General features: G+C 41.4%; 55 protein-coding genes, 5 long non-coding RNA genes and 2 pseudogenes across 112 annotated transcripts; 41 read left to right on the top strand and 21 right to left on the bottom strand.

Annotated features, from left to right (window-relative positions):
- The first annotated feature begins 10,945 nt into the window (after positions 1-10,945).
- Positions 10,946-18,070, top strand: LOC108009477 (putative sodium-coupled neutral amino acid transporter 11). Its single transcript, XM_070994771.1, has 9 exons — positions 10,946-10,957; positions 11,090-11,389; positions 11,589-11,703; positions 12,521-12,773; positions 14,297-14,367; positions 14,460-14,621; positions 14,758-14,870; positions 14,955-15,146; positions 16,372-18,070. The coding sequence occupies exons 1-9, from the start codon at positions 10,946-10,948 to the stop codon at positions 16,612-16,614; spliced, it is 1,461 nt and encodes a 486-aa protein (XP_070850872.1). The 3' UTR covers positions 16,615-18,070.
- A 289-nt stretch (positions 18,071-18,359) lies between these two features.
- On the top strand, positions 18,360-21,112 carry PPO2 (Prophenoloxidase 2). Its single transcript, XM_017073856.4, has 4 exons — positions 18,360-19,441; positions 19,500-19,595; positions 19,938-20,699; positions 20,763-21,112. Exons 1-4 carry the CDS (start codon positions 18,458-18,460, stop codon positions 20,973-20,975), a joined length of 2,055 nt encoding a protein of 684 aa, XP_016929345.1. The 5' UTR covers positions 18,360-18,457; the 3' UTR covers positions 20,976-21,112.
- A 53-nt stretch (positions 21,113-21,165) lies between these two features.
- Positions 21,166-24,211, top strand: Ance-4. The gene is made up of 6 exons (XM_017072259.4): positions 21,166-21,322; positions 22,111-23,367; positions 23,483-23,700; positions 23,758-23,880; positions 23,938-24,116; positions 24,174-24,211. The coding sequence occupies exons 1-6, from the start codon at positions 21,203-21,205 to the stop codon at positions 24,182-24,184; spliced, it is 1,908 nt and encodes a 635-aa protein (XP_016927748.2). The 5' UTR covers positions 21,166-21,202; the 3' UTR covers positions 24,185-24,211.
- An 11,464-nt stretch (positions 24,212-35,675) lies between these two features.
- On the top strand, positions 35,676-48,760 carry LOC108010318 (uncharacterized). 4 transcript variants are annotated; one of them, XM_017075218.4, is made up of 9 exons: positions 35,676-35,810; positions 36,324-36,394; positions 43,076-45,159; positions 45,560-45,690; positions 45,924-46,154; positions 46,923-47,034; positions 47,093-47,346; positions 47,883-48,176; positions 48,240-48,760. In XM_017075218.4, the coding sequence occupies exons 3-9, from the start codon at positions 43,724-43,726 to the stop codon at positions 48,353-48,355; spliced, it is 2,574 nt and encodes an 857-aa protein (XP_016930707.2). In that variant the 5' UTR covers positions 35,676-35,810; positions 36,324-36,394; positions 43,076-43,723; the 3' UTR covers positions 48,356-48,760. The 4 variants fall into 4 exon arrangements, with proteins under 4 accessions (XP_016930707.2, XP_036669398.2, XP_016930703.2 ...); XM_065863423.2 differs by having other exon boundaries at positions 35,683-35,824; XM_036813503.3 differs by lacking the exon at positions 36,324-36,394.
- Positions 48,751-50,354, bottom strand: LOC108008816 (uncharacterized). The gene is made up of 4 exons (XM_017072722.4): positions 49,960-50,354; positions 49,810-49,895; positions 49,104-49,254; positions 48,751-49,049 (listed from the first exon to the last, which is right to left on the bottom strand). Exons 1-4 carry the CDS (start codon positions 50,216-50,218, stop codon positions 48,877-48,879), a joined length of 669 nt encoding a protein of 222 aa, XP_016928211.1. The 5' UTR covers positions 50,219-50,354; the 3' UTR covers positions 48,751-48,876.
- Positions 50,355-51,269: 915 nt separating this feature from the next.
- Positions 51,270-54,598, top strand: LOC136116581 (serine protease 33). Of its 2 annotated transcripts, XM_065863418.2 has the most exons (7): positions 51,270-51,619; positions 51,692-51,824; positions 51,885-52,180; positions 52,937-53,456; positions 53,511-53,618; positions 54,239-54,337; positions 54,392-54,597. In XM_065863418.2, the coding sequence occupies exons 2-7, from the start codon at positions 51,758-51,760 to the stop codon at positions 54,457-54,459; spliced, it is 1,158 nt and encodes a 385-aa protein (XP_065719490.1). In that variant the 5' UTR covers positions 51,270-51,619; positions 51,692-51,757; the 3' UTR covers positions 54,460-54,597. The 2 variants fall into 2 exon arrangements, with proteins under 2 accessions (XP_065719490.1, XP_070850747.1); XM_070994646.1 differs by having other exon boundaries at positions 51,270-51,824; positions 54,392-54,598.
- An 850-nt stretch (positions 54,599-55,448) lies between these two features.
- On the top strand, positions 55,449-61,972 carry LOC108008248 (serine proteinase stubble). Of its 4 annotated transcripts, none has more exons than XM_036813025.3 (6): positions 55,449-55,928; positions 57,512-57,691; positions 59,884-60,402; positions 60,609-60,786; positions 60,976-61,354; positions 61,415-61,972. In XM_036813025.3, the coding sequence occupies exons 1-6, from the start codon at positions 55,745-55,747 to the stop codon at positions 61,628-61,630; spliced, it is 1,656 nt and encodes a 551-aa protein (XP_036668920.2). In that variant the 5' UTR covers positions 55,449-55,744; the 3' UTR covers positions 61,631-61,972. The 4 variants fall into 4 exon arrangements, with proteins under 4 accessions (XP_036668920.2, XP_065719489.1, XP_065719487.2 ...); XM_065863415.2 differs by lacking the exon at positions 55,449-55,928 and adding an exon at positions 56,868-57,412; XM_065863417.2 differs by lacking the exon at positions 59,884-60,402.
- Positions 61,973-62,856: 884 nt separating this feature from the next.
- Positions 62,857-77,133, top strand: Np (serine protease notopleural). Of its 5 annotated transcripts, none has more exons than XM_017075151.4 (9): positions 62,857-63,006; positions 68,009-68,231; positions 71,562-71,719; positions 71,782-73,402; positions 73,581-74,024; positions 75,205-75,382; positions 75,436-75,588; positions 76,025-76,296; positions 76,358-77,133. In XM_017075151.4, the coding sequence occupies exons 1-9, from the start codon at positions 62,983-62,985 to the stop codon at positions 76,519-76,521; spliced, it is 3,237 nt and encodes a 1,078-aa protein (XP_016930640.2). In that variant the 5' UTR covers positions 62,857-62,982; the 3' UTR covers positions 76,522-77,133. The 5 variants fall into 5 exon arrangements, with proteins under 5 accessions (XP_016930640.2, XP_065719486.2, XP_036669473.2 ...); XM_065863414.2 differs by lacking the exon at positions 62,857-63,006 and adding an exon at positions 63,043-63,063; XM_036813578.3 differs by lacking the exon at positions 62,857-63,006 and adding an exon at positions 63,989-64,149.
- A 920-nt stretch (positions 77,134-78,053) lies between these two features.
- Positions 78,054-87,768, bottom strand: LOC108010155 (putative fatty acyl-CoA reductase CG8303). Of its 2 annotated transcripts, none has more exons than XM_017074988.4 (6): positions 87,514-87,768; positions 81,189-81,545; positions 79,632-80,136; positions 79,129-79,570; positions 78,650-78,907; positions 78,054-78,591 (listed from the first exon to the last, which is right to left on the bottom strand). In XM_017074988.4, exons 2-6 carry the CDS (start codon positions 81,477-81,479, stop codon positions 78,459-78,461), a joined length of 1,629 nt encoding a protein of 542 aa, XP_016930477.2. In that variant the 5' UTR covers positions 81,480-81,545; positions 87,514-87,768; the 3' UTR covers positions 78,054-78,458. The 2 variants fall into 2 exon arrangements, with proteins under 2 accessions (XP_016930477.2, XP_016930478.2); XM_017074989.4 differs by having other exon boundaries at positions 87,674-87,692.
- Positions 82,193-83,879, top strand: LOC108010156 (uncharacterized). Of its 2 annotated transcripts, XM_070994644.1 has the most exons (2): positions 82,193-82,659; positions 82,738-83,879. In XM_070994644.1, exons 1-2 carry the CDS (start codon positions 82,428-82,430, stop codon positions 83,733-83,735), a joined length of 1,230 nt encoding a protein of 409 aa, XP_070850745.1. In that variant the 5' UTR covers positions 82,193-82,427; the 3' UTR covers positions 83,736-83,879. The 2 variants fall into 2 exon arrangements, with proteins under 2 accessions (XP_070850745.1, XP_016930479.2); XM_017074990.4 differs by having other exon boundaries at positions 82,195-83,879.
- Positions 87,519-103,997, top strand: LOC139352499 (uncharacterized; annotated as a pseudogene).
- Positions 103,998-104,351: 354 nt separating this feature from the next.
- LOC108008247 (putative fatty acyl-CoA reductase CG5065) lies at positions 104,352-110,973 on the top strand. The gene is made up of 10 exons (XM_036813710.3): positions 104,352-104,771; positions 106,991-107,107; positions 107,173-107,277; positions 107,340-107,483; positions 107,546-107,680; positions 107,743-107,863; positions 108,017-108,316; positions 108,423-108,555; positions 108,623-108,880; positions 109,290-110,973. Exons 1-10 carry the CDS (start codon positions 104,352-104,354, stop codon positions 109,435-109,437), a joined length of 1,881 nt encoding a protein of 626 aa, XP_036669605.2. The 3' UTR covers positions 109,438-110,973.
- A 1,651-nt stretch (positions 110,974-112,624) lies between these two features.
- Positions 112,625-127,814, bottom strand: Alk (Anaplastic lymphoma kinase). 3 transcript variants are annotated; one of them, XM_017074124.4, is made up of 9 exons: positions 127,557-127,814; positions 120,211-121,267; positions 119,314-120,007; positions 118,756-119,248; positions 118,496-118,683; positions 118,257-118,434; positions 117,166-118,196; positions 116,624-116,831; positions 112,625-116,556 (listed from the first exon to the last, which is right to left on the bottom strand). In XM_017074124.4, the coding sequence occupies exons 2-9, from the start codon at positions 121,015-121,017 to the stop codon at positions 115,038-115,040; spliced, it is 5,118 nt and encodes a 1,705-aa protein (XP_016929613.2). In that variant the 5' UTR covers positions 121,018-121,267; positions 127,557-127,814; the 3' UTR covers positions 112,625-115,037. The 3 variants fall into 3 exon arrangements, with proteins under 3 accessions (XP_016929613.2, XP_016929615.2, XP_016929612.2); XM_017074126.4 differs by lacking the exon at positions 127,557-127,814 and adding an exon at positions 125,155-126,145; XM_017074123.4 differs by lacking the exon at positions 127,557-127,814 and adding an exon at positions 125,165-126,145.
- A 1,910-nt stretch (positions 127,815-129,724) lies between these two features.
- Positions 129,725-140,499, top strand: gprs (speckle type BTB/POZ protein). 6 transcript variants are annotated; one of them, XM_036813244.3, is made up of 10 exons: positions 129,725-130,160; positions 130,557-130,699; positions 131,955-132,134; positions 132,711-132,869; positions 133,224-133,262; positions 134,016-134,133; positions 134,201-134,532; positions 134,591-134,731; positions 134,939-134,989; positions 135,167-140,499. In XM_036813244.3, the coding sequence occupies exons 3-10, from the start codon at positions 131,964-131,966 to the stop codon at positions 138,107-138,109; spliced, it is 3,954 nt and encodes a 1,317-aa protein (XP_036669139.2). In that variant the 5' UTR covers positions 129,725-130,160; positions 130,557-130,699; positions 131,955-131,963; the 3' UTR covers positions 138,110-140,499. The 6 variants fall into 6 exon arrangements, with proteins under 6 accessions (XP_036669139.2, XP_036669136.1, XP_036669138.1 ...); XM_036813242.3 differs by having other exon boundaries at positions 129,755-129,798; positions 134,939-135,314; XM_017073795.4 differs by having other exon boundaries at positions 129,775-129,792; positions 134,939-135,314.
- Positions 140,433-142,061, bottom strand: Amyrel (Amylase related). The gene is made up of 2 exons (XM_017073793.4): positions 141,385-142,061; positions 140,433-141,327 (listed from the first exon to the last, which is right to left on the bottom strand). Exons 1-2 carry the CDS (start codon positions 142,036-142,038, stop codon positions 140,500-140,502), a joined length of 1,482 nt encoding a protein of 493 aa, XP_016929282.2. The 5' UTR covers positions 142,039-142,061; the 3' UTR covers positions 140,433-140,499.
- Positions 142,062-142,438: 377 nt separating this feature from the next.
- On the bottom strand, positions 142,439-144,617 carry Nach (nach). The gene is made up of 6 exons (XM_017072801.4): positions 144,087-144,617; positions 143,732-144,022; positions 143,225-143,673; positions 143,046-143,172; positions 142,886-142,989; positions 142,439-142,830 (listed from the first exon to the last, which is right to left on the bottom strand). Exons 1-6 carry the CDS (start codon positions 144,446-144,448, stop codon positions 142,613-142,615), a joined length of 1,551 nt encoding a protein of 516 aa, XP_016928290.2. The 5' UTR covers positions 144,449-144,617; the 3' UTR covers positions 142,439-142,612.
- A 112-nt stretch (positions 144,618-144,729) lies between these two features.
- Positions 144,730-157,429, bottom strand: Picot (putative inorganic phosphate cotransporter protein picot). 2 transcript variants are annotated; one of them, XM_017074620.4, is made up of 6 exons: positions 157,275-157,429; positions 153,208-153,808; positions 146,682-146,854; positions 146,054-146,617; positions 145,456-145,986; positions 144,730-145,396 (listed from the first exon to the last, which is right to left on the bottom strand). In XM_017074620.4, exons 2-6 carry the CDS (start codon positions 153,269-153,271, stop codon positions 145,181-145,183), a joined length of 1,548 nt encoding a protein of 515 aa, XP_016930109.2. In that variant the 5' UTR covers positions 153,272-153,808; positions 157,275-157,429; the 3' UTR covers positions 144,730-145,180. The 2 variants fall into 2 exon arrangements, with proteins under 2 accessions (XP_016930109.2, XP_016930108.2); XM_017074619.4 differs by lacking the exons at positions 153,208-153,808; positions 157,275-157,429 and adding an exon at positions 148,316-148,676.
- Positions 157,430-160,568: 3,139 nt separating this feature from the next.
- Positions 160,569-161,909, top strand: LOC108008767 (cilia- and flagella-associated protein 161). The gene is made up of 4 exons (XM_017072664.4): positions 160,569-160,784; positions 160,840-161,355; positions 161,413-161,517; positions 161,575-161,909. The coding sequence occupies exons 1-4, from the start codon at positions 160,689-160,691 to the stop codon at positions 161,782-161,784; spliced, it is 927 nt and encodes a 308-aa protein (XP_016928153.1). The 5' UTR covers positions 160,569-160,688; the 3' UTR covers positions 161,785-161,909.
- Positions 161,910-162,270: 361 nt separating this feature from the next.
- On the top strand, positions 162,271-163,138 carry LOC108008758 (trypsin-1). Its single transcript, XM_017072656.3, has one exon. The coding sequence runs from the start codon at positions 162,307-162,309 to the stop codon at positions 163,078-163,080; it is 774 nt and encodes a 257-aa protein (XP_016928145.2). The 5' UTR covers positions 162,271-162,306; the 3' UTR covers positions 163,081-163,138.
- Positions 163,139-163,985: 847 nt separating this feature from the next.
- LOC108008246 (uncharacterized) lies at positions 163,986-164,792 on the top strand. Its single transcript, XM_017072037.2, has one exon. It carries the CDS (start codon positions 163,986-163,988, stop codon positions 164,790-164,792), a length of 807 nt encoding a protein of 268 aa, XP_016927526.2.
- Positions 164,793-165,394: 602 nt separating this feature from the next.
- Pgant9 (polypeptide N-acetylgalactosaminyltransferase 9) lies at positions 165,395-229,473 on the bottom strand. 3 transcript variants are annotated; one of them, XM_036813021.3, is made up of 12 exons: positions 228,983-229,473; positions 213,066-213,124; positions 201,386-202,186; positions 194,521-194,889; positions 194,293-194,457; positions 193,326-193,519; positions 174,457-174,675; positions 172,570-172,712; positions 171,908-171,998; positions 171,303-171,404; positions 167,857-167,964; positions 165,395-167,034 (listed from the first exon to the last, which is right to left on the bottom strand). In XM_036813021.3, exons 3-12 carry the CDS (start codon positions 201,777-201,779, stop codon positions 166,873-166,875), a joined length of 1,947 nt encoding a protein of 648 aa, XP_036668916.2. In that variant the 5' UTR covers positions 201,780-202,186; positions 213,066-213,124; positions 228,983-229,473; the 3' UTR covers positions 165,395-166,872. The 3 variants fall into 3 exon arrangements, with proteins under 3 accessions (XP_036668916.2, XP_036668914.2, XP_036668915.2); XM_036813019.3 differs by lacking the exon at positions 171,303-171,404 and adding an exon at positions 171,649-171,759 and having other exon boundaries at positions 228,983-229,472; XM_036813020.3 differs by lacking the exons at positions 171,303-171,404; positions 213,066-213,124 and adding an exon at positions 171,649-171,759 and having other exon boundaries at positions 228,983-229,472.
- Idgf6 (Imaginal disc growth factor 6) lies at positions 185,947-188,134 on the top strand. Its single transcript, XM_017073697.4, has 3 exons — positions 185,947-186,183; positions 186,739-187,314; positions 187,366-188,134. The coding sequence occupies exons 1-3, from the start codon at positions 186,048-186,050 to the stop codon at positions 188,016-188,018; spliced, it is 1,365 nt and encodes a 454-aa protein (XP_016929186.2). The 5' UTR covers positions 185,947-186,047; the 3' UTR covers positions 188,019-188,134.
- An 8,454-nt stretch (positions 229,474-237,927) lies between the features above and the next one.
- On the bottom strand, positions 237,928-239,173 carry LOC108008245 (heparin cofactor 2-like). Its single transcript, XM_017072036.2, has one exon. It carries the CDS (start codon positions 239,147-239,149, stop codon positions 237,974-237,976), a length of 1,176 nt encoding a protein of 391 aa, XP_016927525.2. The 5' UTR covers positions 239,150-239,173; the 3' UTR covers positions 237,928-237,973.
- Positions 239,174-241,160: 1,987 nt separating this feature from the next.
- On the top strand, positions 241,161-242,465 carry LOC108008810 (antitrypsin-like). Its single transcript, XM_017072715.4, has 2 exons — positions 241,161-242,169; positions 242,235-242,465. Exons 1-2 carry the CDS (start codon positions 241,200-241,202, stop codon positions 242,348-242,350), a joined length of 1,086 nt encoding a protein of 361 aa, XP_016928204.2. The 5' UTR covers positions 241,161-241,199; the 3' UTR covers positions 242,351-242,465.
- Positions 242,466-242,537: 72 nt separating this feature from the next.
- On the top strand, positions 242,538-243,863 carry LOC108008842 (neuroserpin-like). The gene is made up of 3 exons (XM_070994982.1): positions 242,538-242,583; positions 242,637-243,650; positions 243,717-243,863. The coding sequence occupies exons 1-3, from the start codon at positions 242,577-242,579 to the stop codon at positions 243,827-243,829; spliced, it is 1,134 nt and encodes a 377-aa protein (XP_070851083.1). The 5' UTR covers positions 242,538-242,576; the 3' UTR covers positions 243,830-243,863.
- Positions 243,864-248,620: 4,757 nt separating this feature from the next.
- On the bottom strand, positions 248,621-249,061 carry Sfp53D (Seminal fluid protein 53D). The gene has a single exon (XM_070994770.1). The coding sequence runs from the start codon at positions 249,059-249,061 to the stop codon at positions 248,621-248,623; it is 441 nt and encodes a 146-aa protein (XP_070850871.1).
- Positions 249,062-249,632: 571 nt separating this feature from the next.
- Positions 249,633-250,850, bottom strand: LOC108008487 (uncharacterized). Its single transcript, XM_017072347.4, has 2 exons — positions 250,421-250,850; positions 249,633-250,365 (listed from the first exon to the last, which is right to left on the bottom strand). The coding sequence occupies exons 1-2, from the start codon at positions 250,753-250,755 to the stop codon at positions 250,032-250,034; spliced, it is 669 nt and encodes a 222-aa protein (XP_016927836.1). The 5' UTR covers positions 250,756-250,850; the 3' UTR covers positions 249,633-250,031.
- A 736-nt stretch (positions 250,851-251,586) lies between these two features.
- On the top strand, positions 251,587-252,600 carry LOC139352470 (uncharacterized). The gene is made up of 2 exons (XR_011603678.1): positions 251,587-252,425; positions 252,481-252,600. It is a non-coding gene; the product is annotated as an uncharacterized lncRNA (long non-coding RNA).
- A 301-nt stretch (positions 252,601-252,901) lies between these two features.
- Positions 252,902-253,459, bottom strand: LOC108008808 (Accessory gland protein 53C14b). The gene is made up of 2 exons (XM_017072713.4): positions 253,418-253,459; positions 252,902-253,358 (listed from the first exon to the last, which is right to left on the bottom strand). Exons 1-2 carry the CDS (start codon positions 253,457-253,459, stop codon positions 253,002-253,004), a joined length of 399 nt encoding a protein of 132 aa, XP_016928202.2. The 3' UTR covers positions 252,902-253,001.
- Positions 253,460-254,118: 659 nt separating this feature from the next.
- On the bottom strand, positions 254,119-277,423 carry unc-104 (kinesin family member unc-104). 14 transcript variants are annotated; one of them, XM_065864013.2, is made up of 27 exons: positions 277,072-277,423; positions 266,255-266,394; positions 266,105-266,187; positions 265,805-266,044; positions 265,564-265,748; positions 265,240-265,495; positions 264,922-265,085; positions 264,728-264,867; positions 264,477-264,518; positions 263,561-263,680; positions 262,710-263,492; positions 262,481-262,647; positions 262,094-262,284; positions 261,458-261,670; positions 260,826-261,235; positions 260,587-260,767; positions 260,438-260,528; positions 260,087-260,383; positions 259,660-260,022; positions 259,413-259,593; positions 258,906-259,298; positions 258,735-258,846; positions 257,088-257,114; positions 256,809-256,998; positions 256,607-256,743; positions 256,249-256,350; positions 254,119-256,180 (listed from the first exon to the last, which is right to left on the bottom strand). In XM_065864013.2, exons 2-27 carry the CDS (start codon positions 266,352-266,354, stop codon positions 256,084-256,086), a joined length of 5,265 nt encoding a protein of 1,754 aa, XP_065720085.2. In that variant the 5' UTR covers positions 266,355-266,394; positions 277,072-277,423; the 3' UTR covers positions 254,119-256,083. The 14 variants fall into 14 exon arrangements, with proteins under 14 accessions (XP_065720085.2, XP_036669696.2, XP_065720084.2 ...); XM_036813801.3 differs by having other exon boundaries at positions 259,404-259,593; positions 277,072-277,422; XM_065864012.2 differs by having other exon boundaries at positions 259,404-259,593; positions 260,587-260,764; positions 277,072-277,422.
- Positions 257,348-257,758, top strand: LOC108009298 (uncharacterized). Its single transcript, XM_017073538.3, has one exon. It carries the CDS (start codon positions 257,352-257,354, stop codon positions 257,718-257,720), a length of 369 nt encoding a protein of 122 aa, XP_016929027.2. The 5' UTR covers positions 257,348-257,351; the 3' UTR covers positions 257,721-257,758.
- Positions 257,968-258,687, top strand: LOC108009297 (uncharacterized). Its single transcript, XM_017073537.3, has one exon. It carries the CDS (start codon positions 257,968-257,970, stop codon positions 258,556-258,558), a length of 591 nt encoding a protein of 196 aa, XP_016929026.2. The 3' UTR covers positions 258,559-258,687.
- LOC108009299 (uncharacterized) lies at positions 267,281-268,991 on the bottom strand. The gene is made up of 2 exons (XM_017073539.4): positions 268,319-268,991; positions 267,281-267,357 (listed from the first exon to the last, which is right to left on the bottom strand). Exon 1 carries the CDS (start codon positions 268,605-268,607, stop codon positions 268,383-268,385), a length of 225 nt encoding a protein of 74 aa, XP_016929028.1. The 5' UTR covers positions 268,608-268,991; the 3' UTR covers positions 267,281-267,357; positions 268,319-268,382.
- LOC108009296 (mitochondrial sodium/calcium exchanger protein) lies at positions 270,159-273,335 on the top strand. Of its 2 annotated transcripts, none has more exons than XM_017073536.4 (7): positions 270,159-270,509; positions 271,089-271,417; positions 271,601-271,675; positions 271,728-272,213; positions 272,541-272,689; positions 272,747-272,981; positions 273,033-273,335. In XM_017073536.4, exons 1-7 carry the CDS (start codon positions 270,223-270,225, stop codon positions 273,326-273,328), a joined length of 1,857 nt encoding a protein of 618 aa, XP_016929025.2. In that variant the 5' UTR covers positions 270,159-270,222; the 3' UTR covers positions 273,329-273,335. The 2 variants fall into 2 exon arrangements, with proteins under 2 accessions (XP_016929025.2, XP_065719791.2); XM_065863719.2 differs by having other exon boundaries at positions 270,166-270,288.
- A 464-nt stretch (positions 277,424-277,887) lies between the features above and the next one.
- Positions 277,888-278,947, bottom strand: Sod2 (superoxide dismutase 2). 2 transcript variants are annotated; one of them, XM_017072360.4, is made up of 3 exons: positions 278,851-278,947; positions 278,742-278,793; positions 277,888-278,608 (listed from the first exon to the last, which is right to left on the bottom strand). In XM_017072360.4, exons 2-3 carry the CDS (start codon positions 278,774-278,776, stop codon positions 277,990-277,992), a joined length of 654 nt encoding a protein of 217 aa, XP_016927849.1. In that variant the 5' UTR covers positions 278,777-278,793; positions 278,851-278,947; the 3' UTR covers positions 277,888-277,989. The 2 variants fall into 2 exon arrangements, with proteins under 2 accessions (XP_016927849.1, XP_036669458.1); XM_036813563.3 differs by having other exon boundaries at positions 278,742-278,896.
- A 260-nt stretch (positions 278,948-279,207) lies between these two features.
- Arp53D (Actin-related protein 53D) lies at positions 279,208-280,607 on the top strand. The gene is made up of 2 exons (XM_017074757.3): positions 279,208-279,334; positions 279,391-280,607. The coding sequence occupies exons 1-2, from the start codon at positions 279,247-279,249 to the stop codon at positions 280,554-280,556; spliced, it is 1,254 nt and encodes a 417-aa protein (XP_016930246.2). The 5' UTR covers positions 279,208-279,246; the 3' UTR covers positions 280,557-280,607.
- A 1,658-nt stretch (positions 280,608-282,265) lies between these two features.
- On the top strand, positions 282,266-283,898 carry LOC108008698 (phospholipid-transporting ATPase ABCA3-like; annotated as a pseudogene).
- A 2,298-nt stretch (positions 283,899-286,196) lies between these two features.
- Vkor (Vitamin-K epoxide reductase) lies at positions 286,197-287,055 on the top strand. Of its 3 annotated transcripts, none has more exons than XM_065863561.2 (4): positions 286,197-286,381; positions 286,440-286,600; positions 286,662-286,756; positions 286,807-287,055. In XM_065863561.2, exons 1-4 carry the CDS (start codon positions 286,352-286,354, stop codon positions 286,998-287,000), a joined length of 480 nt encoding a protein of 159 aa, XP_065719633.2. In that variant the 5' UTR covers positions 286,197-286,351; the 3' UTR covers positions 287,001-287,055. The 3 variants fall into 3 exon arrangements, with proteins under 3 accessions (XP_065719633.2, XP_065719634.2, XP_016928307.2); XM_065863562.2 differs by having other exon boundaries at positions 286,198-286,385; positions 286,807-287,054; XM_017072818.4 differs by having other exon boundaries at positions 286,198-286,600; positions 286,807-287,053.
- A 1,472-nt stretch (positions 287,056-288,527) lies between these two features.
- Positions 288,528-291,156, top strand: resilin. Of its 2 annotated transcripts, XM_017072636.4 has the most exons (3): positions 288,528-289,571; positions 289,863-289,997; positions 290,109-291,156. In XM_017072636.4, the coding sequence occupies exons 1-3, from the start codon at positions 288,600-288,602 to the stop codon at positions 290,871-290,873; spliced, it is 1,872 nt and encodes a 623-aa protein (XP_016928125.2). In that variant the 5' UTR covers positions 288,528-288,599; the 3' UTR covers positions 290,874-291,156. The 2 variants fall into 2 exon arrangements, with proteins under 2 accessions (XP_016928125.2, XP_016928126.2); XM_017072637.4 differs by lacking the exon at positions 289,863-289,997 and having other exon boundaries at positions 290,109-291,155.
- A 1,636-nt stretch (positions 291,157-292,792) lies between these two features.
- On the top strand, positions 292,793-302,522 carry RalGPS (Ral GEF with PH domain and SH3 binding motif). Of its 2 annotated transcripts, XM_017074560.4 has the most exons (8): positions 292,793-293,001; positions 297,695-297,800; positions 297,870-298,204; positions 298,387-298,714; positions 298,782-299,233; positions 299,609-299,812; positions 300,052-300,162; positions 300,799-302,522. In XM_017074560.4, exons 2-8 carry the CDS (start codon positions 297,741-297,743, stop codon positions 301,409-301,411), a joined length of 2,103 nt encoding a protein of 700 aa, XP_016930049.2. In that variant the 5' UTR covers positions 292,793-293,001; positions 297,695-297,740; the 3' UTR covers positions 301,412-302,522. The 2 variants fall into 2 exon arrangements, with proteins under 2 accessions (XP_016930049.2, XP_070850740.1); XM_070994639.1 differs by lacking the exon at positions 300,052-300,162 and having other exon boundaries at positions 292,796-293,001.
- A 118-nt stretch (positions 302,523-302,640) lies between these two features.
- Positions 302,641-303,221, top strand: LOC108008243 (uncharacterized). Its single transcript, XM_017072034.4, has 2 exons — positions 302,641-302,831; positions 302,913-303,221. Exons 1-2 carry the CDS (start codon positions 302,641-302,643, stop codon positions 303,124-303,126), a joined length of 405 nt encoding a protein of 134 aa, XP_016927523.3. The 3' UTR covers positions 303,127-303,221.
- LOC108009862 (uncharacterized) lies at positions 303,159-306,578 on the bottom strand. 2 transcript variants are annotated; one of them, XM_017074562.4, is made up of 7 exons: positions 306,396-306,577; positions 304,528-304,845; positions 304,280-304,351; positions 304,131-304,220; positions 303,997-304,074; positions 303,787-303,930; positions 303,159-303,731 (listed from the first exon to the last, which is right to left on the bottom strand). In XM_017074562.4, the coding sequence occupies exons 1-7, from the start codon at positions 306,417-306,419 to the stop codon at positions 303,348-303,350; spliced, it is 1,110 nt and encodes a 369-aa protein (XP_016930051.1). In that variant the 5' UTR covers positions 306,420-306,577; the 3' UTR covers positions 303,159-303,347. The 2 variants fall into 2 exon arrangements, with proteins under 2 accessions (XP_016930051.1, XP_070850741.1); XM_070994640.1 differs by lacking the exons at positions 303,997-304,074; positions 304,131-304,220; positions 304,280-304,351 and having other exon boundaries at positions 303,787-303,900; positions 306,396-306,578.
- A 14,722-nt stretch (positions 306,579-321,300) lies between these two features.
- On the top strand, positions 321,301-324,023 carry LOC136116633 (uncharacterized). Its single transcript, XR_010653646.2, has 4 exons — positions 321,301-321,587; positions 321,656-323,137; positions 323,425-323,507; positions 323,564-324,023. It is a non-coding gene; the product is annotated as an uncharacterized lncRNA (long non-coding RNA).
- Positions 324,024-329,703: 5,680 nt separating this feature from the next.
- On the top strand, positions 329,704-330,552 carry LOC108008721 (ficolin-1). The gene is made up of 2 exons (XM_017072621.4): positions 329,704-330,338; positions 330,400-330,552. Exons 1-2 carry the CDS (start codon positions 329,731-329,733, stop codon positions 330,530-330,532), a joined length of 741 nt encoding a protein of 246 aa, XP_016928110.2. The 5' UTR covers positions 329,704-329,730; the 3' UTR covers positions 330,533-330,552.
- Positions 329,947-333,181, bottom strand: LOC136116605 (uncharacterized). 2 transcript variants are annotated; one of them, XR_010653589.2, is made up of 2 exons: positions 331,711-333,181; positions 329,947-331,652 (listed from the first exon to the last, which is right to left on the bottom strand). It is a non-coding gene; the product is annotated as an uncharacterized lncRNA (long non-coding RNA). The 2 variants fall into 2 exon arrangements; XR_010653588.2 differs by having other exon boundaries at positions 329,947-331,620.
- Positions 333,182-336,152: 2,971 nt separating this feature from the next.
- On the bottom strand, positions 336,153-337,212 carry LOC139352469 (uncharacterized). Of its 2 annotated transcripts, none has more exons than XR_011603677.1 (2): positions 336,660-337,212; positions 336,153-336,457 (listed from the first exon to the last, which is right to left on the bottom strand). It is a non-coding gene; the product is annotated as an uncharacterized lncRNA (long non-coding RNA). The 2 variants fall into 2 exon arrangements; XR_011603676.1 differs by having other exon boundaries at positions 336,696-337,212.
- A 1,980-nt stretch (positions 337,213-339,192) lies between these two features.
- On the bottom strand, positions 339,193-340,033 carry LOC108008544 (uncharacterized). Its single transcript, XM_017072415.4, has 3 exons — positions 339,877-340,033; positions 339,699-339,819; positions 339,193-339,630 (listed from the first exon to the last, which is right to left on the bottom strand). Exons 1-3 carry the CDS (start codon positions 339,965-339,967, stop codon positions 339,297-339,299), a joined length of 546 nt encoding a protein of 181 aa, XP_016927904.2. The 5' UTR covers positions 339,968-340,033; the 3' UTR covers positions 339,193-339,296.
- Positions 340,034-340,257: 224 nt separating this feature from the next.
- LOC108008543 (tol-Pal system protein TolA) lies at positions 340,258-341,402 on the top strand. Its single transcript, XM_017072414.4, has 2 exons — positions 340,258-340,387; positions 340,447-341,402. Exons 1-2 carry the CDS (start codon positions 340,319-340,321, stop codon positions 341,275-341,277), a joined length of 900 nt encoding a protein of 299 aa, XP_016927903.2. The 5' UTR covers positions 340,258-340,318; the 3' UTR covers positions 341,278-341,402.
- A 116-nt stretch (positions 341,403-341,518) lies between these two features.
- On the top strand, positions 341,519-342,907 carry LOC108008545 (uncharacterized). The gene is made up of 3 exons (XM_017072416.4): positions 341,519-341,759; positions 341,824-341,941; positions 342,389-342,907. The coding sequence occupies exons 1-3, from the start codon at positions 341,606-341,608 to the stop codon at positions 342,822-342,824; spliced, it is 708 nt and encodes a 235-aa protein (XP_016927905.3). The 5' UTR covers positions 341,519-341,605; the 3' UTR covers positions 342,825-342,907.
- A 970-nt stretch (positions 342,908-343,877) lies between these two features.
- LOC136116563 (uncharacterized) lies at positions 343,878-350,597 on the top strand. The gene is made up of 2 exons (XR_011603675.1): positions 343,878-345,254; positions 347,388-350,597. It is a non-coding gene; the product is annotated as an uncharacterized lncRNA (long non-coding RNA).
- Positions 350,598-366,403: 15,806 nt separating this feature from the next.
- Positions 366,404-370,062, top strand: IntS8 (integrator complex subunit 8). The gene is made up of 7 exons (XM_017074847.4): positions 366,404-366,603; positions 366,672-367,091; positions 367,150-367,267; positions 367,323-368,245; positions 368,306-369,170; positions 369,235-369,697; positions 369,761-370,062. The coding sequence occupies exons 1-7, from the start codon at positions 366,489-366,491 to the stop codon at positions 369,878-369,880; spliced, it is 3,024 nt and encodes a 1,007-aa protein (XP_016930336.2). The 5' UTR covers positions 366,404-366,488; the 3' UTR covers positions 369,881-370,062.
- Positions 369,976-371,413, bottom strand: Fen1 (flap endonuclease 1). Its single transcript, XM_017074849.4, has 2 exons — positions 371,220-371,413; positions 369,976-371,157 (listed from the first exon to the last, which is right to left on the bottom strand). The coding sequence occupies exons 1-2, from the start codon at positions 371,299-371,301 to the stop codon at positions 370,076-370,078; spliced, it is 1,164 nt and encodes a 387-aa protein (XP_016930338.1). The 5' UTR covers positions 371,302-371,413; the 3' UTR covers positions 369,976-370,075.
- A 588-nt stretch (positions 371,414-372,001) lies between these two features.
- Dek (protein) lies at positions 372,002-376,480 on the top strand. 3 transcript variants are annotated; one of them, XM_017074782.4, is made up of 11 exons: positions 372,002-372,111; positions 372,603-372,858; positions 373,740-374,224; positions 374,289-374,706; positions 374,762-374,862; positions 374,922-375,101; positions 375,171-375,359; positions 375,421-375,505; positions 375,565-375,686; positions 375,746-375,898; positions 375,963-376,480. In XM_017074782.4, exons 1-11 carry the CDS (start codon positions 372,109-372,111, stop codon positions 375,975-375,977), a joined length of 2,007 nt encoding a protein of 668 aa, XP_016930271.2. In that variant the 5' UTR covers positions 372,002-372,108; the 3' UTR covers positions 375,978-376,480. The 3 variants fall into 3 exon arrangements, with proteins under 3 accessions (XP_016930271.2, XP_016930272.2, XP_016930270.2); XM_017074783.4 differs by lacking the exon at positions 372,002-372,111 and adding an exon at positions 372,508-372,525; XM_017074781.4 differs by lacking the exon at positions 372,002-372,111 and having other exon boundaries at positions 372,567-372,858.
- A 1,792-nt stretch (positions 376,481-378,272) lies between these two features.
- Psi (P-element somatic inhibitor) lies at positions 378,273-385,304 on the bottom strand. 3 transcript variants are annotated; one of them, XM_070994638.1, is made up of 8 exons: positions 385,147-385,304; positions 384,866-384,951; positions 383,643-384,776; positions 383,227-383,388; positions 382,641-383,164; positions 382,312-382,573; positions 381,781-382,254; positions 378,273-378,406 (listed from the first exon to the last, which is right to left on the bottom strand). In XM_070994638.1, the coding sequence occupies exons 2-7, from the start codon at positions 384,938-384,940 to the stop codon at positions 381,895-381,897; spliced, it is 2,517 nt and encodes an 838-aa protein (XP_070850739.1). In that variant the 5' UTR covers positions 384,941-384,951; positions 385,147-385,304; the 3' UTR covers positions 378,273-378,406; positions 381,781-381,894. The 3 variants fall into 3 exon arrangements, with proteins under 3 accessions (XP_070850739.1, XP_036669717.2, XP_036669719.2); XM_036813822.3 differs by lacking the exon at positions 378,273-378,406 and adding an exon at positions 379,831-381,278; XM_036813824.3 differs by lacking the exon at positions 378,273-378,406 and adding an exon at positions 379,831-381,228.
- Positions 385,305-389,096: 3,792 nt separating this feature from the next.
- eEF1beta (elongation factor 1-beta) lies at positions 389,097-390,027 on the top strand. The gene is made up of 2 exons (XM_017072306.4): positions 389,097-389,275; positions 389,384-390,027. Exons 1-2 carry the CDS (start codon positions 389,196-389,198, stop codon positions 389,973-389,975), a joined length of 672 nt encoding a protein of 223 aa, XP_016927795.1. The 5' UTR covers positions 389,097-389,195; the 3' UTR covers positions 389,976-390,027.
- A 343-nt stretch (positions 390,028-390,370) lies between these two features.
- LOC108008519 (lysozyme) lies at positions 390,371-393,088 on the top strand. The gene is made up of 3 exons (XM_017072389.4): positions 390,371-390,578; positions 392,481-392,651; positions 392,718-393,088. Exons 1-3 carry the CDS (start codon positions 390,497-390,499, stop codon positions 392,948-392,950), a joined length of 486 nt encoding a protein of 161 aa, XP_016927878.1. The 5' UTR covers positions 390,371-390,496; the 3' UTR covers positions 392,951-393,088.
- A 541-nt stretch (positions 393,089-393,629) lies between these two features.
- LOC108009566 (lysozyme) lies at positions 393,630-394,366 on the top strand. The gene is made up of 2 exons (XM_017074029.4): positions 393,630-393,786; positions 393,848-394,366. The coding sequence occupies exons 1-2, from the start codon at positions 393,717-393,719 to the stop codon at positions 394,261-394,263; spliced, it is 486 nt and encodes a 161-aa protein (XP_016929518.2). The 5' UTR covers positions 393,630-393,716; the 3' UTR covers positions 394,264-394,366.
- A 67-nt stretch (positions 394,367-394,433) lies between these two features.
- Positions 394,434-395,191, top strand: LOC108009567 (lysozyme 2). The gene is made up of 2 exons (XM_017074030.4): positions 394,434-394,751; positions 394,815-395,191. Exons 1-2 carry the CDS (start codon positions 394,508-394,510, stop codon positions 395,048-395,050), a joined length of 480 nt encoding a protein of 159 aa, XP_016929519.2. The 5' UTR covers positions 394,434-394,507; the 3' UTR covers positions 395,051-395,191.
- Positions 395,192-396,801, top strand: LOC108009565 (lysozyme 2). Its single transcript, XM_017074028.4, has 3 exons — positions 395,192-395,324; positions 396,093-396,269; positions 396,329-396,801. The coding sequence occupies exons 1-3, from the start codon at positions 395,258-395,260 to the stop codon at positions 396,583-396,585; spliced, it is 501 nt and encodes a 166-aa protein (XP_016929517.1). The 5' UTR covers positions 395,192-395,257; the 3' UTR covers positions 396,586-396,801.
- LOC108008241 (uncharacterized) lies at positions 396,576-424,075 on the bottom strand. 4 transcript variants are annotated; one of them, XM_036813160.3, is made up of 6 exons: positions 423,972-424,075; positions 422,578-423,070; positions 400,217-401,256; positions 398,855-399,276; positions 398,272-398,363; positions 396,576-397,908 (listed from the first exon to the last, which is right to left on the bottom strand). In XM_036813160.3, exons 2-6 carry the CDS (start codon positions 422,725-422,727, stop codon positions 397,783-397,785), a joined length of 1,830 nt encoding a protein of 609 aa, XP_036669055.2. In that variant the 5' UTR covers positions 422,728-423,070; positions 423,972-424,075; the 3' UTR covers positions 396,576-397,782. The 4 variants fall into 4 exon arrangements, with proteins under 4 accessions (XP_036669055.2, XP_065719804.2, XP_036669056.2 ...); XM_065863732.2 differs by having other exon boundaries at positions 423,982-424,068; XM_036813161.3 differs by lacking the exon at positions 423,972-424,075 and adding an exon at positions 423,368-423,869.
- Positions 404,336-409,521, top strand: LOC108009564 (pancreatic lipase-related protein 2). Its single transcript, XM_017074027.4, has 6 exons — positions 404,336-404,619; positions 407,356-407,455; positions 407,544-407,698; positions 407,758-408,228; positions 408,884-409,040; positions 409,096-409,521. The coding sequence occupies exons 1-6, from the start codon at positions 404,568-404,570 to the stop codon at positions 409,310-409,312; spliced, it is 1,152 nt and encodes a 383-aa protein (XP_016929516.2). The 5' UTR covers positions 404,336-404,567; the 3' UTR covers positions 409,313-409,521.
- A 3,214-nt stretch (positions 424,076-427,289) lies between the features above and the next one.
- On the top strand, positions 427,290-430,631 carry inaC (inactivation no afterpotential C). Its single transcript, XM_017072197.4, has 11 exons — positions 427,290-427,659; positions 427,823-427,854; positions 428,232-428,426; positions 428,487-428,615; positions 428,673-428,829; positions 428,899-429,127; positions 429,184-429,581; positions 429,641-429,842; positions 429,904-430,092; positions 430,151-430,291; positions 430,354-430,631. Exons 1-11 carry the CDS (start codon positions 427,388-427,390, stop codon positions 430,504-430,506), a joined length of 2,097 nt encoding a protein of 698 aa, XP_016927686.2. The 5' UTR covers positions 427,290-427,387; the 3' UTR covers positions 430,507-430,631.
- Positions 430,632-443,821: the final 13,190 nt, after the last annotated feature.

Here is a 443,821-nt window from a genome sequence, read left to right as displayed (position 1 = left end):
CCAAAAGTCGGTACTCCCAGCACAGTTGCTTTACAGCTTTGTATTTCCCTTTCCAACATCTACATTTTATGTACCGATAAGATCCCATACAATCCCTTAAAATCCAAAGATCTTAGGACCTTTCTTATTTGAAAATCATTTGTTAAACTTAGAAGAAGTTATGATTGATATTTATACCCGTTACTCGTAGAGTAAAAGGGTATACTAGATTCGTCGGAAAGTATGTAACAGGCAGAAGGAAGCGTTTCCGACCCCACAAAGTATATATATTCTTGATCAGGATCACTAGCCGAGTCGATCTAGCCATGTCCGTCTGTCCGTCTGTCCGTCTGTCCGTCTGTCCGTCTGTCCGTCTGTCTGTCCGGATGAACGCTGAGATCTCGGAAACTATGGGAGCTAGGCTATTGAGATTTGGCGTGCAGATTCCTGAGCTTCTTACGCAGCGCAAGTTTGTTTCGGCACAGTGCCACGCCCACTCTAACGCCCACAAACCGCCCAAAACTGTGGCTCCTACAGTTTTGATGCTAGAATAAAAAAAAAAACTGAAATGTATTGTTCTCATCAATACCTATCGATTGACCCAAAAAAAAGTTTGCCACGCCCACTTTAACGCCCACAAACCGCGAAAACCTGTGACGCCCACAATTTTCATGCTAGATAAAAAATTTTAACTGAAATGTATTGGTCTCGTCGATACCTATCGATTGATCCAAAAAAAAATTTGCCACGCCCACTCTAACGCCCATAACGCTTAAATCTGTATACCGCCGGTAGGTGGCGCATTTTAATCTCGCTTTGCTGCTTGCATATCTCCATATAGCTGAGTAACGGGTATCTGATAGTCGAGGTACTCGACTATAGCGTTCTTCCTTGTTTTATAGTATGCCAATAGTCGGGCTTCCCAGCACAGCTTTGTATTTCCCTTTCTAAAGTGTCCCATTTTCCACCACGCTACATTTTATGTACCAGCAAAGAACCCATACCATCCATTTAAATCCAAAGATCTTAATTAGTTGGAACCCTTCTTAGTTTAAAATCATTTGTTAAACTTAAAAGAAATTAAGTTTGATCTCATCACAGCTGCTTTAGAGCTTTGTATATTTCCAACCTATACCATCCATTAAAATCCTAAGATTTTGATCAGTGGGACCTAATTTTTACTTAAAAGTCCTTTGTTAAACTAAAGAGAAATAATGTATGATAATTTTTTATTTGCGTATTGCCTATTAATTAGAAAAGTGATATTAAATCACTGATATATCTTAAACAACATCATTTTAAGTTTCAAGTGTCGTATGACTTTCAGCTAAGAGCTGCACCATTCATTCACTAATTAATTGTGTTTTTCGACTTATGGCAAACTTTTAGTAAATGACCATTGTGTATATAAGAAATAATATTCATTTCAACACTAAAACGACCTCTGTACAAATAATATTTTATTTAAAATAATCTATAGAACTTCCTAAAGTTAGTTTATAAAACACCAACTTTTTCTTTGTCTTATAAAATTAGTAAAAATATATTGATTTGCATACAGTTCTTTTAATAAAAAAGAATTTGTTAAGCCCTTGTAAAAACATACATTTTGTATATACTAATTTTCTAATTTACTCCCTTTGGACTTGAATTTGTAGAACATTTCTGTATTTTGCTGTTACTTTTTTGCCATTTCGAAGTTTCAATTTTTTATAAAACCCCCAAAGGTCATTAATATCGCGCTTTGTTAACTTTTCGGACATCAAAATGTCTTATTTTTGACTTTATAAAAATATTAACTTTTCGGACATGAAAATGTCTTCTCTTTTGACTTTATAAAAATATAACCACAATCATGCTGGCATTCTAAAATTATCCTGCAAAGAGGGAAATGTGCCTGTCATATTTCCTGCAGAACGCAATCACCTTCGGGTTTTTACCAGCTTTTCGGGCAAAGCAAATTAAATTTTCCCAGCCGAAAGCCACAATAGACTTGACGACACATTTTCAAAGGCGCACTTCTTGCCTGCCCAATGAATTGTTAATAAACAAAATGCCCCGTCGATCAATCATGGCTTAATAAATGCCCACGCCAGCATTTGCATATGAATCTGGCCGAGGGGATTTGGCTGGGGATTTTGGGAGCTGGCGACGGGTTATGCCCGATAATCCCTTAAGCTCGTTATGAATTCCATTTCGCTCGACTGCTGGAATTGGCTTGCGTGTCTGTCTGTCTTTCAGTCCGTCGGTACATACGCATACACACTGTGGAAATCGTGGCTAGCAACTCGTAGCTCGCAGTTCGCAATTCGCAACTCGCAGCTGTGAAAAAGACTGTTAAATCAATTTGTTTTCAGCACCCCTTGAGCGCAAAAACCCCCGGAGACCGAGAGACAATGGCACATTAGAAGCACCGAATCGTGTCCTGATTGAGTGATTATCCCAAACACAATTCACGGCATGCTATGATTGATGACAATCAATTGAATCACTTTGGGGGTGCCCCCAGGGATGCTCCTTCTGCTTCTGCCCCTGCTATTTATTGTCTCACCGCTGACCTTTGACGGGCGTGAAAATTCAACCCAGATCCTTCAAGATTTAATTAAGCGTTCTCGAGGGGAGATAGGAAAATCAATAAGCTGGGCGAGCACGACCTTTAATTACACAATATCCCGACCATAAGGATGGGGCGGAGGATTTATGAGACCCGGTTCAGAGTTCTACATCCGCATCCGCATCCACTTAATCGTCGCTTAGTATGCAAGGCATGTGGTGGCATCGCCGAGCATCTGCTGTCTGGCCTTGGAACTGCTGCTCCTCCTGCTTGCCTCCTCCTGTCCCATCCTCCGGATCCCTGGGCTCCTTTCGAGCTGTGCCAGCTGAGGCATCAAATAAGAATGTCGGCAGCAGCAGCAGCCCCCTTGTGAGATAACAGAAATCAATGTCAGCTGCAGTGGCAGTGCAAATGGCCCTGGGGTTCCCAGTTTTCCGACACTCCGTGCCGACAATTAAGTTCACATTGGAATTTCAAATTGGCCCGCAAGCCTCGCTCAAACGCTTAACTCAATCCCACTTTCAATTGACCCAATTAAATCAAACATTGTTCGGCGAGTTCAGTGGGTTCGGGGGGAAATCGTTGTCCGGAAAGTGCAATTTAAATAAATTTCAAAGGCCATTGATGGTCCTGCCAGTGATAGTGGCCTAAGTGTTTGAGCAAACGCAAGTTCAACATGGCGTATGCGTAATGCAGACGGACATCACGCATACGCCACCGCTCGACTTATGCAATAACTGTTGCACACCCCAGTGCTGCTCAGCCATTCTGGCCCGCAGGCAATCCAGGTGAATCGCCAAATCCCTCTCGAGAACCGACTAAGTCCATCGCCTGGGCCTCAAGTGGATGCACTTATAGAAAATGAATTAGTTAAAATAAATATCTTCATATTGATTAAACATTTTTGTATTAAATATTTGAAATAAATACAAAAACATATTTTATAATGAAAAGTATAATAAATTGGACATTTTAATTTGAAAATATTTAAGTCAGAGTTGCAAAAGTGAGGTACGATGTAGGTCAAATCTCCAGGTCCTCAAGTAGGTGCACTGATAAAAATGAAAATTAAAAATAAATTACATCATATTGAATACAAACTATTTATTAAGTATTTGAATTAAATACAAAAACATATTATTTAAAGCAAAATATAATTAATTGGATATTTTAATTTGGAAATGTTTCAATCAGGGTTCAAATCTTCTGGGTGCACTGATAAAAAATGAAATAGTCAAATCAAATATCTTCTTATTGAATTAAAAATGTTTTATTAAAAACAAAAACATAAAATAAATAATTTTAAAACATTTAGATTAAGCAAAAAAATATAAGATGCGATATAAATCAAACTTACGTCATACAACTGTCATAAATCAATCAGATTTGAGCTACAAATGTTAAATTTAATATTCCCACATTTAAAAAATTATCAAAATCGTAATGAATGGAAAAACAAGTTTGTTTTTTTATTAGTGTAGTGTGCGGCGGGTGTCTTAAATGCTTTAGTTTTTGGCGCCTTATGGACACCCATCACCCCCACCTCCCGTATTTTTTACCCCCCTCTGTTTCAGTAAAACAATAAAACCCACCTCCGTATCTCGGAAATTGACGGCCAAAACGATAAAAAAAAGAGGAAAACTCAGTCAACCACTGAATTTCGCGTTCGCTTTTCCCTCGCCAATATATATAAAAACACGTGTTCCATAAAGATATGTGCGCACTCCCTATATACATACACTTATTCCATATACAGATAGAATACGTTCTCATATTCGGCATGCGAATAAATTGGAATTTTTTGCGGTTGATTCGCATATATGCATGTGTGTTTGATTTGATATGTATTTTACGTTTATGTTTTAAGCGAATCATTCAGCGCGCCCTCGATTGTTTCTGAAGTGAACTCGATTTAATGGCTAACAATTTGATTTTCATGCGCTTCATCAGGGCAGCGATGTGTCGGTTGCCGAGGCTTATGCATTCGATGACTTCAATAATATAATGAAGGTAAACTCTGACCCACATTCCCACATTTCCGCCACTGCACTTGCATAGCGAATCGTATTCGTATTCGTAGTCGTATTCACATTCAAGTCCCCTCCACATTCATTCAAATTCCGAGTAACGCCTACACTTGGGTTGGTAAAAAAGGGGAGGATAGCGATAGGAACGGGGCGAATGGGACCTACATATCTGGCATTCTGGCAGCGCGACCTTCTCCGGGGTCTTTCGGGCGGTACAAATTGCTTTTGGTCTCTGGACATCAAAGGAATTTCCTTATTAGGAAATACTTGCTTGCCTACTTCGCGAGCGCCTTATTAAATATTGCATTGGGCAAAGTCATGTGCGAGTTGATAATGAAGACAAATCACAATTGAAAATGTGTTCTTTTATTGCATACTTTTACTCAGACTGGGTGGGAAAGTAAAAAATTAATGAGAATTTACTGTGTGGTGGCGCTTGGGATGGAAAAAAGAGTTGGTTAGTAGTAAAGAACAGCGAAAAAGTGGGATAAACAGAACATTTTTATTTTAAAATTTTATTTAAGAGGTAGTTTTGGCTCAACAAAATTCAACAAATGCTAATTTGGTAAAAACATAAATTTTTAAGAACTGTTCAAATGGTTTCTTCCGAAAAACGGTTTATATAATAAGAGAGAATAGCTTATCTAAAAGGTATTTTATTAATGTTTTATGTTATAAAATTGAAATTTTTTAGTAATAAATCCTTAAACCGACTACCATTTCTAACAAAACTTTACTGTTGGGCGCTTGGGTTAAAATAATATTTTGTTGATATTAAAGTGAAGCAAAAAGTGGAGAAAGTAAATATAATATTATTACGAACCTATTTAAATAGCATTTTACTAATATTTTTATCTCAAAACCGGAAACGTATTATATTCCTAACGCTAAGGTGATAACTTTAAGCTTGAAACCCTGTTCGAGATGAGGAACGGACTCATCCATCTAGCTCAGCCGTTATTAAATGCCAACAAAAAGTGTGGCAAGAACGCTGCAGGGTAACTTCCCTTTAAGCCGAATCTAATCCCGGCAACTAATACCAGAGAATTTCTGTCGTAGAGAGCAGGAAAGGATTTCCCATACATAGTTGGCTTCCTTCCAAGGGAGAAAGGAGGGGGGGGTGATGGCCCAGAACTTGAAGGGAACATTGTGTAATATTTGATGCATTACCATGCATAAGTAAGGAATGCCAGTGAGTGAGTGTGTTCGGCCTTTGTTGTTTTCTTAGGCCTCGCACCGAGAACTTTGGCTGTTTTTGTTGGCAAAGCCATTAGGCAGCCAAGGCTGGCCAAAAAATTCCAGCATTAACGAGTGGGAGAGGGTGCGAATGAGGGAAAGAAGCCAAAAAGCCCTGATTGTTTGCACAACTAATGGTCGCGTCGGCTCAAAGGCAAATTGCCAATAGTTGGGACACCCGACCGGCTGTTTCTCAATTAGGTTAGTTCCAGCGGAAAGTGGAACCACTCTTGGCCAGCGCCGAAGACCACTCATTAATTGCAGCGAAAGGGAAATGCAGAAATTAAATTAAACACAAAATTACAGAGCACAATGGGAGCTCTTAAGTACATTTCTAAAACTTTGAATATATTTTTTTTGACAAATAAAAATAATATAATATATTTTATGATGATTTCATTAAGATTCAAGCACCTGAGTTTACTTTGTTATACTAAGAGGTGGTTATGCTATATTTCAAAGCTTTTTGTTGTTAGATGAAAGAAAAGTTTTATTTTAAATCCTAAATTAAAGATGTTAAAAAAATATATATAATGTTAAAAAATTTAGTTTTTTAAGGATAGCTTAACAGAACAATTTTTTTAAGGGAAAACAACAAGTTAATAATCTTTAAAATATGCAAATATTATTACTGCATTTTCGAAGATACCATAATAAAACGTATCGTAAACATTCTGTATTTTTTGAAGATAAATTAAAAAACAGTTTTTAAGAAAAATAATATTATATATATCTTATGTGTTATATCTTATATCTTTAAATATTGAAGTGTTTATTGAGTATAAATATTCCGGATAAGTATAAAAAACAACCGAAAATTACAAAGTTGTTGGTTTTCTTTAAGTTTTTGTCATCATTCTTATATTAAGGAAGACTTTATATTAAATATGCAGAGAAAGTTTCGCTATAGTTATATTTTATTAAATATAAACGGTTGACGAAATAAAACTTTCTTTCATGTTAAATTGAGCTGGAGTTGATCAAATTAATGCGAAACTTTCCGGTTCATTGAAATTCGAACAAGACCTGACCATGTCACCATTTTCGTATTATTCTTGCTGTGCGGTCGGCAAAAGGTCAGATTCAAACCCTTTTTACATTTCCCCAGAAAAACATTCCCCATTCGGAACCCATCCCCACCGCGGCATAAACCTGACCCGAGGACCATTTGGCTGCCTTGCATGTTTGTGTTTACTTTTTCACTATATATACGGTGATCGGGGTTCCGAGGGTTGGGGATCTAGGGGTTGTAGGCCCCTGTTTGTCTATCGGCAGGGGTGCAAAACCCAGGCAACCCGGCTGAAACTGAAATGACAACAATGCCGACACGGCTGTGTCAATAGTTCAGCGGGACACGAATTACAATGCAAAAAGGCTGCAATTTCTGCGGCTTTCACTAGCATTGTGCCATTTTGCCATTTTGCATGGCGCATAATTTCAGCTCCCCTGTTAATTGTTTGGCCTGCCCCAGAGGACCACCGAAATATTCCTTTCATAGGTCCTCTCCATATGGGATGTGCCTGTGGATGTGGGTTTGGTGTTGACCAAAACGCTTTCATTAAAGTGCAAATGGTTGCCAGTTGCCCCATTGTCCTGTCGTCGCTCTCTAATTTCATTAGGCCAGCCAAATATGTGTCCAGAGTTTGGGCCAAACAACTTGTTTAGTTACTTTGTTATAATCAGTTTGGGGTATGTGTGATAGTTGGAAATATGTTTTGTTTGTTGGAGAGGTATTAAAATACTTATAAGGTCTGCACGTTCTTATATCAGTTTCCAACATAAAAATAAATTCCGAGAAATACAATGTACAGAAAAGGTCCGAAGTACCGTATTTATTGTTTTTGGGTTTATTAAAATAGGTTTATCGTCGGTAATATAACCTTTTGTTAGCCAAATACTTAATAATAATATTTGATTAATTTTTGTTTGGGTATATACTAAAAACCTCTTGTAAGAAGATACACTATATCATACAATGTATAAAGGACTTACATACATTTTAATATTTTTTGACTTGTAAAAATTCTACATCCATTGGTTTACCTGAAAAAAAGAACCATTGGACCATTGGTAAGAGATTTCTTTTAAAATGTAATGGATTTTTATGACACCTTGATTTAAGTTTTGGTTTAAAGTGATTTCTATGACCTAATGAAACGTAATATTTAAAGTAGCTTAATAAAATGTTTTAATCTGGTCTTAATAAAAACTTAACTGATATAAAATATATTTTTGTACTCCCAGTTTTTGTGTATTTTATGTATTCATGGTTTTAACTCACAATTAATTAAAATTTCCATTACCTTCCTGGCTTTTTTCCTTACCGAAACCCCTATAAGCCCTTTTTTTTTTCTATAAGGAAAGGGTATTTTTAATTCCATTATTCGGGGCCAAGAGTTCAACTTCACTTGGTAGCTGAACAGGAAATAGAAGTTGGAAATGCGGGTATGGGACGCGGTCCACAGACATGAGTGTTATTAATTAAAATCGTGCAGTGCATAAAAAGGTTTGTTTGCCATTACAACCGGATGCAAGAATATTTCCAGGATTGGCTTTCGTGTGCGGCGTTGCTATTTGTGTTTGAGTTTGTATTTGCCTCCGACAATGTTTGTCTTTTATTAGAAGCGTTCTGTTAGACAGGTAATCCTGCCAGGTGGGTAACAGCATATGTGCACGTGCTGGGCATTTGCACCTGAGCAGCCACCGAGCAATTTCCATCTCTGTTTTTCCTTTTTTCTCCGCTTTTCCCCGTTTCACACGCTTTTGAGTCAATTGAGTTTCGACTGGGAATTTTGCTGGTGCCTTGTTTTCCCTCCTTTTTTACCCTGTTAAATTAATTGGATTTGTGAGGTTTAATTGCTGACAGGGGAATGCTGGCAAATTATTTATGAGAATTGGAGCGAACTTTAATGTTTGCCGTTTGACCATCCGATATGTGCGAAGCCCAAAATTCGTATTTGACCCCAGAAATACGCTCGATTGAACAGCGGAAACAGATTTATTCATTCATCGATATCATTTATTCAAGCAATTATTTATGATTCCTCATGCGCTTCTTTGGGCTCGGTGATGAAACTTTAACCCTTCCAAGGACAGGAGGCCATAACAATTTAATGGGCGGGTAATGTACTATATGATAAACTAATCAAGGCGGCTGGCTATAAATTATCCTGTTGAGAGTGCGGAACTTTCCCGGCCTTTGAGGGTTTTCCGCCCCGGCTGGAGATTAACATTGGCCCTGTTTTCCTCCGACGGCGCAATTTGTTTTTCCATGTTTTCCGTTTTTCTTCCTTTTTATACCTGTTACTTGTAGAGCAGAAGGGCATATTAGATTCGTCGGAAAATGGAATAAAGCGTTTTCGACCCTATAAAGTTGATATATTTTGATCAGGATCACAAGCCCTCTTTCTGTCTGTCCGTTTGAACACTGAGATTAGGCATGCAGATTCTAGAGATTCTTGCGCAGCGCAAGTCTAAACTCCTATTACGCTAGAATTTGGAGATTTTGTAAAAATATAATTGGGATTTTGTTCTGATTATCAATACCCATCTACATGCCAAAAATGGTTCAAATCGGACCATTCATTAACAAGTTATAAGCAAATGAAGTGTGAAATCTTGGAAACAGCCAATTTGCTCCATGCATATCTCCATCTCCCTCGCTCTCCCTATCTGGGTAACGGGCATCTGATAGTCGAGGCCATCGTCTATAGCAAACTCTCTGTTTTTTTTTTTTTTTTAAAGGACGAAGGACTGTGAGTCACTGACAACGGACACTCTGTAATTTCATTCGGTCGCAGCTGCTGTAACCTTGGCACTGAGACTGTTCGTTTGACTTTGGCCGGGTTTCCCGTGCCCGTGCCTCATAATTAGCCATTTTCTTTGATACTTGACGGCGCTTTTGAGGGGGGCCCTTCCCCGAACCTCTCTGCGACCTTTGACGTCACTTAATTGAATTGAAAAGTCAGAACTCATCTGAACTCAACTCGCGCGTAATTTGCCTTTGGAAATGTTCATTAACCAAAAACACCTCCAGAAACCCAGAAACCATTTTAAAGTAGTTCTGGCAAATGTTTACTTTACACTCGCTCCCTTCATAAAAAGGGCGTTGGGGGCAAAGCTGCAGAAGTGTAAACTTTTTCGTTGTTTGTTTGCCGTTTCCCAGAAGTTCACTTGGGAGAACTTCTTTAATTGCCAGCTGGCTAAAGTTTTTCTCCAATTTGGCCTTATCCCGTCGGTTTTTATTATTTCTACTGGTTTATTTTTTAGTTGCCATGCTGTAAATGTGGGCCACAGCATTGGCCCGCTTTTCGTGACTTTATGACGTGGCTGAGGAATTTTATTTATGTTTATACGAGAGCTCTTGATATAAAATTGTCTTTTATGGCAGGCGGCTGGTGCTGGGGATCTGGGAAACTCGTAATACCAGCACACGTACATTAACACGTAGGAAAATGGAAAAAGAAAATTCAGATTTTGGAAAATGGTCAAAACATACACAATTTGGTCACATACAAGTGTTCTAGGTATAGTAGTCCCTGAAATAACTTGCTTTCAGGCACATAAATTCACTTAGTAAGGAGAATTTTTATCTTAAAATTCATTTTTTTAAGGATATGCTTAGATTGGGTTAAAGTTGGAAAAGGATACACAGCAGTTTTTGAAATTGCTGTCTCGAAAGATCAGAAAGTGTGACAAGAGCTGAGTATTGCCGACAAGCCTGTTAAAATAATCTTGTATAATAATACATTCTACAAATTTTTATTTTTATTTTATTAAAAGGATTTAAAATTTCTGTGTTGTTGAGTCTAAACTAAGTAAGGATTTGGGAATAAGATACTACAGAATATTTGAAATTGAGATTTGTATGGCTTAGATTTTTTGAATAATATCAATGGTTATACCTTATATGGGACTTTACATATTAATATAACTACAACCTACATGGTACTTAAAAAGCAAAATAGTCTCCTCTTTCGAACTACTTGTTTTCTCACAGTGCACACACAATGTGGAGAAAGAGAAGGGTTTTGGCTCAACCGCAATTTACGATACGGATACGAGCTGCCTTTGTCTTTACCTCCACCTGAATATTGCGTATACGCAACATTGGCCAGCGGGAGATGGGTAGATGGGTAGTGTGTTGTAGATGGTGGGTCCTGTTGGTTTTGCTTTTGATGTAAAGAGGCACTCGAGGCAATTTTGCGCTCTTATCCCAATCAACGTGCTGTAATGGAGAGTAACAGGGGGAAACCGATAGCTAACCTTTGTTGTACGTTACACCGCTCTCTAGAACCATCAGACACATCAGCAACAGGGCCAGCCGCAGCAGCAACATCAGGGGCAGCAGCAACATCAGGGGCAGCAGCAGCAACATCGGCAGCCCTCGCAGCAGCAGCAACAACCACAGCAGGATGCCGGACTGGGGGACACGTTGTCCTCGCTGCCACAGGCCTCGTTCAACTACATCAACTCCATCGTGGGCAGCGGCGTCATTGGCATACCCTACGCCCTCCACCGCGCCGGATTCGGCCTCGGCCTGGCCCTCCTCATCCTGGTGGCCTACATCACCGACTACTCCCTCATCCTGATGGTGAGTGGCGGTCCCTAACCCGATCGGTCCCTTCCCCAAATCGGTTTTAAGTGGCAATCAGGTCGGGCCGGGCTGGCGACCAAAGTCACATGCAAAACGCATTTCCCTTCGATTCCGGGAATAGCATTTTTCGCATAATTAACGAGCGCACTCATTTGCGAGGGCGTGTGCAGCCGTTAAAGCCTCATTTCACTTGCAGGTCAGATGCGGCCACATCTGCGGTCGGTTCAGCTATCCGGGCATCATGGAGGCGGCCTACGGCAAGTACGGCTACTACCTGCTCTCCCTCCTGCAGTTCATGTACCCCTTCCTGGGTGAGTGGGTCAACTCCTGCTTTTGGAGAGTATAAACATAACATTGCACAGGGAAATGCGTTCTATGGGACATTTCTTGTGTTACAAATCTATTGGAAGTACATTTTATTTAATTTATGCCTTTGTTTTGCTTAAGTGTTTTTTGATTAATAATTTATTTTAAATCTAATTGATTATTGTATAAACTTTCATTAAGGTATCTTTTAAAGTAAAGGACTAAAACATTTATAAGTGGGAAAATAATTCTTTTATTATAATAGGAAAGTTTACACAAATGTTACCTTCAAAAAAGTGGGTTCATATGTTTATGGCTTTTAGTAAAATTAAATATCGAGTCAATTCCAAATTATTTAAACTATTAAAAAAGGGATCAGGTCAATAATAATAATAATTAATAATTTTTGTCTTATTTTTTCGTGCATTTTTTATTTTTATCAATTTATATGCACTAAATTTATCCATTTAAGGGGTAACTTATTTATACCTAAAATAACCTGTAGCATTTTTTCGATTTGTTTTTCGAAATAATTAAAATGTGCTGGTTAATAGAGTTTTTCCTTATTAGTTTTAAAGGTATGCTTTTATAATTTGATTCAATTTTTTGCATATTCTTAAGCCTAAACATGTTTACCCTCATATATTTTCTGAAATCTGAGTTTCGTTGCCTATAACTTTTGTCTATGATTGGATTTGGAAATTTGTTAATAAAAATACCCTCAGATATTCTTTAATCAACATTTTTTACGAAGTAATATAAATTTGATGACCAGTTTCTGTGATGGCAATTCTCTGATATATTTTCCGAACCCCCCTGCAGCCATGATATCCTACAACGTGGTGGTGGGCGATACGCTGTCGAAGGTGCTGGTCCGCTTCTTTCCCTCCTGGGGCGGTTCCATGGGCGCCGTGCGGCTGGGCGTGGTCTTCTTCGTCAACGTGGGCGTGGTAATGCCCCTCTGTCTCTATAAGAACGTCTCCCGACTGGCCCGCGCCAGCTTCATCAGCCTGGCCTGCGTGGTGTTCATCCTGTTTGCGGTCATCATCAAGCTCATGTCAGGCGATTATAAAGTGTAAGTATGTCAGCTGTGTTCTTTAAGAATTTTCCACTAGGGATTTCCAAATACAATGTTTGATATTATCATTCCTTCAGTTCGTTTTTGTTCTATTTGGTTCGTCCTTTAAAGCATTTTTCTATTCTCCCTCAAAACCTAACAAATTATCTTTAAATGCAATCGACCCTCAATCGTATCTATGGCAAAATCATGGCGTGTGAAATTAATTGAATAATGTTTCACTGAAATGCCAACGCCTATCGATTGCGCCAATTAACGCCTAATTTCAGCTAATAAATTACAGTTGCGACTACCTGATGGCTGACCTACATAGATAATTCATTTGCAGAATTTAGAAGGCGCGGAAATTCGATTCTGAAAATTAGTCAATTAAAATTATATTGTCATATCAATTGAGAGGAGTCGAAGTGTTATTCAATTAGTTTCACTTTTCAAAAGTTTTCAATTTTAAATTTGCTTATAAAGAAGGGGAAAAGCATATTCTGCATATATACTTACTAATATCAAAAGTCAGCTTGTCTTAATTGACATATTAATTTACAAAAGTGACCCAATAACACAGATTTATTTGAGCCACATTTATTTTAATCAATTTGATTATGAAAAAAAATAGATGGAAAAAAGCAATCTGCTTTCAAAGGTAATTTGGTAATTTTTATAAATTGCTTTTCCGGCTGAAAACTTTGCCAGCAACTCGGCGCTAAATGGTTTTCCCATTTTAATATTCCAGACAGTCAAAATATTCAAAATATTAAAATTTGACAAAACCATTTAAGGAAAAACTTTGCAGTCGGCCAGGCAATTTATACAAATTACCAAAGAAACCGCGTGAAGATTTATTTGCGTTTTAATTACAAATTGTGCACTTGGCTCGATTTTCCCTAACCGTTAACAAAGTTGCAACCAGTTGGACCTGAGCTGGGAAATAGGGCTGTGGGGGGTTGGGTTTTGTGGGTTTGTGGGTGGTTGTGGGTGTTAGTGCTAAGTGGCGCTTTAGTGCTTTCAAATCTGTGGCAACTGCCCAGGGCGGTGGTGCCCCAGTCCCACTTTCTACCATCCCCAATCCCAATCCCGAACCCAAACCCGAACCCTCAGAAGCACTGAGCTCATAAAATTTAGTGTGCCACTTGTTTGCCTTTTATGGCTTTTCATTAGGCGAGTCGAGTTGAGTCTGTTGCAGTGGCAACTAAGTTGTATGCATATTGCTACATACATATGCGCAGCCAACACTTTCCCCCAGCAGTTTCAAGGTCAGAAGCTCCCCCTTTTTCCAGCTGGGGGTGGCAAACCTTGAATGCTGCGTCTGCGGCTTGGTATAAAATTTAAATAAATTTCCAATTTGCGGCTGCCTGGCTTCCACTCGTCTTATCTCACGGTCCGCACCTTTTGTTTTTACTCATTTTTTATGCGAATAATTCACATTTCCGGAAGGGCAGCCAACGAAATGTTAATTTGGTGTTAACTTTTGTGTAATGTTCGCCGGTGAAAAACCTTTTTCTTCACCCAACTTTTATTCTCAGGACGGACACGGCGGAATCCTGGCGGTTTGCCAACTCGGATCTTATCCCGGCCACAGGAATTATGGTCTTTGGTAGGTCTGTGGGGGATTTAACACCCCCTGTCCTTCTATATATGTATCTATACCAATCTATCTATCCATCTATTGGACATCTGTCTGTGCAGCTTTCATGTGCCATCACAACACCTTCCTCGTTTATCAATCGATGCGCGACGCGACCATGGAGCGCTGGGAGAAGGTCACCCACATTTCGATTGGATTCGCCTGGACGGTGGCGGCCCTGTTCGGAATCGCCGGCTACTCCACCTTCCGCGCCCTGTCCCAAGGTGAGGGATTGACACAAATTGCATTTAATTGCCTTGACAGGCAATTTGCGGATGTTCCCTGTCTGCTGTTTTCGGGCATTTACTACCTATTTTCCACTGGGGATTTGCTTTGTTTTATTCTGTATTATTTTCCCAGGTGATCTGCTGGAGAACTATTGCTGGGATGACGACCTGATGAACTTCTCGCGTGTGCTCTTCTCCATATCGATACTGCTGACCTTCCCCATCGAGTGCTTCGTTTCCCGCGAGGTTGGCTTGGGATACCCTGATACTTGAGAAAGTTCCGCATGTAATGTGCTGATGTTTTTTTTTTTGGGGCCATTTTCCCCACAGATTGTGCGCGCCCTCGTCCATCGGTTCGTGCTGAAGGAGCCCATCAGCGAGTTCACCCAGGACAAGGACCCCAGCCTGGAGAAGGGGGCCATCATCGATGAGTACTCGAAAGCCATTACCATGGCCATCGTGTTCAGCGCCTTCGTCATCTCGCCCATGACCGACTGCCTCGGTTCTGTGCTGGAGCTGAATGTGAGTGGAGTTCGCATATCCTTAGTCCATGATTTCTATCCACGTCCGGTGTGAAAAACGGGCGCGATACCCTTGACCAGAATAATCCTATTCCAAAATATACTAGCAAACTTAAAGGTTTATAAAATATGTCCTCTCTTCCGGTTTATACGATAACCTTTAATATTTTAATTGATTAATTATAATCCTATCAATTTTAAGAAGTTATTAGTACATACCCGAAGTTTTTAACAATTTTGTTTTAATATTTATTAGTATTTTTATGTGGTTTTCCTTGCCGTACTGTTTATGATTATTTAAGTACCAACATCCGTTAATCAAGTGCATTGGTTACTTAAACCGCAAAAATTTAAAGTTGGCCGAGGGAACTCAGATTAAACTTGTCCAAAATGATACAAATATATATATACTATGTACATCCAATAGGTTAAAGAATATGACCACTAACAGTTATTTAGATTATGATCTATAATATTATTGTTATTTGCTTTTGAGATATATATCAAATGACATATTGTCCATATCATTTATATTTATGTTGCTATGTAGGTTAAAAAGTTTGACGCTAAATAGAAATTTATGATATTATTTATAAATGTAAGCCAATTTAATCCTCTATCTTGCTTTTATTTTTAAACAGATACTTATGCATATGCCCATACATTTTTTTTAATCTATTGTTTTTAGCAAAGTCCAATTTATTTATATTCACGTTGCTATGTAGTTTAATTAAGCTCAACGACAGAGAGTAAAGTTTTGCGGAAACACTGAGAGTATAGAACTAATCTACTACGGTTTTAATTGTTTATATTTATGTTTTGGTAACTAGTTATATTTAAGCTTAGAGCATTTATCATTTAGATATTGGCCACATAGCTTCGGAATTGGCAAATTTAAAGGATATTTATGACCATTTTAGCTTGTATTAATATTATAGCTCAGCTCGTTTAATATTCTGTTTTGTGATGTTATCTTTTAAATGGGAAATGGAAAGCCAGAAGTCGAGAATAAAATCGGTATATTTGAAAGGCTTCATTAAATACATCTGAGACTAATTCAAACTGGGGAAACCTTATGGCCAAGTTTATTATCATCAGCAAGTCGTTTGCCTTAGATATTCTGGTCACGGGTATTGGCCACATGGCCGATCCCAAAAGGCATTCCGAACCCATCTTTGTGTTTGCCATGCAAATTTATGAACCCCCCATTTACCCATCCGTTTCAGGGTCTCCTGGCGGCCATACCCTTGGCCTACATCCTGCCCGGCCTGGCCTACATCCAGATGGAGCCGCACGCCCTGCTCAGCCGCGAGAAGCTGCCCGCCCTGGGCCTGGTGGTCTTCGGGGCCGTGGTAACCATCCTGGGGGCGGCGGTCCTGCTGCCAGGACTCATGGGCGGGGACTGCCGGTCGGACATTGTGATGGGCTACTGCCGGCAGGAGTTCCAGAACTCCACCGCCGAGAACTAAGTGGGATAAGCAGGGGATACTGGTTGGGATCGTATTTTGTTTTTCATTTTCTCACCTTGGTTCGAGACTCTTGAGTTGACCCTCAGTTAACACAGCTGCACCTTGTCGCATCGAAAGAAAAAACGTGTACCTGAGTCCCAGACGTTCAAAGTATCTGCGTAAGTAAGTTGTAGGCACAGTGTTGTATTGGCTAGTGGAAGGAAGTGTGATACGGGCGAACCTCAGTACAAAGGCCAGGCATATTCTCTGCGATCGAACAGACCCTTGCATATTTGCACCGGATAGTTATTTATTGTATACATTTCGTTGGATCCCCGTTGTTGATGTCGATATTGTTGAAAGTAGTGAAAGTTCCTCGATATATGTCTGTATTGTATGTACTCTAAAGCCATTAAATTGAAAGCGAAAAACAAGGAAGTGAAATAATATGAAGTGAAACAAGTGCGAGAGCAAACTAAACCAAACTAGAACTAGATGTTATCCGTAGCTTTAGCGTAGTCTGAAACTATTTGGGCACCAATATACACATGCAATCCTTAACGACAACCGACTAATTCCCAAGTTGAGAAGCAAATCAAAATCGAACAAGTATTATATTGTATGTACCGAGAACTATTTGTAACTATGTATGTATATGTATATCTATGCCCCGACGTTACCGAATCATATTCCAACGTTTTATATGTATGTATATGTATACAAGGAGTAGTTAATCGCGCTTCGAACCGAACTAAAATCAAATTCTAACCATCAACACATCGATTTGAACAACAGTTTTGAGTTGTTAACAGCACTGAACTCTATTTTGAATTGCGTATATTGTACACCACACACACGATCGAATATTTATATATACTACCTACACACGAAGATATATTTTTGTACAACTCTTGATTTATACTGCACGATATTATGTAAATACATGTGTATGCATTTTTGGATGTGATTAAAGTCTTTACACTCTATACACACAAGCTATCACTTCTTACTTTCTCTTTTTGGGCTGAGAGATCGGAACCAAGCTGAAGACCCCCTTAACTCTATATTCTAAGAGCTTAAACACTACATATCATGGCCAAGAAACACGGGACATGCCCAGGGCTTTTCTAAGATACTTTTTACAAGATCTAACCTATACACAACGAAACCGGAAGGGGAAACAGAACAGAAACAGCATACTATTTCTACAGACTTCTTGTATATACACGCTCTATAGATCCGCTTGTCGTACGATATTCCTCATGTTCTCATTCGCCAAATATCTTGATGTCTCTCCCTCTCTCTCTCTATCTCTTTAGCGCTATACTGTATTACAAGATGTATAACATTGAAGTAGTGGGGAATTAGGGAAGTGTTGATCGATTATAGCCGATTTGTAATTATTATTATTGCCGTATTATGCATGTAGCGACATATATATACATATAATAAATTGTTTAGATGGGATATAAGCGGAGGAGTAGAGAAGTTTTAATTTACAACGCAGGCATAACCCAGAGATAACCAAATCCGATTTCATTCCAATAGTACATATGTATAGATAAGCTAAACCAAAACATAAAAACAAAAGTATTCTTGAAATAATAAAAGAGGCATTTTAGAAATATGCTAAAACAAATATTGCGGTTTTCCTAACCTTATCACCGCATTCCGGGTAGTATTCCCAGGCGCTTTCTGCGGTTTTTAGAAGTGATATGGGGTGTTTGTTACCTCCCGAATTCGGTATAAAAAGCGTAGTTCTTTGGTGGATAGTCACAGTTGTGGAGTTTCAACGCTTCCAGTGACATATCCTCTTATAGTTTTCTTTGAGATCCTGCAGTAGAACTCTACAAATCACCTTAAGATGGCCGACAAGAAGAACCTCCTCCTGCTGTTCGATCATCCTACCGAACCCGTCTTCATGGACAAGGGCAAGAGGGTGACCGTGTTCGATGTGCCCGACTCCTTCCTGACCGATCGCTATCGTCCGATTAGCAATGAGGTCCAGAGCCGCGTTGGAGATAAGGTGGAGCAGCGGGTTCCGGTCCGAGAGATCTCCATTCCCGACTTGAGGATCCCCATGTCCCTGGGCCGCGACGAGCAGTTCTCGCTGTTCCTGCCCAAGCACCGCAGGATCGCCGGCCGTCTCATCGACATCTTCATGAACATGCGCTCCGTGGACGACCTGCAGAGTGTGGCGGTCTATGCCAGGGATCGTGTGAACCCGGTACTCTTCAACTATGCCCTATCGGTGGCCCTGCTCCATCGTCCCGATACCCAGGGTCTGGACTTGCCCTCCTTCTCGCAGACCTTCCCCGATCGCTTCATCGACTCGCAGGTGATCCGCCAGATGCGTGAGGAGTCCTTTGTGGTGCAGCCGGGCTCACGGATCCCCATCACCATTCCAAGGGACTACACCGCCTCCGATCTGGACCCCGAGCACCGGCTGTGGTACTTCCGCGAGGATCTGGGCATCAACCTGCACCACTGGCACTGGCATCTCGTCTATCCCTTCGAGGCCTCCGACCGCAGCATCGTGAACAAGGATCGTCGTGGCGAGCTGTTCTACTACATGCACCAGCAGGTGATCGCCCGCTACAATGCGGAGCGGTTCAGCAACAACCTTTCCAGGGTGCTGCCCTTCAACAACCTGCGGGAGCCCATTGCCGAGGGCTACTTCCCCAAGATGGACTCCCTGGTGGCCAGTCGTGCCTGGCCGCCGCGCTTCGAGAACACCAAGCTGAGCGATCTCAACCGGGAGGCTGATCAGCTGAATGTGGAGATTGGCGATCTGGAGCGTTGGCGCGACCGCATCTACGAGGCCATCCATCAGGGCTTCGTTATGGATGTGGGTTAATGGTTTCCCCTTCCTAATATATCTTATTTAACTTTATTTCTATTTCCAGGAACGTGGCAACCGGGTGCCCTTGGATGAAGCCACGGGTATCGACACTCTGGGCAACATGATTGAGTCCTCCATTCTTTCGCCCAACCGAGTGCTGGTAAGAGATATAGACTTCTAAGGGCCGATTTCTCAATGTCATGTTATCTTTTGACCTTTGGTTGAAGTCATTTTTGGTAAAATGTTGTCTATTGAGTAACATGATTTGTTCTATCCAAATGGAAACTCCTACCTGGAGTTCAGCTTGACGGTACCTGATAGATAACTTTAACCCGACATAGAGAAATCGGCTATAATTATACTTCATAAATATATTCCTAATATCATGTTAGGTCTCATTTGCCTGAAACTCTTTATTAGAGTTCATGTTACCTTTTTTTGTCAGTTAACAAACTAGGACCTATATATATCTGAGAAACTAATCCTTTCTCTTCTCCCCCAGTATGGTGATCTGCACAACAACGGCCACACCTTCATCTCGTACGCCCACGATCCCACCAGCAAGCACTTGGAGTCCTTCGGCGTGATGGGCGATGTGTCCACCGCCATGAGGGATCCGGTATTCTACAAGTGGCACTCGTACATCGACCGCATCTTCCAGGAGCACAAGTCCCGTCTGCCCGCCTACACGGACACCCAGCTGAACTACTCTGGCGTATCGATCACGGGCATCCAGGTGGACACCAATGGAGGTCGGCCCAACAACTTGACCACCTTCTGGCAGCAGTCGGATGTGGACATGTCCCGTGGCTTTGACTTCCTGCCCCGTGGCAATGTCTTTGCCCGATTCACCCACCTGCAGCATCTGCCCTTCACCTACACCATCAGTGTGAACAATGATGGAGGCTCCCAGAGATTCGGCTATGTGCGCATCTTCATTGCTCCCAAGAACGATGAGCGTGGCCAGCCCATGTTGATGCGGGATCAGCGCTCCATGATGATCGAGCTGGATAAGTTCGTGGCTTCGCTGAACCCAGGACCCAACACCATTCGCCGCCGCTCCACGGAGTCGAGTGTGACCATTCCTTTCGAGCGCACCTTCCGCAATCTGGATGCCAATCGCCCAAGTGCTGGAACTCCGGAGGAGCTGGAGTTCAACTTCTGCGGCTGCGGCTGGCCCAACCACATGTTGGTGCCCAAGGGTCTGCCCGAGGGGCTGCCCTGTGTTCTGTTCATCATGGTGTCCAACTATGAGAACGATAGGGTAGGTTCTTATAGGATTCCCCAATGAGACTACCTTCTAACTGCCACTCTTTTTAACCCCCAGATTGACCAGCAACTGGTGGGTCGCTGCAGCGATGCCGCCTCCTACTGTGGAGTCCGGGATCGCCTCTATCCCGATCGCCAGTCCATGGGCTATCCCTTCGACAGGCTGCCCCGCACTGGAGTGGACCGCCTGGTGAACTTCCTCACGCCCAACATGAGCATCGTGGACGTGACCATTCGCCACGAGAACCGCACTGTCCAGCGCCAAAACTAGATGAAACCGCTCCTGATCACCACCCACCCTGACCCGATTCGCTGGCCCTGGCCACCTCTAGATATATTAACTCTTAGCAATCTATTGCATCTTTATTGAGCCGCCTAATAAACAAGACATCATAGCATTCCACAAAAGCCACTTTTGTGCTCAATTATTGGGGGTCGGCCGTCGGAATCGAGAATCTCTCGCTGATTGCGCTTATCAGCCGCCGGGGGAAGCTTTAAATGGCAGTTCCTCGGCTGGAGCAGCTCAGTCCAGTCCAAGCAGATCCGGTGTTGAGTGCGAAAGTGAATCCGATTCCAGAGGAGATGGGCCTGCTGCTGCTGCTGATAGCGGGCATTGCCGTAAGCTCTGTAGCGATTAAGTAATCTCTGATGGGATCCCACCAAAAATGTAGTTTAAGACCAAGTTTAACTCATCAAATTGCGTTGCAAAGATTAATAAGTGTTTTATTAAAAGTGAATCTTTTGCGCTTTTTAACAAAAAATTCTTTAATGAGATCCCACAAGATATTTTGATTAAAACCTACATTCATTCATCGAATTGCGCATCAAAAATTGTTTAATGTTCTTCTCATGAGAGCCCTCAAAATATTTTGATAATGTGTGAAAAAAAGTGAACCCTTATGTTTCATTCGCAATTTTCGCTTTCACAATTTTTTTTACTTCACAATCATAAAAATCTTTGAACCAACGATAATAGATTTATACTTAAATTTGTGAAAAAAATGCAAATTTAATAGTATTTTTCTTATTTTTTCATGAATAAATTGTGATTTAAGTCTCTTAATTCTTCAAAAAAAATTACAATACCTATTTGTATCGTGTAAAAACATAAATGTCCAGATGGCAAAGATATATGTACCCATGCTTATTAAAGCCATATGAAATTGGATTAAATTTCGACTAATTGACTGAATTTATATGTTCATAAATTCAACGTGTCCTTTACTTTTTTTTTTAATGAATTTAGTAGATAGTTCAAAATCAAGTTCAAATGACTTACAGTAAGTGATTAAGTTTGATAATTATTTTTTCTGGCATATGGATATGCTTCTTCAATTTAGAAAAATTCAAATTTTGTTAATTATAATTTTCACAGGATCTATTAAAATTACCTTTTTCAATTTTAGTGCGCAAGTGGGGCTGCCAACGTTGACCTGGAGGCCAAGACGTTTGTGAATCAATCTAGTGATCGCTACTACAGGTTCTACAATGAGATTGCTGCCGAAACGTATTCGGCCAACAATGAGGAGGATTTCGATGCCCTGTTCTCCAAGCTGAACAATGTGAAACGTATTGCCGAAGAGCTGGTGAGCATCTCCCGCCAAGCAGCGGGATTTGATCTGGACAGGATACGCAATCCGGAGACGAAGCTGGCCCTCCAGGAGCTGCGCACTGCGGGCGATTTGTTCGTCTTGGGCGATGACTACTTCTCCTCGGTGCAGATGAACCTGGCTGCCCTGCAAACCCTCTCCACGGACAAGGACATCGAGCCCTATTTGGGTGGGGCCAATATGCCCAATGAGGACGATAGTCCACTGGCCTACTTTCCGGACATCCAGAAGATTGTGCAGAGCAGCCGGGATGCCGATGAGCTGAAGTACTACTGGGAGGCGTGGCGCGATAAGAACCAACTGTGGGCCTCCCTCAATTTCTACACCATTGTGCAATCCTATCAGAGGGCCGCCAAGATTCTGGAGGTGCCGGTGCACAAGTTGTGGTACCGCTACGACAGCCAGGAGATGCTGCAGCAGATGGAGCAGGCGATGGAGGAACTGCGTCCTGCCTATCAACAATTGCACTCCTTCGTCCGCCAGGAGCTGAACAAGAAGTACGGCGGGGAGTTGGTCAATCTCAATGGACCCATTCCGGATCACCTGTTCCAGCAGGTTCTGGAGCAAGCCTGGGCCAGTGGCAGCATCCTGGAGGAGTACTTCCCTCGAGTCCAGTTGCCAGAGTTCGATGAGTTCGTCAATCATCTGTCTGCCAAGGCAATGGTCAATGAATCCGAGAGCTTCTACACCTCGCTGGGCTTCGAACCGCTGTCCGCCGAGTTCCACAAGAATCAGCTGAAGGAACCCAACCAGGACAGCCCCAATGACGACTGCCGACCCTCCATCTTCGACCTTACACCACATGTCTACCTCATGTACTGCGAGAAGGTCAGTTTCCGGAAGCTGATGCAGTACCACAGCCACATGGCCAGGGTCTACTACGCACAGCAGAAGAGCCACCTGCCCTCGTACTACTTCAAGGCCTACAACCTGGAGTTCGCCGTGGGCGAGGCTGTGGTCCTGTCCGCATCCTCACCAGCACATCTCACTGGAAGACGTTTCTCGAAAGCAGAGCTCAGCCAAACCGCCCTTATGAGCCGCCTTTTCCGCATGGTGAGTAAGCAATTGGTTCTCGAAAGGGGGGATAAATAAACTATTAAACTTAATAAAAAGGTACAATAACTAATACTATTAACGATATATAATATGTTCCTTTTTAATTTTCCAGGCGATTCACACCATCCTTAGCATTCCCTTGTACTATGTGCACACCAAGGTGATGCATGACCTGCTCAACGATACCGTGGACATGGACACCGTGAACAAGCACTACTGGCGTCTGATGGAGCAGCATGCGGGAATCGAACCACCTACGGATCGGTCAGAAGGTGCTATTGACTTTCCCTACAAATTCTACGTGAACATCGACCAGAGCTTCCAAACTCAGTAAGTTAAAATAAGTTAATCTACTTAAAAAGTCTTTAATCTAAAATTTATTATTAGAAAATTCATTTCTGAGGTCTTGGGCTATCAGTTCTATCGTGAGTTCTGCAAGAAGAGTTTCAGCAGGGGGCCACTTCACAATTGCGATTTCTATGGAAGCTTAGCAGTTGGTAATGATTTAAAGTGAGTTGGTGTAGTTACCTTTATACATAAGTAATTAATATTTATTATTTGTGCCAGATCCATGATGTCTTTGGGTTCAACGAAGCCCTGGAAAGAGGTGGTTGGCAAAATACTGCCCAATAACACTGGACTCAGTAGTTTGGCCCTGCTGGAGTACTATCAACCGGTCTTGGATTTGCTTAACAAATATAATAAGGATGCCAATTCTAAAATTGGATGGACTGCAACCAAGAAAAGTAAGCTTAAATTTATTGGAAACTATATTTATTACAATAATTTTTGGTTCATTACAGAAATTGTTTGAGGACTTTAAGTAAATTCAATTTTTCACAAATGTTAATAAAATACTTTTTCCGTAGTTGGAAGATCTTTATTATGTTAAAATGTATTTTCAAATTTGAATTTGAATTTGTAACCGCCTAAATAAAAACATTTTGCAGCACTGCCGCGAATCGGTTTTATAAATAAACCGATTCACTTTAACCAATTGTCCCACTCGCACTTTCTTTATTACGTATACTGGTGGTTCGGCTACAGAGAGCGTGTGTTAGAGGGAGATGAACGTAGCTGTGACTAGGGCGCGAAAGCAATTCAAATTTGAAATATTAAACTTTACTGGATTTTATAAGTTGGTGTTAATAGGTGTACATTTTTTGCAAAGGAAAATGAAAATTAAATTACTAACGGCAAGTAAAAACAGCATAATCGTTTTTAACTTTGTATTCTCGTTAGAAATAAACAGCCTCGTTTACAATCTATTCTTAAAATAAGAAGAATTTCCCAACTTCCCACCAGTCAGCCGGAAAATCGGTTCCGGCTGTGGGCAGCTGTGACTTTTTCTTTTGGTTGCCATCGCGTTTGACCACAAATAGTCGTTTGTTGGTTGCAACCTCCAAGAGTCCAAGCCCTCGAAATGTTGCCTTTGCGTTAAAGTGTCGCAATATGAAGCCGAGAGCCTGTCCTCCGGTTTGAAGCCATCCAAGCGCACCGCTGCTCGCTGTGCGTTGGTCGCTTGATTGCATCCACTGACCACTGGCCACATCCATATCCACATCCACATCCATATCCACATCCGACCGAGTCACTTTTGCAGCGGCTGTCGCCAGACAAGACGACGATCTATTTATATTTTGCCCACGTCACAGATACTCTTCTTTCCTGGTTTGCTGGGCGATTCAACACAATTCGCCATCAATTTATAATTTGCTAATTTAAAATTGGTTTCGAAATTGATTTTCTTATTTTGATGTTTCCTTAAAAAATAATAATATTTAATAACCCAAATAAAAATCGTTAAAAATATTATGCAACAATAAGATACTCAATTTTATGATTGGCTTAGCAAATAAATTGTTTTTCCAACAAAGCGAAAATTAATCAAAACGTGCTTGATGGTTTATTTTGTTTTGGTGAGGTAACACACATTTAAGTATTCTTATTTAATTTTTGGAAATTTGCCATTGATAAATCGGAATCGAAGTCGAAGATCTTTTATACATTTTATTAACAGTTTCTACTAAAACAAAGGTTTTTAGGAGTGAATCAATTTATCCAATCTATAATCTAAATTTAGAAAAATCGACATTACCGCCAAATCAATGGTTATTTTCCCAAAGTCAGGGCGAATATTTGTTTGCCTGAAGAGAAAAGTACATTCGGTCTTGGGCTGACATGCCGGATTTGGCGACTTGCAGCTGGCACGCTTCACTTGCTCTGCGACTGGCGAAAGGTCAGCGGTTCTGCCCGCGTTCGCCACATGGTCATTAGCCAAGAGGCAAGCCAGAGTCCAAGACAGAGCCGAGGAAATTGTGGAGCAATTGCGGGCGGCAAGGTCGGTGGATCCCAGACAGCCCTCCTCATCCTCCATCACCCTTTGACCATCCCACCGGCGGGCGTTTCTCATTTAGCTGGACGAGTGCATTTCCCCCGACTGGATTTCCTTTTCGCTTTTCAGCGGGGGCGTCTGCGGCAAATGGGCAAAGGCATTGCGTGTTGCCAGTGGCCAGTTGGCAAGGCGAGGCAAAGTCAGTCGATCTGCAAGTCTGCCTGCTGCTAATTGCGCCAAATTGCGGTGGCCGCGCACTCGACGCGGAATGAATGGCCGTGAAATTGAATCATTTCCAGCTGCAGCAGAAGCGGACTCGGCCCACTCGACTCGAAGCCAACTTTGACATGGCACGCCGCCCAGTCGACCCCAAGCGGAGTTGAGTGAAAGGCACCCACGCCGTCTTCCAGGTATTTCCCTGGCTTTTATGCAAGCAGCAACAGAAATGTTAAAAGAACAAAATGACGAAACCTTAAATGCTCTTTTAGAAATTATTTTTTTGAGAGCTAGCTTCATTAATAAAATATTGTGTATAGAGCAGCCCTCTATAGTTCAATACCTCATAAGATGTATAGTAAATTAATAAATTTATTTTAGAAATATCTCTAAAATGCCTTTGTACTAAATGTGTTTAATTTTTCAATTTAATTTATTAGCATATGCTGTCTTTTGTTATATTAATGATTGAAATTCAATCGTAAATATATCTATTTATAATGTTTAGGATTTTTTGATTTCCATATTAAACATTTTTTTAAGTATCATGCAACTCCTTCTTTTACAAACCAAGCCCTTATTGGCAAAGAAAAATGAATTCGTTCAAAGGGAACCAAAAATTAATTTTATTTATTTGTTTTATTTTAACAAATTAAAGCTAGTACATAATACTAAAATTATTATTTGAAAAAGAAGGGGCGCTGGAAGCTAAAGTCCTTCATCCCGAAAACTTAATTTTAAGATACTTGTTAAGTAAAAACCAAATATTTCCACAACACTATGATTAATTTATGTTATTTTTTATTCATTTAAAAATTTTACTAAAATATTTTTAAAGTAAAAAACAAATATTTTCATGTTTTAAGTAATAATTGTTCCATTTAACTAACTCAAACTTCTTTTGAAATAGTTGTTAAGCAAAAATCAAACATTTAGAAATATTTGCACAACATTTTTTTTTCATATTTTTGCTTACTTTAAAATACAAGCTTATTTAATTACAGCGTCTCTCCATTTTGAGTTGCAAATTTAGTGCCAAAATTGGCACAGCCCCCTTGGGAGAGTATAAACACTTAAGTGTCCAAATTATGCATAGATATACGGGCATGGGAATGCTGTGTGGATGGAGAAAAGAGCCGAAACGAAACGGAAACCGCAAAGGGAAAACAAGTTAAATGAAATTTGCATGTCGATGTCAGACAATTTGGTGAACTTTTTTAAATTGCCCATCAGCAGATGCATTCGCATTAACATTAACCCAAAAAGTAAATCCCCCTATATGAGCACTCGTTAACAAGTTCGGAACATGTGTAGGGGTATGTGAGTGTTATATGCGAACCGTGTTTACATATTCATCGGGCACGTTGGAGGCAAATATTTTAGCAAAGACGAACGAGTGAGCAAATATAAACGAAATTCGGCTTGGGTTCAGCACAATAGGGCGGAATCAGAGGTGAATAGTTTTAGCATATTGTGTGTGCGGGAATTGGGAATACGAGAGCTGGGAATTAGAGCCCCAAATGGCTTTGTTACGTGAGGCCATTGTCAAGTTCAGATCTGCAAATGACAAAACAATGGAGAGCTTATAGCCAGCTTACGAGGAGAATCTGTTAAGAAAGACGTGGAGAAATCGCTGAGGTCAAGGAAGTGTGAGGTATGTGTTTAAAATACCAAAAAAGCAGGTCGCCTTTATACTACATTTAATTATTTATAAATTTAAAATTTTATAGTATAGTATTTTGAATTTATTTTGCGACTTTAGTTTGAAAGGTATAGAAATGCTAGGTCTCGTGGTGAAAATCTGTGTTTAAAATTGACTTGCTTAAATCAGTAAACTTAATATCCAAAAAATATGCCTAAAAACATTTCTGTATTTCCAAGTTTAAAAGGTATTGAAATGGTAGGTGTTTCAATGAAGACCATGAATTATAAAGCGTTCCTGTTTTTATCAGTATTTTAAAAAAATATAGTAAGTCTTTCGGTTTAAATCTATAATTTATTAAAATTTATTTTATTATCATATGATTTCAATGTAATTTTAAATGTACCTTGTAGGTCTTTCAGTTCAAATATGTGATTAAAATTTCCCTGCTTAAATCAGTAAGTTGGAAGCCCTTAAATAATTCTACAAAATATTTCGGAGTTTCCTAAGATCATTTAAATTTAAAAACAAATTAATGGGTAATGGTACAAACGTTTTTCTTTTTTTTTTGTACACATATTACCTATCACCCCGAATATTGAGCTGGAGAAAAAACATTTATTTAAAAACCCCATAAATATAGTATTTTACCAGGTTAAATTCCTCTTATTCGGCTTTGCTCATCGATTGCTTGTGTCCTGCTGTATGGTAATTATATTTCGGCTCCAACTTTCATAACGATTGCGGACGATGAGTTGAAATATCGGGCGGTTGCAGAAAGATCAGCTCGAGTCTCGCCGAGGAAGAAACTGCAGATCACCATCGGCGTCACGCGCTCGCGCAAAAATTATGATTATTTGACGAAATCCCCAGCTGAGTCTTATCCAGTTGCCGCAGCGTGGCGCCCCAAAAAGGTGGAAATAACAAAAATAGGAGGGAAAAACAGAAGAAGCAATCAGCCATAGCAAACCAGGCAAGCAGCCATCCATCTACCCATCCATCCATCCAGCCATCCAGAGAGCTGACCCCAAGCAATTAAGAAATTATGTATATTATGACGCGCGCTGTGATGAAGGCAGCGCAGTCGAGTAAAAAGCAATAAAATGTTACAGCAACAAATGCGAGTGTCGGCCGGGCATTATGTATACGCACCGCTGGACGGCGGCCCTGCAGGCGGTACGCTTTGCTCTTTTCACTGCCTTAACCTTTCTTCGGTGCGACCACAATAACACAATGATATGTCTGGGCCATAATTATCATTTGTTGCATCTCTTTTTTGGGGCCGGGGGATGGGGCATCATTATCCGCACCGCATGCCGAATATTGTTCAGAATGTACGAGTATTTATCATGGAAATGAGGGAGCTTGCGAGCTTACGGACTTACGCTTCCTGCAAAAACAAAAGACTTAAGACACGAACTCGGCTTCGGGGTCGCCTCGCTTTTTGGCTTACGTAAGCGCGTGCTCGCCTTAAATTAAAGCCAACAATCACGCGGCGGCGACGACAGGGGTCAACAAAAAATATCAAAAAAAAAAGAAGTCAAGACTGAGAGTAAAAGTGGATGGATGGCCTGCTGTGTAGGTGGAGAAATTATGTTGACATCATCGCCAAAAAATGGCCAAGAAGCGAGCGGCGATCAGGCAGCGGGCGCCTCTTGAAAAGCCGAAAATAAAAATTAATTTTACTTTCATTTTCGCTGGCTGGCTGGCCTCTTTTACTTTTTAATGTAATATTGTTTCTTCTTTTTTTCGGACAACATCTATTTTGGTACTTTGGCTTGTGCCACTTAGATGGCATGGAGACAGATGGGTTCCGTTTCGGATTAATTTTCCAACTGGAGTTGGCCATTAAGTGGAGGCATTAGCAGGCTAACTGATCGATCGATCGATCGATTGAAAGACCCATAAAGTGAGCGGCTGCCGCAATAAGGAAACGTCTATTTATGAAAAACTCTTCGAATGAAAGTCACCGGCGCTTGCCGTTTTCAATTGTGTTTTAATAGGCCAAAAGTCAATTTCCTGGCCCGCTGCCAAAAACGGTTGTTTGCTCAACGATTGCCGTAAACGGTCCAATTTTATTGCCAATTTCGGCTGCGCCTTACGACAATGTCTTGCACTGTCAGCCCGTGGGGCAATTTTCTAGGTCGCTCATTGGGACACATGGGATTGTACATAAATGGGGGGCTTACGAAACCCCAAATCTCTCCCACGCACTAATGTGCAAATTAAACGCATTTCCAAATGGCTTTGCATACTGGTACATATATCGTCTGCCGGGCAATTGCATTTACCCAACATAATTTCTTGCACTTAACTTTTATGGGCCTCTTAGGCTGCTCAGCGATGGATGGTCTTGCCATCGCGCATTCGTCATGTGGTATTTCTTGTCATATTTCAAAAGGAAAATACAGCGAAACACCCTCGGTTACGCATGCTCCCCATCGAAGTCGTTGGGTTGTATAAGTCTCGCTCTTCCCGCATATGACACAAAAATGTGAAAAAGCTCTGCCGCCGAGACAATTGTGTAATTAGCGAAAAGAAAAAGAAACCAGAAACAAATATAGAGTGGGGATGGGGAGAGCCGCCGGTGGCCAGACAAAAAGATCTAAACGCCTATTCATAACCTCAGACATCTCCAGCTCTACGATTCCGTTCAATTGTCTGCAGATGCCCCATTGGTAATCCCAATCGAGGAAAGCAGTTGGCCACCTCTCTTCATCTCGAGCTTCTTCTGCTTCCTCTTCATTTTCTCAACTGCCGCATCTAAAATTGATTTATGGTGTCGCTGGTGTTTAATATCTGAATGCTCTTTAAAAAAAGGGGGGTTATACAAGAGAGGGGGCTTATACTGCCTTCGATATTAGTTTTTGTTTAAAGATTAAGGCAAAGATTTGTATTATTTTTGTTTACCGAGTTGTGTATATATAATGGTTTAAATGTGCTTTGTTATTGCATTTTTTTTAAGAGATTAAACCATCAACAGGGGCTAATTTGTATCATTGTTTACTTTGTGAATTGAAAAACTAAATTGTGATTGGATTTATTAGTCATTCATCTGGTACTTAAGACAGTAACTTTATGCCTAATGATATATGTTTATTATTTGTGATGAATAAAATACTTAAAAAACGAAATGGTTTTTGATAAACCCTTGTATTATTTGCTAAATAAAATACTTAAAGAAACAATGTAAAGGATTTTGTTTCTAAAAACTCAATGGATTTTTACTATAACTTCGTATTTGTTTAAATATGTGCTTGTAATATTTGTTAAAATTAATAAAGAGTATTTCAGATTCGTTTATTTTTGAAAGAAATCATTTTTCTTTTGCCTCTTTACACCGCAGCTCACTAATTGAAGCGAGTTTCACGATCAAGTTTGGCTCGTGGCACAGACCCTACAACCATTGACTGTATGTCTGTCTGGAACTCGGGTGCATATACACATACACATGATATATGATTGACGGATCAGATCTGTTTTCGACATATCGAGAGTGGAGTGGAAAGTTTTCAATATCCTAGCCACGCGTCTCTTCGCCTCAGATACTCGGCTGTTCTGGCATTTAATATTCGTCTCAAGTGAACCGACATCTGCTAATTGGCTAACTAAATATTGGCAATTTGTCAAGCTTTGCTAATGGAATTAGAAGGTGTTATGGATAATCGTTAGCAACGATCCAGAGCTGGTGCTAAATTCGCATAAACAAAAAGCAGATTAGATCCGTCAGGGCTCAATTGTTCTTGGAGGTGCAAAGGGAATTGGGGCTGCTAAATGTGATCACGGGTTAGGAAAAACCAGATTAAACCAATCGTGAGGGATTTATAATGGCAGATGCTATAGGTTCTGGGTCTTTAAAAAATGTAAACGTAACGTAAAACGTATACCTTTTTAAGGAGAAATATTAGGTTAGGTGTATTTAAATTTTATGAATGATTTGCAGTTTATAGAGTTTGATGCGGAACGAACTGTAGGCTATAAAATAGACTTATTTTCCGCTCTTCAGCTTGATTAGACATTAACGATCATTGGCATTTAATGGAAGATTCGCAGATTAGTACCCCCATACCTCGGTTTATGTCCCAGGAAGAGGCAGCTGGGGCCGCTGGTGACGTAGTCAGGGGATCGCTGGGCTGCCTCCATTATATCACCTCTGGGTGAAAGTGATGATGGCATACGATGGCGAGGCCTGCGCGCCAATACTCGTTTGCGAATATTTTCCTGTATGTGGCACACAGGGTGTGTGCTCGCACAGCCGCGGATACGCCCCGCAACACCCTGTTTTGGGGCAAATATATGCTAATGCCGTAGTTTTGCATTTTTGCCTGTAAATATTTTTTTTCAATTATCGATTTTCGTTTGCCAGTTTTCTTCTGCTTGGGAGGTGTGTATGTGGAAAAGCGCTGCGACTTCCTTGTTGCAGTTGCTCGATGTTTTTTTTTGCGTTGCTTCAATTGCCGCTGATGCTGATTTTTAGCAGGCACTGTGGGCAGAGAAATCGCGCAGGCGAATTCCAAACGCCAAACCAAATGCCTGTCATCGATTAATGAATATTCATAATTGCGGACAGGCCAAAAAGCCCAGAGCAGCAGCTGCCTGCCCCTTGGAAATTGTGCCACACGAAATTAAGAGCAATTGCTACTCGAATTTGCGGTTGCTGCCTGGCTTTCTGGCTTTCTGGCTGGCGGAGTGTATGCAAATATTTGCCCTGGCCGCAAAAAATTAAAACACGAAATGGCAAAAGCAAAGCGGCAAACACTTTCCAACTGTCGCAGGCATCCGCCAGCAGCTGGCGGTGGACCTGAAGTTGAAGTTGAAGTTGAAGCTGAGGCTGAAGCGTTCACGCGGCAGCAGCACCCGCACCAATCCCAATCACAATCCCAATCCGAAGCCCCAACTTCAACCCAATACCAAATCAACACTGAAAACTAATTTTAGATTTTATTTTATTACCTAAATAAGTACTTATTTGGAAAAATATTTTTAAAATTTTATATAGTTTTATGTTTAAATTTTAAATTAATCTACTAATATTAAAGAACTTAAAATTATATTTAAAAAAATAAATCAAAAAATTATGCAAGCGTAGTCCTTGATTTATTTCCAAAGCAATTTCATAAAGGTTTTTTATTGCACAAAAAATGCATTCATTCTATTCTTTTAATTCTAAGAATATTGGACTAAGCTGCATACCTTCCATAATATTTTTGAAAAAAATTAAACAAAAGTCAGATACATACATATATTGATATAAAGCCATTTTTAAGTCAAGCAATATTTTCCGAAGTGCAACTGCTATTAAATTTCTGAATATGTTATCAAAAATATAAGTAGTTACTTTATTCAATTTATAATTAATACCATCTCCTCAAATTTATGAAAACGTTATCAAAAATATATGTAGTTACGTTATTCAATATATAATTAATACCATCTCCTTAAGTTATTCAATTTATAATTTAATACCATCTCCTAACAAAGAAAATTTTATTATGCATTTTAAACACACTTTTCGTATTTCTCTCTGCCCAATCTTATTTTTTCCTGTGCATCAGCCTCTTGACAGCCACTGCAGATACAGATGAAGAAATGCTGCCGCTGCTCCTTTCACTTTCAATTCGTGTGCGAATCGAGAGCAAAACGGACTTTTAGCTTTGCTAAATAGCAAGGGGCAGCAATCAAAAGTAAATAGAAGAAATCCGTAAAAAACAAACAGACAAAAAAAACTAATGCCGGATGAATCATCTGAAAGCGGCAGCGGATGTTGTGTTGACCGCCACGCGGTTTCCCAAAGGCCATTCCGCTGGCATGGGCGACACAAAAATCATCACATGCCATCCGACGATGCCGCGGTATCGGGTAAAACCCGTACCACCCCGTTTTAAGATCAAGGCTTTCCCGTCCAGCCTTGACGTTGAATTGTTAAGTATTCACTGTACGGGCTTGAACGCTCGAGTGGCTAAAACAGATAACAGATGAACCATTGTGGGGAGCGATTTCTTTGGGCCCGTAAGTAAGTTGTCAGACCTCAGCGGTTGAACTCAGGCCAGGTAATTGTGGGCAGCTGCAGAAGGTCTGGCAACTGAAAGTAGATTATCTGCAAGACTCAATTATTGTTGACGTTAAGCTAGGTACATTTTTTGTTGATTTATTTTCTGGATTGATTTCATAGATACTTTAAAAACGTAATTCGTTGGTTATTGATGCATTTAAGAAATAATCAAGATGATATTGTTCTTGAATAAAATTCTTAAAGAACAGGGACTCGTTTTACCTATTTATATTCTCCACTAAATATTTTTGTATTCCTGTTCTGATTACCTATATCTCAAACATGTTCACGGTTGTCAATAATCTTGTGACTGCACACAATACCCTTTTAAGAAGATTTTGTTCTTGAACGAAATTCCTCAAAGAAAAGGGACTTGCTTTCCCCATATAATTTTTCTATCTATTATATTTTTTATTCCTTTTGATTAACTTATATCCCTAATGTTTTCACGTTTATCTATGATCTTGTGAATGTAATTCAATTTAAAGAAGAAATTGTTCTTGAAGGAAATTCCTCAAAGACTTGGGAATCTTTCAACCATTTAATTTCTCTACTACATTTTTTTTTTATTTCTGTTTTTTCACCTATGTCTATAATATTTTCACGGTTCTCTATAATCTTGTGTCTGCACAATGGACCTCTGCTGCACCCTTGTGATACGGCTTGCAGTTAATCTTGTTTGCTCTCCATTGGCTAAAAGTCGGTGTCAGTTGGACAAGGCGCACACGCTGCTTTATGTACATTTCAATCAAATCAACTGCAATTAGCTGTCACAGCCGAGTCACAGCCTGTCACAGTCTGTCAAAAGGCATTAAATGTTGCGACGCTTTCGTGAGTTGCGGGTTCTGTTTTTCTGGTTATCGTTTCTTCGGAGCCAAAAGCATTGGGAAAATATGAACTGAAAATGTTTAATTGGCGGCTGTCATGTTTGGCCGGCAACAAAAACTGAAATAAAACGATGGTGCTTACTATTGGCCATGGCGGCCAATGATGCTTTACGACTTCATATCATAATTGCAGCTTACGAAAGGGTGACTAGGGGGAGTTATGCGAGAGGTATGCTTACACAGAAAGAAACACATAAAATGGAGGTCGATTGGATTGTAGGTATTGATTGATTGAACCCTATTCAATCAACTTGCCCAATTCGATATCGAATAAAATTATTTGAATTCTAAAAAATGTATGGTATAACATTAATATAGATTCCCAAAACTCTGAGACATGAATTTATTTTCTAGGTTATAAGATGCTTTATAAAAGATACACAAACATATTTTACTTCCTTAATTGTTCTTATGTTCTTGATCGGAGCGTATACCGTTCGAAAAGATTTTAGGCATGCACCATAAATATCTCAAACTTCATATTCAGAAAAGTGTTCTTATATTTTAAATTTGAAAGTATTTGTGTGTTTAGATTTATACAGATTACCCAATTTTCGGAAATGTTTCTATCTGGTATAAAAACAAAACAATTTCTCAGAAAAGTTACAAATAATTTTTTAATAGTTATTTTCTGTTTCTGTTTGGGCGCCATGTCTACGATTAGATCTTAAATCTTTGTGTGTATAAAATGCATCATAATCATCTCAAATTTCATTCCCAGAGAGCTACAAGACTAACAACACTACCTGAAATGGCCAAGAGATAAGATCTGAGATAGCCATTTGCTTTGGACGAAACACATTGATTTGGGCAGACCTGGTATTTATTATTTTCGGTGTACGTTCGTCTGCCGGCATTAAGCAATAATTTGTATTATTTGTACAATGCGGTGGCTGTTACAGTACTCCATCTCCCCGCTCGATCGGCCCCGGTCCCCAACCCCTTTTTATATCTTTTACGCTTGTCTGTGCATTTATTGTTGCCTAATCGACGCACGGCCAGGGGCGTAGAGGGGGGATTGGACAGCTGATTTTCCGAAAACCCCTTTTGGGGGCTGCTTCGTAGGAAGAGCAGCGCGGCGACTGCAACTGCGACTGCGGCTGCGCAGCGGTCGAAAAGCTCGCGCTCGGCTTCGCTCAGCTTTTGCGCCTGCGCAGACCGTTCAGACTTCTTTGAGACTCCGCTCAAGAAGGTCGTGTTCGCGCTTCGCCTTGCTCAACTTCGGCTCAAGTTCGGTTCGTTCGCGTTCGTATCTGCAAGATAGTATACTGTATATATAGATACATATACCCCGTGATCGCGATCGCTGTAAGTGCCACTGTGTGAGTGCAGGATTAAGATAAGGCCCAGGACCCCAGGCGAAATATGGCCAAAAACAGCAATTAAAGTGGCACCCATTGGAGAGATAGAAAGAGAGAGAGGGAGTGCTACGGATTGGATTTGGCTTGCAGTTGCCTGCAATTTCAAGACCCCCCCCTGCGAGTCGCCTCCCCTCTCGCCCACAGATCTAAGCCTGGCCTGACAGTGAAAGTGATTTGATTTTGCAATTGGAGTCGCAATCGCCTCGGCTGCTGTTGTTGTTGTTGCGAGCGACTTTGAACAATATTTCTGCTTGTTTGCTGATCCGATCAGCCAACAGCAAAAGGCAAAAAATAAAGCATTTTGTTTTTATTTTTATTATTACTCTCGCTTCAAACCAAACCAAACGAAAATAAATAAACGGCAAAACAATAAAGAAAAGTGCAAAGAAAACAGCCACATAAATTGCGAGCAATTTGTAATCGGATTCCTAATACAATTTCTTTCTCTCATTTCGCCTAGTGTGTTCCCCCCGCCAAAAAAAAAATCAAATTGGATTAATTCTCAGCAGATTTCACACTGCTCCCCAAAAGGTGAGCTAACCAAATTTGCAAATTACTTTCGTTTAAAAAGGCTCCCGAATCGATTTTTGCCGCTTCCCAGCGATTAAATCATTTGGACGTTGCAACATTCGCACAGCTCACGAACCGCAAAAAAAGAAACTACTCAGTTATGGTGCAAAAGTAAAGCGTCATTATCTAATAAATCTTACCATATACCACTCGGCAAAATGCATAAAACGCAAACCTCATGGCGTGGTCGTGGTCTCTTGCAAAATGTGGAAAGTATTTGCGCTTAAATGCTTGCAAAATGCCTGGACACATAATCCGCAGCAGTCGAACCATCAGGGTGTCCCGTTAGGGGAGTGGTTGTGGTTTGGGTATAACACCTGCGAGTGATATATATTTCGACTTTTGGAGTCCGCTAGAATAAGCTGGACCAGTGTAATAATTGCAGGTTGTCATGCATTTCTCAGTGGGATACTGCTGACTAGTAAAACAGGAAAATTTTGGCAAATAGAGCTTAAACTAGCTATTTGAAGTGTTTGGATTTGATTACTTTTTAATTACTTTTCTGTATCAAAAGCATTTCAAAAATCTGTTAATCTAGTTAATTTCCATTGAGTAATCTATGCAAAACATTGCAAATATTTAAGATAGCTAAAAATTCAGAAATAAAATATTTTTTGGTATGGTATCATATTTATAACATTATATTCAGTTCATTAATCTTTAAACAATTCATTAATATTTATTAAAAAAAATTTCAGGACTAAGATACTTTTCAAATCTTTAAAATAAGACAAAATCTTTCAGTATTCTAAATGCTTAAGAAGATTTTAATTTGTTTATGAACTATTCAAAAAGTCTTAGTAACACTTACATGCTTACAAATATTTGATTTTTATTATCAAATATTCAGTTTGTCCTACAAAACTTTTCAACATTACTCAACCCCAATCATAAGTGCCTCAAAAACTTAACTACATTCATTATTTTGTGTCTCATACATTATAACATCAAAGCTGAACTTCAAAAATCATACTTGATGACCCAATAAAACGTCATATCAACAAAACAATGCCAAAATTCGGTCGATTATTCAATGTGTTTCCACACAAAGAGCTCGATAATTATTATATAACCGACACAGACTTGGAATAATAAATAGGTTGGCCCGAAAGGGCTGAAACAAAAAAACCATGTCAAGTCGCCAATAAAACAAATAAGAGCCAACGAAATGCAAAAAGGAAAGAAACAAAAAACCGGAAAACATAAATACTGAGCCACATACAAAAGTGCGTAAAAGAAGGGCAAACGAAATGTGAAATGAGTCAAGAGGAAAAAGGGGCGAAAAGGGGAAAAGAGAGGCGCATCTTAGCCTCAATTTGGTTAACTGCAGCTTGAGCCACAAATTATTTGGCAACGTTTTTATGGCCCCGTCGATGTCTTGTGTTGACTACACAATACACCTTCGTGCGAGTATCTGTGTGTATGACATGAACTTCATTATCAGCAACGCCGACGCCGTCTCTTTATTTTTTGTATTTTTTGGTAACATCTCTTTACTTTTTTTTCATTTTCCTGAAGTGGTTTTATTTTATTTTGCTTTTTCAATTTAGGGCTGGCTTATTGCATAAGCGGAGAAACTCGTCTGGGCCTGCTCTCTGGAGCATGGTACTACTTTAATGTATATACAAAGGTGCCAAATTAATGTATATAAGTATATCCAAACTTGGTTGTTGTGGCCGAGAACTTTCTTTCCAGCAGCCCGACACAAATTACTTAATTTGTAGGAGCTGCCGTTGCGGCCTTAAATCCGGTTCGGGTTTGGGACCCTTTTTCATCATGTAATAAAATCCGAAATATACGACCCGAGCGTTGGAAAACAAGTTCCGCCAAATTGTGACCATGGCCATGGATTTCTTGGCTCCATTTGGCTTGCTTTTATTTTCTTTTTCGATGCTTTATGTAAATATTTTTCACTCTCTTACCTTCTTTTGTGCATTTGCTGTGCTGGCTTATGTAAGCCAATCGAAATGCCCGAACTCGAACATTGTTGCTGGCTTTATGCAAATGATTTCTCAATTTTTTGTTTTCATCATTTTTCTTTCCTCGCTTTTGAGTCCAATTGATTATGCATTCGGGTTGTTTGTTTATCAGCTTGTTGTTGTTAATTGGGAGCTCTTTTTTTTGAGGGGGAGTTCACCGCAGTAGCTACTGGCTGTGGGTCAGCTAATTATTTGAATTTGACTGAGATTCACCCCGGGCGAAGTTTGTGCCCTAAGTCTTTTGTTTTTTTTGGATGGTGGAGGAGGGAATTTCCCTGCATATCCGGAAGCCAAAAACTCTGGCAGCATCTTTGATTTTTAAGGCTGGTAGCAATTTTCAAGTTTGTTGCTTAAGTCTTTTGTTGTTTGTGTTCAAAATAGGGTGTTTCCACCAACATATATACCTTAGCTTCCCTACATTTCATTTTTGAAGTTGGGGTGAATTTTCAAGTTTGTTGCCTAAGTCTTTTGTTTTTTGTGGTTAAAAAATGTTATTTCCCAAAATATAAACCTTTATTTCCTTACATTTCCTGAAAAATCTTTGACTTTTGCATGTTTTGAGTATAAACCTTTTACTTTCTGAAACTGATAAAAATTTTCAAGTTTGTTGCCTAAGTCTTTTGTTTTTTTTGTGGTCAAAAGAGGGTATTTCCCCCAATACATACAGTCTATAGTCTTATAGCACGCCACGAGTCATTAGCACGAAATTCTCCGCAAGTTTATTGCGCTTATCTAATCGACCGGCTCCAAGCTCACACAATCTTTTGATTAATATTGCTCATACGCCGTGTGTTCCTTTCGCAGTATGAGTGGCGCTAATTGCATAATCATCAGCACTGGTACAACGTGTGCGATTTGCATGCGATGCTATATATGATATATATATATATGTTTTTATAAAAGTATGGCTTTTTGTTATTGCTGTTGCCATGGTCTACACACTACTTCTTAACACCCGACTGCCGCTGGTGTTGACTTAACACATTCGTAACAATTGCGCAGCAGCCTTGCGTATTGAATGCTAATTAACACCTTGTGTGTGTGTGGAGCAGACGTCACAGGTGCCATCTTTCGGCCATCGATTGATTTTGAAATCCTCTTGGCTGCGGTTTACAACGGCACTTACCTTACCCAACTCTCGCGGCTCTAATATGTATATGTCGTCTGCTTTAGGCCAGGCTAAATGTGCCAATGGCATGACACCGATTTCCAACTTAATTCAGCTCAGCTTTGGCCAAGACGAGCCCAGCTGTTTGACCCACTTGGGCGATGGGTGGTGGGAAAGTCAAATGGGCCTAACCTTTCGTCGTCTTGTGCAAACAATTCGTAATTGCAGATGGTAGCAATTGTAAATAATTGAGCAAATCTATTTTAATTCCACTTTTGGCCAAGAGGATAACCACCGAAAATGGGTGTGGGAGTGGATCGGTAGGGGGAGGAGCTATCAAATTGGTGGTCGCTGTGATTGTCTTTTGATTGCTTAAACAAATGTAAACGTTTAATCAAAGAAAAGTGGGGAAAACACGACAAATATGTTTGGGCTTGTCTTTTGGTAGATACAGTGATTGTTGGCTATAGAAAAAAATAATAGTCTGGGATGTTTACTTTATAAAATACCTACCCATAACTGTTTTATGCTTTCGGAAAGTAGTATATAACAGCTTGAATATTTATTTATGTATTACTTTTTTCCATGTTTGGAAGAAAGATACATATTACCTGCAACGGAATGTTTTATGAAGTTCTTTTGATCTTTACAATAAAATCTTTAATAATATGAAAGCCCGTTTTCTAAAGAATTTAATATTTAAATTTAAAACCATATATATACATATCTTAATTTATTAAAAAATTTCTTTCTTGACTCAGATTTATCTCTTATCTTAATAGTCTCTTGTTATGCATATTAATTTGGTTGAGGAAAATAAATATAGCTTTGTTTACAATTAGTTCAGAGGCATTGTTAGCAGCTGGCAGTTTTCACAGATTTTCTTTTAAGGAGCCGCTAACTCGGATCTGGCATGAAAGCGATTTCGGCCTCTTCTTTCGGCTTTTTGCTAATTTATTAGGCAAGCGTTGGGGTCCCTCCTCCATAATTTAAGCATTTTCCCTCAATTCAACAAAATGCATAAAAATTTCCTTGAGTCGGCGGCTCAGCTTGTCTGGCATTTACTTTATGCGCAACTCATCAGCCGGCGACAAACGGGAGACAACGAAAATGACAACTTTTGGCTGAGCTTTTGTGTTGCCATTGTTGCTGCAGTCGCTGATGTTGCAGATGTTGCTGCTGCAGCATTTGCCGCATTAGCCATTGTCTTCGGTCTTTTGCGGGGAGAATTCATTTGTCGTGAATTATGCGTGGCCAGATAAAAGAAAAGTCTTTCGGATTTGAGACGCATAATCGAGTGCCCGAAATGCATCGCATCTGCATACGCAACATCAGCTGCAACTGCAATTGCAACTGCAACCAGTTGCTGCAGCTGCGGTGGCGCATTTAAAATGCATTTATCTCAATTACGAGCAGAAAAGCAACAAAATCGCTTGTTTACAACGAAATGGAAACGAAACGAAATGAACGACGCATTGTTTGCGGCAGAAAAAAACTTTCACTGCCGGCGCAAAACTAAAACAAAAGTAATCAAGTTGCGGGCGCGAGGGTTGCCGGGGAGGTATCTCTATATATATATAGCTCCAGAGACCCTTACAGAAAATCCCAGCTAAGTACGAGTATTGTTAATTAAAACAAATAAACCGAAAGCGATTGTAAGATATGCGTAAGAGCTGGCGAAAGAGAAAGAGCCGCAGAAAGCCAGTTTCCGGCGTCCTTCACTCAAGGCCGTTTCCATATGGCAACATCACGCATACGCATTGTTGCCGTCCATGATGATGATGATAATGATGATGATGATGATGGAGCAGCTGCCAGTTAAGTGCAGACTTACGTAACCCGATCCAGGAGTCGGAGGCGGGATGGATTAGCCCGGACTTAGCATGCACTGCCCAAAATGTAAATTGAGTTTTGCAACGGTTGCATCACGATGCGTTAAGCAAAAAAAGCCAAACAAAAACAGCAGCTGGCAAAACCAGTCGGGTAGCCAAAAAATATTTCATAACCAACATCCATACATTAAGTGTCCGCAAAATGTGTTAACTATTATGCAAAGCTGTCGATGAGCCGAGTCACGTTTTGGCAGCCAGCTTCCTGGTGCATTGGAAAATCGCTAGCCGGCACACCGCAAATCAAGTTCAAAATGTCAAGTTTGCACAAGAGTTAAAGGAAGCGTTCGGCAGAGCGGCAAGTAAGCAAAAAAAGGCAAAAGCAGCTGCTCTCGTGGTGCTTGAACTCGAAATGAAAGTGAAAATACGCCGACTTTGGCTGCAACGCCGAGCACAGAGCGAAAAAGCTGGCAGTCTCTTACTTTCAAGGCAGCTTGCTGAAGTTCGGCTTACCAGGCCTTGCAGTTCATACTTACTGGGAATTCTGATCTTGGTCGACTCAAAAATGCACTTACTATAAGGGGGAGAAAAATATATATTTGTAAAACCCTACAAAAAAAATCTTCTTACCAAAAAAAAACAATTTTAACTAGGAGTTCTGTTCTTAGCCGACTTTAAAATAACCCTATTTTGAGTGGGAGCAAACATTTTTTTAAAAATCTCTAACAAAATATAGACGAAATCACACACTAACAAAAAAATTGTAAATTACAAATAATAACTAATCATATTCTATTTATTGATTTAAATTGAATGCATTTAGAATTGATGTTCAAATTTTAGATTCAATTCATCCACTATGACAAAAAACTTTATATATATAATATCAAATGGTTAGGAAATTAAAAGGTTTAAAACCTTTTTTAAAACAAATAATTTGATTAATGAAAATAATTCAAGGATTCTCTACGGAATATTTATTTGTTGTCCATTATATTGTACATTATATTATCAAAGAAAAACTTCCCATTACCTTTAAGAATATTCTGAATACATTTAAAATCTCAATCCCTTATTCAAATTCGATATATTAACAAATAATAATAATAATCAACCAGACTTTCCTAATTAATTTGAATTGTTATAATACAAACAATCTTAAAGTCTAAACCATTATACCTTTTGGGCCCCCATAGGGTACTGAAATACACCTTGTGTGTGCCTTTTTCGCGCTTTTCGCTACATTCATTCATTTCCTTCTGTCGTTAAACGTAAAAAATTAGACAGAAAATGCGCAAAAAGTAAAAAAGGGAAATTAAATAAAAACACTGCGCACTGGCAGCTGCTGATGATGGTTTTTCCAGTTTTCCCAGATGCTTTTATCGCGGCGACAGGTTTCCAAAAACTCAGCTGTGTGTGGATTGTGTGACCGAGGAAACGCAAACGCGTGTTGTGTTGTCGTGTGTAGTGTTGCAGTGGCAAGTGCACCTTTGGCAACAACCAGTTTTATGTTTTTTACCTCAAATTGATGATTTAAAATTAATTTGCAAGGCGATTAATGGGAATTTAATGCGCAAAGCGGAGATTATGCCAGGCAAACGAAAGCGCATTTGAGCATTTTAGCATTTACAACCCACACGGGGCACCCACTCTTAATTGCCGAAATAAAACCGGTCTTTCGCCTATCGTCATTCGGTAAATAATAATTTCTGTTTACCCGTTGCAGGCAATTAAGGAAGTGATTCGTGGACGTTGTCGCGATGCGGTGCAGCATGCAACCACTGAAACTCCGCTGTTAAAGCGTCAACAGCAATTGCCATAATTGCCATTGGAGCACAGCACAGACCAATAACCGCTGGACCCACCAAAAAATCCAAAAAAAAAACCAAAACAACCCACCAACTCGATCACCATCTCGATCCCATCCCGGCACCCAAACGAAACTCGCCACACGAGCTGAGCGATCGGCGGCAGGCACACAGATTGTGCCGCAAATCCAGCTGAATTGTAACAGAGCCACGGAGCCGCGCCGGAACATTGCAAAAATCGCAGAAATCGGAAAAATCAGAAAAATCGGAAAATCCCAGAGAGCAGGCCGAAAAACCAGTGTGGTGTGGAGATCAATGAACGCGGCACGCAGCTGACAGCATTCGGTATCCACTTTTCCAGCAGCCAGCGGAGCGTAAGAAAAGCGAAACGGACCAGCTTTTCTTGGGCCGGCATTCGTTCAAGTTCAGGCGGTGCCAAGCAGGAAGTGCCAGGCGGCTGCACCTTAATTGGAGCCAGTGTCATTACCACCACCATCACCGGGTAGCCAGGTAGCCAGGCAGCCAGACAACCACCATTCACCGCCGCTCATCCTGCTCGATGTAAGATGTTAGTGGCCAATACGAAGAGCAATCGCAGTAGCCTCAGCACACGCAACAACTGGAGATGGAGCCAGCTGGTGTTGGCCGTTAATCTGTTTGCCTACTGCTGCTGTGTCAAGCCCTCGAATGCCACACCCACCACGGCGGTGACCACGGCCGCCCTTTTGACCGGTCACCAATTGCTGCCCTGGCAAACTGCGGGGGCGTCGGCGGCCACCACGCCCTCCACTGCCCGCAATCTGTATGCTCCCTACCAGAGCTTCAGCCAGCAGGATGACATAAGCTTCAAGGATCTCCGCCAGCGCAGCGATGGCACAGTGGTACAGTCCTTCGGTTCCTATCGCACTGCCCGGCAGATGGGCGGCTCCACCGCCCAGAGGAGATCTGATTCCTCCGCCAACTCCCAGGTGGAGATCATACCTGCTCCCTCTGTGGAACTCCCCCAGAGCGAGCTGATCACAGTGCCCAAGCAGCTGGTGCCCACCATGCCGGAGAATGTGACGCGTCAGGGGAGGAGGAGGAACTACATGTATATCCCCCTGCAAACGGAGGGTGAGAATGGATCCGGAGGATCCTCGGCAGCCTTCCTCCAGCTGCGTCCCAGTCGGAATGCCACGCTCTCCTCCCTGGGACCCCCAGCAGAGGGAATAGCCGCTGTGGCCCATGAATTTGCAGCCGAACTGGCCACCCAGGGCAGTCCGGAACAGCAGCCTCTGGAGCTGGAACTCAATCCAGAGCGCACGGAGCGCAGTGATCTCCTAGCCGCCGCCAGTTCCACGGATAAGCTGGAATACGCCGAGCCGGAGAACACCAGCCGGCGGGTGGGCTTCCAGTTTCCCAGCTACAGCCTGAAGCCAGCCAGTCCCTTCCACCCGCAGGCCTATCGCGAGGATAATCCCATCTTCGGGGAGACCAGTGCCGGGGGCTATGAACCGCAGCCTTATAGCGAGGATGCGGCTCCTGCTCCGCCACCCACTCAGTATGAGCAACATGAGACCAGGCACACCAGACAGCTCTACTTCGATTCGGATTCGGCCTCCTCCAGCTTCGAGTTTCCCGGCCTGGTGAGCAACTCCAAGCCACATGGATTGAAGCTTTATCGAGATGATGTGACCAAGTTTGGGGACATCAATGGACCAATTACCGCCTTGCCGCAGCAGAGACCACAGCGTGGCTTTTACTTTGGCGACACCGAGTTCCGGACTGGTCCTCCAGCTCCGGTTAGACAGTTTGGACCGCAGAAGAACTTCCAGGAGTACGTGGGACCCAGCGAGTACCAGGGATCGCGCAAGAGTCGCTACTATCCCTACAAGTCATCGCGCAGCCCGAGGGTCGTCTTCCCCACCAGCGACAATGTGGGCACCACCGGACCCAGTGGTCCCGCCGGCAGCAGTGGACCCTCCGGAAATGGAGTCTACTTCAGCGATAACATTGCTTTTAGGTAAGTATTTTAAACATGGTTGAGAATAGGTATCTATAGGACCAGAGAGATTTATTTTGGCAATTTTTAGCCACTTTATTTTAAGTCCCAGAATATAGGCATCAAAGTACACCCACAAAATCCCATACTAAGAAATCTAAGAAAGCTTGCTCCTGGAGAACAAAATAAAGACTCTATATCAAAGTCTTGAAAAACGAACTGAAGATCACTTTAGTCTTGATTTCAAAAAACGTTTCTTCTTAAATAAGTGAAAAGTCGAGTTTTCAAATATAGATCTATTGAACATGGCTTCATTCCGCTTGTAATATTACTGGCTGTTGAATTTTTATTGGCGATTAGATTATCGACCTCATTCTTGAAGCCCATAGACTAACGTTACCATCTTCTCCATCCCAAATAGGGACCAGAACTTTGGCATCAACGAGCTGGCCGCCGTGCAGGATGTGCGCAACGACTACAGTCTGCAGGAGCTGGACAGCGCCTCGGAGGCCACGAGTAGTCCCCAGTCGGCGAGCACGTTCAAGGAGAAAGGTAAGTGCCCGCGCACCCGGCTCGTCCCAGAGACCTCCTCCTCCCCCGCATTTCGGTAGGGCTTAGGAAGGGGCTTCAGTCAGCTGCTGGGAAACTGCTTGCACTAGGCCACGTAACCCCACACCACAGAAACACCTCCTTAAGATCGAGAACCCCATGAACACCCATCCAAACACCAGAACATACCGATTGCAACTCCGATTTCGATTTCGATTCCGATTCCCATCCGACAGTCGACATCACAACGGATACGGAGTGCCAGCACCGGGGCGGCACGTGCGAGTTCTTCCTGGGCTGCTGGCTCTCCGGCGGCCTCATTCAGGGGACCTGCGACGGACTGCTGCGCGGCTGTTGCCACCGCACGGCCAAGTCGGCCAATCTGGGCAGCTCGGACTTCGTCGGCAATGCCGTAGATCTCACCGATCTGCCGCAAAAGAACTATGGACCGGTCAACAACGAACCCAGTGAGTGTGGCAGGTGGCAGCCTCAGCTCGAAAGCAAGCCTCCAAACCAAAACAAATCCAATCCAATCCAATTCAATCCAATCAATTGAAACCAAATTCCAAGCACGTGCACACTAAACCCAAATACCAAATACCGAATATAAAGAAAAAATAGTTGGGAAATAATTTGCATGCCACCTCTAACAATTTACGTATATTTTGTAGTTCGTTTTGTTATGTAGTTATGCACTCGTAATTCGCATTTGTTATTGTTACACTCTTGGTTAGTTTTCAGTGCCTAATTAAGTTGCAATCTTATATTATATTGGATGTATGGAGAGAGATATGAAGGCCTATAACAACGCACGCCACTAAAAATAAAAAAAAAACCAAAGCCACCCGCCAAGGAGGCGAAAGAAAGGCTGAGCTGGAACCAAAAAAATATATGTTTAATTGCCCGGCATGAGCATGTTAATTACCACAGCACGCTAATGATAATTAAGCCATATATTACACATAGCTTAACGGCATTACGCTCCAAGCCCAGAGACCAAAACCCCAAATCCCATCAAGACGCGCAGACGCGACGACTCAACCCGACTTAACTCGACTCTAGAAAGCTGATTTGAACCCGGCAGCTGCTTGTTTTTGGCTAACTGCTTGCTTGGTGGTCACCTCAACCCGTTGTTAATGCTTCACTAATCCCATCATCCCAGAAAGCCCCGTCAAGAGGTCCTGGTGCCTGGTTCCATCTGATCTGACTACCCTTCTCCTTTTCACATTTTTCAGGCTGCGGCATTTCGCTGGCCAAGCAGACCGCCCAGCGGCGGATCGTGGGCGGCGATGATGCGGGCTTCGGTTCCTTTCCCTGGCAGGCCTACATCCGCATCGGTTCCTCCAGGTAAGCATATATACTCCTCCTTGGGGATCGTGTTTTATATTTAATATTTTCCCTTTAGATGTGGAGGTTCGTTGATCTCGCGGCGCCACGTGGTCACCGCCGGTCATTGTGTGGCCCGGGCCACTCCGCGCCAGGTGCACGTCACGCTGGGCGACTACGTGATCAACTCGGCCGTGGAGCCCCTGCCTGCCTACACCTTCGGAGTCCGGCGGATCGACGTCCATCCCTACTTCAAGTTCACGCCGCAGGCGGACCGCTTCGACATATCCGTTCTCACGCTGGAACGCACCGTGCACTTTATGCCACACATAGGTGAGTTTGTCGGGTATATTTAAATATATAATCAATAATTCGAATATTCATAATTATTAATAAACAAATTAAATGAGCCAGACAGACCTTTTAAAAAGTTATACTTTTAAAACCGAGTTATAGGTGAAGAAACAGTAGAACTTCCAGAACCCGATCTGCATTAACTCGTGGTGGGAGCGTTTGAGCGATCCTATTTGAAATAAGTTATTTTATACAGTCCTTTCTCCTTTAGTCAGAAGTCCAATAGAGCTCGAGCTTCATCTAGAGTTTAAACCAAATGTTTGTCTTATATGCTCACTAAATGTGTAGGCCTGTTTGCTTTCCTGAATGACAAAAATCTTATTGGTTCGATGCCATTTTCAAACTTCGCCCCAAATATGCAAAGGCCGTGACTTCATAAATATACCAAACCCTATAAAAATATATAACAAATTATTTTCTCTCACTCTTTTTAACTCGAAGTTTTTACCTGACTGAGGTTCAAGGTATGGAAGTTCGAATGTTTTTATTAACCGCAAATTATTAACTTTTTTCAGCTCCCATTTGTCTGCCGGAGAAGAACGAGGACTTCCTGGGCAAGTTCGGCTGGGCCGCCGGCTGGGGAGCCCTCAATCCGGGCTCTCGGCTGCGTCCCAAGACGCTTCAGGCGGTGGATGTGCCCGTGATCGAGAACCGGATCTGCGAGCGCTGGCATCGGCAGAACGGGATCAACGTGGTCATCTACCAGGAGATGCTCTGTGCGGGATACCGCAACGGGGGCAAGGACTCCTGCCAGGGCGACTCCGGAGGACCCCTGATGCACGACAAGAATGGGCGATGGTATCTGATTGGTGGGTGTTGTTTGACAGAGAGATAACCATATCCTATAACCCATCCTTCTTGATCTCCTCCAGGTGTGGTCTCCGCCGGCTACTCCTGTGCGTCCCGGGGACAGCCGGGAATCTATCACAGCGTCAGCAAGACGGTGGACTGGGTATCCTATGTCGTCGGACTCACGATGAACATCTAGAGGGGCGACACTAATTTATTCTCATCGCATTCGCATTCGCACCTGCCTGCTAAGTGGGCCCCAGATTGTTTTGTACATAACTCACTTCATTCTGCTCCCGACTCCGCTTCCGATCCACGCCGACTTAATTTATGGTTACACAATATAATCTATATATATATATAATTATAAATAATAATTTAACAAATTAGCGCAGTACAATTTAGCAGTTAGGACTGATTGGCTGTGTGTGTCTGCAAGATACACACGTGTGCGATTTATTTGCAAACACCCTAAAACCTTTAAATTAATTATATCTGATAATTACGGCCTATTTTACTTAGTCATATGCGCTGTTATGTAATTTTAAAACTATTTATGAACTACATTCCGTGTGTAAATAAATTATACAAAAGTTGAAATGAATTCGAACCCGTTTCAAACGTTTATTAATCGTACAAACGAAGTCCAAATGTCACTTTTTTTGTTTTTTGATATTCGTTGCTGTTGTAGTTGCTGTCTGGGTGTGGGTATTCTGGAGATTACTTTTGGATTGGCAGACGCGGCAGATAGACCTGCTGATAGGGAAGCCCAGCCGCGGTCCATGCGTGCTCGGCATCCTGGTAGTAAAGCCCGCCCAAGGCCCCCTCCTTCGACTGCTGCTCCATCACGCGGAATAGGGTGAAGACCTCGTGGTAGATCTTGTAAAAAATAACTGGGGGAGTGGGTTTTTAGATGATAGGTATATTTAGACACACAAGATACCTACCCAGCACAAGGGTGAACACCAGAAGACACATTAGAAAGCTCGACAGGTCAATAAACAAACCTGCGGTCGCATAGAAAACCCCCAAATAAAGACCAAAGCCAAAAATAACGCCATGATAGATTAACCAGGGGTACATCAAGCAACTTGAGTCCTGTAAAAGAGGGGTTACTTATCGGGCTTGTTATGATTTTTAGTTTCGAGAAATATTGTTGAATTCAATTTAACTTGTACTTAAAGAAAGAAGATACTTTTCTCTATCAAAAATATTAAATACTTAAATTTTTTTTAAATAAAAGGCGGAATAGACTTGTATGTGAATTTGGGTGCCATGTTTAGTTCATTTTGTAATCCCATTGGCGTTATTTCACTGGGCGTTATTGCATGCACTCTGTGAATTTATGTTAATGTTGTATAACTGAATGCCTTTTTATTATTATAATACATAATATTCAAACGTTTAAAAATATTCCAAGACTTGAAACGTTGATATATGAAGATAAGGAATAATTAATGACAGTATTGTTATGATTTTGTTTTTAGAGGTCTAGTTCTTCCTATACATCTGTCTCTAATAAAATCCCTATACACAATATCCGTCATAAGATTTTCATCTTGACATTGTTTTAAAGACATTTAAACTGGAAATTGGCATGGATCGCACACTTTTTTTTAGATGAACATGATACCATCTCTCCATTTCACTTACCCGGGCGATACCTATTAGCAGCAGCAGACTGACTCCCATGTTGATCAACGACATTCCGTAGGCAATGGAGCTAAAGATGGTCAACACTGTGGCCAAGTGATCAAAATTAGCTAGTCCCAAGGCTGATTCCCAAGATCTAGGAGTACTCACAATTGATCAGTAGCTGCTGATCTGTAACCGGGATCAAGTTCAAGGGCCACTGGTTGAGCAGCAGCTCGATGTCCGCCCGCAAGTGGATGGTCAGGACGGAGCTGCCTAGGATCACGCTGGAGATGATCACGCCCAGCCAGCCGAGGATGATGACATTGTACTTGAGGTTCTGGCACTGCACATACGAGATGGTGTGGCTGGCGGCCAGGGCCACGGCGGAGGCCTTGCCACCAGGATGCGATGGATCGTTGGGGGCCATTGTTACCGTTCGTTGGAAGCCAACCTAACGTGCTTTTTGCCGGAATCTGTTTCGGAAGTCCGTTTTGGGGATTTGCCTGTGTTGCTGTTGATGTGTTTGCAACAGAACAAACAACGATGTACTGAAAGTCAGGGTACCAACTGTCAGGGGACAGCAAAACTTAGGATCGGGGCCTGCTGGATGTTTTGTTGAATAAAAAAATTTTAAAACAGAAAATTTGAAAATGAAAACTTATAATAATACTGAAAGCTAGAAAAAATAAATTTGAACTAGAAGAACCTGAAATGGAGCATAGCTCGTTGCTATCAGTACTTTCAGATTTCATAACCAGTCTGTAGGCAACTCCCGGGAACTCCAATCATGTATCACAGTATTATTTAAGGGGTTCGTATAATGCAATGTTCTTATCTTACCCAGATATGTCTTACTATGCTTAGAAACAAATCGAAAGTTAAATCAACAGGTAATAAATTACAGTCATATGTATATATTATGATATGATATATCATTAAATCTGCCTGAAAACAGAATGGGATGACAAAGTGGCTGCTTGTTTCTTAGGTCTTAAAAATGAGTTTTCACTTTCCTAACCTGAGATACTTGGGAGTGTGCCACTTAAGAACCCTATTTAATATGCTAATCCCCCCGCAACCTCGCCCAGCTGGCGACAAATTAGAAAGTTACATAAATGAGTGTGTGGTCCCCATTTCGGCTAGTGGTTCTCCTTTGTCTAGATGGCCTAACCCAAAAACACTACGGATTGTTCCCATTCCATGGAAAGATGGCAGCGGTTGTTGCAATTATGTCGCATAAAATAATTATAACAGACTGGGAGAACATTTCCTGCGCCGCTGGCGGCGTCATCAGCATTTCGTAATAATTAGTAGAGATGAAGAAGATCAGAAGCAGCAACTGTAGCAGCAACAGCAACAGCAACATCCACTCAACCCAGCAGCAACACCAACTGGCGACAGCAGCAACACAAACAAGAACCAAGATCAACCTGTTGCTGCGTCTTTTCTAATGGCGTGAAGTTAGTTTGCGTTTGGCCAGCGGCGCGTGCGGTTGTGGCATATAACACCATCTCTCACTTCGCAGAACAGTTCTCGGTATCATCGCGGAAAATGTGTGAAACTCGGGTGCGTGGCTGCTGGGAAAAGGAAAACTAATGGAAATCTGTGCCATCCAGCGAATTGGCACAGTTCCCATTATGATGGTTATATAAAAATCCATTAGCCAGCCCGACTACACACCATTTGCAAGCGACCCGAAACTTGTTCGCCTATCAAGGACACAGATCTCGTGGAGCTCCGGAGCTCCGTGAGTCACCCAGACAGGCCAGGCCCATAAAGAGCAGCATCTTCTGGTGGCAGTAAAAGTGGAGCAGCAATAATAGGAAATGTAAGAAGAAAACGTCAGAAGCCAGCTCGAAAAGTGAATAAGAAATTGTCATGCTTTCATTGGCAACAAAAGCGTTATAGCCCATTCCGATGGAGTGAAGTGAAGTGCGAATTGTGACCCCGAATTCAGAACTTCAAGATGCAGCTGCTGCTGTGGCTGTGCGTGATCCTCCTGCTCCTCTGTCACTTTGTTCCCAGCCAAGCTAGTGAGTATAGGGTATTGATTGGATATATCCCAACCATATGTAATCCCGAATCCCCGCCAGATATTCTGAACACCCTGCTGGGCGTGCCCGCGGAATGCGTCCACCAGAGCGGCGTTTGGCCCTGCAAGCTGAGCTTCTCCTGCTGGCTGCAAGGCGGCAAGCACGCCAAGGGATGTGGCAGCAACAAGTGGCTCTTCAGCTGCTGCGTCTCCGATCCGCAGAGCCAGCACCTGCACCACTCCCCCTCCCCGCTGGCCAACCTGGTGGACTACGGCCAGCTGAAGCTCAATCTCAACAGCCTGCCCAAGCGGATCATGCTGCGCCGACGTGACGACAACGAGCTCCTCAATCTCAAGGTGGGTTCGGGAGCCGTAATTGAGCCGTTGCAACCGCAGAGCGGGATAATTGAGCAATTTCACTTGACAGACGGGCAGGATTTTGCCAATTAGAGCTAGAATAGGGACAGCTACACAGTTTCCAGGGGTATTGCATTTCAGATTCCGACTTTATTAGATAAAGCTGTGTGCTTAAAAGTGTTGATATCATGGAAAAAGCCTACAAGTCAACGGGCCCAGCCGTTGTAGAGAACAAACCAGGGTTTGTTAATTTCTTGAATTAAATTATTTCATACTTTGAATTTTAAGTATATAAAGAAACCCAATTCCCAGTGATGTTTTTGAGCCTAGAGGTACAGGTTCGACGAAGAAGCATAAACAGTAATAAAAAACCACGTGCTAATTTTGAATGTCAAACTAAAATTTTTTAGCATTCAAATTATATGATTAAATAATAATATTGAATTGATATTGACCTAAATTTTGTTGTGCGTCAGAAAGACAAAATCTATTGCAATGTATAATAATGTAGACAAACTGAAAATTGAATGTATAAAATTTGGTTTTATAGGTAAACTAATTTTGATGTTATAAACCGTAAAGTGTGGGTCTTGCTAAACTATTTAATAGTCAAATAAGGCAATATAGGTCTGCAAAGCTTGGGATCTTAAGAATACCGATCAAGTTATATCACAGATCCTATCTTAAATAGTTCAATAATATCAACTTGGAGGCTAATTAAAAATATTTATATTTATTTTACTAAATGGTTTTCAGCCCGAATGTGGACTGCCCCGAACGGCGCAGAACACTTTGCAGAAGCGCATCATTGGCGGTAGACCTGCCCAGTTCGCCGAGTATCCGTGGCAGGCGCACATCCGCATCGCGGAGTACCAGTGCGGCGGGGTGCTCATCTCGGCCAACATGGTGGCCACCGCCGCCCACTGCATCCAGCAGGCCCAGCTGGCGGACATCACCGTCTACCTTGGGGAGCTGGACACCCAGGATCTGGGCCACATCCACGAGCCGCTGCCCGTGGAGAAGCACAGCGTGCTGCAGAAGATCATCCACCCCCGCTTCAACTTCCGCATGACCCAGCCGGACCGCTATGACCTGGCTCTGCTCAAGCTGGCCCAGCCGACGGCCTTCACGGAGCACATCCTGCCCATCTGCCTGCCTTCATATCCCATCCGGCTGATCGGACGGAAGGGACTGATCGCCGGGTGGGGCAAGACGGAGGCGCACATGGGCCACGCCGGCACCAACATGCTGCAGGTGGCCAGTGTTCCCATCATCAGTGAGTGGAGATGGTTGGTCTGCTCTATCCCGATCTTAATAATATCAATTTTAGCCACCTTGGACTGCGTCCGCTGGCACGAGAGCAAGCAGATCAATGTGGAGATCAAGGCGGAGATGTTCTGTGCCGGCCATTCCGATGGTCATATGGATGCGTGTCTGGGTGAGCTTTATACTAGATTCTATTCAGTTTCTATAAGGGGGATGTTAGAACAATAGTACTGTCACTGCAACTCAACAAAATGTATACGAGTCTGTTTATTTAATTATTTTGTATTTATTATTTCCAAATTAGTATTTTGTACAAAACTTAGACTTTTAGAAACAAGTTACTAGGACCTTTCTTTATTACTAATAAGGGGTTTTAACGAGTTTTAATTTATGGGAAATATCAATGCATACTTTTGGGCTTCACGTTAATAGTTCGTTGCTTAATTCAAACTTCTTTAACTAACTTAGTGTTCGGATGATTTTTTAAATTTTGATTGTGTGCAATGGAAAGTATTATGCTATTTTCGATACTAAATATTTATACTAATTCCTACTTATTGTGAGTAAGTAAAATTGCACAGAAATTACTTAAGTAAAGTATAAACAATTGTAAAATAGTCTATGAAAATTATTCAACAGAAATATTATCTTAAACAGTGTGTTTCAAAAATTGAAAAGTCAAAACTATTAATAAAAGTCAACCTAAATGATTAATCAAGGTCAGTTCTAATGTGTATAGTAAAGATTTTATTATTACATTATTTATTAACACATATTTCTTAAATTTCCTAGGAGACTCTGGAGGTCCTTTGGTGATCAAGGAGCGCGGTCGCTTTGTGCTCGTGGGCATAACCAGTGCGGGCTTTGGCTGCGGCGTAGATCATCAGCCAGGTGGGACTCGGAACTTATCCAAAATCTATTACTAATTTATCCTACTTTATACAGGCATCTATCACAACGTCCAGAAGACTGTGCGGTGGATCCAGGAAGTGGTGACCCGCAACGAGTTATAGCCGCTGACGACCCTGGGCATCCCCTCCGAACCTTTGGCAATGCAACCCATCTCATTAGTTTACGGCTCGTAGCATTAGGCAATGGAAGTGTGCAATCCTCCGCCGGAGACGCAATATTTATTAGATTTAATAAACAATACAATTAGCTGAGTGTAATTGCGTTTGCCATTTGGGGAAGTGGGCTGAAGACCGCACGACCTTGAACGCCACCCGCCGCCAAGAAAGAGAAAACAAACGAGCCTCTTGTTGGGTTATGTCACTGGTTTTGGCCTATTTGGTGTGGTGCCACAAATGGCACAATCCAATCCCTAACTGCCAGGCGGTAATTTGTACATTAGGCACATTAAGCCCAGGCAGCCTGCTTTTTGGTTGCCCAATGCTGTTGGTTGCGCAGTGCAATTGCGGCTGCTGCAACGTGTAGGAAAATAAATATAGGTACATACCCCCGTGGGCGGTGGCAATGAAATCGAAAATGTGTGTCATCGAATGGCTAATAACCATTGGTCGGTAATCATGGGCTCGAAAGCTTCTTTGGGCCGAAAGTAAATGTCACGCTTGAGACGCAGCTCGATGCCGCTGAATGGGGATTTTCCGGCTGCAATTTGTGCGGCAATTGTTGGTTTTGCTAAAACACCAATTTGTGTGTTGTGTTGGGGGAAAACGCGACTTCCTCTTGGAAGTTGGAGCCGAAGTTGGAGAGGAGCGAGTGGGCAAAGAAATTGGATATTAGTCATGGCGACAATAGCAACATGCAATTGCCAGTTGCCAGTTGCCAGTTGAGCGACAAAACTCGTTGTCTTGGCCACTTTCGTTTTCAATGCGGGTCTCTCGCCGTCTTGGCCAGGCTTTTCTCTTGGTTTTGGCCCTCTCTTTGGTGACTATTACTCAATAGTCGGTGCTCGGCTCGCTGCGTACCGCTCACCAGCCAGTCAGTCGGCGGTGTTGATGGCATTTTGATTTTGAATTTGTCAGCCAACTGTTTATTAAGTGTTTCGACGCGACGGCACACTGTTCGCGAACTGCGAACTGCGCCGATACGGCAGGAGAAAAAAGCGGAGTGAAAAATACTAAAGATACACTCTGAATTATTGCCAAATCGGCCGAGCGGAAGGTGGAGAAAATTGTGAACTAAATTCCCTTTTGCTGCTGCTATGCAAACGAGGTGCGATTATTCAATCAAAAACTCGCGCCGCTACGTGAATTAAGTGAAACACAATTGCAGAAATCAGTGACAGCAGCGGCAACAACAAGTGTAAAGTGTAAACAGCAACGAAAGTATTGCAAAATGCCGCAGCAACTGCTGATGTTGCTGCTTGCAACTGCCGCCGCAACTGCAATTGCAACTGCTGCTGCTGCCGCTGGCCACAGCAACTACAATTCGGTTTACAACGAGGTGATACCGCCGGAGCTCAAGCAGGCCATTGATAAGGAGCTGCCCAAGGAGGCCAAGTTCTTCGATGAGCTGGACTGTGAGTATTGCAACCGAAGATGCCCCTCCTCCGCAGTCAAGTCAAATTGAGTTCGTTGCCTAAGTCTTTCGTTTCGGCTGGCCCAATTTGCATATTAGTTAACACGCCTTGCTTAACCTTGATCTTCGCTGCTCATTTTCGCAGCCAATTCGAAAATAGGGAGAAAATCGGAGTTGGACCCCAGGGGAAAGTTGAACATTCCGTTCTTGGGCAGCCAATTCATCTTGTTTAATTGGACTTTCCAAAAAGAAAGACACGAAAGCCAATTAAGCTTTAGGTGATTACACATTAACATAAAGGCACAAAACTGCGAGATTCAGATCCCAAAAGAAAGCCCGCGTTTTTCGGCCAACAGTGAATGACTATTAAAACGCTGGCCAGCCGGGCGAAATATGATAAATCAAATACCTGATTGTAGAGTGTGTGTGTGGCGGCTGCACAAGTTCAATGGCAGCTGCTGCCGCCACGGATATATGTAATACGAGTATGGGTATGAGTATGAGCCAAAGCCAAGGCAAAAGCAAAAGTGTTTCCAGACACCGATACACACAGACAGGAAAATCAACTGCAATTAACTTCAATTGCACACTCGCAGCATTCGAAAGTGTTAACAGCAATCGCCGTGATTCGGCCATTTTCCCAAAGATTATAGATTATTTGGCTTTTGGTTTGGCTTGGCCTTTTATGTAAGCAGAAACTTTGCCAAAAAAAAAGACACAACAACAAACAGACCAAAAGAAACAAAAATCCAATTGAAATGGAGCTCGGCTTGGAAACATGTTGCCGGTTGGCTGGCAACATGGCTCAAATAAAGTTGCTCTACAAGTGAAATGCCTGAAATCTCTCTCTCTGGAAATCTCCTCGTGTCTTCGGCTGTCTCTCGGCGATCGCAGCTCGGCTTTTGGCCTGGCCAACACAAAAGCTTGGCTTAGTTCTGAGCCGATTTTCCCGACGCGCGGTCGCCTTTCCGTTTGCTCTCGCTGGCCAAAAGACTGTGTGCGCATGCGTAAAGAAAGATAATTCCAGGGGGCATAAAAGTGAAGCGAAGATTACGATTTTCTTTTTTCGGAGCGGCGAAAGAAACTGCGCATGCGTGAAGCGCCCAATGAAATTGAAAGTGAAATCCTTGGTGAACTAGTGGCAGGACAGCCAGAGCAGCTCCGGCTGAAAATCAATCATAAGCCAAGAAAGCGAAAGTGCAACTACCCCAATCGAAAGTGAAAGTGCGCGTGGAGCAACCCCCCGATTGAATCCAGTCCTTTCACTTGCCATGCTGCCATTGCCCAGGCACTCCAAGGACACCTGGCTAAGGTTGGGGGTCCTCCTGATATCCCTGACCCCCCTGATAGCCGCTAAGGGGGCAGATGCCCTGGGCTATCCCAGTGCCCAGCAGGAACACGACATGCTCATCCTGGACGCCCTGTCGCGCAGAAGTGGCACTGGTTACTATGGCGAGAACAGCGTGATGGAGATGCTTTCCCGAAGTACTTACTGCCGAACAATTTGACTTGACTCAGACCCAAACCCCAGCCCCATCTGACCCCCTCACTAATTCTTTTACCCCACCGCCCCTGTCTTTGCAGTGATACCGCAGTCGTGCCGCTTTCGTGGCCACAAGTTCGAGTGCGGCCTGTCCATCTCATGTGTCTTGGGCGGCGGCAAGCCCCTGGATCTCTGCTCCGGCGGCATGATCTGGTCGTGTTGCGTGGACAAAGACCTCGACGCCGAGGAGAGTCCGCATGCCGCCCCGGTTAACAACACCAGTGAGTATCCCCATTCCCATTCCCATCCCCCAGCCCACCATTCCCATTCCGATTACCAAAAACCCAGACAAACAGTTGATTCTGAAAGACATTTCGCCTGCTGCTTTCCCCGCGCCATTCCCTTGCAATTGCAAATTGCTGCGCTTCGAGTTATGCAACTCGGTTTCGTATAATAGAGCTATAAATTAGCTTGCATTTCGAAAATGACAACAAATTGCCCTGCTCACCAGCACACGAGCAAGAGCCTTTGGGCCTGGTCCGGGGAAATACAACTAAATAGCGCAGAACCAGTTATTCCAAGTGGAAAAGGTACCCTATATATTTAAATATAACACAATACATTTTGGGGATACTTAAGGTCTATCATAGAGTTTATTCTTCAGCTCACATTGGATCTTAATATAGTAATATAATAGCTAAAAATGAATAGTTCCTCATAAGTACATGAAAATATACCTTAAAAGCCAAACCCATTTTAGACATGCAGATGAATTCAAAGATGCAGGCATTTTATAAATCTAGAACATGTGGATAAAGACAGAAAGTAAAATGTTATGTTAAAAAAATTTTTTAGGTGCCTGACACATTTGCATGTTATCCACGACTATACTATTATAATATATGATATAATAATATTCTTAATATGTGCACGAGAAAAAAGTCCCTAATTGTTATATCAATGCATTATAATTTAAAAACTGTTTAGTTTAAAGAACTGTCGAATTCCAATTGTTTTATGGTCAATATTGTTATATAATTTGAACCACTAGGGAAATATTATAATAAATTAATTGTTTTACCAAAGAAAAAAAAGGGAATTCGAGAAAATACTGAAATGCGAACACCGGAACATGTTTAATTTTCGTTTTATCACATGACTATGATCTTTCAGAAATAATTTACGAAGGGTTTTAATTTAATTGTACATTGTTCTTTAGTAAAACTTTGTATTCTTTCATGATGACCCAAAAATCAAGAGAAAATACTTACAAGTAGAAACCAAATGTAGAAGAGTAGCATTCCCCTTTTTAGCGATGTTTAAAATTGGACAATCGTTAGTTGATTCCACTTACCTACTATTTATTCGTTTGTTTTTATATAACTGATGTTCATACGTTCACATTCCAAAAACCAAGCTGATTCGCTGGTTTATGGATCAATTGGTTCGGCATCAAGTGCATTGGTTATATCGTAATCGCATTAACCAATTACCAATTCGGCAATAGCTGCAGCTAGAAGGCCTAGGAGAATCGCAGGCCACTTATATTATGCCACAAAAGCATGCGTTTGGCCCACGATGTTTGGTTTATTCGGCTACTTCGAGTGGCTGTTTTCCCTCTTCAGCTGTTCCGCAGCTATTTTGTTGTGCTCTGTTTAGTTTTCTAGATTTCTGCCTTCACGTTACCAACATAAAAGCAAACCTGAACAATAACCAGGCATTACAACATGTTATGAATAATTCTTGGTGGAAAATTTTATTTTCCACCGCCGCTTTTCGGACGCACATCAATCTTGGGACTGCAACCTTTTCTTTTACCGCAATTTAACTTAATTTTGAGAGTTTTTTCCCCACTTTTCGGTTGAACATTTCCTCGAAGCCCATAAAGAAGTGGGTTCTGCGTGCTTTCTTTGGTAGTTCATGTGTGAAGTTTTCCCAAGCCGTCTGGCGACAATGATAAAGCCAAAAAGCGGAGTCAACCCCGAAATAAGCAAAACTCAAAGAGTCACTTGCGGAAATAAACGAAGGTGAACGTTTTCGCATTTAAAAGTGAAATTTTTGGTTTTCTTTCTTTGTTTTAAATTCGAAGGGGTCCATACCCCTCCGACCCACACAGGGTTTTATTATTTTGTTTGCTTTCAAATGTGGGAAAAATCACAGCGCCAAAGTTACGGCATACTTGAATCGGGCCGAGCTCCTCGAAAGTGTTAATCAAGTCTTGACGATGACGCCGTTCTGTGCGTCCCCCGAAATGTCTTTCGGATTGGTTTGAATTACGTGCGAAACACCCAGTCTTTGTCTTAATGGCCAGACCGACCAGTCTGGGGACAACTGACATAATCGCGGTCGTGTCTGGGGTCTCACTTTTTATTGTGATTGCTGGTCGGTCACTTTTTTGGGGGAAAGTCTGACATCGACCTGCGGAGTCTTTGACCATCAGACCATCATCCTGAATCACGATTCTCACACACAGGCGACATAATACACTTGCATGACATTTATCCCGACCTGGCGACGAATGCCAACAAGCCGCAGCACCACCTGCACCAAAGCCACCACCACAGTGGCAACGGCCTGTCAGCGGCCCCATCCACCTCATCCACGGCTTCCTCCGCCGCACGACCGGCTTACCCCAGCAGCAGCTACTACGGCACCAAGCGACCCACCCTCTACAGCGGTTCCAATCCCTACAAGCCGGGGGGATCCAGTGGAGGGTCCAGTCGCCCATCCTCCTCCTCCAGCCTGAACAGTTGGGAGCACGAGAACGGTGGCCATCTGGGCTCCGTCAATGGGATCACCAACCACCTGGACAGCTTCTTCGATGCCGAATCCCCGCAGCAGTTGGACCCGCCTGGAGCACCACCATCCCATGAGCCACTGCCCAATGCCCAGGCCTTTGCGGTGGGCAATGTCTTGGACTTGAACGCTGGCGAGGCAGCGGAGGAGTACCAGAGCGGTGGCTACCACGATGCCAGCTATCGTCCAGTGCCCGGTACAAAGCAACACTCTACAACACAAATCTCTCTTCTCTGGCACCTCTGCAATGGGTTTTCCTTTAAGCTGCACCACCACTCTCACACTGTCACCTTTCACCTAGATCTCCTAGATTCTTTAGCTCTTTTCTTAACTTACTATGGTGTTTTTAGGGCTATCTATGAGGTTACCTTTATTATAATTGATCCACTTTTTTATCCACAGGCTGCGGCGAGGTCTACACCCGGTCCAATCGCATTGTGGGTGGCCATTCCACGGGCTTTGGCTCCCATCCCTGGCAGGTGGCTCTAATTAAGAGTGGATTCCTTACTAGAAAGCTCAGCTGCGGTGGTGCACTGATCTCCAATCGATGGGTGGTCACGGCAGCCCATTGTGTGGCCACGTAAGTGTAGAAATAAATCCTTGGCTTTGGAAATCACTTTCAAAAGTCATTTAGGTGTCTAAAAGTATGCAGATGGTCATATTTCTTAATGAATTCATTGTATTTCTCAGCTTAAGAAATATTGTTGCATACCTTTAGACACCTAGCATTGTAAGTCCCTAGTATAACTTATACTTATTTCCCTTTCAGCACCACCAACTCCAACATGAAGATTCGCCTGGGCGAATGGGATGTGCGTGGCCAGGAGGAGCGGTTGAATCACGAGGAGTATGGCATTGAGAGGAAGGAGGTGCACCCCCACTATAATCCCGCCGACTTCAAGAACGACGTAGCCCTTATCCGCTTGGATAGAAATGTGGTTTACAAGCAGCACATCATACCCGTCTGCCTGCCGCCCTCGACTACCAAATTGACGGGCAAAATGGCCACAGTGGCTGGGTGGGGGCGAACCCGACATGGCCAGAGCACCGTTCCCTCGGTGCTGCAAGAGGTGGATGTGGAGGTGATCTCCAATGATCGCTGCCAGCGATGGTTCCGCGCAGCAGGAAGACGAGAGGCCATCCATGATGTGAGTTATCAAGGGGTTCGGTCATGAAAATAAAGATACTTATAGTTTCCTATCTTCCAGGTCTTCTTGTGCGCCGGCTACAAGGATGGCGGGCGGGATTCCTGCCAGGGCGACAGCGGCGGGCCGCTAACGCTGACCATGGACGGGCGGAAGACCCTGATTGGGCTCGTGTCCTGGGGCATCGGCTGTGGGCGGGAGCACCTGCCCGGCGTCTACACCAACATCCAGCGCTTTGTGCCCTGGATCAACAAGGTCATGGCCAATGACAACGCGTAGGCGCCACTGCAACAACGCAGCACGGAGATGCATCCCGTTAGCCAGGCCATGTGATTCCTCTACGACTCGGGGTTGCTAGTGTGTAAGACCAAGATCCCTTGTGGACCTTGTATTTATTTCACCCATATTCCACCTCCCAGGGATCCCTGCCCTTAACTCACTTTGATACTATCGCCCCTCATTCGTTTCTCATTGCATTACACGCATTCGATTTAGGCTTTCCATATTTATTATACACTGCTCGACGAAAGATTCCTACATTTGAGATCCACTTTCACGTATGTTTATATTTATAATCTTAATTATGTTTTAAAATACAAATAAAAAGTATTACAATTTTAACGGAGTTTATCTTTTGTTCTTATAAAACCATATATATTAAATGATAACTTATATAGGGATCAATTTATACCTTAACCAATCAAGACTCTCGAAAACACAATATAGGATCCTATAATCCATCGCGTATAGGATCACACTTAGTATAAAATAAGTCCATTAATTTGTTTAACACCAAATACAGATAAAGATCCTTCTTCAATTGATTTTTGGTTAATTAATTCTTCGCAGTCCTGCTCCATTCCTTACTCCAAATGATTATTTTGCTAATTTAGATAATTATAATTAAAGGATTTCTTATAAAGAATTTATATCACTGCCCAAAAGTATGCTCTACAAAATAGATTTTAAAAAACATTTTCTGGGGGCCCCAAGAAGTATGCTTTGAACATATTGAAAATAAAGCGCATACTTTTAGACAGCATCTCAGCCATGTCAAACAAAATATTTCGAAATAGATTGGAATCTGTGTTTATCTTTCCTGGCAAACAAGAAACACAGGCAGCAAACATCAGCCAGCAAGGCACAAAAGACACGAACAACAAACAGAGATATCTTTTTGGGCCGAGATAAGTTGGAAGGTCCAAACTCTTAAGATTAAGTAACTGGGTCCATGCAACAGGTGCCCCGTACAGAGTGCCGATCATGAGCTGAATTCCTAATGAGGCCAACTTCCGCTGGCCACTAACCACTAACCAATATCATACTGGGCATCTTGTGGATTCAATAACATAATCAGGGGGAGAGACCTGGTACCCCGGGAAGGTAGTTAATGAAGGAGCTTATCAGCTGCTCTCTCTGGCCATTTGTATCTCCGTCTCTGCGCTCTTAGCATCCACATTGGCATCCACTTCTTCGGGAAGTTGACCAAAGAACCGGGGATCGCTTGGGTTTCCAGTCCTCAGTCGCTGTGGAGCAGCGCCAGTGTCAAGGTCTCTCGAGTTCAAGGAACGGCCAAAGACACGCGTCATCGCCCAGTCAGTCAGTGGTGGATAGTGGATATTGGATATTGGATGTTGGATATTGGATGGTTAATTGTGCGTTTTGTTTGCCTGCTTCATTAAACAAAGACGCGATTTTTGTGTGATTTATAAGTGGGTTTTCTTTGGCAGTTTCATTAGCCCTAATGATGTGTTTGTGATGGTCTTGGCATAATTTTTATAGCAAATACAATCCCTTGCAAGGAGAACAAATGCCAGAAAGAAAGTGTTTTTAAAGAGGTTTCTTAAAAAGTGTTTAATTTCTCAGAAATACCCAAGATTAAAAGTAGTTTACCTGAAGATTCTGTTACCAATTCTTCAAAATACAAGAGGGAACCATGCAATTCTTATCAGCCAACTGGTTTGTAAACTCCAGCCCAACAAAGATTGACTTTCTTAACCTGACGACGTGCATAAATTAAAACACAAACAAACGGCGGCCCTCACACTCACACAGGTGACAAAGAATGGCAAGTGGGAGCAAAAACAAACTCATTTGCACCACAAAAATATTAAAAGAAAAGGCCAGCTTTGTGTGTGAGTGTGTGTGTTTGTTGGCCGCTCTGTTGTCTTCTGCTTCTTGCTATTTTAATGTGAAAGCGCTGTTAGCCAGAAACCCCCCCTGAAACCCCACACCCCGCCAAACACCTTTTGCCGCCAATCAGCTGTGAGCCGCCTCAAAAAAAAGAGAGAGGTGGCCAAAAGAGAGAGAGGTTCATTTGAATAAGAAACAGAAACAGAAACAGAAAAAGCGCCTAGCTTTTGGCCGTTCTCGGTGTTGGCCTTAATGGAAACCGTTATGCGCGTAGCGCAGTCGACGTCGACTGCACGCATGCGCATGGCTTTGGCTTTGGCTTTGGCTTTGCCTTTGCTTTTGCCTTTAAGCCGGAGCGAGCGAGAGAGTGAGCTTGCCGACTTACCAATTTCGTCTTACCAAGTTCTTCAGCTCTGCCGGCCTGGCCAAATCTCAGTCGCAGCGGGCAGCGGCAGCGACTGCGGCTGCGGCATCGTCTACACCTGGTTTGTGGATCTTTTGTGTGAGCTCCACTCGGCAGACGTGCGCAACTTGTCGCGCTCTTAACTTGGTCTTCTGCTCGTCTTCCGTCTTCCGCGACTGCCTGTGCGTTGTGTGTGTTTGTTAGCGGGGCCCAAAGCATTTACAGTGTGTGTGAAATAATTGGCCTGACCCAAAGTCCCGAGGCAAGTTCAAGTGCAAGAATAAGAAAATACAAATAAAAGCCGAAAGGAGGCAGATTTTCCCAGCCGGCTAACAGTGCTTTGTGTGATTTTTTTGCCATAAAACAAAAGGTAGAATTCCGGAAAAAGGCCAAAAGAGCCAGTGTCGAACCAAGCAGTCAAAAGTGAAGAAACTCATAAAACAGCCACGAAGTTAGGAGTTATAATAACGCTCATATGCTGGCAGCGAATTAAAAGAAATGACCCAAAATAGCTGGCCGCAGTGAACCGCACAACGACGTCAACTGGCAGCCAACGCAAGTAAATGCAAAAGATCCGAGACTAAGATACGCATCCGCCAGATACGCCGGCTCCTCTGTGTGTGCATATGTGTGTGTATGGCCCAAAGTAGCTGTGCACTTTCTACCGCGTACAAGTCAATTAAGCGCCAACTCAGCTACATTTTCAGGCTCGGATTCAGATTGGGACTCCGATGCAGATACAGATACATAAGCCGAGATACAGAGATACGAGATACAGATACAGAGCCGCCGATAGATGCGCATAACTGCAACTAACTGCACCAGCGCAGGCTGCGAAACAAGAGCAACAAGTTCAAGCGCCGCAAACACGGCCAAAGCTCAAAAACGAGTCCAAAGCAAAAGTCGCTCCTTCTGTGTTGAAATTTATTGAAATTCCTGTAAAATGCCTGCCACAAGAGTTGGCAACAGCAGCGGCAGCAGAAGCAGTCGGCAGTCGCAGAGCAATTGAAACACTTGTACTAAGCTGCTGCTGCTGCTTCTGCTGAGAAAAGGCCAGAGCAGAACTTTGCCTTCTGCAGCTTCCTCGGCCCGTGTTTCTGCCCCAGCCTCCCCTGCACCTGGGCAAACGATTTTTGCTTTTCGGTTTAAAGAACTGGTCTGATAGTGGTTATGCCAATGCCCAGGCGAGGGTATCAGGGGTAGGATTGACCACCATGTGATTGGGGATTTTTTTTCAAGGCATAAAGTGTCCTGATAAGCAAAAGACAGCTAAACGATCTCCTTTTCGATAAAGTAGAGGACTTTTTGTCCTGAATTGCTATTTGTATCTTAAGGAGTGTTTCATTAAAGCGAAGAAAGCCTCAGACTTATAAGATACATAGTTCTGTCCTAAGTTCTTTAATAGCTATACGTTATAACATAAATGTTATGACCAGAGCTATCATATCTAGCCTTTTCCAGGACAAATCCTATATTTTTTGGAAGATATAGACAGAAAACATCCTTTGTTCTGATATTATATTATTGATTCTATATCCGCCTTTTTTAAGTGGCCGAACCGCTCCAACCGGTCAAAGATATTATCTTTTTATAACATAATGTTATAACATAATAATCTTGGCTGCGGAAACTAGCTCACTGGCTTTCATATATTAAAATCCTATTTCCTAAAACCGTTTTGGACGATGTCTAACCGGTTGCCATGTGAATTAAGCCACATGGATTTTTGTAAAGCCAGTTCCATGGTCAAATCCTGTTTCCCCTTTGATAATGGCCTTATCCGGTTATCAATTCTCACATATAGGTACCACTAGGTCGACTCTTTCCAAGCCACTCGCGGCTCTTCCTTATTGTTGGAGGCCTGCCAGTCCGCCTGTCTTTGGTCTAAAACGCACTCGACAGAGAAGAAAGAAGGGGGGAGCACGTTTGTCTTGCGGCCACAGATGATCTGGCAGTAGGATGCCTGTTGCGTTATTTGCATTTCACGTTCTGGGGGCCGCTCTGGTTTATACAGGTTTGCCGGGGCACATCTCCTGCCAGGCGGCCAACGACGGAGATGATGATGGGATGATAGGATGTGGGGCTGCGTAGAGTAGCATAAAATGGCTCGGCGTAATTATTGTAATTTGCATTCGGCATTTGCAATTGAGAAATTGCCGTTGATGGTTGCATTGAACCTGCGATTGCAGCTGCCGAAACAATTAGCCGGCCCTTCGGCGACAGGCGATGCGCACGCCTGCCCATCAAGTTTGTGCCTTGAGTCTTTCGTTTTGAGCTAATGAACTGGCCGCAGCGGCCGCCCAGAGTTACCAAAACCTTTGGGCCATGCCTGCCCGCAGCTGAGTGGACACAAAAAAAATGTATATACATATATACAAACAAAATTTCTCCGAGCTCCGTTTTTGGTAAGCAGAAATGAAAGCAGCGCCAAGCGAGACGCACTTCTTATTTGATTACACTAGAAACGTGTGTGGTTTCTTTTGAGGAACTAGTTGTGCCACAGCAAATGGCATAATTCTTTTGTTCGAAATTTTGAAATTACCAGCCCCTGCTGGCATTTCACTTTTCTTTTAGGTAAATACTAAAAAAACGAAGCCACAAAGACATTCGTTGGCTTTCGCTTTTACCCAGTACCCAATGTATTTTTAATAACAAACAAACAAATTGTAATTTCACTTTTAACGAGCAAATGAAATTGTCACTTGTATCGAGTCGCCAGTGGAAATTACTTAATTGTCCATAAAGCGAGGTGGAGGGACAGAACCGGAGATGATGGCGATTCCGAACCCATCGAAATCATGCAAATCATCCGCTGCTTCTGACCCAGATCCCAGATCTACACCTCGCTCTTCCCAGGCATTCTGGTTATCGCTCAGAAATTCATGTTAATTTGCACACACAGCCAACGCCAACACAATTATACAGATACGCATACCGATATGGCCTGAACGTGACCCAAATACACAAATAGCTGGCCAACATTTTTGAGGCTGCGAAAAGCCAAACAATCGTGGAACTGGACTCGAGATCGTCTAGTGTGAATGCTAGTCAATGTTTTTCGGTTCGATTTGAGTACTTAATTGCATAGATGTTTTATGGCTTCCGCTCTTGATTACGGATTTGAGTTTCAGGCTTAATTAAAGCTATTTACTATTTACTGAGCTGCCTTCCCAGTTCCTCTGGGCCAGGTTCAACGACCGTATTACGCAACTCCCAGAAGAGTCGCTAACAATGAGAGTTACTCTCGAACGCAGCTAATTTCTCAACGCTGCAGAATCGTGACTGAAAGAAAGAAAGATCCAACGAAAAGAACAGAACTGAACAGAACCGAACAGAATGGTCGATCAATGAGTGTGTTGTCACCGCAAGATGCCTCCGGGCATGGGCCTAAGTATGCGAGATATAGACGCGCCTTGTCATCGGATCCCGGAGCAGGTCCAGTTAACTCCAGCCAACTCATCATCATCAGTTATTGGTTCGCTTTCTTTGATTGCTCCGGTTTATGTCATCATTTCTGTACATTTCCCAGCGCTGAACTTTCTTTGCCACATCGAACTCCGGCTCAATTAGGCGTGTGTTGAACTTGGGTTGGGGATGAGAACCAGTTGCTAACTGGCCCTGGGAATGGGAAGTGGGAAATGGAAAATGGTAACCCGGGGTTAAATGCATTAACGTACGGTTATATAAACGGTTGACAGATTATACAATCAGTTAAAAGATCGCTTTCTATGCACACACACTTTTGCTTTCCATTTGGAGCATTTTAGGCATGACTAAACCAGCAGTCCGGCATATTACACATACGCCCCGGCTGCCTCAGCAATTTTAGCTCTGTTTCTGTTTCTGGCCATGTGTTTTGTTTCATTTTCCCCCGTTTTTGCATATGCAAGTCACCGGAGACAGACTTTCACCTACTTGAGTCAGCTTCTACGCACTTGTTGTTTCCTCTGCTTCGCCCGCTTCTTTTTCTGTAGTTGTTGGGCCGTGCCCATTGGTTTGGTGTAGAAAAAAAATAAATATGGATTCGTTTGGTGATCAATTTGAATAAGGCCGTAAAAACGTTTCACATTTCACATGACTCACTTGAAAGGGCAGAAGACTTATGCATACTCTTTTTGCAGATGGGTGCACAACACACGGATACAGACACCTATACGTACACAGCAGCCAGGGCGGTAGAAGCCTCAGATCTGAGCCCCCCCAGAAAAAGTAGAGCATCAGCGATAACCCCGGTGAAGATGCCACGCCCCAGCCTCGTCTTCAGCCTCCTCACACTGGGCAGCCTGCTGCTGCTGACGATAGACGCCAGTCCCGTCTTCGTGGATAATCCCAGCTTAGCACAGTGTAAGTACCCCGGATGCCCACTCTCACTGCCCTTATTGAATCATCAATGGGGCAATTCAAGTTTACGGGTGTCAGGCAATTGACGCTCTCACTTAGCTGGAATTACTCAGCTCGAAGATATTCGGCTGGAGATGCAGATACCGATCCCATCAGGCCCGTTCTTCTACACTGTTTCCCAAGAACTCCAGCACTTTCTCTCACGTAGGCAATTATGAGTTTTTTTCGGAAAGGCAGAGCCAGGGGGAGCATCACAGTGATTACAATGGAATTAATTTCAGATCTTAAGAAGCCCCACCTTCAACCAGAAGCTAAAAGAAACTTAAGAAAGTATAATAAGCAGGTTTTAAGTGAAATAATAACTATGGGAATTAAAGTACAAAGAGGTTATTCATCTCTTAAAGGCAAACTAAAGATACAACTTTTAGAATTTTTATTAAAAAGTGCAAATATACAATAACATATTAGGAACCAATGTAGATAGCAGAAAAATGAAATAAACCTAAAAAACATACTTATCCAAACCTCTAGAATCCTATAAATATGTGTAATGTTTTCCGTAATAGTAAATATTTGTAACTGCATTCTTAAATTTAATTTTGATATCAAATTAATAGATTAAAACTGAACCAATTCATTGTTACAGTTATTTTTTTTAGAAACAGTTAAATTAAAAGATAAATTAAATGAGTGTTAACGACCGGAGAAATTGTGTTTATGCTACCCTCATAATTTTTATTTCATGAGTATTTGAAGTAAAAGAAGATGTAATCTAAGAACAATGAAAATATGGCAGATGAATAATTGGAGAAGCCCTGCAGGCATTTTTTAATATTCGGTATAACTTATGGATCTTTAACATAATGCTTAGAAAAATATGTTTAAGCTCTTGTTCAACATCATCAACCATCTTGCCAAAACAGCAGCTGGGAGCAATAAAGTTTATTGCCAAAATGACCAGAACTTGGTAGCAGAAAACAAAAGACTTAAGCGACGAACTTGTTCGCAGTGAGACCAAATTTGAAAACAGAAACAGCGATAGAAACAGCGACAGAGACAGGGCATTTCTAATGAAAGTAATCAAAATTAATGACAATAGAGACAGGCGTTGCCGGGAACCAAGATTAATTGGGTCACAGCCATTAAGAATCAAATTTATACGCTATTAGCACTTCCTCCGCGGCTCCTCACAGCTGCCAATTTGTCTGCCGAAAGACAACAAAGCGCAGCCTTTGAGCGGCCAGCGGAGAGATGGAAATAAAACTAAGAAACTTTCATATAAACCGAAGCTGGCTGGCTGACTGGCTGGCTGGCCAAACTGGCAAACGTCAGCGAGCAAAAGCAATTGAGGTCAGCCATCAAAGAATGTTGCCATAAAATAAGCAACCACCGCCGCCAGTCAGGCCAGTCCGACTTGGACACTTGGACGCGGACCGGGATCGGATTCGGAATCGGAATTGGACTCATACTCTTGGCCAAGAAAGCGTGTGCCGGCGAGCATTTCATGTTTACGACTGGACCGCAGCGGCAACAAAGAAAATATAAATAATATGGCCGAGACGGGAAGAGCGGAAAGTAAATTTGATGGCAAGTGAAAGGGAAATAAGGCAAACACAAGCGCGGAGATCGAACCGAAGCCGAACCCCCGGTTCTTGGCTGAGGCTGACCCACTTACCAGCTGCGCCACTCACCCACAATCGGGCCACGAAAATGTGGTGGTGCCGCCGTCGCATTCGCATGCCAAAAACGAATTTCCTACATTGCAATGCGGGTCTTTCCCCCTCGATCCCCCTCATTTCTTTCGATTCTGGCTGTTTGGTAGGCCAGGCGAATGGCTAGCGAAACATATGCTAAGCTGTTGACCCAAAAAGCCGCAAAACGAAATGCAAACAGAAACAGAACCGCTGCCGGCTCTTTGGCCACGATCTATGGAACGTGACAATGGCTTCTCGGCCGAATCCACTTTTCGATGGATTGATTTTCGGTTTTCGGCTCTGCTGCCCGCAAGTTCGTGCCTTGAGTCATCTGTTTTTGGGCCGCCTTTCGAGGCATGGAGAGCTCAGGCCAGAACATCGTGTTAATTGCATAAGAAATGCACGACACTTTACGGCTAAAGTTCAATAAACGCTAAACACCAACAGGGCAGTTTGCAATACTTATTTAAATACCCTATGGAAAGGTGGCAGTATCTTAATGTTGGGTTGCTTTAGATACCAAGCATTTAAAATGACTTTCTTTATTTTATTTATTGCTGCTTATAATAGGCCTTTTCTAGTCCACGTCAAAAAAAAGTTATCAGAGTGGCGGCGTTCTTATATTTTTAATTACTAATTAATATGGATTTTTGTAGGATATTTGGAATGCTTTCTTTCCGTAAAAATATAATAATTTAATATTTTTTATTTACATTCTTAATTTATTCGCACATAAGCATTATTTTCATCACACTAAAACTGAGTAAATGCAATTAATATCCCAAATTCGCACCTTTCGCAATGCTTTCCAAAAAGGTATTTAAGAAATCGCCTTGCTCAAACGATGTCCGATTTGTTTTCCTTACATTTAGCAGCCAAAATTAAGCAAAGTGGCTTATTTATGTGCGAGTATTTTAAGCGTTAAGCTTGCCAGCTTGTTAAGTAGATTTATGGCCAAGAGGGGGAATCAGGACCGCCGACTGGGCTTTCTTCCGAAACTCTTGCTGTTTTAAGATCTCTCGTCCCTGGCCGCGATTTGTCAGAGCCCCGAAACACAAATAACTCTTTGGCCCCGTGCTGCCGCCTGTAATTATATAATTTCAAAGCTCGAGCTCTCGGATAATTCTCGGCTCGATTACACAATGGCGATGATGACGATGCTGGCGGTTCTTGAAGAAGCCAGAGCCGCAGAAAAGCAGAAATCATAAATAAATAACAATAATGCGGATGGGCTACTGTTGCCTCATCGGGCGGTCTTGTGTGTATGTTTTGGCCGGGTGATGATGACGCCCTTCAGCGATCTGGGGGCTTTTATGGGTTCTCCTCGCGCTGGGCTTTTGGCTCTTACTTTGGCTCTGGGTTCATGTTCGTGTTCGTCTTCGTTTGTTGCCACTTCATTTTCACTTGTGTTAACTGTTTGCCTAACGGTAAAGGCCTGGCTCAAATTGGCGTACAAATTCGAAGGCGTTAATCGCCGCAGCAAACGGAAATGGTGTGGAGCAGTCGATTCGAGTCGGTGGAACGAGAATAGGAATCTTATTTGCTTTGTCCCCCCATCCATCACCATCACCATCATCATTATCGTTTCCCTGTGCTACCATTATACTGATTGTTCTGGTAATTATCTTGCTATTGACAGTCCAATCTGGTCGAAATATCCGTCATCTGCCCTGCATCGTTCGCAAATCGGGACGCTCGGGGGTCTGTATGTTTGCCATCGATTGCATCAAGCAGAATGGCACGCACCTGGGCACCTGCATCGATCGCTTCTACTTTGGCTCGTGCTGTGCAATGAAGGTGAGTAGTCAGTAATCTGCAGAGTTCCCTACAGATCTCACTGATATATTTATGTCCCCCAGGAGGAAGCCTCGCTCTTTGCTCCAGAGATCAACGACAACAGCATCGACCAGAACACCATTTCCCACTTTGCCCACGAGTCCACCACGCTGCCCACCAGCGCCCTCTTTAAGCTAACCACCGAGAGCAGCCTCTCCAGCAGCTCCTCCAGCAGCAGCGGTGGTGCATCCAGCACCACCCACCAGCACACCACCAACGAACTGCTCAAGAACGTCACCCAGTCGTACCTGAGCACCGCCAAGCCAGCACCTGTGCACACCACCAGCAACATCACACTGTCAACCACACGCCGCCCACCGTTGGCTCACACCACCCACAAGAACTCGCACTTCGTGGTGCGCACCACTCTGAAACCCAATGTGGTTCCAACAACGACTTTTGCACCAACCATTAAGCCACCACGCCGCCGCACCACCTCTGCCAAACCGGTGCTAACCACCGCGCCGATTGTGGAGCAGCGCATTGAAACCACCTCGGTGCCCACCAAATTTGTGACTTTCCAAATTGTGGAGACCACGACGCCGCCGGTGACTGAACCCACCCGCCAGCAGGAGACAACAACAACCACCACCAGGAGGCACACAAGGCCAACGGGGAGCAGCTCAGTTGCCAGCAGGACAACCAGCAAAACAACAACCACTAGCACAACCACAACAACTACAGAAGCTCCACCCACAACAACAACCACAAAAGCACCCACAACCACCCAGCGTCCAACACCGCCACTGCGCACCACCACAGTAAAGCCTCATAAAACGCATTCCAGCCGAAGACCAGCGCCTGCGAAAAAGCCAGTTGGTACGACAACAACCACTGTTAATGGAACGCAATCCACACGGAAGCCGGTGGATAGTCTGGCCAGTAGTAGCACCACTTTTAATGCCACCACAGCCACCACTTTGCCAGCCCGCAGACCAGTCATTCATATGAGTAGCAGCAGTAGCACCAGCAGCAGTAGTAGTAGTAGCACCGCTAGCACCACCAGTTCAGCATCAACAACCACCGGGCTTAGAGATGAACTGACCAAGAATCGCACCACAACAAGGCTGCCGGAACGCACCACTCAAGCACCGCGGCCGAAACCAAAACCCACCGGAGAAATTGTCAAGGTTCCGGCTTTGCTGGCTGAGCCAACAACAACCACCGTAACAGCAGATTCATCCAGCAGCAGTAGCAGCAGCCCTTCAAGTAGCACCACTCCGTTGGTGACCAAAAAGAAGCCAACCACCACCACTGCAGCACCAACAACCACATCAACAACAACCACCACAACAACAACCACAACGCCAAAACCCACTCGGAGATCCACAACAACAAAAGCTCCAACAACAACCACTACTAAGGCAACAACAACAACAACAACCACCACCACCAAGGCACCAACAACACCCACCACAACAACAACCACTACGGCGAAACCTCTGCTCACCACCGAGGCACCCACAAGTGCACCCCTAACAACAACCACCAAGAAGACCGGCCTGATTACCTGGACAGATGTGGAGGCTGAGCCACCGACCAATGCCAACATTTCGAACGATTGGCAACCTGCACCACCGCCAAATTGGATGCCACTGGCCACCGAAACACCAGAAGCGGCGAACAAAACATCAGCAACCACAGGTGAGTCTTGTACCACTGAAAGAAAGTTGTAAAGCTTTCAATGTGATCTTACATCAAGAACCTTCTTCTTAAAGAAAATCGGTTTTACCCGATAAATTGAGTGGTGGTCTTTCTGTACAGGTTTTTTTCTCAGTGCACTCAATGGCTTTACTAATGCCTGTTTTACATCCTTTCACAGCACCACCCAGTGCCACCGACAAAGTGGTCATCTCGGTGGCCACCAGCGTCAGTGAGGTGGAGACTCATGGGCCGGGTAAGCCGCAGAGGACCACGAAGCCACCGAAAACCACCAGCACAGCCAGGCCAACAACGACAACAACAACCACAGCAGCAACAACCACTGCGGCAGCAACAACCACAGTGAAAACCACAGAGGCACCAGCGAGCAGCATAGAATTAGCCTCATCTACATCATCTTACACGGATCTCAGCAGTGAGGAGGCTTCCAGCAGCAGCAGCAGCAGCAGCATCAGCACCAGTACTAGCACCACCAGCAGCCCAACAACCACAGCTGAAACCACCGATTATAGCGGCGAAGAACCGAACACAACGACCATCGAGGCTACAGGCAGCACCACCGTGGCACCCGCCAATGCATTGGAGGGCGTCGATTACAAGGAAGGTGAGTGCCGAGAAAACCCGTTTCCTGCGGGGAGAAATCTATTAATACCTCGTGGCTGACTTTGGCCATAAGACAAAGCCAACGTGCGTGGCCATTAAATTCAATTTGAAGGCTAAACGCTGGCCTTGAGCCAGCATCGGGATGAAGACCAAGACCAAGAACCAGAGACATCTTCCGAGATCCTGTCCTCGGCCAGCTCATAAATGATTACACAGGGAGAAAGTACAACTATCTGGAGAATCTGTTTCATTTTAGGGAACAAAACTAGAAAGAGAATGTCTGATATGTTTCTTTGAACAGGATATAATTACATTTCAGGAAAGTCATCTTTCACCAGATATCAGATAATCAAAATCATAGTAAGGGTATTATGACACTATCTTGACTTAGGGATTTGTGACTGAAAAAAAGTAATTTCAATTAATATAATAATATGTTTATATCCTTACAACAAATTTTTAAAATATGACTTTTAAAATAAATACATTAGGTGTCATAATACCATAATCGACCATTATAATACCATAAGCAAACCCTAATGAATTATTTGGTTAATATGTTTCAAAGTCAATGGGAGTTCAAACATCCTCATATTGTAGAGCACAGATTTCTTCTTCCCTCCCCCCACATTTTACAAAACAGATAAGGTAGTACTAATTTCTCTCGGTACAAGAACACTCCTAAGCAGGACTTTTGCTAGACGCAGTCCACAACAATTTTTACAGCAATCATTTACAATAATGACTGCATCGTGTATGGGGTCGGGATCGGGATGGGGATCGCGTCGGTCATTGTGCCGCATGGGTCACGTTGTCGGTCGTCTGCCAAAGTCAACCAAAAATAAAAACGAGCCAATCCGAACCCGAATCCGCACCCCTTTTCCCTGCAGCCCGTTGACCGATTTGCGGTGGCAAAAGCAATCTTGATGCACGAATCGAAACGAGTCTCGGTTCGGTTCGGGCCAAGACAAGTTGCTGGCCATAAAGTAGGCCGTTGACTTGGCCAAAGTCAAGGACTGGGCGGCTGAGCCTCCTTGGCCAAAGCACATTACATTTGGCTTGGCTTGGGCCGAAATGACTGAGTGCCAGGCGGAGTGATTAAAATGTTTAAGGCCCTGGCGGGCCCATTACTTTAATTGTGACCTGGCGCAGGCCTATTAACCAAGATCCCACTCCCTTAGTCTGCGGTCGTCGCATGTTCCCCGAGCCCCGGATCGTTGGAGGAGCTAATGCCGCCTTTGGACGCTGGCCCTGGCAGATCTCCCTGCGCCAGTGGCGCACCTCGACCTACCTGCACAAGTGCGGAGCCGCCCTGCTGAACGAGAACTGGGCGATCACGGCGGCCCATTGCGTGGACAAGTGAGTAACTGATGGTGTTCCTGAATTCCAGTGGTCATGGATCTCACTTTCAGTGTGCCACCCTCTGATCTCCTGCTGCGCCTGGGCGAATACGACCTCGCGGAGGAGGAGGAGCCCTATGGCTACCAGGAGCGACGTGTGCAGATCGTCGCCTCGCATCCGCAGTTCGATCCGCGCACTTTCGAGTACGATCTAGCCCTGCTCAGGTGAGTTATACTATGCACTGAAAAAAATAAAGTAGCAAAACCGAAGATTTTATATTCAATTCATAAATTTTTCGTTGTTAGTAACGTTTCTTGTATAGTAAAGGGTATATTTTATTCGTTTTACATTTTAAGTATGGAATCATAATTTTGGATGATACTTATTTAAAGAATTTAAACATTGATTTTAATACGAAATTTGGTTTTTGATGATGTAAAACGTTTAAAGTACATATGAGTAAGGTACATTTCATTGCTAAGATATGATGATCATTTTTCATCATTTATCTCATTTTTTTTCTCTTTTTCGATTTGAAAAAATTTAAAAAGAGGGAGAAATGATAATTTATTAAGTTTTCCTTATTTTTACTACTAAATATTGTGAACAGTGTAAAAGTACTGAATGGAACTATAAATTACAACTTCCGTTTCCCGGCAGGTTCTACGAGCCCGTCGTCTTCCAGCCCAACATCATTCCCGTCTGCGTGCCCGACAACGATGAGAACTTCATTGGCCAGACCGCCTTCGTCACCGGCTGGGGCCGCCTCTATGAGGATGGACCCCTGCCTAGTGTTCTGCAGGAGGTGGCCGTGCCGGTGATTAACAACACCATATGCGAGTCCATGTACCGCTCCGCGGGCTACATCGAGCACATACCGCACATATTCATCTGTGCCGGCTGGAAGAAGGGCGGCTACGACTCCTGCGAAGGTGAGTAATGGTCGGATATTAAGGGAACTTCTGTAAAGCACTCTTTCATTCCCACACCCAGGTGATTCCGGTGGCCCCATGGTGCTGCAGCGGGAGGCAGACAAGCGATTCCAGCTGGGAGGCGTCATCTCGTGGGGCATCGGGTGTGCGGAGGCCAACCAGCCGGGCGTGTACACCCGCATCTCGGAGTTCCGGGACTGGATCAACCAGATCCTGCAGTTCTAGATCCCGCCCAGGCCCGATCCTTAGAGAATGCCTAGCACGTCTTCCCCACAAACGGCATCGGAACCCAACTCAAACTCGGACTCGTGCTCCGGTTATGGCTATGAGGAGAGATCACCGGATGGGATCGCATCGGCCATAACCCGAGCAACGATTCCAGTTGCCACCATTTACCTCCACCTGCCCGCACAGCAACCACTGAACCAGAAACTGATACTTCCATTGTCATAATCGTAATCTAACACTTAGCGTTGCCTAGCCTAGCCCTAAAACTAGTTAGTGAATGTGATTAACCATACATAGATCACTGTTGCAGTCACGGCTCATGTAACGATCGATTGGACGCCTAATTTATTCCCATTTGCTGTACATAATTTTCTAAATTATTGCATAACATTTACACTTAGCTTTAGTCCTATACAATATTAATTTAGGGGACTCGACGGCGGTTGGGTCCTTCGGTAGGGCATCATTATCACGTAAGTCGCTTCTCCCGGAACCGAACCATGCGGCAGAAGCTATTGTAATTTTATTTTATAACGTACTGTAATTATTTATTTATAGCAGCTTATGCACTACAAAATTAATTCAATTAAAATGTTTAAAACAAACAAATTTCAGTGTGTTTTGGAAAGATAAATGATCATTTACGGGTAGAGTTTAGCACCAGGCCTTTTCAAAGCTTCTTCCGACTGCTTCATTACGGCTGTACAAAAATTGGTGCTTAGCTTCTTCATTTCATTTGTACTTGGCCAACACTTTATCAAGCTCAAAAATGCAATATTTTTGAATCAAGGCGCCATGTGTTGATCCTCTTCATGAAGTTGAGTCATATTTTTCCTAATCTGGTAACAACCTCGTCTTTCTCTTTGACTCCCATGAGACCAACAGATAATTATAAGGTTTTTGTCAAGGCTTAACAAATAAGGTAAAGAGGTTGCGGTCTTGGCTAGCCGTATAATATAAGCTTGCACAGTGGGTGTGCTTCCATAAAATTAAACAACAAAATTGATGTACAAGTGAGGGCCATCATTTTTTTGTATTAATTAAAAAAAACCTAATTCAAAAAACATTACATAATTTAATTTTTTTAAACAGCGCGCATTGGCCTATTTCTCTGGTCGAAATTCCGAATTTCGAAAGAGCGATTTCTGTGACCTCCGATTGTCGCCGCTTACAAAGAAATTCTATAGCAATCACATGAACTTTCCCCAAATAAAATAAAAGTCCAGTTCCTAAAGAATTCTATCATAAGAAACGGATCAACATCGTCGAACTCGTATCTGAATCTAGAGGATGTCTTATAATCTGACGGCAGGGCTTCGATACTTATGCAGCGCTCTCTAGCGGTAATCTCTCAATTAAAGTGACATGGGCAAAGTTAATAAAGGCCGCTAGGAGTCGCCACTGGTAAATGTCAAAAATAATACACAGTAAGGCCTCTTTATATTGAAGTCCCTTGCTCATCGTTTTTTAAATCCCCAAATGATTTATAGTTTGTTTCTACCGATTTTCCACCCAAGAAAACACCTTAATTTTCCTTAACATTAAAATCATATTTATTTGAATAATAGTTACATATTAAATCATTTAACTTTTAGTTCTCGTATTCTTCGACTATTTGACTATAAACCGGTTGATTATTACAACAATCTATAATTTTCATTTGTTTTACATTTAGCGTTTAGTTACAGTGACTAAGTTTTGGGCTACTTTTGCATTGTTGTGTGAATAGATTTGTGTCTAGTGTTGCTTCGATTGTTAATTATAATGATACACTTTTCTGACTTGTACTTGGCTTGTGTGAAAGAGCTTAAAAGTAAAATACATGATACCCTATTAAGAACAAACTACAGATGGAAAGGGATAACCATGTGGAAGAGTTCGGAATTGGAGCGGGGATATTGCACAATCCAACGGTTGACGATCCGGAAAGAAGTCTACAACCAGACGAGGAAACCCCAGATCAGAACGGCCAACGTAAGACCTATCTGCAGACCAAAAGTTAGAGTGAGGGCGAAGTACAAGACGGCAAAGATGACCACATAGCCCGCGTAGTACAGGACATTGAAGCTAAAGAAATTAAAAGGGTTAGGGAGTGGTTTTGAAATAGTAGAATCTGTATACTTACACTTTCCAATAGTTGCGGTGCCATTCTGTGGTCACTGCCGACTCCTTGAAGTAGAAACGCCGGATGCCAATCAGACAGCGATCGATGAACTCCGACCAATCGCACTGGCTGGCATCGAAATTATAGCGTCTCCGATCGCTCTCTGGTATTAAAGCTGATATACGTAGCGCATTCTTCAGGGAGTACCGGAAGTCTTTGTCCAGGAAATAGTCGAATGCCTTGGTTCCCTTTTGGAAAACGCGCATGTACTCGTAGGCTCTGAAATGGGTGAATATTTACATTTACATTTACATTACAGTTATACAACATAGTTCTACATTTTAAATGCCTTTATAATTCCCAAGTAGTTTTTCCGGGAACTTAAATACTCAATTTTTGTATTATCAAAACAAAGTATCCTCCTAAGCCCTACGCTTATCATTTATATGATTAATTGTATTTTACCCTATTTCTATTTAAACATTATTCATAATACTTACGTGTGCTGCGGCATTCCGATTCCGAATAGCTTCTCTGGAATGATGAAGACCATTGCTGGCAGCAGATGGAACAGATAGAAGAACAGATTGTAACGCCAACCGTTGCGCAATTTCGTCGCCGGTTTCCAGACAAAACTATTGGGCGGATGCCGTTCCACGCTGTCGTTGATGATCGTGCAGAACTCGGCGAGGTTCAGGGGATTGACCTCTCCCGAGGTGCAATGGATGATCTCCGGCTGCTCCACCTTCCGGGTGCCCACGTACCAGCCCATGACCAGTGATGAGTTGATCACATAGTCACAGGGTATGATGTCGATCACAGCATTAGCATTACCGCACATTGTGCGGAAAATTCCCTTTACAAAGCCGGCCAAGAAGCCCAAGTGACCAGAGTTTGCATTACCCACCCAGCCCTTCATCGGGTTCTCCAAGGTTCCATATACTGAAAAAAGAATAAGAACGTTAGTACAGAATGTTTATAGATTTTACCAGTCGAGACTTACCAATCGATGGCCTAACTATGGCTGCTGGCAGTCCCGTCATCTCGGCCATCAGCAGATTCTCCGAGAGGTTCTTGGTAAAGGTATACGTGTTGGGATGATCCCGGATATAGCCCTTGCACTTCTGATCGGTGAAATCCTCCCAGGCAGAGTCGTCCTCGGCCATCTTCATCATCTCATACGGATCGAACTGTGACTTGTAGACCTCCTCGACAATCAGACCCCGATTGTTGCTGTTGCAGAAGGCCGTGGAGCAATAGATGTAGGCGGCCAGTTGCTTCAGCTGCTTGGCCAGCTCGATGGTGCGCATCGTTCCCGTGAGATTGGTGCGAATGGCGGTGCGCAGCGGGGAGCTGAACTTTATGGTGGCGGCACTGTGGTAGATCACATTGACCCGGTCGATCAGCTCCTGCAGGAGCTCGGGGCCGAAGCCAAAGTTCGGTTCACTCAGCTCACCCACCACGGGAACCACCTTCGATAGAGTCTTCTCTGAGTACTTTTCGAAAATCTGTAAAGAAAGATTATATTAATGGAATGAAAAAATATAAAAAAAAAACTTATATTAATACTATAAAATGTTTTGATGACCGCATCAAATAAATAATAAAGAACAAAAGATATTAAATGATTTTATGACTGTAAATTGCAGGCAATAAATAGTTTATGGAGATGACTATTTTGTATAAAAATATCTGGACAGGCTATATCCTTGTTCTTTTATGATCGAAAAACTAAATATTGCAACTGGTAATCGATGATTTCAAGAATTTTAATTACAAACAATTACACTTTAGTATGCCTTTTAATTTAGTTAAGACCAGGCTTAAGCAATATATTTTTTCCCCTGTAGACTCGGATGTTGCAAATTAATTTCACTGCTGTCTGGAGGTCGGGTTGGTAACCATCCACGCCCACATTACGCCCAACAAATTATGATTGTTAGCGCTGAGTGTTTTCTACTGTATTTTTACCTTTTTGGGAACACTCGTAAGTAAGCAATTTCTAAAGCAAACAACATTTGCTGTTAGCTGCTTTTTGTTACGCCATTAAAAATGCGTTTAAAAATATAATTAACAATATGTGAAGAGACTCGTAAGAAAACAAAGAGAGAGGCCAAAATAATGGAAAGACTCGCTTTGTTGGGCGAAGATTTAGGTACTGTCTTCTTTGGGTATGCAAAGTGTTTCAAAAGAGTGTACGTGTAATTAAAAAGCTATAGGTTTCCAAGGCACAACAATTTATTTCAAATATTATAAGAATTTCCGAAAGAAAGTTAGTAATCTTATCAAAAGAATTTTCGGAAGACTACCTATTAATTACTTTTAGTATATCAAACAAGAAAACTAGAGAAAACAAAAAACCACCGGCTTGGAGCGGAAGAGGTCGGATAGGTTACGACTTTGACAAATTAGCGCTCCATAAAGAGACTCGTAATTGGCTTTAATAATAGCCCATGTAGACGGCGCGTCGGGGGCAGATTCGTGTCAGGGGGCGTGGCCGGGTGCTGCCCCCTCTTTAGCAGTCAACAAAAAAGGCAAAAAATAACGAGACTAGACTTACCGGCTTCTGGAGCAGTCGACGGATCCGCTCGTTCGGGTCGAACTTGCGCTTGCCGCGGACCAAAACATAGATGGTTCCAATGTCGGGATGTGTGTCCAAAAGAGCCTCTATAAGGACGGTACCCAAGAAACCAGTGCCGCCGGTCACGAAGATGTTCTTGTGGGCGAAGAATTCCGGGATGGTCAGCGAAGTGCTCAACTCATGACCGTTGACCCGGAGTTTTCCGTTCCCGAGGCTATTGTTGTTTTCCGGGGGAGAGGTGGTGCCGCCATGTTCCGTGATGACAGCCATCGTATAGGGCTCGAGATTCGTCGGCGGCGCCAATTTGCAGCTGAGATTTGAAGTCGGTTGGGCAAGCTGGTTAGGGGAAATGAAACAAGGAAACGCGCCGTGTTATTGGTTAGTTCAAGTTCGCTGGTTCAACTGGATCGGTGTGAATATAAAAAATACAAAGCTGAAGCCGGCGATCGAGGGCAGTGCCGAGAAAACCAGATAGTCTCCTCAGTGTGTCAAGTTGAGCTTGCGGCGGAAGTGCATCATAAATCTGTTATCAAAATTAGATGGAAGTGGAGTGCACGATGCGGAAAGCAGACAACCTCAATGGGTTAATGTCCAACGAAATTAAAGGCTGACTATTTGAGCTTTCCACTTTGGGTGTTACTTCAAAGCCTAACCGTTTGCTTAAGATAAATCTTAAATGTTCCACAAAACCCTTAACGAGATTTTCAGAGCTCACAGAAAAATGTAAGATTAGTAGAAAGCAAAATACTCAAAGAAAGTATAGCGATTGTCACTTTAAGTTCTTAGAGCTTATCGTATGATATGTGAATTTGTGATAATACTTACACAAAACTATTTAGTTTTATCTTGTCCAAAAGATAAACAACCCATACTTTTAAAATTTAGTTTTGTACACTTTTGATCTACATAATATGTGCATTCTTTCAGACTTGGATAGTTCCCCAGTAGGTCATGACTACGTCCTCGATTCTTCTGTTCAACTGGGCTAGCATTGCCTTTTACTTCCTGGGAAAAGGTCATCAGTGTACTCATAATATTCCCAGTTTGCGAAGCATTCAGTTCACAAAATTTCGGTCATTCTTTTTGGAGTTGAAAATTTGTAGCTTTCAAAATTGAAAATTTAAAATTATAGTCCGGAATTTTATTTTCAGACACAGACTCACACAAGCACCCGGTGAACGCATCAAAATTTTTCGTTTTTAAAATTATTTTTGCAAGATGAATACCACTTTTAAAGTGGCTCGAATGAGCCTGAATCGCTGTTGGCGCTTTGTTAGCCATAAGGCGAGGAGTGAAGTTCCCAGTTTGCGGCGATTACCCGCGGTTTCCGGCCAAAAGCGTCGCTATGCCGATCGTTATACCTTCGACGACAAGACCCAGGAACAAATTGAGGGCATGAAAAGGAGTGTGGATGAGGTTTCGGTTCCCAAGGAGTCACCCTGGCGCGATGGTGAGTGGACTGCCGATTTTCCCGAGCGTTTGGATGAACTGGGCTACGAATCGCACTGCAACGATCGCCTGTATATAGCCAAGAACAAGTTCCGTCACGACCAGGAAAGATATCAGATGGAACGCGAGGAGCGTCGCGAGGAGGCCCAGAAGAGGTTCCAAAGTCACTTTGCCCACAGTCACCAACCGGAACAGAACACCGTCCACCGGCGCACCATCATGCAGGATCCCGCCGACCATCAGAAGAGACAGGAGGCCATCATCGAGCAGAATCGTCGCAGGTGGCAGAGTCGTCCGGAGTCGAGAAGGGAGACGAATACCTCGGGGATTACCTATCGTCCGGAGGCCCGAAAGCAAAAGTATATGGAGGAGAAATTGCAGAGGGAGTCAGAGGACTTCAAGCGCATGAGACGTAATCCAGAGCAAGCGGAGGAGGAGGCAGACAGTCAAACTTTGGTCTACGATCCCAACCGTCCCACTGCCGAGTGGTCAAGGAAGCAAAAGGACGCAGACGAGGCGGAATATTGGCACTCCTGGAACACCTGTCCAGGTTCCCGGGAGCCGGAGACCACGGAGGAGGTGAAGCCCCATCTCAGGCGAAAGAAGGTGGTGGGCATTCCGCCCTCTTATCCACGGGATTACCAACGACGTGGCTATCATCAGATAGTGCCGCCTGTTCTTAAGGCCAAGACCATAGTACTACTCCCCAAAAGACGACCCTCTGGCATCGATAAGCAGTTCCACAAGTTTGCCCGAAAACAGGCCACACTTTGGCATCAGGATTTTCAGGAGCCCAAGGACAATGTACAACCCATGACGAGTCCCCAGGTTGTGCCGGAAAAGCAGGGCAAAAAGAAGCCCAAAAGGAAGGAGGACCGTCGATCTGTGGAACCTCCACGATTCCGGATGGTCGTCAAAACCCGTACCCCTGTTCCTCGTCCCTCAACCCCTGTTTGTAGCTATTCCGGACAGCTGGACATGCCGCCGGTAATCGCCGGACCCAGTGTCTACATGGGGTCCCTTCGTAAATCCGCCTCGGAGTCTTGGCGGACCTTCTCCAGTGGCAGCACCCAATAAACGGGAGCTTATTTCAGGTGGCAGGACACCAAGACAGCGTTGTGAATTGCCCTTTTATCCAAGTTAATTTTTGCATACATTTATGAATACATTTGGCTGAGCTCCTAGCGGAGCTCTGGGATATTATAGTATACTTTAAAATTATTGACGTTGAATGAATGCTATAAATTATTGGGGGTTTAACCTAATGGAAAAGGGGAAATTTACCAATCAAATTCCTTCGCGAAAAGTACCCAGAACTATTTACACAAACATTCAGTAATCTGTAGTACCCTAGTATGATGAACTAAATTGAGCAGACTAACAATCTGATCTCCATTAGTAAACAAGTAATTATTTTTGTGAAGTAATGGCAAATTAAAACTGACGCGTGTAGCTGTCATAATAATAAAGCAGCTATATAAAACGTGTTTATAACATGTGATAAAAGCTAAGACCATTTTATTGGGGTTCCCATAGTTCTGGAAAAGTTAATTTACACAGGTTCGATTTCTTTTTTCACACAGTAATAAAAACGTTCTCCAACACTGGTAAGAAAAGCGTCTAAATAATTAGGTGTTAATTATAACCTTTAAACTTTCCCACACTTAAGCCCAATTAACCTTTTACTTTAATCACCGGATAGATTAGAGTGGCTGAGCACACATTAATTAATACCCCCAAAACTTTCGACTTGTCAGGCTGCCACAATTAAACCCATGGCCGTTGCCCAACACTGTTAGCTGTACTTTCCCATCCAACTGCAAAACCATTCACAAAGCCGCCTTTTGTTCGCCTCCATCCGAAACCATCAATAGCTCGACTAATTAATGGCAAATGGCGCGTATATCCGAAAAAAAGAAACCGAAAAGCCTCGACAGAAATAAAAAAGAAATCAAACCAAGGTATAACCGATGTAGTTAGATCTCACACGGCGAATTGCCCAAACTTTGTGTACAGGTGGAAAACATAATTAACGAAATGCGTAACGATTTGTTGGAGGAGAGATTAATTTCGAACATTTTCGTGGGTTTCCAAATTTGTGTCAAGGCCGCCCAGCCTTAGATCTCAAGTGGAGTTGTCTGCTTGGGAGGAGGAGGAGATCTATCGGCCCACCAATACTATAAATATTCGGAGTTTGGCCGGACCAGCAAAAAAAAAACTCAGCTCAATCAAAATGCACGGTCACGGTCAGATCTCCGTTGATCTCTAGAGATCGTATGCAGATGAATCCAACGGATCGAAGATCGTACAGATCTCTCTTTGGGTATACAGTTGATATAGTTGCGCGTGTTTCTGTGTTTTTCGGGGGCTAACACCCAAGCGCTAATTGTCTAGCTTGTAATTGACCAACTGACAGATCGGACAGCCCCCAAAAAACCTTCCCTGACTTCACCTGACTCAACACCTTTTTCTCAATGGCATTTCGCTTTCGAAATTGAAATCCCGCCATGTGGCCTGATCCGAAGTCCAGAATTATGCAAATGATGTCTTCTGGATCAGAGACAGAATGCCGCCAGTTTGGCCAACATTGAATCGATCGGAGCTAACTGGTTTCGGTTGCTCTTGGCCTGGCCCCCAATCGAATGATTTGCATTTAATTTCCTCGAACTCGGAGCCACCGAGATTCATCGCCATTTTGCCCTGGCCCAGCAACATTTTTGTCATATTTCCCACTCATCTCGAATACCTTTGTTTGCCTTCGTAAAGTTCTTCGCTAGATTGGGCCAACAGGTTTTTAGTTAGGGATCTTGGGACTGACAGCTCCAAAATTGATGGCCCTTGTAGGGCTACCAGATCGTTGAACTTGACATTTTTGGTGGTTTACACAAATTGGGACAAAGACCTTGTTTGATTATTGGTTTGTTGATAGCATAAATATTACTAAAGTTGTTATTGGGCCTTGAACAAGACTAATTCTAAAAACGTATTAGATATTATGATGTAATAGCCCCCTTTTTAAATTATAATTCTTTAAGAATTTATTTTTAGAACTTGCCTTTTTAATTTTGTTTAATTATCACAATTGAATATATCCGCAAAGAAGAATGCAATGAAGCGCTTAGAAAAATCGCTGTTGTTGAGGGTTTGTACTTATTGCTCACTTAATATTTTGCATTTTTTATGCATAGCACATGGACTATACTATGTATAAACAAACAGTATATACAGATATTTACAGAGGCAGCTGTGGCTGTATATGCCCTAAGATTTGCATAATTTTGCTACGTCTGCGCTTGGCTTTGTTCGTAATTTCTGTTTAGACAATTGACTGAAGCCCAGCTGGGTGTTTAGTTCCCCTGGTATGGGTGAGTATCTGTGTGCGTCGGAGTATCTACAAACGGTTTTTGCATATTAAATATTTGGAAATTTCTTTTGCCGTCCCGAAATGGCAAATATCAAGTTTCGAGCCCTAGGCTAAATATAAGCCCTAATGGACAAATTATAATAAAATTAACCACGTTAGCTGAGCAACTCTGGTTTCGAGGTGAGGGTATACTCTAACTGTGACGAATTTTTGGGTTTTGTTTATGACTAAAGATCCATTTCGGTCACTTTCTATTTTACGACGAACAGATCTCTCTCATCTCGGTTCGCGCCATTGATTTCTCTTCATGTGCTGTTATGATTTTATTCCATTCAAATCGATTTGACAGTCGTTTTGCTTTATTTAACTTCCGCCTTGGCAACCAAATGTGTAACAATAATTTTGTTTTGTTTATGCTAGGCATGAACATTTCGGGCGACTAAGGAGTGGAAGGGGCATTCGATTCAATGCGCCATAAAACGCGAACAAAAAATACGTCGAACAGAACGCACTTGTGCTGGGCATTAGCGATAAATGGCTCTGTAGACCTTAACATTGAAAGTTCCACCAAATATACAGAGACAAATCAAATTGAAATTCCATTGAATGACAGTAAAAAGATTAAAAAACCTCTAGGCAGAAGGGATGCAATCAAAAGATTCAAGAAACGAACTTGCGAGGAGAGATGCAATCAAAAGACTCAAGAAACAAACTTCATCTCGGCTTGTTACTTTGCTTTCAATTTTGGACAATTGAAATTTTTGCCGTATAATTTGTTTTGCCCATTAAGAAATCCTACACAACAATTGTCTTATTTATTTTTGTATTTCCAGAAGTTTGGCAAACCGGTTTGCGGCATAGATTTCGATGTGAGCCAAAAACAAAAAACATAATAAATTATGGAAGAGTGCCTGACAGAAATTAGCCACGCGTCACATCCAGGAACTATAAAAGTAAGTATTAATAAGAGCTTTTATCTCTGGACAAATTCTTACATGCGTAATCATAACCACGCTTTTTGTTTGTTTTGCTGCCCATGAATTTTCCAGCAGGCGCTGGAAAAACCACATGGAAAAACTTACTCAATCGGTGTCGCGAAAAACTGAACCAGCTCAAAAACACACTAACACACACGAGCTCAAGCTAAGAGAGCGGCTGAGAAAACTGGAAAAGCTATGAAAACAAACATTTAAGTGGAAATCGAAGAGCTAAGTCAACAGCTTTTCCCAATGAGTTTTCCGCAAGGCAAGCCAAATAATGGAAAAAAAAACAAATGTGTAATCCCATTTTGCACTTTTCTAACAATTCAGAATTATTTCGTCACTTCCGCTCGGATTGTTTGGCAATTGATTTGCAATCACCGCGAATATTATTATAATTATTTTGATTTATTATGGATTGCACCACGCAGCGGGGCGTTTCACTTTGCACTTGATTTAAAAGTTTTGGAGCACGACTTCAGGCAGATGTTAAGGCGAAGTGCAAACTAACCAAAAATGTCGGGGGGCGATGGAGAGATCGGGGGTTTGGTCACTGAGGAGGATCGATCCGCTTTTAGCCAACTTGCTGCCAATGCCGACGCACGCTCACTGAAGACTGATTGCGGGCTCTGGAGGTAATGCGATCCCAGCCAATGCTGAAAAGCACTCACTCGCCAGTTTCTGAGCTTCTGAGTCTATGAGTTTCTGAGTTTCAGAGTTTCTTCCAGCGTTTCCGAGTTCAGCTCGCCAAGACTTCGGGGCACGTAATGAAAATCGGAACAGAAAACAATCAAGAGCCAGCCCGAGAAACAAAACCCGCAAACTCAGCAGCCAGGCAAAAATCAAATTCATGAAAAAACACTGAGAGAGCTTTAAGTGGCCAGCGAAGCAGCGATGTCTGACTTTTTGGTAACTGAGAAAGCGGACTCTCCAAATTGTGGCTATTGCTGGATCTATTACGAGTGCGTGGTATCTGTTGAGTGGGTCTGGCAATGCCATTCCGACCTGGCTTTGGAGTGAGTCTGACAAGCCTCTTGAGCCAAAAGACCGATTTGCGGGGACATGACACCATGAAACATTACAGATCAGCTGCATTTTTAAGTTTAAGAGTCACAAAAAATTGCTAATCCTTTCCTAAATATATCTTACAATATGTTTGTACATTTATTTATTGAAACCTAAAAAGTTTTCTGTTTTCGTACCCTATTAATTTTCCTTCATATTTTATTAGTACTTAAGGAAGACTTTTTAAATATAAAAGTATATTTTGAAAATTTATTTTCATGTTATATACCATGACAGCTAAATACAGAGTTAGGGTCTCGGGAAAATGTCTAAGCTAGTTTTTTCCCATTTATTTTACTTATAATGCCTTAATTGATGTGCCAGACTTATTAAGTTTAAATGAAAAAGTAATTGATCATCAGTTTTAAATCATTGTATCGGATGCACCTTATATTCCAATTTAAGTTGATAGTATATCAACATTTCTCTTATAGTTTCTGAGATCTCAGCGTTCATACGGACGGACAGAAAGACAGGCGGACATGGACAAGAATTTATATACTATATAGGGCCGGAAAAGCTTCCTTCTACCTGTTACATAATTTCCGACGCATCTAACATACCCATATTTTCATCGAGTAACGGGTATAATCAGCTCCGAGCTAGAGATTGCTTGTTTAACTGCGACTTTAAAATCATTGCTTATGGTATCATGGAATAATCGAATAACATGAACATGAGCTTATGATTCCAGTGATCCCTTCGAAACAGTTAAGCTCGAGTAGCTCACAATAAGAAAACAAACAAGTCAATCAGCTCATATTACTCTAACAGCGTGAACAGCTCAGAGGGGTACATGTCAAATAGTTCCGGACCATAAAACGAACTAGTATGCTATTTAGTCCATATATATTCTAAAAAACTTTTGGATAGACAGAAAAAAAAGGAAATGAAATGACTACCTTAAGAAGCAATGATATGTAGGATTGGGTACCGCTAGTGATAAAATCAATTGGGAATTGACAGAATTTTTAACAGTTATAACAAAATTCACCAAGGACTTTGATGCCTTGAAGTGCTGAGAGCCAAATAAAATCTAGTTCCAACTACTATTTAAGGCAATTTCCGAGAGCAGTGATTCCTCGGAAAGATTCTTTTTAATGGCCGGAAATCTTTTTTTAGCGAAGTCAAATGCCATTCCAACGAATTTAGAAATAATCAAGCAAATAATGTTTTTAAGCTACTATATAAACAAATAAAATGTAATGCACCAGTTTCAAATCGTTTAAATTCTACAAGCAATTTAATTAACATATTAAGCATAATATTAAAAAATTCTTCAACTAAAGGCATATCTGTGAACTCATTTTTAATAAAACTGCATGCCTTTTTATATTAAGTTATGTTTTGAGATCTGAAATTCTCTGTACTGCAATTACACAATATATAAAACAGCTATTCTCATTTTAAGCACCTTTTCAATTGTAGCCAATTATGCAAAGTTTTCACTTTGCCACCACGCTTCCTGCTCTTTTGTTTTCGAGCACACGAATCAGTTTGCTGACATCTCCAATTTATTAAGGCCAGGTATACAATGAGTACATATATTCTGCTGACTTGGATAATTTGATTTTGGTGTCAATGAGGCATTATATGCTAGGAAAATTACTGGTAGATAGCATGAGGTGTTGCCAATCTCGTTGTTCATTGTCTAATTATGCAAAACTACATGTTCAGTTAATTGATTGATGGCCCCTCGATATCTCAAATGCAAAACTCAAATCAGTGGGCGTTGTCTTACAAAACTGTTGGTTAAAAGATATTTCATCTCAGCGCGGAGACAAGCTTTCTAAGCTCTTTCCCCTCTGACGGGTTCAATTGCAGTTGACCCAGATGTTAGTAAGACAATGAAAATGAAATGGAAATATTGTACTGAAACCAGAGTTGTAGACCCAAAAAACAACAAGCAAAGCGCCTCTGGTGTGTATACACCTGAGCGGTAATTACAGGTGCGAGGGGGTACGACTTCTAACCGAAAAAGAAATGTCAAAATTGGCAATAATTCGGATGACACGCGAAGAAAAGATGCCATATGTGGTCGAAAACAGGGAAGAAGGGACAAAGATGGGAAAAATATGAGGAAGAGGAAACTGCGGTGGAGAATTAACATTTCGCATAGATGCATCCTCTGATTAGTTACAATGTAAACACCTGACAATTGCAATCGACTAAATTACCATATTGAAATACACAGAAAAAAAATCTAATTGATTTAAATTGAAACTGGGTTCATTGCTTTCTTCAATTTATTTATTTTTTAAACTATAACAAAAAAAAACTACATAAAAAAAAAGGTGGATCTATTTCTCTGCTAGAAAATTTAATAATTGTCGTTTAGTTATAAACGTTTTTTCTCTTGTCAAAAAGTTTTTTATAATTTTTGCAGTTTAAATTTTTGTTTTGAATCTTGTAAAAAGGTTTTTATTGTTTTTCTTAATAGAGGCAGTGGGTATTTTTTCTAAAATTTTCTTTCTCTGTAGACAAAAATGTTTATTACCTATTGTGGGATATTTTAAAACCCCATATGAGATAACTTCATTTGGCTGTGTCGATTTTCTCTTACCTCTATCACAACCGAAGCCACAAACAAATTAATCAGGCTCATTAGCAATGCAATTTTCAATCATATCAATCTCAAGTGCCTGCCAACGTGTCTTCCATTTGATTTCCCTATAAAAACTACAACACCCGACTTCAGTGGCAGGAAAACCGCAAAAAAGGCTCTTGTAAGTTAATCGCATTTCCACTTAGTCAGCGCTACTTGGCTGCTAGTCTTGAAGACTGACTGGGAATTTTCACGGCTCGCTCACATTTTTTTGTGCCCCGTCATCGCCATTCAGTTGCAGTGGAGCAGGTTAAAAAGTGACGATGGAGATGGGGGATCTCGAGGAGTTATCAAGTCTTGGGCTTGGTCAAAACCCCTTTGGGCCACATAAACGACGTCACCCGGCGCGCATGAGTAATGAGCTTCGCTTTGGTTTTCATTTCGAGTTCGGCTTTTGTCTGTTTGCCGATGTCTCACCTATTTGTTATCGTTTTAAAGTCGCTTGTCTCCGGTAATACCCTCTTTGAGGAGCGCATCAAGGGGTGGCTCAAAGTAATTTCGCTTATCCGTGAAACTTCAAACAGCTTACACAATTTTAATCAGATTTGTGTGGTATCTTGATGAACTCTTTTAACTCATTACAATTATATATTCAGATATTTTAAGTTTATAATTGGATAACATTTAACCAAATTTTTCAACCACTTCCTCAAATCAAATATATGAGCTTATAACTAATGCAATTCATATCACCCAATATTATAAACTTAGATTTAAGTACCGTTTTCTTATATTGTTTTCGTGACATATCAATTATTTCTTCCGCTTAAGAGCATTGGGTAATTCCACTTGAATCTCTCATTTGTCTTAATGTATTTTAAAATTGATTAATATGCAGAGTGGCAGGGCAGTCATCACCCCCACCCCTTGTCTATATATCCGACAACTTAAGGCCCCACCGTCCCCATATGACAATGCATTTTTGGTTTGTTTTTGTCGTCTTTATGTTTTGATTTTCACATTTATGTTGCGGGCACTGCAATCGGATGGCGACCTTGCTTATTGTCCAAATATTTGGGCCGCCGAAGGTTTTGACTTTAAGATCTGAATTTAATAGAGTAATTTTGTGATCAAGATTATAGATAATGCGGAAAAAATGTATATAAGTACAAGATATTTTAAGTAATAAGTGGGTGGGAACACAAAAATTAATTGAACACAATGTCTTCATTAAATTTTTTATGACATTAATATATCAGGATATAACTTTGCCTAAAACGGATCTCAAGTCTCACACAGACTCCGTTTGAATTCAAGGTAATACATATACATTAAATTTTAATTACAATTACATATATTTATTTATTTTTGAGCTGACCTTATGCTTAGTGTTTTTTTTTATTGCAAATGTAATTGCATTTGTGTTTTTAACAGGTTTAAGAAACTCTACTAAAAGCAATGTTTTAACAAATTCGATAGATTTAAAATGGTTATAGAAAGAAAACATGTTTAAAATATTTTTATTAAAAAACTTGTTTTCAACTTATTTTAATTCCTTTAAAACACTACCAAAAAACGTGTGTTGGTTTTAATATATTTTAAAGGATTCAAATTCCACTTTGTGCGAATACTTGGGCGCTACTGTTTGAATTTCCCGCGCAGTGGCAACGCCAAGTTGGCGGCTAAGTGGCAGCACTAGCGGTTATTTGAAATCGCAGCAAGCGCTGATTTCTGTGCCCGGTTGCAAAAGTGTTTGCTTAGACAATCTGCTAATTCGCAGGCGCAGGAAAAGCGGAAAGAAGAAGAGGAAGAGAAGCGGAAAGGAAAGGAAGAAGAACTAGACCAAAGTGGATTTCATTCAATAGGAAAAACGGCCAAGGTGGTGGGAAAATCATAGCGGTATCAGCCCCCAGAAAGCCAGAGAGTGTGTGCCAGTGAGTTCCCGTTAACTCACCACCGAAAAAAGGGAGCGCAACCGTTGGGCAGGGGGTGGAGAAAGGAGAAAGCAGAGAGAGCGCGTGGACGAGTGAGAGCCAGAGAGAGCGGTATTAATGGTGAGAATCGCAGGCGGCCCGGTTCGCCAGAAGCTTCTTCTTCCTGCCTCAGTCACTTTTCGCATTTCGAGCAGTGCTGCTGCTCTCTTCTCTCCGTCGAAGACCACGGTAACGGTACATTTCCCCCACAAAAAGAAATAAGGCTGTTCAAAATAATAGTAGGAAAAAGGATACAATCGCGACGCGAAATGCCTGGTTACGTGTGTGAGTGAGTGTGATGCCAAATAGCAAGCAAATAAACAAGCCCAAAAAATAGGAAAATCCCCAACTCCCGGAAAAATCCAGTTCACATCGCCACAGCATCCGCACACGTTTCTAACCTCACTTTCGATTTGGAGCCGGTACGTACACGCCCTAAAAAGAAAACCAGGGGTCTTACCCCCCGAAACACCATAGACCCCCCGTTCTCCTTTCCTCTTTTATTTTTAGCATATTTTTTTGGCCTAGTTTGAGCATATTTCGCTGTCCCATTTCTTTTTTTGCTCGCCACTTATTTTTAGCCCCCTCTCGGCAGCAGCCCCTGCTTATGGGCACCCCCCTTTGCCACCTACAAAAAAAATGTATGTCGCTGGGTTTATTATCTCATCCGGAGAATGTCGCTGCTTTTTGGCGTCGACGGTTGTAAAAAATTTAGCAGAAAATCTGACATTTCCGTTTCGCGTTTCCGCCAAAGAGAAGATGAGCTTTGCGCGGAAAAGAGAAAGGCAGAGAGCCAGGAGAAAGTCGGGGGAAAACCAGTGTTGCTGTGTCCTGGTACGCGAAAAAAGAAAATCAGCCCGAAATTATGCTTAGTACAATTACGAATTTTCCCAGAGAATTACTAAATTAAACTAGGTATCTGTAGACCTAATATCGGGCTGATAAACCCAGTCGATAAAGCTTTATCTTATCTCAGAACTAATGGAGCTGTTGAGTCAGCTGGTTGGCCATTATATAAGCAGCTAGCAACCCCCCGGAAAAGCCGGCAGACGCCCAGGAAAATAGTAGTAGAAAAGGGTAGCCAAAGAGCGATTTTCTCTTCTCCCAGTGACACCTTCTCTTCTCCGGAGACTTCTCTACATATCTCTCTCGAAATGAGAGCAGGCGCGTGAAATAATCTTGGGGAGCTTGGGAGGAAAAAATGAAACAGGCATTTTCCAATTGATTTTCAAGGCGGTCGACGCGAGCTCTTCCCCAGAAAGTTTCACTAAATATCTCTATAAAAAATTTCACAAAATTCAGATAACACTTTCTTTGTTCGCTAAACGTTGAAAATGTTTCCGAAAAAGCGTGAAAAGTGCAGGAAAAGTTCCTCGAACAGCCGCTGAGGTCTGAGCTGATATTGCATAAAAAAAGCGAACGATGTGTGAGTAGTGGCAGCGCGCCCGGAAAACTTTTGGGAAAATTCGAAGGGGGCGATGGTGTGGGAGGTGCTCAGCCCGAAAGTATGCCCCAAGATGAATGGAGCTGCTGACAACCTGGCCGTTAATTGGTCTCATAAATAATTTCGATTTAATCGCAATTTTCCCGACCAGTGTGCTAGTGTGCGGGTGTGTGAGTGTATTGTTGCACTCGACGGCGAGGCGATAACATTTCAAGTGCATTATGTCATTTTCCCCGTTTTGTTGTCTACACCCCCCTCAAACCCCCCAAGCCCCAGCCCTGCCCCACCCCCTTTGACCATGTGTGTGAGTGTTTGCCATTTCACAGCCGAGAAAATGGGAAAATGTATAGCACGAGGACGAGAAGGAGCAGGTCCTGTCAACAGGGCGCCATCTAATGCCGTAACTTTGTGTAATTAAAAAAAAAAGAACAAGGCAGTGGGTTAGGGATTGTGGGGGGTTGTAAATACATACGTATGTGTATATAAGCATCCTAAGTGTGACACTTGAGTGACTATGCTGAAAGGCCTGTCCAGCTGATAGGGAGGCTATAGAATTTTATATTTGAGGCAGAAATAGGCTTACCTGAACCTATTATAAGCCACAATAACTGAAACATTATTGGTGATTAAGTAAAGCTAGGGACTACCTATAGCCTATTATAATATCTTACTTAAATATGAATATTATTCTCAGGAAAATAAATATATGTTCCTATTATTATTTTGTTCCCACTTAATAACACTTATGAATATAAACAATTTCAAAGTATAGACATTATTAACTGATATTTGACCTCCTAATTTCAAAGTCATTCTTATCATATATCAAATATTCCATTCACCATAAGACAAACTGTCGGTTTGAGTTACGGAAATTCCACAATAATTCCTCCCCCTTTTAATATGAATATGGCCTGCCATTGAGGAACGAAACTTTTGTTTTATGCTGCCCCATTTCCGGTCAGATGAGAATTTGTTTGCTCAGCCCAAAAGTAGGCAAGCGGGTCGTTTCTCGCCCAGCCTCTTCGATTCCCAGGCTCATCCCCCTTCACTAAACAAATTCAATGGCCAAAACTTTTGCGGTGGCTTCGCTTTTAGTTTTTGCACTGCGAGAAAAAGGGGTGGGGGAGTGGGCTATACTGTGTGAGCCACGCTTGGCTAACTGTTCGATTTCGAGAGTAGTTTCCGCTTTCGGTTGGCTCAATTTTGGAAGGGAACCTAGGAATATGTGCGAAATAGAAATCAATTAAAAACTCAAATATTTACCATCGCAATTAGAGGGATTTTGGGGGCACGTGGCAGACAGACCTACGAAACACACCCACAGACTGCCAAAAAAGTCATGATAGTTTCCACGTGCCCTTCAATGAAAATATTTAAACACAATTGTTTGGCCTAGTCAACTGGGAATTTTATTAGTAATTAGTTTATTAGTTATGGAAACTTATAGTTTTTAAAGAAATGTTTTCTGAAAATAGAATAGATATTACAACTAAAAATCGGTTACATTTCAAACCCAAGCTGTTATATTTATAATCCAAAACGTAATATTTGTTGACCAGAAAAAGGTTTTGATGACGTACATCGGTGATATTTTTCTCACTAAGTGATTCATGGTTAAGTTATTTTTAAGACTGCTTGTTTGCACGGACTCTCTTAAACTTCAATGGGCCAAGTAAACCAAGTTTTCTATTGATTATGCACTAAAGTGCCAGCTTTGAAGTGCGCCTGACGATTGGTAATAAGTAACGGCTGTAAAAATAATTTATGTGGGTTTTTTACATAATTTTAATACAATTAAAAAGTGGTTTAGCTCGTTAGAATGACATATTGGAAAAATGCCTAGGTAATGGCTCTGGTTCACAAACTGATCTAATTACCTGCTTTAAATATTCATAAGGTAGCTGAAGAAATTGTACATACAATTAATGGCGATTAATCACTAAGAGCTTGTCTAATTTGATTATTTCCCTGATTATTGAATATTGTAATAATTAATGAAATACTATCCCACAGTTTAGTCATTATAAGTGATGATTAGAGAATTACAATTCTAGTTCTTGATAAATGATTGTGGAGTTTGGATTGAGAATTAATTAAACCTATTATATTTAAGTATTATAGGTATTTTAAAATTCACTCAAATATTTTTGGGGTTCTATATATATAATAAGGAAATATATTTTAGAAGAGTCATTTAAAATCAAAGTTGTAAATTATTAGAAAATTAGTTGGAATAGCCTTTGTTTTTATTTTCCATTAAGAGTGGAAAACAATTTTCTCAAATCATAAAAAAAGGTCCTATCTGGTTTTTTCCAGTGCAGTCAATTAGTTCTTTCGGTTAACTGTGGTGAATTAATCACCGCCCCGCCCGCTCGCTTACCCTTTTCCTAACCGCAAGTGTGACTTGCCTTTCAATTAGACACGAAAGTCTTTTTTGGTCAATTTGGCCGTTGGTCTTTACTGTTACCTGGTGGCAAGTGCAAGATTATGCATGCACACGCACACGAAGGCAGCGGCAGTGGCAGAGGCAGCGGGAGATACCCGATACTGTTGAAGCTTATGTGTGTACTTTGACCTCTTTCGGCTCTGCCGGCGTCGCAGCCGGCGTCTACGTGAGTGGTCAATGTCAGTGCCTGACCACATATCCAATTTCTTCTCTTTCTCCTCCGGTTTTCCGTTTTCCCCGACTTGTTTTCCACACACACCGTTCTTTTGCGGCTTTTTCAATTAAAGCTTGTTGCATGCTGCCTCTGCCGCTGCCTGCGGCGGCGTCTCTGCCGGCGGTGCTCTCTTTTCCGCTCTCTTCTGGGGATCTCCAGTGCGATGGTATATGAAATCTCAAATCTCGCAACCGAAATCTACGTGTCCGCCGCTCTCTCTTCGCGCTGCTTTCTTTTGTGCGCCTTCCTTGGCAGCGCAGCTTTGGAGCCGACTGCATAAATCTTTCACTTCTTCGAGGGCCAAGTTTAGTTCAGTTCCAAACGGCCGACGAAGCGGACGCGTCGCTGAAAGATCACACATCCACAAGCACATATATATATCTATATATAGTATATGGCCAAGAAAAGCAGTTAAAAAAGTTAAGAAAGCGAGCCAAGAACGGTCAACTCTCTCCCGCGTCCGCGCTCTCTCTCTCTCGCCGAACGTGCTCTCCCTCTCTCTCGGTCGTTTGATTTCTTTGCGCCTGCGCAACGGTCATTCTTCGCCGCCTTACCTCTCTTCGCTCTCTCTCGCAAAAGTGAAAATATTTGGAGAAATTTCTTGGGGGCAACCGAAGAAAGAGAAGAAGAAGAAGCAACAGAAGAAACAGAATTTCGGTCTGGAGTTTTTTAGTGTGTCAGGAGTGGGCATAGGTATCGGTATCATCGTATCTTGCCTTGCCAGTAGTGTCAACAACGAAATAAAGAATCGTCAACGAAAATAGTTTTCCGTTCTGTCGTACTCGGTTTTTTTCCACGCGAACGACCTTTGGAAACCCAAGCCCCCGCAAGTGCCGAAAGTTCCGCTAAAGCCGAAACCACAACAAACGAATTCGCAAGTCCCCCAATGTCAATGACCTAAATTCGGGGTTTCTCGGAAAAACGAAGTGGGAAAACCAAATCAAGTCAATGCAAATACAAGTTGCTGCTGCAGCATCTTCAGCGTCTTCGATTATAGCCAATAGCATCGGCTGTATGTTTGCCTAACAAGTAAGTGCAAGCCAGGCTTGGCCCACAAATATTTGAGCTGTTTCCTTTTTGGTCGGATTATGCAATTCCAGTTTTAGCTAATATTTGACCCACGTTAAACCGTCCATTCACAGTAGAGCTTGTATAGCCGAAAATATGGAAACATGGCTCAGGTCTTTAAAACTATGGTCTCATACCTAGTCTTTGACCTAAGCTAACCTCATTTAAAATTGGCGCCCAACACTTTTTGAGGTATACCAAAACTAGAGATTGTACATCAGTATCTTAAGATACAGCTAAAATGAAAAACCATTTATCTTAAAAATTTGGTTGAATATCTTTTGTGCGTTCATATTTCCCTTTACAGAATCTGGTCTGTTGCTCCCAGTCAAATTAATTTTGACTTATAGAAACTTGGCTGCTTAGATTGTATAATATTTTGAGCTTTACAAGTTCAAGTTTACGAATACAAACAAAACATTTAAATATCAGTCACGTGGGGGTTCAGTTTATAGAAGTTGGACTGTATTAATATCCAGGTTGTGGCTGCGAGAAAGTTTTAAAAGGCCACCAATATTTTCGAAACTTTTGTTGCTGTATATTTGTAATATTAATCATTGCATATTTACAAATAAAATTTGCACACAGTCGAGACAACGACTAGCGACAACGAAAACGAAAATGAAAACGATAACGACAGCAAAAAGACGATGGAGCATAATAAATAAACATGGATCATGGCCACACACACACACAGATACTTACTGCCACAAAGATACAACATCTGAGATTGCAAAAAAGAAAAACCGAAAACTGAAACCCAAAAAAACCAAATAGCCGAAAAACCCTCGAAAAACGCGGTAGTTAAAAGAGTGGGGCAGCCGCGCACTCGATTGTTTATTTAATTTTTACATTTACAAATATCATTACACCGATTTCTGCTTTTGTGGGGTAAATATCTGTCGCTCGGCATCGGCATCGGACTCGGACAATGTGTCATAATTGCGAACCCACATTGACTTGACCCACATTTCTGGCTGGGAGTGGAATGGAGTGAAGTGAAATGAGTGGACGCATGCGCAAATGCATCGACGGCCAGCGCTGAGCTCAGCCAAAAATGATTGCCACAGTCAATACATATAGTCATATAGCATATAGTATCGGTACCTTAAGTATCGCTAGCGGTTTCTGAGCGTTCGAGAAGGCGACATATTTCTATTGATTACGTGCCCGAACTACGAGAGCGACCCGTCGAATTTCTTTTTCACTTTCGCGACTCTGGGCTAGATTCATTCTACTTGGCCACGGGGCTAATGGTCCTACTCGAAATGGGTTACCGAGCCATTAAGCCAGCCACTTGGCATTCAGATCGATTGTTTATTGGGCACACACTTTCGCGGCTCTGTGACGTAAAGCTGGGGGCGAGGTTTCTTCAGTAAATAGGGAATCTTTACATACACGCTTCCTCGAAACGTCTCCATTTTGACGACTTCGTGAACCCCAGAAAATAGTATTTCCTCGTAAACTGGGCGACTGTAAATAAAGCCTGGGAATTACCCTCTACAAGTTGGGATATTTGTCGATCTTTAACTTGTTTACTTGCTATATTTGCCCATGTGTTAGGCATCCCTTATTTTGTATACTGTAGATAGAGCCACTTAAAAGTATCTCAATGTATTGTAATGGTTCTATATACGAAGCTAGAATTTTCAAAAAAGTACCCAAGCTTTTTTTTTGCCATTAACCTGCATATTATCTATTACGATCTACTTTTGACATTCTCATTTGTTTTTAGAGTTCAACAACTTTCCCGCTCTGGGTTTGCACTTTAGATTACCTACTTAGCTGCCAATTTGAAATGCATTTCGAAACCCTACCTTGACCCCGCCAAAACTGAATATGTTTATGTGAGTGGACCTTGCTGCACAGTTCACAGCTCAGAAGAAATGGGTCTTATCTTAAGGTCTAGTCTTCCATAAATCTTCATCGTATAATTGCAATCTCCAAATTGTTTCTGATTATTCAAATTGGCCGACTGAGGCAAATTTTAATTGCAGCCCGACTAAAAGAATGTTTTAATTGGGCCCGTAGACACTTGGTCTTAGCTCATGTGACCAGCCTAAAAATAAGATAAGCTCTATATTATAATTGTGAATTATTTAATATCTAGCTGGCGCGTGTGGGTGCGAGCGGGACGGAGCCTGAACTCGACTCAGCTGAGCTTTTAAATTGGGTAGCTAATCTGCTGACTACCTCCAGAGCCGCCCCCATTATACACAGTTAAATTTAACTTTTATGCTGTAAACTGCGAGATCGCTTTTGTTTGTTAATCAAGGCACACGAATTATGGGCAGTGGGAGGGAGACAGATCCGAGATTCATTCTATCCAGCCAACCCCCTACAGATTTATTCAATTACACACAAAGCATAGATAGCTTACGATAACCATAAGAGCAGACATAGTCGACGTCGACCACTGGCCACTGGACAACCGGGCAGTCCACAATTCCAGAGCCTCACTCAAAGGTTCAATAGAATAGAGGGCACAGACCCATTATGCGCACTCACACAACTGGGTCCGCATATCCACATATCCACACATCTGTCCAGCATCCGCCGTAGCTCGAGGTCTACGGGTTTACATAATGAGAGGCCTCCCATTGTTGAAAAGTGAAAATGCATATTTGAACTTTCGTTTGTGGTCAATTCAGTTCGATTCGATGCGGTCCGGAGCGAAAGAAACCGATCCGAAAACGAAACGGGCTACCAAATTGCCAAAACAAACAGGTTGACACCGCACCGCCGCCAAGGGATCCAAAATAACACCTCAGAATCGCACGGTTCGTACGACTATATCTCTGTGACTCTATGGTATAGTCCACAGTCTGCATGCGGAAGCATTCGAGGCGGCTATAAGTGTATACACATATATGTCGGGGCCCTGAGTGCTAAAGACTCGTAATCCGAAAGCAACAAGCTCCAAATGAGGAAACGGCAGGGCCTGAAGAGAGGAGACAGTGTAGAAAAGCGCAAAGAAGAAACGCGGTTAAAGACGGGTCTTCGACCATGGGAGAAACATAAGACAGTGGACGTGGTCGAAACAAGAAATACCCTTGGGGAAGTTCATGTAATCTTTGCTGAAATCAGAGGTTCTGAAAGTGCTGGAGGTAATTAGTAGGAAGTGGTTAATGGACGGGGCCCTCAAATGAAATAATGCCTATTTTCGCACATTATAAGTGTGTTGATTGCTAAATAGCTTGCTAATCTCTAAACGGAATAAGTGTTTATATAGATTATATTTCGTTTTAACCCACGTTATTGACACCATTACACTTTAATGAACTTTAATCTCATGATAATTCAATTATGGAAATGCTGTTCTACGTTACAAACATTATATTAAACGGTTCTAACCCTAAGCAGGTTTTTGCTTATATTTTAGTAATATGAGCCTAAACTATCCTGAAAACCTTTGGTAAATATAATTCAGTACCCCATCCAAACCAAAACATTAAAGTATTATGTATTATAACCCAACGAGTTCAAAAGCTTTTAAGATACGAATCCCCCGAATCCCATTAAATATTAAAACCTTAATTAATCCCTATCCCCGAATCCTTTGCCATATTCACCCATCCCTTAAAGGCCCTTAGGGTATACGTAAATTTTTGAAGCGGTCGCTTCCAAATGTCCGGCAAGTCGATGCTGATGACGATGACGAGGTTGCTGATGATGATAATGCGGCACGATTATAGGAAATGGGTCAGACAATACACGGGCAGCAAAGACTGGTGTGTAACTACCTTGTCAAGGCAGGTTGAATGTTGAATGTTGAATGTTTACCGTTTAACAGCACACACGCAGATACATTTCGGTCTTCATGTTTGGTTAACACGCTCCGTGGGATGGTGGGATGGTGGGCGGAAGGCGGGGGGAGGTGGTTAATGGGCGTGGCTGGGCCAAAGCGATGGTTCGATGGTCGGTTCATTTGCCTCTTGTGGCTGGCGCGCAAATTTTCGTTGCAGTTGGTAAGACACCAGGAAAAGAGCCGCGAGAGAGAGATGGGGAGAAAAAGTTGATTTTCAAGAAATTTCACTTTAGAATGAAGAGGAACCAGTCGCGGGCCTCGGCGTCTTCGAGGCTTCATTGATAAATTTACAGTTACGTGATGAGGCCGCTCTGATTGCCGCGTCTCAAAGATGTTTAAACTTTAATTATAGAGCTCTCGGCCGCAACTAGTTCAGCGGATATAGCCCTCTGCGATTTGATAACATCGCCACACTCAAAACGATGCCCGGCCAAAAGACAAACAGCCAATGTGCCAATTTCTTAACACATTTCTCGGCGGTCGCATAGAGAAACAGCCAAAGAGCAGCGAAATATTTTTGCCAAGTCAGCGAAAGATACCCTCAAATGCAAATTACCAAAAATGTATAAAAAAAAAAAATAGTGCGGCCATCTGTGGCGGTAGATTTTGTACAAACTAAAAAATTGAAAACGAAAGTTTGACCAAAAAACTTAGCAACAACAAAAACAAATTTAAATACATGCGAAGGGAAAAAAATATTGCGGAATTTAGATATTTAAGAAAGAAGAAGAAAAAAACCCAAGACCTACAAAAGATCCGAAAAATAAAAAGTGAAAGTCATGGCCCCCAAAAAATTCGTTTTAGAGACGCCACGCTTTAAGCCAACATCATCATAATCACGATTATCGCCTGAGCTTGACGTCACACCCCATAAGTATATCTAACTACCAATCAATCTAGACAGATAGATGCACACTCCCCTGTTTCCTGGTTACGATCAATATTTGGTCAACAATAAATTTGAAATTCAATTAGCAAGGCATTCGGCGAATTACAAGGCAGATGAGATGGGTATACTTTCGGATGCACAGGGTTCGAAGGTCAAACCCTTCCCAGATAACCAAATAACTGGGGGCTCTGCGGGAAGGCGAACTTTGCGGCGAAACAAATACGACTTGTTGTTTATCCGATATTTTTCCTTTTAGCCAACCCTGTTGTTTCACTTGTTACCAACGCTTGTTGACAAATTCATTAGGGATTTTTTACAACCCTACAGTCAGGAACTACGACGGTAGAACCGTTTGTTTGGACTGGCTAAGTGTGCTGTGCCCCCCTCGACGGGAAGGTTAACTATTCCGATTCCGATTGCGAAGTATTTCCTAGAGATATGCACCCCATAAAGCGGGATTTAATTTGGGTGTTTACCCAATTTCTCTGTATCTTTCTCCCTTTTAATACTCTCCTGGTGGCGATGGATTGCATAACGCAGGTCAACTTTGGACCTGCGGAGATATTATGACGTGTGAAACACTCTTAAGTGGCACTTGATCATGCGGGTCGCCATATAGCGATAGAATCTCTCGGCTCAGCGCAGCTAAGCGCAGCTCCACTCGGCTCATGTAAAAATCGTTTAATATAGAATGAAGTGTTCCCAGACATATAGTGGGCATTCGCCAACTGTCACTGCTATCGACAGTATCGTCTCCCCGGTTCGTTTCGACGGGTCTTCAGTTCTCGGTTCTCAGTTCTCAGTTCCCAGTTCTCGGTTCTTCGCACTCGCCCTGTAAGCCGATTTAGGCATTAAGCGGATTTCGCGTACTTAGCTCTATTGTGCGTTAAATTCAATTGCGGTCCGTTGGATAGCCATATCCCAGATCTAAGTGATGTGGAGTGTGTGCCCTCTTTCCATCCTGCATATCCTTTCTTTCGACGTCATTTGCATATCCTTTTCCGTGATGGCCGATTGCCAAGCTCTTAGACGTCATAGCTCGGATTTGGGTTACCCATCAGCTGGGGCTCAAAATGATGGCTAATTTTAGCCCGGCCCCAAGGATAAATGACGTTTTGATGGAAAGATAGATGAATATATAAATTGATAGGTGGATGGATGGGTATGGGCTAGGACTTTGATTTGGGTTTGGTGGCGTATTTTGATTTTTCGTTGTTCAAAGCTAATTTGCAGGCGAATGTAATAAGGAATGAAGAGGGTTAATGATTGAATTCAGGAAAAATAACATTTTCTAGGACAGCAAAATAAAGGATTGCCAGCCTACAGAAAATAAAAAGAAAGAAAGTGAAGGCGGATCGTGAATTTATAAAAACCTAAGCATTATTTGGGAATTTAATATAATTTGTTCAAGTAATTTGTATTTATAAATTAATTACATTTTTTTTTTCTGCTTTACAGTTCTGCAGCGCACTCAAGCTTGGACGTTATCGTAAATCGGTCTTGTTCACCCCCCACCCAACCCACAGGATACACCTGCTGAACTCTTTTTGTACAAAACCAACCTAAAGCAACCTCCAGGACAAGCGACTCATGGAAACATGGACAGACGCTCAACGGCGACAGAAGGATTTTCAACTAGCTTTTCGAAGGACTTAATTGCATAAATTTATATGAACAATTCAGCAGCTTCCAACTAGGAAAATCAGAGTAATCACTTCCAAACCAAAAGCATATATATATATATTAGAGGGGACACACCGCCCTTGGAAACTCGAGCGCACACTGCAAATGACAAAGAACTGCTTCCTACTTTAACTTAAGCGCAGGACTCGAACCGCAGGATAATAACACATAAAAGAAAGACAGCTACAAAAAAGGCAACAAACAATCGAACATGTCACACGCGGCAGCCAACAAAGCGGAAACGGAAGCAGCCCCAAACAGCAGCCTCAAACAGTCCGCCGCCCCCCAGCCCGCAAACAGTCACGATGCCAAGCTGCTCAACGGCACCTTGGCCCGCACCAACGGCCTAACCCATGCCGCCAGCGTGGCCACCTCCTCCTCCGGCTACGGCAGCTCCAGTGGCCCCGGCTTGGGCGCGGGCTCCGGCGGAGCCACCTCATCCGCATCCGCATCCTCAGCCGCGGCGGCGGCGGTGGCGGCCTCCACGGCCCTGCCCTTGCCGCCCAGCAGCAACGGCCTCCAGATGCCCTACGAGCGCTTCCGGGCGGACGACACCAGCTACGTGCCCATCGGCCAGTTCTACGCGGGACGCAGCGTCTTCATCACGGGCGGCACTGGCTTCATGGGAAAGGTGAGTTCGAAATATTGAGTTTAGAAGAATCTTTTTTTAAATATAAACGCAATTTAAGGGAAGTTTATTATAAATTCTATATATACATTTTTAAAGCACCCAGGATACAAAGAGATTTAACATAACAGTTAACGAATAACGACGGTAGATACTACAACACACGTTATTAAGTTTTTCGGCCCAGTGTGACCGTTTTGTAAGATATGGCTATTACAACGAAAGACTCAAAAAAGAAAAACTTAGAGAACTTTTTGTATACCGAATACTGGTCCTAGAAAATCATTAGGCATTTATAATCTGATCTGATCAGTAGATTAAATCCATTTTTAAATACTTTAACGTAGTTATTTAAAGTAAGTAAAAGCCAAATCCCAGTGACCCAGAAAATTCTAATACATTTTTAAAGATTTATTAACGATCAAAAAACTGCAATAAATTAAAGATTTAATCTCAGGGAGCTATTTGTCATAGCTTTCTCTTAAATTAGTTTCATTACAGTTTTGAGAGCTGATATTGCTTAAAAAGTATCAAAATTTAATTTGATTAAATTTGTTGGTAATTACTGCATACTAGATATAATTACAAGATGACCCTTTCATGAGTAAAAGTAATCATTTGTACTATTACAGACTCTTCTCTTTGTAAGGGAAATCAACGAGTAATAATAAATTAAATATTAAATGCTACATTCCTGCGTCAGTATGAAACGATTACATACATATGAATTTCCATTGAGTTTAGTGGGCGTTATGTATTAATACTCGTATGTGATTCAAATAACCTTAAATCCTGTTACGTATAGCCAAATGCCCACTCATGGCCAATACTATTTGCTAAGATATGTACATGACCAAACAACCCCACTCACCATTATCCTTTTTCGAGCCCAAAAGCCGCCACCAACTTTCATTGCATACTTTTGTGGGCCGCTGGCCAGCCACTTTCATTCACGTCACGCATACGCCGCGTGTTCATTGGCTCCGAATTGAACTATTGAACCCGCCGGCCTGGTTGGGCTCGATTGAAAACTCGAGGTGTTTCTCAGTCATAAAATATGCACAAATATTTGTGTGCGCGCTGATAAACAAAAAGTTGTGGAACGAGGTGTTTGGTGGGTGGATTTGTTGGATTTGGTGGTTGGCCACTTTGAATTTTAGATGCACTCCGTGTTGGCTATTTGCAGTCGATGTGCGTGAGTGCTTCACTTGGTTTGCTTGCCGTTTTTTTAAAGCCGAAATGCTTGAGTTACGTTGAGCTGGCTCCACTAGACGATGTTGACTCATCGTCGCCTGCCATGCAAAAGCTTCATAATGCTAGAATTGTGACTGCGTCTATGCATTTGGCTCGGCCGGCCCTCCCACTCTGGGTTCCGCTTAATTGTTCCTCAAGTGGTGCAGCGGACTACCCGTTTCCCTGCTCCAAATACATCCTCCGGCTGTTGTGCCAATTTTTATGCCAGCCATTGTTAAACAGATGCACAGAGAGAAAAAATGCTATCCATATATTTGTTAATATCTTCAATATTTAATATTTTAAGCACGTTTTATTGAAGAAAATATATGATAATGTAATATTTTATTTTGATTTTGAAATACTCTTACGCTTTCGTTTTATATCTATGAGTTCCTAACTTATTATAAAAAAAACATTCAGTTTTTTTTTATACAAAAATTCATGTATTTAATTATATTGAATGGTAATTACTTTTGAGAAGTCATATCAACTTGACTAAGTGGAATTTTAATTTCCTTTAAATATTTATCTATATTGCCAACTCTTTTCTCTCTGTGCATATTGCATGTCGGTGGCTCCTGGCTGCGTCATTATGACATGAAATCGCAGTGGCGCCGCCCAGACTCTGAGCTCACAGTGGTGTTGTGTGTTGTTCATCGATTTTGTGCTCCTGCCACGCCCACCACCCACAAAGCCACCCACTCAACGGCCCACAGAACCCGCCCACAACCCCTTATTTTTTGTCTGCTGTGGCCTGTTGTCGCTTAATTCCGGTACAATTCTCACATCGTTTTCGGGGCGTGTCCCAGCCCCCCAGCAACACCACCCACGCACAAACGAAGTCAAGTCAAGCCAAACCGCAGACACCACTGAAGTGGGTCAAGTGTGTCCTCGTGGGTGTAACGATAATCGTTTATTTGGTTAATGGCCATATTCAATGACTGAGTGACTAGTTACATTTCGATTTCCGATGCTCTCTTTTCCAGGTGCTGGTGGAGAAGCTACTGCGCTCGTGTCCGGACATAAGGAATATATATCTACTGATACGACCGAAACGCGGTCAAGAAGTGTCGGCTCGTCTCACGGAACTGCTGAATGCACCAGTGAGTATACTCAGACGGATGGGGGTTAAAAAAGGTATTAATCTTAATACTTAACTCTTTAATAGCTCTTCGAATCACTGCGTCAGGAGAAGCCCAAGGAGCTGAGCAAAGTCATACCCATTTCGGGCGATATTACTTCCGAGGAGCTTGGTATTTCAGAGAAAGATCAGGTGAGTCTCCCCACATTAGCATTTAATGGCTGTCAGTTAATGGGCATTCTTTCCATTTGTAGAACCTACTGTGTCGCAATGTTTCCGTTGTCTTTCATTCGGCTGCCACTGTGAAATTCGACGAGAAGCTCAAGCTGTCTGTCACAATCAATATGCTGGGCACGAAACGTCTCGTCGAGCTCTGCCATCGCATGCTGTCACTGGACGTAAGTCGGGGATATAGAATGCGGATCCGAGGCGGTTTCTAAATCAATTAACGCTCTTATAGGCACTTATCCATGTATCCACTGCCTATTGCAATTGCGATAGAACCGATGTGTCTGAGGTTATCTATGCACCGCCCTATAATCCCGACGATATCATTTCACTAATCAACTGGCTTCCGGAGGATATACTTGATCAGGTGGGTGCCGAATATTTGAGATTATCCAAGTTCTGGATTTAATGGTTAATGTAATTATTCAGCTAACACCGAGCCTCATTGGCAAGCGCCCCAATACGTACACATTTACAAAAGCCTTAGCGGAGCATATGTTACTTAAGGAGGCTGGTAATCTGCCCGTTGCCATTGTGAGGCCATCGATTGGTGAGTTCAGAATATAAGAAATATTAGAAAGATATTTCCAAATATTTTATTCATTTCTTAGTTACGATTATTAGTTAACTCGCCTTGAATAAAATGTAAAAATTTAAATCAGGACCCTTTCGCCTCTTATAAATTATTTGCATTCCTCCGCAGTGACTGCCAGTCTGAATGAGCCGTTTGCCGGATGGGTGGACAACTTCAATGGGCCAACGGGCCTGGTTTCGGCGCTGGCCAAGGGCATGTTCCGCACGATGATGTGCGAGAAGAACTATGTGGCCGATATGGTACCTGTCGATATTGTGATTAACCTGATGATCGCCGCCGCCTGGCGCACAGCGACCCGCAAGTCCAACAACCTACTCATCTACAATTGTTGCACCGGCCAGCGCAATCCCATCATCTGGTCGGAGTTTGTCAAACACGCCATGACGAGTGTGCGCAAGCATCCCCTGGGTGAGTTGTGGTGGAACCCGAAAAACAGAAACCCATTAAATATTAAATAGGAAACCCTCCTAATGTGAGCCCTATAATTAACGCGGATATTATTGTATTTTCCCAGAGGGCTGCCTGTGGTATCCGACTGGCGACCTGCGCATGAACCGCCCCATGAATACGCTAAATTGTATAGCCAAGCACTTTTTACCGGCCTACATTCTGGACGGAGTGGCAAGAATCATGGGCAAGAAGCCATTGTGAGTTGGGCCGCTCCCCGCTTTTCAATTAGTATTCTTATAACAATCCTGTATGTACCCTTTATAGCGTTGTCAACGTACAAAACAAAATTGCCAAAGCTGTGGAATGCCTCGAGTACTTCGCCACACGCCAATGGCGCTTCAAGGACGACAACGTCCACGCCCTGCTCCACACGCTGAGTCCCAAGGATCGCGAGATCTTCGTCTTCGACGTGCGCCACATCAACTGGGACAAGTACGTGGAGCGCTACGTACTGGGCTTCAGGGAGTTCCTGTTCAAGCAGCGGCCCGAATCGCTGCCGGCCAGCAGAAAGCGCATGCTCAGGTAGGAAATGTTTCAAGTATTGTTATAAACATTACTGGAAGAGTTAAAAAGTATTTTTGAATATGATCATTATAAAGGTCGATCTAGCCATTATCCTGTCTGTCAATCTGTTAAAGCTAGAAAGTTTATAATAGGCATGCGGATTTTATAGATTCCTGCGCAGCGCACGTTTATCTTTATTTTAATTAGACCATTAGTTAAAAAGTTCTGATCAATAAAGGTTACTACCTGATATAGCAAGATCGTGTAAAATGTAATGTAAATTACGATGTTTCTTCGCTTTTTATGGAATATTTAGAGAGTAAAGGGTATTTCATAGTCCAGATGTTTGACTGCAGTTCTTTTGTTAATAAATAACCTATGTAAAATGTAATCCCCTATATTCATATACTAAAATTTCATATTTCAGGCTCTACTATCTGCATCAGCTGACCAAACTGGTGGCGGTGCTGCTCACCTGGCGCTTCCTCATGTCGCGCTCGAAGCGCCTGAACGACTTGTGGAGCTCCTTCCTGGAGAACGCGCTCAAGATGGCGCGCTTGATACCCTTTTTGTAATTAAGTGTGGACCGTGGCGACCGGTGTGGAAGCTTGGAGACAGCAACTGCGGACATATGTATATGTGCTGGGATCTGGCAGGATCTGCGACGTTCTTCTTCTTTGCGATTTCTAAATGCTTTAACATGGCGTACATTTTAGAGGTTTTTAGCAAATAGTTATATTCGTATTTTTCTATATATGTTACAAATGAGTAAACAGCAGAAGCCACAACACATCCAAACCACATCCAAGCGACGCGAGGAGCATCGGCTACTAACTAACAGATTAAAATATTGACATTAACGCAATGGGGTAATTAAATGGCATCCATCACATTTATTCAGGTGCAATGATAGGTCAGGTCAGGTGTGAGAGGGCAGGAATTTTATAGAGCCCGGTGTCGGTTGTTGTCTCCATTTATCTCTCTCTCCTTCTGCGAGATTGTACAATTTTGTGAAATAATTTAAACGCGCAAGGGGAAAGCCCAGAGTCGAAGTGAGTTCCACCTTTTTGCATAAAGAGATGGGGGATTGCTCGAGTGAATTTATGGTCGGGATTCATCGATGGTGAAGCAATTTGCATGAATTAGTACATCCAAAACTATACAGAAAAGAAATTTGAAAAGACAAAAGCGCAAACAAAGGCGATTAATTCAGCAATGATTAGTAAAGAGAATAAATGAAATTAAATGAAATGGCTTGTTATTGCTTTAAAAATTACATAAACGTAACGTAAACTATGCTAATTAATTAATATTAATTATAAATATTATTACGTAACGAGCGAACATTGCATATAAATAATACGACAAACAAAAACCAACATTATTTATAATTGAATGTAGTTTTAACATTTTTACATTTACAATTAAGTTTTCAATTTATATAAAACAAAGCAGAAGGAGCGGAATTATATACGACAGGAGACAAAATTCAGATATACAAAATTCAATTTATGTATATGTATATGACAAAAAGCGAAAACACAAGCGAAAAACTACAAAAAAATCATAATGATAATAAATTAATGAAAACAAAAATTATATTTATATATAAACATCAGAAACATAATTTCTTAGCATTTGCAGCCTAAAAACTAAATCTAAGCGTAGCCAGAAATGGAGTTTCCAAAAAATAACAAACTATGAATGAAGTTTTTTGAAACAAACGCAATTAGAGAAACATGATTATGAAATTTATATTTAAATGCGATAAATTAAAAAAAAAACAAAACACAAACAAAACAAAAAACCTATACAAACACACACAGAAACCAAGACACATATAGTAAGAACATTCCATCCAGTCAGTAGGAAATCGGGTCACCAACCAACTCTTCCTCCACTTTGGACTTTTGCTTCCCGTCTCGTTTGATCGATATGGGCCAGGTAATATTGGCCGGGTCACGGCCAGGATATAGTTCGTTCTCGGGTTCGTTTTCGTGCAATTATGAATATCTTATGTTATGCCTAGAATTTATTATGTTTTATTTCTAAATCGATTTGTAAATTGCAGTGCATCAATAAAATACACTTCCAAAATAATAATACAAATATACCAACGCGTTCTTCTTTTTATTTCCCTAAATAAAAACGTTCAATTAGCTTCTAGAAAAACTAAAAACTATCCAATAAAAATATTTCGTGACAGTGGCGGGAAACTAAAACTATGCAAACCAATTGTAAGCTATATAAAGTTTTAGTTCTTATCGGCAATGGCATGAAATTGACTTTAGTAATGAAATGAATGAAAATGATAATGAATTGAAGAAAAACTGGAGATTAATCCAACCTAAAAAAAACTCAATAAAAAAAAATAACAAAGAAAATGGTCTGGCAATTCGTTTTTATGGTGGAAGGAAAGGTATTTCCCAAATAAAAACACATTTCATCTTGTTTTTGTACACATGAATTTCACTTTTATTCTTTTTTTTCTCAGTTTCTCAGCTTTTGTCATTTCGCATTTCCAGCGCTTACACGCTACCAACTTTAAAATTGTTTTCCACTCCGTAGCGCCAAATATATATGCCATTAAGATATATTTATACTTTTTCGGTTTTGCTTTGTGAGTTGTGCTTATGCTTAGATAATTCAAAACTAGTCCTCTCGACTCACAAGGGAGGAAAAGCATAGAAAATGTGGAAATCCGAAGTTTGGGGTGGGTGAGGGGAGATACGAGTATGGGTAAGTGTTTGTTATAGGTTGCTTAGCTGGTACTTCTCTATAGCCTAGACCGAATCGAAAATTATACTATGTGAGTGGAGTTCTCAAGTTCCGGTTCGCTTTCTTCGCCCGCCATCATTTTTCAGCAAGTTATGACAATAGATTCGTTTTCTCTCGAGTGTGGTAGCTTCTCTAAATGGACTTTTGCTGTTGGTTGGTTTGCTTATGCTGCACTATATATTACTTGCCACCGATCCATTACTCAAGCGATCCAGCTTACAAAATGTGGTTCTAGTCTTTGCGTTTCTGTTTCTTGTTTATTATTTATTTTTGGTTTTTTGTTTTTCTTTACTCTTTAAATGTAACAAAATAATTTACGATTTTAAATGAAAACCATTAATTTTGTTTTTATTATGTTAATACTTTATAGCTAGAGCTAAGTTTAAGCCTGTTCGCATGCACTAAACTTGCATTCCGTTTTTTTGTGGTTTGGTTTTTCTCGATTTTTTTGTGGGGTTTTTGTAGTATATAAAAATACCGTTTATTGTGTGAGACTTTTACTTATTTCATTTCTTAAATTTGTCTTTAAATATATGTTTAAATATATCGTTTATGTTTACTTTTCTAAACTTCGTTGCGATTTTTTTATTGTTGAGAAAAGAAGTGTATGCAAAGCTACTGATATTCCAATCGAATTCGTTTATGCCGATAACAATGATTTATCTCGTCAGAAGTAAATGCCTTGACCTGGTTCTAAGCTTCAAAAACTTTCAGATCCCATCCCAAAGAATTGAACTACTTTAATGTCTGTCAAATGATCAGCAACAAATATTTAAACCTTTACCATCAGCTCAACTCAACTCTATAAAAACATCTCGAACTGTTGCCGAATTGCAGAATCGTAACGATTCTTCGCCTATCTTTAAATCCATAACATAACGATCACAAGCCGATCTGCCTTGGAAATAGATTCCCTGCCCAAATCAAAGCCCCAAAATCTCGATCTCGAACTGAACCAGTGCCAACAATCAATCAACAACGATCTGTGGATATATGCATATGTTATCTTCTCTTTCAGGTTGTGGGCTTTAGGTACACAAGGTAATGTCGTCAGGGTACAAAAATGTGTGGGAATCCTGTTCGCAGGTGTGTGTGTGTGTGTTTATACATATGCATGTACTCGGAAAGGACCTCCTGGAGATGGAGATGTGTGTGTAATGCACCTAGTAAGCCTACTTCGCTTACTTTAGATGCCTCGGCACAACCATAATAGATACACGTACAGCAACGGAAAATACTGCCAAGTTATCGACTCGATAGGTGTTAAGACTAAGTTTAAGCCGTGGATGCTGAGATATATCTTCAAGTATATTCGTACACTTATTGAGCCTGCGATTGTGAGCATACATTGGTAGATTTTTATTTATTTCTATTTTCTCTCATTGGTTTTTATTTTATTTTGTACATTTTTTGTTTGGGTTCCGGTATTTTCTGTGACAAGTCGCATGTAAAATATATTGTAAATTGCACAGTCAGCCGATCTCACGCCTTTACTTCACTGTGATAATTCCTTTAAAATCATAAACCGAAGAGGGTGTCTTTAGAACTGTGTTAAATAATATTGGGCTTGTCCTATATAAAAATGTTTAATAATAATCTTAAATTTGATTTTGAGTGAAAATAGGTATATTGAAGTAAAAACGTTAGATCAGCTGAACATGCGTGTAAGACCTATGTAAATATAAACGTAATTTACATGTTTTGTTTTCCGCGTATTCAGCATTTTAATTTACGGTTCGCTTTAGTCGCACATACATATTGGATATATAAGTTGATTATACATATGTTTTTATACGAGAATATGTTTGCGTGTATATAGATGTATGCGCATATAACAGTAGACTTGTACATAAAGCAAAACATAGACGTAACGTATCTTTCCTATATATGTTTCGGTATCATTATCTAAATATGTTTATACTTTTTGTTTTCGATTTGCTGTTTTAAACACACACTCAATTTGCTTATGCCTAGTTATACATTCATAAATGCTTATGCATGTATTCCTACCTCAATATATAATAAATTAAATGGGCTCCCGCGAGCCCCGTTCTTGTATATTTTATTTATCCTCTGCTTGGTTAAATTTAATGTTGTCGCCTCACTTGTATATCGTTAATATATCTTTATAAAAATTATATAATTTAAAGCTTGTTTGTTACGTTCCAACTAAATGTACAAAATTTCGAATTCCGATCAACACCTGAAAGAAGAGCGTTAATGATGATGAACCAATACAGGGCTGTGCTGAAAGAATATTTTACAACATTTTAAGCAACTCAAATCGAGCTGAAAGTCGTTGCGTCAACTTGGTTTCGTTAATGCTAATTTTTGTTTTTCAAACATACAACTGAATTTTCATAAAAATCACCCTGTAAATTGTAGTTTTCCTCTATCGCTTTATACGCTACTATTCTGTTTATTTTCCTTAAGACTACTCAAATACATACAATATACGTAATTCGCTACGACGGAAGCTTGTTATTTACACTAAGTTTAATTTCGTTCGGAGTAATCAACGCAAGAATCGAGAATCTTTACTTTAAAGTATATCCTATGTTAAAAACATATGTGTTGGCATTTCTGACTACATCTGTGGTATTATTGCGAACTTTAAACGAGCTATTTGCTTTGACACTTTGAACTACTTTGAGTTGGCATCTTGGTTCCCGGTTCTGGACTGCGTATTAAAAATAAGCTATCGTTTCGTTCTTTACTTTTTGTTTACTTTAGGAATATTGTTTGGCATTTCAGTCATCAGCTTAAAACGTTAACTAAGGGTATGGTAACTAAAGATGTAAAAAAAATAGTTAAATTAAACTAAGGGCAAGTGTAAAACTTAGATACAATTAATATATACAACCTCTCGCAAAATGTTCTTTTACTTCTCTTACTTTTTGTTTTCTTTTTTCGCAAAACTAATATCTGGTAAAAAACTAAACTATTTATATCAACTAAGTTTATATGTTACTTGCAGTTTCTTGTTATCCGACTTTGGTTTTTTGTTTGGTTTTACGCAATACAAATTTAAGATTAAATTACAATACAATTTTGTTTGTGAAGTTCTCACTCGGTTTCTGTTAGACCAATGGTTTTGGTTTTTCTCATTTTATGATTCGAGAATAAATATATTTAGAGCGCTGGTGAGGCGCAAGCAAATTGTGATTGCCCCAAACAAGACAAATTTCGAGCGATAAAGATGCTGCCCAGAATCAGGAATATACTTCAAAAGTCTTTGTGTTTGGATTGTTAATTAGTAGATCTTTGACCTGTACTTTTTGGTAAAAGATTTTAAAAATCTTCTCAAAAAATCATGAAACAATTAATTTGGAAAACTGAGCTATTGACTTTTAAACTATAATCCTAATCTTGGGATACCATATTTCCGAGGGCCCGTTTAACAACTGATTTCGGAATGATTGTTGTTGTCCTTGTAGCGCTCCGCGTATCCCTGGATGGTGAAGGGCGAATCGGCACCACCCGATCCCGTCGAGACCTCCCCGTTCATCACCGTTCCATTGGGCACCACCACCCCGTTGAGGGGCTTTCCCTCGGCATCGCTCTTCACCTGGACATTGGCGTACGACTGCTTGGCACTCCCGTTGGGCAGACCCTTGGTCAGCGCCGAGGGATCCAGCGTGATCCCGTCCAGCTGCGAGGCGAAGGACAGCGGTGGCTGGATGGTGGTCGGCGTGGGCTGCGGTGTGTCCAGGCTGATCAGCTTGGCCTCCTCCCCGGCGGCCAGTGGGACGTCGTGGCCACTCCCAGCCACCGGTGGCTCCACCTTGGAGTTCGGTAGTATGAAGGAGGTCTCCCAGCAGTCTCCACTGGTCGGCGGGAGATTCTCCACCGGCCTGGGATGCGGGGCAGCGGGAGAGGTGACCGCCGGCGGGGTGCAGGAGCTCATCTGCTGGCGCTGCGATTCCGGAACGTAGCCCGAACCACTGGCCACCGAGGGATTACTGCTGCCACCCGGTGGCAGGGGCACCAGGTAATCCGGCACCGCCAGGCAGAACTCCTCGCCGTTGGGCGGCCGGATAACGGTGTCGTCCCTTTCGGAGGCCGTGGGTCCCAGGATATTGGGCAGGGGGGCATTCATAATGCTCGCATCCTGGGTGCAGGCGGTCAGGTGCTCCAGCAGGGTGATGAAAGTTGGCCGATCCTCGGGTGTGGGATTCCAGCAGTCGGCCATGACCTTGTAGATGGAGACGGGACACTCGGTGGGTGACCCCAGTCGACCGCCACGCACCACCAGCTCCATCACCTGGGTATTATGCTGACCGGGATATGGCGAACGGCCCAGACTGAAGACCTCCCACAGGAGAATGCCAAAGGACCAGACATCCGTCTTCGAGGTGAATATGCCATCGAGGAAGGCTTCCGGCGGCATCCATTTGATGGGCAACATGGCCTTGCCTCCCTTGCGATAGTAGTCCGATCTATAGATATCCCGGGACATGCCGAAGTCAGCGATCTTTACCACTCGCCCAGGACCCTTACTGCTCAGCAGACAGTTCCTGGCGGCAATGTCCCGATGGATGAAACGCTTGCTCTCCATATAGCGACATCCCTTGGCCACGTCCAAGGCGCAGAAGAGCAGATCTTTCATGGTCAACAGGGAAGGTCGTTCTGGGGTGTTCCTGTTCTCCCTCAAGAACTTCTGCAGATCCCCGCCGGCGAGCAGCTCCAAGACTATATAGTATGGCTGACGGTCGAAGCAGACGCCGATTAAGTGCACCATGTTCGGATGATTGAACTTGGCCATGATGGCTGCCTCCTTCAGGAAGTCCTCCTCCTTCTCCCGCTTGGGATCTTCACGCAGGGTCTTTACTGCCACGCCCATTTCCACAGCATCTCCGTCCCGATGGCGATATAAGGCCATATATACCTCTCCAAATGCTCCTTTGCCCAGGGCACTGAAAATGATTAAGGGGATTACATTAGTATGTGGTATTACATGAATAATTAGACTTAGGTACTCACTTGACCAACTGCAGACTGTCGCGTGCCACTTGTGGCAAACTGTTGACATCGATGTGACCATTGAGGATGCCATCGCATCCATAGTTGGGATTGAAGTTGTTCAGATTGGAGTCATCGATATTGTTGCGCAATCGTGTTAACTGAAGATCCTGCTCTACGAGCATCTTGTGGCGCTTTTTCGACTGCTTCTTTCGTTGATAGCGATTGTCTACGATGAAGGGAAAAACAATTGATTAGCACAAGTTAGTTACAAAGAACACACACACAATAAAAAAGATGGATAAGAACTGATCCCTTAATAATTTAAATATGCCTATCTATTTCAGATCTATTTTTATTCAAAATTACCCAGGGATTGAAGATATATGTGACATGGCTATATTCAAACTAAGAAAACCATAACCTATATTAATGTCATCTCTTTAAATATTATATCTTTATCATTAAATTATAACCAATATTCCATGATACAAATTTGATATCAAAAATAAATTCTGAGCATTTTTATGAACTGATTTTTAAAGTTTTATCGATCTACTCACACAGCATAAAGATGAGTGCCGCAATGGAGATGAAGAGCACGGCCAGCGAGACCATCAGAATGGAGACGAGGTACTGGTAGGATGACTTGGCCTCTTCGCGGATCTCGCAGGCGGTGTGGTTGTCCCTCTTCAAGCTCCAGCCATCCGGGCAGATGCACCGCACCTTCGACCGGAACTCGTCCAGGGCCACACACCTGTAGTCGCACCCACAGCCCTCGATCGCCGGAATGATGATGATGGCACCTGGACCACTGCTGGCACCCGCATGTATTTCGCTAATCTCACGGAGACTTCGACTGGGACTGATGTAGGAGCTGCCGCCCTCGCCATTCGACTCGGTCAGATAGACATCACCACCGGCGTAGCCACCACCTCCTCCTCCGGTGTTGCAGCCACCACCGCCGCCTCCGAAGCCACCTTGGCCATGTCGGTGAACGGAGGTTCCGTTGTCCGCCAGTTCCACATAACAGGAGTGGCCACCACGACCGCCCTGAAGTAGAGCAGCCCCGTAGGTGGGACTCAGGGCCTGATCCTCCTTGGCCCTCCATCCGCCACCAGGGCCAGCGGTCTTCTTGTTCAGCGGCTCTCCGTTGATCTGTCCACTTTCTGGTGCCTGCAGGGGCTTCGCCTTCTGACCATGCTGGAAGTCCTCGTCTATATACTGGCCAATGCCAAGACCTCCTCCGCCACCAGCCACCAAAAGAGGTACTGCCTCGTTTTTGGCCTGGTTGAGGAGGAACACGTAGGAGCCACCACCACCGCCGCCGGCACCATTCTCGATGTAGATGTTCTTGACCATATCCTGCTTGGAGCGGAAGCTATATTGGCCCAAATCCAAGTCGTGATCGGTGCCGCAGCCAGGCTCCTTGAGAACTCCCATGGACTTGATGCAGGCATTCTCGCCCTGCTGACCCACCAGGAAGTAGAGCTCCTCGTGCTTGTGGAGCTCCAGAACAGCCACGGCCACCGATCCTCGAGAGCTGCCAACGCCACCCGAACCCAGGCCTCCACTGGCGCCCTTGGCAATGATTCTGTAATGAATGTAGTATACTTAGAATGGATGTTCCTGTTTAATATAATGGCTAACTCACGTGTAGTGCCCCTCATGGGGAACCTTCCACTTCTGCATGCCCTTGTAGCTGCTCTGGTCCTCCACCACATGGACTTCTCGCAGGACATGTGTCTTATTCTGCTCCCTGTAGGAGGCTTCACACTGCGACTGCGAAGGTCCTATCATGCCACGAGTGTCGCAGCTGGTTAGCTCAAGATCTATAAAGAGAAAAATCCATATAAGTTACTAAATCAATTATTCTATAAAGCCTCAACTCACAGTTGGTGTGCTCAAAGTCTTTGTAGGAGGGACTCTTCAGATTCTGTCGCACATCCCAGTAGTTGTAGCCACCCAGGTGATCTGCTGGTATGTTGAGGCCAAAACATTCCGGACTCAGAGAGAAGTCGTCCACAGCCACATCCGAGTAGATTCTCATGCCCATGCGAGCTTCGAATTGAAGATAGTATCTAGGGGATATCGGAAATTAAATGGATTATGTAGATTATATCATAAATAGATATGCCGAGTGGAAAACTCACTTGGACGTTATATTAGGCAGTACATATTCCGCCCTCAGCCAATCGCTGCCCTGGTTTTTGGTGCTCCACCACAGCGTGGTGGTGATGTTCTCCTTCTCCTTCATCTCCACCACGGAGAGATTTATGCTGCCGGGATTCTTGCCGAACTGGTGGATGAAGAACCTCACCACACAGGAGTTGCGATAGGCAGAGTCCGGATTTCCATGGACAGAAGGCGGAGGATTGAAGGTCTTGCTGACCATTATGGCATTACTGGCAAATCCTATGATCGAGTTCTTTTCGGTGTTGTTCTGGTGCTGGTTCATGTTGACCAGCATGTAGTATCCACTGGTGTTGTTCTGCAGATGCTGCATCGTGTGATCCCCATCCGGTCCGGTGTCGTGGGTGGGTGAGGATCCCGTGTGCCGCGACCAGGTGAGCGTAGTCTTTCCCGAGTCCCGCCAACCACACCAGTCCTCCTCGAAGTCACATCGACCGCCGTAAGGTATTTTATCTGGAATTAGTAGAAATGTAGGGGTTTAGTATTTATGAGAATACAAATAGGTAATATATACTCACCACACGACTGCTGCTCATCCTCCGCATCATCGCAATCCCTGGTAATATCGCAGATTCGGGGAAGATGGATGCACACGGGCACCTTGTTGGCTGTGCACTTGACCTGCGAGGTGCTGCATTTCTCGGACTTGGTGCCCTCTGGGAAGCAGTTTACCATCCGCAAATTGTCCAGCGCCACATGACCCTTCTGTCCTGGTCGTAGTTCGGGAACAACTTCGAAAACGATGCGGAAATCGCGGGAAACGCGTCCCAGGCGATATACCTTCCTCGTCCATTGGCGCTGATTGTCGCCCAGGATCTCGGCCGGAACCCAACTGCTCTCGGATGTGTGGAGGGGTTCCACCACCACCCTGGAGAGTCCGTGACTCATGTCGCTTTGGTGCATGTACACCTCCAGAAAGCACTTCTCCATGGTGGTACTGAATTCCGGAGAGGTGAGATTCAGAGGCTTCGAGTTCGGGATCACCCGGGCGTACAGGAACTTCCCGTTCGCATCATCGATACTATCGGCTGTGGGTCCTGGCAGTAGTCCTGTGAGATTCTTCTTGAACAACTCCATGCCAGATATCACCTGGAAACCGTCCGTGTAGTTGCCCCAGGTCCAGGAGCAAGGGGTCTCGAAATTGCACTTTACGCCCAGTTCATACTCGTACTCCGACGAGGGCGTGGCATCCGTGTGGGGAGCGTAGGTGTTCTAAGGAGTAGAAAGGGAACGATTTATTTATAAGGAATTACATTTTAGGCAATAGAACAAATTAATTGTATCTCTTTTTTAATCCGATTTTTCAAAAAGTTCTTGTTTCTTAAATAATAAAAGGACATTTAAGTTGGATATTTTATTACTGAATAGACGATTGAATACAAAGGTTAAACATTTAGGTATAGATAACAACTCACCGCATTTGGGGAAGTGTCTCGGATGCGGTCCTTGATTTCCTGCAGCGGGTCCGCCGACGAAGGCTGTGGGTCCCCCTCGAAGTTTCCGTGTGTGACCCCGCCAGCGGGCTCATCCGCTTGGTTGAGGGCCTTCTTCAGTTTGTACAGCTCGCTGATGGAGTTCTTCCGCTGATTGAAGCGCTTGGGCTGGTCATCCACACCGGCGTAGAGAGGAGGTAGTCTGGTGGAGTAGGGTCCTCCCAGGGGACCGGCTGTCATGGCGGCCATGCCACTGGGCTGCTTCAGCTCGTAGAGGGCTCCATAGCGATCCGCGGATCCAATGCCCTGGCCCAGACCATCGATGCGGCCAATGGAAGAGGTGGCGGAGTACGATGGATAGCCGGCACTGGCACCGGAAATGCCACCACCCGGACCACCCACCGAGGGATTCATGAGCTCCTTCCGCAGCGACTCCATCCCACGTCGTCCGCCATTTCCGCTTCCGGGACGCTGGGCCATTTGGGCCAGTCGCCGCTTGTTGTCCCTCCGGGATCCTGGCGGTGCCGCCTCGTAATCCTCGTACTGCGTGGCCACCGGCAAAGTGGGTTGTGGCAGGGGCAGAGGCTGCTCATGGAGCCTCCCATTGCGCAGCTGTTTTCCCGCCGGTGCACCTGGCCAACTATTGAAGCTCGGATGCTGGGACATGGGCAGCGAGCTGAAGGTGTGGTTCATGATCAGCGGTCGCTGGGCGAACGAGGGATCCACCAGGAGGGACAGGAGAGCCAGAACCACTGGCACCACCAGCACCAGCTGCCTGATCGGTGGCATGCTGAGATTCCCTTTTAAACCACTTTTTTCGATAGACTTCAGGAGAAGAATTCTTCCCAGAAAATGACTTCAAGTGTGGCGTGTTCCTATGCTATGATATTCAGGTGCTTAACTCCTTGGTAACGATTGCGACCACTCGGCGCATTTGAAGTTCTTCAAGTGGAGGCAGCTCATTGCTAAAGCTCTCACCCACAGGTGAGGGTGTGTGTGTGTTTTTTCGTTCCTAATTAATTGCCACCTTCGCTCGATTCTGCGGAAAAGTGAAAAATTTGATAAGATATAATTAATCAGCCGCACTGACATTTGACTTTTAGGTAGAGACAAGGCCTCCCACGTAATGACATTTCATAATGCAGGGGTTTTAGGTTTAGCCCCAGCCACCCAGCCACATGTGTCCTGTTTCAAAGGACCTGCACCCCAAGCCCACGTCCTTGTAACAAATCAATGAAAGTGCTGCCTCCCGCAGGCGAGCATTTCGACAATGGAAGCCCAAGGCCCGAAAATGCAATAAGATTGCCTTTATTAAGGGACGGACTTTTTTTGAAATGCCGAAATTTCCTTCTGACTAAAGAATGGAAGGTCTTCCGATTACCTGCGCAATCTGATTGCAAATTTCAATTTTGCTCATATATTTGTATATTATGGTATTCCTATCGCAGCATTCCATTACTTAAACTTATATCTAACTTTCACTCGAAACTATTTTTAGGAGTTATAAAATACTGTTAATACACTCTGAAGTTTAAGACAAGGAATAAAATAAAAGAATTATGATATCAATTTATAAAAGAATTTAGTTTTCGTTACCCAAATTTTCATGTCAAACCTTTTTTTAAGCACAATAAGAATTGTTTGTTGTTTGTTATATCAAATGATTTGAAGTATCATATATGTATATAAGATACCTTAAACATCTTGTCTCATAATATTTTTCTATATTCTTCTTTAAAAACTTATGCTTTTATATTTAATTGTATTAATTAAATTGTGTAAGGAAAAATATGAATATGAAAATTCCATAAAAATGATAAGTCTAAGTTTATAGTAAAAACTTGTCTGCAATAAAAATTATTCCAATTCCATTAACATTTCAACAAAATAATTCAAATTTTATTTTACTTATCAGAAATATTGCTCTGTAGATTGCTTTTCTGATTGGAAAACATTGGACTGATTCTAAATTTATATTGACACACATGTATGTATTTATTTTTCAACAGAATAAGCCCACATGTCCAAGTGGATTTCTTCATAATTATTTGGCTTTTAGAACGAATCAATCTATTTTTCTCGTATAGACACAGGCATTTTCTTCTGGTCGAGGGGCGTCGTACAAAATCACTTTTAACATTTCGCTTTTCCACAAACACACAGACACACACACACACACAACCGGATACTGGTATTTTCTCGTATTTTCTTTTCGGGATTTATTTCGCTTGCCGAATAACAACTGCACTTCTTTTATTTGATTTTTCATTTATTTTTCTTGTGGATACTAGACTTAGAAATAGACAAGTGAGAGAGAGAAAGCGATAGTAAGAGAAAGTGCGAGGGAGAGGGGCTAAGAAAAGTTTTGTTGTTGCTGCTGCTGGCCTTTCGCTTTTCGCATTTTCTTTTATTTTGGCCGAAAAAAAAATACATTCCATATTGGGAAAGCGAAAAAGTTGGGAAATTTTCCACACAAACAAAAAGGAAACTCTCGTTGGTATGTGTGTGTGTAACTTCATAGTACGCAAAGTATGCTACACAAAATGGCTGTCGCGAAAACAACAACAAAGCGGAATTGTAAATACACACATACAAACATAGAGAAGGGCAAAACACGCCTCGTAAAAAAGGAAAAAAGCGAAAATGGAAAAAGTAACGAGTACTTGAGAGTTTCCAACCCCCAGCCACTTTATCCGTGAGATTGCAGCGAGTGCAGAAAACGGAAACGCAACTGAAGCTGAAAGTCCTGCGAGTAACGGTGAAGCGGGAAAGCGCTGAACTGGAAAAGCGGTAAGCTAACTAGCTGAAACTACACATGCATGCAAAATGCCCCCTCCATTTTCCATTTTCAACAGGAAGCGAACTCGCGCTGAGGCAAAAGTTCAAGACACGGACAAGTGCCAGAAGTTACGAGGGCTACGATGGGGCGCGAAGTCCTCTCGAGATCCAGATTTTGTGGGTAGTTTTCTGTTTGGAGCATGATTAGGATGGTAAAAGATGGGTATTCAGGATGCAGATAGATTTAGGAAGTGCTAACTGCAGTTTTCTTTTGAAGATAACCTCCTTTGACCGGTTTAAAAAAATTATAATTTTTTTTGTTGCTTTAATTTAATCTGTAACTATTTAGGCAAATATTTTTACGAAGTTCCGTAGCCGAATTCACATTTGGAACTTCATATTATATGAAAAAACTCATGCCTCATAGTTTTCGGTCTGCAAACCTGTCCATATAATATGGGCACCATGCTCTATCGAAAATAAACTTTCTAAAATTTCCCATTCGGTCCGCTTCAGAAAAATATATATGCGGTTTGCCTAGACAGGCATTTATTATTACAAAGCAATGTTTGCGATTATTGTTTGTTTGGTCAAAGGCTTAAGCTATTATACTGCGAAAAGGTGTTTTCATCTGATATTATAAGTATTTATTTTAAGTATAACCTAAACCAATATGTTAGCCTTAAATATGTTTTAGGAAAAATTACCTAAACTATGGTTCAACTCAATTTTTAACTAATATTTTAACAAATTTATATAATATCATCTTTAGAAAACAGCTCCTCAAATTAATTTTGATAAATAACTAAAACGTTGTAAATAAAGGTTTCCTATGGTTAGTTAAAATGGAACGGAGAGATTGGTTAGATGGTTGAAACGCAAAGTCAAAACTATGTTTTGCTTATAGTCTAAAGACTTTACAACCATCTCTTTCATGAACATACATATAGAGGAAGTATTCTGCTCCCCTACTCATTTTTCGTAGAATATTTTTAAAATGCCTAACTAGATTTTATAAACAAAGTTTCAACATTTAAGTAAGCATGTTTAAATTATACTGATCTAAGACTTGCAGCTTATCGCTGAGTAACTCAAAAACTATATTTATTTTTGGGGAAATGTGTTAAATGTCAAATGGTGGCGAATCTCAAGTGCCATAAGTTTTTAAGAGAAGAATAATATCAGGAGCAGCCTTTGTAAAAAAGCTTTAGTTTGATTTAGAGATTCAATATGTACCATATAGTTCAAAAAGTTGTGGAACCAAAGTTCTCCATTGCCACTAATTCAAAGTAACAAGCGGAGAATAGGATTATAATAAATAAGGATTAAAAAAAAACAAAAATTTATTACCACCCCCCACGATAGATCCAATTTTCGAATTGGTAACTGTTTTGTTTTAGGGATCTATTTAGAACAGAGAAATATGCATTCAGTTGATTGAAATCGTTAAATTCTCCAGAAGTGCCTAAAAAGGCGGCTTTATCTATTGTGCCGTTTCTCAGTATTTAATAGAATGCAAGGTACTGCTAATCAACAAAGAAAAACTTAAATAAAACTAATTGAAATGAAATAAAAGAGACCAGGCACATGGAGAGCACCGCTGTACTGTATCTTCTATTTTGCAGATACACACACAGTGCCGCCGCAGGAGCAACAACAACAATAAAAGCAAAAACAACATTAGAAGGAGCGAGTGGAGGCTGCGTCAACGTCGCGAGTATTGCGCTGCCCTCGGTGGCCGACTCCTTTTTGGGTGGTGGTAGGTGGTGGGTGGTGGGTGGCGGGGGGTGGTGATGGGGCAAGGATTTGCCAGGATGCGAGACGCAGCTTCGGTATCGTTGACTGCGCAGGATACACACACACATGGGGCACTCTTCGCTACTAATGGCGCAGACAAATTGTTTTGCGTATCTCACAGATACACAGATACAGGGGAGCCAAGGCGCACAAAAGATACTACACAAAAAACACACCACACACACACACACAAAAGCACGCATACACACGCTTGGAAGTAACGAAATTTTTCCTGCAGCTCAACAAATTTTTCATTAGACTTAGCACTATTTTACACATCATTTTTGGGAACTTTCTAGCCTCTAAGGCTTGATATTTCCTTTTTCTTATGGAATATGTAATTGCTTTTACCATACCGCACTCATTTTTGGGGTATCCGAATTTTCCAAAAGCTGCTGCTGCCTTTGAATTATGTATAGTGCCGAGGAAAATATGTTTTTCTTTGCGGTGTGAAGAAAATAATGAAGTTTTCAGTTACACTTTTCACGTTTCCGTTTCCTTTTCATTTGCCCTCGGATTTGGTTGTAACATTTTCCCTAGCACTGTTAGAACTGTATTGTTTTTTCATCAGGTTTGCTCTTTTTTCTTTTTAAGTATATCTTGTTGTTTTTTTTTTATTTTTTTGGAGGCCGTCTATCCGCGTATCTGAGGGATACTTGCGCGCACGACGCTCGGCAAACGAAGACTGAAATGTGGGGAAATTCGTTAGAGCCCGGCCAGCATCCTTGGCATCGGCATCGGCATCTTGCGTCGGCAGCTAAACGAATATCCTGCGCCTGAAATCGAGCCACAGGAAGCCCGAGCTCACAGTCGCAGATGCGTTCGGAAATTGAGGAAACTTCTCTGTGGACTCGCTGGATTTTCACTCGCTCTTTCTCTCGGGCAGCGAAAGCTGTTGCTGTTTTTGATTGAATGTGAAAGTGGGAAAAGTGGGGGGGCAACTGGGGGGAATTAGGGGGAAAGTGGCGCACTCTGGCGGTCGGCATAAGCCGGGAAATTAATGCAAACTACTGGAAATTGAATTTAGCTACATCAGCCGCTGCAGTGGCGAAACCCCCTTTCCGATCGGGGGCCTCAAGGGGGGTCCATGTTGCTTGTGCGTCAGTTTCAGTCGTGGCTGCGTTTCCTCTTTCAATTTGCAGTGCATTAGGGCCCCCATCCAGCGCATCCAGCGCATCCTGCGTCCTCTCGTCCTGCGATGTAATATCACCTAATCAGCGCCACGGATGCGACACAAATGCATTTATCTTGCTCCTGTTCTGCGCCCGGAGATTGTGACGTCCCGGCTTATAAGCCGGACACTTGTAATTTAAGTAAGCCAGGTCTTAGCACAAGGTGCAATCTGCCAACAGGTGCCGTTGGGCAGGCTTAAAAGCAAGATTCCCCCTGCCCAGGAAATAATTCAATTTGCCGCATTTCTTTGGCTGCTCTTGAATGGTAATCTGTCAATTAACTCATGATAAAAGGGCAAACGGCTATAGGCTAAATATAGAAATGTGCACGGGCTTTTGAGGCTGCACTGTTCCGCTGGTCCTTTGAAATTTTCGGATTACATCAAAGGGGGTATGTTCGGGAAAAGAAGGTTGGGCCAAATTTTTAAAAAGGGGTAATATAAATAGAATTAGTACTCTTCAGCTTAACACGACATGTACAATTGGAATGTAGCTGTGGACATCTATAAGGCATGAGAGAGCACTGCAACAAATTGAAGTTGGTTCAAGTGATTTACTGGGGAAAGTGTGCAGGTTGTGTCCTTTCCGGGAATGTCTTTATTGCTTGAATTGATTGAAAAACACATCGCAAGCCATATGCTGCACCACCTGATAATTTCTGGGAATTTAGATTAATATCTACCGAAAGGTCAAGGTTGTAGGAAAATGTAGTGTTGTTTAAGTTTTACTACACAAATATCCCCTAGTATATTTCAAAGAAAATATACCCATTGATTCAATTAGCTGACCCTATATTTCTTGCCGAAATATTATTTTAATTTGGCATAAACAACATCAACTAATGACGACAACAAACGGAAATGGGCGACACAGACGTGGCGACAAGTAGGCAAAAATTAATATAGAATCGCGCAGATGAAAGTACATGTGCGGATATACGTACGATGATATATCTGTGGAACACGCTAATATATGCAAATATATTTATAAGTGTCGGCAGCTGAAGAAAATCGCAGACAGCAGAAAGAGATCGGGAGAGGAGAGGAGAACGACTGGGAAGATCACAAGAAAATCTCAGCATCCACTTTTATCACTAGGAGCGGGAGACTACGTTAGTAACGAATTGCTCTAAGTATGATTACAAAGATTTTCCGAAAATTACCATTAAATTGAAAATACTCAAATAGTAAAGTTTAAAAGCTGAAGAAAAATTATATAAATACTTTTTTTTGCAATTCTTCAACAGTCTTTTTAAAGGTTCTTAGAAAATTTCATTTATGATGCGAATAGTATTTTTTCGAAAATTGGTTTTACCACAATTTTGCAGTCCATTTAGAAGTCTCGTCAAAAAGATTTTTTCTGAGATTTATAAAAACACAGTACATCCATCTTTCGATGTTGTTTCTATTTACCCAAAGCAAACGGGCCCGTAAAATGTTTAGAGAGCGCAAATTGCGCGAAGTGCTCCCAAAATGTCTCATAAAATATTCAGTATACGCAGTTCGCATCTAGCTGATGCACTTCGCCAGAAAGTATATATACTTAAAAATAGATTTGGGATTATATAGGGGTAAAACTCACGCAGTTTTTCGAAGGGAGGCAAGTGGACCCGGCACGTGTCGCGGTGGAAGAAAGAGTTTATCTCACTATTTATATCACTTGGTCTTCAATTATATTCACTTAAAGTCGCGCACAAGAGCGTGTATCTTGCGGATACACTTTGGTTTCTGTTCTTCAGTTTCTCGACTAACCGAACGACTGTATCCCGTGGATATCTGTGCGGTTCTGCTAGTGCGACATCCGCTGGGCAACCGAAAGATGCGACTGTTCGACGACGACTGACAAGAGATCGGCCAGAAGCTAGAAAGACCGATGCGGAGGCGTCATCCGAAGAATACGACCCGAACTCAGGCCATCTCATCTCATCTGGCGTCTGTATCTGCCGGTTCGCTCTTTCCCACTGCTTTTCCCACGGCTGCCGCATCCTTGGGTTCGGGTTTGTTTGTTTATTTGTTTTCGTCGCGACGTGTCAAGTGGTAATGCAATTGAAATTGACTTGTGCGTTTCACCAATCGCCGCGGGGAGGTGGCGTCAGGAGCTGGACATTGTGCAGCCTTTGTCCTGACCCCTGACCTCCGCTCTGCGTCTACCTGCTTATAGAGCAGCGGGAGAGGCAGCCCGATCTGCCGGAAGATTTATGTCCGCTGCGTTGCAAGGGGAGATATTTTTAGAAGACTCTGCGACAGTTTCTTTTCGCTTGGGGTAGCTGCGAAAGTAATTAATGATTCTGCGGCTGAGACAGCAATCGCTGATGCAAAACGGAAGTTCGCGAACCCTGCAGATCACAGTGGAACAAATCACTAAGATTTCTGCCCGGAAAAACACCAAAATTCGTAGCAATGGACCAGTTCGAATGATTTATAGATCTGAAATGGTGCTATAGAAGTAACAAACGATCAGTGGTTGTATTTGGTTTATCAAATATTCCACTTTGAAATTAACAAGCTTAAGGATTGCTTTCCACTCTTACTATTTTAAGATAAGAAAAGTGTGTTCCATAATAACTTATCAAAGAAATTTATGGCATATGGTTTTCCGATTGTGTTTCTTGTGTCACTTTGTCCAATCACATAGCCGATCTCTGACACCACTTAAAGATCCAAGCTGAGACCCTAAATGCGAATTAGTCAGCTAATGATGAATGTATAGTGTATATATCATAAAGCAGTATCTTATAGAATTCGAATCAAAACCAACGAGATTAAGTGTATCGGTTCAAGATTTTATTTATTAAAATTTTGCTGGGGCCCTAAGAACCAAATGTTCTTTATAAGATAAGAAAGTTCAAAATGTAAGGTATCTGACTTTCGTCATTCTGATTACTATCTGCCTTTATAGTATTGGCTTTAAAATATTTTCTAAAGTTCCAACCACAAAAGGTAAGTTATTTCCATGATGTTCAAGTATAGAGTACATATATCAAAAAGCAGTATCGTATAGAATTCGAAACGAAACCAATAAAAGTTTAGAGAAGGGATATCAATGAAAATATGGGAGATAAATCTTATCAGGACAAGTCGAACAGTATGTCTTATTCAAAGAAATAACCCTAAGTACCAAATTTTCTTCATTTAATAAGATAGTTCACACTGAAACCATGACTTTAATAAAGAATTTCGTTTTTTCGCTTTATTTCTGTACTTATTTCTGATTTCATAGTAATATCTTTAAAATCTTTTGTAAAATTCACCCCACATAAGGTAAATTATTTCCATGATGTTCAAGTATAGGGCCGCACTTGAAAATCCCCGAGTTCTTCGTATACCCTGTGTGGTCAGTCGGTCGGTGGTTTTTTTTCGAGTGCCTGTAGGGTTACCACCGCACGTCGAATCCCGGAGCCCTGGGCGGCCGTCTGGTGGCGAAAGGCGCCTGCGGAGCGCATGTCAAGTGCACCGATTGCACAACTGTCAATTTAAGACTTTCAACTGTCAACTGTCAGTGGATAACTGTCAGTTACTGGGCTGGGGCTTTGTTTATGTTTGGCGGCGCCTGCGCATCCGCGGGATAAACACGAGATGATGCAAACAAGTGGCTGTGGGCCACGTTGCGCTGGCCAGGACGAGGTGGCCCCGGGGGTCTTGGGGTAGGGGAAGGCCACCACCATCGAAGCGGATCGATTGGCGGGGGACATGCGCAGGAGTCGAGGACTCGGAAAGGACTCCTCCTCAGAGGTAGACACCAATATCTCGGCCAGAACGCTCCTGTGCCTCGTGCAAATCGGTTCACTTCTCGTCCAGCTAACGCTTCTGCTTTCTGTGTGGGTGTGAGTGTGCGTGTTGGCCAAATGCCTGAGTAGAGAAAAAGCCAAAGCCCAAAACCAAATTGTCGGCCATTAGCTTCAGCACAGCACTTTGTTTTTTGCGAGTAGAAATTATTCGAATCTCCAGCTAGACACTTTTCGCTTTCAACGCGCGTTTGTGTGTGTGGAAGGACGAGTGATTGTGTTCAGTGTCGCTTCTGTTGCCTTGGTAGCCTCACCAACACAAATACACAAGAGCACACATCATACACACACACACTCACACCGCCATCCTTGGAGAAAAGTGAAAGTGAGACGCCCCAGCGACCCGGAAATCGGACAGCTCGGTATTTTTCGCATTTGGCGCACAACTTGGCTGGAAAAAAGTTAGTGGAAAACCCCCAGCTGCGAAAGTTTCAACCATATTCCACACGTTAACCGAAATCCAATCAAATTTTTCCCCAGCCCCCCGACCACTTCCCCCGCTCGACTTTCTCTTTTACTCTCTCTCTGATTTATGCGTGGCACATACAACATTTTCGCATTCCCTTCTTACTTTCCTTTTTCGGCACACACTTATACACAGCACATTTTTGGTATCCCCCAATCGCCCCACCCCTTTTTAACCTTCAATTTCTGGCATGCTGTAAATTGTACTGAATACACGAGAATTTCTCTTCAATTTTGTCCAAACACTTTTGTAAATACTTTTTGAATTGTCTTGGCAAGCGAATTTTTGTATACGATTTTTCCTACTTTGCTCACCTTTTTTGGAATTGCAGTCGAAATGATTTAATATTAAGCTAGCAAACGGATTTAGCCAATCCGTTGCTGAAAACAAGAACTGTATGTGTAAAATAAAAGAACTTATGTAAAAGAAATATCTGAGGGAGAGGGACCAGGGACCGAATTCACACTGCAACAGGTAAGTGTCAAGTGGGTGAGTCACAACCATAGAAAACTATCCGAGTAATTTTATTTGATCGATATTTGATAATGAGCGAACAGGTAAATTAAACCCTACCCCGGGGCAAACTTGTGCCCCCAACAAACTTTTCCAATTTCCAATGCATGTTCCGCATCGTGTAACGTAAACTTGCCCCAAAGTATGCAGCATTTTCTGCATTGTCTAGATTTCCACCCCACCACCCAAACACCCACCGCCCACAGCAAGGCTGTTGCCACGCCCACTCGCTGATCTTTGTTGTTGTTTTCGTGCGTAGCTGATTGCGACAGGACCTTGTCTGCCGCCATTTGAGGTCGCCCAGTTACCTTTTGCCCTTTCCCCACCTGTATGGTAATTGTAATTTAGTTGTCATTTAGCCGTGTTCAAGGACGAAAGCGGAGGCTGTAGCGCTTTCGCGGGGTCTTCTAGGGGCTTTGAGGGACTTTGAGTGGTTTTTGGCTCGGTTTTGCTGGGGTGGTGGGGTGCTCTGGGGTTCGGCAGGCGCAGACGCGTGCCTTGGGGGCTGGCAGCTGGGTGAGGCCAAAAGTTGAAGTGAATTACAATTTAATTACCAGCAGCTCAAAGCAAGGCTTTCAGACGGCATCCTGGATAGCAATGAAATTATTTTTAGAAACTTCAATTACGGTATGCCATTGCTATGGCTTAAAAAGTTGATGGTATTTATGTATTGTTAGGGGCCATGAATAATTAAAGGAAATCCTAAGAATATATATATTATCTTGCCAAAAGAAACAGTATTATGTTTTCTTAATTTACGAAACAAGCCTACAAAATGATTGAGCACTTAGGAAAGTTTGAGCTAAGATCTTTGAGATGTTTTTTATTATACTAGAAAATTATAAGAGTTCCCAAAATGATTTTAGCCTTTTAGTAAAGCTCAATACCAACATTGTTCAAACTTATTTTGATTTTATAAACTCGTAAAATTCTAATGATAAATAACAAGAACATTTTAAATAGACAACAATTAGTTTTCTACTGTTTTTGATATTTATGAATATGAGCTACTTAGATTTTCACAGCATTCACTTAAGTAGAGTAGTATCAAAGAAAGTTTCTTTAAGAAACTAGCAACATTCAAGGTGCATGAAATAAAGTCTCTTTTATTTATATTAGTTTTTTCTTAGTAAAAATGCATTATTAAATCTACTGTCGAGATAGACACAAACCATCTGCCCCGACTATTGTTATAACTTACTCTCCACGATTGCAGTAAACCCAGATGCCCGAGGCATTGATTCTTCCCGGCATGGCTGACGCAGAGCCGGACCTTTCGACGTTCGAGAACAAGACGGGCCTGGCGGAGGACATGAAGTTCCTGGCCTCCATGCCCGAGCTGTGTGACGTAACCTTCCTGGTGGGCGACACCCGCGAACCCGTCTGCGCCGTCAAGGTTTGTACTCCCCTTTTCCCATTGTGTCCCCTTACTCTGGGTCCTGGCTTTCAAACCAGGTCACTGCGTAATCGCCGCATTGTCCCTCTAAATAAGTGACCCCTTTGAATTACGTGGGATGCGAATCCCTTTTGAAAAATTCCGGCACACACTTTAGTTACACTGCAAATAAAATTAGGGATATTTGTTAGAAAACTAGTAAAATAGTAGGTTTACATTTTGGTGCTGGCAATAAGGCCAACGAAATAAGGCCCAGCGAAATAACGCCCTTGTTTACTTGAATAATTTTAAAGCTATTGTATGTATCGATAAGTACTCTAACGTCATTATATCTTTAGATTTAGCATTGGCTTTTATTTTTTGTCTTATAAAACAGTTGAAATATAGAAAAGCAAGCTTCAAACTTGATAAAAAAAATTTCTAAAAAGCTAGATATATATTTCAGCAATTGAAAATTATGAATAAATACTTCTATATAAACAAAGTTCCTGAAACTCATAAGGATTGTGATATATAATATCCCATCTTTTTTTACTTTGTATGGACTGTATGTAATGGTTTTTAATCTCTTTATAGGCCGTGCTGGCATCCCGCTCCCGGGTTTTCGCCAAGATGCTCTACGCTGCCCCCTCGCCCCAGCGGAAGAGGGAAACCTCCACCAAGGAGAACAAGCTGCGCCTCTTCCTGAAACGCTCCTCGGAGCCCCTGCTCAACCTGCAGAATGCCGCACAACAGGTTCGTATTCGCAGAATTGTGTTCTATATTCATCCATAATCGATTACCCGCGGGGGGGGGGGATGGAAATGGCGTACATATGTGATGTGTGTGTGAGTGCCGGTGTGATTTTGCATTTTGCCGTGTGGCTCTGCATCATTGGGGCTATTTTCGTATCCACCTTTTCAGTTCGGTACAGAACCCTCCCTTTCGTATTGTTTTCCCCCATACTTTTCTGTGTAAATACGTCGTGGGACAGCAAAAGCCATTTAACTGATATCAATGTTTTCGTGCCCTCCCTATTGTGACAACCACAATTCCTCGTCGTACTCGTACTCGTACTCGTAATCCCGCAACCCATATCCGTAATCATAGAGAACCGGTTTCACCCAACAATTAGCTCCGATACCCGAGGTAACCAAGCATCGAATACTGCCTCTGTGCGTGTATGTGTAACTGTAGATGTTGCTGTAACTGTGTGGGTGTCGTAATTGATGGAAGTCCTTTGATGTCCTTGCAGACAGTAGTACAATAATACGAACACATTTAGAATAGAACGAACAACGTTGTTAAAATTTTCAAATGAGTTATATCTGCTTTTCATATATTTTGCCATTGCCAATTTTATAAATTCACACCACTGTTTATTCAAAATTATCATGTATACATCTGCAAGGATATTTAAAACTTCGGTCCTTCGAAGTTTTCTTTCTTTCCTGCAAACGCTTTAAGCATTTCTAATGTAATTGGTTAAATGTAGATGCCTTTAATGATTTACCCGTGACAAAATGATGAGTTGCCCAGAATGGTTTGCGTGATTAGCCATTCAAATCTATTTCCCCGAATGAGTCCCAGCTTCTTTGAAAACTACTTGTATGCTGAACCTCTGTTAAATATATTTTCTTTATAAAACTAACCCTGCTTATAGTCAAAATTTACTTAAAACTTTAGGGGGGATTGACATCCTTCCAAATTCTATATGTCTTTTACTATCTCTATGAAAAACAAACTATCTATTACTTCTGGGTTGCCTGAACCTCACAATTGGAATGCCTATAAGAAAGTTACTTCTCTGCACCTATCTCTGCAAGCTTAGTTGTTAGTTACTGTTAGCCAATATAACTACAATTTTTATTCCTTTACTAATCTCGACTTTTGTGAATTTAGCCCTCAGGTCAGCAGCATCAGACCCTGATCATTGAGGAGTTCGAACCGGATGTGTTCCGTCAGCTGATCGAGTATATCCACACAGGCTGTGTGACCCTGCAACCTCGCACTTTGCTGGGTAAAACAAATATTCAGTACAGAATACATATAGAGTATATATAATCCTATCGATTCCCTGCTTTCAGGTGTCATGAATGCCGCTGACTATTATGGCCTCGAGGAACTGCGTCGCGCCTGTGCAGGATTTGTGCAGTGCTGCATCAATGTGGACACTGTTTGCGCCCTTTTGGCCTCCGCCGAGCGTTATATCCAGTACAAGTGCACCAAGACCCTGGTTCAGAAGGTCCTGGAGTTCGTCGACGAGCATGGAACTGAGGTGCTCAACCTGGGCAGCTTCACCCTGCTGCCACAGCACGTGGTCCGCCTGATTCTGGCCAGGGAGGAGCTGAGGGCTGATGAATTTACCAAGTTTCAGGCAGCCCTGATGTGGAGCAAGAAGTATTATGACAACAATCCGGTAGGATATGAACTCCCCTTCCTAAGATCTATCATTAAACTGATTATCTACCCATCAGAACATTGACATCAAGGAGATCCTGGGCACCTTCTGCGAGTACATCCAGTTCCACAAGATCCCGGCCAATGTGCTGATGCGGGAGATCCATCCGCTGAACCTGGTCCCCTATGCGATCATCATGAACGCCCTGGCTTATCAGGTGGGTTGCACCGTGCTTCTCGATTGCTTTGCGCTGCTTCCTTGGTGTTTAACTCAGTCACTCACGCCCTCATCTGTCCATCTATCTGTCCGCCCGTCTGTCTCACCGTCTCTCCGTCCATCCAACCATCCATCCGCATCCACCCATGCGCTCCATTCCGTCCATCCATCCTGTTGTCCCCCTTATGTCTGATTCTACAAATTGCAGGCAGACCCAGAAAGCATCGACCCCGGAAAGCTGTCTCCCAACTCTAGCCGAGTGAGGCGCGCCCGCCAGAACCAAGGTCGCTCGATGTCGGTCCAGAGCTCCCTAGATCCGTACGGATCCAACACCACCCTGAGTTCCAGCGGCAGCAGCGATCCGACGAGTGGACCGCACCACAGCAACTAACATAAGTTGAACGGCCCCTCCTCCTCCTCGTCGTCCCAGCAGCAGCAGCACCACCGCCATCGCCACCACCACCAGTCGCTGCCCAAGATCCGCAAGGCCAAGTCGCAGTCCTTCCGCACGCGACGCAGTCCCTCGGAGCGGCGGAGTCCTAACAATGCCCCCAATCTCACCCTGAATACCTCGCTGGCCTCGGGCAATGGCGAGAAGAAGCGCAGTCCACTGACCCCCAAGAGTCCGGTGGTGCCAGTGCCGGAGTCCAAGAGTCCCGGCAGCAGTTCCCAGAAGACGCCCACCTCGCTGTCTCGCCAGGGAACTCTGCGCGCCTCGAATCGCCGGAAGAACAGTGGACAGCTCTCCATATCGCTGGGTACCCAGGGCAGGCGAAGTCCCGTGGGCCTCAACGATCGCAGTCCCCAGGGACGACGAAGTCCTCTCTTCCCGAGCAGCGGATTGAGGTCACCGAATGACCCTATGACCAGTCCCACGGTCAGAAGTCCCACTGGAGAACCACGAAGAAGTAGTCCCACCTTCAGTGTACACACACAGGAACGTCGTTCGCCCTTGGGGGCAGTGGCTCCCACGGACTTTGGCTGCCAGTTTGGAGTTCCAGGCACCAGAAGGAGTCCCACATCCACGGTTCATGTGCAGGACATGGGCACTGAGCCGGAAGAGGCGAGCTTCGTGGGATTCAAGCGACCGTCGATCAGCCTATTCACACCCATTTATTTCGCCAGCGAGAAGCGCTCGCCCATGGGCCCCATACCCCCGATAACCGTATCCAATCCCGCCGAGACCTACAAGAGTGCGGAGCGGGAACGAGAGGCGGCGGAGGCGGCTGCACGCGAGCGGGAGAGGGAGAAGGAGAAGGAGGCAGCCCAGCCGCAGGAGAAGAAGAGCGTGATGCGCGAGATCCTGGCCTTTGTGAGGAAGCCCTCCAAGCATCTGAGCAGCCGAACGAATCGCTTTGCCAACGCCTTCACCAGAGCGGAATCGGGCTCATCCGGAGGTCCCTTGATACGGCAGAGCACCTTCTCGGCCAGTCCAGCGGCTTCCTCGACGGCCGCCAAGAGTGCTGTCCAGAAGCAAATGTCCGAGGTGGGCTTCGAGCCCAAGATATCCCAGAAGTTCACCCACTACGCCAAGATGTCCTTGAGGCTAAGGAGATCCACGAAGCGCGACGAGGAGGAAAAGGATAAGGATAAGGAGAAGGAGAAGCAGAAGCAGGGCTCCGCCTCCGGTTCCAAGAGGCCCAGTGCCGACCTGAGTCAGGCCAACGTGGAGCAACAGGTAGGTGGATCCTCGGACGAGCTGCCCTTCGAGCTGGCCAACGTGCACTTCGAGAAGGTAGGTGAGTCGTATATCAAGCATGAGAGGCTTCGCGAGCTGCAAGAACCAGAGGCCGACAAGGAGGAGGACACCGAACAGGACGCCGAACCGAAAGCGGAAGCGGAAGTGGAGCAAACCGATGCAGCCATGGCCCAGTTCGTGGAGGAGGTCACCAACTCGCTGAACGTGGTGGCGCTCAACGGCGAGGGCGGCGCTGCTGCAGTGCATCACTTCACCCGCCGCTCGGAGAGCCGTGAGCCCATCGAGCCGCGGATTAGCGAGGAACGGGAGTCTGACTCCAATGACCTGATGATACCCGACGAAATGCGCGCCGAGCTGGTAGAGATTTTGAAGGCCTACGCCCCCGAACCAGTTTATGTGAATCTGCAGGCACTGCGGCGGGAGACCGAAGATGCGGATCTGGCCATCGCCCAGGCCGAAGCCGCTGTCCTGGCGGCCTCGTTGGCTGAGCCCGCGAAGAAGCCGCTGCAGTGTCCTACCATCGAGTTTGAGCCGCCGTCGCGACGCTCCTCCTTCGATCCGCCGCGTTCCCCCTTTCTCGAGCAGCTCCGCAGTCCCGGGGTGGACACGGAAACCGATCTGATCAATCTCCAGCGCTTGGATTCCGGCGGTGACAGCTTCGAGCTGGTGGAGAGCAAGTGGAGCAAGTCCAGTCGCGGGGAGTCCAGCTTCGATTGTCCCTACTCCTCCAGGGACACCAGCTTCGACGTCTCCATTTCGCGGTATCAGTCCACTAGCTACGAGGATCAGACCTCCAGCTTTGAGATAGTCGATACCGATGAGAAAGCAGGGCAGGGCAAAAGGGCTGTAGATCTGCGCAAGAGCTCCATCGAGCTGGTGGACGCGGAGACGTTCCAGAGGTCGGGCTCCTCCTGCGGGGGTCGCAAGTCCTCGCTGGAGACCCACTTTGATTACACGCCCACCGAGGGAGGCGGCGGCGGCGGTGGCCGTTCTCCCAGCCTTCCGTTTCCGGCGATGAGCAAGAAGCAGCGCACGGAGAACTTCCGCCAGCTGCACGTCTCCCAGTTCAGTGCCTTCTCCAGGGCACGCAGTCCACTGTCCCAGCAGACCTCCTCCAACTATAGCTCCAGGGATAGCTACGACTCGAGTGGCTCCTATCCCCACGGCTATGGCTATCCCCCGGAGCCCCAGAGGAGTCCTTACGGAGACCCCACTCGCAAGCACTTCCCCCTGACAGTCCGCCAGAAGGGCGAGGAGGAGCGCGAGGTGCGCACCTTCCTCTGCACCGATCAGAGATGCGCCTCGATCTTCGAGCCGCGTCCCAGCTCCGTGCTCACCCAGCAGCTGTCCACCGGCTCCATGTCCACCCCATCGGGCTACACCAATGGGACGCCCAGGGTTCCAGGCGTTGCTGCCGTGGGACCCGTCCCCCTGCCCCATCCCACTGGACCGCTCTCCTCCTGCGGCTTCTCCAGCGGCAGTGAGTTCGAGCCTCCGTCGCCCAGAAGGGCGGCCAGCGCCTCGCCCAAGCACACCTTCACATTCCGCATCGTGATGAAGAAGGTGGACAGCTCTCCGGAGGCGTTGTGCCCAGAAAGGCATCGTTCGAGGATCATAGATCGCTACAGGAGGCGCGACAGTCGCCGGAAGCGAATCCACGATGCGGGAAAAAGCTTCTAGGGGGCTTCTAATGGCAGCCAGTGATGGGAAAAGTACTTAGATAGCAAGAGGGCATTGAGGACATACATGATAAATCAAAGTAATTGTTGCACAAAATATCACAGTCAGTTGATCTACCTTAAATACCTTAATTCCAAAAGATATACCTTTAAATAACTGCCTTTTATAACCTTACATGGGGTGTTATATCACCATTTCAAAATATACGCAATATACTCGTAACGTAAAGAAAATATCTCAGATTAAATCAAAAGCTCTAATGCCGAATCAAATCCTCAAGTATAATAGCATATTGCTAGGGAAGAGAACTACACTTAAAAAGAAACATTTCGATGTTCAGTATGTTTAAGATAAATGAATATTTAAGATCAGAATACAATTTATACATGTTTGCGTGTGAGTCTAAGCCATTCGATGTTAAGTACCTGTAATTGCATATTTTTTGTAAAGTACTATATTCTTTAAAACAGTTATATACTAGAAACGTAAAGGCAATACCAGTGTCCGAATTGTAGGCAGAATTTATGGGGTGTTTATCAAATAATCCTTTTTTTGGTAGCTAGTTTCCTACTTCCCATCGCTGGTACCGAACCAGGTAAACCTCATAACACATTCGCGGCAATCTCTTGATATCTCTACGATACGCATATATTTTTGACAATCTCAGTGTTGAATCTATATAGGACCTCCCATAATCGCAATCTCTTAGGCTTAAGAATGACACCGAACTACCGGCGTTCGGTAATCAAACTTTATAAAATGGTTCTGGTTTTTAGGCCGTTTCAAAAGCTCTACCAAAAGCGCGAACTTCGGCCCACCGAAGTCAGTCGATCCGGCCCCCGCCTTATCGGGGGTCTGGCACTTATGATCTCTGCTGATTTGTCAAGCAACCCTCATTAGATCCATGGTTACAAACTGAACGACTGCCCAGGCAGCTAACCGTAAATGTGTATTCTAAATAATTAACAAACTTATGCGCAACAATAATTCCTCCCACGATTTACCTGACTACTATTTAAACAACAATAGATCAAAATTTTATATGTATACGTGTGCATAAGAGTTCACACTTCGATGTTGTAATTAATGTGGAAACCGAAATCAGAAAGAGATAATATTCTAAGTATTTGTGCATTTTTACGTGGTTCCTGTTATATAGCTATAGATATATGCGCTACCCAGCGCGAGTATTACAAATTTTTGATGGCATAATATAATCGATATACATTATATGATTCTAAATAACCTAAGGAGTAATATATTCTAAATGTAACCGAACTGCGCTGCTATTGCAAAAGGTCAGAAAAGTTTTTCTAGATAACTCCTAAGACTAAGATCAGAGCAAAATTATGCGCATTTGTATGTGCACATGTTTGTATATTAAAGCTGGATTCGGGGCCGTACTTAAATCTTAAAATTATAGGAAAGCATCCACGTTTGTGCCGCGCAAAATGTGAGACGTGGAAAAATTGTATTATCAAATTAATATTTATTGTTAAACTTTGAGCAACATTTTTGGACTCTGTGTTTGTTAGTTAAAGATAATCCCCTTAAGCGAATCCTAAATTTAAGCGGATTATCCAAAGAATCATAATTTACACAGTATACACATTGTATGTAATATTCTAAAGGAAGTAAGAACAGTTGGCTTTTTAGCAAATTATTCGTAGGAAGAAAGATATCAGCATTTTACAGGTAATTACGCTTCATGAGCATTTAATTCCAACTAAATGATAGCTAAACGTAACGATAACCATACATCAATTGCCACCAGCCGACATCTTGGATCTGGGGGACCCATCGATCCAGAACTACACTCGTAACTAATCGGAATGCCAGTAGAAACGTTGATATTTTGATTTGTAGTTGCTTGTTTTGAAACTAACCAACAGTCGCTGACCAAATCGCTTGACCAGTTACACATTTTCGATCGATTTTCCGTTGCGCCTCTAAATGCTTGTGAGAGGTGGTCGCCAATGGAGATTGTAGCGATTCGAATCCCAGAACCAGAGCACCCAACTACAATTTCACAATGCCAACTTCTTCTATTTGCAGAGCGTTTTTACAGTGTGCCAGCTGGATCGGATGTGGATTTAGCCCAGGCTCCCGAGCATACACTACGTTATTTAGCAATCCCCTTGTCCGGGTTTTTATTCAGAGGATGTCTTTGTCGTGGCATTTGTTAGACTAAGTCCAGTTCCAGTTCCAGTTCAAATCGAATCGAATCGAATCGCGTCGCGTTAAATGTTTTACTTTGCATTTGTACTGCTATTGTTACCGCTCACATACATACTCGAATAGTTAGAGCTAAAACCTCCATACATTATGTGCGTTCGTTTTTATTGTAATTTGAGACAAAAATAAATCCCAGATTTCTGTGTTACCTTCAATCAGACTTTGGCATCCACATGCAGGGCCAGGACACCATCGAAGTCACCGGATGCGATGTGGATATAGCCGTAGCCATGCTCATTGACTGTCACCGATTTTCCCGTACAGGAACCGTTGATCAGGCTGCCGGAGATCACATCGCAGTAGGTGCCGGCGGGCAGACAGGTGTTCAGATCCTGGGACAGATCGTACAGGTTGTTGTTGACCGCCAGGAAGCCCTTGTTGCCGCGGCAGAAGGAGATCTGGTTGTCCCCATTGTCCCACCACCCGGAAATACCCGTGTCTCGCACGGCATTCTTGAAGCCCACCATCGCGTAGATCTGTCGCCAACGGTGCTCGCAAATCCAACCATTCACACAGGCCCCATCCTCATCGAACTGGGGGGAAATAATCCTCTCCTGCGCATCCTGTGGCGGGGGAGTATCGTGATCGTCGAAGGCAAACGAGCTCATCACCCTGCTGATGCCATAGGGATAGGCCAGATGGAAGGCGGTGGCCATCTTGTACTGCCGGGGGGACTTGTAGTTCAGCACGGAGCCCGCATCCCTTTGGTTGTCATGGTTGTCCACAAAGGTTAGGGCCTGAGTCGAGGGCAGGAATCCCCAGCCGGTGCCCCAGCTCTGGAGCCACTTCAATGCGTTGTTGCCGCGGAAGGCGTTGCCAATCTCCTCGGAGAAACGGAACTCGGTGACGGCACCCAGATCCTTGTATTCATCCCGAGACACGGTTTCGTGACCATGGTCGATGACCTCCTGGAAGATGAAGGGCCGGGAGTTGTGGGGGAAACCATGATCGATGTTCAGGTCGCTCAGGCTGCCGTATATGTACTGCGAAGACGGATATCATTATTGATAAGCCCCACGTTGGGCGCCACTAAAACTCACCTCGAGATCCTGCGCGGCCATGTGCTTGGCGGCATCCACTCGGAAACCGGCGACACCCAGTTCGATGAGGTGATCCAGGAACTCGATCAGCTTGCTCCTCACCCACTCACTGCCCTGGTCAAGATCCTTGAGGCCTACCAATTCGCATTGTTGCACCTGGAAGCGATCGTTCCAATCCGTGATCCCGCATGTGGGATGGAAGTCCTGGGCGGTGAAGGGAACCCCAGGGAAGGACTTCTTGCTAGGTTCTGCCTCTGTGCCGGCTGTGCCCACAGCTACTCCATCGAAATCGCCGGACATGTGGTTCAGGAGCACATCCACGTAGATACGAACACCCACTTCGTTGCACCGACGGACCATGTCACCGAACTCCTCCTCATTTCCCGATCGAGTGGTCAGCTTGTAGGAGATGGGCTGGTATCTCTCCCACCAGGGACGACCCGCCGCGATGATGTTCTCATTCACGGGGCTCACTTGCACTCCGGCGAAGCCCCGTGGTCCCAGGAAGTTCTCACACTCCTGGGCAATGTCCGTCCACTTCCACTCGAACAAGTGAACGATGGTGTTGCGATTGCCCCACCAATGGGGATTGTGCTGGGCCAGCGAAAGGCTGCCCGCCAGGCAGAGCGTCAGGGCCAAAGCGAACTTGAACATGACCGTAGACTATAAGTAATCTCCAAAACCACTTCCCCTTATATACCCCACGGTCAATCTTATCGCGATTTGGCATTGCTTGGGTCCGATTTACGACCAGCAGATGGTCGTCCCCGATTGGGGGCAGATTTACAATGGACATCGGTTGACCTATGGCAATAAGCGATAGGAGAGTAGATATTTGCAAGTCGCGAGTATCTTGGCTTTTCCTGAAGATCATGAGGCACAAAGATTAGATTCGCCAGAACTTAAGACACCCCTTCGAGTTCTCGATTTGTTATCCAATCCTTAATATATAACACACCTTGGTTTTTTGATTAATTGACTTGATTATTTTTAAATGACATAGTAGTCTAAGCAAGATTTAATATATTTATTAATTTATAAAGTGTAGGCTATAAGAAAAAAAAAGGAATCAGGAAAGAGTTATAACCCTACAACTTAATTAGCAGACATTTAAGCAAAACCTTTAAAGAGAGTATAAATAAGTTCGTTCACGCTCCATATTCAGCTTGACGTCGATTTTATTGCTCTAATTTATGGCAATATTTTTCATATTCTGCAGTGGTGCTGATTACGATTTGTGAATTATGAAAACTGATTTGCTGGGTTTACTGTGAGTGTCATTCACTTTGGGCCATGCGAACTTTCGCCTATTATGAAGGATCTTGTTGCGTGCTTCACATTCCATTTTATAGTTCTTGCGTAGGATTACTGAAAAGTAATAGATAATCTCCACCACCGAGAGCATGCTCATGCCCACAAAAAGACTAAAGGCACTGCCCAGGTTAGCTAGAAAATAGCTAGGCTAGTTAAACATTTTAGGTAATTTTTTTATACAACTTACAAACCAAAGTAACCATATTGGAAAGCAGGTCACGTCGTAGGCGGCGATAGCTAAAGGAATTTATATAGACATGCAGTACACCATCGTTTTTGGCTAAACCCGAGCTGGAATGGGAGTTCTTCAATAGAATAGTGTCTCCCTAAATTATTTTAAATATTACTAGAAGTTATCCGCCATGGGCATGTTCAGTTGCAGGGGAAATTTGGATAACTGGACATCATAATCAATGTGCTCACAGGCAAGAGGACAATAACACTGGGTGCGCCTGTTCCTTGTGATTATATTAGCTGAAAGAAAAGTTCTGAATTCTTAAAGTTACTCATCTAACCCATAACTTACCAAAATTATCCATCAGACAAGGAATATCTCTAAAGGTACATATCCTATCTGAAGTGCGATTTAAGTCAAAAAAGTATGTGTAACAGCCGCAAAACTTGGGCATATTGGTGACCCTACAATTTATCTCGCAGTTGGGATACACATATTCCGGGAAATATCGCAGTGGAAACTCATTTGGAAAAACGCAATTTCTCTCCTCAATGGCTAAGGCCTTGACAGCATCCGAACAAATGGTTTCCTGGGGTCTGAGGGCAATAAAAGTTTCCGTGTTGAAGGCTATAAATTTGGAAGCAGCATGCGCACTGGGAAAGGCATCTACTTCGTGGATCATCAGCCTTACGCCATAGGAATACGATTGTATTGGATCGTAGCTGTCGTCTTTATACCTTAAAATCACCGACAGACCATATCTTTGACTGCCAATAGCTCGCTTGGCGGTGAAGTTGAGGCTATTCAAAAAATAATCCATTAAAGATAGGTACTATTTAAATTACTAGTTTTACAAACCCCTTCTGACGTAAATTAAATGAACAGCAGTGGCTGGAAAAAGTCTTGGATAATTGAAATAACTTATAACAGTCCAATATATCGCCATTAAATCTGCAGCGATACAGAATTTCATCGCAATCCCAGCGTACGTGTTCCACAAATTGTTGGATTGTGAGATTGTTCAGGAAGAGCAAGGTCTCCATATCTTCAATGTCCTGAGAAGAATACCGTTCATCATCGAACATAAAACCATAGAAAATGTGAAGTTTTCGAAGAATGCCTGCTAGATCCGTTTCTTGAGGGAGTTGTCTGTTAAAATATATTACTACACATCATAAATCCGAATATTTCCTTAAGAATACTGTCCACTTACAGGGTACGTATAAAAGCTTTCGACTTTTGCATGTTATAAAGAACATCTGGACAAATTGTGACCGGTGGAAAGTAGAGATTATTAACGGGCGTGTTATCACTTTCCACATTCATTCGCGTGGGGTTGCTGCGATAGTCCATGTAGAAGGTGTGCGCCATAACAACAGCGCAGATGAACATCACCAGCGAAATCAGCAGCCACACGAAGTGCACTATTCTATTGGTGTCCTCATCGCGGGTGTATTTCAGTCCATGGATACTGCTGGTGGCACAGAAGTCACACCAAGTGCGTCGTAGAGATCCCACAAATGGGGATACTTTCAGATCCACTTGGTCCGATTTCAGCTCCTCTTCGTGACCCATTTGAACTCCAACTAATGGCCCTTGCTTTTGTGAGGCATTTAAATACCAGACAGGAGAGATGGATTCACTTGATATCCTGACAAGTGCTTATTATTAACGAATTAGACTTTAAGGGTGAGGCTCTCACCCCAGATAGACAAAATATTAAAGTAAGGATAAGTATGTTGGTTTGGAGTTACTTGTCCTGAAACGTAACCCTTTTTTAGGCATTTAAAAAGAATTCATAGCACTTGAAATTTGCTCTTAGATATACCCCCTCCCTAATTTTCATAAATTCTCACTTGTTGGTCTTTTCTTAAACTAATAGTTTTTAATGGTTTTCATACATTTGGTTGCTTGCTTAACAATGTTCGCTTGAGCGGATCATTTAATTTCAGAACAAATCAGTGAGAGAACTAAACTCTGTCACTATCACAATAAGATAAGAAAGTAACGCATTTGCAATGGTAGACCTCGATTTCCCTAACTAAAGTTGACGATTTGTGCTCGATTTGGTGTGGGTTCGTTTTGAGTTCCCAATTCATTTACAATGGGAAGTCTACTGTCTTTTTCTTTTAGCGGTGTATGTATATGCAGGTATAGGAATAGATCAAAGGCTAACTATTAATATTAACAACTTTTGGCTTAACAAATAGGTAACTAAAAGAAGGACTAATCTACGCGTTTCGTATGGTGTACGGATTAATGTTAATGACGGTCGACTACGGCTAATACTACGGCCTGTTTGGAGTCCTAAGAGCTGGAGATGGCCTGTGGCGCCGTGCTGCCGTTGCTCAGCCTTTGCGGGGTGGTGGTGCTGGTCGTCTGGAGAGCCGGCTTCTGCTCGTCGTCCTCGGGGTTGTCCCAGTACTGACGCTCGCCGGAGCCGAAGATGTTGTAGAAGGTGCCGCAGATGATGTACACAAAGGCGGCGATGAAGAACACGATCTGCCACTGACCCATCATGGGCTGTAAGGAAAATATGTGTTTAAGTAAGGAGCCAAATTCGAAGTGGTATAGGTTCTTACCTTGCTGGGATCGGAGATGAGATGGCCCGCAGCAATGGGCGCCAGGAGACCCGCCAAATTGGCCGAGCAGTTTGTGATGGACATCAAAAAGCCGGCGAAGCGCGGGGTGAGGTCCAAGTGGTTGATCTTGAAGCCGGAGTAGATGCCTCCATTCAGGCCCACTCCAATGGTGAGGATGGCCAGGGTCAGAGCCCGATCGCAGCCCGTGTAAGAGGCGGCGATCAGGGCGATGCCAGGACCGTACTGGCCAATACTGTTGATCATCTTCCTGGTGGCCGTGTGCGTGAATCTCTTCGAGCTGATCATCCAATCGGCGACCACCGAGATGAACATGGAGAAGAGCCACATGGCCAGGTAGGGCAGGGAACTGAGCAGACCGTTCGACTTCAGGGAGAAGCGGAGCACCTGCTTCATGTAGGTGGGCAGTTCGGTCATCAGAGTCTCATAGCCGTAGTTGTGACCCATGTGGGCGAACAGAATGGCGTAAAAGGGAAGCGACTTCAAAATGGCCTTGAAAGGAATGGGCGGGCTCTAAAAAAGGGTAGAGAAAAGGTTAGTATCTCCTTTTAATTACTTTTTTACAAATTAAAGAACCCACCTTGACCACATCAGATCCCCAGAGGGCGTCATTAATGTACTTCTTCTCGCGCTCATCAATAGTGGGATGCGAAGAGGGATCCTCATGCACGAAGATCAGGAAGGCGATGGACCAAACGGTTCCCACAATTCCAAATACATAGAAGATCGAAGGCCAGCCGCCATCGAAACCGTACTCAGCCAGCAAACCGGAAAGTGGCATCGAAATAATGGTTCCAAACTGAGCACCCGCATAGACGGCAGCTCCCATTCGGGATCTCTCGTTGGGGGGAATCCACTTGGCCAACATGGCGTGGGTGCAGGGCACAATGGGACCCTCGCCCAGACCCTGGATGAAGCGCACGGCACACAGACCCCAGACTCCTCCTCGGCGGGCAGCCACCGGAACCAGGAAGGCGAACACCGAGTTGATCAGCATGCCGTAGCCCAGGAAGCGCAGGGAGCCGTACTTCTTGGCCAGGATGCCAAAGGGAATCTGGGTGATCACGTAGCCGTAGAAAAAGGAGGACAGGATGTAGCCCTGCAGAGCTGAGCTCCACACAAACTCGCCGTCCTGGGAATCGTCCTGGAAAAGGAGATATCATTTATTACTAATTTATCAGATACGGATCATTGTTAGGGATACTTACAATGGGAATATCCCGATCCCCGCACTCATCATCGAACACCTCTTCACCAGTCTTAATGGCCGTGTGATTGACCATGGCCACAATGGCCACCGACATATTGGTGCGCATCACATACGCATTGGCCATGCCCAGGAAAAGCATAAAGGTCACAAAGTAGCGGGTGGCAAAGCATCCTAGAAAATAATACAAAATTTACAAAGAGAATTAGTAAAATATCTCAGTAGAAAGAGCAAAATTAAGAGTCTAAATATACCTCTGAGAGACTAAGAAAACTGATTTATCTGGCTAAATCAGTGAATGCGTCAGTGAGCAATAAGCATGCACAAAATAATTTATCTACGCCAAGAGGAAGTCTTGTCAACAACTATTAATGTTAGCCATCCAATTAAATGTTTCGGAAATGCAGAAATAACCCAAATCTTTAGAGGCTATAACCGAGATATGAAGATGTAATCTTGTCTGGGGTTTGCTTAGCTCAAGGCTTGTTGCTCGGAATAGAGATAAGAACCTCGACGGGTTTGCCGAATGAATCATGGGCGTTAGAAAACCCTACCAAGTGGCTGCTCTAATAATTTATAAATTCCCATTAAACACTATTATTATCGGTTTAAAAATAAGCATTCCTCGTATGGCGATAACCAACTGATTTCTTCTTAAATTTCACAATTGCCGCTCGTATTTTTACCCCACCCTTCATTTATTCGATTTTATTGCCCCAGAGTCATATTCCGAGATCGCGTTTTGTTATTACGATGAAGGCAATTGTTCACGGTTGGGGGAGGGTGAGGGTTTGTAATTTTTAGTGCCGTTTGTGTCATTTGTCAAACGTGAATCGCCGGCATTTCCAGCAATTTTCACGGCCGTGGAACACGTGAGTTTACCCAGAATTCACAAGTTCAGTACAGTTGTGCTTAATTTCTGGGGTTTGGGGCTGGGTTTGGGCTGGGGTCTTTATAGCTTAATTAGTAGGTGACGCATGGAAAGTTCAAGGCTGCCAGCTGAAATAATTGAGGCCATTTACTTTCAAAACTAATGAACTTTGGCCACCTTTAGTAAATCAAAAACTGTGCGATAAGCTTTTTCTGTTCAATAACCCGACGGATTCATTGGAATTTAGTTGCCCAGAATTTTCGAAACAAAAAAACTATGACATAAACAATAGCTCGAAAACGGCAAAATTGCTGAATCAAATTTAATTTTAAAAATATTGTTGTTCGCTCGCCGTTTCATTTCGCTCACGCAGCATTTAATCGCGCGATTTGCTCGCTTTTTGCTCTGGTTTTCCCTCATTTTCCACCAACGTCTCGTGTTGCACAATCGCCGAGTTTGCTTTCGTTGGCAGCAATCTGGCGATGGGGAGAAGCACGTGTAAGTCGCGCGAAATCAGTCCAAGGGGAAGAAACCTGTCTACGGGGTGTGAAGAACACTGCCTAACAACAGAACAGCAGAATGCTTGCCATGATATTACGCATACGCAGGGTGGTTCAAAGAAAAGGGAAAGGTGTGGGAAAAATATGGAAAATTGCTTATAGCGATCAATAGGGTACACCCAATGTGTGCTTTTGGAATAATAAATATTTATAGATCATATAAAAAATGAATTTATAAAACTCAGATCTTATGGTAAAGCTTACTCTGCGGCTGCTCCTCCAGGGATTCGTTAAGATTCCTCTGGTTCCACACCAGAACGTGGCCATCGCGATGGCGGTGATTCAGACTGCTGCGTCGGAAGGGCATGGTGCACCAAAACGAAACTACCCCTAACTTAGCTAAATTCGGTATTTTCTAGTTCGGTTTGTACTCGAGTTCAAGACTTTTTGCGCACACGCTTAAACCATTTCATTGTCTATCTGTCGACTTGGCCGGCTGGAGACCGAAACATATCGCGGGCTGGGTAAGAACTCCGAGTTTTGGTAAGAACTAGCGATAATAATGTGTTCTGCCACCGACGTTGAACGGTCAACTGAGTGGGTACTTTTCGCTCCCGTCCGTTGGCTATGGCCTTTTCTACTGAGCGCCAACTGTTGCGCCGCCTTCATTTATAAACTGCTGTGGGGCTGTGGGTATGGTGTATGAACACATGAGTACATCTGCGGCTATTGGGTTCGGTTATAGAACGAGTGAACGACTGTACGAATACGTATGGTTCTGCGCCGGCGTCGCTCTCGCCGCCGCTACGTGATTACATCAGTTTTAGTGTTCAGATTTCGACTAATTAAGTGAGGCGATGGAAAGTTCTCCCCTGCATAATGCATCATTTCGGACCCGGCGATTGATGTCAATTGATAGAGTGAACTTTTCAGTCGGACCAAAGTCAAAGACATCGGTCGAACCACCTACGTACAGTATATATGTCTAATTATATCGGATGTACGTAAGCATGGTACACACTCACATCTCGTGACTTTCGGCACATGGAAGACGAAGTACACGCGCTGCCTAAAATATGCACAGCTAAGTGATTATGGTAACATCGGGTGATCGTTGGGTTGTTTAAGAAATGACTAAATATTTTTTGGTTTCATCTTAGATTTCTTAAGATGACTGGTTTTCTAATTTTGAACAGAGATTTTCATTTGCAAATTATGATCTTTGAACTACCTTAACCACCCCTAACAAAAGCAAACGCTACATACATACATGTATAAAGACCCAGGATGAAGTCATAGAAATGCGACGCCGCTAAATGGAGGCGCCCCCACGAGGTGCACAATATATTCTGGGCAATTACTGGTCACGCCAAGATGTATACCCTATTTTAATTGCTTTGACAAGTCGTTGCTAATTTTGGCATAGGCCGAAAGCCAAAACAAAACCATTCAAAATGCGCCCTATTGTTTAGATTTTATCATTATTTATCTTTCCAACAAACCGCAGAGCGAGACCAAAGCTGAAACTGTAAAAATATCTACAGTCACGCTTGAATCGCCCAAGTGATTGTTTATATATAGAGTGTGTGAGCGGACCGCTCTGAAAGTCGCCGCCGGCTGAGACGGACACGTGTTTGTCGCCTGCCTCTCCTCACAAGTTTAAATTGCCAATCCAATACGATCGCAACGACTTGGAAATGATCTATTATGAAACCTTGATATTAAGACGGATTTTTAATCCTAAAGAGGAGGCTTAAAACAAGATAATATAATGCATATCTAATGTAATACATATTTGTATCATGGTATATTAGGAGAAACAGTTGTTCAAATCACACGAAAAGCTCATAATATAATTATCAGCTTCCTATTATATAATTTCTAACCTTTCATGGCGCTACGAATTCAACAAGTCTATAAACCCAAAATATTCGCCAACAACCCCCTCCACTACCCTCTTAATTATGATTCCTTTTGTGTTAATTGTGGTTTGCCGACATTGAGCGTGTCTGTCGAGCTCTCGTGACAGAAAAGAGAAGCCATTCACACTGTCTAGCTTGATGTATACCATATTCTAATTATTTAAGTGTATGTAGGGTGTATTTTTGGCAAATCCCCTAATGGAATTCTTTATGGTTAGGCCATGGTACAGTTGTGCGCGGCCAAAGCAATTAAGTGATTTTTCATTTTGTCTGCCAACTATTGCGTTCTGTTTTGTTTCCACAAGAGGATTGATTATAATTATATTAATAACTATTTATGGGTATTTGAAAGGGGTAACTATTTTACATTTACTCTACATGAAGTCTACAAGCTTTCGTTACGTTTTTACTGCATGCTTTTGGGGTGAGCTTTGCTGCGTAACGTAACGCATTGTTACGTAATTAAGACGAGTTACTGGGATTTCTTGGAAATTTCTGCTTTCTTCTCCCATTAAGTTGCAAGTGAATAATTGTGTGAGAACATTCTGGGGAATTCTGGGTATACAATAACCCTCGAACCACAATAATAAGCCACAATTGTCGTTTATTTGGCATTCAACTTAAGCATAAACAACGAGTATTTGTCGCGTTTGAGAGTTCCTGGTATTGGGTATCTTGAAAGGTGCAAAAGAGTAGCGCCAATATTTGCGGCCATAAAGAGGCGGCTTTGTTTTCCCAGAAGGTCAGACTGAAGTCAGCAGGAGATTATTTGCCCAACTTTATCAGATAGATCCGATTCAGCCAGTAACAACGGTGGCATTGGGTTAATTGCTCAGTAATTTCTATTTCGGTTTCCCTTTTGCAGGTAAAAACGTAGATAGCACTGTCTGAATGAATGCTCTGGCTATTTTCGTGGTTATTGTAATCTTTAAATATAGTAACATGCACACTCAAGAGATGAGATGAGTAATTTGTATGCCACTCACTGTCGCAAAAAAAACAAATTTAATGCTATTCTGCGAAAAAGTCGCAAAAGTCACGATCTTAAAAAATGAGGAATTTCTCAACTGTCCAAACTGAAAAGTTTATAGTGTTTGCCATCCCGCTTGCTCCCATTAAAATTTAAACCTACTTTGTAAAAGCAATTTTTCAATTTAGCAAGTTGCGCTGAGATGGGTTGCAAATCCGATTACGACAATGCCCCGAGACGTCAACGCCAACAATACTATATATATACTATACATGTATATCCACTAGATATATATCATCCCATGGAAATATAGAACGGATATGGGGCTCCAGTCGAGCGCATCGCTGAACAGGTCGCCTATTGTTAAATTACTGGGGGGTTTTTATTCATGCCACCCACCTCCACATACGAATCCAAACTGCGGGGGCGTTGCCTGGGAAATTGAATAGATAATTTATTCACGGTGGCATCCAATTAACGGATGGCATGTCGCAAGATGACAAAACCAGAGGGCCAACGATTCAAGTGTCAATATCAGGGCCAAAAGCCAGCCACTCGGCAATCTGCCAGACCGAAAATCGCTCTCATTTCGCCATTCTCGACACGAAAAGCTAACATAGCTCTGTAATGGCTAATGAAAGTAAAAAGCGAAAACATCTCGTCGGAATTCCAAGGGAAATGCATTTCCCCCACTGACCTTAACCGCGAATCGAGTTTCGTCGTTGCCTTGCAGAGTTCATTTGCTCAGTTATAAACACGTACTATATTTGCCATTTATAGCTCTGTTTTTTGCCAGATTGTTTTTTGGTATTTGCCGGTTAACCGGTTTCACTCGGTTGAATCTACGCTACTGGGCACCAAAAAGGTAAACCGGGAACTCAAACAAACTGTGTCAAGTGTCGAGCAGACGACTTCTGGGAAAAATATATTAAGGAAGCAAAGACTACGTAAACAAACCACTTGATTTGTCAGCAAATGGGATAATAATAGGCAAATTAGGCAACTTGTTGACTCAACTGTATTACTACGCACACAAAATATTAATAAAAGCTTTGAGCCTAATTAAAATGTATGGTTAAGACTGGAAACAAAAATATTATCATCTATTTATGGAAACAATAAACTTGGTGGAATATTTTTTCAAACGTTTGAACTGGGTTAGGTTATAATAATTTCAAATAAAAAAAATCAAACAAAACTTAATTTTAATTATCTCATTTTCATAATAAAACATATCGCATGTCATCACAAAATATGAAAACCAATTTCCCTCGCCAACTGCAAAGTGTGTGTCACACGTTAATTTTGAATTTGGCTCACGCATTGGCGACTCTTGTCATTAATGGATTTTATTTTTATCCTCATTTTCGTTGCATAACAAATAACTTCCGTTTAGCGGCAACCTTCTCATCCATTTTCGGGCGGATTTCGCTTATTTAAATCAAGTAGATTGCCGGAGAAGCCCATTCAATCGACTTCAAGTGTAATTTTTGAGTTTAACGATTGCGAAATAACTGGGCGAGAACGTGAGTTACGTTTTGTGTTCAGGTTGTGTTCTGCTCGACCAATTTGCTTAGTATTTCGAGCAACTGATAAATATAATTTATATGGCTCAGCGATTGGGACACATATCCGAGTGGATTGTCATGTGCGATAAATGGGCAATTAGCCGGCAAACTGAAATCACAGACTGGGAGTATGCATCATATGGATTACAAACCTAGCGGGTAATTGTTCGAAGAAAAGAAAGCAAAGGCGCATATGCATATTACTTGGATGACCGATTATTATTATGGGAGGATAATTACTTCCTAAAGTGGGTTTTCAAGGGAATAAGTTCCAAGGGGTTATAACTGGGGGTGTGCTACTTTATGGGAGAAGTTACATTCTACTTATTAATGAACAAATTTTTTTCCATAAGATCTTCTACGTTTTAAAAACATAGATATCTTTATGGGACCAGGTGTTTGTTTCCATATTTAGATTTACATCTTTAGTGTACCTTTATATTTGTTTTATCTTATTAGCCTTTGTATTTATGGTGTTTTTGTCACTTTCCTATCAGACCTTTAATAATTGGCAAGCAAAGAGTGTTATGACAATTAAGACCTATCTCAGCCGTAAGTGTAATGACAATTGTGAATTATCTCGGCTATAATTGGCAAACATTACACCGTTTTACTGTGCCACTTTGGCACGCTCCCACTCTCTTCCTTCCGTTTTATAATATAAGATATAAGTGATATCTCTTAAAGAAAACTCACCCAATGCTGGCTTCTCGAGATCCTTCTCGGTGCTCCCACAAATGGCCTCCTTTGACGCGGACATCTTGTTAATGGTTGTGATGAGCAGGCTTTATGGCTTTAAGGGCTTTGTTTGGGTTAAACACGGAGTGTTAAAACAAATTGATTACGACGCTACAGGTGGCGCGTTGTAATATCACAATACAACACAATTCTGCATACAATGCAGAAAAACAAACTTCGTCGGGGGTGTATATTTGCAGTTTAACTCCGGGAATTTTCCCCACCGATATGGTTTTCTTATTTGCCCGATTCTTCTGCGGCTTTCTTCTGGTTTCTTCGGACCTCTTCACTCGCGATCTGCTGTCGCCGACAGCTTGAATTGTTCTGATTGACAGACAGTGGGTAGCGGGCCTTAAATAAGCCCCGATTCAGGTTCGGACTGGAAGTGGGACTGGGTCCCAAGTGAGACGTCTGTTGTCTGCTGTTTGCACGATTTATTCGCTGTTTACCCTCGCTCTTCTGGGATGCGGATCCCTTCACTTCTCCAGCAGTTTCGCCGCAGATCTCGGAACTCAGATCTCGAAACTCGTATCACAGATCGGCAGATCAAGCTGTTAATCTGAAAGCAGAGAGCGGTAAACAAATTAGTCTGATAAATTTAGCAGGCTATCGGCTTCAATTGGTTGGGCAAACGCCAAGTGTCGTCGAATGCGAAAATGTCCACCGTCATCCCGAGACGAGATTGGCATTTGATTTAGAGATCTCACGAGTCAGTCGCCCTACGCACGTTTTCCCAGTTAACAGCGACTGGCGATCAAATATTTGACACTGTGATTTGGCAAATATCATATCATATATAGCCCGTACCGATCTGGGGTACAGTTTGTCACCCGATTTTAATTTTTAGCCAGTTCTGTGCGGAGACCTTGGCTGCTTTTTTCATATGTGGCACTGCAAGGCTAGTTTAATATTTGCATTTATATCGCACACTTGCAATGTAATTAACCTTATAGCTCTACTTATCTCGTTCGGAGCTGATCCACTCACATATTGACAATTTCGGCTCCCTGATGATGTAATGTGTTTGTTACTTTTACGTTTCTGTTTTTTTTGGGTTTTCAAGACAATGTTTCCCTTTTGAGGGAACAGGTTACGCGGTTTTGCGCGGCATATTTCCAGGTAAATTGATTATAACAGCGCTTTGATTCTACATGTATTTAAGTTTAAAAAGCCGCAGTCAATATAACAAAAACACAGTTGCGCACTTGAGTTTTTGTGTGAGTCGAATTTCAATTGTTGCCGAATTGTTTGCACGTCAGAGCAGCCCAAAAAATGTTTTTGGAAAGTTTCCTCAGCCGGCTGAGAAACCTGCTCTGTAGATTTGTTTGCGCAAATTTCTTAGAAATTTGGCCCACACAATACCTTAATTGGGCTGTTTTGAATGCCAAAGTCTGTCGAAGACAAAAAAATGAGTATAAACATGTCAAGTGGGCACCCCACTAATTACAACAGAAATGCTTAACAAAATCTCCATAAGTTAGATTTCTTAGAAGAGATAAGCTTGCTTTAGTTTGGTTCGATAAACGGGAATAGAACACTTTATTTAAATACAATGATATGAAATATGCACATTTTATTTGCATTATTACTGCATCACTCTTTATCAGTCCTAATAGATTTATGATTGCTTCTATTGTGTAAGCAATGACCTGATGCAATGCTGAGATTTTCAGTATTTGATATACGTTATCTGTTTATTAGCCAGGAATCAAAAATAGAAACGTGATCTCTATGGTTACTCAATAAGATCACTAGGTAGGGTAGCGGAGATCTCATGTTTCCTTTGCCGTATTTCTGTCATAAATATTGATCAATTTAAACAATTAGCAATCTGACATTTGGGTAAACATTTGGGCTATCAAACTTTGACGGGATGATTTCGCATTTTACGGCCGCTAAACAACCGCAGATCGCTGAAAGTAGTCGATAGCGATGGTTGTCGTACTCCTGGCACGGATCTCACTGCTTTTTATGACCCAGGTATTACATAATCCATTAAAAATTCAAATTAATTTAATGCGGTTATAGTATAAATAGGAAAAAGTCCCCCAAGGGTCTAGGGATTTCCAGCACACGCCTCTGAAACTATATATATAATGACATAAATGTAAACTACAATTTTTTATGGCTCATTGTTAATTGCGCTGCAACTGCTAGTTGACTATAGTTTATAGCTGCATTTTGTTGGCATTAAAAGTGCATTAGTAAATATTAATAAAAGCCCGAAATTTATGGACGGCCACAAAGCCATATTTAATGCAATGAAGGGGCTAACAAAAATTTATGAAGCTAATCGCTATCGCTAACGCCCCTTAATCGTATTGAAAAGCACGCCGGGGCGCTAAAGAATTCGCTGAAGTGGCGGGAATTTCGGCCAGATAAGTTGGCCAATAAAGAGAAGCTGGCAAAGCCCAATATGGCCAATAGAATACTTTTTAACACTCCTGGGTGCTTATAAATTCCCAGTCAGACAGATTTATTGGTAGATTGCCGCTCGAGTTCTTCTCCAAATTCAGCGAATAGGTTGCCATGAGGTTGACTGCGGCCGTAAATCAAACACGCTTATCTAACAGCACTCATCGAGTGGGGGGGACCTCTCATAGATTGCACGGCAATACGAACTCCGGACCCCGAAACCAGATACTTCCTCTTGCTGGCGAAACACGTGCTAATTACACTTGATTCACCCTTTTTTCGGCTGACTGAGATGCGGCCGTAAAGCAACTCAAGACGTCTGGCATCATATTGCCTTAATTATGTCATAATTGGACCTTATCGCTGGTCCATAAACCAGCCATCGTCGCTTATATGAGGGATCCGTGACAAGGTAATGGCAAATTTTCCACCCGAGCTTCACTTTCAACGACCGCAGATTGGCAGATTGGCATTTTAATGGGGATGGGTTCCCCTTAATTAATGTTAATGCTATTCGCTATTTGTTCCAATTGCTGGCAGCATTTCCACACCATTTCCAGTTGCAACTCGGTTTTCATTTCCACGGGCTGCCTGCATTCAGCTTTTCAAGTTCAAGTTCAGGCCCGAGACTCAACCTCAACTCAAACTCACATTCGATGCGGACGAGTGGCTGTGCACTCGGAAAAAATTTGGAATACAAATAGTCTGATATATAATTGATTAATTGCAGATATTGTCTGTGGTGAACCATTTTTTAGTAAACAAATTTGGGATTTGTAAACAATAAACAGGTTATAATTTGGATACGATTTTTGTTTTGCTTCTAACTGGTCATTAAAATATTTATATAATATGATATCAAACTTCTAGATATACCATATTTAAAAACACATCTGCTGATTGGCCAAACACACTAAAATGTCTGTGTTATTTGCAGTGCAGCTGGTTTTATCAGATCTTAACATTGTTTTCGCTGTTCTCGAGCAGTGGGAAACTGTTTGGATCAGCGGACTTGGGGGTTTCAAGAGGTATGTCTCTTGGCCGGGCTTATCTGCTTATCGGCGCACATTTTCGCACTTGAGCTGGCTATCGAATGGGGATTCGAAATGAAAGTAAATAGGGCTTGTAATCGCATTAATCACCCAGCCACTTGTCTGCTTGGAAGTGAATGGTATGGTTACACAAAATCATACTAAATTTGTGATCGTAAATCATTCACTTAAATCGAGTTCCTTGACAATAAGCAGCAGTACTTTTGTTCAACTCGTTTACTTTGCCTTTGTTAATGTTTAATTTTTTTTTTACGAGACAGAGGTTTTAAAACATATTTTTAAATTTTGTGGATGTAATTGGCTGGTGGTTTTAATCAGAAACTCACTCACCTCCCGCCGAACGCAGGCACACGCGCAAACGCACTGAGAAAACAACTTTTCAAAAATACGAATCAGCTGTTTCGACTTCTCCGTTCTCAATAGGGTTTCTACACTCTTTATCGCAGTGGTTCCAATTAACTGGATCTCAGCGAATTTGCGGACAAAAACAAAGGTGGGGATGGGGATTTGACGGCACAGCGGAATTCTATCAACTTAAAGTCTACAAATACCACTCACATTGATGGACTGGCGCCGGGTTTTCTCGTATGGCGAATTCTCCACGCACAACCGATGGAAAAACTTTCTTTTGGGGCTTTCAACTCGCTCTGCTCGCCACGAGCGTTGCCACTGTAATGACTTACTACCTCGGCTAATTGAACGTTTTTATAATTCTGTTTCTGTTTTTGCTCGCCGAGCGGCAAAGTCGACTGCGGCAGCGACGCCGGCGTTAGGAAACACGAAGTGCTCGGTTTGATTCACCGGCCGAGCTTCATTTGCCTGATAAATACCTGTTCGCCAGGTGATAATGCCCCATTGTGATAATAAAATAGCGTTATAAACCCCCGGTAAATGGTACAATGAGGCTGCCTTTCGAGGATCTCACTCCCACTTTCGGATTTCTGACCCTGCGAATCGATTTCGAGCAACCGGTTGGGGAGAGCGACTGCGGTTACTACAGGCCTCTCTATAGAGAATACACTCCACTCACTACCGCGAATCGTGTGCTGCTCACGTGAGCACACTCGCACTTTCTGACAAATTATTAAACTAATCTCTCGCCCGCATGAGAGGCACATGGCGATGGGCGAAAGAGACTTTTACGATATTGACAAATTGACAAGCCCCATAAGGAGATTTATAGCGGGAACTTTAAAGACCCGGTATTGACGTCAGGAAAAGGTTATAGGCATAGGAGAAATGATACAATGATACAGAGAAACAGCTTTAAAAATGTTAGTTTGTATAAAAGACTGCGTTCCTAAAACACAAAAAAATATTGTTCAATAGATATAGGAATATATATATAGAATTGTTAAAGATTATATAAACTTTGAGTTAAAGAAACTTATATCAGACTTTTTTCGTTGGTTTTCTTTTGATCAAATGCCATTAAGGCTCTTTTAATCTTGTATTCCAACTAGGTGACTGTACTAATCCGTAGTACAGCTGGTTTTTCTCCTAGTGCACAAATTCCATTCTTCATAAACCGTCTGTGGTCAGCGATAAGACTAAGGCCAGTTCTGTTCTCCAGGTAGCCAATACCAACTGATTTCGGGTCTATAAAGAGTCGTAAAACACAATCTTGACCAGCAGTAGCCAGGTTCGGTTTATAGTGCATATTGTCCAGGCCCATGAATGGACGATCAACTTTAGCCGCTGAAAACTCAGTCACATGATTTCGGATTGTGGTTAGCGGATTAGCCCGAGAACCGACTCAGTATACCCTTTAAGAGATCTCTTATCGCCGGGGCTATAAGTATGACAGCCTCAAGTGCAACTCAATTGCCCATGCCAAATCATATTTAACTGATCCGTTTCAGTCCCTAGAACCCGTATTATCTTGTCATTAATTGTATTTCGCAACTCGAGATAGGACGGAACGTGTTTTAGTGACGGAATCGGGGGATCGATCAAGATATTCCAGCGCCACATACCATCTGCTAAGCGTTTTGGGGCCTGGCGTTTGACGCATTTAATGCGGTTTTGAATTCTCATCTTTTTTTTACAAGATAACGAACCGCGTTTTGTGGAGTGCAAACATTTAGGAAATAGATTGTCTATACTCAGGTGCAAAACAAAATAAATGTATTTTTATTGATGAAATTCCAAGTGATTTTCCATTGCATCAAAAACTGAGTCAACAAGTTGAAGAGTTTGGTACTCAAGGAATTATAGCATCACTAGTTAAAATTTAATTACATTTTACTTGCAATAATATTACTATCTTATCACAATTATAAGTCTAGACAATTAAAAAATACAATTCTATTAAAAACCATTATAAATTGAGTTGTTCTCTGAATAAGAGTTTTGAATTACCGTAACATATAGTCACAAATCCTTATGACTGATAAGAAGGGTTATTTATTTTTCGCATATTTATTAAGTCGTTAAATCTGTTGGAAAGTGGTAAGAGCTTCTAAAATATGGACGTACTCTAAATATTTATGAAAATTCTATATTTACCTAAAAAGTAAGAGTGTGTTTGATTTACTATTTCTTATGTAACAACTTGCTAATCTCAGACTATCCATATCACTGAGGTAAAAATAAGTATTATCTTTATTCCTCAAGCGGAACGTTGGAGCTAAGACTGGCTGAAAATAAGTTTATTAGATTAGTGTTACACCTGTTCCACTTATTTTTGCGGTACAAAGTACTGCCATTTGACAAACTTTCGAGACACCGATTCTTCGTTTACTAAAAGTGTAAACTTTATAATTGGAAGTGGGCTATATGTTCCTAACAACGCCATGCTCCAAGTCCTTGTAATGTGAAATAAATTCTATAAGGTCATGGTGTTCATCCCGATGCAAAGAAGTCTGTAAGTACCAGTCTCTGGATGTCCTTCATGAATCCTGTTTCCTTGGAAACCAGCTAAATTCTTTGGCTCCAAATAGGCAAGGTTGTATATTACACCTACATGTTTTTTTGCAACCTACTAATGGACATAATAAATTCTGGTGCAAAACAAAATAAAATAAATCAGTGTCAAGCTGAACATTGGATGTCTCGATTAGAAGGCCTGCCCTGTAGCGGAGGTAAATACAGCCATAAAACTTGGAGCCCCGGCGACAATATAGCATATAGCCCCCATCGAGTGGCTAGATAAGAAACGTGCCGCAAATCGGCCGAGCTGCTCGCTGTTCACGTTCACGTGATGTGCACGTCGATCCATTTGGCCAGGTGCACCTACCCACTGGCAGGTAAATCAGTAAATCAGCAACAGGTAAACCGCTAACAGCCCACCGACATAGGCGATAATGAATAACGAGCACAATTAAGAGCAGGCGATGTGCTAAGCGTTGATACAAAGTGCTTATCTTGTCTCCGATATTTGGCCCAGACGTTCCGGGGGATTTGCTAATGATCATGGGGCGTCGGCCATATATGTCCGTTCCAGCATTCCCGACTTCTCAGCGTCAAGAATCCGACACAAATGGACTTAGCAGAGTTGAACTACTGCAAACAGGGCCAATCATCGCTGTTTGAGTTGGCCCAGAGCAGCAAATAGATAACTTGGTGCCTGGAAATGTGTGCCAGAGCAAAATATTGAATCTGACATTACTCATACGCCATGTGGGACATTAACAGCAGTACGCCAATGCTGATTACATTTTCCACGGATGCCTAAAGGTAGGCTTTTGTTTCCAAATGTGGTGAAATTGTTGGAAAGAAGGTGGGGATAAAAACAAGTGTTATCTTTCAATAGGCAAATAAATCTGTTAATAAAACGCATCGTCATTTAAGTAATTAACGTTCCTATTTAACCTATCTAGTAACCATTTAGTTTCATATCATTCTCAGCCCAAAATTAATATCAACACTATTATTAAGTAACTCCACACCGAATACTTAGCTAAAACCAAAACTAAGTTATTAATTTTCAGTTGAAAGTTATTTCCCTTTGGCCTCTATTATACATAAACAATGCCTTGCAGAGTCGGTGATATGGATTCTATATCCGCTCGTTTTCAGCCTAGTGTCAGGATAGGAAATTGGGTGGAAGAAAATTGCCTAGAGGAGGTAGAGTATAAAATATAAATAATTGGTAAGTAATATTTGACCTCCCATTTTATAGGACAAAATAGTAAACTTCAAGAAACAACGAGATCGAGGCGAACTTCTGGTGGAAAAAGCTCGCACTTTGTATGATAATTTCCACAAGGAGGTCGTCTTGGCTGCCCCCAAGCAGACCATTATATTCGGGGCCATTGTGCAACTCATGCCCATCTACATGAACATCAGTGATATGGACACCTCCGATCTGAATGCCGCCTTGTCGGTGGTTATCAATGAGAAGGTTGTGCGCAAAAGTCAGTCAATCAACGAGGATTGCGAGCTAACGGTGGCGCCCTCAAAAAGACCCTGTGTGCGAAACTCCTTCAAGATAGTCAGTGGAGATGGTCGGGATCGCACTGGGGAGAACATTAAGTACGGTCAGCGATTCCAGCTGCAGTGCATGGCCTCAGAACAGGATCCCATCGTCCTGTACAGTGGGCCCAAGCGGTGCAATCTGCAGCAGGGCGTCAATGCCACCTACTTGTCCCACAAGAACGGGGAGCTTAACCTTAACTTGGGACTTGTGCATCGCAGCGTGAGTGGGTTCTTTACTTGTGGAACGATTAGGAAATCACCTAATCCTCTAATTTAGAAAATCAACTGTCCCGACAACGATATACCCTTGGCCTACACGAACTGGTTCTGCAGACACGTTGATCCAAAACAGCGTTTTGAAAGCGAAGGAGAAGATATACCTGTAACTCCAATTCAAATTTATCTAATAATTTTAATTATTTAATATTTATAACCATAGAGCAATACCCCCTTGGTGATTGTGCACGGAACTACAAATCGAAATCTGGCTGCCGAAAATGTTTTAATACAAACTCTTTTTGGACCGGAGTTCCTGGTATCCGTACAGAACTATCGCAATATCTATAAGCACGAGATCTGGAAGAACGTTTGGATGATCAGCAATGGACATCAGACTGGATCGAAATCTTCAAATTCCTCGTCTCACTGAGTTCTGAAAGCTGTAAAGGCCCACGAAATTACATATTCCTAAAAAACCAGGCCCAGCAATTATGTGGTGTGTGAACTTGATTTTTAGGCGGCAAAAATTTAAATTTCGCACATAAACTTTGACGAGTTGAGCCCCTGCTGTTTGACCTAGATAGAAATTGGCATTTGGCGGGTTAATTTAAAGAGAAAAAACTGGGACGGTACTTAAGATAATTGGTAAGTGCGTATTACACATTGAAATGGCTTGTAATGTATCAGTGCAGAATCAAGATGAATATATAATTACTTAACTAAATTAAAATAGTTTAATTATCTACTATAACATATTGTTTTTGACCTTACCAAAATTAATAAAGTAAGCTAACAATCAAACAAATGACCCCCCATCTAGTTCCCCACTTATCGGGGGTTCTTCGCACCCAAAAGTGTGCCGTTCGGGTGATAAAACCACTCGATCGTAACACCATTCTAGACCTATAAATAGAGAACGACTGAACCACAGACAACACACTCAACCTTTGCGATGTCTTCGGTTAACAATCTAGTAAAGCTTTCGATCCTTCTGTTTGCCGTGACTTTTGTTCTCGGCGATATGGATGCGTCGGAGGAGTCGCGGATTATCGGAGGTCAGTTTGCTGCTCCAGGACAATTTCCTCATCAGGTTTCACTGCAACTGAATGGGCGCCACCATTGTGGTGGTTCCCTGATCTCGGAGACGATGATCGTGACAGCTGCCCACTGCACCAAGGGTCAGAATCCGGGACAGATGAAGGCCATTGTGGGAACCAACGATCTGGCTGCCGGCAACGGTCAGACCTTCAACATTGCCCAGTTCATCATCCATCCGCAGTACAATCCGCAGAGCCAGGACTTTGATATGTCGCTGATCAGGCTGAGCAGCCCGGTTCCCATGGGAGGAGCTGTGAAGACCATCCAACTGGCGGATTCGGACTCAAATTACGAGGCCGATACGATGGCCATGATCAGCGGCTTCGGCGCCATCAATCAGAACCTGCAGCTACCCAACCGCCTTAAGTTCGCCCAGGTGCAGTTGTGGAGCCGCGACTACTGCAACTCACAGAACATCCCCGGCCTCACGGATCGCATGGTGTGCGCAGGACATCCGAGTGGCCAAGTCAGTTCCTGCCAGGGCGACTCCGGTGGACCCCTGACCGTCGATGGAAAGCTCTTCGGGGTGGTGTCCTGGGGATTCGGTTGTGGGGCCAAGGGACGTCCGGCAATGTACACCTATGTGGGCGCCCTGAGGTCCTGGATCAAACAGAACGCCAATGTGTAAATGGAATAGGCAAGACACCCACTAATCGACTTAAATAAAAACCAAAGCAGCATTACAACTCGGTGTTTTATATAACTATATAATATATTTGTGAACAGGAATTAATTTCAGCAGTCAGGACTATCTTTCAGCCATCTAAGAAGCAAGAAAGGAAGCTAACTTCGGCAAGTTAAAGTAGTTATACCCATGCAGTTTTAACTATATCACGCATTTTAAATCATATGTATGTAACAGAAACCTTACAGACAGATGAACATTGCTAGATCGACTGGTCTAGTGAAGCTGATCAAGAATATATGTACTCTATAGGGTCGAAAATATCTTCTTCATCGAGTCGTCAGAAATATCCGGATTAGGCGAAAGACGTCATACTGCCGATAAGGTTTTGTTGATCGCTCTGGTAGGTCCATTTGAAAACTCGGTCACCCATGCTTGTAACATAAATATTACTACACTGTGGAAGAATTTCTTCTTTCTCTCTCCTATATTTCCGGTGGCTGGGTCTGCCCCATAACACAGATGAAGCTAAAGACATGTACTATGTTTTTTCTATAAGTAAGAAACATACTATTTTAATAGTAATTAAACTAAGCCCATTGGTAAATTTTACTTAACAAAAGTAATCGTTGGAGGCATTTCATCTGAACTTAAATTTTATTTAAAATGTTTTTTTTCCTAGGGTGGGACAGAATTCGTCATCTCATCATGAAGAAATGGGTGCATAAAAAACACAAATTGTATATAAATTGTTTACGTTTGGAAGAACCAGAACTTGGCTGCTATCAATACTCGTATAAGAGCTTTCTAAGAGTTAGGTATACGTTCTCTCCTAACACCCGAAAAAATGGGTACATAAAAAACACATTTGCAGTTTGACAAAGCTCAGTGAGACGGAGAACAGCGACATGGAGAGTCAAAAAATTGAAAACACCAGTGCGGATGACACAGCCACCTCGGCTGACTCAACGCCGGCGTTGAATTTGCTGTGTCCTATATGCAACGAATTCTACCGCGCAAGTGACCAAGTTTGTGGCATCAGCACGTGCGGCCATGTCTTCCACAAATACTGCCTGGGCCGCTGGCTAAACAGATCCCTTACCTGCCCCCAATGCCGCACATGCTGCCACAAACACCTTGTCTTCAGGCTTCACCTAAACTTTACCGCAGCTGCGGAGAACAAGGGGGATGAAAAGCCTTCCGAAACAAAGTTCTATAAAATGGATGAACATTTCAAGTGGGTGCCCATGAACCTGGATGAGGATAGCAACACTGAGGATTCGTATGTGCCCCCGGAGGGAGCCCTCCAGAGCGGAGTCAACGAGAATGGGAATGCCTCGTATGTGGCACGAGCCTATTTCAACAACGATCGCCTCCCAGCTCATTTTGTGCCCAAGGAGAAGGTGGCCTATGGAGGGTGGAACGGCGAAGTCTATACTTTTACCGATGGTGTGGAGTTGCTGGTGCTCAAGGACTGTGACTACGAGTGGGTGGATGGTCAAGATGGTTCCTATCCGGAGGACGCGCTGCCCACGGGCTACTCGCATTGGGGCGAGGTCACCTACACGGGACGCGCTGAGTTGAAGGGCATCATGCAGCTGGGAAAGGTTCATCCCTCCTACAAGAAAATATTCATACCACACTGTGGTAGGGAAATCGGCATCAGATCTTACGAGGTCCTGGTGCTCACTCCACGCAAGCAGCCAGATCAATGATAATATGGACTTTTTTTCTATGTTATATGTAAAGCTACGGTCAAAACAATAGAACTTTGTGTATTCTTAAAATCCAAAATGATAATGTGATAATTGTGAATCTTTATCTTGTATTGAGGATACTACATAACAATTCTTAATCTAATACATAATATTTTTGTTTTGTTATATTCTCTTTTACTATGGGGTACAGCATTAATTAAAGATTTCAGAATTTCAATATATTTAATTTTCAAATTGGACGGCCCTTCACCGCGAGTCTATCGGAAACTTCATATACTCTGTTTAAATTTTTTGAATCAAGGCGCCAAAATGTAAGTTATATTTTTCCCAATCTGGTAACACTCTTCTTTCACTTGTTCTTCTTTCTCTTTTAAAATATGGTTTGGGTCACAGCTACTCTACATTGTACATTTAATTTTACAGATTACATTATTTTACATCAGTCCGCTGGGTTGCCCTTAGTTCAGCTGCCGTCCCATAGATGGCTGAAATGTAGAAGGTAAGCAGCCGCGATTCAGTACTTTTTAAAAGGGAGCATTTTCCTGGCTTGTTGATCCAATGTTTAATTCATAGAACCACAAATAAGTAACCCAATAACATTTTCAATTCACATATTTTATTTATAACTGTATCTGATTCCTTGCACAATTTTGCGTTCTTACTACACATTTACTAGGCGCTTAGTTAACTATTGTAAGTTTAGTTTAAAAAAAGATTATCGACCACTTCCTATGGCTTTTGGTTTCGTACGTAAAATGTAAATGCCGCCTACAGTGAAGCTCGCTGGCTGGAATAAAACATAGCAAACGAAAAACAATGCGCAACTCTTGGCTATCATATGATATAATATGTACGTTTTAGTCTTGAATAAAACAGTATTTAATCGTAGTTATGTACACATTCTGCAGGATGCGATATGAAATTGTACAGTACAGTATATACACAGTCGCTGTGATTGTGACCTAGCCTAATTCTACAAGAGTTCGATGAACGGTTACGATAACATATGTGTACGAATGCGTCCGTTACAAATAGAAGGCACTATGCACTTTTGCATTATGAACTAACCACTAGGGCCTATCGCTATATATCTGGTGTGATATCGGTAGTTTGGAAACTGATATTTGTAAGTACTACAAGCTGGCTGTGTCCAACAAATAGGATATGTTGTCGTTTTGAGAATCCAACGAGGGGAAATGCAACGGATTATCAAAGAGAACACAAAGTTACCCGAAATCTAAACACCTAAACGTAATTTGGCAACGCTCCTCGTCTAAAAATTAAGCAACACAAGACTGTCCCTAAGTCGTACGAAAATAAATAAAATCAAAATTTGGTTCGCCTTTTAAGAAGGTAAAATAAAGGTAATATAGGGGAATGCTCGGGGCCACAGGCGAAACAAAGGCTATCACCAAATGCTTTCCAACTCAGACTTAGCCTAGGGCTTACTCACTAAAACATATATTTGGAATGAGGCTTTCGCAGAGCCATTTGATGACATTTGTAAAATTCATAAATAATCCGGACATCTTTCGCCTGGCGTTGGCCATGGTAGTAAGTCGAGTACACAGAGACAGGGTTCACGCTTTCCGTAAATTGTGCTAAATGTTTACAAATTTAAATGCAAAAATTGCGCTACGACTTCGGTTTGTTGTTGGCCAGCACTTGTCCTTGGCCCGGGGCTCCATTAACCTAATCCTAAGTGCTCCTCCGACTTAGGGCTAGAAAACCTATCAACTTATAGCTACTGTACAGCAGTCGTTCTCTTTTCAGTGTCTGTTTGTCTAGTCTGTGGATCTTAAGGCTACGTAACGTCTATTCTGTTGTTTGGAAACATATAAATTTTAATAATATTTATATAGCATGGCAAGTGATGCTGCTGCCGCTCCTGCTGCTACAATCCATCTCTCCGCCCTCTCCCTATTGCACATGCCTCGGGGGAATCTAACTACTCCAGCTCCTGCCGCCACTTCATGTCCTGTTTCCGCATCCTGTCCTGGTCCTGCCGCTATGCTCCTGGTTGTGGGTGTCGCCGCGAAGTGGGCAACAGCAGGTTGCCCCTCGCATAAAAGTAGCCTCACAACTTGGAGCTGTCGTAGTTCTCGAGGGTCCACTGCTGGCGACTCAGACTGGGGTTGCACTCCTCCATCAGCAGCTTGTCCTTGCTCTCGCTGATGGCCAGGCACTTGCCGGAGGTGCCGTGGTGCAGCTGCTTCGTGTTCTCGCGGAAGGTCCAGAACTGGAACGAAAGGATTGGGTCAGTGATTCGGTATATAGTCATCCAAGATCCAAATAAAAATGTTTATGTTATGATGTTTAAAGGCGTTTTATAGACCTAAACAGTCGTGGCTTTAATAATTCATATTTTTCTTGGCTTTCAAGAACCACAGAAATGTTAGAAAAAAACATTTTTAAGCCATTCACAAAAGTAATAGCATTTTTAAATGAATATTCAACATTTCAATTTCAATTCCTAATCCACAAAAATGTTTTATATTTATTTCATTTTAAAATTAAAATGTAACTTATATTTAATGATTAATAATTGTTAAAATGCATTTAAAAGACGATTAAAAACGTTGCTTTAATGGTTAATATTTTTCATGGCCTTCAAAAACTACATAAATTTTGTAATTACATATATAAAAATATTAATGATGAAAATGAAAAACAACGAAAAGTATTCAAATTGAACATTAAATCTTTGGATTTCCTATGTTTTTCGTTGGTTATCAAATTGCTTTATTTTTCTTAGATTAGATTAGATTTGCTAACCGAAAAACCACATAAACTGGTTAAACAACATATCTCTATTTGTGCAAATTGGCTTTTTAATAGAACATTTGCGTTTGCTTATATTGTGGGAAGAAGTATAATATTTCCAAGTCCCATTAAAGCACAAGATGTTATTTTAAGCTACCCAATTTATCATCATTCCCTACTGAAATCCAGAATATTCTGGTGGATGTACCATTTGAATATGATATTCTTATTGTACTCCTCGAAGTTTGCCTTCTCGCATCCTGCTCTACCTGATAGCTGACACATCTCATCCACTCACCTGGTTTCCTTTACCCCCATGGCAGCCGAAGAGCGTCACATCCTTGCCGGCATAATCGAGACAGGAGTCGTCGCGTCGGATTTCGCCAGCCTTGCTGAGCATCCAGTACTGGGGAAATCGAGGGAAACACGTTAATATAAATTGCAATGGCGGGACGGAATGCGTTGCCAGTTGCCAAAAGTTTTTCCAGGGCTACAGTCGCACAACTTATTACACACTAATGTTTTATTCAATTAAATGCCAAAAAGCAGCTCGGTCTGTAACTGTGTGTGTACTCTATGTGTGGTTGTGTGCTTTTGTGTGGTTGGCTGTGTTTGTGAGTCTGGGTTTTGTCTGAAACTCGATGGCCATGATTATTTATAATTTAAAACACGTTGCCAATGCCAGATGGCCTGAGCTCGGTTCAGATTCTGCTGGTGACTGAAATTGCCATTGTTTGCCCTGCTCCTGCCACGCCCCCTGTGAACTCGCGCCCCCTTTTTGCGCTGTGAGGTCGTGACCAGCCGCCATTTTGTGCTACCATTTCCGTTTCCGCACCGCCCGCCGGATGGAGCCCCGTCTTTATTTTGTTTATAATGATGCCGGGACTGGAATAATGATGAGATTGGACAGGGCCGGGGGGCTTGGTACCATGAATAATTACTGTTATTGGATGACCGGTTCAATTAAGGCAGTTTCAAGGACCCCGTGTTCAACGTCCCATTCTCGTTGTTAAAATTAGCAAAAAATGAAACACTCCCTGCTCAGTTTATGATTTAATTTAGTTTAAATCCAGTTAGCTTGGACTGCAAAATGGGGACTTTTTAATAGGTATTCAGTATTTTCCACATTGCCTTAAATATTTAAATACATGTTTTTCCTGCCCTATAAATTCCTTGTCTTGCAGTAATGCCCCTACAATCGACGCATCCAGCCTAATGCACACTTTCACCGGCCGCCCAAGGACTTTTCCCTTTGCAGCGATTACACTTCGTGTTCATCCCCCCTTATTGTTTAGGCTTACAGGCCGCCCTCCACAGCCCCCTCTTCTCTTAACTGACGTCCTTGGCGGTCTCAATTTGCATTTCTTTTATCATCGCTTTGCCTTTCTCCTTTCTCCCCGCGCTTGTATTGCGTTTTCTGTGTGCGCGCGAGATGCGTTTTTAATTACGTTTTTTTGCCACTCCCCATTTTTTATCTAGTGTTTTTTTTTATTTAGCTGCATTTCTGTCCACCGACTGAACAAATTTGTTTGCGGGCTGGGGAAAAATATTTTTGCTGGCCTAGACGCGTTTTTTCCACATGAGAGGAGTACTTTCATTATGTGGACAGTACTGCTGACACCACGTTTTTCCCACCCATTCCACCCCCTTTTTTTGCGGAGCTATTCTTTGACGTGGCAGTCAAAAGAGTTTTATATCCCTTTTTGGCCTGCTAAATTTTACGATGTGCGAAATTAAAATTTGCGTGCAAAAAGCGAAAGCGGACCCCTGTCCTCCAACGCCCATGTTTCTGCCTGGCAAATGTTGATTATTTTAGCCGCATTTCCGAGTGCAAACAAACATTTGGGTAAATCTTTTTCGTACTTTTCCCCCTTTAAATGCGGCTTCCATATTGTAGCACTGTGTGTGTCCGTGTGAGGGGCGAGGGCAGTGGGCGTGGCAGTTGTCTGTCTGGGGCGATTTTAGAGCAGGCAGAACGAGGTCAACACTTTTCCCCCATTTTAAATGTTGAATATACAATGTCCTCACACATCCGCAATGCACACAGTATCTGTGTGAGCGTAAAAGTATCTCGGCTTGTTTTCGCTACCCAGTATTTGTAAGATGCAAGCAGATGCTCTCATTCTAGTATTTTTATCACTCTGTCCGTAAAACCTATAATAATTTTAAAGATACTTTTTAAAACTGCCTCTAAAAAAGCAAGAAACTCTCCTGATTTTAGGAACATACGTAAAAACAGTAAATAATAGTAGCAATATGTTAATGAAACCAATTTAGTTATTATACAAAGTATATTTTGAACAGGGTATTTTGAAGTCGTAGCACTCATATATAAAATTTCTCAAACTTTTGGTGTCAGTTCGTGTGAGTCTGTGAAGGGTTCTATTGTTGCAGTTCATTTACTTGCATTTCTGCTGTTTGTTCCTTTATTGTAGTTCAAAATACTTGTAACTAAAGCTTTTTGTTTGCAAATCTGTAGTATTTTTATTATGATGGTGCTTGGTTTTTTTTTATCCGGCTGAGTGCATAAAAAAAATGTAAAAGCTGAAGCCAAAGCCAATGCCGTGTAAATGATTTATTATTCGGCATTTTATTTATGATTGCGTTTTAATTAATTTTTGTGACATGGCATAAATCCCCAAAAATATGTATCATTGTGTGTGTGTTGTGTGTGTGTGTGTGTGTATTGTTGGCGCGCTTGTATGCATCCTGTAAAACTGTTAAATTGTCAATGCAATTTCACTTGGCAACTTTTATTGATAAATGCTTTCACTTATACTAGGCAAATAAATTAAATATGAATTGTTTGCCGAAGAGCAATAAATCCAAATTATTTATGTACTCTACAGATATTTGTTATTGTAGCCACAAACTCCGTCAAAATTAGTGCTCAAAACCGCAGGACTTTCACAAGGGTAGAAGTTAACAACGACAAAAATATTATTGTTGTCAGTTTTTGTAAGGAGGGGTCCACTTTGGAGAAAACACCATTTTAGAGGAGGACTTCCCAACGGGCACCAAAAATCAAAAACAAAATACAGGGAACAACTTTTCGAACAAAAAAGTTAAGAAATTAGTTGAAGAATTTAGGTAATTGTGGATTAAGTAAGAGAATTTAAAGAACATTTTATTTGTTAAGAAAAGAGTTAAGAATCATTAGCTGGAAAAAATTATATAAGTTTTAAAAACGTGCGATTAGAAATATTGTTTTAAAAATTTAACTGTTAAAATCAGTAGATTAAAAACAATATGCTAATAAATTATTGTAGTAGTAAACAAAATAGTTATTATATTGCGGTGGATTACTTAAGGATTTTCAAAAATAGTTGAAGTAAAGAGTAGTATAGGTAAGTTCAATGAACTTAACTTGGTTTAAAACTTATTAAAGTATAGTTTTAACAGGTCAAGAACCTTTTTGGTAACTTTGTTAAGCGTTGATGATGTTATGTGATATGACTTGTTTAAGTATATTGTCGGGTGTAAATCTGTTTTGGGGCTTAGGCTGGAGTTAATAAAGCAAGCGGAAAATTACCAAGAATAGAATAGAATAGAGAACCAACACTAAAAAGCGTCAAATCAAAAGAGGAGAGTAAAAAACGAAGCAGAGCACCGATAGGGATAAGAATCCCCCAAGCAACGAGATCGAGAAATCGGGAATCAGGGACTCTGAATCGCCGGTTCCTCCTTTCAGAGATCAGAGGTCAGAGGTCAGAGTTCTGAGGATGTGGACATGGAGGTGGATACCTGATTTCCTCCTTGGCCATGGCACTCATAAATGGAAACCGGCGTTTCCTCTTCGGATTTCTCTTTCGCATCCAGGCACATGCCGCTGGGCACGTTGGCGATCTGTAAATTAAGTTCACTATATAGCGGATCCTTCAAAGAGCTGTTCAGGGGAGGAGATCTTGAGGGGATAATAATACCCAATTGCCAGAGAGAGATTAGTTTGGGGACACTGTTTTAGTATTAGCAATAGAGAGTGGAAATCGGAAAAGGCTGTTCGAAGACGTAAACTTGGTTCCTTGTGCGGTTTTCTTGGGCTCGACGGAGTTTGTGGCGGTCGCAGGGCTGCCGCGAGGGGTTCACAAACCTGGTTTCCACCCTGTTGATGGCAGGGGTACGTGCCCACGGCCTTCTTCTGGTGCTTCTTGCCGGCAGGTGCGTCCAGGCAGGTGCGACCGCCATAACCTAGGTTTCTTATCTGTGGATTGAGTTGTGTTTATGGGTTGTCGTTTGTTTTCGTTAGCTTTGGAATTGGTTTTGGACTCGGGGTGGTGTTTAGTTTGGTCCGGGGCTTGGGTCTTGCTTTGGGGAAGGGTTAAGAATGCAATGTGACTCGGAAAACTTACCTCTCCATGGGCCACCGAATCGCCGGGAATGAAGAGTTCGGGGTAAATGTTGTCCAGATACCACTTGAAGCTTTTGCACTTGAGATCGTTACTGGGTGGGGAAAAAGGAGGTTATTCTGGGTCTTATTAAATATATTAAAATTAAAAAATATAATTGTTAAAAGTTCAATTCAATGATGATCAAGCTATTTGTATTATACGGATATGGACTGTATTATAATGTTTATGGATCCTACATAATCCTATGATTTAAATATAAATGATAACGTTAAGTATGGTACATTTCCAATTGATCATAATTTTTAAGATATGGATAAGTACCCTTCACTGAATCCTTTAAAAAGAGATACATGAACAGTTTTCTATTAAAGATTTCCTGTCAAGTGTAGTTTAAATGGAAAATTTTTTAATTATATGAACATGTTATGACCTAACTTAAAAACCATTTTACACAATTTACATTTACAATAATATATAAGGATACACTAGCTCAAGGTCATAGCTGCTATTGCTCTAAGCCCTTATTAGGCTTAAGGATTCTAATCCTCTGTTGGTTTTGTAAAAAATAATGAAGACGCGGAACCAATAATATCAGTAATTCTACTAAAAATGTTTATTTTTCTCTGGATATTGGAATTTTTAATGACTTCAAATCCACTTACCGGAGCTTCCTGCGATCGCTGACATCGCCCCAGTCGCCCTTGTCGTTGCCGATGCGGTGATAGTAGTACTGCGAGTACTCATCCATCCAAACCTCGGCCAACCGCACGGAGTTCTTCTTCAGCACATTCACGCCCGAACGCCACTGCAATTGAAGGGAACCGGAGTGGCCATGAGTGGGTGGTCGAATGGTTGGTGGGAGTGGGTGGTATGGGGGGTGGTGCAATCAAAGGACGACTGCCGGTGCCGGAGTCAATGGAAATATTTGGTCAGCAAACAGACTCGAATGGAGGAGGCCACAGGACGCAGGACGCAGGATGGGGGGCAGCAAGCGGAGTGGACAACAAAGCCTAATTACCTGAATGAGTAGCTTTTGCTTAGTGGCATTAGGTGGCTCCTGCAGCCAGTGCTCAGCCTCAGCCCTTTTGCGGTTGTCCCCGGCCAACTGGCCATCTGTCTTGGCCACCCCTTCAGTCCTTTTGGCCCTCTCAGCCCTTTGTCCCAAAACCCGAACAATGTCCGCCTGTTGTGTGTCCTGTTTTGTGTTTATGCCTTCACCGTACAGGTGTCTGTGTGCCCTGCTGAATTCCCTGCCATTCTTGCACAGCAGGAAAACTCTGGGGTCAGAGGGGAAGTTTTCCCAGGGAAGTTTGCACCTGACATTTATTGAGAACGTCGTAACTCGGAATAAATGCAGCGATCTGTTGCAATTCCTTTGAACCTGTGTGAATTTGCTGCCTGCAGATTATCCCATTCAATTGTTATGCTTTGTTTATCATTATCCTTTGAGTGAATTTAATTATGCTAATGCGTCTATGATTCGGCTACATACGGTTTTAGGTGTTTAAACTTATCTATTTGATTGGTTTTTGGGTTTTATTAGATTTCAATCCTCTCTGCTTGTAATTAAGTGATACCATTTGGCTGTGCAGCACGGTAATTGCATTTAGCATTTCGCTACTAAATTATTTACATTTCAGCCAAAATGTATTTGCCATGGGATTTAGTATGGATTTTTAGAAATGAAGTGAAATCAAATAATGTATTTCTATGGGTTTATAATGGAAATAATAAGATAAACATATACAATTTCAATGGCATTTAAAAAGGATTCAAACTGATATGTTTGATCTCATATATCAGCATAGTCTTTAATATTTAAAATAATATTCCACTGTATCGATATACCCCTCTCCAAAAAGGTCAACCCCTATTTCTATTTCTTTTTCCTACTGGTGATTATCGAAGGGACAACCAACTCCCCTGGGATTTGGCAGGTGTCCAATTGGTTAGTTCCACTCCAGGAGAACTCAGGCTCTTGTGTGCGGTGTGTTACGCCATTGACATCAAAACAGTTGCCAAACTTTTGTCAAGCGTAAACCGTTGATAATTGAAGCTGGCCCAGGATGGGAAGATCTGGGGGAATAATGGATGGTTTGTGTGGGCAGGGGGGTGGGGATTTTAGGTGGTAGGGCTCCATAAGCCCACACCAACACCATCATCGCACACCATGTTGCAAAGACAGCCGCATTGCATGTCCATGTCAGTGGGTATGGGTATGTGTGGGCCATGTCTGTGCCATGTGTGCCATGTTGCTGCTCTGCGGCTTCCAGTCGGCCAAAAGGAGGAACGGGATGCAGGAGCAGCAGGATTGGGCCACTGTTGACCAAACACGAAGCTTCGGACCGGTCTGGTAACTTGTCCTGAGGCTGCCCACACATGTTGGCCAAGAGTTTTAAATTCCCGTGGACCCACTGCTGCCTTTCCTTAATGAGCAATGGGCACTGTCTATCGAAATTGGTTTTCGCTCTGTCCTCAGTGATTTGCCATTTTCAGTTCGGTTCGGTTTGGTTTGGTTTTCCTCTCAATAATTGATCTGCAGCACTTACCTTGTACGGGGAACGTTTCCGGAAAATGTGGCCTACGTGGGAGCAGGGCACTATCTCCAGGGTGCCGCCGCACATCCAGGTCTTGAAGGACAGCTCCAGATTCTCGCCGCCCCAGATATCGAAACCGGAATCATAGGTGCCCAGGCGATCGAAGAACTCCCGGTCGATGGAGAAGAGTCCGCCGGCCATTGTGGGTGAGTAGACGGGTTCGGCGGTGCTCTGGAAAGAAGAAAAACATGGAGGGCCATTGGTAAGAGGAATTTCATTTGGCTAATTGATACTCGGCAGCGCCGAACCAGAGATAAACACTCAGGAGGAGGTGCCACAAGTGGCAGACTACCTGAGCACCTGGGCAAACTTTTCGCAGCCAGCCCCCCTTACATTTCCACACCCAATCTCTTCATCTCTTTGGAAAGCAGAAAGTTTGATACCTCCCTGCCTTTTTTGGTTACTTTCAACAGCTTGCCACAAAAATACTTCAGGCTACGTTTTATTTAGTACAACATTTTCATTTTCCCAGGGCTATCTCTTTCACACTTTCGCAGAGCACATTTGTTGTAATTGAATATTTGGGCCAGGGCCCTGGATTTTCCTTTTGGTAGCATTTAATTGGTGAATTTCATTCTGTTTTCCAGTGCAATTTAATATTTGGCATCCTTGTATTTCTGTTTGTGCTGTGTTTGCACTTGTACTTATGCCAGCAGCCAGCTGTTATAAAATAATTAAAAATAAATAAAGTTTTGCAACAATTGTGCTTTGTGCAGTACTGTGTAGTGAAAAATAAAATTATGGCAGAAAAAAATAAAAAGCTTGAATAAAGTTAATGCTTGTTAAACCTTAATGCCGGAATACACTTTCTTTTTTTACTTTCTATAGGAAACAGTACCCCAACATTAATTTTAAAGTTTTTTTTAGGTCTTAATCACAGTTAATAACCAGACAGATCCATTTTAACCAAGATGAGTTCCATTTCATATTTATTTCTCTCCATAATATTCACCGCCACACCATGAAAGGGTATTAATTGTGGCGTAATTATTAATAAATTAACTGGAAAGGCGTGTTTTTATTCACAAATATATTTATTGTGATTGCAATTACTTTAATGGATTGCTCGCTGGGGAGACATCATAATAATTTGCGTTATTACGAAACAATGCGGAATATGCGACAGAGGTCGCCATCCGTAAATATTGCGTATACGCAACGTGGCAAAGGCCAAAAGGATACATCCATGAAGTTGGCTAAATCAACAGATACAATTGCTGAACAAGTAATTGAGTTTCATGAGCGAAAAAAGCGAAAAAAGCGCTGACAAACTTAAAACGGAAAATGGCAAAATAAATGAAATTGTCATGGCAAAGACCCAAGGGAAATGGCGGGAAAAATGGGGAAAAGCGATGCCAGAATGAGTGAAAGACAGCTAAAAACGTGTAACTTTAAGTCAACAAGAAGTATGGGGGATCGGACTACCGGTTTCGTTGGACAACAAAGTGAAATCTCCAAACGCGACAAGTGGCAGTGTCCTTTGGCGGGGGAAAATCCCACGGGGGGAGGGTTAGGGTCAGTCGGAAAATTCGCAGTGTGACATTTAATAAACGCCTGTAAGGGGCCAAAAGGGGGTTCAAAACTAAAGGGGCAGGCACAACAATGTGGACAAATATGCGAAACGCAGCAAAGGGGGTGGAAAACGGCGGAAGGGGTGGCGAAAACTTTTACTGGGCTGCGGGCGGCCATTTTTTGTTGCCACCGGAAGTGACAGAACAAATAGCAAAAGTGAAATGCTTCAAGGTGGTTCCGGGGGGCTGGAGCCGTGGTTGTCTGCATGCGAGTGTAAAAAGATTCCCTTTATTGTTACAACCCACACCAGGTTCTGTTTTATTTTTTTTCGCTTTTCCTGTGTGTGTATCCGCTGTTGCCTTCCGCTTTCTCCGCTCGGGAAATGGAAGTAAAGGGCGCACAAAAAAAACATTGTATATATATTTATATGCATTCAAATAAAAAAAAAGAGTTTCGCCCGAGCGAAAATAAACTGAAATGAAATAAAATGCAGAGCAGAATAAATAAATATACACGAAAATATGAGTGAAGCGTGCTGCAGTTGCACTTGCTGTTTGTGCAAACAACGCGGCAGAACTTTTCGCTTTTCCAAGTCCTCTCAACCCCTCCCCCCTCTGCGCCTACCACCCCCCTCAATTTTCCCATTTTCCCGCTGGCCCGCATTTGTGTGTTTGCCATTGGCTGCATATAATGCAGCTTAAATGATTTAAAAGCGGGCAAATAAACGCAATTTTTATGGCCGTGTCATGTGGCGATTTGTGGGTGCCGAAAAAAAGGAAAATCAAAAGAAAGTGGGCAAATACATTTTTAAATTAAACCGCAATTGCTATAAATAGGAAACACAGTTTGCTAGCCCTCAGCAGCCCTTATCAAAAAAAATTCATTCATTTGTCCCATGTTTGTAAAACAAATAATTAATTTTAATTATGTTAATTACAATTTAAAAGTGTTGACTTACTATGAAAAACGCTTTTTGCATAACAGTCATTAAAAAACAACAGAAAGTAATTGCATTTTTAATTGTTTGCTTGAAACAAAGTATATAAGTACCATCATAATGTCATGCTGAAATCAATCAAAGGTTTTACATTTCAGCGGACAAAGTATTTTTCAATCGACCATTAAGCCACAAATTCCACAACAAAGTTGCAAAATAAATTCTCCACAAGCCAATTGTTTTTTTACACTGCTTTTCCTTTCGGGCAATTTATTTCTTCCTAATCCAGCCGTGGGGCTCACTTGAGTTAACTTGTTATGATAAAGATTCATGGTTGAGGACAATCAATTCGACCAGAGAATCCTATAAAGAACAAGCGAAATGAAAATGGAAAATCTGGGACCGGAACATAGAGCTTAAAATGACAAAACGTCAAAAGTAACTTGGCCACATTTCTCATGCACTTGGCATATTTGGATATCAAAATAAATCACCGGCATTCATAATGGTTAAAGTGTGTGACACACTTTATGATGAGAAATGAAGGACGAATCCCGGGGGGCGGTTGGGTGCCTTTCTGGATCAGGACAGCCGCAAATTAAGCAAGCGAAACCTCAGAATGCGGCTGGGGTTTTAAAGGCCTGGCTTTGTGAATAATGTGCTAACCTGCTGTGGCTTTCAGGCCCAAGATGCCCCACTCGTAGAAGCACCCCACATTCCTTGGGCCGTAAAACCTCTTCAGCGGGAGCGGCATCAACATATCCACATTAACATCAAATAAAACAGTCACGTGGAGCGGAAGGAGGAGCCGAAAAAAATATGCCCAGTAATATCGTAAATGTCAGAGGAGCCTTGGGGCTGGTTGGGTGGTTCTCAGGATGTTTCAGGGATGGGTGGCTGAGGATCTGGGTTTCCTTCCCTTCAGACACGCACGAAGTGCCGATGGGTCCTTAGCTCACAGCAGGCAGCGGCCCAGGAGGTGCCAGGCGATGATAATGGTTTAAAAATGGAGTGGGTGGGGAATACCACTAGGTATATACCCTAAAAACCATACTTTCAGTAAAGTATTTAACATTTTATGTAGCTTCTTATTATATGATATATCATGGTATGATATCTTAAGATATGATATCCTATGATATATGATATTATCTTGTGATATAAGATCACAAAAATACTGGGGGCTGTCAGACAAATCATTTAAGGTGTCTAAAAGTATGCAGTGATTACGGGATATCCATGTTTCTAAATGAATTTAATGTACTTGTGTGCTTATAATATATTGTTGCATACTTTTAGATCTAAAACAATAACAAAAAGTGATTTCAAAGCCTCAGTGATGTTGTGGCATACTATAAATGGTTTGTTATAACAATTGTGCTTTATATATTTATATCCATTTACCTCTCAATTGATAAGCTTTCTGCTACCCTGTGAGTGCTTATATGTAATGCTCGAAGTGAAGAAGACGTTGTCGCTGTGAAGCGAGACACGCGCAGAAAAAATGAATATAACGCTGCTTGACATAAAGTGAAGTTGACTTTGACAAGTGCTTGGGCCGCGCCACGCCCCCAAAGGAGGGCGGCCCTCCAAACACTCGTACACACATGGTTAGCGGATACAGGATACAGGATACAGGCTACAGGATACAGGCAGCATCTGTGAGATGGCAAAGTGGCAACTTAGCGGGGCAACTCGAGGGCTTCATACGCTCGGCTTGCTATTTGCATTTCGAGTCAAGCACCAAAAAGTCGCAATCTTCGCCAAAGTTAATAGTTGAGGAGGGCTTCAGGTCAATGGGCGACTGAAAAGTTGAGGAAGTGTGAGTAGAAATGGAAGTGGGAATAAAAGTGGAATCGGGATAAGTAGCCTGCCATCTGCGTGGATGTATCTGTGAGGTACAATTTGGCTTATTGCTCGAGTGCTGCAAATCCCTTCCGTTCTTTTGAGTCCGGCTTAACCCACTCGGCATCTCGCAAAGGAATGGGGCTGCTTAAAAACGCATTTAAATGTTTAATGTAGCGAGAACACACACACTAACAGGGAACAAGAGGTTAAGGTAAAAATTAGCATAAAAAAGTTGTTTCAGAGCTCTGCTGATTTTGCTTTGATTACCGGTTCACTGGACTGTTAGAAAATGCTTAACCGCCCTAAACCCCCTCAAAAACCCCTTAGCCAACACCATCACCATGCAAGAGGAAGATAAAAAGACAGGGGCGTAGTGGGTGTTCTGTATTTTTAAGAGTTCGAACCTGAAACCTATAATGCTAACCATAATCTCACTGAAGCATTATTGATAGTAGTGGTATTTTTAGTATACATGCCATTATATATAATTGTTCATTTAGAGCTTAAGTTAAAATAAGATATATTATAATGTATATAATGACATTCCATTTTAAGAGCTAAAGTCTTTGGTAATCTGTAAAGTATTCCGTTGTGCTATTGATACCTTTATCTTCTAGAATTCTCCAAGCTTTTCCCCTAAGAGAGGTTCCAAGAAGCGATTTACTACAACAAAAGCTGGATTAAGTCTCTTACCATTTCCCTTCAGCTAAATCGTTTTTAAACCCCTTCTCGGCTGCGCCCCTGACAGCAAGGGGGGCTGTAATAAAACGCAGCAGCGATTTCCAGGCGCGAAAGCGCGTGCACAAAACTTTGTACGCTTTCAGTACGCAGCGCATCCTGGCGCGAGGTCCTGGAGGCTTCAGCAAATCCTGGTCCCTGGACCAAGTGCAATAAAAACCAAAGTGCAACTTTGCGTATTAAGCAGTAAAATCTGCCAGCGAGCAGCGCGCAAGAAGGGGCAGCTTAACTGTCGGAAAATTAAAAGAAAATGGCAAATGCTCGCTGGCAGGCTTTCCGCCTTCCAGTACACTTGAAACCTTCAACTCGGCCTCCCGCGCCCCCAGGACATTACTAAATTACGTTGTCAAAATGGAAGAAGCCTGGCCAACAGCACGTGCTTGACCCTCCCAAGGACGAGCCGAAAATCCACGCTTATTTAATTTGTTCTGATGTTATTTAAGTTTTTAAGCTGGGGCCCTAAGTCAGCGCGAAAGTTGGCAGGTTTCACGGAGAAAAATTATGGCTTTGGAGGAAAGCCAGAAATTCGAGTATTTAAATATTAAACATATTAGATTTCTTTCCAATTTTAAGAATTTTAGATGTCTAAAAGTAGGCAGTGAATAAAAATGGTCATATTTCTGATTAAATCATTGTATTTATGAGATTTATATATACTATTGCATACTTTCAGAGTCATGCGAAAATGATTTCAAAGCAGTATTCATTTGCGGGAACCCCGATCTACTTTACTTTACTATATCTTAGCAAATTCCCAAAGAAATAATACCTTTCTGTGCTCCAATATTTTTTCCCACGATGAAACTTACACCATTATCCAAGAGAAAATTCCACGTTTACCTTGGGCTTTCTCCGAATTTATGGACATTGGCCTCCCACTTTCCACCTCTTAATCCTCCCACGTCCAAGGACCCGTCCCCCGAAACTTGATGAAAGTGTAATTTTTGGTTATGCGAAACGCGTGCTCAATTTGCATGGCAGTCGGGCAGCTGGATGATGGTTGATGGATGGGTAAGTTAGTCAGGGAATGGAAGGGCGGTAACTGCCTTCTAAGTACGTGCTTACATCCAGTTGATGAGCGAATATGGACGCTGGCCTCAAGTCCTGCATAAATTATGCATGCAATTTGACGGTACGGCGAGTTGCCGGAAAATATGCACTTATTAGCAGTTAACAAAATGCAGATGGCCGGCTTACTATGACCCATTTGCATCCTTTGGCGGAATAGTTAGGAAATGTAGGTTTTCTATGTTCTAGGAAGTTGTTTGCCTTAATATCTTAAGGGAACAAAGTTTTTTTCCTTACTATAGCTGGAAATTGTACTTGTACATTTTTATTCAAGCTAAGAATTTAATTTAAGCCAGCTTAAAATCGATAGCACTGCAGCGTTCCCTATCCAACTATTTTTATCCAAACACAACCAAAAACCTCGACCCTAATTCTCACACATTTATCATTTCGTGGATGTCGTTTAGAATGCTCCACATCCATTAGTTGGTGTAAATGGGGCTTAAGACATATTCTCCAAAAATGACGTTATGCAAATGAAGGCCCGTTTGGGTTCGTTTGGATTGGGTTAACTGGCAATTTGCTGGTGGCACTGCCGAGGGTGCCAGGACCCGAGTCCGTAGTCCGTAGTCCACCGCCGCTAACCAGAACAAATGTGCCACGGACATGACGACGCAGTGGTTCCGCTCCTCCCTCCAAATGGAATGGCAGCTAATTAATAATACGAAATTGTGCTGCCAGGAACCGGCGATGGAAACCAAACATGGGCTGTCGCTCCACCATTTCCCGATTGCCTGACCACCACGAAGAGGATGCAGAATGGCGACCATGACAATGATGAGGGGCTGTGGCTGAGGAAAGCTGCTGATAACTTGGCCTAAATGTTAGGCACAAGCACTAAACAAAATTATTTTAGGATTCTATAATACTAAAATTATTTATCTTAATATTATAGAGCTAATATATAGATTCCTTTTTTAAAAATTCCATGAAAATCTGTTCTTATGGAAATATACCTATTTTAAAATAAGTTAGGATACTATCCAACTTACTTACTTACATAATGTAAAAGTCTTTCTATACTATATGTATATGTTTTTACCTTTAAAAATAATAAGATAGTATAGTATAATATTTTATAACTCTCATTTATATGTAAATGTGTTCCATTAAATTCTTAGTTGGAGAAAGAAATTCTAAAAGGGCGATTTTAAAAAGCTTTTCTTATTTCCAACTCTTTTTAGTACTTCCATATTCATGCAATTTTTTTCGAGTTTAGATGGCATAGTAGTTCCCCCTCCTCATATATATTTCATGCATCCATCTGAGGGGCATGAATTTAGCCCCTCGCATCGTTTGCGAAAATTGCTTAAAAATGAACCCGACTCTGACAGTTGATGGATGGTCTGGAAAATTTGGCTCCCAGCCGATCGTCCCTCTATATGTATGCTGTATAGTGGTACAGTGAACACCCCCTACGTATCCGCCACGCCCAACTCAACCCAGAGCTCATCATGCGCGACTAAGTGTTTGCTTTAGGGGGCGTGGAAAAAAGGCTGTGCCTGCCATGGGTTAAGAGTTGCTGTTGGGCGCTTTAAAAATTTCATATCTATTTTTAGTGCTTCTGTGGATGTGGATAGTGCTTCTGCCAGTGCCTCTGCTTATTTCCATAGTTATTTTTCATGCATTTTTGCAGCGGCGGCATAGTGGGTGCTATCATAGTGTTGCCGTGCTGCCTTTGATGTGTTGTTTTCTTTTTTGCCACCCTTTTATTTTGCTTTTTCTGTGCTCGTTGAGTGTGCTGTGCATTTTTACGAGCGTTTTTTAATAAATCATGCGCCACGTAAGCTGACTTTCATGCACAGGATACATTTCCCTGCTCCTTTACGGTTTTCCGCACATAAAGTATATATGGAGAAGTGTGTATTTCGTGTGCGGCTGAGTGAGTGATTTGCATATGTTGTGAGTGCCAGGGCTGGAAAATTGCAGGCCGCAAATGCACTTTGGCCCAATTAGTTTCCAGAAATGAACTGAGGCGAAAATTGCTTGGCTTTCTGCAAGACCCTCAATCTGCATCTCATCGGGCTGCCATCCCTGGTCCCCATCTGTCTTATATGGCCACAAATCACTTCGGCCACGCCCCCTGCAGCCCATCGAAATGGTCGTTAGTTTCGGGTTTTCGGGGTTTCGGGGTTTCGGTGTTTCGAACCCCCACTCCATCATACCCCTGGAAAAATGCTGTTGTGCCCCGCCATTGGGTGCAAATTAATACACTTGCGAGCGCAGAGGGAAAATTGGAGAGCGATCTTGTTGCTGTGCCCGGTGTTGCAGTTGCACTTGCTGCGGTTTTCCGGCTATCATGGGTTAAGGGGGGCTGGATTTGGGGATGGGTTTTAAGGGGGTGTTGGCGAACAGAAACAAACGAGCAGCCAACAAAGTTTTCTCTGTTTACTGGTGTGTGCTGGTTTTTGCCCTCTGCACATGGCTTAATATGCAAAGTTACGGGGAAAGGCGGGTAGCTGAAGGAAAAGCAATACAGTCGAAACCCCCAAGTTTTCCGAAACCAAATACAATGTTTATTATTAGTTTTCCTGACTTTGAGTCAAGCTTCTAGCATCAGAAAGTGTTTCTTGGCTCTAAGATATAAACAATAATTTGAAAGTTAGCTTAAAAATATTATAACATATTTCTAAATATTACTATAACTAATTTTATTATTTTTGTAAACTTTTTTTTTTAATATTCTGACTACTATACACCATAGAAATTAAATAAAGCTTTTATAAAGTTCCAGTTTGTTTTTTTAATAATTCACAAAGGCTACGATGAGAAGTTCAGGTTAATTAAATAACATTATTTAGAAGTCCCATAAACTTACATACAAAAGGAAGTATTTTGTTTTCAATATTAATACAGATCGTTTAAATCAAAGCTTACTGTTTTCATTTCTTATATAATAGGTGTACTTTATCTTACCTCAAAGTCAGATTAAAGTCTCTTAATATTATATAACTTTATAACTTGTTGTTCCACAAAAGGCAAGCTCTACTGTAGCTGCAGTTTTTACCCTTTCTGGCTCGTTAAAGCCGGCTTCAATTGCTGGTTGTTCTCGCAATAATTTTGGAATATTATTAATGCCAGCCGAAAAGCAGGCAACAGTCTGCCGGTCCTCCCAGCCGTTTTCGCTCCAATCCACTAAAGTGTAGCATACTTCGGGGTCGCCATAAATATCAAATACGAACGAGTGTGAGTGTGTCTGCTGGCTACGCTTTTAATTAAAGAACGCCAGCTTTTAGCTCGATATAATAAACTGAAATATAGACAGACCAGCCAGCAGGGCGGGAGAAAGTAGGGGGAGAAAAGAGCAAGCGAGAAGGAGTTTTATGAATTGCCATGACAAGCCCGCAGGCCCCGGCTTCTAGTTCCCCCCCTCCCCAGCGAAGACCCCACATTTTTCCCATATTTTCCCTTTTTTCCACCTCCTATCTCAACCATCAACTCTTGTTACAACATTTCAATTAAAAGTTAAACGTGCACGTAATTATGCGGACTACAAGGAAAATGTGTAAGTAATATTCCGCCGGCGCTGACTGAGCGAAAAGCGCATGGTGAAAATTAATTAACCAAAATGCTGCCAGCGAAAAGGGAAAAAAGCTTTGGTAGAAATTAGGACAAAAAAATACGTAAATCCCTGCGACCTAAAAAAGAAACCTTTTCTCCATGGCCCCGGGTTTTTAGTTATTTTATTCGGCCAAAACCGCTCGTGCATGTGATTGGTTTTTCGAAGCCAAAGCTTAACCCAGATTTTTTCTCTCGCCTTCGGTGAATTAACACCCACAACAGCCGGAAAAAAGATGAAAGCGAGACTGTTAATTGATAATGTACAAAATTGAAATTGCTCAAAAAATAATTGAGTGCCAGGCAAACAGACTTCTTCGAACCCAAATCAACTGAGAGGAAGCAAGTGGATGTCAATTCCGGTTGCCTTCGTTGTAACATGCATTCCCAGAAATAATTCCTTGAGTTACGTATACATAGCAGATGAAAAGACAGGAATGAAAAGGCAAGAAAAAGGAAAGAAAGGGCTACTCAGACTACATAACTGAAGTTTATAGAGCATACCATTGCATACCCACCCACATCTATAACATGCATAATAGATCAAGAAAAAACAGTTCTTACACAGGAAAGATTACCATTACCATGGTAAAGCGTAAAGCTTAATGTTAAGTTAATACAGAATATTAAACACCTAATTAATATATTTTAAGCATAGCCAGAGAATTTAGAATATGTAAAGATATTAAAAAATCAATTCAAGGTGCTTAGAAAATTTGAAAATAATTTTTCTATAGACCTACATAATATACCATCTTAATATATCATATTTATGATATAATTGGAAAAATGATCTTTAAGGACTCAATTTTTTGGGATTTTAAATGCAAAAGTTTTCTTATCATATTTTTTCTCTCTGTAAAATCTGAAAATAAGCATGTGTGACCGACAGATGCTGAGAACAAAAGGAAGCTGGTGGATTGAACAGCGATTAGGGCAGGCAAACACCAGAATTATGCCAAAATCAACAAGAACTGAAAAGGAACCCACAGAAACAAAGGAAAGAATGGAAAGAAGAAACTCAGGCTTAGGGCTTAGAGCAAAGAACCAAATCGGGGTCGGGAATTGATAACAGCGCAGAAGCCGTAATCAAAGAGCTCAAACATGGCACAAAAAATTCATGAACATTAGCAAACAAGAAAAGATAACAAACCAAATTTAAGTAAGCAAGGAAAAAACAGAACAAATTTAAATTTGACCACATCCAAGTCGTAAAAATTTAAATATATTTGTGGGCAGCCCACACAAATGTACTGGAATTAATACAGTAGGAACAAGCTTTTAAAGTTTATTCACATGAGCAAGTTTACTTAAAGTTTGCAATGTAGTGGAAACCAGTTTAAGCTAATGAAAATAAGGTAATGATAAGTATGTTTATAAAGATCTTCCCAGAATTTTGTTCATTTAATTGAAAGTATAAACACTCTTTATATAGGTATGAATTTTAAATTCAGTAGAGCGATGTCGTAAAAATAATGACAACAACAACGGCGTGAATAAAATATTTAAGTGGAGCAAACATAACAGCAGTAGATACTGACTAAATATGAAGATGAAAATATGAAAGATGATTGAAAAGCTAATTAAAAGCCTGGATAGATACATTTATCCTACATATACAACATTTTTTTTAAAGAATTTATAGCCTTTTTCACCTTATACAATCTCCACTGTATTTATTTCTAATAATCGCCTCCGAGCCGAGCTTTGTTTATCAGCTCACACTTTGCTCTCAACCCACAACAGCAAAAAAGAACAACAATGACGACCACGTCTCAACCTTCGACAAGCTGGGATGCCAAGTAGAGCCCAAGTTTCAGTTCCAAGTCGACACTCGAGCGGCACACAGCTCAACGGAATCAAGTGAATCCGCGACTCGAAGATGATCATTAAAACCATAGCGATCGTATCGCTCTGCCTGGCCAGCCTTCAGGCCTCAAAGGCGGCTCCCCAACAGCCTCAGGTGCCCAAGAAACACCTGGTCTGCTACTACGATTCCGCCAGTTTTGTCAAGGAAGGTGAGTTCGCTGAAATATAGGTTTTTAATTCGATTTTTGCACTTTTCAATGTTATGTAACCTCCGCTGGAAGTTGCTAATTAGAAAAGATGAAAACGAAATCGAAAACAAGCGACCAGGCTTATCAACAAATACTTGGAACTCGGTTTTTGTAGTTTATTTGCTATTCAAGTCGAATGTGCGAGAGATAAGATGGGGCGCAGAGAAGTAAATAGAAAACCCAAATTGATCATAAATTAAATCATGTTTGTGGGCCATAAAAGGTCTATATATTAACCTGACATATCAATAAATATTATAAAGTCGTGTTATTAAGAAGTTTTTTATTTATTTTCCATGAAATACCAAAATACCCTTTACAGTTTATTAAAAAAATACTACATTTGAAAATTAATAATTAACCTTGCTCATAAAATATATTATTAGATTCGGTAAACAACCCAATTTAAACCAGTAAACTTCGAATGAACAATATGATAGTGCTATCTGTCCAAGTCTGGGTTCCTCCCAGTGCGTGCAACCTTCTGCTAATCGCAAAATCCCCTCTTTAATCTAGGTCTGGGCAAACTGGTGATCGATGAATTGGAGCCGGCTCTGCAGTTCTGCGACTATCTGATCTACGGCTACGCGGGAATCGAGCGGGACTCCAACAAGGCGGTGAGTCTGAACCAGCAGTTGGACCTCGACCTGGGCAAGGGACTGTTCCGCACGGTGACCCGCTTGAAGCGCAAGTACCCCAATGTCAAGATCCTGCTGAGCGTGGGCGGTGACAAGGACATTGACCTGGACAAGGATGGCAAGGAGCTGAGCAACAAGTACCTGGAGCTGCTGGAGAGCCCCACGGGTCGCACTCGTTTCGTGAACACGGTGTACTCTCTGGTGAAAACCTACGGATTCGATGGTCTGGACGTGGCCTGGCAGTTCCCCAAGAACAAGCCCAAGAAGGTGCACAGTGGCATTGGCAGCCTGTGGAAGGGATTCAAGAAGGTCTTCTCTGGGGATTCCATCGTGGATGAGAAGTCCGAGGAGCACAAGGAGCAGTTCACCGCTCTCCTCCGAGATGTTAAGAATGCCTTCCGCCCCGACAACCTGCTACTCTCCACCACCGTTCTGCCCAATGTGAACTCATCTTGTAAGTGGTGGTATTTTAAAAATATATATAGTTCTAATCCTTTGTTCCCAGTGTTCTATGACATCCCTGCCGTGGTCAACTACCTGGACTTTGTGAACCTGGGCGCCTTCGACTTCTTCACACCCCAGCGTAATCCCGAGGTGGCCGACTATATCGCCCCCATCTATGAGCTCAGCGAGCGCAATCCCGAGTTCAATGTGGCCTACCAGGTGAAATACTGGCTGCGAAACAACTGCCCCGGCAGCAAGATCAATGTGGGCGTGGCCACCTACGGTCGTCCCTGGAAACTGACTGATGACTCCGGCGAGACTGGAGTTCCCCCCGTCAAGGAGGTCAAGGATGAAGCCCCCGTGGGTGGCAACACCCAGGTGGCTGGCATCTACAGCTGGCCGGAGGTCTGTGCCCTGCTGCCCAACCAGAACAACGCCTATCTTAAGGGAGCCAATGCCCCGTTGACCAAGGTTCAGGATCCCGCCAAGCGTTTCGGATCGTATGCCTACAGGGCGGCCGATAAGAAGGGCGATAATGGCATATGGATAAGCTTCGAGGATCCCGATACCGCCGCCGATAAGGCCGGCTATGTGCGCACCGAAAACCTAGGTGGAGTGGCCCTGTTCGACTTGTCCTACGACGATTTCCGAGGACTCTGCACCAACGAGAAGTACCCCATCCTCAGGGCGGTCAAATACCGTCTGACCAACTAAAATGGGAGTCTCTTTGATTAACGTTTAATTGACCATGTGAAGGAAATGCTTTATCAAGATATATTTGTCCCATAAATATTTGAAATGTCATAAAGAACGAACCTTAGAACATATAATAGCTTGTGTTAATGTTTTTCGTGGGTGGTTAGATGTTTGGCATAAGGGAGTCTTAAATAATATATGTAGATATATGGGGTAATTGTGGTTAATTACGTATATATTGCTGTGGGTTTTCTGAAAAAGAAAAGACTCTGGGTGAACTGAACAAGATATATTACCAAGTCAGCCAAAACATTTGTACCTATCCAAATCTCATTTATTTTATTTCCTACCTAAAATCTTCTATGAATTTCAGAACACCCCCGATTCTGGTTGCCTTTCTTTATTGCAGCTCTCATATACATATCGCTTTATATATGCCCGACATTAATTTCCCCCACACACTCCCTGTTCACAAATAACACAATAACACAGGGGGAATGCCTAAATATTCGCTGTGACTTCTGCACCCCAGGCACTTTCTGCTCTGATGAATAGCCGAAATCCAATTGACTTTGACAGAAAATACGTAATCGGCTCCATCATTAAAGCAACCAGAGTGGCTGGTAGCCCCCATAACCATCGAGAAGCCGAAAAGCCGGCAACGAAAGCTCGGAATTGACTGCTCAACATTTGTCATTGGAGCGAGAACGTCGAAAATTTCGCATACGCAGCGTATTACACACTCAAGCCCGGCAGCTATGCTGTATGCTATATGCTATATAGCTCTGTGTTATGCACGATTTCACAACTACAACAAGAAATGGCAGACAATGGCATAAAAAGGCCCTCTCGAAGGGGAACAACAATCCGAACGAACGAAAGAAATGTAATGAAACGTGCAATGGACGAGATGAGAGCGGCTCTATCTTTGGTCCTCCAGCCCCGACCACTTTCCCATCTCTTGGGGTATTAGAAAGCATTTACCTTTCCGCACAGGCCCCATTACACATGCATATATACGGCAGGTTGGTACTGGAATTGGAATTGGAACCGACGAGCCACGAGGCACAGCCTAAACAATTTTTAAAGGTAAACTTTGCCCACAATATTCTATTTACAGGAGGGCTTCTGTGGGGCGAACCTCAGACAGACACATAAAAACTTTACTGTGCAAAAGTACTTTGCACTTTAGGACAATTTCATGAGATCAACTCTTTATAAGGCCATACTTTTTGCTTACATTAAGCATTAACTAAAAGCTAGAGGATTATATTATGTTTATGCTGTTTCTTCTGCTCCTCAAAAGCTAATCTCAATCAAATTTCAATAAATTTCTAGTTAGGCGCAAATTCTACTCACGTTCTAGTTATAGAAGTCCTCCTGTATTTTGGTATGGTTTTCCATTTGTGGGCATGAAAAAGGAACCAATGGAGGGTGCGTGCTGCGGGGATTTGGCACTTCAGGCATACTCTTCTTTATGTATATTTCTCCTCTCTATGTATAGTTAAACGCTTTGGCCAACACTGCGTATGAGTGCCCTGTGTGCGTTTGCCTTTGGCTGCTTTAGGACGCATATTGCGCATACGCCCTGGCCACGCCATCGAATAAGTTTTTACTATAGCTGCTGCTGCTGCCGTTTCTGCTACTCTTTATACTCAAATAATTGGATTAGTGTTTCAACGCCCTGCACACACAGCAGAATCCCCCATATTACCCGCCCCTGGGATCTGCTCTATGTGAATTCGTTTGCACCCGGCACGGGTTTCATTCCAGATTTTTTGCTGTTGCGGGGATTAGTTTTCACTGCTTTGCCGCACAGAAAATATATATATAATATGGGTACATACATATCTAAACAGCCTGCGGTGTTGTGCTAACCAGGCGAATTTGTTTTCATGTTATTTGCTGTGGTTTCTTTAATATTTAAATTCGCATATTGCTTGGCCAGGAAAATATGAAATAAAATGTTTATAAAACAAGTAATATTTGGTAGCAGAACTAAGATATCTCCTAAGATGTTCTATAGGGAACCGTATTCCTTGTATAATATTTCGGAATAAAATATTCCCTAAGATTTTTTGAAGAAAGACGCTTTCCTTTTATTATCTTTGGATGTAAAACATCCCCAAAAATGTTCTAGAGAAAAGTACTGCACTCCTTGTATAATTTTTGTAGAGACTCACTTACTTAAGAAGTCGTTTGAAATGATTAACTGTCCTTCATGGAGGATTTTTCTTTTAAAAATTTAATTTGATGGATTTGCTGAGGAAGAGGAAGGCCATATCTTGTACAATGTTTGGGAATTAAATATTCCCTGGGATTTTACAAGAAAACATGGCTTTTATTTAGAGCTAAGATATGAAAAGACAGCATTCCTTGTATAAGATTCACATCTTAAGAAATAGTTTGAAATGATTAACTGTTCACAATGGCAGATTTTTCTTTTCAAAATTGGATTTGATTGATTTGCCGAAGGAGAGGAAGGCCATTCTTTGTATAATAAAATATTTCATAAGATTATACAAGAAAAAAGCATTCCTTTTATAATATTTGGAGCTAAGATGAGAAAAAGCCGCATTCCTTATATAATCTTTGTAGAATTGTACAACTTAAGAAATCGTTTGAAATGACTAACTGTCCATAATGGCGGATTTTTCTTTTCAAAATTGGATTTGATTGATTGAAAGAGAGGAAGGCCATTCCTTGTATAACAAAATAGTTCATAAGATTATAGAAGAAAAAAGCATTCCTTTTATAATATTTGGAGCTAAGATGAGAAAAAGCCGCATTCCTTAAATAATCTTTGTAGAAATGTACAACTTAAGAAATCGTTTGATATGATTAACTGTCCATAATGGCGGATTTTTCTTTTCAAAATTGGATTTGATTGATTTGCTGAAGGAGAGGAAGGCCATTAGCCGATTCCCCAGCTCCTTGGCTGTTTCAATTTGGGGGATTTTGCTCGGAAAATAAAAACATATATACATGGAGCCAGCTGAAAGCACAACTTTTACCTTGGAGCAGCAGCAGGACGCGCCAAGGAAGTACAAACAAAAGCTGAAGTAGCAACTTTGAGTGCAGGGGAAATGGCATTGGCCATAACGAATATGTATTTTTGATTCCCCAAGCTAGTGTTATTATTGTTGCTGTTGCCCCAGCTCTGGCTCTTACTTCTGCTGCTGCCAACTCGTAACAAGTTAAGCAACTTTGGACAGACATCAGAAGTTGTTGGAGGGATTTTCGTTCAGGCAGCTTTGGGACTGTCAACATCTGTGCCCGCCGGCAGTTGAGAATCCCCGAGTCCCCCCGAAGGGTATGGAGTTTACAGCCCCGTTTGCCTTTGAGCCACCTGGCATGGCACAACTCAAACAGATATTTGAAATTAGCAATCGGTTGAGAGCAGCGCCAGCTTAAACATTTACTCGGCTCTGCCACTTTAATTTTCCATTTTCCAGCAAGGACTTTTCCCTGTCACATGCAGGGACCATTATCTTCTGAACCACCCACTCTTGCCACATGAGCAACAACATTTATGGGCTGCAGCAGCAGTTGCCTTCCGCAAGTCGGTCGGCAAATTGCCAATGTTGTTGCAGACGGGAAATGCTTTACTTGATTTAGCTGCTAAGTGCAACTTGAGGCATTCGCCACGCCGCATGTTGCCAGGAAGCAGCAACAATTCCGGCCTGCGCCAGGATTTTTCGGCAACAATCCTGCCATAAATCCCCCTGGCGCTTGTAAAAACAATTATGCCAGATATTTACGCCGCAAAAGGGCGATGCAGCACAGCAACAGACGACGACGCACATTTGCTGTTTACATTTTTGGCCTTTAATTGCAGTGTCATGGCCCGCTTTTCGGCTTCCTTTCTGCCAACTTGTGGCCTTGCCACAGGCGGCGTATGCGTAATATATCGCCTACATGGGCCGGGCATTAAGGCAATCCGCTTGCCAGAATCAAGGGGACCACAGTGTAATTATGAACTTTTAATTAAAGCGTTAAACAAATAACAAAATGGAGATGGCGATTGCATTTGCGCCAGAAGGTGTGCCAGGTATAAAGTGGCAAATGGCTCCGCCAGGTAGGACTTTAGCCCATTCACACAGGACAGCTGTCGACGAATCTGAAAACCCATCGACATACTCAAATGTCCATTTGCGGAGCTCCTTTCACAAACCCTTTCGATTCTCCACGTGTGTGCGGGAGTATCTAATTGCTTGTCAGTGTATGGGAAAAGTTTGTACGTGTTCGGTGCAGGCGGTCATAAAATAACAAGACGTTCTCTGGGTTCAGGGATAAGTGCATATTTTGGAGGGAAATAAATCGATTAAAAACCAGTTGAAAAATCGAATATGCCAATACGTAGTACAACATTCATAAACATAACACATTTTAAAAATGAATAAGTCCTCAAGGCAATAATCCCTATGATATAAAACCTCAAATTCGGGATCATATATCGTATTACCTTTTTGAGGTCTTATTTCCAACACCCAAATAAATTCATTAAAAATCCTTCAGCTTAAAATATAATACATTTTAATGAAGAGAAATATTTTAGTCTCAATTTGAATGCCTTTAAATAACTTAAAGTACTCTAAAAATTTTATGACCAACATTTAACACCGCTCTTGCTAATGTAAACCTCAAGAATCTCCGTTTTCATGGCTATAACTTTTAAAGCACTTTAAAAATTCTGGAATGCTTTACGGCCATGCGCCACTTTCCACTCAAATGCACAACTAACCAAGGCTATAACTCTGCCTTTAAGAACGACCCAAGTTGAGCATAAATTTGCAAGCTTATCTGCGCGAGGGAAACGACTCTTAGTTCTAATAGCTCATATTGCAAACGACACTTTTGTGGCCTGTACGTGAGAATGGGTGTTTGTTGTCATTTCCTCTTTTTGCCTTTGCTACGTGAATGTGTGTTTGCATTGACAGGCGTATTCCCTTTTCACGGCAAACATTCCGTTTTTGTAGTCACGTTCGAGCTTTAAGCGGCTTCATGTTTTTGGCATTCCAACGGGAAAAAACTCCCCGAATGGGGTTAGAGAACAAAGTTGCAGGATGGGCTGGATCCCTGGCAACCATGGCGTAAAACAAATATAACTAAAGGCAAACACAGCAGTATAAATAGCCATGTATGTTTAAGCCAACCGCACAAAAAACACTCGTTTTAACAGGGATATTATACCATTTATAATACACAGAAAGAAACAACCAAAAAAAATACTATAGTTTAATGAGAACCCTTTCAATAAATGAATATCAAATAACTTGAACAAGACCCATTGTATCATATCAAATTGAAATAAATATTACTTACATTATGACGCTTCCTCTCTCTGTCGGGGACTGGATGCCAGCTGAACTGCAGATTCCAATCGAATCCTCCGACATTTACTCCGCCAGAATCCCGATAATGGTACTCCAGGGTATCATCACTAATAACATCGATCACAGGACACACGACAGTGGTGGCATTACGGGCAATACGATCCAAAAGCGGTTCGAGCCATCCTGAAAAAGGGTACCAGTTAATATCGCGGAATGACCCAAATACTCTCTCAACCAGCCCTCAAAAAGATCAAAACAATATGGCAAAAATGTTCATTTACAGCTGGGCTTAATTGCTTTTCCAGAAACCAATCAACGAGAGAGAAAAATATATTTCCTTTGAGTTGATTTTGTTTACTTTTCAACAATCAACTGCCAAGTTTCCCAATAAACTAAATTGATTGCCTTTTCCGAAGGTTTACTCATCGCTCTTCACCAGCCTAATAAAAGGAGAAAATGAGACGAAAGAACAGAAACGCAGTCGGCCTAAACCCGAAGATTAAGTGATTTTTCTAAAGCAGGGGCTCTTGTTTTATTGGCATCGCTTTCGTCCCAACGGATTTCGTTTGATGGTCATCAAATTTGAGTATCACAGAGAACATTACACTCGACAATAAACGAGATACGATGAGAATCCGTTGGGAATTGGCCAAATCTCAGTTAACAGAAGAAGATTGTAAAACCATTCTATGGCAGGCATTAAAATTCGCCATTTGATTTTGGTTTGACGCCAGCATATATATTTCAAATATTTATTCAACCTGCATTTTTTATAGACCAAAAACTGACTAACGAAAGTTGGTTAGTCAATTAAGAGCTTAATTTGGCCAATTAGCATATTGACAATATTGCAAATTGAAATGGATGTGCCGAAAAGAGAGGTAGAAAACTGGGCCAGAAAAAAGAGCATACTTTCGGGCAGCCTGAATATTTAAAACACTAATTTGCAAACTCACCTTCTGTGCACTCGCAATGGGAATCCAAATAGGTGAGAACGGCTGACTTGGCATGGTTGGCCCCCAGAATTCGGGCTCGAATCAGACCCTCTCGCTTTTGACCTCTGATGATCTGAACTTTGGGATAGGCGGCAAAATAGTCCTCCAACTGCCGCTTCAAGTGAGCTAAAAGGGGGATTATTTGGCATTAACATATGAAAATATCATTAAAACCCATTCAAAACTCACGCATATCGCTGTAGTCGTCCACCAGGATAATCTTGCCTATAAGGTGTTCCGGCGACCTATCCAAAACCGAGTGAACTGTCCTTAGCAGCACGGTCCAAGCTTCATTGTGGAAGCAGATAATCACATCGGTCTTGGGCAAATTGGGCAGATATTTCGCCTCATCCTTGCACCAGGCATCCCGAGGATCGGGCAGAGTTCGATGAACCGATATCAGATCGGATACATACTGATTGAAGGCGTTCTTGGTCCAGCCATCGTCAACGGCCTTCTTCATCTCCTCGGACATTTCCTTGGGCAGACGCACAGGTTTTCCCAGCTCGCCGGGATTTTCCTCAAAGTTGCTAGGTGGATCAATAACTTTTTTTGTGTCTGCAATGAAGAGAACAAAGAAACATGGTAGCAAATGTCAACATTACCGTATATTTTCACCCAAATTGTGAGTCAAAGGTAAACTGAGCACCTAGCAGGATGAAGAAAAAGCTTTGTTATGCGTGAAATTTACGACAAAATACAAGGACAAACACTCGGTTCCTGGTGCATTGCACATGAAAAGTTGCCATCATCAGAGGATGCTGCTTCACAGGGTCATGAAAAATCGTTTGCCTTGCAAATTTCCTCATATGTGTGGAGTGGCGAAACACCCAGCTTCTATGTTCCCCAGCCCATTTTCCCCCCCAAAACACACACATACGTGTCTCATGTCATCAGTGTTTCTATCCTTGCTGTGCATTTTATTATTTTGTTATTTGCATTTGCATGGAAATATGAATTCCCTGTTCTCAGCTGCTATCTCCACCCCGGCTTTTCCTCCATATAGCGCCCATTTTCCCTACCCCTGAATTTCCATCTGCTTTTTATGCGATTTGTCAGCCACAAGTGACACTTATTGGGCATCGCCTGAATGCCTGTCTGTGTCCTGCCACTGTGTGCGTGTTCGTTGTCCTTTGGAAAACGGGACCGCATTAATGGAAAACCCCGAGAAGACATACTCAGAAACAACCTGAGTCGCTGCTCGAGGGGATTACAAATTTAATTAAAAGTATTTTCCTTACTTAAACCACTGCTTTTCGATTTTCAGACTTAATCTGGCTAAGGCTAAAAGAAAATATTCTTTAAATAGGTTAGTGTTTTTGGCTTAAAGGGCATAAGACTTATTATCTCACACTCAGAAAAGGGGAAAAAAAGAAATTTGAAAACCTTTAAGAAATGCTTATTTCATTTCCTAAGGTTTATGAACTTGGTTTGTCTGAATTTAATGTATTTTGCAAATTATCACCATAAAAACAGTCTTAGTCTGCAATTTTAATTTCCACACAGACAAAGGGCTCATCTATTTTACAATCCTAGAGGAAATTAAAAACTTTTTATTGAAAACCTATTTAAAATCGAACTTTGGTTTTGGAAATTAAGTGCCAAGCTGAACCGGTTCAATTAAAAGGCCATAAAAACCTAACAGAATACTTGGCCCTTTTAACTGGTTTTCTTCTGGCTGAAATCTCTTTTGCCTGATTTAGTCGCCAGCCAAATTGAGAAGCATATTTCTGAGGCAGCGGACACATTCTAGCCATTCCCAGCCATGCAAAAACATTTCAATTACCACAATCATTTCAATTTCAATAAGCATAAAAAAGCTAGCTGGCAAAATAAAAAGCCATAAAAGGCTGGCAAATAAGTGGGATGAGTCCAAGTGGGAATGTCCAGGGGTCGGGGATCCGTATCCATCGAGGATACCGACCGCATTATGCTAGAGAGGGCCTAACCAAGAGGCCAATCAGCCGACAATAAATTCGCTCGCACAAAAATGGAAAATAAGAGAAAAACCATTAAATTGCCCAGAGGCGGCTGACTTAAAAGAGCGGTGGGAAAAGGGGGTTCCCAAACTCATAAATTTTATGATTTGTCGCCGGTTGCCGTAGTTACAACTTCATTGTGGAATATTCACGCGTGCGCCAAGGACTCGAGCCTGCATCCTTAGTTCCGGGGCTCCTTTTTTCAGCCCATCCCCAATATCCTAACCCACACCCCTTCGTAATGAACTTTTTTGCATGCTGGGCTCGCACACGCATCATCATAATAAAAAACAATAAAAAATATTGCCAGGGGCGCGGAGGAGGGCCTGTAACTGGATTTTATGTCTTTTATTGATTCACTGTAGCATATTTATGGCCCTTTCGATATTAATGATTCCGCCCAACAGCGCTGGCGATCTCCTTTCCTCCAACCGAAGGTAACCCAATTATGGTCACGCCTTTCGAACAAAGGTGAGTCCTACAAAGTTGTACATTATGTGCAGCTATACATCCTTTTACATCGCTATAAATCTCTGGGTATATCTGATTTGGCTGGAAATTATTTGCAGCTCGCCAAAAAGGTATTTACAACATAAAAACCTAATTAATCAATGCGTTCTCTGACATTTTCTTATATTTATTTTCCTTTAACTTTGACTTTTTTTTGTGTTTAATAAATCATGATTGACCATTTACTGAGTGCAACAAATTTCTAAATTATAAGCTGCCTTTTCGTTAAGTATGTCAACATAAATCAATATCCACGCCTGAAATGGCAGTGAGTTGTTTATAGTTCTTAAAAAGTTAAGCTTTAGTTCTATTAATTCCAACTTTTTCTTAAAAAATAACATAAATTTATATGCTTGCACTATGTTTATAGCTTAGCATAGAAATAGTTTATGTGACTTCCGTTTAATTTCACTTTTACAGTTGAACTATAATAAATCGTAGCTGACAATAAAATATATGAGTAAATAAAATTATTTGTGTTAAAGCTTTAATGAAACAGGTTGTGAATTTTGTTTAACTTTCACTCCAAAGAAACCATAAATTTATATGATTTCTTAAAGTCCTGTCAGAAGTCTTAAAAGTTCGTATAAAATCTGTATATTATATGTAAAATTTAAAAGTATTATCCTTTTCTTGAACTTTGTTTTGTTCTCTAACTTATCTCAATCAAGGTAAGTGATGATTGATCAATCATTTGTCAACTTTTTGTTCTCAACTTCTGTGTATCAACCTCTGTGTATAAGTTCTCCTTCAACTTTTGTGCATTTGGCAAATCGAAGTCGGCAATTTTTTGTGAAATTCCTCGCTCAGCGTGGCGTATGCGTTATATTTCCATGTGATGGCAGCTGCCAAAAGGGGGTCGAGTGCAGGGGCGGGGGTATGGGAATTTGAGAGGGGGATCGGGGGCTAAGCAGGACTGGGCGGAAGGACAAAAGGAGACAATCGCAGCGAACACGGCTCGAGGGACACGCCTGAGCGTGACAGGAAGCTATAAATGTTTTGTTATAGACAGCGACAGCAGGTGGAAAAGTGGGCGGATGGATGGGGGTCCTATGTGCGATATGCCATAGAGGAAGGGGGCGTGGCCACATGACAAATGCTATCGGGGGCGCAATGGGAAGGCATCTGACATATCGGGCGTTTCGCCTGCGTGCCTGCGTTTCATCATCATGTTTTCCGCATAAAAGTAACATAATATGCCAGAAGTACCGTTATTTTGTCTAATGCTGAGGGGATTTTAGGAAAGGGATCCCTCTTTATAAGCATAATTATATATATTTTGGGTGTGTGTGGGCCATAAATAGCAATAGACATGCGAAGACCAGGGAACAAATCAAGCCCTTGGATTAGCATTGATTAAAAGCAACGGGGCAAGCACTCAAACCGGGCAAATCAATCTGGCCCAAAGGGGGGCGTGAGCATATTGCCATGTATATATAAAATCATTATCGCTGCTAAATTGTAAAAACAAGAATTATGCATATATGAAGAGCAGAACAAAAAACATACAGCCAAGGCGATCGGGAGGTAAAAGGTGGCCAGGGAAAACGGGCCAACGATCAAGATAACATGGCCAGCAGGCTGGTTCCCCTGGTGCATTATAATATAGTAGGGACCGATCCGGGGAGGGGGCATTGGGGGTTAGTTGCCTTAAGAACCCGATGCGAGCGCGCGATAAACGTCGTGTTGCAGCCACTCGCAACCTCTTCCCATTTTAGCCATTTCGGTGGTGGTAACGCGCCCCAAGGCCAAAGCCAATAAGTACAACAACACTAATTACCAGCTATGAACACAGGGCCGAGATACTTTAAGGGACTGCGACTGCGAAAGGAGCCCAGATGGAGGAGTATGCCACAGTGGTCACTCCACCATAGCCCCCCATCGAGAGAACGCAAAGTTACGACCCTCGGAAGAATGATCTATTTCATGACCATAACCCCATTGTTAGTTGATCCACATGCCAAGTTGTAAAAGTGTTCTAGACTCTCTCTCTGAAGCGAAGTCTCAGGCATTCTTCTGCCAGAGCCATAAACCAAAGTTAATGGGTTGCTTTCAAAAGACCCTGTTGAAGATTGCGATAAGTGGAATTGGTTTCATCAAATGCAAAGCCTCAGAGTTTAAACAAGTTTCGAATAGAAGCCATTAGTATTCCATTTCACCAGATGTGTAAAATAAAACCAGTTTAATCGTCTATTCTGATTTCAAAAAAGAAACATGCAATTTATAAATTAACATTTCGAAGATGCCGTTAGATTACGTGCTTTCGGCTAAATTTTAAAGCAATATTATATATTATATAACCAACTAAGCAACAAAATATTGTATTTTCTAATCTTAAGGACAAGTCAAGCAATATATCTTAACTTATCATAAGATAATAAAGAGTATAACAACTAGTGGCAGATTCTTGATAATCTGGCTTGGAAATATTTGCATACCAGTATTAAAAAACCCGGTTCACCTTCATTTTTAAGGCCCCAAACCCCCATACTAGTATCACTGTGCCTGGAAATCAATAGTTCGCCCTGTGCGAGCCCTTTTCCTGGGAGTGTTGGTAAACGTTTGTAGGCTTGCACACAATTTTGACGCCATGGGGCAGCTGCTGATGCCTCCGATGCTGCGGATCTGTGGACTTGCTGCCAAGGATCGGGGTCCAACTTGTAGCTTTGCCACCTCAACGCTGATGAGCAGATGCTGCACCACGACCAAGCTGATGACGATGATGATGATAGGGGTATGGGAACGGGAATGGGGATGATGATGAAGGAGCAGCGAGGAGCGAGAGATGCAAACATGATATGCGAAATTGCAAATACGTGCATTGTCTGCCAGGGAGACTAGATCTCGCAGCTCAGTTCCTCCACACCCCGGGATCCCTAACCCTTTGTCCACCCAAACCAGCGACCACATGCTGATGCAATCTTAAATGCTTGTTCCACATGCGAGGCAATAGATGAAGGAGGGTCTACGTACAGGAAGCTACAAGCTACGGACTACCATCCCATTCCCAGACCCCATTCGATCGCCATAGCCCCCCTGTTCCTCCTCGAAATTCATGGCTGGTTGGCTTTGGTCTGGCTTCATTGATTTGCCTGGGCGGCCAGTCAAGTGTCCATTGAGTAAAATCCCAGGGCCAGCTCCTAAGCCTTGACTTGATTAGTAAGTAACATTATTTTCCCCCGCCAAAAGCCTAATGCGAATATCTATCTCTGGGCAGTCGTAGACCCCGCTCTGGATTCCCTCGCCCTGACATTGAAAATGCTGTTTGGCAGCAATTCCAAGTTGTTAAGTGCTGCATGTTGTTGCTCGGGTTGTTTGGTTGTTCGGTTGTTCGGGTTGTTCGGGCTGTTAGTGCTAGCCGCTGGCATCTTCGACATTGTTGTAAAACTTGTTAGAAATTTTCTTAAAGGCACAAAGGCGGTGGCCAAAAGGAGGAAGTGTGACAGCAGCCAGTTTTCCTCCCAGGCGAGGAAATCTGCGGGTCGGGGGGCCGGGAGTATCGAACACAGGAAAGCAATATGTGTTATTATCCCCCCGTTTGGGTACGCTTCTTTCAGCATCTTGTATCGCATCGGGCTGGTGACCCAAAATGCAATCTCCCAAACAAGGACTGAGGATGTGTGACCGTAAAATACGAGCGGGGAAATTCAGGCTGGGGAAAATGGGTGGAAAAAAGGGGTGGGAATTTCGCCTGCGTGTGCATTGAATTGATGGGAATTAGTTGCAAGCGATTGCGTGGAAATGAAGTGCAAAAAACTCAACTCGTGGATGCAAAAAGCAGGGGGGGGGGGGGGGGTGGGGTTTTGCACGAGGAAAAATAGAATCGCTGGCGTCGATAACAAGACCGGAAAAATCCAGCTGAATAGTCCGTCGGCCGGCGGGGAAATCGCGGGGTCCTGGGGCGGAAATAAATGTGCAACTGATTTCAATATAAATGCTTATTGTTGAACACAGAACAGAGGGATTCCGATATGCAAAGTGCAGTGGGCACTAATGGGCCAAGAATGCGAAGAATCGAGGGAAACCCTAGGCAAATCTTTTGGAAAATGTATAGAATGAGCTGGGTTTTCTGTACAACTGGGAAAATTAAATGGAAACATATTGCTCTTATATAAGTTATCAAGGTGTTCTTTAAATAAACCTAGTTTTTAATAAAAGCTAATGATTCCTATAGGTATTTTATATTTGTATATCTAACCATCTAAACTGGTAAGTCATGGACTATGGTTACTGAATAATTCTTAGACCAGATTACCTGATAAACTATATTTTATAGCATTTCCTCCTAACACAAACTTTAAAGTAATATTTCACCAGAGAGGGGGGTTTTAAGATTCTTTTTCAAATGTGATGCTACACTGATGGTTTACCTAACTAACTTTTACTAAAGCGAAATCCAATAGCTAAATGGTGCATGCAATAACGCCCAGTGCAATTTTAGAAATAAAAGAGATCATAAAATGGGCGTTATAACACTGGGTGTTATTGCATGCACCCTAAATATCCACCCCCATAAACCATAATAAATGTTGTTCACATGCTCAATTAAAACCACCCAGACTCACCGTCTTGTGGCTTCTTCTTGGGCTGTTCCGCCACCTTCTTGCGCAGCCTTTCCGCCTGGTGGTCGACCTTGTGTTTGCCCACGGTGGGTGGGATGTCGGCTTCGTCGCGAGCCTGCTTTTGGCCACCACCCCCTCCGCCGATGACATTCCCATTGCCGCCCAGGTCCTCGCCGCCGGGCTCATTCCTCAGGGGCAGGGCAATGGGATCGCCCAGACCTCCGGCCCCGCCCCCTCCCAGGGCGCTGCCCGCCCCACTGCCGCCGCCCCCATCCTGGGAGGCTCTTCGGTGGGTGTCATCGGTGTAGACCAGGAAGGCTATGCAGAACCAAATGGCCAGGAGGAAGGCCACCAGCTTGACAATCGTCGTGGAACGTCGTCGCCAGATGAAGGCCATCTTTGGTTCTTGGGATCTGAGGTTTCAACTGCGACAGCCGAGAATAATGATGATGGTGTTGTCGCCTATGACCCAGAAGGTGCTAATGGAAGCCTTTTCTATCTGTGTTTCCCTCTTGTTTTGAGCGATTTGAGCTTTCACTTAGTTAGAGTCCAACTCGGGGGCCGACAACATTGCGTATACGCAACATTAATCAAAGCCTGGCAATGATTTATGACGCAGGATATGTTTTTCTCGTTTTCCAATCGCTGGTTGTTTTCCTTCTCTCTCCTTGTTTTTGATATGTGTTGTCCTCTTGGAAGATATCGTCTATGGTTTATGGCAGTCTGTGCAGTCAATCAGTCTGAAGCGCCTGGATATGTGTGAACGAATATTTTTAGGAACGGCTGGATGGTTGGGAAGTGTGCCTGTGAAGGAGAGAGATGAGAAAATATCCATCAGATTGTGGTTCCATTTTACAGAGCTAAGAAAACCCTTGGGAAGTGTGCCTGTGAAGGAGAGATGCATAAATATCCATCAGTTTGTGATTCCATTTTGCAGAGCTAAGAAAACCCTCTAGGGCCTGGGTTAATTAATTTATATGACATTAAGCCATTAAAATGAAACGCAAATCAAGTAATTGAGTCATTAACGATAATATTGATTTTGGTTTTCTGCTGATGATGCCGCATCTTTATCTTCGTCTTGCGGTGCTGCTGCAGTTTGCAATTAAGCTCGAAGCTCGAAGCTCAAAGAAGCCCTCAATCTCCGGCCTCGTCACAAACATAAAGCGACGGCCAACATGCAACTAATGTCAATATTATATAATTGCAGCAAAAACCGCATCGGAACTTTGTACCGATCTGCAGAGCCCACAGAAACTGCCCCTGCCCCGTGCCCCTTCTTTGTGCCCCTTTGCTCTTGCCACTTGAGTGGCTGCCAGGTAAATGACATGGACACGCCACTTGAGCCCCCTGGCCAGCCAAACAGAACGGGACGGAGGTGGATTCACAGGGCAGTGGATTCTACGTCCGATGCAGGCCATCGTGCCAAACATGCGGGGAAAATTGCACCTGAATTGGGCATTCATTAGGGCGTTTTCACATCCAAAAAGGTCTTATCTGGAGAGTTTTAAACATTGTTAAATGTTTAAACCATGTTGGCAAAATACTTACATGGAGTTTTATTTATTAAATATAAAAATAAACCTATATTTAGCTGTTTAAGGAAGGTATTTAAGGTCTAAACACTTAACAAAATATTATTCCTAATATAAGGAGCAAAAGAAATCTTTCAAGTAATAACAATGTCACTTTTGAACATCGTTCATACTGACAAAAAGATTTTATAACTGTACAATAAATAAATAAAATAATTTCCTAAAAGATAAATTGTTATTTATGCAGATAATACAGTTATCTATCTGTATCAAAAAATGTAAGGATGAAATACTTAAGAACATATTGTTCTTAATATCAAGATTAATATGTTCTTAAGTATTAAGTAAGCAATCCAACCTTTCTTTACAGAAATAGCATATTCAAATATCTGCCAAGCATAAGTTTATTTTTTACCCCCTTTCAAACCTCTAAAGAGTTCTGTAATACTTCTTTAAGTGCACATTCGAGTTTGGTAAGGTGAGGAGCTCAAGTGGTTGCCCCACAGAGAGCGAAGTTGCGTGTCAGGTTGTTGCAGTGCATCCACCGAGGAGAAGCAGCGGCAGAAGCGACCACAGTCGCAAAAACAAGAAATTGTGGTTCCCTCGCCTGCTAACCGCAGTTGAATACCCTTCGATGCTAATCCAATTAGCGAGGGCTTCAAAGTGCCTGCGGAGTGGGTTATGTGAAAGGCAAATGCCTGAGGTTGCGTTTGATATTGTTTTCAATTGAATTAGTGACAGGATTACTGGACCCTGGTCGAAGCACTCCTAGCAAAGTTGACGATACAAACGTGAACAGGGGTGCTCCAAGTAAAAGCTTTGAGCAATTGAAACCCAGTATTATAACTAACATTTTCTTATAAAAATATTGTTTAAGAAATATATTGTAGTTTTCAGTTAAAAGTTACTAGATAAAATAAAAATATATATATAAGAATAAACATTAAAAAAAAACTAAGCTGCACTTTGCCAAGTGTACTCACAGTAGCCTACCTAATTTGCCTTATTTTCCATAGCCCCGGGTTTATGCGCAGTCTATTAAGGAAAATGTGAATAAAAAGAAGATGAAAACTAATAAACATTAGTCGGGGCCTTGATCGCCACTCATTCAAGGTGGTCAGGAGCAGAGATTGCAATTCTGGCCCAAAGTAATTGACTGCACATGCTGGCCGGAACGGAACCCCTTCGGAAAGGGACCCTATATCGAGGGCCAATCCAGCCGGGGGTCTTATCAATTAGAGGGCAGCTTCATCCACTCCCCGGAGCTGCGGGACTTTGCCGGGGCAAACTAACCATGGCAACTATGTGTGCATACAATAAATACTAGTTAATTACTTCGTATGCCTTTTGTTATGGCTCGTTGGGTTCAAGTGCCATCCACATTCACATCCACATCCACATCCACATCCAGCCCGCGACCCCCTATGATTTCCCCCCTGCCATGTTGGCAATTTCCGTTGTATGCGCTTATAAATTGAAAACAAAGGAGAAAGACTTTGTGGGGTGCCAGGGGCATGGTAACCAGCATGTCATGTCCTCAGTCAGCTGTAAAAACAGCAACACTCCGCCGGAGTTTGCCCTGGCAAAATAGAGCGATTAAAGTTGGCAGACAGGCGGGGGGGTTACGTCAAATGTTGATACCAAATGTTGACAATCTCAATTATTATTTTCGAACCAGCCAGAAATACACGGCAACAGCATGCTAATTGCCCGATTTCAGCCGTCACCTCTCGTCAATTTTGCCGGCCTAAATTTTGGTATTTATCAGTCGCAAACCGGCGTCTAAATCAGTCACTCGCAAGTACTTATCGTCTATCGCACTGCCTTCATAATAAAATTCCCGACAGGCCATTATTGATGACTTCTCTGGTTGTTAGCAGGCAGCAACTTAAATATTCCCCCGTTTAAATTTGTATTTTATACTAATTAAAAGGCGCTCCTCGTTTGGCTGCGGCTCACGCGGCGTATGCGCAATGTTTGGTTTTGGGGTTTGGTCTTTCGGTGGGCTGTTTAAATTTGAAATGCAGCTATTCGGCCATAGATATCATAATATCTGTCGTTGGTGGAATATGCCTGTGCCACTCTAAATGGGTATTTAATGCAGGAATTTATTCCGATTTACCCAGCGCGAATTCGAATGGATATTAGGGTTCCCATGCTTATTTCACTAGAATTGCAGATATTTTCATTAGCCTACATTTCGCGGCTCTCAGCTGAAATATTCGTAGGAATTTATATCGATGGCAGTTCAACGGGGCTGTTATCGGCAGATTGTACTAATGTTTCATCTGTGCATATAATAGCCTAAATTTTGGAGTTTCATCTGAAATTCCATTTTTATAACACAGCGAATTTATTTATTTGGTTTCACTTCAAAATTGGGCTACTGTGATATATGGGTTGTTTTCTTTTATTTCTTTATGTTTCATCTCTGCATGTTACACCTATACTTTGATTTTTTACTAAAATTCTATTTTTCTACCACAACGAATTAATTTATTTGGCTTGGAAAAGTGGGGTACTCTTATCTATAGTTGGTTTTAAAAATATCTTTTTCGTTTATTAATTTTTTTTATCTATGCATTTGAGATAGTTCGATATTATTTAAAGTTCTTTTTTTCTACCACAGCTAATTTGTTTATATGTTTTTACCTTCTAAAGTAGATTATTCTTATCTGTATGTAGTTTTAAAAAGTATATTTTTCGTTTATTTATGTGTACAAGCTTGCCTGGTGAGTTGCACTTCACTTTATGCTGAAAAGTACCCTATTTCCGGCTTGATAGGTGATTGAAACTTTCAGTATTCGCGCGATAAGGGAACACAGCCTGGAATTAAATTACAGAAACAGAAAAGTTGGGGTATGTAACCTTGGAGCTGATAAGTGCCTTCATTGTTACAGTGACGGGCAGACTTCTCCCCACTTTTATTCTCCCCGTGGGCTACCTGTCTTCACCTTTCCCACCTGTCTCACCTGCTCTTTCGCTTCGTGTTGCGTCTTATCGCCGGGCTAATTGACTGATAAGCGAGTCGAGCAATTTGTGCGTTCCCTGATGAGTCTAGTTAGGTTTCGCTCTTGTTCCGCTGCCCAGATAAGATACAATTAAATACAATAGGCAGGTAGCTCAGGTGGGCATGAAGAACGAAGAGGCAAAGAGAGTAGTTTCCCAGCAAATTGCTTTTAGTTCGACCGGCTTTATCTATGCTCTGCATTAATCAGAGCCTTCAGAAATAATTGCAGAGATAATTCGCCGAACACTTAACTGCAAATTAAAGTCCCGCCTGCGGAAAACCCGCGGGGATTCGAGTTCGCTGTATAAGAAACCTCAAATTACGCATAACAAAGTCCGAGAATTTTTCGAATTTTCTTTGAACAGCCAAGAAGCAGGAAAAACCGGGGAAAGAAAAGTTTATTGTCACGGTTTCAGCTTGCCCTGCCAGCTACTTTTTGAATACTTTTTGCCCAACGATCATTTGTCATTTTCTTGTGCGGAAACTTTACGCGGGTGGGAAACGGGAAGAATTTTCCGGGCTGCGCATTTTCACGCTGGCTGCGGTTCACACAGTTTATAATCATTATTATTTATGCAGACTTAATCCACAGTTATTAAAACGCAGCCACAAGGAACTCCTTCTCCCTAGTTTAATATTCATTTGCATTCGCTGGCAAATGAAAACTTTTCAGTTTCTAATGAGTTCTTGGCTCTCGAGTGCATTGGAATGAAGTCGTTGTGTCGGAGCGGGTCAGACCTCAGCCTGAACTTTGGGCCATAATTTTTGGGGATTATGTCCATCCCCGTAAGTCGAGTTCTAGGATATGGCGAAACGAGTTTGAAAATCAGAGGGGGGAAAGTGCAGATGCGCACATACCATATAAAGAGGGGCTGAGAACACCAGACCCAGAAAAGTGGGAGATGGATGCCACTGCCACTGCCACTGCCATTTCCACCACTGATGATGATGAGGTTGCCGCTGCAGTTGCAGTTGCAGCCTCGCTTCGTGGAAAGAAAGTTGCCATGGAGAAAATTTAATCAAAATATTTGCACATCCGCCAGCAGCGCGAAGTTGCCAAGGCGACTAGAATTACCAGTCTAGGAAACAGACCAGCATCTCGGGGGGATTCGGTGGGGAATGGATGGGTTCGCTGTTAACAGACAGTCAGGTCTTCTTTCCCGAGCAGGTACAGTGAGAATCGCAGGCAGCCACACTCAAATTGAAATCTCTACGGATGGTAATTGAATTCGACTTGGTCTACGCTTCTGCTGCGGCGAGACCAACTTGGTTCCTTGCCAGAAAATATCAGTATTAAATGCAATAATGCTGATTAGCCTGTGGCGGTGCTTTCGTATATATGTTTTAATAGAAAATTCACAGATGGAAGGCGAAGTCTTGGGAAAGAATTGTCAAGTTAAATTCATGCTGCAGAGCTATTTAATTAGGCGGCTATAAATATTACATTTTCTTTAAATTATGATTCTTTTAATGAGTTGGTCACACTAGTCACGCAGTGTGGCCTTGCATAGTGAAAAATGTTCAAGCTAAGCTTGGCTTTTGGGAACTTAATTATGTTAGCAAATCTTTTAAGTGGAATACAGGAAAATTAATGAAGCACCTAAGAAAATAATTTATTTTTACTATCAAATACCGCAGAAGTCCCAGTATCAGTGTAAAATTTTTCTTCCATATATTTATAGCTTTGGAAATTTTACGCAGACACTCAAATCATTAAAGCAAATACTTTATTTTGAGCTCCAGACAATTTGATAAGCAGGAAAATCAGTTGTACCCATATATTTATTTAATAGCCATATCACATACATACTTATGGTGGGACTTTCTAATTGCAATTTTTTTTGACTCATGGCAACCTACAAAAAAATATGAATTAATGTATTAAATTAATTTATATGTGTTTTAAGATATGTTTAAGTTGCCATGACTTCGTAAAACAATCCAGTGAGCACAGTCTCTTATATCAATTCTAACAAAATCTACACTTTTTCTTCTCAGCTTTCAAAGCCAGGGCCCACTGTGTTTTGCAGAACTCCTTTTGGGCATTTGGTTCATGTCACGGAAACCAGTCAAACCTCATTTGCGATGGCAAATGCAACCGGCGCGCGACTTCATCTTCAACTTCAACTTTGCCTGAGATCGGTGCATCACGAAACGCTTTATTTTACTCTTTTTTGCAGGCAGCGTCTTTGGACTGGTTGTTGTCTTTGACAATTATTTACCGTTGGCGCTTAACTGTTAATTTGCGAGGCAGGTAACCAGTTCACGTAGCCCCATCGATGAGGACCTGTTCCAGCTGCATCCTCACCAATCCGAGGCGATCCCCGCCGACAATTGCTCACATGCCACGCATTTTTTATGGCTCTTAATTTGACAAACGGGGGCACGGGCACCACAAACGCTTTTCCACACACATGTGGAAAATGTAATTAAATGTTTTTCCTCTAACATCTGTTTCTTCTCTGGCTGTATCTCGTTTTTTGCCCATGTTATGTGCACTTTTCATTGTTCGAAAATAAATTACAGGATGAGTGTACGTGGGGGCTATTAAAGTGCAATTAAATAATGGCCAGTCGACAAGATTCATGGATTTTCCGTCTTTCTCTCTTTGGGGGATAACGAGCTGATTGCCAATTTGCATGGAAACTCATTAGAAATGTCATTAAAATTTTGGAAAGTTTTCTGCGCAAATTCCCTAAAGCCTTCAGAGCTAAACCAACTTGCCCATCTGATATCATCATCATTATCGGATTCGCATAAGTTAGAAATCAAATTTGTTTTCCCATTTCTTGGCTGCCAGACATGATTTGATAATCTATGACAACTGGCCACAAATCGTTTCCTTTGTTACCAGCAAACTTGTCAAAAAGTCGAGCTATATTTTTGCCTAATTCATTCAGCAAACTGTCCCAAAGAAACTTGCCAAACTTGTTGGCCCGGCCCAAAGTAGGAAAAAAAAAGGTCTGGCGAGAAATCCGCAAAGAATTCAAATGAAACGTAATCAGAATTCCCCAGATTCAGCTTCGGTTTTTGGTCCAAGCCAGTTCTCCGCTCTGATTCCACTTCAGCTATTTTGTTTTTGGGCTTTTCTGTTGACCTTGCACTTGCACAACCAAAAACAAGGTCAACATTCCCCTGTCTAAAGTCTAATGCCTTGCCAAAAAACAAGCAGGAACCGCAAACTAATTTTGGGGGTCAAGCAAGTTTGCCAAAATAAATGAGGAAAAAGAGGCGCAGCAGGTCTTAGTGCAGAAAAGAAAAGACCCTGCCTTAAAGCGAGATTCGATTCAAATAAAACTCGAAATGAGCCGCAAGGAAATCAATTGTTCATTTGCATATGCATGCATTTTCCACCTGCAGTGTCCGTTTTCCCTCAGTTTTATTGCACGACCTCGATATTTATTTGTTTGCCTCTTTTTTGCCAGTTTCAGTTTTCGAAGTCAACGCCATTCGGGCCCTCAATTCCATTTCCATTTCCATGCCGAGCCATTTTTCAACCTGACCAGTCGGCGGCATCTTCACGATTTTCACGGTTCTTTCCTCTTTTTTTTTGCTTTTTTGGACCCGCCGCCTTTTGGCCTTTTCGGCTTTTGTTTGAGTTCCGATTTTTGTTGGTTTTTCCTGCACTTCAGAGCGGGAATTGCATTTCGCCGCTTTCAATACGGCTGGCCCTTGGCCATTTGGCCATCAACTTTGGCAAATTGAATAAGAAACTAATTTTCAACAAACTTAAACATTTTACACTGAAACAAATAGGTTTTACCGATTGAAAATACTAGCAGCTATGCAATTTATAAATGAATTACTCTATATAAATTATTTATCTAAAATAATTCAATGTTAAAAAGTCATTGATAACTGTTATGAAAGACATTTTAATATAAGAAGATAAAAATAACTGATAGTAACTACTTTCAAAATAAAGCCGTAAAATAAAAGTTATTTGAAACTTTTATAATAGAAATCAAAAAATAATCTTTAAAAATAAATTACTAACTTACTTATATATTACGATCCCTGGTTGCAAGGAAATGTTTTGAAAAATGTATAAAAAATGTTTATATATTTTATATATTTTATTTTATATTTTTAGGTTCTTAAGTTAATTCCATTCATTCCCTGAATCAGAAATAATTTAATAATTTTCAAAATTTGACTTATCGGTGTAACATACCATTTACGACTGATCCCCTAATCAAATTGTCACCTCGCAGTAAATTAAATTGCAATATACTCAAAAAGCGTAAGCTTTACAATTTATGCAAATTATTCTGACCATGATTACTATTTAGCACCTCTATTTAGAGCAAAACTTTTCAATTTTACCTCTCTACACTGGCAAACAAATACTCAAATGCCCCCTAATTCGTTAGCAAAACTCCTCAAAAACAAACCACCACTGAAATTGTTTGCCAAACTACTGAAAAAGAGCGAGCCACACACAACAAGTTATCAGCGTTAATTTTGTTTGTTCAGGTTTACCCCGAGCAAACAAAAAGACCAGAAACAAAACAAAACAGTGGAAAAGAGGGGAAAATTAATTTATTACTCGCAACGGGGTCTGTGACTATAAAAAGGGAAAAGCGGCGGGAAAAGTACGGCTCGTAAACAGATTTAGATTTAATCAAATGATAGCCCAAAGCTAGATTTGAGTTGTGAGCGGCTGCTGGATTCGGTAATGCACTCAATATATTTCAATGTGGCAGCTCGATTAAATATTCCACACCATCGCAGGCCCGGCAGATTGGCAGTTCTGTTGGCCAGGCCCTAAAACATGAGAAATGGCAACAGATTTAGCCGCACACATATATGCCTGCTTTTAGCTGTATAAACTATCATCGTCCGATTTTATATAGGATTTTTTTGGGGTCACCAAAGGACAGACTGCTCACATTTTATTTCTCTTATTTTTTTAGAGCCCCTTTTTCGGGGGAGATAATTCGGTTGCGTTGTGGCGGAAAATGAAAAGCGGAGGGCTTGGAAAATCGAAAATGTTACGCCTGAAAATAGCCTGTCAAATGACAAAAATGGTTTCATTTTCCGTATGTGGGCCACACACAACGCCTTTTTCAACCCCTCACCCTCACCCGATGGCTATTGGTCATTTTTCCATGTCTAGGCCCATAAAATACTTCCATTATATATATGTTTTTTGTACTTTGTCCTTTTTTAGGCTACTCATTTCGGCTGCCATCAGATTAGGGCTAACATTTTGTGGTCAAGAAGGAAAGGGGGGGAAAAAGGAAGCCAAATCAGGGAAGGATAAAAGTTGCGGAGCTAGAAGAAATTGAAAATAACATTTGTGCGAATTTCTCGCAGAGGTTTGCCATGTCCAACAATTTGCTCACAGCAAAAGTTTTTACATTTTTTGGCAAAGGTCGCACGAAGGGGAAATGGAGATGAGTCAAATTAGATCATAAATGATATTGCATAAAAAGTTTATGGAAATTGACTGGGCTTAGAAACTGTCAATAAGTTTGCTTGTTTTGGCAAAAATTGTTGTCTGAACTTTCAAGTTTAAGTTTTGAAATTATTAATCCTTTTATAAAGTGTATATAGAAAGTTCAGCATTTTGACAGCTTGATAACGTTTATAGGTACAAGTAATAAATAAATAATCAAAAAAAAAACAGTTAGTTCCACTTGCTGGCATGGTCACACTACGCATTTAGTGTGGTCAGTCGATTTAAAAAAGCAAATGTAAGTAAAATATAGTAATTGTTGTAGCTCTTCCCTTTTATTTTATAGTTTTCTCTGAGTTATTCCAACAGCTGTATCCCTCAGCCCATTTCCTCATTAAATCTATTTGCACTTCTGCCGTTTTAATGCGGTTCGTTAAGGTAAAATCAATTTGGTCTCCCCTGGGAGCTAAGCTGCCTGCTCTGGACCGAAACTCAGAACCCTTTGGCGTTTCCTGCCACTGAACACACACATATCACTGGTGGCTTACATTGCTTGCACGTTGGATTGGATGTACGGCAATTACAAACTGCTTAAAAGCAAATAAATCCCTGCCAGGCAATTGCATCGACGATGGCCAAAGGATAACGAGTATTTGTGGGGCGAATGTTGCCGGCACATAAATATATATAAACATTTGCCGCTCCATTTAATGAGGCTGCAGGAACATTTCAGCTGCTCGCAGCTCGTTATCTGCGGACAACGCGAATCTGGTTCTGTATCCGTATCTGTATCTGGGTCTGGGCGACATAAGACTGTCAAAAAGTCGCCTATATAAATCGCTAAACTAAATGCCTTTCATAGTTTAATGTCACCTCGAGGGATTTGAAGGGGCGAATGGATAGATCTTTGGAGGACCAGACAACGTGTCTCTATCCCAGTGCAGCATCCACGCCTCGATGTCATTAAAACCGAATGAATTATGCAGTAGCCCAAGTGAACTACTTGCAGTCAGCCCTTGGAAAACAGAACAGAAAGGTGCACAGAGGAAAAAATATACAATATAATATCCTTCACAAATTAATATACAGATCTACACCTCTTAGTTTGTATTCTTAATATAAATATGATCTTTAATGTTTTATAATTTATATCTTCAAAGTGGCAGCTACTTTATAAAATCTAAGTCAGTTATTCGGTTCTGGGATGTCATTTAAAATTCCCTGTGATATTTTTCTCCATGTAGCTAACTTCAAAGACCTGAAGAGGACTAAAAGTGGGCAAAAAAAGAGGACCATTGAAGCAGTTGACCAGTTCCTTTCGCGACTGCAGTTGTTTGTTGTTTTAATTAACTAATTAAGATTTTTCTATGTCGCGCCTAGGTAGAAGAAGCAGTCGCCCAGGTCTACGGAATGCCTGCATTATTTGTTGCAGACGAGTTGCTAAGGACCCAATTAACCTTTTATGGCCATTTGGCACAATAACGAGGCCAAGAGCGAGAGCCGGGTCCGCGACAGCAGGGTCCACACAAAAAAAGCCAAGGAAAATAAATAAAAGGCAGCCACACAACAATCGAGACAATGATAGCCGGGTCTCTTGGCCAGTTAGTTGGCCGTAAGTAGCCGGCCATGTTCAGTGAAATTGTTAGCCATATTTGGCGCACAAAACAATGGCTATCATAAATTCCAACTACAAATTGACATTGAAAATTTGTTTGTTTTTCCATCCAGTTTGCTCACCTTTGCCTGAGTTTCCTTCCCCGCTTCCTGGATTTTCTTACAGAGCGTGACCACAAATGCTGCAATTAGAGGAAAGTATGCACAGAGAACATTAGCTGAAGCCTCGATAAATTTCCCATTATCAACAAGATAATGGAGTGCTTGTAGTTATATATTACAATGTATTTAATTATTTTTTGTAAGGCTGTGAATTTATGACACTGGGCCCATATGTTTGCAGGGGGAGTTTTCATTTCCGCTTTGGCCAGGCACGTGGAAAATTTCCCATAGCCATAAAGGGTTTAATTTTAGTCTGGGTATTATGCTAAAAATGAAATTAATTTTCGGAATTTATGGGCCTGATAAATATCAGCCGCTTGTTTAGGAGAAACCATTTAGTGGATTTTAAAATTAAAATAATGATTGAATTTATTACTTAATTTTTGTAACTTCTACTTATTTGATAAATGTGAGAAATTTTCCGATTTAATTATCTTAAATTACCCTTTCAAAGCTAGTAAAATCTGGCCTGCAGGGAAATTCCCTGATCTCCATTTTTGCCTACAAGAGATTCCTAAACGTTTTGCAAACATTTTCATTTTGGGTCACCGGCTAATCAATATGGTTTAGTGTCCCCCAGCGGGCTTTCCTACATTTTCTCCTCTCCACTTTACTTGGCTTTCTCTCGGGTTCAATTCAAACGCCCACATACATTGTATTATCGCATATTTTTCCTGGTTTTTGCCATTTTCCCTCTGCCAAACCGGTTAGGTGTTGGCCAGCTACTTCAAGGTACACGAGGACAGACAGTTTGGCAAAGAACGCCGATCCGTACATATATTTATGTGGTGTGGGCAGCAGTCGTGTGGATGTGGATATGGATATGCTGACCAAGTCACCCAGATAGATGGGCCAGCTGAAACTCCCATCTCGACGACACATCGTCGGGCTAATTGAAATGGCAAAACTAATTAGCGATGCTTTAAAAACAACCGCAGACAAAGTTGCCTGAAAGCCAGATAAAAATAAAACAGAGGGGCGAGAACAAAATATGTTGTGGCGATCGACCTTAAGCTACTTACAGAATTTGACCACCCAAACTGCTGAAAACCTCGATGGCAGTTCATTAAGGTAAATGGTGGTCCATAAACTTTAAGCCGATTACAAGAACGATTCCATGTTGTCGAAAGGTATCCCAGCACTCAACTCTCGCTTCCCAAATAAATGGCGCAAATTATTTGCTAATGATCGACTGGCAAAGTGCTGGGCTTACGTCATGGGGCTATCATCATCATCATCATCATCGGATATGGGAGTTAATTTTGTGCAATTGTCTTGAACTGTTTTGAGTGGCTGTGGTCAATGCTGTATCCCGCATAATCATCGATGAGCGAAGGTCGTGTGGCCATAACTACACACGCGATGCCTCTTTTTCAAGTATTAACTAAAGTCGGAGCTTGAATTTACATAGCTGGAAAACCAGTTATCACGGGGCCTCGTCATCATAACTAAACAGACTTGAACGTTTTCGGAATTTTTAAGGTTTAGATAAAGCCGGCTCGGCTGAAGTTCCTAAACCTAAAAGAGCACTTATCCCCTTGCCACACGTAATTTAATTACAATACAATAAAAATTGCAGGCAAGCAATAAAAGCGCAGAGGACATAAAAATGCCAGGCAATAGTTGTTTTTGCGTCTGAAAAATTCGAATTATTTGCGGAACTACCATGGACAGGAATGCCCTTTAGCCCCATCCCAAACCCATCTGAAAGTCCCCCACCTCCCGGTTGCCAAGGGACAGGACCCCAATGTTGTTGTCGTGTCAGCAGCATCCGGGGAATGCAAACTGCAGGTTTGGCGAGGAGATGCAGTCCAGAAATTGCAGAATCATGCAATTTGTGGCCACTTCGAATGCAATCAACAAAACTGTTTGATTTATGATCATTTGCAGTTTGCACTAATTTTTCAAATCACAAAAGGCAGCAGCAGCCAACGACAACAACAAGAGCACACAAAACCTGACTCGACACAAAAATTAATCATAGCACTGGGACAGGATAGATAGAGACCAAGGGGAAGCATCGTGAAGGATGGGGCCCAAGGAATCATTACAATCAATAACTAAAATCGATTTGGACCTGAAAAGGCTTTCAGTAGCTGCCCGGTTTTAAAAATAGAAATGACCTCGTGACACGAAGGGGAAGTAAGTTGAAATATGAGATCTTCCAAATTAGATATAAAAGTTTAGGATCTTAAGTTTGCGGTCTATTAATATATTATAAAAATCCTTAAGACACAATTCTTATAAAAATATATTTCAAACTTCCCTTTGGCACCTCAACAAAAAAACTTTAAGGATAGGTTTTTAAGTTTACATTCCATCAATATATTAAAGATCTTTAAGTTACAAATCTTTTCATAATATATTATATCACTTATTAAGATAGGTTCCTAATATTTCCTTACATATTTTGAATTAAAGATGGTCCTTTTAAGCATCTTCCCGCCATTTTTTAAGACCTCTCCAATCGTGTCCCGTGGGCATCTCCCAATGGTCCATAGAAAAAAGGAGGAGACGTCGGGACCAAGTCTTAAAAGTTGTAATTATGCGCAGACTTCCTTTGGACTCGGGGGACCATCCTCCTTTTGGAAACCCAGGACCAGGACCGGCCCCTTTTGGAAGCCCTCTTTTTGCATTGTGATAAACGAGCACTCCCTTTGTCTAGACTTTGGAGCGATCGCTCTTTACAACATCTTCATTATGAATTATGCGCCTCGCGGTTCCTCAGCTTTCTCGGTTCCCGGATGCGCCGATTCCCCATTCTCGTTCCCATGGGACATAACTTTTGCTTTATCACCCCAAACGAGGCGAGGATTTATATCTCCGGCCTCTTGAGTGCTCAAACTTTTGCCAACATGTTGCAACTAATTACATAAAGCGACACGTGCACGTTGTAATTTTATTTGTTACAACTCGAAATTAGCATGAATTTGCTAATTAGCTGCGATTGTAAAAGTTGCAGGCGAAGCGGCTGCGATATAGTGACGATAGCGATGGCCTCGAAGAGTGTGTGGCTGCACTTTCCTGTATCTGCGAGTGTGGGTTGCAGTGTATCGGTATCTCCAAGTTTGCCGTTGCTACCCACAGCAACAGATACATTACATTTTCAATCTAAACATGTTCACTCAATTGCAACTTGCAGCACACATTTTGCAGGAAAATGAATCTACTACTACCTTGATTTCCGAGATGTATGGAGTTATGATATGGGCATAGTTGATATTCATAGCTATACGTTTTAAGAAACATTTAAATGCTAAAATATCTTTCCAACATTTCTTACAAAGGCTTATAACCTGATTGTTGTTTAATTTTAACTATTTAAGAACCCCTACCTTATCAACTATTTTGATTTGATAAGCGTTATTTATGTATTGTAATTAAGGAGTGGGGCTTTATCAAGTATTTTGATTTCCCAACATTTATTTAAATTAAATTAAATTTATAAAGGTACAAAGAGGTAGACAAGAACTGAAAGACAAATCGATTAACCATTTAAACTCAAACAGCTTACTTAAACTTAAGTATTTTTCAAAGCTTATCTAGTTTTCTGTTTTGTTTTCAAATAAATAAAAGCTGAAAAATTGGCAATAGCCTTGAATTTGAACTGTGCTAATAATCAATGCTAGCTTATCTTTAAAGAAATAAAAGAAACCAATTTAAAAACTAATACGGACGTCATATCAATCACTTAACTAATACGGAATTCCATGAAATAGCTCGACAGTTTGACACATCATCGATAGCGAAATCGAAATGGAAGGAAAAGTCTGACTGATGGCCACGTGCTTATTTTTTATAAAAGCACCACAAATATTAAGATATCGAGAGCAAAGCACATGCTTGTAAATTCATTGCACTCAATACGCCAATTATTTGCATACATTCATTACGGATAACAAAACAGAATGTTTGCACCTTTCCGTAACTCTTTACTTAGCTCCTCACCGCCCCATTATCCATTTTACATTTTCCATTCATTACACATATGTATATTTTGTTAACAAATATTTGCCCGTTCGTTGGCAAAAATGTTTACATTTACGTATTTATAGAAGTGCAACTGCTGTTCAAAGGGCATTTTTTCTGTTTCTGGGAGATTTATGCATATCAGATATTTGACAAAAATAATTTAACAAATGAATTTTAACATTCGCTTTTGTGCATTCCATCAAAACAAAAAAGGTAAAACAAACTACACACAAAATGGCTATCAGAGGGGACAAAAACATTGCCCTAAATAAAATATAATAAACATTTATCGCATTTATTCATTGATGATATCGACGTGGCAAAAACTAAAAATATCTATAAAAACAAACGCGAAACAGCCCTGGGGGAACCCACGGCAGTGAAAGTGAGCCAACGGATAGACACACGATGACGATGGTGGCAGATGATGATGATGGCAGCAAAAATATGAATGAACAAAAGTCAGAGCTACCAGCATTGATGCGGCGAGCATTAAGTTTACATAACTTCAAACAAAACAAAAAATTAGCCAAAGTTCAAAGAAAATCAGAGGGAATTATAATCATGACTTATGAAAGATGGAACAGGAAATGTTCCGTGAATGCTGATAAAAGTTATGTAAAGAAAGGCAGTGAACAGAATTAGCCAACAATCATGATGGAGTATTAACATAAATGTGATTGTCAAAGTTTAAGATAATAAGAGGGTAGTTATCTTTAATATTTGTGAAAATTGTTTTGGAAATAGCCTCCCCAATCATTTATAACGCTTTCTTCACGCTTTATTTTTTACCCAAGGGCACATATATAATTATATAGAATACTATGTATTTTCAAAGAGCTAAATTATTAACAAGCATACGCACCGTTAACCAGTTAAATTACTTAATTAGACCCTCAATGCAGTGTAAAATATGCACTCATAATGTTTCAATTTTAATTTATTTACAGCTACAGTTGGTTAAACCCTAATTGCAACAGCACGAGATACATATTCCACCCACTGCGATGTTGTTTTAATTGTTTTTTCTACAAGCTTTCTTTGTTTATAAACAAATACAATTAGAGTGCTCAACATGTTGGAAGATACAAAAAAATACAGAAAAATCAGGTGCCTCTGGCCACTGGATATAGGAATACAAATAAAAGAAAGAGACGGCAGGGGAGAGAGTGAAAGAGATGGGTCGAGACCGGCATAAGTAAGTAGCTGTAAAGATCTCCAAAAGGCAATCAGACGGTTGTTCACCTGGTCTTTCGGCCTTTTCGGTCGCTGGTCACCTCACCTCAACACCTTTTGGACCGTGCCCAGTTTTCGCTTTATTCGGTTATGGTTTTATTCTGTGCCACTGTTCTTTTCTTTTTTTTTGTATATATACACACGAGTAAATACACCTTTTGGTTAATTTCCAACGTGCCTGGAATTCCATTTCATGACTCGCGGCCGTCCATGTCAATTTGACTGCTTTTTGCTGCTGGGAGTTTTCAAATTATACTTTTATCTGCGTATATCTGTAACACATTTTGCGGGTGTTGATTACCAGGCGACCCACATAACCACGGCTTCATCTAATTAAGTTTGCAACACACACAACGCCGGTGAAAAAGAGATATAAATAAAATTGAGAAAAAGCTGGCAAGATCCGATGAAGCAGCCGCCTAATTACGGCTCAATCAGCCTCAGCTGTTGGGATGCTGAATGTTGGTTGTTGGTTGTTGGCTGTTGGTTGTTGGTTGTTGTGGCTGCTGCAGGGCTCGGAAAATTGCCTCATGGCGAGCCATCCGATGGGTTACCTAACTTCCAGCTTAATGACTTCACTAAAGTCGGAGGGACTATCTGGCCCCGGTGGCGTGCTTTAAATATTTTGCGCCACCTGAATGCATTTTACAAATTTTTCTGTTGCAACCTGTGATAAATTGCAGTCGCCGCTGAGTACAGCCTGTTTCTTTTTCAGGTTTAACCCACTGCTGCTCTTTGATCAAACTGACATTTTCTGGCTGGGCTGACTCATGAACTGCACCTTCGCATAGGCCCGGCATTAACCATTTACCATTAGCATTTCAAACGCAACAGCTAAACGGGGGCACAGAAAAAAATATCTTTAGCTCTTCTTCAGTTTGTAAGGAATTTGGAAAGAAAAGAAGTGAACCTGGCTTAAAAAGTACCTCTGCAGAGATTGACTTTAATGGGTGAGATTATAATTTCCTTTCAACCGGCAGACTTTTGTGGTGTGATCTTTAGAAAGTAAATTTAACCATTACCATTTCAAACGCAAATGCTTAAAAAAGTAACTTTACTTTATCCTAAGTTTACAAACAATTTAAAAAAAAGAAATGATCTTGGTTTTAAAAGTACCTCTATAGAGATAGACTTTAATTGATGGGATTATACATTTCCTGCCACATCTCTAGAAAGTAAAATTTTCGAAGATTAAACTAGACCCTTTTTTCAGACTTCTATACTACATATATATTCTATACTATCTATAAAAAATACTGAATTTTTGTATGCTACATAAAAATTCCTGAACAAAATTTCAGCCAGTGAAAAGAATTAAAATTCATTAGATACTAGATTATCATAAAAGATTTAATGATCCCTCTTTATAGACATTAAACAAGCATTATTAACATAAATATAATGCAAAAACTAGTTTTTCGCAATGTAATAATTCATTTTGGTACTAAAGTCAGCTTCAAAACGATCTTAATTTCTTCCCGTGATGTCGAACATGGAAAACACAGGAGAAGCTGTCATCATCGCCTGCATTTGCATTTGAAAGTGTCGATTCGAGATGAAGAGGCGAAAGAAGTGGAAAGACTGTGGCCTATAGAAGGTGCGGGGGGCCACCTTATAGATGGGGGACCACAAACGCAAACCAAGCGAAACATCATCACCGATTGTACTGTTGTTGCTGCGGTCGTTTTGTATTAATGATGATGCAACATTTGCCACAAATGTAAAAAGTTAGGAGCATAAAAAAACAAGCACCCATGGCTACGTCAAGTTTAATGCCCGAAGGCCAAAAGCGCGTTTGACTCTCTCGTGCTGGCATTTTTCCCTTTTTTTAACCAGAGTTGTAAACTGAAACCTTTTTTTTTGTTTGGCAGTTGACGAGGATCGGGGTATAATGAGTGGAGCATCTATTTATGCCAAAGAACCCCAGGGTCTTACTTATTTTATGGCAATTTTGGTTATTTGCTGTCAGACATAAAGATAAATAAGAACTACGATTTACTTTAAGGGAAATTAAAATTTTAATTGACTTGCGAAAAGCCAATTGGTTTGGCATACTTTGTATATGTGAAGTTTTGTATAAATAGCTGGGTTCTTAAGAGGCACAACAAAATTGTGTAAGTTACGTTGAACTTATCTAAACAATTTATCGGGCCATAATGATTGGCATGGTAGAGTGGAAGAATTTAGAACTGTTTCAAAACTTTAAACACACTTAATTAGAAATTTTAAGAACTTTGTTTGTTTAAGTGAATTCTGTAATACTTATGTTCTTAAAGAGGAAATACTTTGTTTGATCTGTTTTACATAGTGCTTTAAAAATTACATTGTAAGTTAATATAGAATTGTTTCTTAATACTAAGAGTAAGAGTGAATCATTATGATAACACTTCTATATTATTGAATAACCGTAACCAAAATATAGAAGTGTTAATAGTAATAAATTCTGAATATAATATTATTAGTTGATTAATAAGATATTGTATAAATAAAACATTTTAAATTCTTTAAAATTGTAACAAAATGTTGCTGATTAAAAATCTTTTGAATAAAACATTCCAATTGCCTTCAAAAGAACACCTTCGTTGCTAGTTATGAATCTCAGTTTTCATATCATACGATCGTTTGTATCAAATATTTTAGTTTCTTTTATGTTACTAGCAAAACATCTTTTATAAATTATTTCTTTACTTGTTTTAAAATTAAATTTAAATTTTCACATCAATCACATCGTTTGAACTTCAAAAATACATATATTTTTGTGGTATTTCCTATCTATATATTCTGAAAAGGGCACCCCGACTTCGTCGAGCATATAGACGTCATTGGCACCTTCCTGGTTAAATGCCACTGATAGGCTCTCCTCGAGGTGACTTCGGCTCACCTGAGGCATTTGCATTGGCATTTGCGGCAATGTTCGGCTCAGGTGAGCTCGAGAGCCCGAGAGCTTGACAACTTCTGCTGATTCTGCTGATTCTGCCGCTGCGGTTACGGTTTAATGAACATTCATGCCTCCTAATGCCGAAACAGAGGAAAAACTGTGAACAAGCAGTAAACCAGCAGAACTCTGCGCTTTGCAACAAAAAGTTGGTAGTTCGGTATATAAAACAAAGCACTGAATGGCATAAACTAAACAAAACCCGTCGTCGTCGGAGGCAAAACTCAAGGAATTGCAACAGGTTTCTCTCGATTGGCCTTTCGGTGTCGGTGGTGCTTTATTAAATCTTCTGCTGGCCATTGTATTTGTATTTTATATTTCTGTATATTTGTTTTTCATCTTTCGACCGCCGCTTCTGTCAGCCGTGATTTGTTGCCGAAGGTTAGTTCAAGTCATTAGAGCTGCCTTTGCGCTTCTGTTGCCATAAATTGAAGATGTTTTTGCGTGTGCTTTTTCTGATCTAGGCAGTTAAATGCTTGGAAATCTATTGTTTATTCAATTAAAATAGTTGAATATTATCTGCGAAGGTGTTGAATAAAAGATGATTTGCTGGGAAAACGTTTCGGGCTGTAAACAAAAAGAAACTGCAAGGCTGGTGTTCAATTTGAACAATTTAAAACAATTTCAATTTTATATGTTTTAGATTTTGAGAAAATGAAAGTCCTTGATTGCCATTTCAGCATTTGAATATTTAAGTGCAGTTTCAAGTTCGACAAATAAAAGCTCTTTTGTGGGGTACTTTGTTCAATTATTTATAATGTTTGTTGTCAGATTTCAGTTTTAATTTTCATATATTAGATAATAATTATATACAAAAATTCGCTTTGACTTTAAATAACATTTATTATGCAATTTGAACTTTAATTTGCTTTCAAGAATATCCTATTTCAACTTGTGCAGACCATTTTAGATGGCCCGAAGCCCCACAAACTTATTCGCATTCAAATCGCATGCCAAAACTCTTCTTTCGCACAAACGTATTTATAGTGATTTTCCCCACTCATTTCCCCCCGAACCCATCCGTCGTTTCTGCCATTTGAGGCACTTCACCAAATGACGGCAATTAAAACTTAGATGCCTGACTGTTAGTGTCGCTTAGTGGCCATCAGAGCTTTGGCTACATTTAATTATAACTTGAGGACTAATTGTGCGTTGTCCACAATTAAAAATATCTTTTGGCAAGTGGGTGGGGCGGTTGGAGAGCAGATTTGTCACAGATGATGGGGCAAGTGGAGCAGAGTCTGCGGCTAATTGCCGCACGGACCGGGTCCAAAACGATCCATCCACCGGCCTAGGCCAACTATAAGGCTTAACAAATAAAAATAGGAATACAAAATGTAAAAACAATGACAAGACAAATGTTGGGACAAGGCAGCAACAACAAATCAACACGACTGCAACATGCGGCCTACAAGTTTTGTGGGCCTACAAAAGAAACTTTTTTATGCAGCTAATCCAATTCGAAAGCAATTTCTGGGCGGAATGGTACTGGAGATTGGGGAAGGGGAGATGGGAAGATGGGGAAATGGTGGGTTGTTGAGAACCCCCATTTACATGGCCTAAGACCATGTCTGGGATCTGCCCACTTAGCCCGGCGGACGGAGGAGCCAACTTAGAAGACGAGTTCATTGAATTCTTCTCGCTGGGTATTCGCCAAACTCGTAAATTTTCAACATACAAGAAAACAAGAGAGGAAAAAAGAAGCCAAATCCCAAACCAAACAGGTTCTCCTGCATCCACCAAAAACAAAGATATACACGGGGAGAAAAGGGGAAGGGTGATTATTTTGACTGCATAATATTAGGATACTACAGTTTTTAATTAAGTATAAAGTAAATAGGGTAATAACATATTTAAAAGTTGCCTTTTGCCATCTATTGTCTTATACTAAAGTTTTAAGTTATAAGCAAAGATCATAAAAATCTCTAACAAAATACTAAACATCTTTTTTTTAGTGCATCAAAAGACCAGACTTTGGGTTACACATGTACGAGTGTGTGTATTTTTTTGGGGCCTGCAGCATCTTTTGAGTGGAATGCGGCAGTCAAGTCATCTGCCCTGAAAACGGAGACTCATCTCGGGTTTCGAATCTGGAGTCCGGGTCTGGGTTTTGGTCTGGGTTTTGGTTTTGGTCAGCTGCAAATGCATAAAAATCCGCGCCGCATTTCACTTTAGACTGCGGCTACTTCGATTAAGTAGCTGTCAGTATGTGTATCTTGTATCTCGTGTCTCGTATCTCTCGATTCGAGTTGGGTGAAAGCGTTCGCATCTTTTCACATTGCATTTTCAGGCCAGCGGCGACCCACTTCCATTTCCAGTTAGAGCCTTATCGAGGTGTTAAACAGTCGGCCAAACAAACTAATTGACCCAAAACAGGAATGGTAATCTAATGCCGGCGAACAGCAGAAGAAACAGCAGCTAAAAAAACGCCACAAAAAGATTTGTATCTCGGTGGGATACAAAAGGGCAGAACAACTCAATTCGAGGGATCAGCTTTGTGCACTCCTTCTTTTGTTTCACAGCCACAAAAGATGAGGGATTGCTGCCAGTCATCCCAGTGACCTTTCAGCCTCTCTAACCAAATCCATCAATCAATCTGAATTCTCAAACAAAAAAAAACGAGACGGTTTAAAACGGAAATGAATCCACGCATTGGACATTAACCGTAATTGCGGAGGCAAGCACGCAGCGTGCGATAGATACATAGATACATTTGTATCTCATGACGCACACAAAACGGGTTCAGCCTCGGGGGTTCGGGATACCACCCTCCCTCGCCCCTCCCGCCCCACTTAATGACCTTGTAACTCAACTGTCAACTGTCAGCACACGCAGCAGCAGAATGGCAACAGCAAATCAATAGCCCAGCCACAATTTATAGTATCCATGGCCATAAATTGGCCAGCAGACCGCCACATGTCATGGCTTTGGGCCAACGGAAGGCAAGGAATTCTGGCCAAAATAGGCAGAAAACCAGGCGAAATAGATTGTCTGCGAGAAATCAGAGATCAGAAATCGGCGGGAACCGCACAGAGGCGCAGTAGCTCTCATTATCATATAAACAAAAGGGTTCCACATACTCATCCATGCCAAAATGTAAACTGTCGGCGAATTTATGTGTACGAAATTTTATGAATTTATGAAGAAAGCCTTCGCATGTGGGCCTGACATAATGGTTAAACATTGTATTCATTTGGGCTATATGGCCCCAGGATCCCGCGTGGGGAATACTCGTCGGCAACTTATGCATACGAAATGAGCACCGATAAATTTATGCGTTGAGTCTAACAGATACTTAAGTGAATACCTCGGCGTTTTAAGGTTTTAGTGATGCAGCCTATGTGGATGGTAAAAATATATAAGTGATTATATTAGGCATTTCTGACTAAATATTAAAAGAATAAACACTTTTTACCTAGTCTGCAGGCATATCAAAGTCGACTTAATGGAATTACAAAACACTCTTCAGTTTTATGAAGTGCCCTGGGAGAACCTGAGGAAAGGTGTGGGAAATGTATTCTCCAAGCTACTCCAGATTTTCCAACAAATTCATAGGTCAAAATTTATTATTTCCATCTGTACTCTCTTCTTTTTTAAGTACGTAATAATGCAAATGGAATTCCATTGAAGAATTTGCAACTTAAAAGTAAACAGTCATAAAATTGGGATAAAAATTCTTCAAAATCTTTAATGCATTTCCAAGATAGTTATCATAAAAATTTTTTATTTATTTAAAAGAGTTAAACGGTCAAGTTCGCAGTGAGCGGATATATATATACGTACTATGTACATTAAATCCGAGAAACGGCTTATCACATTGAAACATTTTTGTGCCCGCTGTGTTTACATTACCCCAGACTTTCGGGGACTTAGGGAAATGAGGAGGGAGCAAGACAGATTAGAGGAAAGTGGACCGGCGGAGAGCTAGTAAAATATGAGCATCTGGGAAAATACAAATAGTTTGCGCGATATCGCGGCAGAAACTTCCGCAAACCCTCGGAGATCCGTCGAAAAATGTGCCTAAGCAAGCACTAAGGCCCCAGAACAAACCCTCAACAAGTAATGAATTACGCGTCAGATTTTCCGCACTCCTTTCAAGAGGAGCTGGCAAACAATAAAAGAGCCAAAAAGGCAAAGCAGCTGAAAGCAGTTGCCAAAATGTTCCAGCAACTTTGAGTTACTCGCACTCAAACTGCAGAATGAATGAGTGTACGTGCGAGGGAAGTACGGGTACATAGAAGCCTGGTAAAAAGTTTTGTTCTGCATTGTTATCAGCTAAAGGAAGCCGAATTATAAAGGGGCCAACCAGAAACAAACAAAACATAAAACATGAAAAATAAACCCGAAATCAGCAGAGGACCAGCACCAGGCAAGTTTTCACAAAAGATCTTATTTCGCTGAGAGGAAGGAGTTAGGATTCGGCTTTTGTGCTTAAGAAATCTTCCAAGGAGCAACTTTCTTGGCGAGATAAATTAGTGGGTCAGTTGTAAATAGATTGCAGGAAAAGGAAAACAAAGAGGAAAATAGAGAAATAGCAGCGTGCAAATAAGGCAATTGGATCGGGGACTTGTATAATACTAAAACTATTTTAAGAGCTAATCTTAAGACAAAGAATTTATTATTTCAGAAAATTAAAAGGGATATTCAAATGTTCTAAGGTATCAGCTAAGACCATCATACCATATCACCTGCTTAATTTTCCACAACCTGTCACTCATCTGTCCAAATTGGATACTTCTGTCTATCCACTCTCAAACTTATCAAGAGTGCTCTAAACTGGGTTAAGGTAGGGTTTATCAGTACCGCCCCACTACTTGAACGTGCTTACGAGTATTTCCGATCCGAAAACTCCTCCCCCTTAAAACGCCCATCAATCCCTAAGACATTCCGTACATTAGATACCAGCTAGCAATTCGATCCGAAGCGAGAACGTGCAAAACAAGAATACAAAGAATATTGTATAATGTTTTTTTTCCCATGTACCACATTTTGACAACTGTTTTTTGCTCGTTTTTGCTGCAAACTAAACTGTTTCCCTAGTTCACGTTTTTTTTTTTTTTTATATCCAATAGAGAACGTGCAGACGTGCGAAATTCAAGCGAAGAAGCGGCCGTTCGCGAAGAATTATAACTTCAGCTGGCACCTGGTCGATATTATACCATAACTTTATGCCTAACTATCACGGATGGCAAACAAAGAGCGGGCCATGATGTAAGCCCAGTCAAAGGGAATGCTAATATGCGGAGTGATTAATTCATCCAAATTAACATAAATGGCAACAGCTTTAACTTTTGCCGCCTGACCACAGGTGGCCCCCTATCTTGGGTCTTACCTTTGGCCCAACCTTTAGCCTTTTTCTTCGCCTTGACGCCACTGGCCGACATAAATAATTAAATTTAATTGCCGTCGCTGCTTCTTAATGATGCAACCAAGCATCAAGCGAGCCAAAGAGCCGAAAAGACCTCTGAACCCTTGACGCTTTCTCACCTGAAACCCGTTTTTATGAAAATGAAAATGGAAATGAAATTAAACGAAGCCCACGTCGTCGCAGGCAGCAAACGACAAGTGACAGCGATGAAGGTACGTTTCATGAAATTAACCAAATACTAAATGGAAATTCGAGGCGGGGAAAAGCCATAGGAAAAGATGGGTTTCCGCAGGCATTAAAACAAGCGACATTTTCCCTTGTCACAGGGAGTTCGTTAATTGAAATGGCTACATTAGAAAAATTATGTATAAAGGCGAATGAAAAATTTATGAATGACTGACTTTCCTTGTCACAAGAAGTTGACATTGGGAAACAAGACAAGCCATCATATAAACTAATTTTGTTAAAATGATACCCCTACAAGCCAAAAGTCACATTATCCGAATACCGCACATTCATTGGGTTAATTATTCGGCAATAAAGACCTATAAACGCAACTGACACAGAATGGCAGTAATTATTTTTATTTAGGTAACGAAATATTCCATAATGATGTCTTCCCCGTGAAACGATAACACTCGTCCCCAAAAGATATCCGGAGCAATCTAATCTTATCTAATCTATTTTTACACATGAGCAAACTTTGCAAAGACAGTCGCCCCACAAACCAGTTGAAAATAATACTTGACCAGCTGAACTGGTTCTTATTTATGCCAAAAAATTACAATCTAAAATATAATAAAAATTTTTGATTAACAAGACGGCCATATAATTAAAGCCTCTCTTTCCAGCCATGACACCAATCCGTTCCACAATCAACTGTCTAATCTAGGCGGGTCTGGCTAACGACGGTCTTTGATAATTAATAACAAAAGGGGAAATGCTGGCTTTTTGCCTTTGGTTCCTGTGATTCTAGGCCAGAGACTCTTTGAGGGCAAAAACAAAACAAAAACCGGCAAAACGCACGCAGGCCAGACAGTCGAGAACCGGGCTAAGAGAGTGGGAGTTGAAGAGGTGGCTTAAGTGCTGCCATGGCAAAGCCAAAGGCAAAAACAAAGCGGGCCCATTCAAGGGTTTTTCTCGAACCGAAAAACACAAATATATAAAAACAGGCACAGCTGCTCGAAAAGCAGAGGGCGGTTATAAAAATCAAATGAAGTTTATTGATTTTTCTTTGTGAGCCCCAAAAAAAGAACGAGGCGAGTGCGCAAAGTCAAGGAAATGCCCAATAAAATGTAATTTGCAAACAAAACCTCGATTTTTTGCTGCAGAGAACTTTTTACACCCTAATCAAGCGAAACGAAGCAAATTTAATCTAACTTATTCGAAAGCGGAAACCACAAGAAGTTCGTCACGCAAGTGGGTTTAATTTTTTTTACATTTCATTGAGACTAAATAAGTTATTTATACAACTCAATTGGACAAGGGGAATCTGAAGAATTACATTTTTAAAGTTCCTACATATGGGAAATGGATAAGGTTTTAACTTGTATCTGAAAGATTCAAAAGTTTTCTAGAAAAAGATATTTTTGCATTTCAATAATAACATCCTAATATTCTGTCAAATATTAAACATCTAATCTAATTTTAAAACAAGTAAGCAACTAATAATCCTAAACATGGATAATGGCTTTGATTTCAAACTTGTATCTGAAAGATTCAATACTTTTATAGAAAAAGATATTTATGTTTTTCAATAATAAAATCCTAATGTTCTGTAAAATATTAAACATCTAATCTAATCTTAAAACAAATTTTTATTTACTTTTCCTATTATTGGTTTTTTAAGTTCTACAAATAAAATTATTAAATAAAACTTAAAATTTAGAGATGAAAATATATCAAAATTCTAGTGCACTTTATTTCTCCGTGTGCAACTATCTCAGACGGAATGCATATCTGCATTGTTTTTGCTTTCAGCCCGCAGACGTCGAAAGCCCGTTAAAAAATGAGGAAGGGAGTTGATGGAAAGACTAATACTAAAACAAAGACTAAGACAAGAGCAAGAGGAAGAACAAGAACGAGAAAGAGAACGAGAGGTGGCGAAAGGGGAGGTGGGGCTGCAAAATGTCAGCCCAAGTTAACGGTGCACGAACACCAAGGCAACAAACAAACAGCGCAACAACAAACATGAATGTTTTGTTTGATCTGCTGTCAGGCGAGAAAGAGAAGGCGCCAGGGGGCGTGACAGGGACAGGGCGAGTGGCAGGTGCAATGGGAGTGGGGGAAAGAGATGGCATGCGGCCGGGTCGCGTGCTTACAACAATTGCCAAGCTCTCCTTTCCCGTTATTCCTAGACAAACTTACCCCGCTCTCTGCTCTCCGCTTTGCTCCTTGCTTCTGCTGTCAAAAATTCCCAAGTTCCTATTTCGTTTGGCGAATTTCACAAAAAATATACACTTTGCGGTCGTGTTTCTGTTGTGTTTATACTATACTTTGATTTTACTCAGTTGCCTTTTGAGCTATTTCGATTAGCATGCTTCAATTTGTATGTGGATTTTTTCACACTATTAATTTGTAATTTCTGCTTATTTTAGCCATTTGCATATATGATTTCACACATTGAAAGCAACTTCACAGCTGACTGTGATTTGTGTTGTTGTTGTTTGGTTTCGTATCGTATCACGCACACAGTCAGACGGGCACACGCACACTGGCACACACACACCTTTGCGTAGGTGTGAAGAGTGGAAGAGGAAGAGAAATGCAATCCGACGGATTCACCTTAGCACGCGCACTCTTCCACTCGCACGACCGCAACCTGCTGAATTAACGGTCAAAAATCGACTGAAGAATAATGATTTTCCATGCCGTTTTAGCCGGCAACGGTTTGCAACATGTTCGAAGTTCGAGGTTCGAGTTGCAAGGTTCGATGGGTTTGCCAAGAGGTGGGGGGGAGGGTTGTGGGTGGTTGTGTGGGTCACTTCTTTCTTTCTGATAAACACTCGCTGATAAGCCAAACACACACAGAAAGACCCTTTGTTGTTGCCCCAGACATTGTTGTTTCCAGCCTGTGAATGACAAATGAGCCCGTATACGGCAAATGGTATATGGAATTCGGAATAGGAGAACGCCAGAGCGGTCCACCCTTATGTGATATGTGCCTCGGGGGAGGGGGGATTAAGTCTGCCATGTTCCAGCGATTGGATAAGAGTTTCGCAGAAGGTCCACGCATTTAGTGCGGCAAATGCTTGAATGGAAGTTATAGTCTCTTTTGTATTGGAAGTTATAGCAACCATAAGAAACTAAACAAAGATTACCTAATACTTTGAGATCGAAAGTTCTTAAAAATGTATCGAATCTTTCGAGGAAATTGTAGCAACTCACGATTGTGGGTGTATCTACAAGTGCGGCACACGCTGCTTCCGGCTTTTGTTTCGTCGGTAAAGGGAGTGGGTTTCCAATTTGATCTACAGTGCAACATAACCTGACACAGGTTGGTGATTCCTTCGACACACGCCTAACTCCTAATCATCTTCATTGATGCAAGCTTCCAATTCAATCAACTAACAGAAAAGACTTTTAACAATTCAAAGCAAGTTTTAATATCAAGTTTAAACTAATTTCATATTGAAGAGGTATATAAACCTCAAAACCAACTAAATCTAAATAAAGGTTATAATTTAAATAATGAATTATTTTTAATTATACTAAAATCTTCTAGTTTTTAGATCTTAAATATAAGTTAATCACTGAAGCAAATACTAATAGGAAGTTATACTAAAATTTAGTATGCAATCAAAATAAGCCAATTTCCTGGGCGGTTCAGCTGTTGGAAGTGTCGGGATTTAACAAATTATCTATACAATGCATTAATGATTTTTAATCCATACCAATATATATCATTGGTAAGTTCTTCCAATTTTTTTTTATTTTTAATTGGTTTCATTTTCATAAACTAAAAAAAAATGTTAGCCAAAATGGCCTTTGACACCCCGTGTAGTTAAGCCTAAAAAATGTTTTTTCCTTTATATTAATAGTTATGCTTAAAAAAACGAAAATTTTAATTTAATAACGTTACTCATTTCTACTACCTTTTCTAGCTAACAGTAAGGCTCGGCTGCTCATCACTGTTGCAACATCGAACCTGGTAAGCCCGGCTTGCAACTCACACTCACACGTTTTGGCCATCTACAAATCTGCATGCACGTGGCTAATTTGCATATTATTGTTGTTGGTTTTTATTACAAGTGTATGTGCGTGTGAGGGGGGGGAAATGAGTGTTAAAGGCGGTTTTTTTCACATCGCAATCATTTCGTTAATAAATTTTATGCAACGAATTCAAATCAGTAACCAATATTAATTAAACTTTTTAAAAAGTTCAAAGTTTATTTTCGACAACAGATTTCCCTGGCTTTCGGTTAACAACTTTCTTTGCATTTGACACTGCAATTGACGAGTGCAAAAAACGGACCACGAAATTGACAATTTGCAACACCGACGGAAGCTGTTTTTCAATTGCTTCGCTTTGGCACCTCCCCCCGTTTTCCGCATTTTCCGCCCGCCGTTCGTTATGGACTTTTCATTGCTTTTGTTTGGCTCTTTCAATTGAAACATGGCCAAGTTTTTTGGTAAGTGCGAGAGAGAGACAGAGAGAGATAGGGAAAATGCGAGGACGACACCAATCAACTTTTTCCTCTGCGCTGCATTTTTCATTAGTTTTTCTTATGCAGCGAAAAAGTTTTCTTGGCCCCAAAACGAGTCTCGAGTTTTTTCACTGTTTGTTGTCACATATTGATAGCTCAAGTTTCTGTTTATACAACTGCATTTGGCCATATACAATGCGTTGCCTTGCAAATATTGGCAATATATGGGTGTACCGATATGCAGTATAAATATTTTCTAAGTGGTTTTATGGCAACGTGATATGAAACACTTTTAGAGAAAATGAAGATGTTGCGTTACACTTATATGTAGAAACTATACCAATCCTAAAAACCCATCCAAAAGTTTTTGAGATTGGTTTATAATTAAAATAAAATTAATTATCTTACATTAGCCGAAGCTTTAAATTAACAGAATAATGAAATATGTATTTGTTTTTAAGCAGTTCTATTCATAGCCTTATATTTTAAAGCCTTAAGCTTGTAGAAAGAAATAGGTTTTTATATTTTGTTATGCTAAATTATTATATAAATATTAACTGTTACTATAAACGAAGCTCTTATTTGACGAAATAATAAATATAGATATTTATTTTTAAACCGAGGTAATAATTTCTTTTGTGAAAAATAAATACATTTTTATAGTTGTTAGACATTGCTATACATAAACCTTCGATTAAAGTTAATTGGACTATCCGCCTTTCACGACCAAAAGCGTTTCCCATAAGTGGTGCACTGCCCAAATAACCGGGAAAAGCTAATTTCAATACAGCTGTGCCACCTGAGATTTTGATTTGGTGGCTGTTTTCGTTGGCGCTGCCAATTTGCCGACCAATTGAAAATGCAATGCACGCCCCAGACAAAAACTCATTTGCAACACTTCACGCAACGCCGGCGATTTCGATTTAGCCAAGATCAAGGGCGATAATGCCCGCAGCAGTAAATGCAGCGGCAGTAAATGCAGCAGCAGCAGCAGCAGCATCGGCAAATGCAACATGGGCTACATGTATGTAGCTATGTATGCAGGTACATTGCATTGCGTGCAACAACGTGCTGCAGATATAAATAGCCAGCGGCAAGAGCAACTGGGCCCTTATCCGTTTTGGCTGATCTTTACGCACAGGAGGCAGCAGCAACAACAACTGCTGCAACATCTGCAACACAAACACAGGGTGCAGCAACAACAACAACAACATTCCTTTCGACATTTAATTAACGATCGCGATTGCAATCAAAGCAGTTCTCCCACACTCCGATTTCCCCTCGCCGGTTTTGAATGGATCCTGGCCAGTTTACTGGTGGCCAGTTGGTTTAGTTGGCCCGGCTAAGCTGACAAATACTGTAATTAATTTTAATTGCTGCGATTGGCGCTCGCTTTCCGTCTCATTAAAGACTGCAGGAGGAGTTGCTCCCTATTTTATTTTTTTCGATTTTCGCCATGGATAAACCCCCCGATTCCCAAGTATGCCCTGGTATTCCGTTCGCCATTCTTGGCTACGTGTTTTTACGCCTAATTGCTGGAAATGTCGCGTGGCAAATATTTTGTCGCCTTCACAAGGGCGCTCAATAAAAGATGAACAAGGGGAGAAAAATATTTCAATAGATACACTGGCACAGAGAAACAGATCAGAGATTCCTATAAAAAATATAAGCTTACGAAAACTATTTAACTTATATGTTAATGAATAAAATAATATACCTGTTATAATCAATCTCTAAAATAAACTTTTACTCCTATCGAAAGCAACAAATTTTAGTTTAAAAGTGCTAAGATATATAAATATTATATCTTTGCGCCTAATAATATCAATATTAACATTATACAGAATTCAAAGGAATTTAATTAATTAATTATTAATTATTATAATGTTCGATTCGAAAGTAAAGTCTTTGTTATACCTTAATGCACATTTTAAAAGTATTTCAAAATCTTCAATATCTCCAAAAACCATGATTTTTTTCCCTGTACTCTTTCTCATATTTTGCAAACACTTGCACTTTGGTTTAATGGACTATGGCAAGTGCAAAGTGGGAATAAAAATGTTCATTTCTCGGGTCCCCGGAGGCTCCCAGTGGAATAATCATATAAAACACTTTTCGTTTGCAGTTCATTGAGTGAGCACAAATCCAATTAGATTTTGACTCGGCTTAGCTTGCAGACACACCTCCCCTCCATTACCCCAAAAGCCCCCAAAAACCCCCCAAAACCCCACGAAAAAACATTCAAAAACCCCGGAAAAACACACACAAACACAAATGGAGTGCCGAAAAAGCGTTGCATACTTTGCAGCAAAAATTTCCTCAAGTCAATTTGCCTGCCATAACTCTTGACTCAAGTTCAGTTTGTTTTGCTGGTGTGAGTGAGCGGAAGTTGTCATGCGTGTGTATGAGTGTATATGTGTTTGTGTGCTTATTTAACTGGCACTTGTGTTGGTTTAGGGACTTTAACTTGTGGGCCGCAGGTCTGGCAATTGGTTTGACACACATAAATAGTTCATGCCGCATTGCTGATTATTGATTTTGCAACCAATTAAAATTCCAACACAAACAAGACTGCAAAGCAATTTGATCCTTCTGGGCATTAAACTACAAGCTCGCATCTAAGCTGAGGGGCTTAAAACGTTTTCAAAGAGCTCAGGCTAAATAATTCACAGGCCAGCATGTGATGGCAAAAGTTGAAAATTAGAAACTAATTTTATAAACCTCTTAAAATATGAAATGTTTGCATAACTACGAAGAAGCTTATAAAATTCTTGCGGTAGGCCTTAAAAATCATAATAAATATTTATGAAAAAAAGATAAATGTCATTCTTTAGATGTGGCAGCTATTAAATAATTTAAGTTTAAAGAGGTATACATTTTTAAATGGAAATAAATCATCCTATATATTTTTTAACCACCCTAAGAGCATTAAAAATATAACAAAGGAATGCATTTAAAACAAGGAAGAACGCTATAGTCGAGTACCTCGACTATCAGATACCCGTTACTCAAAGGGAAATGGAGATATGCAAGCAGCAAAGCGAAATTAAAATGCGCCACCTACCGGCGGTGAACAGATTTAAGCGTTATGGGCGTTAGAGTGGGCGTGGCAAAATTATTTTTGGATCAATCGATAGGTATTGACGACACCAATACATTTCAGTTAAAATTTTTTATCTAGCATGCAAAGTGTGGGCGTCACAGGTTTTCGCGGTTTGTGGGCGTTTAAGTGGGCGTGGCAAACTTTTTTTCTGGTCAATCGATAGGTATTGATGAGAGCAATACATTTCAGTTAAAATTTTCTATCTAGCATCAAAACTGTAGGAGTTACAGTTTTGGGCGGCTTGTGGGCGTTAGAGTGGGCGTGGCAGTCTACTGAAACAAACTTGCGCTGCGTAAGAAGCTCAGGAATCTGTACGCCAAATCTCAATAGCCTAGCTCTCATAGTTTCCGAGATCTCAGCGTTCATCCGGACAGACAGACGGACAGACGGACAGACGGACAGACGGACAGACGGACATGGCTAGATCGACTCGGCTAGTGATCCTGATCAAGAATATATATACTTTATGGGGTCGGAAACGCTTCCTTCTGCCTGTTACATACTTTCCGACGAATCTAGTATACCCTTTTACTCTACGAGTAACGGGTATAATTAACTCCTCCATAATCATTTCCATTATACCCAGTGTCCCCTTTTATCCCAGTTAATCATTCCATCAATAGTTGCGTTCATTCCATTCATGCTCAATTAAGCTGCTTAATTATGCCCACCAATCAAGCATTGAATGGACAAAAACATTTTAATTATTTTTAAAAACAATATTTACGGTGGGAATATGTGCAAACATGACGGGTAATTAATCAATATTAATATCAACCTGATTAAGGGTATTTACCACATTTCTGTGCCGACAACCGGGATTAACATAAACTGTCAATGGGGGGACAAAAAAAAACACAGGAGAAAACCAGAAAAGGAAAAAGTTCTGGCTGGGACACACAATTAAGAAGCCATAAACACATGGGGCAAAAAGCCAAGGGGTGTGTGTCTGGATTTGGAAAAAAGCGCTGGCAGCCAAAAGTTGCAAAGTGCAATTTGAAAAACAGTAAATATAAGTCGCGAGCGGGGAAAAGTGTGGGGTGGGAAAGGGACTTTCCCCAACACGTAGTTGGCTGGGAGTCACGAAGGTATTTTCGCATACGAGTTGCCCTCGTATCCTGGCGCAGGATCTCTGCGTGTATGTAGATGAGCAGGCAGTGACATGACTTGGCAGCTATTCCTATTCGGAAGCCCCATTTTCCCGGCCCAAAGTCCCCAGCCCCCAACCCCCGACCCCCAACCACCCATTTCCCTGACAAATGGCTCGAGGAGCGGGGCGTGGCAGTACAGGTGTTTTGCGGTAAAGGGGTGGGCAAAATGTTGGGTAAATGGTAAGATGTATTCAGCCAAAGGTGCAGCTGAGAATGACGAAAATTTATGATGGTTCCCGGGCTCTGGGACTGAGTTCTTTATTGAATTGCAAAGGGGTGAGGACTGGGTTTACGATTTGTAACCAAGTTAAATTGAAATACCCGGGGCTTATCGCTGGGATGGTGCTTGAACTGCTGCCAAGAAAACAAAAGGTTAATGCTTAATGTTGTTGGTATAAATTGGGTTTTCCCAACGATGGGGTATGCTGAACAAAGGTCGATAATGGGAGGTTAAATTTGATTAAATATTGATAGATGTAGGGTTAATGCATTTACATTTTTTTATAGAAATCTATACAATATCTAAGTAAAGCTGTATTTTGTAAGGGTCAAAGATACCTACAAAGATAGATAAATTAAGAACAGATTTAATATATGTTTTACCTTTAAATGTGCTTGAAGTGGATGAACTTTTCAGATTTCCTGCTTTTATATTTAATTTAATTAATCTTCAGCAAGAGCATGGAATTAAAAATTCTACGAAAAACCAGAGAAGCTTGCCAAAAACTGGAGCGAGATTACAATTTAATTAGCCAGCGCTAAGGGAGATTAAAGAAGGTTTCCCCATGAATAGTTCACTTTCGGCTCAAGTTGAAATCGCCCCCAAGATGGCATATCCTTTCACTACGGACGTCATTTATTGGAGTTGTGTGGATGCTTAAAGCACACCCATTCACAAGCATCGGCTTATGCACACACACGCAGCTATTTACTCATCTGGCTGATGCAGGTGCAAGGACGAACAGACGCTTCAATGTCCTTGCCATGCCACCGCAATCATAATTAGTATCCTGTGAAGACATGTGTGTGTGTGATGCATGTTATACTCCACAGCACTAACACAAATTCGCAAAGCACTCACACAGTTGCGGTGAAAATACTAGTGGTACTTATATGTCCTTGAAAAAATTATAAGCTAGAAATATATAATATATATTAAATTAAATGTAAATTTAAATCACTAGAGTTTTGAAAACACTGTTAAATGTCACTTTAAGTGTCTAAAAGTATGCAACAATATATTTTAAACTCAGAAGTACCATAAAATTATTCATAAAGACTACCATAATTTATTCATTGCATACTTTTAGGCACCTAAAAATTTAATTTAAAGTTGATTTCAAACCTTTATTGATTTTTGTGGCACCCCCAAAACATATTTTTGAAATACTTATTTCTAAACCTACACTTACCTATAAGACTCCCCACCATCATAGACCAGGTGTCGTTTCTGCCAAGTGATATATTGGCATTTAAGCCGGGTCAGAACGACGACTGGCTGGCAGGCTGTATCACAGGCCTGGGCCAGAGCTTTAAGGGACAGTGAATGAATAATGCCGGCCAATTTGCCCAGGTGACAGGTAACGAGAGGACGAAACGGAGGAACGTCCTGCAGCCAAGGACTTCATTAAACTGCAAAAATAGAATTAGAGCACATGGCAAAAGGCCGAGCTGCTTAATTACGGCTTAGACCTCAATTAAAAAGCCCCCAAAGGCAGCTCTACGGTTGGAGCGGAGTGTTGGAAAAGCAAACCGTAGAAAAAGTAAACATTTTCACATTGCCGGACAACAATCCACTTCGAAGTGCCACGGCTCCTTCAACCGATGACTGTAAAAGCTGGTGGAGGGCGGGTCGATGGTGATGACCATAAAACACCTTGGCTAATTTCCGCAAATTGTTACAGCTGACGACCGACAGAATGGGCCAAAACAAACTGCTGAAATGAATAAGGAAAGGGCAAATAATAGAGGGACAAGAAAAACACAAAACTGTTAGGGAGTACAGTATGAATATAAGCGTAGTTTATCCGGAAAAATGATTCAATTGGTGAAGGAGAATGTTCAAAGGAATGAAAGTATGAGGAAAATGGAAATATTGGTGAAGGAAAATGCACAGATAAAGATATGCAAGTAAAATGAGACATTAAGTTTACTGAGAAAATGAAGAAAAAAGAAAAGACACCAAAGATTATAGGTTTAATGAGCAGCTGGATTATAACATATTTGAAGTTTTACATCCATTGATACCATTTCTCCAATAAAAAGAATTAATACAGTTTGTTAGATGGTATTTTATTTATGTATTGCAATTAGTAGACATCAGATTGAATGCAACCTTAACCTTTGAACTAACTTTTTTTATATTGACAGAAAAATGTATCCTTAATCAAATTTAAAAGTGTAATTAATAAGATTTGTTGTTTGCATATAATCCGATGTCTAGTAATTCAGTTTAAAATCACAAAGTTGGAAAATGACGACCCATTAAGTAGACATGTCGCGAGTCCAATACCGCATAAATAAACGGCCTCAGGGCCTCGAACTGCACAGGTTTCTCCTCCTGGACGAAGGCTCTTAGGCTGTCTACCTCCAGTTGAGAAATCTGTTCACTATTGCTGGTATTCGAAGATCTTCCATTGATGCCTTGACTAAATATATTCATTTTTGTGTAAACTATAACATCATCCAGGGGCAACTCCGATTTAAAGGCACTCAGATCAGCTGTGGTCTTGTTGAAAACAGTGATTATGCCCGCCTCCCTCAGAGGTTCCTTTAAATTCAGAAGCTTGCTACTTTCCACCTTTGGCAGACTGATGTTCATTAGGGTTATATTCAATCGACTGCGTATCTTTCGCACATCCACGGTCCGCAATCTGCTCTCCACCATCTCAATGTTGGCCTTTCGAATTGGCAGCAGAATCATCAGTTCAGCGCTGGAATCCTTGAGACCCAATCCCAGTACCCGGGTCCTCAACTCAGGAATAAATCCATGCCACGCCAAGGTCCTTCTGGCAACCAGAACTCGATTTTCAATGTGGAAGCCATATTTGAACTCAGCTGTAAAGTCTAGGACATTGAAGAATAGCAGTCGATTTGCTGGATTATAATCGCCTAGTAGTTCCGGAAGACCCACGTCGATTTTTCCGCGAGATTTAAGGTTGAGAAAGTTACTAAATGGCGTCACATCCCGTTGGGCAAAGTGCGTCTTGTATACGTAGGAATCCAGATCTGCAGCATCCTTTAAGAACCCAGGATCTATATAGATATCCGGTCGCAAAGCAGCCACTGTTGCATAGGTTAATTCACCACTCTGCAGAAAATTTCGAGGAGCTAAACCACTCGCATTGGCTTCCTTCGGATATAGAACGGCGTCGATTTCTGCCGCTGATTTGGGACCCACGGCGAAGAGCAGCAATCCCAGGGCCTGAGAAACGCCCAGAGGTGAGATCACAAAATCCTGGTCATCCGCCATGGTAGAGCCCACATGGTTATAGAGTTCCCCCGCAAAGTTGTAGTCACCGTACTCCTGGCCCCAGTGGCTCCTCAACTCGGTCGTTTCTTCAGACTCCTCGCTTTCTTCAGCCCAAATGGCCCCTACTAAAAGGGGCAATAGCAATCCAATGAAAGCCACCATGGTGCGTCTTCAACTGCCCGTAATCCCGCCCCAGCCATTGACTTTCACCGTCGACATCGATTGGACAGGGGATTGCACAACCGTGCGCGGTAATACCTTTATCGCTTTCCGCTTAACTTTACATTTTGCACGCTTCAGGCCCGAAGATATCGGTGGAATACGTGCATTTGGCTCCCAGGAGCTGCGACTTCGCTCGGCTGTCGCTATAAATTTGCAGCGCCAAAGTGATAATGAAAGTGTTTCCTTCCGTTTGGGGCAAACAATGTGCCAAGAAAAGCGACACCAGCCGGCAAAAAGCCCTGGGGAGGGGGGTTATAAGAAATGGCATGGTTAGGCGACTTTTTAGATACCCTTAAGTTCGTCGGTAATAAAAAAAATATTTAAAAATATATGAATCAACGTAGATAATATTACTTGAAAATCTCTAAATTTACCAAAATTTTTGAAGCTTATATTTCCATATTTAAAATGTATGAAAAATATTTAAATTAAATTTTTAACTTATGTATTACCTACGTTTTTATTTTAGTATTCCCTACGATAACCTTATTACTTTACTAACACAAATGATTGAAAATCTTACGTGGTTTTTATGAAACTGTTTATAAGGAAATGAATAGAAGAATAATAATAATGTATAATAGCCTTACTTATTGTATTTATTACAAGACCACCTAAGAAGTTGTGAAAGTAATTTTATTTTGTTTCCAATAAAATCTTTCCTCACGAAACTGCTAATAGAATCAACCTACCCCCTTTTCCAAAGTGCTGCATAAAACAAAAGTCAGTCCGAGGGCAACGTGGCGTATACGCAACTTGGTTACCTTCGCTTTCCTTCCGCCGGCAGCTTCCCCCCTCCCCTCCCCCTTTCTCTTGGACCATCCATCTTTCTCCCCCTTTCTCTTTCTCTTTTCTCCGCTGCGCTCCGTCGCCTTCTCACTTGGCTTGTTTATTGTTTTCCGCTCAGCCAGAGAGAGAAATTCAATTTCGGCGGCAAACACACAGCAACAAACAAACAAACAGGCAAACAAATGCGCGGGCGAAGCAAATGAAACGTTGCAATTGCACCAACTGCATTGCGCGCAGTGTAAATCCATGGATTTATGCCTTGGGAAATTGTTCCCTTTCTTGAGCTTTTCTTTTGCTACACTTAAACATTTAATTGTACGCTTAAAATGTTACTTTGGGCAGTTGGTGAAAAATAATTAAAGGCCCTGCATTTTTTTTCAAGGAAGTTAAGGTCCTGCGAAAGAAAAACAAATGCCAGAGAATTTCCCGCCCGTCTTCCGCCTTTCGTGGGATACAAGAAAAAGGAAGGCGAAAATGACCGACTGTCCTCGGGGAGTTTTCTTATTTCTTTTTTGGGAAAAGTCGTGGAAAAGAGGATGCAGCGGATCGGACTGAAACACTTTTCACAAAATGGCTGCCAGCCAGTTTTAAGTTTTGTTTGCTCATTCCTGAACGCTTTCAAACCCCCCATGGGAAAACGTTGCTTTTGTTATTTGCGTGACATTTTTCCGTTCTGAAAAACTTGGAGGAGGGTCACCAAATGGAGCTGCTGGAGAACTATGACAAAAGATTGTAGTGGCCAAAGTTTGCAGCAACGTTAATTAATTTCGCGTTCGTCGGAGCCTGAATTTCGGCAACGGGGATCCAGAGTTCAAGTTGTTTCCCCAGCCAAAATTTATTTATATGGCGTTAATGAAGTGCACTAAGATGAATGTTTCGCCAAATGGCAAGATGATTAAGTATCGCAGGGCAAGTGGTCTTTATAAAAGAATATATTATTTCTTTTTTAAAGATGCAGAAAGGCTAAGTTAAAAGCAATTAGCCAAGCCCTTTATAATATCAAGCATAAGGTGTGTAACTAATTTCGGCACCACTGTCATGCTAGACCCAATACCTATAGCTAGTCTGCAACAAAAGGTGTTGAAGGGAAAACGTGAGAACCTGAAAATGAAATGTAATAAATCGTAAGACCAGTATTTCATTTATTGATTTATTATATTGATTTATTTTCATTTCAGACCGCCCTTGGTTGAAGCTCCTAATGCAGCTTATGTTGCTGGGTGCTTCCATCTCGAGTCCCAGCTTATCGCCCCAACTACTCCACAAATTGATTTCGGGTCGAGATCCCTTACCACCTGGTGTTCTTATCTACCATCCCGAAGTTCTTAATGCCCTCGAAACACTTTCGGTTATAACGGATGGTGAAACTTATAAGGAGTTCAATGGGTTGTACGTTAGACCCCTTCCGAAAATAAGTCCGGAACTGTGGGTGAACCATACGAATACGCTGCTCTTAGCAGAAGGCACTGGAGTACTCTATCCCGGAATACAAGCCATTGCTGAACTGGCCCAGCTAAAGTTCATTGACTTTACCTTTCCGAGACGCAGTCTCTTTAAGTTCAATGAGTTCTTGAAGGATACGCATCAGAGCTCCTATTTTTCGTCCATTCTGCAGCGACGTAAGTTAAATGCGGATACCCAGCTGATATCCGTCAGCACAGCCACAATGAGCGCCCAATGGATGCAAAGCTTTGATCCCAAAAACTCCGGATTACGGGTTTTCCATAGCCAAGTTGATGAACATGGTGGAAGTCGGACGGTGGCCATAGATTCGATGGTTTTGACAGGAAATTTCCTATATGATGACTTTAAAGGACTGCAACTGCTACATCTGCCGCTCAAGAATAACCTTACTTTCCTAATTCTTCTGAGTCCTCAAATCAGCGATAAGAAATCCTATAAAATACCCAATCAGTATAACCCACTAGAACTGCTGAAGAAGGGATATCTTGAGACCGTGGATGTGCAGATCCCAAAGCTTGAGTTCGAATATCGTACCGAACTAGTACCCACAGCCCTCAATGGAATGGGGATTCGACGGGTTCATGAAAAAGATGCTGATTTCAGCAGGCTAACTTTAAACAAAATAAAGCTATCCAGCATGGTGCATGCCACATCCATTCGACTCGACGAGTTCGGAATTAATGAAGAACCATTTGAAATCCGCACTTGTAAGTTGAGCCTGATTTTTGAGTATTTATGCTAACTTAATTTCCTTTCTTTTTATTTTTCTCAGTGGCCTTTTCGAAAGTGTTAAGATCGAATCAGTTGTTCATTGCCGATCGCCCATTCTTCTTCTCCATTGTTACTGAAAATCAGGTCCTCTTCACTGGCGAGTTTTTAGGTCCCTAAGCATGTCTAATAAAAGGCCTTTACCTCTTTTCTATACATAAATAAACTGCTAAATAATGAGTTTCACTTAAGAATCATCTTAAAAACTTTAATAGTAAATATAATATGAAAATTAGTTTTGCTTTCTTTTAGATCAAAAGAGAAACTGGAACAAATTGTTTTTACTAAACAGTATTCTTACCTTACTGATAAGATGAAACTCCCTCACAAAACCTAAAGTCTCAACATGAAGTGTAATTGAATTGAACAATATTTTAAGGAGTGAAATCTAAAACCTTCCTTTCAGATAAGGTGTTATACTTCTCCGTTTTGTATTTGGCAGTGGGGCAAAACGAACTGCTCAACGAAGGTAAAATACACCGATATATAGTGAGTAGACATCAAGGACCCCGAGGAAGCCTTATATGTCATCCTCCTTTGATCTTTGCCCTCCAAACCCTCTACCAATTGTCAGATGGAGTAACTAGGGAGAGCTTAAAGGGTCGTTGGCAGTGGCCACCGGAAGAGGGAATTTCCGGAGAGTGGCCAAAGGTTCAGGGCTTCAGAACTCTGCTGGTAACTCCAATAGATATAACCGATTCTGCCAGAGAGGCGGTTAGGAATGTGAGTGACTTGGATATCATGGATTTTGTGGATCCAGGAAAACATCTGTTTGAGATCAACCAAAGAGTGGATATGTTTACAAGCGCAATGACAGCCAGATTGGTAAGGAAACGTAATCTCAGTAAGGACACACAGATGATTTCAATAAGCGCCGGAGTGATAGAAGGTCGTTGGGAAACCCCGTTTCCCAGGAAAAATACCAGACATCGTCCCTTTAACGAACACTTTTTGCCAAATCAAGAGGAAAGGGTTGTGGTGGTACCCACAATGCACCAGATTGGAGTTAGGTACCCCTATGCAAAGTTGGCTGATACGGAGATGCTACTTCTACCAATGGCTGGCAATAAAGACGTCAAATTCATGATTCTTTTGAGCTCTGTTTTAAAAAGTACCGTTGACCTTAAGCCAATGAAGTTTATAATGCCCACTTACGAGAATCTCACAGAGTTAATCAAGTTGGCCAAGAAGCAACTGGTGGAGGTGCAACTACCAAAACTGAGATTCACCTACTCAGTGGAGCTTGTTCCTCACATTTTGAGTGATATGGGTTTTAAAAGTTTGTATAGTGAGACCGCAAACTTCGGGAGACTTTCGAACACCAAAAAACTACGACTTTCCAGCATGTTGCACACGGCAGCAATCGATATCGATGAGGGGGGCATTAATGAGGTGAAGCAAAGTTACGTGGAAGAAAAAGGTGGGTTAATTCATGAACTTGTGGGACCGCTCTATACTTTTCATTTATGCGTTTACCTATTTTTAGCACCTAGATCACGGCGGGAAAATGGAGTACAATTTTTTGCTAATCGACCCTTCTTTTTTGCCATTCTGGATCACAAACAGGTCTATTTAACTGGCGAATACGTAGGTCTCTAAATTTATTACGAAAGTATTTTGCTAAAGAGATAGAATTTTTGTTTTTTATAATTAATAAAGAATATCTAAGACATTATTTCACCAACCATGTGGACAAATATTTAATTGCTATAATACGAAGTAATAAAACTTAAAAAACTTTCCTTTAAAAGTACAAAATACATAAGGGTGTTTGAAAATTATAAAGAAAATTGTATTCGAAAATCCATTAGCTTACATTTTCTTGGTATAAAATATAACTTTTGTACCTTATCAAGCTAAATAAAAAACCTAAAGCCTTGATACCATAAACAATCTTGAGTTCCCTAAACAAAATATGAAGTTATTTAAGATACATTTTAAAATTGGCTAAGTATAAGCTCGTTGATCCCAAAATTAAGCCATTAATTAGCTTCTCTCGAATGAAACATCATCTTACAGATATTTAATCTGTGCTTCGTTGCCCTGATGGATCTTAATTTCCGGCTCCTGCCGCCCCATCCGCCGACTGTCTTTTGGGGTCGGAATGACCCACATTAGGAATGTGTAATTAAGAGCATCGCTGGCCGGCAAATTCCCCCGTCTCTTATGCTAATGACCAAAGTGAATTGTTGCTGGTGTGGCTGATGTTGCTGTTGGCCCTGTTTTTGTTTGTTGTTTGTTGCTGTTTGCTGTTGCCTGTGTGAATTCCTGACAGCGATAAAAATGTTTCGCCCTGGCTGCCCACTGCCTCGCCCACTTTTCCCCGGATGGCATGTTTAGTCAGCGGCTTATGCGACGTATGCGTAATATTAAAGCGTTGGCCAGGGAAACGGGGGGGATTTGGCATGAATATATGTCCCAAAGTCAAGGGATCTCTTGTCTGCATGAATTGATTGACACGGGAAGCGCATCGGGAGCACCGGGAGCATCAGGGGCAACAAAATGTGACTGCCAAACAACTTTATTTGTGAGAAGTGGCATTCATGAAATATTCATGCAGGCAAAAAACCCGGCTGTCAGTCCGGAGGAGTTGCTGCCACTGCCGCTCAGAAGAATATATCCAGGCCCTGAAACCGACATCGAGGGGCCTCAGGATTTATTGGGCTGCCAGGTGGAGTGGATGAAAATTGAAGAGTGCAGTGCAGCCAGCAATTGTTGCAGTCGATGACAGCGATCGGAATTCCAGGGGCGCAACTTAATCCATATTTGAGTGGGATGCCAGAATTAATTTAATGTTCCAGGAATTTCCAACCATTTTTCACAATGTTTTAAAGATTATTTTACTTTGATATTATAATAACAAAATACAATGTTTTATGCAATAAATTATGCTATTAAAAAATAAAAAACAATAGCAATAACAATATAGCCGATTTCTCAATGTCATGTTAGGGTCAAGATGGTTATTTGTCTTAATGAAAAAACAAGTTTCAGTCAGATAAAACCTTATATATTATTCAGAAAGTCATTTTATCAAATAATCAATTCAAATTTAACTCAATGAGAAAAGTTAACATAACATTTAAAAATACGCCCTTAGTCAGTATTTTATTATTAAGTAGCCGATGAATGCAAAACATTTACATAGATACAAGGCTTTCAATGTTTTATAGTAATTAAGTATAAATTAAATTACTATTTTTACCCGTATGTTTAATTTTCCATACAGATTCTATATATAATAATGCTTTAAAGTCTCCCTAAATTAATCTTTTTCCCATAAGTCCTTATCAAAAGCTATAATCTGTTCTGACACTTTTTTTAAACATTTTTCTTCGGTCCTCTGCATTTTTTCCCAGCTTCGAACCCAATTCAATCTCATCTGGCCTCTTTACTGCACGACTTGCTCCTGGATTCGGACAAATCGTTTATTTGGTTAGCTTAAGATTGACCCACATTTGACACAGCTCAAGTTTCCCCAGCCACTCGAACACACAGCGCATACGTACCGCCATGTTTGTCCAAGTTGATAGTCCCAGTCCCAGTCCCAGCTACCAGATATCGGCTCCCAGCTCACCTCACGACCTTGTTGGTTAGCATTGGGAAAAAGCAGCAGCCGAAACCAGGGGAAATCACACCCAGAGAAAAAGAAATTACCATAAAACTGATTTGATTTTAAAAATTTGTAGGGGTTCCTGAATAAATTTATTTTTTTGAATTATAAGAATATGAAAATATAACTGGAAAAAACATGATAGCTCTCTTAATATTAACTATGTTTATTATTATTATAATCTAATTCTATCTTATAAATGGAACTACAGGGGGTTTATTATGGAGCTATAGCAGCAGAAAGACTTAAGTTCATCTAAGATATATGCCTACATTGTATTTTATTATATTGCATCACGAAATCATGAAAGAATATTTCTTTGTGATAACATGATTTTTCTTATATTGCTTAAAGCTGTAAAGTTATGGAACAGCCTTTCAAGATTGAAATGTAATTTAAGACAGAATACTTCCGCCACTAATTTTTCCAAATAACTTGGATAGTATTTTAGGCAGCACTAAAGACTCTATAAACAATTTTAAAAATGTGTGCAACTGGCAGTCGCCATAACTAAGACTTTTGTGGTTTATGGTTCCAGCTGTTCAACTCCGATAGTGTTTTTCCGTGTGCAGAGGCAGATGCAGGGGCAAACTTTAGAAGCGTCCAAGCCGATGGCATTGGGAAAACAGCATCGATGTCGCCCGGCACCACACAAACTATAAATTGGCTTAAGCCCCGGACCAGCTCAGTCGACCAGTTTGAAGTGTGTTCCCATTCTCGATCCCCCCACCAAAAGTGGGCTCCATATCCGGGGAGCCCGAAGGAGGTGGCTACAACGTTTGACACTTTTGAACTTTGATGTACGGCACTCAATCTCTGACGTTCAATGCAGGCTGGAAAGTTTCTTTGTGGCTTGTCATGTCTTCCATTTGATTTGCAATGATTTTTGCTAATTTTCCATGGCATTCGCTTTGACAAGTTTTCAGCTTTTGGCTGGCCAAGATTCCCACGATTCGCCACTATTATCGTCATCGGCATTGGAAAACTTTGCCCAAACCTGTTCATCTTTTACCTTCTTTTTGTGTCTTCATGGATTGCGTTTGGGTACTTTTTTTTTATAGTGCCAGGCCAAGCCCCATTATTATTATTGTGATTAGGATGAAATTAGTTTTTTGTCACGCCAACTTTATCGCTGAATCAGCCGCGAAAAGTGAAAACTTTAACGACCAGTGAAAATCTTTGGCATTATCTTGCACTTTGGAGATTTTGGTGAGCAGGTGAAGAGTTCTTCGTGAAAAATAAAAGCGAAAATAAATGGTTCAATTTCCATTAAATACGCTCTGATTTAAGCATTAATCAAAACTCAACTGGAAGTCAAAACGAAAATTCGCATTCATCATCGTCATCATTGGGGGCTCAAAGTTGAGTTTCCTCCGCAATCGTCCGCCAATTAAAAATTCATTCGCGGAATTTCCATTTTCATTTCACTCCCTGCCACCACTAACCTTTTTCAGTTTGATATACGTTTTAAATTAATATTAATTGCGATTCCGATTCCGTTTGCTTTTCCAGGCCATTGTGGTGGGTTTAACCCTCTGCTGGCGGTGTTCCTTCATTTTGCTTTATCCTTCCAACAAAACTGGCAGCGAAATGGCCCCAACCCACAAGTTAGGGTTAAGAGCATTATTAAGTTGGAATCCACTGCTTTTCATTCAATTAAATGCAGCAGAAACAGCCTGAAACGTAAGTCCCCGATGGTTTCTCCTTGCGGAAGCCAAGGAAATCACTGAAAGAAATTAATATCTTATTAAAGTACAAATTGTTTCACATTTTAAAAAGCTTATTTTATTTTCTGTATTGAAATTACCATATCAATATCATGATCCTTTTCAAAGGAATTTTAAATCCACACGCTTTACTGTTGCATGTAGTAAAATTCTTGAACACTTATCAAAATACCAAAACCTTTATATAACCTATCTGTTTTTTTTTATAATAATAATAAAATTTAAAACTGCAAAGAAATAAATATTTTTCTGAGTGTTGTTATTGGAGGCCAACATTCTAGAGCATCCTGGGAAACCAACAAGAAGTAGAACAACATCCACTCCCCTCCTGAATAATGAAAATTGAATTATATGCTTAATAAAGCCTTCTCCAGAAAGTTGCTCTACATCTCAACGGAAAGTGGGGCTAAATGAGACGAGATTTGCTCGATTTGCATTTCAGCCGCCTTCTAATTTGGCCAACATAACATTTCTGATTCATGGCTGTGTGTATACGAAGTTATGGCTGTGTATTTTGCTTAAAGCAGCAATTAGCATTTCGTAGCTTGAAGGCCAAAGGAGTGGTCCCCGTACAGAGTACAAAGTACCAAATAATTATAACTGTGAGGCAATTTATTTATTGATTTATAAATAAATAAATCTAATAATGTTCATTACCAATCAAGCTGCGACAGATGCTGGTATGAAACTCCTGCGTTAAGTCATTTTATAAATTAGAAGGCAATTGTAACTTGCCCGTTAGAATTATTTATTGGAATTGAATGCCATAAAATCGAATAATAAAGGAAATGCCTGCGGTGTCTCAATTAAAGCTTGCCGCTGTTTCGCATTTATTCAGCACACAGCCTGGGACTAATCAGCACTTCTGCTAATTCACTAATTTCTATTTACACCCTCTAATGAGGGACATACATTCCTGTTTGTTTATTTTTGAGTAATAATCCTAATTCCATTTTAGCCATTTACTTTATTTGTCTGGGTATCAACGAAAAATACATCGGCTTAGTCACTTGGATTTAAAGAATATACTTGTTCAAGTCATAAGCATCCTTAAAAATATATACTTATAATTTTTTTAGTCTTCTTATTTAATGCTTCATGGCTGTCGCTTTCCTCAGACTTGGATTCTTCTGACTCTTGGCTCTGGCTTTCCTCAGACTTGGCCTTATCATCTTTTCCCCACCAATCTGTCACATATTCCCCTGCGTAGTCCCGATTCTCAGCTGATGCGGAGTCCTTTATCGCATCATCGCAATGCACCAACCGCTTGCATCCTCCATTATTCCGCAAGATTGAGGCTTCGATGCATCCGCATCCTCTTTGGCAGTGATGATGGCAGGTGGGCACTACGTTTTTGCAACCCCTGTCGCAATAGTCAATACAATTTAGGTACACGATTCCAGTGCATTTCCTGTAGGCGTGGTCAGTGTCGAAATGTGGGCTTCCCAGAAGAATCTGACAGAAGAGAGCCAACAAAATAATTAGCTTCATGCCGGAAGCAATATGGTACATCAATGAAATCGTAATTTTGAGACTTTACCATATCACTAAATCGGATAATGAAGTGAGTAGAACTAACTAATTTCATTTTGTGCAGGGGTGAAACGTACTGTTTTTTGAATACCCAGCATTCTAAAACACTTTCTTCAAGGCTGGGTATACAGAAATGTTAACATATTTTAAAACCCCATAGAATAACATATTACATTATTATCAATTTGTTAGACACTTAACCAAATTTAATATTACATTCTAAGTATATATAAATATTTTTGTTTATTTACTTGGCAGTATCTATTTTGGATATTTTTCGAGTCATTGCACTAGTTTATGGAGTTATACCCATCTTATACAATTTTTTAAGCATTTTGACATAGTTTTCTTGGAACGGTTTTCAAAAGTAATAAGGATCCTTAAGTATACATATTTGTTTCATTCATATTAGCCAGTATATCGTCTGAATCATGGCTATTGCTCTTCTCAAACTTGGTTTTTTCTGTAATAAATCGGATAGTGGAGTAGAACTAAAAGACCCTTTCCAAATGAAATAATGTACAGTAAATTCATAAACGAAATAATTGTTTATTTACTTGATAGAAACTAGTTAACATTTCGATAGTATCCCTTTTGGATATTTTTCGAGTCAGTACACCAGTTCCAGCTCAGCTCTAAAGCACTTCAATAGTGTACACATTTGACTGCCAGCTATAGCTCACCGTGTACCTTTACCATAAATTAAATTAAATTCTCATTTCTCGGCAGGATTAAGACACTGTTTCCAGCAAAACAGTCTTCAAAATCGGATTGTAGCATTTGTGAGGCACTTCAACTGATTATACAGTAGCCTGCCGTTTTCTAACCCGATAATCCTCAAAGGTCCTGATGCACTGCAGCGGATTCAGCGCTGCCTGCAACTCCTTATAACTTGGCCAGCTTCATCTTACGGATCAGATCAGATGGCTTAATCCCTTGGCGGTGGGCCACGGGGCCGGAGCACAGTCTCCAGAAGATTCGGACCAGGTTGATTCTTGGGCCTGGGCGTGGGTGTCAGGGAGCGAGTGTGTGGAGCCAGATCCTCCTTCTTGTGTACAGCTGAGGTGGCAGCACGCCTGGCCCGAATCTTCTCCTCCATTTTGCTAGGCACCATGAAGCAGTTTGACTCCTTGTAGACGGGCTTCCGACGATCGTTCCAGGGGAAAGTCCACTGAATGGGAGTGAAATCGCGACGCCAGGGCTTCCTGGGCTTGAACCAGCAATCACAGGTCCAGTCCTCCTCGCCAGGGGCATCATCATCGCTATGGAGATGGAGATAAGTTAGGAACTTTTGGAGGTAATAATATGAAAACTTACCCTCTCACATAGACGCGAACGTAACGCGAGTTCTTCCGGAACATTTGCAGGGCCTCGTTGAAGGTCATCTCCAGGGCTGGCACATCGTTGATCTGGGTGATCTCGTCGCCCACCCGCATTCCACCCCTCTTGGCCAACCCAGTGGGCGAAACATTGACGATGGTCAGCGGCTCGAACTGATCGATTCCGCCGGACACCTCCATGCCCCACATGGCGTCGTAGAAGCTCATGATCCTGCGATCCGTCTCCAGAGTGTACGTCATCTGCAGTTCATATTCAACATTGTCGAACGCATCCGAGTCGTACTTGGGCACCCTAATCTTTGAGTCGAACATTGTGCTGATCTCAACAGTAAGTGTGGCCCTTGGAAACTCAAGCTAGATGAAACCGATCCCAAGTCGGTAGAAACGGACGGGAGGTACTTTATCGTCTGGCGTTGGTCGGGCTGATCGGTGGCTTTTATAGCCGATAATTTGGCAGCTAGAACGGATGCGTTTGCAGGGACAATGTCAAGGGGTTTGACTAATGGGTTTGCCAAGTACAGTGATTAGTACTTAAAATAAAAATTAAATACAAGTACAATGTTAAAAGATAGAATGAGGAATATTTGATATTTCCAAAAAGAGAATTTATTACAGATATAAAAAAAACGTATTACATCTATATATAGAGATATATTATTAAACAATTCTAGTAAATTTACAAATTTTTTAAAACTTTGCTTTTAATATTGATTTTGTTTAATGTTTAATAATACTTTTACTTTCTGATATAGCTCTATAATAAACCCTCTATTAGCGTATAGTTTTAAACATAAGATAGCATAAGATAATAATAATAATAAGTTTCTAACAGTGTACCTATTATTGTAATTCTTTAACGTACCACTTATTATTTAATATTTACTTTTAAAGCATCTTTATATATTCCAAGGATTATCTCTTAGTATTTTGATTTATATTTCTTTTCCTTATAGGTAAGAACTGGTTCCCTGCTTATTATGGATTCAATCATTTTTTCATGTATCTTCTTACAACATACATTTTTCTTTGTTGTAAACACGTTCTTGTAAGTGTTACCCACTGTGTGTTGAGGGAAAATCAATGCAATTGATTTGCATTTAATTGTTGTCTATTTTTAGTGGCAGTGATTTTGGCTGACGGAAACAAAGCGACCGGCCGACCACGAGGAAGATCCCATGGCCGCTTTTGGCCTTTGAAAGCGGAGCCGACTCGAGAGCCCAGGGAGCAGCCAACCAGGTCCAAGTCCAGTTCCTCCACACACCGCTGGGCAAGTGCTAACCACTTGCTCCAAGCGATTTGATTTCACTGACCTCAATTATGGCTGCAACCGAGATGCCACGAGGTTGGGAAGCAGGGAGACCGGCAGACCTGAGGCTTCTGCCACTGGACTATTGAATTATTCATTTTTGCAAAAAAGAAACCTACAAAAAATACTAGAGAAACCCGCCAGCAAAAGTCCATAAAATGGTATTGTCGGGGGAACAGTGGCCAAATGGCAAATGGCAAACGGCAGCGACATCTTGCCTAATTACAGCAGATCTTCGGGCATGGATGTGCGGTCTTTCAGAGTAAGTATATTTGCCTAGTCCTAGTCCAAAATCCTCTCTCTCCATAAGCACTTACCGGCTTGTCGGGGCTTATGCAATGGCATTCTGCCTGGGATTTGCATCACTGAGCGTGGCCAGCTTTTGTTGTCATGGAATTTCATAGCCACAATGGAAAGGATTTGGACCATGGAGCTCGGGTAATTACTTAGCAGGTGCTGCTGGCAAATGGTGGATTACCTGGCAATCGGAGCTTTTGTTTTTGCCAGTATCTTCAAGATTGTCACGTTTTCAGAGCTAGACTATTCAGCAATATAGTAGTCTTTATCGAAAATTAAACAGTCACGATTCTTTGTCCGTTTTGCTATATAAATAAGTTACAATGTGTCGCACTTCTGGACAAAAAAAAAAGAATAATGAAGCTGTTTCTACGGTTGCGTAAGTTTTGAAAAAGTTGTAAATTCATTAAACTATAATCCAACATTTATTTTAGTTATAATTGCTTTGATACTGGTTCTGTCCGAGGATAGTAAAATAAATCGCATATTATATATTAAGAAACGTGTCACCACCTAATATGTATTTTGGTAAATAAACGATTTTTTTTAATGGTTCTATTGTCTTTTTATCTGCAAAGTGCTTATTATTTAAATAAAATATTTTACCAATGTTGATTTCCTATTTTATTTTTGAGACTAATTTGAGACTACTAACTGGAAGAACGGAATCAAACGACGGTTAGTTTAAGTTTGGGTTAAAAACCAAAGCATTCGGAAAGAAGTTGTATGGCCGTAACGGAATTTTCGATCATCAGAGCACCGGCATATGTCACCACTTCCAGACAACTATGTCATCTATAGATTGGTAGCATATATAGATAGAAAATTACATTTATTTTATCATCGAATTTCCTTTTTAATACTTTCTTTTAAAAGGTGCATACTAATTACTACTTTGTTATTTAAAATATCATTTTTGCTCACATTTGGGACTATTATACTCTTCTTCCTTTCTTTAGATAATAAAATCATTTTCGTCCAAACAACCCAATAACGTAATTTGCTCTGTATATGGTTTGACCCTTTGAGCTATTTGACTTATAAGATTATGCAGACATTCCGGTTTGTCAAAGGCAAGCTTCTTGAAGAATTCGAAGGTGACCTTCAGGTACCAGGTAATCTTTCGTCCCTTTCCGTTTGGCTGTTCCAAGACCACGTATCCAGAACATTTTTTCAATTCGTAGAAGGTTGGAACAATTTTGTTGGTCAAACTAGTAATTGTTTCGATGGCCACCTGAGTGCACTTGCCCAACTTACTCCAGTTTTCGCTGATGGTTGCCTGAGCATCAGTCTCCCGGGGGCTAAGGAATATCTATAAAGAAAACAGTAAACATGAATATATTTTTTATAAAAGCGTCTAAGGATACTCACTGCCAACAGGCTCACCATAAATATGGTCTTGAGCCTGCTCATTTTTTCGTTTTAGCAGCGATAATGAGCGAAAAAACTTGAAATATTATTGGGACGGGCTGTCCTATTTATAGGATTATTTGCTAATTGCAATTTCATCCTACCAGTCAGCCCTTCAATTTGGGTCACACTTTATATCCATGGGCATTTAGCAATTTAGAGTTGTTCAGACGTTTAAAACCAAATCAATTTTAGAAAGCAACACATTAGTATTTGCCCCACCTCTAGAAGGTTTAGTTGAAATTCTCCTCAAAAAAGATTACCAACTTGATAAATATCTTGTACCGATACTTATTCAAAAAACTTTGGAGGAAAAATACCATTAGCGAAGATTTTAGTTCGGTTATTTGGTTTTTTAAATGCTAAAAGTTTAATTTTTCTATAGATAATACGGTGATTTAGTCAACGACACAATTGTCTCGAGAAAATTAAGCAGTTTGACGGATTCCTTTAGGAGCACAATTAAACAGCCGGACTTTTCAAACGCACCTAGTTTCAGAAGCTCGTAGTATAACTTAAATTTGGAGAGATAACCAAGTCTAATATTGGCTGGTGGACTAAAACCAACTTCAACCAAGTCTCCCAACTTGTACTTTGGTCCTGGTATGGGCCACAAATATCTTACCTCTGATAACTTTCCAAAAGTAAAACCAATTTGATGATTTACAGATTTTCTTTAAAGCCGTTTTATTTTATATTTCTTTAATAGTGATACGCCCTGGCATATATCAATTTGTTTTGGATTATACATACACATAGCATAGGTTTTAATTTCATTTCCCTTAATTTGCTCCGCATTGGTTCTGCCCTCTGTTCTTTAATCTGTCATTTGAAACGGTTGCCAGGCAATCATCTCTTACATACATTGATATATAGCCGATGTACATATTTAAATAGATTTTGAAATGTATTGTACCATATACGCATATATAAGTTGAGTTTCTTGCTCGTTAACTCGCTTAGCTAGTATATAGCTCTAAATTTTTTTGGTGTGTGCAATTCTTTGTTGTTAAATTCAAACTGGGCCAAAAAAGGTTATTACATAAGTATCATATAATATGCTCGTATAATGATTATTGTAATTACAATTTTCTAATATGTTACAATTCGAAATTAATTCAATAGTTTAACAAATGTTTACATTTTGCTACAATCAACTCAAAACCCAAAACGCCGACTCAGTTGCGAAACGATTCTTAAAAGAATACGTATTATCCGATCCAGCAACGATCGCTTAACGTTTCGTGTCCATTTCCAGACACCAACGAAAGCAATCCCTTCAACAACTTGGGGAGCTTCGAGGCTTGTGATCTGCGCACAAGTGAAGCTCCAATTGATCCTTTAACCTGACCTAAGCTCGTGCTCCAACCGAAGGCAAAATGCAAATAAAATTTGTAATTCTTCCGCAAGCAAAGCATAATTTCGGTTTCATTTTTAGTTGGGAAATGTACAGGTGGCCATTGCGTACTAATTTAAGAGTCCTTATCAAAACTACAATTGGTTGTTCCGTAACTTGATGCTTGAAGCTTTAGCAGGTGGTTCCGAGTGGGAGCATTTAGAAGCGAAACTGTCTGTTTTTTATAGGGGGTGTCTTGTGGGGGAGAAGCCTTAAAAGCTGTCAACAGTTGACAATGTGGGGCGGCTGTTAAATAGCAGCGCCGATTTCATGGTTCGTAACTCTGGTGTGTAAAATAGTTCATTCGCATATAGTTCTGGTTGCTTGTATATATATAATATAGATCTAACAATAATCGTTACCTTTATAGAGAGATTTCGCAATTCTGCTGAGCTTATACCTCACGACTCCTATATCCTATATACTGTACGGTCTTTCTTTAACACACACATATTTTTGGTATCATATTTTTCTCCGGCGGTTGCCTGCTCATTTTAAGTTAAACAATACAAGATACAAGTACATGAAAATTTGTGTATAAACAGCAAATATATAGGGTTTTATACATTAATTCATTATATATAGTTCCTCCTTTATATATATGTCTGTATTTTGCTTTAGGTTGCTCCTTTAAAATGCATATACGTGTGTGTTTGTTTTTGCATTACAAGCTTTACATAATTGTCGCATACTTGAGAAAATAATACATACACTAACTGACGAACATAATATCACGTGGGAACTCAAACTAAACGATCCTTTAACTAATACCAAATATTTATACAATCGAATCAAACGAAGGCTATTTACAAAATTGTCCAAAAACTTAACCGAAACGGGTTCTAAAAAGTAGGCTATCGTATCTATTCGGAGCTGCTAACGCCTACTCATTGGGCCGTGGCCAACTAATCACAAAATACATAATAATCGATAAACTGGTTGTTGAACTACTTAATAATTACGTACGCTTTGCATTTGGTTAATCTCATCTCATAATCTGTGATTTTCTCATTCGATTTCGATTTGCCTCCTCAGCTTTGCCCTAGCAACAATCATCTGTTTCCTACAACTCCCGATGGAATCCTCCAAGCTATTTCAATCAGTTGCCAGCTGCTGCCCCAGTCGTTGGTTGAGATCTCCTCCTGACCAGTCGTCGGGCGATATTCAGGCGCTGCAGCCAGCCATAGCCTGCGTCTCAGTAAACCAAAACGGACTCCATCGTGATCGTATCTCATTTGCTCGCACTGTTGGCATTCGCCGCATTGGTGGCCTGGATCTGGGAGGCCGTCTGGCTGGCCGGCTCCAAGGTTCGTCGCGCCAAACGGGATCTATTGGGGAGATTATATTATAAATATCTATAATATTCAAAAGGAAAAGCCCTGGGCATTGCACTTACTTGATCTGGCCAGCCAGCAAGGGATTGATGGCATACAGCCAGTCGTGCACTTCCTTGTCGCCAAGGGTCTGCAGCAGATAGCCACGATGTTTGGTTACCACACTGTTAATAAATGTAATTTATAATTAGTTTGAATTCAAAAATATTCGGGTGTTTTGAAATTACTTGTAAATGTTTTTTAGGTGTCTAAAAGTATGCCACATGAACATGAATTCGCTTAGAAAGACGACTACCCATTATTCATTGCATACTTTTAGACATCTAAAATGGAATTTCAAAGTTTTTTCAAAACCGTAATGATATGATGATATATATAAATCTCTATAGATTTATTTTCTTTATCAGAATCAAAACAAACCTGAAAGTGTTGGGTATCTTGACCATGGCCGCCTGGTCCTCGCTGCACTCCACATGGGCAGTGGCCAGATTGAGGACAGCCCGTTCCACAGGGTCCTTCTCCGAGCGGTAGATAAACACATAAGGGCGACGGACAATCTGGTTTTAAAATGTTTCAAATTAAGACTTCCCCTTATAAAATACATCGACTTTTGAAAACCTACCACCCAGCGCTTCTTCCAGCCGGAACCGCCATGCTCCAGGACGTTCAACAGACCCTTGCGGGCCACCACAGGACTCACGCGAATCTCCTCCAGCTCCGGCACATAAAGACGAAGCGGCAGAGCCGGCTGGGTAGCCGGAGCAGGTGCCTCCCAGCCGTTGGGGGCATCAGCCCGATCCGGTGAACATAATCTAATTCAAGGATATACAATTTAATTAGCCAAAGTTTCTTTGGAAAGTTGGTTTAGGTTTTAGGTTCTTTGGATAGAAAAGAAAATTACCTGCGTCGAATTACAAATTTGTTGTTTCTAATTGTGTAAAAGAAACCAAAAGGAAAACAAACAAATAAAATATAGAAAGTTTTGTTTTTGAGTATCTCGAGTTACATAGGAAAGTGAGTGGTGGTGTGGGGTTTTTGTTAGTTTTTGCACAGCGATGATCGAATGGCGGGCAATTACAGGGAAACAGCTGGCAGCAATAGCAATAATGGGTTGAAAACAAATGGAAATGGTTTTCTATAGCTTCAGTTGCAAGTGGTTTATAGGATGATTTGGATCAAGACTCTTTCTTTGCTGCTGCTGCCGGCTTTATTTATGAATTCGGTTATGACAACTGGCTTTGCGGAAGAAACTGTTTTGAACCATGATGACGACCCGGATCCTGGTCGTGAGAAGTACATTTGGAATCCGTTTCCGGGCTTCTGCGGCGAGAATGCCACCAAAGCTAGATGTGCTGGAGTGTGTCCCGAAACCTGTGCCTTTAAGTCGCTCAAGTGCCCCAACTATTGCGGTGTGAATTGCATTTGCAAACCTGACTATGTCTTCGATGAAAAACTACAGCTGTGCATTCTAAAATCGGATTGTCCTCAGGATATAAAACAAGAAGTTGTGGAAACCCATCGTGTGTTTCAGTAGGGGTCTACAATTCAAGGTCCTTTAATCATATATGATTTTAACTGTAAATTACTGTTTTTATCGAACAAATAAATTTAAAATTGAACATTATCTTTGGGAGTTTAAGATATGTCATCTCTGAATTTTAGGAGCAACTTAACCATCTTTTGAAATGGGTTGACTGACCCAAGCAAATTGAAATTTCACAGAAATCACAGGTGGAACATTACTATATTAAATTTAGAGTAATTTAAACCTTAGTTTCACAATGGCTTGTTTTGTTTTGCTACTGATCGGATGTATCCTTCAGAAAACTTTATTAAGGGCAGAAACCACTGAGGACGAGATAACCTGGCCGGATGACGTCACTGAGGCTACCTTAGAAACAGAGATGACCTGGCCGGATGATCTGCCAGTAACCGTAACGAAAGAGGTCACTTATCGCACCGCTAGAACCTTGGATCCTTTGGATGCCTTGAAGGACGAAGAAGAGTTCATGGAAAAGCCGCACAAAAACAAAGATGTCGAGACATTCGACAGCCTGGAAGAAGGATACCGCATGGTTCATCCAATAGAGGAAGCAAAAGCTCTTAAGCGGAAGCCGGTTCCCGAGGAGAAGTATATCAAGCAGCCGTTCTACTTCGGCTGCTGTCACAACTCCACGAATGTGGGATGTGCAGGTGTTTGTCCGGAGACCTGTGAGTACCGCTCCAAGTACTGTGTACCCCTATGCGGACCTCCATGTCGCTGTAAGCGCGGTTTTGTCTACAATATTCAGCGAAAGGCCTGCACCCTGCGCTCCGACTGTCCCAAGTGGATTGTCCAGAGCAAGAACGGAATCTACAGGGTATTTTTGTGAGGAATGGATTCTTAGTGATTGTGGTTAGTGTGATGAAGTGATGTAGGCTGTGGTGTGCTGTGGTGTCGTGCCAATTTCGTTTGTTCAAATAAACCAAGAAAGCCGGATGGATGCAAGCTAACTAAGATGGTTGGTGCTTGTGGGGGGCAGATCCGAGTGGTAAAGCGACTACTTACTCCATGGAATTGCTGGAGATGCAGCTGACGGTCATGTCGGCACATCCCTCATCGCTGGGCGAAACATCCGATTGGGTTTGCGTATCATTGGCCTCGCTCTTGGTATAGCGTCCTTAAATAAATGTAGGGATTAGCAACTGGATGGCTTGGCAAATCCAAAGTCCCACTCACCCTGCACCAACTTCAAGCACTTGAGCATCAGGTCCTGCTCCCTCTGGTTGTACTCCCGCTCTGGAATGATTTGCTGCGGATCCTTGACCGGCGTCTGCGGCGATTGTGGAATGACCATGTGCACGGGTGAGGTGGCTGCCCGGGCGGCCAGATTGCACACATCCTTTTCGGTCTTGGTGGTCGGATTGGGATTGGTGTCCATGCCCAGACGTTCGCGCAACAGCAGAAGATGGCGCATGCGACCAACCTCCTCCAGCCGGGTGAGTTTCTCCAGCTCCCACTGGTGGTCGAAGATCAGCGAGTCACCCCTTGGCCGCCAGCCATGGAGGTTCTCCTCACCCCGTACATACGTGGAGCTGGTGTCCAACACTCGGCGCTGGCGCCTCTGCACACCTGTAAGGACATCAAGTTAGGGAGTGAGTGGGGGTCAGCTCCAGGGATTCGACAAGCGAGTGCAAGCGGACTGAGTACGAGTACAACTACAATGAGAATTGCTACCTGGACTACCTGCTTCGGATGCTCTGCGCAGTGCCAGCTCGTAGACTCCGGTGAGGCGATTGGCCTCCGGATTGCGGTACTGTCCCGAGAACAGGTGCTTCAGGGAGCGCGGTCCGGTGCGAGCGTCGCGTCCATAGATGACCATGCTCAGATCTTTGGTGATAATGGCCGGGCGGGCACAGTTCTCCAGCTAGGATGGGGAAACAAATTGTTACTACATGCATAGTAGTATTTAATTAAAAGGTATAATACATACCTCCAAGTAGGCGCTCAGCGTGATGTAGATGGTCTCGCCGCCCTGGGAGACGCGGTTGAGCAGCGCCGAGTTGTGCAGACTGGAGTCCCAGGCTGCCTCGAACCGGTAGAAAGACCGATCGTCTCCGGGCACCTCCAGGACTTCGCCGGGGAACAGACCCAAGGACAGGACGCAGGCGTCTTCGTCCTGCTCATCGGATGACTCCGGAGTATTGCGAATGCGTCCCACCACCAGCTCGTTGATGTCCTTCCACTTGACCTCCGCTGTGGGCTCATGGACGATGGTGATACGAATGCGCCGCTGGATGCCCTGATGCAAGAGGAACAGTCCGCGGCAGGGAAGATCATCGCTGTGCTCCACGACCTGTTGGCAAAACCAACTCGGATTACTTTCTGGTTTACTTGAATGGTTGAACAACCCTACTAACCGATGGCACATACTCTCCGTTGGGAGCCAATTCACAGATCTCGAACCAAACCAGAACGTCGTGCTTGGCCAAAACCGTGGACGTGGGCGCACAGGGCAGTGGTCCAAACTTGGGACTACGCACCGGCTGGCTAATCGGAATGCTGGGTGGCAACATGCGACGTGGTGGCGGCCGGGAGACGAACTCCTGCTTGGCATCCTTGTGCAATGGGTGCGTCTGGTAGTGGCCGAAAATCTTGAACATTATGGGCTGAGTCTTCAAGTACTCGATAAAGGATTTGGTCACGGGTACAGTAATCTATGGGAAAGACACCATTATATTTTTGCATATTTAAACAAAACCTATACTTACATTCTGCACATGGTAGAAGCCCAGAGGAGCACCGGATGCGGAATTCTTAACCGGTTCGGTGGAGAAAGCCTCCTCATGACGATGCAAGAAGCTAAAGGTAATCTTTTATAAACCTCTAATTCTAAGGGAATTTCCAAAAGATTACTTACTTGAACTGACAGAAGATGTCGGCATATTCAGCGCCAATGCCAGTGGCCTGGAGAACGGTGACCCGGAAGGTGAACTCCTTGCCCACCTGCAAGTGCTCGCCGGGCTCTTCGGCATTCTCATGGCACTCGGAAGCGGAGTTGGAGTCAATGCCGCGACCAGAATCTACATCCTCAAGCTCTGCTAAAGGGCATAATCATAAACCTTAGCTGATAGTCGATGGAAATCTGTGAGAACTCACCCTCCAACTTGCTGTCCAAACCACCATTGTCAATATAACGCTGTACGTCATCCTTTTCGTTGAGAGCCCTGTACTTGGGCTTGGCATCATCTTCGTTAAAAACCAAACGAGCCGACTGCTTGACACCATTATTGAAGTCAATGGACTCCTCATCCAAAACAGGCTGCACGGCAATCCTTAGGTAGCCACGCACATCTCCCCGCTCGTTGACAATGGCCACTTTGTGGACCAATGGCACTGGATAGAGCAGGTTGCTCAAATAGATGAAGGAGCGACCCACCATGCGGAACCAGGGGAAGCGATCGTAGAAGGGATCGCCGCCAGTGAGGCTCTCCACATTATAGTCCGGCGAAGTGGGACTCATCTCGGCCTCGTTGTGGTACATCTCACGCATCAGCTCCAAACGTTGCCTAAAAAATACAACCAGGAAATTATAAACATGAGGTTAAGGCAGTGACTTTTGTTATATAAATAGTATTAGAATATTGCATAGGTAGAAGAGTGCGGGTAGAGCGTCAAAGCAGGCCTAAACCCGCCCCAGATCAGAAGCCAAATATGTAAAGCCATGCAACTACAACTAAGGATAGTTTCTACACGTCTATATACAAATGAAACCTGCGGTCAAAGCACACCTAGACGGTATCAGATTGGCCAATGTGAGGCGGCCCCGTTCGCTTTCGACTGGTGGCTCCACTGGGAGCAGCTGCGGCTGCTGGCCGGGATGCGAATCATGGCTGGGTGGTGCGATCCATCCGCTCAACGCCTCCATGCCGGACGTATCGAATAGCATGGACGATGGCGGGCTCTCGACATTGTATATCTGTCGCATCAGCTCGAGGCGATAGCTTGTTTGTGTACGAAAATGATTTGGGATGGGATCGGAATCGGGGTTTGGGATTTGTTGTCGGTGTGGGCATGGGAATCGTAGTAAAAGAACCGAAAAAGTACAAATCAACATTGGTTCAAAACTCCTAGCAAGCTGTCGGGGCATTGGCGAATGATGGCGATGAGACTGGAGGCGTAAATGGTGGCGGCGTGATCTTCGCTTCGTTCACATCCAAAGTTACAAATGAACCAACAAATTCTAGAGCACTTGATAGAAACTAGAATCCATGAACTACAACCACCATGCACGTATTTATAAAGGAACATAATCAACTCAAATCGAAAGCCAGCTTTAAGTTTAAAATTTCAACCAAGGTGCAGAGAAGAATGAATGTGAGGACAGAGCAGGAATTCATATGGAGTCTTGGGTGTGATGAACTTACCGTAGCTTCTCCAGGGACCAATGATGAGTGGCTCCGTTCTTGGTATCGGTGACCTCGACGGCCACCAAGGTTTTGGACACTGGAGGTGCTCCAAACTCATCGTCCTGATGCGAAGGAGCCACACTGGAGGCCAACTCAGGTGGCAGAGGGGAGTACAAGGTGTCGGTCAAGAGAGTAAATTGGAATTGAACCTGAAATGGGAGGGGGATAGGTAAAATTTATTATAGTCATAATATTAAAGGAGCTTTACTTTCACTTTAAACTGTGATTTTTAGGTGTCTTAAAGTATGCAACAATTTATTTTAAACTCAAAAATTCAATTAAATCCTTCAGGAAGTCTACTATTCTTTATTAACTGCAACTAAAATAATATTTTTACACAATTACCTTTTTCTTCAACTCAACGGATATAGCGTTAGCTTCCTTGAGGAATATGGCATTGCCCCAGAGATCGTCTCGCAAAGAGGTGAATTGGTGGTAGCGCCACTTGCGGAATGCCCAGGCAGCCAAACCAGCCTCACGAGCTGTCCAGCAGGACTCGTACATGGGATTGGCTAAGGATTATAAAATATTTGTAAAATTCTTTGCACTTCCAAGACCATTGCCATCCCCTTACTGTAGACATCTTCCTCTTGATGGAAGTCCTCCGGGGAGTAGCTGCTGTACATCGACATGGTCATCGATTGCTCCTCCACTTGCTTCTGCAAGGCATCAATACGAGCTTCGTAGGTTTTGCGTTGCTCCTCAAACTGCTGATCGGCCTGGAGTTTCTCCCGCTTGTACTGCTCCTCCAGGTTATCCAATCGCTTCTTCATTTCGGCCTTGAGATCAATGCCCTGCTTCTCCAGCAATTCACACTGGGCAAAGTTCCAGTCCACCTGCTGGGTATCCGTCTTCTCCACCTCGTTTTCCGCCTCATTCTCGGTCTCGATCTTCTCACGCAGTTCGCGAGCCTGCTCCGGATTGGTGAAACGGAACACATGGTTCTTGCCCAGGATCACACGGGAGCCGGTCTTGAGAACCTCCGGTTCAACCAACTTGCGTCCATTTACATAGATAATGGCATCCTTGTGCGGCAGCAGGGTAACCGTGCTGTTTCGATTCTCAAAAGTGCAGTGCTCCTTGAGGATGTGCGATCCGGAGAGCTGAATGTCCTGGGGAACATTTGCTTCGTGGGTGCCCAGCCGGGTTAGTCCCTCCTTGATGTAATAGAGCAGACACTCGGAGAGATTGGGATCCTCGTTGAGGTTGACCAGATGGGGAGTCTTCTTGGGTGAGAATACGCCCACTGTGATGCCGTCTTCCTTGACGGCCACGCCCATTTCGGCGAAGACCGCCTCTCGCTGCACACGAATCTCCTCGGTGCGCTTTAGTTTCTCCTCCCAAGTCTCGTTGAGTTCTATAAAGAATTATGGATTTATAGGTGTATTACAACTTATAGATTTATTTGGCTTTAGTAAATCCCACCTGCAATGAGTTTCTCGCTGGCCTGCAGCTGATCCACTGCCATCTCCGTGGTGGATCCATTGCGATTACGTGTCTTAGTGGGCGACGACTTGATCACCGTGGACTTGTTCAGCTCATCCTCTGTAAATACGGAAGCGGTATTAGATCGTAGAACCTCTGACCATTTTTGGAGGTCACAAGCGCAGTGATAAGCGTGCTAAGGTTATAATAAAGGTATGAAATACAGATATATGGAATATAAATGTTCATAATATTTTGTATACGAAACGAAGCAAATGCCAATGGTTTATGGTTTTTTTGGGGACTACTGCATCACTCGGGCATGTCCACTTTCTAGCCTTTAAGCAGTGCGGACTGCGGGGAGTTGGTGCCTGTCTTTCCTTTTTGGACTTTGGCAACTCAAATAAATTATTTAAATACTTTTTTGAAGTCTCTTTGGTGTATTTTAGGGCAACATAAAGAGGACTCGACTGTGATTATCGTATGGGTTATATAAGATTATATTCGTCCTGAAGCGATTTGTTTTGAAGCTTTGACGATACAGCACAATACAGAGGCACACACAGAGAGAAATGTAAGAATATTGGCAGTGGTTAAACTACAATATCAGTGCGTTTCAAAACTATGTATTTAATGCAAGGAAGAGTCATAATATTTGTAGATACAGAGGAACTTCAGTGTTCTATCTAAAATCATATCCTTTTAAGCATAGGAGATCAATTCGACATAATGTGATATATTAATTATCCAAGAAATAGTACAGCTAGAATGGATATTCTTGACATTATTTAAGTTCGCCTTAAGCTCTGAAACGCACTGTACATTTTTGCATATTTTATTTATTTTATTGAATAACATTTGTTGCATGTGAAGCCTTGTTTTTTATTAGCGCTGAATTTCTGTGAGCTTTACTTACTATTCGTATCGCGCTTCTCACACACCACTTTGCCATCGGGTCCTAAACGAAATAGGTTTGGGTTTGGTTTTGTTTTTTCTTTTCTAGCATAACTAGACTAGGACTATAACTACCTTAGGCAGGGTTTTCTTGTTTTGTTTTTTAAGTGTAGCGAGTAATTTTTTAATGTGTGTGGCTGGGTTTAATGTACTCTATTTTAGTTGAAGGTATTCGAACAGTATATAGTTGGTTTAGGCTATTCCAGGACTTACCTTCCTGCACCTCGATGCCCTCGGCTTTGAGTAAGTCCCGCAGCTTCTGGATTTCCTCCTTGAGTTCGCGAATAAGCTTGGCATTGGCATCTTCATTGACCACAGCCTTGCAAACAATTTGCTTAGCGCGATCAGCATAGCTTTAGAAAATATTATATAATCTAAGGTTTTTAATAAAGTAAATAAATATGTACCGCAAGGTGCTGAGAGTTTCATCATAGTTAATATCTGCTGGTGAGATAGCTGCAATCATAGCTGTCTTGGAGTTACCTCCCAAGTTTTCGCGTAGCAGCCAGGTCAAGGCCGAATCACGATAGGGAATGAAGTCTGCCTTCTTGGTGTTCTTTTTCTTGGAAGCCTTTTAAAGTAAATGAATACATTAGTAGCTATAAAGGGTAAAGAAACGTTTATGTAAACGTACAGACTATATGGTAGCAAGGCAGCAGAAAAATACAGATGATTTATTAGCATATTTTCAGTCGTTACATATATTGTTATTATTATAAACTTACCACCTCCGCTAGGGCTGAGATAACTTTGCCCAAGGTGGTCAACGACTTGTTGATGTTGGCTCCCTCCTTCAAGCGGGTTCCCTTAGCACCAGTGGAATCAGCTCTTTCCGAGCCAGCCAAATCCACCAAGCTAATCTTGGACACCTTCTCTGTGGTCAAATCGGTCATGGTATCATAACGACGTTGGGTGAAAAAGATAGTGAAGACGGCATGGGAACGGGAACTGGTTTCGTTCATGTTGGTGGCGGCCACAGTCCTAAAAAATAAATTAAAATCAATTAATTAATGGATAAATTTCAAGATGTCGTTAAAATGAAAACCCACCGAGCCTTGTTGCCTTCGTCAATGAGATCGTGAATGTCCTGGTAATCGGTGACGGCCAATTTAGACAGATCCTCCACATAGGGACCCAGCAGGGGATGCTCCCTCACACGCAGATTGCCCTTGTTCTTGGGATTCAGCAGATCCCTGACTCGCTCGCAATAGATTTCCATATATGACACCTCAACCTAAAAGAATAATTAAATAAGAATCCAAAACAATTTAAGATATTGCTAAGACTCACCGAATACTTGAGGTCATCGGTCTCCGTATCCTGAATGCGAGTGAATAGATCCTTGCAAATCATGGGTATTATTCCCTCTTGCTGCTCCTCCTGCCTGCCCATCATGGTATATGATTTTCCAGCTCCAGTCTGGCCATAGGCAAAGATGCAGACATTATAGCCGTCGAAGGAGTGCTGCAGCATCTCCTCGCCAATGTCCTTGTAGACCATCGATTGTGTGGAGAAATCGGCATCGTGGTGCTGTGACATAAATAAATATTTTACTAAACGTTTATATCTCACCATTTAAATTAAACTTACATCATGTGACCAGTAGGAGTAATCAAAGTTGAAGCGCTTTACCGAGTCGCTTGTGTTGGGCGGCACCTTTGGATTGGTGATGGCTGTCAGGAGATAGTATATAAGGATTTATTTTAGAAGAATCCAGAGAAGAATCCAGGAGTCTCTTACCCGTGGTGGCCCCTGCCATCTCGATGATGCATTTTGACTCCCTGGCTATTTCACGCGAGTTGAAGGGGCGCACTCGCACCGCCACCTTAACCGACGACATCTTGTCCTGCCTCTCAGTGGGTGTCCTGGTTTCCGGTTAACTGGAGTGGAAATAAAGGAAAGGGAATACTTTATAGTCATTGGAGTCATTCGAGTGGGCTGCAAATTGGCTCGAGACTTCCACTGGCAGCACTGACATTCTATAATTGCCCCAACTTTATGGTTATGTACTAGTCCACGATTTGTTCTTGTGGTAGTTCCAAACAGTGAGTCATGCCCCCGGCAACTCGCCAGGGAAATTTGAATTGAAGCCAGGGGTGGGTCTGAGGATTGCCCTTTTTCCTTTGGGCTTAGTCTCGGACTTCCTTTCACAGTAGAAACCCTTTTTTTAAATTTTTTATATCATATAAAAGAACCTATTACAAAAAGTACCTAAAGGTATTACTAGCTTTAAGAATACACAAGTATTAAGGATAAGACTCAAAGATTCTAACATTTGTAGTAATTTTTGACTTTTTAAATCTTTGATTTCATGCAAATAGTTTTGTATAATCCGCAACCCTCTTGACTCACACAGACGCAGTTTCACTCACACACTCGCAGCAATGGGAAAAAATTCCACAATCCACAATGCTTCCAATAAAACGCAGACGAGTGTCGGCCAATACTCGAATGAGTCATCGAGCAAATACAAAAGGCAGGATAAAGAAAAACACCCAACCCCCAAAAGGAAGGGAATGACTTTAAGTACAATTTTTTATAGAAAATATATTAAAGAATGTAACAATTTATTGAGAATAATTTACCTTCAGTTAATGCCAAACAAACGCTGGCTTATAGGACGACTATATCCTCAAAGTTCATTATAGCACTAATCGGAAGAAGTCTTTATAACACTTTTGAGATAGCACTTTGTTGTGATTTTTAATTAGTAATAGTTCTTTGAAATTGAATTATTTTTGTTGTTTTTTTATAAGAGTCACTCTATATTTTATTTATTTATTCACCAGTAGTTATTTCACTTGACCAACAATGAAATTCTTTAACTCGCGCACACTAGTGTCCTGAAATATGGGGAGACCAAGTTTAGAAACTATTCCAATGAATTCCCGGCCAATGCGCAGCTGTGAGAATTTCTCTCTCTTTCCCATCCTTCCTCTCTCTTTGTTTACCTGGCCAAAATACTTTTGTTTATATTTTTTTTTGTTCCTTCAATTTCTTTTTGACGAAACTGTCAAAGCAAATGTGCAACAGCCTGCAGTAAAAAGTCTACACAGGAAGATTTGCGCAGAATCGCGAGACAGGAGAATTGTGGAGAGAAGGCAAAGAAAGTTGAGAGAGAGAGAGAGAGGGTTGGAGCGAAAGTGAGAAATGCAAAATATTTGTGTAATGTATTTATTTTATTTTTTATGATATGCAGACTGACGCAAGTTGAAGGCGCACAAAACGATAAAGAGAAAAATTAAAGTAATCAAATGGGTCTATATCCTTATCCAGAATGTCCTTTTCCTCTTCCTGCTTTTCCAAACTCAGTTTACCTGGCTAGGCTCTTGAAAATTTATTCGTCACTCTGTCAACCCTCATTTGCACTTGAGAAACGAACTTAACACTCGAGGTCCTTCGCGCTACTTCGCTTTTATTGCCTTCTGCGTCATAATGTCGACTTTTTATGGCTTCCTGCGGGGCAACACGGCGGGCACTTAATGCCATATGCACACTCAACCACACTCACTCGCGCACACCATCACCTTCACCATCGTGGGCATATCCTTCGCTGGGTTCTTCTTGACCTTTATTAATAAATTTTCAAGTTGCCTCTGCCATGGACACCGAGCCTGGAAATCTCTACACTCTACACACACTATCCACACTTTTCTGGAGGCCACTGTATACTAGATGATAGGGGAAAAAATAGGCGAATCAAAATTATGTAAAACGAAATAATGGGCTATGTTGTTCGAGAATTTTGAAATGTTTGGTCGAGCGAATTGATGAAATTTTGCAAATATATTTTGAAGCATTTACCAATTGATTTTCTGTTTCGTTTTATTTATTTTTTCGGGGCCCTTATATGTACAACTTATAGAACTCAAAATATTTTCTGTTTCAAGAACATCTGTGGCTGCTGCTGATAGTCCATTTGTTGTTGCTGCTGCTGCATTTCTTGGTCTGGCTGTTGTTCTTGTGTGTAATTGAATACTAGTATAAAGCTATCCAACATGGATCGCTTGGAGGTGGTGGCAAATATGATGGACAGCACCAGAATTGTGGTTAACAACAGGGCGAAAAACAATAAGTAACCAAAAGCGCACATTCGCGTAGCTTTTTCTTGACTCAATTAAAGGATTCTTGATTATATTAGGTATAGGCTGCCATATATATATGTGTGTATATGTAGGGGTCTGGCTTTCTGTATAACAGCGAAAATTTTGCACTCCTTATTTGCGGGGACAAATCTTTGATAAAGTCTTAGCTTGCCACGGAATTAAATATTTTCATTTGGAATTCGTTAGTTGATTTACTTGGCTGAGCTTTTATAATATTATAGGGCCACTTTTCGTTCGGGGAAAACTCTTGGGCTTTTCTGCACAAAATCGATGGCCAGCCAGCGGAGGGCCTTAGGAAATTAATTCGCGCACGATTCGAGACCAGAACGAACTGCACCCGTTAAGGGTAGACGACACAGTGAGCTCTGGGAAAGTTCAGAGGATACGACCAGCCCTCCACGAAGACGCATGCGCCGAATTCTGGAAGAGCAGGGGTTCTGTGGGGTATATGAGTGGGCCGTGAGGTGTATATGGGTATGCGAAAAATTTCATAAATTTCATCTACAAAACTCTTGGGGGGGTCCGCGACAAACAAAAAGCACGCCTGTCAGCCTTTGGCACAAAGAATTTCATTATTAGCGCAAGGTGTCCACTTTTGCAGACAGCCACTGTGCCACCAACACCCCCGATTCCACAATGTTTGATCTTATTATGAGCCATTTTACTATCGCTGCCGGCACAGTGGCTATAGCGACGGCTATATCCCCCAGCTGATGACGTAAAATAAATTCTTTCTATTGATTTCCCATCGCAGCGAGACGCAGGACAAGCTTTGGCTTTTTATGTTACTCGGTGGGTCTCATTTGTATACCATACTTCTCCGGCGTAATTACATTGACATTGAAATCTGACGCCGACGCTGGCAGGACAGTAAAACGTTGGAGGTTGGAGCTTGGTGAAGGATAGGGAAAAATACTTGGAGGGGATGGCTCTGCTTGGGTAGCACTTTTGTATTTGTTCACAAAGATGTGGATACAAATGTCCTTTATGTTCTAGAAACTTTCTAGCAAGCGAGGAAACCACTTTATGTTTTTAACCACATTTGCTTTAACTAAACGATTTCTATAACTTAATTGTGAACCATTATTATTAAATTAGCTGTCTATCATCTACTTAGAATTTAGGAAATATATAAAAAAACTGTGATTCTACCTGACTTGGTGTTTAACTATAATATTTGTAGGTTTATTATAAGGTCAAGATTCCAAAAATTAAGATACCAAATCTTTCTTTATCCGGTTTTTCGGGAATACCATTGGGAGATCAAAAGTACTATACAGTTCGACTATATTATATTATGATATTATTATTATGATTATTATCATGTATTTTTTAGCTAAATCATGGTTTACTTATAAGGTCAAGATTCCAAAACTTAAGATACAATATTTATCTTCATCTGGGTTTTCGGGAATACCATTGGGAGATCGAAAGTACTATACAGTTTGACTTTAATTATAGTGATTATTATTATTATCATGTAGTGCTTAGCTAAATCATGGATTCTGAAACCCAAAATAGATCAAAGTAATCCCAGTCATAGTGTCAGTGTTTTTATGAGTTCAGTGGAAAAATTTCGGCTTGCACACAAAATACACTACAATGGCAGACAACTTCAATGGTCTCCCCAACGCAATGGACGAGGAGTTCGACAACTTTTGGAAAAAGGTTAGCTGCTTTGCGGCCGCAAACTTTCCCTTCGAGGAGCGGTGCGAGTTCGTCAGAAACGCCGTGGACTGCAACAAGAGTACGAATGTGGTACCTTACATGACTCTCCTGGCCTGCGAGCTGAAATGCGTTAACAAATTCGAGGAAATGATCTTTATAAGCTTGTTCATGGGGCTCTGCTTCGAGATTCTGGTTTTACTGATCTACACGATCAATGATTAGTAAGTTGCCGACAAAGTTCGATCTTCATGGTTCAAATCGTTGCTAGATACATTTGTACTAGTCCTCAAAGCTGTTTTGATTATAAAGTTAGAATATACTTAATTACGAACAAGAAAGAAAGCTAAAGCCGAGTGCCTCGATTATCAAATACCCGCTATTCCGTTGACCAATTTAAAATAAAATTCCAGGTCATTTCTAATGAAGCAACACACACTAAAAATACGAGCGCCACCTAGCGGAGGAGTGGTACCACTACCATGAAAGCCTCTTTAACTCGGTTACTTATAACTTTTAAGATAACAATGCGAATAATAGGAATTTTGGCAGGTAGATAGGTATTCACAAATAAAATAATTTTCAATTTACTCTGAAACTTAATCTTCCTACATGTGGACCTCAGACAAGATTTAGCATTATAGGCGTTTATAAATGAAGTGAAATTAACTTGCGCTGCGTAGGAATCCCAAGAATCTGCAAGCTTAATTACAGCTTTATACCTCTCAAAGTTTCCGTATGAACGATACACACTGACGATCGTTTTAAAATCGCATTTGATCATTATCATTTTGTTTATACAGCTACAGTCCCGCTCTGAAGGCCGTATCGCGGTTACTTCATATGAACGAGCACTTGGCGGGAGTCACCCTAATGGCATTTGGAAACAGTTCCGCCGACCTCTTCTCAAACTTGGCCAGTGTTAAGAGACATGTGCCTGTGCTGGCCAACAGCTTGTCCTCAGCCCTGTTTGTAACCATGATAACCGGTGGCCTAATATGCTATATAACGCCCTTCAAGATGAATGCGTACGAAACCGTCCGAGACATATTATTTCTTGTTCTCGGGACATTTTTGATGGATTACTTTACGTCTTCAAGTATAATTATAAAGAACGAGTGGCATTTTTTGCGTAAGTTTTTATATCCACTAGAGATTGTTTTACTAAGTTACTTACTAATGGTTAAGATACTTTATGAGTTCTTTATGTTTTTCAAATAAATGAAATATCTTTTATGTACATTATTTATTGTTTGATTAATATTATCAGAGAAACTCTAAATGACAAGATTTCAATTTATTCCTTATAATTTAGTTGTGGCCTTCGTTTACATAGTGTACATACTTATTAACGTCACAGATGTTTATCTACTGCGGAGGACTATAAACTGTGAGTCTTTTTACACAGTTATTCTTCGATATTAACTGCATTCCTTTCCTAGCAACGGCGAACAAAATTCAAAGTCTGATGGAAAAAGAATCAACGCCTAAAAACCTAGAGAAGATTCGAAAACTAGAAGAAAAGTACGATTATTATTCACAAGATGGGCAAGTAGAGATTTATGAGCGAGACAGTAAACTCTCGCAGCAAACCAAAATGCGGTACACCACCTTGCGAATGGCGCGAAATTCCCGGGTGAGCGTTAACCGAGGCTTGACCAGAATAAGGAGGCTCGACATGACACAGCCGAGAAACAGGGGGATCTTCAAGGATTTCTTCCTGGCACTGAGGCCCATCAAGTGCCAGGCCTGGCGGCAAGCTGACATTCTGGGGAGGACACTACTGTTGATCAGGGCCCCGGCCGTGATCCTCTGCACCCTATACATTCCCCTGGTGGACTATGAAATGGACAAACATGGCTGGAACAAGCTACTAAACTGCCTTCATGTGATAATAAACCCGGCCATGTCCATCTTGGTTCTCATGTGTGAGTAGTTCTCCAAACAGAGAACATTATTCATAAGGTTGTTGATCATTTTTATTATGTTTAATATCAATTCAATCCAAAAACGAGGTGTATTTTGTTACCATTTTTATTTTTTCTTTCATTTCCTATGTCGGAGAGTTTATAACATTGCTGTTTCGTAGTAAATTCAAGAACTACCTCGCCCTTTTCTTTAATATCCTAAAGACATCCTTCCTTAATGCACAAATTACATTATTGAATGGTAAAAATTATAGTTATTAAATTAAGTCTGTCATTAAGAATATATTATACCAAGATCTAATATAATTTTCTTCTTCGCAATCTCAGCCTTTCTAAGTAGTAAAGCTAACACTTTATGGTACATGGCCATGCAGCAGCAAATTGTTTATGGGGCGTATTCCCTAGTTCTTACCGTGCCATTTTTCGTCTTCATTCTCATTAAATCAAGGACAGATGTGCCACCTTCTTATCACTGGGTGAGGCAAAATATGACACAAATCTTTGAATTAGAAAATCCTGACTTCCCATTTTAGATATTTACACTAATGAATCTGACAGGCTCTATGTTTATAATCTTTATTTGCGCCACGGAAATCGATAAAGTACTGGAAGTAATTGCAAATGTGATGGCCATAGATGACGACTTCATGGGAGCTACGGTAAAGGCTTTTACAGGGAATCTGAGCAGTCTTTTTGCAAATACCGCTGTGGCCGCTCACGGCTATCCGAAAATGGCTTTTGCCTCCGCCATTGGAGGATCTTTTTTTAGTAAGGATCATGTATTTGTTGGAATGCACTTAACATCTACCTACCCCTTAGCTATTGTTGTAACCGGAAACACGGTGATATACGTAAGGAGTCTCGTAGGTCAAGACGTTACGCCTCGTGACCAGATGGAAGATTATGGTCTTTCCGCTTTCTTATTTCTTAATCTGGGTCTGTTTACCATTCTGCTGTGGTCCACAACGTTAGGATTTTTTGCCCGCCGCTCTATGGGATTGTACTCGATTGCGCTTTACAGCATCTATTTAGTATTCGCCATTTTGGTTCATGAAAAGGTCATTCATTCGTTCGCTGATGACCCTCAGGTTTCAGCTGCATTTGGCGATATTTAAGTGCTAGCAAGCAGAGCCTCATAAAATTTTTACAACTACTATTTCTACTCTAAATTTATACTTTTATACCACACTCAACAAATAAATCAGTGTTACAAAAAAGGTTTTATATTTTTATTAAGTTTTAAAAGGAAGTAGTTTATGAGTTTTTGAAGCGCACCTTGCTGGGATTTACGGCACGAATTGCGATTACTGCGCAGAATTTTCTTGGGAGTGCGTGAAAAGAGGGGGAGGAAAAGCACACACAGACTGAAACGAAACCAAATAATACCGAGCGTGTGTGGCTGAAGGAAAATGGGAAAGAGTGGGAAAAGCGGTCGTTGACGTTCATTGTTGGCTGCGCAGTTCCTTTTTTTCACTGCCAGCTTTAAGGGATTTTCCACCAGCGAATGTCAATGACAGTTCATGAGCCAAAACACTTGAATTTTCCGCTGCATCATGCCCAAAAGCAAGTTCGCTGACTCTTTTGGCCAGGATCAAGCAATTAAAATGTAACACTCCAGCGGGCAACACTGCGTATGAGTCATATTTTTGCTTTGGCTGCAGGCTGGTATCGAAATGAAATTTAAATTCAATTTTCAAGTCCGCAGCCTAAATGACATTTATGGCCGAAGAGGAAGAGCAGAATAAGAGCTCTCAGAACGGCAGACACGTGTATATAAAAACCCTCGTAATTCCCCCATTTTTTGTGTTCCTCTGAAAGCCCCCAGGACACTTAAAGCTCAAAAAGGACGAGTGTTTGCGTGGCCCCCATCAAGTCTAGAACATAAACGATAAATGCGATTTGGTTATTTAAGTCATTGCAACGAAAGCGTGGGCAAAATAGGAAAAAATATATAGCGGAAAATTCAAGAGAAAGGGGTGGAGAAAGCCTGCCCCACGCAAAAAGCACAAACACAGTCGCAGCACACCAACACACAGGCAAAGAGAAATGGCGGATGACTCATCCGAGGCAAGTAATTGTGAGTGTGAGTGTGGGACCTGGCCACAGTCGCGTCCCAACGCAGTGGGCATGCCAAAGAGCAGAGGGCAAGGAACAGGACATAAGGAAGGAAGGAAGGAAGGAAGAGCGAGCCCAATGGTGAATCATCTTTCAAGAACCAAACATTCCTGCCTTTACGCCAGGCCCTGCTTTTCCACCCACCTCCGAACATTTTTTCGGCTCTCATAATTTCAAGGTTTGTTTACTCGGAGCCTATTCTACTACAGAGAGGAAAAACCAAAGATATAATGTTATATTTTTTATTTTGATTATTATATAAGATGTATAAATTAATCAGAAATTAAAGAAGTCAGATAAGGATTAATGTATACCCATGGGCGAAACAGGTACTAATAAATAAAGAGCTGAAAAAGTTATTATTAATAAATATATTTCTTCAAACTCTTAAGATATTGTAACTCTTAAATACCAGTTTTCAGGAACAAACAATTATTCCCAACTTTAAAAGCTAGGATAGATAAAAAGAAATACTAGTATAATGGAGACACAACTTTGAAGGAAGTATACATTTAAGAGTTTTCTTAAAGTAAACCATAACGTGTAAGAAAACAACCATACAAAAATAAATAGGTAATCCAACTTTGTGGGCCTTTTTCTACTCTGTAGCTTTTTGTTTTGCCACGCAGAACAGCCCCAATGCTGGCGTGGAATGTTGTAACTTTCGGTGCCTAGCTGTCGCTCTATATATGTAGGATATAATTTGCACACACGCAGATGGCAGGACACGTTGATTAGCAAGTGATTTCCATTTCGGGCACTTTTTGTTGCCTACTTTTTAGGGGAGCTGACCACACGTGACGAAGTAGACCGCAATGGGCGACGGCCACGCCCCGAAGAAGGGGCAACTGCATTGGGGAGCACTTAAAAGTGCAGTCCGCAGGTAATATAAATCATTTTGGACAACCACAAGCTTTTGCTCCTTTCCCCGCCTAACACAATTAATAATAAACAAGGGGAAAATTGTCAGAACAGGAAGCCATTTCGCGACCAGGTGAGTTTTCACCCCATCTTTCCATTTTCCTTTTTAATGCTGCTCGGAGAAAATTTATGTTTATGGCTTGGACCCCCCCATTGGGCACTCTTTGTCCCATGGTTCCAGCTCGTTTTACTCTTTTTTTGTATACAGTAAGTATTTTGCCTTATTTATTCATGACACTTTGGAAGCCACTTTATGGTGCGGTTCGTAAGCTGCGGTTTTTGAAAGGCATTGGATGGGTCAGCCTTTTGTTGTGGGACACCAGCTTAAAGCTGGTAAAGCAATATTTTCCCGAGGGGTCGAGACTGTTAGACTGCCTTAGATTCACTCTATTATTAGAACAGCAAACAACAATCACAAGCGAACAAGCTGCCTAATCCAGTCCGCACTTAATCTCTCAATCAAGCTGGTCACTATAATCACACCCCAGTCTCTGTGGACATGACGCATACTTTTACACAAGGAAAAAAATTATTTTACATTCATGAATATACTGTCAAAGTCAGGGTTAATGATATTTCAATGTAGGAGTAGAGTATGCCACTCTAAACTATAAGACTATTAAGACTATTATACTAATTTGTAGATGTCATGAAGGGTTCTGAAACAAGCTTTGAAATCATTTTGGTACACCCTTAAAGTTACGGGTCCTTATATCTTTGATTCTGCTAAGCAAAATGTTTTAGTAGAGTTTTGAAACTCTGCATTGAAAGCAACATTTGCTTTGAAAGATTAACATTTTTCATAATTTAAGAATGGTTATAAGTGTTGAATTTATTTTGTTGAAAGAACTATAAAGAGTTCAGTCAATATGGTCTTGATTCACGGTTCATTGTTTAAAAAAAAACACTTTGTATAAAGTTTAGCTTTTAAAACTCAATATAATACAAATAACAAAATCTTCTGCGAAGTTCTAATGAGTTCCTTAGTTTTTAGTCCTATATGAAGAAGAACTATAATAGACAGACAGTAATAAAGATGTCATATTTTTGAAATATGATTTAAAAATAATTTTAGTGTCATGGTTAAGCTTTAAAAAATAAACATAGATATGACTTTTAACATTAGACTAACGATTGTCTTTCGCTAAGTATACAGTCAAGTAATGCGCAAAAAGAGGGAGATTAAAGGCAAAATCCCTGGCCCACGCATGATAGACCTGATCCTGTATGGACAGCCACCCACACAAATTTGACACTTGAATGGGGATGCACTGACTGACTGAGTCGCATCGAGGTGAAGGCTGTCCTTTCAGACTTCCCCCGCCCAAAGGTCAGAGGTTGTGCGTCGGCAAACATTTGATTTGGATGAATAAACTCAGCTCCCCTGGCAACTCGAGTTCCATTCCTGACGTCAATTGGCGAGGCGATAACACCTAGGGGCGTGGGTCGCAGCGCATAAATACGTCTGTTCTGGATGTACTATATCTATACGGAACCCCTCTGGATGACAGGTTGCGCCATATGCCATATGCTCGGGGAAATTCGCAAACAAGAGTCAAGAGGTTTTATTTTTAGAACGATAGGGGGGCGGACAGCTGCTGAAGGACCAAATAAAGGATCTGCAACAGGACGAATGTCGGAAAAGTTCCCCAAGGAGATGCGTGCGCACTTCTGGGGCAACTGGCTGTGGAATATTGATTTTTCACACAATTTCCCGAATACAGTCAAGTGGAGTTTTTCACAGGCCATGAGGAAAACTTATTTTGAATCAGTTTTATAGTATATCTTTGGATATATCCCAGTTTTAGTGACTATTACTCACCTTCAGAAAGGTAACTCCCTTAAATTGATACTCCCGTTCCAGAGTTTTCCTTGCACAATCCACAGTCACAGCGATTTATTCAGTTATTATTGCACTCGATTAGGTTTATTTTCTACAGTTTTTATTGGTCACCGCGCCCAGGAAATTAAATGATCTTCCTTTGTTTGGTTTTCAAAACTTCTGGCGATTTTCGAGGATGGCCATTACGCGAACAGGCAACAAACGACTCTGCCAGCGGCTGGCCATTTGTCCCACCATTCGGAAAAGCGTGCTGGAAAATTGTTTGCAGCTGCGCGCACGCAAGCTCGGGAAAACTCAGGGGGAAATCTCTATTTTCCGCCCCCAATTCCGCGGCAGGCTGACTTTTGTTTTTGTTTGCGCACAGCTGATCAGCTAGAGGTGGCACTGCTGACGGCAGTGTTGAAAAATGACGTGCCGATAGTTTAATTTCAAATTTGAAATAAAAAAATTTTAACAACAAGGTGGTTTTGTTAAGGACTATATTTACGGACTGTAGTTATAAATGGCAATATAGGGGTACAATTAAAAATTAATAGTTCTTATCCATCAAAAATATTTTTTAAATGTATATAGTGAAATATATTAGGGGTTTTAAATCTTCTTATATACTATATACAGATCATATATCTCTTATTTTTGAGTCTTTAACAAAAATAATATTTTAAGTTTATAAGGTAATCGGGCTACCTTTTTTTATAGGTTCTGTGGTATTTCTGCTACATTTTAAATTTAATTATTGGTACCTTCCGAATATCCAAACTTAACCCATTCTTCCTACTCAAAAATCGCCATAAATAAGTTGCAAGTTGGTACCAATTTATTAACCGCAACTGAGACTACAATTTGGGATCTCGGATCCGCCGATGCTTACAGATTAGACATAGATAACCATGGTGTTTAGCAGCTGAGCTTCTTGGCCTCCTGGAAGCGGCAGGAGATGTCGTCCCAGTTGGCGATGTCCCAGATGGCCTCCACGTAGGAGGGTCGCACGTTCTTGTACTGCAGATAGTAGGCGTGCTCCCAGACGTCGATGCCGAAGAGGGGGATCAGTCCGGTGGACGCCTCCAGGGGATCCTGGTTGGGCAGGGCGGCCAACTGCAGTTTGCCGGACTTCTTGTTGTAGCCCAGCCAGCCCCAGCCGGAGCCCTGAACGGCCACGGTCAGCGTGCTCAGCTCCTTCTTGAACTCCTCGAAGCTCTTCCACTGCGACTCGATGGCCTTCTTCAGGTCCTCGCTGGGCTGGCTCTTGTTGGGCGAGAGGTTCTGCCAGAAGATGGTGTGGTTGATGTGGCCGCCGCCATTGAACCGCAGGGCCGGAGCCAGCTGGATCAGCTTGGTGGTGTCGCTCTTCGACTTGGCCTCCTCCAGCTGCTCCTCGGCGGCGTTCAGATTGTTGACGTAGGTCTGGTGGTGCTTCTGGTGGTGCAGCTCCATGATCTCCCGGCAGATGATCGGCTCCAGGGCGGCATAGTCGTAGGGCAGCTTGGGCAGGGTGTGCTTGCCACGCACCGCCAGGCTGCAATGGGTTAAGACTCGTTGTTTTATAATATCCTCAAGATCAGGGTCGCCATTTGTTGCTTTTTTTTATGTAATCGGTCATGGCCGGCATCGATTTTGGCTTTTTTCTCTGCTCATCATATACAACTTACCTTGCCGATTGCGAAATTCTACGGGCCACAAACATCTCTGCTAATTATTCAACTGCAAATTAGGGTTAGTCCTGATCTGTGTTTTAAAACCAAAAAAAACAAGGCTTACGTTCTCGTTTTTTTGCTTCCTCTTTTGAACAATTTAATTCTAGAGATGGGCGAGCAGCCGAAAATATCGAACGGCCACAATCAGTCAGTGATGTGATTTCGGCTATTTATTAGCTAAAACAACGCATCTATAAAATACAAAATGTTTGAAATGTATCTTATCTTAAAATTTTACGTTTTAAAAATTAATATACTCTAGTTTTGATGTTTTACAAAGTATTTATTATTACTTTGCCAGCTTTTTAATATTTAATATCCCAGTTGATTGCCTCTTGGGATAGTGGAATTCCAGCTCAAGAAATCATAGGCGCCAAATTTCAAATAAACCATGAGTTTTACGTCTATAAAATGAACCTTACTGTATAGTCAGCCCGAATCAAACAACATAGCACACAATATGTCGACATTTCACATACCTTCCCGTATCAAAATCGATATAACAGATAAACGGGCACAGCACATTCTCTACAAGTACCTACAAATACGTAAGTCCCTCAGAATAGGCCACACAATAATTATTCCATAGATATTCCTTCTATAGCTTCTGGAGACATGAGTAGTAAGAATGACAGTTCCTCCCACCAAACTGCAGTGGTTATTGATAACGGTTCTGGGGTTTGTAAGGCAGGATTCTCTGCGGAAGACACTCCCCGGCTGGTCTTCCCCTCGATTGTGGGTAGACCTCGTCACCAGAACGTTCTGATGGATTCTCTGATCGATGGTTGTGTTATTGGCGAGGCGGCAGCAACAAAAAGGGGAATTCTCACTCTAAAATATCCCATAGAGCACGGGGTGGTCAAGAACTGGGATGACATGGAGAAGATTTGGAAGCATACATACGAGCTGCTGCGGGCGGATCCAATGGATTTGCCGGCACTTCTCACCGAAGCCCCTCTGAACCCGAAGAAGAATAGGGAGAAGATGACGGAGATTATGTTTGAACATTTTCAGGTGCCAGCTTTCTACGTGGCCATTCAGGCCGTACTCTCCCTTTACGCCACCGGACGCACTGTGGGCATTGTGGTGGACTCGGGAGATGGTGTGACCCACACGGTTCCGATCTACGAGGGATTTGCCCTGCCCCACGCCACCGTTCGTGTGGATTTAGCTGGCCGGGATCTCACCGATTTTCTGGCCAAACTGCTCTTGGAGAAGGGTGTAAAACTGGGCACTTCTGCGGAAAGGGAAATTGTACGGGATATCAAGGAGAAACTCTGCTACGTTTCCATGAATTATGACCAGGAAATGGAACTGCAGCAGGATACAACAAGGAGTCGTGATAAACAGGAAGAGAGCTACGAGCTTCCCGATGGCCAGAAGATCAGTTTGGGCAGCGAGAGATTCCGCTGTCCGGAGGCTCTCTTCCAGCCCAGTTTGCTGGGCCAAGAGGTGATGGGCATCCACGAGGCCACCTATCACTCCATCATCAACTGCGACATGGATCTACGGAAGGATATGTATGCGAACATAGTGCTCTCCGGTGGAACGACGATGTTTCGCAATATCGAACACCGATTCCTGCAAGACCTAACCAAAATGGCACCCCCATCCGTAAGAATCAAAATCAACGCCAGTCCTGAGCGCAGATTCTCCGTTTGGACGGGTGGCTCCGTTCTGGCCTCACTCACCAGTTTCCAAAATATGTGGATTGACAGCATGGAATACGACGAAGTGGGTTCGAGCATCGTTCATCGCAAGTGTTTCTAGGCGAGGTTCAGAAAAAAAGTCACGATCGTTTAATTTTATTATTTGGCTTGTGTTCAAGATAATGAATAATAATATATTTTTTTATGTTTTAATGATAAATGGTGCTTATTTCGTTTTCCAACCTTTTTACAACTTTTTATACCCGTTACTCGTAGAGTAAAAGGGTATACTAGATTCGTCGGAAAGTATGTAACAGGCAGAAGGAAGCGTTTCCGACCCCATAAAGTATATATATTCTTGATCAGGATCACTAGCCGAGTCGATCTAGCCATGTCCGTCTGTCCGTCTGTCCGTCTGTCCGTCTGTCCGTCTGTCCGTCTGTCCGTCTGTCCGTCTGTCTGTCCGGATGAACGCTGAGATCTCGGAAACTATGAGAGCTAGGCTATTGAGATTTGGCGTACAGATTCCTGAGCTTCTTACGCAGCGCAAGTTTGTTTCAGTAGACTGCCACGCCCACTCTAACGCCCACAAACCGCCCAAAACTGTAACTCCTACAGTTTTGATGCTAGATAGAAAATTTTAACTGAAATGTATTGTTCTCAACAATACCTATCGATTGACCTAAAAAAAAGTTTGCCACGCCCACTTAAACGCCCACAAACCGCGAAAACCTGTGACGCCCACAATTTGCATGCTAGATAAGAAATTTTAACTGAAATGTATTGGTGTCGTCAATACCTATCGATTGATCCAAAAATAAATTCCACGCCCACTCTAACGCCTATAACGCTTAAATCTGTCTACCGCCGGTAGGTGGCGCATTTTAATCTCGCTTTGCTGCTTGCATATCTCCATTTCCCTTTGAGTAACGGGTATCTGATAGTCGAGGTACTCGACTATAGCGTTCTTCCTTGTTTTTTTAGAAAACACGATGGTTTGTTGAGTACATTTTTTTTTACTTTATATTTCTAATCAAAATAAAATTCGCGGGACTAGTCATACGCCAAATAACAACTATGGAATGATAATTCGTCAAAGGATGAATCATGGGTTATTCATATTGAAACTTCTTAACGACGATATCGATCTGAAACTGTAATCTTGCCGAAGCCACTCTTGAAAAATTCATATAATCAAAATCATTAGCATTCAATTACGCTGACGACTGCCGTATTTTGATTCAAATTAATTGCGAATTTATAAGGTAAAATTGACGCATACAAATGTGTGCGGTTGCCACATTTCAGCCAGAATAGAAAACCACGTAGTAACCTTAACTTGCTTCCAGTTGCACGTGCACCGGGCGACAAGAATTGCCGACAACAAAACCCAAGTTCCAACTCTCGAAGCATTCACCTTCATAATCGTAATCTCAATTGTCAAGCTCAATCATTTCACAGTCAGCTTCACTTGAGGCTTAAAGACCTTTTGTTTGAGCACTTCACTAGATGTTGATCACGGATCCACAGTAAAACTTGTTGGGGCCAAACATCGCAGCGCGTGCTTTTAGAGAAACGCCATCATATCGGCCAATCTATGGATCCGTTTGCAATGCATTATCATTAGAAATTCTATAAGTTGATAATCTGCTATCTGATAATCTTCAGATACATAAAAACAAGGAAGAATTCGGAATTTCGAAATTCTTGAATGCAATCTTTTTTTACACTATGTGTATGACATGTTTATGTACTAGGAATAATTTTCTTTAATTCCCAATTCCGCTTCTATCCTCGAGAGTATTTGGTGTATTTTGGGAATTGCTCTTCATGACCGGCTCCGGCATTTTATCCTTCCTCATCCTTTTCCTGATGGAGTTTCGATTGATCCCGCTGCTAGTGTTCAAGATTCGGCAAAAGCTGAAGTGAGTATTTCACGTGCCCGGCTTACTCCTGTTTTACATACGGTTTTCTTTTTATAGTAAAGAGCCTTCGCCTCCGACCGATGGTCACTTAGATGACGACGTGGAACATGAGCGGAAGCGCATTCTTTACATGACTGCCGATGAGATTTCCTCCAAGAATCTGGTGCTGGATCGGGTGACCAAATACTACGGTCAGTTCCGAGCCGTTGATCAGGTGTCGCTCTGCGTAAAGAAGTAAGTAAATGCGACAAGTTAAGTTCTGAAAATGTTGAATATCATATGTTTTGGAGATGCATAATTAATTTATTGCTTCACATCTCAGTTCCCTTCAAAACTTTGCTTTCTCGCTCCCACCCAGAGTAAGTTTCTCTCTTTTCGATTTCAGAGAACTTTCGAAGAGAGAAAACTGATACCTAATAAATTTACCATGACAATATCAAATTGATCCTTATGATTTTATTTTCCGATCAATAATATGTATTATAGATAGTGTGTGATTCGAAACCCTTTTTTTCTACAGAGCCGAATGCTTTGGCCTGCTGGGCGTGAATGGAGCCGGCAAAACGACCACGTTTAAGATGATGAACGGCGAAGAGTGGATCAGCTCGGGAGCCGCCCACGTCCAAGGTCGGACCCTGGGATGGGACATGGGCGGTATCTACAAGATGATCGGCTACTGCCCGCAGTTCGATGCACTTCCGGCGGGACTCACGGGTCGCGAGGTGCTGCGAATTTTCTGCCTGCTTCGCGGTGTTCCGGAGGTGGACGTCCGGCGAGTATCCGAGGATCTGGCCAAATCATTCGGCTTCATGAAGCACATGGACAAACAAACAGATGCGTATAGTGGGGGAAACAAGCGAAAGCTCAGCACGGCCATTGCAGTGATCGGCAATCCGCCCGTGATATACCTAGATGAGCCCACATCCGGCATGGATCCAGCGGCCAGGCGGCAGCTGTGGAATATGGTCAGTGAAGAACAAGTTCTCCAAGGGCCTGATTCTCAGGGTCAAGGTGCGTAGTAATCTGGGTCGCAGGGACCAAGATATCAATGCCGTCAAGGCGTTTGTGGGGGAAACATACCCTCACTCCATTCTCAGGTATGTGTGCTATCTTATTTTTTTAGCAGATCTTTTTTATTTTACTCCATTATTCCATTGTCATATAGGGATGATACTCTAGGTCTGTTAACCTTCTACATTCCATTGACTGAGGTCAAATGGTCGCGCATCTTCGGGATGATGGAGAAGAATCGCAACCAGCTGAATGTGGAGGATTACTCAATCAGCCAGACCACGCTGGAAGAGATCTTTTTGGAGTTTGCCAGGAACCAGCGAGAGGAATCCAATGCAGAAAATAAAACCAACTAAGGGCCTTTTCCCTTCTTAGATCTACTTGTGGAGTTTCATAGATAGCACACAAGACTTGATAGGAAATTCAAGTCAATTCATCAATTTAATTCAGGATGATGAGTTTTTAAATTTCTTAAAAATCTTAACCAACAACTAAACAATAATTGAAATCAGAAAATTCAAAACAGATTTAAAAAAAATCAATATGTATGTTTTCTAAGCCTCGACTTATCATTATCGTCAATTTCAAATAAATAAAGCAAGCCATAGAAGTTGTTTTTTTTTCAAATTTTAACTATGTTGACTGGTATTACAGCTTTTGCAATTCAAACCTTGCCTGTTACTGTGATCTGTCGATAAATTGGCAGACATCAGCATGCGATAATGCCGCAATAAGATTCTAATTAATATAGAATTTATAAAGCCAATTGCCGCATACAAATGTGTGCGATTGCCAAATCTCAGTTACCACGCAGTTACCTTAACTTCCTTCCAGTTGCACGTGCATCGGGTGACAAGAACTGCCGACAGCAAAATTAAAGTTCCAGCCATCCAAGCATTCACCTTCATAATCGTAACCATAATTGTCAAGATCCGTCATTTCGCAGTCATCTGCCCTTGGGGCACAAAGATCTTTTGTTAAGGCAAAGAAAAACTTGCTGGAGACAAACAGTACAGCGCGTGCTTAAAGATAAACACCTGCAAAGAGGCATAGCCTTAGTTAAAGTATAAGCATTAGCCCTTCTAAACGCATTTGATAATATACTAACATTTGTGGTTCGACACTGAAAGTTTTCTTATCAGAACGACAGTTCAGTTTCCTTTGGAAAAAATACGCACTAAAACTCTTAAATAAAATTATAATAAGTAAGATAAACAGTTTACTATGGATCCATCATAAACCCACTCCAATGGAACCGCATCGTACCACTCGCTACATTGTACAACCAATCCACGTTCTTATTAGAACTATGATATGACCAATGAATGAACTATATCTCGCTCATTTACTACAAGAGACGCATCTAAAAAATAGCATTTCGATATAAATGCATTTAAAGCTTTCAGTCGCCTTACGACATACATGATTGATCATTAAAGCTTGGTGTTTTAAGGATAGGATATATAATAAAACAAATCGGTTGACCTTGTACATTCTGTTGACAAGTAGCGTCCACCTATGGGAAAATCTTTTGGGAGTTAAATAAAAGTCTGTTGGAGGAGTCAACTTCATAAATCTAAACCACTTTTATGGTGCTTCTCTCACTTTGTCTCAACCTCTCATAATACATTATCTTCACATAAAATTCAGACATCACTGAATATATTTACTTTAATAGCTAAAATAAATAATTAAAATATTAACTGCTTGTATGTAATGCAATGCAATTTTTTTGCATCTATGAATGAATCTCTTGAAGTGTAAAGTTCAATAGGTTCCCTGGCCCATTTCCAGTAGCGTATTATTTCGAGATCGGCCAGGTGAGGCTGGGATTTGAGCTAGAATCGAGTTGACAGCCGTTTGAAAGGGTTTTCCATATCAAATGGATATCTGTGCCAAGACGCTGGCTGCGGTGACTGTTTCTGATGTTTTTGTTTTTTTTGCGTTATGGCAGAATAGCGACTCCAAGGTTGCGTAAATTCATCACATGAACTCACTCCTGGGGGCAGAGCTACTGCAATTTTGTAAATTGTTTCCATTTGGTTACCTCATGGCTAACGCGGATTTATATATCACTTTGGATGGGCCTGTTTCTTTAGTTATTTATTTTTTATTAAACACCCGAACACAGATGAATTCCAAATTCGTGAGGCTATAAATTAAAAAGGGACATGGAGCACAGCATGGCGAGTGGGTGGGGGCTAAAGATGGAGTTGGAGATGGAGGCATCATTGTGTCATGCCGAGAGTCGGGGCTTCATGAGCTTGTAGTCTGATTTTTGGCCTGAGCTGAGATGTCTCTTGGTCGTCTGGGACTTGGATGATGTCGCCGCAGTCGCTAATTTCATATGCATGCAATGGAGCGTGGCCTAATGCGATGTTGTTTGCCGCAGATGCATGTGCATTATACACGTTCGATGGCCTGGTACAGGGGTCTAGAGGTGATAGTTCCCAGGGTAAGGGGCCTTTCCCTATCCGGCAGTAAGGCCACTTTATTAGTACGCTCTGGTCACCTCTTCCTCTGTATTTATCCAGCTCGGGCCACGCAGTTTATTTATATTACCTGTTGCGTTTGTCCTCGTGTCATATCAAATTAAATGAGAAGGGGAATTTATGCCAACCCGACTGGGAAAACAACAAGGCAATGGTATCAAAAAAGGTCGGGGCCTTACATACCCTAACAAAGTAATGAAACATTCAGATAAAAGTTGAACTATTTTCAAATTTAATATATATGTATATAACCTGAGCTGATACGATTTGTAATATTAGAAATATGTATGTATCCTATAAAGAAGTCGCTAAAAAAATAAGTAATACTTTCTTAACATGTCTTAAAGTGCAATTGTGCTACAAATAATTTTAATAAACTAATTTGAAATTCAGGAATTTTGGTGTGAATTGTTCTATTAATAGCTCCGAAAATCTCACATACCCGCAATAAGTGTATCAAGCTCTTTTCATATTGCGCAGCTGCCAAAATGGTTCTGGAACTTTTCCTTGGACCAACTGTTGGTAAGTTGGCATCCTGAATGAACTCATTATACAAACAGCAACACAATGGAACAGGTGGACGGTACAACTTCCCGGTTGCGATGGATTTGCGCCTGTGGATTGGCCATCTCGGTGTATTCACTGTACGTGAAAATGAAACTGGAGGAAGATGAGAACTACAGGCCGATGTGCGATGTGAACGAAAACATAAGCTGCTCGCTAGTCTTTAAATCAGTGTACGTAAGATTATATTTGAGATGATAGTCTTTAAATTATGTGGTCTTCCTAAAAACTTAGCTATGGTGAAGGCTTTGGTCTGGGGGAAATAACCAAACTGAATTTTCCGAATGGAGCCATAGGATGTGTCTTCTACCTTTTCTACTTTCTAAGCTGTGAGTATAAAGTAAAGTAAATAATTTGTTTTAATACATTTAACTTACAGCTTTCTATCAGAATCACTGGTTGTGCTTGGCCCAATTAATAATATGCACTTTGACCCTTTTTCTCTGCGTTTATCTGGGCTTCCTGCTACTTTTTGTCTTTTACGATTGCTGTTTGGTGTGCTTGGCCATCTATTTCATACACACCTGGCTCTTCCAGGAAGTTGTAAGACGCTATAGACGTCTCTATATGTAAGAGTTTATACATTTAAGTCAAGGTATTTAGTTATAATAAAGATAAGGCCCTAAGATGAGCTACTAACCAGTGAGTTATTTTAAACTGTCGACGTGTTATATGTAAGATGCTTATCTTCATCATTCATTTTTCTGTTGACCCACACGTGTGGCTGTAAGCAGGATGTCGAGCCGACAGCTTCCAACTCCCATGACCAAGCACGTAGTGGGGCAATTAAATCTGCACGTTCCCATTTGCCTCCGAAGGCTGTGATCTGTGATCTGTGATCCGCGAATGGCGCTACTGCCAACCGACTTGGCCAAGTTAAAAAGGTGGGCGGACTGCGAAAACTCAGCACAATTAATTTCCCATAAGTTCGGGAATCCCTTTGTGTGGGCTGGGTTTCCGATTTGGATGGTCTGAATAGCTGAATCAATGAATGGGTGGAAATATGTGCTATGGTTATAGCCAAATTTCAGTAGAGTCTTCAAAGTAGTGTTTTGTTAGCTTTTTAATTTGATGTACAGTTTTCATATATTGTTTTATTACTTACATTTTATAATTATATCTCATGATTTGTTATCTGTCTTTTGCAATCTCCATTAATCTGCACTTTCAAAAATATATAACAATCTTCTTTTAAGCTCCTAGTTCTTATGTCGTTTTATTATAAGTATAAAAATGTATCTTTAATTTCCATTCCATCGTATCCATCTAATTGAGCTGTCAGTTGGTGAACCTCCAGCTTCATTGATCTACTGATCTGTATTCTGAATACAATCAATAACAATTCATTAGACTTTTCGTATAGATTATCTGCATACCCTTCTTTTCCAATTGATGCTCCGATCTCCATCTCCATCTCCACAATCTCCGATCATATCGACTCGACCCTTCTACACCCATCAGACGCATCTGCGGATACTACTCCCAATTGGGGTCGCCGTTGGCACGATCTTCTTCAATATGTCGCTGGGCTTTTATTATTATTTTTTCTATTTTCCGCTCTGACAAGACAGGGCAAACAAATGCAAACTTCGGCGCTTGTCACAGCAGCGACTGAACCACTCGCTTGGGAGAGTGAGCCGGGGCAGACGCCGCCGACACATTCACCCAGTGGAGTACACCGAGTAGACTACTTTGGGCCAACGCAACTGGGGATCCAAATGCACAATCACCACCTCGCCGCGCCTCGAGAAGATGTGCGCCAGAAGAAGGCAAATCAGCCCGAGACCGAAACCGAGGCACCCTTCACGTGCAAAGCTGGCGGAGATTGGAGCTGGGGGGAGTGCTCTACGTGGAGTGGAGCAAGCTCAGTGATTGAGATTTTTGCTTTGGACCCCGCATAGAATCAACCGAAGACGATCGTATGTGGCAGCAGCCGCAGCAGCTGTTGTGCCGGTTGCCACACGCTCCAAAAGCCACCTCCAACTCATAACCGAGTTCGTCGGGAGTGTGTGTGTGTGCATCCTAGACTTTCAGTTTTTCGGTTTGCCACATATAAATACGCCATGTGGCAGCAGCTAGAGATCAGTCAGAATTCGGCGCTGCTTCCAAGCGCTAGCCTCATCCCAGAGATTCCGATCAGCAGCAGTCCCGCAGTCCAGATCCAAGTGGAATATGTTCAAGTTACTCGGTTTGACGCTGCTCATGGCAATGGTGGTCCTTGGGCGACCGGAGCCGCCAGTCAACTCGTATCTACCTCCCTCCGATAGCTATGGAGCACCGGGTCAGAGTGGTCCGGGTGGTCCCGGTGGTCCGGGCGGCAGGCCATCGGATTCGTATGGAGCTCCTGGTGGCGGAAGCGGCAATGGCAACGGGGGACGTCCCTCGGACAGCTATGGAGCTCCAGGATTGGGCCAGGGTCAGGGACAGGGACAGGGACAAGGTGGATTTGGTGGCAAGCCCTCGGATTCCTATGGAGCTCCTGGTGGCGGAAGCGGTGGTCGTCCCTCGAGTAGCTACGGTGCTCCTGGCCAGGGTCAAGGACAAGGACAAGGACAAGGCGGATTTGGCGGCAAACCCTCGGACTCGTATGGTGCTCCTGGTAGTGGCAATGGCAATAGCAACGGAGGACGTCCATCGAGCAGCTATGGAGCTCCTGGCCAGGGACAAGGCAACGGAAATGGCGGTCGTCCTTCGAGCAGCTATGGTGCCCCTGGTGGAGGCAATGGCGGTCGTCCCTCGGACTCCTATGGTGCTCCAGGAGGCGGTAATGGTAATGGCGGACGTCCCTCGGACACTTATGGCGCTCCTGGTGGTGGTAACGCAAATGGCAACGGCAACGGCGGTCGTCCATCCAGCAGTTACGGAGCTCCTGGTCAGGGTCAAGGTGGATTTGGCGGACGCCCTTCGGACTCTTATGGTGCTCCTGGTCAGAACCAGAAGCCCTCGGACTCCTATGGAGCCCCAGGTAATGGCAATGGCAATGGCAACGGCGGACGTCCTTCGAGCAGCTATGGAGCTCCAGGTTCCGGATCAGGATCAGGATCTGGTGGCCGACCCTCCGACTCTTACGGACCACCCGCCTCGGGATCTGGAGCTGGTGGCCCTGGAGGCAGTGGACCCGGTGGCTCTGACTACGAAAACGATGTGAGTAGATGGGTAGCTTGAAAATACGGGTTTGGATGCGTTTATAAGGGATCACTGGGTGGAAAAGACCAAAAAGGGAACACCGCTCCGATGCACACTTGCTCTTGCTCGTTCTCGCTCACCTGCACCGCCATCGGCGTTTAAAGCTTGCATCATCCCCCCCAGAAATCTGAATTCTTGATCCCAGCCACTCTATCTCTCTGTGTTTCTCTCTTTCTCCACACGCCCCAAATCCGCTCTCCATTCTCCATGATCCGCTGTCCATGATCCATGATCCATGATCCATGTTAGGAGCCCGCCAAGTACGAATTTAATTACCAGGTTGAGGACGCGCCCAGCGGACTCTCGTTCGGGCATTCAGAGATGCGCGACGGTGACTTCACCACCGGCCAGTACAATGTCCTGTTGCCCGACGGACGGAAGCAAGTAAGCGGCGTCGGTGGCGGCGGCGGCGGGCAACAGGAGTCGATGCGGACCCACCCACTGCTCCCCCTCCTCCTGTCACGGCTAACCCTGGTATCTCTCTGTCTTCCCTAGATCGTCGAGTACGAGGCCGACCAGCAGGGCTACAGGCCGCAGATCCGGTACGAAGGCGATGCCAACGATGGCAGTGGTGCCAGCGGTCCTGGTGGCCAGAATCTGGGACCCGATGGCTACTCCAATGGCCGTCCTGGTAATGGAAATGGCAATGGCAATGGTGGCTACTCCGGAGGACGTCCTGGAGGTCAGGATCTGGGTCGCGATGGTTACTCCGGTGGACGTCCAGGTGGGCAGGACCTTGGCGCAGGTGGCTACTCCGGTGGACGCCCAGGTGGTCAGGACTTGGGACCCAATGGTTACTCCGGTGGTCGCCCAAGTGGTCAGGACTTGGGTGCTGGTGGCTACTCCGGCGGTCGCCCAGGAGGTCAGGACTTGGGTCGCGATGGTTACTCCGGTGGACGTCCAGGTGGTCAGGACCTTGGCGCAGGTGGCTACTCCAGTGGCAGACCTGGCGGCAATGGAGGCAATGGCAATGGCAACGGCAACGGAAATGGTGGCTCCGATGGCGGTCGTGTGATCATCGGTGGTCGCGTGATTGGCGGTCAGGATGGCGGTGACCAGGGCTACTCCGGCGGACGTCCTGGTGGACAGGATCTGGGCCGCGATGGCTACTCCAGCGGTCGTCCAGGCGGTCGACCAGGTGCCAATGGCCAGGATAACCAAAATGGCCAGGGATACTCGAGCGGCAGGCCGGGTGGTCAGGGAGGATTCGGACCCGGTGGTCAGAACGGCGACAACGATGGCAGCGGTTATCGGTACTAGAGACGACTCACAGACACACTTAGCTAGATCCCTCGAACATATAGCAATACCTAGTTCTAAGTCCTTCTAGAAATACACACATACGTCCACTATCTTTCTCCGCATCCTTCGACATCTATTTGTGCCCATTCTTCTCTCTATTTCGCTGTCTTCCGTCCATTACGCTTCCCCAACTCCTCGTAGCCATAAGACCCTGTTGTTGTAAAAGCATGTGCGAAAAATAACCCAAAAAAAAGAATGAAATGATAAAGCTATTCAGATGTAAGTAAAGAAATTAAATATATATTTTTATACAAACCTTGGAGTTTTTAATTGGTGATGAAAAATGGAGGGCTTTCTTCTTCGGAGGTCTATATTTGAAAAAAAAGGGTTGAAATAAGGAAACCAGAACTAAACAAGAAAAAACGCCAAAAAGAAAACTTTTAATGTGGAATATTAGGGAATTCAGCCACAAATTCATAGAGGTATCACACGTCAAAATCGGACTTCAATAACTAAAGTTATGGAATCTGGAAGTGCAGTTTTGGGTCCCCATTCGGAACGCCATTGGAATTACGAAAAAATCGAACATGAAAATGGGTTAAAATTTGGACTCTCGCCAAAAAGAAAACTTTTAATGTGGAATATTAGGGAATTCAGCCACAAATTCATAGAGGTATTACACGTCAAAATCGGACTTCAATAACTAAAGATATGGAATCTGGAAGTGCAGTTTTGGGTCCCCATTCGGAACGCCATTGGAATTACGAAAAAATCGAACATGAAAATGGGTTAAAATTTTCACCCTCGCCTAGAAGAAAACTTTTAATGTGGAATTTTAGAGAATTAAATCACAAACTCATAGAGGTATCACACGTCAAAATCGGACTTCAATAACTAAAGTTATGGAATCTGGAAGTGCAGTTTTGGGTCCCCATTCGGAACGCCATTGGAATTACGAAAAAATCGAACATGAAAATGGGTTAAAATTTGGACTCTCGCCAAAAAGAAAACTTTTAATGTGGAATATTAGGGAATTCAGCCACAAATCCATAGAGGTATCACACGTCAAAAGCGGACTTCAATAACTAAAGTTATGGAATCTGGAATCTTTACACAGCTAAGGGGATTGTGATATATGCAAGCACACTGAAAAAAGATGGACAAATCAAAGCAAATATCTGGATATTGAACTTAAAGTTTCGCGTTACATATTTGAATTAAATACAAAAACGTTACTTTTAACACAAATCATATTAAACTGCTTGATTTAATTTAAATAAATTTAAATCAAGTCAGGAAATATTTTTTATGATGTTATTTATATTTACTTTACATATTTTCTGTCATTATCTCTGGAAGATATATGTAGTTATCCGATTATTATTATGTACTACATGGAATAGAAAAAAAATTTTGGAAACGTTTTGACCATCGGATGTTTATCGCAGACTAAAAGAATATATAAAGATTAGATAATTTAAATAGTTTAATTTAAATAGTTTTAGTAGAAGGAAGCGTTTCCGCTGAAACTGACTGAAGGCATTATTGAAATCAAAAAATATCTTCCAAAACCGGGACTTGAGTGTCGCCGCCTTTGAATTTGAATCATTATCCCCCCGACCACGCAACTTATGTTATTTATATAAATAAAATGCATAACTCAACTCCTTAACCAACATTTAAATTATAAATTTAAAATTACACCAATTTTTATTGGAAAACAGCTAAAATTCTCACTAGTCGTTATGTTACAATTTATCCCCATTTGAAATTTGAAAACGGCTAAGTCTAGTGGGAAAATAGCTAAATTGGCAACACTGGCGATAAGATATCGATGTTAACAAAAACGATATTTCTATCGATGTCTCTTTTCCTCCAATACATCGCTGTCTCTATCGATGTCTCTCCACCTCCAATCCATCGGTGCTTCTATCGATGTTTCTCCACCTCTAGCGTCGGTGTCGCGCGCGGATTGCTATTTGCTGGTCAATTATCGCATTATCGCTGCCCTCGCAGGAATAAACAAACGAATTCGGAGCCCGTGAAAAAGCCAATAAGTGTAGTGAATAGCAATTAAAGGAGCGCGACATCGCGGCTGTCTTTGTACAGCATTGATCGAGTTAAGATGCCTCAGTTGGCTGGCGAAGTGAGTTGAAAGCGGTGGGGGGTTGGTGGGGCCTGAACTATAAATAACAATATGCATTGCTATTTCGGCTGGGCGTCGCTATCTTTAAGTTTGTCCATTTGTCGCCCCAAAACGGCCAAGATCCAAGTGGCAAGTGCAATTGGCGTTCTTTTTTCGGACCGATTACGAAACTACACCAAAAGTGGGTGGTGAGTGGGCGCTGGGCGGTGTTTGGTGTTCCGTGGGCTGTGGGCGGTGGGCGGTACACTTTGCATACAATGAGCTTAGAACCTCAACGAAAGCAAATTGCGTGAGTGAGTGCCTGTGTATCCGTATCTGTATCTGTGTTTATGTTCGGCTTCCCGTTTTTCGCTTTTCGTGTTCAATGCTATCGATTTGTTCCCCTGCCGGCGGAACCAATATATTTATATGTACGAATAAGTCTCGAGCTGTGAATCATCAGGGGGCGGTGGCGGGGGCGGTCAATAGAGTTCACTTGGCACTTCCTTTCGACATTAGATCAGGTGATAGATAAGAGGTCCGATAAGCAGATACTTAAAAAGGTCCAGAAACACCTTTCGAATCTCAAGTGCCAGCTGCTGCTGATACACACACTGGAAAAAATAGGTGTTACTATCAAGTAAAAAAGATAATGACAAACTCTTAAGATCAATATTTAAAGATTTCTCAGGTAAAAGAACTAAAGAATATAATTGAAAGTTGCTGAGAAAAAAATAATCTATGTAATCTAATAGATTAATAATAGTTAACTATATTATAAGAAAAAGACTATATCTTTCTCAATAACATTCCATTATTATTGTTAATTATAGGAAATATATGGTTCCTTTGTCAGTTACTTTCCATTATATTACCCAAAATATTATAAAAACGGTTATTGTAATAATTATGATACAATGGTTATATTTTTTGTTTACCCATGATGTGTTTTCAGATCTGGTGGGATCATATATATATCAAATTTATAAAACCAAACCATATAAATATATTGAGTATATTGATAGTGTATTAACTGATTTCGATCAAATTTCATAGAATTTTTTTAAATTTCAAAAAGTATGTATCAGATATTAATTTGAAACTAAAGAGATCAAAATCCCTTTACTTTTTCCTCAGTGCAGTTGCTTATCCTGGACTCGTCCAACAGGATATGTGCGACAGATGTTTTTGCCTGCGTTACAGAGATGCTGAAATGCTGAATTTCAAGGTTTCTCCCCTCGCTTCCAATTGCCTTTTGTTCATATGTGCATATTCCTTCAGTTTTAAGTACAGCCACTCGAACCAGAAATTGGGTAAGTGGCTCAGTTCTAGGCTCGATGCTCCGACTGGATGGATGCTCACCAAGTGACCCACTTTGGTGGCTCACATGTGGTGTGGATCGCATGTACATATAAGCACCACCTCATGGAACAAATACAAAACATGAGAATAGGAGATGAAAGAAGAAACCCCAGCTTGGCCTTCCTTCGCATTGTTTTTTCTAAGTTACCCTATAAGTGGGTATTATAATTGCTGCCCGAAGTTTGCTAGGTTGCAAAGAAAAAATCTCGAGACCTGTAAATTGCATCTGAACATTCTTATCTAAGCGCACATTTGTCCATTTAACGTTGCAGGTATTTACAGACAGAAATAATCTCCTTTTCTGCTCATTTATCTACCTGTTTTTTCTGGTAAACAAATCTCTAAATCTAGATGCCATCTGTTTGAAATTATGCACAGAACCTTTATTCTGTTTTGTGTTGTATACAAAAATTCGGAATAGCCGGAAACGGATGGCTATATCATTTGGCAGGCACAAAAAAAATGTACACCTTGTATTTATGGCAGAATGTTTGTTGTACAAGAGGATATTTTAAGGAAATTCCTTAGGTTTTTATTTTTCTAATGTATTATAATATGAATTCTGTATTTTGGAACCAATGAAAGTATATTATGATAATGATATCATATGCTGCATATATTTTATTCTTGCCAAAGATCTAAAAATCATATTGCCTCCATTCTTAGGGTAATTCCGTCTTCGATCTTGAAAGCCCGCCTTTCTTGCTTTGTTGCTGCCTAGGCACTTTTCCATTCGTAGTTTCTCTCTTGTTTTTAACCAGCGTAATTGCATGTATTTATTCTGGCCCGACAGTGTGAGCAAATAGTTAGACTATTGCCTGATAACGCCCCTCGGTTTTCAATGGGGGATTAGCTAAATGTTTTCCCACTCATATAGAGAACCTCCAGTCGAAGGTTGATCGTATTAAATGCTACATATTTAATTTAATCGCAATCTTTCGAGGCGGTTATTGAACCTGACAGCAGAAAATTGAAAATCCGAAGATCACTGGCGACAGCCACTCGCCGCTGACCTTGTGTAACGATAATTTGTGTAAATATACATTTCGCCACAGTTTCTGAACGGCAAAGAAAGCTGCTCCAGAGATCTTTAACCCGCCTTTCTAGAACTTGAGGGTCAGTGCGAGTCAGCGAAAAGGTTGAACTGCAAATTCTCTTGATGGTCAGTTGTCATCACTGCGAATTCCAGAGCGACCCACAAGTGAAAGAATTTATCAATGGAAAACGCCAACACGAAAAGCGAGAAACCGAGAAAACAACGCCGAGTTTCCTCGAGATTATGTAGAAATGTGCGGCTATGTATTGTATTTTATTTAAATACAATTGCAGGCCTGATAAACAAAAAAAGTGCTGAGGAACAGCATTGCGGAGGTAAATGTGATTTCCTCGAATCGTAGCGTACAGCTGTGCTGTTTGTTTTCTTTCAAGAAATTTATGTAAAAACAATAAACACAGTGTACTGTTTTCTGGAGGGGGAGTATCTTTAGTGGGCGGCATTTCGCCCCCACATACAAATTTCGCCATATCCCTGACCACGAAAACAACCATCAAAAGTTTACATACTCGCATTAAAGGAGCGCGCTGTCTGGCATGAATTATTTACATATGCCATTGATTAAATTGTACCCAGTGGGCAGATCTTTATGTGCGAGTTAATTGTTTGGCTTTAATTGCATTTGATATCTCCATAAAAACGCCGAGCAAACAAAAAGAATTCTAGAAGGAAAATGGCACAGATTGGCGTATATGTATACATATAAATATTCAGAAGAGAGCAGTGATGGAATATGGAATAGTTCAAATAGTCAATAAAGTCCATTTGCTCAAAATTTTGAGGCAGTCGTCTGGCATTTTGGAATATAATTCGAGTTGCCTTCTGCCTTGTCTACATCTTGTTTCTGTTTTTGTTGTCTTTCCGCCCAATTTGTTTTCATTTCATCTATATATCTCGCATATATGTTTTCGGCTGTATATTTTTGTAAATGCGCTTCAGTTCAATTGGGTTATGAGATAAATAAAAATCCCAACTGAGCGGTACGGGTTTCACACGATTAGAATGGAATTTATCTGGTTGAAAACCGAATTAAAACAATAGATATCATCGCTAACCCATTTTAGCCCCTTCCGTCTTGGGATTGTATCTTCTGGGTTTCGCCCATACTGCTCTCTAGATATTACAAAGTCGGATAATTGAATTCTATCCAACGGAAAAGCAGAAAATAATCGAAGGAAACCGCAGACTGAACCCCACATCCCCACGACAATGTGTGGACGTCATTGCGTTTGATCAACTTTTGCTCTTAAATGATTATAACTTAATTGAAATTAATTAGACGGGGTCATCGCTGTCAGTCTTAGAGGAATGTTATGGCTATATGCAGTGGAGGAAATGGTGTATGGATAGTGGTTACTTGGTTTTATACTATATACATATACGTGCAGTGGTGGGAAGTATAATGTGTAGTTCTTATATTTTTGCATTCTGATAAACATGGATCCAGTAAAACCCTCTGTGTTTTTCTTTTATTAATCAGTTATGATATTTTTAATTCATGATGAAATTCTAGTATATTATCATCTCAGCATTTCAAAATATTTCTGATAAACATTGTTCCAGTAAAATAAAAACACAATTATTTTAATAATCAGTGCTAATATTTTTAATTCATGATGAAATTCAAGTGTACTATCATCTGAAGCATTTAAAAATCATCATCATAACGTATTATAAAATACATTATGTTATCAAGCACTTAAAAGTGGTACACCATCTTTAAAACCTCTTATCTTATGTCATAGCTGGATAAAATATGTTATGTATTAAAATGACTGCATTTTATTTTCTCGAAAGGGGAAAATGCCGGAAATTAATGGGTTATTTTAATTTCCTTTTCTATGCCTTTGTGGACGGGTTCATTGAACTGGGTCGAACACCAATTTGGTTTCTGACCGGGTGACTTGTTTTCCAGCCAAACTTTCCGCTGACCGCTGCTGCCCGAGACTCTTTATCAGCGGCTTGCACCCCCGAAAAGTCATTTGACCACTCGAGAGCTACCATAAAAGAGCAGGGAATGGTTTCCTCGCACCGCTCGTGACTCACATGGCCCGCTCCATTGGAAATCGAGCAGCGAAGCGTGCCAGAAGCTTCGCTCCGGCTTGCCACTAGTTTTTTCCCCAGTTCATTTTTTTGTTTTTTAACTTTTTTTACTACCGTTCGTGCAACACAAAAGCCACAATGCAGAACTGAGGAAAACAAACTCGGTTTCAGTCAACAAAAAGTCTGCCCAGTGCGCGGAACACCGAAAGCCAAAACTTTATCACGAAGTTAACTCGAGTCTCTCGTTCATTGCAGTTTTGAAGAGCTGGTCGAAGTACACAGACAGCCGGAGTTGGCTGCCATGATGCGATACTCGGAAATCTCACGCGACCTGTCCATGGATAATCTGCGCTACTCAGAGGTATAGTCATAAGCACACATCTCTCTTAAATTTGCTTTGATTTTAACCTATGGCCTCTTGACTTTTCAGTTAAGCAGAAAACCCAATACGGACTATCATGGTTATGCGGGACAGGCTTATGCCTCGTCCCAATTCAAGCAGAGCTCACCTCCTCCTCCGCAGCAGCAACAGCAGCCAACTCGCCTGGCCAAACAACGAAGTCCAAACGCCAACGGAAATGCCCACACCATGGCCTGTCTGCGCAAGGAGAAGACCCCGAAGGAGCACCAGATGGAACCGCCCAGTATGCAGCCGCAGGCCAGCAAAACCCTGAATATCAAGAGCACGCGGCGCAAGAACTCCATCGGTTGTTTAAACAGTTTCTCCTCCTCGCCAGACTCACCGGGCTGCTACTATACCATAGCGTAAGTTATCGCTAAACAAAAGGGAGTAGAGTTCACATCAGGAGCTGAATATATTAAGATTATTGCGTATTTTTGTTTGCATAAATAGGCGTTCAGGCATGATTTTTGTGTGACTTAGTTGATATACAATTGAAATGCTCTGCTTACCGCACTTCTAATTAAATTGTACTCTGGTTATTTAGAGCCTCGGCAGCACCGCCGTCCAAGTCGCAAAGTTTACCAGCCCACGGCTCCATCAAGCAGTTAGATGAGGTTATCTTGAGCGCGTTACGTGTACCCGCCGATGTGTTGGCCAATCAGATCACACTCCTGGATTTTCCCGTCTTCGCCCAGATCCAGCCGGATGAGCTGAGCAGTTGTGCTTGGACGAAAAAGGACAAGCACGTTAATACACCGAATATTGTGGCATTTACCAAACGATTCAACCACACGAGCTTTTGGACTGTGCAGGAGATACTAAATGCCGAGCAGCCAAAGCAGAGAGCCGAGATAATGACTCACTTTATAAAGGTGAGAAAATTAGCCCAAGATGATGAATTAATTGGTTCAATATGGTGACTAAATTTTTCTTTTTTAGGTGGCCAAAAAGCTCCATGAACTCAACAATCTACACTCGCTTTTTGCAATTATTTCGGCCATGCAAAGCGCCAGCATATATCGCCTGACAAAAACCTGGGCATGCCTATCGAAGAAGGATCGCCACTCCTTCGAGCGCCTCAGTGATATATTCAGCGACCAGGACAACTGGGCGAATCTGCGGTCCTATCTCGAGAGCCTCCGCCTGCCCTGCATCCCCTACCTGGGTCTCTTTCTCACCGATCTGATTTACATCGATTTGGCCCATCCCCACAAGGGCGGATTGGAACCGGAACAGCGGCGCAATAAGATGAACAACATATTGCGTGTAATCTCGAACTATCAGCAGTCGGACTATAAGCCTCTGCAGAAGCATGAGGCCACACAGAAGTATCTAACCTCCATTCGATACATCGAGGAGTTGCAGAACATATTCGAGGAGGATCAGTACAAGTAAGGAAAACCTTTCGATGATTCAGTTTATGAGATATGAAAACCAAACGTTGCACTTAATGAATCTTGTATGCTTAAGTCATCATTGAACAACAGAATTTGTGAGTTATTTATCGGAGTTACCTCTTACTCGTTAAATTATTTATAAAAACATTGTTTTTAAGAAACCTTTTATTCTTTGTCTATACAAAAACAGTCATGAGAGTGTATCTTGATAAACCACAAAGAAAAATTTACCTCGAATATTAATGACTCACAGAAATGTTTCTTGATAAATTACACAGTTTGCCTTATGCTTCTGATTCTTTGTTGTTATGGTTTTCATATCCCAAGATATTATTTGGTATTATACTAAAGTTTTTGCTTACCTTTCAGGCGCTCTCTGAACCTGGAGCCTGCGTCGCCTTCTGGACCCAGTTCGTCGTCCTGCAGCTCTAAGGAATCCTTCAACGTGGAAGCAGTAACTCCTGCCCTGGGCTGCCTGAATCTCTCGCCGGCCAAGACCATTGGCTCCATGCGCATGGCCAGTGGCACTAAGTTCGTTCCTGGACATCGAAAGTGTCGCAGTCTCGGCACCAAGTAAGTAAAGGAATAATCCCACCCAGAAAGCCCCACTTCGGCCTCCTTTGTTAACCACCTTTTTGAATCCACAACCTCGAATCACTGCGCATTAATTGGACATATGTACATCGGGTCCTTATTAATCGTTTGTATCTCTGTCTCTCACTCAAACCGTTTTGCTTTTGGCTTATGCTTTCATTTTCTGTGTGTGTTCGTTAATTGTCAAACATATTCGCCACTGCCCGAAATGAATGAAGATTTCGCAGCAGCAGCTTGCCGCGAAACTTTGCCCAGAAGTGCCAGTGCTGCATCGTGATGATTGCGCCGGGCATTGGCACCATCTCCAACAAGCGTTGCAGATGCCGTCGGTGAGTCCAGAACAGAGTCCAGTAGCTAGGATATGTGTAATGCCAGCCTGTAACCGAAATCGATTCTGCATCCTGATCCGATGCGGTATCCCCATTTTACCATCCACTGTGCTCAGTTGTTATCTCCTCATTTTTGATTTCTGCACGGACCCGAGTTGAAATTGCTTCGTATGACATACACCAAACACACGCCTCCACACTTGCTCCATTTCATTTGGTTTTGATTTGGGAAATGTTACATTATGCCAAAATAAGCACACATCCTTACCGATTACATATTAAAGAAGGTATTGTCGGTATTATATCCAAGAAGTAACCTTTAGAAAATTCTTAAAAAATAAAGGTTTTAATTCAATAATAACTTTGTGTATAGAAAAATAAATCAATGTTAACAATATAATATTGAACCATTTAAAGAATATCGTACAATAATTATAATAAATACAAAATTAATAATTATTAATTATTATTTATCGAAGAATTCTAATAGATTATTTATTTCAATCGATAGTACCTTTTATAAATACAAAACGCAGTTCATTCTTGTTTGCCTTTTCGCAATTTCATTTGTTTGAAAAGCATGATTTAGTACCTTGTCCACAAAACAGTTCACTAATCCGTATTGTTCCATTGCAGCATTTTTGGCAAGATTGCGCCACACAACCACGTCGACGGACATCCTCACCACCTGCACCTGGAGCTTGATCCCAGCCAAGTTCAGCCACGCCATCATTTGCTGGATGATTCGGTGCTAGAGCACAGCGACGCCTTGTCCCAAGCTGATCTTACATCACTGGAAAGTGCCGAGGGAATCCTGTGTGATTTTACCGGCAGCGATTGCGATTTGATGTCCCCGGAGGCAGCAGCTGCTATGCAGGGCTGTGTCCGCAGGAAAACAGTCCAGAAGGAGGGAAGGAAGCCAGCAGTGGCCTCTTGGCAGCGATACTGGCTGCAGATCTGGGCCAACTCGCTGGTGTACTTCCCACCCAAGTCATTCAAAGGCAGCGAACGCAGCGACTTCAAGAGGGAACCGTGCAAAGTGTGCCCTTTGGATGGCTGGTATGCCCATGTCAGCGATAACACCAAGCACAAGAACACCTTTGAGCTGTGCCACCGAACCTTGGGCACCGTCTATCGCTTTCGGACGGACAGTCCCCAGATGACGCACCTCTGGTCGAATGCCATTTGCAAACTGGCCACCATGCGAGTGCCCAAACCTCTGCCCACCAATCTGATGTCCTTCGAATGAGCTGGGCCCCAAAAACAAAACACAGGAACTCGAATATATTGTACTCATCATAGCCTAGTATACCTAGTTTAGTTAGCTTTATCCCTTGAAACGTGCACAGCCAAAAAAAAAAACACCCTCCCACCAAACCACTCACTCACTCCCTAAAACGAGGCAACCACAGAACATTCCCACAACCACAACGAACGAACAAATTGCAGACTGCATCTAGATGAATCGATTTCAAAATGGTATTTCAAAAGACTGACACCGAAGGAGAACACGAAGCGAAGATGAAGTAGCGGAGGAGCAGTACCAGAAAAGTAGCCACACAATCACAAAACAACAGACTAAACCGACAACGCAGGGGAATTAGAATCCCAAATATGTAACGGCCCTGTTCTCAAAGTCCAATTTTATTTGAATTTGGCGGAAACGGAATTGATCAAATGGGTCGTCATCGAATAAGCATTTCTTGTAAGCTTGTTTGCAATGACCCAGAATGTAAACCCTCTGAAGGGGGTGTAACTATCAAATACTAAAATATTCCTAACTCCAAGTTTGCTTAATTGTGCAACAGGGCTGTCTCTTTGTTAATGTGCTGTCTTCGCTGTATTTTGTATTTGTAAAATTTAATATTAAGTAAATTACTTGGACATTTACTCAACTTAATTTTGCGCTAATCGTGCCATATTAGTTCTAAATTTGTGTTCACACAACGAATGTTGGCCAGCAAACGAATCCGAATTCGATTTGCCCAACGCCTAACTTTGTAACAAAGAATCAAAAATCAAACGAACTTTCTACGCGTAACTAAGGGCTTTAATATTGTATCGCTACCACTATCATGACCGACATCAGTTAATCTGTATATCTGCCTTAAGTTGATGCACTAGACATACATACATAGAGCTAAAGAAACATAGATACGTATCCCATAAATTGCATGCGTGAATTGTAGGAAAGGAAAGTAATGTTAGTGTTTGTGTTTTTTTTTTGTTTCTGTTGAGACGGCCTAATTGTAACTCCTAAGCTTTGTCACACATACAGATTATCATTTGCAGCGTTTTTACATTAGTTTAAGAAAGAAATGCAACAAAAACAAAATAAACCACAAAACGAAAGAAAGAAATGCGTGTTATATAAGGCATCTAGGGCTATTTACAAGCACATCAGATCGTGCAAAGTGCGGAAATTTGCAATTCATTTGCACAGACGCACTGAATCCCAATTAGGGAGCTCGGCTTGCCATGAAACGGGAGGCCTTTAAAACGTGTAGATCGGTTAATAGCGTCGCCAGTCGATTGCGAAACCTGAAAGCGGCGAAAAGTGGCGGAAGGATGGAGTATCCACGGATTAAAATGAAACCCCTGCTGATGCTGACTGTATTAATGTTCATTTTCTTCTTCAGCTGCTGTCTGGGCGGCAAAACGACCACCATGTGAGAGGATTACGCAACCATTCAGCCACTAGACCCCTTTCACTAATCCATCCTTTCACCCTTTCTCCCCAAAAATACCAGCGTTAGCCACACAGACACCCTGGATCCGCAGGCCGACGGTTTCTGGGCGAACAAGACCACTTGGAACGCTCGGTGGGTGAAGTACTGGCGGGCCAAGAAGATCTATGAGCCGGTGTGGAAGAAGGTCTGGACACCCACCATCCACAACGAGTGGGTTCCCCTGCCCAACGCCCCCAACGAGTGGGAGGCGGAAAAGGGCCACTCGTACCAATGACACTCGAGAGACTGAAACCTAAACTAAGAGTATTTTATAGTTATTTATCTTTTATTTTGTATTCAGTGGTAATTAAAGTCTAGAGATAATTTAAAGTGGCGCCAATGCAAATGGTAGTGGAATGGATGGCCTTATGAGCTAGCGACTGGTTTACGACTATTTACAAGGAGCTTGGAACCGGGCGTTGTGTGATGCAACCGTTTCGGTGATGCAATGGCCACCTACGCGCCGGGAAACTTGAATGACTGCGAGGTGGCTGCCACCGAGGCGGCGGGCGCGGCTACGGGGGATTTGGCCGCCTCCAGGGACTTGGCCTGGAAGTCGGCGCTGGCCACGGGCTGCAGCAAAGTTGGCTTTCCGGCAGCATTGGTGTCATCTCGCTTCCACACCACCTTATCCTTGCCATCGGCCGACTTGGTGGCCGTGACACCCGCATCCTTGCGATCCCAGTCAAAGCCGTGCTCATGATGATGGTGATCGTGGTGGTGGTCGGGCGAGGGGAACCACTCGGAAATGACCACTGGCTTCCAGATCTTCTTCCAGCCGGGAACCCAGATCTCCTTCCATCCGGGCACCCAAATTTGCTTCCATGCCTCCTTCCACTCCTGATAATTTATCGGAAATTTAGTTTTTATATATATATTTTGAGATATAACTTACCAATTTATCGGTCCAGATTTCCTTCTTGGCTGGCTTCCAGTACTGCTTCCATCCCTCCTTCCACTCCAGCTTCTTCTCAGGCACCCAGATTTGTTTCTTGGCTGGCTTCCAGATCTTCTTCCAGTGCGACTTCCAGACCACTTTCTATAATTTTTAGAATCAGAGCGTTTAGAAGGCATGTAACTAGTATAATGATATGGTATAACCAACCTTCTTCCACAAATCGTGGCTGGTGTACTCCCAACCCTCGTGATCCTTGCCCAGATATTTCTCGCCGGGAATGCCAACCTGGAATTCAAAGCGTTTTTAGATACATCCATTTAAAATATGTGTAATGTTTATACCTTGACTAATTCTGGTGTCCAGATCTGTTTGTAATCGGGTACTTGAATGTCCTTCCAGGCGGGCACTAAAATCTCTTTCCAGTGGGGAACCTAAGTTGTATATGAAAAGTTAGATTAAATTTCTTATAAGTATAAGCTAGGACACCAACCCAAATTTGTTTCCAGGCGGGAACCTGAATTTCCTTCCAGCCAGGTACTTTCACCCAATGAGGCTTCCAGATCTGTGAGAAAAAATTGTGGATGTTAGTACATGATATTCCTTAATAATTTTAAAAACATTTCAAGTCCTAACCAGATTATAATAGTTTTAATTCAAATTCAAAAAATCTTAAATATTTTAACGATCTCCAAAATTCTTTGGCATTTGTGGGCTTAAACTATTTGTATTGTTATTTACCTTCTTCCACGAGGGATTCCAGATTTGTTTCTTGGCCGGGTTCCAGATCTTCTTCCATCCCTCCTTCCAGGTGACCTTCTTCTTCCAGTACCCGGGGTCATGGTGCTCGTGATGGTGCTCATGGTGTTCGATAATGTGCTCGTGGTGTTCGTGGTGCTCGTGATCGTGGATCAGGCCATCGCCCAGTCCCAGTCCCAGATCGATCCGCTGCTGGGCAACACTTTTGCTGTCCACCTGGGAAGCGGCAGGCTGCTGATCCACCACAGCCTTGGATTGACTGCCTCCGATGGCCCAACAGAGCACACCGAGCAGACCCAACTGGAACGAAAAGCGGCGAGATGTAGTTACCCTTCAAACATCCAATAGATACAAATCAAAAGACTGAGACAACAAACTCGAGCATGAAGAAAGCTTGTTCAAATTGAATTCGCAACGATCATGTTAATGAATTCCATATTCTCCAAAAGAAAGGTGAGTGACTGAAAACGAGTTTTAAGTGGGTCACAGTCTGGCATTGTTTTGGCAGACCGACAGGGAAATATTGCATAACCCCTGCTGTTTATAATTTCATACAAAGCCTGACCTGGGTCAAGAGAGCAGGTATAGTTGATGACAAATTATGCCGGGCATGGCCCCTCTTTATTTGGTCAATTTGTTTTATTATGTAAATAGGTTTTCGTATTGTTAAGATAAATATGGAACTGCTGGGAAAAATGACGCAAGACAGCTCTGCATTTGGAGAATCCAACAAGGTCAGAGGAACGCCTTTGTGATTTCGCAAAATTAGCCCGATTTGTGGATACAATTTCAAAAGCCCAAGCCCACTACAGTATACCTAATACCAATCAATTGGCGCATAAATGTCAACGAGGTCCGGCCCGATTATGAAATGGAAATTAGCGCCAGCAAAAATTATCTCATCGGATAGTGCTAATTGTAGCAGATCGATCGTGTCAGCTTCCTCACTTCGGCTGGGCAGTGAAAGCTACGTCGACTGGTTTCGCCTGCAGTTGGATCATCGGTCGTGAGGGAAAAGAGCTGGTAACTCCGCACTGCACCCCATGGACATATGGCTATACTATATGTATATCCCCCGGTCGCTAATGAAACGATCGCGATTTTAATTGTTGACAATGCGCCACAAGTCGGAAGGGAATCGGCGGGCAGTCAGGGGTCTCACAAAAAACTAATGAAAAATGCATGGATCGTGCTGTTGACAAAAGCCGACCGACAGGAAGAAAGTGTTTCCCTTGCTCAGTTGTAAATTCCACTAGATAAATATTTAAAAATATGTTTGGCTTAAAAAAAAACAAAAAAACCAATGAACAATTATAAAGAAATCGGTATATAAAAATAATACTCAAGGAAATTATCTCAACATAGGAAATATAATTTTAAACAAATAAATGATATTTATAGATTGAAAGAAAAGATCTTTGTTTTTAAGTTATTAATTTATTTTTGAAGAAACAAGCTCTTATTTAACTTTTTAAAAAATTTGAAATTGCTATGACCTAACCCAAATTGCAAATATAATATACCAAATTGGTATACATTTTTTAATAAACCAATATCATCATATAGCAAACAAATACTTGATCGATGATAACTTAATATTTTTCAAAAGAAATAATTAAACCACCTTGCCAAACCAAGGTTTTGCAATTTTCCTAGAAAAATTCACTGAAGCATACATCCCCGAAATAAATTGCCACAACAACTTCGCAGCCTATGCAAATATAACGAGTACTCCATTAGTTCCACTTGTGCAGCTACCACCCGCAACCCCAATTCGAAGTTAATTTCCATTTCGCGACACTTTTTCACAGTTTTTAAACATTTATTTTTACTATTTTCTTGGTAATTACCACAAAATGCCGCTGGATCCTCATGGCTCCCGATTACAGCTGGTGAAACGCTTAGGTTAAGACACTATCTGTATAGGCACTATTTGGCGGTATCTTTGAAATATATATCACTTTGAGCCAACTTTGGGGATGGGCCAGCACTTCTTTGGCCACTTTCGTGGAATCGACTGTCGAGCTGAAGATCGGGCACCTACGGTTAAATACACACCGCGCAGGTGCAGCCGGCTAAAAGAGAGTATTACTTCCCAAAACGCTCTCTGTCTCCAGTGAAAATGAGAGTTAAAACCGAGGCAGACCTTGAATTTTGATAACGGTTTCGTGTGTAAACAATGACGAAGCTTTTGCTCGCAAAGCTTCAAGCCGGCTTGCCTCTTTTTTGCCTCCAAGCCAACCTCTCTTCAGACAGCCCACTCTTTTGGCCATTTTTTTAAAACCTGGAGACGTGACTTGGTCTGCAGGCTGCTCCAAATGTTGTAATCGCCCCGAACGCTTATAGCCATAAATGTTATAAATCTCTATAAAGAAAAAGAGAAAAAAGTTCAAAATCAACGACTACATTTAGGCAATGCAAATTAATAGCACGCATTGGAAAACCAAAAAACAAAATTAAGTCCAAGCCCATTGCGTTTGTCTTCGCTTTTTTGTGATTATTGTTTTTTGGGAATTCTTATTGTTCAATCCCTCAGCAAAACGAAGGTCGTCACGTCTTTGTTTAATATGTCCAGTGGTGTCGCATTAATTAGATGGTTTTTAATGTAATTTATTGCCCATCGAAGTCCCAATTCGGTTAAGGGCAATGCTCGTGGACGTGTCTATGGCTTAGATCCCCATTTAACCATTGCATTTCTTCATGTGCTAGCCAACAATGTGGCAAGACATTGAAAGACAATAGCCAGCATTTTTAATTTCATTTTCCGTTTCATTTCCTGCCACATTTTCATTGGGATCCGCAACAGCAAGACATGCGGAATACCGCTCTTTAAATGGTTCGATTCATTTGGCCAAAAGCAAGTTAATTGCATGTTGATTTAATTTCAAATGAATGAGCAGCAGTGGATAGCTCACCTGTTGGCCAGCTTATGGAGTTCCAGGTGCGTGTGTGTACCTGGTCTGGTTCCGTTTCACTTAGTGGGAAGTGATCGGTTGCATAACTCAGCCGGCTCTATAAATATGTGTATATCCTATAATATATTTACCAGAGTTCTCTTTGGCTGCCAGGACTTTCACCGCAGCCTTTCTCCCTTAATGGCTGGCCATCATTTTCCGCCAGCTGACAGCTAGTTCCACCCTCTGCATAAGGAAGTGCCAAACATGATTCACACACCAGCAGCCAAAACGAAATCATATTAATATTCATCAATTTCAGATACACATAGAGCGGCCTGTGTGTCCCCTTTCAGGAAGTGGAGCCACAAAACTGGACTGAAATGCGTAACAACTTGCCCATGGCCATGCGTTCGGTTCAGACCCAGGTCCTCCGCCTCCTCATCGCCATTGCCAACTCCAAACTCCCAACTGCAGACTATAGACCACAAACTGCAGACGGTGTTGAACCACTTTTACTTTCCCCCCTTTCGTTTGGCTGGCTAACAGCGTGATGTGGCGTTTTATTTATTTATTTATGCCTTTCATGATTATTCATCTTATCGTCGGCGGTAATCGGTCAATATATGCGCAGCTATAAGGGTAAGTTGTTGTCAACTGCACTGGAAAAAATAAGACTACACCAAAAGAACATTTCGGAAAAGTGGAATATTTTTGTATATCCTCCGTAGTTATTAGAGCCATGATTAAATCAATATTATGTTATGTAATTTTCCCGAGTGATAAAGGATGATTAATTAAAGAGACCTACATATATGGTTTATAAAATGATATATCGACTGGAGCAAAAAACTTCGTTCGCTGGAATTGTTCGCCATCTTTTTCTGAAGAATTCGCGTTTTCATTTTTCTTTGATGTTCTATTTTTTCCTTGTTTTAGAAGGCCTAAATTCCGCGAATTCTTTAGGAGTATGACAAACAAGTTCAGTTTAATAAGACAATGATACAAAAACCGCGAATTCTTTAGAAGAGGGTGGTGCTAATTATTAAGGCGACTGATTTTTTTCATTTAAATTGATTTCTTATTTTTAATGGGCTAACAATTTAAGAAGTATTTTCTCGCTGTGGCTGGCCATTTAAAATCGGTTCCGGCATGAAAATTAGAGCAACATTTGGCATGCATTTCCTTGCTCTGGCGGCGCTGCGTTGGCTGATTTGAATTGCCAAAACGATTGCCAAAGCGATCGCAGATTGGCAGCCCGCCTTGGAATGGGAGTGGGTGTGGGCCGCATAACTCGGGGAAGGGGGCGTGGCTGCCGCCCCCACTGTCACATTGGCCAGGCAATCACACTTGATCGCACACATGCCCACGAAGTGACACCTTTTTTTATTGTGGTCCTCTTACTTCCGATTGAGTTCGGCTTCCTGCTTGTCCACCAAAAAATAAGCAAATGCCGCCAAGGAAGCTGGACGAACTGCTTTGACAAAATGCGTGTGCATGGCCAAGAGTCGAGATGTCGAGTTGTCACCGCTCTTGTTTTTGGCCATATAAGGCGAATTTGGTCCGCCAGTTTGGGCGCCTCAATCGAAAACGATTTCCCACTTGCTACAATTTCCGCAAGGCCTCTGGTTAGGCTAAAAGCAATTCTGGGAAATCATATATCGAAATACTGGGGTCTTTTCCCCTGAAGGTCAGCTGCAATAGGTTGACACCATTTCGGGCAAAACAAAAGACTTAAGGCACGAACCTCTCTTGCAACGCATGCCCATAACAAAGTAACTGCATGAGTTATGTCTCTATTATAGCCCAGTGCCATTGGCGGCGCTTCGATGTGTCATTTGCATACATAAGCAGTCGATTGGCTATTAGTTCGGTCTTCATTTCAATTCAGCGATCGCATAATGAGACGCACTGGCGCCTTGGTTCACTTGGGCAGAAACCACTTGCGGAAATGCAGGCGATCAAACTGGTTCATACAACGAGTTCACTGACCCAGCGAAGAGAAAAAGTTAGCATAAGCAAGGTGTGGATATCATTTCATCATCTCCACTTACCAATAAGATTTTAGATATAGGAAAGTATGTCAGATACTGTTTGTGTACCTCAAAAAAGTTTATGAACATATATAAATCTTACATTATTTTTAACTTAATTTGGTTTTAGATCAAGTTTGATCTGAAACAATCGTTGAAACCCGGTAAAATACAGGAAAATGTTCGTGTAAAAAACACATCAAAAGATAAGATCTTAATAATATGGCAAATCAAATTACAGTGGTTAAAAAATTTGCAAAGCATATATAACGTTCCACTCAATATTTTTAACAAGCGAGGACATGTTTTAGGCCAGGAAATATATTTAGAAACCCACGACTTGGAGCGGGCTCCCGGCTAATGGCAATATTTGCCAGATTAGCTGCTAACTATCTGGATCAACGGAGATGGCGAGTGCCAGTAGCTGATTTACCTCACTCGGTCAGCTGCAGTCACGCTCGCCAATTGACTGGGACATGCAAACGACTGGCCACCGCTGATTGCATAATTGCCAACTTTCTGGCGTTGGCGGTGGCGTTGCAGACGACGGAGCTCAAAACTCAAAACTGAAAACTCCCAACCCCAAACACAAAACACCACATGTGCCAATCAATTTCGTTTCCGTTCATCTGGCCAGCTTTCCAGTTTTTCACCTGGCGAAAAACGAAAATTCACTTGCCAGTTGGAGGGTTCAAGGAGGCGTCTAGTCCCGGAAAATCCGGTTCAGCTTTGTTGCATCACAGGGTTCCATCTAACAACTGGGATCAATTGATAATAAATGGCACCAGCTGATATTAAGTGATTTCCTTTGGAAAAACCTTATATATTATATTAATTCCAAATGTCCAAATGTCAATATTTAATGCCTTTTTATTATTCTGAACTTATAAAAATATTGTAAAATGCTACCCAAAACAAGGATTGAAAAAAAAGGACCACAATTATAGGCAAAGGGATCCTTGCTATTCAAACTCGCTGAGTACATAACATTAAAATCCTTTTTAATAATATACTAAAATCATATGTAACAGGTAGAAGGAAGCTTTTTCAATCCTATAAGTATATATATTCAGGATCACTAGCCGAACTAGAATGATCATCAATCCATCGAATTTTTAAATTTACCGCGTATTTTCCCCCATTGAATTCGCTGTCTACATTGTAATTCGCCTCAATGTAAAATATTTTACCTTACATGCAACATAAAATTAAAACTTAGAGGTCGCTATGAGAAAGCTCTTCTATAACTTTTGTATAGGTGGCGCCACTTTTTGTATTATTTTTATAAATATTCGTTGTATATATTAATTTTGGGGAATACTAATTGACAAAATATATACATACATTTTCTGGCAATTCTTCACATGAAAGACTTTCTTGATTACTTGGCAAAAATACAATTAGACAGAATTTTTAAATAATTCAAAGTTAACGGCTTTTACTTTATAGAACACTTATAAGGACAACAATTTATTCTGTTTGCTTATTGATTTGCAAACAAATTTATTAGCCACTTAAGAAATCGATATGCCAATAAGGTCAACAAGACCACCCTTAACACTCAGGAAATACTTCTTAAAACTAAATAAAATCTCCCCAAACTTCTAAAAACTATTTGCCTTTCCTCCAACCAACAAAATATGACCATTAAAACCAAAAAGGGGTTAGAGTGGGTTGGTTTAGAGGGGTGCCAAAGGTGGTACCGCCCCTCTGGGCACCTGGGTGTGTCCTGTCTAGTGTCGCCGCACCGAAGCGAGGAGTTCAACAGGCTGCCCCACTAAATCAACAAAAACAAAACCGCAAACTGCCGATAAGCGCCGCAACATAAAGGGGTGTCCACCACAGCAATACCTCTCGGAGAAACCACAGAACCACCCATGGCAACCCACAGTGGACAGGAAGCCAACTGACCCGCATAGAAGCAACTTTCCGACACACCAGTGCCAGCAAAACAAACAAATGGCTCACATTAAAATGAACGGCAGCGGAAATATTAGCGAAAATGTTGAAAATTTGTGTATGCCAGAGGATATATACAGGGGGTTTGGAAAACCCAGTGGAAAGCCCAAAAGTTGGGGACACTTAACAGGCTTCGTTTGTTGCTATTTGGCCTGGCCAAACAAGAGGAGTTGGGGGGCTGAGTCCTCCAGAGGGGGTCTTTGCAGCCCAAAATGGATATGCGTTGACAACTGGCAGTCGACGTTGTTTTTCCTACTTCTGTATCCTTGCCGTAAGGTCCTGGCCAATATGCACGCCGAACATGCAAAGCGAGGCGAAAGCGACCCACGATTAGGGGCGGGTTCTATTCAACCCGGTTATAACTGAAAAACTGTGTTCGAAATTAGCTACCCAGTGAGGTTTTTGTTTCTGGGGAGTGGGATAAAACTATGTCAACGTTTTGGGTTCAGGCTGGAGTTTTTCGGGGGGTGGGTGTTCGGATCGTTTAAATAAAAATCGGTTGGCATGCAATTTGACTGGATATCGTAGTCATGACTTGGAAAGTATACTTTCATAGCTTTATCAATCGAAATGGCAGATGGAATCAGCTTGTTAAGCCATTTATAATATAAGACTGGCTGCTATATCTAGGCTAGCGAATATCAGACGAAAATGAGAAACTTTGTTAGTTGTTATTATGATTTAATTACCTTAAATCAATATTAGAATGTAAGTTAAGGGATTTCAGACCTTAAAGATTAATTATATTACTTATAGACGTCATTTTGGTAAATATTCTTTAGTATACTAATTGCAATATATTATTATATTATTATATTATATTATCATATCGTATTATTGTTTTTATATCATATATAATATAATATATAACATTGCTTAAGATATCATAAAAAGTATTTTTCCTCGAATCTAACCGTAAAACTTTATAAGAAAGGTGCTCTTTAAGGCCAAATGGCCAATACTAATCGAAATGGGACTCCGTTCGGAAGACGGGGGAATTGTTTGACATCTGTTTGAAATAAGTGGCTTGGGATGGGGGCTTTGGCAACTCCATTTGGAGGTTTGGGCCCGGTTCGGTTTGTTGATTTTGCCCTGTTTTGTTTTATTTTGTTTCATTTGCTCGTGCCGCATTTGGGTCTAGGGTAGTTAAAGTTTATCTACACTCATTTGCCGTGTTTGTGTTTTTCTACCCATAAACCTACTTTACGGTCTGGAAAAAAATTAAAAATACTGTTTGCTGTCTTTTGTTTGTCGCCTTCGGTTTTTATTTAATTCCAGTTCATTCGGTTATTTATTGATTCCGTAAGTTGCTAAAATCTTTTAATAGCTTTCCTCACTCGCATGGGTCATTAAGAGATAGACAAAGCTGCGGTATACAACATATTTAAGGAAACTCACGCACACTTCAACTATAAATGCTGGCCAACAGTACACTCATAAATCAGTTGACATTTTTAATGACAAATTTTTGTTGCTGTTTTTGTTTTCTCTGACAACTTTCCTCAAGGGGAAATGGGCAGTGGAATGCGAAGGTTGCAAAAAATTAAAAAAGAATGAAATGTATTTCATAAAAAATGTTTTGCGTATTCAACCAGGCATTAACTTAATTGCGGCTGTATCCTCACAGAACTCTTTGTCTCAATCCAAGCAGTTCTGGTACTAAATCTTAACCCTGCCATGCCCGATTACATTTTCAGCTGTTCGCCGTGTAATTGATAGATCCCTACGAGGGCGGATCCAGGAGTATGTTCTATATAGAGCCATCCGAAATGCCGCCCACACACCCCAGGCAGAAATCCGTATCTTTTTTTTTTTAGTCGTGTTGGCTTGCCGTCTATTTTTGAAACAACAAACAAATTATGAGAATGAGAGTGAAAATGGGCGACAGAGATTCAGGCGCACACGTTGCCCATAGACAGGGCCATATATCGTACTATCTATAGATTGCCTAAGTATTTTGTGATTTTTCTTAATCATCATAAATTCGTGTTGCCTCCACCGTCAAACAGCAGGAAAAAAGGAAAAAGCCAGCGACACGAAGAGAGCCAAAGACATTTGGCAGTTGGACAAGAACTTTCCCGGCGACGGAAACATCAATAAATTAGAAATGTTTAGCTCAACTCTGATGGGGATGGGGGTGGTTCAGTGGGTGGTGGTGGCTGTGGGGGCCACAACTTATTGTCTGCGCCTTGTAGAATTTTGTGTGTGGCGGAGGAATTCGTGTATGTCTCACTCGGTTGCCTTTGGTCATAAGTCGGGGCATTTAATGGCCGCCTTCTGGCTGGGCTTCCATTGAGGTGATTTCCGCTGGCCTCGAAGGGGGTTGAACACCAGGATGCTGCGCAGTCGCACCCAAAATCACAGAAAGGGATGCTGATTCTATGGAGTCATGCAAAATGGTTTCCTGATATCAGCCATTTTGTAGGCCAGTTAAATGAAACAAAACATTAGGTTTCTAAAATGATAGAGCAGCATAAAACATTGTTAAAAAATATTTAAGAAATTCTTGAAACCAAAGAAGTAGTTTTAAAATGGGTAAGAATAAATACTATTTTTAGCTATATGGAACATTAAATAGATTTATTAGAATACCCAAATGTCTAGAAATATTTTTTTCCTTAACGTATTTGTTGTTCCTAAAAATTGTTAAAAATAATTATATTAATTTTGTCATATATAAGAATGGTGAATTACAGTTACATTTGCCTAACCCTTAATCTCTATAAGTCGAAGTCGTTCACTTATAATGTAAGGAAATGCTGGTATATTGGACCTCCTTTTCTGGGAAACGTCGGTTTTAGTTGTGAAAGTTCTTCTGTATTCGGTATCTAAACATGTTTTTGTCTCTAAATAGATATATATATTCTCTTTTTAAGTCGATGGCCACTGCAGCTAGCACTCTAAATCCTAATAAGGTATTAAGTTATAATAGTGATTGATATCTGATAGCTTATATGTATTAATTTAAATAAATAATATTTAATGCCTATATATTATTATTTAACACGTCTTAAAAATATTTTAAGAATTTAAAAGCCCTTTTAAGAAACAATATTTCAATTTTTAACTAAAAACTCAGATCCTTTTAAGGTTCTTAGTTCCTTGCTTGAATAAATATATGTATATCATCGCTGCCTCAATGCACATGTGGCTCCACTTTGCGCCTGTAATTTCATATTCCTCTGAAGAGTGGTGGGTTGGCAACAACGTCATCGCCCCCAAACTAGCCAGCCCACTAGAACCACCCCCACCCACCCTCTGGAAGCGCCACCCGCTGCCAATTAACGTAATTAAATGATGCGTAGGGAGTCAACAGTTGGAGTACTCTGCACTACAGGCACACACACGCCCAGGTCCTTGCCGTCATGGTGGGTATCTTATCCTTCTGCTTAATTAATTTGGGACATGGAATAAAAAGTTGTATACTAGGGAGTTGCACTCGCCGGCATTTAATGCTTCAATTGGGAGTTGGAACCGGAATTGGAGAATCCTCGCAGCAGTCCATCGATAATTGGAACCCAGCGAAGCCACACAAAGGAATCGGAAAACCCACAAAAATATGTATACATTAAGTTGGAACAGAGAGAACGTCATCCTTCACAGGACTTGGCCCTGTCAGCATAGCTTGGAAATCATGCGAGTTGTATGCGAAATCATCCAACACTTTTTGCCTAATTTCCCCGAGGACCTCGGACCTCATGTAAGGGGAATATCCATTTGCTGACCCAAATTTTTGGCCACACGAAAGGCCAAACGCAAATTATGCTAATCATGGCCCACTCGGCATCATCTCTCTTACTTAGCCAACGTTAATGACCGTTATTCGCCGCTCTCTTTATGGAGTAGTTACACCAGCCTATAATTCTTTTGTGCGCTTCTGGCTTTAATTAAACTAATTACCACAATTTAACAGTCAAAATGTCGCGAAATGTATTCCAAACTTTGGCTGAATAGGCCTTGTTTTTCTTCTAGCCATGATTCATTGGGTTACTTTATTATGATTATGGCTAATATTTCCAATGGGTTATTATAAGAAAAAAGTAATTATTAGGAAAAAAAAAAGTTTTGTTTTATTTCAATATGCTTTAAAATGATTTTTTCTTTTGATCTTATGTTTGTGGATTATTATTTATTAATAATTGATTTTAAACCTATCATAACTTTAGCATTTTTAGTTTTCTTACCCAATGGATTACAATCTCCCTGCCAAATAATTTAATTATCTTTAGCATTTGTCACGAAACCCACAACTTTTTTTGTTTTAAGAACACGCACCTTAATTGAGCATAATACACCATAATTCCGATAGGTAACCCCCAAAATTGGCTTTCAATCTGCAGTCCTTGCCACTGCAAATTGATTTGCATAAATTCATATTGGCAGCCGAAATCATTGCCTACTTTCAGGCAACCCGCAGGGTCAACAACTCCTGCCAAGGCCTTCGGGAAATTGGTAAGAGACGGGGCTTAAATGCCAGAATATGCAAAACAAAACGCGCGACAAACGAAATAAATTCAAATGCGTTTTCGGCGGCTCTTAAATGTATGCCAGCCCCAAAAATTAATTACAGGCTGTAAGGTAATTTCAGCCAGGAGCTGTGCTTTTTGTGGCCAAAAGGATACGTTGGCAAGGAGCCCCAGAATGGCCAAAAACCACTGTTAAATAGAGGAAACGACAACGGCGACGCAGCGCTAAAGGAAATATAAATGCGACATACTTTCGGAGCCCAGGTAAAACAATTGCGTGTAACTGGGCGATTAACATGATATGCGGAAATTTTCCCGTATTGCAAATGCAAATAAATGTTGGGGGTCCTCGAAATACTCAAACGCGCAGGCGTCGAAACCGCCCCGTGAAAAGTACCCACATACCATCACAACCTATACGAAGTACTCGTCATCGTTTTTGCCCCGGGCTCTTGGCGAATAAAATTATATTGCATGCGGAACTTGAACGAGTCCTTGGGCCTGATGGGAAAAGACTTCGTGCCTGGACAGTTGGCGGCCTGTCAGTCAGTCGCCGCAGATCCACCTGGCTGAAATGAGCCCAGAATGGCAGTGTGAATAGCCCGCAAAACCATCTGAACTTGAATAGAAATTCCTGAGTTTTAGCTCAAAAAGTATCCATCCTGACAAATTCCAAGCTAATTACTGCCAAATTATGTCACCCCAAAAGAAGTCGAGACCAGACACATTTTTCACGAGATTATTCTAGCAAACACTGTGCAAATCCCCTCGGTGACAATCAAAATCGCTGGCAAATAAACTAAAATCAAGCTAAAATAATACAAAAAAAATAAGAATACAGCAACAAATACCAGCAACTAATCTATGCTAATAAATTGTCAACCAAAATAATTTCAACAATAACAAAAAAGGAGAACACACAGGCAAAGATGAAAAAGTTTTTAGTCGAAATTCTGAAATAGTTTTGGCCGTTTCCTGCTTTTGGGGCCGCGAAGAATTCCAGAGGTGAGTAAAGTTTATAATATAAATAAATTTGACATTTTCTTGTTTCACTTTTAATTTCCCTCAACTATTAAAGCCGCCATGTGGGCGTTGTGAGGTGATTCTCTTGTTGCATTCTTTTCCTATAAGACTTTTCTTTTTTCGGGTATGATGAACAGAGTTTTTAAAATGTATTAAAAAATCTGGGAAAAAGTTGAAGACAGCAATAAATAAATGTCTTTTCTATATATTATGGAATAAACTTAACTTCGCAATCAATTTATTTCCTTTTTAATGATGCATCATAAATATATCCCATATACACAGTCACATTTTTTCAGTCCTGCTTAAAGATAATAAACTCAATAAGTGAGATCCAAAAACGGGGGTATTTAAAAGACCGGTCTCTTGGGCACTCTATAACTTCTCCCTCCCCCAAATTTTGTTTTCATTTCATAAACACTAAAAACATTTATTATCAAGTCCCAAAGTTTTATGTCTGCGCGTATTTATAGACCCCCTACCAAAACGACACAGAAACGAACTGTTTGTGGTTGGTAAAACATGCCATCAGGTGAGGGAAATTGGGTATTTGATAGCTTTCATCAAAGAATTGTGCAATTTTATGAATCGTATAAAATTAATTACCCCGGGGATATTAATTTATGATACGAGCGCCGTTTATCTCTATCTCTATCTATTGCATCTATATTTATCTGTGGACCATGACTAAATCCACCTTATATCTGGTAGACATAATCTCGTTGGTCTTATCTTCGCTGGTATCTCGAGCTGCTCTTCGAGCTCCAAACAGCTGTTAGGAAAGCGAATCGAACTAAAATGCCAACCGGTTTAGTTTTAGCCACAGACAGACAGTCAGGTGTTTGTGTCAAGAATGCATGAACACAAAAATATTTTTACATAAAAGGCAAATCAAGAGCTATAATCGAATAAAATAAAACAGGAATCAAAAATACACAATGAAATGGAAAAAGAAACACTAATGTCAATAAATTAAGTCAACAAAAGTGACCAACGAAAGCGGACCGCTATAAAAGACCAATGCTTTAGAAAGGGGGAAATCGAATCAAGGAGGGGTTCCGAAACCTAGCTGATCTCAAAATCAGAACGGGTTTTGTTTCTGTTTCTATTTCCTTCGCCTAACAAAGAAAATTAAACCTCAATTTGGATTCAAACGGTTCGAATTCAGATTTTGTGCTCAATGTATCTGGTATCTGTATCTCGTGGCTTTTCGGTGTTTCTTTCATTTACATTTTGTGGTCTGTGGCACCTTTTCGCCCCCTCCCCCCGCCGATCACCTGTATCAAAAGCTGTTTCTTTAATTTATTCTAATTGCCTCGACGCTGCCTAGATACGGTTTCAGATACTTGGCAAGAAGCAGCTGCAACAGTAGCTTGTGGATCGCTCAGATGTCGCGGGAAGTGGGCAAAAAGTCTACCACCTGATTGCTAATTTGTCGGATTCGAAATGCAAGTGGTTCGATTGCCACCTGTTTCAGGTTTCAGGGGTCACTAGATTGTTATTTTTTTAATCTTAAAATAGATGAATAATAATTCCGATAAAAAAAGTGGTCATCATTTATTCATATTTTATAAACACGCAATACTTATAAGTATAAGTAATGTTTCGTGTCACCACCATGACTTTTGGTTGTATAAAGAGAATGTTATTAATTGAAATATAAGAAATGGATTCTGCATATAAAATATTCCTATTATAAGAATCTAATTTTTCTAAGCAAATAGGCCAAATTCCTCGACTACTAATGGGGTTCCAATTTAAATACCTTTCGCCCAGGTATTTCCCATCATTTAATTGGTGTCGAGTACAATTTATGAACATATTTTTGGTCATTTGTAGTAAGTTATTTGTTGGTTATTTATGGATATAGCGTGCTGAAGAGCACGTGCTGGGCCTGATTTTAAAGCCAAAAGTATTTTATGAGCCCTGCAGATACGTACAACTGAACCTGTCTCTTTGTTTGCCTTTGTTAAAGAGCTAAAAATTATGTGTCTATGCTGGGTAAATTATTATGACTTTCACGCCCCGGGCTCCAGAAGAAAATGGACGAGGGGGGGCTCGAAAACATTTACAACGTCACACGTAAATGATTAATAACTTGCACGGTCATAATTCTTTTGCCTCATGGACACCAAAAAAGGCAAATACTCGGATACCCAGTTACTAGCCAACGATTAAGTATTTTCATTACTTTTATTCTGCTGTTCATTGTTGTTATTATTGGTGGCGAATGCAGCCAAGAAGCCAATGAACCGCACAACTGGTTGACAGCTGCAGTTATTGTTAGCAGTGGAGATGGGTGCGTGATGTGAATTATGCGATGGGACACGGGGCTAACGGACAGAAATCCCTAAAAGTTGAAACCCTCTATATAAACAACTGCTTAAAAGTATGCTACGAAGTATTTCTAGTGCGACAGTCCTAAGAAAAAGACCCGAAAGTCGGTTTGTCACTTTTCGTAGCATACTTTTAGGAACCATATTCAGTGATTACCGTTAAATATGTTGATTTCTCATCTATAGTAGCATACTTTTAGATACCTACTTCAGCGATTTCAAACCTCTATAGATAAATAAGGTAGAAATCACACTCTAGTATACCCCTAGCCAAAAGCAAAAGATACAGTTACATTTTGAGCACCATATATGCAAAAATGTAACTATAAGTGTCAATTGTTGTTATTATTGACCGACTGTTCTGCCATCTATTAGTACAAGTATCTGTATCCGAGTGCGGAGTAACTGCGAGCATATTGTGAAAGTGAAAACCCACAAGTGCCCAACCTCAGAGCCCCGAGAAGCAAAGTTAATACGAGTTGGAGCCACATAATTGAGTTAGCCAAATGCCACACATTTTCGAAAGTTGACTCGGCCGGCGGCGGCGCTATAATGACGATCCCATTAAAGCATTAACTATTCATTTCATATTCCAATTGGATCATATGACAATTTGTGACAATCGGCTTAATCAATTCAGACAATTAGCACAGCGCACACAACACAGTTGCCGCGGAACTTTCTTCTCGGCCAGATACATTCGGTCAGATACAGATACATTTGGCCTGTCATGTTCCCAATCGTTTTGACCGTAGCAAATCCAATTCGAAATGGGGCTCAATGCAATTCAATTCAATTCGATTCAATTCAATTTCGTTTTATTAACCAGCAAGTTCAGCTGTTGCTTTGCATACGCAATTCTTAGCCGAAAAATGCAATTTGGTGACCGTATTTTATGGCCCTGCAATTGCATTGAATGGAATCCTAATTATGGTTCGCCAGAATAGCCCCAATAAAAAAAAGGGCCTACAAAAACTTTGGACAACCTGGCCTAGAATTGATTACACATTCAGCTCATTTACCATAAATCCAGAGGGGTGGGTGCCCCTCTTCGTTGTTTATGTAAAACGCGTAGATTTGTATTCACAAACTGACCAAGTGGGCCTGCATACGCAATTTATAACGCACACTCACGCGGTGTGGAATCGAAATTTGTCTCAGTCCAGGTCGGTCCCCCGGGTTCCAGGTCTCTGTCCCCGGTCTCCGGTCCCCAAAGAGCCCCCACCTCCCGGTGCTTCTTGCTTTTCAATCGACTAAAAGCTATGAAACCAAAATACCGCAATGAATCAATGAGTAGTCGAGTTAGGGCCTCCTATACCTAGGAATCCTCTATAGCAGTACTTTCTCTAATATATTTTTCTATAATTTACATTTCATGAAAGGAGTTGTATCGATCCCGTTATATCTGTATATCTTATGTGTCGCAATACTTTTGTTAAAATTAAATCAATAAATTCACAAGCTAAAATTGTTTAAAAACGAAGTTCAAAATTCTCAGTTATAAATATATCATTTTCTTACATTTCTTTGGGACTAAGTTCAATAAACCATCTCCAAAATTTTTTTGGATTATAAACTAAATCCCCTGAATCCTTTATATGAGTATAGGTATTAATTCCTAAATTATGCTTGATTGGTTCTGTTTTTTTTATATCTGTAAAACTGTATCTGAAACATTATTTCAAATTGATAATATAACAAACTAAAATTGTGTTCTTAAAAAAAATTCAAAACTCTCAATTATTTCGAAAACTGTATGTTTTAAAGTTATTTTCTTATAATAAAATTCTTAATTATTTGGAATTGAGTTGAAAAACGGTATATATTAATATATTTTGAACTGAAAAACTCCAAGACAGCCCATATGCCCTACACACCATGTAGGGCATTATCCCATTGCGTATGCAGAGTTTTGAAATGTATTTTAAAATACTGGGCCGCCAAATAATTGATATGCCAACAGAAACGAGGAGAGAAACGGCGAATAGTTCACTGTTCATTGAAATGTTAAATGGTTTCGCGCTGAGCAGTGCATTAAGGCACTTCGTCGTTGCATCGAATTAGGCAAACATCGGGTGCAAAGGTTTTCCTCAGGCTTTCTGAACTCCACCCGAAAATGTGGCGTTCAGTTTCCGCTTTTCACTCGCCCAAGGAAAAAAAATCGCCCCACCCCGATTTCGCCAGAATGTTATTCATACATTTTTGTTAGTTTGCCAACAGAAAAAGTAAAGGAAAAGGGAAGAAGAAGCCGAAAAGTCGTTGGAAACGAGTCACATTTCAAAATTGACACTTCAAACGCAACGTTGCCAAGTTTTCTTCTTTTGGTCTAGGGTATGTCAGCGATGCCAACTGCATAGATATTTAAATTTCTATACCATTTCGTTTTATTTTTGTTTCAGTTCGGTGAGGTTTTGGTACGGTTTCGGTTCTGGGGAGGACAGCAACAGCATCGAAAAAGACCCAAAACAATTAACGAGCAGATAAGCGGCGAAAGAGCCATTTGCCGCTGTCCCCATCGAACTACTTAAATGCTTTAGTTTCTTCAAGAAAATCACAGAGGAGCCAGGGAAGTTGGTGGAGGAGATGGGGAAGGGGTTCGGTATGGGGTTGGGGAAGGGGCTAACCATAGCCAGTTCAATGACCAACTCTTGGGTCGCTTTCAGCTTTCATCAATGGTTGCGCTACATTGGCCACAAGGCAGCGACAGCGACGCGACGCTCTGATAGATACAGATACTCGTACATGCCCATCAGCCTCAGCCTTAGTTTCAGATACAGATTCAGATTCAGATACAGATACAGCTGCTGCCGTTTTTCTATGGCTGCAGGAGAAAAAATGTCACACGCAGTCGCCACATTTAGTTCAATTGCATTACAAAAGATACAGATGCACAGATTGAGAGATACATTTATAAAAAGACCCATACACGCTGGCCAAAGCAAATCAAACTGAAAAAAAACATTGCTATTCAGCGGCAACAGCTATTTCAACTGTTGACATTCTATTGAAAAGTATTTCGGAAATTGTAACGCCGAAATGTATCTGCTCTCTCGCATCTCGCGTTTAGCATCTCGCATATTTGCAAAAGTACAACAAAAACAAGTAGAAATAGTAGCAAAAGTGGCGACGGCGTCATCAGCACAACAAACACACAATGGCGACGGAGAAAATACCTTTCGACTTGAATCACTCACGCGGTCTGACTTGTATCTTGTCACCGGCCATGCCGAGATACTTTTGCCCCCATCCACCTTGACGACTTCTTGGCAATCTTCTTGGACAGCCCAGCGATTTTCAGTGACTCACGTTTAACGCCCAGAATAAATGCAAAGATCTTTGGCCTTCAGTTTCCTATTTACACAAAGGATAACTTACAATATCCCAATTAGTCATCCTTGCCACTTTGGGATTATTTTGGTTTATTATTTTTTCACATTTGTAAATGTAAATCAGAAAAATTTGGAACTTGGTTTATGTACTATACATATCCCAATACTTCTGAAATTGATAACAGTAGACAATCATGTAGTAAAATTTTAGATGATATAATTATATTTTATATACTTTTTTTTATTATATACATTTATATTGTTTTGGGATGCATGTCGTGGTTGATAGTCTGCTGGCAGTCTACCGGGGGCCTTGTGAATCAGCAATGACTCGACCCTTGTGACCTGTATTTATAATTTTTGGGAACAATAATCTGCAAGTGTACACTCAAGAAAAAACAGCATGCTAAAATCAAGTACAAAAAGCCTTGATTTAAGAACGATTTCATGCTTACCATTTAGGAACCTTCGTGCTAAAACCGTTTGAAAAAAAGTTATCATTTTGGATTTAAATATCGTCAACTCTTATAATTCTCAACCGAGTGGCAAGTCGTAAGTAGACTTAAAAAATTAATTTTATTTAGATATATTTCGTTTATTTTAGTTTCCAATACTTATTTCTTTTGCTAGCATATAATTAAAACCCAATTCAAATTTACAATATATGTATATTAATGTAAGAATTATTCGTCCCCAAATTATGGCTTCAACTTTTTGACAACAAAAATAATTGATTTAAGCACGAAACACTTTATTTTTCCTATGAATTTGTTTATGAGGTAATCTTCTTTTTTTCTCGGAAGCTGTTTTTCTAAAACTGTTTTAATGTTTTTGCACAGTGCTATGTACCGATTTAGTATAAAAGGGACAGTTCCCAGTTCACTTCAGTGTCTTATTCCTATAAAACAACATGAAATTACTGGTAAGTAAGCAAGTCAGTGAACAACGTGTTCCGATTATAATTCCTTTTTCCCTTAGAGTGTCCTTCTTCTCTTATTCACCCTATCATCTGCTTTTGCCGAGTATTGTGACTGTGGCCCTGATCATAATGTGTATTATCCTCAACCTCAGGTGTACTATTCTGGTCCTCAGGTGTATTATCCTGGTCCTATTGTCTATGTAGGTTCTTATCGATATAAACGGGAACTCAGAAGACGAAAGCGGTGCGCTTTAATCTGTGGCCCTTGGTCTAGAGGATAACAATTTTTGAATACAGCAAATGTATCAAAAAAAAATCCAATTTACGGAGTAAGAAGATTTTGTGCAAATGTTAAACTTAGTAATCAGGCATCAAAACGATTCAAAGATTTCAGGGACAAAATAAATGAAGATTTATAGATCTTTATAGCATTTAAGTAGATCTTTAGTTTTCTAAATACGTTTATAAAGCATTTAAATCTTTAAAATCTTACTAATAAACAGTTAATGCTGAGTAAAATGCGCTGATTCTTTGCATGGGGGAGCTTTGGACTTTGGTTGTTCTTGTCTCTGCTCCACTTACAAAAAACATAAGCCAGCCCCATAAATATTCGACCTTTGGCGACCTTTGCCTGGCAACTGCCGCAGTAGAACCCGGACAAAATGCGAAACACAAACAACTGGCAAAAAGTCAAGAGGTGGCATGAGTGGGGGGTACTGGGGAACTGGTACTGGGGTACTGAAACTGGGGCCCAAGCCTATCAATAAATTTCTTACGGGCGAGGGAAGGGCTGTTTGTGCATATGTTACATATGCAACATTTAATTTGAATTCGTCTCTGCGTCGTCCGCAGCGGAAGTTGTGGCAAAAGTTCAGCAGAATGCATATGAGACGTAAAAGTGAAGTAATGCCTACCGAATGAAATGTTTGCGGATTGCACGCTGCAGCATGAATTGGCACAATTCACAGCTAATCTAATCAGATGGGGCCCCGGAGAGCAATGTCCTGTCTCCAGGCCAGTCTCTTTCGGTTCTCTAGGCCGGGCCAAACACCTGCAAGCGGTTTGGGCCGGGTCCAGTCCGAGTCCCCCACAATACCCCCCAAGACCCGCCGATCCGATCCCGTCCAGTCGCGGCCGGTTCGCAGTGGCCGTTTCATTTGATTGTGAGCCCGTCAGGCGTGTATTAATTTCTGCATGTGCGCAAGTACAGGCGGACATCAATAAATGAAATTTTGGATTCAAAAAAAAATTTATTTAATTATCACATGTTTAATATTACTATATTTTACAAATGACTCATTTCAGAAATCTTAACTTAAACTGTGATAATATCTTTAAGACAGTTAATTCAATTCACAAAAAAATTTCTTTCAAATAATTATAGATCAAATAAGATTTACAAATAGAAAAAGTGGCAAAACTCGTTCCTAATTATAATAGAGCTAGTAAGAAATATAAACATAACAAGTTAAAACATAAATACAGCTTCCTATAACTGTTTTAGATCCTCCCAAAATATAGGTTTCGGGGTCCACTTTTTTTACAGCAAACTACAAACCTAAAATCTTTAAACATTCCCAATAATTTTGTGTTTCCTTATGTGTAAGTTTAAACAAGTTTGTTTGATTAAATATAAATATAAATATTAAAATTATCATTTTTAAATGTCAAAATAGGAACGTTCGCCCTTCCGAATTACCACTGTACCCCTGACTGCATTCGTTGGTATTTGTGCAACAAGTTGCTGTATTTTTTTTCATTTTCCTTTAATATGCAGATTGTGTCGCGCTGACTTTAATACTTTGCAACGTCGTCGATCATTTCGCTGGGATGCGAGTGTGAGTGCAAGATGGGGAAAAGGAGGAACAGGCATGTTGAACAAGCGTTGTCGCCCGTCTTGTAAAACCTGCAACACATGCAACATGCAACTTGCAACAGCGGCGCAGCAATGCAGGCACATGGGTGATCCAGGGGGGGTCGGGGGAGTCGGCCAGGAGAACGATGGAACGGGGTTTCCTTCCACACCGAAGCGCGCACAAATTTCCGCGGCCACAATTTTAATTAAAATTTTCAACAATTTTGCAGACGGCCAACAACGACGTTTCAATGCTCTTTTATACATAAGAAAATATAGAACTATATTTTGGCATTTTAAATAATTAAAAATCATAACCTTTCAGCAGACTTTGTGGATTTATTTTAAAAAAATCTAATAGAGCATTTATGAAATTTGTCTGTTTCCTTAGCCACAGTCCCCTGGATTGTATAAATTTCGCAAAAGTAAAAATACAACTTTGTAATAGACTAAATGCTTGGCAACAAACAAAAATAAATGAATAAAATAAGAAATGCGTTTGGCAATTTCCTTCTAGGGATGGCATTTAAATGGAGATTGTGTTATTAGATAGAACACCATTTTTATTTCAAAAGATAATAATATCAAAATGTACGAAATAGAATAGTGAAGATTATGAAGAAAATACAAGCTAAGGAATGTGTAGAAAGGAATATATTCTCAATAGTTTTTGAGAACAACGTATGTATACCAATTTTTTACATATTTTGTAACTTGCACCTTATATTAATGATGTCAGAAACAGAGTAAAGTAGTATAGAAGTCCCACCAAACTTTTCTGCCTACATTTTGAACGGATTGTAATGCAAGCCTTGTATGCCTTGAATAAGGAATTCTTAACATGGAGATCCAGAACATCCTCATCGATACGATTTGGCAAGTTCCCATCACTGGGCATCCCGTTGCTTATTAATTCGCGTGTCTTCTTCTGTGTTTTTTTAGTGGCGAGTTTGAGTTACGCTTTACAGGATTTTACAGATTGCCAACATTAATTTTCATACATTGCCGGGGCCGTAAGTGTTGGGGGTCTATCCAGGCCACGGAAGAACCCCTGGCCCCTGCCCCCAAATAAATATCCCCCGTGTCTTTTGCAGTCGAGCTCTTTTTTCCCTCTGCTCATCTGAGGCATTTGGGAATTATGTACGGGGCGTGGCCAGAAAAAGAGGAACATGTGCAGTTATGTGACTACATACATATCTCCTACTCGAAGCCCCCTTATCATCACTTTGTGGTGGGTTCAAATGTGGGGGCTACAGTCCCCGAAAGCCGGCGACCCCAAACGACAAAAAAAAATGTCGACCGCTCTTTACATAATTGAAGCGGTAACAAGAAATTCGAAAAACAACACAAAAAAAAATCGAAATCAGAAAACCAAAGAACCCAAATGAGAAAATCGTTTAAAAATGCAAATGGCCCGCACAACGCTGGCAGCGATGTATTCAAATCAGTCCATCGGTCGCCTTGGTTTTGTGGTTGTCGTTTCCTGGCGCTGCATTTGTCAAACGCCGCGGAATTAATGAACCGCAACAGCACCGCCGATTTGTATCTAATGGATACCAAATAACCCAACAACCACTAAACAGCCCAGCAATCCAACAATCCAACGGCCAGGCGAGCCCCACAATCGCAAATTGTTGCCCACAGAGTATTTTTCGCCGTAGCACGTGTGAAATATTTTCACATGGCACTTCATTTATTTACTTCAGCACTGAGCTAAAAAATAATACTCAGAAATGGGGAATAAAATTATACGGTTTGAATGCAAATTATATATAGTAGGTACCTTAAAACATATGAATATGTTACTAGAATTATTTTAACAACTATGAAAACCTATAAGAAATTTGATCAAATGGTCGTTATAGTTCTAAAAATGTATAAGATATATTTCCAAATTTATCTTATTACAAAAGTGTGGTATATCATTTCATAACCTAAATTTTTTTTCATATATATTAAAAATGAAGGAAATTTGAAAATGTAGTTGATAATATTATTATCATCTGTTCTCTCGACCGCAAACTAAAAGTAGATTTCATACAAAGAATAGAAATTGCAATTTATAGTTTAAAACCAACTTTTAGTTTAACATGCGGATGAGAAAACGGGTAATAAATGCATAACTTTTTGTCAATTTTCTGGACTTATAACACATTTTCTTCTCATGTATGATATGCTCCAGGTGTTTGGGGCAGCCTGGTCACCTTGTGCTCTTGTTGGGGGCCTTAACCATAAATTTCCTTTATTTTCCTGTTCTATGTCATACGTAAAGTTCGTTAGTTCCGCCCTCCCCTCTTTGTCAATTTGTTTGGCGATATTTGACAGACGGCGTCCCGTACTCCCAATAATTTTTGGTCTCTGCCTGGGTTTACTTGGCATTGGCTATGGGTCTGGTTGATTGGTATCGATTCATTTCTCATACGCGTAGGCATGCCAAGAATTTATGCAATTTTCCATTACTTATTTATATTCCGTTGTCATCGGTGGAACTGAAAATGGGCTAGGTGGGTAGGGTCTATGGGGCAAGTATCGTTTATGCCAGGACTGCGACGTGATCGCGATAATCGAAAGCGCATAAACTCCGGAGAGCTGACCACGTGTCGCCTGTCAATCATCTGAACAAGTTGATATTGATATGGAGCAGAAGGGTGTGCTATCTAGGTGTCTATCTCCCGGCCGGCTCTATTAGATAACCCCAATGGCCCTCGGTTAAGTCGGTTTAAAGCTGCCTTATTTATCAGGCAAACTCACACACAATAACCGCTGCTGCAATCAATTTCGAAACTGTCACTTTGACACTTGAATGCTGTTGTTTCTCTGGCTCCCCAACTCCAGTTCCCATTCCGTTCGCCTCCGTTCTTCAGCGCTGTGCCAAATGCCGTAGACAACACGTCTATAGCCTATTTATCATGCACTGAAAAAAAGGAGATTGGATTTATGGGTTAAACCCTAACCTAAACAAAAGTTCCTAAAAATGCTGATAGATGATGTTTAAAGAATAACCCCTTTCTAATCATTATCCAAATATAAAACGCATAATTCTCAAGAACATTTAATCAAGTCTTTGTAAGCCTTTTATTGTTAAAAATTTATTGAATCAATTATTTTTGAAATTGAAATTCAACAAATTATTTTCTTATTTACATAATTCCAATTTTTCTTTCACTGTCCTATATGTGTTACAGAATGAGTGGGTAAACATCAAGTATTATGTATTTATCATAAATGCCATTTTATCGTTCTTCAGGCTCCCAGTCGTCTTCCTCTTGGGCTTGTCTTCCTCGCTCTTTGTGGCAAATATTTGTTCATTTGTTTGTTTCTGTTTGTTGCTTGGAATAATGGTGTGGCATATGTTGGGGGTACGGGAAATGGGAGTAGGAACCAGTGGGAGTGGGAGTAGGGTCTCTGTGTACACTTTGTAGGTGGCTCTTATTTCTGCTGTCGTTCGAGTTGTCTTGAGACAAAAAGCCAACTTTGGTAGCCGACAGGCCCTGTCACATTATTCCAAAAGTTGTCAAAAACTAGAAAAAAATTTAAGATATGTGGGTTGGGGGTGTAGCACCTTCGGTGACACCTTTTGACACTTGTCCAAAGTGCATCCAACTGCCAAGACACAGGAAATGGGTGGCCCTCTGGCAATGGATTCTCCGTAAATATTTGTATAACGCCTCGAACGAAGTGTTTCCGAGTCTGCAATGTAATATGTACAATGATATTCCCTGGCAATATCAGCAGTCGATCTCCACCGAAAAGTTGTTGTTTGTTTATAGATATGAACACGGCATTTATACAAGTTTATGGTTGTTTAAAATAAAAAAATAAAATAAATATGATTCTTAACAGAAGGATTAATGACTATTATTAGGCATAAGCTCAGTTTTAAATACCTTTAATATTTTACTTGTCAATTAACGCTTATCCATGAAATCCACATGGTTTTTTTGGGCCTATCAAATTCATAATTGACATAAGACAATTATTGGACAATTGATATAACAACATAAATGATTATACATTCGACTAATTAAATACACTTTTTAAAGTTTGCCATTTTTACCACCCCCAAAAGGGTTCCAAAAAAGGAGATTCCAGATAATGTGTTCTTAAGAAAAGTTCCCCATATAAAAAATAGGAGATTGCAGATAATGTATTCCTAAGAAAAGTTCCCCATATAAATGAGTAACCACTTTAATATACGTTTCTTATCTATAAACAATTTGTGTTACTAGCAGATTCGTCAATTGATTTAATCTAAAAGGGCTTTATCAATCGACTTCTTCGTAATTTCGGAAATGTGATAAGGGGTAAAACAACTGATATAAAACGGACTGTCTTAGCCAATTGTACTCATAGTTGATTAGGGCCAACGCAATGAAACCCATTTGCCTCGTTCTCTGCTTGTTTTCGCTAGGCCTAATTTATTTGGCCAATGCCGAAATTGGTGAAAATGTGAAGGTCCAGTCGTTCAAGAAGTATTCATCGTCCTGCAAAGAGTTAAACCCCAAGAAAAGCGGTGTTCAAAAGATCCAAGTGGGTTCTGATGTAATCGAGGTATACTGCGATGTGACCATCGCCGGAAAAGGATGGTTGGTCGTCCAGCGAAGGGTCAGTGTGGAGGAGAATTTCTTCCGCAATTGGACCTCTTATCAAGCGGGATTTGGAGACCTAAAGACTAACTTCTTCCTCGGTCTGAACAATCTGAACAAAATTACGGCCCTGGAACCTCAGGAGCTGTATATTCAAATGGTTGATTTCACTGGAGCGAAGCGATATGCCCACTACAATCTGTTCAGTGTGGGCAATGTGTACAGTAACTACTCGCTCACTCAACTTGGAGTGTACAGTGGATCCGCTGGAGACAGTCTGAGATATCATCTGAACCAGCCTTTCAGCACCTTTGACAAGGATAACGACAAAAGCTCCATCAATTGTGCGGCCAGATACTTGGGAGCTTGGTGGTACAAGGATTGCCTTTACAGGTAAAGTTTTGAACCATACTATGATCTTTAGATCCCAAAAATCATCCCGCATCCTTTGCAGCAATCTGAATGGTGCCTATCTGAGTGGTAACTATACCACTCCCGATCTATATGGCTCTGGAATTACTTGGGGAGATTGGAAGGGCTTCTGGTACAGCTACAAGACTGTTAACATTATGGTGCGACCGAAATAAAGTTATATTATTATAAGAAATTATGTGTGTAGAGTGCCAGACTAACTATCTGTTAGAAAGATATATGACGATATGATATGATATGATGACGAAATAGAAGTTCAGTTGTAATCCTAAGGAAATAAATCTTTGTACTTTGGATTATATACTGGATATTTATTCGGTTAGGTTTAAATTTACAGAGCCAAGTCCCTTCACCTGGTCCGTCAATTTGATCCCCATAGGGCTGGTTATATTATTGCTTACAAGGAGAAATTACATTTTGCTGATAAGAGACTTTTCCTCACATTTGTTTCGCCGTTCAAGTTCAAGTTCTCATGTTCTGTTTGCCGATATCATATTGTGGTTTATGAGAAACATTTGTCGAGCAGCCCAGTTCCTGTTCCCCTAAGTTCTGGGTGGGGAGTATTGTATATCCGCTTGTATATCCAATAACCGCAGCGTAGCCCCCAAATGCTTTTGTTATTTATTATCGGGCCTCTGGACTCTGGTGCACGGACAATGATGATGACTCAATTGACGGACAATGGATAACTCTCAAGTGGAGGAATTAAAGGCGAAATATCATATCAAGTTCTCCCCATTCATATTCATGTTGGGACCCCGGAGAATCAGGCTGATCTCGGCAGTTTCTCCGCTCACGGCGTTGCGAGTATGACAAATGTATCGCATATCGCTCGACGGTCATTGTGTGCGAAAGACCCCGATAGCCGTACTTAGAGATATGCCATATACCACACTTTCGGGTCTGAGAATGTTGGTGGGAACCGTTCGTGTTGGGGACTTTATTTTATTTTAATTTGCATTTTCGTTTTGCTGCGGAAGTATCGATGCGTTATTGGAGCCTCCAGGCTTGAGTTTCCCTCAGGAATTTTTCTCGGAATTATTCACAGTCTTTACGATTAACGTTACGCGATTGCTGGAAAATGCAACGGAATTTTAAAAAGGTCTGGGCCTTCCGTTACAAACCAAGTACAGCTCACACCATCACCATCCAATCCCAATCCCCGTGACTAGGCTGACTTTTGTGACATTTGCATCTGCCATACAAGCGTGGAATCGCCATCGCACACTTAGAAATACATCCACTGGGGAATCGTGGCAAAAAAATTCTCATTAACTAAATAAAATTATGATAGATGGAATATACGGCTGACGGGCATTAATTGCATACTCACGCAAAACAAGTTTCCCAGATATCTGCCCGTCCCGGCAAAATCATTTAGCAAATTAAATTTGCATCTCACAAAGTGTTTCTATAAGGCAAAAGAGCAAGAAGCAGCTGAAGAAAACGTGGGGCTTTGAGAAATTTATAGAGGGGTGAGTCAGTGCGAAGAGAGTTTTATTTTGGTCAGAGATTAAATATGAAATAGTTATGTTTTTAAAGATTTTTGTGATTAGGAATTATTGTGGTGAGAGGCTAGAGCTAAGAGTAATACCATGATGAATATAGGGTTAATTTACTATAGATTGTAAAATCAAAAAAAAAATTTCAAATAAAAATTTTTTTTAATTTATTCCAGATATATTATAGATCTACAAGATATAAGAGCACTGCTCTAAAAATAGACTGAAGTGTGTAAAAGTCCTTACAAAATTCTTTAATAGACGCGGCAGTAGGGCGATAATGCTGAAGGGTCCGAGTCCGACACCCGTTGCATGTTGTACATTACATCATTTCATGCTCCGACTTAAATGTTGTGATGTTCTTGTGTTTGTTTAAATTCTTATAAAAAGTATTTGTTTGTTCTGAAATTTTTTTAATCTCTTGTTATTTTGAAATGGTTCGATTGAGTCACCCTTTGCGGTGGCAGAGCAATTGAAGGTCGCAGCAGCCGGACACGGCAACCACATCGCCGGCTACTGAGCACGCATTTCGAAATGTGCGAGTGTCGGAGGCAATTGAAATGCTTTTCAGCAACAGCGAATCGAACTGCTCTGAAATGCTTTTATAATAAGTTAATAAGCGCTGCCCGAGAGCACCTGTTGCCATCGACGAGTGCAAAATGGCAAGTAATTAAGAGATTTGCCGACCGGCCTGGCCCAGATGCACTCAGCTTTATTCCCCGACTCAGCTGGTTTTGTTTCGATTTATTTATTTCTTTTTTTTTTTGCAATTTTAATTGCTAATCAAAACGATTTGTAATTCTGCGTTGTCTAAGTAATTTATTGACCATTACATAGTGCCGCGATTTGCGCTACGCTCGGCGAATACACAAAACCAGCCTCCCCTTTGATCTACGCCCCTTTTGGGGGACCTGGGGGGTTTGAGTTGAGGTGGCGCCAAATGTCGCCGCCGCATGTTTTCAAAATGAATTTCCGGCAAAGTGCAGCGCAAAGTGCGGATTCTGGGGGTGAGGTAGGGGTATGTTTATCACTTAGTGGTTAGTAAGTATAATTGATCGATGGCATTAGCTGAATGTATTCCTAGTTTGATTTGACATTGATTAACTACAAAGTGAAGCTAAGTGAGTTGACGGAAAAATTTAATTTGATTTTGATTAGATTTATTTGATTAATATTGTGCTGGCAAAAAATGTATTGATTTTAATACATGAAGTGCTTATCAATAAGGAATTTATTTACGAAGTACAAATACATATTAATACCTGAACTAAATTTTATTTTTATATTTATTAATGCTTGGTTTGCATTTAAGACATTCCAAAAGCAAATGAAGATTATACATATTTAATTCTTATAATGTTCCCCCATCTGTAGCCCCCAATGTTTAGACTTAAAATACCATTCCTGGTGCTTGGTCCAGATCGCAGCGTCTTTTAATAAATGATCCTACAAACTTTACACAGACAGGGCGAATTTGTTTGCTGTCGAAAATATTACAGTTTTCATTTGTAAGTTTTTTCGCACACCCAAACAAAAAGTGCCAAAAATATAATCAAAATGAAAATACATTTTCTGGCGGCATCGCAACAGCAACACAGACAGTCATGTTGGCAGATACTTTTTAGCCACTTTGACTAAAGCAATAACATTAGCGCTCGGCTGGCGCAACTATTTTGGGCCAAAAAAAAAATACAAAATTGAAAATGTATTTGATTTTAGTTTTTGTTTTATTTTGGAAAAAACATCGAAAGAAAAAAAAAACGGGGAGAACTGAAAACTGAAAGTGTAAAGCATACAGTTTTGAACTTGGCACGAGGGAGAACAACAGAGAGTGTGGATGGGAGTGGATTTTTGGGTGCACCCAGATAGCCGGTTAGGATGCAGATGCATCTGCATCTGCGAGATACGAGTACGCGTATCTGCATGTCTGTAGTAAGTAAGTGCGGTACGGTCAATGCACAGCGACGTAGACGGCCAGACAAATATTTGTTTGCTTTTTGTTGGCTTTGTCATCGGTGGGTGGGGTGGGTGGTTCGCCCGAGGGGGTGGCTGATGGGGTGGGGGGTTGGGTGGTCTGACCACGTCACCCAGCCGGGCCTCATCTTCAACGCCGTCGTCGTCGTCGCACTCGTCATCCATATGGCAAACTATTTTTAAATATGTTTTAATTATTCGCTGGCATATTCCTTAAAGCGTTGACTAGTCGGCGTCTCCGTCTGCTGGCTGGCCCCGCCCCCTTTGCCCCCACCGCCTCCGCCCATAGTACCGAAAAAAAAACCGGGGGTGTGCCACACATGCAACTACTTTCGAGGTTCTCTCTGTTAGACTTTGGTTTGCTCCACATTTTTTTATGTTCCTTTTCCTTGTAGCACCCTCTCAAATGGTATTTTCATTTTCTACATAAGAACATAAGCCTCGGAAAAATCATAGTCTTAAGTCAGAAGTAATCGCTACCCTAATTTAGGGCCCTACTTTCAAATATTATTTTCATTACCCTAATAATCAAATATAGATATAGAAATGTGAAAAGCCAAAGCCGTAACGTCATATCATTAAAATCATTATTAATCATCCCCAAAAGAGAAACAATAAAAGTTTAAAATTATACCCATATCTTTTTTTATTTCAGACATATTGAAAATCGGAACTTCTGGGAGAAAACAAATCTATTATAACTAGGTAAGAAAATTAGTTTAATGTTAAATTCTTTGGTATTATAATCCCGTATTTGTGAAATTTTCTTATAAGTAGAGTAATCCGAACTTCGTGGTTCTGTTATTTTGGTTCAGCGACTCTTTGCAGAGTACATTAAGTGTGAAGTTTTTCGCCAATAGAAATATTATTGTCGCGTCGCGCATAATGTGTCGCAGCTTGCATGTAATTTTCTAGATTTTGCAGCCGCCTCGGCTGACATACTCGCATACAAAACAAAATATAAAAAAACAAAATGCAAAATACAAAATGAAAAACAAATAAACAAACAAACACTCAAAAGAAATAATCAACTCTGCTAAGGCAGTTTTTCATATTATTATACCTAAAAGGATACTTAAAGAAAACATTTTATTTGTAGAGCCATTTACAGATCTCCCTTATATATTTTTTTACCCAAAAAATATTTAAAGCAAAGTGTTTAGATTTCGGTCAACTCTGCCAAAGAGTTATTTCAATTAATGCATACTTTTTCTATTTTTTATTCGTGTTCTTATCGAGTGGGCCGCACCCAGCGATCCGACCCAATCCCCTCGATCCGTTTGGCTATCGAACTGTAGAGCAAGTCAAACATGGAACAATCGGTCAGCGACAATGAAAATGCCAAGTGCGAGTACGAGTAGCTTTTTGCCGCCGCTGCGGCTTTCGAACAATATTTTTAGTTGTACTTTTCATTTTCTATTTATTTAACTGGCGGTGGCAGCAGACTTGAGTCGGCCAACAAACCGCATGCCCGCTCGCTTTACAGGCTTCTTTTTACCACGGAAAATATTATTTGGGGGGCAGGGGGCCTTGGGCTTTGGGGGCGGGGTTATTCCAGACGAGACGGGACGCCAATGAAGCGAGAAAAATTACTGTTTGTAAAGTGAGTTTGTCAACATGAGGCGTGTGCATCGCAGAACCAGACAAAAGCCAGATACAGATACGAATACGAATACGACTACGAATACAAATACTGATACAAACAAGTATCATTAACGCAATGCCCAAACCGTTAGAGAGGCATGCATTCGAGCTGGAGTTGGTGGCATCTTTACCTGGAAGCCGACTCCAAAAAGTCCATAACTCCAAGTATTTTTCTGCAGAACTTTTCGTTTGGCTCGGAATGACGATGAACCAGGAGGAGGTGGTTGAGGAGGAGGAGGGATCATGACGGGGGCAAAAGTGGGGGACATGGGCATTGTAATTGAATACCTGGCATACTCATCTTTTCCAGCACTTCCACCATGTTTACATTGGCATACCCTCCCCGCTGGGATTATGCTTGTTTGTCGGCACTTGATGCACATTTTGTCGACCTGGACTATGAATTAGCTTAGTAAAAGTTATGATATCTTTTAAAACAAGTATCGAACGACATGAAAATTATCCACTAATTTATATATTCCATTTTATATAGAACCTATAATGATGATGAAACCCATTGTCAATTACAGATCAAAAAAGTTAACAAGTGTGTTCTCTAACTATCCTAATTAACTGTAGAATAAAAACTAATTATAATACTTAGACAATATTACTGCTGCTAGAGTACATCCAGACTTTAAACTAGCTATATTGCTAGTTTGGATAGTATATATATCATATTTATTAAGGTATACATTATTCGACCTCCGGATAACCCCCCATTCTTAGTTCTTTTTGGGTTTTGTTTGACTAGGCGTACATTTATGGGTTGTTGTCCTGGCTGAAAATGGCACTGGACCCATCTTAGATGGAGGCCACGAAGGCCCAAGAAGCCAAGGCTACTGGACAAGGTCTGCAGCGTTGTCAGCAATTACTCATTTATGGCTTGTCCCGGCATTTCTCGCTCTCGGCTTCTGTGTGAGCTGGTATCTGTGTTTACTGCCTTCTATAGCTCAAGCACTGGGAAAAATTATAAGTGGATTATTAAAGATGTTTTCGCCTTAATTGATATCAAATCAGTTATGATAGCTTTTATTGGTATTATTATATAAATGGTCAAAATGTGTTAGGTAATACCAGATTTTTCTAAAACTTTTATAAAACCTCAAGACATCCTAGATGTAGTATGTAGTATGTAGTACTTTCTATAACATTAAAATACCTTATATTTAATGATCAACATTTTATTTCTGTGCACCTATTGATTTATGCATTCGACTTGTACTTCAGCTCTTGGGCTGCACTTTTTCATGGGATGGCCGAGGATCCTCGCCGGTTATTGCCTTCTGCCTGCTGCTTCTATTTATAAAGATTACGTGTAATTAAAATCGGTTCCCCAGCATCCTCTGCTGCTCATCTCGTTACGCTTGTCACCCGACCGTTACTTGCTGGAAAGAGAGACAAAATAAAGCAGATCGAAGTAAAGTCGATGTTGAAGTTGTCGGGGAAAATCGAGTTCCAACAACTCGACTGGGTGGCGCAGCAGGTTAAATCCGAGATTCTCTGTGACATCATATAATTGGAGCGTTTTCTTATAGGAATATTGATTGCATTATAATGGGCAAGAAATGTGGACAGGGAAGATTCTGAGCGAGTAACTGCGCTTGACAGCAGGAATTAAAGTGATGGGGTTATAGACGAGAAACCACCCAGAACTTATTAGAAATTGAAGAGAATTACAAATTATCAACTAATTTTTGTATTTTTATCTTAATCCATATCAGTTTATAGTATTGATATATTTTTAAACTATTTATCAGGTTTTTTATCCCACAAGTGTCAAATTCGAAAGGATCTGACAAATATTTCACCAATTCGATCCGTTTGTTCGGGATCCATTGGAAACCGTGGCTGCGGAACTGTTCGTTCCACTCTGTTGAAAACCGAAACAGTTCTCCCGATTCGGGCTAATCAGGGCAAGAAGATTGCCCATTATCTCGGCAATTTACTGGCAGGGGTCGAAGGGCCACGCCTGAGGGTGGGGAATGTGAACTTTGACCCACACTCAGAGTCCCCGCTCTAGGCAACAGTTCTCCATCTCCTCCGGGGCGATAAGCAAATTGAATTTTGAAGACGCATAATCACATTTCGAAATTCTATTTTAATAGGCATTTAAAATAAATACTCGTGCCTGATTTCGATGCTGTCGGACGATTATCAGTTATGAGTGGTCGTCATGACCTCGACGTGAGTGTTATCGATCCCCTAAAATACTCCAAATGCAAGTTGGTGTTATTTTTCATCCGACAGAATCGGAATCTTTATGTGCCATTTGACACAGTTGGGCAGGCACTGGCTCACTTATGCAATCGAATCGTCCGACGACCGATGATTTTCAACCTTATCATTCCCATTTCCACACAGTGAAGCCTCTAATCTCTGACAACCTCCGATCCTGGCCCCATCTCCCTTCCCCAAAAACGAGCATGTTTTGAGCGCATGAATCCCATCGAGAAATGAGATGTAGTCAATTCTTGAACCCCGCTGAACTTTGGGCTAGAAAATGCAACTAATTCACGTACTAGAAAAATAAATTTTAATTATATTTAGATTATAATGACTGCTGATCATTTTGTAGCATTTCAGGCTGACCCAAAAAGGGTCATGGTTTTTAGTATCAAATGATTTATTTTACTTTGAAAACCTACTCAATTTATTTCTTGTGAAAATTTAAAATGGAAATTTTTTTGATTATCTCATGCTTTACTATAAACTTTTTTCGAAACTGTGGGATGTCCCAGACTAAAATAATGTACAACACATAATCTTAATGGATTTCTTTAGTAAAAACTTTGCCTTTTCTTCGGCTGAACTTTGATATTGTATATATTTTTTGGCGTTCCATTTAACTTTTATTTTTAAGACTCTGACATTTTGCCGAGGAGACAATGCGAACCGAGAATCGGCGGCGTCGAAGACGTTCCTTTCCCTCTTAAATGGCGCTCCCAAAACTATTTTTGCCCACCGTCCGTCCGTTTGTCCTTTTGTCCGCGAGTATGTCTCCCGTGTCCGTCCGTAAGTCCGTCCGTCAGTCAGACAGTCCGTCCGGATTCGTTTGTGTCCACCTCTGTCTAGCCGTCAGTTCGCGGTGCGCCTTCGGTTTTAGCATTTACTTCTAGCATAGCTGGCATTTTTGTAGCAATTCGTGTCTATATGGTTTGTTTCCACCTCGTGCTTCTCCTTTTGTCGCATTCTATATTCTATTCGGTGCTCTCTTTGTTATGGGTATGGGTCCGGGTCTGTAAATGCCGCGTGCTCATCACTCGCAGACACTTTAGAATGCAGCTAGTATCTGTGAGATGCGAGCGATGGACGGATCTTGAGTGGCGGAGAACGGGGGAGTACAGAAGGTGTGGGGAGACTTTCGTATTTTGGGGAGCAGATTTCGAAAGGTTTTACTGGATCTATACTGATCTTAAGTTACTATCTGTTAAATGATAGCACATTTCACCTTAATTCTTGCACTGTATCTCCCTCAAGTTTCTTTATTTGCATTTTCATTTAATTCTACTTTACTGAATCTACATTGATCTTAAGTTACTATTTATTAAATGATATTACATCGCGTACTATATCTCCTATTTCTCGTCTTTGCTTTATTTCAACCAATTGCAGAGCCTTGCTTTTTCATTAAATCTTTTTTAGTGGAGACTTACGGATTTTGGGGTGCAGATTTCGAAAAGTTTTTTCTGGATTGATCTTAAATTACTATGTATAAAGTGATGGCACATTTCCCTGTAATTCTTGTATAATATCTCCCACAAGTTTCTGTAATTCACTTTATTTATATAGGTATTATCTAGAATAGTTTATGTTTGTATTTTCGCCTTTCTTCGGCTTCTCCGCCTTCTTCTTTGGCCTCCTCACCACCTTCTTCCTTTTCTTCCTTTTCTTCTTTTCGCTCACCCGCGTCTTCAGCTGCTTCTTCAGCTGCCTCTTCACCTGCTTCCTCACCACCTCCATCACCACCTTCCCCACCACCACCACCACCTCCATCACCTTCTCCGCCTGCTCCTTCTCCACCCTCATCGCAATCCTCCCACTCCACGCAGATCCAACAGCACTCGGGAAATGGGAGTACGGTGGAGACCCCTTCATCGGAGCACTCCTGAAATGTAGCCGGTAATTGGCAGCTGGGAAGGGGAAACCATCTCAATTAGACTAGCCTCTTATGTTTTATAAGGAAAATAACCAAACTTACTAGTGGATCAAGGCATCACCCTTGTCGTTCTGACAAACGTAAACTCCACAGGTATTTTCGTCCTTTTCCGTTTCTCCCACCTTCAAAGCATTGCCCGTTTTGCCCTTGCAACCACCATCCTCTGAAAATATTAAACTGTGATTGCAGATCCTTTTGCTATGATATTCCAATAACCCACCTCCAGGTTGAAGTTTCTCGAAGTGCACAAGGCCATGTCCATATGGCACTAAAAATCCCAGTAGGACCAGTCCAATCTCCAAACTAATCATGAGGAGTCTAGTCTGCTGACAAATACAACCGTTTATGGATTACCATATGGGGATAGACTGGGCTTTTATAGCAACGCCGATATTTAAATTCAATCCAATGGAACAGCTGCCTTCTGGCAGGGATTCCATTGAATTTGAATGTTCCTTCAAGTTCTTGGTAATGAAAGGGTTTTTCTATGCAAAAGGGGGTAATTAATATCTTAACATCTTTTGGTTTTTATAAATATAACTGGAATTTATAGATAAGTTATGCAGAAATATTTTAGAGAGCTTAAAGAATTACTAACATAATCGACAGACAGCTTTGAGCTAAAATTCAATCTCAAATCCAATAAAACCGATACTACCTTCATGCGAATGCGAGAATTTTTGGCTATGTGCCTGCTGTTTCACTACGCCACCGGCCACATTGTGATCAAGGCAAGTGATCCCCTAGATCCTATAACTTCTTCAACTGGTTTTTGGTCCTCCAACCACAGAGACACTGCCGCCTGCACAAACGGATGGTCAATCCGCATGAGCTTTTGAATGATTTTGCAGCCATCAAGGGAGCAGGATCCGGCGGATGTGCTCAAAAGAATACTGGAAGATCAGCAAATCATGTAGCTGGTTTCTACGAAACGGGAGGTTCAATGCCAGGCACGGGAACGGGAGCAGAATCCAAACCCAAGGCTTCCTCCGACAAGGGCTGTGATGTCAACACAAAGTGCGATATAAAGTCGGTAATCACGCCCGGTGATCCCAAGCAGAAGTCCTCCATGATAGCCATGAAAGCTGCCCAGGATGCCAAGGCGGCCAGTGAGGCACAATCGGCGGCTGGCCAGGCGGCAGCCCATCATATCAAACTGGAGCTGGCGGAGAAGGCCTTCCAGTCGGCCAAGGCCGCCGAGGCTGCCCTGATGGGCAAACAGATGATGGTCGATCAGCTGGAGCAGGAGGTCCAGGAAGCGGATGCCGTCGTGGAGGAGGAGACCAACTCCATCCACCACACGGAGGCCAATATGAATGCCGCCGTGGATGCGGTGAAAGTGGCCACCCAGCAGTTCGAGACCATCAGCGAGCTGCAGAAGACCGCCAAGGAGGTTCTGGCCAATATTCAGGCGGTGGCCCTGGGCACGCAGCAGGAAATGGCCGCCAAGACGCAGCTCCTCGAGGCCGCTCGCAACCGGATGGGCCTTCTCCAGAAACAACTGCTGAGTGCCCACGACGATTACGAGAAGACCAAGCAGGCGGCCTACAAGGCAGCCTGTGCCGCCGTGGAGGCCAAACAGAGGGCCGGTCCCGCCTTCTCTTCATATTATATTTTTTAAGATTTCAATACCTCAATTGCGTTTTTAAATGATACTTTTATTCTTATACCTTCTGAAAATATTGTCAGACTACTAAAGAAACGTTTTAATGATCTTAGCCCGAACCCCTTAACTTTAGGTTAACCTGAACCTTAGCTAACTTGTATATCGCTTACACTCATCCGATCCTAAGCTCCTTTTCTCAATTTATAAAAAGTAATACCGCTTATAAACAATAATTCTTTAAACCAATATATAAACATGGTTATATAGAACCCATAAACACTGAATTCTTGTTACTCTCACTGAGATCAGCAGGTGTGACTTCGTTAGGATAGGGTTACACCATATGAGTGCTATAAAAGGTTCATTCAGGGGGAATAGTTCCCAAAGTAAGCCCATTACTTCAACTGAGATGAAGTGCCTCCTGGTAACGATTGCCTGGATGATCAGTTGCTCCAGCGTGAGTGCCCTAGTGCACTATGTAAAACTGGAGAAAGGCGGTATGAGAACCAATCCATTACCATTTTGTCTAAACTCGACATCCTGGCCTGCTACTTATTTTAGAAAAGGGCTGCAAGTCGCCTAAAGGTACAGAGATGGCTGTGGGTGATATCGAGCAGGATGATAAGAGTTGCGGAGCTTATACGTGCCAAAGTACGGAAGGAGATGCTTTTGTCCACTTGTAAGTGAAATTAGATTAAATCGTTGAAATATACAAAGAATTTACTTTGCCCTTATAATTTTATTGGGCTTTCCCTTAATGACTTAACTTTATTAGTAGCCCTTTCTCATTAGGGTTTTAGTTTGCTTAATCAGAAAAACTTAACATAAGGTTAAATTGCTGGAAGGGACAAGTTCGTTTTCTCAAGGTAATGTTACTTAAATGAATAAGAAATCTTTAGAGAGCCTAAAAACGGAAAATTCGGCATTACAACCAAAAACAATATGATTTTGCTGTTGGTTAACTCAATTTTTCAAAAACCAAAATTTTACTTGATTACAAAAGTAAACATGACTTTCATAAATCTCTCCTTAATGTATCAATTAAATATATGTATAAAAGTCCTTTAATTTCTCAATATAAAGATGAGTTTTGGAATTTATCCAACATTCTTTCCAATCCCCTTAGTTGTCAGATACCGGCCACTTTTGCTGAGTGTGTTGAAACTGCCGTCCTGACGAATGTGGATTTTCCGCAATGCTGCTGGACATGTGCCGCATGGACGAAATGCGATGGATCTGGTGGTGATGGTGCTGCTGGAGGAGGAGAAGCGGGAGGTGCTGGCGAGGGTGAAGCCGGAGGAGGCGATGGGGCAGAAGGGGCTGAAGGAGAAGCTCCTGCTGCAGAGGGCCGTAGAGCAGGTGGTAAAAATGTTAAAGCTCCTGATACTACCACTATCATAAGGGATACTACAACGGAAAGGGTGAAAACCCGCACCAAGGGAAAAGGAGGCTCCAAAAGAAGCACTACCAAACCGGATGAATCTGAGTTTCCCGAAGAAAACTTAAATATTAAGTTTGGCGGTGGATCCCCAATCTCCAAGTTCGGTGAGGACAGCATATAAATTCGAGTGTCCCTGGTATTTATTAGTTTTAAGCCTCGACATTGCTCGATTTCGACCATAAATAAATGACACGACAATGTGCACTTCATTTGTCTTCTCGCAAAACTGACCCACATATACGCACGTCAGATCGGGAGTGATATCTTTGCCAGCATATTTCTGGTTTTCATGCGATTTTCGTTCCCCCTGCTGGACTTTTTCTTCGTTTTTTTAATTAGCCGCCGCCGGCGAACAAATCGGCTCGAAAAACAGGAAAAGGGTTTCTGCCGGGTCCTTCAACCCGAGTGAAAAAATTTCAAAATTATAAAGCGAAGAAAACGGAATACAAGAAAAATTGAAAACCAGATCTCCTCGCGAGTTTGGGCATGAGAATGGGCATGGGATTGGACCTGGGCCGAAGAGCTTGAGCAGGTAGGGCTCGTTCCCTTCCGCAGAACACTCCACCCTGGAGTAGAAGAGATTCGGCATGATGTACATTAAACGGGAAAGACAAGAATAACCTCCGAACAAAAAATGAAATGAGCCGCAGAAATCCCGAAAGCTTTTTTGGCCGTACAATTTGTGAGTGCGGCTGCAGTTGACACTGAAAGACCCCTACTGTGCGGCCTATATGCACATAATTACTGTATACAAACCCACATCCTGAGGCGATCTTGATCCCGACAGGGAACTGGTTGGTCTAGGACTCAGTCAAAAATCTACAATCAAACTTATTACACTTAACTTTTTTGGTATTTCAAAATATCAATAGAAATAGTTATCCAGAGGGACTCAAAAGTCTATAACACCATATTTTATTATTACCAAAAAAAACAGCTTTATACACAATTTTTTTAACAATTTCAGATATACGATTGTCTATATAAATACAAATTTAGATAATACGTTTCTATTCCCAATAATCTTTGAAAAAATACAAAAAATGTTTTTTATACATTTTTGTCTAGTCGAAAACTTTGAACGTTTTATATTATTAAATTTAAAAAAATACAATAGCCATAACACTTAAATTATAAAATTCCCAAAACAACTTGCTATTAAATGCATGCTGTTACTATTTTTAATAAGTTCGACTAAACTAAGTAGATCAAAATTTTCAGTGTAGGGTGCCAGCTGCGCTGCCGCTGCGCTGCTCTTATTAATTGAGTGAACGTATCACTTTTGGGGACAGCCCGCCAGAAGGTAAGGGAAAAGGGAAAATAAATTACAATGTGATCCAAAATAAAATAAATATTAAGAATAAACCCAAACCAGATATAGTTATTAAGAAATATTGAAACGTAACCAGCACTTAACTACGTCTCTGCCAGGAGTAACGTAAACAGTAAAACACGTAAGCGAAAAAGAGACAAAGTTTTGAAAACCATGCGGTTGCAACATGTTCGGTGCGAGCGAGATGCCAACAGGATTAGTACAAAAAAAGTAAAAACTAAGTTTGGTTTTTTTTTGAGTATTGGGGAATTTAGTGATTTGGATTCTTCAATTCTCCATCGGAATTAATAGTTTTTAGGAATGTTGCAACATGTTGAAGCAACATGTTTCAAACTGCTATATACTTGCATTTTATATACTTGTGGGCTGTACATACATAGCTGTGGCCGAGAGCGAGATGGCACTACCAACCGGCGATGGCTAATATGAATGCGAGTGAGCGGGAAAGAGAGAGACAGCCGAACAGCTGTGCGAGGTGCAACAGGTTCGACGTCGCGCATTTCGACGTAATGTCTGTCGGCAGCGTCGAACAAATAACGCAACGCCGGCAGAACTTTGGGGCAGAGCAAATCCCCAAATCTGAGCGTTATTAAAAATACAGTTGATCGTGGGCCTCGTGCGCCAACGGACGCAAAGTTCCAGGAATTTGGAAATAGAAACACTAAGAAAGCAGAAATCAGTAAATAAACCAAGAAAAAACCAGAACCCTTGAGGAAATCAAAAGTCAAGAGGAGCGGACAAGTGCCAACGTTCGAAACTCGGTCAAGTGTTAAGAGAAATTCCAAATACGTTCTAATGAATTCCAATTCGTGACGAGTGTGTGTGTGCCGATCGGGAGCCATCCCATATTTTTAACACCTACCGGGCTTTACGCGTGTTTCACACATTTCCAGCACCGACGGATCGGATCATTCACCCAACTTAATATCACTGAAAAAATGGAGGGATTAAACGCGCGAATTAAAGCCCGGCATCCAGAACTTTACACGTGTCTCGATCGCTGACTCACTGATTTGTGGTATGCCCAAAAATTAAAGGCAATTAAGCTAAATTTCCACAATTGATTAGCATTGAAATTAGGCAATGCCAAACGAAATGTGTTAATGAAAGCCGCAGTCCAAAAAGAACACAAAGAGGTCTGTAATCGTTGACGGAAGCTAAACTTCATGTCATGATTTAATGATCGCAAAGGGCCAACGGAAAAACCAAGTCGCCAAGGTAACAGTTGTCAGCTTAAATCAACAAAAAAAGGGGGTTATAAAAGAGTTAGAAATAATGGAAAAATATAAAAAGAGATTAGGTTTAGGTTGAATGGAAAAAATAGTTCATTAAGTTAAAGAGATTATCAAGGGTAGAACGGAAATAGAATGTTTAAAAGCGGAACTTTTGGAAAGACTTAGAGACTATTTTAACTGACCCTTATTCCAAAATGCTTCAACAACAAAATTGAATATTAATTAAAAAAAAAAAAAACTACGAAAACTCTACTATACTACATCAAAGAAATAATCGTACAAATTTGGCTTTTTAATTTACTAAAAATTTAACGAACAACCGATAAAAGAGTATTACATATCTGACTTTTTACTTATAACAAAAAATATACATACCTCTTTTTTTTAGTTCATTAAACCTCACATTTTTATACATTTTTTTTAATAACAAAACGTTAAGAAAGAAAACCTATTTCCAGAGCATTTCAAAGATAAATGTATCAAATTTTTCTGAAATAGTAAAATATATTTTTAGGATTTTCTAGCTCCCTTTTTTCGTAGCTCAATTTCAACTTGATTAATCAATGAAAGCCACTAAAAGTGAAAAGAGGCGGGAAATCAAAGTAGAGGGGGCGTTATAAGGGGCTAGCGGAGGGGCGGGGCTAATTGATAGCGGCAATAGTGGGGGCAGCGCTGCGGCAGAGGAAAAGGAAGCCGAGAAACCGTTACATTATGCGCGACAAAGGAATGTGTCACAGTTAAAAATCAAATCACACGTTAACGTAACGGCAAAAGCGGGAAGGCAACAACGTAGCGGTTGGCAACATGTTTGAAGCAGCGCTGCTGCAGAGGATCGCGGCTAGAGATGGTCGCTGGCCGCCAAATACGATAGTTTAAAATAGACAGTTGGTTATAAACTTGGGGATATATATTTTGTTGTCTTTAATTAATTTATTACTAGTTCTTAAAACCAAAAAGAAAGCATTGGAAAGTAACATACAAACTAACATTTTTTTTCCACCCCAACTCAAAACACACGTGGTCGGCAGCGTGCTCGTGCCACGCCGCAAACATCGCACCCCGCTCCCATCTCTAGCCGCGGGCAGCGCAGTCGACGCGGCACTCGCCGGCGCCGCAGCTTTCAATTCTTTTTTGGTGCTCGATCGCGACGGTTTGTTCGCTCTCCGCTGCGCCGCGCTGTCCGCGCCTGTGTGAGTGCGGGCGTTATTGTGCATGTTTCCGGTGGCCGAAAAAAAGAGGAAAATAATATAAAATATAATAATAAATCAAGAATAACAACAGCCACACGATAACGAGTGTGCCGCCGAGTGTGTGTGTGTGTGTGTGTGCATCTCGCGTAACAATAATAATTGCATTTATCGGATGGCGCCAGCTTCAATTTAATTACGAACACCATGTACAACTTTTTGTACGATTTTTCCTGCGTCAAAGTAGGCGTTTTGGTATATCCGCCCTCCGGAAAATCACGCGCGCCGGTTCAAAGTTGAAGTTTGTTGGGTAACGCACACACACACACTCGCACACTAGCACACACACATTTCCATAAACTAATGGAGCCTGGCTTTGTTTTTGTTGTATACTCAACCCACTTGAACACAGAGAAAAAATCAATACTCGTTATGGGATTAAATTTACAAAGCGGCAAGCAAGACGACAAACCAAAAACACAAAAAAAACGCTTTAAATAAACTCGGAAAGAATTTCTTATCGCCAAGGGGGCCAATGTTCCAAGGTTTTTAAAGCCCTGAGAACTTTGAGCTTCCTCTGGAAAAGGAGATTATAAAACAATATAAAAATAACCAGTTAAAGGAAGTGAAATACCGAAACTTGCTAATTAGCAAGGACATCTGTTCACATCTTACCGGGCAGCATTAGATCCTTTTTTGTAACTCTAATACTGTCAGGTAAAGATGTCGTCCGTGTCCTTAACCTTCAGTACAACCAACCTACAAAAAAACCAAACAAATCATAAAAGGCCAAGGAAAAAACAAGTTTTTCAATTGTGCGTTGAGTAAAAAAACAGATCGGAAGGATGGAAAAGGAGCTGGAGGGAAAAAGAGTGGATAATGCGGAGACAAGCGGCAGAAAATTGGTCATAAATTCTTATTTTTTGCAGCGGCAGAACGACGCGTTTTGGGATGACATCAGTTGAGAAAAAATATTAAAAAAGCGAGCGGAGAGATCGTTCCCAATTCCCATTATTTTACCATTCCCGGACCCCGGCAGAGTCTGCAGGTAACCACCAAACACTATAGAATACCATACCATACCATACCATACCATACTATACCATACAATACCATACTATATAGAGAAAGACAGAGAGCGGCGGCACAGAAGAGCGGAGATCGTATAAAGAATATATTTTATGGTTCCGCTCGCTTCGGAGGCTGTGCTCGCTGGTTCTTAATTTCATCGCGGCAGCAGCGTTTAGTGACAAAAATCGTCTTCTTTTATGATACCCCTCCGTAAACCTCCGCCCATCTCTAGATCCACAAATTTACGATTATAGTCGACTAGCCAAAGCAGCAGGTTGGTTTTGCTTGGGTTTCATTTCGCCTCGTTTCTATCGTTTCCCCCCTTCGAGGCCGTTAAATGCTCATAATTTGAAATTAGAGAAATGTGAAACAAGAAACCTCGGCAAAAGCTTGGCATAATCAAACAATTAAATGCTTATAAATCGCCGAAACGTGATCGGGGAAATCGCAGCTCAGTTAATATGATTTATACGAGGACATGTGCCCGTGGTCAGAGTAATCGGGCGGAACTTCAAGTTATATTCAAGGAAATTATCGCACCTGTTGGACATTAACTAAAAGATTTAATAAAGAGGCGAAACTTTGCTAGGAAGTTAAGCTACCATTTACTTAACCAAGGCAATTATTGTCCAGATAATATATATGGTTTTATAATAGAAACTTTTTAATTAATACCCGTTTTTAGAGTCGTTAACTAATCTTGTTTTATTAGTTTTCTTTACTTTTTCATTCGATTTTTATTATTACCTCTTAAATATTATTATTACCTCTATAAATAATGATAATATTAGGTACTGATTGAAAACTTCCCGGCCATAATAGTAAATAAATTTTTTTAAATTTCCTAACCCCCATTACTTTCAATTACCACATGCTTTTAGTTCTTACTTAATCTATTTTATTCTTCTGTTATAAATCTTTACCGAACATTAAAGTTCCACCAGACTAACACCAAATTGACACCTGATTAGCTTACAAAATCATATATTTGCTAATCCCCACTTATTCATCCACTCAGTTTCCTACATTCAAAGTAATTGATAAGACTCCGCCAGACAAGATAAGGACTTGGAGGCTGATCCCAACCAGAGATTGTATTTGAGGTTTTCGAATCCATTTTTATCTCTCTGTTTTAGTGACAACATCAATCCGTTTAGTCTGTAATAACAGACGAAACAAATACAAATTCCAGCGAGTGCCACCTGGCAAACAACCGACTTAATTGTCAAGAGTGTCCAGAGTTACAGGCATACCTATATTCATACGAATACATATGATATGTGGCTGGGCCCACACGCGAGAGAGACTCTGTGCTTATATAGAGACCCCGACCCACCGACAACGGAGAGATATATGACGCAAACCCCAAGACTCGTGCGAGTGCCCAAGGAACAGGGATCGTAAAAGCGTTTACAGGGCTTTTAAATTTTACAGTTTCTTGCCCCAGTGGGTAAAGTTTCTCGTTTCTAGGCCGATGGGGTGGCGGGGGTTAATCTAATCAGGAAAACGAAAAATGCGTTAGTCGCGGTCTAGCCTGGTCGAAACGATCCCCGTAAGGCGGAACGACCAACGTAACCAGAACGAATATAACACCTGTTAATGAACTTACCAGAGACTCTAATGAAATGTGTACACCTTTTGCTTGGACCCCCTGTTTCCTTCCCCTTGCGTTGTTTCTACTGTCGTTGGCTCATAAACATAAACCCCTTCGGAGTCTTTCAATAAAAGGCTGCATAAATCAATTAAATCCACGGGATACGAAACCCCTCCCAGACAGAGCCCGTTGAATAATGCATAACTAGTTGATCCACTGCTTTAAATACCGAGTAATATATTCCAGTTTAGAGTTCTAAGTAAAATAACAAAGTAAACTGTCTGTTTAAATAAACTACTGAATGAATTCTTGCAATAGATCTATGGGTTATTTCATAGTTCCGTAGAACATTCTTTGGAGTCTAACGGTCATATTGCAAAGTCAGCACTCGTGTGACAATTTCACAACAACTAATTGCGGCAGTATGTGCTGGCCAATCTACAATTTAAATCGGCCAATAGAAGGTCCAGTTTTGATAGGGAAACACTTCACAGCCATCGAACGAGCGGCGCTGAAAGAGAAGTGTCGGCAGTTAATCGGAATAGCGACGGGAACTCTTGATATCCACATGGCTCTACATGATAATGTCGCGTTCACACCATAGACCCAGAACACCCCCACTTGAGTTGAATAGGAACAAAAAAAAAAAACAATAACGACCGATTGAAAGTCGCACATAGCCCAACCATTTCAGGCAGCCCAGCTAGACAATCGATTCTGTCAGTGGCCAGGGGCTAAAATGTTGAAATTAATTTCATATGGTCGCATATCTCACCTCCAACATCTGATTTCTGTTGGCCAGGTGTGGGCTTCTAGAGTACGAAACCTCACCTGTCTGCCTTTGGTTCACTAATTATTTGTAACCGATTGGAAAACTAATCAGCGCTGACCAATAAAAAGTGTTCAGGAATAGGATGGGTCTTTAAATTTACCGTCTTTAGCTAGTCCACTGAAAATCTAATCAGCTTTAGTCCATAAAATTACCCAAAGACTGGTGGGAAAGGGCATCGAACGAAGTTTTTTGGGCAATTCCAACTACTTTCAAAATCGGAAGAAGAAAAGTCCTAAGCGTCATCGTATTTAAGTACTTTATATGGTATATGAGGAGCTACAATATCTAATCAACCCGCAAGGCAAGTGTATCTAATCAAGTGCGTGAGGAGAGTATCTAATCGTCCAGGAATAGGAGATACTATAAGTGGACAGCCGCATATATTTTATTCGGTTTTTTTACCAGGCATTGAGCTATTCGGTATGAAAAGAATGGATTTCGGTTGAAATTAACAAAAGTAGCCATAGGTATACATTAAAATGCTTTAAAAATATAGGTATCATAAACTTTAAAATAATTGTTCTCTTTCATAAAATACTTAACGGTTCCATAAATAATCAATTAAGATACCTTTAAGTAATGACTGTAATCTTAATTTAACATTACAATCGATCAATAAAAAATACTTTTATGTCTACTATATATCACTTTCTATGTTTGTCTTTGAATCATCATATCATCCACGGTGAAGGGGATGGGAATGGGGAGACAGATTGTGGCTGGCCACTGGAAATGAGCTCAAATCAAAATATTGAGCATGATTTATAAATTACGGGCTGTAATACAATAGGCCTTGACATGATAATAAAAGCGAGACCAATGGAAGAAAGAAAGGCAGCCAAGAGGCGATGAACTGCAGCGATATAGCACTGGAAGGTTAAGAAGCGGGCAAGAAATGGGCGTAAATCAATTAAGACCTAACAAAGCAATCAAGCTATATTAATAATTTCGGTATGAAAGAAATGTCATAAAAGGCTTATGCGAAGTCATGCCCTGTCACTCTTCAAATTGATTGTGTCACAGTCAAGGGGAACTCCCGAAAATGCATTCGATAACCCCTCAAATTGAACATAATTGTTTCTCACTCATTCAGCTTGGATGTCTCTTAATGAACTTACCATGTTGAATACGATAGCCAAAGATTGGTAACTGGAGTGCTGCTGAATGGTTCGGCTCTTTCAACTCTGGATTTTTCCTCTTTTCTGTGCATTAATTAGTTATACACTAATTTCCAATTCCGATTTCAGTCATGCAAATGTTAATTGACCACTTAAGTTAAAACTTCATAATGATCGTTAATAATACCGAAAGGGGCATCAGTAGTGGAGCGTGGCTACGACAACTATAGCCGAAAGAACAGGTTCAAAACCCTAACTAGCCAGGTCCAAAACTCGTAAAAGATATGCAACCAATACACACACATTGCGGCGTTACCTTTGCGACTCTGCTGACGATGCGATCTTGTGAAACTCGAGCCCCTCCAAAGCCCCGGGCTTTTAACTGTGCATTAATGATCTTCTCAGCTAGCTCATTTATATACTTTGGGCAGCGACAAGGTGGAATCTCTGGGCTTAAATTTGTAACTGTGGTGTAAGAAGTAACACAGGTTGGCAAAGATATGTGGTTACTTGAGAACCTGCCTAGTCTTAGGATCATACTCAAAGTTTTTCTTGGGTTTGGGGAATAGCATTTTATAAACTTTAGATATAATATCTATATTCTTATGATAAACTATTTGATTATGATTAAACTATATGAAGCTTGAAAAACGTGTGTGGTTAGAGATGATATCATCTGGTATCTTATTAAAGTAATGACCTTTTTTATGACCTGTTTCCATTTCATTTAGAAAATGCAATTGAATTCCCAACAGTTATCTAAATTGATCAAGTAGTTGGCTGGGGGAAGTGGAACCCGAAGTGCAAGCTCATGGCTCATAATCAAGGGCAATGAAAGCTATTTCCTGCTGGCCCAACTTGATTGCATTGATTGCCCGCACCGACAGGTAGAACCCAAAGGAGGAGATCTCCGGACTGGTGACTCGTGCCGCCTAAACAATGCCGCAAGGAGAGGTCTCCCAGTTTCAAGTTCCCAGTTTCTAGAGCTAGCGCAACTAACTCAGCGCCTCTTGGCCACAGGTAATTGAACGCTGCCCCACTCCACCAACTTCACCCGAGCTACTGTGTATCCCTATCCCATGGCTCTTTGGCACGCCTGCTCTTTAGCGATGGTCTACCATGCACAGGAAGAAAAGGGAAACTACCTTTTAATATAATACAATACTTATTAAAATATTTCATATTGATATATGATCTTAACATCAAGAACATTATCATAATATCAAGAACAGATTTGGTATACTATAGGTCTAATATTATTTAAATAAACTATTTTTAATGGCAAAACTTCTAAAAAGGCTAAAAAATGTATTTTTCTCTGTGGAACCGCAATTGCAAGTGGAGCCCTACCTGGAATGGGCATGTTTATCGGTCCGCTGATTCAGCATCGTTGGGGTGCATCAAATTAGCATTGTTCCCAGAGCCACTGAGCTTTAAAGTCTGGCAGGAAACTCTGGGGAACTGGCCATACTTGAGCACAAGAATAACTCTTATTTGTTGGGGACATTATCAGGAATATAATATCTAACACCTAAAAATCTTTGTATGAACACTTATTAATTCCCAAAGAACTAAAAGTTATTATGGTAGACTTCCGTGTTCCAAGTAGTATATAAACATGTTCCAAATGAAGAATAAAACAGTTATCAACACACCTCTTAACTCCGCGGTTCTACTTCCTACAACTGGGAATAGGGCTCGTAATACCCTATCTCAACTAGCAGCTAACCACGTTAGCTCACCTTCAGCGCAGCTCCAGCATCGCCTGTGGTCCGGCATCACAGTAACCATCGTTACCATTGCCGCGACGCGATCATCCTGCCATCATAGCGTCCCCGTGCCAGCGACAAGTGCTCATTACCCCCTTGTCCCACGGTGTGACCCGGAAGTGTCTACTTCGGTTAGGCACAAACATCTACAACATGTTGCCCTTTTGGACATTTCTTTCATATTCTTGCAGGTTTTATTTTCGATTTACACGTGTTTGTAATAATTCACTAGACGATCACAGCAAAGTTATAAAGATTAAGAGGTACTTCAAGCTTTCGGGTCAGTTGAAAAATCCCAACCGAAAAACCCGTATTGTAAATTATTAAAATAAGATATGTCATGATGATAGGTATGTATTTTTAATCCACGTGTTTGGCATAACTTCTAACTACGCAAAAAAGGTTTTAAAAACCACTACATTTTTTTTGAAATTGTTTTACGATACACTCTACTTCTTAAAATAGATTGCATTAGATTAAATGGAGACATAGTTCAAGCTTCGAATTCAATTATTGTAATAACATATTTCCCAGAGTCGAGCATTAATAACCCGGCTTGCAATTTGCATTCGTTATCGAATATATTTATGGATTGGGGCCACACTAGCGCCACCTGGCGGCGCGCCGTGTGTATGGCTAATCGGCCCCGTTCGTTCAGTCTGGTAATTAAAAAAGTTCACTTTTCCAGCTCGTTTTCCCCTCGCCCCTACAACCTCTTATCTCTCGACTAATGGAATAATTAGCCTTAACGTGGTTAAACTAATTTTGCATCTTGGCCTGACACAAGCTGATGGCTACGGGCACTCCAGCGAAATATGTCGGATATTTTTCCCGATTCGCTGGCAAGCTCACTGAGCAATTAGCAGCAAGGAAAATGATCCGGAGGCTGGTCCAGTATGGTCATGAATATGCATATGCATGGACAACTGCTTTATAAGTGAACTCTACGCCCCTCACTATATAGCATCTGGTTAGATGTGTGTGCCAAACGACTATATGTGCATATAGCTGCAAACTCAGACGCCTTACAGCCATCAACTGCGGCTATGTACGTATACGTTTAACACGTAAAAAATTATATAAATTTGCATAGAAATTGCAATGAACCTTAACTCGTATGTGGAAGAACATCTGAGCAACAGGTTAATGGTAGCACTAGCCAGCCAGTAAGTGGGGATTACAAACTTTTATAGAGGGGATTATAAAAAAAGTTTAAGACATTGAGAAAAAAAACAGTAATAATAAGAACACTTTTATTTCGAAGTATAGTAAAACCCTAAAATGATTTCAAAAAGGTTTTCGAGTTGAAATATAGGGTGGATACAAACAAATATATGTTAATATTTCAAACATATATGTTTAAGTGAAAAAAAAATTGAATTGGATGTTTTGTAAGGCGGTAAAAGTATTTCAATTTATGTTAGATCAATTACGTTGTTACCCCCATTATACCAAGTGGATCTAGAAAAATACAACCATTCTTAATTCTCTTAATAGAGATATTCGTCACCATCCTAGTTAAATAATTTTAGCGTTCCGTGCTGTCTAGTGTAACCATTAAGTAGTAGTCGCTCAAGCAGTTATTGTAATTATTAGCATGCTAGTTGTTGTTGGCAACAGCAGACTTTTGAACCCGCTGACTCTTAACGAACACAAACCCACCGCAAGTGTATTTTAAATGGAAAATAAAGCGAGTGAGATTAAACAAAATTTGTTCATCTACTGCGACCAGCTACTGTTGGCCAGTGTATGTGCATTTGGGCCTGGCCCAAACAGCCAAATTGTTTTTTATATTGTATTTTTCGCCTGTTATTTATAGCGCAGAATTCTGTAGCAAGTTTGCCGCCACCGAGGAGTCCGAGACCAAGTTGTATGGGATATTCGAAGTCGCAGCCAGGGCAACAGCAACAGAGTTATTAATGCTTGGAATTTTCATAATCGAAACGAGTTTTCGAGCGGCAGTCGGCAGTCGGCGGCTCGAAGGGGCCTTAAAAATCAAGGAGTGGAGTGGCTCGAAGGGGAGGGCTGGTTGTAGAGTTATGGCCATGGCAAGACAAACCAAGCACACTCCTTGCGCGAACAGGTGAAGCGTTTAGCTGCGAGACTCTGGGACTCTGAGACTATGGATTTGGCTCCTCGGGAGGCACGGAGAAAAACGCACAAATTTGCCATAAATTAGATACGGCTATGAAAATTTTATGACTTTCTTAACAAACGCAATTTTTTTTATCATTGTGTACTTTTGAAAAGGTTACAGTTGTCTTTTATCATAAACGTTCTTTGCTTACGAATTTTTCAGTCAAGTGAAAATGCTTGAGACCTAAAATAAATTAAAACTATTAAAATGTATATATTAGATTACATTTTTTAGACATTGACATGCGACAAAAATTAGAGTGGTCAAATATTTTTCATAGAATTTCTATACATTCAACGAAAGTTTGGACATGGGACAGTATACTAATTTAGAAAGCATGCTTTTAACGTACATTTTGTAAAGTGACAATGATATTCTTTTTGCAACTTTAAACCCTTGGGAAGATGGACTTGATTAAATAATTTTATACATTTTAGATAGCTATTTAAACTTGTATTGTTAAGTATATTTTGTTTTCAATGAATATTATCAAAAAATCCATGAGCGTTCAACGCCCGAGGTTAGTAATTTTGATAAAAAATAAAATAGTAATTGTAGATATGTATGTTACTTATCGTTTCTTGAGAAAATAATATAACAATAATAGTATATAATAATAGTTTTTATATTTTTCGCTGTGTGCGAAGCCCAGCTCCCCAAGCTCGACTCCAATTGGCCTAAGTGGCCTCCGGTTGGACTTTGTGCACATGCCAAGCTGTAGCTGCATAGGAAAAAAGTTATGATCGGGTCACTAATTTGTTGAATTTGACAGAGCTTGATTTCTTTTTCGGATATTTTTCTATTTATTTATTAATCAAAACCCCGAAGAAAAAAAGTCTGAAAAAATCGTTTGAGGTGGATTTTAGTTAGGACATGTTGGAATTCCTGTTCCACAGCAGATTGCGTTAGTGCTTAGAAAGACAGAGGACAAGATCCGCTCCAGAAATAGCATTGACTTATGCAAATGCTGGGCAATCGCTTTCCAGCCAGTCGATTGCATGCGAACCATATAATACCATCGCCAGTGGCATTGCAGGTAGCCGAATGAATGAACAACCTGCTCCAAAGACCTGCGGTAAAGGCAAGGCTGTAATTTGCTTAAAAGCAGCGAACAAATAAAGGGTTTCAATGGTTCTCCAACCCACAGACAGACAGAGATAATGAAGGGCAGGAGGGGTATGGGTCTGGATGTGGATCTGGATCTGCGAGGGTTCTCGGTTGTCTTCTTATGACGGCGGCCGACAGCTGCCTGCCTGGACACGGACAGTTCATGTCAGCCTAGGACTAGGATCATCATATATGGTTTTAATTAAGTGCCTGTACTTAATGTGGAGTGCTGGTGGTACTCTTTTTTATTTTTTAACTCTTCTTATTGTTAAATATCTTTGATACTACAAAAATTCTGTAACCCTTTATTTAAAATATGCAAATTTTTGTATTCACCTGAAACTAGTTCAGCTCAAAACAGGCGCTGTGTGGAATTAATGTCTCAAATAAGTAACGTGTTCCATTAGAATGGCCATAAAATACCAGAAATATTTCATATAAAACAGCATTTTGCTTAAGAACCTATTAAAAACAATAAAGACGATGGAGATTTATAGTGATTTGTATAACGATTGAGATACACAATTTTATTATGGTATTTATTTTAAAATCAGTATCGCTTAGAACCCATTTCTATAGGAATCTCATTATAAATTAAATGATATTTCTTGAACGAAAAGGGTAAAACCAATGGTTTCCATTTATTTTTAATTTTTCTGTGTTTTGTTTTGCCTGCTTATCAGCCTAATTCTCCCAAAAGTTGACCATTTTTTATGTTTGAACGACTCTGGAGACTGTTACATTGATCGGCCCCATTGATTAAAAACCCTGAAACGAAACAAAAACTGATAACGACTTTAGCAGAAATTGGAAATCAATTGGGACCCACAGCGGAGCCCGATAAACTTTTACCAGAAATCCATTTAAATATCGAAATGCCACGAGAAAGCAGGCGAGGGTACTCGATCGGTTGGAATGAGCGGGTCTTTGCTGATAAATGCCCAAAGGCTGCCAAGCGCGACGTCGATAAAACAAATGAAGAAAATCCAAACGGCGCTACGCCGTCGAGGAGAAGAAATGGACGAGAAGAGAGGTCCACAATTCCGTTTGGCTTATCGCAAATACGCGGCGAATGAGCCAGGAATTTATTCATAAGCATAAATATTCCCGGGACCCCGGAACAGGTCCGTGAGTCGACTTCATTTGAACTCCAGTTCACGCAACAATCTTGCACCGGGCAGGAAGAACAAGAAGTGCTGGCGAACTGGGGATTATTTAAGTATTTATTAAATTGCGACTCACCCAAGTGGCCGGCAGACGATGGCCAATCTGCACGATAATCATGGGGTGTGAAAAATTTATGGGAGCCGCCGCCGCGCACGCGCAAAACTGAAAAGCCCAGCCAAAACCCAGAAAAAGCTAACCGAAGCGCCGCAGAATCGGACAGCATAATGAATATATATGAATCTGCATAGGGGTGGGATGGTTTCATGTTTAAAAAAAAGAAAAAGAAATTGAAAGAGGGGAAATAGTGAAGAGTAAGCCACAGCTAGTTCTTCGGGTTTCTTTCCCAAACTATAAGTAACTAGTAACTGTAACATTAAATGAGATATTTTTTTATCAAAATTAATTTGAAAAACTTATACATATTCAATATTCCACTTATAATTTTAAATATTTTAATAAATTATGTTAAAAAATGTAATATTTCTAAAATTGATAAATGTTATTTTCATATTTTTATCATTTTATGTGTATATAAATATTAAAATAAAAACAATTCTGATTTGTATTATATAGATTATATACTTTTGTGGATTTATTATACGATCCTGCTTAAATAAATCTCGTGCCCCGATGTATCTGCATATTTATGTCAGAACAAGTGAATCTCTCAAAACATTGGATTTGTGTTTTTAGCAGATCGATGGCTGGATGGATGGATGGATGGATCGGCAACGGCTTGAGTCATCAAACTGGCTAAGTGCCCCAGCCGGGCTGTCAGCTCCGCTAGTCTTTTGGCCAGGTCGATCAGATTTATGGCCTGTTAAAACGTCCGCCGCCAAGTGCCAGGCAATTGGTTAAAAGCTACAAGCGCCCGAGATGCAACACGCTCGATAACAAAGGCCGAAACAAACAGACAAAGGGGTTTGGGGAAGGGGATATAAAACCGCAAGAGGAACGCGCCACATGTCCAAAAAAGGATCCGCAAGGAGCCGATTCGGAGTTCATAAATTAAAGATGGCAAAGGCCTCGAAAAGGGCTTAAACAATGGACCGCAAGGCCTCTCGCATCGAAATCCCAGAGATGAAGCCAAACCACAGACGGCATCCGCAGATCGAAACTTAAATATGCAGACGTGACTTATTTAGGACAAATTGTTTGATTTACGTTTCGTAATAAAAACAATAATGTGAGAGGGTTTAAATGGAAGAAGGGTAACAGGTTGAATAAAGAAGAGAACAATGGAGCAAGAGCAGTATGGAATTGGGGAAGAAACTTAAGAACTAATGAAAGAACAATAGATAAGGTCTATAGTTAACTAAGTATATTCTAAACTTATTTTTATTTTGAGTTTTTAGTCGTTTAACATCTGAAAATATTAAGAACTTTAAAAGAAGGAACCATAATTGGTTAAACAATAGATGATATATGATATATTTTCATTAAGTTCCTTTGATAAAAACATTAAAGTTTATTTAAGATGTGAGATTTACCTTGTTATGCCTATTGATTACCAATGTCTCTTAATATTTATTCGATTGTATACTTGTAGATTTACCCACGACATCTGTCGCGGCCTTAAAGAGTTTCTCACGCCGCCAAGAAGTACGTATAACCCCAACCCAAAATCCATCCGAGTCCTCTCATATACACACCGCCGATAACTGGAAGAGATGAGGAGAGGGAACCCAGCCTGGTCGGAGTAATTTGACACCTTCGAGACATCGCCTAGGACAAGTGTCTAGCTGGAAGATTAGGCTGTGGAGAGTGGAACATGAGGCAGGACACGCATGATTTGAGGAGAGGGTAGCTATTGGAGAACCGGGGAGAAGAAGGTCGTTGGTCCGCATCGAAGTCGATACTATCATCGACAGATCAGGGCTCCGGAGTTGGGACTGTGGCTACACTTATTTACGAGTTGCTCGGTGAGTCCCAAGAGTGGGGCAGCCAATGTTTCTTCTCTGGCTATTTTGAATATTTAATTCCGTGACACTCAGCCGGTCCTTCAAACCGAAAATACCCCTCTCTCTTGGTGAGATATTCATTTTCGGCTACTCCGGGCATAATTAAAATTTATGGCCAGTGCGCTTCGAGTTAATTCATTAGTCGCCCTCTAGACGGGGCCTAATTAAAAAGTTTCATAAATTCCCAAACTCCAGCCACCTGTTGATCGTCCGTAAAGCGTTAGTGTGTGTGACTAATTCTTTGAACTATAAAGTGTTTTGAGTAGGGTCAAATTGATCGGGGGGCCAAATTGCAGGTCGAATGGGGTTAATGGTTAATAGATACAGATAGACTAACGTAAATGCTAACTAACCGAAAACTCTAGAATGCATGTACATAATGATCTGCGTATAATTTTGTTAAGAATTATAAGCATATCCATGATAATTATAAACATAGTGAATTTCTCATAGTAATACCAATGTACTATGTTTGCGGAATTTCTTGAAACAATTAAATATATTACATATAAAGAATTACAACCGAATTAAGTTTGAAGATATATCTGTGACTCCTCTGATAATACCGATTTCTCTATGATTCTTTTGGTAATAGGATCTTAATAAAAAAAGTGTTTTGATAAAAAGATATTATTTTATTCAAGTAAAAATAAGAATAAACACATTTCACTTAAAAAATTAATAGATATGATAATCATTTTAACAGGTGCTTGAGGGAAAAAGAAGTTTTAAGGAAACAGGATCATAGACAAAACAGGTTAGTTCCAGTTCTCTAGATCATGTTTTCCTGCACGCATCGTTATGGGATTTTAATGAGGAAAATACAAATTATGACGGGGTTGCCGGGCGAAAGAAGCCAAGAAAATAAGCGGAGACTGGACAGGAATGTCAAGTGGCAAGTGCAACATGTGCCCCCAGAACCCCTCTCCAATGTCCCTGTTCCTATCCCGAAGTCATTAGCATGCGAAAGGCAGCCACAGCAACAGCCAGATCCACCGAGAAGACACCACCAACCAGTTGACAGTTGTCAAATCCACTTACGCTCTTCATGGTAAACAGTTTCTGACGAGCCTGCTGAAGGATTTATTTAAGTGCAGACAGACTAACAGACTAATAAGTGCGGCTCTCCCTGCAAACATATTCATAAGACGACTGGCTGGCAAAAGTGGGGGGAGTGGCTGCTTTTACTACCTGTTCTTACCTGCTCTTTTGTCAGCCTAAGTTTTATTTAAATTTTTAACGGACAACGCATGACTGGGAAAGTTTTCGACTTGATTTCTATTTATTGCCACGAACGGGAAATAAAACTTTGCCCTTAACAGCTTTGGTTGGGCTTAAAACAACTTAAACTATTTGCACATTAACTTGTATTACGGTCTAGTTCCAAACATCTAACTAAAAGAAGTACTTGGGAAGCAGTTTTAAAAACTTTTCAGAAAGACATTAAAAATATCTAGGAAATATATTATATAAAAATTAAGATATTAGGGAAGACTTAAAAAATATCCACGAAATATGTTATATACAAATTAATTTAGGAGCTTTTATAACAAAGAATATTAGAATATATTCCATACTTGTGACAGCCCATTATTATGTTGTCAATTCAATTTTTGTTTGCGTAAATAAAATGAATTAATAGCAGTTGGTTACACAACACCAAAAATATCCGATCAACGATTCCATATTTGTCGAAAAAGGTGCGTGCCTCGTTATTAATTTTTTCCGTGCTCTCAGAACTTAGCTCATCTAAGTAGTAATCGACGTAGTAATCTATCGTTTAAAATATGAATTATTTTCCAGGTGCTGCGTGCAAAAATAAAACCTTACTCAAAATTAAAGGAAGATTTAAAAAATTTGAAAAATACCATTCCCTGGACTTGTTATTACACGATGGGAATATGAAAAAATGAAAAAATATGAAAAGATTTGTGATACTTAGATGATGAGGAGACACGTACAGCAAATAGATTAAACAGTACTGAAAGATAAATGGTGGAAAGGGAATTCTGATCGAACAGGTTCACTGACGGCCAAGTTAACTAGAGGGAACAGAACAGAACAGTCTTTAACCAACTGTTTCAATAAAGAATAAATAAATGAGTTGGCTCCTTCGTTTGTTCGCTCCCAGCTGTTTTCGGGTGGTTTGCCAGTGGGTTCCGAGTTAAATGGATTGTAGTTGGTACCCAGTCTCAGGGTCTAGCGTAATATTTGCTCGCAAACAAAAAGCGAACAGAACAATCGAAACACTCGAAGGCTCCCCGAAATAAAAAACGACACTCGTGACTTAACAAGGCCAAGAAGCTGAAATGGAGGGGAATGGCGATGGATTTGGATGGATGATGTATGGCGAGAGCTACAATTGTGCAACAATTTCCACACCATCAGCGGGAAATCCATCAGGTTGGGTTGGGAAGATCTTTCTACACGGAACAAAACTATGTCAACGTTATTTTAAAGGACCTATAGATGGAATATTACAGAATTTACTTTACATTTTCAACATAAGTTTCATAAACACCACTTTATAACACCTAACAGGTGAAACGATTTAAACAAAAAGAAAAGCACTTTCAATTGAATTTTTTGAACTGTAAAACTTGTATCTATGTACTAGAAAGGATATATATCATTATATTCACATACATTCTTTGGAATCTGTTGTCAAAAAATCTCAATGGTAAAAACTTTCCAAAACAATCGACATTCTCAAAAGGTTTCCAAAAGTATTGAATATTTTTTCTGTGTTGTTACTTTTAAATTTTCAATACGATCACCTCCTGTTTGGCATTTGACAATTGATGACCCGCACATTTGTCTTTAGCCTGTCGCCTTGCCATCTTGTCTTGCACCTTCATCAGCCATCTCTTTCATTGTGCGACTACCCCTCTCTCTCACTCGTTTTCTTTCCCTTTCTCGCGGGATCTTTTGAAGTGAACCCGTTTTGACAAATTTGTGTCATTGCTGGGCCATCAAAAGACACGATCGTTGGAGTCTTTGGCTCTCCGAATTCGATTTTGTTTGGCAAGGCAAAGGCAAGGTGTATTTTGGCGCTATTAATGATGCCGCAAACGGTAAAACCGAGTCAAGTGACTGGCAATCTGAAGATGATCGTCATCATCATCGAGATCAACAAAAAGCATTCGGTTCCGAAGAAACTTTCAATGAATGGAAATTCATTGAGTGTGAGTGGTTTACAATACAAAGAGCCTTAGCAATCCACTTCCATTTATTGTAGAGATATTTTCTAAAATAGTATAGTGTTTAAGCTAGGAGAAAATACTTTGATCTGTTGTATCTTAACCTCGCTGACATTTTTTTTTCGGTCTACTGATCCACATTTCCGCGTGAATTCTTTAGAATTTTTGAGGACACATCTCAGTGACAAAACGGAAAACGTTCTATTGAAGACATTACGTGGTAAATGATTCCAATAAACAGCCCGGGGCAATCCGCGGCATGACTTTTTGTTTTCGGATATTTAACAACTCTCATTGTGGCGACAGCGATGAAATTCTAAAAAAATGCCATCCCATTTTGAAATTCTTTTCCAAAAACACGTATGAAAGAAACCATGGCGGCGACAAAGATTTTCTATTTATATTCATATGGTCAGTGGGGTAATATTAGTTTATCGTTAACGTCAGCATGGGTAAGTCAGCTCTTTTAACTTTCTAAAATGCCTAACTTTATAGTTCCATTATAGAAGCTAATTTATTAGTATATACTAATAACTTCTACTGATTTCGATCGATTGAAAAAAAGAAATATTAAGAAATACTCTAAAATAGATTTTAAAATATGTTATATATCTTTAAAAACCTCACGGCGATAAATTCAAAACAGTTTGGTCTTAAACGAACTTCAAAATATACAGGAGAACTAAAATAAAGTGAAGGAAATGGGCTTAGAAATTCAGAGTATTTCGCGTTCGGCTGGATGGGTTGTTCTTCCTTATAAACGTCTCTCGAAATTAGGGGGAGAATTTCCAAACATTCGGTTTTGCATTATTTCAGAAGCCATCAGCGGCGACACGGCGGCCGAAAAGCTCGCCACAATTTTCATTTAATTTTCAGTTGGGGAGATGTTCTCCGAACCACAGCCCCCGTATATAACATCAGCCCCATCCCCGACTTTACGAAGTAGTTGCGTAGGTGTCCGCGGTGTCCGTCCGGTTGTGTCAACTGCTGCTGAAAGATTTTCGTGTCGTTGTTTCCATCCCGCCTGCCAGCAGACGACAGACACGAATTCTTTGGGCCCGAAAACACATTTCGAAAACTTTTCCCCATTCCTTTAATTTTTTGTATTTTTCGTTGATATTTTCTTCGTGGTGTCGCGGTGCGTACGTAAAAAGATTTAGCAATAGCAATGAATTTAGTTAATTTATGGCATTATTAATAACATCATGAAGAAAAAGAACCGTGCAAGAAAAAGTAAGGAACACACAAAAATGTTTTAAATAATATAGAGGATGCCAAAGAAAAAGTGGGGTGCGGGTCATAATACTCTACAAAAATTATACTTAATCAGACATAAAATGTAGTCAAATGTAATGTAATTTACCCCAAACACTTACAAGAATATTTAAAATAGTATATCTAATTTTAAAAACGAACTATAATAAAATGGGATTCTAAAATGTCTGTTAGGTTCAAGGTAAATTTATTTATTCAATACCCCTTTGAAAGTGTTTATGCTATATCATTTTCATGCGTAAGCGCAAGTCACGGGACCATTTAAAATATGTTTTTCACATGATACACATTATTTGTGTGACAATCTGGTTTCGCAGAGAGATCTCATTAGGGTATATTCATTTGGAAGTCTTCGCACAACACCGAAGAAGCCTCCCGAACAATGGAGAATTTCTCTGGGTCAGCTTAGTTATGCGGAGATTATTGAATGATAGCTAGGCCAAAGCCATAAATACTTGGGCCTGTGTGTATCGATGTTTGTGAATGGCACGAGCTCAACATCAACCTGCATAAAATGCAAATGAGCCCGACAAAAGACGCGCCAGAAACCCCCAAAACCAAACAAATTTACGACCCAATCAATAGACTTCGAAAAGCTGTTTTCTGCCTTTGTTTCCCTCTTTTCGGTTTGTTTGAGCCTCACTAACTTTAAGAGATTTCTGGTTTTCTACGACCAGAGGTGTTCCACTAGCCGTACCGAAATTTACATTAATTTGTGAGCAAAGTATGGCATATTATGCAAATATTTAACAGGCTCCAACCTCTGGCATTTCCCCTAGCAACTAAATTAGAACTGTTTTTTGGGATCTTTTGTAGACAAACGACTTGTGGAATACTTCTTAAATACCTCATTATTTGGTTTTCAAATATCAGCCTAAAATTTCCAGTACCCTGTATGGAAACGCAACTGATCCGAGTCGGTTCGAGTGATTTCTAAACCAAACGATAACCCGGATGACTCGATTTCCAAATCAGCCGTCTAATCAATGTTATTTAGCAATGACTTAGCTAACGCTTACATTTAATAGTCCCAAGTCGAATCGTCAAAACAAACGCATTCCTCGACAGCAACTTTGAACCTGAAGGAGATAAGAAATTTCGCTGACTCGAAACTATTGAAAGTACTAAGTAGATCGGATCATTCCATAGGAATTTTAGGTATCTTCAAAACTATGAATGAACAACTATATATGTTAAGAGAAAATTCCCCAAGACTTCAAGGCGAAAGCTAATTTTAGCGAAAGGTTTATTCTTTTTCGATGTCAATTTATTATTAAAATTTATGACGATATTAACACGAAAATCGGAATAATACTTTTACGCATTTGACGTTTTTATGGGCCACCCCTAATACCCCTTTCCAGCCCCGATTTTCCTCCCAAAGAAGACAACTAAAAAAGATTTGTACCGATTCTTATATGAAAAAGCATTTGAAAATTAAGTCTTTTGCTGCGTTATTTATTGCAAATTTATAGCAAAAATGGCGAGACAACAAAGTATAAAGATTATCGCCCATCTTGACCCCAGAAATAAAATATATTTTTATTTGGTTGGTTTTGCCTTGACGAGCCCAATATCCAGCCCAATAACAAAAAATCGTCATAAGCAGATGAAAAATGCCAAAAGCACACATATGCATATGTATTAAGTGGAAACATGTAATTTGCATAAAATCACCTGATGGAACGTTAAATATTTTTTAAGATTCAGATTATGGAGTCGAGAAATGCTCATAAAGTTCACCATCAGACGGCTTTTAAAAAGAGGGTACCATAAAATTGGGAGAAGCACACTGCGAAAAAAGGCAAGTGAATATTTTAAACCATTCATTATATGTATATATTATATTGTGGTAGATTTTTCCCAGTGTCGAAAACAAAATCAGGCAGAAAAGAGAGATAGTCCAACTTTAGAGCACCTGACTCAATATTCAACAAACATAAATATTTGCATAAATTACCCGAATAGTTTTTTCAAGCTATTTTACATTTTTAATGAACAACAGAAACTGTCTTAGGCAGTATGAAATGATTATGTACTCCCCTTTGATAGTTTTTTTGTGTTTTATTCCATCGATTTATGTGCAAAGGCGATATAAATTAGAATTTTATGACATCCAACGGGGCATGGATGAATTAAAAAATGTGTCAACTAAACAAACACAAATAAGAGAAGGTCGAAATTAGTACCTATTTAGATGCTGCATAAAATTAAGGTTCTAAATCAAAGTAATAAATTTAAAATGTGTCAGCATTGATAGCATGAATACATGGCGACTAATTTAATTAGTTACTTTTGAAAAAAAAATTTATTAAAAGCTTTTAAGCTTTAATTTTATTATGCATCTGCCAAGCCAACAATTTGAGTACCTTTTATGGAATTATTTTGTATTGGATAGGGTTCACCTACTACAGTTTTCAAAAATTAATTTATCCTTTCAAGCTCTGATTGTCAATAGAATGAGGATAAATATAAGTAACAACATACAACAAAAATTTCTCAAAGTTAAATAATCTATCTCATCTTGTTGTAATCTTAAAACCTTTTTCCATTGCCATATTTTTGCAGATACTACTAAATGCACATTGTTAATCATGCACTTCCGTTTCCGCTGTAATGTAGAGCAGAGCAGTAACCAATCGATAGCCACTATCGATACGTCCTGTGCATCTCGGACCATCAGTCCATCGATATCATGCGTCGAGCTATCGATTCATCGATTGGGCAACCAGCCAGCTGGTCTCCCTTCGCCATTCTATAATTTTTGTTTTGATTGAATGAATTTTGGCAGGGATTAGCATGGACGATCCGCTCAAGCCGAAGCCAGTGCCGCTGGCCGCCGAAACGGTGCTGTGGTTCGAGTTTCTGCTCGATCCGCACAAGATTACGCACCACCTGCAGCGGCCGCATCCCGGTAAGCGCGAATCACTTGTGGAATCTGGCCGACAATTGGAGATTTTCATGGTTTCCCCACATTTACAGAGCCCAGTGCCATGGAGCTGATCATGCAGTTCATCAGCATGACGCCGGACACGGCGATGGCATCGGTGGTGACGCCCGGCAGCGATTTACAGAGCCTCAACCAGGCACCTCCCAATTCGGTGCCGATTCCCGGCGTGGTTGGTGGTGCCACGACGCCCACAGCTCCCATTGCCTCCGGCGGAGTGGGCATGCCCCATAGTCCACAAAGGCCCGCGGAACAAGGTCTGCAACTGACTCGAAAACAGCTGGCTCTCAAGATCCTGGAGCTCAAGGTGGCCACCTGGCTTAAATGGGATCTGGATGCGCTGGAGAAGAACCTGCCTGTGATTATGCAGCTGGCCCTGTTGCGCGATCTGTGCACCATTAGCTACGGCAGCCCATTTAGTATTCCCCTGCCCAGTGATTTTGACCTCAAGATTTGTGAGTTACTCCCTAAACCACGTTTAAGCTTTTCAGTAACCCCCTTAAACCCTTCCAGCCCCTGCTGGCAATGAAAGAGCAGCGAGATTTGCCTTGACCATATACCACCGCCTGCTGCTGAGAATGCAACTGATCAAGGAGCAGGCTCTTAAAACGCCACGTCCTCCTAATACCATGTAAGAGGTCGTTAACTTTTCCTAAGCAACCCGCTCTAGAGGTTCCCCATTTCAGGTACCAAACTGTGGACCAACTGCAGCAGTTTCTGGACACACCCACTCAACCATCCATCGAGTATTTACAGCAGCTCTGCGCCTCGGCAAAGCCTTTCTACGTATTCCACTACGACAGCTTTGTTACCTTGCAGTGCGATGATCTGGGCACTGGCCAGAACTACGACCTTATGCACCTGATCACACCCCAGGAACTGAGGGCCCAGTTGCACTACGAGCTGGCCCAATATTACCTGTACACCAAGCAGTATGTTTTGGCCCGGGAAGCGGCCGCCGCCTGCAATAGCAATCTGGAGGCCATCACGCCACAGACAACGCTATACTTCTGCCACATACGACCGGTGGAGCTGGAAGGCCTACTCCAAGCGTGCGGAATCAGCGCCCAGGAGCAAACACTGTTGGAAAAGTTCCAGCAATCCCTGCTTAACAACTACGCAGACATTCTCCCGATCCTGCGGTTGGACAACAGAGCGCGGGAGATTCCTCTAATGAGCCGGCGGCAACTGGAACTGGACATCGAGGGCTCCCTTTCCACGGGTCTACTTAAGGAAACAGTTCAGCTGCAATTGCAGGTGGCCGCCTTGAACGTGGTGCGCAACATTTTTGAGTGGGGCAGCATCTTCGGCAGCGTGGAGTACTTCGAAAAGTACAGGGAACTAGACTGTTTACCGCCGCTGGTGGAGGCTTTGCAGGAGGTTCTCCCGCACTGCAGTCTTAAGGAACAGGCGGCTCTAAAGCACTTCCTTCTCGACTGTTTGCTGCATCAGGGTGGGCAGTCGCGGCAATTGCTGCAAACAGTACGGGGATTCGGAATCTTCTCGGCCGATGAACTTCAGGATCTCGACGAACAGATGCTGCAGGCGGCGCCGCCGGTGCCCACCAACTCCCTGGCCTCGCTCTCCGACTGGATGTGCCACTCCAAGAGTAAGGAAGTCTAGTCTTACTTATTTACTTGTGATCTAATCCTGACATTCCCCCTTCTAGTGAGTCGCGTGGATGTGGGAGCCCTGGAGCGACAACTGATCAGCTGCACCAATGCCAACACAGTGAGGATTTTGCTGGTTAAGCTATGTGGCACTGCTCCTGGCAAACCTTTGTGGGCCATCAATCCCAGTTGGGATGTACCGCAGCCTCTGAAAACTCTTATTATGGCCATGCCAGTGAGCTTTCTACAAGACTTCAGCTATGTCCTGCTGGGCAAGGCGCGGGAACTGGCCACAAGGGGCAACTACATCGATGCCGTTTCCATGCTGAGTGTCCTAAAGTCGGAAACGCAACGCCAAGAGATGGCGGCCAATGTCCAGTTAATGTGCAAGCTGCTCACCTGGGAAATCCTGCACATCCAGATAACACAGAGTCTGGAGGAGTGGCACCAAAAGCCCCTAGATCTGCAGTCCCTGGGAGGTAGATGCAAGCAGTGCTTGGGAGCCCTGCAGGCGGGTGATTCAATCATCCCGCGGCCGGATATCCTAGAAAGCTGCGCCATTATGCTGCTTAACCTCACGGAATTCCCACCACTCCTTTACCTGGATAAACGGGCGGGTCCCTTGGAACTGCCGCTCGCCTTTGCAGCCACCTTCATCGAGATGGAGAAGATGAAAGGCCCCAAAAAGGTGTGTCGCGATGCCTGGGAACTGATGCTGAGCATGTTCCTCAACGTCCCGAAGCGGGGCTCCTCAGGAGTGGGCGGTATTAGCTCCCTGCAGGCCTTCTTGCAGCGAGTGCGCCACCAGAGCGTCTTCGGACTGGCCATTTCCATGATAGGCAAGGTCCACAACATCCTTAAAGACGACCCCAACCATGATCTTAGCTGCGAGTACATGCAGCTGTGGCCCACCAGCATTAACAAGTGAGTTGATGGACAGTTAAGTAGTTACTTCCTTGAGCTAAACACTATTAAATCCACCTTTCAGCCCCATCAGCTACAGTTTAAGGAGCGTCTGTGAGACCCTGCAATGGCTTCTTTCCGAGGCCTTGTCCTACTATCCCCAGACCATCTCCTGGCTGAAGATGAAGGGAGATCTGGACCTGGCAATCGGCAATAATGAATCCGCCATGCGCTGCTACGTAAATGCCCTGGTCACTGGCACGGATTACTGCACCATGCCGCTGCAGAGGAATGTGGCCGACGACTATGTCATCCGCAAGATGATTCGATGTGCCGCCAATCTCGGCTGCCACATGCAGGCCACCGTTCTGTGTCAGTTCCTCGATGAGATCGACTACGGCATTGTGTTCAAGAATCTCAGCGAGAAATCGTCGAATTTCACGGATGCCATGGATGCATATTACAGCTGCATTTGGGATACCACGCTGCTTGAGTTCATCGTCAATCTGCATGCGAAAAGAGGCGAACACAGCCGGAAACTTGAAGCGGTAGGGATCCATTCAATATAAGTGATTTTGGAGTGAATATTAACCCATCTCCCTCCCAAACAGATCTCTATGATGGGCACTCTGGAGCTGAATGCGAACAACAACGAGGAGATCAAACGAGAATGCGCCATGGTGCGGAAATCTAGATTCCTGCGCGCCCTGGCCAAACAGTATTTGCTGTAGTCGCAGCCCCACACAGTCCAAACTCCAATTGAAAATCCAATATCCATAATCCAAAATCCCAACCTAACCCGCGCCCACAAGCAGACCAACTAGCATTAAGCTCAAAGATGTAGTTTTTATTGTATGCATAGGCTTTAAATACGGTTAAGTTAAAATTAAAGAATTGTACGTTTTTTCATAAATGAAGTGAAGAAACTACTTGGGTCGCCTGCCACGCCCGCCTCCGCCTCCGCTGGTCTTGGCCTTCTTGTTGTTGGCGCTCTTCTTGGCCTCCTCGGCCTTCCGTTTGGCGGCGTTTGTGGCATTCGGAGTGCTGGGCAGGGTCTTGAAGAAGCTATCGAGCCGTACCTGGGTCTGGGCCTGCTTGGATTTCATCAGCTTCTTGGCGCCGTTGCGAACACGCTCCTCGCTGAACTGCCGGTCGCCGCAGAGGAACTTAACCAGACCCTCCTCATCCGGTTCGACCCACTTGAGATCGATGGCCTCGGCATTGGCCACCTCCGGTTCGATGAACAGTTCCCGCGCCACCTTGTAGTTCCAGTTCTCGGGCACCGTGTATTTGCTGGTGTCCAGGTTATCCAGAATGGTCTCAATATCCCTGTAGTTGTTGATCAGCTCGATGGCCCGCTTTGGTCCAATGCCCTTGATGCTCTCGCAGTAATCGCAGCCCAGCAGGATGCAGAGATCAATGAACTCCCGACTGTTAACCGACAAACCTTCCAACAGCTTCTCGTAGCTGAACTCTTTGACGGGCATCTTTCGGGCCTCGCTGTACGTAAGATACCTCAGAAGTTTCGTCGAGCCAAAGGTGAGGGCATCCATATCCTCCGTGGCAGTGGCGTAGACCTTTCCCGCCTTCACTAGCGCAGCACACTGGGCCTCCGCCTCGCAGGGAGCATCCACATAGGGCACACCCATCAGCTTAAGCAGCTCCCTGGCCTCGTTGGCGTGCTCCTTGGTCACCCGGACCAATCTGCGGTTGAACTTCTCGATTCCGGCATCATCTCCCGCATCGGTGGCCGCCTTCAGGGCCTTTTCCGCCTCCTCCCGCCGCTCGGCACGCTTGGCCAGCTCCCCGGACTTTAGATCTGGTGGTTTTCCATCGAAAACATAGACGGGCTTGATGCCATTGTCCAGCAGCCGGATGGTGCGGTAGAACATGCCCATCAAATGGGACGTCGGATCCCCGTTCACGGTGGCCAACTGGGCGCCTTCCGAGCGTACGGCAATGAGGAACTGGTACAGACACATGCTGGCATCGATGGCTACCTTGCGACCTTTAAGATTTAAGAAATAAAGTAAAATAAATTCTATATTTAACTATAATGCTTGGGCTTACCGAAAAAGTTCTTCATCTCACTTTCGCGAATCGCCTGTGGCGCCAGATCCGCAATGAGCTTTGATAAGCCTAGAATTCCCATGGCGGTTGGATGTTCCTTGATTATTTGTTATTAATAATATTCGACCAGCGATTTGATTAACTTGTTTGTTTGCAAAAACACGCCGCGCGCTTTTTTTTAGCAATTAGTGTGACCGGCTATATCGCTAGAGAAAGCCAGTGATGCCAGATTGTCGCATTGTAGCGGGTAAAATCAAAAACATCGAATGCTGATTATTTATATTAAACTTATTAAAGTATTTATTGCTTAATGTTCGTAGTGAGAAACAATTAGTAGAAAACAAATTTACCATTAAATCGCAAATTATTACACATATTCTTTACACTAATCCTACTTAATTTAGGAACATGGTTACTATTCTGTTTTTGTTGCAATGTGTTTTGAGACTCGGGATATCATTAATTGGGGCGATTGAAATGTAATACGCAATATAAGTACATATTTGAAGTAGCAAAAAGTGTTAGTGCTATCAACATATCGATAAGGTATATTTTCCGTGCCTAAAAAGTGTGTGCCCGCAGATGAAATACTAATGAGGATAAAATACCAAAATGTAAACAATTTACTTTAATTAGTAAGGGTTTATTTGGAGCAAAATGAACAGTAACTTGCACAAATGTAAGCAATTAGGTGTACCAAACTAACTTGTTTAAAAATTATTCACCTCTCCAAAAGCCCGCCAAAAACGAACCTAAAAAGAGCACCCGTTATCCGATCTGGTATTATTTAGTGCCTGCCGCACGCGATACTATCGATTGTGACACCTCTTTCTAGTGGCCAGATTGAATGTGTGTCGGCTGACGGAAAAACAGAGAAACCATTAGAAATATGGTATGTAAATAGGTGGAAAATGTGGGAAAAAGCGCCGGAAAGTGTGTGCCGGCGGGGCGAATTAAAAACGGCCGGAATGCAAACGTGTTTTGTGTGTAAATAGAGCGCAACAAATTATCCGCGAGGCAAAGTGCCCGACTATCGGTTCTCTCCCGCCGTTCGTTTGTGTGTATAAACATGGCGTCGTTGTGGCTCGAGATGCCGAAACGAGTGGGTGCGAGCGGGACGACTGGTGCGTGTGCCTGCGCCTCATAGATTTGCAATGTTGTTTTTTCTATCGCCTCTCTTTCGCCCTCTCTCGCTCGCTCGCTCGGCGGAGAAGACACGCATACACAAACTCGCATTCGAATCGCCGAAGAAACTCACACTCATATCCCGAATTAAAAAAAAACCGAAAGCGTACCGAAATCCATGGTAGTGGCCGCCAAAAAATTTGCAAGTGTAATCCAATTGTGACTTTGTATCTTTCCATGCCGTCGCCGGAACGAAAGGATGCTAACAAAGCGGCAGAATCGGCAGCCAAAGAAAATGCCGCCGATAAGGTAAGCGAGGTGGAAAACGCAACGGTCGCAGCGGGGGAGGCGGCGAAAGTCGAGGGGGGTGCGTTGGAGAAGGGGCCCAAAGATGCAGCCGAACCCCCTGCTGCTGCTGAAGTCGACGCCTCTGCCGCCGCCGCCACTGATGACGTCGCTGATAAAAAAACCAAAGGAGACGCAACGGCAGTTTCAAATCCCGATTCGGATGCAGGTAAATAAAAAATAAAACCAAAAGCCACGCGCACACAATCACAACCTGTCTAAGTGTGTGTGAAGAACGAGAGAGAAAAACAAAAATCATGAAATGAATTTTGCGCGCGTTTCAAAAACCCGCCGAACTTTTCGTCTCTCTCTCTATCTCTCTGCCTTCGGGAAAGCTCTCTTCTCTCTTTTGCGCTCTCCCACTTTCTTGTTGGATTTCGGCTACTTGTTGGGAGAGCTCTGTGGTGGCGCTGCGGTCTAAAGCGTCGTTCTCGCCTCTGTTTGTTATGTTATGTTGGCATGTGGTTCGAATCCTCTCCGGTCGATAATGTTTACAAAGATGGTTTTTCCGAAACTTCAGGATCTTTCTGGTTTCTTCCTTGGCTATTGTTCATGCTAAATCCTTTAAATGGGTTCTGCGTAGTAAATGCCGAGGTACAGCAAAACTTCAATTTTCATAGTTCCTTGCGCCCTCAAAAACTAGCACTGGACTTCCCAAGCTTGAAGATAATTTTATTATTTTAGACTTAGACTACGTTTTGTATTTCACATTTTAATACCAGTCCTCTTTTTAAGAATGGTAAAAATTCAATAGAACTGTTGGTATTTCTTAAGAACCACCTTAAAAAGAATATATGAAAGGATATGTTTTTAAGTTGCGAAAGATTACTCGTAAGCCATTGGCGCAAAAAATAAAGAAATCGAAACTCATATCCATTAGGTTCCTCATTCAACATTTTTCAGATTTTGGGGCAGTTTTCTCAGGCTTTTTCAGCTATGCCATTTGTATTTTTAACTATCCTATGAACTGTTTTTGATAAACATTTTATGATAATCTAACAAGTTATTTTTACTAAATATTAAAACAACAATTTACTTAATTTTCCACAGCTACCGTCGACAAAAAGGAGAAATCCCCCTCGCCGGCGGTAAAGAAATCCAATAGTAAGGATGCTAAAAAGGAGGAAGATTCCGATAAGGATGAGGAGAACACGGAAGATGGTGATGAACCCGAGGACGATGATGATGAGAAGGCCAGCGATGCAGAAAGTGAGAAAAAGAAAGCTAAGCCAGAGGTAGAAGACAAGAAAAAGGATGCCACAGATGAGACCAAGCCAAAGTCCGGGGCGGAAAAGTCCAAGAAACCGGAGCCGAAGGCCAAGAATGGCAAGGTGGCCAAGGACGAGAACGAAGACGACGAGGAGGATGAGGATGACGAGGATGCCGATGATGCTGACGGAGACGAGAACGATGGCTTGGACAAGAACAACGAGGTGGCCGAGGATGATGAGAATGTCGTGGCTCTGGCCGAGATCGATCGCATCAACGAGAATATCAACAAAACTCGCGTTGATGGCCTGCAAACCTTGCATGCAGTAAGTAATCAGAGAATCCTATATTCCAAACATATTTTACCCATATCAAATTACTCTTTTACAGCTCTGTTTTGGCGCCCAGGGCAAGAACAATGTGGTGAAGAAGAATTTGCGCTCTTTTGCCGGCTTTGAGTTCGCCAAGGATTCGGCTGAGTACAACAAAAAACTGGAGGCCATCAAAAAGGTGGACAACAAGGGTCTGCGCAGCATCTGCGAGATCCTCACCCTCGATCGCAGGGGCAGCAAGAACGAGACTGTGCTGCGAGTGCTCAAATTCCTAATGGAACCCGATGAATCGCTCTGCTTGGAGCAGGGCGATGAGGAGGAAGAAGATCCCGAGGACGAGGATCTGGATGAGGACGAGGAGGATCCGCCCAGCGAGGAGGACAAGAAGCGCAAGAGCGGCAAGTCAAGTGGAGCCGCTGGCAGAGGCTCTGCGCGCAATTCTACCGGACGTCCCAGGCGATCCACGGCAGGAAAAAGTAGGTTCTTATACAGTTTAAAGACTGCGTTGCATATTTAACCAGCTATTTGCAGAAATGTCCGCCTATGTAGATTTCTCAAGCTCTGAGGAGAGCGAGCAGAAAGTCGCAGTGCCGAAAAGGAGACGAAATGATGACTCGGAGTCGGGTTCAGATGTGAGTATACTTTAAAAAAAAACCAAACAGATTTTCTTATAATTCCTTTTTGTATGTAGTACAATCCCTCTGGCAATTCGGACTCGGATGGCGGTCGTGGTGGTGGTGGAGGTGCTGGTGCTGCAGGTCGCAAAGTCCCAAGTCGCGGCAGTCGTGGTCGTCCGGCGCGCAAAAGTCGTCGAAGAAACTCCGATTCAGAGGAGGAAGAGGAATCCGAAGTATCCGAAGCCGATAGTGATGTGGGTTTTTCTTAGAATCTATAATAGTTGGTTTAATGTAACCTATGTTCCGAATACCTTAACCACCAGGTCCCAAAACGCAAACGTGGTTCCGCCGGAAAACGTGGACGACCGGCCGCCCCTGCGTCAGCAGGACGAAGGGGTAGAGGGCGGGGAGCGGCTTCCCGAAAGCGCAAAGATTCAGATAGTGAAGAAGAGGATATATCCGAGGATGAAGAAGATGAGGAGGTCTCAGAGTTTGGCAGCGATCAAAGCGAGGTGAGTCTATAATGTTACGAATTAATCAGTCCTTTATAATCAATTTGATATTTATTTGAAGGAGGAACGTCCCAAAAAGAGTAAGAAGCCCACTACGCCTGCGAAAAATAGCAAAGCTAACAACAAGTCAAAACCAGCTGGAAAGGGTATGTAAAATAAAATTAACAAAATAGAAAAATTTAATCATTACATTTGTATTTAATAGCCGATGGTCGATCGAAAAAATCAAAGAAAGAATCCTCTGAGGAAGACGATGATGTCGATGACAAAGACGAGTCAGACGAGGACGAGCCACTAACCAAAAAGGGCAAACTGGCATTCCCAACGGTTAGTAGCCAGTACTAATAATCTCAAATGAAAAGGCCTAATCAAACTTGTATTTACAGGATGAACAAATACGGGGCTATGTCAAAGAGATCTTGGATAAGGCCAACCTGGAGGAGATTACCATGAAAACAGTGTGCAAGCAGGTGTACGCGAAGTATCCAGACTTTGATCTAACTGACAAGAAAGACTTCATAAAGGCCACAGTCAAAGCGGTGAGTTACAGGCACATCCATATTATTTCTTTGTGAATATGAACTTTTGTTTCCCTCCTTCCAGTTAATTGCGACATAAAACCATGTAGAGACGAAGGCACTTTGAAGACGGGGAGGGTCCAGGTTCTGTAGACATACAAAACAAACAAAAAACAACCGCGACGCCGAAGTCAGCAAGTTGTTTGCCGAGACAGAACAACGTTGGGCGAAATGTAACTCTTAGTAGTTGTCCTATAAGTATATGATTTGTACTCCTATCCTAAAAGCTATCTACAGTTTACCTTAATCCTAACGTCAGCGGCAGTAGACTATCCATTCTTATATATATTCATCTGTATATATAACTTTTTGTTTGTCCAACCGTACACACGCATACACATCATTTTCTATTTTCTTGAAAGTATGTGCTCTCGACAGCTCTGCAAAAAGTGTGTAAATTAAGCAAAGAGAAACTTGTAAAAATCCGATAAAGAAAATAACTAAACTGTAGTGCATTTTGATTTGACGTTCAACAAGAAATTATGTATTTAAAATTAAGACACAAGAAATAATAAACAAAAAGCGAAATTAAAAATTGACAAAGGCTTGGAATTATATATCTAAAATTCACACACTGGCAGCAGTACAAAAACACACGAAAACGGAAGGAACTTTTTAAATTTACACGATTGCACAACGTTTTTGGCAATGTAAAAATGTATCTTTTGGGCGAGTAATTTTAAGGCACACTAAAGCGGAGCTAGTGATTGATTATGATGAGTACCAGATATTCCCCTAAATGATTTGAAACCCATTTCGGTATCCCCATCCCTTACTCCTCTTCAACTTAAGTGCTCGGGCCCCCGTGTGATTGGGGATAGGAAGGTTTCTCGGCTAATTAACTAGAGACAAGCTCACAACAAAAATGTGAGTAAAATAAACAAACACAAGATTGAAAAACGGAATGAGAAAAAGAATAAAGTTATATATTATAAATATTAGATATTACAAGGTAAAAATAGATGTATGTTAATTTTAAATGAGAAAAAGGAATAGAAAAACTGGATGTCAAACGAGAGTTTAATTGCCAGCGAGAGAAATAAAAGAACAAAATCAGTTTGAATATTGTCACAGCCGCATCTCAATGTAAGTTTTCTTGTAGTAAACTCTTAAATAAATATCAAAAACAAAACCACTAAAGTAAAACCACTAAAGAATTAAATCAGTTAAGCCCGGACATTGGCAACTATATACTCTTATTTATACTGTTCTGTTTCAACTATAAATATTTGCTGCAAAGTGCTAAAGGGGTAAAAACAAACGCAGTATCAATAATAAAATGCTAAAAATGAGTCGAGTCTATTATTTTCAGTTGGGTGGATAACTCTATAAAAGGTGGGTCTCAGCAGCGGGTCCTATGGGCTTAGTTTTATAGCACCAATTTATAGCCAAAGCTCTTAAGCCCTTGATGGCAGTTTTGGTTAGAGTTTGAGTACTGGACCACAAAAATATAATTAAATGGTATAAAAACAAGGAAGATTGCTATAGTCGAGTATCTCGACTAACAGATACCCGCGTTACTCAGCTTAAGGGACCAAAGGGAAATGGAGATATGCAAGAAGCAAAGTGATATTATAATACGCCATCTACCCGCAATCTCAATTAAAGGTTATGTATGTGGCAGACAGATTTAAGCATTATGAGCGGCTCAATTGATAGGCGATTGACGAGACTACATTTCTGTAAAATTTTTTTATTCTAGCATCAAAACTGTGGGAGCCACAGATTTGGGAGGTTTGTGGGCGTTATAGTGGGCGTGGCACCCTGCTGAAACAAACTTGCGCTGCGCCAGAAGCTCAGGAATCTGCATGCCAAATCCCAATAGCCTAGCTCGTATAGTTTCAGAGATCTCGGCATTCATACGGACATGGTTAGATATACTGGGCTAGTGATCCTGATCAAGAATATATGTACTTTATGGGGTCGGAAACGCTTCCTTCTACCTTTTACATACTTTCCGACGAATCTAGTATACCCTTTTACTCTACAACAATCATCTAAAATTCGATTTTTTCATCTTGGTCGAGTTTTAGGACATTCTATAAAGCTGTATAGTTAGTTGAGCTCTGATCTATTGACCTCAACATAAAACACAAACGGGCTAGATTGAGTAACTTTTAAAAAATTAAAATTTTGAAACCCTACTTAAAAAAGAAACTGCCATTGTTTCTGGGATTGTCTCTTTTGAAAACTAGTGTAATCACAACAACAGAACTCCTTATTATAGATTTCAATGTCCTAGTGCAGAGGAAACGCACTATGTACAACGAAAAAAAGGTTTTATTTGATGTTGATAGATGGAAAAATTTATTTAGAAAATTGAATTATTGAATAATGACATTTAAAGAGTATAATTTAATGCACTTTTTGAATTTTATCGATTTAAGATCTAGGATAAGTTGAAAATTAAAATAATTTCTGTCAGGGTTTTGACCGGGTAGAATTGGAAGCTATCACGCAGACATAAAGCTGAAACATACAGATAGTCAGTTATGATTCAGATATATTATATATATATATTGTTAAAAATAATTAAAGCATCATGGTTAATATATATATATATCAAAAAAATGTAAAGAAAAAACATTTGCGACAATATCGGGACAAAAATACATATATCAATGGAACATGGATAATACAGGAGGAGTAATGAACTTTTCTCTCAATTGGTCCTGCAAATAGATCAAAGCACGTAATTTAAATCAAATAAATGGAGAGGTATGCAGAAATGTGAATTTCAAAAATATCATTTGATTGCAAAATAAACGGCTTGACATTGGACCCAAAAGAAATGCTCAACGGAATGGGTTATTGAACGTACTACTAATAATACATGATTGGGTCATACTTACCTTGGTTGATCAGATTCGGATTTCTTGGAAACCTCTGCTAGAAAGAAAAGAGAAAAAGCGACTTCCCACAACCATTTGAAATTGGACTATGCTATTCAAACTGCCATAGTAATAACATTTAAATATTTTCGAATAATTTCCTAATACTAGACCTGAGTCACTCTTATTATATGAGTTATATGCAGTCAATATATAGTACACTATAAATATAGGATAGGCTTGGGAGCCAATGTAAACCGCTTATATAGCAAGCAAATGATACCTTTAAACGATATTTTACAAATATACAGCACTGAACTGATCAATAGGGAGCACTGTTCGGGAAATTAAATATCGTCGCTGTTGCTAGGAAAATGTTTAGAAATACATATATATATATTGTCATTTTCGCAGAATAGTATATAATATATAGAATATTCAGGATATAATATATGTGCAGTTTGGTATAAAATTGTTACTCCAATATGTTCAAGGCATACCTAATGTGGCAATCATTCGACCAATCACTGGGAAAAGTTAAAAGCCCGTCCCGATCCCCAAGATCTCTTCCACGAGCAAGGCCCAGAACCTCTGAAAATACGCTCAATAAACGATTTTCAAATGTGGCAATAAACAGTCAGCAGACCAAATATATCAAGATCGATACAATCGAAGCCCCGACTGTGAGATACCCGGTACTATTTAGAGGATGTTCTTTTAAGTGAAATAGCAATGGCTTTGTAATAGAAACATACAACGAAATAACTTAAATAGTACAAGGAGATAATATCTACACATTGGTTGTTGCGCTGCTAAATGGAAAATCCGTTCTAGAGCCAAGGAACCTGGTACATCCTGCAGGTTCGATAAGTAGTCCGATAACATAGCTTTTAGCTCAAGTGCAAGCATTCCAACGGACTGACAGGCGAGTTTTAGAAATGAACTAAAAATTGAAATACTTTACCTTCTACAAGTAACGGGTATAAATATAGTCAATAGAAACGCAATAGGGGCAAAAGGCACCAAGGTGCCTTGTGCTGGCAATATGTATATGGATATATATTATACGGTATATTAAATGTTTATTCAATGCAATGCCGACTGCAGGGCGGATCGGGATCTGGATCGTGGTCCCGATCTGAGCCTGTCTAGCCGGACAACGGTTACAATATGGTTCATCTGCTGTTGCAACAATCAGATATTTGGAGACGTAAAACTTAAGTTAGGTTATATGTCAAAGTTTAGTGTATAAATTATGGTAGACCTACATTCATTTGGGTAAGTTTTCATTGTTTGATTTGCAATATGTATAATTTTATATATAGTAATAACAACACACGATCTTACCAAGTTTGACACTTTTACAATATATGGTTTGTATTTCTTCATGTTTGTTTTGTGAAAAAGTTTTGGGGTTTGATTTCGTAAGTCTGTTATGAACTGGTCTGAAGAGCGGCCTCTGAAAGTACATACTTTATGTTTGTATTTGTTGATATAGATATGGAAACAGGCATGTTATCCTTATAAAATAGTTCGTCCAGAGGTAAATATTGAAAATATGGTTGTATCAGGTTTATATAATCGATAAAGTACAAATGTAGATCATGGAACAATTTAAAAATCAATTCAGTGTCAGCTTACTGCCACGAAAATGATTTGTCTCCAGAACTGAAAGTTGAAAATATTGTTATGCAAAATGTCAAATCAATTGAAAAAGAACACCTTCAAGCGGGACTCTCATTTGACTATATAAATGTTACAAATCTTACCAGATCAGCAGACATAGTTGATCGTGTGTAAATGTCGATCATATCTTGCTCAAATGATTTTCATTACAACTAAGCTAAGCTAAGAACGTGAAAATGGGTTCATGTATTAAATATATGCGTATGCTACTAACGTTATAGTATTTCTGTTATTGCAATTGAGAAATTTCACGAATGGTAAAACACCCATAGCGGACTGTTCAGGCCTGCTCTCGTATGAATTGCCTGAATTGACAGTGAAAGAATTAAAATATGTGAGAGATGTATTTAAAAAAATTGAAAAAACACCCAAAACGGATTCAATTAGCTTCCCTTCGTGTGTCTGTGCAAGTGGTGATGCAAGAGCATATCTATCTTTCGTTCGGTCGGGCTATGCATATATGGTAGTAGGTTAGAGTAGACTTAGTTTCTCGGGGAAGTCGCTTACAAACTAGTGGGGAAATTGTAGGCAATATCCAAATAATAGACAGTGTTAATCATATTAATTTACATTTATGCAAAAGAGTGACGCCACAAGCTAAACGTTCAATGTTTCACTCTCCGATTGATGAACCGAGTGATCCGGCTCCTCGTCTGATCTGATCTTCGCCTCCGTTCTGCCGTGCGTTGTCTGTCTGCCGATGCTTCTGCCTCTGCTGTTGCTGCTGTTATTGCAATTAAAAATCATTTGCCCTTGCATTTCTGTTCTGATTTGCTAGTATTGTGGGGGATAAAAGACATAGGACATAGTAGAACAATAGATCACTGCAAAGAGTTTTACGCGTGGTAAACAAGATTTGGTTAGGATATCACAAGTCATTATGTAAACAACGGATCAGTTCACTTTCCAATTACGCCTACGAATTTAGATTTGGAAATAAATGATAATCATCTGAGGAAAACGCACCATCAAATGGGGGTTTCTTAATCAAATAATTAAGGGATGAGGAATTTCTATTGATAGATATCCTTTTACTATCACTGATGACTATCATCTTCTACACCCTTCCCGAATAATAAGCTAATCCAAAATAAAAATTTGTACTTGCTTAATTGGAAAATGCTGACCCAAATATATGTATATTGTGTAAGAACATTTTTGCAAAGTTGAGAAGGGAAATTGATTTATAAAATTAAGCAATCTATTGAAGCAGATGGGTAAAGCAAAAATACGTAAAGCAATATGCAAAGGCGACAATTCAATTCAAATCGATTCATAAACACACTCCACGACAACTACTGGGAATGTCTTGGCTTTCGAACTCACCCCATGCAAGGCACCTGCATCGTCCTCCGACCGCAGCATCTTCCACTTCGGTGTTCGCTTCCACTCCCACATACATCTCCTCCCCGCTCCCGTTCCCGATCCCTCCGAGCGTCCTCAGTGTTTGTCGTTTTTGTGCGATTTCTGCTGCTGCTGGCCCGGCGCCCCGGGATAACCGCCGTAGCCTGCGCCCGGATAACCGCCAGGATAGCCAGCCGGCGGACCACCGCCCTGCCCTCCGCCAGGCTGAGGCGCTCCCTGCGGCTGACCGCCAGCTGCAGCCGCCGCCGCATAATACTGCGAGTACTGTGCGTACTGGCTGGGCGTCATACTCTGGCCGTAACCGCCGGCTGCCGCTGCAGCAGCTGCGGCTGCAGCCGCCGCCGCAGCGGGATTGGGTTGCTGCTGGCCGGGATTGGGACCTCCCTGGCTGGGATTGGGCGCGTTATTCTGGCCACCCGATGCTCCATTCTGTGGCTAAGGTATTGGATTTTATAACTAAGTTTTTACCGGAGGTCATAATATTCCACCTACCTTGCTCTTTAACGTCTTTTCGATTGCCTCGGCTTCTTCGATCTTGCCCACACTGCGATAGTACTCCGCCCACTGTGCACTGTAGTCAGCTCCCCCGGCACCACCGGCGCCTCCTTGCTGCTGTTGGGACTGTTGCTGCTGTGGCTGCTGCTGCTGGGATGGCTGCTGCTGTTGCGGCTGGACAGGACCTGAGGAGCCGCCCCCCTGCTTGGCCTTCATTTGCTGCTCAATCATTTCAGCCTCTCGATGGCAACCCATTTGTCTAAATGAGGCAGAATAAGGTTAATACTCGGTCCAAAGAGGTTACGACTGCATTTGTTTTCGCTTACTTGTAGTACTCTATCCACTGAGCGGAGTAGTCTTGGCCACCGGCTGCACCTCCCGCCGCAGCTGCTCCTCCCTGATTGGCCATGGCCATTTGCTGCTGCTGTTGCTGCTGACCGGACGGATCCCATCCCTGCTGGCCGTAGGGTCCACCCCAAGCCTGTTGTTGCTGCTGATAGCCGGCTCCCGAGTTCGGATCGCCGCCCTGCATTTGATTCTGGCCTCCGTAGCCGCCCTGCTGCTGATTGTGGTGCGAGTTGTTCTGGCCACCGCCAGAATTTCCGCCACCACCACCACCGCCGGAGCCTCCACCACCTCCACCGCCGATGGGCTTGCGGGAAATGACAGTTAGCTCCATGTTTATCTTCTCGGAGATCATTTGGCGGGCTGACTCCACCTGGTCGGTGGTGCCCTTGGACTTAAAGAGCTTCTCATTGGGCGGATTGCTGGCATTGCGATCCATTTCAGTGTGGGCTCCAGATTGCTGGTTGATCAGCTTAATGGTCTCACCACCTCGTCCAATTACAATCTGCAGGGAAGGGGTAATATTTAGAGAGCTTGTAACTCTGTTGTTCCCAATTGTGAACCTACTCCACATTTGGAAGCGGGCACCAGGAATGTGATTTCCTCCCGTCCGCCTTGGGCGTGATTAACGCCGTATCCATAGCCGTAGTTGGAGTTGCCAGAGTCACCACCTTGGCTACCTCCACCGCCGCCTCCTCCGTTGCCGTTTCGATTCATGCCGTTGCGTTGCTACAAAACAATAAGCGTTTTAAGATGGCGTATTCGTTGGTGAGTTATAATCTTCAAGGGTAATTTTATATATTAGTAAATAAAAAAAATATATGATCACTTAAGAAAGTTGGAAGTTGTAAGTAGACCTAATGATTTAAAATCAGTGAGAATAATTCTAAGCCAATTGCACCAGCTCTCTTTTCATTAGGTATTTATCAAAGTGATTTGTAAGTTCTTCTGAAAAAACGTTTAGCATTAGCACCTCCACTTACCATCACATTCTCAATCAGTCCATCTATGGTGCGCTTGGCATCCTCGACCTGCTGCCGAGTGCCCTGGATGACGCACCTCCGGTCGCCCATCTCGTCGTTTTTTCCCTGGATGAACTGCAGTTTGCAGCCGCACTCGGTTTGGATCTTTCGGATCATGTCCCCGCCTTTGCCAATGACCACGCCCACTGCGATTTTGGGCACAAAGACCTCGACGCTCTCACCGCCGTTGCCATTGTTAAAGTTATTGAATCCCATGCCAGGACCGCCGCCACCGCCACCTCCACCGCCGCCGCCTCCACCACCGCGACCGCCCTGCTGCTGAGCCTGGGCATCCTTCTGGGCAATCAGGTCGAGCACCATCTGCTTGGCGTGCTCAATCTTCTGCGCCTCGCCGGAAATGCGCAGCGGCTTTATCAGCTCCTGGTTCGGGCCGTCCTGGATGATGATCATCTTGGCGCCGGTCTTTTCCTGCAGCTGTTTAATGGTGTCGCCGCCCTTGCCAATGACCAGGCCGACCTTGGCGCCCGGTATCATGATCTCCTGGTACGGCGGATAGCCGCTGGGACCCGGTGGCGGCATGTTGATAGTGAGCAGAACCTCCACCTGTCCGCCGCCAGCCCGATTGGCCATGCTCTGGATCATTTCGCGCCCCTTGGTGACAGTGTCCCGTTGGCCACGCAGCATAATCACCCGATCCTGATCCTGCATGACCTGCACCTTCACCCCGGACTCCGCCTGGATGTGGGTGATGGTGTCGTTGCTGGCGCGGCCCATAAAGGCACCGGCCACTGAGTCGGGCAGTCGGATCTGCTCCTCGCAGCTGGTTCCCGCCGAGGCGGCCAATCGAGCGGCCACTGCAGCCGCCTGGGCAATGGCCTGGGTGATGCTGGCCCCACCAGGACCACCGCCACCTCCTCCTCCACCACCGCCGCCGCCACCACCACTGCCGCTGCTCATGTTGGAGCTGTTGTTGCCGTACTCGGGACTGCCGAAGGAGCGCTTGCAGTCCGGACCGCTATCGCCGTCGTCCATGTGCCGCTTGAAGCTGGGTGCTCCGCCGCCGCCGGAAGCCGGTGGGGATGGACCCGCTGTTGGACCTCCGCCCTGCTGGCTCGGCTGGATCTTGGCCGCAATCTGGAGGGGAATGGGAGATGGAGACGGTAATCGCAATACATACATATACACTTCCGCTTCTTCCTCTTCCTCTTCCCGGGCGAACTCACCTGCTTGGCACGCTGGATGGCCTGCGCGAGTGCTTGCGAATGATTAAGGCCCGCTTGCTGTTGGAACTCGCTCATCTCGGTATGTTCTATAAGGTATATACAATTCGATTCGATTTACGCTCCTATTTTAGTGCAAAAGGAAGCCCCTGCGGGAGTTGAAAATTCAATAGCCGTAAGGGGCCGAGAAAGTTTTTCACAAAAGCCGCTGCTTGCTTTCACACGATTTTCACCGCTTTGCTTTACTTTCTCGTAATGATTTTCAAAACGCCCCCGTTGCTTACTTGTTTAGCTGCCCTTTTTCCGTCGGTTTACCACGTTTTTTGCACTTTTCTTTCGGCTTTTCGGTGAAAATTATGCGTCTGCAAAAAAATTGTGTAGCATTATAGCCAAGTTGGACGCGTTTTTTCGCCCCCTGGATTTTTGCGGCATTCAGTGAACGGTAACACTGCGCATCAGGGACGGCAAGCTAGCCAAGTTTTCATCCACGGTTTGAGTCTGCGCTTCTCATATATGCCCTTCATTACGATTCAAAATATCGTCAAAACATCGATAGGATATTTTCGATGAAATGAAATATAGTTCTGCTGACAGAACACAATTAGTTGCATTGTCCAATGAACTCTTGTACCAGGTGGAGTTCCCGGCACTTCATAGTAATAATTTAAAATTTAATATATGTATAAAAAATGTAAATACAAAATATATGAAATTTACTGTATAAAAATTTTAAATACAAATTCCACGATGAATCCGATTGAGTTCTCTTCTTGCCCTTTTGTCGTCGAGTTTCCTCGTTGACGCCATTTTGCTATTTTTAATCGTGAAAATTGTAGTCTCGTCTCCATTACCACTTCTTGAAAAAGGCGCTTTGGTTTCGGATCTTGAATTTAAGTCAAGCTTTTAATGTCAATCGTAAAAAATTGTATAAAATAAACTTCTGAACTAATTTGGTATAAATTGTTTTTAACTCCTGCGGAAGATATACTTCGTCGCATTCTTTCAAGCTGGACAGCATTGAAATGCACTCTTTGCCCATGCACTTTTTTTACCCAGTCAAGTGTCTCCATGAACACTTCCAGAAAATGGCGCTTTGTTTAAGGATCTTGAATTTAAGTCAAGCTTTTGATGTCAATCGTAAAAAAATTTATAAAATAAACTCCTGAACTAATTTGGTATAAATTGTTTTTAACTCCTGCGGAAGATATACTTCGTCGCATTCTTTCAAGCTGGACAGCATTGAAATGCACTCTTTGCCCATGCACTTTTTTTACCCAGTCAAGTGTCTCCATGAACACTTCCAGAAAATGGCGCTTTGTTTAAGGATCTTGAATTTAAGTCAAGCTTTTGATGTCAATCGTCAACAATTTTATAAAATAAACTTCTGAACTAATTTGATATAAATTGTTTTTAACTCCTGCGGAAGATAGACTTCGTCGCAGCTCGACATCATTGAAATGCACTCTTTGCCCATGCACTTTTTTACCCAGTCAAGTGTCTTTTTGTGTCTTTACAAAAATAAGCAATTGCTGCCTCTTGGAAGCCTAGAAGATCCATGGCTATAGTTTATAAATATGCCATTGCTGCCTCTTGGAAGCCTATAAGATCCATTGCTATAGTTTATCTGGAAGAAAAAAAAAATAAGAGCGAGTTCGTCTTTTACAAAAAGAATAAAAATATATACAGAAGCAAGGGAATAAATGGTGCCTCCAACATATGTTACAGAAATAAGCATTTGCTGCCTCATGGAAACCTATTAGGTCCATTGTCATCTGGAAGAAAAAGATGAAGGACAAGACACCTAAATTAATTTAATGGTGAAAACATAACTTTCTTTTCACTAACATTAGCTAACCAACATAATATAATAAAATACCATTTTTCGATATATGTAATGGTTATTTCAAACAAGGCCAAATATAAAATACCGGAAATATCAAGTCAAAAAAATATTACATGCCTCGCGGACCGTTTTCTGTTGTAATCGTTTTCTGTTTGGTGCCGGCATAGCGGTCACAATGAACACTGGTTGCTGGAAAACCAACTGCAAGCCCCAATATATCTGCCTGCATTGCCGGATGGTCGCGACTAAATATCTCATCTGGCTTATTTCAGTAATGTGGGGACAACTGGTATCTTTTAATATGTAAACGCAGATACTGCCTAAGCATTACTGTCCATTTATTCATCTTATTACCTTTTTAGGAGATCTACATGAACAATATAAAAATTTTTTAAAAACATTAATTATAACAGTGTTTTTAGCAATGATTGACAATCAAGTAACTGACATGCACATTAATCCAAGAATAGTCTTGAAAAAGACCGAGATTGTAGTGGATTTCACAGTACATTTTGCTGTGATCAAATCCTTGACAACGGTGGCACATGATGGGGAAAGGGGAAAGAAATAACCTCAGACGAGTTTGCGTTGTTGATCCATTCTTTTTGTCGATGGCATGGGAATTGGTGTCTCCCAGAGGGTCAGTTGGCGACTGTGACAGGATTAGGGTCGTGGTCAAAATACTTCTTCTAGTTGAACTGGCATCTGAGCTGTTTTTAACTGAATGCTGACTTGCTAAACTAATCTTTTTAGGGGCATTTAATTGGGCTGGTGGTAGCTGCAAGTTATTATGCGTGTGAGTGTGAGGGTGAGATGGCGGGTAATTTTCAGCGTTGTACAACTATTTGGTGAGTAGAATCGATAATAATAAAAAAATGTATTCTTTCTGATGTTATTTGCTAGTATCGACATTTTTTGGGAACATCCTTAATTAAGTATGCCATAACATTTTCCGTTCAAGGTATTCTGCTATACAATGTGGGTGTTACTAGGATCGCTTGTGACAGTTGTCTTTTTGATTGCTCCTAAAACAAATGCAGAGATTTTTGATTGCGATTTCTTTGACACTGTCGATCTCTCGGCAGCTCGAAGGCTCCGGAATGGTGCATATCTATATGAGGGCCTTCACATTCCCGCCCATTTGACGGGTGAATATAACTTTAGGATTTTGCCAGACGGGACGAAGGAGAAGGTGGCAACCCACATAAGGGGGTGTGCCTGCAAACTGAGACGCTGCGCCAGGGTTTGTTGCCCTCGAAACAACCACATACAGAATACCGTGTGCTACATGGACCTTGAAAACTTAGATTGGCTTGATCCGTACTTAAACGTGACTCTAAGCAATGGGACATTGGTCCGAAGGCAGCCTAAAACCGATCTTGTCGTCCAGTGGGATTTACCCTTGCCATGTGACTATATGATCTACCTAAACAGCCAGGAGGAATCTGATAAGTACACTTTGTTCGAGGTTTGTTTTTTCTCTTTTCATTAAACTAAATATTTGCAAATTTATTGGTATCTCAATCGCCTCTTTTTAGAACGGAACCTTTGTACAAAACCATAAATACAAAATGACCCTGAAGAGGCCCGAATACTGCCTCCAGCATCTTCAGTTCAGGGACGAAAACACGAAATACATAAGTAAAAAGCCACAGCCACTCATCTGCGTGATAGTGCTTTCCAAAACGTGGAATACAGCAGATTAAAAACCTTTTCGTTTTAATATTTGTAATAATTATTCCGTAAGGACAACCTTTTTTTGCACGGAACTCAACCTTGGTGTACAAGTCCTAAAAAGAATTTCATTCTTATATGTGAACTATTTTTAAATTATTTATTTATTTATTGAAGCTTTGTATGACATTAGAATATGTGATTTCTATTAATATAGTTCAATGCCAAATTAAATGATCATGAACCGTTGAATTGGATGTACATTTAAAAAAACCTAAGCAAAAATTATTTGGGGTTTGAAAATAAAGTTTAAAATTTTTAAAATACGCGCCCCTTTTGTGTTATTTTTTAGGTATTTTTATTATTATTATTTCCAGGCTAGTATTTTATCATTTCGTCTTCAGAACAGGGCTGCCAACTCCTTGGGTTATAAAATAGCTAAATTAGCCATTGAAAAAAGCTAGCAATAGCCGAAAAATTGGTACTAAATGATAGGACATTTCCGTGCATTTAATCAAGTATTTAAGAGAACTTTTAAGGTTCGTCAAGCATGCCATTTGGAAATCAATTTAGGTAGGGGCTACTGATACCTTTTTTATCCTGTTATCCTATAGTGACACAATGTCTGTCCAGCGTAGGCCAAGAATGTCAGTTCTCCAATTCCCAATTAAAAATCGCTAAATCTGGAGGGGAAAGAACTAAGTTGGCAACACTGTTCCAATGTGACCGTTGCACTCTTCTTTCGTCGGCAACGTTGCGCAGAGCACGGCTCCAGATTTGTTAAACGCGAATTTACCCCACAAAAACGCATTTAAAATGGCTTTCGGTGATGTTAAGACCCCGCAGGGACTGAAGGAGTTGAACAACTTCCTGGCCGACAACAGCTACATCAGCGGGTAAGCACGCGGCCGGGAAGTGAGGTTAGGCACGACCCCACCACGTCGGCATATCAGAATAATACATTTAAGCGCATATTAATTGGTTTTACCCATCATCCCCTCCAGATATACTCCCAGCAAGGCCGATCTGTCCGTGTTCGAGGCTCTGGGCAAGGCCCCCGCCGCCGACAATGTGAATGTGGCCCGTTGGTACCGTCACATCGCCTCTTTCGAGGCTGCGGAGCGCGCCGCCTGGACAGGTGCTCCTCTGCCCCAGTTGGCCGGTGGAAAGCCCACTGTGGCTGCTCCTGCCAAGCCTGCCGCCGCCGACGACGACGATGATGTGGATCTATTCGGATCCGATGACGAGGAGGACGCCGAGGCTGAGCGCATCAAGCAGGAGCGCGTTGCCGCCTATGCCGCCAAGAAGTCCAAGAAGCCCGCCCTCATCGCCAAGTCGTCTGTGCTCCTCGATGTCAAGCCCTGGGATGACGAGACCGACATGAAGGAGATGGAGAACAGCGTCCGCACCATCGAGATGGACGGTCTGCTGTGGGGCGCCTCCAAGCTGGTCCCCGTGGGCTATGGCATCAACAAGCTGCAGATCATGTGCGTCATCGAAGACGACAAGGTCTCCATCGATCTGCTGCAGGAGAAGATCGAGGAGTTCGAGGACTTCGTCCAGTCCGTCGACATTGCTGCCTTCAACAAGATCTAAACATCTGAGATTTTTATATTTTGAATAAACTTGAGCAAAGCGAACTAAGAAATGAAGGTGCCGTTTTCACTTGTATATATGGTATATAATTTATTATTAACTAAAACAGAAAAATGATTGCGGTGTAAGACTTCGAAATCGCGGTTTTATAGAAATCTTCAAGTACTAGTTAACTTTCTAAAAATCGGACTGCATTAATGATTATGGCCATCAATCCATTTGTACATTGTATATAGAAATGAAATTTTTTAAAAATATATCCCCTAAGGTATACTTTTATAAACAAATATCTCTTCATTTTATAATTTTTTCTCTCGCGAGTTCTCTGTTTTAGTCTTTCGTTTTTGAGCTTTAAGTGAGCTTTTGTCAACAAAAAAGCGAGGCTCGTAACACATTCAGCTCAGTTGATCGGGCAGCTCGATAGAGATCGGTTCTATACACAAGTATACACAAATACTGCTCAGCGGTTTTTGAAATTGCATTTTAAAACAAATATTTTTCGGACAAAAGTATTGCTCGTAATGGCTGCCAACAAATTGTGCTGCACTCTGGCTATTGGCGCTCTATTGTGCTTGGGATTCGCGGCTCTCATTCAAGCTCAGGGTGAGTTAAATAAATCGAAATATATATTGTATATTATACAGGCGAGAACATTTCCGTTCTTGTTATTGTTCCCGAGACGAATTTGTTACGCATTTGCTGAGGTTTGCTTTTAGCACGAAATACAAATACCTGATCGTCTGCATTCATTAACATTAATTAGCAATTGTATAGATGTTTGTTTCTTTTGTTCGGCGACAAGACATGTTTCGTTCTTAAGCGGATTTCCCAGCTACATTTATCCATCCATCGTGTTGGTCCGCATTTGCATATGACAATTATCTGGAAGTTGACAAACGTCCATTATAACTCGGGGGTTTCGGATCGGTTTAAGATTAAATAATCGCGCATCTATCATTTGACACGGACCGTTGACTGCGTTGGCTTTCAATAACGTTTCATCGCCATTGAAATTACTTCCGATTTGTGTATGCCCATTACATTAAGCGGAAATTAATTGTAGCATATTTTAAAATTATCTATTAATCACTGGCAGTAATCTGCAGTGAGCTCATTGGCTTTCTGCTTAATAAACTAATTGCTTAAATGGGTAATTAGCACAAATCAAATCGTGAAAAGGATGTAGCTTTATTTGAAATTTCCCCGAATCCGGAATGGAATGTTGTAGTGCAATTTGGTACTCTATTGTTTAGACCGATAAAAATCCCACCTTCGTGACAACTTGCTTCGATGACGTCTGATCATAAGCGAAAAGTTGGCCTGCGTGTGGGTTATCTCAGGGCAAGGAAAAACCCACTAAAAAAGGTTTTTATATAAACAAGAAAATGCTTTAAAAGCTTTTAAATTTAAAGTTAAATTAATTTATATGAAAGGAAGGTATAATTTTACCATTTTTAATCTTGACCCAATTCTTGTGCCCTCGCAGATTGTTTTGCATAGGTCAGTGAACTTAGAACCTCGGAGATTTATGGGTGTGGGTGAAGCAGAAGGCTAGAAGACATGCTGTGCCAGACTGTTAGCCAATCTTCTCGGCTTTGCAAATTGCCAATACTCGTTAAAAATACAAAATTTAATTACAAGAACAAGGTCTTGATAACGCCGATTTATTGACTCATCCTCGCCTCCCGTAGGCGGATTTGTTCTACGGCGATGCTTCAATGTTGCCATTGAAAGTTGCAAAACTAGTTCGGTAAAAAATGAGATGGGTACGTGAGGCTGACAGATTTCAGGTTCATGGGCGTGCAACCAGCGGAATTGCTTTTCGTTCCTTGGAGTTATTTTATTATAATTATGAATTTTAAAAGCACCTATAACAAGGGTTTATTTAAATACCTTTAGTAATAACTATAAACTGTAAAGTTTATTAATGTGAATCCAAGATTGTGTATTTGTTTCGAATTATTCGAATTATTATTAAACCAAGTGACTCGCCTACCAGATACCCCTTTCTCTATTGACCAATTTCAAGGCATATGTTCCGTTTTGTATATTTAGTCAAATTTAATATTTTTATTTTCGTTTATTTTTAAACAACTTCTTAAGCAATAGTCCGATTTAAAAAATGTTTCTGATGTCTACAAAATGGGCGCCAATAAATTTTAAATTTAGATTAGATACACATTTTTAAATCCCAATATTTATTTGATTCCCAATTTTTTCGGTACACTTAATACTTAATTTTTGTACTTTTACATTTTATATAAATTTTATTTAAAAAGTCTTGATTTTTTTCTTTGTGTACTGCTGAAATTCCAAAGCCTTTAACTTGTTATAACTCTCAATATTCAAAACATTACCGAATGCTCTGAATAAAGCGATGACATGATCTGGGCAAATATGTGTGACACAATTCGAGTTTTGCTCGGGCATGGAAAACGATCGCGAGGCTAATCAGCAAACTGAACTGAACTGATTTGATTCGAATGATCTTTTAACCCGAAACAGATAAGCCGGTGACTGATGTGTGTCTGGGATGCATCTGCGAGGCCACAAGTGGATGCAACCAGACCCGTTTCTGCGGCGGTGGAGTTTGTGGACTGTTTCGCATCACCTGGGCCTACTGGTCCGATGGCGGCAAGCTGACCCTGGGAAACGAGAGTCCCCAGGCGGAGGAAGGTGAGTGCTAAGCCCTTCCCTTTTATTGTACTTTCATATATCTTATGGATGTTCATCTTTCTGCAGCCTATGCCAACTGCGTGAACGATCCGTACTGCGCGGCCAACACCATCCAGAACTACATGACCAAGTTCGGGCAGGACTGCAATGATGATGGAACCATCGATTGCTACGACTTTGCGGCCATCCACAAGTTGGGCGGCTATGGGTGCAAGGGCGAGCTGAGCTACCAGTACCAAACGCAGCTGACCAACTGCCTCAATTCGTTCCAGCACATCGACGTTCGCATCAGCAAGTAAACCCATTATCTTGCTAAACTTATGTTCTAATTAAATTTAAATAATGTAATAATTAATAATTTATGGCAATGCATTTGAATTCGATTAAGATTGCGGTATTGAGATTGATAATAAATGACATCGAAAAGGGAAAGATAAGGTTGTTTATTTAAAATTGAAAGAGGATTTATTAATGTGCTTTAATGTGTACTAAAAAATAATACATATTTAAAAAAAATATAAAAATTGGTTTCCAACTCTAAAGATTATTTTTTTAATAAAAAATACTTTCTGTTGCATACTTAGGTAAATCTTTTTATTTATTACATTTAAACTACATCAGTTTAGTTAAATTTTGTATTAAAATCCATCCGCCTTTACCACCTGCCTTAAAATGTGTGTTTACCTGAATGTTGCATACTTTTTGTTGGGACCTTTATATATTGTTTTTAAATTTTTCCCTTCCAACCAAGAATAAATATTTATATTAACATTAAAATATTTTTCCTACTTAAAGGGAAGAGTTATATGAAAACGTAAAAATAAAAGTATTAAAGTTTATTAGATGTAGAATTTTAATACTTAATGGGTTGTTTTTAAAACTAAGGGTGACTTGTGCCATGTAGCTATCGTTAACGGATTGTATAGTTATGGATGCGCCCTAGAAACCGGTATTACCCGCTAGATTGGCGGATTTACCGGGCTAGTACTCAGTTCATTGGATTCAGTACCATTTGCAGTTTCAAGAGCAGAGGTGTTAGATGCAAGATCTTGAAACAGTCGGAGGATGAGAGCTTTATTGGGATATTTTCTTTTCTTACTGCTGGTTTTATCGCCTTTATTAGTGCAAGGTCAAGGTTGGTTTTCGGTAGAAATATTTAAGATATATGAAGGTGTATTAAAGAATTTAATGAACAGGTCATGTGCTGGATAAACCCGTAACGGAGAAGTGCCTCACGTGCATTTGCGAGGCAATCAGCGGCTGCAATGCCACGGCAATTTGCACCAGTCCGGAAAAGGGCACCTGCGGCATTTTCCGCATCACCTGGGGCTACTGGGTGGATGCAGGCAAGCTGACTGTCAACGGAGAGCATCCCGACTCGGAAAAGGCCTTCGTCAACTGTGCCAATGATCCGCACTGCGCTGCCGACTTGGTGCAGAACTACATGAAGAAGTTCAATCAGGACTGCAATGAGGATGGCGAGATGGATTGCCACGACTATGCCCGAATCCATAAATTGGGGGCCTATGGCTGTCAAGCGGACATGCCCTATACTTTCCAGAGTGTGTTCGAGGAGTGCATCGAGAAGTTCGAGGATGAGGGCTTGGAGTGATTAAATGCAAATTAATTTCAAGTTATGTTTCACAACCATACACGTTCCAACCCAAAAAATCATTATGCCAATAAAGTAACCTTTTTTATGGTAAACAAATAAACACCGGGTATCAACTGGGACTGAAAACCAGTCTGGTGCAGTGTTTAATAAAAGTCAGTAGTCACCGCTGAATTCGTTTCAGTGGCTGAACAATCGCGGAACGCATCGAATCGGAAGTGAATTGAAATCTCGCAGCTTAGCTATGCATAATACGCATATATTATTTTTGCTACTGGGCCTTACAATTGGAGGTTTATATGTGCAGGCCGAGAACGCGAAACCCATTACGGAACAATGTCTGCTCTGTATGTGTGAGGCCTTGAGCGGTTGCAATGCCACGGCTGTGTGTGTGAATGGGGCATGTGGCATCTTCAGGATCACCTGGGATCAGTGGGTGGATTCAGGAAGATTGACCATACAAGGCGACTCGCCGCTGACGGATACTTGTAAGAATGGAGATTATATTCCAAATAATCTTATATTTTAATCTCCCATTACAATATCTTCAGCTTTCACCAACTGTGCCAATGATCCTTATTGTGCAGCTGATACTTTGCAGAGTTATATGGTGAAGTACGGCCAGGATTGTAACAATGATGAGATAGAGGACTGCTACGATTATGGAGCCATTCACTATATGGGTCCTTTTAACTGCAAGGCGGATATGCCCTATACCTATGAGAGCATCTTCAAACGCTGCTTGAGGAATGCCATTCGGGATCAGAAGCGACAGAGCTCCAGCTAATCTTCGATTGCATTCTACATTCTAGTATCTAGTTACTAACTTATAAGGAAGAGCCCGCGTAATTTATGTGCGAAGATTGCATTGCTAATATAGGCGTTAGTTTTGATTAATAAACAAGTGGCTGGAAGGCAACTAAAATCAGTTCTGTGGTCAACACGGCAGCAGCAGGTCGGGTTCTCGATTCTCGAACGGATTCAAAGCTCAGATATGCTTCGATTACTCGTCGGCTTGACTTGTTTGTGGCTTCTAGTGGACAGTGGGTCCAGCTTTGAGGGTATGTGGTTTCAATCTATAAAGGTGTACAGCCTAAGCGGCTTTTGCTTGCAAGCCACTGTGCTAATTGAGGCTTAGTACGTAGTAGAGAGTGCTCTATAATTATGGTAATCCATTGGCGTTTTCGCAGTAAACTAAAGCCAGTTTATCGGAACAGCTTTATACTAGAAAGCCGGCCGTTACATCCGTCCATTTTCACTTGTCTCGTACACTGACTAAAGTAAACAATCGTAAAATATATTCATTATAAGGAAATCGATTCTAAGCTACATTGTAAATATTAAGTATAAGGCTATTATTCAAAATTATTCGATCACCTTCGCTTAAAGCATGCTAGCTGCAGATTTAGACTAAAAGAAGGTTTTAAGCTTAAAATAAACTTGCTGGCTTTAAATCCAACTTTAAATTTAATACGAATTTTTGTTTTCTATCCTTAGTACATAAATTTTTTTTACCCACAAATTGAAAAAAAAGTCAAGAATATTTTTTGATTTAAGAAGAATCCGTTCCTTACTCTTTCTTCAGAATGCTTTTTGGTTACAAAAACAAAAAGTTTTTAACAAATCTAATCAATTTATTGGATGTTACTCTTGCTTCGGAATGCATTTTGGTTAAAAAAACAAAAAGTTTTCAACAAAACTAATCAATTTTTTGGATGTTAAAAGTAGCATACAAACTGGTTTTTGACCTTTTATAATAATTATTCTTGAACTACATAAACAATTTACAAATTCTTGAATTTGTTATGTTTTTTGTTCTCTGTATTTAGTGGAAAACAAGCCCGTCACGGAAGATTGCCTGGACTGTCTGTGCGAAACAATGAGTGGCTGCAATGCATCCGCAATTTGTGTAAATGGGGCCTGCGGAATATTCCGGATTACTTGGGGCTACTGGGTGGAGGCGGGCAAACTAACCCTGCCCACAGATACAGCACTTTCCGACGACGGTAGGTTCCAGCTATCTGATTGGAATACCATACAAAATTTCCAAATCTGCCCCACTCAGCCTTCACCAACTGCGTGAACCAACCCCACTGTGCAGCCAACACGGTCCAGAGTTATATGTCTAAGCATGGTCAGGATTGCAATGGAGATGATCACATCGATTGCCTGGACTTTGGAGCTCTCCACAAACTGGGAAACCTTAAGTGCCAGGAAGACTTGCCCTATATCTTCGCCAAGGTCTTCAACCGATGCCTGAAAGACAAGGAGCGATTGGCGGAGGGGAAAATTATCAAAAAGCAGGAAGAGACTTCAACATAATGGATTCTTTATTGGTTTCTTTTCTCCCCCTTTGCGGGGTTATTATTTTCTGTTTTTAAAACAATCCTGGTAACACATATACACATACATACATCGAAACATTGCTTATGTTTGCCGTTTGAACAGTTTCCAATATAGGTATGGATTCTATAGATTTAGTTACAGATAAAGATACATATATATATATAATATATATAGAGGGGTATATGAAAACTACTTTAATATTCTCTCGCTTTTTGCAATTTGTTTAGTCAACATGTTAACATACTGGTAGTATATATTCGTTAATATATCCGGATTCTGGCTTACGTTTGCTAAAGCTGGGCTCTAACATTGGCTTGCCTTATAGTGGTCATGGTTCTATATCTCGAGACGAGGTTCTCTCTAGTTAAGGGTATTCTGTTTGGTAGTCTAGTAGTCGGAAACTTGAAAGTAAGAAGGTCTATTACGGATATTTCTATCAGATTCTGTTCAAATTGAAATTGTTTCAACAACCTTTTAATTGGTAATGATACAGATGAGCTGAGACTGAGGCGAGGCAATGTCAAACGAAAGGCAGCTATGTCTTCATATCCTTAACATATCTCTAGACGGTGAAGAGTTATGAAAGTGGGCAGTAAATCTAAAGAAAACTTATTGGAAGTTTCTGCTTAAAACTAAGAATGAAATGAAAGCAATGTTAAATCAGTGCTTGCCAAAGGTTTATCATTTATACAAAGGTTTGGCATGGTTTTTCTTCTGCTTGGGAAAGCGTATTAAAAAGCCAAGAAAGCCCACAAAGGAGTCTAACTAACTAGGTGATTTAAAAAAAAGAATGTTTTCCTATTGGTAGAACCAACTACAGATCTTAAATCAAAAAATTATTAAAATATTTCTGATGTCAAAAAAATGTATGGGTAATCTCTTTAAGGTGTCAATACTCAAGAAGATTTTTCCTGTTTCTAAAAAATTATTTTTTAAATATTTGGCTTTGTATTTTTTCAGTTTAGTAAGAAACTTATGGAAACGATTAATGGCTAACTAACAAAATATTATCCTAAAAATACAATCAAGCTCATTTCATATGGGGGTGGTGAGGTGGCGATCTGATGCGATCGGATCCGATCTGTTTTGATATAGTACGGGAACCGGTACTTGGTGATGGTCTTAGGGCTAGAATTGCAACTGGAAATATGCGCTTTCGCTGGCTAATTGGGTTCACTTCTTGCTGTTTCCATCGTTGGCCAACAGCAGCTCCTTGGCCTCCTTCTTGCCCCTTTTTTTCTCCTCCTTGGCATGCAGCTTGGCCAGACGCTCCTCCTCTTTGGCCAGTCGCTTCTCCTCCTGCGAAAATGCAAAATGCAAAATGAATAACTTTGTTTGCATGCAGTGGAAATCATAAACAAGAAAATCGGAATTGCTTGCGCTTTATGAGCCACCCGTGCTCATAAGTTTGGAAATTTATGCTTTGCCGGCACAATAGCTTCAGAACATTTCCCATCCACCCACTTCCCGGATCCCCTTCGCCCGCGATTAATGAAAAACTTTTCCAAAACAGTTGGCAAAAAAAGAGGAAAAACGGAACGAGGCCAATTACAAACAATACAAGTATGCACAGCCTGGTTTAGGGGTTCCGCGGGGAAAACAATGCATCTTCCAAACAAAGAGGAGGTCGGGTTATACCAAATTCCTTACAATTTCACCCACCTTCCTGGCTTCCTTCTCAGCCTTCAGCTTGAGCTTTTCCTCCTTTTTCTTGCGCTCAACGGACTCGTTCTTCTTATTGTCAGCCTTCTCTCCTGGAATAAAAAGGTGTCCATTTATTACCCTAGTTGTAAGCTAGATTTTAGGAAATTTAATCATGATTTCATAATCTACACACAATACACAACCAATTTTATCTTTTTTTTTTATCTTTTTAAGAAATATGTAAATTATAAAAAATGTAATGATCCAACTTTATTTTACTTGTGTTGAATACGATTATCTGAATATGAGGTTTTTTCTTTATTTTCATACATTTCAAAGTGATACTAATATATAATGTTAAAATGTATATTTTGGTATTCATCAAATCGAGTATCATTTCTTTTTAATATTTTTTATCAGAGTAATTGCTTTTAAAAGTATATTGTACCACTTTCTGTTTCTTCACCACAATTAAATAACAAATAAATCTTTTCTTTTTAAATTTATTTTTTCTAATTTCAAGTAATTTAGTAATTATAATTGTTTAAATGTGTTCATGACTATGTAATTAGCTTTATCATTTGCTAAATATTAAACTCACTCTGATTGCTGGCGGCGGAGAACAGCGGAAAACTGCGGCTGGAAGAGCTTGAACTGGGTTTGGGATTACTAGCCGATCCAGATCCCGATGATCCTGAATTGGTGGCAGCGCATCCGGCAGAGGCCCTGGAGCATCCAGCTCCTTGTGGGGTTGACTTGGCGGCAGTACCATTTGTTTTCGCCTGCGGAACAGAAGCTGGCGGCTTCTTGTCCTTGGGCATCACGTAAGCGTTTTTGGGCAGCGAGTTCTTCGAGGTCAGCGGGCAGATCTTTGCCCCGCCCGCCTTCAAAGGGGGCGGGGCCAGTGCGGAGCAGCTCAGCTGGATGTTCATCGGACTGGGACGACGTGGCGGAGGAGAGGAACCGGGCTCCCGCAGCAATGGAGCCAGTTCATGGGCACTGGACTTGGTATAAGTGGAGTAACTGAAAAAAATACATTTTTGAATATGTATACCATTCATACGATATCATACCCTCAATTATCATTTTTGCATAATAAATGTATTAAGTATCACTTTTAATTTAATTATACCCGTTACTCGTAGAGTAAAAGGGTATACTAGATTCGTCGGAAAGTATGTAACAGGCAGAAGGAAGCGTTTCCGACCCCATAAAGTATATATATTCTTGATCAGGATCACTAGCCGAGTCGATCTAGCCATGTCCGTCTGTCCGTCTGTCCGTCTGTCCGTCTGTCTGTCCGTCCGGATGAACGCTGAGATCTCGGAAACTATGGGAGCTAGGCTATTGAGAATTGGAGTGCAGATTCCTGAGCTTCTTACGCAGCGCAAGTTTGTTTCGGCACAGTGCCACGCCCACTCTAACGCCCACAAACCGCCCAAAACTGTGACTCCTACAGTTTTGATGCTAGAATAAAAATTTTAGCTGAAATGTAATTTTCTCATCAATACCTATCGATTGACCCAAAAAAAAGTTTGCCACGCCCACTTTAACGCCCACAAACCGCAAAAACTTGTGACGCCCACAATTTTCATGCTAGATAAAAAATTTTAACTGAAATGTATTGGTCTCGTAAATACCTATCGATTGATCCAAAAAAAAATTTGCCACGCCCACTCTAACGCCCATAACGCTTAAATCTGTATACCACCGGTAGGTGGCGCATTTTAATCTCGCTTTGCTGCTTGCATATCTCTATTTAGCTGAGTAACGGGTATCTGAAATAGTCGAGGTACTCGACTATAGCGTTCTTCCTTGTTTTTTTTTTAAATTACTCTGAGTAAGAACGGGACAGCAATATTAAAAATTTTTCGTATTTAGATATATTTGTTATAGAATTTCATCAAAATGATCATCATATCTTATAACATTGTTTCTCTGTGTATCTTATTGTTCTCCTTACCGAAATCTGGGATTGCTGACGTGCACGGGCGAAGGATGCGGCACCTTGGCCGGACTACGGAACTCCTTGATGGGCGGTAGGCGGTTCTGGATGTCCATCAGCCGGTTCTTCACATGCCTTCGACCTGGATACGTGTGCGTGGGCGTCATCATTCCGCTTGCACCGCTTCCGTTTCCGCCCAGTCCTCCGCCACTTCCGCTGGAGGAGGAACCGGAAACGGGCGTTGAACAGCTGTTGGTGAGCGTGTGCAGCGGTTTCCTTGGCACGGCACCGGAGCAACCAATTGGGCAGCCACCACCGTGGTGCGAGTGCGCCGATCCGTTCTCCCGCGGCGACAGGGAGCTGCCGGAGGAGCCCGAGGGAGTGGGTGAGGCCAGGCCGTGCGCATGATGGTGGGTGGTGGGCGATGGCGGTGCCAGGTGATTGGAGCTGGAAGCCACGGCCGGCAGGGCCGGTGAGCAGGGACCGTTGCTCGATATGGAAGACGTCTTGGAGTAGTGCGAGTAGCCGGAGGCCGACGAAGCCGCCGATCCCGTCGAGCTCATTGAGTACAGGCTATCCGACTGGGAGACCCGAGCATGGCCATGGCCTGATCCCCGGGGCGTGTAGTGGTGCGGATGGTGTCGCCCCACCGCCGACTTGTGTAACGTGGGCTGGTGGAACGAGTGGTGTCCACTGTGCGCATCGTTCATCGAGTAGGAGCTGGCCGAGGGAACCACCCCGCCGGCGGCCACTCCGGCGGAGGCCCAACTCTTGGCGCCCATCGAGTAGCTGCTGGCCGACTCCTGGATGCGCCAGGTGCCCGAGGACGAGGTCAGCCGGTTCACCCGCGCCCGGCAAATGACGCAGCGCAGCGGGAGCAGCCGCTGGGCCACCGCACTCTGGATCGTCTTCACGAAGCAGCGGCGGCAGACGACGCGGTGGCCACATGGAGACGTCTGCATGGTGGCCCGGGCATTGATGCAGATCACACACTCGTCCTCCTGCGAGGTGGGCGGGTCCGGCTCGCTCTCCTCCTCCAGTTTGCTCAGCAGCTTGTCCTGAAATAAAATCGTTAAATATTAAGTCATTTTAGCCTCTAAGTAGTCTAGTAATATTTTAAATAATTTTGCTTAGCTCTTCAGCCATAAAGTATGCATGGAATTCAGTAAAAAGCTGTGTAAAACAAAGCAAAATCCGAGCTTAGGCTATTAAATATGAGACGAGAAGGAATTTTAAAGACCCCACAGTTCCTAAGATGATAAGCTCATTATCACACATTTTCTCATTTTCCCTTAAAGCTGATAAAAGGAAAATGAGTTATTACTGGTGTTGGTAGTAAAGGAAGGGTAGTGAAAACCTTCAACTATAATCATTTTGCCTGCCAAATAATATTGTTAGCAGCTGCTGATTTAAACTGGTAAGTGATGATAACGGATTATTAAAACTTAATGGTGCTGCAAGTGATTAAAGAACATTCACTTGATTTGTTTTAACTGTCTTGAAGCTTATGGTGATTAAGATACACTCGTTCAAGTCCTGAATGTTGGCTTATTAGGCTTAACTGTATAGAAATTATTTAGACTGCTCATAACAAAATTTGGCTTAGGTAATGACATTTAAGAGCACAATAAGAAATTGTCCAATAAAAATGTTCAAGTACCTACACATACGAAGTGGTGATACAAAATTTAAATGCGAAAGATATAATCAAGTTCTTAATTCTCTGAAGTCCGTCGAAATATTTACGCCAAGCTGCCATAAATGATTATTGTTTTTAAGAAAAAAGTGAGAGTGCGGTAATCATTATTATCGCAGGAACCTCCAGTGCTATAAAAATAACTCATATTATATTAAAGATGGAATTTTTTTTAACTTTCATAAGACTTTTTTATCTACTCGCGGCTTAACATTACAACTTTAGTTTAGCCTTCCTGTTTTACAATTGTATTTATTTATCTTGATGTGACGATGTAAATTATGGAGGCATAATTTATTCAAGGTCTTATCCAGAAGCCGTTTGACATGTCCATAAAGATCCGACAAAGTATCTTTTAGCAGCCGACACTTTGAGCCATAAAGATGAAATTTGTAAAATGCTAAAATAGCCATCGATTGTAATCTACGCATTGCCTAATGGTCTGATTTTTGTATTTTGTGTAATCCAGTGATTATTAAAATTTATGAAGAGCTTAGCTGTGTTTCGTTTTGTTTCTGGTTATATTTGTATCTCACAATATTATTATCTGCATAGACGCCTTCTGAGGTCAGTTTGGGTGTTCGACCTCAGTCGGGCAGGCAGATCATTAAACAGATGATACTTGTTATTGATTTCGAATCATTTCATTTATAAGAACTACCCATTGTTGACCATCCCCTCGCGTAATTAATTTTGTGAGTCAGCAGCTTTTAAAGCTCTGATTGAATGAATTGGTTTACGATCCTATTAAGCTATTAATAGTTCATATTGCTATTTTTGGGTAATGCTCCCTTTGTTGCAAAACCAATTGTGTTTATTATTTGCGAGTCATAAACTTGGCAAGGCTTGAGGAAGTTGTAAAGTCATTTTCCATTATCGCACAACTTAACGTGGGACTATCCTCTATGAGTTTGCTCTTGATTAAGAACCTAGAACCCATGGATTGCCTTGACTGTGTGGTTTTGAAAAGAAGCCCTTGCACTTGATGGTTCCCCAATGTCACATTGAAAATCGTGCAAATTGTTCGCCAACGAAGGTTTCTGCGGTTTAATTGGGTGTATGCAAGGTATACGTTTAATTGGTGTTTTGTGGCTTATGCAAGCGGTTGGAAATCAATCAAGTGTTCGATTGGCAACCACAAATGTCCAAAGAATCTTTTTGCAATTATCTCTTACTGTCTATACTAACAGCTGAGGGATCTCTGGTTGACTGGTCATCGATTTGGCGACCATGGCTGCCTAGTAAATGCTACGGAAAAAAAGGGGGGGGGGTTTCTTTTTGACTTGGTGGTAATATTTAAATTTTAGGTACTTAAGGTCAGTTTTCTCCGCTGCATTTTAAACTAAAAATAAGTCAGGAACGTAAGAAAATTATGAGCACTTGGAAATTAAATCCAAATAATTAAACCAATTTATACTATCTCAATAAAATATTTTTAAAATAACTCTAATATTATTTAAATAAATGACCATCAAAAGGCTTCCTAGAATTTTTAATCATTAAAATATATTGTCAATAACCCCTGTTAGATACCACTGAATGTGATGTAGTTATTGACAGCTGGAACAAGAGCGAAAAATGCCGCGAAACAGTATGCCCGTATTAAAAAAATGTTAAATATGATTGGATCGAACTTTGAATGCCCTGAGTTTTTTTATTTTATCTGTTTTTTCTTTGCACATATTTCGAGTGATTGATGTGCATATCAGCGCCATGTTAATTGACCTACTCAAACCGAAGATATCCGCAAATAAGACAGAGGATTGGTCAGTTAAAATTAAATCAAATCTTAAAAAAGAAGGGGCTGCGACCTTAGCTCAAGTAATTTCTAAGGCATAAGTCGGTCTTTTATTTGAAATTCGAATAGTTTTCAGACATTTGATCATTAAGAAAACTTAAATATAAAAGTAGTTTACTTACTAAACACTTAACGGCATCGTCTTGATTGCTATACTAACGATCTAAAAACCGATTTGTTATTGTTAAAGATGTGTCCGCCCCTCAAAGGCTGTCGGATATTGGATGTTTGATCCGATCGAGGGGCGATAAGTGAATTGAAACGGAAAGTCGCATCTGGTCAAGGTGAGCCGCCTGTCAGATGGATCCGGCTGAACTTTTGGATTGCCTTTTCGCCCGGCAAAAGATCACTTGGGTGGGCGGGAGCTCATTTCGAATGCCCGGCATGGAGTGGGTGGTGGGTTGCCGTTGGAAGTGCGACAATCAGGAAACCGAGAACTATCTTACGAGCGGCTTTCGCATGCCTGATTAACTCATTTAAATACGGAACGCATTATAGCTTACAGAGGCTCTGAAGTTTGTTGCCTCAGTCTTTCGTTTTAGGGCCTCGCATATTCTGTTTATCAGATTGGCAGAGCTCGAAAGCAGCGAAGTCGATCGCGGCAGAGAGTCTAGCTCGATGGATCGGGAGTTCCGATCGTTCAGTCAGTATTCGCAGCTCGTCGAGAACGGAGCGTTCTCTTTATCGATTGTGATCGAGATTTGTTTTGAGTTAAATAGACAAAAAATAAAACTAAAAACGTAACAACAAATGCGGAAACCGATTTGAATGCTGATTTTCGCGTACGAAAGTGAATTGGAATAGCACGCCCAAAATCGGGGGGTTCATCGTACGCAAACCTAAGCCAATATTTAAACTAATTTATTATATTTGCCATGGTGTTGCCGGCCACCTCGACATTATGCAATGTATTTGCATTTCTGCTGGGTGAGTTGAGACATCGCGATTGCGATTGGAAACTGAGGCCAAAACCGAAAGTGGCATCTGTTAGCATTGGTTCTGCCTCAATGTCAGCTGGAAAATCGTGTCCCCAGTGGGCGGTTGGGGCGTTACTACACACATAAGTTCAAGGCGGAGTGGCGGGTAAACCAAACAAAACTGACGTCTTTGTGGATACGCGCACTCAAAAGATTCAATTGTTGACCATCGGCAATATTTGACTTGGGGTAGGTCAGCTGAGCTGGCCAGTGAGCCGTGAAGGAGGGCTGCTCAAAGAAAAAAGAGGGTGGGAACAAAAGATATATTTACTGGCCAAACAAATCATCAATGTATCGCATATCACTTGTAAAGCCCCCTCTTTATCCTCCTTCTTTATCATCCACTTTAATAGATCACTATGCCCCGCTTTTTATGACATTTTTAATGGCGTAAACCACACCATTTTCAATGTCAGTTGGGAATCACTTGGCAAGGAGAATAAAGCCGGTACCCGTAAAGTTCTGAGTGCAAGCATAACAATCACTGTGGCTTAAAGCCACTAATTAACTGCCAGCCGAACATACATTTAAATTGAAGCTAGCAGCGCGATAATTAAGAAAAAGAAATACAAATTAAATGCACGGCATGACGCAAAACAACGTGGAAACAAAGCCGTGTTAATATTAAATGGCAATACCAAAAGAAACCGCGGAACATTCTTCACTAAAAAGCGCGACAAACTCTTCCGCTCTGCAGCAAAAAATAAACGCAGCCATTACATTTACATAAATAAAAGATATTTAAGCTACATACATAAAATTTGAAGTATGGTTAAGTCTTAAAAAGGATCGCGGAAAACGAAATAAAAATACTCTAACCCGTGGTTACCATTTAATTGCAAGTTTTGATTACCAATTAAGATTTTTTTCGAGACTTTATATAGTTTTTATACCAATAAGACCGAGTGAATTCATTCACGAATTTTATGCTTACCCTATTTATTATTTTTATAATGTAATGTAATACTGTTTTTTTAGTTAAAAGAAAATCTATTCGAAATTTTTTCTATTAATTTTGGAAAAAGAAGCTAATAATTCTGATCCGATAAATTTTTAAAATACTTGTAGAAAACCATTCCAAAGTTGATATAGTTTTTTTTAGTTTAACAAAGCGGAAGGTGATAAGTGGACAGAATTGCAAATGAGTCCGGCATTGGCTAAGGTCAACGTCATTGTTACTTGGCATCTAATCAAGTTTGTTATCCGTATGCATTCGCAGCTGACGATAAAAATGTGTAGCAAAACAAAAAGAGCGAAAAAGCGAAAAAGCCACTCGAAGGCGGATAAGCGCCATTGACATCCCAATGTGGTTGACCCACTGCCGGTGGTGCTGCCCCTTTTGTCTCATTTGCCCCTTGAACCACCCACCCACCACCAATCGATCTGATTAAATGCATGGCCGTGTGAACTTCGAAAACCTGATGGAAATAAAAACGGGTTTTTATTCGCCTCGGACGCGTAACACGCGGCGTATGCGTCACGTGCTGTCTTTGTGCTGTTGCCACTGCTACTGCCACTTGTACATTTGTTGGCCAAAGCCACATACCATTCCACTTGATTTCGCTTAACTCCCCTCAAGTTCACGGCCAAGTTGGTCTTCGTTTGGCCAGTTTCGTTTTCTTAGCCACTGTTTTCGTTCGGACTTGGTCGTTGTTATTACCGCTTGTTATTGTTATTACTATGTTATGGGTATGGCTACCTGGCTTTTCGACGCCAGCCAGTTAATGAAGCTAATGAATCAATTAGTTTTGAATTCCGAGCTCTAAATTAATTCGCTCGAGTCTGGCACTTGACAAATTCGATTTCCGCCTAAAGTTTGAGAGACTTTTGTAAGAAGTTATTTAATGTTTCGCGTTTTGTTTGCAACAATCAATTAATTGGTACTTAATTTGTTTTATTTAAATATTAATTACAACATAATAAAGGATGAAATGATCTAAGCTAACCAACCCAAAATATATAATAACCCATCGGATTTACAACGGGAATAAAGATTAGTAGTAATCGTTACAATTGTATAGTAACTTTACTATTAAATAATGATCGAAGCAATATCAAAATATATACAACTTTTTGTATAGTGGTAAGTTATTTTGTATAGGTACTTAACTATCCGTATTGGTAAAATGTAACTATGAAACTCACAAAATCCCTAAGGTCAAAAGTTCTATTATAATAGTTAAATGAACGTATCCATTGGATAGGTAACAACAATGGTTACTCCTAAAAATCTAACTTACAAGTTACTAGTTCAAATTGACCAATGCAGATAGTTATGTCACTATAAAAATATATCTTTACCATTTACAACTGTTGTATAAGTATTTGCTTTTGCTTTGTTTAATATTTAATAGTTAAATTACTGTTAACATAGTTACGTCACGTGGTGTGCACATCTATTCTATTTTTAAGAACATTTTTAACTCAGATGAGAACGTCAGAATTCTCTCTGTATGTGTATCTTTTTATTGCAATAGTAAATTAACCATCAGTAATTATTTAGGTATAGTAACCCTTACGATACTTAACTATTCGTATTGACTAATTTTACCAATCAAATTATTTTGTGCGTAGGAAGAGTTGTTCTAGGTTTGTTGAGATTTTCTGAAAAAAGAATTGTTCCATACCTTATATATTTCGTCATCATCTTAATTCTTATTTTGAAATACATACTTATATTTCCCAGCTGGCTCGCCCATCTTCTACAGTGCCGCCCCACGCGGATCCTGTTCCACTTGCTGTGCGATTAAGGAGCGCGAGGACATAAAGTTCATGCTGTACACCAGGTAAGCAGAGGGCGACCCATTCTCCAAACCTCCGAGGCTCATGCATATTGAGGGGCCATCAAAATTGGGTCCCCATTCTCCATTCCAGCCGGAACCGCAATTCCGCCCAACTGCTCCACCTGAGCGACGATGCCCGGCTGGCGCAGAGCAATTTCAATTTCAATTACCCGCTGGCCATCTATCTGCACGGCTTCTCGGAATCGGCCACCGGCGAACGGCAGAGCAGCCAGGAACTCAAGGATGGTGAGTGGGGACATCCGGCCCCGGCTCCAAAAACACTTCCTGACCATTTCCCCCTGCAGCATTCCTGAGGAGGGGCAACTACAATGTCATCCTCATCGACTGGAGTGCGATGACGGCGGTGCCCTGGTACTCTAATGCCGTGGAGAATCTGCCGGTGACGGCCCGCTACTTGGCCAGGTTCCTGCGATTCCTGGTGGACAAGGGCTATCCGGCGAAGTACATCCACTTGATTGGCTTCAGCCTGGGCGCCGAGGTGGCCGGTTTCGCCGGCAAGCAGCTGCAGGAGTGGGGTATCAAGCTACCCCGAATAACGGCCCTTGATCCTGCCCTACCCCTCTTCGAGGGCAACAGCTCCAACCGCCGCCTCAGTCCCAGCGATGCCAGGTTCGTGGACGTCATCCACACGGACGGAGGACTGCTAGGCAACCCGGCGGCTATGGGTCATGCGGACTTCTATCCGAATGGGGGACGACCCCTGCAGCCCGGTTGTGCCAGGCAGAACATTGCCAATAACTGGCTGGGTATAATTGGTAAGCCCACGCTTCTTAAATAAAGTGAGAGCGTCAACAGCTTGATAAGTTTATATTAATTAATTCATTTAATTAAGTTCTTGATTTTAAAATTTCTTTTGGTATGTCTATATTGCGCTATAAAATGAAGATTAATTAAAGAACAAAGTCTGGTTTGGAGAACTTACTACTAGCTCTCTAAACTTTTAGCTATCATATCAAGAACAAAATGTACACATTTTCGGAATATTCAAGATTCAGGATAGATATGAACTAAATGAACAACTAAAGTAGTACGTTTTCTTTCACCAAGAATTTAGTTTTTACTTTTAAAAAAGCTTTTACCTTAAAACGGTTTACACTTAAGATAACCATATTTATGAACAAATTATTCTTGAAAATTAACTAACACGATTTAAAAATTTTAACTGTTATCTTTGCTGCCGAGGAACTTTAGTTTAGTTTAAAAATATATACATAAAAAATTCGTTATAATAATCGTAATCACCCCATAATAAAAAATATAGGATTATGATAATAGATTTTGGAATGTTTTGAAGTGCCGGCTTTTAATTTTATCGCCTTTAAATTCAAGTTATTTTCTAAAAATATGTATAATTTTTCTAACTCTTAAATATTTAAGCTTAAATATTCTTTTTTTAAATTTCCCTGGCAGTTGGCTGCAGTCACCAGCGAGCTTGGGAGTACTTTGTGGAGAGTGTGGGCCAGCCCCGCGGCTTTCCCGCCCAGCGTTGCGAGCCCTCCGAAATGTTCGGCATTTGCCGGGAGCCAGGAGGCGGCCCCGCCTTCATGGGCATGGGGGCGGATCCCAGGTGAGTTGGGAAATCGCTCAATCTCTGCAAATCCAGCTGATGAGCCCGCTTACAGGATTCGTGGCAAATTCTTTCTGGATACGAACGATGCCAAGCCATTTGGGCGGAGCAGCCGGCCGAGGGCAATTGTCTCGCTGGCTCCTCGGCTGCCCATTGCCTACAAATTGCCACCTAATGCCACCAGGCAGACATCTGTCAGTCGGTACGACCAGGGCGAGAACGAGGACAACAACGCGCTGAGCAACAACATTGACAGGTTCTCACTGACGTGATGGAATTTACACAGTTCTCGAAGGATGGGGAGATGGTTGGCCTCCCACTCCCAAGAGGGTCCTCCATCGCTTGAGATTTATGTGGGCAGCTTTTCAGCCCCATGTTGCACTCCTGGGCAACAGTTCTTGTGATCTTTCGTTTAAGTATTTCTAGCACGTAATCAGGGCATTTGTGAGCCGTTTAAATAAATATCCCTAAGTATAAATAATTGGATAGTTGGGGATTTTATGATAAAAGGGAAATTGGAAAGGATGCTCTAGGAGAGTTTGAATCAACCACTAAAACTAGAAAATGTTAATGAAAAGAATTCCACTCTTTGACTTTAGTTTGCATAGAAAAGTAATTGGGAATATAAGAAGATGGTATAATCATTAAACCAAAGTTTTAATTGGCTACTTTAAAAGAAAGTTCCTGCAGCAAAAGACTAAAGAAGAACTTTTCTCTTTCACTTTTTAACTTTAAAGCTACGTACTCATCCATTCTTTAAACATCATAAAAAATTCAGGTAGCAACGCGACAATCTGCAGAACCCTCGTCATACCCAAAAAAAAGGCAGCAGCAGAGGAGGCTCAATTTGCACACTTTTAGCCGTGACTCATCAGGACAATCGCTCTAAAAGGCAAGTAATTTAATTTAGTTGGCCCAAACCCACCGAAAAATACAAAAAAAAACACCCCACCGAGCCGAGGGACATGCAAAGTGGATACGCCTATGACGCAAGGGGAAACCTTAGAAAAAACAACCGAAATATATATGTATTCCCAGCGAAATATTAAGTATACGCAACGGGGACAGAGAGAAAAAGCGAAACAAAATTGGGCTCGAAGTTGAGCTATTGCCAGTGCAATTAAAAAGTAATTAATGAATAATACGCTGCCAAGTAGGCGCCTTCGCCCCACGGAGTGCAAATTGTTTATTAACTCGGGCTGCAGCCGGCGCCTGTAATTATGCAGGGACTGGTATGAAAAAACATAAAAAAACAGGAGTGAAAAAGAGCAACAGAAGCCATACAGGACGTGGGCCATAATGTGCAATGAACGTCGGAGCTCATTTCACGAGCCATCGCCTAACGAGCGGCGGAAGTGGAAGTTCGGGAAGTGGAAGTGGAAGTGGAAGTTCGGTGTGGCCAGCCGGAAGGTCTCGACTCGGGAAAATGAAGCCCCATATGCCGGCTGCATTATTAATGAGCCAGACTTTCGGCCAACTGAATGCAGATGCAATTTCCCCATCACTCATCGCCGATACCAAAACCGAATGTACTTCCCCGTTTTCGATCCCCTCAATGATTTGTGAGTTTTAGTTTTTGGGCCCTCCTGGCACAGGTCCCCAGTCGAGTGGCTTTTTGGGTCAACTGCAGATGGCCGAGTGCCTGTCGAATTTATATTTAATGGCCGCCAGGCCTTGATGAGCGGACACATCTAAATGGTTTTGGTCGAATCGATAAAGAGTTGCACAATCCCTGGGGCCCGCAGGATGGGAAAAAGCTCCGTTGAAAGTCCATGTTAGAATTACTGATTTAAGGTTTGAGTAATTGGCTGTTAAACTTAATCTTTTTTATGACTCTCTATTATAGCTCTCAGATTGGAATTTCTAGACAAGATTGGTGGCTTAAATGGGCAGTAAATATTTTCCAAATTAATTGCCCTCTAAGGTGTGGGTAATAATCAAATGGTACTTACTTGCTTAAAATGTTATTGGAAATTTATGATTCAATATGTTTCTTAAAGGTTAAAGAATACCAATAATTTTGGTGAGCATTCAAGCCTAGAAAATAATCTCAGCCATTAGTTCCCAAAGAATTAAGAAAATTTTCCGCTTATGAAAGCTAGGTAATATGCCTTGGAAAATCTATATAAATACCATTCAATTTGCCTATTGAGCAATCAAATAAATTCACTGTGATTGCGCATTCGCCTATTTCCCCTCGTAATTTCCAGCGTACTTCTGTCGAACTGTCAATTATGGACATTTTCGCGGCGGGTGGCCAGGTAAAGTAGGCCAATAATAAAAACACTCCTTAGCCTTGCCTGGTTAACCCCTGGCTGCCCCCTGTCCCGGAATTCGCCCCTCTATGGTTGTTCGGCATGCCATGGATGGCAAACCAGGCGACAACTGCGCGAGACACGTGCGAACGACCCGCTGCTGACTCACAAAAAAGCGGTGGCTAATGAGGTTTAGAAAGGAACAAATGGAGTATACGGGGAAGGGGTTTACGGATACCAGGTTCAAGCTGAAATTCCTGGAGCTGTCAATGAGCGTTGGCTGATTGATCGAGGTTGGAATTGATTATTAATACCGTGACTGGTCTCTATTCTTGTTTGCTCTAACTTAAACACATGTGTGTTTAAGGGCGGTAACTTCGAGTGGGTAAGGGTGGGATTGTTCTTTCGCTTAGAATAAGGGTCTGCGCTTTATCTAACAAAGATCTAAAATAGCTATAAACACGCCATTTATAAAGGAGAAAAGGCGGGCGATATGATAGAATGGTGAATGGAAATGAAAGAAGTAACATATTAGGTTCTTAAATATTTTATGAAAAGTGATTCCTAACAAGTAGTGCATGCATGGACAATACGAATTCAGAACCTGAAAAATATTTTTTGATATTTTACTAAAAATTTCGTCAAAAAGTAGTGCATAAATGGATATTAACAGCACATATCGTGTGATTTTGGTACCTCTAAATTGCTTTAAAACATTTAAACCTGAAAACTTTTGTAAATTCTTTTTTATTTAGTAAGACTTCATAGAGTGTATTTTCCCTTTTTCGCTCCTACTGCCATGCTTTTTTGAACCCCTTCAGGCACTTTGACACCTGAAAGTAGGTGACCTCTTGAAACATAATCCCCTACAACAGCCTGCCTGTACGAACATACTGCAATCAGTCAGTCAGCCAGTCAATCTCTCAGTTTCGGGCAGTTTCACCTGGAAAAGGAAAATTAATGGAATCGATATAGGACTTGGTGCTTCCTTTGTTCCGTACCGCCCACTTCAGCCCAGCGATTCTGTGGGAAAGTGCTGGCATATGACTTTCCTGCTGATGTTACTGTTGTTCTTTAGTATCGCCCCGCTGCACTTTCCCTTTCATGCTCCGATAATTGCGAAGTGGAGACTACAATTCCATTAAGGGCTGCACAATCGACGTACCCCATTTTCCCCAAGCCCCCCATTTTCCCAGTCAAACCCCCTTGCCGCAGCTCTTGACTTCTTTATTTGAAGCTTGCTCGCCGGGAAAATATTGTCATGAAGAGAAATTGCATTTATATCAGGAGCGCTTACGTGTCAGTGAGTTTTTCTGAGTGTATATATGTGTTTCCATGCTGCCGCTAAGTGAATTTATTACATTTAATATGTTCTTCGTGTCACTTCTCAATGGTGGTGCATAAATCTAGCGATTTTGTGGAGACAACTTTATGGCGGCCACCGAAGAACATAAAATTGCTCTATGGGGGAATTAAATCTTTAAGATGTTCCAGTTGCCGCTGCTGCCTGCTAATTGCCAGCCACATTAAAAACCAATTATAAACCATAAAAGTCAAATCAAACAATATGTAAGTGCGGGGAGAAATGGCTTGTCGACAACTAATTGGGGACAGGGCTTGTATGGGTTTCCAGGGAGCACCGGATAGCTCATCCTCCGCCTGCCATCAATTGTCAGGCTCTGGGCTAATTGCAAAACTCTGGCCAACACAAACAGGCAACACACACCCATGGCTGCAGCCGCTGTGCCCCGACCACAATAGCAACAAAAACCACAGGAGGACAGGACACACTCGGCTGAAGTACACCGGAAAAAATTAAGAGAACATGAAAAATGAAGATCAAAACTTGCTTTAAAAAAATTCTTCATGTCAAGTTATAGTTATAGTATAGTTATACTTATAGTATATTATAGTTTTATTAAAGTTCTAGTTAAAGTTGTAGTTAAACTAATAAGTTAAATTCTACCTAAAGTTCTAGTAAAAGTACTAGTTATACCCGTTACTCGTAGAGTAAAAGGGTATACTAGATTCGTCGGAAAGTATGTAACAGGCAGAAGGAAGCGTTTCCGACCCCATAAAGTATATATGTTCTTGATCAGGATCACTAGCCGAGTCGATCTAGCCATGTCCGTCTGTCCGTCTGTCCGTCTGTCCGTCTGACCGTCTGTCCGTCTGTCCGTCTGTCTGTCCGTCCGGATGAACGCTGAGATCTCGGAAACTATGAGAGCTAGGCTATTGAGATTTGGCGTACAGATTCCTGAGCTTCTTACGCAGCGCAAGTTTGTTTCAGTAGACTGCCACGCCCACTCTAACGCCCACAAACCGCCCAAAACTGTAACTCCTACAGTTTTGGTGCTAGATAGAAAATTTTAACTGAAATGTATTGTTCTCATCAATACCTATCGATTGACCTAAAAAAAAGTTTGCCACGCCCACTTAAAGGCCCACAAACCGCGAAAACCTGTGACGCCCACAATTTGCATGCTAGATAAAAAATTTTAACTGAAATGTATTGGTGTCGTCAATACCTATCGATTGATCCAAAAATAATTTTGCCACGCCCACTCTAACGCCCATAACGCTTAAATCTGTCTACCGCCGGTAGGTGGCGCATTTTAATTTCGCTTTGCTGCTTGCATATCTCCATTTCCCTTTGAGTAACGGGTATCTGATAGTCGAGGTACTCGACTATAGCGTTCTTCCTTGTTTTAGTTAAAGTTCTAGATAAGGCTTTATAACAATTTTTTAGTTTAAGTTCTAGTTAAGGTTATAGTTAAAGTTCTAGTTAAAGTTCTAGTTAAAGTTTTATTTAGAGTTATAGTTAAAGTTCTAGTTAAAGTTATAGTTAAAGTTATAGTTAAAGATCTAGTTGGTTATCTGCTAGAGAAAATTGACATAAAGTTAAATTGTTTGAAAAGACAAGTTCGTTTTCTGAATATGATGTTAAATTTACGAACGACATAGCTTTTCGGAGTCTGTTATCACCTGGTCCAGTGGGAAATTAGGTATAACAAGTCTGAAATATAACATTAGGTTAACTTTGTGGTGTCAGTTTAGTTCGATAGAACGACAAAATCAACAATTTTCCCAAACAGCAATTTAACTCAAAGACAAAAGTTAACATGACATTGAGAAATTGGCCCCTAGTGATATGGGTTGCTCCCTTTTTTCTTTATCTGCATCATAGTTGTTTGCCAGCCATACAGAATTATGAGAAAAGTGTCAAATTTGCCAACTAGACACATGTGGGCCAGGATGTGTGGGCGGTGGGTGGTTGGTTGGTAGGTGGTAGGTGGATGGCTGCTGAGAGTGTAATTAGGGCTTTTAACACAAACGTGTAAAGTGAAACCGAAGCGATGCCATTTTCGGATGGAAACTCATTGAAATCAGAATGACAGGCGGGAAGGGGGGAGCATTGCATTTGGGCAGGTGAAAAGCCGGCGATTCGGAGGGGGGAGGGGAATCCCTTTGAAAGTTTCACTTTGGTTATTTATATTTCCCGGCTGCTTTCAGGGCAGCTCATGTGTGGAACAAGTTGTTTCGTTTTTCCTATTTCCTCTTGCCCCTTTTTTGTTAATGTTCAGTGGCCGTGGATGGATGCCCCTTAACCCTTTTCAGGTTATTGAGAAGAGTTCCCAGATGAAGTGTTGGGCTGTAAACCGATTTTTCCCACGAATATATATATACCGCAAGGGGTCCATTGAGTGGCGAGTATTTAGTAACTGTTGAAAACCGACTGTTTTTGAGGAGGGTGGTGGCCACAAAAACTATTTCGTTGGGCGCCATTTAAAAATAAATCTCTCTTTTCAATTTATTATTAAATTTCAATTTATTTCGCTTTCGCTTTGGCACAAACAATAAATTTTAATTGAAATCTGGCCTTGGGCTAAAACCGAAACGCATCGCCTGAGGCGGGAGTTAGTGTGTGTGTGTGTGTTGGTGGGTGGGCGTGGTCGTTTCAGTGTGTGCGTGTGGCCGCAATTGTGTTGGTGCAATGGGCCCAGTTCCAATTTCGCATCCGCCCCCTGTGTTCCTCTTTTACAATATATTGTACTTGTTTTTTTTCTGCCACATTTTTCGCTGTCCCTGCCGTTTTTTATTATCTTGCCTGAATTTTTATTTATTCTTTCTGGCATAGCAGCCGCTCGGCAGGGGATAAAACTTTTTGCGGGCTTATCTCTACTGGCGCGTAATGAAATGTGACAATGGTTAAAGCAAAGAGTTCGGAAAATCTATGGCCAGGGATATTGAATGGCTTTGGCCTTCACCTAAATTGTGTGCGTTAATATCAACCAATCTTAGATCCTAAGTACCCAATAAAATGTAACTGTTATTAGGGGTGAATTATGTTAATTTGGTAATTATAATAGGGTACTACAATGTCTCGGGTCTTCAAAGAGTACGTCTAATATTGGTAGAATAAAACAAAAAAAAAATTAATGAAGTAAAACCATTATACATTTTGGAAAAAGTGATCCTTCATGGTTCCATATTATAATAATAAAGGTATTATAAAAATCAATTTGGTAAAAAACAACAAACAAGTAATAAACTATTTAAAAAAGTCCTTAAAAAAGGTTCCCCTTCTGCACATTTTATATTCCCCCCCTGTATATAATTATAATCCTAATGTGTAACCTGAAGAACCTTCGAAAATAATTACATATGCATATCGTATCGTGCTCCACATCGACTGGCCACTCTAAATGCTCCAATCAATGCAATTAAGGTAAACGTCTGCTGCTACATTGAAAAGTCCCCCCTTATAAATATACCATATACCCTGATTCCAGCTAGTCTTCTATATGTTGTGTGTGCATATACCATATAGTATAATGGTGCAGACATCGCGTGACCTGCGCTAATGCATTGCCGCGCCCCAAAAAGTGGGGGGATGGGGGTGAAAATAAGGGGGTGGCGACCTTTTGCAACCCCTTTTTTCAGTGCAGCACGTGATGGCCCAAGGAAATCTGGCAACAACAAAGGGAACAACAAAACCCAATGCGTAAACACTAAAGTTTAATGCACTCTAATTGGCAGGGGGAAAAGAAAGGCGGAAGTTCGCAGACGACAAAGGAAACACACGCTGACATTTTCGCATATAAAGTTGAAAATACATATATTTCAGGAGACGAAGAACGTTGTCGTTTGCCATTATCCTGCGGAAAGTTGCGTGTCTGCTGCGACACAAAAGTTCAATTACTTCTTGGAAAAGGGGAGTAGGGCCAGCCACCCGGCGGATATCCGGTTCCCGCATTGCGTGCCAAATCCTGAGACCTCCGCTGCCCCCTCTAATGACCATTTCCCGCTAAATGGCAATGGCTCAGCGGCCATCAAATTGACTAATGCCCCGATTTTAATGATTTATTTCAAGTGTCCTGCAAACGGGAAAAGGGGAAAGTGCCCAGGTGGCAGTAACAGCTTCTGATTGGCGCTGGTTTAGTGCAAGGTAAACCTATTCGATCCGAAACGACACCCAAGGCGCTGTGTCGAGCACATGGAAAGCGGCCACTCAAAATGGCATTACTTTCAAATGCTTTTGTGTCTGATTTATGGTCAAGCGATTCCGGGCGGGTGGCAAAATGCAATGGCAAATATTTGTGCTGCTGACCACAAAGGAACAGCAACGGAAAAAGAAAATAAAAGGTATTTACAGAGCATATCTATGGGATACTCTTTTATTTTTATGCACAGAGAGAATACTGTTGTTCTAATCTAAGTTTGGAATTTTCTTAAAACTAGAACAGCATTTTTTTTGTGCTAATATTTATTTAAGCGTTGATCAGCCAACCTAATGGCTATAAAACGCATTGGCGATGAAAATTGTGCTTAAATCAAGATATCTCAACAACTAAACAATTAGTCCAGTCAGTAGTGTATACTTATTGAAAAGTTGGTAAATAAACTAAATTTAACTTTTCTCTTCTCACCATTTCGTTCTATATTGAGATAATTGATACCAAATTGTACCTACACGGTTTTTAAGAACGAATGTTCTCAAATCAAGAACAATGTACTGGAATATTTCTCTCTGTGTGGGTATTCCAATTAAATATTTAGCTAAATTACACTAAAATAGTGTTAAAAGATGTGGAATGCAACTTCTTGTATTAATATGAAAGATATGTTGATAAAAAAAGAATCTTTTAAGAAGTAGCTAAGGTAGAATTCCATTTTACTATATTACTTTTATGACGCATTGAAAAATTGGTCGCTTCTATTAATTTGGTTGATTACTATTTTTAATAAAGTTCATAAAAATTTATGATATTGCTAGAAAAAACAAATCTTTTAAGAAGTAGCTTGTGTAGAATACCATTTTACTATATGACTTTATGATATTACTTTTATGACGCGTACAAAAATTTGTCGCTTTTATTAATTTTGTTGATTATTATTTTAAAACAAATAAAGTTCATAGTAATTTTTGATATTCTTAGGCAAAAGACGAAAACCTATTTTCTATTTATATTTTTTGACCGTTGATAATTAGTGAATCATAAGTTTTACGACCTATAACTGAAATATTTACTATTATAATGAGATTTAACTTTTGACCAGACTTGAGCATTACGACTTAGATGTTCTACGATCGAAATATATTTACCCCATTTGGGCCAGACTACCACACCCCATGTGGAACCGCCAGCCAATGCCAAGGCAACTTAGAAAGGACCTCAAAAGGAACCCGTCGACCAAGCCAAGCCCAAAGCCAAAGCAACTGTTTTGGCATTTGGATGACTAAGCTGGATTTTTCGTCCAATTTTTTGTGTGCACGTTGCAAGTGCCAAGTCAAATTGTGCGGTCATTTATTGCTAAAGACTCACAGGGGTCGGGGGGCGTAGAAAGAGAGGGCTGGATGGCGAGAGGTCAAGCGGCAGCTGGGAAGGGAGCGAGATGGAGATAGAGAGCACTGCAAAGGACATTCGAAATGCAGGAACTGCAGCAGCAGCTAATAATCATGTATCAGCTTGCCTACATTTCAATTTGGGCTCAAACAAAAAAGAGGGGTGTAAAAAATAGCAGGCAAAGGGCAGAGTTTGACCTTTGCCGCAGACTGGGGCTACATTAATTTGCACCTATTTCCAATGCCACGCCAGGTGACAACTTCCGCCCGCCGGCCTTTCTGCAAAGTAAATTAAAAATTTTATTTCCACTGCCTGTCCGAAAATGTCCAGTTAGAGGTCCTTCTTTGAGGTCTGGCTTTGGGTTTTCACAGTTTTCGTGTTTTTTCGTGCTGATGTGGGATAGTCACGCGACTTCTATTTCAGACGGGGTGAGGTTGGTTTTGACAGCGTTTTCCTTTTAGCCGCCGAAAGGATTGTCTGCTGAGGCCCAGTCCCATTTTTAGGCCCATTTTCAGCACTATTCCCCTTGCGCTCAGCTAATCAACTCGTTATATATTATGCGTATTTGCATTAATAACATATCGCGAAAGGCCCGCTTCTGCGCCCCGTTTTTTGGGATTCTTCCGGTTCTCTCAGCACGAAGTAAATGACAATTTTGTCGCTGCATACTTTTGGGGATTACGAAACGACACCAAGTGTGCGTGTTCCGCCTTTGTGTGGGTGACTTTTCGTGGGTGTGTGAGTGTGCGGCGGGGTCCTCCCCTCGGTGGGATTACATGGGCTTAGCCGGGCTCAGCTGGCATACTTGTGCGGTATGTGTCAGGTTCTTATGGAGCCTGTTTATGACCAGGATCTGTAGCTTATTCGACATAACTATCGAATTTCGATATCGATATATGGTGTTTTTACAGATTCCTAGCTCTATCCTTAAATAAGAGCTTGTAGGAAAAAATTATTTTTAAATATTATTTTTTTATTTTTAATAAATATGAAAATATTGTTATTTTATTTTGGGAGTTGTTTTTCGTTTTCCCCACCACATTTGTATGCAGAGAACTGCCAGAAGAACAAGTCTTAACTTCATTTTGGTTAGTAATTGCTCTATTTTTATGTCAGTAAGTTTACTTTAACTGCTTTTTATATGCAGGTTTAAAGGTAGAACAATCCCATTTGTTATGGATTTCGTTCCAACTGAAGTTAATACCATCAAAAACTAGACTTAAATAAGAAAAAAATATATAACAACGACTTTTAAATGTTCCTAAGGCAGCCATAAGATATGGTCAAGACGTTTTTACTTGCTCAGATTATACAATCGAAAAAGTGATATAGCCATAGTAAGTGATAGTAAGCATTTTCCTTGATAAAGATATGCAAACGTATATGAGAATGATTTACATTTAACGATCAATAACAAATTAATCGTATTTTATTATATTTTATTATTCAAAACATATTGTTTTGTAATTATATAAAAGTTCCTAACGTCCTTTTGAGTAAGGGAGCTTTATAGCGATGTAGAGCATGGCCAGGAACACAAGAGGTGACTTCATTTTTGGTAGGGCAAACTGTTGTAGGATCATTTAGGAAATGAGAACGGCTTTATATATTAAGGTTACGGTTGCTAATGTGGAAAATTTTGATTGGTTATGGCCCATTTAATAATGACATTATGTTTAAAGGTCGTTTAGGCAGGTCCAATTTCGTTACTGCTCTTCTTGCACTATCAAACAAAAAAAAATCTCAACGATGTAAAATAACGTGACGATCGCACCTTTAACATACAAAAGTTGTTGTGAAGAAAAATGTTTGTATTTTTTTCTAAGTAAAAGCACTTTTTAAAATTTTCTCTTTGGTTTCTGCTCTTTATACACTACAAGGACAATAATATTTTTCTAGGAGACAGTTTGTGCTTTCGAATCCATAACACATATATATATTATATATATTTTTAATTTATTCAAATGGTTCTTGGCATTTTGATAGTTTTTGTTTTAAGGGACTTTCTATGTAATTAGTCTGACTCAGAATTTCAGGCCGAATTCCCTATTCAAGCGGCCCAAAGTGGCAGCGAAATTGCCAAGCAAGGGCCATTTAATTGTAAAAGCATTTTGCGAAGGCAGTCTGGTCAGGCTTTTGTGAATTTTAATGTTGCATAAAAGCATTTTTCGTGTGTTTGCCCGCATTTGCGAATGTATTGGGGTGCTGGTGTGCGTGTGTGCGTGTGTGCCGGTGTGTGTGAGCTGCTTTTCAAGGTCGCCGCAGAGAAATTACAGTCACGCATCAGATTTTATGCAAAACAGTTGAGCCCAGCTTAGTAGTGCCAGCATTTTATTTCACTTTTTTCCTTGTTTGTGCACTTGGCAATTGTTGTTTTTGTTGCTGCTGCTCTTCTTATGTAAGTGCTTGAGTGCGGACAAGAGAGTGTGAGTGTGTGAGTGTGTTTGGCAAGTGGGCGTGGCTGTCTATGGCTTTGAAAGTCATAAATTTCAAACAAGTCTCGTAAAATCCCAAGTGAACTTAGCACTTTGCAGTCGGCCGCGTTGCACATTTCGGTCCTCTAGCAAATGCAAATGAGTCGGGCTTTATAACTTAATCTTTTCCACTGAAATGCTCATAGAATGGTTGGTATACTTGATGATGCTAACTTCTTTGGACAGGGGTTTAATGGGCTGATTAATGCATTTATGGCTAATTTATTGCAAATAGAAAACATAATTTAGGAAGAATTTAAGCTATGAAGAATTCTTACGATCACAATTTAATACAAAACATAACAGGAATAAAACCTATCTATTTTCTTTTATTTTAGAAAGATCTTCGAATTAATACTGTCTTATAATATTAATATTTTTAATATTCCGTTATAATAAATTTGCATGTACATATATGGTAATGGTCCACTTTAGCTTGGATTTTTTTAATCTTATGACTATTATCTTCAGTCCCTGGTGTATACTATATCCCACAATGACCATCTATAACAGTCGTCCTGCTCCTTTTGTGGCTAAGATCAAAGTATGTATCTCATAAAATAGCCAAATGCTACGGCAAATGGCCAAAGAAATCTCGATGTCTAAACTTTTTTTTTGACTTTGGCTTCCTGCTTCCTTATACACTTTTTATTGACCCTTAAAATGCAAATAAGTTTAGAGCGATACACACACATGTGAACTATCGCACGAGTTATGGCGTTTTTTATTGCCCACTTTTGCGGGCCATGACAAGCCGAGCTTAGCCCGGTCTCACCTTGTTTTGATGTGTTTGATGGCTTGTGTGTGGTTTTTATTTTTATAACTATTTGCTAGCTGTAAATGTGAGAGGCCGGAGCCAAAACAAACAGAAAACATGCGGCAGGAAGAGCAGCACTTTAAAAAGGCTCAAAGCCGAGGGGTTTTTTTCGGGCAGTTCTGCCACCGCCCCACGCGGCTAATGATGCCCGACTTTCGCCCCGACTTTCACCCGCCTTTCTCCTGCCTTTGATAGACACCCGCCTCTGTTTTCTCCTCCGTTTCGCTTCTTTTATTGCGTTACGTTTTATGGGTCGCAGGCGAAGACGAAGAATCCGAAAGAACCAAGCCGGTACATAAACAAAAATGAAGAACGTGTTTGAAGGATGAACTCTTAAGTACCCAGTACTTTGATATATGTTTAATATTTATACATTTGATAGTAAATACTTTTATTTATATTAACATAACTGAACAAAACAATTTTGGTTCAAGCTAATCTCACAAGCTCATTTCAAATACCATTATATGAATTGTATACAGTTATCTAGCACATTTGTAAAAATCGTGATGTTAGAAGTATTTCTGTTTTTTTAGATACCTAAGCCAAACACTTTTAATTCCAACAAATCTCACAAAATTTCTTTAAATACCTATAAATTAATAATTAAATATGTTATGTTATTTATTTATATGTTATTTCCTAAGCAAAGCTCTTTTAATTTCAACACCGAACTCACTTCAAATACCTAAAATAAATTTAATATTAAACTAAGAGTTGTTTATAAGCACATGAAAAGTTGGAATTTTATACATATCACCTATCATCTAATCATCTTTTTTTTTAAGATAAAAAAAACTCTATACATATATTGCTAAGTATTAACAAGCAGAAAGATATTTGTTATAGTTTGAATCTGTTTTTCGCATCATAAACAATTAAAACAAAGTTTACATTAGAACATTAAGAATCTATCTATCTATAAAGTTTGTTCATTTACAGCATGTTATTTAGCTTTTGGGAACTTTTTGCCAACGGAAGTAAGTGACATCTGCAGAAATTACAGACCTCGTAAACCACCCCCGTTAGTGGTAATCAAGACTCCCTTTCCTAGGGTAAGACACTCCCGCTACAAAACGAATATACCCACCCGCTGGCTTTGAGAAATGACTTTGTTTTCCGATGCTCGCCACTTGTACTCACGATTTTATGGTGCAGCGCCGAAAGTTCGCGCTCGGTGACCCGTCGGCTGGCGGCCTCCCGGCGTCTCTGGCGGAACTGGCTGTACTTGTAGGCGAGCATTACGCCGGGAAGGGCCAGGGCCTCCAGCGGGGACTTGCGCCCGAAGGGCATCCTCCTTTGGATCCTTTGGCTCCCTTTGATGCCCTTCCTTGATGTCCTTCTGTCTTCCCTTTTCCTCGGCCGAGTTTTGTGGCAGCGAGTTGAGATATGGCTGCCTGGCTTCGGGCTCGGTGAACTGGGCAACTTCTCCTTTGACTTTGACTCTCAGCAGCGTCTCATTATGTAATCACAACATGGACACGAACAACACGGCACTAACAGCATTTCGCACGGCACTATTGGCACTAAAGTCGGATTGGGTTCCTGGTGGCTATCATTACACTTTTCTTTTTCCTTCGCATGCTGTTTTCTGTTTTCTAAATTGCTGCCAATGGGCTGCAATCAATTTTGCATTCTGTAAAGGGAGTTCGTTGAAGGCAAATCTTGTTTAGATTGAGATATATATCATACCATCCCAAGGGGATAAAGAATACAACGGTTCCATCAAATTAAAAAATAAGGAAGAAGAAAACGTGATGATTTTGCTTGATTTTAAATTATTCAAGAATAAAATCTTCTCGAAATCAGGAGCTACGTGAAAACCTCCTCAATTGACACATAAATAAATAAATCAGAGGCCTGGAGACCCACTCTCACTTGTTTCTCCAAGGAGACGAAGCATTTACTATTTTTCCTGGACAATATTTCACACCTGGCTGTCACACATCAATTTGCGAGATGAATTTCGCTAAACTTTGAGTGATATTCGTCCCTCAGGGTGACACTTTAATAAAGCAGAGTGCCGCGATTTCTTTAAGATTTAGTGTTATTTCTTGGAATTACAGAGCCATGCCGCACAATGATCATTAATTTCAATTACACGGTAGAAAGTTGCACAAAAGGCGAATCACAGGGCTCGACACACACTGGAGGATGGGTAAGATTGCCTGGCTGATTACAGGCTAACTTCTGGATTTATTTATGATATATTCTATAGACTGTTCCTGGTGTTCAGGGGTTAAATGGCACCGAAACTGAAAGCTGGCCCACGTGCAGTTGGGGCCAACTCAGAACGGTGAATGTCGCACAGCAGCTTCGCCAGTTTCCCACGAAACCTTCGTGGAAGCTGCGTGAGCCTGACGCAATTTCCAGGCAGAGCGATGGATGGATGGACTTTTCCAGTGCCTTGGACACGTTTTGTTTACGCCAACTGTTTTTGCACCAAAATGAAACAAATTTCCACACCAAAATTAGGTGAGTCTTTTGGTCACCTTAAGGTTCTAATTGATTGGCAAATGGTTTTAGGTTTGCAGCACCTTCACTCGCCTCACGAAACAAGCGTGTCCTTTTCCACGTTACGTATACGCCGCGTATGCTGCCGATTTGAACAACCTGCCCCGTAGCGCCTGCGAGTGCGACTGGCTGCCAGGATTTTCCAGAGCCAGTTTTTGGGATAGTTTTCCCACTGGCTGGACGGCGCAGGCGCTTTTCGCCCCTTGCCGGCGATTTTTTGGTATAACAGATTGCGTATACGACCCGTACTCCGCCTTGCCCCCAGCATATGGCCAATTTGTTGTTTAATTTGCTCGCTCTCTGGTTTTCTTCGCAGGGCCAAACGTCACGACATTGCTGAGAGCCGTATAAACAAATCACAAAGTTTGGGGGCTCTTTAGCCAGCTCATCCCCACTGGTCAATGGTCAGTGTCCAGTTTGCCGTTCTGTTGCGGTCTTGTCAGCTCGCACAATTGTGTCCGCTCAACTTTATGTGCCACTGTTAATTATGGTAGGCCATTTGCCCCTTGTTTGGCTAATTGCTGCGGTTTTTACCACGATATATGTACGAGTATGGGTGATTTGCAGTTTAGACGAGTATTTTCATTTAAAAGAGACAACAATTGTCTAATAGTTGGTATTTGGCGCGATTGTACTGAACAATTTGTGGAGCTGCCTATTAAAATGTTATCTAAATGCGCTTCCTAACGTTACAATTTGCAAGGCAATTTAGATTTAATTAATTTGTATAATTGTTTTGGCTAAACTTTATTTGGTGTTGGATAATATGTATATAATAATAATGTATACTCACACAACTTTAATAACATTGTGAACTTAAAAGATACATTTTCTTTAATATGATATTGAATGAGGAATTACTTAAAGCTTCGACTACGATAGTATTTAGTATTTATTTTATTTTAATGATGGGCACATCAAAACTTATTTTCTGTACCAAACGTTGAGCTTTAAAAGTTTTTTTTTATAATTCCAATTATTTGTATTACTTTTATATTTTTAAAATATAAACAAAAAACAAAAATGGAATTTGAATTTTTATTTTTATTAAAGGAAGAATATTTTTGTTTTAATCCTTTAACTTGTATTATCATTATATTTTTAAAACATTTAAAAAACACAATAACAGTATTCGATTTAGACTTCTTGTAATTGAAAGGAAGGTCTATAATGATCCCAACTCCCATCCAAGGGACTTCCTTTAAGCTGCGATCGTAAAAACCCTGCTCTAGAGGTCGTTATACAGTTAGTAACTCACGACAGGTGCGCTGCAGATCAATAGGTGTTAAGGGCGCAGGTCAAAACCAACAGAGTCGGCTAACAAGTAGCCAAGCGGAATTGCCAAATGTTGAAATGGCGAAAAGGAAAACCAAAGCCTAGGCCAAAAGCAAATGAAACCAAAGTAAGGAAAAGCCAAAGTAAATAACTGGAAGTAAAGCCAAGCCAAAGGTGTTATACGCAGAGAGCCGGCTCTCTGGCTCTTTTGTGGCTTGGCCTGCTTTTGTGAAACGGCTAAGAGGGAAAAATGGAGGGGAAAATTGTTTGGCGACGCCATGGAAATGATGACGTAAATTGAAGCCCAAAGCTGCCACGGCAACGGAATCTATTTGCAATTCCCTCCCCGCCTTCAGAACCCCAACCCCCTTTCAAATCCCTTCCTCAACCGACAGGTGTGCAGTAGTTCAGCGCTGGGCAATCTCCGAGTGCATATTTGTCGACTCACTGAGTGCACTTCTGAGATACAGATACGCGTGCCGCTGCAGATGCAGTTGCAGATGCAGATACTTTGACTTGGACCTGCTCTAATGACATTTTTCCCTGACAAAGCTCTTTCATTTCCGCTTTAATGCATTTTCCAACCCATTTCATACAGTTTCTAGCATTTTGAGTTGTTTCGGCTTGGATTTCAGCTAACCGCTTTCACTCTGTTTGCTTTGCCACTGTGTGTCCTTCTGTGTCCTGTGTGCACTTTGTGCTCAATTCTGCGTTTTCTATTTCTATTTTTAGACCCATGCACTACAAGCCAGCTGGGCAGGCAGGGGCGTCGAAAGGGGGGTTTGGGGGGGGGCCTTGCCAGCAATTGCATAAATTAATCAAAACTGCCACAGAGTATAAATACTCAATCGACAACAGTCACACAAGCACATCCGCACATCACAATTTACCAAGCCCCCTTTTCCCCAGTTTTCCCGCCTTTGTTGCATTGACGTCACTACTGCAGTTGGCCGGAGCGATGGCACTGATGATGATTATGTTTGTCTTCTGGCCAGGTAAGCACCTTCTTGACCTTACCCAAACTGTTTACACTTATCGCTGGTAAGGGTTCTTGGCCCTTCGCTCTCATCTTTCAGTTGGCAGTTCTTGGGTCCTCCGTTCGATTGACGGGTAGCCCTGGGAGATGGAGATAATTGTGATGGGGCTACTGCTAACAGAATCAGCCAGTGATGATTACGCCAAAGGGAAAAGGACACCCCTATATCTTTACGCAAGATCTATAGGGACAGTTATGCAGTCAGGGGCAGTTACAATTATTATTCTGTGAACAAACGATTTTAGTTCTCCAATTTATTAGGTACCAAAAACAAAATGCAATTTTGGTTTCACATTACCATTGACCATAATTGCCATGCCTTTGAAAAGTATGAATTTAATAAATATATCTCCCACTAATTGCAGCCAAATGGAATTATGTTAAATGGCCCCTTAATTGAGCATAGTTAATTGATGTTTTAACGTAGGTAAATATGCAAAAAGTTGATGATTGAATAATTAAAGTTGTAGGTAATGGAATGGTTTTAATAATGAAATTCAATTTAAGTGCATTATAAATATTGTGTGAAAAATTCACTTAGGCAGTTTGGTTTTGTATATGTGGCATAGTCCTTTTGCAATGCTGAAATTGACAATTATATTTTATATTCATTTAAATACTTTGCCGATGTTTTTATTATTTTATGTGCTAGTTTAATAGATTAATTAATTAAAATAAATTATGCATTATTTTTCTTATGAGTGGTCTTTAGAGATATTTCGTTGCATATGAGAAAATGATTGCAAAATGAATATATTTCTCAAAGCAAAGGATACTCTTCTGACATCTGAAAAACCCTTTCTGTTGGAAATTGCTTTTAATAAATTTTGGATGAACCCTTTTATTTAGTAATCCAATTAGTTACTTTAAAAGCTAAAAGATATAAATATTTTAAAGGGTAGTACGTTAACCATTTCAGAGAATTTCCTCGGCCGTCTTGGGCTCATACCTCTGTCATTTTCTCGCCTTCAACTTTGTGTGTGCACTTTGTTGGCTGCCCCGTGGCTTTTTTGGGGTCTCCACCTGACCGACCGGGTCAGTTGTTGGACGGGCTCGAGAGCGTGCGGTCTGAGTCAGCTTTTTTTCACACAGTTACCTCGCTGTCCGGTTTCCTGATTTAATCTCGAGATGGCTGCGGCTGCTGTTGCCACACCAGGAGCCACTGTGCTCCCATCCTCGACAGCCGGTGCTCCTGCAGCCGGAGGAGTAGCGGGAGCTGGCAAGGGTCCGAGTAATCTCCTGGAGATCACTGGCGAGGCCAATATCGTCAACTACATGAAGAATCGCTTGAGGAAGGGCGCCATGAAGCGCAAGGGTCTCGAGTTGGTCAATGGCCATAAGTTCGGAGTGAGGTTCTTTAAGAATCCCACTTACTGCGGCCACTGCAAGGATTTCATCTGGTGAGGAATTCTGATTTCGATTTTTTGCTGCTCTTTTAGGTGCCCATCGTTAATTTAATTAGTGCTTGCGTTGCTGACACACTTTTCGTTGTTTTTTGCTCTTTGTTTTTTCGCTGTTCTTCCGTTTTGCATTGTTGCATCCGCGGATTCGTGCCGGGATTAGGGGCTTTGGCAAGCAAGGCTTTCAGTGCGAGGGTAGGTGTTAAAGTTCTTTGTTAAATAAATAAATAAGCAACTAGATAAAGGTGTCACAGAAGTCCCTACACATTGGCTTTACTTAGGGTACATGCAAAAACACGCAGTGAAATAAAGCCCAAGCCTCATAGGTGTTATTTCACTGGGCGTTATTACATGCCTGTTAAAGACATGGATACATTGTGAAAAATTAACAACATGTTTATTATAGTAAAAATAATTATTCTTATTTAAACAAGTCAGAATTATGTATTAAATTTAAATTTATTAAAAATAAATTGAGATATCATTATAGATTTCTGTGACATTTATTTAAGTCACTGTACCCAGAAGAATATTTATCGTGAAAAGATATTACTTTATTTTTGTCTCCTCAGAATGCCGCTTTAACATCCATCAGAAGTGCTGTAAGTTTGTGATGTTCAAGTGTCCTGGAAAGGACACGGACTTCGATGCGGACTGTGCCAAGGTGAAGCACGGCTGGATCTCCACCACCTATACCACTCCAACTTTCTGCGATGAGTGTGGTCTGCTGCTCCATGGAGTGGCTCATCAGGGTGTTAAGTGCGAGAGTGAGTTGGGAAATCTGTCTTTAGTTCTAATCCTTTGAAATATTTAACCCAATCCTTCAGATTGCAACCTCAACGTGCACCAAGCTTGCCAGGACACTGTGCCACCAATGTGTGGAGCTGATATTAGTGAGGTGCGCGGCAAACTGCTGATCTTCGTGGAGCTCAAGGGCAACAACTTGAAAGTGGATAGTAAGTTGTTCAGCTAATTTTACATACTAAAAGTTTAAATTTTATTTTAAAACGCAGTCAAGGAGGCGGCCAATCTTATTCCCATGGATACCAATGGCTTCAGCGATCCCTATATTGCAGTGCAAATGCATCCGGATCGATCGGGCCGCACCAAAAAGAAGACCAAGACTATTCAGAAGAACCTAAACCCAGTTTTCAACGAGACCTTTACTTTGTAATATAACAAAATTTGACATTTCTTTTATATACCCTCGTGGAAATAATCTAATTTTCTTGTTCTTAGTGAACTGCAACCGCAGGATCGTGACAAACGTTTGCTGATCGAGGTCTGGGATTGGGATCGTACTTCTCGCAACGACTTTATGGGATCCTTCTCGTTCAGCCTCGAGGAGTTGCAAAAGGAGCCCGTTGATGGCTGGTACAAGTTCCTCTCTCAAGTGGAGGGTGAGCACTATAATATTCCATGTGTGGATGCCTTTAATGATATAGCTAGGCTACGCGATGAAGTTAAGGTAAGACAATTGATTAACATCATCTCCCGAAAAATAATAATAATCGAAATTTCCAGCACGATCGTCGTCCGAATGAAAAGCGCCGCATGGACAACAAGGACATGCCGCATAATATGAGCAAACGCGATATGATTCGAGCTGCTGATTTTAACTTTGTGAAAACAATTGGCAAAGGATCCTTTGGCAAGGTCCTGCTGGCAGAGCGTCGTGGAACTGACGAGCTATATGCCGTGAAGGTCCTGCGAAAGGATGTGATCATCCAAACGGACGACATGGAACTGCCCATGAATGAGAAGAGAATTCTAGCTCTTTCCGGTCGTCCTCCATTCCTAGTTTCCATGCACTCCTGTTTCCAAACTATGGATCGTTTATTCTTCGTCATGGAATACTGCAAGGGTGGGGATCTTATGTATCATATGCAGCAATACGGAAGATTCAAGGAGTCTGTGGCCATGTGAGACAAAATATCGAATCTATCCTAGATTTATATTTATGTTATTATCCTGTTTTAAGTTTCTACGCTGTGGAAATAGCCATTGCCTTGTTCTTCCTCCATGACCGTGACATTATCTATAGAGATCTGAAGCTGGATAATATTTTACTTGATGGTGAGGGACATGTAAAGATGGTGGACTTTGGGTTGAGCAAAGAGGGCGTCACCGATCGCCAGTCCACGCGAACCTTTTGTGGCACTCCCAACTATATGGCTCCAGAAGTGAGTAACCAACTTTAAAATTATAATGACATTATTATATTTTATTACATGATAATTCCAGATTGTTAGCTATGATCCTTACTCCATCGCTGCTGACTGGTGGTCCTTTGGTGTTTTGCTTTTCGAGTTCATGGCAGGTCAGGCTCCATTCGAAGGAGATGATGACAACGCCGTATTTAGAAACATCAAAGACAAGAAGGCCGTATTTCCAAAGCATTTTACTGTAGAGGCCATGGATATAATAACCAGCGTAAGTATTGCATGGGTATACATAATTTTACCATTGTAATATTTTTTCCATTCCAAAGTTCCTGGCCAAGAAGCCCAACAATCGTTTGGGCGCAGGACGATATGCCAGGCAGGAGATTACGACGCATCCTTTCTTCGGGAGTATCGATTGGGAAAAGGCCGAGGCTGGAGAAATGGAGCCTCCCATTAAACCAAAGATTGTAGGCTAAACCTATACCTATCACCAATACATTATTTCTTCATAATCTTTATTTTATTTCAGAAACACCGCAAGGACATTAGCAACTTTGATGATGCCTTCACCAAGGAGAAGACGGATTTGACACCCACGGATAAGCTTTTCATGATGAATCTGGACCAGAACGATTTTATTGGATTCTCCTACATGAACCCCGAGTTCATAACCATTATTTAAAAGTGATCTAAAAAAGTTTGGAAGCTATATTCCATAATTTTATGAAAAACCAGAGGCTTTAAGTTTACTATATTTACTATGTTGTGTCCTGTGCTTAAAGCCCTATAAAGTTTATTTCAAAGCTTTGAGTTTGTATTTCTACATGAAATGATTTTTTCTCTAGCTTTTCCTCGTTCAAGGAAAAGCTCATCATTCTCTCTTTTACTGTTAGCATGAACAGTGAGAATGAAGCCCAGATAGTAAAAGAAAACAGAGAAAGTTCCGGACCAGCTGCTGACTGCTTTCTCCCTTTCACTCTCTATCGGTACCTTTGTTTTTTTTCTTTTTGCGGAGGGGAAACTGTGGGAAATTCACCACTCGAGAGCACCTGAATTAGTTACGCATACGCCGCGTGTACAGCACTCAAGGAAACCCTGTCAGGAAGTTTCAAGATTGCCAGCGGGCTAACTAGCCAACTTCACTTAAAATCTAAACTCATCAACAGGCTTGAAGTTTCCAGCTAGTTGTGTTGCATGTGAAAGGGAAAAGTTACTTACTCAGGGCCAAAAACTTGTTGCCGCCCATGTGGGTTGGGATGAGAATTCGGTAAAGATATTTGTTTCGCCCAAAATCCATTCTCTGTGTCGAGCATAAAATTGTCTCAAAAAAGCCGTTTAAGGGTTTGCCAAAATAGTTTTCCAAGGGGACACATTTTAATAAGAAATTCCGCTAGCGGGAATTCGCAGGATATTTTGCGAATTGGGGGCGCCAAACTAATCGGCTGTCAAAAGGATTTCACGGTGAATGCAATTTTCCGCTGGCCTGGCTTTAAATGAATTTCCAGCAATCGCGGCTTCCTCCTTGGAAGGCAACATCCTGCTCGAAACTGTTTGCACTCTATTAGCGGCAATTTGCGGGTTTACGTGCACTTTTCACGGCTTTTAGACACGTTCCAATGTCTCTGGCCGTGCTGGTTGCCGTTGCCGAGTGCAGCCGCCGATGTCCTTGTGCAGGCATTTCCTCTATCCATCCCCAATCATCGCATCCTGCCATCCTGCCACCCTCAATAGAACCCCAACCATCATCGCCAACATCGCGACATGTGCCTTTGGCCTTCGCTCTTTGGTCGGTGGTTGCTTTCCTTTGGAGTTCGGCTTAGATATTAGAATCTACCAAAGTGCTTAACACAATATAAATAATGGTCCAAGCAAAGGGGAGATATATATTTTGCGGCGTAATAAAACGCAGCGAAATCTCATCGGTTCGCATAGTTTGGCATGTCCTTGCTGATCCCTCCCCGCCGCATAATGAAGCCATGAACAGTGTCCTTGGATGCGGGATGCCGAAAGAAGAGGATGTCGCTGAGTGGCTAAATTGTCAGCTTATAAATCAGCCCACTGGGATCGCGATAAGCATGAAAGGAGAGCTCTAAAAATGAGCCATTCAATGGAGGTTGATTCGGGAAGTGGGTGGTGGTCCCAAAACTTTCTGATTTTAACTGCCGGTGACCCCGATTTTTTTCCTATGGCATATACATCATTTGAATATCCTTCTTGAATGGTTTTCTTAGCAGCGTATAAACTCTTTTGAAACTTGTTACAATGAAAAATGAGAAAGTCAAGTGACCCCAATAATGTAACATTGTTTTTTTAAGTGGAAAAAGTTATCTAAAAGGGAAAAAAGGTTGGTCTTGGATTAGATTAATCTGAAACTTCAACTGTTTTTTTGGGGAAATATTAGGATCTAAATTTTAGTGAACAGAAAATTTATTATTTATGTCATTATTTAGATAATAAAAAAGGAATTTAATAGAAGTATTGCATGTAAAATAAATTAACAACTTTAGCGAAGTATTCTGATTCAATTATTTTTAGTATCTTGTTCTAGACCAAAATTTCAATGACTGCTGTTTAAGTATTTAAATCATTAGCTGCTTGTCATGACCCCATTCTCAAATGTCTATTAATATCACTAAATATTCAAAATTTGTTCGCCAAGTATATTTGCTAAACTTTGACTCGAGACTAGAATATTTTACTTCAATAAAGTCTTCAATGGCTTTGTAAAACTTAAATGGTAACTACTTTCATTTAGAAATTTCCTTTGCCCAAACATTCTAATTGGCCTTAACTTTTGACCTCGAAATTCCCCTTTAACTCACTCCAGCAGTCTGTCAATGTCGGCCATCAAATGGGTTTGGCTTACAAATTGGCCAGCATTAAAGACTCAAAGACTCAACCGCATTTCTGCCCCAAAACAATCAACTCCTTGAGCTAAGTTATTTATGCCGGGTCTGTGCCAATCTGTTTGCCACACTTCGTTGGCCGTTGTGCTGCCTCAATTTCAATGCAAATTTATATATATACAATAAGTATATACGGCTGTGCGTTGACAGTCCTAACACGATAACGTTGAAATCGTTACGCTTTGGCAAGTGCGTTTCTTATTCATGTCTATTTTGTGCTGCTCTCGTGCACCTAATACCTGTGGTTGCCTGGTGTCCCCAGTCCAGGACCTCCTCCTCCAAATGCCCCTCATCTTCCTGCCGCTCCTCGAAAGGACCCTCTCGCATTCCTTAGCTATCTGTCTGTTTCATACACTGTTACTTCCGCTTCCGCCCGAGCACCCATACTGAATGGGCCCCCACCCCGTGTTGGCCACATTTTTTGCTGCCACTAACTGCTTTGGCACTTGGCCACTCCCCCGCCTCCGGAATCCCTCGGTCTTATGAGCTGCTGATGGCCATTTGGGGCAACGGGTCGGATGGACGGCAATGACATGCATATGGTTTGGCCCGTTGGCTAGGCTCATAAAAGCCACAAAAGCCGCTGAATATTGTCATGAATTAGCTGCAAGCTGCTAAACGAGCTGTGCACTGAGCGAAAATAGTCGGAGAATTTAGTATAGGTGTTTTGGCCTTTTTATCAATGAGCTAGTTGCTAGTATCATCAATGTAGGCAGTTTTATTTAGTTTTTGATTAGATAAGTTACAGCCTAATAAAAGATACAATGTCACAGCAGTAGTTTAACCATATTTATGTCATATTCATTCGAAATTAAACTAGAATTTGTTATGCTACTATATATTATTAAAATTGATACTTTTCAGGAACCGTAATCAATCTTAGTTTTATTCTAAAACTCAAACAATAATCAAATAAAATAAAACTCAGCAATAATTATTACTTTGAATTTTTATAATCCATAAGTGGCTGGTTTTATGATTTAAAAAACAAATTAATAATCATCATTTAAAGTCTCTGATACTTTCATAAATTTTAATATGAGTTGTTTTGGAATAGTTGTCAATTTGGAAAAGCAATACGATTATTAATTACTTTAACAAAATATTAATTCAGCAGTAATTAAATAATATTTACATTCTATTCAATATAATGGTAACCAAAACACATTTCTTCTATTATTGAAATTAATAATTATTTGAATGATAATTTAATTAATGTTAACATAAGTTCCCAGCCACAATTACTTTAATCTTGGTAATTGATTGTGGAAAGTGATTGATAATATAACTAATGTTAGTTGTCAAGCGATTGATGCGATAAACCTGTCTGGTACCTCATAAAAAATTGTACCAAAAGTGTTTTATTTGCCATATTTACATACTTGGCGAAGTGTAATGGTCGGATGAATTCCGCTTACGCCTAATTTCATTGTTGGCCGGATGGCGGCGTGGATTTATCAGCTAAGTGAGTCTCTCGACCGGGCTAAATATTTAACCTGCCTCCCAGGTGGCCAGGTGAGCTCCTCCTGTTGCACTTCCTCGACCCGGGGACTCATTCAAAATGCAAACATGGCCCGTGGAGCTGTTGGCAGCTGCACGTGGCGCCCGTTTCGAGCACTTAAACAAACAAACTGTTGCCCCTCATTGTCCGTCCTTTCACGTATCCTGGCCAAGTGTTGCTTTTTCACAGCTGTGTGCCATTTGGCAGTCGCCCAGATGCAAAGTGCAGGCAACAATTTGAGCCATTTTCTGGCTTCAATGATTTGGAGTGCGGGCTGGGGAACTTAGCTTCCTTCCCAGCACACACATTCCCCAGCTGGCATTACATTCCCAGTCCCATTTCCATCCATAATCAAATAAATTACGGGCCAAGTCAAGCGCACAGCTGAAATGTGCGAAGCAAAAAGGGAAGCGCTCAGAACCCAGCACTGAAATAAATACCGATACACACATTTACATAATCCAGAGGACCCGCAATAAAATGTGCCAAAATAAAAACAAATTTCAAATGAGCCACTGTAAAAAGTAGAGCCGAACACGGACCAGCGATGTGTGAAAGTTTTACAACCACAATTTCGTAAAAAAGGGATTGTTTTTATGGCTTAAGAACTTGGGAACAGGCATTTTTAAGAGCTGTTTTGGAAAATGGAACAAGTAAAAGAGCTGCAAGGGAAATAATAATTGATCAAGAAGTAAAACAGTATATGTAAAAAAAAACATAGATGCAAAAATTGTTTAAGAGTTTAAAGGATCCGCTAGAAATACTATTTTTTTCTTTTAGTTTACTTTTAATCCAGATTAGTTTTAGTAAGTCTATTGATTTAATTTATGTAATAATTAAAACTGAATAAATGGATTTTATTAGTATACATAATTATAAGAACTGTAATAATAATATAATTGCGATTTAATATTCTTTTAAAATAGTTTTATAACTTATTTTCAAGCACTAACAACTTTTTATTGAAAATAACTTTAAAAGAACTTCATGAATTTGAGTTTTTTAAATACATATGTGATTTTGTTATAATAAAATAAAGCTTACATTTGAAATCATTCTTGATAGTGTCGGCTTTGAAGTTAAGGTTTTATTGAAAACTGTTGATATATATATTTAAACAAGTTCCTATCATATTCTTTTAACAAATTGCAAGAAACACCATAAAACTGTTTCTTTAAAGAGTGAATAAATTTGTGTTAAAGACTGTTTGCAGCATTGAAAGTTGGATTTCCATTTAAAGCGAATCCGCACGGAAAAATCCTCTGGCACACGCCATCAATCTCTAGACACACAGGCGACTAATAAACACAAACAAAATACACAAATAGAAGCCGGGAAAACGTATGCATATATGCATATACAAACACACGGCGAAAGCTGCTTTTATAGACCAAACGTGATGGCTGACTGAGAACCAGAAAGACAGGGGCGCGCAGTATGTGGGGGACGCGTCCTGTGTTTAAGATCCATTTGAAGAAAGTTTATAGAAAAACTTGCGGGTCTCGAAAAATATAAAAACTTTAAGTTTACAACTTTTTTTACAACCCCAGCAACAAGACTCTGCGACCACACCACAAAACTTTCACACACATCCAGCAAAACCAATACATATTGGGGGGGCTCTAGACCCTCCGATTTCCACCCACCTTTTCCATCTGGCTCACTGGAGTTTGGCTATTCCCAATGCAAACAGCGCGCATGAAATAATTATTGCGACTCTCGTCCTCCAAAAGGATTCGACTCCATGGGGGACAATGTTCCCCCTTCGACGGACATCTAGTGGTGTTATATGCAATACATGTATATCAGGGTATTTATTTTTTATGGTAAGTTCTGCAGTCGCTTCCTGGCATAGCCCATATGATTTTTTTTATAACTCTTGCCTTAAGCCGACGAAGGACTCCTCTTGTGTACACTGGAATCAAACTGCTATTCAAGACATATTTATAATACGATTATTTTTGTAACCATAATATACAATTTTGGAAATAACCGTAGGTATTATCATAGATTATTATTATTATAGGTGAGCTGTCGGCACGGAAAACAATCTTGTACACTGTTCGTGTGTCGACAGAGGCTGAGTAGAGCTGTTCGCTGGTCCCGCTTAATGGGACCCTGCCTACCGCTGTTATAAATCCACAACATCTACTATTTATGGACCTTTGAAAACTACCACATTTAAGTTTCTTCAAATTATTTAACATTTTTTTTGATTTATCATTTTTTTTGGATTTATTAAAGACATATTATTTTTGAATTTCAAATATTTTCAATATAATGACAGGTATACTCATTTTGGAAATGGAATACTTGAAATGTTGCTGAACACACGGCAATCTTATACTATTTCCTCCTAACCACGGTATATAATATCTGGGCAATGAGTAATACGGCGAAAGCGGAGAGGCGACGCCTCGGCCCGTGCTCTAATTAATAAGTGATGGAGTGAGGTCCTGGCGGTAAGGGGCTTTTACGGCACAGTCCGCTGCCTCGCGCCGTAAACTACAATGAGACTAAAAATGAAAATGAAAATAAAAATAAAGATAGAGATGGAGATAAAACTGTTGCGCGTCAACGCAGGCTTTTGTCCAATAAAATAGACAAAGTAAGTCGCTTAAGTCGGTCGCTTCCCCCACTTTCTCCCCCGCATTTCTCTCACCTCTCTCATCCTTTTTCCCTTTCACTGGCGCTTCAGCTTTTACTTTCTCTGCCGGTCGTTGCGCTCGTTCCGCTTCAGTGCAATTCAAAAGCGCAGTGTGTGTGGGTGTGTGTGTGTGCACGAGTGTGTGCGTGAGTGTGTCCTTCTGATTGTCTTCCACCTAACGGTTAAAGTGTACCGCTACGCTCCGCTCTGCTTCTTTCCGGTTATGGCATGCATCAAAGGAAAATCCTTCGCAGCTCAGCTTTCATATCATTTTGATTTCCACACGGCAAGGATGTGGGGTTGCTAGGGCTTAAGGACTTTTTCTTGAATAAAAAAAGGGGTTTGTTTTAAAAAAGGGGGTAGACTTATATCTGTCGACTAAGACACAAACAAAAAATTGTATTATTTTGTTAATTAGATAAAAATAATAACACAATACTTTTCAGTTCCCTAGTCTTTAAACAAAATTGACATTCTGAATGTAAAAAATAGTTTTTAAAACAATTTTGACCAAATATTTAATATAAGACTCGAAAGAACATTGAAGTCTGTGGAAATATGAAAAGATATCTCATAAAAGATGATTATTTGGTAGGAAATAAATATTAGAAGACTTTTTGTAGGATGGTTTAAGTTGCAATACGTTGCAAATACTAAATTTTTTAAAAATATCATATTTTAGCCTATGGTTTTTATAAGCTATAGTTTTAAATTGAACCAAGTTACTCCTCAAAACATAAACCCATTATGTTTTTTCAAAAAGTTAGGAAAAGATATATTCCATGCATGTTAAATATATGGTATTAAAATAGGATGTGATTCAAAATTGGACGAAATTCTCTCCCTTTGCTGACATGGTAACATTTAAAACCTAATTAAGGCCTACAGGTTATATCGAGGGTCCATCAGGTTATCCAGTATAAACAACGTTTGTTTTTAATTTCCCCCGGAAGAGCCTAATCAAGCGCAAAAACAAAGATATTTTTGGTTGCCTGAGACCCCCTCAGCTGGGGCCCAAAAAAAAGTGGATACGCCTGGCAGCTAAACAGTTTAATGAAAATGCACATAAATTGTGTTACCCAGCAGGAGTAGGGTTCCGGAACCGAAAACAGAGCCTTCGACATGGACATGAGTGCCTTTGGCCCATTAAATGGCCAATTGTTTGGCCTTTATTGCCACTGAGCAGGGAGCGTTGATGATGCCGCATTATGCATTGCTGGCCATAAATTTCAAGGCTCTGTTCGCGAATATCGTTTATTCGCATTATTTGCAAATTGACAGGAACAAGAACTTGGGACAGGGTCCTAATTACTCCCTGCCGAGCACTTGAGTTCGCATCACTTCTTCCCCATCGTGCACTTCATTTAAGCCGGGCTGCCAATTTGCCGTTGACAAAAATGACACGGAGCTAGACAATTTTTTTCAATTTCGCGTACGTTTTCCCCCCGGCGGAATGGAGAATCTCTTCAGGGAGAATTCCGAGTTGAGTCTGCCCTTCGTGCAGTGCATACAAATGAGCGGAGGGTAAATAAATTGTTCTGGTTTACTTCCATCGAGGAGATTTGTGTGCCGGATTAAGTGGTAATACTACTATAAATCAGTTGGCAGATGGGGCAACTTGGGGGTTACTTTGGCAACACAAATGGGTTATTGGTCATGGAATAAATAAATTAGTTCGGGTTGAATCCATTTTGATTTTTGGTGAATATATTTCTGGACTCTAGAAATCCGAACAGTTTTGAATTTACCTTTAAATGCCATTTTAGGTGCCTAAAAGAATGCAATAGTATATCTTAAGCTGAGAAATATAATAAGTCCATTTAGTCAGGTGACTGTTCTTTATTTACTGCATACTTTTAGACACCTAAAATATCATTATAAATTGATTTCAAAACCATAGTGATTTGAGATAAATAAACTATGGATTAATAAACATACCAATTCAATAATTTTTATCACAGGACTAAAAGCTTTAGTATGAACAATTTTTTATAGAGCTGTTTAAACTAAAAAAATATTGAAAAACGCCAAAAACTAGTGCTTTATAAAACGAATCCCGGAACATCCCTAGCATATTTTCTCGTCACATTCAAATAGACATACAAAACCAACATAAGTAATTTAGCAGAGGTGCTGGGGGAAAATAAGAAAAGTGGGCGTAATAAGTGAGTGGAATAAGCGACTCTTTCCAATAAGCCACATAACTCTCATGCAAACCCGCCTCCCGACACAAACACGTGCCACATCTGCTGATGCTGATTGTGTTCCTTTTGATTAAAAATTCATGTCATTCACGAAAGTTGTGCCTGAACTAAGCACACTGGCATTTCCAGGGAATTGTGTGCCCAAGTGTATGCCGCACGGAATTAGCAGCAAACAGCGAGTTCGGATTGAAATAATTATCCCTGACTCTGGCCAAATGTTGCGTGCAAATATTACCATGGCTCAAAGCCCAAAAATCGGGAAGTGGCAAAAAGGTCAAGTGTTAAAACAAACACAAATACTCACCCGATGAGAAGGGAATGGGGGAAATCACCGGGAAAATCGCTCTATTTGTCTGGCATAATTGCAAAAGGAAGGGCAGAGATGAAAAGAGTGCTAAAGTAAATATTTAAATATTAGCAGGAGATGGCAGAGGGATACCATAAAAAAGGACCTTTATTGACCCAGGTCAAAGCCAATTTTCACTCATTGCCCAGGGAATGAAAAGCTTCTGGTATGAGGTGTTTATGTGGGAATTTTTCCCTTTTGACCCCCCATCTATACGATAAAAGTTTGCGTCCATCTAGGATAATCGGCCATTTTCTGGCATAAATCGCTTAAAGAGCAATTGCCAAGTTTCGCACAGCAAATCGCTGCCAGCCACTATAAAAACTTTCAACTGAAACCGGAATTGAATATGAATCCTGATCATCGTCGCTGTCAAAGGGAAAAGTGAAAAGATTGGGAGTGCTGCCTCAGCTGGTGGCGCTGTGATTGAAGCCAAAATTCGGCATTTTCGGGTGTCTTTTTTCGGTGCCCTCCTTTCGCTTGGCCTTTATAAGCAGAAATTGCTCAATTGAAAGCGAAAACGGCAGCAGCCAGCGACGACCTTTCACTGAAAAAACGAAAAAGTTTTCTTTTCGGAAATAGAAAAGTTTTTTTTCCTGTCGAAAGCGTGTGGGTGCGCGGGGATATAAGTGGAGGTGGGTTCGTGAGTTCACTTTTCACGAAATAGAAATCCTTTTATTGGAGTTTCGTGAATTTAAGAATCGGTGGAATTTAATTTATGGTTAAAAAAAAATGTAAAGACTAATGCTTAAAAAATGTGTTTTGGTTTCGCTTCTAAAATTTAACTTAATTTACACCTATATCATGTATAACATCACTTAAGTATAATAATAAAGCAATTTCTATATTTTAAATTTTATAAAGTAAAATCTGTTTCTGTTTTTTGTTCAGTTTTCCATTGATCTTCCTTACTACAAATTTATCCATAATTGAATTCATATTAATAATTATTTTAATATAATTGTGAAATATAATATATTGCGTTTTAAGTTTATATTATTTATTCCGTTTTCTGATAAAATATTTTCTTTTAAATAAGAGATATTAAATATCATCCGAAGGCAGTAAAACTTTTCTCAAGAATACATTGCGGTTATAAGCTTATTATACCCGTTACTCGTAGAGTAAAAGGGTATACTAGATTCGTCGGAAAGTATGTAACAGGCAGAAGGAAGCGTTTCCGACCCCATAAAGTATATATATTCTTGATCAGGATCACTAGCCGAGTCGATCTAGCCATGTCCGTCTGTCCGTCTGTCCGTCTGTCCGTCTGTCTGTCCGTCCGGATGAACGCTGAGATCTCGGAAACTATGGGAGCTAGGCTATTGAGATTTGGCGTGCAGATTCCTGAGCTTCTTACGCAGCGCAAGTTTGTTTCAGCACAGTGCCACGCCCACTCTAACGCCCACAAACCGCCCAAAACTGTGGCTCCTACAGTTTTGATACTAGAATAAAAATTTTAGCTGAAATGTATTGTTCTCATCAATACCTATCGATTGATCCAAAAAGAAATTTGCCACGCCCACTCTAACTCCCACAAGCCGCGAAAACCTGTGACGCCCAAAATTGTTATGCTAGATAAAAAATTTTAACTGAAATGTATTGGTCTCGACATAACCTATCGATTAACCTAACGCTTAAATCTGTATACCGCCGGTAGGTGGCGCATTTTAATCTCTCTTTGCTGCTTGCATATCTCCATTTAGCTGAGTAACGGGTATCTGATAGTCGAGGTACTGGACTATAGCGTTCTTCCTTGTTTTATTTAAATTTAAAATGATTTATTTAATTTTTATGAAACAAAAACTTATACATAGCAGGTGAAGTGAAGGCAATGTTCCGGGTAAAACGACTTTAATAATAAATTCGATCGAATGTGATGGAAAATCTCAGCCCTGGAACTCTGTTTTACCACTAAAATCCATCGCATCACGACTGCATCTCCAGTAAGGAGTATACGTGTGTCCTTGCCGGCGAGGAAGCAACAATTGAAGTATATGAAAACGTGCTGGGATCCAAAATGAAAACCCCCGCAGCAAGAAAAGCTGAATAAATTTAACTTTCCCCGCGCCATTGCGAAAATCAATAAGGAATCTTTACAAACGTTTGGCATAAATATTGAAAATGTTGGCTCCTCAAAAGGGAGGGGCTTGCACTTTTCCAATAAATAATTGCAAGACGGGGCCAAAATTAAATGACTTTCGAGTTAATTGAGGGAGGGGCGGAAGTCGAAGGAAAGGGGAAAGGCGGAAGGAGCAGGTGGCAGCCACCAAACGAGATACGATTCGGGCCAAAGAGGCAACAATAACAGTTGCCAACAGCTCGGCCGAGCGGAAACGGAAATGAGTAGCGAGTAACTGGGAGACGGAACGCAAAAGAAAGCGGAAATGGCGGAGAAAGTGAGACGGGGCGCATTCGCCGAAGCAACAGTTCAACTGTAAAAAAATTAAATGAAAATGAGGCCCAGCTGGGGGGGAAAAGTAGGAAAGTGGGCTAGCGGCTGGCACAAGGACAGGCATCCGTAACAAGGACGCCAGTTTCCCACGGCTGTGGGCAAACAACGGCCAACAACGTACAAGCCCAGTTAGTAAGCAAAACATGTTAGCTTGTGTCAAGTCAGAGTCGAAGCTGGGAAAAACTAAAGGGAAAATGGAAGCGAAAAACGAAAACCAAACACTTCAAGGCCCAATGAGAATCGGGGGGAGGAGGGGAAAAACCAGGAAAACCGAACCAGAAAAAACTGGAGAGACCACAGCTGCTAAGCCAACTATTGCCAAGGGGAAACACTTCAAAGAGTGCCTGTCAGTGCGAATGACTGTTCTCCCACCCATCGAAGGCCAGGAAAACTAACTGAATCACCAACCACAACTTGAGAAAAACCCACGCCAAGCCAAGTGTAAAATAATTAGGAAAAGTTTTTGTGTAGAGAATATGCCCAAGCAAACCCCAATATAACTTCACGGAATCGATATCTTATAAGTAACTCCAACTAGAATATTCAATTTTAAAATTTTATTACATTTTATTCTGTTTGAAAATACTTGCTGTCAGTCCTAAGTTTTCTATCCAGAACGAGAAAATCGTTAAACCAATAGTGGGTTTAAAACCTGAAAAGCCATCGAAATCTTAAATTTTAAAGTATACTTTAAGTTAAACACACGGACGAGAAAAGGGTCTGTACAATACGTATTACCCACGTTACCCCTTTCTTGTTAAAATAACATCAAATGAAATGCAGCAGAGAATTGAAATTTCTAAGCTACGTACATAATTGGAACAGACATATGATATGTTCTACTTACCGTTTCATTGTTGGAATAAATTGTAAGCTTAACGTCATATAATCGTCGACTTATGTGCTCACCACACACATCGTCCGCATTTTATCTTGGTTTTTGTTACTTAACAACCAGGATGTGGCTTAAATCCAGGACAGAGCCGAAACAATTGCCCTCCAAAGGCGTTGCCAATGCCAACTTTTGGTCGGCTTTCTGCCAGCATGCTGTTCATTTGCGGTGCACCGCATGTGGCATCATCTTCCTCGGACTCCCGGATCCCCGAGTCCTGCCCCACAATCCAATGCGATGGTTCTGCTTTCTGGCAGATAGAATCAGAATCAGACCAATCAATGCCCAAAGGCACTGTGACAATGGGTTCCAATGGTCGCCTTGATTTTTGGCCTGTGGCGAGGAGAAACCATCAGGAGACCGAGGCATGTGGAATCCGGAATCCAGAGCCCAAGGAGCACGTGGTCAGGATGGTGACGTGGAGCGTGTTGCTCGGCGGAAGCGCCGCAGGTATTTAAGTGCTTCCGCCTTCGGTGGGCAACATATGAAATCAATAAGCGACATAATAAGCTGGGATGGGGTCCTCCAATGCCAATGGGTGTGCGTGTGGGTGACAGGTCAAGGAAGTGGAGGAAACCAGGCGAACGTAGAATGTTGGCAGCCTGTCAATATCCAGATACTTATCCCGAGTTGCCCCCGTTTCCACCGGAAGTTCGCACAAATTTTACACACAATTTTAGCAAGAAAACGGCGAGAGAAAAATATTTTTGGCAAGAAAATCAATAAATTCATATGGGCCACTTGAGTGGCAGCAGGATGGATTAACCGAAACTACTTTCATGTTGCTGCCAGAGAGAGCTGAGATGAAAATGAAATGCTTTCAACTCAGCTTTAGTTTCGCACTTTTTCCCAAGCCCCAAATTCTACCACACGAGCCAACATGCATTTTGAGAAAAACAATTTTATTTTGAAGAAGAAGGGGGAAATAAAGTGGAAAATTTAGAAAGACTTAAACAAAAATGTGTTTAAACTATAAAAGGTTTTTAAGAAGAATCCAAAAAATGGGATTGTATATAAGTGTTAATATCACAAAACATCTTTCACTC

The sequence above is a fragment of the Drosophila suzukii genome, chromosome 2R (assembly GCF_043229965.1).
Source record: "Drosophila suzukii chromosome 2R, CBGP_Dsuzu_IsoJpt1.0, whole genome shotgun sequence".
Taxonomy (NCBI): Eukaryota; Metazoa; Arthropoda; class Insecta; order Diptera; family Drosophilidae; genus Drosophila; species Drosophila suzukii.
This window is presented reverse-complemented; position numbering and strand designations above follow the sequence as displayed.

Coding starts and splice junctions, on each gene's coding strand:
- PPO2 (XM_017073856.4), top strand. CDS start 18,458: ATGGCCGACAAGAAGAACCTCCTCCTGCTGTTCGATCATCCTACCGAA. Junction 19,442..19,499: donor ATCAGGGCTTCGTTATGGAT/GTGGGTTAATGG, acceptor TTCTATTTCCAG/GAACGTGGCAACCGGGTGCC. Junction 19,596..19,937: donor TTTCGCCCAACCGAGTGCTG/GTAAGAGATATA, acceptor CTTCTCCCCCAG/TATGGTGATCTGCACAACAA.
- LOC136116581 (XM_070994646.1), top strand. CDS start 51,758: ATGCAGCTGCTGCTGTGGCTGTGCGTGATCCTCCTGCTCCTCTGTCAC. Junction 52,181..52,936: donor ACGAGCTCCTCAATCTCAAG/GTGGGTTCGGGA, acceptor AATGGTTTTCAG/CCCGAATGTGGACTGCCCCG. Junction 53,457..53,510: donor GGCCAGTGTTCCCATCATCA/GTGAGTGGAGAT, acceptor TATCAATTTTAG/CCACCTTGGACTGCGTCCGC.
- Ance-4 (XM_017072259.4), top strand. CDS start 21,203: ATGGCAGTTCCTCGGCTGGAGCAGCTCAGTCCAGTCCAAGCAGATCCG. Junction 23,368..23,482: donor TGAGCCGCCTTTTCCGCATG/GTGAGTAAGCAA, acceptor TTAATTTTCCAG/GCGATTCACACCATCCTTAG. Junction 23,701..23,757: donor GACCAGAGCTTCCAAACTCA/GTAAGTTAAAAT, acceptor ATTTATTATTAG/AAAATTCATTTCTGAGGTCT.
- LOC108009564 (XM_017074027.4), top strand. CDS start 404,568: ATGGTGTTGCCGGCCACCTCGACATTATGCAATGTATTTGCATTTCTG. Junction 408,229..408,883: donor TAACTGGCTGGGTATAATTG/GTAAGCCCACGC, acceptor TTTCCCTGGCAG/TTGGCTGCAGTCACCAGCGA. Junction 409,041..409,095: donor GGCATGGGGGCGGATCCCAG/GTGAGTTGGGAA, acceptor GCCCGCTTACAG/GATTCGTGGCAAATTCTTTC.
- resilin (XM_017072636.4), top strand. CDS start 288,600: ATGTTCAAGTTACTCGGTTTGACGCTGCTCATGGCAATGGTGGTCCTT. Junction 289,572..289,862: donor GCTCTGACTACGAAAACGAT/GTGAGTAGATGG, acceptor GATCCATGTTAG/GAGCCCGCCAAGTACGAATT. Junction 289,998..290,108: donor TGCCCGACGGACGGAAGCAA/GTAAGCGGCGTC, acceptor TGTCTTCCCTAG/ATCGTCGAGTACGAGGCCGA.
- LOC108009567 (XM_017074030.4), top strand. CDS start 394,508: ATGCATAATACGCATATATTATTTTTGCTACTGGGCCTTACAATTGGA. Junction 394,752..394,814: donor CTCGCCGCTGACGGATACTT/GTAAGAATGGAG, acceptor CAATATCTTCAG/CTTTCACCAACTGTGCCAAT.
- LOC108010318 (XM_036813503.3), top strand. CDS start 43,724: ATGTTAGTGGCCAATACGAAGAGCAATCGCAGTAGCCTCAGCACACGC. Junction 45,691..45,923: donor GAGCACGTTCAAGGAGAAAG/GTAAGTGCCCGC, acceptor CCCATCCGACAG/TCGACATCACAACGGATACG. Junction 47,035..47,092: donor ATCCGCATCGGTTCCTCCAG/GTAAGCATATAT, acceptor TTTTCCCTTTAG/ATGTGGAGGTTCGTTGATCT.
- LOC108008545 (XM_017072416.4), top strand. CDS start 341,606: ATGAGTGCTATAAAAGGTTCATTCAGGGGGAATAGTTCCCAAAGTAAG. Junction 341,760..341,823: donor TGTAAAACTGGAGAAAGGCG/GTATGAGAACCA, acceptor TACTTATTTTAG/AAAAGGGCTGCAAGTCGCCT. Junction 341,942..342,388: donor GGAGATGCTTTTGTCCACTT/GTAAGTGAAATT, acceptor CAATCCCCTTAG/TTGTCAGATACCGGCCACTT.
- LOC108009566 (XM_017074029.4), top strand. CDS start 393,717: ATGAGAGCTTTATTGGGATATTTTCTTTTCTTACTGCTGGTTTTATCG. Junction 393,787..393,847: donor TTTATTAGTGCAAGGTCAAG/GTTGGTTTTCGG, acceptor TTTAATGAACAG/GTCATGTGCTGGATAAACCC.
- LOC108008842 (XM_070994982.1), top strand. Junction 243,651..243,716: donor AAGTTACGTGGAAGAAAAAG/GTGGGTTAATTC, acceptor ACCTATTTTTAG/CACCTAGATCACGGCGGGAA.
- gprs (XM_036813244.3), top strand. CDS start 131,964: ATGCCCGAGGCATTGATTCTTCCCGGCATGGCTGACGCAGAGCCGGAC. Junction 132,870..133,223: donor TGCAGAATGCCGCACAACAG/GTTCGTATTCGC, acceptor CCGTAATCATAG/AGAACCGGTTTCACCCAACA. Junction 134,533..134,590: donor AGTATTATGACAACAATCCG/GTAGGATATGAA, acceptor TCTACCCATCAG/AACATTGACATCAAGGAGAT.
- LOC108008543 (XM_017072414.4), top strand. CDS start 340,319: ATGCGAATGCGAGAATTTTTGGCTATGTGCCTGCTGTTTCACTACGCC. Junction 340,388..340,446: donor CCGGCCACATTGTGATCAAG/GCAAGTGATCCC, acceptor CTCCAACCACAG/AGACACTGCCGCCTGCACAA.
- Vkor (XM_065863561.2), top strand. CDS start 286,352: ATGGTTCTGGAACTTTTCCTTGGACCAACT. Junction 286,601..286,661: donor TCGCTAGTCTTTAAATCAGT/GTACGTAAGATT, acceptor CTAAAAACTTAG/CTATGGTGAAGGCTTTGGTC. Junction 286,757..286,806: donor CCTTTTCTACTTTCTAAGCT/GTGAGTATAAAG, acceptor TTTAACTTACAG/CTTTCTATCAGAATCACTGG.
- LOC108009297 (XM_017073537.3), top strand. CDS start 257,968: ATGGCTTGTTTTGTTTTGCTACTGATCGGATGTATCCTTCAGAAAACT.
- Amyrel (XM_017073793.4), bottom strand. CDS start 142,038: ATGTTCAAGTTCGCTTTGGCCCTGACGCTCTGCCTGGCGGGCAGCCTT. Junction 141,328..141,384: donor TGGCCGCGCAGGATCTCGAG/GTGAGTTTTAGT, acceptor CCGTCTTCGCAG/TACATATACGGCAGCCTGAG.
- Sod2 (XM_017072360.4), bottom strand. CDS start 278,776: ATGTTTGTGGCCCGTAGAATTTCGCAATCGGCAAG. Junction 278,609..278,741: donor AGAATTTCGCAATCGGCAAG/GTAAGTTGTATA, acceptor AACCCATTGCAG/CCTGGCGGTGCGTGGCAAGC.
- eEF1beta (XM_017072306.4), top strand. CDS start 389,196: ATGGCTTTCGGTGATGTTAAGACCCCGCAGGGACTGAAGGAGTTGAAC. Junction 389,276..389,383: donor GACAACAGCTACATCAGCGG/GTAAGCACGCGG, acceptor CATCCCCTCCAG/ATATACTCCCAGCAAGGCCG.
- LOC108008248 (XM_065863415.2), top strand. CDS start 57,199: ATGCTGCCATTGCCCAGGCACTCCAAGGACACCTGGCTAAGGTTGGGG. Junction 60,403..60,608: donor CAGCTATCGTCCAGTGCCCG/GTACAAAGCAAC, acceptor TTTTATCCACAG/GCTGCGGCGAGGTCTACACC. Junction 61,355..61,414: donor GACGAGAGGCCATCCATGAT/GTGAGTTATCAA, acceptor CCTATCTTCCAG/GTCTTCTTGTGCGCCGGCTA.
- LOC108010156 (XM_017074990.4), top strand. CDS start 82,428: ATGAATACCACTTTTAAAGTGGCTCGAATGAGCCTGAATCGCTGTTGG.
- Nach (XM_017072801.4), bottom strand. CDS start 144,448: ATGGGTCACGAAGAGGAGCTGAAATCGGACCAAGTGGATCTGAAAGTA. Junction 144,023..144,086: donor AAAGCTTTTATACGTACCCT/GTAAGTGGACAG, acceptor ATATTTTAACAG/ACAACTCCCTCAAGAAACGG. Junction 143,674..143,731: donor TTTAATTTACGTCAGAAGGG/GTTTGTAAAACT, acceptor TTTTTTGAATAG/CCTCAACTTCACCGCCAAGC.
- LOC108008767 (XM_017072664.4), top strand. CDS start 160,689: ATGCCTTGCAGAGTCGGTGATATGGATTCTATATCCGCTCGTTTTCAG. Junction 160,785..160,839: donor AAGAAAATTGCCTAGAGGAG/GTAGAGTATAAA, acceptor CCCATTTTATAG/GACAAAATAGTAAACTTCAA. Junction 161,518..161,574: donor GCGAAGGAGAAGATATACCT/GTAACTCCAATT, acceptor TTATAACCATAG/AGCAATACCCCCTTGGTGAT.
- LOC108008245 (XM_017072036.2), bottom strand. CDS start 239,149: ATGGTGGCTTTCATTGGATTGCTATTGCCCCTTTTAGTAGGGGCCATT.
- LOC108009477 (XM_070994771.1), top strand. Junction 14,368..14,459: donor CACAGGAATTATGGTCTTTG/GTAGGTCTGTGG, acceptor CTGTCTGTGCAG/CTTTCATGTGCCATCACAAC. Junction 14,871..14,954: donor AGTGCTTCGTTTCCCGCGAG/GTTGGCTTGGGA, acceptor TTTTCCCCACAG/ATTGTGCGCGCCCTCGTCCA.
- LOC108009565 (XM_017074028.4), top strand. CDS start 395,258: ATGCTTCGATTACTCGTCGGCTTGACTTGTTTGTGGCTTCTAGTGGAC. Junction 395,325..396,092: donor CAGTGGGTCCAGCTTTGAGG/GTATGTGGTTTC, acceptor CTCTGTATTTAG/TGGAAAACAAGCCCGTCACG. Junction 396,270..396,328: donor TACAGCACTTTCCGACGACG/GTAGGTTCCAGC, acceptor TGCCCCACTCAG/CCTTCACCAACTGCGTGAAC.
- LOC108008816 (XM_017072722.4), bottom strand. CDS start 50,218: ATGGCCCCCAACGATCCATCGCATCCTGGTGGCAAGGCCTCCGCCGTG. Junction 49,255..49,809: donor TGCTAATAGGTATCGCCCGG/GTAAGTGAAATG, acceptor CCTCTTTTACAG/GACTCAAGTTGCTTGATGTA. Junction 49,050..49,103: donor GGTGTTCACCCTTGTGCTGG/GTAGGTATCTTG, acceptor CCACTCCCCCAG/TTATTTTTTACAAGATCTAC.
- Alk (XM_017074124.4), bottom strand. CDS start 121,017: ATGCCACCGATCAGGCAGCTGGTGCTGGTGGTGCCAGTGGTTCTGGCT. Junction 118,684..118,755: donor CTGCCTAATATAACGTCCAA/GTGAGTTTTCCA, acceptor GATATCCCCTAG/ATACTATCTTCAATTCGAAG. Junction 116,557..116,623: donor GACAGTCTGCAGTTGGTCAA/GTGAGTACCTAA, acceptor AATCATTTTCAG/TGCCCTGGGCAAAGGAGCAT.
- LOC108008721 (XM_017072621.4), top strand. CDS start 329,731: ATGAAACCCATTTGCCTCGTTCTCTGCTTGTTTTCGCTAGGCCTAATT. Junction 330,339..330,399: donor TACAAGGATTGCCTTTACAG/GTAAAGTTTTGA, acceptor CATCCTTTGCAG/CAATCTGAATGGTGCCTATC.
- LOC108008241 (XM_036813160.3), bottom strand. CDS start 422,727: ATGCCCTTCGGGCGCAAGTCCCCGCTGGAGGCCCTGGCCCTTCCCGGC. Junction 401,257..422,577: donor CGGCGCTGCACCATAAAATC/GTGAGTACAAGT, acceptor ATTTTATTTCAG/GACAAGCTGCTGAGCAAACT. Junction 397,909..398,271: donor CTGAGAAGGAAGCCAGGAAG/GTGGGTGAAATT, acceptor GCATTTTCGCAG/GAGGAGAAGCGACTGGCCAA.
- LOC108009299 (XM_017073539.4), bottom strand. CDS start 268,607: ATGTGCGCTTTTGGTTACTTATTGTTTTTCGCCCTGTTGTTAACCACA.
- LOC108008487 (XM_017072347.4), bottom strand. CDS start 250,755: ATGTTCGACTCAAAGATTAGGGTGCCCAAGTACGACTCGGATGCGTTC. Junction 250,366..250,420: donor GTTCGCGTCTATGTGAGAGG/GTAAGTTTTCAT, acceptor CCATCTCCATAG/CGATGATGATGCCCCTGGCG.
- Dek (XM_017074781.4), top strand. CDS start 372,582: ATGCCGTCGCCGGAACGAAAGGATGCTAACAAAGCGGCAGAATCGGCA. Junction 374,225..374,288: donor GCCTGCAAACCTTGCATGCA/GTAAGTAATCAG, acceptor ACTCTTTTACAG/CTCTGTTTTGGCGCCCAGGG. Junction 374,863..374,921: donor ACTCGGAGTCGGGTTCAGAT/GTGAGTATACTT, acceptor TTTTGTATGTAG/TACAATCCCTCTGGCAATTC.
- LOC108010155 (XM_017074988.4), bottom strand. CDS start 81,479: ATGGCTGTCATCACGGAACATGGCGGCACCACCTCTCCCCCGGAAAAC. Junction 79,571..79,631: donor CATAGTTAGGCCATCGATTG/GTAAGTCTCGAC, acceptor TTCTTTTTTCAG/TATATGGAACCTTGGAGAAC. Junction 78,592..78,649: donor CACCGCAACTATTGGAAAGT/GTAAGTATACAG, acceptor TAATTTCTTTAG/CTTCAATGTCCTGTACTACG.
- LOC108009298 (XM_017073538.3), top strand. CDS start 257,352: ATGATTTGGATCAAGACTCTTTCTTTGCTGCTGCTGCCGGCTTTATTT.
- Pgant9 (XM_036813019.3), bottom strand. CDS start 201,779: ATGGCCTTCATCTGGCGACGACGTTCCACGACGATTGTCAAGCTGGTG. Junction 174,676..193,325: donor GAGAGAGGAAGCGTCATAAT/GTAAGTAATATT, acceptor TCTTCTTTCCAG/AGCACCGCCGAACCCGTCTA. Junction 172,713..174,456: donor GGAAACGTTCCCCGTACAAG/GTAAGTGCTGCA, acceptor CTTCAATTGCAG/TGGCGTTCGGGCGTGAATGT.
- LOC108008808 (XM_017072713.4), bottom strand. CDS start 253,459: ATGAGCAGGCTCAAGACCATATTTATGGTGAGCCTGTTGGCA. Junction 253,359..253,417: donor TTATGGTGAGCCTGTTGGCA/GTGAGTATCCTT, acceptor TTTTCTTTATAG/ATATTCCTTAGCCCCCGGGA.
- LOC108009296 (XM_017073536.4), top strand. CDS start 270,223: ATGGCAGACAACTTCAATGGTCTCCCCAACGCAATGGACGAGGAGTTC. Junction 272,690..272,746: donor TGCCACCTTCTTATCACTGG/GTGAGGCAAAAT, acceptor TTCCCATTTTAG/ATATTTACACTAATGAATCT. Junction 272,982..273,032: donor CATTGGAGGATCTTTTTTTA/GTAAGGATCATG, acceptor CCTACCCCTTAG/CTATTGTTGTAACCGGAAAC.
- Fen1 (XM_017074849.4), bottom strand. CDS start 371,301: ATGGGAATTCTAGGCTTATCAAAGCTCATTGCGGATCTGGCGCCACAG. Junction 371,158..371,219: donor TGAGATGAAGAACTTTTTCG/GTAAGCCCAAGC, acceptor TAAATCTTAAAG/GTCGCAAGGTAGCCATCGAT.
- LOC108008247 (XM_036813710.3), top strand. CDS start 104,352: ATGTCACACGCGGCAGCCAACAAAGCGGAAACGGAAGCAGCCCCAAAC. Junction 107,681..107,742: donor CGGAGGATATACTTGATCAG/GTGGGTGCCGAA, acceptor GTAATTATTCAG/CTAACACCGAGCCTCATTGG. Junction 108,556..108,622: donor ATCATGGGCAAGAAGCCATT/GTGAGTTGGGCC, acceptor TACCCTTTATAG/CGTTGTCAACGTACAAAACA.
- LOC108008544 (XM_017072415.4), bottom strand. CDS start 339,967: ATGATTAGTTTGGAGATTGGACTGGTCCTACTGGGATTTTTAGTGCCA. Junction 339,820..339,876: donor CGAGAAACTTCAACCTGGAG/GTGGGTTATTGG, acceptor TAATATTTTCAG/AGGATGGTGGTTGCAAGGGC. Junction 339,631..339,698: donor GGTGATGCCTTGATCCACTA/GTAAGTTTGGTT, acceptor TCCCCTTCCCAG/CTGCCAATTACCGGCTACAT.
- LOC108008243 (XM_017072034.4), top strand. CDS start 302,641: ATGAAACGGGAGGCCTTTAAAACGTGTAGATCGGTTAATAGCGTCGCC. Junction 302,832..302,912: donor GGCGGCAAAACGACCACCAT/GTGAGAGGATTA, acceptor CAAAAATACCAG/CGTTAGCCACACAGACACCC.
- LOC108008810 (XM_017072715.4), top strand. CDS start 241,200: ATGCAGCTTATGTTGCTGGGTGCTTCCATCTCGAGTCCCAGCTTATCG. Junction 242,170..242,234: donor ACCATTTGAAATCCGCACTT/GTAAGTTGAGCC, acceptor TATTTTTCTCAG/TGGCCTTTTCGAAAGTGTTA.
- Sfp53D (XM_070994770.1), bottom strand. CDS start 249,061: ATGAAGCTAATTATTTTGTTGGCTCTCTTCTGTCAGATTCTTCTGGGA.
- RalGPS (XM_017074560.4), top strand. CDS start 297,741: ATGATGCGATACTCGGAAATCTCACGCGACCTGTCCATGGATAATCTG. Junction 297,801..297,869: donor ATAATCTGCGCTACTCAGAG/GTATAGTCATAA, acceptor TTGACTTTTCAG/TTAAGCAGAAAACCCAATAC. Junction 300,163..300,798: donor AAGCGTTGCAGATGCCGTCG/GTGAGTCCAGAA, acceptor GTTCCATTGCAG/CATTTTTGGCAAGATTGCGC.
- LOC108009862 (XM_017074562.4), bottom strand. CDS start 306,419: ATGAGGATCCAGCGGCATTTTGTG. Junction 304,846..306,395: donor GGATCCAGCGGCATTTTGTG/GTAATTACCAAG, acceptor TTTTCGTTCCAG/TTGGGTCTGCTCGGTGTGCT. Junction 304,352..304,527: donor GGAATCCCTCGTGGAAGAAG/GTAAATAACAAT, acceptor TTTTTCTCACAG/ATCTGGAAGCCTCATTGGGT.
- unc-104 (XM_036813801.3), bottom strand. CDS start 266,354: ATGTCGTCGGTTAAGGTGGCGGTGCGAGTGCGCCCCTTCAACTCGCGT. Junction 264,868..264,921: donor GAAACTCTCAGCACCTTGCG/GTACATATTTAT, acceptor TATTTTCTAAAG/CTATGCTGATCGCGCTAAGC. Junction 256,181..256,248: donor TTGCTGGCTGGCCAGATCAA/GTAAGTGCAATG, acceptor TCTCCCCAATAG/ATCCCGTTTGGCGCGACGAA.
- LOC108008519 (XM_017072389.4), top strand. CDS start 390,497: ATGGCTGCCAACAAATTGTGCTGCACTCTGGCTATTGGCGCTCTATTG. Junction 390,579..392,480: donor GGCTCTCATTCAAGCTCAGG/GTGAGTTAAATA, acceptor AACCCGAAACAG/ATAAGCCGGTGACTGATGTG. Junction 392,652..392,717: donor GAGTCCCCAGGCGGAGGAAG/GTGAGTGCTAAG, acceptor ATCTTTCTGCAG/CCTATGCCAACTGCGTGAAC.
- LOC108008246 (XM_017072037.2), top strand. CDS start 163,986: ATGGAGAGTCAAAAAATTGAAAACACCAGTGCGGATGACACAGCCACC.
- Picot (XM_017074619.4), bottom strand. CDS start 148,418: ATGCCCTTCCGACGCAGCAGTCTGAATCACCGCCATCGCGATGGCCAC. Junction 146,855..148,315: donor CCTGGAGGAGCAGCCGCAGA/GTAAGCTTTACC, acceptor ATTATTTTCTAG/GATGCTTTGCCACCCGCTAC. Junction 146,618..146,681: donor GGGATCGGGATATTCCCATT/GTAAGTATCCCT, acceptor CTCCTTTTCCAG/GACGATTCCCAGGACGGCGA.
- Psi (XM_070994638.1), bottom strand. CDS start 384,940: ATGAGCGAGTTCCAACAGCAAGCGGGCCTTAATCATTCGCAAGCACTC. Junction 383,165..383,226: donor TGCCCGCTTCCAAATGTGGA/GTAGGTTCACAA, acceptor CCTTCCCTGCAG/ATTGTAATTGGACGAGGTGG. Junction 382,255..382,311: donor AAAAGACGTTAAAGAGCAAG/GTAGGTGGAATA, acceptor CCAATACCTTAG/CCACAGAATGGAGCATCGGG.
- IntS8 (XM_017074847.4), top strand. CDS start 366,489: ATGGACGATCCGCTCAAGCCGAAGCCAGTGCCGCTGGCCGCCGAAACG. Junction 368,246..368,305: donor CTGGATGTGCCACTCCAAGA/GTAAGGAAGTCT, acceptor TCCCCCTTCTAG/TGAGTCGCGTGGATGTGGGA. Junction 369,171..369,234: donor TGGCCCACCAGCATTAACAA/GTGAGTTGATGG, acceptor TCCACCTTTCAG/CCCCATCAGCTACAGTTTAA.
- Idgf6 (XM_017073697.4), top strand. CDS start 186,048: ATGATCATTAAAACCATAGCGATCGTATCGCTCTGCCTGGCCAGCCTT. Junction 186,184..186,738: donor CGCCAGTTTTGTCAAGGAAG/GTGAGTTCGCTG, acceptor TCTTTAATCTAG/GTCTGGGCAAACTGGTGATC. Junction 187,315..187,365: donor GCCCAATGTGAACTCATCTT/GTAAGTGGTGGT, acceptor CTTTGTTCCCAG/TGTTCTATGACATCCCTGCC.
- LOC108008758 (XM_017072656.3), top strand. CDS start 162,307: ATGTCTTCGGTTAACAATCTAGTAAAGCTTTCGATCCTTCTGTTTGCC.
- inaC (XM_017072197.4), top strand. CDS start 427,388: ATGGCTGCGGCTGCTGTTGCCACACCAGGAGCCACTGTGCTCCCATCC. Junction 428,616..428,672: donor CAACAACTTGAAAGTGGATA/GTAAGTTGTTCA, acceptor TTTAAAACGCAG/TCAAGGAGGCGGCCAATCTT. Junction 429,843..429,903: donor CCAACTATATGGCTCCAGAA/GTGAGTAACCAA, acceptor TGATAATTCCAG/ATTGTTAGCTATGATCCTTA.
- Arp53D (XM_017074757.3), top strand. CDS start 279,247: ATGTCGACATTTCACATACCTTCCCGTATCAAAATCGATATAACAGAT. Junction 279,335..279,390: donor CTACAAGTACCTACAAATAC/GTAAGTCCCTCA, acceptor TTCCTTCTATAG/CTTCTGGAGACATGAGTAGT.
- Np (XM_017075151.4), top strand. CDS start 62,983: ATGTTGGATATTGGATGGTTAATT. Junction 73,403..73,580: donor CAAAACATCAGCAACCACAG/GTGAGTCTTGTA, acceptor ATCCTTTCACAG/CACCACCCAGTGCCACCGAC. Junction 75,589..76,024: donor TACGATCTAGCCCTGCTCAG/GTGAGTTATACT, acceptor GTTTCCCGGCAG/GTTCTACGAGCCCGTCGTCT.